General features: G+C 40.9%; 5 protein-coding genes and 1 long non-coding RNA gene across 8 annotated transcripts; 2 read left to right on the top strand and 4 right to left on the bottom strand.

Annotated features, from left to right (window-relative positions):
- Positions 1–8,744: 8,744 nt before the first annotated feature.
- RPP40 (ribonuclease P/MRP subunit p40) lies at positions 8,745–32,114 on the bottom strand. Of its 2 annotated transcripts, XR_009418520.1 has the most exons (9): positions 31,937–32,114; positions 29,884–30,028; positions 28,925–28,993; positions 26,865–26,960; positions 25,602–25,727; positions 22,243–22,441; positions 21,183–21,317; positions 20,181–20,454; positions 8,745–8,763 (listed from the first exon to the last, which is right to left on the bottom strand). XR_009418520.1 is itself a non-coding variant. In XM_059472902.1 (8 exons), the coding sequence occupies exons 1-8, from the start codon at positions 32,054–32,056 to the stop codon at positions 20,256–20,258; spliced, it is 1,089 nt and encodes a 362-aa protein (XP_059328885.1). In that variant the 5' UTR covers positions 32,057–32,114; the 3' UTR covers positions 20,178–20,255. The 2 variants fall into 2 exon arrangements, 1 of the variants encoding a protein (XP_059328885.1); XM_059472902.1 differs by lacking the exon at positions 8,745–8,763 and having other exon boundaries at positions 20,178–20,454.
- Positions 32,115–48,274: 16,160 nt separating this feature from the next.
- Positions 48,275–52,385, top strand: PPP1R3G (protein phosphatase 1 regulatory subunit 3G). Its single transcript, XM_059467389.1, has 2 exons — positions 48,275–49,081; positions 52,326–52,385. The coding sequence occupies exons 1-2, from the start codon at positions 48,275–48,277 to the stop codon at positions 52,383–52,385; spliced, it is 867 nt and encodes a 288-aa protein (XP_059323372.1).
- Positions 52,386–56,479: 4,094 nt separating this feature from the next.
- LYRM4 (LYR motif containing 4) lies at positions 56,480–142,885 on the bottom strand. The gene is made up of 3 exons (XM_059479405.1): positions 142,659–142,885; positions 121,638–121,758; positions 56,480–57,835 (listed from the first exon to the last, which is right to left on the bottom strand). Exons 1-3 carry the CDS (start codon positions 142,742–142,744, stop codon positions 57,662–57,664), a joined length of 381 nt encoding a protein of 126 aa, XP_059335388.1. The 5' UTR covers positions 142,745–142,885; the 3' UTR covers positions 56,480–57,661.
- Positions 142,823–371,363, top strand: FARS2 (phenylalanyl-tRNA synthetase 2, mitochondrial). 2 transcript variants are annotated; one of them, XM_059479395.1, is made up of 8 exons: positions 142,823–142,849; positions 149,232–149,309; positions 196,273–196,908; positions 206,460–206,619; positions 213,925–214,056; positions 277,383–277,543; positions 296,498–296,649; positions 371,014–371,363. In XM_059479395.1, exons 3-8 carry the CDS (start codon positions 196,288–196,290, stop codon positions 371,150–371,152), a joined length of 1,365 nt encoding a protein of 454 aa, XP_059335378.1. In that variant the 5' UTR covers positions 142,823–142,849; positions 149,232–149,309; positions 196,273–196,287; the 3' UTR covers positions 371,153–371,363. The 2 variants fall into 2 exon arrangements, with proteins under 2 accessions (XP_059335378.1, XP_059335371.1); XM_059479388.1 differs by lacking the exons at positions 142,823–142,849; positions 149,232–149,309 and adding exons at positions 175,159–175,284; positions 176,255–176,357.
- Positions 371,364–442,572: 71,209 nt separating this feature from the next.
- On the bottom strand, positions 442,573–446,611 carry LOC132077745 (uncharacterized). The gene is made up of 3 exons (XR_009419109.1): positions 445,865–446,611; positions 444,631–444,681; positions 442,573–444,295 (listed from the first exon to the last, which is right to left on the bottom strand). It is a non-coding gene; the product is annotated as an uncharacterized LOC132077745 (long non-coding RNA).
- Positions 446,612–450,482: 3,871 nt separating this feature from the next.
- NRN1 (neuritin 1) lies at positions 450,483–459,029 on the bottom strand. Its single transcript, XM_059487866.1, has 3 exons — positions 458,611–459,029; positions 454,424–454,568; positions 450,483–451,814 (listed from the first exon to the last, which is right to left on the bottom strand). The coding sequence occupies exons 1-3, from the start codon at positions 458,663–458,665 to the stop codon at positions 451,583–451,585; spliced, it is 432 nt and encodes a 143-aa protein (XP_059343849.1). The 5' UTR covers positions 458,666–459,029; the 3' UTR covers positions 450,483–451,582.
- Positions 459,030–481,198: the final 22,169 nt, after the last annotated feature.

Here is a 481,198-nt window from a genome sequence, read left to right as displayed (position 1 = left end):
AAAGAAGACATAGGGAGTCATTCTGCTTTTAATTATTTTGTTAGAGTTCAAACTAATGTTCAGTAAATGCTTTTTTGCAATCTCTTAAAAAAGACTGTTTCCCTTACAATATTGGGGTTTAAGTTAGAATTCCTTGGTTGAATTTGATTTTAGTGAAAAGAAGAATAAAAGATACCTTTACCTATGAGTTCTGTCATGTCAAACCTTTTAGAGTTCAATTTGTAAAAAGATTGCTTTTCTAGCACCTCTGAGGCCATGGTGTTCATATATATATATGTATTAGCTGGGGGGATTATTTATGCTTTCCTTAAACAGGAAAGAACTGTTACAGTGAAGACATTTAGAATTAAATCAGTTGAAGGTACAGGCAGTTAACCTGAAAAAATAATTCTGCTTAATTCATTTTTTTGTGTTGCTGTCAGTCAGCCTGTTGTGCTGCCTACAGTTTGCATGATAAAATGGAAATAATTTATTGACTGTTTTAAATTCCTGAATACTGGAAAAAGTCATTCAGGCCACTTCCTTTGCACTGTCAGTAACTAACTTGACACTATTAACAAATCATGTTCTCATGCATAAATATTACACACCTTTTGTCCATACACTGGACTAGAGGAATAGTGTTTCTTCAGGAAAACACTGTCCCATTCCTTTCAGCATGGGTCACTGAGTATCTGTTGATGTGTGTGAAGGTTACAGTCAAGTCCAGTTCAGTCTCTGCAAAGCCATAATAGAACAACAACAGGAACATTATAGACCTCTAATAACAAGCAAGAAAACCTGAAATATCATAAAAACTGTCTTAAGACATTTTTAAAAGAGTGCTTTCAAGGCTTTTCTTCACAGAAGAGACAGGTCTTTGTTGAGCCTGACTCATTGCTGATGCTTGTACTGTTTTGCATAAATTTGCAGTACTGCACAGAGCTCCTAACCTGAAGCATCAGATTTAGGCTTTGATGACTGAATCCAACCATAGTCACAGATGTTCTCCCAGACATGTAAACTCTGCAGACAGCATTTCTTGTAAAGCTCCAGATTTGGGGTCACAGCTTCCCAGAAGTACTTCAAAATGGGTCTTCTGTGTTAATTCTTGTGTAAATTTGGAGGATTTTGGGGCAGCACAAATTTCTAAACCCATGGGTAATGCAAGAACTTAGAAACAGTATCTTTCTAAATGACTGCCAAGAGAACTTCCATAGGAGATTTTTTTTTTAACAGAAAAAAAAAATAAATCTGGTTTTCCTCCTTTAGGCTTGAAGGCAAATCTCCTGTTTGGGTGCCAGTGTATAGTCGAGGGCTAGCAGAATTAGGAATAATGGTATTGGAATATAAAATTCAGCTAGTTTTATAGCCTTGCTTATTTCTGACCCCTGCATCTCCTGTCAAGACTATCCATTGTAATCACTACTACACGATTTGCTTAATTAGTTATGGAACATCGAGACAATCTGTGAGGCAACTGGCTGTGTTGGTGCTGAAATTTAAAAGTAGCACAGGAGCCTTGATAATGCAGTGTGGGAGTCCCTTCCATGAAGTTTGAGTTCTCTTTCTGAAATAGGCAACAGCCCAGGCACTACCCAAAACAGCAAACTGATGAGCATTGGCCACAGGACTGCACCAGCCACTTTACCCAAGGAAATTCTATCATACTCAAATTTCTTTTTGGAAGTAAACAAGATAACTTTTCTCCAGATGAGTAAATAGTAGCAGAGACCCACGGGCTGAAGGTACTTGGAGCTGTTTGAAAGCCACCTGTGTGCACTTAATCCCACCTTCTGCTGATGCATTACTTCGAGCAAAAATCAGAGCAAGGTCTCAACCTTGTAAAGTAACCTACAATATTTTGGGGTAATCTGCAGATCTAAACCTGCCTGTAGATTTTTTCTGTGTTCATGAATCTGGTATTTGAAACAGTTCCTCTGAGCAAGTCCTCTTCTGGATTGACAACATTGCTAAGAGACACTTTAATTTAGAAGCTGCACCATTATTATTATGGAAAAATGTTCAGGTGAATTAAATTACCAATTTAGGTGGGATTCATTTCCTAAAGTCAGGGATACTTGGAAAGAATAGAAAAGAACACATAATACTGAGCTATAAATTGCTTAACTTTACCCAAACAGTGGATAAAACAGGACTTCAACCACTTAGGGAATGAGGCAGCAAACAAACCATTTCTGCCAAATGGACAGGTAAAACTTACTTCAATAAATGAAGCCAGGGCTCTACCTGGGTTTGTTGCTGGAAGTTCAGGCACTTTCACATTGATCTGGGACATGACAAGTGTGCTTTGGAGAGTAGGAGGGGGGAAATGCCTCAACTCACTCACAGCTTGCCACATGATTTTCCATCCTAAGGAACTGCCACTAGCTGTCAACACAGACTGTTACAGAGCTTCCAACACAGCTGGAGTTGGCAACCTTCAGTCATTGAGCTCAGGTCTACAGGAATGGGACACTGGTGGGTTTGCCTTTCCAAGGAAAGAAGTATCTGGAAGGAGAGCATCTGTATGGTACATCATGGTCCTGCCTTGTACTGCCCCTCAGATGTTTCTAGAAAATACTTCACTCACAGCCCTCTGCATTTTCTTTCCTTACTCAGGGGGGATATGACTGAAGTCATGCACCAAGCTTCCTAACAAACAAACCCTAGATATAATTATTGCTTGAGATACTCACAGGATGAAAAGCTGTTTTATGGGCGAAGATGCTGAAGCGTGATGCAAAATGAGAAGATGGTGATAAAACTCTGGTCCTCCTCATCCTTCCTGCACAGGGAAAAATACAAAAAATAAGTAGAATTAGAAACCACCAAAAAAACTGTGTAGTACATAAAGGGAGCTACAGAAAGAAGCAGAGGAGTGGCAGCTGTTCTCCCTGAAGTCCTCATTCTTACTGCACTCAATTCTGGAAGAGCTACAGTTGACAAGAATATCAGGTGCATGTATACCTGTTCCACACAGTCTGGAGGACATTATCAGTACCTGTGTCTAAACTCAGATTTTGAGTCTCGGGCCCTGGTCTTCATAGGGGACTTCAACCACTCTGATATCTCCTGGAAGGACAATACAGAAAGGAAGGCACAGACAGTGTGAGGAGGATGGAGCCAGGCTCTTCCCAGTGGTGCCCAGTGACAGCACTGGAGCAGTGGGCACACACTGAAGCACAGGAGGCTCCTTCTGAACAGCAGGGAACAGGAGTCCTCTTTACCCTGCTTTGAAAAACAACATAAAGAAAAGTTATTAAGGCAAAGAAAAAGAAATTTATTTCCTCTAGGATAAACAGGATTTCAGTACTTAACCAAAACAAATCCATGCCTTACACTGGAAACATTGCTTTGGCCTCAGCAACTCCTTGAAATTTTACATTTTGTTCCAAATTCTGCCTCAATCAATGAAGGTGAACCCAGCCATGGCAGTCATGCTGAAGCAGAACCACGTGGCCTACCCAAGGAGTGGGCAGTGTGAGCCTTTAGAGCCACTGTAACTCCTCTGTTCCACATGGTCTGGGTACAACTAACTAAACACTCACTATAGAGCAGCAACTGTGCAACTCTGCAGGGTGAGATATCAATTCATAATGGTCTAATATGTCATGGACATATTTTATGAAAAATCCTTTTGCTAGGATCTTTTCTCCTGAGAAGCTGAGAGGCCTCAGAAATGAAATGTAAACAGTAATTATCTGCTGCTGTGGAATGCAACAGGTGCATCTTTGATTGGTCTCATGTGGTTGTTTTTAATTAATGGCCAATCACAGTCCAGCTATCTCGGACTCTCTGGTCAGTCACAAGATCTTATTATCATTCCATTCCATTTCTTTCCTTGCTAGCCTTCTGATGAAATCCTTTCTTCTATTCTTGTAGGATAGTTTTAGTATATCATTTTCTTTTAGTATAATCTATATAATAAAATAATAAATAAGCCTTCTGAAACATGGAGTCAAGACTCTCATCTCTTCCCTCATCCTGGGACCCCTGGGAACACCACCACATTAATAAACCAGTAGTTCCAAGATGGTGCTTCCCAAGACTCATAACCATCTCCAGCAAAACATTCTGACTGCCAGACAAAACTGTATTATTTGTTTCAGTAGGAAAAGGCACTCACTGAGGCCACCCCCAAAGTCACATGCTGAATCAACTGGCTGCTGACAGCCGCAACTTTTGTGACATAAGATGCTGCTCCTGACAAATACCAGGTTCTTGGAATTCACTGAGCTTGCCAAGGTGGACTGAGATCTTTAACCAAACAATATTACTAAAAAAACCAAAACAAACCTAAAACTGCCTACTATGGCAGGAATAACCAAAACAAACACTTCTAAAAATATAATGCTTGCACTATGTGAAGTAAAAATTACAAAATGATATCATTTTCTTTCCATGTTCAAATGTCAAAAAATGTAATGGCCCCATATTTCTTTGCTTCTAGCCTCTGTACACACACACCCACCCACCTCTCCTGCCCTTATGTTCAGAAAGATGGATGGGGATTTAAGCTGGAAACTTGATAAACCCAGAATGGACATGCTGGAAGCATTATTTTGGATGCTTAATAACAGTCAACAAAATTGAAGCTGTGAAAATCTGGGAGTTCTTTAACTGAGTGACCGCTTCCTCATACCAAGGGGATCAAAATAAGAAAACAAAGAGAAGCCACTGTGGCCACTAGATGTTTTTCTGCTTGGTTTTGGTGGGCTTCTCAGGGCCAATCATGTCAAAATAAGGCTCTGAATTTTAACTGTTATCTCAAGAGCTGGACTGTAACACCCACAGAAGGATTTCTGAAGACAGTATTATGCCATAGCTAAGAATAATTGAAGTCACACTTTTGTTTGTTAATGTTTCTGAAGGAATTGCTTGTTGGCAGAAAATTGGATTCTGAATGGAGATGAAAAAAGTCTACACATCCAGGGGAAGAGAAAGTTCAGGTCTTGACATCAATTTTTTCAAAGAAAAATAATACACACCAGCCATTGTGGTGGAGGAACCAGGGGCAACAATTTCATTTTTTGGGGGACATTTTGGATAACTTCTTTCAGCTCATAAGAACAGCTTTAGTTTACCATAGAATCATAAACATCTGAAGTAACTGATATTAGTCTGTGGGGCAGGAGAATTGGTTCCAATACCTTCAAAAGGTCTTTGCAAATTGTTAGTCCTAATGATGTAAAGCAGGAAATTTGGAAATCTCTCACAACCCTCTCTCAGAATAAACTGTTAAAAAGAAAAAAATCATTCAGATCCCTGATCATTCTGGAAGGTCCTAGTGCAGGAAGATAGGCTGCTGCATTTAACACCTGAAAGAAATACAGCCCTGAGGTCTGCAGTTCAGGTTCCCCTACAATGGATACCCCATTGTCACACTCAGATGAAGGCAAATCTACTTTTCACATTAATTCAATTCTTTTACATTCTGTTACAGGTTTAGCAGGTTAGATCAGCAAACAGATTTTTCACAGACATTAAACATTTTAAACATAATTGATTGAAAACAGTTTTCAATGAGGAAAAGAAAAAGCAGTAGGTGTGCAAGAATTATATCAATGAGGTACCTCAAAACCTGAAATTAAGTGAGGCATTTCTGGAAATCTGTGGCTAGCCTACTTTTAAAATGCCATTCAGCTCCTCACTGCACTTCCTGACAGCAGGATGCTTCCATCCAATGCTCACATGGTAAATTAATGCTTTGGGAATGAAAGTCACTGAGCAAGAGATGTGGCACCTCTCCTTATAGACAGTTCTGGGCACACAGGCATTAAAATCACAGTTTTGGCACTGAGCTGGCATGAGGGAATGGCCTGAAGTTGTGTCAGGGGAGGTTTAGGTTGGATATTAGAAAAAGGTTCTTCACCCAGAGGGTGGCGGGGCACTGGAACAGCTCCCCAGGGCAGTGGTCACAGCACCAAGCCTGACAGTACAAGAAGCGTTTGGACAATGCTCTCAGGCACATGGTGTGGCTGCTGGGGTGTCCTACACAGGGCCAGGAGTTGGACTTGTGATCCCTCTAACTCAGGGTGCTCTGTGATTCTAAGCAACACAGCAGTCTCTAGTGTTAATATATATAAAATAATTAAATGAGCCATATAAAAATTGCCCAGAAGTTCCTGACTGCAGGGTTTGGTTGGCTGAAAATAAATGAGACTTCAGACATCCTCAGCAGAATCTTGTATCCCAGGAAGGTGCTTTGAACTCGGGAAGTTCCCTGACAGACAGTACCTGGCCAGCACTGTGACGGTGTTCACAGGGGTTTTTGGATTGGGGAAGAGACGAGGATCTGACTCCATGTTTCAGAAGGCTTGATTTATTATTTTGTAATATATATTACATTAAAACTATACTAAAAGAATAGAAGAAAAGGTTTCATCAGAAGGCTAGCTAAGAATAGAATAGGAAAGAATGATAACAAAAGCTTCTGTCTCAGACAGAGAGTCCAAGCCAGCTGACTGTGATTGGCCATTAATTACAAACAACTCTATGAGACCAATCACAGATCCACCTGTGGCATTCCACAGCAGCAGATAATCATTGTTTACATTTTGTTCCTGAGGCCTCTCAGCTTCTCAGGAGGAAAAATGCTAAGGAAAGGATTTTTCAGAAAGGATGTCTGCGACAGCCAGACTACACAAGAACCTAACACACCATCATTGTTTGCCCATCTCGGGCTTTCCTAGAGCTCCTGTGAGCTCATCCTGACCTAGGAGAGCAGCTGTAACCTGAGCAGAGCTGCAGCACCCGCAGCCAGGGGTGCATTATCGCTGAGCACAGCAGCCCGGCCAGGCAGGGCACGGCTGAGATAAAGCGCTGGATTCTCCCTCCGGGCCCCGCCTCAAACTGAAACCACGGGAGGAGGAGGAAGGAGAACCCGAGCATCCCTCCCCAGACCCACGGGCAGCGCGGGAAAGAGGCACGGCCGGGATTAAGGAGCTCCTCCATCGCTGTTCCTGTCGGGCACAGCAGGAGCTCCAGCTCTGCCTGAGGCGCTGCAGAGGGGCTGCCGTGCCCGGCCCCTGCAATCCCTGATGGCCAAAGAGCAGCGGCAGCGCTGCTCAGGCTCCAGACTTCCCCACTGCCCCCCCAGGCCAAGGCGCTATCGGCCCCTCACAGCTCGATCCCGGCTCTCAGCAGCAGCAGCACCAAGCTGCCCCTTCAGGGTGCCCTCCCTGATAACAAAGCCATCCACGCCTACCCCCTAGGCATGGAAAGAAGCCATCCAGGAGCCAGGCAGAAGTGGCTCATTCCTTCTGGACAATGTGGGCCAGAGGCAGGAGTGCAGTAAGTGCTGCCCCATCCCAGGCGCCCTCAGAGCACAGCTCTGCAGCCCAGAGGCTGCTGGTGCCCAACACCTGCTGCCAGCTGACAGAACAGGGCAAGAACCTTTCTGCCCATCACTAGCTACACCTTGGGATCCATTTCACACCTGTTTAATTGGAATTCCCTTAGACTCAATGGAAGAATTTGGAAATTGGACCGGAGCTCAAATTTATGGCAACTGAAGCAAGGCCTGGTCAAATTGGTGTACTAATCAATTGGTGTTTCCTCTTTGATTCGTGTTCTGTGGAAAGGCATCAAAATACCTTGGAAGTGTTCACTGACCACCTGCCACAGAAACAGGGCAGCTGTAAATGAGGAATGGTGCAAATGCCAAAGCCTCTCAGCCTTCAAATTCAAAATATATTTAGAAATTTAGATAAAATTTAAACCCAGAGCGCTGTGGTCTTCCCAGCAGCAAGACTTGGCTTTGTAGGTGGGGGATTTGATCCTGTGCAGTGACACTCTGACTTGGGGCTGCCTCTGATAGGATTACATTTATCAGGAAGCTGGAGGGCCTCTGTGACTCTGTGTCTCTGTGGGAACCCCTAAGGGGAAAATCGAGGTCTCCTCAAAACTGACAGGAAAATTTAAGACTTCCTCAAAGAAGAAAAGAAGCAAGGCAGAAGAAATCCAAGGGAAGAAGGGGAACTGTTCCTAACAATCATGATAATTGCAGTTTTGTAAGTTAGGCTGGCTGGGTGCCCAGAATGAGTAAAAAAACCCCAAACCAGTTTAAATGACAAGCATATAACCATTTACACAGCCCCGCAGCAAAGCAAAATGACCTCCAACTTCTCAAAAATCTCAGTTATAGATTTTGAGAGAATCCTCTGTAGCTCCTCATACCTGCTTTTTTCTATTTGAGCAAATTAATGAACCTAGGCTTTAAACAGTCATGAAGTTTTATATTTCTGACAGTAAGCATAAGAGTTATACACAAAACTGTCAGTAAAAACAAACTGGAAAGAAATCTTGCTTAAATTTTTAAAATCCCTTATTTAAAATATGATACATAATAAGCCAGCTACACACACCCAATATTCAGTAGTCAAATAACAATATTCAGTAGTCAAATATATATCCTACATGGATAACTTACTCAATAAGTTTATAGGGTTTTTGACCCATCATAAAAATTTTAGCTAACTTTTTGTCTCTAATGTTCTTTTTTTTTAAAGGTTTCACTAACAAGTCTTGTTATATCATGACAACTTCAAACTCAGTTTCATCTCCCTGGCACAATGACCTACCATTGTAGCAGTACAGTTTCTGAATTCAACACTTATGAAAGTAAGAAATGGTCTCAAAACTGCAGACCAAGGCATCCTGGCACAGCTTCAGAGCTTTACTTTAAAGGTTCTTAGTGCAAGATTATATAAGATGGGGAAACTTTCACAAGGAATTCCAGGCTCTCTACAGGTGGATATCAGGCGTCCTCCTTGATGTCCTCTGTGGTAAACAAAAAGCTTAATTTCTTTTTTAAACAGAAAGTAGAACAGTGAAATGATTTTGGACTGTTATTTCATCTGCATGGGGTTTTCCTGCCTAGAAAGAGTTAATCCATGAAGTAGTTTTCTTACTCTAGCAGGAACTACATACCCCCCGATTGAATCATACAAAATAAAGATTTATAAGGAATGATGTCCCTCAGGTTTCCTGAGGGAAGAGGCAGGAGCCTCATGAAAGAGGAGCCCCTGTAAGGCTGAGCACTGTATTCTCCCTCATCTTTTGGATCTGTACAGAATCTGCCCCTGTGTTTAACCCCCTCCATCCCTCTCTGCTGCCTTGCCTTTGTTCAACCACCCGTGAAGCAGAACTTCACCAACACTCTGAGCAGTTTTTGACAAGGATGCGTAAAACCTTTCCCAGCTGAAGAGGCCAGCAATATCTGGAAAAGGAACATGGAAGCTTTGCACTTTTTTGGTTTGGGCTACCTGCAGCTGCTGCTGTACGACATTAGAGAAACAGAGACATTTAGGCTCTTAATTGCCCATTCACACTGACATGAAGGGCTCACACAGGCCTTGAGCACTGCTGGCTACAATCTGGCCAAAATTACATTTACTACCTAATTTTGATAAGTTTATCTTTTCTAATGATTATTTTGTATCAGGAGAGCATAAGCAGTCCCTCAGGACTTCCTTTTTCCTTGAGCCTTTGTAATACACTGGTTTCTGAACCTTAGATGCCAGCTCCCTACATGCTCAGAATGACATAAATCACAATTTCATCTAATCTGCATCTTTTCTAACAAAAAGAGAGCCTATTTCTCTCCTAGCATTATGTCAGTATTCATCCTTGAAGTCTCCTGGAGCTGCATCCGATTCCTACCAGAGCACAAAAATGACTGGAGCAGAATCTTTTGGTTGCTTGTATTCAAGTCCTTCAGTCTGTTTGCTGTTATCCAGCTTTCCCACAAGGCCAACTTGATGCCTGCTAGCACAATGCACAGTACCCTGGCTCAGGACTCGCTGTTTATGCTGCTCTGGACACGTCTCTTTCCCTGCCCCCCAGCATCTCTGTGCTTTATTTATTCTGCTGACTTGTGCCAAATGCTGAAGTCACAGTCTGAGTTTTCAGTTAACTCATATCCCTACCCCCTTTTCCTATTCTTGTTGCCTTTCCTCACAAACATTATCAGGTTTGAATGGCCCAGTCTTTTTCATACCTGCCATACATTTACATAATGGACAACTGTGGTTTATTTTCCTTTGCCCCCTTCCCATGAAAACCTGGCAGCTCACAGTTCTCCTTCCTTGTGCATTTGCATATCACCTGGGATAATCTGGACCTCACAGTGACATGGAGGTTAAGAAATATGAAGCTTATTTTGGCTCTGTTGTGATTCTGAATCCTAGCAGCCAACTTGCTTCTTTCAAAATGTCATTTTTCAGCAAAACCCACAGGCTTTTAGACTCTAATTCATCCCAAAAATACATTCAGATGAACAGGCTCCAGCCAGCTCTCACTTGCCATGAAGCCAACATGCTAATAGAGCTCCATCTTTGCTTTCAAAAACTCATGACAGGATAATTAACTTAATAGTCCAGACTTCGATTGGGTCAGCTTCAATTCCTTTCCCAGAAAATGTCCCCAGGCTCTTGACAATATCTCAAAACTGGTTTTCACTGTCTCACACTGTTACTGCTCCTGACAGCCTGTTTCAGGATTTTCCCATGTACTAACATTTTCCATCACCAAGGCAAGCCAGATGCCATGGAAAGAGAAGGAAAAGCAGCAGTGATGGATCCCCTGGGCAATTCCCCAGTACCTGGTAAAGAGGGCATTATCCTGCTGGCAGCAGCGCCCTCGGAGCAGCTACAGGGACACAGCTCAACAGCAGCACTATATCCAACTGCAGCACCACGAGGCAAGGACATTTCTGATCCTTCCTTAAGAAGGCAAATCAAGTTTAAAAACATTGGATTGGGTGAAACATTCTGCACTTCCCTCTTCTGCAGCCTCCCTTTTGTAGTAACAGCAAAATGTTTTGTGCAGCTTTGCTCCTCTTCTTCATGACTTTTTTTAAAGGAAGTACCAGAAGGCAAAGATAGTCTGTTTTTACACAATTGTACTGCACTTGACATGGTGCTGCTAGCAGGCTATGGTGTTTCATGTTCAGCATGAGAACTGATTAGAAATTGGGCAAAGTGCTCAGGAGTTGCACCATTTCACTCTTAATGTGCTACTACCCATAGTGAATCCCTCAGTGAGAACATCCAGAAAGCTCATGCAGGAAGGGTTTAGACAGCAGGAATAAAATTTATACCCTCTGCAGTAAAACCAACTGTAGTCATTTCAAATTACAGACAGAGGGGAAAATCTGTGGAGGTCAAAAAACATTGACCAAAAAAAAAAGGCAAACTGAAGATGAGTGAAGCCAAGAGAAACTGAAGTCCACAAGAAGCTGCTGCTTATTTCTACTTCTGAATGGAAACAGGATTCTTTGACAAAACTGATTCCAGAAAAATATGCCCCAACTCAGGGTCACACAGAAGAACTCAGAGCTGATGAGAGGACTCAGCTCTAGGGCCCACTGTCACCAGATGATGCCACCCACAGCAGTACTAATTTATAAGCCTGCATCCTTGCAACAAAAGCATTTATATGCCTTTCATGGGCAATTATGAAGAGGCTTTTCTTCTTGCCATAGTTGTACAAGGTCAAGAAACCAAAAGAGTTTGCACAAGACTGATCAGCTTCTTGATTTCTTTTGCACAGATTCTTGTATTTGTAGATTTTTCTCTTAGGACAGGGCAGTATCTCATCTCATTTGATTGTAAATGGAATAAACTTAACATGCTCAGAGGTATTTGGCATTGTAACCTATTTGTTCATTAGGAAGAAAAAAGGACAGGTTCTTACCTAATCCAGGACACTGTGGATGAACCTGAGAGTTCTTTATGTACACTGCAATCAACTATCTAAACATTCTGTTCTCTTGTGACCACGAGACTCTCAGATTATTTGGAGAGAAACATGTCAGAATCTCATCTTTTGTCTGGAAAATACTGTGTATCTTTCTAGACTGTTATCAAAAAGATTCAAGGCAAAAGTTTTCATATTTAGTCCATGTCCAAGACCAATTTCTAAATCCATTTTCATCTTTATCCTTTTTAGGGTGTTTTTGCTGAAATTGAATTTGGAGGTAATAAGGAGGCCAACCACAACCCTTTTAGAGTAGTAGTTGTACGAGCTGTACGCCTTAAAAACCCACGGTGCTTCTACCATGTCCTCACAAGTTACAGGGACAAGCATCATGACATTTTGGACAAAGTCTGGTTCATGAAGCCATTTCTGTGTTATTGAAAAAGCTTCAGCCAAGAATCCATCATGTGTAACCACAGCAGTTTTCAACTTTGACAAACAGATGTCAGTGAATCCAGGAGGACTTGAACTTCCAGAGCCACCTCAGCAGTGCATACTCTGGAGTAAGACAAGAAAGAGCTGCTCCAGATTATGAAGCACCAAAGCAGCCCTGCATGGGACAAGCCTACCTTCTGACAGTCATGCTAATGATTTTCTTCACAGCTCACCACTCAAGAGGTCCTTCAGCATACAATTCTTTTCATCTAGCCATGCATTAGAGAAGAAGCAGAGGGAAGAGCATCTGCATCTAAAAAAATCTCACATTTAGTTGAAACTGAGCAGCAACTCCACTCTGAGCCCCCAGAGAGGAAAAGTCAACATAGCTTATCATTCACCAAAAAAACCAAATCTGTAGAATAAAACATTGGCTTTTCCACCTGGTCTGCCAACAGCAGTGAAGAGCTTTGCCTTGAGCTCGTGTGCTGTCTTACATGGAGGTGTCGTGGCTGCGCTCCAAGCTCCCACTACCACAGGAGCTATATGAGAGGTTCCCACGGCCAACAATACCTTGGGGACTTGAAAGAAAACTACAGGAATTCTTCATTATTTAAAAAAGCACTCACTTCTCTTCAAGGGAAGGCAGAGAGGAGAGAGGTTCCCATGCAAAGTAACAGGGGTGAGGTTGGGCTGGAAGCCCTTTTGAAGCCACATCTTATATCGCTTCCCAAAAACGTGTTCAATCCCTGCTGAATCTTGCCCCTCTAAATCTTTGTTGCAGGGCACAGAGCTCTGATTTCACTCTAATTTAATGAGAAGCTTAATGTCTAAATGTTTTGAGCGTTGCTTGGGGAATAGCAAAGAAAGCCTGGCAGCAAGAAGCAGAGAAAAAGGAAAGAAAAAAATAAAGTCTCTGACCCTTTGAGAAATCAGGGAACCAAAAAAGCATCCTACTGATTCTGCAAAGTTTAAGGGACTTCTATCAACAGGGATCAAAACCTGGCTCCTAAACCTCATGTATAATCCCCAAAATAAAGGTTTGGCTGCTTCCCACCAAATGCATCAATTTTTGCCTAGGTCACATGGAACTGACATGCTTATAATGGGAGCCATAATTAATAGTGTTTCGGCAAAACAATGCACGGGAATGTCTCCCTGCTTGACTGAAAGCAAAGTCCTACAGCTAAAAATCCCAGCCTTCCTCTCAGGGAGAGCAGAACAATGAATCTTGCTGCAGAGTGACATATTCCAGGCAATTACAAGAGCTGCAGACCTCAAAGCCACACTCTGAGCATGACTGGAACATAAATAGATTAGCAACTGCTAAGGACTGCTCTTCCTCCTGATTCACAAAGCGTGTTCCCACTTTGCTTTTGATGCCTTTAATGATGCTCAACCATTCTTTTAACAAGTAAAGCCATTTCACATTTTTATAAATATCCCAAATGCTCCATGTTACCCTTAGCTACCCTTCATCCCTCTGCTGTCTGCAATGCTGCTGACTAAACGGGGCCATGTTTTTCCAGCACATTACAGACTTGCCTTAAGCATAGCAAACCCGATCCCACCTCCTTCACTTACATCACCCTCCAGGCAGGTAGAGGAAAGACGGGACTTGTTTTGCCCTGAAGCCCCGGCCAGAACCACCCCAGCTCTGATTAGCAGTCTTCAGAGGAAAATGGTTGTGCCAAGCACCAGTTGCAGGTTCTGAGGTAAATTCTGTGAACGCTAAATGGTAACCTATGGCTCTCTCAGAGTGCTTTGCAAAGCAAGGAGCATCTCTGAGGCTGTTGCATTGAATGGGAAAGTGCCAGAGCAGCTCAGAACTGCTGAGCTATTTGTAGAAGGTCAGCCAGCAATTTGTTACCAGGGCTACAAGAAAAACCTGGAGGTCTCTATCACTGCACACCAGGCACCCCTCACTTTCTATCTCAAACTGTCTGTCCTCGTGTTCTATCCCACCTCACCCCAAAACAACCCGAAAAACCCAACCAAAACTCCTCTACCAAATTTCCACTTCCACCAAAGTAGAAGCCCAAAGAGCACTGTAATCCCTCACACGGTCCCCCAGCCAGTGCAGGGGGCTCACTACTCAGCACACCCACTTTTCTGCACCTCTGCTCTGAGAAGAAAAGGAAATGCACTCCCTGAAGGCTGCCAGTGCCTTGGGAATTTAATTGTCACAAATAAACAACACAATAGTCTGCTTTTTTAAAGTTTTCAAAACTCTGTAGGGACTGCTGCTTTTTACAGATATAATCTGAAGGTGCTTATATAATTTTAAATACTTAATTCATGGAGCTTGCAAACCCATACACTGAATTGCTAAATGCCAGCTATTCCTACTGACCTTTAAAATCAGTGCAGGCACAGAGGTTCCATGAGTGTCACACTGTGACTCTGAAGTATTTAATATGAGAGATGCAAGTCATGTCATCCTGAACAGCAGCACAGACATCGGCCAGTGACACCAGGAACACACCACCACCTTCCTGCCAGATCAGTCACAAGTACATGATATGGCATTTAAGTCAATTATAGGAAAGCAGATTATACCTGATGATCACAAAGCTCAAAAATACGTGAGCATATTTAAATCATTTTATGGGACTACAACACCTTGTTCTGACACCAGGAGAGCAAAAGATGGATTTAGCACCTGACTAAAAAACAGGCATAAAGACCAACGTACCACTGCTGGGTTTTGCATCTGCTCTGCAAAAGCTGACCATTTAAATTCTTCATTCCCATCAATAACAAAGAAGAAAGCTCTCTTCATAAATAAGAGTCAGTATTGTTCAAATGACAGAGTAGTGCCCAGATCATTAAGGATTTTATACCATGCCAAACTACAAAAACTTGTGAAAATTGCCATGTTATAGCACTAGCTTCCTGTAGATTCTCAAGAGAAAACCTTTTTAAAATGCATACTCCTGGCAGCACTGAATAGGGCTAAAAACTTCAACAGTGACAAAATTAGAAATACTTGTCTGCATGATAAATCAATAAATGTGCTGTTATTCAACTCTAACCACACAATAAAACTTAGCCCCTTTGCATTCTCTGTACCCCTACTGGAAGATGATGAAGAAAGGCTGTCAGTATCTATAGAACCTGGACATCTCCCCATGGCATTAACAGCAATAATATTAATAACATTATTTATCTATATTTTACAGTGGGGTGGGGAAGTGCAGAAGAGCCTATTCCAGTGCTTAGGATATTCTTCAACTACCCAAGTCAAACACATCCATATTCTAATACCTGAATTGTTCTAAGAAAGCCAGCTAAAAGAAACTTGCTTTAGCCAAGGCTCCCTGCTCTTGGCTTTCTGGAAAGCTGAAAACTGCTCAAAGTCACTTTAGCTCCCCTTTTGCTTCTGTATACAGCTGCATTTAAATAAGTTCTGTTCAATAGTGCTGGAAGCTACTTCCAAGGGTGAAACAGAGGCCACTGCTTTATAAGAAGTTGCCTTAGTTTATAGTAGATATTTCTGAAGTTCTTGTTACTATTCAGAAGGTGGTGGTTATTTAATAGCCCACTAAGTCAATTAGTCTCCAGTTTTGGTCTTTAAGCTCCACTCTGCGAATAAAAATTATAAAGAGAATCAGTTCAAGCATGTTCCAGCATAGCTGCCACATTAAGACAGAGTCAATTGCATGCATTAATCTTCAATTAACAGCATCAAAAGAACTATAACCTACCAGCTAGAGTACTGGACTAGCTACAAAAAGCTTTCATTCTAATCCCAGATCAGCCACTGGTTTGCTATTCACCTCCCATGAGAGGGGGAAGAGAAACACCCCTCTAAGTTCTCCTTTTCCTTCAAATCTTTTCTCTGCCCTTCCATTTCTTTTTGTAGTAGCTGTAGCAGGGACACTCCCTGCACGAGCAAAGCTCCACCGTGGCTCTGCAGCACTGGGTGAGCAGCCCAGCTGCCAATTGCAATTAACAGCAACATCAACAGAATCTGATCTATCTCAAGACAGTTGTACATTTTTGGCATTTCTATAACTTCTCTAAAAACCAAAGAGAGGTAGCCTGTAGCAAGGAATAATAAAAGCACACAAAATGCTTCCAACAAGAACATTCTATAACTTCTCTAAAAACCAAAGAGAGGCAGCCTGTAGCAAGGAATAATAAAAGCACACAAAATGCTTCCAACAAGAACATTATGGTCCATCTTTGTGAAACCTTCCTTGCTCCCACAATTGCTATTCAAACCCCAGGCTGATGAGATATGAACTTGGCTTTTTTTCCAGTCATCCAACTTTACATATTGACTAGCCTCTCCAAAAGGGATATTTCCCAGCAAATGAGAGCATGATGCAACCAGAAGAGAACTGATGTTTCTCTTTCATTAAGCTCTGTCACCTCCCTTTCAAGCTGCCTTAGATTAGCACAGGTTCTTGTCTCTCCTGCATTTCCTCAACTCTGCCTGTGCCAAGTCTCCCTGTTTTCCCCCTGCATCTCCACAATCTGAGAAAGAAATTTCTCTTTCACATTCTTATCTCTAACTTTCCTCAGAGTCCCCTCATTCCTTTTCTCACACAACCATCAATCGTGGTACAATCCCCATCATTAGTCTCCCAGTCTTCCTAAAGGGATGCACACCTTTGGGGGATGCATACATACCTTTATTTCTCCAGATAGGTTTCTGATTCAGGCAGCATTTGCAAATCAAAAAGGCAGATATGTTCTATTTAGAGTGATTCTGTGCAACACATTTTATCCAGCTACCTCAGCTTTCATCTTCCTCTGTCAACATGAAAATTTGTCCTCTATTTGTTCTACACCAACCAACTTATGAACACCTATAAACACTCAGGCAAGATAGGGTGCCTGGAAAAGCACGTGGCCTTTGTGGCCCTTTTCCAGAGGATTCTGCTACCCCCCAGTAACCTCTCAACAAAATTCCCTCTCCACCCACCAGCAGAGAGGCGGGACTGCACAGCTCACTAGAGAGGCTGAGGTTAAAGCAGAGCAATTCCCTAGCTCTCAAGGAGTGGCTTATCGCCGTCTGTCCGCATTCCAGGACAACAAAACCTCTACTTCTCACACAACCAGCTTGCCTCAGGCTTGTCTCTGCATTCAGATATTTGGCTCTCCTTCCCCATGCAAGATAAAACACTCCCCTGAGGCAAAATTTTTTAGTAAGCACTTAGTTGCCTTTGATCTCAGAAGCAGCTGGTGCACAGCTGCTCCCCATTACTTTGGCAGCTCTCAGGAACATTTTGCATTTTCCTGTCCTTGCTTACAGGCAGGCACAAAGGGCAAGAACATCACCAGCAGCCATCTTTCATTCTCAGGCAAAAGCTTTTATTTCCACCTCCCGTGCCCTGCCCAATTCCTCCTTGAACCACCGCCCACCCGGCTGGGTCTCAGATCTTCCCTCCTAAGGGGGTCCCCAAACACGTGAGCAATGCCTTCATGTTCCTCTTCTCAGCAAGGGTCTCCTCCATGCTTGGGAGTCTCCTGGAGAGACACAGTACTGCGTATGGATGGTAAAGGGAAGGCTGTTGTACCTCATCCCAGGAAAATATTACCTTGGGCCTTTTTTTTTTTTTTTTTTTGAGGTAAGCTAGGAATAAATTCCACCCCAGTTTTTCTTCTCTGCAACTACAAAATCCAGCAAGCACAGGAAAGCCTCTCTCCTTAGAGATGAGTGCAACATTGGCCTTGCTAGGAAGCATGGATCTGGTTAGCACAGTATCACTCACAGAGCCTCAGATTAGACCAACTGCAGTGCCTATTAACAGCACGAGGTTTCTCAATTTTACTTTATATCTGTTTAAAGAAAACAGGAGAAAGCTAGAAACCAACCCAGCAGTTCAAGTTACAGGATTCACAGACAGTATTTTAATCCCTTCCCTGGGGAAAAGCCATTTGAAGCCATCATCACATCAGCAGACCACTACAGGCTGTAGGATGCAGCACAGCCTCCCCAACACTGAGCTTTGAGAAATGCTTGCAGTCCATGGCCTGTGTACACAGGAAGTGAAGGTAACCACCAACCTGCTAAGATTTCCCTAGACATCCACAAAAAAAAATTAAAAAGAAAAAATTAACCTTAATGCTCAGATTCTGAAGCAACCGGGAGCTGAAATCCTTTTTCTCAGCTTGCCTTCCAGAACGGCCCTCACTGAGGCAATCACTGTGCATCTACCAGCACTTCTGCAGCTCCTTCTCCACAAAGGAGCCCAATGTGCTCATGCAACAATTAGAAAAATCACTTTCACCTGATTCTCATTAGAAAAATCACTTCACCTGGTCCTACTGCTGCCACTTCAGAGTAGAGTCCTACAGCTGCTTCTGGAATACTATGGGAAGCAAACCCACCCATAGAAGATTCTTACTTCTGGGTGGGTTTTTTCCCCCTCAAGCAGAATATTTTACACTTGGTTTTATGCCCGCATATACTGTTGAGGAAAAGGTTTTACTAGAATCTGGTAGAAAGATGATCACACTCACAGGGCCTGCAGTTAGTAGCTCTGAAGCTGCAAACTTCAATTTTTCATAAAAATGTAGGATTTTAAACTTTGTATTAGAATTTTTGCTACAGGTGTAACTTCCAGGATGTCTCAAGTAAAAACTTGATCTTCTGGTCAAGAGGAAAAAGGAAGATACTTCTCATTACCAGTTTCTTTTATCTAAGTCCATAATGCCTCAACAGACACTTTCAAAAGCAGACTTCAGTCAACACTTAAGCCCTTCACACTGATGCACAGTCATGAAACACAACCGTGTTAAGTATTCCCTAGTCATGTGCCAAGGCAAGAATTTTCCCAGACTCTTGTACCATTGTCTATTCAGTTTGGGATTGTGTGAGTCTGTGTCTGTACATGTAATTCTTGCTCCTGGCAGCCTACTAGAAACATCTCATGCAGCACAATTTTGAGAAATAACATCATGATTTAGAAAACTGCTGATTCTTTGGAGTTGTGATTGTAGGACACGTAGCAGAACTTGAGCAAAAGAGGGTTATGGGTAGTGGAGGGGTGTGCTAGACAAATACCACCTGGTAAATCATCCAGCAGGATCCTCCTCACTGAAGAGAAACAATAAACAGATAAAAGTAGAGCTTAGCTGCTTCCCACAGTCCTTCTGCTTTTCTGTGCCACTCATCCTGACATTTCCACTACAGCTTTTCCCCAGTTTCCAGTACCAATCTCTCACCCCATCAAGTGAACAACTTCAATTTTAGCACTGCATTGATACTTTAATGATACGTACCCACTCCTCAAAACAAACCCCAAATCCCACCTTCCCCAAACCACCATCCACCTTTCCATGGATTTCAACAAGAGTAATGTGGATTCTTTATGGCTGCCTATGCTCTCAGCATGACTCGTACTGTTAGTGAAACCTGCTTCACATTGAGTGCTTTGTGTGAGGGCACGTCCACAGCTTCCTTCCCAGAAACGTGTCTGCAGTAACATCGCAGCTCCATGGCTTGGCCTGGAAGCAGGAACCACACCCTCACTTTGAAAGTAGAGATTTGTGTGCCTGTGTGTAGGTCAGTTAAGAAAGGAAGCAGCAGACTTTTGCCTCACTGTCAGAAACATACTTCTTCTGGCAATCAACTGTGATCTGCAAAATCAGGGGGGCAAGTCAGTAAGCTTTCACTTTTTCCACATTTCATGGGTGCCTCTCCCAGTGCTACACACCTTCTCCTCACCTTTATTCTCCTACCCCCTACCAAATCAAGAAGAACACATCCACCCCTTTGGGTTCTTTGCTAGCATGTAGTCTGAAATACCTTTAACAGGGATATGAAGGATTTGCAGACCTTTCATGTAAAGAAATAAAACACTTAATCCCAAAATGAGCTTTCCTGACAAAAATTTTAGCTAGCAATCTGTAAAGCTGACTTTTAAATTCTAAATTTGCTCCTGGAAAAGAGGATTCCTGAGAAAAAGTCTCAAAAACTTAACTTTTCCTAAAAGCTGTGAAGTTTTTCAGATGGCATTGTATGACAGTGAAGAAACAAAAATCCATTCCTTCCATTGGCTACAAAAAACATGATCAGACTCTTAGTACTTAATCTGTTACATAACTACCTGTACAAAAAATATTTTATTAGTTTTCTGTCAGTAACAAGGGATTATTAGAGAACTTCTTCTGTGGACATAGCTTTATGGAGGACAATCATCATGAGTTCCTACAGCCATGTGAAGCCAGTAGTCCAGATTTCTAAAAATGACAAAGTTGTACAAGTTCTCTCCTCCTTTGTGGAAACCATGCTCACTTTCTCTCCAGGAAACAGGGCTGTCTGCAAAGCCATGCACAGTTAAGGTCAGCCAGTGTGCCAGTTTTGGCTCACCAAAATAGCAACTGCAAGCAAGAAGACAAGACAATCAGTGATTATAATGGAATAGGCAGCACATTCAAGTCTACACTATAAAGTAAAACAATTAAAGACACACTTCAGTGAAAAATTATTAACAGTTAAAAAGTTTAGTCCATAATAAATAAACTTGAAAGAAAATAGTCAGAACACATTAGGGAACAAAGTAAGATTGACTATCTATTACTCCTATCATAGTTTTATACATGGCAAATCTGCAAGTTGTAGCAATTAGAAAAAGTTCTAAGTTGCAAAGTAGCAGTTCTGACTTTCCTACAGCATGCACTGTCTTTCAGAAAATTGAAAATTTAATGAGAATAATTGCTATCAGGGAAGAAAAAAGACATTGAAGGAAGTAGTCTAAGGCTATGCTTGACACAAATACTTTTACCACCAGAGAGGAAATAGATTATGAACAATCAAAGCCAGATACTATCCACTCCGCATTCTAAAAATGTAGGAGTACCATACAGCCAGTTTCTTAAAAATTCAGATAAAAACCAAAGTCATGACTACATGGCTTTTTCAAATTCAAGGCATTCAAAATTGTCTATTGCATTTTATACTAATGTCAAGCTTCCAGTTAATTTCCTAATTAAAACAGAAGTCTATATTTATGTATTTTGCTATTTATTTACAACTGCAAAGTACTTAAAAGTGATTTCAAATAAGAAGTGTTTAAGTGCTATAGTAATGTGTTTCTGTCAATCCTTACCACAGCTGCTCCAATAACTGAATAATCTTCTCAGGAATTATAAAGCCTGTGATTGTGCACAAAAAAGCTTTTTCCACCACTGTGTTGGGCTCAGGACAGCAATAGGTTGATAAGAAGCTGGAGGATTTGTTGTCTCTGGAAGAAAAAACAATGAAGTAACTGAAATAAATATGCTTCAAATATTCTATAGGATGTCTTAGTAATCAGAACCTGTACCAAACAAGTAGGATCTATGTATATCATCTAAATCAATGCCAAATAATTAATAACCAAGCAACCAATACAAAAGATCTCATGGTGCTGTGGCTTAACCCTGTAAGCACCCAAACACCACACAGCTGCTCCCTCACCCATTCCCACCTGGAACCGAAAGGGTAATGAGAGAAAATACATGGGTTAAGATAACGACAATTTAATAAGCAGAGGAAAAGTTCCACACAAAGCAAAGCATGCAAAGGAACTCATTTATTACTTCCCATGGGCAAGCAGATGTGCAGCCATCTCCAGGAAGGCAGGGCTTCTAACTGACTTGGGGAGACAAAGCTGGAACTTGGAACATTTCCCACCCATCCTTGCCCCAGCTTTTGCTGCTGAGCATGTCACCATATCCCATGATGTGGGATATCCCTCTGTTCAGCTGGGGTCTGCTGTGCTGGCTGGCTTCTCTCCCAGCCTCCTTACTGGCAGGGCCATAGGAGAGACAGAAGGAGTGCACAGAGGAGACAGAGAGACTGTGCAAGCCCTACCCAACAATAGCTGAAACATCCCGTTACCAACATTCTTAATCACAGATCAAAGCACAGCACCACACCAGCTACTGTGAAGAAAATTAACTCTATCCCAGCCCAACCCAGTACATATTGGTACCCCTAAAATACAGGTAAAATCATTTAAGACTTACATAAACATTTAAACATTTAACTTACATTAACATTAACATAAAAGACTCTCACTTATTAAACAGTGTCTGTCTTAATTTTTATTTGACTATTTCTTAAAATAAATTGTGGTTTTCCTTACTTAAAACATTTTTAAAGATCAAACAAATTCAAGTACTTACAAGCTAACTTGATTCAAGACAGCCCCCAGCCATTCAAAGAGCTCCTCTGTACTGCAGAACTCCTCTGGCTTTCCTCGTAAATCATTACTTTGTAACACTGGACACTGCAAGTCCCTTAAGGTGCTGAATGTTATTTTTGGCTTCAGGGCCTGTATCTGGCTTTTTGAAAAGTATGACATCAATGTTGATCCCTCTGCACCTTAACAACACAGTACCACAAACAGCTGTTATGAAACTACTAAACAAAAGAAGCAGTGAATACGTGAAACATTTGTATATAAACAAAAAACGCAGTGTGAAACTGCTTGTGTGCTTTTAATCCATGGCAGAACCTTAGAATCTTCAGCTTCCTTATCCTCTTGGAAATAAAAGTTAGTGCAAGATTCAGCAACTTAATACAGCTCAGTAAATTTGCTATCTCACTACAAAGTGTTGATATGCCAATACAAAATTCAAGCAGAATTAACTGCATGAGTAATAAAATGAGCTTGTTAAAAAGATGAACTCAGAGTGTTCCTGAAAAGGAACAGATAAAATGGAGCAGGAATGTCACCTCAGAACAGCATTTTCCCTGAATAATGGAAAAGTGAACATGTGATTAGAGGCTTAAGAACAGATTTATCAATAATGTCAAGAGAAATTTCAGAATAATCTGGAGCATAAGGACTGAAGAGAGAAGAAAGAGGAGAGGGTAAAGAAATCAAAATACATCACCAATATCGCTTTACTAGAAGAATAAATTCACCCCTGCTCCCCTCTCCCTGATACCTCTTCACTGTAGTATGGCTGTAAGAATTAAATGTACCTTGATGGCCTTGTGGGAAAGCACTAGTAAGAGACCCAAAACAGCAGGTACCTAGACTGAAAAACTAACCTAAGGTGGCATATTTTAAATTCAGAGATATCACCAACTTGCTTTTGAAGCAGGGAGGTAATTGACATGGAATAAATTCTCCTAAATTTCAAATTCCAGATAATATGTGCTATTTCCAAGAAGTAACAATGGGTGTCTAGGAGACCAAGTAATAATGCCTTACTCATGAAAAGTCTAAAGTGCAGAGGAATATCTAGATACCACAGAAAAGGCATGTGTAAACAGCAGAAATTCAAGAACAGGGTCAGAAAATATGGACTGCCTAAAGTCTATCAGCCATATTTACATCATCAAAGACAATCATTTGGGGGAATAGAAAAAGGAGAGTTAAGCTCTTTTTTTGAGTCATTCTTCAAAAAAAGGTTGTTCCAAAGGGCACAGTGACAAAGACAGTCACTGAATTCTTCTTAATTTAGTATTTTTATAAAGACATATGTAAGTCTGAAGAGTGCCAGAAGAGATGATCTCCCTTACATTCTATTAGCACTTGTCAGCCTAACAGGTTCAAATAATGCATAATTTTGCCCTAGAATTCCTAGTAAAATATAGAAAATCATGCATTTTTCATGTCTGCTGCATGTGGGAGCCTCAGCTAGAGCCTTAAATGCAGGAAATCTCAAAGACTACAGTCAGACCCTAACAGAAGAATTCCTCTAGCTACAGCACAGCCTTCTATGTTAACAGCAACCAGGCACACCATCAAAGCTTTCCAGAGGCCATTGAATTTCATCCAATAAACACGTAAAATTGTGATAGAAATTACAGCAATAGGAAAAAGATTGTATTGCCTCTGTCATTAAAGACATGAGATGCTCCATATTTCCTTTTCCTGTTCTTCTTGGTGCCAAAACCACATTGGAGGAAAACTGGGTATGAAAACCAAAAATCCTGCAGTGCTGGCCATAGCAAGAAACACCAGATATCAGCAGGAAGGCTGAAAGCAGAACGTTCACAGAGGACACACATTCTCTTGACAAAACACAGCCCATTTTTTCCCTTACAGCAGAATCTACACAATGTCTCATATCTATTGATAAAAACCCATAAAAGTTTTATTTTTGTCAGTACTAAGGAACTAATAGTCTTTTGTGTGTTATGAGCACAAGATTCTTGCACAGAAAAGCATTCAGATTTAACTCTATATTCAGGAAATGATTGACCTGACCTGCTTTGGGGATGTAAGAAAGTGAGGGGAAAAAAAATTGCTATTCTTCCTGAATGCTGTTAGCACGGGCAGCAGCAAACATATGAAAAATAGTGGCCCTAGAGGCATTTTGCTCTCTGTCCAGGGTCAATAAATCCAAGCAAGCTGAGCGTGAAGATCTGCCACCTCAGTTGGATTTATGTCACCATTTATGGTAGCAAAAGCCTTCACTGTGACTCTTTCCTGAAGATTACAAGGACGGGAATTGCAAGCCTTTAAACAATTTCTGTATGACAAACAAGGAAGCATCCTTGTCATATGATTAGTACTTGGAAAGGGGGAGGGGAAGCATGAAGGAATAAAGTTAAACATGGGACACTCCTAAAGGAGCTTGTAAACAGCTTCTGTTTCTCAGATGAGTTAACTCCTTACAAGGCTCAGACTTGACCTTAAAGAGCCAGGCAAAGAGGAGATGGGAAAGCATTCTCAGCAACCTTTCTAATACCCTTTCTCCCTAGTGTGGAGACTCAAAGCAAAACAACACCAAAAAGCTACACATCTGTGATGAAGAAAACCATGACACTTGCAGTTTTCATCAGTTCTATGCAAATGCTACATATCCCTTCATATAGCCTGCTCTGAGGTAATATAAACAACTGAGGACTTAAAAAAAATTCCCTCAGAGGAGGAAAAATACTTGAGTCCAGAAGAAAAAATAGTGTAATTGGAAAACAGTAGAAAAACAAATAGTAGAAGATTATTTGAAACAGTACAATTTCTTATAGCAACCTTTTACTTGGCTCCAATCTCAAACAAGCTTGAGAATAAAGTGATCAAACAGCACTCTGTATTTGGGCACATGATGTAAACAGGGAATCTGTACATGTCTTCTACTGAGGAAATCAGAGCTCCTCATCCTAAGTATGTAACTAGATACATAACTTATGTGTATTAATAAAAAAAAAATACAAACCAAAAAAAGAATATTGATAATGGTTACGTATGTCACAAATTTATAAACAAGAGGCAGCACCATCAAACAGGCAGTTTTGCCACAAGGCCTGGGCAACACAGAGAAAGGAAATGAAGCAACTAATATATCTCCTATGAATCACTGTTGTGCCCCTGAACTGAGATGTTCTGTGCACAGGAAGTAACACCCACCCCACCCCAAACAAATAAACAAAACAAACAAAAAATCCCACCCATACACTTTTCAATCCAACTTTTTCCTCCACTGAAAATGCATTTGTACAATCACTAGAAAAAAACCCCAGTAAACTAAAAATATTTGGACTTCACGTCAGCTGCGTTTTAGTTTTGCTTTTGGTTCTTATTTACCTGTATTATACCAAGCCAGTAGGAAGTCAAATTCTAAAGGTTTCTTTTCTTTCAAGGCCCAAAGCACTCTGTTATGTTTCTTGCTCTCAGGGTGAAAGCCAGCATCAGTCAAGTCAACAGTGATAACTGCAGAAAATACACAATAGCTATTGGTACCCAAGTAAAAAAGAAATTATTATTAAATTAGAAGAGCACAAAGAAACCAAAGAACATTAAACTACCTCTTTACATTTGCAGAACCTTTACAAACTATTTGATTATGCAAATATGACTCCCCGTTATTTAAATAAATATTCACCTCCTGCAGGCCTTATTTTGATATAATCTGGAACTGCTTCCTCATGACTAGAGGGACAGATTCCTCTTGAAATGGCATTGACAGAAGTCCCTGAACAGTGCCTTAAAAATATGTTGCTAATCAGGCAAGCTATTAGCAGTAAAAAACCCCCTATAATTTCTAACAAGTCTGTCATGTATACAGAGTAACACTTTTTCAATAGGTTGGCTTTTTCCTAGGTGAATTGTCCCATGCATAATTTATATTTATTTTTCAAATGGAAATTTCATTATATATTTTGATGATCAGAATGGTAAAATTATGTCCCATTTTGCCAAAATACTTACTAGAGGTAACAAGTTTCCCCTCCTAAAATTTTTATGTAACTATACCAATCAACTGCTGCAAGTTCCAATTCATTTGAGATGGCACAGTGTTCATGTTTGGGTTTTTTTATTTCCTAAAAAGACAAATTAATAAAATTCACACTCAAGATGTCTCCTCTGCAGCTGTTAAAAAATATGTTTTTCAAGTACTTGGTACATAGAGATTACCATTTTAGATGTGTGAAACATAGAACAATTCTGCCTTTTAAGCATGCAGCCTTGTGTGAGGCTTTTCACTGATTTTGTACAGTGTACACATTTTAAACACCTCCTTAATCAGTTAAAATTTTCTAACTTATATCAGAAGGTATAGACACCATGCAGAGTATGCAAAAATTCTTAAGTACTACATCACTGCAGTAGAAAGAGCACAATGAGAACCCTTGAAATTAAAATTTTTATAGAGTACTGAAAAGGTGATGTGTTTGTGTCCTTAAAGCTGCTTTACTACTTGGAGAAAAAGTACTTTCTCTCTTCAGGCAGTCCTTGTATTTGCATCTGGTAAAATATAACCTAGACAACAACCAATTGTAGTGAAAGGGAGGTTTCAACAGCCAACAAGGTGCTTCTTAAATAAGCCCCGTTTAAATAAATACTTACTGTATCGCATGACTTTTTTGCCTGAATACCGAGAAGGGCGACCTTGCAGTCCAAGTTCCTCATAAGTGTCCTTATCCACTGACAGAATTAGTTTACCTATAAACAAACCAAGTTTTAATATAAATAGTCTTCTACTTGGTTCTCTTTGAAGTCTTTTGAGAACTGTACACCTTTTACAACGTTAGCTTTGGATCAATGGTATTGCTAATGTAATGCAGACTCCTTAGTTCCAGTTAAATGGATTACCAGATTAATCCTTAAAAAAAAAAGGTTATAACTCAATTATTCTTTTTTATCAAAGAGGTCTTGTGAACTAGAGTAAGAAAAGCATAATATTATTCCTGAGATAGTCATAGCTTTTTTACTGTACTACTCAGTTCATTGTCTTCATCTTTCCTCCACTCATCCTCTAGCACTTGCTGTGTCATTAGCTGAGCACTACATTGCACAAGGGCCTGCTTTAGTAAACATTCATGCTCAACATGCACTGCTCAACTAAATAAACAAAAGCAGTTCCTCATGTCCAGTGGGACTACTCACACTGAGTAAACTACGCCTGCTAGCGATGAGCTGATCCGTGCTGGAACAACTCTGCTTCTGTGCTCATAACCTAGATCTGGCTGCTGCTGCTTGGTACAGAGCTTCACACAGCAGCTCTCTCCAGCACAGTCCTTGGGTTCCACTGCACAAGGAACAGCACAGAACACAAACAAGTAACGCTGCAGAGGAAGAGTTCAGACAGTGACATCACCAGGAACTGCAACACTGCCTCTGCAATAATTGTGCACAGCTTGTAACATTTGTATCACACAAACTACATCACTATCCACTTTGCCAGGACTGTGCTAACAGACATATAAAAGAATTCTTCTGAACAATCTGAATTTACTCATGCCCTCATGGGCACCTGTCATATTACAGCTTCTTAGGCTGGAAGGCAGATAGACCAGTTTGTATTTCTATTATATCTTGTGTACTGTTAAACAGAAAGAAGACTATGTAATTGAAGGTCAAAATAGCTTCATTTTCTCACCTGAGATGTGGGACATTTTATGTCTTCTCATAAAACTGTGATGCAATTGAAACAGACTTTTAACATGTTACATAGTTCTCAGCAGAATCATTAAACGGTTTGGGTTGGAAGGGACAGTGAAGATCATCCAAATCCATCCCCCCTGCCATGGGCAGACACACCTTCCAGGTTGCCCAAAGCCCCATCCAGCCTGGTCTTGAACACTTGCAGGGATGGGGCACCCACAACTTCTATAAGCAACCTGTTCCAGGGCCTCACTACCCTCACAGTAAGGACCTTTTTCCTAATGTCCAGTCGAAACCTTCCCTCCTCCAGTTTGAAACCATTCCCCCACATCCTACAACTACATGACCAGCGAAAAATTTCCTCTGTGGTTCTCTTCCCTTTAGGTACAGGCAGGTGCTCTGATTCTCCCAGAGTTTTCTCCATGCTAAACAACCCCAGCTCTCTCAGCCTGTTTTCTTAGGAGAGGTGATCCAGCTCTGTGAGCATCTTTGTGACCTCCTCTGGACCTGTTCCAGCAGGTCCGTGTCCTTCCTGCGCTGGGGACCCAGAGCTGAATGAAGTACCCAAGGTGGGGTGTCATGAGAACAAACACTTTAAATTTTATAAGTGTTCCTAAGCAGTGCTGATAACTTTCATTTTTGGTACAAATTCTTTAAGACCAGTAGGAAACATGAAATTGGAATGCAATGTTTTTACAAAGATTGCAATCTTTGTAAAGGTTGCAAAGCAATTATGTAGCAATTGCAATTATGGTTGAAGCATTGACAATGTGACTATACATAAGTGAAGTTCTTTTATTGTTTTTTAACTTCCTTCAGATGAAATAAATAATTTAACAGCATGAATGAAAAAAAAGAGCTAAAATTAGTATTTTTTCCAATTCACACGTATTTCTAACAAAGTTGGCAGTACAGTAAGCATTATTTTCCAGCTGACATCATTCCAAATAAAAAGAAACAACCAGAAACAACCCAGACCACAATTGACATGAGTTACTGAAACCAAAACAAGTCTCCCATACCATTTGGTAGCAGAGCTGCAGTATTATCTTGATCAATTTTTGTCTTATAGGTAAGTGCGTAGCATGAACCTTTAACAGTAAAGCAGAAAAACATGAGATTACACAGCCTGTAAAGACAGACATGGCAAGATAAACAATTCACTGCAAGACAACCAAACATGACAAACAAACACTATCTGAATCACTCTTGTGTTTTCATCCACTAACTTTCTTCCACCTTCTCAAGCAAAATGGCATTGTTATTAATTTTATAAACCCTGTTCTGGCAATATTTTAAAGGGCCTATAATAGGGATAATGTTCATAATATGCCCCTATATGAAAACATTTTCTTTCCTTCCACCTGTGACTCTCCCCAGTCATCAAATGGAAAACACAATTGTTTCCCAGACGTATTTTTATTACCAGTTCACACAAAGACAAGGTGGCTGGGCAGAGGCTGTGTCTTTCTTTGCATCCTCTTTGCTCTTACTGGGTAAGGATGAGCTGTCACAGCTCTCTCAGTGAAATATAAAAAATAAGGAAGCATATTCATATTTTTCTCTGGCCTGCTGTGGAACACAGCTCAGCACAGCTCTGTGTTGAAGTATGAAGGAACAAGAGAGGGAAAAGAAAGATATCTACAAGAATCTGATAAAAGTGAGGTGTAGCAGAAACAGGTGTGAGGATACATGGAAACCCTCTCGATAGCTGGCTTTCAGAATTGAGGTGGAATAGAGAGAAATTTACAAGGAAAAATCACAGGAGTTTTGGACCCAGTGGGCACCAACAAACATTGTCACACATGACAAAGCAGAAAAAAGCATATGAACAAATTCATGAAGAATTTGCTTAGTATTTTTCCTTTCCTTCCTTTAAAACACTTTTCAGAATAAATACTAATAAGACTATTAAAATTCTGCTGTGCTATAAAAAAAGTACATTATGGCCACATTCGTTCTGTTCAGATTTCCTCCTTACCTTTCTTCACGAAAGCATCAATGAATTCATGAGCGACCAATTCATGAATGGGTAAATTCCTCACCAGGTAGTACTCTCCAAAATCTGCAATTGCGCTTTTCAGCACTTCAGGTAGCAGCCCACATTCCGGGATCAAAAAAGACACCTATTAGGAACATATTTGTAATGTAAATCCTATCCTAAAACCCGTCCTGAATAAAACCCCAACCAAACAAAACAACAGGAAATAGAAAAGAAAACCTCTACTTTTCAAAGATGTATCAGTATGTTATGTCAAAATGAGATGGAAAAAAAAGTAATATCAGGCTACTGTCTTCAAAATGTATCAATTTTCACAGTCTCTAGGTACACTAAATACATTATTTGGTGGTTTGGGGTTTGGTTTCTTGTTTTGTGGGGCTTTTTTTCCCTTTTTTTTAAACTATACAATAGCATTTGATGTATTATGTAAAGATGTGATCTTACACAGCATGAGTTAACAGAAGATCTCGTTTCACATCATTACACATTTTATCTTGGTGTCGCAATGGGACACCTCCTTCAGCCCTTGCTGGAGCACTTGTTGAAGCAGCTGTAACTGAAAATGTAGCCTGAGCATTTCTGTAATCTTAGCGGAAAAGCAAAGACCAAAGTAGAATCTTCAAATTACCTTTTGCTTAAAAGCTTCCCCATATATTTTCCAAAGACCAAGAGAACCCTGAAGTCTGGCAGACCAGGGAAAACAAGGTAATATTTGGCAAGTATTACATGGCAAGTATGAAGCTTCCCAGGCAGCACAAAGGTCTCTTTCCTTGCTCCCCCCACTGCTCCTCAAAAAACTTCTTTCCCAAAGCTCTTGGAGAACAGGTGTGTATCTCCCTTAGCACACGTGTTCAAGACAAGTAAGGACTGACAAACGAGCTGCCTTCCACACCTGTAGAAAGTTTCTGATTAGCTGCTAAAAATGTCTCAGAAGTCAGAAACAGCTAACAATTAGCTCAGAGAGTTACAGGGTATGAGAAGGGGGTTATGAGACAGGGTCCTGCCTGATTGCTGCAAAATGTGGAATACTACAAATCTTCTTAAGGAAGGATGTTCTTTGATGTTTGGCCTTTGTACACTTTCAAGCCTAATCAACAAGAAGGGAGATTTCATCCATGAAACAAGAGCACAGCTAACAAGCTTTAAGTGAAGCCCAGGTCTCTTTGTTAACGTTTAGGGCTGGACGTGTTTCAGTGATCTCAGACCTAGGGTGAGCTTAACAAAGCTCGGGAGAAGCATGTACCACTGACAGCAGGCAGAAAGAACACAGCATTCAGAGGCCACAAAGACATTTGGCAGAGCTCCCAAAAGAAGTAAGAAACTTAATAAACCCAGCAATTCTGCTGAATCAGCTCTGAGAGGATAAAAGGCAATTGCGGCAGGTGGAGAACACGGCCACCGACTGCAGAAACCCCCTGACTCCTAAGCAGAGAAAGACTGAGCATGTGGATTAATTAGCATGAGAGACTCATCAACCAACAGAAGACAAAATACCAATTTATAAGAGAACTATGTAACTTGTAGCCAATGAACTCTAATTTCTTTGTTTGCTAAAATGTATAAACAGTGAGAAGTTTTGATAGCTGGTGTACTTGACTTGTGGAAACCTCCGCCTTGCGCCCTGCCGGAGTAAACGATGTCTCCTTTCTAAACCGGACCCTGAGCCTGTGTTTAGAGAGATCCTTAACTGGCACCACCTCTGCTCCTTCTGCCCGCCCGCTCCCTCGCTCCTGGAGGAAGGAAGGAGTTTGTTTCTCCCATGCTGAGCGACACCACGAACAATAAACGGTGCGAATTTGCTTTTTGTTTTTTCCTCTCCCCAACAATGAGGCGCGCAGGCAAGGATGGAGGAGTCCCCACAGAACACCGAGTCCGGCGCGAGGGGGGCACCGGCAACGCTGCCCTGGAGCGGCCGACAGGCAGAACGCCCGGGACGGGCGGCGTGGGCAGCTCCGACCCTTCCCTTCCCTTCCCTTCCCGCCTCCCTGAGGGGGTCCCGCCGAGGCCCGGGCCCCGCGCTCGCGCCACTCACGCGGCAGCTGTAGGCGTGGTCCCGCACGTGCGCCGCGTGCCGCGAGCGCGGGTGGCGCGCGTGGCCGCGCTCGCACACCAGCAGGTGCCGCGGCGCGCGCCCGAGCTGCGCCGGCAGCATCCCGGATCCCGCCCGCCTTCCTCTTCCTCCTCCTCCTCCTCCTTTGCCGCCGGCCGGGAGCCGCCACACGCGGCGGGGAGGGCCGGGAAGGGGCCGTGCCGTGAGGTCACGTCCGCCGGCTCCGGAGGCGCTTCCGCTGTGGTGGTTGCGGTGCCGCTGCTGTCGGTGTCTCCGGTGCCCGGCCCAGCGCCGGTGGCCGCTCCGGGCTCTCGGTCCCTGCGGGCTCTGAGCAGCCCCGGCACGGATCGGACACCGCCCCCGCACGGGCTGGGTATGCATCCGCTGGGTGCGCGGTGGTTCAGTGCCCGGAGGGAGCTGGAGAGGGACATTTTCCAAGAGCCTGGAGTGACAGGACAAGGGGCAATGGCTTCAAACTGAAAGAGCGTAGGGTTAGATTAGATATTAAGATAAAATTCTTTACTGTGAGGGTGCTAAGGCACTGGAACAGGTTGCCCAGAGAAGCTGTGGATGCCCCATCCTTGGGAGTGTTCAAAGCCAGGTTGGACAGAGCTTTGAGCAGCCTGGTGTAGTGGAAGGTGTGTAGAGGGGATGGAGCTAGATGAGCGTTGCTGTCCCTTCCAACCCCAGCGTTCCCTGCCTCCCGAGTAGCCCCGCAGGCTGGGCCAGGCACGGGGGCTGCACTGCCGGGGCCCTCTCGGGACGCTCTGCTTGGATGGGCCGGCACCGCACAGGAGCCACGGAGCGCGACCCGGCCTCGGCTGGGCTCTGTTGTCTCACCTCCTTCTGTACCATGTATACCTCACACAAAGCGTGCACAAAATTCCGGCCTTCCGCCCTCCTGCAGTGTTTCTTTTGCCCGTCCCCTGGCTTCGTGGCTTCCAATTTAATTTGAAATGGCACCGAGCAACTTTCTGGGTAGTTGCCTCTTCTGCAGCCAGCGCAGTCGCTGTGTGCAGCGCTTCTGGCTCGCTGGGCTGACTCAGCCCCCCTTGTTTCAGGGCACGATCTTTCCGAGTGCCCGTGTGCTGCAGGGACACCGGGACGCCGCTGCTGCTCGGAGCTTTGTGCCCCGCACCGAGGGGAAGCCGCGCCTCGGGAGCTCACCGGCTGCTAACGGGCTGGATGCTGCACTGCCCGTGTAAATCAGATTGATTGGATTATTGCGAATCAAAAAAAAAAAGGCGGTGTAATCGCAGTAGCCTTCTGAGCACGCCGGCGTTAATGGGGAAGGAGTGATATGATTAATATCAGTGGTTATCACAGCCGCGAGCGGGAGCCCCTGCGGGCAGACGAGCCTCGCACTGCGGCGGTCAGCACAGCAAGCCTGTGCTACTAAAGGGGTGAAAAGTTCAAGCCTCTGATCAATAATCCCAGAGGGTCAGGCAGGAAAATTCAGCTCCATTCAAACCAGCATGTGGAGGGTTTGATTTATTTGTTTGATTTGATTTTTTTTTGGCGGGGGGGGGGGCTGTTTTTGTGGGGTGTGTTGGGCATTTTGTGTGCTTCTATATGCTAATACAATTTATGCTTTCTGCTGGGGATACAAATGGATGGGAAGAGAATTGAGGAAAAAATATGTTGGGGAAGGGTCAAGAGAGTCAAGATTCATGGCTGCCCATTCAGTGTTAAGTCAGTATTTTATGGATTCTGGCAGGAGTGTAGCTCAGTGCAGCACAGAAGGATTTGCATCACTGTTCAGCCAGTTTGGTTCACGTGTCAGGCAATTAATTTTAACCGACCCTTAGTTATAGATATTGGCTGTCCTGTTAGAGAGTATGTGTGTTTTAGAGAACTCCCTGAAGACCCTGAACTACATTTAAAAACCCACTTAGAAGTCCAGTAGTCTGTGTTGTAACATACAGAATTTCCCTATCTTTAAATGAGACAATTAGTATATACTAATATATGTGTGTATGTACTAATTGTTTGTTAATGCTGACATTTTTATAGTCTTTGTTACAGTTTCATGAGTAATTTGGTATGGGATTTCTTTCAATTGTAAAAAAAAAAAGACCTTTTAAACTTTAAATACTTTAAATAATTTAAAGTGTAAAGCTATCACAATTTTCCTAAGGATTTCAAACCCGTGACAGGGTAATGCAGTTTTACAGCAATTCAGTTTCTGCATGCTTCAAGACAGTTACAGGATATAGTAAAGAGGAAAGGATTGCCTTGAGGCAACTTGTGGTAATAAGTTGGAATACAGAAGGATCTCTCAAATACTTCCTGGGACTGGTGAAATTTGATTTGGTATAAAATGACTGAGTTTGGAAAGAAAAGTCGGATCTTCACATTATGTACAGTATCTCTTTTTGTGAAGCCCAGCTGCTTCTTGCATATACTTTTTTCACTATGGAAGAACAATCTTAAATGCTAGATTTTCTGAGTTAAAAAACAACATTATTAAAATACTTAGAGTTTCATTAAATCAAATCTAAACAAGTGTGTGTCACAGACTTTTGATATTGGTTTGTGTCTTTAAGATGAATCAAAATTTTTTTCTTTTCAGTCACTGTTTTGTCTTTCTTAAATAGTGTTGACTGCAGAAGAGAAGGAAGGAAGTTGTCTAAATCTTTTAACCTTGGCTATTATAATTAATATAATTAATATAATTAATTCTGTCAAAACAGAAGCAAGCAGGTACCTCTGGTGCTGTGTTCATCTGAAAATAATAAAATGTGTAAGACTGAAAACCAGCAATTTACTTGATCAGCGTCAATTTTTTTTTTTTCGTGGAGGAAAGTGGAAAGATGGTGAAGATGTGCACAATTAGCTTTATACCCTGTTTTTACACACTTTAGCCCATATATTGAGAGCAGTGATAGACTGTAAAAAAGACCCCACTCAGACTTGTTCTTTAAGGGGCTTACAGACAAAGCTCTGCCGAGCTACTCCCCAGAGCAGCCATTCAAGCCAGGAAGATCAGTGACTGCTAACCATGGACCATGGATTTGGTAGTTGGATTTGGTTTAAAATGCCATTAAAAACCACCAACCAACCAACCAACCCACCATCTGATCTGCTTTTCTTGGAGTTAAATCCTCAGCAATTTGGGAAACCTCCTACTCACTCAGTTTTGTGATATTACAATGATAGAAGAAATGAGAGGGATAATTCCTCCAAGGTTCTGGGGAGCAGGAGTGTGTTTCATTTATATTCAAGCAGCGTCATCACCTCCACTTGCCTTACAAGGATCAGATTTTGCCAGGCTCTGCATAACACTGGGGAATTTTCATGCATTTACTCTCTCCTCCTAAACAGGTCAATTGTCCCTCACATTATGGCTAATATGAGGCACATGTACTCTGTTTTCTATTCACACTTCCTTGCAGTAACAAACTGTGGCCATGTTCCTCTGGTTGCCCTTTCATCTGCTGGGAAGCATCCCAGGGAACACTTCCACATCCACCTCGACCTTCCATGGGCAATATAGATGTCCTTGCCCCATAACAAATGGGGAAAATGCTGCATTTTCCATTGCTAAGGTCTCCTCTCCTGGCATGACAGTAACAAACACCATTTCCCCTCAAACTGAAAAATCAATTAACATGATGGTGTTAAACTTGTCTTAGCAGTTTGTTCTCAATCTGTACATAATTTTCCCTGTTATATAAGCTGGTGTGATAAGGGATATTAATTGTCCCTGCAGAAATTGTCTTGATAATATTCTTAGAACATTTTACTTCTAGCGACATTACTGCTGCTCCTGGGATTGCTGCAGATCACACAGTTATTTTAATGCACCATCATGAAGATACAGAATGCAAAGCAAAGAGAAAATATAACTAAGCATTCCTTCCTGTCCACATCTTTAAAAAAAAGAAAAAAGGTGGAACAGAAATTTAAAAGTAGGGTCCATTTTCTCTTAAAATCAGTGCAGAAGACTTCCTTCCTGTCACAGCTCAAGCTTCCAGGCTGCTTCAAGGAGAGGATTTGCCATTTCCACCAATAAATTATTATTAGTAGTAATAATAACAAAAATTTATATATATATATATTATATCTTATATATCTTATATATATTATATATATTTAATATATTGTATATTATATAAATATAATTTAATTTAAAGTATAATTACAATTTATATTATATATAATATATACTATGTATTATATAGTATATATACTATATGGTATATAATATATATTCTATTTATATATTTTACTATACTATAATCTAATTATATATATTATATTATATTATATTATATTATATTATATTATATTATATTATATTATATTATATTATATTATATTACATTACATTATTTATAAATAAATAATAAATTAGTAATATTTCTGTTGTTCAGTCTTTTGTGTATTACTGCATATTATTAATTAGTATTGGGATTGCAAGGTCACTGGTATTTTTCTCTCACGAAACTATTTCTCTGACACCCCAAAATTATAAAAGGTCCCGTGCTGCACTTCACACCAATCTTGTGTGGGGCTGGCTGTGGCTGTTTCCACCAAGGATGGGTGCCAAAGTTTGGTGCTGTGAGTTTAGGGCAGTAAAATGTCAATCACCCTTTTGCAATGCAGCATCAGAGGCACGTGGCTGCTGGTTTCAAGCACAGCAAAGCTGGAGATGCAGCAGCAGAGGAGGAAAGCCACGGGGAGAGGAGCCTGTTCTCTCAGCCAGCTGGAAGCCTCTTTCTCTATGGCTGGATGGAGTTTGCCTCAGCCCCCCTGCCTGCACACAGCTTCTCAAAAAGCAGTTGCTGGAGTGCCTGCAGTCATGATTTCTCTCCCTAATATCACCCAGGAAATCAAGCAACAGAAACTGTGTAGTATTTAAAATAACCCAAGATGAAAAAAAAGATCCAAACCCACAAACAAAGCAAATCCACCTTCCTTGGTAAGAGTAGTATTTTCAGCAAGATCTAAATGTTTAGGGACCACAGTAGCATTGCCAAAAGTTTAAAATTAGACTTGTACATTTAATCCATTTGAGCAAGATTCAAAATTTCAGCCTAGAAGTACGCTAAAAATATTCTCCCTGCCGTCATCTTCCAACTATGCTGATGTTAAACTGGCTCATTGGAACAATGGAAGCAAGTTTTGTTCAGGAAGTATTTAAAAGTCTATGTGAAAGTTAACCATCAAGGTAAATACACACATATATTTGACTGCAAACACATGAGAGTAATATGAGAAGCCAGGAGCACAGGTAAGAGTATGACATGGAAGTGTGTATGTATATGTGAGTTGAAGCCATAACTACAGAGGGTTATTTTTTCCCTCTGGTTCCCAGGATTATGAAGACTGGAACCTTCCCAAGTACCTTTCCTGGGAGCACCTTTCCTGCAGACTTAAGATGTATGCAAGCAGCCTGTTCAAGTCTCCTTTCCTTTTTCTATTTTTCTTCCCTAGAATTTTCATACTCATATTCTCATTTACTGTTTTTATTTAATCTTCTGAGTTTTTAGGGTTTCTTTTTTTAGTCCAGAATGACTCTGAGGTCTTAGTATTTCTTTTTTTAAGCCCATATTTTGAATTAAGTATTAAAAATTCTACTTTGAAAGAAGAGCAATCTGTGGATTTTGGTTTAAACCTAAATTTTGGTGAATTTAAATCAATTCTATTTTCTATAAATGCAGTTTCATCCAAACAACTGGGCAAAATGTGAAATTTCCTCCATTATTTTTTCATACCTAAGTGTTAGAAAAAAATTTTGAATAAAAGCTCTGCCACTGCAAGTGGGTCTTTGCCTGTACAACCCATTCACACAAAATCTGCTGGTGATTGCAATGATGAGAAGAAAAATCAGTTTCATCTTTAGTACTTGTGCCTTTGTATTCTGCCTTCTAGCATGTTGCACTCAGATTAACTTCTTCCTGTAGTTGCTGCTTTGTTTGGGTTCCAGGCAAACCCTTGTACATGCCTGGATTTTGTTTTAGGCAAAAAATCCAGACAAGAAACTGCACCATCCATTAAATCAAGCAAACAGCAAAGATTGGATCAGTGTGAAGACATGGCATCTCAAATAAACTTTTAGACTTCACTGGTTTTCTGGAGAATTAGAGCTCTCTGCAGAACATACTGAAAGGTGACCACCTCACTGCTTTTATTCACTGCACTTAAATGTGAAAAATAAAGAAGGCAATTTGCATCTCATTGCAGGTGAGTGACAAAACTTTATGGGTCTTCCTGTTCTGTAACGTGAATCAAGAAATGACAACTACATGGATTCATTTGTAAACCATAGTGATGAGACAACCCCCTGAACATATGGCAGGAAAGAGACATAGACTTTTGCACAGAGTCATTAATCTTCAAATTTCAAAGTAAGACAGGCATCACAGTTAAATAAAAACACTCTGCCTTTGGCCAAGACAAATCTTTTCTCTTGGAATGCAAAGGAAGTGATTTCTGTTGGGGAAAGAAAGCATAATTTTTGTGGGAGAAATACGAAATGCCCTTTTTTCTGCATTTGCTAGGATAACTAATAAAATGAAGTGAAATTAAATGCAATCTTCAAAGACAACAGGCAAGAAAAGGAAAACTGCAAAGGAGAGAAAATTACTTCTGAAATAGGTCTTTGAGGTAATTTAGTTTTTTTTAATCACTGAATCCATTTAATTTTCACAATGAAAATTAATCCATTGCCCTTAAAAGTCTTGCTCAGTTCATCAATTCATTAATCCCCCCTGGTTTTTAACTTGCTCCTCCTTGTGTCTCCAGCCTGATTAATAATTCAAAAGATAACTAAGGGCTCAAAAGATTGGTTCCCTAAGACTAGTCTGGCTAATCTTGATCCTGTTGCATTATCCTTAGATTTGCAAGTTAAATGCTTGGATGGAAAGGGTCTGGGCAGTACTGCTAATGTGACTAGGAAATAGTGGTATGTACAGGAGAGGGACTTTAATGACCAGAAATCAAAGCAATGAGTCCAGTGGGATGAGTGGGCAGTGATCTACTCACTGCTGTTGGGAAGAGGGTAACACAGGGCAGTGAAAACTTTCTGTTCCCTTTAACTGCACTCAGGCACTTCTGTTTCTTGGATGGGAGAGGGAGCAGGGTGTGAATGGCACCACTTCTTCAAGAACATCTTTATTTTGAAAACAAATTGTCTTCTTTTAACTGAATTATTTTCGAACTCCTTACAGTGTGACCTCTTGAAGTATTTTCAAACTGAAGTGAGTCCTTCTCCTTCATAGAGTAAAAAGACAAAAACTTTTTTGGCACCATTAGGTTGCATTCACAGTCTATCACACTACAGAGACATTAGAAAAGATGTAGTGAACCATGGAAGTAGCAGCCTTTAAATGTCTCCTCAGTTTGGGAGTGAAAACAAACGGGAGACATGGGATTTGTCTTTTTGTTTTAGTTGGATATGAAAACGGAAACAGATTTACAGCAGATTACTAGTCCAGATACCAGCAAAGGAAACATATTTTGCTAAACTTAATCTTAAATATTTACTGTATGAAAATGTATTGAACTATGTATTATCTGCAGATGGTTTGTAAAAGGAACTGCCCTGAATTGTGCCAAGTCAGTAGGAACAAAAAGTTTAAAAGAATTTTATTAAGGTTGCAATTCCAATTCATGGTGATATGAATCATGAAAACATCCTTTGGTAATGTTTTAATGTCATGATCACATACAACTTACGTGGCCGGAGGACTTGGACTTAATTTTCTTCAAATTACGAGGAATGCAAGAAGGGAAAGGATGGTCCTGCCACAGAGGCAAGGGATTTTCTAGCCTAAAGGGACTAAATTTTATTGCTGCTCCAGACATTAAGCACCTGGCAGTGCTATGCAAATTGCTCAAACTAACTTGGCTACCTAATGCACACTGCTAATTTTCTACCCCAATAACCCAAGCAGTCAGATTTCAGAGGTACTGAGCTCTAGCTGAAGTCCAAAGGAGTGATGTGCTGAGTGCATGAAAAATCCTCTATTCTCACAAGCCATTTCAAAAGTCAAGCTGCCCACTTCCAAAATGAGCACTTACAGTAAAGGGACACCTTTTACCTTGACCTCTCTGCAGCTCTGCTCTCTAATGCTAAAAATCAGGAATATTTCATCTCACACTAATATACTCGTTCTGAAGTACTTGAAGATAATGTGGTGATGAGAACAATGCAGGATCCCATGAGGAAATCCAATCACATCTCCAGAGCAGGACTGGAATACTGTTCAATAAGTCAGGCCTGCAGCTACACTTTGAGCAATGTGGAGGAAAGCAGTGACAACACCATTAAGTAGCTGTCTATCTTGTGTGCTTAATGAGACAGTCCTGAAAGAAAAATGGCCTAAAGATGCATAATTAAAGGCTGTAACCTTAATGATGGACTCAAAAAAAAAAAAAAAAAAAAAAGGGGCTGCATTGCTGCTTTAAGGTTATAAAGGCAATGTGACTTCAGGCAATTTTCAGTGTATTGATGCTTGAATCTGTATTCCCATCATTCCTTTAACATGGATTTTTTGGTAGGTAATTAATACTAGGCTCTATTAATACTAGGCTCTATTCTACTATTTAGGAAAAAAGTAATGATACATTGATTTGATGAAATGCAGCATATTGCCCATTGAAATGTGGGCACTACAAAAGAGTAGACAAAGTATATTTTATTTACCTGAGTTTGCAGGATAATCTGTGTTTAAAATTGCTGTTGTTTAACACAAACTTGCACTAGGAGCATGCCTTGAGAGAAATTGCCACAGGTTCATGAAGGAGCAGTAGCACACATGAATTTGTGTGTGAAAGTAAGCATAGAACTTCAGTGGCTCCACCTAGTATCATCTATCTAATTAGGTTCATAGTTTAAAATGCTTATAACATTTTATAGCTTCAACTTGGGGGAACATGTTTCCCAGTCCCACAAAGCAGTGACTTTGCTGACACAGATACTCAGAATTAAATACTTGCTAAAATTACTTGGAAGCTTAGATCAAATCATTTTTACCTGATCACCAGCATCGCTGCAGTTTGTTCAACAATTATTTACTACTACTACTACTACTACAACTACATCTACATCATCATCATCATCATCATCATCATCATCATCATCATCATCATCATTATTATTATTATTATTATTAGTATTATTATTATTTCTATATGATGCAGATGCAGCAGCAACCCAGGCTTCATGTTCACACACCTTCTCCTTCATCCTTTCACCAGTGATTCCTTTAACCAGTGATTGCCTTTTCTTCTCCCCACCCCAGGCTGCAGCATGTCACCTCTTGACAGGATCATGTGTGTCTTGTATTGAAAAGCTTCAACTCTGATTTGCTTCAAATAAAAAGTTCTGGTTTTAGAATGTTTTCTGATTTTTAAAGTGTTTGATAGTGCTGGTTCCATTTGCAGGACAGGCGATCTTCTACCTGTTATTTCAATTTTTCATTTTGTTTCTGGAGAGGAATGTATTTGCAATCAGACAAAACTGAAAAGCAATGACAATCAGCCACACCACCAGATGGAGCTTCTTTTCTGCCTTTCCTGCTGAAGGTGCTGAAGCTGTGGAACTGAACTCACTGGAACTGTGGGACTTTACCTGTTTTTATGGTCAATGAAATAGAAAACCTTATTTCTATGTTTATTTCTGGTGATGCAGGACTAAGCATCCCTGCATTCATAGATGGCTACTTCAGCAATTTTTATTTGTGTACTGTTAATGACAGCTGTTGTGCCAGTCCTTTGCTTTTACAGGCTTAGGCTCTATCATGCAGTCCTGTTTCTTGTTCATGTACTTGAGAGTTTTCAAGTACAGGCTCGCTTCTTAGAATGGCACACTAATATCAAAGCAGCACATATTTCTGCTCTTTTTTTTTTCTTACTGTAAAAAAGCTATCAACATTCTTCAGAAAAGCAAATCTCTCTGTATCCAGCCCTAATAATCTATACATAATCTCTTTTATTCACTGAAATTCAACTCTGAAGTCTCCTTGTGTGCTTTTAGCAGTACTGTGTTGTGTTACAGATTCCTAGTCGCTGGTTTATATGTACATCAAATGAAGTTGTGATGTTCATAAGTCATGAGAATCAATATAAATGACTGTGATGAACATTCCCTCTCTTTACAGGATATACTCTATCAGATACCTGTTTTGCTATCTGGAGTCATAGCTGAGTTATTGAGAACTGACTGTAACTGAGGCAGTCTGGGAAAATGCAGAGAGACAGGGCTGAATTCATTCCTCTTTTGACAATGGGAAAAAACACACATTCAAGCCAACAAATTTTAATGTAGCATTTATACAGCAAGGTTGGAAGCCTATTCCCGTTTTAACACAAGAACTGGGAACGACATACAGCTTACCCAGCTGTGACTGCTGGGCCGAAGAGCTTGGCCTGCATTTGCCAGGAGTCACTAGAACAGGCCAGATTGCCCAACTCTGTTTTCCCAAAGGACGGGGAGGTATCGGCACTGGCGAGGTCAGGTTCGCGTTCCACTGCGCCACGTCAAACACAGCTCTACAGACCAGCAAGGTTTTGCCAGCCGACGTCAGGAAGGTCCTTCTGGCACATTCTGGAGGGACCAGCTGGCAAATTCTGCTGTCCTGGAAGAGACCAAGGGAGTTCAGCCACTATTGATTTTGAGCGAGCTACGCACCTTGCTGCTTGTAACAAAGGCAAACACAAAACGACAAAGCAGAATTAATGTGGGTACAAGTTCATGTTGTTTTCCATTTTCGTGTTGCATTTCCAATGAGTAAAAAAATCTAATGCTGTAAAGGGGGAAAAAGGAGGGGTCAGAAATCTAATGACTCAGACATGTAATGTTCATGTGCTGACAACTCAAAAAGGTGATCTAGAGATGTGTTGTTTTGTCATGTTTTATATCCATTCCAGGATTTAATTTTGGAGGGTTTGTCAATCATTTGGAATTTCTGAGTGTCCTTAGACAAGAGGTAAACCTCTTCTGCCTGAGTAAGTTTCCTTACGGAATTTTAAGAAGACATTGGGTTATGTTTCCCAAAGGCAGGCTGCTAGGTGGCAGGGTGGGAGCAAAATCCAGCAAGTTAAGAAATAAGGCAAGCAAAAAAGTTAATTATTTTAATACTTTAGCAAGAGTTGTGGAGGTAGAATGCCCTTTACATGGACCTACTCTGGGTAAGGTTGAGCTTCTTCCCCACTGAAGTCCAAAGCAGCATACTAGCATAATGTAGGGCAAGAATTTGATCAAATGATTTTTTTCCGAGATTGGAAAAAAACCCCAACCCCAAAACAACCAAACAAAACCCCACATAAACATAGAGATTTTACATGTGAGAACCTGGATCCTAGTGTTCATCAGAAACTTTTGAAAGAGATGCGGTTCTGCAACTTTCTGGAGATCCACATTAAAACAAACAAAACCCATAAAACAAAACCCTTTTCAACTCCTATGCTGTGAATACCCTTTGGAAGCTGAAACCATTTTTTCTCACTGGTAATCGAAACTTTTCCTTTTCAGAGACTGTTTATTTGAGTTAAATTGTTGAAATGCAACAACAATCTATAAGGAAGGCAGGATGACAACTTGTACATGGGAGGGGGTTTTAATCACCATATAATTTGCTGATTAAAAGATTGACAAATGGCCTAAGATTTTCAGTGTACTATATGAACATAGAAAGTTTAGATAAATACCTTACAAATACAGAAGGCATTAAACCAATCTTGACACCCTTATGAACCCAAGACCAACGCAATACTTCTGAAATATTAGTGAATGGGAAGCCTTTGTGCAACACGGTTTTGTCGCAGTTAATGCTAATTTCATTCTGAATTTAGAATCCTTTGTGCCATTACTATATGTTTACTTGTAATGAAGAATGGTTGTGATTTATATCAGATGTAGGGAAATTGTGGATCAACTGAAATCAGTGACAAAATTCCACCTTCAAGGAGGTCAACATCTCACCCAAATGAAGAGACATTCCCTGCCTTACTGCCAAAGACTTGGTATTAGTAATTGAAAAGGATATTCAACATCACTATAGGAAACAGAGCCATTACTGTAGTTCAGAAAAACTGAATAAGTGTATTTTCATGCATTTAATCTCATTAGGAGCATCAGATAAAAGTCTGCTGAGACACAAAAGAACTATACAGCAGAGATCTCTAAAAGTGCTGTCTGAGAGACTCAAAATTCTAAAGGGTTTTGCTTGCTGGGCATTGTGCATAAATTGCATTTAAATATTTGTATTTAAGATTTGGAAATTAAAGTAATCACTTCCCTCTATTTGCTTCCATTTCAGTACTTTTCCCATTATGGACCTAATGAAAGCCTTTTTGAAGTACAGCTGCTTGGTTTTCCTGCATAAAAAAAGAAAATGAGGTCTAATCATCTAAATTCTGAATAATTTCTATTCATACTGCATAGATCCACTGAGTTTTTCATTCAGTGTTTGACCATCCTCAAAGACAAAGTAAAATCCAATCCTTATTAAAAACATAGAGAAGCTGGAATTTCATATGGGGTAGGGAGTGTCTTTTTTTTTTTTTTAATAATTGAGGAAGTTAATAATATGTGTTCTGGAATTTTTCTACAAAAAACATGACTGCTAAAACCAGGATAAAGGGCTACATAATTTTCAAAGCAAAGCAAGAATATTGTTTGAACAAATGCTGCCAGCACTTGAAAAAGGTGGTATTAATTTTGTGTGCGAACTGTGATAATCACTGCCTATTTCTAAATCCCTGTAAATTGTTTCATAGGGCTTAGGAGTTATGACTCATTCACATTTTCTGACAAGCTATTGTCATGGGAGATCTAACACATAAGTAGGAAATTGGAGAGATCTAGCATATTTGAACTAGGTACATCCAAAAATTGAATACTTTACCTTGGCCTAACTGGAAAATCTGCTAGCTTTGGGTTTGAAAGTTGAAGATAATATTAAAAGTGCATTAAAAGAAATGATGAACAGCATTTGAATGGGTTTCTGTTTTACATTGTGTAGTTGAGTTGAATCCACAGATTCCTCCAGTTACTTGACTGTGGGTGTCTGCAAACAAAATTTTCATATTCATTTTCTGTTCAAATGACAACTATCAGTCCAAGCAGTTTGACGAATTTATCAAGCTCCATGCCAAATACAGCTCCAACCAAAAATCCCTGATCTAATGACTCCTGAGAAATACATTCCCATGCAATCATAGTGAGGTCTGTAAAGCAGTACCATGGGTTGCTTTCCAGTGATTTTCACACTCTCTTTTTAAAATGTCATTTTCAATAATCATCTTAGGATGCAAATGCTTCTGCAAAATGTGTGTGCTGACTGCAGGATGGGGTCAAGGTGGGCTGTTGTGAAACAAGAAGCAGGGAAATGAAAGAAAGTGCTGTGTTGATCCTGTGTGTAGTTGAGAACCCTAATAATATCTCGTCCAAGCTCAGGGAATGCCAAAAGCCTCATGGCTGCTAATAATGCAATCTCTCTTTTACTAAGAAATCCCTTGGCTTTTATCACAACATTTTCTTTAATAGCAAATGTAGTAAATAGTACTTGAGACCTGGGTTGCACCATTCTTTTAGGAGAAGCCATTTTAAAACACATGAGAGAACACTAAGTGCCTCCTTAACTAATGTCCTCTGGCAGGGCTTGCTGTGTAGTTGAACATTTGTTCTAAAGGTTTATCTGATTATAAATTACTCCTTTCAAAATGGTAGCAACTGATTCCCACTAAAATATGAGTTTGTGTGTCGTTAATTGCCTGATTTTAATTACCTTCCTCCAATATGGATTCATGTTGGCTTAACTGCTTTTGCTTATTTTCTATGAATTGTAGTTCTTTTTGCAGGCCTGTCTCCCAGTTATGGAACATATAAGAAATGTGTATTAATTACTACCATATTACTTAACTCTTATCAGTATTTACAGTTGTTTTCTCTTTTTGCTGTCCCTTATTTTGCTTAAACCTTTCACATTACTCTGAAATTTCTAGTAGTCCAAATGGTTTTGCCTTATGAGCAAATGGCACAATTTTTTCCCTTTGCTACTTTAAACATTTGCTAATGATTTGGCAAGCTGGGATAGCTTCCACATGAGGAAGTAAGGGATGGTTGCTTTATTTCTGCTTCCTCACCATATAATAGATAGCGCTTCAAGAAATTAAAATAACGGTGTTGTATTTTAGGTTAGGGTTCTTGAACATATTTTAAGTACTAAGCACACTTATTCTACACTTTATCTATTCATTTTTCTTCTTTCCAGGTTTGCTAATTTGAGGTGCCACAAGCCTTAGACAGGCGAGTGAGGAGGTGTCACTTCCAGGCACGAGTAAGAAAGTCCTTGCAAACTGTTTTCACCACAGTGAATGTTACTTAACAGGAGAGTCTTTGGGAGAGACCCAAAATTTCCATTCACTGCTCTGCTAGAGACACCAGCAGGTTGGGAGTGACGATGCAAACAGGTGACACCAGCGCCTTTGCTGCCACGTCCAGGAAGAGGACAACTGTGTTCCTCCTTCCTGTGCTGCACCAGAGCTCAGCTGAGGAACTCAGGACCACGGTCTGTGGTTTAGCACCATAAAGCTGAGGCTGGTTGATTCAAGGAGCTGCAATGGTGGCACCCTTGGTGCTCCCTTGGAGCAGACCAGGCAAAGGAACGCTCCCATGAAGGGTTTAGCCAACAGCCTGCCGAACGTGGCAGCTCCCAGCAGAGCTGGTGATCAGCAGCTGATGGCAAACTGGTGCTCATCATGTTTTCCATCAGCACAGAGGGTGCCAGCCAGCATGTTTGTCCTTCATTCCTCTTCTTACAATGCCCTAAACCAAACACCAAACAAATGTCAGGCAGTCAGATTATCTGGCACTCCTGAGGAACTGCTCGCTGTGCAGATCTTCTGTCAAGGTGTAGCAAGAACATCCTCACAGCAGTGTCTGCTAGGAAAACTGTGTGGTGATGTTTCTGCTGCTTTGACATTCATTCCTCTGCGAGACCCAGACTGCACACTCAGTTGAACTGCAGTGTGTTCACTCACACTGGGAGGCTGCCTTTTGGCAACCAGACTGATGCTAAAAATAAAACAACCTATGCAAAACAAACAAAAAACCTCCTTGCTAAATCCATAGCAGGAGCATGTTGCTTCAGAAAGCGCTGGGTTGACTGCATATGCTTTTTGGTGTCTCTTCCATGAGAAAAAGAATGGAGGAAGTTAATAATGTAGTATTTTTGCAATCATCCATGCAAATCACCCCAGACAATAGCTGTGGCACGCACAAAGTATAGAACCAAGTTTGGAAGCTTCTCTGATACGGACCTCATCTTACTTATAAAAATGTTGTTATAAGGATGCTGTTTACTATGTGTCATGCCTACGAAATAAAACTGACGGATACTACTTCTCTTTATTTATTTAGGGGCAATGATGCCTGTGTTTTCTTTTCCCTTCTTGATTTTCTGTTTTTAATTGGAAACTTTGGAGATAGCCTGGCCTTCTGTGTTTGTGCACAAGTGTGTGCCTCCTGAGCCTTTTGCACTTGATTTTACACAAGTAACAGTATAGTTAGTACCGAATGTGGGTAAAAAAAAGAGATTGGCTTACAAGACACGGCGTACTTTAAGAAGTTAATGCCTTTGGAGTTTGTTTTACCTTTGGGGTTCTGTCCTCGAGCTCTGGTCTCAAAGATTTTCTCTGCAGTTAGGATGGGTGGGAAGTGATTTACACACAAGAGCGGGGGTCTCACGTGCTGCCGGCAGCGGCTCACGGGCAGCACCCAGCCCTTCTTGCGCCCAGGCCGGCCGAGAGGGCGGCGTTGCAGCCCCGTCCCGAGGGGCCGCTCCACTCCCACCGCCCCCCGTTCCCTGAACGGACAGAACTCCCGGGTGATGCCAACCTGGGGGGCTCCTGCTTAATCCTGACCCTCCGAGCTCTTTCTTCTCTGAACCTCCGACGAGTGGAAGCCTAAATAACGACGACGGTGGTGATGATAATAATAAATAATCAATTAAAGGAATAACGAAGCAGCCCCTCAGCCTGGGTGTGCGGGGCGGGGGGGACCCCGCTGCCCGTGTCTCCTCCAAGCCCGTAAAGCCGGCAGCGTTGCTCGCTGCTCGCTGCTCCGCGCCCTGGTAACGGCGGCCCCCGGCGGGCGGGAGGACGTGCGGGGCCGCCCGTCGCGGCTCTTTCCGCGTTGCCCGTCCGGGGAGGTCCCGCCCCAGCCCCAGCCCCGCGGGGAGGCTCCGGGGCCGGCGGGGGGGCGCGCCCCCAGCCCGGGGCCTGCGGCGGGGGCGCCGGATAAAGCGGTGCCGGCCCGTCCGCCTGCGGCACTGGGCGGCCGGGACGGGCCCAGCGGGGCGCCCCGCCATGGCGAGCCCCGCACGCCCGCGGCAGGAGCTGGCGGCCGAGGAGCGGCGGCTCCGCGGCGCGGCCCCGACGGTGCCCCGCGACGGCAAGCGGGAGGCGGCGGGGGAGCGGCTGGTGCTGCTGGAGCTGCGCCGCTGCGGGCGGCCGCCGTCCCCCGGCCCCGGCCAGCGGCAGGAGGAGGGGGAGGAGGAGGAAGACGAGGGGGAGGCGGCGGCGGGCGAAGATTGCTGCGGCAAGTGCAAGAAGCGGGTGCAGTTCGCCGACTCGCTGGGGCTGAGCCTCGCCAGCGTCAAGCACTTCAGCGACGCCGAGGAGCCGCAGGTGCCGCCCGCCGCGCTGTCGCACCTGCAGAGCCCGCCCGGCGAGGAGCGGGACCCGCCGCCGCCCGGCGCCGACCCGCCGCCGCCCGCGCTGCTCCTGGTGCCCGACTTCCCCGACGGCGGCGAGCCCAGCGCCGAGCGGCTGCGGCGGCAGCGCGTCTGCCTGGAGCGCCTGGGGCGGCCCGCGGCGCCCACCGACGTGCGGGGCACGGTGCGAGTGCTGGGCGGCCCCGGGCCCCGGGAGGTGACGGTGCGCTACACCTTCAACGAGTGGCTCTCCTTCGTGGACGTCCCGGCCGCGCCGCTGCCCCCCGAGCCGCCGGCCGAGCGCTACGGCTTCACCCTGTGCGTCCCGCCGAGCCTGCGGGAGGGCTCGGCCCTGCACTTCGCCATCCGCTACCGCAGCCCGCAGGGAGAGTTCTGGGATAACAACGCAGGCCGCAACTACACGCTGCGCTGCTGCGGCTGCCCCGGGGGCGGCCCCGCCGCGCCCCGCTACTGACGGCGGCCGGGCGAGCGGAGCCCGGGGCACCCGGCCGGGCCGGCGGGGCCGCACCCGCGCTCGGAGCGAGGCGCGGCTCGGGAGGGACGCGGCCAGCGCGCCGAGGGCCCGGCCCGGAGACTGCCCCAAGTCTGGTGGTTTTTAAGCGGGAGCTTCAGTTTCTGCCGGCGAAATATGGATGTGCGTAGGCTCGCATTGCTGTGGCTTGTGGAATTGTTCTCCTTTTTGGTTTTTTGTTTTTTGTTTTTTGTTTTTTTTTTGTTTTTTTTTTTTTTTTTTTTTTTTTTTGAGAGAGAGAGAGCGAGGACACTGAGTAGCGTGGGCTCTGCTTTTCCCCTCTTGAAGTGAATTTCTGAGGTCTTGATTTGGGCTTGACTCCACTTACTCGATTAGTCAAGAGCACTCGTGTGAAAACTTGGTGGCGTGTTCGCTACAGATATAAATTAGGATCCCAATTTTCCCGTTCTCAGATCCATTTGAAAGGCACAGTACTGCGACAGCAATGGTGTGCTTTGTCCTCTTTCTGTTATTTTCTTTTAGTTCAATGGACTCCGTAACAATACGATTCACTGTTGCGAGCACCTGTCAAACCCGTGACAGGCTTGCGTGCCCGTCCCACCTTTGCCACGGCTGCGACAGCTCTGAACAGCAGGCACTCTGTTTTGGGGCTGGATCTGGGGCTGGACTGGGCTGCCCTGGTTTTTGTCACTCAACACACTTTGGTACCGCTCCCCGTGCTCACATGGAGATCCCGTCTGGCTAATAGCAGCCAACAGGGACTTGTGCAGAAAGGTTTTTGCTTAAAATAGACCGCTGACTTCTTTTCACACAACCGACGAGTCTAAAACCGGGACGAAGGAGGAGTTAAAATACTTGCTGATGCTGTGTTTATCAGGAGAACTTTAGTAACATCTTTGAGTCGTGCACTGTGAAGTGAAAGCTGGTGTTTGTCTCATACACGGTTCTGTATTTTCAGATTTGGGTCTGGCTTGGATGACCCTTCTCACTGAGGAGTGACGCTGCCATACAGAGAGGGTGTCCTCAGTAATAAATGGAAACAAGTGCCTTAGTTCAGATCTCCCTATGTTACATTTTGCACCACATTTCTCAAGTATTTATAATTTATTCAGCTTTTTTGCTACATATTTTTCTGTATTTGTATGTTGCTGGGAAAGGACTTTGTTGTGCACACGGCTGGACTTTATGGCGCTGGACACTTGAATTGATTTTATGGTCTTCACGCTTGCACTGCAAGCCTAGAGGTTGACTACTACTGGTGTCCCAACTCTTGAAATTAAGCAAAAACTACCAATGCAAATGGGTTTGTAAGAATAAAAAAAAGTTTTAAAAAAAGCCATAAAGCTCACCATCACACTTACTTTCCTCCCCCTCTTTTTTTTTTCTTTTTTTTTTTCCTTTTATTTTCTTTCTATTTAGCAAAATGTAACAGCAGGCATCACAGTTTTGCAACCTGTGGAATGTGTGTCCCTACCAGGGATGATCCTGTCTGTAAGCAGTGTTTAGGGCTGTAGCTGAAAATGACTGCTGTCCTGCCAGAGCATGAGGCAAACCACCCTTTGAGTCTGTGACAGGCATCCTCAGCAGAGCTGTGGTGTGAGGAAGTTTTACTAGCATGGGTAAAAAGTAGGTAGGTCATGGTCAAGTTTTGTTTGGGCTCTTCTGTAACTTTGATTCTTCTTGTTTTCTTTTGATACAGTATCTCAAAATATGGGTTATTTCTGGTTAATGAAGAACAATTGCCAGAATGCAGAAAATGCTCTGACATGGATGTGTGGTTTCCAGTAAGACCATGGAATGTCATTTTCCTATTTTGAAACAGAGCACAGTGAGAGATTTTTCAGGTCTTCATTTCCTCTGAGGATGTAAAACATTTTAAAGGCTATCCTGACAACATTAGAAAAAATAGCTTCTTGATAAGATTCCCCATACACTTGAGAATATTTTCAAGCCTACGGCTAACCTGCCTTTTGAGCTGGCTGGAACAGACGCAGAGCTAAAAGCAGAGAGTCTGCTGGGGGAAAGACGGGAAGCAGAGGGAGCTTCAGACTAAAGGTGCTGCAGTTCTGCTCAAACGCACACTGCTGCCGAAACACAGCCTGTCCTCCCTCCTCCCAAAAAAGCCTGCACGTACAGCACAGTGTGAGAATACAACCAGAGACAAGGAGGTGTTTAATTCCTCGGGAAACCATTCACTGTTACACTGTATCAGTTGCTTTGACAACGCACAGAGGGAGAGCTCTGTGCAGGCAAACAGAAGTTTGTACTGCTGTCCTTCAGGTTACATGTGAACTCTCGCCAAAAAGGTTTTAAGGGAGAATAGTGAACTCTGCTGTTCCCCTATACAAGTTTGTTTTAACTCTATCATACATTACAGGATTACAGGATGTTACATGGGATAACCTGGTATGAATTAGCCTTTCTTCAGATTGCTGCATCAATGAAATAATGTGCTCTTAGTGCAGGGTCAAGATTGATCCTTCATTTAAATACAATATAATAATTGGGATTTCTGTAGCCCCTTCCTTATTCTGTGCTTTGTTTATTAGTTGCCTCAGAGAAGAAGGAAACACTGCCAGAAAAAGGAGGGGAGAGATCTCTCCTTAACAGAATTTAAAGGAGCAGCCATATTCTGATGGCTGTGTCTGGGCAGAGGCAGGACCATGAAGAATCCTGGCTAGCTGTGCCTAGTGATAGAGGCCTGGAAATGTTCTCTGGTCCACTGTAAACATTGACATTCAGAACATGTGACATTTCTGTGTGCTTTTCAGATGTGTGACCTGAAATTCGAAATGCAAGAAAGTACTTGCTGAGGCTAGGCAGTAAAATCTTCTGAGTGCTTCAGAAAATCAGTGCCAATTGTAAATCCTGCCAATTGTGTTAATTAAAGCACAACATTTTTGTGCTTTCATACCTGCTGAAGTGCTTTTATTTGTTATTGAGATTTACTCTTTGTGAAAGGAAGGAGAAAACCTCTAGATAGGAGTCAGACATACTCACTTTTTGATAGACAGTACATTTCTTTGCTCTTAGGATTTTACAGAAGCATAGATTTCCAAAGTAGGGCTCAAAGACAGCCTGCTCACAGTTGTCTGTATTTTCATAGCTGAGGTTCCTGAGGGCTATGGAAAAGCAAGTCTTTATCAAAGATTACCCTGGGCAGCAGTTGTAAAAATCCAACTCGACCATGTGTGTACCAAAGGCTTGCAAGCCCCCATCAGCGAATCCCAGGGCTCCTGCTCCTGACCATAGGTTGAGACACATGGCATAATTGCAACATTATTCTCAAAGGAATATTATCAAATGAAGTTATTTTAATTCCATTAAAATCTCAAGGCCAGTAGAGTGAAATGTTAAGTGAGGCACTCTTTCTGTTTGGTTGCATTACTGTTAATGTATTTCATAAAGATTCAAAGCATAACTTTTGGAAGATGTTCTCATAAACACGCTCCCTTCCCCTAACCTAAATAAGAAATTTAAGATTTATTGCACTTTTGGAAAAACTCCAGCTCCAAAGATTTTTATTTTATGCAGATTTCTGTTCCCCCACCACGGATTAAGGACTTAGGGTATGAATAGCTGCCAAACTGTTTTATAGGTGTATATAAATGAAGAAAGTTTAATATAGTTGAAACTCTGTAGGGGTAACTGTGAAGGACATAAAAGGTAAATCTTCCTTAAGCAATTTTTTGCCATGTACACTTTCTTTTAAATTCAGATTTAAATGATTCAGGAAAGGGCTGTAAAGCTAAATTTACTTTGGTGCCATGAAGATCTCTAAGCTTGCATGAAAACTACTTCTGTTTTATTTAAAATTGGAGCTTTCAGTCAGTACTTGGAAAGTCTGGCTTCTGCTCCCATTGGCTTCGCTGGGATTTGGATCTAGCCCAAAGTACGGCAGGAAGGTAAGGATCTAGGTTTAACTGTCCATTCTGTTCAGAGTCTTGTGTTATGGGGTTAGGATAACATGGCACTGTGATGAATGTTCATCTGTCAAGAGTTCAAAATCTGCTGTCTATGCATGGCAGTAATTAAATCACCTTAATTGTTTTTTCATGATTCTTTCTGAGAGAGGGAAAATTACTTTCCTTGGATTAGCATATTGCCAAAGACTGTTATAAATATTTATGGGGTGTACTGTTTCAATAGAAAGCCTGTACATTCTTCACAGGTCTCCATAGTTCTTTTTCCCAAACACAGAAGAGTAGTTACTTGAATGCACTAATTACCATCATCTCCCCCTCTTGCAAAGCTTCAGTAGATACTGGTTTAACAGCAAAAAAGGTAAGTAGTTTAGAAAGAAACATCTCTTGCAAAACATATTTAATTACCTCCGTAAACTGTGGAATTTTTTTGAAGGTGCGTATGTTTGTGAAACAGGTTTGAGAGTTACAAATTTTTTCCTTTTACAGTTGTAGAAAATACATGCTTTTGGAAGAATTACTGGCTTCTCTGTTTTTTTTTTTTTTTCTGCTTTCATATTAAGGCCTCATGCACTATACTTATATTCTAAAATAGTGAAAAAAGCAGGAATGTAAACACTCAGTTAAACAGCTGCACAGCTTAGTTCTTTTTTTTATAAAGGTCATCAAGCAAAATATTCCCAAGAGTATGAAATAACTATGCCTATGTTAAGAATGGCAGAATAAAGCAAACAGTATAGTCCTGACTTGAATAATGCCAGGATTTCACTGTAGATCATTATGGAAAACTCAGGAAAACAGTCAGAGCACAGCTCTTTCACGGCTCTGTTTACGCGTACATATGGTCTGTGCTGGGAATCAGGACAGACGCATTTATGTTGTGTTACAGGAAGTAAAGTTGAGGGGCTGGTGCTTCTCCATAGTTATTCTGTCTGCTGGTTTTAGAGGGTAAAAGTTTTGCTTTTAATGCCTGGAAACTTGGAGGCTTTTTTTAAATAGAAATATCTTTTGAGAAAAGTGAGTGCTAAGTTAAAATCCTTCTTAGCTTATTTCAATGCTGTATGTAAAGCACATGCTTCTCACTTGGGTTGCTCTCCTCCTGAAAATCTGTACCTCTGATGTAGCTGGGCATTTTGAATCCATGCTTTCAATTGCAGAAAAAATTATTGAGAGGTTGTAACACACAAAAGAAATGCCTTTGAACAGTTACTAATACTAATCAAATTGTTCCTTTTTTCCTTTCAGAGTGCTGTTTCCAAGCTTATCCTGTAAAAGTAAGGACAGACTACAGTATAGGCACACACTCAAATTTTGGTTCATACTGCTTAGGTCAATAGTTTGCTAAAGTGTCGAGATTGGTAAAACTCCATTTTTATTATAATACAAAAGCAAAACTGTTTTGCTAAGATATTGCAGTTTTAATAAAGATATTTATTGACCTCTGTTCTAAGGAAAAAATGTATACTTTTTATAACAGTGGACATTGTATGTAAGTCATGGGATCATTCCTTTGTGTTTTAACTATTCCTGTTGTTTACACTGCTTTGACAAAATCCAACAAAGCTTCTGACAGCGTGCCAAGAGAGATTTAATGAGTATTGCAACGTAAACGGAACTGGTGGAGCACAGAAGGTGCAGCTGTAAGAGCACAGCAGCTCTGAGGCTGGAGCACAGTGCCAGCCCTCCAGGCTGCTCTCTCCATTGGCAGCGATGAGCACAGCCCCAGCCAAGGGCAAGAACAGGGCAAGTGGACACCAAACAACACTCACGTCACCCCAGCCTACAGCTGGGCTCGACTTCTTAAGCCAGGTGTGCTCAGCAGGTATTTTCTTTCCATAGCTTGTAGGATTTCAATGCAAAAGCACTTGTCAAGTTATGGTTTTGTACAGAACTGGGCACATTTTGGCAAATTACCTTAAAATGGATGTCAGACAACGGAAAATATATTTGTAGGTATTTTCCAATCATGTACAACTGATATGCACATAATTAACACTAAGTGACCATGCACTTACATGTGTGTTACAAGCAAAGGAAACATACAGGCCTGTCCAAAACAGGGAACAAGCGTCTAAAATGCTGTTGGGTTTGAGGAGTAAGTGATAATGCCTTTGCTGGCTTTGCACTCCTGTTAACAAGCTAGATAGTGTTACGCAGGCTTTTGGACTGTAGAAGCAGAGGAGTTCTTACCTTGCTTCTAATAAGTAATGTATAAATTCTGTGTAAGTACAGTATAAACACTGTATGATAAGCTGATCAGTAATTTCAATAAGAACTGATATGTGCTTTACTGAGGTCAGTTGTTTTGCCCTCTGCAGTATGGACTGGGGACAGAGGGAAATTACAGAGCACCACCACTTTTCCCCCCCTGCCTGGATGGTTCTCTCTGTAGAACGTACCTGAAGGTTACTACTGCTCCTCTGAAAGTAGAAGGGAGAGGGAATCTGAGTGGTAGCCTTGAGAAAGAAGGTTGGAGCAGATGCCATGAACTGGGATTGCAGTAGTGTTTTATCTACCACAAAAACTTAACAACAGAATTTTTAGGCATTAATGGAGAAGTAATATCTTTCATACTTTGGAAGGAATTAATAAGACATTTCACGTTCCCATGACTGCCTGCCTGTATGACAGGACATACCATCTACAGCTATGTTCTTGTTGGAAACAATGCTGAAGAACTTCACTGGAAAGGTATTTTTGAAGAACTGATTATACATTGAAAGAGTTCCCTTATTTTTTCACGAATATGGTGAAAACAGATTTAAGTATTAAAAAAACCCAAAACCAGTTACTGATAGAGTTGTTCCTCTTTATAAATCAGGGCTATGCTATTTATTAATATGTTTATTTTGCTTTCTAGCATACATTCTCAGATCCTGAAATGGTATGCAGTGCTTGTTTCAGTAATTAAGCTGTTTTAGACAAGGATTTTACATGTACTGTTTTAGCAACCAGGTTTCTAACAGTATAAAACTGGCAGCCCTTCCAGGCCTGTGTCATCTAAGAGTGTGAGATGCTGCATTTCTGTGAGCTCACTGGAAGCTTAAAGAGCAATCAAATCCTTCTTCCCCTGCACTTTCACCATTAACTTAAGTGCACTTAATTATCCAGTTGTTCTGGATATTTCTGTTCAAATACAAAATCTAATGTATATTACCTATTAGAATAATTAAATGCCATTTTAATAAAATGTTCACTAAAAGCAATTTACATTGCAGTACTTATACACCTAATAAGGCGAGAATTATTATTGTATTTGCTTTTTATCTGAAATTGAAAGGGGGCTACATTGGCAGTCTCAGGTACACACTATTTTATTCTGTACACTGTATTGTTCATATGAAATCCATTACTATACATCTCAATATAACTGTCCAAAATGGTAAAATACACTTTAAAGGGCAGTGAGGAATGGGAGTTTGTTCTAAATTAGACACTTCAATTAGACACTCTGCTTTAATAATGTTTTCACAGAGCATGAACAACACAGAAGAACATAAACAAAGATTAATTTTGTGAAGCAAGAAAAATAAGGGGTGGATTTCAAAGGTCACAGTGCTGAGGAACTAGTTTTGAGCTTTTGTTTCTCTACTTAAAACCCCCCCAACAATTCATTGAAATAAAAGCAAACTATTTTTTTTCCTGTATGCCAGCTTTGCACTGCTTAATTTTTCTGCAAATTTCTAATTGAAAACAAATTCAAGCACAGCAATGACTTGAGCAAAACCTGATCAAAATTTTTTGTTTATTAATCTGTGGTCTTAAAAGTGTTGAGCCTTCTATGGATATAAGAACAATCAATAAAATGCTATGCTGAGCACTTTTTCTAGGCAAAGCTTGTTGCCACTTCATGACTTACAGCACTTGAGTTACTGTTCCAGTCAGGTTCTTTTTCTTCTGCCAAAATTCACGATGTTTGTGAAAAAGGGAAATCTTTGATAAAGTTAGCTTTCTGCTAATAGCTTCACCTCAACAAATTAAAGGACTTGGTGGTGAAAAAAAATTTGAAAGCTCCCAAGGCTCAGTAATTCAAGTCTTCCATTCTGCTATTCTGATCAGTTAATTGCTCAAAGTAGGACTGGTTATTAATATTAACTCTTGGAAACTAAAGAAAGAACTAGTGATTTTTTTATGTCACCTCCTGAAATGTCAAGGGATGCTCTTCAAGGAAACCACACAATGCAGGCTGTGATATCTGTAAGTATCAAAGTCCAGGAGACGAAAATTCTGACCATCTCTGGTTTTAATACTTTAAATAAAATACTAATTTAGTTCAGATGCTGGATATTTTTAAGTGCAACAGGATTAATACAAACTCAGTAACTGGGTGAAGGATTTTAAATCTTTAGGGGTTTTAAACCAACATGTTTTTCGTGGTCAGCGAGAGACAATGTCAGCAGCAGAATAATGTAGCTGGTTGCAGGTAGTTTAATGAAGTTTTATTGTTGAAATAGAGCAGGAACTATTCCATCACATAGGACACACAAGCAAACAGATTCCAAGACTACCTTATATGCTATTATAAATCACAGCTATTTATCTTAGAACATGTGACCCTTTAGAAAATAGAACTGTGGTTGCCAAAAACAGTCTCTCAGGCATTTCTTATGGTGAACAGACAAGCTCAGATGTGGGCATGTGCAGTTTCTGTACGTGGTGCAGTTTCTGTACGTGGTGGCACTATAGGATGCTGAAGATGGGCCAGTGTTGTTTCAGGATCAGAGGCTTTTCTTGGCTGTATGTCTTCTGGATACTCAATGATCAATTTTTCTGTGGCATACATCTGGCCAATGGTAACCTGAAATCAGACCAAAACATCAATAAACAGGTTATAATTTAGGCTGCACAAAAACCCCCAAGAATTGAATAGCCCAGATATTCAGCTTTTTCATAATTACATTTTTCTTTCTCTAAACATTTCTTTTTGTAAATAGTACACTTGTCTACACCTTAAGAAAAATAACCAATACATAAAATACCTGCACATATAAAATCTTGAAATAATGACATTGAGGAATACCATTTAAAGTCTCAAAAAATAACATTAGAAGTTACAACAGAGAAAAAGCAAGCAGGTTCTATGTTGAGAAAAATGAAAAGACAAATATAATGAAAAACAAAAATATGGATATAACCAGCGGGTATTTTTCATTCTTTTTAGGTGGAGAGCCTAGATATAAATTGCATGGCACAGTACTATTTACCAGTTCCTTTGGAATCCTAATGTAATTTCCCTTATTAATGGGGAAAACAGTTTAACAGTTGTTAGTTCAGCAGCAGCATTTTACATATATTGGAGCTACCTCTTGTTCAGAAGATGGTATTCAGACCTCCGATATTTGTGCTTTCTAGGAAAGCAAAATGAGGAAATGAAATATGACAAAAATGCAACATTGATGCTTTGATTCCTCTTGTTCTTTAGCACTTTCTAGTCTGCCCCATAACATTGGTAAATTGTGGTTGGAGGAGCAGCTGGCAGTTGTCACACACAGCTCTTGGCTTAGCAGCTGAGATGGGGAAGGAAGAAGTTTCATGCAAGTAGGGTAGTGAAAGCAGAAGACAATGTTTATTTTTAAAAGTATGGATTTTGGAGTCTACTTTTTAGTATCTGTTGTGCCCTTTCTTGCCCGTACCTTCTCCTTCAGGCCTGGGTACACAGCAGCTCTGTGTCCTTTTCACTAAAAAAAGATTCATACATTTAAGTGTTGAATTAGGACAAAAAAGACTAGATGCTGAATTACACTAAACATGGTATATTTAGTAGAATTCAATACTGTGCAAATTAAACCTAACAGCAAGTCAGGCTCTCAAAGTAGTAAAAAATCAGGGAAAGAATGTTTTTAGCATTTTCCATTTAACATTTTTTGTGGGGAAAAAATCCTGGCCTCTCTTGAATAAAAATTTCTCATCTGTGCTCACACTCACATAAAATGTGAATAATATTGCCTTTTAGGAAATGAACTATTTAATCTTGATAAACAGCCTTGTCTGAAACTTGTAACACATTGATTTTAATCTTGAAATATTTATTACAAGGGAGCATTTATGAAGCTCTTTGTAAAGGAACAGAAGTTTTCCTTGCCAACAAATATTTCCTTCTTTTGGCACTCTGAGCTAAGTTAGTAACAGCATATGAACAACTCTAATTATTTTTGAAGTTTCTTATGAAATATGTTGCATACAGAATATTTAATACAAAGGCCATACACAACTGTGACATGTGTTACCCACAGAAATTTTAAGCTGTCAACAAGTGTTACTTGTCAAAGAGAACTCGCTGTTCTGGGTTATGTGGCAGGCTATACACTTTAGTTGCTGCCTTACCATAAACCATGCTGAAGTACTTCATTTTTGTATACTGTGTTTTGGAGCCCAAAGAATCTTTAATCCTTTCCCACACAGTAGAGCAAATTTAATGGGAGGCTCAGAGGGATTACAAAAATGCTGAAACCTGAATTGCATTTTTTTTCTCCCCCAGCTGGGGGAGATACATGAGACTGAGTACGTGACTTCTCAGTCAATCATATTCAGCTGGGGCAGATGGATTTGTAGGAGAAAGGTACAAGCTGCTGTTTGCTGTCCCTGTGCCAACAGGTGATGTTATCTACTGCTGCACCTCTTGACTTGAATGCAATAAAAGCACAGATTTATGTGTGAGCTGCTTCCTTAGCAAACCGCAGGCGTGCAGGCATTTCAGCAAGTGCAGAGCCACTATTGCTGTGCTGTCGGCCTTTGCTGGGCTGCTGCAGCTTGCCTGCTCTGCTGCCTGCCTTCCACAACCTCTGCCATGTCACTGTAAGCTGAACTTTGAAACCTAAGGATTTTTGTTTTTTAAGCCATTAGCATTGAATTTTTAAAGTTATGATCAAGCCTTTCCCATGTGCCTTAGACAAAACAAACAAACCTTCCATTTATAGCTGCTGAAAAATTCCCATCCATAAACATCCCCTGCCTCAGCAGAAGGATTGCACCAGTATTTACACCCTGACACTCATTAACCCTACGAACCACAACAGCCCTCTTGCAGTGTCCTCACCACCCTGAGCCTAAAGAAAGCACTTCAGCAGCATGCACTCACTGTGGAGCACTCTCCCAAATTAGAGACTTAAGTGACCACCTATTGTGCTCTTTTTCCATCGTGCATGTTTGTAGCTTGTACACCACATTTACTCTTCTGGTAGGTGGCTGGAAGCCAGTGCATAGGTCAGTGCCAGGGAGTTCCACTGACCACAGGAAATGTGAAGAACGCCAATCATTTGTTCTTAAAATTTTAAAAGTTTAATAGTAATAAAATGGTTATAAAAATAGTAATAAAATTAGAGTAATAGTAATTTGTATAAATTGAATTAGGACTATATTAGGCAATAGAACTAAAGAGTTATGGACATCTGGATACCTTTGTCTGGGCAAAATAAGCCTGAAAAAGGACCCCCGTTAACAAAGGATTAACCTTTAAAAACCATAGCCTGTTGCATATTCATACACTTCATACATGATGCATAAATTCCATTCAAATACAGGATTCTGTCTGGTCATCTCAACTTCTTCTTCTGAATCCTAACAGTGCCTTTGAGGTGGGAAGAAGTTAGTTTCTTCTGATACGAGGGCAATAAATTCTCTTTCTCTGAAAGATTTAGTTGCTGCAAGTCCTTTCTTTAAAAAAAGTATCCTACATAGCATAGTTTCTATTTTAACATTTTTTATAACCTAAAACTATATTTGACACACTACTCAAGAGAATTAATACAGCATTACTTTCTAACACAACACATATAATAGTCATTTTAATATTTGCAAAAAGCCAATCATAAAATATGCATTTTTCGCAGGAAACTTTTGGGGAGAAAGGCTCCATCATTTGCTCAGCAACTTGTGTTTTGTGTGTTACCCAAAAGTTTATTTACCTCTCTAGGTAACACATTGCAATTAAATTCCCCAGAATTACCCAAAAGTAAATAAACTTAGCTCTCTAGGTAACACACTGCAATTAAATTCCCCAGAAAAGAATGTGCAATAAAGAACCACACTGTCATCAGGAGAGGACAATAAATAGAAATACAGAGATGCTTCTCAGCTCCTTTTGAATTATTTGATGTTTAAATTCTGCCTGAAAAATGATGTACTTTGACAGGTCCAGCCCTCAAAACCTGATAATTTGTCTTTGTTCAAAGATTTAGTAAAGTCTATATGGTCAGCTGTTTTTTGTGAACAAGAAGACTCCTTCTTGAAAACCTTACTATTGCCTTCTGTCTGGGTCCAGGAGAAGGCTTAGGGCTTCAGAATGGGATTTATCAGCAGATGTGAGACAACAAATGGGGAAAAAGAAATCACTGAAGAGTAAGCATTAGTCCATCTGTCCATCTTTTAACCCAACCATTCTCTGGTTATTAGGTCTTTGTGTGTTCATATGGAAACAAGTACTAGTCCTTTGTCATAGCTGGCAGGAAGCAACCACAGGAATTAGCCACTTCATGGAATCTTTCATTGCTATTGGGGGAAAAAAAACACGTAGGAAAGGTTTTCCCTATATAACAGAGCATCAAAGGTATGTATGGGGAGGTGCAGTAAGAATTAAATTGTAGAATTAAGAATTATAGAAGTAAAATCTGAATGTCCTGCAGACACTGAAAGAACATGATATTACCCTAAAAATTCAACAAATCCAGCCAAATTGACTGAACTCTGTCCTCTCTAAAGGAGTCTGGCTGCCAGTGCCCGACTCTCAGGGACACCTGTGGCTGGTGAGCAGGTTGTGTGTGGCTTCCATGCCAAGCCATGTGACAAATGCAATTGCAGTGGGACAGTGCTGGCCTGGGAGGCAGCCTGAATCCTAGGGGCTAACCTGAATTCTACAGGCTAATCTGAATCCTTGGGGCTGCCTTCCCATCTTGACATAGCTGGTGGAGTAGATCCTGCAGTCCTGCTGCTACTACTTGCAAAATACTACTAGATTATATTCCGTTTCTGAAGGTGTGTGGCATGTCTTGTGTATTTCATCCACACAAAGATTTTACTTTGCAGCTCAGAGTTGAGGTAGAAGTGACTGCTCATATTTCTGCAGGGCTCAAGATGAGGTGACTGGGTTTTGAATTTTTTTTCCAATTTGCCTCATTTAGAGTGCATAGTTCTGCTCTGAAAAGTACAATGGCATCTTTCCTTGACAGCTCTGTATAAATGTCTGTCTACTTAATTAATCTCCACATTTTTCCTTTCCTAGGCTCTGCAGCACAAAGGTGGCCAGACATCTCTTTTTCCCATGTACTTTACAGAATTGTAATTGTGTGGCATATAACCCATGAGTTCTAACAAATCCTGATGAGCCCAGATGAAGTTACTTTTTCTCACTGTCACTGAATTACTCATCCTTATCATCCTACCAAACTTGCCAATCTCCAAACAACTAGCTACCTGCTTGTGTGAGGTCTCACTGATAAATTTCAGGGTGAGTGCCCTAAAATTACTCAGGTAAGTAGCTAGGCAGCAGCCTTTCTACCCTCAAAAGCAAACTATTTTTTAAAATTATTTTTTCATGCCACTGTTTATTTTTTGATGGCAGACAAAAGCAGGAGTGGCCTAAAAGGAGAGGGTGCAACACTCTCATCTGATGTAAAATCAACTTACTGGACAATGCAATGTCTAAACACATAAAAGTGCCACCACAGCACAGTAATATAGAAACACTGCAGACAGCAATTTCTCTAGGTGTCAGTTTTATAAAAAATTGATTTCCCAAGAGGGTCATCACTGGAGAAGTAACAATGGTTCCCTGTTTTTCTTGAAGAAATGCTGCTCATAACTAAAGCTGATGTACAACAGATTGCTTTACATACCAAAAACATTTACATATCTAATATATATATATAGGTTGTTATATATACATGCATAAATATGTGAAAAAAATCAAACTCAAGATAAAATCATAGCCATCTTCTCTCTTTTGTTACAAATTTGTAGACAAGAAATTGCTACCTTATTACAGCCAGGGATCACATATAAACATACATTTTCATGGTTCTTTATTATGGATAAAAAGGAAAAAGTCCTGCATATTAATATATTTATACCGTACACAAAGATGCACACACACATAAAAAATCAGGTTTTTTTTTCCTGTTGCACCTAGGAAGTTGACAGGTGTATCTCATGGGCACACTGCTGAATCTTAACTAGGAAGAAAAATCCGTGATGACACTACAGTCATATTGCATTTATGGCTGCTAATCTGGGTCTCTAACACTACATGAAGAAGTTCCACATTCATATTTTCTGGCACAGTGACTATAAAATGCATCTTAAGTGAATGCTGACAAGAACAGAAATGTTCAAGAAAAAGGTTATTTTAGGATCTGGCAACAGTCTTGTAAGTTGTTTACCTGAAGTCTTTCCTATTAGATGATGCCAACCGATTTGCAATCCTATTGCAAATTTAAGTGAAGTGGTTATTGCTCTTAAGAAGCATTACCTTTTCTCCCCACTCCCAAATCGGATATGCTATACACAGCACACTTTATAATAAAGTTTTCATATTTACTAAGGTTCAGTTTAATATTTTTTGTTTGTTTTTAAATGGATATGGACAGCCATTTTTGAAATTATCTTTTACTGCAATAATAAACACACCAGTGTGGTACACAGTAATTAATACAACTCAAATGAAACCAAAATCTCATCAATAACTTCAGTTCTTTGCCAAATCTTTGTGTTGGTATTAAATGCTATAGCGGAAGCTTTATTTATTTTCACTCGGGAAAGACTGTTGAAAAACTACATTTGGCTTCTTAAACACATAGGTGATTCCACTCTCCAGAGCTGGAATCAATGTGGAAAAATATTTTGGAGACATTTCCCTTATTTTAATTGATTCCATTTGTCTACAGAGAATGGGAAAGGAAGGGAAGGAAAGCACAGAGTTGAGAAGTTGGAACTATTGTGTATTTTACTTCTGTAAGCCTGTGTTTTGCAAATGCTGTTTTCTTTGTTTCTTTATCCCATAACATATCCTACAACCACTGCTACATGAAGCTTTTGAAACGGCAGGAAATATTAATTTATTGCTACCATTTGTCTGGCTTTCACAAAGGTGTGAAGTGAAGTAAAATAAGGCAGCTAATAGGCAAGACCGTATCTGAAAGTTATTTCTGTTAATAATGATAAATTATGTAATTTTGTTAGAACCATAAGCACTTAATCTTGAACACCTTAATTTGGATGATGTATTTATTTAACACTCTCATTAATTTATTTTGTGGGTCTCCCTGAAGAGATACTCTTCAGTGAAAAGAGCAGAGAATCTCATCTATTACAGCAATGATTTACACATAAAATACTGTAAGCATATATATTCATATGCATTTTGTATAGTGTGATCTAAAATAGCAAGGGATTCTTTTTAATCACTTAATATTTCTCAAAATATTCTTAAAATTACCCAACAATGCTACTGCCCTTAGAGACAACTTGGACATGACAGACACGGCCTTTACTCCAAATAGCTACACTTGATGCAGCTTGAAGTAACAAGGGCCCTCATCAGAGAAGGCAAAACAGGAATCTTTCAAGCTCCCTCCAGCCTGGATTGTTCTATGATTCTATGAAAGACAAGTGGACCAGATTGTGTGGGCCTTCAGTAAAGTCACAGTTTAAATTCTCTCGTTTCCTGCAAGCCACTCAGCCTGCAGATAAAAAGGAGCGTGACAACAAAAATGCCATCTCAAAAACAGGCAGGGGCCAACAGCAGATGGCTGCAAAGGGGAAGAATCAACCCTCTGCTATTGCAAAGGTTACCTTACAGAGGTGTCAGAGAGTGAGGCACAGGAAAGTAAGCAGCTACTGATTTTGGGCTTAAACAGCCAGGTGAAGGTTTGATACAACACACATTCAAGGAAGAAGCAGATCTGCAAATGTAATGTTCTGAGTGTGATCTTTTCATGCTTTCAGCATCCTGGCAATCTCCAGACTCTCACTTCTCCTCCCTCCCTATTTATTACCTGTTAATGTTATTTCAGCATGTTGCTTTTTCTCTGATATTTGCATAGAAAGCCTCGACCTTCACAGAGCAGTTCAAACTCCACAAAAAGCCAAACACAGAAGAAGCAGGTCTTCTAAAGAGTCAATCCCATGTGGATAAAGGGGAAGAACCTAATATAGCCTGATCTCTTCTTAATATAGCATGAAGAAAAGAAAAATCACTCAGGTAAGATGCTGAGTGTGGCAAGGGAAGGAATATAAAACATTAGTACTTGAAAATATAGAGACAAAGACCTGGATAACATTGTGCTGAGTGTGGTATAACAGGTAGTCTAGTAATGCTGAGACATTTGGTATGTAAATACCCCGACCATTCACAGAGGACCCTATGTTTCACAGCAACTACATAAGCAGAATTCATCAATGCCAATGTGAGTGCCTGCCTTACTTTTGTCAGTAGTATAATACAACAGCCACTGTCACAAAACACACATTCTGCACCAGGTCCACGAAAGTACTGTAATGTTTGTGTATTGCAGATACAATAACTCCACAATACATACAAAAACTAAATTGTCATCATTAAAGGAAAATATTTTATTCTTCAGTGTTTTCTTGGATCACTACTTCCAAGAGACTTTTGGAATGGAACAGTGAAGAAAATGTAGTCATTATGGACAGTTATAAGCAGATATTAAATATGCTTACTGAGTAGTGTGATCAAGTAATTCTGCAGCCCTAATAAATTTTCATACTGTGAACTACTGCAGTACTAAACTGAGCTGCCACAAGATTATGACAACAATCAAAATTTAAAGACCACCTTTTACAACATTTGTATTTAAAGTCAGATGCTAGAAATGCAATGTACTGCAAGAACCATCTTTAGTCTTATTTCTTATGTAAACTGGGGAACTTGGCTGCTGAGGAGAGCGCTAAACAGCTACAAAAGATGTATATGGCATGTCTGTAGATTAACATCTTTCAGAAAATGACTTATCCACCTGTACCTCTCTGCCTTTTCTTTTTTTAATAATGCTAATCACCTTCTACATTTATTCTGTCTTCCAGTTCCTGAAAATACCTGATTTTGTACCAAACTGCTCAAACTCAGAGAAAGTTCCAGAGTAGCAAATGGACCATGGATTTTTTCTGTTTTTAACTGACATTTGCTTGTCTAAATCATGATTGTTCAAAGCCTTGAAAAGCTTTGTCTTCACCACATTTTTAAGTGAACAGTACATAAAGTAAGTGCAAGGGGAAAAGTACATAAAGTATGTTCCTTGGGAAACGCTGAACTTCAGGAGCTAAGACATTTTAAGACAGCAGGTACCAAGATACCAAGGACTGAAAAGTGGGACTGGCAGGATGTAGTTCTGGGAAGATGCATACAAGAAACATGCCAGAGAGTATGTTGGAGCTGACACAGACCAAAAGCAGCCCAGAAGTGAACAAGCCCAGAGTGATGGGAACAGCCAAAGCTACTGATCCTTCAGTGAAGAAAACGCTGTGTCACACAGCAGTGCTGATGGCTCCAGAAAATGCATTTGGTTTGGCAGCATGGAAAATGTTGGTCACCCCTGCTGTTGAACCAGCAGCTGTTCTGATCCTAGCTGGGCCTGAGCTCACGTCCATTCAGAGTTCATCCCTGTAGTACCTGACACAGCACTGTTGTCACCTGTGCACATTTGCTACACTTTGATTTTTCTGAACTAGAAGTTTTCTCAGTATCTGCAGTACACCAAAGCATGAGGCTGCACAAACGCCTGCAGTAATAATTCTATGAGACAAATGGATAACAAGTACACAACATGTATTATGCTTGAGAAATCTCCTGTGGGAGCTACCTCTCTCAGCAGCATCCTGCCCAGTATTTTATAGAAAGTATATATAGGTAGAAGAAGTACAGAGATGCGTAATTACTTTCACAGCTCAGATCTTCGATTATTCGCTTAAACAAAAGAATTATCTGCAGCTTGCAGGAAAACTGCACCAATTAAGACAGGCTGGAACAATCATCTATTGCACATGCATCGAATATTCTTCCTTTCAAGTGTAACACACTGTGTACATTTGGTAAGGGAATATCATATTAACTAAATAAACTTGAATTTGTTTTCTTGATTTATTCTGATCTTATTCAAACCACCAAACACAGAGGGGAAAAGTTCAGGTGACTCAGAACTGTAATATTGTTTAACCTAGCAATTTAAAGTTTCTGTTTTGTTAATGTCCTTTGAGAAAGAAGAATGTTTTTAAAAAATGCCTTTAAAATCTGCTACTGAAGCTATGAGTGGGGACATGAAACACATATTGACCTGCTAAATTTTGGATTTGAATGGATGCTAGCCACATTTTAATTATTTGGTGGTGATATATCTTCTTCAAGACTCCAAACTATATGTACCAAATTCTTGGTGCTGGTTACAGGATGGCACGAGGTACATTGCATTTTGTAAAACTAACAGGTGCTTTATTAGCATTTTAAAGTAACAAAGTCTTTTGTGTTTCAGAAAAAGAAAAAGTAAATTCTGTAACACAGACCATTTTCCAAGACATAAAAGACAGAGAAAATTAATTTTCCCCTGTCCTCCAAGAAGGCTATAACCAAGGATTAAACTTAATTTTATATGAGGAACAATTTACTTTAAGGTCCCAATATGTCTCTTCCTCTGCACTGATGTTACCTTAGATACACCTCAGATGTGATTACAGACTGGGCTTTTCTCTGTGCCCATTCAAATTGCAAAATTAAATCTGAAAGAGAAGAAATAACAGATTGAATTTATCTTTGGAAATTGTAGATGTATTTACAAAGATAAATTCTGTATTGGATGTTTTTGATTCAATCTGCCTCTTTGCCCAAAAAAGGAGCACCCAATCGAGGCAAATACATGTCAAGTCCCTACTGCAGTGTTTAGGAGATCTCTAAGCATTTCAGGACAGAAATAAATTTTTATTTTTCTGCATCAAAGAGACTTCCTTTTTTTGGCAAAATTTTTACAGATTACTAAACTACAGTCATCTGTTCCTGACAAAATCATAATTTTCTTGTTTATCTTACTTTCTGTGATGGAGGATATCCAAAGATTTCTTTTTCTTGCTCAGCCATCATTCTTGGTTTACTATCTTCAAACCTCCACATTTCAAAGAGCATTTTTCTACTTCGCCCCTCTTTTGTAAGAGTTCCAGTGAAAGCCATAAAAAAACCTTATTGCCTGGACTGTCTACACTCTTTAAGAACCTGAGTAGGAGGCCAACAAGAAAGGACATTAATGTTTTAGGACTGAGGATAGATTTGTTGAATTTCAGTCCATGTTTGGGCCTGTGAGTTCTCACTTGCTATCTATTACGCCAGGGTCAGCTTGAATAATTTCTCAGGTCCAGCTCAGTTTCCAAACCAACACCCCACTGAAAAACCATGACTTGATCATCTCCTTGATTAAGCAACCTCTGCAGAGCCAAAACCTCAAAGACAGTGAACCACTCTGTTCCTCCTGAAGTTACTCCAGGTGATGGTGGGCAGGCCTCTGACTTCCTACAGCCTCTCCCCTGGGGCAGGAATTGCTTCCCTTGCCTCTCAGTGCCAAGGCAAACATCCCCTGCAGCACCACACCAAGCCAAAGCCAAGCCCTCGTGCTCCAACCTGCCCAAGTTGAGGTGGGTGTCCTGTCATCACACTGCTCTGCAGGGGGACACTTAGCCACTTCCACACACAAATGGGTTAACTTCCCAGGGCTCCTCTTCCCAGCCCTTTGTACAAACAGAAGGAAAAATTAACGAAGAAGAAAATAATTATTTGCAAACCCTGCAGCTTTTGAGCAGGAGATACCCGTGTTTGTGTGGATATAGGGTATAGCTTACATTAACTTGTTTAATTGGACTAAACTAAAGCAGCATTTTTTTTTCTTTTTTTTGGCAAAGATAAATTACTGGATTTAGCACAGCTGGTAAGAGCTAATTCTGTACAAAGAGTTCTTTTCAGTAGTGTGGGTGGCAAAACACTTTCAGCAACTGGCCTAATTAGTTCTTCCTCCTTTGCAATAGCACAGGACAGTTCAAAAAAGAAAAAAAAAAGATTGTAATTGAAGATATGGTATAAAATCATCCTGTTTGCTCTTCTGGTTTTGCCAGTCCTCCCTTATTTAATGTCACACTAAGGAGAGGCTTGCCCTAGTATTTTGCAGCACAGATAATAATTAGGAGTGGGAGGTTAGCACTTATTCCAAACACAGGCAGGGAGCAACGTCTGTTCCTCTGCACACGTCGGAGAAGAGCATTCCTCACCCAAACCACCTCGCCGAAACTCAGGCAGCAGAGTGATGGATGCACCACTGAGGGCTTTCCCCTCGGCAGAGCTCCCATTCTGGGTGGCTTGTTTAGCACAGACTGGGAAGCCCGAGCTGCCAACGAGCTGCACTCCCCAGCGCACCCTCTCTGACACGGATCATTTACGTGACAAAAGACAACGCGGGTGCCAAGTGGGATCATTTCAGCTCCACTGCTCCCGAGGTACAGCCCACCAGCTGCAGGGCAATAACCCACTGCCCAAACCAGCGAGGTACAGCCCACAGCTGCAGGGCAATAACCCACTGCCCAAACCAGGGAGGTACAGCCCACAGCTGCAGGGCAATAACCCACTGCCCAAACAAGCGAGGTGCAGCCCACAGCTGCAGGGCAATAACCCACTGCCCAAACCAGCGAGGTACAGCCCACAGCTGCAGGGCAATAACCCACTGCCCAAACAAGCACTGACTTGAGCACACTGACACCTTTCCTTCCATACAAGCTGGCCAAATGCACTCGGGCTCATCCACCAGTGCACAACACCCTGCAGCTGTCAGCAAGATACTGCTCCTACCAGATAAAAACTGGGCTTGGCAAGATCCACTTGACCTTCTGAATGTCACTGAGATAAAGGGTAAAAGGCCAGGAAGGGCACAGATGTTTGAATTTACCTTCATTATAGGCCGTCTAGGAAACTGCTGGACATTTTTTTCTAGCTGTTGTTTTGAATAATGATTCTGCAGCTGTGCTTGAGTGAGTTACAAATCTATTAAAAAACAATTTAAATTGTTACAAGCCATTACCAATGGCTTTTTCTCCTAACTAGACTGAATGAAGGCAGGATTATGAAAAACTTCTGTTAGGAAAAAACTGAATGTGAAGGGGAAAAACAAATTAAAAGTGAAGAGTATTTTATGAAGGCAAACAGAATGACCAACTAATAAGGAAACTCTCCAGAGAGCTTAAAGAAAAACCGAGCAATGAAACTAGAAAATAACAGTGTTTACCAGTACGTACAGTTCCTGTCTTGTTTCTTTTTAATTATTTTTATATTTGCCCATTTGTTTCTGTTGGCAGCAAACAGAAGACAGAGGGCTACTCCTATAGGTAATATTAGTCAGTCTGATGAAAAACAAGAATTAATAAAACTTAGAATTGCCCACTGCTCATTTACAGTTTGAACAGTCTGATACTGAGAATAATATTTTCCAATACACACTTCTCCATAATGACTGTTAGACAGTCTACAGTTTTTGGTTGATGGAAGGTTGTTGATGAATTTAGAAAAGACTATTTAAACACATGTTGGGGAGAAGGCCGAGACAGGAGGCAGCTATGGGGACTAGACTGAGTCCAGGAATTTGACAGTGAGAAATCCTGTCGGAAGTAATTTCTAATACAGCACTTTCCTCTTTCTGTGGCTTGACACCTTAAGTATTTCTAAATTTTCCTTCCATTTTTCTGTATATAAATATTGAAAGAAGAAGGGAAACTGACTGACTATAAACAGAAAACAGTGAAGCTACTACACACAAGCTATTATGTAAAGCAGAGATCTGTCCTTAATCTTTCAGTATTAATTATCCCAGAGTTTTAACAAAAGGAGAGCAAGACTAACTGGTAAGAGATTCAAAATGATTCTTTAATGTATATAATGCATGATGTCCCTTAACAAACATATGCACCCAAAATTCATTTTGCTCATTCTATCTCAGCTTGTTTATTTTGCTATTCAAAAATATTGTAAAAAAACCCTTACATATAAGCCTGTGTACAAAAGAAACCCCCCTCTGGGAAAAAGCACAGAAAAATGAGCCAGTAGATGGCATTGTGGCGCTTCAAAAGACATTCCAGAAAATTCCACTTAAAAAACACGCAAGCCTAAATGCTGTGTTTAACCACTTACTGCTTAACCAATGCAGTATTTTACTCCTGCTCCGTGCTCCACATGCACAACCGAATAAACAAAACTGCATGATGTAACCCCACTGTCACACTAGCCCTGAAACAAATCTTGTCTGCTCTGGTTCCCAAATCCAATTAGCTCCATATGCTAAATTTACAATCCCAGTCTTGAAAACATGATGCTTATTTGATGATTAATGTCCCACAAGCCATGGCCATCATAGATATAACAGAATAGATGTGATTAGTGGAAAAATTTTTGCTAAAACAGAACCATATACAGGACCCTACAATCAATGCAGATAATACTATTTCCTGCTGTACAGCAACTTCTGTGGAGAAGATACCCCTCAAAAGTAAATTTCTTAAGTATTTTCTGAATATTTTACATAATTTATTTCAATTAAGCTGCTAATACGCCCTCACAGCTAGAGATGAGAAGACTGTAGCAACCCACCAGTTTCTTGCACAACACAGCAGAGTTCTCTATTGCTCAAACCACACAAATTTGAAATAATTTTGCAGAACTCAAGATACAAAAGACCTTGTGAGTTTAAGAATTATACTCCATACACAGACAAACTTATTTAAACTGAAACTACACTTGCAATTATCAGTACTTTATCTGCAAGCTACTTTATCTATAAACCTGCTTTACGTTGATCATGTCTGAACAGGGGTTGGAGCAGAGATTTCTGGAGCTCTCTTCCAGTCCCAGGTATTCTGTGAGGCTTATGTATCAATGGATACCCTCATGACATTAGTCTTTATGAAAACATCTTTTCATTTCACTATGGTATTCATTTTCTCAGGAAGTTCTAAAAATCCTCATCTCAGAAGGAAAAACTTACAGGATCATGCAAATTAATCTGACTACCTTAAGGACTCTAATTAAATTCAATAGCATACTCTAAGCATCCAGTTGTATCCTTTTATTTCATGCCACTTCTAGAGTAAACTACAGCAGTTTAGTTTTCCTAATGGAAAAAATTCAGCTTCAGTTCTTCACTGACTGATAGCATAATACTTGGATTAAGAAACAAAGGATCAACTCAAACTTCATCCACAAATTAACAGATCAAATATTTTTGTAAATTTAATAGCTACAAAAACATCATCCTCACTTGAACAATGCTGGGGCTTATATATGAAAATTCCCTTTTCCAGTTATAAATAGGTTTTAAAAACACAGAATGATACAAGAAAAATGTTTCTTTCATCCCCTATGAAGTTACAAGCACTACTGTGATTGTTTAGGTATTAAAAATAGATGTCTCCTTTTTGGAACAGAGGTGGTCAGGTTGGGATGGAGCATCCAGGAGAAAAGGGAAAAAAATTAGTTCCTTCCTCATGTCATCACTTCTTTCAACATGATTCCATCCTTAGAGGTAGGTGACAAGTGTCGCAAACCCAAAAGCATTTCAAAGAGAACAGAATGGTGTAGGGGGGAGAACATAAGCACTGATAACTGGATCTATTTAAGGATCCACCTTTTCCAGTATTTGGTGCCCACCAGAGTCCACAAGCAGTTCTTCAGGGAAAGAGAGCATGAATATGACACACATGCCTATACTTCTTTCTGCTGAAATGCCTCCTCTGCTTCCAGTGACAACAACATTTTGGCAACTTCATGGCCATGTAACCATAACACCATTTTAACAGACGTTATTAATTTGTCTAAGCACCATTTGAACTCATCCACCTGCTGGCCTCCCCAGCATGCTGAGGCATGTGGCAATGAGTTCTACCATGTAAATGTGTACTTGGCGCTTCTTTTGAACTCTCAAGCTTGGTGGTTGATCATTTTGCTTTGACCTTGTAAAACATTCAGAAGAGTAAAGAAAATGTCACTCTACTTCTATTTTCCTCAGAAATGTTTTTCTTCTGTGGGAGTTTTCAAGTGGTATATTCCTCATACCCAGGTACCAGGAAGGAGGGTAACTCAGAGAAAGTACTCAACCAGCTAACATCCATGTGGTCAGGAGCAGATGAAACAGGAGAATAGGCACCCTTTCTGAACAGGCTGGAAGTGCACCATGACACCCTGCAATCCATTTGACAGCAGAAGTAGGAAAAGGTGACCTGACTGACTGCTCTCACTACTGTTAAAGCAGAGTCATTCAGAGTGCCCAACTGACCACACTCTGGGACACAAAGCCCATTGTATGTGAGTGGACCCTTGGAGTAAATACAGTGTGACCTTGTGTGGTGACCTCCAGAGTGTGGTGGCTCACAGGCAAAGAAAAGCATCCTTCACCATCTCATTTATGATGTGTGCTTGGTCTTCTATCCCGTGAGGCTTGGTGGTGGGGATGGACACAGAACCAGCAAGAAGATCACACAGGGTCATCCCATAGTTTTGCCTTCTGGGAAACCTACCTTCAACTTAAAATTGTTACAGGCCTCTCTTGCCCGCATTGAACTGTGATTTGCAGGGGACATCACCTGCATGTCAGAGAAAAAAAACATTTAGTAATTTTCTTGTGTTCATCAGCTACCCTCTGCTACCGTGGGAATCCTTGATGAGGAAAGCAGCCTGACCAAGGACAGACATTTTTTGTGGAAAGATTTCCTTGTGGCTGAATCCACAGAATTTGATTTCCTTCCAAACCCATCCAAGTGTTTAAACATTTTGTCTTTTGACATACTCATAAATATTGGTTCTTCTCATGCAGCCAGTGCTTCAACAGGATCAAAGCTGGAGCATATATGCAAAAGGATTCATATCCTCATCAAACCAGGTGCTCTTTTCTCAACCCATTCATTGGCTCCCAATGCTGTGCTCAGCCATATCTAAACATATCATGCTCTATCTAGTATCTGTTTGTTTTACAGAATGGCAAATACAGCCAATTCCCCAAAAAAGAGATTGTTTTGAAGATGACTATTGTTTCAAAAGTCCATGTTATAAACAAGTGGTACAAATTCTGAAATTTTTAAAATGAGCTTGGTGCTGATGCACCAGAGCAGAGGCCACTGTTTAGCCCAGCATGAGTCAATTGGAATTTTGTCAGATACTAAAGAAATGGTGACAACTGTGGTTGTGTCATAGGCTTCCACTGCTCTTCCAGACCAAAATTCTAGTCAGAAAAAAAACCCCCAAAAAACTCAACCAAGCCTACTCTTACTTGCATAGGGAAGATCTGTGCTAGACCTCCCACTAACACAGCCTCTGAAGTGTTCCACTGCTTGTAGGACTCGTAACTATTTGTGAAAGAGTAACTTTCTAAACCATGCACACACACACAGCCATGGAGCATCTGGACCAGGCAGGGAGCTCAGGCTCACCATTCCCTCAGGCTGGAGGCATCCCAATTACAACATCTGTCCAGAAGGAGAAACAGATGGCCAACTTCTCCAGACTTTTCTGCCGGCCTGACCTGATGTCCTTTACACCAGCCACTTGGGCAGACAGATAATAATAAATAAAATTGCTAATTAAACCCCCCGGGTAAATTAAAGAGTTAATTATGTGACAGTACTTCTCAGTCCTAAATATTGGGCTAAATCACTGGGGCTGTCTATGCACTCACTAAAAAAAAGCAGACTGACAGAAAAAGTATTATCCTCAAGATACTACATTTGCTAATTTGCTGTACAATTACAGGGTTAATTGACAACCTGCCATTTCTGAAAGCAGTCTGACAGACTTTTCCAGGCACTCCACCACTGCCTACAGCAAAGCTATGTGAAGTACAATAATATCTACTGCTCACAAGCTCTCAAGTCAGCAAGAATTGTTTTTCTTAAAAAAAAAATTAAAATATCTTACTAACTGGTGCTTACGGTTTTCTGTACAAATCAGCATTTACAGACTACGATTCCTCACTTTGTTTCAAGCTCACAATCCAATCAATATTTACATTAAAATACACCAGCAAGGAAAATATTCAAAGTAGAGCTAGCCAATTAGGAATTTCTTTAAGCTGCAAGCATGCAAATCAAATTGAACTAAAAAAATAAAATTTTTAATCTTGATTTTTGAGGGTTCTTCCCTCCATAAACTCAGTCTTTAAATGCACTGTTAGTTGCAGAGAAATTATTCTAAATGACATTTAAACCATTTTCCTAAACCTATTAAGATTTTACGCTTACATTGTCTGCATTTGTGCTGGCAGTAACTTCTGAAGCTGCCACCTCATTTTTACAGCAGAATAAAGATGTTATGTTCTCACAAGTTCCTACGGACACCTGGCAATCACCTACAAAAGAGGGGAGTTGTAAAGGGTAAGCTTACACAAGATCTTTTGACTGATGAGGTAACCAGAATCATCAAGCCATGGGCCCAACAATGTAAGAACTGTGATTTCTGAAATTCACACGTCCACAAACTGCCATTTTAAAGTTCAGGCAGGACAGACCAGCAAGCTACCATGAAATAAAGGAAGGGATATTCAGAGCCACTGCCAACTCCCTGGTGTTCCTTGCCCTTGCACTGGCTACAGACCTCAGCACCCACTGATCTTCACTGGCCCTCACTTCCAGTCCCAGCTAAAACTACCTTGTAATGAACGCAGGACAAATGTTACTAATCCCTGAGGGCTGCTAACTGAGGTCACTTCTTCCCTGCAAAGTCACACTGTGGCTTGTCCCAGGGGGTGACAAATACCTGCCCATCTCTCTCTAGATACAAATCCTCTAGCACCCACCACAGGAGCTTGCATCTCACTGTGTTACTTTGTCCCAGTTGATGTTAAGGGACACAAATTCAATTTCTTTCAGTCACAGAGGGAAATGTTGAATTGTCAAAGGATATTGTAAGAGACGGATTAAAACTTGCCCTAATTACTAAAGCCTGTTTGAATCAATATGCAAGTGTTACAAGGCTTCCCATGCAAACTGAATAAGTTAATATTAGAAATAATAATGATAAATGCTGTGCTTTCATCAAAAAAAGCTTCTCCTTTGAACTTCTAATTAGGCAATAAGAATGTATGAAGCATTTTAGGGAGAAATTTTCTCAGGAAATACAGTGATAACACATTTATCATTTTCTGTGGCTCACATGGTATTTGACATAATTTCTCCTTAGGACCCTCCTTCCCTCCAACCAGCTAAACTCTCATGCCTTAATTCCACAGTGATTCCAAGTTTCCCTTAATTAGAAAGGTTATGAAGAACCACAGAATAACTCCTCAAGTTGTGATCTAGTTGAAAAAGCACAGAGAAAAACAGTCTGAGGAGATGCAATGTGAGGCTAGGCTCACGTCAGGTTGAGTTTTCTACTTTACGTTTTTATACCTTAAAAGTATATGAATATATTTTCAGAATGTGTTTTCAGTCTTTTTCCTACTGTACTTTCCTTAAAAAGAGAGGTGCAGCCCCTGCACAAGACACAGCGTGAAAGAACCCTGCCAAAGAGGTATCACTCTTGCAGAAAGGATCTTGAGGAGTTTGTTCATGCAAGAATCTGACCCAGGAGGGAAGCACAGTCAGGTCACTCTGAATCAGACTGCACACCTGAGGTTTTTGAGAATGTGCTTATAAGGTGAAAGTCAGTCAAATGCCACAGAATAAAATGTTGGTGTTCAACAGCATGCAGTGTCCCACTGGCAGCCACTAGTTCCATGGTAAGGGAACTGGGGGGAGGGAAGGTATTTCCTGATGTGGCAGCAAATCACCACTTACTGGTCTGTTCAGTAACACCCTCTGAGAAGACCAGATGCAAACACGAATAAGGCCACAGCTAATGTAAACAACAACAACAACAACAACACCCCCCCAAAAAAAAGCAAAACCAACATTCGCCAATGTCATACAAGAAAAAAACATCGCTGGGAGGATAAAATGGTACTGGCAAAAATTGGCAATAATTACAAATTATCCACTATGTTCATAAGAGGCATGAACATAGCTTTCCACGTATTTCCAAATATACGAAGACTCTTTGAAGGCAGATAGTAATTACCGGTAAGTTAAATGATGGGAAAGAAAATGCTACATATGAGTGCCCACAATTTTAACACACTGCTTTTATATCCAAAAAGGACCACCGCTACACTATTAAATGCTGAGAACATCAATTTTTACTGAACATGTTTTGCTTCTGCTTTAAAAATGTAAGAAAGAAAGAAATGCCTGGAATAGAGAATTGGTCTCCTTTTGCCAATAATGCTAGTCAATATTAGCATGTAAGTTTTTAATGATTCACTACACTGTTTGATTATCCACTCCCCAAACCCACCTTAATTAGCGGAAATATTGATTTTACAATGTTTAATTCCTACAAGCTGAAGAAATACGAGCTGATAAATCTAGTACTGAATAACAAAAAATTAAACTGATATAGTAATAGAATTGTAACAAAGAGAAAATGCCCTCCTGGACCCAAACCGAGTTACAGTAGATTACATTTTAAATTTTTAGTCTGAATCCTGCTGAGGCAATCACTTATGGAATGCTGCCTTGCCAAGGAAATCACCAAGAGCTCCTTGAAAGAATGTGATTGTACTGTTGCCACAACACGGTGTCTGGTGCAAAATACTCTCCCCAAAGTATAACAGAGTCATAGCACAAAGCAAATGGTGCTAAAGGTCTAGCTGACAAGCTTTTCCTGTCAAGAAGAAAAACAACTTGGTCCAAATTTAGGGTTTTTAAAAAGAACGGCAGAAAGTTAGTGCTTTTTCATTCAGCATACAAAAAAATGTTTCCAGACTTCTATCTCATAAAAATGAAAATTCTCCTTTTATTTTACAGTAATAGGAAATTCTGAGCATCTTTTCTGTCTTAGGAACCACAGTACAGCTACAGTTAATGGATATATGTCTAACATTAACAGATACATTCTTAAGTCTGAAGGGACAAGTGTGGTATGTCAATGTTACGGTCTGTTTTAAAGCAGACATAACCAAGCCACTAATTCCTAGATCAAGATGCAACTATTTAAGCTATAGAGCCTTCACTTCTTTTAAAATTCTGTATTTGTACAAGGATTTTTGAAATAAAATGTTACCAGCCTTCTATAATGACAACAGACTAAGCATTCTCATTAAGTGCTCAGAACAATCCCTTACAGGAAGACACTTTTCCCTGTTTAAGTTTAGCAAAAAGAGGACACACATTCAATAGTATCCCTTTTCCTCATTTCTAGAAAGGACCAACCTATATTGCCAGCAGTCATGGAACAGGAAGGAGCAAACAGTTTTATGTAAAAAACCCACATTTTAATCCATCCTTCCTTGAGAGCAAGTGTATCTCTCGGAAAAGGTAAAAAGCATGTCTTATCTGTAAGTAAGTCCTTATGTAAAGAACTAAAGCAAATAACTAAATCCTGGCTAATATTTGACAGTTGTTGCCTTATGGAAAGGATGGTAGCAGAATGATTAAACAGTAAACCACTATGATTAAATGGTAAACCACTATGTCAGCTGTTGAAGAGATTAAAAACCAACAACCTGTGTAACAACAAAAAAGATCAACAGGACAACAGCATGTGGTGACATCAGCATTACCAGAAACATGTGTGTAAAAGAGGCTTCAGTTACTATTTCAGCATCAAAGCCAGCACCTTTAATCCTCAAGTGATCCAAGATGTGGAAGACAGCGAGACCTACTGAGACACAGCCCGTTTGACAAATCATGCTTGTCTAAACACCAACTTGGGAACGCTCCTTCTTTCAGAGAGATTTCTGGAACTGCTGGTATTTGTGGATGGTTCTGAATGTTCTGAGGGTTGCCAGAGCACAACCCCTCCTTGCTGCTGGACAGGAGCAGCCCTGGGGCCTGGGCACTTGCCGGGAGGGAGCCGTGCAGAGCTGCTCCACGCCTGCTGCTCCCCAAAATAAGGGTCATCAGGTGGTGCTGCGGGGGCACTGCCATGTCCATAAGGCTTGCTATGAGTCATACACACAGTGCAACACAGCCAGGGCTCTGAAATGCTACCTCAGGCAGAGTGAACACTGACACATTTCCTTCCCATTTCCTTCTCTAGAAAAATGCATCCCAATCATGGGCAAAAACAAACAGTGGGACAAGCTATGGAAAATGTTAAAACCCTCCCATGATGGTGTACATGCAAGAGATGGCGAAAGAAAGTCTTCCTGTGGCTGCCCTATACTGTGACTCCCTTTCAGTCCCACTTACATCAGAACAACCGTTCTAAGTTCAATGCAAAAGGTAAATTAGGGGCACTGACAATGTAAGCACAATCCAAAAAAACATTTAATGAAGAGATGTATGGACTGTCAGCATCAGTAACAAGCTGACACATGGTGCCTCTCCCTGTTGTCAACAACAGACTAACCGAGACAAAGGCAGCCAGAGGGCTGCCAATTTTGGGAGCTTCTGGATGATGGCTAGGCTAGACCAAGTACACAACCACAGTCACCCCTGGCTTCCAACAGTTTAGAATTTTTCCTTCTGTTTCAGTTTTAGGCGTTATTTTTTTGTTTTTCTTTCATTGATTTTATTGAGAAGACTACCGATGAAAACCAAATCTATCAGAACTTGCTTCTGTATATAAATGGAACCTTCAAAGGTCATCTAGGACCCAGAAAATGAGTCCTTAAGGCTCCTAATAAAACTCATAAACAGAGCATACTGTTTGTACTGATCTTTAGCTCTTTACCAGAAAAAACTTGACTTACATTCCTTAATTAGTAGAATTTACTGAGAATTTAATGCACAAGACAGGCAGATGCATGGACTTAATTAATAAAGCAAAGAATGCAAGCAGAAATAAAATATTATCTACTTAAGAATAATTAGGTCAATAGATTCCTATAGAGAAGGCAGTTCCCAGGCCATAACCCATACCATTGCAACAACTGAAATAGAACAGGTACTAATTTATACCTGTTACAACAGCTCCCAAGTCTGACTTTTTTTAGTGTTTTGTACTAAACATTTCATAGTGTTTTCAGCACTGCAAACTTCTTTCTTAAATCAGTAATTTGGAGAACATACATTCAGTTCTGTGACACCCCATTTTATCACAGGTAGTTCAAAACATTTTTCTGAGTGGATCAGTTAATTTCACAAGTTTGCTGTGAAGCAATGCAACAAGACCAACTTTTTAAACCCCTATTTGGTTGAACTTTCTGGTAGAGAATTTGCATGTAAACAAAATATGATTTTTCAGCAGTTAGAGCCACTTGGAATTGAGAAGAATGACGTCAGCACTCACAAGGTACATTTAGTTCCTGCCAATAAGATCCATGCTGCTGTCTCTGAGTCAGGATACACAAAGTAAACTGATAAATTTTTAGGAAGTGAATCAGAAGACCAAGCAGTGCATGAATGAAACTGAAATGTTACTATTTTGTCTAAATATTCTTCACCAATTATAACTTTTGTCCTTATTTTTTTCTGTTGATATAAGTTCCTAATCCAAAAAGAACAAGGTTAATAATTGATTTACAATTGAATAATTGAAGACTTCTCAAATTTTGAAAATCCTGGTAGTTGTAGAAGATAAGGTTGTGGATGAATAATGCCAGAGGCTGTGCATGTATGAGGTAACTATAGACTTCAATTTCCTCAAATTGGTGAAGCTCTTAAGGATGACATATTGTGGAAAGGAAATACGGAAATGCCTGCATTTTTCCCTAGAAATCTATTGCCTCTCCAAGCAGGCGTTGTTCCATATGGTATTATTCCAGGTGAGCAGGTAGATATCGAATTACTAGATTTTCTTGCAAGCTTAAGGTCTTAAGCATGAGACTGATGGCTCAAAAACACAGCTACAAACCAAGTGGAACGACTGACATTATTCGTTATAAAAAAAAGAAATCAATTTCTCTCAGTTGTAAAGTATTGATACAACCTTACAGCCGTTTCTCAGGTTATGGGGGACAAAGAAAGTGAATACATTTTTACAGTGTTACTTTTCCCACAGTCTTTGATACATGGATCCGTGTCAGGAATGTAACCAACAGGAGGTAGAAGAAACTGCTGCCTTGGCTAGTTCTTGTTCTTTTGCAGTGAGTGCCAATTCACTGCATGGCTCAAGCAGCTCAAATGGATTCCCTGTTGTTATTCTTTGCGTGTCATGAAAAATATGCTGGAGGACAAGGATGTCTGAAGTGTTCTATTGCCCCTGGTCTACAGATTCACTTTACGCTTTGCTGTTATCCAGCATGAATTCAAATTACAATAAAGTGGACATAAGTTACTCACAAAATTTAAAACTGACAAATTCAAACATTCATTAAAGGTGTGGAAATTAACAAAAACCCACAAGTATACAAGTACCTCTGTGGAGGTGGGTTACATCAAAGACACCTCACCTTTTCCTTTCCTTACAAGGTAGGTCTCCAGCTTTTGTCCATGTCCTCCCTTCCTGACAAATGACTTTAATTTTCACAGCTGGTTCATGACTGGGAACACATCCACTCACTCCACCCCTGTGCAACGAACAGTACCCAATCTCTCTGTCTTCAGCAAAGCATAACTTAATGTGACTTCTATATTGTGTGTCAAATGCAAGATAAATGTTGGTGTCCTGAAACCTAGGAGCATTTTATTATTCAAAACAGAACCAAATCCACCCAGCAAAATACTGGTGTCTCATGCCAGATACATTAAGAATAGTGACATACTGATAAATAAACTCATCTATTCACCTTTGTAAAGGAAATGCAGAGTTCTGACTCCAGGAGGTCCCCTCACCTCACTGACCTTCAATGGTCATGAGACTGGCAGCAGAGAGTGCAAAACTTGTACAGGCTCTTTTCTCCCCACGTTAATTAAGACACAAAGTAGAATCACCAATCTATTTCTTGTACATGTTCATTAACTGAGTAACTTAAACCAGGTTACATTTAATAGATTACTTTTAACACATAGCTCAAATTCTCCAAGTTGTTTTCCTGCTGTGTTTTCTGAGACAGCATAAAGTGGCCATGAAATAAATAAGAAAATCCCACCAACACAACAAAGCAATATAATACAGAGTCATGCAGCATATCTGCAAAAAGGATTCCATATGGAAAAAAGATCAAGAACAACCAAACAACTTTATTTTATTTTGGAAAAATAAAATTGACATGTTAGAGCAGAACTTGGGCAGTTCTAAATTGACACTTTCTGCAGCAGAAATATTGCCTAAGCTCTTTTACAACTTGGATGCCAGAGCAAATATTTTCATTTCACTGACCTTGCTAAGCAACTCCCTAGCTTTAAGTGTATGGTACAACTCTACAGTAATATCAAGCCTGGAATATTTATTAAAAATATTTGCAATCCGTGAAAACAAACTCTAATTCCATGCATATTCAAACCATGAACTCCATTCTGTGTATTAAACAGCACAACAGAATCTAATCTAAAACAGGTTTTCATGTAGGAGAAGAGGAGGTGGTGGTGAGTGGGTGCTCGTCTTTACATTATTACTAAGAGTTGACCCTTTGAGCCATCACTGACTAAAATTAGCACACTTGATTTCCAACTTTTTGGATGCGCTGTACTATGTTCCACTGCTCTACAACAGAATTAGCAACAGGACTTACAAGCATTATAAAATATTTTCTTATGAGAAAAAAAGGGCATATTAGGACACAAGTTGTAATTCTGTCTGTATTTCTCTCTCAGAGAGAAGTTATACCTAACATTGTGCAGGGCTAAATGACTACATCTTTCATGTGCTCCATCAAAAATCAGAGTATATATCTGTCTACCTACCACTGTAGCCTCTAAATAATAGAAATGCTGGTGTGCTAGTGTGGAAGAGGATTTGTTGTTGTGGTCTTGTGTAGGACAGCTTATATAATAATACCATTACATTCCCAGGTCTCACTGCTTTGGAATACCTCGTCAACAACAACAACAATAACAACGGTGTCCTTGCATAAGTTATGATTCTTTCAGATCCATGAAGATCACATCCCCTTCTTCTCTGACACTCTGGCTGACCCTGTTCTGTTAAGTAAACGGAACCAGGAACTTTTTTTGTGACTGAATCAAGAATAATTACCTATTTTCACAAGACAGATGAATGTAATGCTAAATGGTATTTATTTAAGCAGGAAATGAACTGCATTTATAATGACTGCTGTTGCTTTAGTCTTTTGGTAGTGAATTTCACCCTTTCTAGAGTGGTATGTAGATGAAATAGGAAGATTTTTACCACATACAAATCTAGAAGCAAGCTTTATTAGCATGACAATGGAAGACAGCCTAAAGCATGTCCTTTTTGATGCCAATTTGTAAAATTTTTTTTGATGCTGAGCCTTTCTTTCATACACAATATTAATGGCAAAATGGCTATTATTGTCTTCATGCTTAAAGCCTGGTTCTTACAAACACAAAGTTTGCTTATGTGTATTGTTATTTACTGAGCTTTGATCCACATTCTCAGTGGAAACCCATCTTGGCAAAATTCTGTGAATTTCATTCTTGTCCCTGAAAAAAATCACACAAGAAATACACACAGACAGACCAGCCTCTGAACACTTGATATCTCTGACCAAGAAGTACACACAGTGTCTTAAAACTTCAAAAGAAGAAATGTTGAAGTCAGAAAGATCAAGTATTTTACCTTTTAAGAAATGATCCAGTGGAGTCTGTGGTCACCTTATAGTTTGACAAGCTTTTCCATAAACCTCTAAAACCACTAACCAAGCAACCAGTCCCCACAGATGCCCATTCCCTGCTTTGTTTTTCATCTTCTTTTATGACAGGATCCAACTATCAGTTCATAAATCCTGTAAACGCTTTCATAGTGGTTTTTACTGCCCTTTGGACTGAAACTGTCCTGGAGGAGAAGGGAATTCACTATTGTACTTTCCTACCAGCCAATTTCTGTACACATCTGTAAAGCACAGAAACAGCTTGTGTTTCACAGCAGAAATTAGAAACTGAGTAATAGCTGGGAATTGATCAGGTGAGCTTTGGAAAATAAGGACTAAGTGATACAGGTTGAATCTGCTGTAAAATATGCAGAACAGACCTTCATATTAGACTGTATTCACAGCTGTAAGCTAGTAGAAGATATTTAGAAAGATGAAGCTAGAACAATGGGAGTAGAAAAATAATATCTTTACAATTACCAGGAGGACAGACTGGGAACTGTGATATTGTATCTGGTCCATCTCATGGTACTGACTACTTCATCTTTAAGAAGAAATTTTCTGGGGTGAATGGGGAAAGAAATAAGTTGGTTAGGTTTTTTTCACCATTTCAATGCCACTTAAAATATTCTGCAAACATGCACTGGAAATTTCCCCCTTAATTATGTAAATATCCACTTGTGAACTGTGAAAAATTAGAAGCACTTGCATAGCAAAACTGAAAAACACATTACTGAAAGGGGTACAGAGAATCACAGATTACCTAAAAGGAGGATGTTATCAGCTATCATTGCTAATGTTCTCGCTTACACATCTCTCCAGCTCCAGTGATGAAGACACCGAGTTTTCTAGAATCCAAGCAGTTTCAGAAAGCTGGATAATTGCTACAGTCATGGCAGCCAGTGTGCTCTGTCCTATAAAACTCCAGCTGAAGAGCTGGTAGATGCACACACTACATATTGTGCTGAACAGAGAATGACAGAGACAGAGCTGGGGGTTCAGCTGTGTCGCTGAAGAAGCTTCACAAGTCCTGGGAGTTTACTGACCCACCCAGCATCCCTAGTTGTGACAAGATGTGCTGCTGGGTATATGAGATGAGTCATGCCTGAACCACTTGCAGGTGCTATGGAGTTCAAAAAGATGGGTTCCCCACCTCTGCTCCCCCACAGCTTAGCCAGTGGGAATTGGCTATTTTGCTCACTTTGAGTAACCATAAAATGTAGACACTACCAGTGAAATGAAATTATAAACTATTGATTTACAATGTCTAAAACTTTCACTTGTGAACACTGACAAGCAGATGCTGAGGAGCAGGTAGTAGAGAGGAAGATACTTGGCAAATTGACAACTGAATCAATATAAAAAATACAAGTACCATTTCAAGCTCTTAATTTACGATGCAAATCTCTTATCCACAATAAATTTAAATAAAAAAAAAAAGGGTGCTGGACAATGAAGAACAGAATTCTGCTAGAATCTGACATTCCCAGAACAGCACCTTTGCAGATACGGATTGCCAGTGCATACATGTAAAGCATCAGCTTCAGTATTTCACAAAAGGCAGCAACTTAAACAAAACATTAAAGCATCTCTCATGGATCTGCTCTTCAAAAAGACTTAAAGCCACTGATTTGCAAAAGCAACACAGTTGTTTTAACTGTGGGGAAAAAAGTTAATTCTTGTTTGAAGTTTGTACTCATTAGCAGACAGAAATCTAAACCCCCAGGATGATTTGGATGTATATAATTTTTTTCAAGGGCAACATAACTGTAGTAGAAAATTTCTTAATCCCAGAGGATTAACATACACATTTCTGAAGAATAAGAAACTGTTAACCAGTCTTGTTTTAAGAAAGTGCAGTTCTCAGCAGTGATACTGATGCTTTCCACAGTGTGTGTGTGTAAGTCATCCAGGGTAAGCCAGTGACAATACTTTTCAAAACATCTGAAAATGTTGTTAAGTTTGCCACCTGCTGAGATAAATGACAGTAAGTGAAAGAGATTACACAGTTTTCAGGTACAATCCTTTTGAAATTCAGATGCTCTTCTATCAATAAATTGCTTCTTTAGAATTCCTAAGACTGAACATGCAAGTGTTCTGGACCAATGCAAAAATTAAAAAATTGAATTTCAGGTGTAGTCTGCTTTAATACTGTAAACATCACTCTGAAACTCCTGAGAGGGCTCCAGAAAACCACCTACTCACATCTGCATCCATTAGAAACAGACTGAAAATTCACACCCAATCCAAGTAAGCCACTGACTGAAACTCAAGACCTCTCTACAGAGGCACTGACGTACAATCTTTCCAGAAGCTCGTTTTTCTCAGCACACTCTTCATAAAACATGAAACACACAAAGCATTCATTCAAACTGGGCAAACCATGGCATTTCTGTCCTGGGAGGTACAAGGCACAGCATTAGCTCAGTCTATTTCTAGTTCTCATCACAGCCTTTGGCAGTGGAAACTGCCAGATACAATATATAAATGGAGCTGCATCTGCAAGGCCAAACTTCCACCATGCTCATCATGGGCAAAATAACAGCAGTGCAGCTCAGCAGGAAAAGCACATGGGGAGACAACATTTTATAGGACAAATAAGAGGTTAACGGTGGTGGTTTAGCCCTACTAAACTCTGAATTCATGGATCAAGATATCTGTTATTATAAAGGATGTACTTTTCAGGAAAAGCCTTGCTCTGCAGACTTAGTGGAGGAAATGGTGGAACCTAGATGTTGTTCTTGCTAAATCCATTTGCTTTAGGTGGGATAAAATGTTGTTTAGGAGATAATATTTTTAGTTTGTTTTTATGATTTTTTAATTAAATTTGAGACATTAAAGAATTTAAAAGCTGTTTTATCTTAGATTTTCTAGAAACACAGAGTCTGCTTCAGGCTCAAGACAAACTGGTTGCCTCAGTAAGCTCAAAAACACTCATGTATAGAAAAAATAAAATTGCTTGGAGAGACTGAATTCTCTTGGAAAGATTCAGATTTATAAGATTACCTATTCACATCTGCTTACCTCTCTGCCACTGAAGAACAAGAAAATACCCCTATAAACCACACAGAAACTACGAAATTGCACCAATAAAGAAAGCTTTTAAGACCAAGATAGAGACTTGTAAATAGTAGATGAATCAATAAAACTGTGGTTCTTCATGGAGAATAAAGATCAATAAATGACCCTGTAATAGTCTAGTGATGCCTGTAAAGGATTCTGTAAACATTCCAGAACAAATGTGATTACAGGGCCGGTTGGTGCTGGTGCTGGAAATTCATTGTACACCATGATAAAGCTGCGCTTTTTAAGCAGACAAAAAAAAGTTGAGAAGCTTTTGCCTCATTTCTTGCAGTAATATAAGAAAAGTTCAGCACCCATGATGAAACACTGGCTAATGACATCTAAAATCCAGTCTTGATCAAAGAGTTGTACAGCCCAGTGCCCTCCTAAGCTTTGCAAAAAGTTTCAAAGGTTCACTTATTACGAAGTGCTGCCTTTAAGCTGCCTGTGTGTTGCAATGTGTCATAGGTCATATTTTGATCTCCTGATTTACCATATAAAAACTTGTCAAGTTTGTTTACTGCCAGCATGAAACCAACATTCTACACTTGTGGTAACTCCCTAAAACTGATAAGGCTGAATTTTGGCAATGATGGACAGCAAATGACCGTCATGTTGCTGTTTGCTTACTGTGCTGAGCTGGCAGAAGGGAAACAGAAGCCACTGAGAGAATCTACATCTTTACTGTTGACAAATCCATTTTATGGCTGCACAAAAACACATCTACACTTGGCCTGGGTTCCACTTAAAACAGAAGAATCATTGTTTTAGTGGATATTACAGAAACTAACTCCCCAAGTGAATCCGATGCAGTAATAACAACCCTTTAACCTCTGTCTAATGATTTCTGCAGACATGGAATGGAATATTTTATTACTATTTCCAGCCATCTATGCTGCTTTTTCTTTCAGCTCAGGTTTGCCAAAACTGTAATGCAAGTCCCTATCCCTTACACCACCGCATATTTCCTGGTATCAATACACCAATTAAACATATCACTGGTGCCACAGGTAGGAACTGCTGAACTCTCACATTGGCAGAAGCACAACTCAGTTGTGTATACAGCTAGAGCCTGCTAGTTATTAAGCCATCCTCCTATTTAAGGTTTCTCTTAACCTTAATAGAGGGAATCCAGAAGAAAGCTTGCCTGGAAGTTGTAACATGCTGGTAGAACTAGAGAGGCCATTGCCAAGTTGTTGTTTGACCACACGCTTTTGTCACTAAGGACAAGTAAGTCGAGCACTGACACCAAGGTTTTACTTTGTACATGGAATGCACTTGCAAAGTGAATTTCTTCACTCCCCATACTTTGTTTCACAGTGTGGCCCAGCATCTTGGGGCACATGGGCTGGATTCTGCTCTAAGCTGCCTGGGAGACCTCCAGAACCATGCTGACTGTGCCCAGCAGCAACTGAGCATCAGCCATCAAGACTAGCCAAGAGGTGGTCTACAGCAAAGAACCAAAACACAAAGCATATACAATGCAGACATTGGGTTCTTGACACAAAGTATTTTGCTCTCCTGTTTTGTTTGTAGAGGTCTGCTCAACGATTAATGCAGTCATTACTTCAACTTTTTCAGCTCCTGAGAAGGACTGCATCTTTTGGGGGTGGTGATGTGTGAGCCCATACCTATTTGGTGGTGCTGCTTGCACAGCTCCAGCAGTTCTTTCTCTAACCACTCTTATTCCTTGCTTTTTACAGTGCATACTTTCATTGCCATGAAGTGAGAAGGTGAAACTCAGGACCTCTTTATCTTCCACAAGGATATTTTCAGCTGGATCAGCTTTGTTGATCAAGATCACTGTTTTGGCTTTAAAAATTGAGACAGTATCACAAAAAATAAGGGAGGAGCTGCTTATTTTGACACTGAAAACATATTAACCAAACAACAAAGTGAAGCAAACACATAAAAGTACCACAAAGCCCTCCAGAACAAATAGCAAATTTACATTTATAATATTTACTGCATTTGATTTATTCGCAGTAGAGACTACTTTAACTACTAGGATAAAAAGCAAGGGCACAATATGCAACCTGCAAACTCAGAATGAAAAGCAACAGTTCCACCAGTAATGGTTTCAAAAATATTTGCAAAACCTTGTAGAGGTTTCTCTTTGGAATCTTGCAGTTGAAATTTATTATTCTCTATTAATATGTAACCTCCTGTCCACTCTTGTTTACCTTAGTCATATGTACTCTTTTCCCTCCCTTCCCTGCACTCCTCCTCAGTTGAGCTAAATGAACAGCACATAAAATAAATAAGGGAAAACTTAGAAAGCAAACATCTTTATGCAGATAAGGAGGATTATCTGAAGTAGTGCACCCAGATTTATTTGCATACATCATTAGAGAAAGGCTGCTGCAAACTGACAAGTCAAAAGAAGGCTAACTCCCAGGTAGGAGCAATGGGATTTACAAACCATTCACTGAAAGAGACAAGGATTATGCAGAAGGAAAAGACTCACATATGGAAAATAAAGTGATTTGTTCTTCCCTTTTATTCTGTTCCTTTTAAGAATGGCAGCTAGAACCAAAACTAATACATCCATTACACACAGCTGAAGGGCAATTCTGTACAATGCAACCATCACACAGAAATGGTCTGCTTCATTGCTTTGGTAGGGATGTATTTGTGAGCTGCAGTGGTGCTGAGCAAGCCTGCAGTTTTCCTCACTATTCCCTGCGTAATAAGCATATTTTTTTTCCCCTGCCTTACGACAATCAGTTTCACCACACAACCTTTGTCACTGAGGGCTTTCCCCAAAGCTAATTTACAAGCTGCTTTTTCACACAGCCAATTCCAAGAAGAATTTCCATCATGACACATGGCCTGACAACTGAAAGTAGACATCCAAGTGGAGTAGAACTTCTAACCGTACTGCACCCGACTGCAGCTCACTCCTAGTCTACCATGATGCAAAATGAAGAACACTTATTTAAATGCAATAGTTTTTATTTGCACTGCAGCAGGATGGGGATGTCTCTGCAGCTGGCTGATGCACCTCAGCCAAGGCAGAAGCAACTTTCACCACTAGGTTCTGTTTTATCAGACTTAGCTCAGCGGCTGTCCTTGGTCTATGCTCCCAAAGCTCTTTCCAGCCCCATCTCTCTGTACAGCAACGAAGTTTAAACATCTGTAGAGTGAGTTCTGTAACTAATTAAGCAAAAACTGCCAAACAGGAAGTAAGGAACAATTATAGTAAGTGAAATGATGATGTTAGAGAAGGAAGAATGGGGAGGAAGGTATGTGCCAAAAGCAGGTAGACAATCGGGTTCAATAATTTTCAATTATGTCAGGAAATCTATTAAATGACATGGTCAGAATTTGTAGGTTCATCAAATACTACTCCAGAAAATCAAGATGAAGATATGTGCCTTACAGAATTTTTTACTCAATATGGAAAAGTGAGACTACAGCAATACTTTTAGGTTCAAACAGACTGTGATGGATGTAACACTCAGCTATTGGCTTGTAGGGGCAGATTAAAAAGTAATTTCACACAGTATTCCAATGCCTATGCTAACATCATTGACAAAGAAGACATTTTGGCAGCACCTGGTACTAAATAAATTGAAACTGCTGATATATATTTAATATTCAATATCAACTCCTCTCAAGCTATGTTCCAGCTGAGACTGGTCAGCATATGAGGAAAATCTGAGGGCTGCAAAAAAAGTTCTGATGATTTAATATGTGGCTTCACTTACTTCAACTTAGCCCTGGCAGAATTCTTACTCAGAAGCACTGGGGACCATTTCCCTGTTGCTATCTTTATATCTGAGAAGTCATGGCCCAGGATGCCCCCAGCCATCTGGTTTAGTTGAAGTTTCCCCGTGTCGCAGTGGAGCCCACCATGGGCTCCCCCTCTGCCATGAGCCCCTTGTAAGGGATTGTTCCTCTGGTCTGGAGGCTGCCTAGATGCCTTCATTGGGAAACAAACTCCATGTTGGAACTACTCATACCAGCACTACTGCTCTTTGGACACCTTTGACTAAGGTAAATTGCATCTTTTAGAAGATGAGGGATGATATTTGATATTTCACAGTTGTAAAAATCAGCTACTTTCATTTGATGCCCATCTTACCCTGCTACTGGCTATGACTATCACTCAAAAAAAGCAGTCATGCCTCTTCCTGCAAATTCTCTTCCCCTTTCTGCTCCTGCTGACATCAAAATCTGTACAGCTTTTAGGTGAAGTGACTTGGAAAGTGGCCAAGCTACCCACCATCACTCTGGTACCTGCCTGGAAAAAACTGCTTCCCAGTCTGCCTGATTCCCTTTCCCAAGTACCACACCAATTACTTACACATACATAAGGGACCAGGCAGCACTGTCATTTCCAGACAGCAGTGCCAGCTTAAGGTTTTTCTTCAATGACGGACTGATGGTTGCAGTGTATACCCATTAAATTCTTCTTTGGTGTGAAACACATACGGTGCATTTTCTCCCTGAGCTGTTGAGTGACTTGGCTTCATCTGACATCACAGACGTCTCAGTGAGGTGCCTAATTGATGTCCCTGAAGTGCTCGAGTTTGTGCTCAAGAGCCAACAAAATTCTTCGTAATACCCCAGTATCAAACACACCAAACAAGGTCTCAATTTTAATTGTGCTCCAACTGCACGAAAAAAAGTAGTGTGCCAAAGAAACAGTTTCCAGCTACTGAGAAAGCAATTAAAGCAAAAGATACAACTACAAAATAAGTTACTTCTACTACACTTCTGCTACACTGAAGATGCTTCTTAAGGACAAGTTCAGCAATTCTATACAAAGCACATTTTGCAAACCTCAGTGGAGAAATCAAAATTTGTGCCTGTGGTGACAGCTGTTTGACAGTGGCAGGGACCTTTTAATTTTCCAGTTTACTGTGTACTTCTTTTCATGAAGTGTATTTATTAGAACAGAAAGCACTATCTTCTGTGCCTGTCTTATCTGAGGAAAAGTACATGGAAAGCACTATTGTACCACATTAGATCCTTGCTGTGCATTTTTGTAGGGGTTTCTTCAGATTGCTACAGGCCATTAACCTTTCACTTCAGGTAAGTAATGAACGACGACTTTTCCAACAAAGGAAATCAGCTGTGTTACCAGTGGCAACTCCACTTTTTAATACATGCACCAACCCCCTGTGCATGCACTTGTTATTTATTCTTTTTTAAAAATCGATTTTGGAATGAAATAAGAAAGGTTCCCCTTGGCTTCACCTTGAGCTGATAATGAACAAACCCTCAGTGAAGCCTGTTCATAAGGAAGTCTTCCTTAATAGCACTGATTAAAAATAAAATGAAGTTTCATCCTAGGAAGCAAGATGTATTGCTTCCTGGTTTCCTGCACCAGGGTATCCTGTAATTGGACTGGTCTAATTGGACACTTCAGCCAAACAATTTAATTTATTAAAAAAAAAGTAATTTCAATTTCCCTTGGTTTCTGAGAGAGCTACTGACATTGACCAACACCAATATGCAGAACTGTGAAATCAACACAAGACCTTAACTACACAGGGGAAAAGCACACAAAAACCCCGGTGGAGTCTTTTTTTGTTTCATTTGTATATCAAATCAACATACATCTTTCAAGCAGAGATACAAAACTGATTCTAAAGAACCTGCTCTGATTTAACATGTCATGTACAAAGGGAATATGGGCAGAATAGGTACAGCTACCACAGGTTGAAAACTGTCTCTGTAACACTGATGTGTTTTTGTATCTATGTCAGATCAACTATAAAACAGGGTATAATTTTTTGCCTGATATCAGGGCATATAACTTAAAAAGGAGGTAGTAAAAGCTGACATATTCAGGACAGCAGCCTAGAAGAAAGAAAACATAATTAAAAAATAGGTTACTTCTTAGGCAGACACTAATTGGCAAAGATTGGCATCACTGTTTTTTCTTTCTACGTAATGTTAGTCAAACCCCCATAAATAATACCAGGGAGTGAAAATCTTGAAAAATTGAGGGAATGCAGCAGCAATTATTTTTTCTTTCCCACCCTGCTTCATTCTATCCATTATTTCATCCTTTACCCTTGTGCCCTTAGGTCTTCCGTTCCTTTCATCATTTCTCCTATTAACAGGACTTCCTCCTCTCCAAAAGAAGCAGCTGTGAACTACTTCCTTTTAACATCCCATTTCCAAAATGAACTTCCTCCATGAAGCAGGCACACACCAGTCTGTCTCAGCAGAATATGTAAGAGCCTTGGAGAGGTGCTGGAGAACAAAGGAGAGCCAGGGGAGACTCTGCCTTGCATCTTGTAATGCTGCCTCTCCCTTTGTACTTCCTGTATGGCAAAATCACTAAAAAGGATGCACCCAAAACCTGCATCCCACTACCTCCTTCCCTTAATTTCACATATTGGCATTAATAATTTGATTTTGTTTATGAAATTTAGGACAGACTTTATTTCATGTTAATAGGATGATAGCCTTTTATTTTCTACAAAATGCTTGTAATATTTTTGCAGCAGCAATACATAGCTGCAGAATGGCTCAATGTATTTTACTAAACTTCACTCATACTTCCTTAATATTCTGCAGGCAGAAACTCGAATTCAGCAAACTGCTGATGGGCTGCATTTCTGAATTCTCTATTGCCTCACTAGCTCAGTAAACTTAAAAAAATCATAATTGGAAGCCCCAAGAGATCAGAGAGACCGCTATTCTAATCTGTTATGGAAGTCAGATTCAGGAGAGAATTCTGATTCTAGCAGAATATAATTCACAAGACCACAAAGTGCCTCTTTTCTTTTTTACCCCCTATAGAATTAAATACAAATTTGCTATCATGTTAAAGCAATTTTAAAAATGCAAAACCAAAGCCACAAAAGATGACTTGACATTGATATGCTGAATTACACGGTTTACAGCACATTTTGTATTTTTGGACCTTCTGTTATATAAATACATTTTAGTTACAATCAATCTTGTCTGTATAAATGTGAAAGAAACAGTTCCCACAGTGAACCTCTGGATTCCACATTAATCATTGCCCTGGAAGACCATTTAATTACAGCAAGAATTAAATACACCAGACTATTTCCCCAAAATTGTACTGCATTCTATGAAGGATTTTCTGCCATGTCCTGTCTTTGTATGAGACATTCCCATTCAGGGAAGCTCTGCCTGCAAAACAAGATATAAACACAGATTTCTGTTATTCATACTGTAGACTGGCTACGTTCTCTTCTCAACTCCATCAAAATGATTTGCAGGACAAAATCATAGAAATGTGATAATGTTCAAATATTTGCACAAGAAAGAATTTTAAGGTTTCCTCCATTTTCCTTCTTCTGTATGTTCAATCCATTATCTTACAACACAGCATGAAAATGCTGACTGCACTACCCACCCTTAGCTATGACTGAAGCTTGAACACATCATAGTTAGCCCAAAAAGTTTAATCAGTGAATGATCCTAGACCTGTGGGGGCACTGATGCAAAGTTTAAACAACAGATGAAGGGAGAGACAGGCACAAAGGGCAAGCTTCACCAATATTCTTTTAGTGGAATAATGCTGCCTTGTCTCTTTAAGAAAAGAAACTGCTGTGCTTGAGAATTCTTTTAAAAGTATAGATAATTACTGACTATTGTCCCAGTTAGTATGGGTACAATCTCATTAAATGAAGCTGTACTGGTTTCTCACTTTACCTAAACAGACATTTCCAATTTGTTGTCATGCAGAAAACACAACTGCATCGGGATGAGTTTTACCTTACCCACATTGTCCAGCAACTATCAGGTTGAGTCTTTCTCTCATGCTATTCTCTGCCTAATAGCTCAGTCCTCAGAAATGCCTTGGCTGACTGAAACATGAAGTAGTTATACAGCACTGATTAGCAGCGTGCTGTTAAACAAGCAGTTTCATTTGCTCACTGTGTTTGGGTTGGATTGCTCTGCTGTAATGATCCCCTTGATGTAACAATGTGGTTCTTAAAAATCACAATTCATTGCCACAGCAGTTCTGTGATGCCAACACAATGATGATTACTGGGAAGAATTCTCCATCAATTTACCATCAGAAATGATCACAGGTTTCATTGTAGGCAACCAAAAATGCCATACCAGATCTCTGAACTTGTTCCCAGTCAAATCTGAAGCATATTTTGCTCCATTATTGGGTGTTTTCTCAGATATCAATGGTTAATACAACTCTTTTGTCAAAAGTAAAGTTGACTTAAAACAGCATGTATGTTTTAGTTTGGCTATGATGCATTCTAATTTTATTCATAAGAATAAAAAAGAATGGGGTAAACCAGAAGGCTTCCCTGGAAACTCCTGTTTACTTCTGCGCATACTCTACATAGCAGAACACCACTGTTACTACTTGTAGAGCGAAGCACAGTAGATGTAGCCCTAACAATCTGTGAAGTGAAACACAGAAGTTTTTGCAGTATGCCAAAACCAAATGCACACACAAACAATAACCAACTGCAAAAGATTAATGTATTTTTGTGGAGAAACTGACCCTACTTCTGTAAGGGTCAGGAGGCATATACGAGGTGGTAGCAGCAGGTAAGGCAACATCAATACCTGTGGTGTAGTAACTGTAGGTATCTTGCACATCTATTAAAAACTTCACCAGCTACAGCTCAGTGTTGGCAATGGTTTTGATGGACACCTGATAACAGCAAGGAACAAGAGGCTGGTGAAGGAACCCAGAGGTCTCCCCATTCTTCAAAGCATTTGCCACCCAAAAAGTGATGCAACAGCCTGGGCATCGATAGGAATACCTGCCTGAGTGGATGCTACCTGTGTGACAGCACAGGAGACAATAAATACAAAAAAATTCTCTTTTATATACATTTTCACACAGTCAGCAATCATTTGTCAGCATTCACAGGAAGAGCTACATATAACCTGTGCTATCTGCCTTATTCTACATCAAAGCTTTTTGAAGAGGTAGCTAACCTTGTGTACTGGAACAAACAGCTATATATGAGGAACAGTATTTTTCTTAATCCCAGACATGCAAAAACAGACTAAAAACGATCATTCAGGGAACTGCCTAATGTGAAGGAGGCACCCTTCAAACCCATTCCTAGAAAACAAAAGCAGTGCTGTGATTACTTTCCTCTCATGGAATGACATATACTTTTCTTCACTTTGCCTTCTATGTATTTATTTTAGATGACTTTTCATTCTCAGTTTAGCCTACAACTGCTTCCTAAGTGACCAACGATGTGCTACAGGGAAAGGAGCTTTATGTTAAGACCAAAATTCTCAGCCAGCTTTGCCCTTCCCTGCTGGGCTGTATTTACAGCCACACCTTACATTACTGAGCCTTGAGCAAGCACAAAGTGCTGATTCAAAGCTCCTCACCTGCAGTGAGACAGCCTGCTACACCCACGTTAAACAGGGGGAGGTGGCCATGTGAGATAGGGCAGGGTAGCAGCAAAACTCTGCTACAATTCTTGTTATGGCTTTGGCAATTAACTTTTGCTTTAATTTAAAAGACGACATTAAAAAGCCAAAAGCTCTTCCCTTCCCCACAAGAAAAGACATTCAAATCATATGTAGTGTTCTCATTCACTTGAATCAACCATAATGTTCTAACATGTCCTATCCTAACTGAAATGTCATTTATACTACACACTTCATAACTGAGTGTTAACAATTATACAGCTTTATTGAAAATGTCAGCAAGGTTAAAAAAGAAAGGACGAAATTCTGACACTCCTTCCTGAGCTGAACATTGGTAAAATGCTGCAACTTCCAGGGACATCTGACTTCCATATCAACACCAAATTGTAAAGGAATGACTGATGATCCATGCTTCTTCATCAGCTTAAAATATTCTGGAGTGCGCATGGAGGATGCAAACAGCGGTTTCTGTGATGCAGTAAGTAAAAGTGACATAGAATGCTCTAAGTCCCTCTGCTAAAAAAGGCAACAACCACATGCACCCTCTGGAGGTAGGCATGGGAGTACAAGTGATACTGAAATAGATTTATTTTCTTAGTTGACAGAACTATATGAAATAACTGGTAAGTTCTCCTTCAAGAGACAACTAATTTAAGGATGACTGAAATGTATGCTACAGGTTCCCTAATGAATAGAGGAATCATGGTGGGCTATGACTTTTTAATGACTATCACATCTCTTTAAACATCAAAGACTGATAAACAATCTTTCTTGTTTAATAACTTGCCATACCTGCATTTGCAGTGGGCAGCCTGAGGAAGGAGCTTATGTGGAGGGGGGATCTGGGAGCTTCCAGGCAATCAGCATCTTTAGAAGTTTGCTAAATAAGGCATCACCCACAGACAGCCCTTTGAAGTGGTTTGATGCCTGGGATCTCTGGACAAGGAGCCAACACATCCTGTGCATGCTCGGGATACTCCCAGCAGCAGCAGCCAGGTGACCTTGCCTTTTACAAGCAGCAGAGGAAAGACTCATGCTGGGCCCCAGCGAGGAAGGGAAGAAGCCACTGTACACCACAAGTCACAACACCAAAAGAGGAACACTTTTTGAGCATTGACAGAGAAGCAAAACAAAACAAAACAAAACAAAAAAAAAAAAAAAACAAAAAACAAAAACAAACAAAAAAAAGGAGCAAACTGCTTCAGCAATTGAGCAGAGTCCAAGCATCAGATACTCATCAGGAGTGAGGAGGAGAGAATTGCTCCTCAACTACAAGAAATGGCTAAAACCAACAATGGAACTATCACAGGACAAAAACGAGAGCAGAATGAAAACAGGAGCCCTCCTGTCCCTAATCCTAGCTCCAGCTTAGGGTATGTAAGAGGAATTGTGATGCCCATCACAAAGGTTTTATTTTGTATAAACTACAGCTATTTATTATTTTAGTTAGCAACAGAACATTTTTGGGGAATATTTCCCATGGTTGACTGCACTTTTAATTGCACATATAAAAGATAAAATGCCAAGTTTGGCAATGACCAAATCAAACCTTTTATGTAAAAAATAGTTATGCAAAATGCAGAGAAGCTTTGACAAGGCAAAAAAAGTGTTTTAATATCACCTTCAATGCCACCCTTGCCTGTCATGACTTCTTCCCTTCCTCGCTGGGGCCCAGGAGGATGTTGCTCTGCTAACATCCTCCTACAAATATCCACATGCCACATACAACATACTGATGAAAAAGCCTCAAGCTTGGAATGAAACAACACTGATGGCAGAAGATAAATAGAAAAAGATGTCCTCTTGCTTTTTTTCCTTCACCACTTTGAATGTACACACTTTAGTCTTTCAGATTTTTTTTAATACATTTTGCAGGGGATTAGAATCCTTTAATTGTCTCTATGTGCATGTGAGGGTGTAAACACACGGTGAAATTTAGCAGCTACACAAACAAGTTGATAGGAATTTTTTTAAACTACTGAACTGTTCCTCAGCTTCTACTGTTTCCATTTGTCATTCCTAAAAGTTCAATAAATCCAATACCAAACCATTAAGCAATCCTGTATCTGTTTCAGTAAGCAACATTTGATTAATGATAAGAAGAATGGCAGGGTGGTATTACAAAGAAGACCCATGCAGTGCAATATATTTTCTTCATTGTACTGGGAAAAATATTGCTTTTCTGAGAGCAGAACTGTCTCGCAATGGCAGACCCTGCAGTGGAAATTCGAGGATGCCATAATTGTATTTGTGACCTGCATGAAGGCTGCTCGGATCTGCTGTTTTTTATCTCCCCCATGTGGTTAAGCAAGTTACTAAGTCCAGCTTAGTGAAGCGGCTTCCTTCCTCTCAAGAACATCTTCCAGTCAGCTGAAAAGGCCAGTGGTGGTCTGTGAAAACTTGAAGGCTGAACAAAAATTCAGTATGGGAGTAGAAAGCACAGGAAATGCTCAGCCTCAAAAGCAACTAGTTATTCCAAATATTCCCATACAACCCTTAAATTTACCTTTTAACACTCTTTCCAGCATACAAATGACAGAGGCGCAACTTGAAATAGTACCCATGTTTGACAGTTAATAAGTGGGTTTAATCACCTCAGTACAGATTTACTAATAATTTATAGTCCAATTTGTCTTTGAAATAACTAATATTTCAAGCACCTGACATCAGGGGTACCTCAACTAGTATAATCTCATTGCAATTAATAGCCTCAAACCATTCAATTGCCATTTATCACTACTTCTCAAACAGCAGTGGTTACAGTTACTTTCCATTTTTCTTTATTGAGTCCTGTAAGTTACAGTAAATAAGCAGATAGCCTTCACCCTTTTAGTTACATGTATGTTTAAATAGTCGTGGAAAAGGTATGGAAAAAGAGGAGGAAGCCCTTACTGTTATTTTAGCTATGCTCTAAATCTGTTATAAACATTAATGTGGCTGTAGGCCAGTTTAGACATGGTATAAAAGACTGTCCTCCACTTTGCCCTTTTCTTCAATCATTAAAGTTTACTTAATATTAATGAAAAACACTTTGTATCCCTGGAAGCTAAAAGCTTCTTTTTATTCACAGAACTGTTACACCTCTGGCTGTATCATAAATTACCTACACTGCCAGGACGACATACTTAGAAACTTATTTGGAGGACCAATCCTAGATACGAGAAAAAAATATTCATTTTCAAGCCTAATAATTAATAAAAATGCTTTGCTGTTTATTTAAGTCATAAAATGTGCTCTTTATTTATGGTTGTTAAATATTACTAGGATGACTAGCAAATCTTTCAAAGTCAGTGAAAAATTTGAAATAGGGAATTTTTACTGATGCTTGTGCTTATTGCTCACACACATTGAATTTCCCAAGAGACATATATGCAATCTGGTGATTGATCTTCCCAAAGAAAGGTCTAGCTGGAGGCAGTTGGCTGGAGCTGGGAAAAAGCAGTCACCAAACAGGCATCTTTCTCATTATGACAGGCAAGGGTGGCATTGAAGGTGATATTAAAACACTTTTCTTGCCTTGTCAAAGCTTCTCTGCAACTGGAATGAAACATGCACAGCTTTCCACAAACTGAAATTCAAGAGTACACCTTAACTTCTACTTCCACTGGGAAGAAAGGCAGAATTTTGTAGAAACAACTTAGGAATTACAATTTCTACCTCTGGTGCAACCTTATGGAAACACTGTGTTTTTATGCCCACAAGTTTCTTTTTAATTTCTGATGGCAAGTGATGATGCTACAGCAGCTAAGACTATGGAGTTGTTTCAGTCAAATTTCTGCTCTTACCCTGCAAAGGTTTAACAGAAAAAATTATGATATTGGGATGTTTATTGAAATTCCAGTGTTTATCTATTCCTAAAGAGGTATTTTCTCCCATGAAGTATGAGCAAGATTCTTCCTAGATCCAGTAGGGCATGTAGTGGACATCCATAAATTAAAACACCTTTTGTTTTAGGAGAGATTTAAAATATATTGGTCTTAAAAACTAATGCTAGAACAAATATGCCTAAAATCTAAAAGCTGCTATGGATAGAAATCTATCCTAAAAACTACTTATATGTCACTTTCTGCATGAAAAATAATCTGTAACACATATACCACAGAGCAGCCACATGATTACTTTCAAGAGAGAAGAGATGAAATTACAGGTTTGACATACCATGATCAAATTAAACACTGCTTTTCTGCTCTGCATCATTTACAGACATAGAATTTGCTTTTTAAACAATACTGGTATTTGGAAATTGTTTCTAGAACAATAAAACTATGTAATATTATTTCTGCTCCAGCTCCCTATCTCCTTGTGTAGCTATACAATAATGTTATCCTTAGTTTGCCTCAGCCCTTGTTGTAAAGTTTCTTTGTTACTGGAGCACAGGTATAGAACAAAACTGAAGTCCACAAGATACTACTGTTAAGAGCAGCTTTTAGTTCTGTAAGCTAAATAAGTCACTTGTTGATATGGTAGAGGAAAAGGGTGTTGGCATTAGCAAAGCAGGACAGCTTTGCAGTGATTTCCAGCCTCTGTCACCCAGCCTTCCTGGCCTTCAGCCTTAAGAAAAGCGGAGTTTGAACATCAGTGGTGAAACAGCACCAAAGTGAACGACCAGTGTCCTCAGTGCTCAGAAGCTGAGTAACAGCAGCCCTTGTGTCTGTCCTTTTGCACCTCAGATAGATAGAGACAGGACAGACTGACCCAGTTCTCAACCAGCTGTGTGTCCCACTGTACACTGTCCAGGGGATTCCTGCACACCACACCATGCATGGAACACGCCATGCATTAACAGGAAGGTGGGCAAGTGGCTTTTAAATATTATTATATTAAATATTATATTTAATATTATTATATAAAATATTATTATATTGTGCTTCTCTCCTACATCAGTTTTACAGTGTATCTGTAGAGCAACAGTGTGTAACTTAAAAGCTGTGCAATATAATAAAGACAAATGCCACTTACTGACTTTCCATAATTGAGTCTACAAGAATTCAGTCTCACTAGTATGATAAATATCAGGATGTCATAGAACACCAAACAGTCAGTCTTTTGAGAATGAAGAACGTCATGTAACCTAAAACAATATTACTGAGGGTTTTTGCTTCTCTAAAGGAAAAAACCCAGACTATATTATTTTTTTCTGTTAAGCCAATCATTTAGGCTTGCATTCCAATGAAACAGAAAGTGTTTCTGCCACTTTCTGTCACTCCACATACCATTTCTATATTCCTTCAAAAAAGATCCACTAATTTTCCTAAATGTTTTTTCAAAATGTGATTTCTCTGTTGATAAATAAAGATACCTCTAATACATACACCACTTCCTAAATCTATTTAAACCATTTTAGGGGCAGAAACTTGGAGGAATTTCATAGCCAGACACAGAAAATTACTGTCAACAACCAAAATATTTTTTCTAAAACTACAGAAAATTTGCTGCAGTTTTAAAACACCGCTCAAGTGTTCAATGAAGCTCAAATAGTAAGAGTGAAAAGCCCCTGGATTTAAAGAATGCTCCAGTCCTGCAGGTGTCTTGACACAGCATGGTAAGTAAAATTAATGAGAGCATGACTTATAAAGGGCAGTACAGAAATAAACTCCCAAAAACCAAAACTACAACAAAACCCACCCAAAACTCACAAATAACCCAGCTCTAGCAAAAGCACAAAAACCAGAAAATGATCAAATTCTTGTAGAATTAACTGCAATGTGACATCAATAAAATTTAAACATCAAATTTTGTTTACTTTACAAAATATTACTTTCTCCTTACATACACACAGTACAAAGAGATACACTGACAAACTGATATATAAAATAACAGCAAACACTTTAAGATCCTCTTAGTGCAATGAAAACTAAATTGGTGGGAAAAACGTTAGGTTCAATTTTCTGCAGAGGCATAGTATATTTTACTTGTACTCAGTAATCAGGCTAGACAGATGCCTAATGCCCAATCACACATCTTTTGATAAGGAGTACAGAAATCTCATGGACAGAACATTGTATGGAGGCAAAATTCATGCGCTTTCTGACTGAGGTCAACTGAAAACCATCTTTACATGTGAGATCAACTGGAGAATGAATAACATTTCCAGACTGACACTATCTATGCAGTGACAATTGTAAGATACTGTTCATTCTTCTAACAGTATGGTTTACAATGCTTTAATTTCCTTATTCGCAGTATCTCAAATGAACTTTGAGTCCAAATGACTGCAAACTCACTAAAGCAAAGCTGAAAATCCAAAAGGCATTTCCTAACTGAAAAATGTATTCATGGCACCCTACACCACAAAGCATTTTCATATTAAGTGAGCAGTAAAATATCTTTGTTATATGGATGACTGAAGAATTATCTGTTTTAAAAAAGGGAGAATCCAAGACAAGTAAAGATAAAATGCAAAAATGATGTTCTATGTGACTGAAGTATGTGGCAGAACCAGAATTAAGAGGTCATTTAAAAAAAATTCTTGTCTTGACTATCTCATAACCTTTTCAAGTTTCTTGGACATCCGAAAAGAATAAGCATAAATATACACTGCTTTCTCACTCAGTTACAGGGCAAAGGGATTATACTATTTTACCCTTGCTAAGTTTCATTAATGCTTCTTAAATGTTTTCTTTAATCTCAGGACAGACCTTTTTTCTGGTGCCATGTTCTTCTAGCCATGACATTGCTCTCCATGCATCCTCTTGTTTCACTAAATGGTGACTACCATTTAGTATACATTACTGCAAAAATATCTATAGTTGATCTGAAGTTGTGTCACAGAAGCACTGTCCTTACATGTGGGTTTCCAAATGAAAAGACTGTGCCAGCAGGTATTTGTACCATAAGTAAAAAAACTCTCAAATTGTTTATTAATAAGAATGTTACAACAACACCTCCTCGTGCCTTCTAGTTAAGTGCTCAAAGACAGCTTTGAAAGAAATGTGTTCCCATGAGAAAGGGCTCCGCAGTAAACACACAACTCTCTCTTACAATGCTTTTGAAAATTCTGGGGAGAATGCCTGACATGCCTTAGCCATTGCTTTCTAAAAGATTTCCGATGAAAAGAAAGTTTGAGCTTAGCTGCTCATAAAGATATCAAACCCACAAAATACTGAAAACAATCAAATCCCCCTAATACACGTTTTAGATAGAAAAAACATCTGAATGTTCCACAACATCCCTACTAAAATCATGACATCACTAAACACAGTAGGACTATTACATAGTTTGGACTTATGATTCTAGGTTTCAAGGAAGCTGCAAGGTAGAATTGTCATGAGGAGGAATTTCTTTCATTCCTCTGGTGTGGCTCCCTGTGGAAACAGGAAGTTCATCACACAGGGAGTTAAGAAAGTGCATTCCACATGCAAAACACAATGTGGTACTGACATCCTCTTCATCCTTCCCACCTGTGCATGGTACAGGCCCTCAGCATCCCACGCCTGAGCCCTGGGATACAGAGACAATCACTGGCTCTGTGGAGTAACAACTTGCTCCCTATTCCCTCCAGAGAAGTGCTGGAGAGAGCAGATGTGGGACCATGTGAGGAGTGCAGCCTTCTGCAGGGCAGGGAAACAGGAAAACTGCTGAGGTGGAGAGAGCAGCCCCCTGAATCATGTAGTCACTGCTCTGTACTTTTGGTATCATTCACTGTAAAATGCAGTTAGAATTGCTTTGCTGCCTTTCTTGTACCTCCTGATGCATAACTGGAAGCTTCTAGCATTTTACTTCCATTAGTAACAAATGGTAGAAACAAACCAAAATACATGTGTTGATATCTACAGCACAAGAGGACAGTCTGCTAACAAGAATAGACTAAATATTTCTAGAAACCACAAGTTGAGTGCATTTTTGTACTTGCTATGATAGCAAGGAAATGCTTAATTCTAAATATATAGCACCACAATCCAAACAATCTTTGAAAAGTAGTATTTCCATTCCTGCCTCCCAAAACTGCCTGTTGCTTTCACAAGCAGATGAAGAACAATAATGAGTTTTAAAACAGGCTAATACCTCCAAAGTCTGAATCACATCTAAAACTCACCTAAAAATGAAAAAACCCCATGTTTCTAAAAGTGGCCTAGTATATCAACACAGCACAGATTCTTATTAAGGGTGTGATTTTTATCTCAATGGGATATTGGAAGCACCATTTCATCATCATTTGGGTCACAGTGTCCTGAATGTGATAATAGAAAAAAAGAGAACTGATGCAAGAAATGTCATGAGCTCCTTCTCCTCTTCTTGGGTTTTTTGGTGCTTGCTATGTTACTTGATCCGAAACCAATACAAATGTGACCCAGAGACACAGCCTGGCAGAACAGCCACTTGGATCAGAGCAGACATGGTTTCCAGGACTTACAGTCCTGCCTCTTACAGAAATCTTTTGACCCCAAGTTACTCTTCTAGCTTTTTTTTCTTAATTTTTAATATTTCTTATTTTAAAACATAGATTGAAGAAAAATAAGGTTCAAGATAGAGGTTTAAAATCATCTGGAGGCGGATGAGCACAGACATAGAGCACCTGAAAAAAGGTGAACACAGCATCTGAGTAAGGACAAACTACTCATAGCCATTAAAGACATGAGAAGAATTGCAAGACCAACTCCAGTGGAGATAAAATCTCTGTATGCAGTCTTCTTCATTATGAGGATTGAGTACACCAAAAATGTGTGAATATTTACAGCTTTATTTTCTTTTCACTTTCCATTGATCCCAGGATTAACAGTCATGCCATGAAACCAAAGGTAAAAGTCCAGTGGAACATATGATGCAGGACTTGATATCCTGCTTTATCTGTTCAAACCCCTAGCATCTCCAAATCAGAAACCCATACAATTGGTTCTTTTAGTATAGAAACATTTCCAGAACATATACTGCTTAAATGGATCTCAGTAATGTAAAATTTCCATTTCCCCCCTCAACATTATTTCTACCAACTGTCCTGCTTATCCAACACTACAAAAAAAGAAGACAACTAGAAATCTGAAATGCCCCTATTTTCACTACAATCAAATGGCACTGAAAAACTCATTGTGTTGAATCATGATATGAAGTTGTCAGTTCTTTGAAAAGTTTTACATGGGACTGGGAAGTATTTAATGGTTTACTACCAAAGTGTTCTAAAAGTTGTGAATACCAGTCTTTAGAGACAGAGTAGTAAAGAGAGGAACATTTATAAATAATGTAATAATATCACAGGTTAAAATTGAAGACAAAATATCACAGTCAGATCTAGTCAAGTCTTACTTTTTGAGCAAGGGAGATGAAGATTACCACAATAAGAGACATTCTGCCTAGAAATTTTTAAAAAACACTGATTTTAAAAAATTCCAGATGTTTGCTGCAGTGATTTTTTTTTATCACTGAATTCAGATCTCATGCTGGGATATCTCATATCCCACATTGCACATTTTGCAGTACGATTGTAATAGGGTAAAATTGGTATATGGAATTGGAATTTTTTTGCAAGAGTGGCAGGATTTTAAAATGTTATATCTAAGCTAATAAGTGTTAAATACATCCCATTTGGCATCTGAAAGTGGACTGATTCACAAATACTATCACAATTCAGCACTTCAGAAGTCCTGGGGTAACAGTAACTCATACATGTAAACTGCCAAGAACTGGCAAGGATGATAGGTTTCATTTTTTCTGCTTTATCAAAATCCTTCAAAGCAACTTACCACTTCTTCACGGTTGAGATCTACGGGAAAACTAAGGGAAAATCTCTCTCAACCACAGGAGCTTTTATCTAAATAACTCAAGCCCAATTATTAATTTAGTAGAAAAAAATCATGTTACCCAAAGGGCTACTTGACTATTTGCTCCTGTTGCTACAGTTAAAACATGAAGTATAAATCAAACCTGGACTTTGGAAGACTTCATGTCTCTAGGACTAAAAGTCAAGTTTGCAAAACAAATTCCAGATCCTACCATCATGTGATGTAGACTTTGATGTTTTCAAAGCATTACCAATTACATTAGAAACTCTCACACACAAACGCTTCATTATTTAATTTACAAAGCAACAGTCTGATCGTGTCTCACAATGATTCACAGCAGTGTTAACCTATCTCAGAAACTGCAAGCTCAAACCACAGCAGGCTTCAGAATCAAGCTTTTTGAAGTGTTTCAGGTCAGTGACATCATTCCATCTCAGGACCATTCTGCTTTCAAGTAGCTGTGTTGCATCTCTGGTGCTGGAAATTAGTTTCCTCTGGCAGCAGCAGGATATATAAACTAAAATGTGTAAGTCCTACATAAAAAGCAATGGATACTTATTGATCAGGAATGATCTCCTGTCACATGCCTGCGTGGTAGCTGGGAGAGATTCCACACACTGCAGAAGTGATGGCTTTTCCACTTAAGTTCATCAAACATGCTGGCACAGTGGTATACATCCTACCAGCACCATATGATTCATGGCTGAGAGCAGACGTCAAGAGCAGTTAAAAAAACAGAAGGAGCAACGAGCAATAACCAAGGTTATGGCTGAAGATCATAATCTGTTGTTTTAATTACTGGAGCAGACCTAGCACAGTTATACAGCACTAGGTAACATCAAAACTGTCCACATGTCCTGATCAATCCTGCTTGCCATGGAGTTTACAGATCGGCAGAATACAGCTGCATGCATTTCAGAGCTGGAACTACCTTTGTTAAACATCTTTTGATGCTCCTAACCTCCAATCAATCACATGTGGGCAAGAGGACATATCCCACTGAACATGTATTAGCTGACTACCCTGATAAGCAGTGGAATATCCATGCCAGTAATTTTCTTCTCTACCAAGACCAGTTTCTTTAGCAGCAATGAAGGCCACAGGCACTGGGCAGTAAAAGCCTGCATGTAGACAGAGACACGCACACGCGTCTGTTCTTGACACTTCAGGTAAGAAATTCTGGGACTCAGGGAAAGACAGTGCAAGCAGATGATGGACCAGGAGGGTGGAGATGGAGAAATCTGAAGCCAGCTAAGGTGTTGGAAACCAAGTAGGAATGGTTGGTCCAGATTGGGCCTTTGAAACAGCAAAAGCCTGAGGTACCAGTTATGCTGAGGAACATCAACTTTTACTTTGTTGCCCACAGTCAGCAAAAGTGTATCTAGCCCCACACCTAAAAGACTGGCCCATCATGGCCCTGTCATGTGAGCCAGTTGCAGAGCTCTAAGATAACTCTTCCTTTGTTAAAAAGGAGCATCTATGATACACACAGCTGTACCACTACAGACAGAAAGCTGACACTTTAGACAGACTGTCTGATTTTGAAAAGGAGGATGTTGCATCTGGAAACTCATGCAGAATTGCCCTGAGTCTCTCACAGGCACATTTCAGGGAGAACTACGATCACAGCATTTTGCTGGGCATTATTTACCTCCAACACAGCAGTAACAGATCTACTAGTAGCATGCATAAATTTGCACTCATACAAGAAACAAACAGCACTCTTCTGAAAGCTGCAAAAGATGTGTAGGACCCAAACTACAACTGCCTCACTCTGTGAGCTGTGATTTGTCATTTTTTAAAATAAAACACAGTACTGTGGGTATTCAGTGTTTCTCCCTATGTCTAAGAGAAACTCATTTAGGTGTACAAGTATTCCACAATCCTAAAACCACTAAGCCAAAATGAACTAAGCATTGCATGTTTAGAACTACCAGTCTTTAAGAACTGAAGAGGCTGAATTTAAAGTATGTTTGGATGAAAATTAAGGAAAGGAAATACAAGCCTCCAAGTATTCCACAATAAGACAGACTATAATTTTATTCTATTTGTTGAAGAGAATCAGGAAAGCTTCACTATAAAAATGTTTTACAATGAGAAGGAAATGGCATTTAAAAGTTTCACTTCCTACTTAGGGCAGACCTGAGAGCAGGAGAAGCAAGCATGGAGGAAGGAGAGTGCTTGAAGAAAAGAATAAAAGCACAGTAGCTGGTACTTCTCTGCTATAACATTATCAGCCTGCTGAGAGCAATTACAATAGCACAGACAGCACTTGCTTTATTGTGACCTTACTGAATTAAATCTGAAGAAAAAAACTCTGAGATTCAGCAGGGAATTTATTAGAAAATTTTAACACCAACTTAAATTTGATCCAAAGGCCTCAATATTAAAGGTCATATTCATTACTATACTGTGGGAAACCTTGGATCTCTCTGTTCCTATGTTCCACCCCTTCTCAATTTTGTTTTCTTTCGTAAGAGTAGGTCAGGTTCTCCTCTCAGCTTCACAGCATTCTGCATTAGAGGTACAAGACTGCTATTTACATTTTAAAAAGCCTTAGCCAGCAAGTCAAATAAAGAACTTTTTTTTTTAAAAAAAAAAAGGTGAAAAGCAAAACACCAAAATCAAGCAGCACTGATGAAACTAATAAGCTATGCAGATGGATTTAACTACCTTACACAGATATAAACAAAAGTGTGACCTGATCTAGACCGAATTATCTGTCTCTACTTCCAGATCAACTGTCCTCCTGTCAGGGGGCCAGGTATGAACTGACTACTGACTTGCACATAATAGCATAAGTTGTGTAGTGTTTTTAAAAAATAAATTCTGAAGTGTAGACTGTTATAAACATTTGAAACTAGAAGTACCATCACTGAATTCTGATCAGCTGAGCTTCACTGCTCTAGCGGAAGGTGTCCCTGACCATGGCAGGGGGCTTGGATTGAAATGAGATGGTCTTTAAGGTCCTGCCAACCCCAAACCATTCTGTTATTCTATGAAAGGCTCCTTGTTTGGAGCCATGTGGGTACTTGGTTACTGGGTTCTTCTTAAGCCCCATCACTAGTCTACCCAAGGCTTTCAGTTTTACAACAGGAGATGCATATGCCAAGGCCCTGTGAAAAATATAAAGTGCACTGTAAAGCTCCACAGTGCTCTTCAGCTGAAGAAGTAGGAAAGAATGGAATCACAGATGGCCTGTACTTTACCAAAAGATACAAAAGACCACAAGTTCTACTTTTACACTGTATTGATCTTATTCAAATGTGAAACTGCAATAGAAGGAAAAAGCTCATGTTCTTGAATCCTAAATAATTTTGTAGCTTTCAGTCTTGTGAATTCCAGAGTACCTTGAGCTCTGAAGCACCCATATTACTCAGCATAAATGTGTGAACACAACTCCAGATACTTGCTTTCAATCTGCTCAGCTACCCTTTGAATGAAATAGTTCTCCTCTCTTTTCAGCCTATGAGAATATACATTATGGCTATTAATTACACTTTTTACTTTCTCAGTAGCCCCAGTATACACTCAATGTAGGATGTTTGAGAAACGGAAGAAGGTTGAAACACAAGTTTCCTGTACCAGGCCCACTTATATTTGAAAACACATCCCACCTGATGACCTGGTAGCAACTATTTTAGTCTTCCTCCAAAGTACCAGAAAACCTGACAACTGAATTAGTTTTACTTACACTTCAGGCTATGATGGCATTAAAGACATTTTTGGAGAACAGTGAATAAAAATAATTTTTTCTGAACTCAATTCATAGAAGATTTTTTGTTCTTCATGCTAACAGCCTGTGGCAAGGTTTTGGTAGAGGAGAGACTACAGGAGTAGCTTCTTTAAGAAAGTGCCAGAAGCTTCCCAGAGTGTCTGAGTGGGCCAATGCCAGCTGGCTCCAAGAGAGACCTGCCACTGGTCAAGGTCAGCAGCAGTGGTAGCGCCTCTGAGATATTTAAGCAAGAGGAAGAAAAAAAAAGAAAACCTTCACAATTGCATCCAGGAGAGAGGAATGAGAGTATGTGAGATGAACAGCTCTGCAGACACCCTGGTCAGTGCAGAAGGAGGACAGGAAGTGCTACAGGTGCTGGAGCCGAGACTCCCTCGCAGCCTGGGGTGCAGCTGTGCCCCTGCAGCCCAGGGAGGTCCATGGTGGAGCACAGATCCTCCTGCAGCCTGTGGAGGACCCCACACTGGAGCAGGTGGATGCCTGAAGGAGACTGGAAGCCCATGGGAAGCAGGCTCCTGTCAGGACCTCTGGACTGGTGGAGAGGAGAAGGTTTGCTGGCAGGATTTGGGATCTTGTGAGGAACACAAGCTGGAGCAGTCTGTTCCTGATGGACTGCCCCCCATGGGAATGACTCACACTGGAGAAGTTCATAAGACTGTCTCCTGCAGGAGGGACCTCACGGTGATGCAGGGTAAGAGTGTGAGGAGTCCCCTTTGAGGAGAAGGGAGCAGCAGAGATGATGTATAACAAACTGACTGCAGCCTGCATTTCCCAGCCTCTGCACAGAGGAGGTAGAGAAAACTGGGAGTAATTTTAAGCCTCAGAAGAAGGGAGGAGTGGAACTAAGGCATTTTTAAGATTTAATTTAATTTTTCATTACCCTACTCTGATTTGATTGGTAATAAATTATACTAATTTTGCCATCATGAGTCTGGTTTGCCAATGAGAGTAATTGGTGAGTGGTCTCTCCCTGGCTTATCTTAACCCATGAACCTTTCATTGTATTTTCCCTCCCCTGTCTAGCTGAGGAGATAGAGCAGCTGTGGTGGGCACCTGGTGTCCAGTCAAGGTCAACCAAGCACACAGCCACACTAAATTTAGCTTCTCACACATCTCAAGAATCTTAGTAGCTTTGAAACCAAAAGCACAAATAGAATTTGAATGCTGCTGAAAGGTTACAATTCCTTAAAGACTTATGTTTGTTCACACATTGATACACTGACCCAAGTTTAACTTTCTAGACATGGATGGGAATGACCTCTAGCTCAGAACCTGTGCAGCAGTGTATGGCTTTACCCTTCAAAAGAGATTTATTACACACATTTGCTTTAAATGCAATGGTAACTACTACAATTCTGTTTAACAGCTGTTTCTTATCAGTCTTGTCTCATTCAAAAAAGGAGGGAGAAGTGTAATTTATGACTTATGACATTTGCAAGAATTCAACAAAATGGCTGCTAGTCTAAACTGGAATATTGAATACTTAGTCTTTTAAAATAAAAACCAGCCTCTATGTTCCTGGTGTTCACACTGGTTTTCACTTACCCATTAGGCCAGGTTTACAGTTCTTATACTGTCTTGGATGTAGCCCATAAAACATGGCAAGACTGACACAATGTGGTCAGCATCCTGCCAGCTTTCTGTCTGTACAGATTTCCTTCTTCAGAATACTGCTCCTTGGGTTTAAAGGAGACAGAGAACCGAGCGAGGCAGATGATGAAGGTATATGTTGTAAGACTTAGACTTTCATGCCTTAATTCCTCTTGTAAGCATATTTTGTGAACTTGAGCAAATAATTTGCTTCCCTGTGCACCCAAGTCTTTAAACATATGTTTATATTTAAACAGAGCCAGCCTCCTTCATTTCCACCGCAGTATCTGAAGGACATTGGTGAAAAGTACCATCAAAATCAGGATGCCTTGATCTCCCACAGCTCACTGCTGCTTCAGCAGAGGAGCAGTAGAACTGGTAATTCTTTCTGTCCTGCGTCTTCCCTCAGCAGCTGAGAGAATGGAAAAAGCCACAGCCCTGACAATTCCTTGGGGATGACACAACAAATGTATGAGCACTGTCATAGTCACAAAATTATTAGTAATAAAACAAGCAGTTTGAAAAGACTTACTCCCATTTTCTTCCCATAAAGCATATCCTACATGTGGTAAAGGTATGTTACTGTCAACGGGCCAGTTCTGCAGTACTATTTGACAGCATGACTCTGCATACCAATTTTTTTCTGCTCTTCCCCCATGAGTATACATACATCATTTTAAAAGCAATTTACAACACGTCAAAGTGCTTAAGGAGACTCTTAAAAATCTAATGTATGAAGTTAACCATTGGTATGATTTATTATTGAAGTTCCACAGTTATAACTTGACAATTAAGAAATATTGATAAATGTAAACACATTGATGTCAATTAAAAAGCACAAGATTGATTAACCTCCCAGAGGTATACTGGCATGAGCAGTTAGAGAGTAATCACTCCCACTAAGTATTCACTACTGACAAATATGCATAGAAATTTGACTTTTGTAAGACAAGAAATATTTTCATTTAAAGTTAAGATAATCTGAACACAACCAAAGTACTGGGTCAATAACAAAATCAAGAGAATTATAAACAAGATCTGTATTAATGTGAAAGGCTATGTGATTAGGTCACATAATGCTCTCTTTAACCACACACTCGGGTAAAAATATGGTTAAGAATTATCAAAGCTACTGCTCAGCAAGTCAACTATGTTCACTGAAGAAAAACTATGAATGTATTATTTAGCCACTACACTGCAATATTCATGCCTTGACGAGGGACAGGACCTCATTTTTACAACATAAACAGCAGATTTTTGTTTTAAACCATGCATTTATGCATTTTCTACTGGTGACAAAATTATAAAAGTGAGTTCAAAACTCTGCTTAGTAATGCTTCACTTCCTGCCAAGCCAACAGCCAAGGAAGGACATTCAGGCAGCACAGACCTCAGAGGGGAAACATGTATCTGACATACCCCAGAAAGCATAACAACAGGAATCAGTCAAACTGTGATTTAACTGTGACTGGAAGAGTTTGGGCTCCTTCTTTCTTCTTCTTTTTACTTGCTTTCAGAATTAATGTACTGGCATAATGCCTGTCACAAAGATGAAGGGCACTGCAGCTGTAGCTCTTAATGGCCAAAAAAAACCCAGGCTCACCTCAGAAAGCCCAAAGCTAAAGACAGCAGCAATGCACCAAGTACCAAGGAGACTGCATAAACACTAATTAAACTTCACTCTACACTCTTGTCTAGAAAACAGCTTTCCCTGCCTAAACTTCCAAGGGCCTGATCAGACATGCTGCTATTAGAGTCTAGCAACTTTCTTCCCTAAGGTTGGCCTTCATCACAACTTCATGGATCAAACACATTTCCCTCAAATACAAGAAGTTTACTACAGAGACATTAGACAGAATCTGAATTACTGCAAAAAAGACAAAACTGTAAAATAGCACATCAATGATAAAGCTTCTTTGCTTGAAAGAACTTTTATGTGAAGGTCACATGTATGTTTATTGTCAAAATAAAAGTAGATCACTGTGAATTTACCTGGCTGCAAATTCAGTCAAATGGTATTGGGGACAGAGACCATGTTTGGTCTATGATAATCCACGGGGGTATTCAGTGGATGCCCAAAAGATTACAATATATGCAGACATACCAGACACAGAGGACATGAAGAGGGTTGTTTCTTTTTAAAGTAACTGTTTTTTTTTCAGTTTTTTAAAACAACAGTTAATGTTGGTGGATTGTATAAACAGCTTTCATTTTGACAAGCAATTTTAAAGTAAGGAAGAAGCAAGCGTCACCTTTGAAACTGGAAAAGTGGAAAAGTTTTAGTGACAACCAACAGAAGCACAAAGATAATTAGATGGGCAAATATGAATCAGTCATGAAACCAGATTCTTGGAGCACATAAGGCAAATGGAGGTCTTTGCAGACTGCCCTTATCTTGAGAATGAAAAAAAGAATAAATTCTTTAGACTTGAAAAACCATCTGTGAAAGAGACAAATAAAAGGCATCTGATTTAGAGTGGCAGGGGAAAGTTTTAAAACGTATTTTCAGTGTGCTGTGGGGAGAAGCAATGTTCATCTGACAGGCCAGAAAAGAATGCAAGTAGCTTCAGGAGGAGCCTCTTCCCTCTGTAAGCTGGAAATGGAAAAACTCTGGAATTTTCCTCTGTAAAAGGAAAAACTGAAATTGTAATGTGCTGAGAGACTGATGACTGAGCATGGGGTTGGGGGAGAAATGACATTAAAAGACCCATTTTACCACAGCTATGGGACCAGGTGACTTGTCAGAAGCAAGAGTACCAATACCAACACTGTCATCCTGAATTACAGACTGCAGTCCAAGGGCAGCAGAGCAGAACCTCCTGGGGATCAGAGGCACCAGACAAATGTGCCAAAGCTCTTCCTGGAGGGAAGTGTGCCTGCTCAGTTGCAGTGCCAATGAATCTGACAGTGTCTCCTTCCAATGAGCAGCACAAAATCAGAATGGAAAGTTTTCACACCAAGGAAAAAAGAAATGAAAATACAACAGATTAAAAAGCAACCAACAAACAATGAGAGATCAAGAGATCACTGTTTCAATAACAGCACTTTTGTCTCTCTCCCTTTTTTAGAAGTCCTCAAAACAGGAGTCCTAATTTCCTCCAGGTCTAACTGTACTTAAAACTTGTTTACCCCTGAGAAGGGACTCTCATGAGAGACCAATATCCTGATGTGAATGTAAGTCACAATACATACACAAGGCTTTTACAAGGTCATACATTTCATAAATAACTCACAAGATTGCCATACTTCTTTTCCTACTCAGTAAAAAGGAACCTCCACAAATGTTCTGCTCCGCAGCAGACATCACACAGCAAGGAAGATGAGAAGTTGCTCAAAGGTTAATACATTTCAATGCAAGAAACTCAATTTTCAAACCGTTCCTCAATGGGCACCCCTGCAAACCAGACTGACAGGCATCAAAGCAAGATCACACAATCAGATTAGATACACAGCAGAAGAAGTCATTTGCTCTGTGATCAAAACTAAAGCACTTATTTCTACTTTCCCTCTCTTGACAGTATTTTTTATTTGAACTAAGACAAACACACACTTGCTGTTACCTCATTTGGAAAAGCCTCCTTGAAGTTTTGTTGCAACAGCCACCCCGAATGACATATTCATTTACATTCAGGCTGAAACCCTTGAGACACCAAACACAGCAAAGCAGAAAGCACAAAGGGGCAAATGGCAGAGGGACACAACTGCCTGAAAATGTGATCCTTCCTTGCTTCTGATGCTTTCTTCAGCACAGAATGGTTAATGCTCCTAACTATTTCAAGGAGCTACTGACCAGCCAGGCTGATAAAACTTACTCTTTTCCATGTGGAAGTTTACACTCAGCATTTGCTTTATTGGATGTGACATACTGCCACGCCGAGTTGCTCATGAGAAAGTAAGTCCTTCTCCTGTCCTTCAGACAGCCCTCATCTGTGCAGAACATCAGGTGCTCACAGCTCTGGATGTATTATATAACTACTGTTACTATTTATGATAAGGCCTCAACCTCACTGGATTAGCCATTAAATACATGCAACAAAAATAATGACAGTTCTTTATGACAGATAATTACAGTATTTAAAACGCATTGGCCAACACTCAGCAGTCTTTATTTTTACGAAAGGTTTAGGAAACATACATCAAATGCTGTGTTTTACCCTAAGCTCTTACATCAGAAAGACAAAGCCTCATTCTACCTCTGAATCGCCTCTGCTGGCAGCCTAAAGGTTATTTTCAATGCACAGTCTACTTTGGAATTTAATACTGCAGACAGAACCTGCCACTTGTAGTTTAGTCAGCAGAATGAACAGCAGCAAATCATTTGTGAAAACACAATCTTGCTCTCCATCAGGAGAGTTAAATGAAAGCCTAAGGAGTAACACTGCTCTGGAGACACACAGGTGTAACCTGGACAGCCATGCCACCTGAAGACGAGTAAAATGTCTATTACACTTCCTGCACACTCAGATGCCAGAAATTAAGCTGAAATGACAGCGCAGGGCTTTTGGCATCTGTTCCAATGTTGCACATCTCCAAAGCTAGCCTACATGCCAAGATGAAAAAGGTATTTGGAAAAGCTGGGCCAAAGCAGACACCACTGCTAACAAGCTCTGTGGAAGGACAAGTTCTGATTCATCTGGGCTTCTGTTTAAATTTACCAACCCTTTTTCAAAGTCACTCCTACCACACCCTTTTCTTTGTTCCTCCTCCTTTTCAACCCCCAAAACCTCATGGATATTTACTCTCCTACTGAAATACAAAACCAGTATAGCTCTGAATTTACTGTTTCCCAATTTCAATTTGAAGCTTCTTTTTGTTTAGCGAAAAACAGGTACTATCCATCCTATATTTGACATTCCTTCACCTGCATCTGAATCTCTTTCTAAGTCAAGAGCTCTGAATTTTAATATATGTTAAGGATTTCCACTGTCTTGCTTAATCATATGCTTCCTGGTAGGTTACTCTTATTAGGCACTTGAAGTTTTCAAACCACTTGTGAAGTAAAGGCAACATGAACATAACAAAAGGATTTAAGCTACCTCAAGGATAATATCTAAAAATATCACCCCAAAGAGCTTTGAAATTTTAAAAAAATTAAAATGAAAACTACCAACAAACACAGGAAATGCCCCCAGTGGCTTCTCAACCCGGAGTCAGCTGATTTGAATTCAGTTTGTGGCTTTGCCACAAGCTTCCAGCATAATTTTGGTAATTCCAGGAAAGGAAGCAAACAAGTGAGAACTCGTGATGTAGTAAAACAATTAAAAACTGATTACCAGTACTGCAACATGCTAGGAGCAAGAGAAATGCAAGAGGCTCATGCCAAACATTTTCTATGTTCTAGCTGCCAATCCAAGGATTTAGAAGAGTATAGGTAGTTCATAGGTATCGTGCAGTGACTTGAAAAAACTGTTTTACCAGGATATTTGTTCATTGTTTGATTGTGTCACTCACTCCCACTCTTCTACTGTGAGTGAAACATTTGAAAACTTTACTGTGTCTACACTTGCTTTAAGCATAACTAAATGGCCAGAGAGGTAAGAAAAATTCTCTGTGTGTAATGTCAGCTCTATCCTGGCTGGAAAATGATGTCCAACTGTAATAAATAAAAATACATGGCACAAGTGAAAGCCCCAGCAAACTTCCAAGGGCAATCTCCTTATCTAAGAACTGTAAGGCTACAATTTTATGCTAGAAAAATCTGTATTTTTGTAGAGAAATAGGTGTTTGCCACTGTGAAGCTGGAAAAAAAAAAGAGATAAAATTCAAAGAGCTTCTCAAGAAAATCAGCAAAATAATCTGTGATTTTAAAACTTCCTTGCAATGACAAACTTGATAAGAATGATCTATATTAGAACTCCACAGAACTGTCTGCCAGCAGGAAGACATGACTTGCCAATACTATACCCATTCCTGAACAGTAGCGTGATGCTGCCCCTTGTGTTAAAAGGGCTTTTCCAGCTATTCTTTCCTCTTGGCCTCAGAACTGCTGCCAATGTAATGAAACACATTACACAGCATTTTGCAACTTTCTTACATTTTCATAAAATTTAGACATAAATACAACCTGCAGCTCAAATCTAATACTAACAAGAGTTTTCAAAGTGAATCTTCTCCTGCAAAGGGCATCCAGCCTACAGTGCTCTGCAGTATAAACACAACTTGTTCAGATACCCAGAACATTTCTTAAAGTTTGGGAAGTTCCTTCACACAGTCAATTCCAATGTCACAAACTCACAACTGTGTACATTGGTACCAGTCCTCCAAATACTCTACAAAATGCTTTCAGTCCAGAAGTAATACACCTTGACAATTACTAATATAGGAATATTTGCTGCTCAAAGGCCGAGCAGTCAATTCAAACCAGGTGCAGCAAACTAGGGTAGTACTTCTACCTTTCACTTTTTGTAGCAACTATAATTGAAGTTGCTTGTCTTGCTAATATTTATTAAACATGCTTTAATATTTATGTTATTTTGATTAGCAGAAAGTTTCCTTATGGATTTATGGTCATTAATTCATAATAATATGAGTGCTGTATTAGTACACCGATTCAGTTTAATTTCCACTTCCATTCAAGTGTTACTCAAATTCAAAATATTGCCAAGATAAGATACTGCTAATAAACACCTCAAGAAGGCACATATAGGCTACATACAGCTGCACTGGCAATTTGGCTTGCTGAAAAATAAAAGATCCAGAAGATTTGTTCTTATTTTGCACAAGTTTCAGCACAAGACCATACTAAGAAATTTGACTATGGAAAAACATAAGAATATGAGACCAAAATCTTACACTAAGTATGATGTGGGCTTTTATCAAAGCACAGTCATGTAGCATTTCATTAAGAGAAATGGAGCTGAAGTTACTACAAGCAATGCATATTTCAAGGATTAGAATGCACTTTACAACATGCTGCAAACATGAAAAATGCTGCAAGTACTCATTATCATTTATCATTATCAGTGGAACCTTTCTAGCTGAGGTTTCCTGTATCAACACCACATTCCTTCATGAAGGGAATCGTAAGAGGTCAAGCCTAAGGAAAAACAGCTCAGCCCCATAAGAAAAGTTTATCTGTTCCCTTAAAAACCACAGATGACCAGCCAGCTGTAAAAGAGGCAGATTTCCAAGTCCTGACTGTCTCAACACTCAAGGTGCATCTCTTGTCTCCTGACCAAGGTTTGTGCAAACCTGCATCTCATCAGTTTGGGTTATTTAAAGAGACAAACAAAAGCTGTGAAACATTAAAACCCTTTTATTAAAGAGTACTGGAGCTGTGTGATGTTAAAACCAGTAAAATTGATAACAAAGGCTCAGAGCTGCCAAGAAAAACAGAATAATCTTTCTTAGCTGGACAAGATGACTGGCAGTTTCCAGCCACAATATAAAACTGAGGAGAAAGCACTACAGAAGAATGAGATATCCTGTAAGGAAAACAAGGCTTTAATCAGAGCACACATGTCTACTATTTCTTTTGAACTCCACCGTTAGGTTTTCAGTTCAAAACCCGAGAGACAGAATGGCATAAAGAAAACTTCAAAACACTTAATATTAGCCAATCTTCAAAGTGGCTTTCATAAATCTTAAATTTCAGCAGCAGCAGCAGTACATTTCAGTGGAAATTCCCCTACCACCAACATACTAACATTACTAATAGTAATAGAAACTCACAAATGAAATCATACTAGCATAGCTGGGAAATGGCTGTTATGACAATCCTCAAACACCTTCCAGACTTCACCTCAAAACTTCTTAAAACTTTCTATTTCACACTTATTTGTGACAATGCATTTCTCACAACACCCTTCTATACAGGAAGGACAAAATAACTACTGTGTAAACAACAACATTTTGTTGTTTACACAGTAAACACACACCCACAAAAATCTTTGCAAACAGAGTTGAAAATGAGTTGTTTCTTCCGTTAGCCAGGCTATTAAAAAATCAAACCCGATAATAAGCAGAGAGGACTAAGCTGGAGATTAATGTTCCTCCATGCTTTTCAGCATTATAAAGCTACTTTTAAAACATTCTAGCAAACTGTACAGTGACTGACGTACAAAATGACAGTAATCTGTCACTACTTCACATTTCCCACTAGGCTGATTTAAATAGTTATTTATGAACCTTACACTTCAATGGTCACTTTGATGACTAAACCATAAATTAGAATGCAAAGTGAATATAAATTTGATTTTAGAGTAACAACAAATTGTCAGCAAAGAGGGATATTATTTAATTTCTACTGACACACTAGAAAAAAATCAGCAATACCAAGATGAACCACATCATAACAAACCCAAAACTTAGCAAAAAATTGTATGCTAGATCTCATGTTTGCTTCAGTGCTTCTGCATTTAAAAATAAAAGCACTTTGTATTATGCTTGGTTAGTTTTAAATATAAAGTCTTAATAATGTCAGATGACTTCATTACTTAGGTCTTCAATGAAACAAAGAGGAAGAATGAACTTTTTTGACAGAGCATGATGAAATTTGACACTAAATAAATATTAATATGAACTTAGATGCTCAGATTTTTAATAGTCCTGATGAAAAACTTTTCAGACAGTGTTGCTATTTTTACATTTACCTCTTGCTTTACAGATGGGAGTGAGATGACACTGAAACATAACAAAAGTTCTGCAAAGTACAACAGTTTGCAATTTTTTAGGAAAAAAAAATCTTTAATACTCAAACAATCAACTCTTGCAGGGATGCATGCCAAAAAATTATCTTGGTAAAATAATTTTCTTCTATCTGATTATTTTTTGTTAAAAAGTTCCATTGCCTATTATGTTACTGTATAATAACATTTATTATCCATTACTCTTGAAAACATGTAAGATAAATCCTTCCAAAAGTGAATGTAGCATGATTGTACTTTCTCTGGAAAATGTCTAGAAGTACAACATTAAAGAGATATTTCAACATAAGTTTCACTGTCTTAGCAGTGTTAAAAATGGAAAGTTGTGTCAGTGTCTTTAATACTCCTTGCTTTTCAAGTATATTTTCCCTGAAGTTCTTACATGGAATGACAGTGATCCAATTTAAAACCAATTTCAGCAATTTGGCTTTTAATGTTGGAGAAGGCCCTTAAATAGCTGATATTTGAAACAAACATGCAAAACCCTCCAGGCTTAGCAATAACTGAGGTCATTCTGAATTATTCTGGTATGTCCCAGTGATACAGTAATAAATGCATAACAGAAAGATGCTGACTGATGCTGAGGGAAAATATTTATGCTAAAAGAAAACTTCAAAAAAGGTGCAAGGCAAGACCCCTACCCTAGACAAAAGTCCAGCCTGTGAAGTCTGTTTTAGAGAAATAATATCTTTTTTTTTAGGATCTACAGAGACAAGGTAATCTGAATTTACACAGGACTTAGAGAGGAAAGAGTTTTACTTTAAAACCTGTCCCAGACCTATTAGGACTCAGATCAGTAGAAGCATGTTTTGCTGGGAAAAAAAATTTGGAAAGTTTTTATTTAGCAAGACTTTATCTTAAGCAAGAATTAGAAGAGCTGAAAATGCCAATTATCACCTACAGATCTGAGAAAAAACACCCCAGCATTCAAATGTAATTGCATTGGAACAATCCAATCCAAATTGCTTCTTTGAGAAACACTTAAATAAAAAATTAGCAGTGTTTGAGTTAAAAAAAGATGGTAGCACAAAACAACACCCTGGGAGATGAAAATAAAAAACCAATACCTTGCACCTAAGCATCCATACTTAACTGTCAAATCCAAGGGCCCAGCTCCCTACTAAAATAAGAACCCAGCTAAGTGACCTGCTGGTTGCTTAAAGAGCCGTATTAAAGCAAACCATGCAGGAGCAGGTGCACATGTTCATTCAGTGTTTAATAAAAGTACTAACTGAGCTCTGACTGGTGTCAGCAAGCACAGATTTTGCAAGGAGGAGCAGCTTAAGCACTGTAAGTTCTCACAGAGAGTTCAAGCATAGAAACTTGCTTCTTCCAATTTTTAGTAGTCACTTTAGATAGACAGTGAGTATGATCGAGAAATTTTAGAAGTATCTGAAGTTTCAACCCAGTCTACTTCATTTCTTAGCAACATGGTACCTAGTGGAAGGAACAGAGATGCTATAAATGCTACTCAGACAAGGTTGAAGAAAAATATTGCCAGGGACTCAAATTTTCCAAAGAAGAATTTATCACCCTGTTTGGACACATTTAGCCAGCATTTACTTAATTCACTTCAATATTTTCTTGTTCTGTTACTATTCTAACACTGTATCTAGAGATGGGAAAAAACAAACACAGAAGAAAATGAGACTATTTTGAGTCGTCAAAGTCACCCCTCTGAACCTATGATGAAAGACAAATTCAGACAAAAACTGATGTTTATCAAGAGATGTCTTTAGCAAGGAAATATTTTTTTCCATCTCTAGTGGCATAAGACAGTTGAATGAGTAGTGAACAACTCCCATAAAAAATTAGAGAAATTAACATACCTGCCGTTGAATAACCTGTAGGTTTGCTTTGGCTTTGTTCAGTAGTTCTTCTATTTTTTCAGAGTCTGTTATGTTCTTGTTTTCTCTAAAGGCATCTTTTATCCTTCTGATGGCGTATGTTCTAAACACAAACAATAAGAGGACAAGTAATCATAGATGTGCCATGATTTATATCATTTCAACATTCTTTAAAACATGCTGATACAAAAAATAAAATGCACACCTCCCATATATAAATATTTATTTATTTATTTAGCTCAATTATAGACACATATAATTTTATTTAGGGTTTTGTTTTGCCCGAGTTGAAGTAGCGACCAGATCCTGTAATTTTAAAAAAAGAGGTTCTATTAGATGTTACTGTAGAAAAATGTCATATTTCAAGTTTCAGTCCAGTCCTAACTGCTTGTTTGTGCTGAAGCCACACTGCTGGATACCCAGCATGGAATACTGCAAAACTCAAGAACATTACAAAAAGGCTAAGGACCAGAAAATCATTCCCCAGATTATTTTGAATCAGCGTGACAATTCTTAACCTGCATATCCAAAAGGTAATTGTCACAATATACATTTCTACTAGATGCAGTGTTGTAATCTAGTAGTCAACAAAAGTAGATTGGTGGACCAATTAACACAAAAAGGGCTCCTTCCCTATTACCCTTTTCTTCTCCTGACAAACTGTATTTCACCCCTAAGTCCAACACCTCCTCATCCATTTCCCCACTAAGAAGCAATAACAGAATATGATTTCTGCAAGCTGGAAGAGGTTATGATCTCTGCTTGCAGAGAGGAAGGTCCAAAGCTGCAGCTTTCCCCAAATTCTGCCCTTTCTTTCCAACACAGTAAAGAACTTTCACACAGTCTGAGGTGTACTGTCATCCTGCCTTCCCTCCCCCCCAGTTAGGGTCAATTTCCATATGAAAATAGAGTTTTCAGATGGAGCAGTGGATACTTCAATTACATGGGTCTTTGGGAGGAACTGGAAAAATGCAGTAAACTGATCTTGCTCATCTATCTTCCTCATATTCTTCTGTACCACCACATCACATCAGTATCACTTCTGCTACAGAAAGCAAAACCCTATGCGTGGCACTGGAAGGAAACAAAAGGCTGCAAAATTCCCCCACAATTAGTTTAATATTTCAACAACACTTTCCTTCTTGTATAAAAGCGGAACACAAGAGACAAAATTGTCTGAAACACTATCACAGAAAATCCAAGGACAAGACTGAAAAATAAAATTATTGGGGGAGTACACTGAGGAGAGAGGAAGAAGAGGAAAGATGAATAGCCAGTGGCACTCCATTCCATTAGATGGTGCTATCCAGCTCCTAATGCAGCTTTCAGCAGCCAAGCAGCGTGTTTTGTCTTTGAGCTCATAAATAAAACATTTCAATCACAGGACTCAGGACGGCTGTGGAGTGCCACTCTGCCACCGCACTCTGGCAGATGGTGCCTGCTTTTAATTAGGGCCTGCTCACCTCTAATGTGACACTGGGGTGCGTCAGGGAGTGAGCCAGTGTGTGTTTGGATGTGTGAAGTTAATAGAATGTATTAAATATGGAAGCTCAATCTCATCTGCAGCTGTTGTCCTAGCAAGACATGAAGGGGAAGCTGATTATTTCTTCTAGAAAGGAAACAACCCCCAATCATTAATATATAGTATAATTCTGTTGCTTGATAATGGAGAGATTTCAAATCACCCCATAACATATGTAGTGTTAAACTGTGCAAAACATGTAATATTTTCTGAAAGAGAGGACAGGTTTCCAGGAGATACAACAACAAATATATATATATTTAGCTTAAAAGAAAAAACAACAACAACAGCATGTATCTATTAGTGGGTACAAGTCTTTCAAAATGCAATATAAATGAGTAAATGCTACCTACATAAAAAAGATAGATGGGACAAAACCAAATGTTGTTCAAGTATTAACACCCACAGACTGGAGGTGGTTTTTTGTTTTGTTTTGTACATATGGTGTGTTAATTGTTCCATTTTCTCTCTCTTCCTCTAATTATACCCAACAATTGTTGAGAAAGAAAGGTACATAGAAAACAGACCAATTTTTATCTATAATCACAAAGTTGCACTGTTTTTGCCTTCTCTTTTTTTACCTTCTAATTTTTTAATCTCTATGAGTTTTAACACCCAAAGGAAGTTACATTACATAGGCTTTAACACAATCTTAATTCTACTGCTAAATCCATATCTCTAAACACACTTCAAAGACTAGCTCTATAGCCTGGCACTACTCTTTACCAAAGTTACACTGAGATTTAATGTATCACTTAAAAGAAGGATGAGCTCAATTCAAAGCTCAAACCCAATACTATAATGACTGTTAAAATATCCTTTCTTCCCCATTGAGAAGTGTCAGGGAAATATTTTACCAACATTCAAATTCTCTAAAATTATGTAAAAAGTGTTAAGCCAAGATATAAACATACAGGAAGGCTTTTTTTTTTTGTATGTGTGTGTTTTTTTTCTTTTAAACAACAGCTTTTTCTTACAACAACAGTTGTGAGCAGTGTCAATTCAGCACCTCGACACTCTCTGCATTACAACAGTTTCTGAACTGAGAATGCATTAAAAGCTAGAACTACCATAAGAAATGCAATATTGCTTCAAGTTTATGAAAATCTAAGCCCTTCTGAAAGCACAGTAGTGTGTGTAAGCAACAATGTTTGAGCAAAACCTGTTCATTCAGACTTGCATCTGTTGAGGTTTTTTTACAGAGCACTGCTCCAGAGATATTCTGGCTGATGAAGACTGGTCTGCTGATCAGCTGTTCTAATGGAGTGCATTTTCAGCTCAATGAATGTAACACACCAAACCCAAGCCTGTGACATTTGAAGGCACACCTAGAAATGCCAGTGGCTGAGAATGCATGGTTGTCTTCATAAAACTTTACATTGTGCTAAAAGCATCACTATCTGCAGACAGTGTGAGAGCTGAAAAGAATACTGGCAAGTGAAGTGATGGCTGTACCTTATGGATGATTAGTTACCCAGAGGGACACAAAGAAACTGCAACAAGTTTAAGTCGAAGTGGAGAAGAGATATTGCAATTTCACTGCCCTGGCAGACACAAACCCTCCCCTGTGCTTTAGACCAGCACAGTCAGTCTGATATTTGGCCTCAACTGAGCCAGTCCAACCTGGGAAATAGGTGGCCATCTACCACAAGAGTTAACTTCATTTTTAGCTGTTTTGGGCTTTTTTTGCAGATTAGTAACTTCATCAGCTATCCATGGAACTGGAGCAACATCACTGAGGAGGGGGGAATACAGCAGTACTGATTTTGATGGACAGAGTTTGCAATTGATCCCATTAGAAAGGCCAAGCAAGTCACACAAAGAAAGAGGACCTTTCAGTGAGAAGGTACCAAGTTAACTCTCCAGAGAAACAGAATAGGAAAGCAGTTTTGGATACAGTACACTTAAAGAGCTCCCACAGAACTGTGGGAAAAGCCTAGTTCCTAATGCAGTGGTATTCATTAAGAAACATCATTTAAATTAAGTCTTAAACTACATTTCACCATTCATTATTTTTCTCACCCATTTTTTGAAAACAGATATTAAAAAATGGCTGAAAGACACAACAAGGTATTTTGCTTTTATCACCCAAGTGCACTGAAATTTGAACAGAGAATATCTTTCACTTTATCTTCTACAAAGACTCCTCCAGTGACTTGTGACAACAGGACCCAAGCAAGAGTGTACAGTTGAATATATTCACTCAGCTCTCATACATATGCACACTCAAAACACCTCTTGTGATCCCTACTTACATGCATCTGTCACACAATTAATTCCCAATTAAACCACAATGATGTCCTCGATGGGCAGTAGACTCGGTGTGATGGCTGCAGACCAAAGCCACTGCAGGTGGATGGCGACACAAGGCGACAGATGCACATCAGTAGAAAGAAGGGCTTGTTGGACATTAATATGAGAACAAGGCCAGGGCAAAACATTACTACAGACTCTGAAGCACTGGGCACTGCCTGCTAATGTTATGAGACTACAGTGCTGCCAAATAATACTAAAACCTAAAGAGAAAGCAGTCTTTGGCCCAATACTCTACCTTTAAAGAGTTCCTCTCTTTTCTTCCCTGAAGTACAATCAAAAGCCTAATGTGTCCTCATGAAAATGAAGTCTACAAGAAGTAAATCTGAAACAATGACTATTAATGAAAAATGAAATCACAATCCAGGTACTTCAGAAAATAATAACTGCTTGGGGACTTATATATTTTATTTCAAAATGTTTACTTATCTCACACCTGACCAAAAAACCAAAAAATCTTTGTGCTCCGCTAAAAGAAAAGAAGCTGAAATGTCACACAAAGATACTTGCTTAAGTACACAGCTACGAGTTTTCAAAATAAACCTGGGCAAGCAATGTTTTTCTCAGCACCACTTTGCATTCACCAGTATCACAACATGCTAAAAGTGTAAGTCACCTTTCAAAGACATCTTTACAAACATGCTGACATCTTGGCTTTGTGCCTGTCAACAAGTGCAACATATTAATAGGTCACATTATAGTCACAGGCACCACACTGCGGAACACAATGGCTATTACATTATTATTGTTGGCCATTGAGCACACACATGAAGACAGAAGAGGACATACAGTTGTGGTACACAATCTGTGCAAGCAAAACAGATCACAATGGAAGGGGCCACCGGGTTAGAATATTCACATTCAAGGCTTTTGAAAAAGGTCTAGAGTAAAATGCATTTTTCCTTATTAGCATCAGTTATATTCAATAAATTAAGGCAAGCGAAAAGTATCCAAGCTCTAGGAAGCCCACTGGGGTTAACAGCTCTGGAATGATGAATATGATGCTTTTATTTAAAGACACAATGTGCAAAAGTGAGATGCTCATTTACAATAGAGTAGCATTACATCACGTCAGGAACCCTTTTCATAAAATGTCTGTTTGCTTTAACCAAACTATATTTTCTTACCACTGCTGCCTTCCAACTAACATCTATTAACTTATAGTAGCAACAGGATGAATTTTCCGAATTTCCCGTTATTACTAGCAAAACGTGCACTAGATGAGACCTGCCCAACTAAATTTTCAGCATTACATATCATTTAAAAAGGGAAAGTTTTTAATCATCTGTAGAAAATAATTTTAGCTCACAGTCAAGTTTCACTAGCATTAGTGAAGATGTCTTCATGTACAGAATTACTTCTGAGGGAATGCTTATTTAGATGCATATATGTGCAAACATGTAATTTCCATATATGTGTGTACATATGTATTTACAATATTTTTCCTCTATAAATGTCTTAAAAGACACCAATTAAGGTGAAGCAAAACCTGCATGTAATTAGCATCTAATACTAAAAATAAACACTTGACAACAGGTGTGTGTTTGAGACTGAGAGGTAAGTAACTCACAGGGAAGTGGTTATGACTGGTCTAATTAAACCCAAGACCAACAGAGGGACGTGAACACATTTTATCAACAAGTTGTCCCTCAAACTCCATCACTAGACACACTTTCAGACTGCCACTTCAAGTTACAGCACAACAACAACTACTACATCTTCCCGTTTTCTAAAATTCAAAGCAAAGCCTGTTCTTGCAACCAGGATTTCTGTGGGGGTGTCAGGGGGGTGTCTGGATGCTGGGAAAGGAGGAAAGAAAAGTAAAGAAAAATAAAGATTAGACTGCTGGTAAACTTAGTATTATTTTCTTGAATTTTCTAACAAGGCACAGTCACTAGACAATCTTCACAAAAAAGCCTACAGAAAGAAACCTACCAGCCACCACTTGGTTTCTCGGCTAACATACAAAACATGAATTCCAATGCCATTGCTAAGAAGTATGTCCAGAACAGAACAGCACTAGAGATAGTTTATGAGAGAGGATTAAGCCAAAAGAACATAAAATAGGAATAAAGCCTGATGAACATTAGAAAATACATTTGAGAGAGGGTGACTATAACCCAGTGCACCTAATACATGCTGTATGATCAGCTACAAGCATTTGTAGCTTATTCCTAAAGCAATTTTGCATCTCAGATATCAAAATGTCTAATAAAAACTTCAACCTTTTCCAAGAGTTTCCTTTCATTTTCCTTTTTCAACCTAAACCCAAAAAAGCTTCCTTAGATTTTTAGAAAGATTTGTGGATGTTTTTAGAAAAGGAGAACTTCTTTTTTCTGACTGTATCTTCTCATCAGTTTGTGTCTGTACCCATTTCAAAGCAGAGAGCACGGATGACCACCTGATCAACAGGATCACAGGATCATTCACATTGGAAATGTGTCTAGGAGGTCTCTAGTCCCACCTTCTGCTGAAAGCAGGGTCAGTGATGGCATCAGATCGGATTATTCACAGCTTTGTCCAGTCAAGTCTTGAAAAACAGGATATTGACCAGACCACCTTGCCTGGAAGAGAAGCTCAATTGCTTGACTGCCCTTGTGGGGAAAAAGCTTTCCTTAAAGCCAGTCTGAAGAGCCTCTCTTCCTATACTTTACATCTGCTATCAGTTTTTCTCCTACCAGGCCCCTCTGGATACCTCGAGGTACTGGCTGCTCTCAGAGTCCCTCAATGCTGTTTCTTCTCCAGGTGGAACCAGACCAGCTCCCTCAGCCTTTGCTCACAGGACAAGTGCTTCAGCCCCCTCGGTAGCTCCTGCTGAGCTGCCTACAGATTGTCTGTGCCTTTCCTGCTGGGGGGCTGAGGAGGGCAAGACTGGATGCAGAAGTCTAGATGTGATCTCCCTCCTATCAATCTGCTGGCTGAGCAACTCTTGATACATCTCAGGATGCTCTTGGTCTTCCTTGCTGCCAGGGCACACAGCTCTGTTCACAAAGACTTTCTTCTCCCCAGAACACTATTGGTGCTATTCATAGTTAACGATGATTATTTTTGCAGTTCACCGAAACACACATTTTTGTAGCTGTATTTCTAAAATACAAACAGTTATTGGCTTAATTCTAAGTGTAAGGAATCTCTGCAGAAGGGAGTGCTTTTCAGGAGGTCAGGGTTAAAAGAAAAAAGTAAAGATGTCCAAATGAAAGCATTCTTTAATCGTAATTGGAGTTCCAATTTCAATGTTATATTGCAGAAGAGGCTAAAAAAGAGGGTTATCAGGGAAGGACCCAACTGCACAAGTTGTTCAGTTAACGAAGCACCAGGCAAGGGTGTGCTGCAGGAACTATAACCTGAATTTGCTGCAGATGAAAAGTGTCCTGACGGCCTGAAATGAGTAATAGCTCTCTGCTGAGCTTTCACTGCCAAGCCTTGCCAGCTACTCTACAACAAGGACACCGGGGTAGCTCAGCAGTCCAATTACCAGGCAGGGAATGCCTTGAAATGACAAGTTCAAAACCTGACAAGGCTGGTTTTTCTCTTCTTCCTTTTGAGACAGATATATACCACTCCATTTGCTGTGCTGCTGTTTCTGAACAGTTCATAAAAAAAGGCCTGGCCTGCTGTGTATAGCCACTACAATATTTTTCTGGAAAGATTACTTTTAGTACAGTGCTGTGACCAACATTTCTCTTTGCAGCATGGCTAGAGGTTCTCCCTGCACTAGTATGGCCTCACCTTGAATACTGTGTGCAGTTTTAGTCACCACAAGAAAGATATTAAGCTATTAGAGAACATCCAGAGGAGGCCAACAAAGATGGTGAAGGGCCTTGAGGGGAAGCTGTATGAGGAGTGCCTGAGGTCACTTGGTCTGTTCAGCCTGGAAAAGAGGAGACTGAGCTCATTGCAGTTACAGCTTCCTTGTAAGGGGAAGAGGAGGGGCAGGCACTGATCTCTTCTCTGTGGTGACCAGTGACGACTCAAGGGAATAGCCTGGAGTTATCAGGGGAGATTTGGTTGGATATTAGAAAAATGTTTTTCCCCTAGAGGGTGTTTGGACACTGGAACAGGCTCCCCAGGGCAGTGGTCACAGAACAAAGCCTGAAAGAGCTCAAGAAGTGTTTGGACAGTGCTCTTCAGCACATGCTGTGAGTCTTGGGGATGGTCCTGTGCAGAGCCAGAAGATGGACTCAATGATTTCTGTGGCCCCATGTCATTTCTCCAGATTCTGTGATCCTGTGACTTGGGTACCCTGAAGAAGGCTAAACATATTGCACCTCTTGGTAATTTCATTTAGGGAAGCACTGGGTGCTAATCAGCCTTTGTGGATGCAAGTATTTCACACCTGACAGTGGAAAATGATGTGCCTTTGATGAAGCAATAGTTGCTAAGGGTATTTTAATTAAGCAGCAGGACATAAAGTCTTGGGATATTCTAACTACTTGGATTGCAGTATGGTTGATCTGGATGATGGTAAGATTTTGATAGGACATTTCTGAAGCACAGCATTATTTCTGAAAGTATAGTAAGTACCTAGTTGCAGGACACATATTATTTTAATATGGAAATTATGCCAGTTCCTCAGAAGAGAAAAGGGATCAAGTATCAGAAATATATTAACAGTATACAGTTTTAAAATAAATGAGATATTTTGACTAACAAAAGACTTAGAGAAACAGTTCTCTGAAGGTCATCTGAGGTAAAGGTGGTTTGGCCATTTCTACAGACCAGTAATTTTCAGTATACTGAACAGACTCCTAACAAAGTTTTACTTTGCAAAAGTGATCCTAGGATTCTAGCAATAAAGACAGTTAATTTTGCCCCTTGATTTTTGCCCAAGTAAACCTGAGATTTCTGAGACAGAAGGATGTAAACATCATAGGTCCAAGTGGAAGTAATTGCATTGAAATTAGATAGGGTCCAGTTATCTCACAACTAAGGCAACAATAAACCACAAATACAATTTATTAAACAACTCACATGAAGGAAGTAACATACCACCTGCTCTATTTATGTACAACATACTAAAAGTTACAGGATTTAAAAATATTTAAATTACTATCCAAAATTTATTCTCTCATCCATTTCTACCAGCTTATCCAAAAATCTTTGTTCCTTATGACTCAGTCAGTAATGACAAATATCCCCCACTGGACTTGCTACCACCATTTGGCTCAGTGACCTTCCCTCATTTATAGGAAAGCACTGCATGGTTAGTTTAGCAAATTTACACCAGTTTTGACAACAATGATGGATATTTGAAATTAGCAGCACATAAAATTCTAATATATGCAAAGCCTATTAGTCAAATCTAGAGCCTAAAATTGTAAATTTGGAATTTGTAATAAAACCAGCATCCTACTTTGTGCAGACAACAGAGTGCTGAATATTGTTTTCAGACATTTGTATTGTAAATATATGCCTTTGGACAATGCATGTAATGTTTGAGGAAGCTCAGATCCAGACTACTCTGATTATTACCAAAGGCTCAGAAAAAAAGAAATGTGGGTTATTTTTTACACGATGAACACTACCTAAGGTAGAGAAAGTCAAGTGAACTAGATATTACATTCTGTATTCTTTCTATTTAATTAGTTATAGGATATGGAAGTCTTCACAGACTTTAAAGATGATTACATCAGGACTAAAGAAAAAGAGGCTAAAATCCCCATCCTGAGTTGAACTGTAATGCAGAAATGCAAAGGTAACAAACTCTGGGTGTCCCTTCATTCCCCCACAGGAAACCAGATGCAGCTTCTCCCATGAAGAAAGAGCAGCAGGACCCACGGTGAACAGAGGCAAGGATTGAAGGAAAAAGAATATTCTGCTGAGTAAAGTTGAATGACTGATGCACCATGCAGTGAGGCAGATTTGAGGTTTTCAGGCAGGCACAGCAGATCTTCATCCCCATAAATAACGCAGCACCCCTGTGCACCTGGCATCTGCACGTGCCAGAACTGCCCACCCTGACTTTCTACACTCCACAGCTCTCACCTCCCAGGTGCTACCAGCACAAGGGAGAACTTAAAAAAGCCAGACCCTTGGCAGGGAAGTTAGGAAAAACATGTCCACAGCTTTTTATCTTTGGGGCACGATGGTGATCAGATAAGACATACCCAAGACGTCCACTAGCTCTGCTAAAGTAAATTCAGCTTCTCAGGTCTCACAGATCGTATGCATTTCTCTGAAGTCCAGAAGTAAAACAGGAATCAAAGCAATACTAAAACCTAAGTGAAGTAACACAATGTTGTTCAAAGCTACTTTATATAAAAGAAAGGAAAAAAAAGGGTTACACGCTTTTTCCTACTATTTTTCCTACAGTTACTCTAAAAAAAAACCCAAAAAACATAGAATAGATCTGCCAAACATGAAGCAAGAGCAGCTACCAGCCAAAATGTTTACTTTGGGCTATGTATGAACTCCACCTCTAAAACTGTGGTGCATACACTCCTACTGTCCAAACTGTACATCCCAACATATGATGCAATACTTAGATCTGACAAGATATACTTTAATATCAGACAGAAAATTGAGTTTAAATTTAAAACTCAAGGTATTCTAGTCCAGTGAACAGAAGTCATTCAATAAACCTGCTGGCAGATCTTTTGTGTACTTAAGCAGTTTAACTATTGTAACAATAAAGGTGATCAGAAGTATTCAGGAAGACAAAGAGAGCAGTCAATTTTCCTTTTTAAAGAACAGAAGCATTGACAAACCTTTTAATCTAGGCAAGCCCAAGTATGTTACGTATAGACATCAAAATTTACAGGTGAGGCTACGCTAAGGTCAATAGTTTTTAAAGTGTCCTCCAGTCAACCTCTTAGCACTCTCTCTAGGAGTCTTACACTATGAATGAAAAAGATTACTGTATTATATTTCTGTATCTCTACACATTCTATTTAATAAGACTAGGTTCAGATTGGTACATTCAAATATAAAAAAATATTCTGCATTTCAAACCAAAATGGGCTATGAAAACCTCCAGATAATACTCAATAGCTAATTAAAAGCTACAGAGAAATAGTCACTCACATGAGTGATGGTAGCACTTTCTGTCCTCTGTTGGCAAGCAAGGAAAAAGAAAACAGAGTAAACACCACCTCCTTTTCCTCCCATAAGCACATGGCTGCTGGCTGCAAGAATTTTTTCTCAGATAACATTTACTCTAAATGTGGAATTAACATCTGGCTTAAAACTCAGTAACTCAGACAAGTCCTGGCTACGGTTACTGCAGGAGTTATTAGGATAGGAAAGGAGGTATTAGGAGTGATCTATTTATCATAAGGTTTTCAGTGCAACATTTTATGACCAGGGCAGATTACCTTCCCTTTCACACGAGACATGACCTTCCACTCCACAGAGCAGCAGAAAAAGTTCCCAATCTAGGGACAAATTACCAACACAATTTGCGGAAGCATGACGTTCCCAGCTAATGGCAGCAATAACTTGCACTGATGGAGAATTTCTCCTTCAAGAGTTTCAACAACTTGTTGGGAAATAAAAGCCCAGAACCATGCCTCAAAGTCCTTGCAGGTTAGTAAGCATGGCCACTAGTTCACAAAACAGGGAGTTTTGTGCAGCTATTTGTACAGTACACTTTTATGTCCAACCCTGTACTGCTGTAACTTACAGGACTATGTTCATGCCATGCTGCCTTTGCTTTGGGAAGTGACTGTAAGAGTGCCACCAGCAGTTTGATAAATATTCACATTTCCATGCAAAATCTGCAAATAATGGGCAGCAATTTTGGGTATAAATTATGAACTGAAAATAGTAAATTAAATGTAGTTTAAAAATGCACTCACTAGCTCTGGAAATCAAGAAGCCTATTTAGCTTTCTACATGAAATGCATTGCTTATTATTGTTGTGTAAACAAAACACTTGAACATTTATTTTCATACTGTAAATTAGTCAGATCAGGGAAAAAACCATTCTGAGTGAGACATCTAATTTATTTTGGCCAGTGATAAACTACTTAGATCAATCAATCAATGTTCTTCCCTTCAAAACTAGTTTACATATGAAGACCATTAATTTGAAAACCTATTTGCTAACTTATTGACTAGAAAAATTATGTGATATTTTAGATGAGTCAAAGATGTTTTCTGAAACTTAGTAGCAGGTTAGTTTCATGGCAACACAATACAGTTCAATTTCACATTGTCAGTATAATTTAAGCTATAAGCTTCAAGGACTGTGTTATGCATTTCATTTGGGCTGTACTGACTTTAAAACATTTTCCTGAGAAGGAGGCAGTCTGATGTCATTTAAATAAATAAAAACACTGAATATATTTGTATGTATGGATGAATTAATGAATTATTGTTTCACAAAGAATTCTATTAGTTCTATTAGTTCTATTAATTCAATCTGAAACTTTATGAAATGTGATGCTTGTACCTGGCCCCTTCCACTTTTAGCTCCCATTTCTAACTGTGACTAACAAAGCAAATAAATGATGGCTCTGAACCACACCCCCAACCACCCACCCCAGCCACATTTGGCTCTTTCATTGCTATTCTAACATAGTCTGCAGAAATTTAACATTCACACAATGTGTAACCCTCACAAGATAAACCAATTTTCTCCAACACCAAGGGCTCTGTGGAAATCTGCACACACATTTCTCCCTCCTGCTTAGGCAAACAATAAATGGATGTTTGCATCTCCGTGTGACTACCAGTGAGTACTGTGATAATCTGTATGTTTGTTGGGGAAACATATAATGCCTGTAAATAAACACTACCAAGCAACAATGCCATGTGTATCCTGCAAGCAAATCCTAGTTAGCAGAAATCACACCCTGTGCGAGACAGAGATAGAGACAACTCTGTAAAGACTGAACTTTTGGGAAACAATGAATTATTTTCATAAGCACCAAAAGTCACAGAAGTTTAATTATAAAAGCTTCACTACCATAAAGGACTAGTGATTACTAACAATATATAGAATAAATTACAGTTTCAGGAAAATATTTTAACTTTTCTTTTCCGACACGCACTTTCTCTGGCAGTAAAAATAAGACAATATTACTTTTAAACAAGCCAATGATTTAGAAACAGGTATTTAACGGTTCCAGACAAGGATATGCCAGACTCAGAAGGACTGTCAGGACCTGTTGAAGGACATTATTTTCTGATAAGACTGACACACCTATCTTCTACTCATATACTCTCTAGTCTCCACAGTGGATTCACAGCTTGCTTTAAACAGGATTTTGTGAGAGTTACTGGGATTGAGCAGAAGTGAATTCTAGACTTCTTGATACCAATAGATTCATATATGCGTACACACACATAATTACTTTGTTTATAGGCTTCTTTAGAAACTATAATGAGATTTAACCAATTGCTATTTATTTAAAAGTTAAGAAAAGTATCTAAGCAACAGCTTTTTCCAAGACTTTGTAACAAACGTGATGCTGAAGAACGTGTAACTACTGGACTGAATCCTGAGTCTCTGAATACCATTCCCAGCACAGGACTTTCAAATTTTCCTGAAGAATGCTTTAAGGATTTATTTCAGGCAGGAAATTCTGTTCAGGAAGAAAGCAACTGGACTCAACTGAATTATTTTATCATATTAAATGTTCAGTTGCATTGTATCCTGAGAAGAAGGTTAGAATATTATATGGAGAGCAGGTAAAAAAGGAATAGAATAGACTGGACTAGAATAGCACGTAGAAAAAAAAAAGGCCATATACCATAATTCCACCTAGCCAGAATGTTGTCTGGATGACTTGAGGCATCTTCATTCTTGAGAAAAAAAAAACTGTATCAAGAAGAATCCCCAAGAATATTTCTCACTAAGGACACTTTTGTACTGAGTTTTGTGAAAAAACAGTCTTGGAAGAAGAGGCTTAAGTATTCCCAAACACAAGAAGACAACCAAGAGAGTCTCCTCTGATCCCCATATTTTTTTGAAAAGTAGAGAACTATGTATAATCTAGGACTTTCTTGGTGAGGGAACCCCAAAACTCATGGGAAGAGCTTTGTTGAAGAGGTAGTTCAGAGAGCATCCTTGTCATCCACTACTGCAGCAAGTGGTTCTAAACATTGCCTTGTCAATTGCAGTTTCCTCTTTTCTTTTGTAAATTACTTAATTTTTTTTTTTAAATTCAGAATGCTGATCTTCTAAAGACTGCTTGAAATTATAATAGCCTGTGTCTACTGTATCTTGAATCATCTGGATGTTAGCAGGTCAGCATCTTTTCATCATGGGCAGCACAGAGTAGAAAACAGAGGAAATAAGTGTTAAAGCCACATCCAAGAGTAAGGAAAGGAGTAGGTTAGCTGGAACAGCATTTAAATCCATTTCTAATGCTACAGCTACATTACAAAGTGCTTTTCATTTACCAGAAATCATAAGCATATGTGTATGGGTATGAGCCACTGCCAGAGGCAGTATTTTTTCTATTACTCTCATTAGTTCTCTAACAAACACTACTGGTAATTAAATTTTATGTAAAAACAAATATATCACCGTTCCTCTGTGCTACACAAAGAATAACAAGTGGCTACAGCAGATTTACTCATTTTGGGTGCCTATACTAAAACAAAACAACCAAAACATTAGATCAGTCTTTTGAGGAAGCCCCCATCCATTTGTCTTCCAAATATTAAATTTCAGTTTTTCCAGAACTCTGTATGTTCTGCATGTGCTCCAAACCCTCCCTCCAAGTTACTACTATTCAAAATTCTGCTCTGCAAAAAAAAAAAAAAAAAGGAAATATAAAAAAGAAACCAAGAAAATTACATCAGACCTGATGCACAGATATCATGAATTGTTTAGGAAGAGTGCAACTTTACAAGGGTAAAACGAATGTATTTGGAAAATGACAATCACTGTTGAACTATTACAACCAAAGATAACAACTTTTAATGAACAAGGTAACAGAATTTTGATGCTATGATTTTCAGTTGGGTAATGTTACTATTAAAAAATCAAAGTATTTGATAAAACTGTTTCCATTTGTTTTAGAACGTCAGAGAAATATGTTCTGAAGGTAATTAATGGCTATATGTTCTGAAGGTAATTAATGGCTATGTTTTGATATTTTTGAAATAGAGTGCTTTGGTTGTCTTTCCAAAATATTTTATACATATACAATACTTAAGTCAAATGGAAATACTTCTATACCATGAGACCCAAATCCAAAACTATGTTCTTATACCTCAACATTTTCCAAAAATGGCACGTATTTCCACTAAAAAACTCTTATACTCTTAAAATGCTCTTAAAATACTGACATCTCTATTCAAGCATAAAATGATTCTGACAGAATAAAGCAATATATAAAAAAGAGCTGAAAATAATATAATGGCAAAACGGTATGTGGTCACCTGAAATAATATCCAAAATTGAACTCCCCCTAGAAAGAGGTATTAGTAAGGCCAATCACAAATCTGTGAGATTGCTCCACAAAATTATGTGAAAATGTGCAATGCCTGTTTGGCTGTGACTCTGGGTCATGCAGCTCCAGGCCAAAAGAAGTGTCTGCACCAGGGTACGAGGAAACCACTCTGGACTCTGGAGCACTGTAGCTGCCTGCAGCCCTGACTTTTTCATACTTTCCAAGTAGATGACAGAGAACACCACACACTCAGTAAAGAGGAAATTAACTCAAAAAATCCCTAAGTTTATTATCACTCAGAATACAATCAGCAATTACATACAGAGAAGAAAAAATAAGTTATCTGCCTTCTTTGCACAGCTGAGGAAAACCAGATACTGTAAACTGCAATTCTGTCACCGTACACCTACAAAGAGGTAGGACATCTCTGCTGGACAGAACTGACAATTTTATTTTTTTTCTGCATTTCTTATCTCAGCTACAAACTACCATTTTGGTCAGAAAACCATGCCTCTCTTTTCTCATTACTGTCTAAAACTTTTTTTTTGTTTAATCACTATGTAGACATTTTTCCTCTCTAATACATAGAAACATAAACTATCTGCTGGCACACCTTGTCAATCACAAACTTCATTAGGATATCCAGTGAGAAAAGGTCTCAGTCAGCTTGGATAACTGTCACATGTAAAATTTTAACATGGCTGCTAAAATACCTAAATGATGAAAGAGCAAAAAGAAACACTGACAGGATTCTATAGACCAGGGACTAAAAGCAAAGTAAGATTTTTCCATTAATGTGACCAAATCAGGTATGCTGGGAATAAGAGAAAGAAACTCATTTCTCTAAAAGAGTGGTTTTTTAAAAAATTTACTTGGTGTGAGTTATGTTCTCAAAAGAATTGTTAGCAGAATCTTAACAGGTTTATGTCCCTTTGAAGCACAAGTCATCATGCAAGTATGGGCCAACTTAACCTACACTTGAGCAAGAACCCAGGTGCTCTCATGAAGGGAACTGGGTACAGAGAACTTTCTGTTTTGGAACTGGGCATCCAGAGGAGTCTCACTATGAAGACCGAGGCAAAGTAGGCAGTAAATACCTTGGCCTTTCCCTCATCCTTGGTCACTACATTTACCTCTGCAGCCAACAAAGGATGGAGATTCTCCATAGCCCTTCTTTTTTCCTGATGTATCTACAGAAACATCTTTTACTTTCTTTTAAAGCAGTAGCCAGATGAAGTTCCAGCTAAAGTTTGGCTCTTCTACTTTTCTCTCTGCACCACCTCTTGACATCCACGGAGTTCTCTGGCATAGTCTGCCCTTACCTGTACAGGTCAAAAACTCTGTAAACTCTACCTTTTCTTTTTCCTTTTGTTTTTTTCTCCTGAGTTCCCTCTAAAGCTCTCTCTTCAGCCAGGCTGGTTTTCTTCCCTGCTGGCTTTTCCAACACATGAGGACAGCCTGCTCCTGTGCCTTGAAGATTTCTGTCCTGAAGAATGTCCAGCCTTCCTGGGCACCACTGTCCTTCAGGACTGTCTCCCTAGCGTCTCTCTCAACAGGTCTCCCAAACAGGACCAAATCTGCCCTCTGGAAGTCCAAGGTGGCAGTTCTGCTGATCCCCCTCCTTCCTTCTGTGAGAATTGATAACTCTATCATTTCAGGACCACTGTGCCCAAGGCATCCTCCAATTTTCTCATCATACAACAGTTCTTTTCTCTTGGCAAACAACAGGTCCAGTGGGGTGCCTTTCCTATATGGTTCCCTCAGCAGTTGCATTAGGAATTTATCTTTCACACACTCCAGGAACCTCCCAGACTCCTTCCTCTCTGTGGTATTATATTCCCAGCAGACATCTGATAAATTGAAGTCCCCACAAGAAAAAGGGGCAGCAATCTTGAGACTGTTCTTTGGTTCTATGTTCCATGACTCTCTAAAATCAGATCAATAGCCATGTCAGTCAAAGTAGGAAAAGCAACTGGCACTGGAAAAAACCAGTGCAAATTATTTTGCTCAGTTCTGTTCTTAGGTTAGCAGTCATTTGCAAAAATCATATTTACCAGTTTTAAAATCTTGAAGGACTTATCTCAGATGAAACTGCATGCATTCAGTTTCCAACGCAAAACAATGCATGCATTAACTTGTTTCCAATGCAAAACAAATGGACAAATTTGTTGTGACAATTTTTTTTTCCCTCATTCTTCTACATTCTAGGTAGCTTTATTAGTCAAATAATATTGCACATGCTAAAAGAAAAATCAAATTCCATTAAATTCCATTAAAATGCAATTTAGAGAGACAAGAAAGAAATGTATCTATAAATAAAAATACGACTTCCACCACTTAAAAGAGAACATAATGGATAAGTGGAAAAAAATGTCAATAAATCAAGAAAGATGTTAAAAAACATTAAATAATTATTTGCAGAAAATAAAGTTTAAAGTTTTGATTATCTTCATTTGCAATCAGATGTATTTTAATGGCTTTCATAAGTTTATAAATTCTTTTGTATTCTGTACCCAAACCACTCACAATATGCCATTATTTAAATCACTAATGATATTTAGAAATATCCCTTAAATCCATTTAGTTGAGACTATAATCCAACATATTATAAACCATCAGAGGTTCTACATTTTGTCAACCAAGCAGAAGAAAATAGTACACTTGTTAAAAACCACCTCTTTGACTCAAAACCTAACATCTTGCCTCTCTGCATATTGATTTTCCTCCAGTACAAATCACTCACCCTTACTCAGACTGTCTGCTTGGGTAATAGGGCAGAAGGGCAGACATGAAATTACTTACAGTCTACTAAATTCCCTCTCCCTGCTGTTAAAACCTGCCCTACACTTCTGGGTGTCCCAACACTCTGTGACATTTACTTCAGGACACTGGAGATGCTCCTGTATTATTCTGAAGGCTGCCAGTGGTGACCTCAGTTACTTTAAGACATGAATGATATTCTTCACAGTAACCACACAAGTTCTATTGGGTGGCAGAAGAAAATCTGAGGCTATGAAATGACATAAGGAATCTATTTACTCAGAGAGACATAAAACAAAAAAGTTGAATTTTCCATCACAATCTACATGTACACGTGTCCTGGTTTTGTCTAGGAAGTAAAATTAAATTTCCTTTCTAGTAGCTGGTACAGTGCTGTGTTTTGGATTTAGGATGCGAGTGATGTTGACAACATGCTGATCTCTTAGCAAGCAGGGTTTACACTAAGTCAGGAAGTTTTCAGCTTCTCACACCAACCCACCTCCAAGTAGGCTGGGGAGCACAGGAAGCTGGCAGAAAATACATCCAGGATTATCCCAACTGGCCAAAGGGATATTCCACACCATGGGGTGTTATGCTCAGTGTATACACCAGGGAGAAAGCCAGCTGGGGACTGCTGCTCAGGAACTGGCTGGGCATCGGCTGGCAGCAACTGTACTGTGCATCACTTGTTTTGTATATTCTTCTTATTATTATCCATTCCTTTTCTGTTCTATTAAAAAGTCTTCATCTCAACCCAAAAATTTTACCTTTTTTCCCCCTCAGTTCTCTCCCCTATCCCACTGGGGAGAGGGGTGCAAGCACTTGTGTGGTGTTTAGCTGTCTGCTAAGTTAAACCAGAGCAATGAAATTAGGAGAAAAAGCACAGTAAGCAAAGAGACACTAATTAGCTGATCGTACTCCAGACATACTCTTACAAATATGCAATTTGCAGTAATAAAGTATTCTGACACTGCTTAGCTGAAGTCATGAATCAATAATAATAATAACAGTAATAATAGTAATAATCTGTAATACCTTCTACTTTGCTGCAAGTTAGCTCTTTACAGAAAGTCCTTGGGTTAGCTCCATAAACTGCTATATCACGTTACAGCAGCCCTGAGGACACGGCAGGGCTGCTTATCTCCGCTTATCTCGTCAGCAAGAAGCCAACGGGGTGTCCCCTTTTACCTATGGGTGCGGTGTAAACACTGAGGCAGGACTGTTGTTGTGGTCACAGCAGACCTCTAAATGTAACAGCAGCTGATCATTCCTTGCTGGAAACTGCTATGGCTTTTCATGCTCACAAATGTGTCTAGAGCACAAGGCTTTAGATGGTTTCTGATTTTATAGTATCTAAGGACAGGCCCATCAAAACCAGAGATCTTTCCTTTAAGGAAAGGCGCAACTTGCACTGTGACATGGTGTCAAAAAATCAGATCTGCATGGTAAACATATCATATAATTTCTATCCTTTAAAATTTGCTGTGGACTTCACTTCCTCACTGCTCACCCCCAAGTACAAACTCACTACTGAAAATACACCATAGCCCAGACACAAACTTCATTCAGCTGTTCACCAACTGCACATCTCAAGCCATCTCCATGATGTACAATCCTGTGTTTGTCAGCCAGAACAAGGATAACCAGGGACACTCCGGACACCAAAAAGCAGGAGAAAACATTGATAGCAACACAATGTGATGCAAACACACATTGCTGCGTGGAGTCAGCACCGAAGGTTTATTAGCACCGGCTATTTTCAGCCCCACAGCCCTTCATCTCAGGGCACTCCCTCACACCTGAGGTTTGTGGAATACTTGTGCCTTGCAGAGCACAGAGCTCACCACAGTTATGCAAGTTTAAAGGCTTCTGTTCCCAATTCTTGCCTGAGAGATGATTCACAGCACAGGTAGCTCACATGTCCCTTCCCGTGGTCCAACTAAGTGGTCCAGTAAACAAACTACCATTGGGCAATGCAATTCTGCAAGGGTGGGTGAACAGCACCCCTGTGAACACAGCAGACAGCTAAAGGTGACCAGGCCTACACCTAAATTTGTCAAAAAAAACCCAGTGTCTCCCTTTCACTGACAGCCAGAGAAAGCAGCCAGACAGCCTGGTATCCTGTGTGGCGGGAAGAGTGAACTCTGAGCCCCACTGCACCCTGAGCATGGACACAGCACATGGTGCCAGGCTTTGGCTGCAGCCTGACTCCAGCTCTCCTCTGCCAGGAAACGGGCAGCACACAGACCAGACATGAGCTACACCAGGTTCACAAAATCACAAAGTCATTAGGGTTGGAATGGATCTCTGGAGATCATCTAGGCCAACCCCCTGATGAGGGAGGGTCACCTTGAGCAGGTGACACAGGAACAGATCCACGTGGGTATGGAATGTCTCCAGAGAGGGAGACTCCATGACCGCCACGGGCAGCCTGTTCCAGTGCTCTGTCATTCTCATTGTAAAGAAGTCCTTTGTCATGTTGAAGTGAAACTTCTTGTGTTTTAGCTTACGACCTTTGCTCCTCATCCTGTTGCCAGGCAGCACCGAAAAGAGTAGGGCACTATCCCTATGACACCCATCCCCGAGATTTATATGCATTAACGAGCTCCCCTCTCAGTCTTCCCTTCTCCGGACCAAACAGGCCCGGCTCCCGCAGTGTCTCCCAGAAGAGAGATGCTCCAGAACCTTCCTCATCTTTGCGGCCTTCCACTGGACCCTCTCCAGCAGCTCCTTGTCTTCCTTGCATTAAGGAGCCCACACCCAGCACAAGTACTTCTGACTTAAGGTAAGGACAACCTCTGTCCTGTCTGTTCTTCCTAATACCCCATACCCTGGTGCTTTTGCGGCACTCCGGAGTCTGGGGGCTGCCCATTCCCGGCGCCCCGAGCAGGGCCCGGGCCCGGGGCCGGGCCAGGCCCGTTGCCGGTCCCGCTGTCGCTCCAGGGCACGGCTCGGCTCCTCCCGAGGCCGCAGTTCCCCGCGCCCCTGCCCCAAGCACGGCCGGGACCCCCCCGCCTGGGCGGGGATCCCCGCGTCCGCCACCCCCGGAGCCCTTCCCCGCACCTGTAGCCGTAGCAGCTGAAGCGCTGGCTCTCCCGCAGCAGGGCGCGGTACAGCCGCAGCACCTGGGCACGGCTGGACGCTGCCATGTTGCCGACACCGAGCCGCTCCTCCCGCGGCGAGGCCCCTTTTCCCCGCCCTCCCGCCGCCCGCGCCGGGCGCAGCCGCGGCGGAGCGGAGCCGCAGGGCCGGCGGTGAGTGGCGGAGCGGGGCGGCGGCGGCCGCGGCTCGGCCCGGGCCCAGCGCAAGGCGCGGGCGGGGCGGGGAGGGGCGGGGAAGAGCGGCTCTCCGGCCACGGCAGCCCCGGCGGCGGTGGGCTCGGGGAACTCGGAGTCGGTTCCCGGGTCCCGCCGGATCGGGCCTGCCCGGATGGCAAGGCGCGACTGCCGCGGGGTGCCTGTAGGGCTCGGCCGTGCGGCTGTGGAGGGCCCGGGGGCGGGGAGCGAAGGCCCGAGCGACGGGAAAGCGAAAGCGGCGTTCAGATGCCGTGCTCGGCGGGGACAGCAGCGCCCTGTGCGCACACCGTGCTTGGTTGGTGTGCCCCGCCGGGAGGTGGAGGCTGCCGGGGGTAGAGCGATATCGGGGCTGGAAAGAAGCAACAAGTGATGCGTGCAGGGAGTTGCCTCGGAATCGCTGTATGCATTTGCAGTCAGAGTTCATGTACTGGAGAGGATCGAACAGAGGCCACGAAGATAATTTGGAGTCCAGAGCATGTGTCTTCATGAGGAGAGACTGCGGGTGCTGGGCCTATTCAGTCTGGAGAACAGAGGACTGAGAAGGGATCTCATTAATGTGTATAAGTATATGAAAGGTGGATTACAAGAGAGTGATGCTAGGCTCTTCAGTGAGGCCCAGCCAAAGGATGAGAAGCAATGGCCATAAACTACAACCCGAAAGTTTCACATCAGTGTGAGAAACAGCTTTACATTAAGGATGGCAGAACAGTGAAACATGCTGTGCTGGAAGCTTGTGGAGTCCCACTCTCTGGAGACATTGAAAACCCACCTAGATGCATTTCTTTGTCCCCTGCTCAAGGTGACACTGCCTTGTCAGGGGAGTTGTACTACATGATCTTCACAGGTCCCTTCCAACCCCAACATTCTGTGATTCTCTGAAATCACCACAGGCAATTGCAGATGTACATCTGTGCTAGTGTACCAGGGCCTGTTGTGTTACAGTGATGTTTGAGTTGTTCCTCTCTCAATACCTATTTTAAAGATGAATTCTCTTATTTAAACCACACATCAAGCATCCTCCTTTGCTGTAAGTTTTGCTGCTGCAGAATAAAATTAACTTTGTAACTTGCAGGTATTATGCCACAGCTGTATTTAATACTGATTTTTGAATTTTATCAGCAATTTATTTAGTGTCATAGAATCATCAAGGTTGGAAGAGACCTTTAGTCTCCAGTCCAGCTGTCCACCCTGCACTGCTACTGTAACCCCTAAACCACCTCACCAGCGGCACATCCAGGAGTCTCTTGCACGCCTCCAGGGATGGTAACTCCACCATCTCCCTGAGTAACCTATTCCAATGCTTGACCACCCTAACAATGTACTTTTTCCCCTGATATCTAATCTGTATCTCCTCTGTCTCAGTTCAAGGCCCTTTCCTCTGGTCCTCTCACTGCAGGCACAGCAGAAGTCCCCACTTCACTAGAACCTCCTTTCAGGTTTCATGATAGGGTTCCTACTTCCTTCACAGTTTGTTATTTGTATAGTAGGTGTTTAAAACAACTATCATGTAGATTCTATATGTCTCTGGCAAAAGTGCTTCAATTGCTGCTTCTAATTTAACTCATGTTTTATTGCATATACATTTGAGTATTATTGTCAGTTGTACATCTGATGCAATTTACAGTTTGTTGCAAAGAACTAAAATAGTTCTGTACTTTTGGATGTGATTAGTATAGACACATGAATTTATTTCAAATTTATCTTTATGGGTAAGCTGTGTTTTAGCAGCCCTTTTAGGCTTCTGGAAACTGAGATTTTCTGTATGTAGAAAATTTTCTGGGTATTCTCTTTATCAAAACCCAAACTAGAAATGTTGCAGGAAATGTAGAAAAACATATGCAGATGTAGTACTGGGATAAGCGTCATGCTTCTGAAGTAACTTCTCCTGTAAGTTACAAACCAGTGTGTTTTGGGTTAGGTGTTGGCATTCAGGACACCCACATGGAGAAATACAAAGCAAGCATGCCCTTCATTTGCCAGTGGGACCAACCAAATTCTCTTTGTGGCCCAAGCCATGTTGTTAAAGCAGATTGCCAGAAGCAGAACCCATCTGGGGTGCTGGTGCTCCCCATCTTTGCAGCTGTTGGTGGCTGGCCAGCACCAGCCATAATGCATGTTATAGCAGAACTCTGGCTTTGTGTGTAAGATTTACCATCTCTGAAAGCAGCAGGGGCCACCCTGCCCTTTGTTATGAGGGTGGGCTTCAGACAGCTTAGAACGATATGGGTCTGTCAGGTACAGAGCCAAACTGAGGTTGGAGAGTTTAGCAAAGTTACCAAAGTGATACCATTCTGTGGATGAGTGTGGCAGTTGTTCCATCTAATTTTACAACAGCCCTTAGGTATTGTTGGAAATGAAGTTTTCATGGTACAATCCTCTGCTCTAAAAGATGAGGGAGTAATTGGGATGAAAGCATTCAGCAAATTTTGTTTACAAGAACAGTATTAATTTAATATTTGAAAAGTAATTAAAAAGTATTTTTAGATAGCCTCAGATGATAATCCTGTTCCTGAAACTCCCTGACAGTTTTTATGAGTTTTGTTTCTTTAATTTGTTTTTTTCTTTTTTTTAAGATAACCATGTTTTTCTCTTCAGAAAGCATAGAAATGTCCTATGTTTAGAATAAGCAGTAAGCTCGTGCAGTGCATGATCAAATGCAAAGTAAATTTATCAAAGGAGAAAAGTCTTTCCTCTTGGCTCCTTTTTCTAGTTTAACCTTTAATACACTCAGGGAGGGAAGATTAATTTTTGTCAGAAAGGAGTCATCTTTGTGCAGTTGGTTTGGCACTGTTAAGTGGAAAAATTAATTCCTTTTGTTTTTGCATTTGTTGTTGTGTTTTCTTGGAAGCGATGGGTTATGGTACCTGCAGAAGTTGTGTCATTCTGCAGGAAGTGGACACTGCTGTGGCTGGGATACAGGTGGTTCTGCTGGCCTTTGTTTACGGTACCAGTGCACATTCAAAGCACAGACACAGCCCAAATGACCACTGTGTGTCCAGTGGCGCTGGGGCCTGTGTATGGGGAAGCAGCAGTAACCACTTCATGAACTGCCTCCTCATTCCTGAGGGGAAAACTGCACCTGGATTTAGGGTTGGTGGTGTTCATTTGTACAAAAGTCTTTGCTTTCAGCCTTTGGTCTGGGAAGGAAGGTGGCATGTGCCTTGCCTTTCTGCATCTCTTGGGATAAATAAGCACTTTGAGAGGATATAATGCTATCAGTACCTAGAATATTTCAGTGTGTACTTGCTAAAAGAGGAGAGGGAAAGGAATTTGGATGAAGTACCTGTAGGGGCTGTGGACTGGAGTGGAAAGAAAGAGCTGTTCTACTCTCTAGGACATATTCAATATCTTGTCATCTGTTGCTGAATTGTTCCTTGTGGTGCGTTATTTCAGCTTCATGACATGGCACTGAACACTTTCAGTGCTTTCCTGGTATGCTGCTGTTGGTTCTCATTATTTTTCTTTGGGGATCAGAACAATAATTGATTGTTGTGATATTATAATCACTTTTAGTAATTGTTTTCTAGGTTGTGAAAATATGCTAATTTTTCCATGCTGCAGAGGTGTGGTGTCTCCTTTCCTTGTCTTAGTTATTGGTTGATAGGGTTGTGCACAGTGAGATCCTACACAGTGTAGAATAGGATCTTTAAAAGAAGGATTATAAATCACAAGAAGTTTGGGATTTCAGTGACAAATGTAACAAAATGTAATTTAACTGTTCTGTGGGGTGAATTAAAATTTCCACAGTATCACCAGGAGGCCTTGACTGACTCTGGTATTTTAAAAAAATTGTATTTAGTTGGTTGCCCTGTAGAAAAGAACATTTTTATTTAGGAGGAGAAACTTCCATATTTCAAATGCAGCTATACTCCTAAATTCTTTGTGCATTTAAAAAAATTCTGCCGGGAAGCTCAGAGGGAAGAAAATAATGGTGACAAAACCCTCAGACAGCTTTTTGTGAGTTACCCCATCTCTTTCCAAACTGAATTGCAGAATGTTGTGTACTGTTTAAATTAAGATTGTGAGAGCAGCAATAATAGGAAAAGCAAAACACAACCAGTAGTGCATTTCCTGTTGTAATACTTGGTCTTCTAAGGGAACACCTGTTTTAGCACTGATGCTGCAGGCATCAGACTAAAATAAACACTGAATTTTGTTTTCCTTTTTGGCCACAGTTTTGACTTTCTAATTTCCTGTGGCTTAAGTCCTCCAGAGGACTTCATGGGCATTGTGTTACCTGACAATTAAGGAGCTGGACAGTTCAGCAGTCACAGGATAACTTCTGGATTAATGAAAGGCAGTGTTTTGCACCATATGGATTTTGAAAGATGTTCTTAGTGGGCATATGTTGGTAAAATCCTTTGAAATGCTTGAAATAAAAATACTATAGAAGTCCAGAATTAAAAGGATAATTTTGTGTTATAGGCAAAAGAATAACTAATAGGGGATTAAAATTACCAGTAATGCTTAAATAGCTCAACATGTAATAGTTGCCTCAAATGCAAATGAAACTTCTAAACACTTCTAATCTTAATGCTGATGAAGACAAGAACTCAAGAAAAAATGAACATATTTTTCCTGTGTGTTTTTTTGTTATACTGAAATCTTGCTCAGAAACCTAATCATGAGAAGCATAATGAGGACAAGATTAATGAAGTGTTCTCATCCATGACTTCATAAATTCAGAAATGCTTTCTTTGCTGTGGTTTCCAGTATTTTATCAAATTTAGCCTTAAATAATTTCTCTGTCTGTGAGAAAATATATTCTACTTTATATTGTATTGCTGTTAAGAAATGTTTTCTGATGCTCATCCTATGCCACCCTCTTGCCTGAGTTCATCCCAGTTTTTCATTTATGCCCCTTTAGAGTCACACTGTGTAATCCTTCTCCCTCCTCTGTGATTTACACTATCATCATATTTCTCAGTAGCTGTCAGCCAGCCAGGCTAAATGATGTAGTTATTTTGATATTTTTTTCTGCCCTCTTTCAGAGGATATTGAAAATTTTAGCTTAGGAAGCAAACTTAGAAGTAAAACAAGGACTGATATTTTGTTTAAGAATAATTGAGATTCTCTTTGTAGCTGCTCCTGTATATTTTTTGCTGACTTGGGATTTCCAGTTTGGCAGGTTGGATACAAATGGTACTGCCAATCTTTTGAGTTAAAGATCATGATAAAACACTTTGCTAGAGCAGAGTTCTTTTTTCTCTAGAACTTTGAGTTTATTTTTTGTCATGTATAAATGTGTATGTGAGTGCGCACATGAAAAACATGTAAATATGTGTTCAGGCATGCACGTGATCATGCTGTAGGGGTAAAGGTCATGCCCTTCATCTCTGATTCTCCATGTTTCAGCCTTGGGGATTGGTGCACAGCTAACACAGTGCTGTGGGGGTTTCTTCTGCTTACCCAGTCCCATGTCTCAAGTATGTGAAATCAAAAACATCCTGGTGCTTGTGTGCATCCCACTTCTTCTGCTCCCCGGGTTGTGGGCATGGCCTTTCTTGTCAGATGACACTAAAGGGTAGCTCCACTCAAGGACTACTGCTTAAGTCCTCCATGAAAATCAGCTTCAAGTAGTCGTTTTCTTATAAATAATTATTGTGTGATTATTTGTTGGAAACAATTCCTAGATCAAAGTATCAGTAGGTGTAGAAGTATCATGTTGCTATGAGGTAGTTCGGTCTGATGTAAGAAAATGTGTTATCCAAGGACATTTCTTTCTTTCAGTGAAAGGAAAATTAAGCAAAATTGTTGTTTAGAGTGGATGGGTAAATCATCAAGGATTGAGTGGATTTTAAGTAGGCAATCTGTTTAGTTTTCTGACTGGGATGAGGGGAGGGGGGAATATGATTTTCCACTTGCAACACATTTTCATTTTATATAGTGCTGTGCATCCATATGTGACTTTTTATTCTAGTAGCTTGGACTTTTGATCCAGGAAAAAAATCAATATTTTGAATAGGAAGCTGAAGCAGATTGTTTCCAGAGATGAAAGAAGACTATGGAGCAGTGCTTTAATTGAAATGAGGAAAACAACATAGCCATATTAGGGATTGTAGAAGTCGTAGAGTTTAAGATACTTACTTTTGCATGATCCTTGACATTTTTGATCTTTCATCTTGTGTCACTATTGGTTTTATGCCCTCAGAGCTCTGACAATGAGTGACAGTGCATTAGAGACGTGTTCCTGTATATACCATGCTTCTGATGGATTTGTGAGATCAGCTGAATTGTCAATATTTCCTTACATGCCTTCACAGTTCTAGATAGAATTCTCATTTTATTTCTGCTTCTGTTTTTTATATCTGGGGTGACTCTGTCAAAATTTTTCTTTCAGCCTGAGAAGGAGCAAAGTACTGACTAAAGCTAGCAGGCAAAAGAAGCAGAGCTGAAGAAAGATTATCTCTGCTTGCAGGTAAATAAGTAAAAATAAATTTCAATTTCTGAATCTTTGACACCAGCACTACCAGCCTGTTTAGTTAGTAACAAGTTTTCAGTCTCTCTCCATTTTAATGAATAATTAAATTTTATATTATTTAGTAATTTAAAAAAGGCTTTCTTCATCTTCACCAACTGCTAGGGACATGTATGATAGCTATATAAATTTGCTTTCCATATAGAATTCATGCATTCTCTTACTCCTTATACAAAGAAAATTACAAGACTTGAGACATAAAGATAGGTGTGTAACAATAATGAGAGAGAGATAAAGAGGTAGAAGTAATAATCTTCTGAAGAAGAAATTCAGAATTTATCATCTTTATATTGGAGTATGTCCAAATCCTTGAATATAATCCCTTTGAAATCTGCCTAACTACCTAGGCAATAAGTTGCTGTTCAGGGTGAGAAGAGGTGGCAAATCTCATTTTACAGGCCAGTTACAATTGATGTGGGGTGGGATGGGATAGGATAGGATTGGATGTGGGATGGGATGCTCTGGTGAATGGAGAATGATCTCAGGGGTCTATGGAGAGCAATAGTTAGGACTTTACAAACCCCACCATTATCTTCCAGTCTCTTGCCTACATGACCCCATGGCAGCATCAGTGAAAGGCAGTGTCTGCCAGTGGCTCCTAATAAGGTTTGTGTCCTCCCTCCAATGAGTGGGAAGAGTGGGAATGAGTGGGGATGCAGACCTATGAAGTGGAGCTGCCAACTTTCCTATAGGAATGGGTGTACATTCTGCTGAAAGGTGGGAAAGAGGAATGGGGGAAGAAATAGTTTGAAATACTATTCTGGGAACATTTGTGAGAGTTCATCTGTCTGGAGACTTGAATTAAGTATCTCCTTGTTCTACAATTTCTGTGATTAACTTTTTCAGATATATTTTGTAGCCTAGTATTAGTTTAGACCAAGGTCAGGTTATGGGGATTTTTGTTGTTGCTGCTGTTGTTTCATTTTGTTTGCATGTTGGTTTTAACCTGGTGGTACACATGCTTTGTTTCCTTTAATTAATGTTTATGCACTTGATTTTAATTATTGTTTAACTCGTTCCTTTTTTGGAAATGGCTCCTGGTGAAGTAGATGTGCTGTGTCTAAAATGGAGAAAACAGATAAAGAGAGCCAATTATCAGGTCCTCACACAGATTTAATAGTACTTTTTTTGTGTGTGTGTATGTAGAATTTCAAAATTGATTTGACTTTCAAGAAAGTTTTCAAGACCTTGACTGAGAGTGTTCTTACTTTTGAGAGAATTTGCATAATTTTTTAAATTGCTTTCTTACTTATTTTGACTATGAACACAGCTTTTTTTAAACATTTTTTTTAACTTTTATTTTATTATACTAATTAGTTACAGTGTGAAAATTGCATAGTGCATTACACCAGCTCTTCCTATGGGAAGGCAGTATTGTAAAACGGACAGATATGGCATTATATGTGTAAAATTATCACATATTGAAGAGGTAATTAAATATTGGCTCTGTATAGGTTTGTTGAACTTAGAATAGCTGCTTGCTTTTTATGTTGGCACGCTAACTTTGTACAGTTTTATAAAAGAATGTTGTCTAAACATATAGACGTGGCTTGAAAGAGATTAACTTTTTCTGTTTCCCTTCTGTCCCTCTTCCTCCCTGCACAGATTGTGGTTCTTGTTCCACCCTCCACTTCCACTTGCAATGTATCTTATTTTATACTGCCATTGTATCACTGTTCTGTTGTGGTAGGTTATATTCTTAATATAGTATTCATTCTACAGACAGAAACTCTGCTGGATAGACTTGAACTAAGTATGTGGGAGCACCATGTTTATTCTAGTTACTTTGTCAGACTTCCCGAGTTGTTATTGAAAGGATTAATTTTTAAATAAAGTAAATTTAAGCAATACTGCAGATTCTACCAAATCCTAATACCTCCTGGTATTAGGAGTTCATTTGACCCCAGTGTCCCCTGGGGTTCCAGTCCTGACCCTGAGTGGCAAACACTGCTGGGCCTGTGTGGAACACAATCTTTCAGCATGTGGCAAATTGCAGCTCTACAGATGGTTTTAAAGAAAACAAACCAAAACAATTATTATGTTTTAAATTTGATTCTCTCAGTATGTAACAGATGTGGCATTAACTGAAGATTGTTTTGTCATATGTGACCTGGAGCTATAATAACATCTTACTCTCATTAATAATAAAAACTTGATTCTTTCATGTTGTTATTTTCTTTACTTCCCTGACTTTCATATCTTCTTTCACCTAGTCAATGTGTATGTCTTGGCTCAGAATGCAGAATGAGGGGATGTTGTCTTTGGTATCTAAAGACTGGATGTAGAAATACTTATGTGAATAGTCTTAAATATAAATATATAAATTATATAAATATAAATAAATACATAAACTTATATACATACATATATATACATATACACACCTGTGCCATAGTCTGAGATGTGCATTCTGAGTTCTGTCTTAAGTTTTCTTTCACTGAGGCTTGTTCTGAGGGGGAAGTGTGGCTTGCAAATTTCTGGTGTCACAGAAGGGTTCTCTGATATAATTAAAATGTGTGGCTTTCTCAAAGCTTTTCATACAAAGATTTTAGTTTGTTCTTTGAGCTGGGCTTTGTCTAGAGTAAGTATATCAACATTAGCAAGCCTTACAGAGATGTTCCCCAGGAAGATTACAGACGTTAAAACATTAAGCTGCTTGGGAGCCCATTATCCTAGGGAGCTGTGAGCCATGGACTCAAGTGTTTCCTATTTTCTAGCTTTAATGACAAGGAAAGAAGTTAGCAACACTAGTCTTGTTCGTTTTAATGTGATACTTTAAAGCCTTTTTTAAAATCTGGTAGTAGCAGGACTGCATGAAGACACTATTGGAATCTGTTTTAAGTCATGCTTGCCTTGCTTTGCTTGCTACAGAATATTTTGGAACTAGTTCTTCTTTTACAAGTTATTGGAGATGTCAGCACCTCTGAAATGCTGTAAAGGCAGTCATGTCCAGATGTAATCAAATACAGTGTTACGAGGGAGGTTTGCCTGAATACATATGAATCAATCCCGACTCTAAAATTTTAACAAAACCATAGTACAGCTGTATCAGGAAATTGTAGCAAGATTGAGCAAATGCATTTTAAAATTTGACTTATATTTATTTGAATAGGCAGAACTTTAAATTGAGGGGACTTATATTTATCATGAATATTTATCAGCAGTATTGTTTATAATTCAGTGTCAGTTGTTGCAGTTGAAGAATTTGTAAGGAAAATACTACTTTTTTACTCTTAGGCTTTAAACATAGTTAATACATTTATTTAGCTGTAGTTACAGAAGGTGTTTCATAATATAAGTAGAATTTTTGCAAATCAGGTTTTCTGTCTTTTTGTAACCCGTATACATTCATAACTGTAGAATATGCAAGGTGAAGTTTTTAAGCTGGTTGATGGAGGTTGGCTAGGTGGTTAATTCTTGAGTGTCTTCTTGGGTACACTTGTGCTTAAAAGAGTCTTAAAATAAGACTTCCTTAAAGTCTTAAAGCTTGTCCTTAAAATAAGTCCTTCATCTTGCAGCTCAGTAGTGTATTGGAAGACTGAGGAGGCAGTACACAGGCTTGATAGTCATGTGGAATTTAGAAGGGGTACATTATCCATTCACCTGTGGTAAATTTTAGTGCTGGAATCAAGGAAATAACAGCAAAGTAGTTAAAAAATAAATATGTAAATAGAGTAAATAAGTTTGCTAAGGAGACCAGGTCAAAGGAAGGCAAACTGAAAATGTTTAGCAGTGCAATCTTACTTCATTTTTGTTTTACCTTCTGAAATTTGTTTTGCTGTGAGACCAGCTGTATTGAGACAGATACTGTGATTGTGTGAGACTTGCTGGCAGAGCTGCCTGTATTGTTTTCAAATTTTGCTGTTCATGGAGTCCAGCATTTTTTGTAGGTTAAATGGGTTGGAATGAACTGTGTCATTTAGAAACTGATGTGTGGTGAGTTGTTTTGGTTTTTTTTCCTTTTACAACATGCAAGTCAATACTGCACCCTGTGTAGGCTAGCTGCTTTTCCCTATACTTTTTTATTTCTGTTTTTCATGCTTTACTCATGTTTGCAGCCCATGTGATTTGGGATCAAATGCAAATGATGATACAAAGTTTCTAAATAAATTTAGTTTGTTGTAACATAGCAAATTTTTTAAATTCTAGCATAAAACTTTGGGTTAATACTTCTTGAGAGATGAGGGGGTCTTCTGCTTCTAGACCACTGTAACAGTTAGGGAACACAACCGCCTAGATCACTAATACATAAGTGGGAGAATAAAAAAAAAAAAATCTGGTTGTTGATTTCTGTTTCAGTCAATAGAAAAGAGCTTCAGTGATAAGAAATTGTACAAAAACAGTAAAAGTTTTCACGTTATGAAAGAAAAGGTGTTGCAGCAAATAGAATTTATTTCTTAGTAGGTCCCATTTAACGTTTCAAAGACAGTGGGCTCTTATTAAGGAGAATGAGCTGATAGCAGTGTTTTAAAGTGTAAGTATCTCTTTTTCTTTGAAGAGCAGTATTAGCATGTGGGTAAATTTATAGGACTCCGTTTTTACTCATTGTATCTTAAACTGTAAGTCTGTTGTCCTGTAACTGTGCCATACTCAGGCAAGGGCTGAGTTTAAGGACCATTTCTTACATGTCTGGACCCAGTAAAAGCCCTGCTAACTTTGGTTTTAATTGGATGCCTAAAAGTGGCTGTGCAGAAAGCTTCCCTGTCGAAGAGAAACAGGAGAAAGATGGTAAGGATTTCAGTCATAATTTTCTGACATCCCTCTCTTTACATCTCTTCCATCTTACACAGTGGTTGAGAGAGGGGGAAGTGTCCTGGGAGATCATTTCACATTCTGATTCAGGATTTTAGGACTCCATGAGAGATGATTTCACCTTGCATGGGAATAAAATCCTGCATCTCTGACTCCCTGCTCATGAAGTTCCCAGTGGCACAGCAGAGTTGTCCAGGGCTTCTGAGTAGGTACAGTGAAGGACACCTGAATTGGGGCAATAGAAATTGTAGTAGCACCAGTCCCTTCCCATTGTTATTAGTGTGTTTCTCCAACATGAAGTAGAAGGAGCTGATGATTAACAAAAAAGCTTTTTCCAACAGGAAATGCTTGAAATCTGTCTCAGAAAACAAAAGATGTGAGGTGGACAACTAGGCAGTGCTGCACAGATAAATGTTTTTGGAACTATGTCAAAACACCATTTTTCATTTAAGCTTATATCCCTGTACTGCAAAACCTATATAGATGGAATGTGAAGTTTCAGGCATAGATACTATTCTTCCTGTTGAAAGCTGACAACTTCAGTTTTCATTTAATGGACTGTTCATTCTTGAACAGGAAAGATTATTTTTTAAAATTTAATTTCCTGTGTGATACTCATTGCATTTGAGACATCATGCAGTGTCTATTAAAAGTGATGCATATATTAAATTGCCAAATAAAGATTTTAGAGCAACTCCTGCCCAGCTCTGTTCTAAAGAAATGAGAGCCTTTAGGCTGATCTGAAAGGACATTTGCTGAAACCATGGCTACAAAGCACGTGGAGAGCACTGGGAGATGAGTTTTGAGATGATAAAATTAAATTATCATTTTTAATACAAATATTTAGTGAAAAAGAGAATGTGAAAAAACATTGTTAATAAGAATTGAAGCAAAGGCTATTCAGATAGGTTTCATAAATGTTATGTCCAGTTTACTGAAGTTGTTTGTTGGTTGTGACATCGCACACATCGTAACTAGAAATAGATATTTGATCTGAGCACTGATTTTTTTTTCTTTAGATGACATTAATTTGTCTTTCTGTTAATCTTTGAAAGCCTTATAAATTTAGTGCCCTATTTCTAGTACATTGGACTAACATTTTACATGCTCAGGTATGGCAAGGTATTGTTGCAGGGGTGAGCAGCGGGACACATAAATAAATTTATAATGAAGGAGTATGTGTATGAAAGAGACAGTTGAAATCTTTTAAAGCTATTCATGTAACAGTAATATTAGTAGTCAGTTTTCCTTCCAAACCAGGAGTAGCCTCTAATCCACCTTCATGGAAAAGAATATTTAATTTTATGTAATGTAGTCAACTGTCAGATAATTAATTTAAAATTCCGATCTGAGGGGAAATACAAAATCACAAAATCTGTAGACTCATATGGAGTCCTCTTCACTTTCACACTGTTGGAGTGCTTTTTGATAAAGAAGAAAGAGGATGGAGTAGCAGCTAGATGTCTGGAACTGATCCACAGTTCATTGAATTAAATTGAAATTTTTTTTCATTAACTTTGATCATCCTTGGATTGAACTGGTATGCATATGATTTAATTAGTAGCAAGCTTGGGAAATGCTGGGATGTTGGCTTTTCTAGTTCCTTACCTACTGAGATGGTAATTACATAAACCAATATATTTGTGTGTTTATGATGTGGCAAGTGCAGAAGTACCCACAATTGACTTTCCTATTGGTGGACCTCCATTTTAAAGACACATTTTATGCTAAACCTCTTTTTCTTCCTTTCTTTCTAATGATAAGATACAATCTGCTCATCTTTCATTCATTACACATAAAACATATCTGTTTCTGTGTCATTGAAAATGTTTGTATTCTGGAAAAAGGAGCAACTTGTAGATTTATGCTATGTCTAATTTTCAAATACATTAATTCCTTCTGTCCCCCAGATGTTATATTTAACAGTAAGGGTTAAAAATGGAGTTTTGATAGGTTCTCTTTGCATCAGAGCAATGACCTTCTCTAATAGCAAATATTTAATTATCCAATAGAGTATATTTTTATCATGGATCACATTGACGGCATCTCTATTAATGCTGTCATTTAATTTTTCTTTTAATTTTGTAAAACAGTGCAGCTTCATGTTGGGATACCTTTACATTTATGCAAGTTTGAGAAGGAACCAGAGAAAACTCCTCTGCTAAGGGCAAGTTTGTAGGCAAAGCTGTTGGACAGTCATAGTTGAGAATGGCTAAATTTCTTATCTGAAGCATTTGAAATGTTTTTACCTTGTGAAAACAGGGTTTTTACCCTTTGAAATCTGTTAGAACCAGATTTCTATCACCTTATTCCTTCCTGTATTGTTTGTTATCAGGTGAGCTGGCCCAGGGCCTTTCCTGGGGCAGCTGGTGAAGTTGAGGTCCTGCTTGGGACAAGAGAGGAGGGGTGATGGGAGCTGGCTGTGGGTGCTGGCACTGGACACAGAGATTCCATGTAGGTGTGTCCTGTTTGCTTTGGCAGACCCTGATGTGAGTCTGAATGATTTACAATCTAAAAGTTTATCAAATCTACCAGGCTTCTTATGGATTAGTAGCATAAATAGGAATGGCTGGTATAGAAATTGAGGGAGAAAGGCTTATAAGCTAAGACCACACTTTCTCAATTTATCAGTTGTGTAACTAGCCATAAATCTGTCACTTTGGTTTGCTTATACTTTTGGTAGTTTGCACCCAGTTTGTAGCACAATAAATACGAATTCTCTAAGGTGTCAGTTACATACCTGTCAATGAAAACTAACCTGAAAAATTAAGTCTGTGACAAAGAATATTAAAAGGAGCCTTGATTATTTATTCTCAAGGACATTTAAGAGTTACTGAAGCAGCATTAAATACTATACCAACCAGATGCTGAGGTTTTAGATGGTATTTTCCCTACTGCTTTACAGGAAAATGTTTTGTAGCAACTGCAACATAACACAGAACATAGGCAGAACCTTTTGTGGCAGACATTGCCTTCTCAAATAAGCATGACATATTCTTAGGCCATGCTGATGTATTGTTTATCATCTGCAACGATTTTGGAGTGTATTGTGTGTTTTGTGTGCTTGAGGAAGTGATCCAAACAACAGAAAAGGAATTAAGTAGGTGATCCAAGTATATTTATTTGTTTTATATGTTTCTAGCTGCTGTTTGATGAGGTTATATTGCTACTTCTGCCTTTGCAATTGAGAAGGGATGTTGGTAAGCCAATGTTTTTTCTCATTTGCCTTTGTTTCACTACAAAATTATTAACTCCTTTTAGAAGGGGAGTGATATTTTAAGGTACAAATCTGAGAAACAGGCGAATAAAATATATACACAGTCTACTTTTTTGGTGTCAGACAGAATTAAAAGTAGAAAAATACTGTTTAATGTATTACTGAATGTATTGTGAAGCAAGATATCCTATCTTGCTTGTTATATATTTTGATACAGCATAGTTAAAAAATCAAGTTATTATTACACAAGTTGGGAAAACTTTTCTTACTCTGTCACAAGCCTTCTGTTTGTTGACTGCCACAAGAATTTCTAGGATACAATTGAAAAACAGTTGTCTGACCTCTACTGATTAGGAGTTGGGATTTGTTTTCTTATGCTTGAATATGTCAGTTCATCAACTTCTCTGGCTCTGAAATAGCTTATTGTTTCTGTGTGTTTTTCTGTGTGTATTGTTTTCTGTGTGCTTCTACTGTTTCAGAAAAACCAGTCATCTTTGCTGTCATACCTCCCAACACTTTTGAAAAAGCAAACCCTTGAAAAGCAATGACTCTGTCTTCTGCCCAGGATATCCTGCGCCTGTATTGAAATGTGCAGTTTGTGTTGCACAGCCCCCCTGTGCACGTATGGTTTGACTCCACAAAGTCTCTCCAGCAATCCCTGCTCATCTATAGTGAAATGCAGTGGCAGCTTGTTTCAGATTTCTGGTTGTTAATCAATGTGTTCACACTTAAATGTGTTGCAGCCTGGTGAAAGCAGGGACTATCCTGGATGAATGATATGAGAGAAGTGAAGTGGATGTATGTAAGTGTCATCTGCCCCCAAAGTGGCAGATTGCTTTAGCAATGACCTTTATCAGTGAGAATAGACTAAAGTTGTATCATTTTTGAGAATCAGAGTGCTACTTCCACTTAAGCTGTTGCTGGGTGTGATGTTTTGCCATCACTTTTTGAAGACACTGTTAGCTTGAGTTTAATACTTTTGTAAAAAATTTCAGGTTTTAAGCATAAAGGCCTAAGGAAATTATGTCTCCAAGATGGTATTTGTGCATCTGTTGTCAGCCCTCTTTTTTCCGCTTCAGTTAAATTTCACACAGAATGTCTGGGTCACCAGAGACAGCAAGGTACAGGTGGTGTTTGAGAATAAAGGGCTTTATGAAGAAGATAAACCCTATAAACTCCATAGGCAAAAGAGAGGTAGCAGGATGAATTTGTCCCTTACCACTGAATCTGCAAACTAACTTTGCTTCCAAACACAGAGGAAACAGACTTTTGCTAGTTCTGCTGCTTGCAAAGGAAAGCTTACTGTAAACCTGAGAATGAATTATGTTCTGTTGGCTGACACATTTTACAGAAGAGGAAAATAGGATAGTGCTGTCTGAAATATTTTAAAAGAACTGAGAATGGATGCTTTAAGAGAAAACATTGCATATGTTGTCTTTTAGAAGAATAGTGTGTTTGCAGGAGAGAGCTTGAGACAAATGGTGCTGTTTTTCACAGTCTCTGAGATGATTAGCAAATATTGGAACATAATAGAAGTTATCATCAACTGTAAATGTTAGATTGCTGCAGAGGGAGGAAGCTGCTTAGACAATAAACCTTACAGTAGCACATCTACTTCTTTAAAGCTGTCAGCATGTTGCCATCATCTGGAAAAGTATACACAATAGCTCTTTATAAACCTATCAACTTTTCTGTGTTAATTAACATCTCAATTTGTGATATATGGCATCTGAAATGAATTAAAGTTAAAAATCTCCTGATTTTGTGGTATAACACCCACCTTTCCACAACTAAATTCTGAATTACAAATATTCTACATGTTTGGAATGAAAATTCATAACTGTGAAAAATAATTTTAAAAAAGAGCTCAAATTCAGTTAGTATTTCACTTTTGTAGTGTTGGTAGCCAGATGCAAAAAGAAAAGGAAAGGTAGGACCTTTACAGTGCATCATGTACTACAGGTCAGGTGTAGACAAAGTAGATAGAAGTAAATAGTAAGTGCAGTTTCTGAAACTTGAGGAGTAGATATGTAAGTGTGAGATTTCTTTTTGTGTGACTTGTGAACCTTTAATATTTCCCAAGTTTTGCACATGCAGTATCTGCTCATTTTCCCTTTTTGAAAACATCATTTAGGCATACTCTAGGTTAGCTTTTGTGTATTAGCAAGCAGATGCTTTGTGTGGATCTCTCTGTATGAAGAAATCATGGTAGGGAGAGCACTAAATCCAAATGACCATAATTAGGTTGCCCAGAGAAGTTGTTGAAGCTCTTGCTGGAGACTGTCAAATCCAAGTAGGGAAAGTCCCTCTGAGTGACCTTCTTTGGACAGGGTTTTGAACCAGGCCACCTCCAGTGGTCTCTTTGAACTGAAATTATTTTGTGATCCTGTGGTTCTGTGAAGTACAGAAGTAAAGCCTGTATTAATTTCTAAAGGAGATTGGTCCAGGGGTTATCTTCAAAACTCATCCCTAAGCTTAGTTCTGGGACCATCCCTCTCTTATTGTCATTAGACTTTACTTTCCTTGTGGGCAGTTTTGCTGCTTAGTGCGCTGTATTTGCCATGAGAAGTTAGAAAATGGGAGATAGACCTTCACCATAACTGGTGCTTTAATTCTCTGCAGGACTTGTAACTGAGATTTTAGTCAAGGTTGCATGTTATGAGTCTTTGATGGGGAAGAGAATCCTAGTTGTTAAATCACTGAGTTCTTTGTATCAGGATCATACTGTCCTGCAGCTCATACTTCTTTCTGAAATGACTAAGTTGGAATTTCTGAACCAAAAGAGGGGGCTTATGCATCCTGAAAGCAAGGTTCAGCATAAACTCTTTTTCTGGTAGAGTTCATTTGTTCAGCCCTGCAATTTTGCGAAAAATTTCTTTTCTCCAATCTTTCATTAGTACTATAAAGCTCCTCCTTTGTGGTAACTGTGACCAGCAAGAGGTGAGCAGTAGTTAATTACCCAGTTTGAGAATTGGTTGTCTGCTTTTCCCATTCCAGGGGAAATTACTGCTATTCCAAAACACAGTGGAGAAATGCAGTTCTTGCTGTATTTTCTGTATGTGTCAAAGATTTTTTGAGCTGTGGAGATATTCCAATATATGCTTCAACAATTAGTAGAGTGGGCCATCTGATGCAAATTTGATTGCTCAAGCATTGCAGTACATGGAAAATACTCTATGCAATTTGAAGTGGTTTGACAGAATAGGATATGGTTTTTTGCAGTCCACATTCCCCATGTGCACACCTGCAGAAAACACACAAACACATGGCCTCCCCACCCCACCTCTGCAGCCAAACCATCTGCCTTTTGGAGTTCCTGCCTCAGGTGTGCATGGTCAAGCCAGAATCTGCACTTAAGTGACCTTATTCTGTTCCTGAAAGTATTCAAAGTACTTTGATTTTAAAAAGAATGCTTGTGATTTCATATAAAATTGTTTTCCATTCCTTGAAACATGAGGTGCTGTATAAAAAATAAAAGAAAAGGCTAGTAGAGTTTTTTTGAGGCAAAGCATATGTAGGTAATATATTTACATTGTGAAACTATGTCTTACTATATACATCACTCTTAAAATATAGTATCACTAGAATCAAAGATATGCACCTGTCAAAGCATACCCATTCAGAGCATCACTGATGATACTATATAAAAATGTCATCATCAGATGTGAATACAGAATTTTTAGCAAACTGGGGTTGTGCTTCCTACTGATGGTTGCTATTAGAGGTTCCCTTCTGATGACACATCTAGCACCTTGTGATATTTACAGTCTGTGATTTGCATTTGGAACTAAACTTTTACCCTCACAGCAAGACAGACCATAAACAGAGTGAGATGTGAAGCAGCATTTCTGTAGAAAGTTTTTTGTAGAAATTCTTGAGAGTTCTCTGGTGATCCCAAAATAAATTCCTAGATACGAATATACCACAGCCTGGGGGATGAATGTGCACCAGGCACTGATGACTGCTGTGTAACGCAAGTAGCCTTTTGTCTTACAGTCATCATAATCCCTTCTTATATAAGATAATAAATAAACATAAGTACTTTTTAAAAGCTGATTTTTGAGTATTCAGGGCTAAAGGGTCTTGGCTGACCAAGGGTTTGCTGCTTCTTGCAACAAGAGAGCTCTTTGCCATTGCTTAGCAGTAACAGAATATCTGACAAGTGGCATGAAAAACCTGAAAACCTCCTTTTATTGGCTACTCTAGGTGCTGCAGAAAAAGATGGTTTGGGGTTCTCTTTATGACTTCACTTTCTTTTTAGTAGTTGCAAGAAAAAAATGCTCTATTTATTATGTCAATGAAACGCTGAGTGCTCCAAGATGAGATTACCTCAAGAGAGGAATGCACAACCTTTACTACAACAAACAGCTTTACCCAGATGACTTATGTGCTGAAAATAATTAAGGATGTCTAGGTAGCTGAAAACTCTCATCTACTGTGCACCAAGAGCATCTGGTTAGGTTTGTGCATTTGTTTGCTTTGCTCACAGAAGTTTCTTGATTTTCCAAGCCTGCCAGGAAAACCAGCAGGATTATTTAAGCATAACTCCTCCTAGCATACTACAATAAGACCAAATAATTAGATTCACACCCTTAGAGTAGATACACAACTCAAAAGCAAAACCAAACACCCTTGATTCAGTTGACACAAGTTGATTTCTGGTGTAATATGGGAGAGAACAGTCAGTCTGTTTCACCTGTCTGACAACAGGCTGGTTGGATTTTGCCAGCATTACGACTGATGTCCTAGAAAAACTCTGATGTTCCTGACTTAGAGTGAGAACTGAAGTAACCTGATGCCAGCATCAGCAAAGATTTCATGCATTTAATTTTTCTTCCAGTGTGGCTTAAATAATTCCACTTCATTGTTCCATGTCCTTTGGAAGGAATTTTTTTTAAGCAGGTAGATATCATACTTTTAGAGCCATTTTTTCCCAACTACCTGTATTTGTCAGTAGAAAGAAGCCAGGATGAATTTATTAAAAAGTTTCGATGGTACATGACAAAACTGGAATTTTATACTTACTGTGTTGTTGATTACCCATTGATTGCTCTGTTTATATGAAATTAAGACCATTTTATAACTACTGGCCCTTTAGGCTCTGATTCAGATATTTAAACTGGAATGCATCCATCTGCTGCTTGTACTTCTATAAATTACAATTTCCAGAAGTGTCATTTTTATGGGTGGGCAAGTTAGCAAGTTTTATTTTTGGTGACCATCAGTCATTCTGGTAACCTGGGTGGAGAGGCAAGGGAAGAAAAACTCTTCTTTTACAATGTAGTAAGCAGATACCAAATAATTCTGAATGTGTTCAAGAAAAAAAGATCAGTTAAATAAAGCTGGAACCATTTAAGGTTCTTTGTGTGATAAAATTCCATGTCGAAGAGGAATCATCATAAAAGATCAAAAGCTGAACCTGCTTCCACTGAGACAAATGGAAATGTTTGTTCCTAGGGAGATTTATGAGCCTAAATTTTACAATCCTGAAATATTTTCAAGTCTGGGTAGAGTAATCCTTAATAACTAGCTGCTTTAAAAAGAAAATTATTAAACTTAGTGGGGTTTAGTTGTGTTTGTTTGTTTGGGTTTTTTGTTTTTTTTTAGTGCAAGGTTTTAGCAAAGTGAAAGGTTTTCAGAGATTAAAGTGTAGGAATATGTCTGGTTCGGTGATTACAATTTTTCTAAAATATATTTCAGTGTTGGGCATGCTAGGGGCAGGATGCTCTCCTCTGGGAGGAGACCATTATAAAAAGGATATGAAATTATGTCAGTGGAGTGATACCACTTAGAGGTGTGTTTTTTCTTATCACAATGAGAACAGTTCAATGCTTGATAAAATGAGAACATATGTTGTATCTTTAAGGAATTTATTTTTTCCATTCTCAGAGATGTCAGGAGCTGTGGCAGCAGCTGCCTCCATTCATTCCTGTAGCATGGGCAAAATCTCTCTGCCATGGCAATGAACCCTACTCTTGTTGGAACACACATGTTTTAAATATAAGATGCAGTCAACAGAAGGAGGGAATAGAAGGAATCTTTTGCTGCTAACATTGAATGATTAACATTATAAAAGCTTTAAATTTTATCCTGGCTAATTTTTATAACAGAAATGAAACCATAAGGATGTCTGTTTTGCGTTCAAATTTTCAGTGATTCAGGCTTTGCTGCAAGTGTTTCATAAAAATACTTATTTAAAAAACCCAAACCAGCTGTTTTAGTTGGACTAGAAAGGGAATGTCTTGTGGAAAATGCTACAGTTAAAATCCTTGAAACTTTGTTATCTTTGGTGGAAGGCTTTGTTTGTTTGGATTTAAACTGAGCCTTCTATTTGGTATTGTATCAAAGAATTCCTGCTCTTATTTCAAAAAAGCGTGGGCCAGTTCACAGGTGAAGAGAATCGTGTTGGTGGGTTTTTATTACTTAACTATGTTCATGCTAAGACAGGGAGTACAAAGCAGCAGAAATAATGTGCATGGTTATACTGTGGTGTTGTCTTTTGTGATTTAGCTGGAAGAGCCAGCTGGTACTTGGTTGAGTCTATAGGAACCAGTGCAGTACCTGCTGGCTTTGTTTTGGTGAAGTGCTGTTTGGGAGTTTTTTAAAATCTGTTATAGGAACTATGAACTATGACTGCATGTGTACAGACATTTACAGAACTCTGGTTTATGTGGATGTGTGTCTGCTCATGTCTTGTGATTTCGGTCTCCTCAGAATTGCTTTCTGCTGTGTTCCTCTTTCCCTTCATGCATGTTTGTATATGCATATATTAAGTTTCATTCTGTCATATTTTTGTCAGATGAAAGCCAAAATTTAGTGCAAAAACATTTATGTGAAACATTTGCAAAGTGGTAGTAGCTGTATACAGGCTGTGTACAGTGGTCTGTCCTGTTCTGGATAATTTTGTGTGAATCCAGACTTATATTGCTTTTATGGAGGTGGTAGAATTGAAGATATTAAACAGACAAGGGTATTTTCCAGTTGTATATGTCATGTATGAAAAATAAATACACCATTGAATCAAAAGTCCAGCTTGGAAGTGTCTCAGTTTTAGCAAGTTCAAATTTCTGTTCCGTACTCCTACGCCTTCATTACATAAGCAGTGGTTGGAGTTGATAAAGGTTAGTGCTAAAGAGGCATTTTGCTTTCAAACTCATGAAGGCAGACCCATCTGCCTGTTTAGTCTTCTCTTCCATGCCATTTCTCTTTGTAACAGTATGTTAAGAGACCTGAGCATTTCTCATTTTTCCTCCAGCCATGCCTGACCTCCTTTCTCAATCCACACTTAGCATCAGCAGAATGGTTACTCTTTGCCATTTGTGGTGGACGGCAGAGGAGGTAAACTGATCTTGTACCATGGTTCTTGAAGTTCTTTTTGAGTGGAGATGCCTTCTGCTGCTGTTACCTCCAGAGGAGGGCTTTTCAGGCTTTGAAGTGCCTCTCATTCAGGGTTTTGCTATCAGTCCATTCAGTTGGTCAGAAATATCTTTCTAAAGACATTTTGAAAGCAGTGGTAATTGCGGAGCTTTTGCTTGTTTAAAAGGAAGTTATTGGAGCTTTCTGTCTTCATGAATTCTTACAGCTACTGACTTGCTCCATGCTTCCAAGGGTCATCTTAAAGCATTATTGTGTTCTCAGCAAATAGTTGTTAAGCCATGTAAGACCCAAATAAATATTTTAAACAAACAGGTCCACTGAAAATGTGCCAAGGGAATTATATTCCTTTGTATTTTTTCTAGTAAGTGTTATTTATTAGGTTGAGCAGATGGGTACTGTTCATTTTTGGCATTCATTGATAAGCCTGCTACCTCTCCAGGTGGCACTACAAAAATGATAACACTGTGGCACTGCTCCCATTTTATTTTTATTTCTCTCAGGCTAGTTAGTCACCTGTCTCTGTTCTCCTCATTTAGAGCCATCTGCTGGATTTTTTTGTTTCTGTTTTTCTGATTGTTCTCTATTCTAAAGTCACCAAGGGATCTCCAGTAGGGACTGATGCAAAGTCTTTGTTTGCTTGCTGAGTATTGGACTCAAGGATATCTTCTTTTTGTCATCTTCTCTGTAGCCAGCTTGCAAGTTTTATTTTCCCCAGCCTGTCCTTATGAAGTAATCCATACAACACTGAGTTATTACTGGACTGTTTTACCAATTTGATGATTAATATAGAGGTTCTCTTACTTTTTTAAAATGTAGATATTAAAAGAATGAAGAACTATTGGGAATCTGTCCTCTATTGCATTTGTTATCATGAGAGAACCCAAGAACATAAATCTGGCACACAGAAGTTGGACTCAATGATCCTGATGGGTCCCTTCCAACTCAGCGGACTCTATGATTCAAAGTTATTAAAAGACAAACTTTATCTACATAAAATTACATTTTTAAAAGTTTAATCAAGAATTTATTTCCTTTCTGAAGAGGCAAGATAGGCAATGTGCTTCTAAAATAGCAAACCTTTTATTGTGAGTATAGGAGGTTGTCTAGACTGTGTTTGGACCTAACTGTGTGGGACTAACCCACACCCATCATCAGCAAGCATTTGAAATGTATCACCTGGATTTGAAAATGGATGAACAAAACCCTGTACTTGACTCCACATGAAAAATCTGTGGCTGAAGGGATAGGTCACAGTTTCACAGCTCTGTTTCCCTGTGTTGTCCTACTCTTCTTTCCATCCTCCTTGCAACCTCATCCTTGCTTCCAAGAGAGCTCAGCTTTCCCATCCCTTTGGAGAGCCAGTACTATGCTATTGGACTGTGTTACCAGGTTTCTAGTTGTGGTCACGAATTTTATTGTCTGATATGATATTAAAACTGACCCAGGCAATACTGGAAGAAAGGTGAGCACAGATGAACATCTGTGCCTTAATGAACACCTAAACCTTAAATGTTTAAGCACATATAGTCTGTGGCCACAGATATAGGAAAACCTGAGACATCTGATCATCTTTAACTGAGAATTACTTACTTGTTACTTGCTAGTTATTAAGATTATTGTATTATGTTGCTCTTAAAGTTAAATTGAACTGATATAATAGTATATATGCTATATGTTATATAGTATATAGATTCGAGTTTCAATTCCAATTTGGCTTTCTTGAATATTTTTACTAGAAAACAATAGAAATGTTTTTTCTTGCAGACATCTGGGATGCCTTCTTCTTTTCCCCTCCAGGCATTGTGCTGCAAGCACATCCTTTTGCAGCTCTTGCTCTCAGTTGAATTTTATATTTAATATTGAATTTTATATTGAATATTGAATACTACCCAAATGTTTTCTTGATGTGCCCCTACTCTTTCTCCTCCTCCTATTAGTTGCAATGTAGTTTGTTCTGTGTAGCTGTTGAGAGTTTCTCTTGCCACCCGCCATTTAATTAAGGAAATCCTTGAACACCCCATTATCCTCATTATGGTCACTGCATTCTTTTTTCATTACCTATCCTTATATCCATACTTGCTCCCCTTTGTTAAAAAATAGCTATTGTCACTCATATAGAAAGAACAGAGATAAATGACAGATGATCGATTTGAGGAGCTAAAGAGCTATGTTCTACATATTAGGTTCTTTGGTGGTGGTGCAAAGTTTTATAGTTTATTTTTTCTGAGTACTATAATATCTATTATATAATATCTATTTCTGATGGTGTAATATCTATTCTGTAATTTATTCTAGGAATAGATTATAGTGATAAGGCTACTGGATAATCAAAAGTGAAATATATAATATTTACATAATGTTATATTTTTACAGAGTATTACTTGGTTTTTGCAACTTTTCTTCATCCCAGTTTGCCTCTGGGGAATTGCATATTTTATCAATGGCTTTGAACTGTTGATAACTGAACTTTTTCTCCACATGATTATTCTGGGTAATTACTTGGCATTTCTGTAATATTGAGCTTTAAACTGCAGTAAAAGACTGAAGTGATGATAGCAGTAGTTTGTTGTTTGGGATGGAGAACCATGTCAACATAGCTGAATTTAGTTTGACCTCAATGATGCCCCTTCTCACTTTAAATGTCAGTCCAAAAGAAATTATCTTTATATTTTCAGGAAGAATTTCTATACAGAAGGGAATTATCCCAGGAATGTGGATTTTAGCACTGATGATCTGAACCAGTGAACAGAATATTCCACTTGTGTCAGCCAGATTTGCTTGAGGGAGAAGTTATATATGTTTTCATCACTGGAGTCCATATTGTTTTTATTTCAGTGTAGGTCACCCACCACAATTTTGAAGTATGATATGGTAGGTTTGGAGCCACTTTCTGTGGCTCTCCACTAGCCTCTGAACTGAGTCACAGGATGTCTTGGGTAATGAACAATTTGGTTTTAATGCAAAAAATTTCTTAATGAATGTGACAACTGAGGACCTCATGTCTTTCTTCTCACTTCATTTCTCACAATTCATTCTCTGTTCCAATTTTAGAGAAACCTGCCTAGTGGGTATAAAAAGGCCATCTTTTGGAAGGAGATCAAAAGTGTAAACTCCAAAGTAATGACTGGTAACAAGTATATCCCTTCCACTTTAAATCATAATACAAATGTGCCATTATCTAAAGTAAGGTGTATATAATGAATTATTTCCCTGAATCAGGATAACATATGTAGCTAATTACACTGAGGCATTCCTGCATCAGTTTATTTAATAATGTAGCAATTAAATGTTTAAAGAGGCTAATAAAACAATATAATCAAAGTGGAGATATTGACCCAAATGCTTTGTGAGTGCACATTTTTAATAGGTTTTGTGACAAAACTTGCTCCCGTTCTTGTTTGAGGCAAAGGAGCCCATCAAATTGAGGAAAATTTGAAAGAGAGAGATTGTCAGTTCTAGATTTCCCCCAGTGATGTTGCATATCTTTATTTATGTATAAAGTGTTCTCCTTTATTGCAGATGTTCTGCTTTGTGCTTTTGAAAGCATCCTACTGTCAGTTAGACCAGTGCAGCTACATGAAGTTCCTCACCCATAGGTCAGTGCTCTGTCTCACAAAGAACTCAGATACCCTCATCTAATGAAGAACTTGTGGTGGACAGGGGATGGTATGCTAGCATGGGAAATCTTGGCATAAGACTCATGTCTTTTTGAAAAGGAAAGATGAAAACATTAAATTAGTAAACAAATATATAAATAAACAACTATTAAATATTTTAGAATTTCACCCTGCTTGGGAATTCACCTTAAAGAAGGTCATTTAGAGATGAGGTAAGTAGAGGGAAAATACATATAAACCTTCAGCTCTACAGGTCCTTAAAATACATGTTTTTCTCCTCCTTGTTGTTTTTAATATGAAATAACAAAGTTCAACTGTTACTGATGTGAAAGTAGGAGGGAGCTTTATATTATCTAGATTGACAGAATGAGTGGGATGATCAGAAGGATTTAATCTATTCTTTCCAGTAACTTCTGTCTAGGGCAGAGCATAACTTGCAGAGATGTGTTCAGTCTGTGTGTAAATACTTCAGTCAGTGGAAATCATGTCACATGTGCTTCCAGGTAATTTTACAGAAGAGGAGAGATTGGAGAGTACTGTTCCTTAGTTAACTAGAGAAAAGCATAAATGAGCAACAGCTTGTAATCAAATATATAAATATATAAAAATATAAAAATATATATAGTTTGTAAGAGTGTGTGTATGCACATGTATACACATATGTAAATAGCACAGACATGAATGATTACGAGATGCAGCAAATGTTTTACTGGCTATTGGACAGTATCTATCCAAAATCAAGGCCTGTTGATAGACAGGAGAAAAATTCAATTTCAACCCTGTCTTCTACTCCAACTTTACCCAAATAAGTGATTTTCTTTTCCAGATGCGTCCCTTTCCATTGTAGATGTGCTTTGGGTTTTTCTTGCCTTCTTTCCTCAGATGTTGAAAGGGATCAGTGTTCTCATATACTCAAACCAGGATTACAAACCATATATGCTTCATTTGCAAGAAACAAACAATTTAATTGTGTTTACTGTTGTCAGAGCTTGCTCTTTTTATTCATGTGTGGTAAAGCCAATAAAATGATACACTGACAGTTTCAAAACATTATTTCCTTTTCTCTGTGTTTATAAAAGAAGTGTTTTTGTTGGTGTCTGTATTTGCCAGCCACCATTGTTGTACTGTGCTTGGAAAATTGCAAATTTACATTTCTAAGCTTATTCCATAAGGAAAGTGTGTTTATATAATGAAAGCTTGGTTTCTGCTCTCATCTCCCATTCCAGAAGTTGGAGGTGTTAAGTACAATGCCCAGTGATATGAGATGCTCTTTAAAAATATGAAAATTAAAGAACAGGCATGGATGGAGATCTCTGCTTTATTCTTTGACTTGGTTTTCAGAACTGGGAGGAGGGCCTTTAGAGCTGGGCAGTTTTCCTATATATGCCTCACTAAAATACTCTCAAATCACAGGAAGAGACAAACTTAGTTTTACATGTCTGTTTTCTAACCATTTGTGGGGTTTTAGGTGTGACCAGAAAAAATACCTCTGATGAAGAAAATGTGATTTTTTTTTCTCCTCCAAATATCCCAAACAAGTGACCTTCCTTCCCTAAGTGTGAAAAAACAAATGAAGAACAAAATTCTGCTGAGTTTCTCCTGTCCTTTTTAATCTCTACAATTATTCCAGTTTATGATTGTGCGTTATCACTGTTTGTTCCTTCTAAAACTTTACAGGCTCTTTGAAGTAATCAGTATGAGTTTAGGGGTCACATGCATAGCCACTTAAACCTGTGCATTATGATGGGAGAAATTTCTATTAAACTTTATGATGTGGAGATGTAGGCTTGTAAGATTTTCAATTAACCTGAAGGATTAAAGCCTTACAGCTATTGTTCCTGCTTTGTGAGAGGTGAAGAAATGGTAACCTGTTCATTAGATATGGGTAGTATTTAAGCAGGAAAATAATTCTGTTTTCTCACTACTTTGGGAATAAAATTACTAGTTACCTGTGAGGATTTGATAGATGCCAGAATAAAGGAAAGAACAATACTTAGCCAGGGCCTGCATGAAGGATACTTGAATGAATAAATATCATGACACTGGAAAATAGATGTACCAAAATAATATTTATTCTGGTTCACTGTGCATGTGGTATGCATAACAGGTTGATCTGAGGCAAAAACCCAGAAGGATTAAAAATTTGGGTGCTATGGGATGACAGGGCAAGAACAGCCCTGTGGTTTTGTTCTGGAAGCTTCTGCAGGAAGTGATTCAGAGGCGAGGCCACAAATTAAAAAAATCTCATCAACTGATAGAAGAAGAACTTTGGTTCTTCAGGACACTGACTGTTTTGCTCCAATCTGCTAAAGCCATTATGGAGACATTTAAAGAATTACAAAGATGTTGAACAGTATAAATGCTTTGCTGGGTTGGTGTCAGGTCACACAGCAACTTAGGTGGGGAACTAGAGACTAGAGGAAAATTAGAGGATTGAAAGATATTTATTGTAAATAAATGATGAAAGGCTGTGGCCAGAGATGGTAAGATGTTTATAAACAGTGGAAGGATGTGGTTATGTAGGAAAGTGTGCTCGCTCATTCCTATGCCTGTGTATGAGTTTCTTGTGCTGGGAGAGAGGAAAATAGAATGTAAAGGATAACTCAATTAGATCAAAAAGTTGAAAAGAAATAATGACACACGATAACAGTGTGTCATTGATGCTCTCTTTTTTTTTTTTTTTTTTAAATATTGGCATAATGCTCTAAGGGAAAAGAATATTAAAACCAAGCAGAGTTAAATAGGCTATTGAACATATGTAATAAATATATAAGAGAGATGGAGCGGGTTAGAAAGAAGGTAAACCAGAAATTGTTTTATATTAATCTATGAATTCTGAAAGGAGGAAGTGAAGACTTTTGTTTTCAAATGGTGTTGTCCCTGTCTCTGCCTATTTGCACCTCACTGTGCTGTCTGATAACACCCTCTAGATGGTGATGGGGGATTCCAGCATGTTGAATTTCTCCTGACTCCATGACTTAGAATAGATATCTGGTGTGGGTTTGGGTTTATTTTTTTTAAAAATATATATAAAGTTATTTTTGACAAAGTGTTGGCATAATTGTAGGTGGTGTTTGAGCTAGTGTAGATTTAAACATTTAGATGATAAAATCAAAAGCAGTCATGAAGAAAATGGCCTGTTACCCTTTACTTGAAACACTGCATGGATACTGGAGCCTTTATTTCATAAGGAGTTATGAGCATACAGCAGAATATTTCTAGGCAACTCATTTCTGGTAGGGATTGTGTAAGTTTTGACTTGGCTTTTCTTTGGGTTTCTCAACAGCAGGACACTGCTTCAGAGATCTGCAGTTTCCTTTTCTTAGCACAGCTAAAAGTCACTACTTGAGCTCTCTGGTAAAGTGAAAAAAATGCAGTCCTTACACCAGAGTGCGCTAGGATTTCTTTGATTTGCAAATAGTTGCAGCTGCCCTGTTTGAAAAAAACACTAAACAACCCATCACCCCCACATACCTGCTATAAAAAATAGATTGCCATTTAAAGAGTATTTTTGGCTTGTCATATGTAAGAATGGAAGTCAGAATGTTTGTTTGGGGTTTTTTTCTTTTCTTTTTGAAAACTGAAATCTTGATTATTTTTAAAAATACTGAAAGAAGTTGACTAGTCATCCTTCCTCTTGAAAATACCAAGGTATTTTGAAACATTCTGCTGGACATCAAGCATATGGCTTTATCTCTAACTTTTTTTTTTGTGGTGGGGATATGTTGCTTTGCTTTTTGTGGGGTATATTAAAGATGGTATTAACATTAAGCCTGGTTGCTCAGGCTTATTGTTCACCATGCTTTAGAGGAAATAGTGGCGAAAAAAAAGAGATGGAAACCTGATTATTGTATTATGATTCGAGTGTTTTTGTGATGCTGCAATCCCTTTATCATCTCTGTGGCCCTTCCCTGGGCTTCACTGGGAAGCCCAAAGCTAGGCACAGCAATCCAGGTGTGACTTTACTGGTACTGAGCAGAGGAGAAGGATCAGCTCCCTTGGCCTGTTGGCAGTGGTCTTCCTAAGGCAGCTCAGGATGCTCTAGGCCTTTCTTTGTGTGACTGGCTCACAGTCAGCTTGTTATCCACCTGGACCATCAGCTCTTTTCCTGCAAAACTGCTGCCCTGCTAGCCAGACCCCAACATATACCAGTGCTTGAGGTCAGTCCTCCCCAGGAGCAGCATTTTGCTCTTCCCTTTGTTGAACTTGCTGATGTTCTCTTGGCCCATTTTCTCAGTCTGTAGTGGTGCCTCTGAGTGGCTCTGACCAGCCTCTAGTTGGATTGCTTGCGGCTCATAGCAATCTCCCAAGGCTGACAGTTCAGCCTGTGTCCAGTCCACCTCACTGTCCACCACTCACTGCCCTTTTTTTGTCACTTTCTTTATGAATATGTCCTGGGAGGCACTGTCAAAAGCCCTGCTAAAGTCAGGACCAACATATGTCCACTTCTCTCATCTGCCAAGACAAAAATCTCTTTATGGAAGGCTAACAGGTGTATCAGACATGATTTCCCCTTCATAAATTCAGGCTGAAGTCTCCTAATCACCTTCACATGTTCTGGAGTTTATTTCCAAGATTACTTGCTTGGACACCTTCTGAGGGATTGAGGTGAGCCTGACTGGCTTGTAGTTCTCCAGATCCTCCTTCTTGACCTTCTTGAAAATAGGACTGACATGTTTTCTCCCAACTCTGTTTTCAGCTAAACTTACTAAGGGAAGACCTTTAGAGTGCAGTTTCCATTTTATGATGTGCCTTGCTTGTTACTTCTTTATAAAGATACTTAATTTAGACACTGCAAATAAAATAATATTTTTTTGCCGATTTTACCTTTACTATATGTTGATCAAATCTTCATTTTAGGGCTTGAAGCAGCTCTAAATATAAATAAGGCCATATACTAAAAGTAGTGTACTATATCTTGTTAATTTTTTTCCTCTCTTCCACTTCATTAGCTGAAACCAGCCCAGGTTAATTGAGACTGGGAACTCTATTCCAGACTACCATCTTTAGAGAGTAATCAGTTTTCCTGAGAGAATCACTTGAAGATTGTTAGGGAAGACCCTTGCAAAAGCCTTCCTTTGATGCATGCCAGAAATCATTTATGTGAGCTAGCAGCTCCCTACTCCCCATCAGTATGAAACTTAGCAACCTTTATTCTGGTCATGGGAGGGGGGGCTTGAAGATTGGTGTGAGCAAACCATGACATCAGTCAAGTTGAATTTATTTAAATCATAATTAAAAATGAATACTTTAAAAGAATAGAGAAGCTTTTGTGTGTTATATGTTGTTTTCCTTGAAAATGCTTGGTTTTCACCATCTGAAAAAAAAGTGAAATTAGTTGCTTGCTAAGTAATGTTAGTGCTTTATGCTAAAGTAAGCTTTTTTTTTTCCACTTTTAAGCAATTATACAATCTAACACAAATATAGCTTAGCTTTCTTAATATTTGTGCATTCTAATTTTATAAGGTAATGATTGATGCATTTCCTGCTTACCAGCTAATAATTAATTTTGGCTTGGGACATTTGGATGGAAATTTAAATTCAATTCAAAGTACAGAAACCAAAGAGTATACGTTTTCCCCCAAAATCATAATTCACATGGAAAACTACTGAACAGGCTAAACAAAGGTGGTATCTTTATTGAATGAAGCAGAATGTTTCTGGATATTGTGGTCTGCTAGTTTTTATATTTAATGAACATCATCTTGAGCAGGAAAGGTACAGGATAGTTATGATTTTTCTTCTGGAAAAGTTAGGCATAAAATATGAACTATGAAGTGTCACAAAGGGGTTTATATTTTCTTCCATGTTTTTTAGAGTCATTTTAATCTATGGTTTATTGTAATAAGCAGGTATTTCCAGATGTAAGCAGGTGCTTATTTTACTATGCAGGAAATTAGTGTTCCCCAGCTGTATCCTTTATACAACTCTGTTTTGTTGGTGGATTCAAGTATTGAGTATATATTTTTTTTTTTTTTTTTTTTTTAGATCTTACTTATTTTGACAAAAGAAAAAATACAAAGAAACTTTTTAAGGACTATATTGGTGTTGCTCCTTTTTTGTGGGCTGTATGAGATAAGGACTGTGCATGGATGTGCAGACCTTAGCATATAGGTCAGGATTCAACACAGAATTTGGTTTGGGTTTCCTCCATTCCAATGATAATAATTTGCTGTAAGTGAAGGGAGGAACAGATTCTTAACCTGCCTTAGGCAGATTCAGAGATTTTTTTTAAGTTCCACCTTGTCTACCATTTGCAAGTAAGGAGACACTTTTCATGGTTTGGGTCTCTGATGCCTGGGCCAGCAGGTCTCTCCTTTCATGTCTGAGGTGCTCATCCCCTGACATACCTGGACAGGAGGCTGCAGGATCATCTCTAGTTACATTAGGAGAAATCACAGGCTACCTCATACTTTATGCCATCTGAAATTCAGACCAGTAGATCTGTTTCCTGGGACACGCTGCGTGCAGTCAAACCTCAAGATGATGAAGCTGTCAGGAGGAATCAGCAATGACTGAAGCAATTGGTTGCTATGGCTGTTGCAACATGATTGCTTCCTGTGCTGTTTTACTGCCTTACTCGGCAGGCACACAGTTTGTGGTAATTGGGAGTGGGGCTGTGATGGAGCCTCATCCCTAATGGGCTACAGCTGTGCAGGACAGGTGACCAATATTGAAGGTAACAAGACAGGGAGTGCTGAGGTGCACTGACCAGTCACAAAGGGAACAGAGGGCACACAGGTGCAGTGCATAACCATCAGGGGTGTAAAAGGTTGGGCTAAAGGATGTGAAGGCTGGGTGCTTGAAGCTGTTTGGTGTGGTATGGTGTTACTCTGTATGGGCAGATGCTTTCTGGTATTGCATGGTGATGCTCTCTGTATTGAGGCTGTCTCAACTGTGGCATATGCTGTGACATTATTCTTGTGATGAATTAGGCCTAAGATGCTTAGGGGTAAATTAAGAATAGTAAAGTGTAGATGTATGGCTCTGTAGATGATCTAGCTCAGAATGTGCAGTCTCTGAAAGGTTAATATAATATGTAATAGTTGATGGAAGTGCTGACAACTTACATAAAATAGCTTCTAAGAGCTATCTGCAAGCTTACTTCTGTTGCTAACCAAAAAAATCTGATTTCTTTATTTTCATGAATATAATGTGCAATTAAAATTAAATTATTTGTAGCGGTGAAATCTGTGATATTTGGTATTTGTTATGGAAGCCTTGTAACCTTTCAGTCAATTTAATAGCCATATCCAATGTTGTTTGCTAGGTATATTGCGTGTTTATGTTATGCGTGTGCAGATAGAATGTTTTTGTTACTTTGGCAGTATTTCTTGTCGGCTTTCAAGTAGCTTTCTGTGGTTTGAGAATAGACTTAATGTTTACTCTGAATATTTCAACTTCAATATTAAAAGAAAAAAAAAAGTTTTGCACCTTTGGTATTGAATACTTTTATTCACAATGAAATGGAATAGCCAGTGCAGAACTAGTTGCTAGGGAAGGCAAGATGATTCTGCAGTTACTTAGCTTTCCACTTCTGTCTGAAGGCACATCCTTTACCTAAACTTGTGAAGTCTGTAAATTTTTTGGGCTGTAGTTTTTTGTTAAAGATTTTTTTTTGACAGAACAAACATAAATTGCTATTTTGCAAACCAGTAACATGGTTATCCTTTCAAAATGACTTTTGAATTATTCTGCCAGCTGATGTGTTCCTATACACGCATTCATGCCTTCATGCATTTGAATGATGGAGATCCTGAAGGGATTGAGGACTTAATTTGGAAAGTGATTCTTAGAAATTTCTGGACTCCTTGATTACAGCTTTATGTACAACTTGATTATTTAGTTTCCTCTACAAACAGGTGGCCTTTGGCTTTGCTGACTGCTTTCATTAAGCCATTAACTGAGATGCTTTTAAACAGATACGTTTTCTACAAACGTGCTCAATATTGATGGTACTGGTGCAGCCAAATCTGACATGCAGGAAGAACTGAGCTGATGAAATTAACAGATGCTATTCAGATGGTAAGAGACTGTTCTAAACTCTGTTCTGGTGCTTTTCAACAAGTGCATGAAAAAGGAAATGAACAGTTTTATTGAGCAAGTAGTTTGTCAGCTTTTAATGGAAATTGTTATTATTCTGTAACACTAATGCTGCTTCATCATCAAGTATGTCTTTTGGGGGCTAGACCTCTTCAGCACTGCCAAAATCAGTGTGGCTGCTCTGTGCAGTTCATTCACACAAATAAATGAGAAGATGCTAGAGGGGGAGAAGGTGTCTATGACAGTTTTGTCAAATGAAGACAGAGCTCCTTCTTTTCTTTCCCTGCAGATTCCTGTCCTTATTGTACTAAAATTTATTTAAGGAATTGGCAGAAGAAGGTTTTGCATGAAACTTTGAACTGTTGAATTGTTACATAATTTTTACATTAATTCACCAGGCAGAGACCAAAAAAATCTAAAATAATGTGTACATGACTTAAGACAAAAAATTGTAGGAAGATGATTTCTTCTTTCAAAAAAGATCTCTGTAATTGTAGAATAATTCTCTAAAATGGCAAGTTTCATCCATTATTCCATGGAGTCCACCATTGAAAGGGGAAATGCAATGGGAGATTTGTTAGAAGTCATTTTCAGTTTAAATTGCTGTAGTCATGGACTGGTATTTGCAGGTGAAAAAAGCTTTTCCCATTTCTTACAAATTCTTACACCTCTGTTGTAGGTGCTTCAAGCAGGGACAATTATTTTGCAAGTTGGTGTTGTTTTAATGTGCAGATGAAATGGTTTCACAATTTAAAATTGTAAGGAAAAATATCTATTTTAGGTTAAAATCTGTGGATTGTTCTTCCCCCCTCACCTTTTGCCATTGACATGAAACTCTTCCTTTGCAGACAAATCATATGGTTTAAGTTGTGCACCATGGAATATAAGGATGTGAGTTCTAAGTAAATTTTTCCTGGGTTGTGCATATGCCTGTAGCTCCAGAAAAGGGCATGATGAAGTGTGGTGGATCACGTAGCACTTGGCCAGTTTCAGGTTGAGCTTGAATTCCAGTAGAGCTTGTATTGTCCTTGAGCTTGTATTCCACAGTAGAATCAAACATGAATCCAGTTGAAACTCTAGTAATTAAAATATAGTCAAAAGATTGATACTGCAGGACTTCAGGGTGAGTCTTAACTTCTTTGGGGTTTCAGAAGGTTTAGAAATTGTATTGCTCAGAGCTTCATTTTTCTTGAGTGCAAAATTACCTTCATTTTCACCCTGTGTTGGTAGCCCCTGGAAGCTTTGTGCATTGACATGCTGAGCAGAGCTGAGAGAGTTTGATTTTAATGGAAAGAGTGAGAAATAAGCAGAGTCTAAGATGATGCCAGGACAGATTCGGTGGGGAAAGAGGGAATGGTTGATTATCACATGGAAATTTGGGGAGATTTGAGACCCTGTGTGACCTGTGAACAAGTGCCCCAGCATGACATATATAATTAAGATTTTAGTCAGCAGAATGCTGATTACTTATGCCATACAGAATGAAAGCTTTACCAGCACTTCTATAGAGTAGTTTGTATGGCAACTGTTGTTGCTTGTGAGTCATAAGTAGTAATCTGAAGTTCTTATCAGTAAAATTTTATGCTATACACTCGACATTGCATTTGATATACAGAACACCAAAAATGTTCTACAGGAAAGTTTATTTACTAACAGTTCAGAGGGTTTTGCATGTTTATTGTTGGTAGTTTTCATTTTCTGCATCTGTAAATCTACTCTTTAGCTATTTCATTGCTATATATAGTCAAGAAAGGAAGATATTTTAAAACACATATAAAAAGCCTGTAAGTATTACTTGTAGTAAAATTCAGTATCTAAACAAAGTGCATCTAAGATTTAGTGCCTTAAAACTTTGCAGTTTATAGGAAACTTTACAGGAGATAAAAAACATGTGCTCTGCAGTGGATGAAAGCTGATAACTTTTCCCACATGAAAAATATGGGATTTTAAAAACAGATTCATGATTTAAAACATTATAGATATGGTTATAATGGTATTTGCTTGTCCTGCTCCAAAAGTTAGATTAATTCTGGAAGAGGAAAGCCTGAACTTTTGTGGTTATAAATTAAAAAAAAAAAACCAACCCAAAACATTCCTGAGGTGTTTGCTTTAGCAGTCAAGAACTAATCTGCTTGCCAAGTGACTGCTTTTCTATCACTGGTATATGCAATTTAAAAAAGGACTATTCTACTTCATAGAACTGATAGAGTGCAGGAGAGAAAGGGGTTGTTTTCTCTTCTGGATATGTTTGCGGTGGATACACTTCGTGTTCTCTTTGTGTTCCTGATGGAAAGATCAGTGGTGAGTCTATCAGGAGAAGAGACTAAAACATGTTGGAGAGCATATTGGAAATGCTTTTGATGCTGTTGATTGCATTGTTAGTTTCCACTCACCTGGCTTCATTCAAGTCATGTGAATGACTTAAATAGTCATTAAATAGTCATGTGGGATTTTTCATGCCTGAGACTTTAAGAATTTTTTCTGTACTTGGTTTCTTTACCAAAACAAGAGGAAAGTTGATTCCAAGCTGCCTTATAAGAGGGCCTATTATCCTAGTCTTTATCTTGCCTTGACCTTCTCTGCTGTTTTTGGTAAGACGCTAGATTAGTAATTTTGCTCCTAGTGTAGTAGATTCTGTGATTATGTAGAAGTGCACCCTGAAATGTTCTCCTCACTGGGAGGAGCAGTCTGTGATGTGCTGTGAGAAGAATTCCACCTTAGGAATTATGGTTCTAGATTTTTCAGCTGTTCCTGAAATTTGACTTCAGATGACTTATAGGTATTTGAAACACATAAAAATACTAAATGGACTGGCCCATACCATGTATCTGACATCTTGCACAACTTTTCCATGGTTTTGAGCATTTTTCAATAGGACACAGCTGCTACTCGAGTGATATTGTTAAAAAAGGTCTTTACTTAATGACACAGGATAGATAAAGGAAAACAACTTCCTTTTTCCTCTGCTTCTGCCAGTGTCCACTTGTATTGCTTTCTTTTTTTGCCCTGAAATAAAGTAGTATACACAGTGAAGCGTCATTTCTGAATTACTTGGGTGTGAACATCAGCTGTAATTAGTTAGGAGACCTTTCTGTTCATATCTTATAGTGATGGACAAAAGTGAAAGCATTGTGAATAAATTCAGTTATGTTCCTTGCATTTCTATGTGAATATGCTTAGAGGTGTTGGAGTAACAAATTATAAATTAAAAACTTGTTGCTTTAAGAAAAGGAGAAATATTTTTTCAAGTCCTTCAAGCAGTAAAGTCACAGGCATCATACAGGTTTGTGCTGTACATAATGTTTAATCTCACTGTAGTGAGGAGTGCAGTCAAGATGAAATGTAAGCATAGAAGAACATTGGGATAGGAGGAGGAGATGACCTTCCCAAAGTCATTTTATATTTCAGTAATATCAGCTGAAATATTGACTCTTGAGTATTGTATTCAGTTTCAATCCCCTTATTCTCTAAAATGAGATTGAGGAGAAATTAGAAGAAGTTTTTCAAGAACCCAAGTAATGGAAATGATGACTTCTGTATGAAGGAATACTGAGAAGAGAAGTTAAAACATCACAATATGTATGACTGCTGTTCGAAGAATGGAATAAAAGTAGTATCTTGTCAGCTCATTATAATCCATTAATTTCAGTGGAAATTTTTACCTAGACCAGCTAGAAATCCTACAAGAGTAGCATGAAATTATGAATGGAAAAGCCTAGTCCATATGGATTTTCCTGCATATCCTCTGCTGTGAAACAAGATGAAGAGAATAATTGAAATACCACCATAATGCATTTTAAGTAAACCAGGTATTGTTGTTCCAACACACAATTAGCAGCTGGTGTCCCCATGGCCACTGCAGTTTTTCTATCATCATATTTCCATCTCTGCAAAAAACTGCTGAGAAATTTTGTTGTGATAGGGAAGGAACAATGTTGTGTTGTTTTGTTTACTGATAGTATGGAGCTAACTGTGGCTGTCAGTGAGCACTCAAACTTTCTTTTTAGAAATTGCTGTGAATGTTTGTACTTTTGCCAGTTAATCTGAGAGTAGGAATGCCAATGAGGAGAATAAAATATGGAAAATAATGCTGTGTTTTATATAGCACCTGCCATACTCTAGAATGTTAGAGCACTTACTAAATAGATGCTGAGATGGATAAAATATGACAGTGCCTATAAGCAAATACATCACCTGCTAAGCTTTCAGCAGTATAACTGGCATAAAGCCATGAGCACCATTAAAACTGCTACTGAAATAAAGACTTGGCTAGACGTCTAAGGAAAAAGTCCTTAAAATGTGCTTCATTAAAAATTGTGATAATGATCATAGAAACTATAACAAACCACAATAAGACTGGAAAGACCTTGAGATACTGACTAGTCTGGCCCCCAAAGCTGGTTGAATTTTACACCTGTTTCTTTTTAGCACAGCTGTTTAGAAATTTGCATGAAATAATAAAACTATAATAGGGTCTGCACAGGCCCTCTCTTATAACATGTCACTGTGTTTGTAGCAAGACTTCTCCTTTATAATTTACACAAATTTTTTAACTTTGGTTTTGGTAGGTGAATTGCTGCATGTCCTAGCCTGGGTGCAATGGAGACGAGGTTAATCCAAAGAGTGTTCTATTCTTTCAGATCTTATGATGATGGTGAAAATGCCTTTAATTAGTTTCCTCTCTGGCTATGTAGTCCTAGTATTTTCAGTCTTTCTTCATAATTCCTTCTTTGAGACTTGTAATTTCTGCTACTGTCTTAGGACACTTCAAATTGTTTTGTATTTTTTTGTAAAGACTATGCCAAAAATTTGACTTATTTATTCCTTCCTGCTAAACAGGACAGGAATGCTTCCTATTTTATGTGATATATATTCCTGTTTATATGATCATGTGATGGCTCTTTCCTGTTTTTTGAATCACATTTTGAACTTTTATGGAGCTCATGGTCTATTAGAAGCCCTGATTCTCCTCTGAGGAAAGTGCTGTCTAGCAGTTTATTTGCTCTGCTGTTGGTGTGCAGCTGGCTTTGACAAGGTATGGAAAGTTGTGCTTGCCCCTGACAAATTGTTGTTATTTTTTTGAGCACTTCTCTAGTTTGACAGAATGATTTTGGGTTCCAGCCCTGTTATCCAGCATACCTACAGTGTTGATCTGCAGATTTAAGCATAACCTCTGTTCAGTTCTGTAGGTTGCTAATGGAAACACTCCCTGAAACTGGACCAAGTTCAGATCCTTGCTAAAACCCACTCAGCAAACCATCTTGTGTTTGACAGAGAGCTATTAGTGATTTTTTGGGTTCATAAAATAAAATTTTGCATTCATTCACTGGTAGTTTTCTGTAGAAAAATACCTGCTTATGAGAAAGCATATCTGGGGGAGTCAGCTGCCTTTTCTTTGGTAATACAAGCTGGAAAGCATAGAAAGAAAATTAGCAATCTTGTGGTTTCTGGCCTGTGCTACTGTTTCCCCACTGTTTCTCAGCGGGATAAAACAAAAGCTGAATTTTTTAATGATCTGGTGATGCATAATGAGCAAGTAGGAATAGTAAGTGCAGAACAAGACTTGATTTTTGCTAAATGATCTCATGGCACGAAAAGAAAAGTTGGAGGTGCTTCTTTGCACATTAGTAGCTTCCTATTTGCCAGTAGTTGAATGGTCAGGTAAGGATATTCTGTGACTGTTTTAGTAGCTTTAATAATCAGGCTTCTGTTGGACTCCTGTAATTGCTGGATGCTTATAACAATGCAGATTGCAGTTAGTATAGAAGAGACAAATATGAAAGCATCCTTTCAAATATCAAAGCATAGTATTTTCTTTTAGAACTTATATTTCACTTCTTGACTGGTGTGTGTTTTGTGTCATTTATATCTATAGGAAGAAGCATGTCATGGAGTAAATTGTATGTCCTGAAGGCATTATGTGACATACTGAAAAATATGCAGAATTCAATGTAAAATTCCCTTTTTTTTTTTTCCAAGAGAGAGAGGGCCAAACACAGCAGCATGACTACAGCTAGACATAAAGTCATTGGTATTCTTACGACAGATGATTTCTTGTTTGCCTGTGGAATTGAAACAAACACTAATTAAGATAAATCTAAGTCTGCTGATATTTACACTAATTGCCCACAGATTGCTAATAATAAACTTGTGGTTTTTGAGGGAAATAATAGAATTTTGCATGACAGTTGTACTGAGTGCACTAGATTTGATGCACTTGAAGTTAAATTGAGTAAGGTGTGGACACCTTTTGGACGCAGATGAACGTGGTAATTATTTGACCAATTGAATGCAGGACATTCTTAAGGATATGCAATTTTATTTACACAAGATATTTTTGAATTTACCTGGTGTGTCCAAAGGCTATGTTCTGAAGTTCTCAGTAAACAGATTTGAGTTCAGGCCTTAAGCTGCAAATTCCTGCTGAGTGAGATGCATCCAGTGCAGGATTCAGGTGTCAGAACTGTGCATGATTTTGTAGTTATCTTTGTAGGGCTGGCAATGAGTTGGGTACCACCCTTCTCAAAGTGGTGAATTTCAGCCTTAAGTGTGAATATATGTCATCATTGGACACACCAAAAGATATATTAATTATTTATTTTGCAATTTATAACAGACTTGTAGAAAGGGCTACAAAAAGCACATCAGGTTAAAAGACTGCTGAAATTTACCTCATTTTTCTTATGAAACATTATGATTTACCCACTTTACATGGTATCCAACTAACCATAAGAGCAGAGAAGTTATTTGAAAGTATGAAAGAGATGTTAGAAGAGCTTTCCTTAGTTTGCTACTCTTCTGCAAGGAGAAGATGGCTTGAAGACTTTATGGAAAATAAGTCTTATTGAGTGCTTTATAGTTATTTTATCTTAAATTCATGTGCTGCTAAAGAAGACTGAATGCTCACAACAGGTCTATGACAGCAATGATAATGCAGGAAGCTATCTTTACCTCTATCTTAATTAAATAGTATCAGCCTGGAAGCAAGAGGTGGTAATTTTTTATTGTTATTTTTTTTCTGCCTGTACACAGTATTTGATCTTGTCCTGTAATTATGAACAGAGGTGCTGACTGTAATGGTGTATTTCATGTAAGATTTTGCAACCGTCTGTGATTGAAGACCCCTCCACTGGATATAATTCTTCTTTACCTGATGTTGAAATGTTAACATCATGCCTTGATTGCTTTCCTTTCCTTTCAGCTGTGCTTCTAGTAAGAAGTAAATGAGAACTGAAAAGACTGACTTCAGTTTCATTTTGTTTAAATTCTAGCCTTCACAACTCTTTGGTAAACTTTGCTACACAGTAAACTCACTCAACTTTTTTTGCTAAATAACTTGCCCTAAACAAAAAGTTCACTTTTTTTTTGTGGCATTGATCTTCAGCTTTGAAGAAAATTTAAACATTCCTATCCAGTCTATTGATCCTTATTTATCACAACTCCTCTCTCTGGTGTCAAGAAGTGAACCACACACGGAAAGCAATCAGAACTGCTTGAGTCAATCTAATTATTTCTCTGTCTCCCAGCAGATGACAGAGAGAGGAAGTGGAAAAGGAGAGTTTCTAGCCCAAATGCCAGTAAGTGCATTGGAATGGCAGAAGTTAAATGCCACAAAGGCCCAGAATAGCAGATTTTACTTTCAGAATTAAAAACCTTCATCCTGAGACTTTTCATCCTTGGCTGGTGGGGTACAAATATGTAAACAACTGGAAGTGTTTTGTTGTAATTTACAAATATGAAAGTGCCACATGCAAATTTAATTTAGAGGTACTGAAGTTAGATGTTTGTGCAATTATGTATAGAAATAGTTGCAGTTTTGCTTACATGTTTTTGAATAAATTGCGAGTTCACATTTGTGTATTCAGTAGATTTGTAGATTTATTGGGTTGTTCAGATGTGATAAATATGATTTTGTCTACTCAGCCTCAAAAGTAGTGTCCAGTATTCATATTTTAATGCTGCATAGAAAATGAGATGATGTGCTATGCTAGGCCAGATTTTGTTGTATCATATTGTAAGCTGGACAAATTTCCTGTAAATCTTTTGATTCTTTAGGTATAAATGGAGTAGTAACATGAAAATAAAGTTAATATTTTTAAAGACCAAATAAGATAATAACTACAGAGAAAAATTTCCCCAAAATAAAAACAGAGTCAATCCCTATGTTGCTTACATGATAGCCTATACTTGGGAAATTGTACCTTTGAGCTAGCAGGTACAGAGAGGAAAACAATTCTGAACCATCATTTTTATTTATTAACTCTAGGCAGTGGTCCCTGGAATTCCAGGAACATAATATGAAAGTTTTGCAGTGAAAAAATATTGGCATGCATCATAAATCTGTGGCTGAGTTAGGTATTGTGTAGATGCTGGTTATGCTTTTCTTTGCTAAATAAAATCTGATTTTCCTTACCTGCAGCTTATTGTAGTAGTATTCTTTTGGCTTTTTATTTATGTGGGGGAGAGGGGTTGTGGCCATACCTTTTTGCCATAAAGCTAATTCATTGTGGCCTGCTCAGGTCCCATGTAGTTGATTCTGGTCTCAGCAAGTCACTGTTTCCCACCTTATTGCACATTGAGACCTACATCTCTGTTCAGTAATGATTTGGTTTCTAAGCATATTTCAATGCTTTTAAACGACACTGTGGATTTGGTTTTCCTCTTCCCACTGGTCATCATAAGGATTATAAAGTAGGATTATTTAGCACTTATATGTGGTACCTGTCACTACTGACCTCACATTTCTTTCTGATTGCCCATGCTGGCAGCACCAGGCATTACAATTTCCCTTTCATGTGCTGTATCTTCATATTTTGTCTTTAGTCTTCCTGGATTCAAGGGCCACTGTAGTGGTAACAAGGCATGGTGTAGTAGACATCCTCTGGCTGTTTCATGACATTGGTGAGATTTTCTTTCTTCTTCCTTTTCTCTGAAGCTGTTTTAGGCCTTGTGTGAGCTCTGCTGAGCTGGTTGAGCAAATGCTGGCTCCTGTGCCAGCATTTTGCCACATTTTGGCCCCTGCAGAGCCAAATCATAAGACTGATGATGTGCTGTGGCTTTTGGCCAGGTTTTCACTGGTAAATATGACTAAAAGACTCTTAATTGCTTGCTTTAGATCTTGTAATGTGTTTGAATCTCAGATGACTCTGTTAGTTCTCACGAGTGAAACAGGAGAGACAGCCTCCCATGTAATTCTCTTTTCCCTGGCTGGCCTGGGAGGCTGACATGATTCACTCTGCAAAATCACTGAGGTGAAAGCAGCAATGGGGTTAGGTACAGTGTGAAACTTCCCCAAAAGAGGTCACCCACAAACAGAGTTTGGTAGATGACAAGTGGACCATGAGCCAACAGTGCTCTCACAGCCAGGAGGGCCAGTGTAATCCTGGGGTGCGTCAGGAAGAGTGGCCAGCAGGTTGAGGGAGGTGATCCTGCCCCTCTGCTTGGCCCTGGTGAAGCCACATCTGGAATGCTGTGTGCATTTCTGGGCTCCTCAGTACAGGAGAGACAAGGAGCTCCTGGAGAGGTTCCAGTGGAGTGCCACGAAGATGATTTGGGATCTAGAGCATCTCTTATGTGGGCAGACTGTGGTATCTGTGCCTGTTTAGTCTGGAGGAGAAAAGACTGAGAGGGCATCTCAATAATGCATAGAAATATCAAAAAGGCAGGTGCCAAGAGGATGGTGTCAGACTCTTTTCAGTGCTGTCCAATGACAGGATGAGGAGCAGTGGCCATAAAATAAAATACAAGAAGTTCCATCTCAACGTGAGGAAGAACTTCTTTAAGTTTCAGGTGGCAGAGTGCTGGAGCAGGCTGCCAACCTTAACAATTCTTTGCTTCTATAATATAATTTCTTCCTTGGAGTAAATGCTGTCCTTTTGGTCAACTGTGATCACAGGTGAAATACTGTCTAGAGGATGACAGTTTGTGAATACCATGCTGCATTTTAGGCCAACCCAGCCATGGAACAGATAGAGCAGCAATGGTCAGTCCACCCAGTTTTGCATTTCCCTGTTTGCCTCAATAAAGCTTCATTTATATATCCTTCCTATACCATCCACCTTGAGTGTCTTCTATCTCTACAGTTGATCTCTCCTGATCAAGCTAAAAACATAATTGTAATTACAATAACATTGAAGTTTGAGCCACAATGCAAGCAGAGCAATGGCTCTGTAATTCTTGCTCAAGGAATGTAGGTTTGAACCTTAAAAATCTGCACATTCAAGGAGAAGACTGTTTCAATAAGAATATATCACTTTTTCTGAGTTGTTCATTGTGGTTCCTAATGGGCAGTTCTGGCAAGCTGCTCTCAAAACATTTTGATTCTGTTCACAGTAGCAGTTATAGTTGTTAAACTGTTGATAAAATGATATTGCAAGCAACAAAAAAATTCTGAACACAGAGAAAAATAGCAATATAGTCAAAACAATTTGGGGAAAAAAAAGGTGAAAGCCAAGATGTTGAAAGACAGTGCTTTTGACTTGGGAGCTGCTGCACTAATGGGTATAAATAATGCAGTACTTTTCCCATGGGCATACTGTAGAGCTTAACTGGTTAATGGCTGAAAGGCGCTTTGAGATCCTATGTAGAGATATACTTTGGAAAAGCAGAGTGCTGCTTAATGGAAGTCTAAATGCTGCTGCATCACACTGTTCTGGTATGTCTGTGAGTCCAATTGATGTCAATAGTGATTAAACCTATGGATCACATTGTTGGACATGTTTGGCAAGGTGACTATGGCTATGTTTTGGTAAACCAGAATAAATTATTAATTTGCTTTATTTGACGATCATCATATTTAATGCAACTTTTAGATTAGTTTTTAATATACTGTGATGCTTTGGATGCTTTTCAGGTTTGCTTACAGTGAAAACCAGCACTGCCTACTTAAAAACTAAGCCTTCAAATTTATTATAGAAGGAGTGCTATGTAAAATAATAGCGTACCCGGCCCTAAAGCATACTTACATTATAAATATATAAAAATTAAAAATAAATATGGAGTCTGACTGAAGTGTTTTAAATCTTTTTCTTTTGCAAGTTCCTCTTAAGGAGAAGTGATACTTGAAAACTCCTGGAAGTGATTTAGGTCTTCAGTCTGTTCAGAGAGTATAGATTTTAACATCTCATTTTACAGAGTGGTTACAGCTTTGTCTTTGCTTTTCTTCACTATGATTTGTGAGGAAACCTCAAGAATAATGTGCTTTTTTGGTTTTGTGTGTCTTTCCCTTGTGCAAATTGTTTTTTTTCCCCCATTTACTTATGTGAAATTTCAATAATTAAGTTGTTTCTGTCATGAAAATATCTTTTAGCTCACATGCTACCTGGTAAGCAAGTTTATTTGCAAAGAATGTCACTAGGAGAAATGTCTTGAAGGAATCAATACCTAAAAGCATGAATTCTAGACCTAGAGCAGCTCATAGTCCTTTTTAGAAGTTAGTACTTGTTATTACTGAGTGTGATGTTTTACTCACTCATTAATTTACTGTTTTCTTCTAAAGCTTATGAATGTGAACAGGCAAATGAAAGTGATTTAAAAATTTTTTCCTTGCTGTTTTCTCTTTCAAGTGCTTAGTGTGCACTGCCCTAGCTTGATATCTTATTGCTAACCCCTCTGTATGGCTGCCAAGTTTTCTTGCATAATTTTCTTGACAAAATGGCTTACTCGTTAATATTTCAGGCCTGTTCCAACCAACCTCAGGCAAGTGGTATGCCCCAGGCAGGGAAATGTAGTTTCTTTCTTAGGAGCCTTCTAATCTTTTCCTTAAATGCTTTGTCAGAGCCCATGACAGATAAATGAAGATGGTGCAGTTCAAACTAGAGATGACTTATTTGTACACACGTGACCCTACATTTTCCAGCTGGGAGGTGCTGTGCTGCAGTGGAATCTCCACTACAAACATCCACATATTCTCTTCCTTATCCATCCTGAAGTCTGTGAGACTTATTGATTCTGAAGGGGAATCCGTAGAGATATTTGTCTCTCTTTTTTTGATTGGCTGTTGAAATATACATAGTCCTGATAAAGGCTCTGTCTGTTCACACTTTCATTATTTCTGTAACAGAGACAAACCAAGGAATGATACCACAGCTGAGTTAGAGCTTGAGTTGAGACCAAGTTCATATCACAGCTAGGTCTGAGGTGCAGATCTCTGGTGATATTTTGGCTTAAGATGATAGCAAATTTGTGAAACTGATCTCTTTAAAGCTTGATGTGATAGAAAATTGATATGATACAAAATTTGCAATATTCCTGCTGCTACTTAGGGTTGAAACATCCTAAGAAATGCTTGTTTGATTTAAATATTGTTGATTATATACATATTACAGCCATGAAATAACTCCTGGGTCTTAAATACTAATTATGCTTGCTGGTTTATAATACTACTTAAATTATTCTAACTGTACCATGTTGGCTAGAGTATTACTAAGGAGAGCATCTGGAGATTTGTGGTAAGTCATAGATTTCCCCAGTTCTCCAGAAGAATGGAATAACAATCAGTACTATGGGGATACAGTAGGTAAAGCTGAAGACTTTCTCATTTGTGGATGTACTTAATGGTTCATGCCTCCTCTGGTATGTCCTGTCTAAATAATTTGGTCTTCCCTGCTGTCTTTTGCACTGTTACCAGGTCTGCATGTGTCCCATTCTTGGTATTTAATAACTTTTTTAAAAAAAAAGGTATTACTCCTGCTTCCTGTTAAGGCAGGATGAGGTCTCTAAAGTTTTATTATGCCCAAATGGTGTAGCTAATCAGTGAGAACTAAGAAGGTACCCCACTACAATAAATACTTCTAATATTTAATTTCTAAACAAATTTATTTTTACTTATATGAAACTCTGCAGGAGTAAAATTGTTGTGGTGTATGCATCTGTAAAAAAATACACATAATGAGTTGCAGATACTGAAGGATAAAAGAAGGCAGAAGGAATAGTGATAATATTGCAGTGAGGATTTATAGGTGTTTAAGTGTCTCTGTCCCTTTCATCTGGCAGTTATTTACAAATGCAGAAACTGTTTGGCAACACTTTCAAGGCATTGGAAAAAGAATATTCCCTCGGCAGCCAAAGGTAGTGTTTTTTCAGGTTGCATTCCTTGAAAAATAGAAATATTTAAAGAAAGTAGACACATTTGAGAATATTTGAGAATAATTTCTGCATTGCCTTTTCACAGTCTATAATTTGTAATGTAATGTATTCAAAATATGTTTGTATAATGAGGATTTTCCCTTAAAATAAGGCATTGACTTTTAGCTGTTTTGTCTCATTGTGGAGGTAAGAAAGAACACAGGAATGTCGGCAGGAGATCAGGTCACAGCTGTTTAATTTTTAGTAGCTCTGCGTGCCTTAGTCATATGCATTATTGGAAGTTACCACTAAAGGGCCTTATTGACATTTCTTCAGTTAATAACAAACTCTGTTTTAGTTTGTGGGAAAAAAATTTAAGGTATAAATGAAAGAAAAACAGATATTGTTTCCTTCGTTTAATCTTCTGTCATGCATATAGATAATTTCTTTTTCCAACCATAGTTTCTTTCCTCAGAATTTGCTTATTTTGTTTTTATTAATCTGCTTTTTTAAAGTCCAAATGAAAATTGGGTCATCAGGCTTTTCACCTTATACTTCTGAATTATGCATGTTAGAGAGTTTGGTGCCTTTCCACCCACCCAGAAGTCTGAATTTATTTTGCTTGTCGTCTCTAAATCTTAGGGTCTATGTTATATACTCTTAATAGTCTATGTTGTATACATTTATCTTTTGAAAAATTATATACTGTCTCAATAATTCAGCAATTTGATGTACCTGATTAGCTTGCTGATTACAAATTCCAGTGTGTAGATAATCTACTGAATTGTTTAAAACAAATTCACTATAACTTGTGTTGTAATCCGATTAAATGAGTCTTTGAAATGGTCTCATACCAGTTGGCAGAACAGCTACAGAGTTTGCAAGTGTTTTGGCTACTGAGAAGCATTTTACTTGCCTTGAATCGTGTCTGGAGGCATTATCCTTTTAGTTAGTGGGAAACTTATCCATAAACCTGAACAATCCTGGAGTGACACTGTTTAGCAGGGAAAGGAGAGCCTGCAGCATCCTTTGGAGGCCTGCTTGGGGCACTGAAACTTGTTGTAGTGGGATAGCATTTTGTCATCATTTGCAGTATCCAGCCTGCAGCTGGGTGGTGACTGAACTCAAGGGATGATGCAAGACATTTTGAAATGGATGCTTCCCCAGAGGTACATTCCCTTCTCCACAGGGTTGCTGCTCACTGTGGTTATCTTGGCCCATCTTGCAGTCCTGAGGGAGCGGTGCAGGTAGCTGAAGGTGTGCCTCAGCAGTGAGGACTGTGTTTTCTGTCCTTGCCTCCAGGCGCTGATGTGTCTGAGACAGGCCATGGGATGCTGGCCTTTGTTCAGACAGTCAGCATCTTCTGTGTCAGTGGAAAAGGAGCATGGTTGTTCATACCTTTCATATTTAAGAAGCTCTTATGTGTAGCACTGAGAGAATGCAGGATCATGCCTTATCCCAGGAAAGGATTTTTAGTTTTCTCTCTCAATCTTGCAAGCCTCAGAATGTTGCCGAAGGTGGCATTGTGATTAATGTATCACCATTACAGAGCAGACAGCCAGCCAACTTATGACATATTTTTGCTTCAGTCAAGAAAAATAACAAAATGATAATAAAAAGTTGTTCTGTGTGTTTCTGGAACTTACTGACAGATTATTAACTAGATGAACTCCAAGTACATGAAAAAATTAAGAGCCAAATACTTGAAAGCTATATTATCTTGCCAGTGCTTTGTAGTTCATGAAGTACTTTAATGGTGTTTGGCCATCATCAGGGATATCTGATAATATTCTGCCCTTGGAAGGTCAGGTTCTAAAATGGATCCATTCTAATTTATCTGCAAGGCTATTTCAGAAGTCTGTATGTGTTATATAAATCCAGCATGCTCAGTAGAAGTCTGTTCTGGTGTGCAATAATGTATCATCATTTTAAAATGAGCATTAAAAAATCTGAGCTTGTTATTAGTTTTGCATGCAAAACAATTTATGTTATATCCTATGAAAGGCAGATCTGGTCATGGCAATACAATGATATTTGCTGCTGTATGCCTACATAGTTTTCAAAACTAAAATTCAATGCTTAGCTAAATTGCTAAGCAGACTGGTAAATGTCCAATTTTAGCAGCCTAACATATGTTTATAATTTTTGTTTTAACATATGCTATGTTGGTTGAACTCCCCTCCCCACACATACGGTAGATAAAAGCTGTCACATCACAAAATGGTGGCAGCCCAACTTTTCTAACATTTTCCATGGCACTTCAGAGTCTTGCATTAATTAGCTATTCTTGGATAGGATACAGACTCTCATCTTTGTAGAATTTTGGTTTCAAACCCGTCATGTACTTGGGTTTATGTATGCAGTAGCCCATCTGTGTTTCTGCAGCCAGAAGCTGTAAAAAGCACAGGGCAGAGAGAAACATGGTCAGCAGGAGCGAGGGTGCCCGTGGCTCCCAGATGCAAACATTGAGCAAATGGCCCCACAAGCTGGCCCCTTTGGGCTCTGGTTTGCTCAAAAAGGAGCACTGTCCCTCTTCCACTTTTACAGGAGAGGTGAGTGAATAAAACAACATTGGTGCACATCACTGTCTCCTTTCATTGTGGGCTGCTAAACTGCCCCTCTTTTCTCCTCTTTTTCAAAGCAGGTGTAAGGAGGAATTTCACTGAGTCTACAATTCTTCCCTAAGCCTCAGCTGGGTAGTGGAGAATTGTGACAAATACCACTGCAGCTGTGATAATGCTGTCTTAATCCTTGCTGCACTATGACATGGAAACCTGGATTTAGACATGAAAGGACATCCCTTAACAGTACAGCAGTATGATCCCTTATCAAATCAAACTGCCTTTTGCATGTGCTCCAAAACCATGGTATTTTTTGTCTGATGTATTCTGTCTGCTATTTCCCTGTTGTCAGGCTCCTGATAATGGTGTACTTTAGCATGTGTAATGTCTGCTGGGCTGCTGCATGGGGAATGGTTGGTTTTCTGTGCAGGAGGAAGGAGCCTTGCCCATCAATTGAAACTGCTATAGAAATGTCACGGGGTCTGTGATACAGGACTGACGTTGGCAGGTGTGGTCACATCTGTGCCTGGTCTATGCACAGCATGGACAGGGTTGTTGTTATGCCTTTTCACCCGTGGGTGGTGTGGATGCCACCTTCTGTCCTCTGGTCTGCCTTGGAGCTGCTTAAAAGCATGAGCTAGGTGCAAGCGTAGTTCCAAGTAGTGTATGATGTCGTTCCTATCAAAGACTAGAGTTGTAGTAGACATCTCAGTATTGAGATGAGGTCCAGCAACCTGAGCCATGGAGCTTCAGGGGAGCTGCTGAGGTACCCTGAAATGTGTCCAAGGTGCTGTCTGGCTGAGGATGTGTGAAATAGGAGGTGGTGGGCCTGGTGCTTGCATGTCCACCTGCAGAGCTTTGAGAAACCCCACAGAGTGCTGCCAGCAGAACAGCTTCCAAAGCCCTGCATCTTCATCCAGAGCCCTGTGTTGGCTCCCAGCTGTGAGACAGAGCCACTGTCAAACCCAGAGTGCAGGATTTGCTGGTGATGCTGGTGGAGGGCTTTGTCATCTTTGGATGGTAGATAACAGTGGTGGTTGTTCAATGTCTATTTCCTGTTTATGTATTTGTTTTCAGCTACAGGACCTGCAGCTGCTGTTTGGCTCGCTGCTCTTGGTAGCTGGCTGGCAGGCCTTGCTGTGGGATTCAGGTTTTGTCAGTGTGCACAGAAAACAGTTTTGCTTCCCTGCCAAATGAAAAGCATGGTGGAAATAAAGGAAGAAAATAATACATTTAAACTACTTTTCCAGATGTTTAGATAAACATAGACAGACATAAATAAGCATAAATGCATAAATTTCTTTTTATTATAAGAGAACATAAGTAATTAGTGTGTTCTTAACACCAGGTATTTATTACTAGAAAAAGGTAAAGAGATGTCTTTATTTTCCAGTGTTGCTCTCTGCCTTGGTAAACATTACTTTGGTTTGAAGATTTTGTGTACAGTCTGCAGAGTGTAAACATATTTTACTTTCTTCTCTGTGGTTTCTCTGCCCAAATGTAACTTATCACCAGATGAGTTGAACTAAGTCCAATACCATTTTTCTGAAAGAGGAATATGTGACTGTGGTGGGAGAGGGAACTAGCAGAGTGTTGTTGTAGGACTTGAGTGTTTCTGGAACTCTGGTTGTGATACCATGTTAGGGGCACATTTAGTACTTGCTTGCTGTTGTTTGCAGTACCTGGACATTAGATAACTCATCTAAAAACTATAACTTTTCTTATTGTTCACATTACATACTGCTCAAATTTTGCTTTGGATTAGAATGTTAATGCACATAATAATGCCATTCAACTATTTAAGGCACAGACATAATGTTAAGATAAAAACTCTGATAAAAGTTCATCTGTAGGTTTTTCTCCTGTACAGGTTTGTTAGGAGTATATGTCACTTGCTTAGAAAAAAGAGTGTTTCTGTCAGAAACTGATAGCAGCCTTCCTCATTACAAATACTGAAATATAATCAGGTAAGCCCTTGAAGATGTATATTATAGACTCTCCCTTAAAAATAATGAGTCTTAAACAAACAAGAGTGCCTCCCCAGTACTGGTGGTGCATGTTCTTATTTCTTTTTCCATAAATTTATAATCATCAAAACTGTTTATGTGAAAGTTAAGCTTCTCATGAGGTTGTCTGATTCTCAGAGGAATGATATTTAAGAATGCAGCAAACATCACAAGAATCACGATAAAGTTATGGGAGTTTTTGTAAATTACGGTTATGTGTAAGTTTTGAATTGAAGTTTTTAGAAAAATAAATGTATGGGCAGATGGTGATATTTACTTAAGGGAAGCTGAATTCATTATCTGACTAGGACTGGGTATTTCAAGCAGCTGTTTGAAAATGAGAACTCACTTTCCATGAAGGAGAACGTATGTTTCAGGAAACTGGGGTCTCTTTTCAAAATGTAAGACCATTCCTTGCTTAGCCTCTATCAAAGTGGTTTCTGATATGTGTGTGAATTCATTTATTGAAGAACATTCTCAGTAATGATCAAGAGCTAATTTGATGAAATAGCTTTGTAAACTCTTTACTGCCTCCCTGCCAAAGGCAGTTATTCTTAAAGTTTCAAAACTAGATAAAATTTATAACTGTTACTTATTTCTAAAGATATTCTACCAGAAAAAGGATTAAACCAAATATTCAGTAATCTTATGCTTCCCCACCAAGATTAATTTCTGTCTACCCAACTTGCCTTTATTTTGATTAATTGAGATATAATGACTTGAGGAAAAAGACCGATGGAAAACTTATAGATACAAGCCAGAAGAAAAAAAAAGCCAAATTTAACCATACTCATTATCTTTTACAGATTTGTTTTTATCTGGGACTCTCTATTTTAGTATGTCTGTTCATTTGCATACGTATTTTGAAGCATGAGAGTATGAAAAATAGTCTCACCTTGTTTATTTTGTTACTTACACTTGTTTTCCTTATGTTCCTGTGGAAGGCTAGCCAGATACTGTTATCCTAAGTACTGCATCCCTTGAAGACTGTGGTGCATTTATTATTGCTTATGTCCTTTCTTCCCCTAATTCTTTAAGATGACTTTTGCAGAAAATTCTTTCACTCAGAAAACCTGTGGCCCTGTAATTCTTGGTTCATATAGAAGTACAAGCCAGTTTGTAGCAGATGCCTTTCCCTGGTCACTTAACTTCTAATGCCTCTGCTTTCCCATTCCATAATAAGCAAATTTTAATGCTTAATTATTTTACTGGGACCTTTGCTAATATTTCTGAAGCCCATCTATAGATTTTCAAGTAATTTTTCATCTCAGAATGGGCTTATGCATATGAAGTGACTGAAAGGTTCATCACTCTCAAAACTCTTTGGTTTTGGAATTATCTTTGAGCTCTAGAGAGAATGCAGCTGTGTCCACATAAAGCACAAGGCCTGTCTGTGAACTGGGAGGATGTGTAAAGATGGCCCTTTGATGGGAAATGAGTTCTTCAGGCAACTTGAAGAATCTCATCACTTTGCCTTCCTGGTATCTGACAAGCCTGCCTCCCCTGTACCCCCATGGAAGCTGTGCAAACAGCCATCCTGGGGAACATATGGAAACATTGTGATCACTGCAAAATTCTAACATTGCTTCTGACTTTATGCAGTCTTTATGGTGAATCTTGTGCAATACTCATATGAGAATTTAATAAGCTGTTTATATATAAATATATGTCTTGTCTGGCCATCTGTTTTTTCACAGTGGTTCAGTAGTTTGAAAGGTTAAACTGGTTTTGTCTGGCATTTAATAAGAATTAGTGATGGATTGCATAGTGCATGCCACATGCATCAGGTAGATGTGGAACACGTTCTGCAGCTTCTGCTAATGGAGATGATATAGCAATAAGTTAATTGCTTGTTGTAAGCCAGTTCTGACTGCTGAAGGGCACTGTTAAGTTTCCTAGTTTTTCTTAAGTAATATGAAGTTATTGCCACATGTTTTAATTGGAGGAAAAATATTGTTTGAAAGAAGGCCTGATGTTTATTCATCTTTAAAGGGCATCATCTGGAATGGGGTTCAGGCTAGGTCTAGAGTCGTTATTACTGGTGCAGTCATGCAGAAGCCTGATAACTGATTAAAATATCCAAGCTGAAATTTGACCACAAGGGTATTTTCCATCCTCTGAGGTCAAAACAGGGGTTTATAATGGGAACTTTGTCATGCTAATCAAGCAGACATTTGGATTTATCTATCCCTAAGATAATAGCAATTCCTCTAGCAACATTGCCGTTCCTAACTCAAATATTTTTAATTCCTTTTCTTTTTCTAGATCATAAAGTTTACAATGGCAATGCTCTGGAAATTCATGAGAGTAGCTAAGTATTCTAAAACAACAGCTTTATCATCAAAAGTAAAAGTAAGAGGAATTCCCACCCATTCAAGGCATTCTTCATCCAAGTCTGTACCTTCAGATTTGGGTGCCAGTGCACCCTGCTCAAATACGGTGGAACTGCTTGGGAAATCCTATCCTCAAGATGACTACACCAATGTCACAGAGAAGATTCTTTCCAAGGTGGGGAAGAACTTGCACAACAGAAAACATCACCCTTTGTGGCTAATCAAGGAGCAGGTGAAGGAGCACTTCTACAAACATTACCTGGGACGCCGTGGGACTCCGCTCTTTTCTGTGTACGACGGTCTTTCTCCAGTGGTTACAGTCCAGCAGAATTTCGATAGTTTACTTATTCCACAAAACCATGCCAGCAGAAGGAAAGAGGATAACTACTACTTGAATCGTGACCACATGCTACGAGCACACACATCAGCCCACCAGTGGGACTTGATCCACTCTGGCCTGGACGCCTTTCTGGCCGTGGGAGATGTCTACCGCCGGGACACCATCGATAGCACCCACTACCCCGTCTTCCATCAGATGGAGGGAGTGCGCCTCTTCTCCTGCCACGAGGTAGGAATTCTCTAGCTGGGGTGAAAGGCATTTGGGGTAAGTTTGGTCTTGTGTTTGCTGCAAGCAAAGTTCAGCCACATAAACAAGGTTTGTGCCTGTAAGCATGTTACAGCAACAGTGATATGCTGCACGTTGATAAAGATCGAGTGATTTATCATATAGCAATATTTTTAATTTGCGAAAAATGTGGATGGAAAGTGTTGAATTTTAAAACAACTATAAAATTCCCTAGGAAAATGTGAAAAAATGGAAGGACAATATTATTGAAAGCTGGCATAGTGAAGTATAATCTGAAATGAAACAATTTGTTCAGTTAATGATCTGCACAACTCAATTCTGTTTCTGTCATGACTCTCTTCTGGTGAGATCACTTTACCAAAAACTCCATCAAATTGATTCTTGAAGGACTCCTTGGATGCCAGTTGTTACAGCTACTTCCAAAGTACAGTTTTCACTGTACTTTCCTCTTTTCTTTTTCTTTTAATAGTGCCAACCTGCAATAAATGAATGTCATTTTCTAGGGAATTGTTCCATTCTTCAACTCATCCTAAAGCTGCACTGAAGGATTCATCTGTTGCAGCCAATATTTATGTGTGTGTGGTGCATACACACCAAACCCATCAGAGTCCAGAGGCATCAGCTGAAGAGCTCTAGGTTGATGTCTCAGACTCTTAAGTTTATATGTTTTGTTGGCACAGCGTGCATGTTCTGCAAATGCCTGGGTGTCATTAAGTACTCTGCTGCATCATTGATCAGTGGTAAATATAAGCCAGTTTGTTTTCCAAATAGTAATTGATTTGTATAATTTGTGTATGCTTGTAGCAATACTGCCAAATTCACAGTTCTATAACTAAAACTAGCTTATTCTAATAATACTGAGATGTAGACCATTTTTAATGTGCTTGCCAGCGGGTGACAGGAGCTTGGCAGAGAAGCCTGATGCCTTTGGATGCCTGAGGGAAAACGAAGGTAATCACAGAGCACTGCTTTTCTCTCTGATGGCAGGGGCTGGTGCTGCCTGCACTGCACTTTGCCACCCTGTGTGGCTGCTGCTTGTTCTGCTGTGAGCTCATACCTGCCTCTGCAGGTGTGCTGGGAGCTGGGTGGTGCTGAGCCCAGCCTGCAGCTGCTTCTGGGTAACCACAAAGTGGAAACACTGCAGATTACCCAGCCTCGTTGGTTTGCTGTTCTTTTCCCGTAGGTCTTTTTATAAATATAATCAGGGTATATGGTATACAATACTATATTAAGAAAACACAATTTCTTAACTGGTTTTGTTCATCACATTTTTTTTTTACTTGCGCAGAAGTTCAGTCATTCAGATGGAAATATTTTACTTGCCACAAAATTAGAACATCAACGTTATTGCAGGATGAAATTTCTGCAACCTTGGGTGTGATTGATCTAATCATTGAACTACTTGTTTATGAATATATCCCTTAGGAAATTTTGGTCCTAATGACAGACTATTTCTTTCTGCTCTACAAATTGAATAATAGGATTTGAATAACTGGGAACAGAGTTACAGAAATGTTTTCACTGATATGTTCTATCTAGAAATATACAGTGTTCAACAATCTAATTCATTGCAGTGGAGATTGTTTCTTTTCTCTCCTTTCTTTTTCCCCAAGAAAATGATTGAGAAGTTATTGAGGAACTTTCTATACAGATGAAGAAAGAATAGTGGTGTGGTGTATGATGAGTACAAGTGTTGTTTATTGGGCAACATAAAAAATTATAAACCTGAGCATGATCTGATGTGTTCTTTTTTGCTTCACTTTGTGTTTCAATATATACCCCTTTTTACAGTCTTAATCACAAGAGCCTTGTGGAAAAAAATGAATGTGCAATTCTGAAATTTCACTGGGGACTGTTTCTGTGTTTTGTATTCTGGTTGCCTGTTCAGAATAACCCACATTTAAATAATTCCAGAAGGAACTGTTTGAGCGGAACAAAGACTAAATAGAGGTAATACTACATGAGAGAAATACTCTGATATTCATTTATTTATACTCAAGTTTAAGCTGTAACCCACTGAGCAGAAATGTGTGACTGTCAGAGCCTGTTACCCTTGTCTCACACTTTTCATTCCTAACCAGACTACAGTCTCTGGTGAGAGGAAATTTGCACAAGTACCAAAGATCAGAGTCTTTGGAACCAAGGGAAAAACTGTTAGCTCTTAGCTACAAACCCTGGGTACATTTCATGTTATGGCCAATACAGTAATTTTACATGCTGTTGTCAGTTTGCTGCTCTAATTTGTTCTTTTGCTTTTTACATTTATTATTCACTGTCTTCTCAGTGTAAGTGACCACAGACCTAAGAAGATGTCAGAAGAAAAACAAAGGCCTAGAGTGATCTTATAAGAAGTTGAATTTAGAGGAATTTGGTGTTTGATCTCAGTTTAGGAGTTGTGGGGGAAAAGTCAATTCATCTTCAGCTGAAGTTTTAGGCAGGATACAAAAGATGTAGGGGTACAAAGGTGAGTCTTCTTTACAAATACCTAATTCTGTAGTCATGACTAGGTTAAAACTCCTGTCCTGTGATGGAAGCCTTCAGCATAATTCTTTATATCAAAGTTAAAATCGGTATGTTGAAGTAAGATCTGGAAAAACAAAGTGGGTTTGGCAGCTTTACAGTATTTTTTCTGATATATTTGTGACCAATTTGGTTTTTTGGCTATATATTTTTTCGTGATGGTTGGTTGATTACTTTTTAAAGAGAGATGTAATCTATAATTCAAAGATGGGCAGGTAACTGATGCATTTCTGCAGCTTAGTATGAGTGTAAATATTAAAGTACTAAAGAAATTCCCATCTCCCAGACTCACTCTTTGCTAAAATTTAGAATAATTCATTAAATTTTTCATGAACTTTTAAAAAATGTCCTTGGACTGTTATCAAAGAACATCTGAAAATAATTTAGACATTTTTTCAATATATTTAAAAATATTTGAGGTGATTATTTTCTAAATGTAATAGAAGAACAGTTAGAAAGTAAATGATATAGTTAAAACGAAAAATAGCTTTCCAAATCTACTTCAGAATTCTGAACATAAAATGAGCTGTTCTTCTTAAAGAGTCCCCCCAAATGATATCCTTTTTTATTTGCTTCCTCCAGCATATCTGTTTTTCTTCTAATTGGTGTTTGAAATTTTTTTTCTTCCATGGTGTATGGCTTTTTTTTTCTTTTGGTTAGTACTTTGGATTGGCATTTTTGATACTGCTGTAGTCAGATTTGAACTGGCCAGTTTTCCTGGGTGGATTATAAGAGAAATGATTTCCATGCTATACCATTGCCTTTGGTGCAGATCCATAATTTATGGAAAAGAGAAAAAAAATCTCAACTACACTGCACTTTGTGCATGTCAGCCAGAAGAGGGAGCCAATATAAACCCAATGGCAGTCAAGGAACAGATTTCAGTTGATAACAAAAAAATGTTTACGCATTTGAAGGAGACTTCATAGTCTGTACTGAATTATACATAGATTTTAAGGGGAACAGATGCTAAAAGATAGGAATTGCTCCTCTATTTTAGTAACCTTGTTCCATTGGAGGCCAATACATAGTTGTTTCAATGAAAACATGATGCTCTCATCAGGCTTGTTTGTGCTAGAAGTAGTAGGGATACATCTTTATTCTCCATTGAAATGCTTATGGTAGAAATGAAAACTTTTTTGTTAGAATGCAATGGAAAAAGGCTGAATATTCTAGTTACAAATAAAGGATTGCTTCTCCAAAGCACTATAAATAATTTTTAAAAAATTCAGTATTATAGCTTCTAGAGTTTATATCCTGAAATGTAAAGACCCTTGTTCTAGGTAATAGGAGATTAGTAGGTTTTTCTATTTTTCATCTAAATACATACTCCTTTCCTTGTCTTCCCATACTTCCGTACCTTGGCAATATTCCTGGTGTATTGTTAAAAAGAAAAAGATGTTGCTTTTATCCTTTTCCTTGTGGTATGGGATGATGTGAACTTGACCACTTATCTGCATTTTTTTTTTTTTTATCAAGTGCCATGCTATGTTTTCCCCTTGGAAAACTTGTGTCTTTAGGTTTGACTTCTCCAGAATTCTACATGTTCACTGCAGCTTTGGACACTGTGCTTTTTTTCTCTGACATTGTATCAAAGAAGAGCTTCTTCCTGTCTTCAGTCCCCTTTTCTTAATCCTCATATGTAAAGGAATTTAAATCAATTTAAGTTCCAGGGATCAACCTATTTAATGGAGTTATTTGGAGCTTTTAGTTTGTCTGAGAGTGCTTCTGAGCGTCAGTGGGAGTCATAATAGCAGTTTTTAGCTGGGCACCAAGGAACAAATATTTTAAAAGGCTTAAATGACCAAGGAAAGGAGCCCTTCTTAGCCTTCTACAACTTATAGATGGGGTTGTGAGCAAAGCATGGGTCCCAAAGAGCCTGGGAGCTGTCCCTCCTTCTCGCAGGGAGCAGCAAGGCCAGACAGGAGCAGAGGCATTCGGTCCATTTACCCATAGATCCACCTGGTAATAAAAAGAGCAGCAGCATTACTTTGCTAGACTATTCGGAGGTGAATTTATTCCTGAAGATGCAGTTGAACTGAGTGGTCACAACGAAGAGCCTGGCTAGTTTAGGTGGAACTGATTTCACTTTTTCCAGTATTAATCCAAGTAGTGAACATTGTAGGTTCAGTATTTTCCAAGCTGAGTTGTGTAAATCATGCCATAATAAATAGATCTTCACTGATCCGAGGATCCAAATTGTATTCTTTGTTATTTTTAGTCAAAAATTTGACAGCGGAGGGCATCAAAAGATCTGTTAGATTTTCATAGTGATCCATGGTCTAGAAAGTTTGAAAACTGAGGGTGCATCTTTTACTGCAAAGACTTCATTTTTTTCTTTCAGACTTTGTCTTACTTTTTGTTGTCCAGCTAAAAAAAACCAAACAAACCAACAAAGCTTTTCAGAACAAGGCCATTAAATCTATTCAATGCAATATTTAAATTGTGCAGGAGAAGAAAAAAAGAGGAAAATGTCCACAAGTGTATTTGGGAAGCCTAAGGTACTTAAAAGTCAAGGAATTACTACTGCTACAAAACCAGAAGTTTATGATAGCTGTCTCACTATATCAGGTGTCTGTGTAGCAGTGTTACTTTTTCTTTCTGGAAACATCATTATCATTTTTTCTTTTCTTACAAAAACACTTTGATTAGGTTAAAAAACCACCAAAAATAGCTCTCCACCCCCAAAAAACAACAGAGGTTACCTTTCTTTGCTGTAATTGGAGAACTAGAATGGAAGGATGTAGAAATTAGGCTGATCACCTTCAAGCTTGTGGGTTGAAGTAAATTTTTTGTCATTTTCTGCCCCCAAAAATCCTTATTGATATGCAGTGAAGAGCCTTATGTCATGTGGCTGTGTATATCTTTGGTACCTGAAGCTGGCTGCATAGTTACACCTTGGAGGCTGACTGAGACTAAAATTAGGTTTTCTCTTTGAGCCTTCTATAAGTGGCATCATCTTCATTATTCCTGATCCATTGGTTGAGTCTTGAGTTCCACAGCCCATTTAAAATGTTGTGGGAAGGGTTTGCTATTTGTAAGTGGATTCAGAATGCAGCTCTTGGTTCATTTTTAGAGATATTCATTAGGGCCAGTGAGACAAAATTTATTTGGTGTGTCAAGGTTTGGTGTAGTCACGTGCAGATCCTCATACGGAGATAATTTTATATGCTTGTTTGCCTGAGAGTATAAGTACATGAGTATGATTTATTCATTATCTTAATCACTGGTGAATGCATGAGTGGCAGGATGAATACACAACTGCATTGTGGAAAGACAGGATATAGTTACAGATGTCTCTGATCTGAGACCTACTCTGGATGCCATCCTGCAAAGAGACCCTTAATTCTGAATACTAAGCGTATGGATAATGAAGGGATATGAGACTAAAAAGTCTGTCAAATGATTGAGGAAATATTGAGGTCTTTGTTTAAATCACAAATGTGACTTCTGCCCTTCATGCCAGGCTGAGAAATGCTGGAGTGTGCTTTTGAAGGACCTTAGCTCAATTTGTACTTGGCCAGTTAAAACTCTGTCTTCTTGCCCTTACACGTTATCAAATTTTAATTTATTTTTATTATGAGATAAACTGACTAAACTTCATGCCATATGGTTAGGTCACTTCAATTCCTTTCTGCCTTTTCTGTTGTAATGCAGCATCGGTCAGATATGCTGATAAATCCTGGGAAGTGTTGATTTTTTTGACTTTTTCATGGTGATCCAGTATTCAATGTTTTGCACACCTTCACTCAAAGAAAAATCTTCTTGTCCTTACACTAGACAGACACATAGGTACTCGATTTATGACTACAGGAAATTTCTTTCCTGCTTGTAGTAGTGACTGATTGTATTCAATACAATAAGATAGTGCATGCTGTTTTAGTCTGCACTGAAGGAATGAATGTACGTGAAAATGCCGTCTTGCACGTGTCAGTGCTTTATGCAAGATGTTAGGTATTTTTTTTCTCCATTTGCTCAGATATGTGCTTGAGAAAAATTGACATCAAAAAGGAGCGATTGTAGGTGATTCTTCATTTTATTCAAGCTTTGACTTTCCTGGCTTTATGTGTACAGAAATGTTGAAGTGTTTCTAATCCAGGACATGTACTTAGCACAGTTCAGTCGTTGTAGTAGTGGAATTGGCGTATTGGTTTAAAGCCGCTCATATTGACATAGCAATGTCAGTGAATGGGAAGTCAGGAATAAATATTAATACAACTGTAAAGTATCTCTTTTTTTTCTCTTGGTATAATCCCATCTGCAGCTGATGGAGCCTCTGTGGAGAATACCAAAGCCTCTTGGTGCCTGACTGTAAGAGGGAGCTGTTGTCTTGCCTGTTTCTGGGACTTCCCTATGGCTGTGCTTTCAGAGCCTGTCTGAAACGGACTGGAGTCATACCTGTGCCCAAAGTGACCCAGCCCTGTTCCAAGTGCCAGCTCATCTCTTGGAGCTGCTAGTGTGCTGATATTTGATTACTAAGCTGAACTTCACCATTTTCACTTGGCTTGGAGTAGGAACCTATGGCTTGGAGGCACTTGGAGATGGTGCCTGTGACTGGTTTGGCAGGATTAGGGCTCAGGCAGGTGACAGGGCTGCATTATGACTCAATGTATTTAATTGTTCTTGCATGTATTTTGTTTCCACATCTGATATAAACCACTGGAATAGAATTTTGCTTTAGACTGTAATTGTGTTATCAACATTTCAGAAATAATACAACAGTAAGGAAAAGTATTTCTATGTACTTGTTGATACAAGTATGCTGTGTTTTGAAGGCTAGTGTCCAGACTGTCTGTTGTTTTCAGTTGTCTGAGGAGCCAGTCTTAAGCTGAAGGGAGGAGTGAAGGGAAAAAGGAGGAAGAGAGATTCATGTCCTAAAATCTGCTGATAGGTAAAATAACAAATGTACCTTCTAATGTGTAAATACAGTGTATTCTGGTCAAAGGAGGGAACATCTCTGTTGCCTGAAGGGTGTTTCTGGCTTAGTGAGTGAATGAGTCAGTCAATAGAAAAAATAGCTACCTGTGTAGGGTTGTTCAGAGCAGGAACCTAATTTGGCCACTCTGTGCTCCTCTCTGAGGGATCCTGTGTCTCTCCACTGGCCACCAGATAAGCCTAAGACAATTATCCTCCCTAGGCTAGTGCTGGCCTCTCTGAATTCCCCCAGCTTTCTAAACCACATGCTGGGTGACCGATCTGCCTTGCTGACAGCAAATTAGTTGTAGGGTGGGTATTATTTTCTTGTTCCAGTCAGGGTAGGATTAATGTCAGTAAGAAGAAGGGGGTTTAATCTTTCAGATGAGCACTTGAATAAAGAATCTGTTATTTAAAAGTGTGATACTCTGTTTGTCAAGCTGCTGCCTTTTGGTTAGTAAAGGCATTTTTGTTAGACTGGTGGAGAATAATTTTATTTGGTATTTATTAGTTCCCTTTTTAATTTAGTATTTTCTGCTGCACACTAAGAAGATTAAGAGAATAAATGTTTTCTAAGTTGGCCAGCGATCTCCTTGTGACTAGCAATACAAAGTTAAATGCTACTGGATTTCATTTCTTTCTACTTCTTCAATCCACTGTGGTGCTAGTTTGCCTGCTGTCTAAACTCAGACTCTTCATTCATTGTGTCTGTAGGAAATGTTCTAGAAACTAATTAATTGTATCTAGCATTTGTGGAATACCAGAGATTCACTTGAACTTTTTCTTTAGAGCATTGTGTTCTGAAGGCATCAAACTGTGGTTAAAACAACTTCTGTGGGCATCCATGAGTTGTTAAGGTTATTCGTGGCATCTCCTGAGTAAGGGCTATTTATGTTGGAAGGCTTAATGGGAAGAAAATCTCAGTGCGTGTTTTTTCCCCTCTGTGTGTGCTTGATTGATTAGGGGAAGGTAGAGGAGGAGGGGTAGGAAGAGCACTAGAAACACTTTCACAACTGGCTCTCCCTACCCTCCAGACTTCACCCCAGATATGGGGGGTTTGTACAGCTGTAAGGATCTCCAACAAAAATACTCTTTAGATTGTGAATTTGCCTGCTTGTCTTCCCAGGACACAGAGCCTCCAACAATGTTGTTTAATGAATGTGTTTATTGGTTTCTCTGAAAGGATATAGATTTGCTGGTGTGTATCTGGCCAGGATCACGTGGCCAGAAACATATGGGGATATGCAGAAAGCAGAAACCTTCAACTTGCAGCAGATGTGGTGGTGAGCAATGTGTGAATGAAGAGCAAGTCTGACACGTCCCAAAACAGCTGTCCCTGTGCTCTATAACTTATCTGGAAAACCCTCTCTTGAGATCATGAATCCTTACAAGCCCCATAGACAAAATTCTTGTTCACAAAAATGATGCTGTGTAGGAACATACAGGAAAATGGTAGTCCTTAAATGAATATAAACTTGTACCCATGATGAATCAACTGTAAACAGTTTAAGTCTCATTAAACTGCCAGAGTTTGTTTTGGGTTTTTTTTTGTTTGTTTGTTTGTTTTGGTTTGGGCTTTTTTTTGTTTGGGTTTCTTTTTTGTTTGGGGTTGGTTGGGTTGGCTTTGTTTTGGTTTTGTGTTTCTGTTTTTGTTTCTGTTTTGGTGTTTCTTTTACATCGTCCAAGTACTTAAAGAGTTGAAGTTCTGATAAATGCCATGGAGTTAATTGTGTTTTGTAGTTTTTGGGGCGTAATTTACATACACTGTACAGAGTACTTCGTTCTGCATGGTAACTTCCAAAGTAACTGAATCAGAAAAGGAGACGTGCTTTATTTTGTAAATTATTATTTTCCTATAGCTAATAATATTATTTGATGATAGAAATAAACCAGATTTAATTGTTTGAACATTTTTGTTCTTACAGAGATTCATCTCTGCATTTAGTGAACAGAATTTGTAGAAAGTCACAGTCTTTGTTTGTTTTTCACAGTGTAGACTTATCAGGTAAGATTCCCACTTATATCAATGAATCTTCATTCTCTATTTTCGTTCAGAAGGTACTGATGCAAAACACGGTGTTTTTGTGGTTTTGTTCTAGTTGTTCTCCAGCATTAAAGACGGTGAAGGTTTACAGCTGTTTGAGCAAGGCCATCGCACTGCACACAAGCAGGAGTGTCACACCATGGAGGCGGTGAGGCTGGTGGAGTTCAACCTGAAGCAAGTGCTCACGAAGCTCATGACTCACATCTTTGGTGACGGTGGGTTCTTGCACCTTTTCCCCCAGATTGCTCATGCCTGTAGTCATTGGGGCTTTGGAGAAACATTTTGCTGCATAACGTAGGCAGGAGGCTTAGGGGTTGTGTTGGCAGCTGGTAATATGAAATAGCCAGATGGGTTTTTCCAAGAGGCCACGCGTTCCTCTCTGGGTTTTCCTGAATACTGATGCACACAACCCTCTGTTGACTCAGCAGGTTTTTGTGAAAATGTTTAGGTGTGCAGCATGTCAGAGTAACGTGGTGGGCACAAATGCAGGTGGGGACGTGTGGAGACCCAGCTGCAAGCAGTGGTCTGGCAGAAGGCACAGGGTGGGTCCTGCAAGGAGAGGCAGCTCCAGCACAAAACTCTGCAGGACCCCTTCTGCTTCATCCTTGTGGGCCTCCTGTGTCCCTGGAGGGATGGAGTATGGGTGCAGCATTGCATCTGGGGTGCAGGAGAGCTTGGGTGCAGCTGAGCAGCACTCAGATCCTGCACCAGGAGCAGAGAAGGGGTGCGTGTGTCCATGTGCTGCATCCCTTGTGTGGATAAATTAAACCTTCCAGCTGAGGGCAGACTGTGTTTGCTACGTCCACATCAAGCTGAACAGTAATTGTTTTTTGGTACTTGCAGTGGAATGAGAAAGGGTAATGGATGTGTATATGAATGAAGTATTCTCTTCTCAGAAATACCTGCTTTCAGTTTCAGGAGCTGAATTTATAAATGGCCTGAGTCAAAATTGCTACATTAATGTTATTTCTTGGCAAGGAGACTGCTCTTCTGAGCTGATTCGTTTTTCTATTGAGGAAATACTGGATGGTATTAGAATGCATGAGGTATCTTGCCTACTTTCTAATGTGTTTTAAGATTTTTACTGCACTTAGAGCAGTAGTTACAAGAGTGGATTGATAATGATACCAAGTTCTAGATACGACTGCTTGAATATTTTTCTGAATTTTTCAAGTTGACTTATAGCATGCAAAACTTTTACCAGTTACTGTTCTATTCCACCTGAACAAAAATTTTGAAGTTCCTCAGCTCAAAGCCTCTTGTAGCTGTATTTTACTTAACAGTGACCTTTTGAAACATACAAAATTGGGATGAAAGTGGGTAACAGTAAAAGGATGCATTTAGATCAACCTCAGATGCTGAGGATGTTTAAAGTGAGCAATTTCTCAGAGTTATTAGTGGTATCTCAGACTGCAGTGGCATCCTTCTCTGACTGTTGACAGATACTGCACTTTAAGCTTCAGCATGTTGGCTATTACTAGTTGTCATACAGTCCACCCATTAGCTATAAAGACATTAAAATGTATTCATAAATTATTTAAAATGTACAAACTAAAGGTGATGCCACCTTGTTGGAGTTTTCTATTTCTACACCCCCAACATTTTTCCTGGAATACAAACACAAGATATAGTTTGAATTAAATTTAATATGGTTTTAAATTTAAATTTACATATGTATGTGTATATATATGTGTATTTCCCCCCTGCCCCATTCATGGAAATACAGGAATTCAAAGTATTCAAAGTTCATGTTAGGCACAAGGTATATGACATTGGTGCACTGCAACTGTCTTGAGGCACACATAAATAAATTTGTCTTTTGACAGCTGTCATCTTTTAACTAGCATTTTACTCTTTACTTTACATGGTACTCTTGATTACTTTTTGTATCTTGACTCCTGTAAATTTTAACTTAATATTTAAAATGTGTTTAAATGTGTTGCTCTTGGAAAATTTGTTTTTCCTATATGTGGGTATTTCATAAGGCACCATGTTCTGTTAAAAGTAAAAGTTTAATTCCTTTATCCTTGGCATCATTTGTATTCTTTACAACCTGTACTGTCAGCAGAATATTGTAGTGAAGTTGCACATCTTTTCTAGCAGGGTAGCATGACCACAGCTGCAGTGGCTGAAATGTTGCATTGTCATACAGTCGACTGTTTATTATAGGCAGAGTGTTTGGATTGTAGACTGAGCCTGCTGTACATGTTAGTTGTGCATAAACTCACTTGTACCTGAAGTCCTGGACTTGGAAGCTGTGCTTCTGCAGTGCTTCTCTGGGAATTTAACAGCTCAGGTTGATGATAGATTGAGGATCTCTGCAGAAAGGTCATACCACTGACTTGCATTTTTTTTTTTTGTGTGTGTGTGTGTGGCGTTTTAGGTTAGTTTTTATAATATTTAATGAGACAGTTGGGCTCTACCGGCTCCTGCCACACTATTTGAACAACTCAGCATTGACAAAACAAAGTTGTTTGGAAATCACTGTGTTGTCCTGAGGAAGGTCATAGACTTCACAGAATCTGCACTTACCCTTATTACAGAATTTTGTCCTTTTATGTCTTTCTGGCTTTGCCAACAGACAAAGGAATGACAAATGTTAGAGGAGGAGGAAAGTTCTGGAGTATCCAATCAGTTGTCTTAAAAACTTGTCAATGTAAAGTAGTTCTTATGGCATTTTCTGATGGTATAACATGCCTGGTTTTGCATTCTATGAGTAACTGTCTTTCAGTTTCTTCCATTTTTCTGTCAGGAAGCTATTTCAAATACTACACCTAGACTTTTCTTAGTTTTCCTCTGTTACCTCCATAGGATGCACACTTAAAATCCACTAATTTAAGTTACACATCCATCTCCCCATACAGCTCTGCCAGTGTAGGTAGTCTGTTAGTTCTCATTTTAGTTACCTAGAAACAAGGCTGTCCAAAATTTCCGTATAAATTAGCCAGTCTTTTTCAGCTATGGTTCTTTCTCCAACCCCTCTGTAGCTTGCCAAAAGCTCTCTGCACTCTGGGAGATTCAGAAGTAGTCTTACTATATCAAATAGAAAATAATGACTGTGTGCTGATACTGTGATTTGTTGCTTTACATGAAATGGCTCAAAATTCACTGCTATCCCATATTTATTTACCCAGTTCCTAGGCACTGGTAAGGGAAGGCAGGAGAGTGAGTAATACTGTGCTTTGACTGATGGTTTTGCCACTGCTGATTCTCACTGAACAGCCACTGGATATCTTTTAAATCAAACATGTTCTGCTCATTCTCCTTCTTAATTCTCTTGTACTGAGACCTCCTTTGAGTGCATGGAGATCTATGGGTGTAATGAGTTAAAAAAAATTATAAAGGACATAATGGTCTGGCTAATAACTTCTGAAAAATGTGAGGTTTATATGGGCAGCCAGCTCCTGTCTGCTGCAAGTGTGATGAATTATCTGAAACAATGAGGTGCAGAGTACTTACAAATTGACACACACCTCAAGAGGCCACAGTTCAATACCTTCTATGCTTCCCAGCACCCTCCTTGCACCCCTCTCCTTTTTCTTCCATAACCTTGTCTCTAAAAATAATCCTCACAGCAACAAAGAGAATTTCTGGTCAGTGAAGACCATCTGGGTCTCAGGCTTTGTTGCTTCTGTGCTGTAGTGTAGTAATAGGCTGCTTTAATGTGTTTGGTTTGTTCTTTTTTCTTTTCTTTCTTTTTCAGTGCCTTTGGTCAAGCCTTTTTCATTATGAGACTCAATTAGGCTAGCACTTGTTTAGCTTAATATCTAATAACACCATTACTTTTGAGTGCAGGCTATGACCAATTCTTTACCTGGATTCAGTGTTCAGAAATAACAGTAATTATTCACTATTTCCATACTGATCTGACATATAAGTTACTGTATTGGGTTTGCATGGCAAGGTTTTGGTAGCAGGGAGGCTGCAGGGGTGGCTTCTGTGAGGAGCTGCCAGATATTTGCTCCATGTCTGACAGAGCCAGTGCCAGCCAGCTCCAGGGTGGACCCACTGCTGGCCAAAGCTGAGCCCATCAGGGATGGCATTAGCACCTCTGGGATAACTCATTTTAAAAGGGACAAGAAAAAATCCTGAACAATTTGCAGCCAGGGAGGTGCATGAGAACATGTGTGAGGAGCAGCCCTTCAGATACCTTGGTTGAGACGTAAGGTCAATGGAGAAGGAGGGAGGGGGGGTGCTCCGGGTGCCTGAGCTGAGATTCCCCTGCAGCCCATGGTGAAACAGCTGTGCCCCTCCAGCCCATGGAGGTCCATGGAGATACAGAGGTCCACCTGCAGCCCATGGAGGACCCCATGCTAGAGCAGGTAGAGTCCCAAAGAAGGCTGGAACCCTGTTGGAAGCCTGTGCCGGAGCAGGCTTCTGGCAGGACCTGTGGCCCTGTGGACAGACCCGTGCTGGAACAGGAGGTGCCTAAAGGACTGTGTGCTGTGGAAGGGTCTCATGCTGGTGCAATTAATGAAGGATTGTCTTTGGTGGAGCAGGGGAAAAGTAGCAGAGAAAATGAGGGATGAGCTGATCACAGTCCTCATTCCCCAGCCCCAGTGCTGGTGAGGAGGAGGTAGAGATTTTGGGAGTGGAGTTGAGCCTGGAAGAAGGGAGGGATGGGGGAAGTTGTTTTCAAGGTTTAGTTTCTATTTCCCATTATCCTGCTCTGATTTTATTGGTAATAAATGGAACTACTTTCCCCAAGTCAAGTTTGCTTTGCCCATGACTGTAATTGCTGGGTTATCTCTTCCTGCTCTTATCTCAACCTATGAGCCTTTCATTAAATTTTCTACCCCTGGTCCAGTTGAGGAGGGCAGTGGTAGAGCAGTTTTGCTGGGATCCTGGTGTTCAACCCAGCACAATTATGAATGGACCTCTACCCACTGGAAGGACTCTCATGAGCACTGTGAGGCTCTGAAATGAGCAGGTGTATTTATGTCTGATAACACAAATAATTTCTTTGAACAGGAAAAGTTTGTGTCTAGTGGTCAGGCCTTGATTAGATTTAGCAGTGTGCTCTTGTAAGTGCTTGTTTTAAGAGAGATATGTCTCTTGGCCTCCTAAAATTTCTAGAAAATATCAATTTTGCCAGTATTTCATAGTCTGTATGTGAAGAAATAAACTAGGCCAAATCAGGAAAATTACATAGTACTACAGGAAGCCTAATCATCATAATCCTTTAGAGTCCTTAGTGGTTTAATTTGCTGAGTGTAAGCAATGCCCTTTACTCCTTGGGAATAAATTGAGCACCAAGACAATATTTTGTATCTAAATAATAAATGTACCCATTTGTTCTGTGACACTCTATAGAAATGCAGTTAATGTTGCCAAAGGCTGAGCACCCTCTGCTTTTCAGTAAAGTCTTCTAGAGCCAAAAGTCTGAAAGAACACTTGAATATAAACTACAGAGGTATTCCCAATGGCCTGGATACTGTATGAATAATATAATTGTGGTATGTGGGATTAACTATTAATTTAGAGAACAGAATGAAGGTGAGAGTTGTCTCTTCATTGTGAATTTGTTTTGGTTTATTCAGAATGTTGTTTGTTTGCTTATTTGCATTTAAACCAGAAGCCTCTTAAGTACTAATATGCATTAAAATTCAAAAATAAAAAGAGCTTTAAATTCTTTTTTTACCTTTTAAAATTTATTTTAATTAAGAACAAACAGCTGAGAAATCCTTTGTTTCACAGAGCTTCATTTTTTAAGTAATCAGAGGATTAATAAGAAACAATTATCTGAATGTTGTTACTGAATGCAAACTAGTTGAATATTTAAAGTAGTTGCTGCATTTGCAAATTTTGCAAGCTAATTGAGAATATTTTATATGTGCACAGCCCAAGGATTAAAAATGCCAAGATCAGGAAATTAAAAAAAAGTTTTCTGCACACTATATTATTGTATATGCGTGACTCTTTTCATCTATGTATTTTTTTAATTGTCATGCAGGTAAAAAGGAGCAATAAAGTGATTGCTGTCACCCTACAATTGTGAATGAAACTATTGTAAATATTTCTGGTTTTCTGAGTTCTGTCTATACAATTATCAAAAAGACTTTCCATTACTCATATTCTTTCCTGAGACTGGTTTTTAAGAAATCAGAGGAAATCTAGAAGTGCCAGTCTGTTTGGTTTGAAACCTGCCTTGCCATTTCCTTTTTCATGGCATCTAGAAAAGTTTCTTGTGACTGTTAGGAAGTATTTTATGTTTTGGCCATGCATATACATCTTTGTTGTAATTTATTGTTTCAGTTTCTGTAGCTACTTTCATGTTTTCAGAAGTAATTAATGAAGATCTAGTTTTTGAGGCTACTTTAAATATTTTTATTTTAAAAACTTTTAGTATGAATCATAAAATTTCATGTTTTACATTCCTCTTATGAAACATCTCAAAAAAAATCCGAAGATCGAACCAGGAATTTTAACAGTTGCTGTCACTCACACTACCTTTGCCTTTCAAAAATGAGGTTCAGCTCTTTATTTTTGAAGCTGGATCTGCCTGGTTCTTAATGATCCTGACTCTGATTAGCATTTGGCTTAATTGAAGAGAAGATATGTTTGGAGTTAAGGCAATAGCTTAGCTTGCAGAATTTGTATTTCAGTTCTCTATCAAGTTTTTATGGTTCATGTTTCTGAGACTTCTTTCCTGACAACTAATGGTTAGAAAAAAAAAAATTAGTGAAGCAAAGCATCTGTAAATCATTATAAGAACTAAAACTCATCAAATATAATGAGCACTTTGACAACAACTCTGCTTTAGGCAGCACTGAAGACCTTGGGAAGGAAGACCTTGTCCTCTTCTGGCTGCCCTGCTCTGAGATGCCGGGACTTTGCTTGCTCTGCACAGTGGTATCTGCAGAGGTGCTGAGCTGGGGGGCATGGTGGGGAATTGCCAAGTGGGGCTTTTCCCCTCACTTACCTACCAGGTTGAGAATGCTCTGTGCATGTGTTGCATACCTTAATAATGTACAACTCTGTGAAAATATATTTCTATTTGTGTATATTAATATCCATTTTTAACTTTCACTTTTAAACATATACAGAGAGAATAGCTCTGTATTTTAATTAAGTTTTGATGAAAAAAAATTACTTGTCTAGACAATCCATAAAATACTAAGTAAAAATTAAAGACTTAGCTAGTTTTTCCTGTGAGAAGCAGTTTGTCATTTCCTGGTGCAAAGAATAACAAAATTACTGACTTTTCCATTATCTTGGCTCATTTTTGTTCAATGCCAGGTGGTTACCAGAGTTTGACAAATGATTGATTTGGTTTCAAAGGGTGCTTGAATTGCACAAAGCATTTTTCATATTAGAAAAGACATGGTCATTTTTTTCCACAGGTTTTAAGATTTATCACCTCACACAAGTGTTTTAAATTAGTTTGTTTGCTATTTATTTTCTCTGGATTGCTGTAATTCATGTCTTTAGTTGAAGGACAAATTTTACAGATGATTGGAGGGATGGCCTTTTAAGCATACACCCTTTCATATGTATTTATTTTTTTAACACTGCTACAGGACTGCAAGTCAGATGGGTAGATTGCTACTTCCCATTTACTCACCCTTCCTTTGAGATGGAGATCAACTTCCAAGGAGAATGGATGGAGGTCCTGGGCTGTGGGGTCATGGAGCAGCAGCTTGTTAACTCAGGTACTGAAACTCCTTTACTTCATTGACATCTCTGTTAGCAAGCCCTTCCAGTGCAATCAGCTTCACAGCCTGGAATGCCCCTTCTACCCTGGTGAGCACAGGCATCTCTGCCTGGCAGCCTCCACAAATACTCCTCAGGTGGAATGCAGCCCTGCATGCTGTGATTTGGGGGTAGCAACTGAGCAAGTGACCTGAAGCCTGCCAACAGAAGGCTTGCCTTTTATTGTGTGCAGTAAGGAGACAGAGGGAAGTCAGCTTTAAAAGAGAACCTGCAAGTTCGGGTGTGCAGCATTTTTTTTTTCCCAAGAGATGTCAAGTGCGTTCTTAGTAATGATTTAAAAGTATCAATAGCAAATAACATCCCTAAGTATTTGGAATATCAAAATGCTCCTCTGTATCTAAAGCATAGAAAGAGGAATGTGATATCTTTCATATTGCTGTTTGGTCACTGGCTAAATGGTGGGTAGCTTTTTTCTTTTGTTTTATTGCTTTTCTCCTCAGGTTGGTTACTTATGAGGTTGTAAATTGCATTAAAAGCAACATCATATATTTTAATTGAAATCATTACAGAGCAATGTCACCTGACCATTTTGCTTTCTAAAACTGATACATAATTATTAAAGAAGGAGAGGAAAAATTGATTAATTTTTCTAATTACTTTTTATATGGAGAATTTTGCATGCTTGCTCTTCTGTTTACTGGGGACAGACGATTCTTAGGAAGCACAGGACAGTTTATATGTGCTTAGTGTTGTTCAGTGTCTTCCAATACTATTTATTAGGTACATGAGCCTTTTGGAATAGGATCTGTGTAATTACAGCAAGCTTTCAGATAGGCAACGTAACACTCAGTTGATTTTTTTCCCATTGGTTTGCTAAGCTGTTGTTGTATTTTCATGTGCTCTAAATTCTTCCTATTGAAGACCAAGTATGGGAACTATGAATTGCTTAATTTTGGCACCATTTACTTGGCACAGCTTGTTTTCCTCAAAGTTTGCTTGCATTTTAATGTGATCATTTTCCTTTTAGAAACATATCCTCTTCCAGAGTTTCCCCACAATGAATTAATGATTAATGCTAATGTTCTCTCAGGTTATTATCTTCATACTGTGGTAAATACAATACAGCTTCTAATCAGTCTCAGAAGTGAAAGACTTCTGTGTAATATTGTTTCCATTCGATGTAACACACCAACGTCCAGGCTTTCTGCTTCAAAAGCTTTTATGTTGCTCAACTCTTATGATTAGGATCCTCTAATGGGTGTGAAAAGAGCTAAACTGTGTCCCTAAACAATTACTGTATACATTTGTGTGAGTGTGTGAATGGATGTACATGAAACACCAGAGGTTTCTGCAGCACTTAATTTATTTTGCAGCATTCTCGTGCGTGGGCTTCCATAGCACTTTCTCACCCTTGCAATTTCACATTTTTTAAATGCTAGACCAGATCAGGATTTTCCAAGGGAGAACAGCCAGTCTCATTCTTAGTCATTCACTGGGTAATGGATACAGTCTTCTGGACCATTCAGATTTTCCATGTTAGCAGCAAACAAGGTTTCTGTTGTCTTGGTGTGTAGATGAGTAAGTATAATTTAGTAAAGGCTGCAAGTACCATCTTCATTAAAGCAAATTTAGCTATTGATTATTTTTAAGAGTTGTTTGTATTCAGGAAAATCTCCTACAACAAAAAAAATTAAGAGCATGGTGTTATTTACTATTTTCTAATAGTTATAGTATTTTTACCAGTGATACTATTTTAAAGGAAAAACAGAAATCCTTTTACAGTGTTTTTATGAATAATTAAAAAAAATGTTCAGTACTCCAAAGATGCACTGAATTGTAAGGGATGATGTTGTTTATTCCCCTAAGGCTGATGGTGTTTAATGTCCTGGTTTTGTGTGCTTTCTTTTTCATCTTTATCCCTGAAGATGTAACTTTAACAGGAGGGCTATGTATGAATTTCAATATAAATAAAAGGGGTTTTGTTCTGGTAAATCCTGGGCAAAATACAAAAAAACTTTGCATATATTAAAAGTACTCCCAGTTTTAGGTCCATGATGAGTGTACAAGGAAATTTTGTGGTTCAGTAAAGCTAATTTCAATTAGCAGCACCAAAGGTATGTAATTCTGTACTGCAAGAGTTTGTTATCTAAGACTTGCAGAGCTGGTGTTCATTGGTAGGTGCCCAAGTTCCAAGTCTTTATGGAGTTCTACAATTCAAACCTTTGAATACAGGACATTGCTTGCTCAGAGGCTGTGATCACTTAGTGTTGCTTAGTAACTGTGAAATTGGAAGCAGTTAGGGTGTGATCCTTTGCTGATGGAAATCAATGGCAATGTTCTCAGTGCTCAGTGTTGCAGAATATGTTAGCTGAGGATGGAAGCAAGTAAACAGAACTGAAGTTTACATAAAAACCATGAAACTATAAGCCAAATAATTTAAAAATAAAACCAAACCCAAACACTCTCCCTCCCCACCCCAAAACAAACCCAAACCCACAAACAAACAGCAAAAAGAAGAGAATCCTGTAGTTTTTTTGGAAAGACTTCTCATGATGTTTTTAACACCTGAGGTATACAGTAAAATAATGTAAGGGTGGCATACCAGATGCAACCTCAAGTCCAAGGCATTGCTGTATCAGGATGAATTCCCAAGCCAGTGCCTACAGGTGAGTAGAACAGGCATGGCTGTACTGATCCTTCCCTGATACGCTCCTGCAGCTGCGTCTTTCCTGAGCTGACAGTGGTATCTTTGCTTGCAATAGTCATTGTGGAATTTTCTCCCATTCATTTGTTGAAATGTTTGAGTCCCAGTAAATGTCTGCTCTCTGCAATGTCTTAATTTGCCTAACTTGCATGAGGAATCACTTCTTTCTTGTTCTGACCAGCAACTTAGAGATACAGTTAGAGCTCTTCTGTCATGCGAGAAGAGTTAGTGAGTCTTTCTCTCTTTTTCCTTGTTTAAGCCACTCAATATTTGTTTAGATTTCAGTTGTAGGTCTTGTCACTGACTTCTTTCCAAGCCAAAGAGTGCTGGTCAGACAGTCCCTCTCTATGTGGGAGCCTATCCATATGTTGAGTCATGATCGCTCCTGCCTGCGTCTTCTCCAGACTTCTTTTTTTCCTTTTCTTATAATTTTTAATATTAATTTTGCAGTGTTGACCTTTAGTGAGCTGTGAGTTGAAAAAAAGGGAAGGTTTTGGGATGATGTCTGCTGCAGATGATGGCTTTTAATTGCTAGAGGATGTTGAAGCATCCTGGCACACAGCCAGACACTCAGCTCGGGGTGGGGGCAGCTCAGGTTAAGGTCTCATTTCCTAAAATTATGAATCATGAAGGCTGCTGTATTTAGGGTATCAGTGAGAGGAACTGGTAGAACTTTCCTGCTGTATGCAGGTTTTTCTACCTTTCACATCAGAAATTAACAGTGATATTTACAGTCTTAATAAACTGATTTTATTCATTTATGGGGTTTTTTAAATTTTATTTTTTATTGTCAGCTTAAAAGGAGTAGTGAATGGTGTAGAAATTTGGAAGAGGAAATGCCAGCTGAATTTAAGGTAGTTGTCCTAGTTTCTTGTTAATTTTGTGAGTATTTCTAATAGAGGAAAAATTGGTAACCCTGTGTAAACATCTTTATTAATACTGTTGAACAAGACAAAAGAAGTTTGTCATGAGTTCTTCACATCACTGCTTTTGTTTTAAAAGCTGGAGGATTGTTCTCTATGAAACCTGATTCTTGAAGTATAAATCTTTGCCATTTGAAATCCATGCCTTTTACAGATCAGTTGCAGGACTTCTTCCCAAAATTCAAATAATACTAGGCCCAGGGCTGCCACCTTCAGCCAAATACAAGTCTTAACATGTAGAACTTGTTTGGTTTCAATGCTGCAGTAAATAAATATTTCTTTTTACTCTTTATTTATTGAAGTTCATCAAAATTGCAATTTGAGTGGAAGTAACAACTTTCAAGTTCTTAAGTAGTACACTCCTTTTTGGTTTTGGCAATAGGATTATCAGTCTGGACAGTTCTCAATGGGCAGCAGGTTAACAGAAGAATTATGTCAATGTTACCTTGCAGGTGCAGGACTTAAAAAAAAAATTAATATATTTTTAAATGAAATATTAGTTATGGGTGAATTAGGTTCATATATCAAGCAGCAGGAGGTATTTTGGACTAGGGGAAATCTAATCTCTTTTATCTAGCTTTTTTTTTTTCCTGCTCAGCTCTTGCCTGGTAAATTACATTAAAGTGTTTGAGCAGATGGTGCATGTGGCTTCAGTCGTGTGCTGGCCCATGTTCTGTCTGTGCTAAGAGCTCTCTGTGGGGACCTTGAAATAGTTAATGCTGTATGTGTTTGTATGGATGTAGTGTAGAAGGGTAAATATAATGAATTTAAAATACATGCCTGAAACCCTTCAAGGTGAAATTAAAGTTCCAGAGGTATTGGTGTATTGAGCATCTGGGGCCTCCCAAGAACATGAGGCAAAACTGTTGCACGGACCCAAAGCGATTTAAATCTGCTGCATAAACTTCACAGCTCTGCATCCCAAATTTCTCAGGGTCAATTTAGCTCACTGTCTGTCTCCTGTACAACCAAACTACTGTAGTACCTTGACTCTCCCAGCCCTTCCTGTGCTTACTCCCCTGAGACCACACTGAGATCATTCCAGGGTGTAATCCATCATTCCTTGTTGTGGGCTGGAACTGAAGTACACCAGAGGCTGACACACATGCACACTGCAGGCAAAGAGTGCAGCTGCCTTAGTTAAAGGGAGCTTCCCTACTGTCCTTTTAAACTCAATAGAGAATGAAAGTCTTCCAGTTGGATGGAAGCTTCCTTCAGAATGTGTGGAGCTTTTTGGATTGATCTGCTGGGCAGCCTCTTTTTATGTCTGACTGCAGGGGGAGCAAAGCCTCCCAATTTAGGCAGGTACCTGAGAGTAAAGTTAATATCTCTAATGAAGATACCGTGTCTCAGATGAAATAATGTTAGTGAGAAATTAGGAAGCCTCTGGGTTTTATTGACTTCCCAAGGGTTGCCTGTTGAAGAAACTGAGGTTGAGTCCAAGCTTTATATCGCAGCTCCTGGGTCACCTTTGTCTCCCTCAATCCAAGTGATTTACATTTGCACATACGTGCATACATATGTGTGTATATGTATAAAAATAAATGCAGAATGAGACAAATAAAACAAATTGATGACCAATTAAATACAGAGTGAGGCATGTTTGCCCTGTTTTAATTTTGGTGTATGGTTTTCTACACACACACCCCCCAGCGTAAATCAGGAAAACCGATTGTGACATCTGGCTAAGTTGAGAGGCCTGTTCACATGGCAGACACTGAAATTTTGCGTTGCTCAGTTGCTGCTCTGTGGACCTGGTGTGGAGTTGTGGGCTTTTGGAGAAAGATGGGATGGAATTTTTATATCTTTTCTTCAGACATTTTACAGATACCCAGAAATGTACAGATGTGGCACATCCAGAGATGTGTGTACCTAAGACAGTGCTGATCAGTTTATAAGGGAAGAAGTAATAGGACAGAGGACCCAATTTTCCCTGAAAATCTGTGGTGTTCCACCCTGTCTGTATGAGGAGAGGAGCTGTGATTGCAGTCACCTGGGTGGCTACCAGCAAAACATGTACTTTTAAATAGTTGATATAAAGTCCATGTAAGTTGAGGAGTATGGAGTGGCAATTAGGTGTTCTTAGTTGACTACCACGTCTCTTGGCTGTAAAGGAATCATCTATAGCAAGTGACAGCAGAAATATTGGCCACTTTCTTAGCATCTTCAGACTAACAATTAATGCACCACCCTCCTTTGTGATTGCAAATGTAACTGGTGGTTCACTAAGCATCCCAGTCCTGCAAAGGGAGCAGATACAGCACTGCTACATATTTACACATGGGCTGAGCTGTAGTTTGGGATTCAAATTTTGAGACAATTAGATCTGGACTCTAAGGACTTTAAAGGTTAAAGTTTCTAAAGAGCATGTATTTTAAAATTGAGATGACTCTTATATAGAAAAGTTATTTCTTTTAACTCCTTTCTACTCAAAGAGGAAATTGAAGAGAGTTTATTTCTTGTGTTTATATGAAGATTGCTTTTTGGGGTTGATTTTATTTTAGGTTCTTTTGAACTGACTGGAAGGAAGTTCAAGTTTTGCCTTTATAAGTAATCCAAAACACAGAAATGAGTAATACAGAGGTGATGCTCATGTCAATCAAAGGTTATCTTGTTTTATTTGTTATTTGTTTCTCTTGTTCTGTTATCTCTGGCTACACCACCTGATCTGGTGTGTGTGTTGTGTTTCAAAACACAAAATCTTGACTCTGCCCTTTTCCTTGTCAAGATAATTTGCCTGTTGTTTTCTACTTCATTTAGAACTCTATTTTTAAAGCTGTTTTTTCATCAAGTTTTTCATACAGAAGGAACCCATAAAAATTTTGAAGTGTTGCTTTCTCTTATTCTGTTACCTTTGACATATTCATTATCTGTGTTAAAGTTGAGATTTTTCAAAAGAATTAATATAAACTTGCTTCTAATCTGTAATGTTTGTATATACTGAAAAAATACATTATTCCATTTTATGATAATTTTATTATACCTATTCCTGGGAAATGTATTATTTGTTTACAAGGATATGTATGGAAGAAAAAGTGTAGGATTGATTCTTGGAAGTAAGTAGTTATTATAAAACTTGGATGGCCATTTGAGTTTTTGGTTTTATATGATTTTTCTAGCTTAGTGTTAAGAGTAGTAATGCTGGTATATTTAGAGGATAATTTCCCTTTCATGGTGCCAGATTACATTTTTAGTTGGAATATAAGTTCCTTATCTTCATAATTTAAGAAACCATGTTGTCTTCATGCTTCATTGTCTCCTGCACAAAAATGCATGTGACAAAGGGTTAACTCAGTCTAACACAAACATTGAAATCAGCAGGAGTGTTTATTTGACTGACTAGCACATCTTTCCATTAAGTGAATAAGAGCTCCTCTCAACATATGAAAGGCCTGTTTTAGTCCTTTTGAAATCTTAAAAAGAAAAAGAGACAAGCAGTTCCACCTTCCAAAGTTTCTGTTGCCTTTGTAGCAGTTTGCCCATGTGTATGTATTGCTTCTCCTTCCCTTAAGTTTTTTAATCAAAATTAAATTAAAGGTTTAGTAATTTACTACAATTTGTCTCCTTGGGATCTTGCAGGAGGATTAGAGCACCACACACAAGAGAAGGCTAAATTATGATGAATATAGTTTATTAAGCAGCTCCCAAGTAAAAGTAAGTGGTATTCTCAGAAACCTTGAAGAGCAACAATTTATGGCACAGAAATGGTGTTTCTCTTGGCTTTATTTATGCAAATGAAAATACATCCAAATAATACTATTGAATTACTACACTGTTATATGGTGAATGCTGAATGTTTTTAATCAGCCAGGAGTTGGTTCAATGAGCCTAATATAATTCCTCATCAGGCTAGGATACCCTCCGGGTGTTTTTGTTGTGTTGCAATATTCATCTTTGCTGTTCCCAGGACATTTACCAGGACTACCCAGCTGAGGCTGGAGAAGAGATTTTACAGGCATGTCTCTAACTGTTTCTGACTCTGATACATGAAGCTCAGTTGAGACAGATTCAGTTCAGCTGAGATTAGATCAAGGGTTTTAGGAAGTATTTTTCTTCCCTAGACCGCAAATGCAATCTCGATTTCTCATTTCTGGAGGGGTAGGCTTTGGAAAGGATACTTCTGTTGTGTGTCATTTCTTGTCTTTGAGGTTGGTGGTTGGTGAGAGGGATGGGTGAATGCAGGTCTCCTGCTGGAGCTGAAGGTGATGTCTTTCCCCTCTCTGCTCTGCAGGTGTGCTAAGCAGATAGCAAACCAGAGGCAGTGTGTGTGGGTGGTCAGCCTTTGGAACTCCATGCCATTTGTCAGAGTGATGGGTGAGCCTCACATCTTTAGAGGATGATGGGTGGGGAAGGGAAAACCCAAGCATGTTGCATAGTTGAGAGAGAGTGGCAGCTTTCTAGTGCTGCCAGCCGGGCTGTGGCAGCAGTCCAGGCTGAGCCAGTGGACCAGCCTCTCATGGCTCATTCTGGCTGGAGGCTGAGAGGGTTGGATAGCCCAGCTGTCCATGTGCCAGTGCATACTGATCCACTGCTGACCACGCTCGTGAGCCTTGGCTGGGGATCGCTGTTTGAATTGCATGTGAGCAATTCAACAGCTCAAGAGCCAGGGCTGGGCCCTGCTTCTCTGTCACTACTGCCTGCCAACACAAGAACTGCATGGTGTTACAAAGTCTAGCTTTGTAGAAATATATGTCAGCCCCACTGGTGCTGTTTCTGCTTGTATTACAAAGACTACCTTAGCTTCAGTTTTGGTTGGGCTTCATCCTCAGACACCCAGATTTACTCTCCTGTTCAGCATTCATAAAGTGTCTATAAGCAGTAGAGAGAATAAAATCTACAACACGTGAATAAGATAGTGTCCAGGAGGTGATAATGCTGTGATGGATAAACATTTTTCCAGAAGAAAGGAAAGAATCTAGATCAGGTTTGACACATCTGTGCTGCTGGAAGACAACTGCAGCACAGCTATGGAGAGGAGGCAGCCTGTTCCAGGCAGTGTATCAGCTGGTTTGGGGCAGGATCTGCTGGTGTACCTGAAAGGAATCAGGGAAAAATCTCAGCCTTTATGAACAAGAAGAATATCTATTAGTATCTAAGAGTATCTATTAATATCTATTAGTAATCTGTCAAGTTATTCCCCCATGAATAACTTGACAGATTACTAATAGATATTAAAGCAATATCTCTTTTTTTCCTGAACGGAATGGATGTCATGAATTATATATTCTGATGACTCTGAAGTGAGCACCAGTAATAAGTTTGGTCCTAAATACCACAGCAGAGTCCAAGGAAACTTTTGTATGTAACAACAAATCAAATTTATTAGGCAATCATGGAAGTCATCTTGTGCCTATTTTCTTTTTTGGCCAGATGGAGAGTGGAGGGGGAAAGTGCTTGTTTGCTTCCTTACTTTTGAGGTAATTTGGATGATTTAAAAACTTTAGGTGAATAAAAAAAAAAGTGAAAAAAAGATCCTGATAAAAAGCCCATGAACTGGTGGCTGTGGTTTTAGAGAAGTTCAACTCCTTACCCTGCAGTGACTTTATTTCTTCTTTATCTTAAAATTGTGGGGAGACAGGAAAAAGTAACAAAAGAATGTGTTTTACAGCCTTGAAGTTGCTCATTCAAAAGTACCAGTCTTCTTTATTCTAATGACAGAGATTGTCACTGACATGGTAATTCAGAGCTTTTTCGTGTTTTTTTTTTTTTTTTTTTTAAAGGATTTACTGAGTTTCTTTTAGAACAGTGATTGACGTGAAATAGCAGTGGGGATTATAACAGAGGAAAAGTTAGTAGGATCTGTTTAAATAAGGCAAGAGACTCCAGCTAGGGCTTTGACTGTACTGGCTGAAAAGTATTTTGCTAATGAATTATTCCGAAAGAAAAAGTACAATGAGGAGAATCCTTTTCTCATATTAGTTCAGACTTGCTTAGCATGTTTCAAAAGTGACAGTCAAAGATAAACTCCTGACTGGGACTCCATTTTTCATCTAGGGAAAACAAAGTCTTAACATAATACCTACTGCATTGTGCACAGCAAAAACTATAATTGCCAGGATATCTCTGCTGCTGTATTAGAACTCATCATATCACAATCAAGACAGAAGCAGAATTACTCACTTTTCCAAGTGCTAAATTGCTTTATAGTCTTATTGAATAAAGTCTGGTGATCTTAGAAAAACTGTATATTACCTGTAATGCCACTTGCTGCTACTATTTTTATTTATTTCATAAGAGGTGACAGTTCATGTTATAGAGGAGTTTATTTTCTCTAGGGTTCTCTGCTTGCAAGATTGTCCTGTGCCCCTCTCACGTTTATTTGTGTGGTTCCTTGCTGCCTGAAATTCTGACCATGTTCAAGTTCTGGCCATGTTCAGGTATAATTGAATTGCAGGTTTTGCACATCATAGGCACGTGAGCAATAGAAGCAAAGAAAATGAGAATTTACTAGAGCCAGGAAGCTGGAGCTCACTTAAGCCATATGAAGATGCACTTAATTGTGCACTAGTTTTAAACAAAAGTTACTGTTGCTACACTGCTCTCAGCTTTCACACCACTAGTGAAGTGGAGCAGACTGTGCATAAGCACTTGCTATATTCTGCATATGGTTGATTGGAGGAGCTGTTAGCAAACATTAGAAAAATGTTGTAGCATCCTAAGTGGATACCCAAGATTGTTCTGTGCTATGTGGTTTTATAATAGTATCCAGGTGATGTGAATGATGCCCTGGTGACTATCTGCATTGCTTTAAATGTGACCCTATGAGTTGCTGTCCTAGGGGGACAAGGAGAAAACTGTTATTTTGTTTTGGCAGCATGTGATACTGAACAGACTGGTTTCTAGCTAAAAAAAAATATAATTTGTGCTGTTTCTGTTTCTATGTAGTTAGTCAATACAAAATGATCTTAGTAGAAGCAAGCCTGTATATCCTGGGGTGGAGAGAAAGAAGCGCTCAACATGTATGACTGTAATTCAGTGAATAGAAAATAGTGATTTTTGTGGGGCCCCATCAGTAGTTCTGTATGTCATCTTGGTGGCTGTCACAGAAGCACTAAGTTTTAATAACAGGAGAGGAAAGAGTAGGAAACTGTGCATGATCATCAGTGGACATTCACGTGACTGATGGCTGGGTTTTTTTTAGTAATTGTTATGTTATACAACTTTCAGAAACACTGGGGTCACTCTGGAGTTTTGACCAGATACTTTAAAGAAAATATTATTTAAAAACAAGAGGGAGGAGTGCAGTTAGTAGATGAGATGGATGGAAATGAGTCATTTTACACCAAGCATAAGAGCTCTTGCAGTAGTGCAACCAGTCATTTCCTACAGACCTTTGTGGCTGCTCTGATGTTGAACAGAAGATGCTCTCTCATTTTTTCTTCTTCATGGATCAGTAATTAAATAAAAAAAAATAACCCTCAGAGCCCTGTCCCAGTCTGATGTTCTTCATTAAATTGACCATTGGGTTATTCAGAGGAAGGGAAGGAACAGCAGCTGCTTACAGCAGGCATGCCCAGAGCTTGAGATCATGGTGGCATTTTAATGTAGATTAAATGAATATGGTAATTCTTAAAGGTAGAACACAGTTACAATCACCAAAAAAAACCCAACAAAACAGCACATCTTTCACTTATTTTCAACAGAGAGCCTCCTGTCTTCTTTCTATGACACCTGCAAGTGTGATACTCAGCAGTAAGAGAAGATCATTAATTCTTTCCTTGAAAGGCTCAGTTTTGAAAAAGCTAGTGTTCCCCTACAATGACCTTCTTGCTGCCTTATGATACTCTGCAGGAAGAGAAAATCAGCAACTTTTTCCTTGAAAGGCTCAAATTTGAAAAGCTAGAGTTCTCCTATAGTGACCTTTTTGCTGCTTTACTCCCATCTCCCTTTCATTATTTCTGTTCTCCTGGGGCTTGAAGGAAAAATGCATACACCTAAAGTTAGGGAAGAAGCTCTGTGATGGTACAATTCACAGGTGGAGTTTAAGGAAGGTGAACTAAGGGACACTGAATCTGTAAAAGAATAAACCTTCTATGTGTTCCACATACAGATCTGGAAGGGCCTTCCCAGGCTCCCTGGAGACACCCAAAAGGCTTCATAGAAGAAGAGAGTAATTGCAGCAAGTATGCTGGCATCTGAAGGACAACCCCAAGATTTTCAAACCACAGCTGAGGAAACTGTGTCAAGGGAGTTTGACAGAAGGGGAGGTGCCTGCATGAGCTCATCAGCTCTGTTCTCCAGTTCTTGTGGAAGTCTTGTGCAAGACACTGAATTTTGAGGGCTAGGATTTGTTTCAGGCATTGCTTTACTCCTGGTTTTGGACTTATGGCTTGAAGAGTAAAGGTGTTTGACAGGTGATTGAAGGCCTTTGTTGATGGTCTGTGACCTGGTCCATTGACTTTGATTTTCTTGCTCAACTGTTCTTGTAGAATGACAGTTTTAGTTTGGGTAATCCAGTGTACAGACATGCTTTCCATGTCTGCAGAGGTGTGAAATGGAAGCTGAAGCCTTGCTCTGGGACAGGCAAAAAGAATGAGAAGTCATTCTGAGGGTAAGGGTGGGAATAAAATGCTATGTTAGGAATAAGTATGAGAAACTGAGCACTGGTGAAAATGGGGAATAAGAAAGATGGAGTAGCTGTTTCTTGACAGCTGAAGTTTAATACACAGTAGCAACTGGAACTGAGAAAATGTTTGAGGAATCACAGTCTGTCTGTTTGGGTGGGTTTTTTTTCTAAATGAAATTTAGGGGGTTTTGGTTTTGTTCTGATACAGATATGTCATTTGAAAAACCTGGAGCTAAAGCTGTAAAATCTGATCGCTTAGAAGGGATATATTTCCCCAAGACCTTGCATGCCTCTTCCACAATCCCTTAACCTTATTAGACTGCAATCTTGCTGCAGTGGAGTCCTACCTTATTGAAAATTCCTCAACCTTACTGTTGGTCATCATGTAAATACCCTTACAACATGATATTTCAGATCCAAGCCAGATTTGTAGGTGTGATAGGTTTGAGAAAGCAGTAATGTATAGATCGGCTAGCTGTGTCTTCTTCAGCTGCATCTGTCTGAAACCTGTGTTTGATGAACTCATTGGGTTTTTTTTGGTGGTGGTTGCTTGTTTTGTTGGGGTCCTATTTGCTTTTTGAGGCATGTGGGGAAACATAATGGAGAGGAACACTGCTTCTGACTATTCTCAGTGACAGAAATGTGGCCAATCTTTGTTGTCCTGCTTAGATGCCCTCTGTTGGACAATAATAAAAATGGTGCTCCTATCTAGCAATTCTCAGCAGCATGCCTTTTTATAAAAGCTGTATTATCAGGCACATTTTTACAAAAGGGGAAAGTGTGACACTGCTCAATTTAGTGACTTGTCCTAGGTCACCTTACAATCCACTCAGAGAGAGGCTGGCTCTCCTCGGTTGTTTGTCCTCAGTAAGGGCAGCATTAGTGCTGCCTTGTAACCTTCCACTTAGAAGGTAACTCTTTGCATCATGTTTCTTTTTTTTTTTGGTGCTTTTTCATTACAGCATCCTTTTCTGGACATTTCAATTAATTCTGAACATCTATCTCTGGCTCAGAATGCTTGCTAGTGCTTGGATTTTCTTTTGGATATTTTTTTTTAACTTGAGAAGCTTTGAGCTGGGGGAAGCAATAGAAACATTTAGTAAAGTATGTCCCAATGTAATGTGAAAGTTCTCTGAGGTTCATATGACTTTTTTTTTTTTTTTAATGGCAACATATGTGGCTTGTTTTCCTTTCCTGTAATGTGATTGGCTTCGTGCACTTGGACTGATGCTTTAGAAAAGGTTTGGGAAATCCTCTGATATTGCACGTTAACGATTTATTTGGAATTCAATGGCACTCAAATTCCATGTGTTCATACCATAGTTCATATGATTAAGTGCTGTCAAACTAGGCAAGATTAAGATGTACATGGGGTACATTCCTTTTTTGTTGAGATATCATCAACTACCTGAGTTATAGCTGCTGAAACATCACCTGTAGCCATATCATTGCATAATTACAGCTTCTGGTCTCGGTAGCTGGCAAAATGCCTAAGTCACCAGATCCTTAGATCTGTTCCTGTTGTAGAAGGTTCTGATATATGATAAAATTACTAGGTTTTCAAATCAATTCTCAAACCTTCTAAATATATTTGTAGTCTTGGTTCCATCTGCAGAATGGTATGCAATTTCATATAGTGATATACCATTTGTCTCTGTCCAGGTGATTAGTAATCATGTACATGAAATATATTGTGCTTTTTCTGCACTGAATAAGATTAGATCACAGGCATGCTTACAGCTGAAAATGGATTGATTTGGTGTTTGCTTTCTTTACAAAACTTGCATAGTTAACTGCATGGAAGGCATGATATCTGTGTTAAAAGATACAGATATTCAGTATTCAGTAGCATTTGCTTGAACTTAACATCTCTGTTGCAGTCATGGTCTTCAATTTACTTGTGTATGAAATGGAGATAACCTATTGACTTTTCACTGTTGCTTCAGGCTTGATCAGGAGTTCCAAAATTCAACTCCTAGCAATGAAATTCAGTCAGCAATTGCAAAGTAGCCTGGGAAGTCAGCAAGTATATTTAGAAAGTCTCTAGCTGGTAGAAGTAGAATGCCCCAGCCTTGGATTTTAGTGAGAAGTGGGCAACCTATAGCATGGAGTAGCTTGTAACCAGGTGCTGATTGTTGTGCTGTAGATGTGGCACAGCGTTGGAACCACAGGCTTTGGAAGATAGACACAGCCTCTGGCTCCTGGGAAATGCAAAACTGAGCAGGTTATAGAAGAGCTGTCTGATGTGGAAGCAAGATGTTGATGAAAGTCATCCTGTTTCTTTGCAAGGGTTCATCATCCAGTCTCTTCCAAATCTCTACCAGCATGCCCAGTTTGGGATGGAAAAAGACAGGCTGGTATGCTGCTCTTCTTATGAGGATAACCTTGCTTAGTCCAGGTACCAATGATGGCTGGTAGAGCTTTTCCTCCAGCAGAAAGGGTTACTTAGATGCTGTGCTTCCAGAGGCAAAGCACCTGAGGTGTGAGGCTGGAGGGGTTGTTCAATGCTATTAATTGCATCAGTGCAAGGAGCCCCCCAAAAGGGATTATTGTTCCTGAGCATGCACTGAGCAAGTCAAAAGTACAGAAAGAATCCCCACTGCAGAACTCACAAAAACTAGCACTGACCTGGCAACTAATGAGCAAACAAGCTAAAAATGTTAGGAAAAGTAATGTAAGTTGTCACCTTGGGTTTTAAAGGTAGTAGCCTTCTGAGTGTTACTGCTCACAATGCTGCCAGTCAGACTGCTCAGAATAATGTTTCTGCTTCAGTGTTATCCAAGGTCTGCACTGCAGCCACACAGAGGAGACCTTTGCTGGGCATTATTTTACTAGAACATTCTTATATTATTCTTTTTACTGACTTGAAGATAAAGATATGTGCTGACTAGGCTCACGCTGAAGCATTCTGCATTAGCTCTGTGATCAAAATTTAGTACCATTGTCTACTGTAAAAATTTATTTTGAGAGGTATCCAACTTGAACAGTTCCAGAATACATTTGTCATTGTAGTTTAGAAGTATTCAATGTTTTTTATGCATTTTCAATCACCATTTACAGCGCTGTAATGTTTTCACAGCACTTGGCTTGGTGGCTGTGGTCCTTTGCTGCATAGGTGGGTATTTTGTGGTTTTGGTTTTGTTTTTTTTTTACTCTGCCTGAAACACTTTGCTTTGCAGCAGCTGTGACTTGATCTCATCAAGGTAAAAAGACAGCATTTTTATTGCTGCTGCAAATCTTTCTGCACTGGGTGCTTATAGGTGCCTAGCAATACAGCAGCCTCAAACCCAGCAAGAATGGTTGCAAAGACTCTGTGGGGGCAAAGTGAGACTAATGCCTATTTCCATCCCCTCTGGTGAGAACTGCTAGGAGCAGAGAAAACCCCCTCTGTCCTCCCCAGCACGTCAAAATCCGTCAGCTAGCTGCTAATTGCCTGTGCGGTGATTCACATGCCATCTGCCATTGCTGGGATCTTTTGTCATCTCTGGTAGGCTATAGGCAGTTCCATAAACTTCATGTGGTTCTTCTGTCAGTGATACCAGCTCAATGCAGTGCAGAAATTAATTAAGAAACTATTTACATGTTGTCACCCTTTCCTTTGGTTTGAGAGGGCAGTATTCTTCGGGGTAATGAGAAGGGAGAAAAGCAAGAGAGGTTATTCCAGTTGTGTGCCACTAAGTGTTCCCCCACCCTTACAGAATGCAGCTCATGGATGGTGGGAGAAAGATGTCAAAAAGAATAGAAAGTGCAGAGGATTATTCTGTATCTGTGTGTCACCCCGCATCTGCGGCCCCGGGGCGAGCAGAGCAGAGCGTGATGCGGGGGTGCCCTGCCTGCCCCGCGCCTGGGCAGCGAGAGGGGAAGGCGCCGGTCCTGTCACAACTTATGTAACGATTGCATAAGAGTGCCGCTGCTGTGACTGTCAGAAACTTGTGGGAAGGACGGGATTTTTCCCTTCCTTCTTTATGGCTTGAATCAGAAGCCAAGTCTAGGATGGTGTTGTTTACTCCGCTATGTAGCTGGGGATTCTCTCCCCCACTCTGAGGGAGCAAAGAGGGTCCTGCCTTTGTCTAATCCTGCTTTGTTTTGCTCTTATTTCTCATTTTTCTCCTTTTTTTTTTCTTTTACCTTTTCTCCTTTGCCTGCATTTATATTTTGATAGTCACTATTTCTCCTACCATAAACTTTCAATAATTAAATGTTCTATCAGCGCTTTCTAAAGCCATCTGGGTCATTGCTGAAACGCCAACTTGTTTTAAAGTGGTCTTTTCAAGGCAGAGGTGCTGCAGAATCTCATCTGATTTTTTTCCTTCCCCAATTTGAGCCTTCTTTGAGGATGCTGATATGCATTATCCATAAGTGTGGCGTCCCAAGTGCATAAACCAGCGTAATATGTTAATGTGTTTGGAAAGGGGGTGGTGACCGAGAGGAGAACATGACGCCGTTCAATCGGTCCATTCCAAGCTGCAGCCCCAATACTGGCTTTTGCAGGGACTCAGGCATACACCATTGGAGGGTGCCGTACACCTCCGTCAGTGAATCAATTGCTCCGGGAACAAGAAGTCAGAAGGTGACTGGGAATGCCGGCCCTCATTCCCCAGACGAGCTCTTTGCCAGCTGAGCTGGGGTCACTTGGTTCAGCGCTTGGACAGGCAGTGGCACTCATGTATAATCCTGGCGGCTCGCTCCGAAGCGCCGCGGCACTGATCCTTCCCTCTGCTGCAGGGCTGCTGCTGCTGCAGCCATTTGTTACCTTCTGCTCGTTACTTGGCTTTGGAGCAGGAGCGGAGCTTTTGGCTCGCCTTTTGGTGCCTTATGAAACGCGTGTAATTGCAGGGGAGAGAGGGGAAAGGCGAGCGCGTTCGCTGGGCTGCCGAGGTGATTAGAGCCGTGCCGCCATCCGCCCGAGGGCTCCCCCGGGGCCGCCCCCGTCCCACGGGCGCACCCGCGGCGGCTCCGGGGGGAGCGGGGCGGCAGCTGCGGCCGCCGGGCGGGCAGCGAGAGCCCCGCCAGCCCTCCCAGATGGAGTGTCAATGTCCTTCTTCGCCCCCCTCTCCTCCCCTCCCTCCCTCTCTTTGGCAGCGCTGCCTCCTTAAAGGCCCGGCACCAGCGCCGAGCTCGCCCCGAGGGCGGGATGCAGGCGGCGGGGGGCGCGGGGCTTTGATGGAGGCGTGTGCGCCGCTGGCCGCCGGGGCTTTAGTGGGTGCCCTGGGATTTGTCCGCAGCATATGCGGTGCTGTTAATGATTGAAAAATTACCACAACAATTAGTCACGGATCGCTGAAGGCAAGGCCCCCAAACAGTGTGGACAATGTGATTAAATCCGTGTATGTGACAATTAACTCTCCTGCAGGTTTATCCACCAAGGAAATGGGAAGAAGATGGACATAAAAAAAAAATGACAGGCGAGAATAATGTGGCAGAATGGACCCGATACAGCTGGCACTATCAATTTTAATCTGACACTGAATTAATCACACTTGGATTAATCCTGTTCTTATTGCACCATTCTGGTTGCCTGTTTATTTATATTCTTCCTCCATTGTGTGCTACACAGAGGCATGACGGATTTAATTCCTGTCTGTTCCATGTTCTTAAATTTAAAAGGCAAATCCTTCAGTCATGCCGTGTTTGAGGTAGTCCATGGCACAATTATCTCATAAAAAATGAGCAGAGTCCAGATGCACCATGCCGTGAATCCCCTTCTGTATCACAGCTGAGTAATTCTCAATAAATATTTGTTCACCCAGTATTCTCACTGGGTAGATCTAATTCTGCCTGTCTGTCCGGGCAGCCACACATGCAGACACACAAGTAATACTTTGCTCGTGCATTTATGTTGCCATTGGGTGAAATTTGGTGCACATTCATTGGTGGTTCTTGAGCTCATGATTTTATTTTGAGGGAGCAAAAGCAACACTTTTTTAGTGTTTCAATGTTATGTTCTTTCCAGACTGGAAATGGAAGATTTAGTACACAAGCATCAGAGGGCACATATAGAAGATCTGAGAATTTTTGAAATATTAGGACTTCTAAAGGAAAAGAAGGATCAATGTTTGCCGTACGCTGCTGAAGCCTTGAAGGAGAAACAGTGTGTATCAGTAGAGAGTCTGCTGAGGTTAGCCAACTGTGTGCTCCTTCTGGCACAGGAAAGGTGGTTTGCTGACTACACTGGTGCTGTGCCTGCTCCCTCACAAGGCTCTCATTAACAAAATGGCAAATGCTGCTTAATGGATTGAACTAGCCACACCTTAATTTTGCCTGTAGCTGCTGCAGACCTCCCTTTCTTTTCTCATCATCAGCCATTTCTTGTCCTTGTTTTGTAATGTCTAAAGAATTTATTGTAACTTCGAACTCAATTGACTGGAGATGTATCTAGTCAAGCTGTAAAGATTCAGTTTTACTGCCATGTGTTAATACTGTGGTCTGCAACACTTAACATTGTTTTAAGCGTTTGGATTGCTACTCTGTGTCAGACCTTTCCTGACTTCTAAAATCCTAGTGAAAACATGTGGCATACATAATGGGTGTCCTTAAACAAGGTGACTTAAAGGCATAAATGTTTCCACTGAAAATAAATAAAATCCCTGCTAGTTTATACTGTCAAGGTTTTTTATCCAGACTCCTCTATTATCAGTAACAGGAAAACACAAAATGAAGTATAGGTGAACCATCTTTTAGAGTAATGTCTTGTCCTGTTATTGTCACAGGACACGACCTGTGCTCCTGTGCTGACCTGTGGGCTTAACCACAAAGAAATGAGCAGGTCCTGTGAAGTCAGTGGGCAGTAAAGATATCGGTGGCCTTGATATGTAATTCACTGCCCTAGGGAACCTTGTCTTTCTGCTGACAATGTAGCTTTCAAAAGATTGTTCAGGGGTAGGTCCATGAAACTGGAGGATGTGAATTTTGCTTCCTGCATCTGTTTCTGTCCAAAGGTAGTACATTGCAATGGGGACAGAATAGATGTCTTATTCACTGATAGAAATTTACTAAGAGAAGGTCAGAAGAAAGGAGGTCTCATAACTCTAGCACACCAGAAGATTTGCAGTATGTTCTAGTTTGAATCTCAGGCTTACCCTCAGCAGTAGTATCAGACGTCATAACTGAAATAAAGCCAAATTTGAGATTTCAGTCAGAACTGCTTCTTTCATTGTGTCTTTCAGTCTTCCAGTCATTTCTTCCACTTTTTACCCTTCTGCATCTGAGGTGTGTGTGTCTGAATTTGGTTGCCGTTACTTTTTTTTTTTTTTTTTGTCATCTGTTTAAAATCTCCAGGGAAATAACAACGAAAAGTCTTTTGAATGGGGAGGGTCTGAAATCATTTATCACCAAATGCTGGTGTTGGAAAGATGTGTAATAAGTAGTGGACATTAGGTCTGGTCTGGAAATAGTTTGATTGTTCAAAACAATAGGAGAAGGGTTTCTTTCAGAGTTGTTTTTTGTGTTGGGGATTTGGGATTTTTTAAATTTCTTTTGTCATGTGGTAAGATCAATTTTAGGTTCTGATCTGCTCATATCTTCTGGCTCATACCTTCTGTTTTGATCTGCTCATACCTTCTCCTTAGGAGCTGAGTGTATTAAAAACTTGTAGCAGGGGATTGGTAGCTCTGCTGGACAGCAGCCATAAAACTGACTTTACATCAATATCAAAGTACTGTCTATGCAAGTGACACAAAATGCTAACAATATTAACTTATTTACTTCTCTTGTCTTTTCCCTGCTCCCCCATTCCCTTAGTACAGTCTGGTGTTTTGCAGTTGAATTTGCTGCTGCTGTTTGATGGATAGCAAATACTTGCTGATTATGTAACTAATTGACAACTATGGAAGTTAATTCTTTATTAAGCAATTTATCAAGTGATTAAGAAACCATTTATGTAGACTCTATTAACATAACATCAGTGGTTGAGTACATTGGTGGAGGAAAGTATGAGGTGATTTGAGGTGCACTTTTGAAGCAAACTTTGTTTTGTTTACTCTGAAGCTTCAAATCACAGGGGTATGATGCATTAAAACATTACTGCTTTAGGCTTCTTACACTAGGTGGTCCATTGGCCAAATGCACATTACATTTTATACCAACCAAAGTTTATTTAAATTTAATTAAGATTCATCAGACTGATTTGCTGTTCCTGCTTTATAAGATAGAGTGAGACTGGCTTAAGTTTGGTTAACAAGAATTGAGCTGCCTTGTGCAGTTACAACCTCAGTAAGTGCTGTTGGCACACTTGAAGTCACGAGTGAGCACTCTGCAAGTGGCAGTGCTCATGCTCCATGTCAGAGCCCTGGGTGAGAGCATTGTTCAGCATTTTGTGCATGTGGGTGCAGGGTCAAGGAGCGTGGTGGAGTGTGTGCACGTGGTGATTGCTTGGATCAATGTACAAATCAAACCCGTGTTTGCTCTCTGGCAGAAGAGATGGGTTTGGAATGGAAATGAGGTAAGAGGCCTGCCAACAGGAGAGGGAGTGTTCTGAGTGCACAGAACTAGAGGGTAGGATGGTGAACTCCCTGGTTACCCAAACCTGAAGGATTGATGGGTTTTTTCTGACCTTTACAATGAGAGCATTTCCTCCCTAGATGATTTTCAAGTCATGTTCTGCAAAGAGGATTTTTTTATCATCATCGTCCCCTCCTGCCCCAATATGTGTTTTTCATTTCCCTTTGCATACATGGAACTGGATAGGAACAGTGTGATGCTCCAAGTACTGAAAATTATCTCAGTATGGTTTGTGAGAATAGAATTACTTAAGGTTATTCAGTGTCAAAAAGAATATAATAATCCAAGCATCCTTCTGAGTCAGCACAAGGGGAAGAAGTGCACAAGGAAAAGGCCCCAAAACTTTGGAATTAAAACAGATGATAAAGTGTTCACATTCTTCTTTCCCCTCTCCCCACCTAAATGAACCTAAATTTAACTTTTAAATTTTTTGTTTCTTTGAGTTTTGGCTGCAAAACACTGTCTGGGTCCCCACCTGAATGTTAGATATTCTTCTCAGAGGGAGAAGTGACAGTAAAGTGACAAGAATACACGCTGGATTGAATGTATGGAGAAAACACTGTGCTTCTGTGGGTGCAGTGTGAATATTCTTTGATAAAATATATGGATGTGGATTCCAAAGGCTCGTGGCATTGTTAATGTACCTGTAGCTTGGCCATCTTATGAGTAGAGAGAAGTATATTTGTTAACTCAAATATGAGTGTCTGTATTTAACAGTGGTGTGTTACCTTAGGCTGTGCACTTACTGGTAGTTGCAAGCCAACTCCAGTCTGGAAGCCAATAAAGACAACAGCATTTGCCAGTGCCTTTGCCAGTAAGTTCTGTCTTTCTGGACTTTGAGTTGCTGGACTATTGCTATTAATTCAAGGAGAATTTGAACTGAGTAGGGAGTAAGGAGACACAGAATCACAGAATCAGAAAATGGTTTGGATTCAAAGGGACCTTAAAGATCATCTAGTTCCAGCACCTCTGCCTTGGGCAGGGACACCTTCCATTAGACCAGTTTACTCAAGGTCCCATCCAGCCTGGCCTTGAACACTTCAAGAGGCAGGGCTTCCACAACTTCTCTGAACAACCTGTTCCAGTGTCTCTCCACCCTCACAGTAAAGAATTTCTTCCTAATAGCTAATCTAAGCCTACTGTCTTTTAGTTTGAATCCATTCCCCCTTGTTCTGTCAGTACAACTCCTTGTAAAAAGTCTCTCTCCATCTTTCTGGAGACTCCCTTTATGGACTGGAAGGCTGCAATTAAGTCACCCCAAAACTTTCTCCTTTCCAGGCTGAACAATCCCAATTCTCTCAGCCTTTCCTCACAGGAGAGGGGCTCCATCCCTCTAATCATCTCTGTGGCCTCCTCTAGATTCCCTCCAACAGGTCCATGTCCTTCCTGTGGTGGACACCCCAGAGCTGGATGCAGCACTCAGGTGGGATCTCACTAGAGTGGAATGGTGGGACATGATCACCTCTCTCAATCTGCCACTTGAGGTTTCTCTATTTGGAGAAGATTTTCTTATCTTCTTTTGGGCATCATGTTGGTGGTAATTAAAGCAAATTTTTGCCATGTGCAGCAAACACTAAAGGACAACACTGCTCTTCTTTGTGGTAGTTCAGAACAATTCCATATGGTCTATGGAATAGTTATATTTGTAAGAGTTTAGAGCATCCCTTGGACAGATTTCATGCGCTGTGGACTCTGTTGTATCTACAAATGTAGAATATGATCTACAAGGGTGGAGATGGGGTGAATGAAAAGGCAGAGATCATGTTTTACTTGAGGGTTACATGGTGCACTTACAATACTTTTGGGATGTAGAAGGGACCAGGTAATGTAAAGGACCAGGTTCCCAGCTATTGGCTTTCACAAAGTCTTCTTTTTCTCTAGCAAACAGAGAAAGAGAGCAGATTGTAGACAAAACAGCCAAAATCTGATCTTTTGTCAATAATGTTTCTATTAAGGTAAATTGAGAACTATGTTATCATTTGTTATTTGAAGCAGTTGTAAAAAAGCAGACAATATATAGAAAGTATGCAAATATGTGCTTATTTATGTGTCTATATGTGTTTATATATTTGAGTACAGGCACACACAAGCTCTTCCATTTTTTTTTGAAGTGCCAAAAATGTATTCTACACATAACGTCCAAATAAAGACCGTGGGTGTTAGTATTAGCCTTTCTTAAAATGTGTATGTGGAATTGGATGACTAAAGAAGTGGAGAGGAAAGATAAATGATTGGCTGTAAGCTGTCTATTTGTTTTTATTTATGTTAATAGGCATAGCTAATTAATGTATTTGAAAAGGCTGGCTTATTCATATCTGCTTTTATTACAGAAAAACTGCTGTTATTAAACTTGCAAACTTGCAAGGAGCATATATTGTAAAAGTCAGTATATACTTTAGATCCTCAAGGTGCATATGTTACAACTATCTGAAGACATTGAAAAGTAGGATGCAGATTTTCAGGTGATACGCCCTTGGATAGACACCCTCTTTGTGCATTCTGTCACACCATGACAAGCTAGTCAATTTTGTGTGGGTATGAATTTGTTAGTACAGGCAACGAAAGCGTTTATCTTGCCTTGTTCATACACTGCCTAGCAGGAAGCTTAGAAGAAACACATCTGCCTGTACAGATTTTCCTGATAGCAGCAGTATCATGTGGTACTAGCGAGCACTAGGCAATTGACCTGCATGCTTTTGTGTTAGCTGTATGCCTCCATAATTACTTCACAAAGAAAGAACCTAAATACTACACCCTTGAAAAAGGTGCTTGGCATGTATATTTGAAGCATAAAAAATTGTAGTTGCTAATGCAGTTCAGGGGTTTGTATAGACCAATGCTTATATACTTGGTTCCTGTATAGCCTGATACACAGAGTGCATTCAATTTTAATATTTCCTCACAGTGCATTGTGCTGGGCATGAAACTATTTAGATCTCAGGAAATACAAGTATATTAAAAATACTTTTAACATTTGCCCTTTCTTACCCATAGCTACCTTACAAATATCCACCCTTCCTAAGCAGAAGTAAATTCTTTGTCTGGCTGATTAACTAGGGAAAAAATATCTCTTGGAGACCTTTGTGAGGTCATTAGTGAAGCTTTCTCTTCAGAACATGAATAAGCCACCTGCCTTTCATAGCCCAAGGGAGCCTAAAGGCAGTGTGTGTCTTGGAGCACACAACAGAACAGCATCTGCATACTGCCAGACTGATCTGCTAATAGCCAGGGGAGAGAGAGAATTGATGCCAGGGGTGAGGAGAAATGCTGAAGCCTTGCAAAGTGTTAAGCAGTGCTCACCTATTTATTAGACAGCTAATGCTGCATGTAGCGTTACCAGTGGAGGATAAAAGAAGTGGGGCATGTTGCAGATTGTTAATTGGTCTTAGAGCTGCAGGTTGTAATTACTAGCTTACTTTCTTCTCTGCAAAGGAAAAAATATCCCAGAAGGAACCAAAGCTGAGACTGTTTTCATCTGCTAAAAAATCATGTTGTGTTTTAAATATTTCTATTATTTTTTGTTTAAGAAAGAGAAAAATAATTTTGCTATCAGACTGATAAGCCGCAAGAAGGCCCCTGTCTGAATTTGACACCTTTATGATCAAATGTTTTTCAGGAAACACAAATTCTCTGTAATACGTTGGTGTTTTAAAAATAATTCCGCAACAAAGTTCTTTAAAGTCAAATTGCTGGAAATATGCAAGCTAATTAGTGTTTGTGACTTTTATTGAGGATGGGTAATTTTCAGTTGGCTGGTAATTGACTTCTATAATTTTAATCCTATTAAACTCTTTCTTTTTTCTCTGAGAGCTTCAATTTTAGCATTATGGTCTCACAGTTTGGTCCTCTCCACTTATCCAGTTTTTTCAAACTGTGGATTCTTTGCCCAGACACACTTTCTCAGTGGTGCTCCCACTTACTCTATGCCTTACAGTTTAAGGGTGAAAACAACTGAAATATAAAACAGGAGATTAAATTGATAACTCTTTTATTTCACTACTAATTCTTGGAAAATGTCCTCTCAAATAAATGGGTTCAAAATAGTAAGGGCAGTGTCTGGTGTTTCTTCTATCCAACAGTCAATGCAGTTTTTTAACAGGTATTATCCAGTAAGATTCCACTCTTACTTTAAATGAGTAGGTTATTTCCTTTTCAGGCTTGTCTGCTTGTGCAGGTTGGTTGTACTGGGTTAGCAGACATTTACTCTAAGACTAGAGCCCTTGTTGCTGAAGGGGAGATTCATGGGGTGCAGGAGGAGGTAAAAGGGGATCAGTATCTCATCCTCATTACTACCGGTAAGTGCAGTATGTGTTCTGATCACATGCAGGGGGAGTAGGTTTGCAGCCCTGTCTCCTCATCATGATTGTTTTCTCCAGTCCTGATTGCAACATAGAAAAGAGAAATCTAGTCTGCACTTCAGCATTTCCCCCTCTATCCCTTCATGCTCCTCAGCAGGCACAAGGACCTCCTCTACCAGCCCCAGCTCAGCTTTCCCCCTGCTGGTGCAGCAAATTCACCTCCCACACGAGCAGCAACTTTGGCTTCCCCTCCAGCTCTGTTGGCATTTAGGGCAGAGACAGGTAGAACATATTGAAATCAACTTCTGGCTTGGTTTAGTGGTAATGTCACACTACAGCCCCTGCATCATATGGCCCAAGAGTGCTTCAGGTGGAAGACATTCTTTCCATTATGCATTTTTTCTTTTTTTCATATCTAGAAATAAACGAAGCTTTATGTTGGCGTGAGTTCTTCCTTTATAAGAAGGCTTGTCTGTAGCTAAGGACTCGCTGCATAAATTCTTCTTCCTTGCTTAAAATAAAGACAGTGCCTTGAAAATAATTTATTTGGAATTTCCTTCCTAGCTTATCTGACAACTTTGCCTGGTAGTGTTTGGTTGCTAGAGCTCACGCTTTGCTAGGAGACAGAACAAGCTTCCAGCTCGGCATGCAGAAAGCATTTGAATTTGAATTTCAATTAATTAACGTAAAGCAGGAAATAAAAATGTCATGTTTGGAGGAGGGGTATTGTTGTTTATACAGTTTTGCCAGAAGACTCGCAGAATAAATGTTTGGCTTGTGCTACAGTGCAGTATTAGAACAAGAAGTGATTGCATTATTAACTGACAAGTCATGAATGGCCTGGATGCTTTCGTTTGTTCCCATGTAGAACTGCTTTGAAGATTACAGGTCTGTCTGTTATGTCTCTCATCCTTTTTAACATCATATTCTGGTAGCTGTTACAACATTACTTGCCCTGTGATAATTCATTGAGCTATCAGCTACAAGTATTTGTTTATCCTAAGGAGGCCAGGCAGGTGTAAGAGCAGAAAGTTCAGATCATGAGGGAGAATATCCTGCAGCCTGAGTTTTTAAGTAAATGAGTGTTTTACTTTTGTTCATGAAGGAATTACAGTCAGAACTGTATTGATTAGTCTGTGTGCACGTGCTCTTGATTGCTTGGCAGCCAGGCTTGGCTTGGATTTTTGGATTGACAGATGTAATGATGCTGGAAGTCCCATGGACAGGAGAATAAGTGGCCCCCAAAGGACTTTGCTACTACAAAACATCAGCAGAAACGTCTGTGCATCCAAACATACTCTGCTTCCACTAGGTGCAAACACAGGTTGTCAGGCCAAGGCTTAGGACTGCTGAAGGATTTTCTCATTAAAATGTTGGTTTGAGCTGGGAATGTTATTTTAATTCAAAATCTAATGTCTAAAGGAATATGGTTGATTTGTGAGAAAATTTTTTGATAACAGAGATATTTCTGAATTATTGAATCACCTCTCGTTATGAAATGTTTTGACTTTTTTTTTTTTTTATTGTAAGCCAGTTTCTGAAACATCCTGAAAAAAAAAAGCTTTTAAAAACTCACTTTATTAAGGACAGATTTTATGCTGTTATTTGGTGGATCAGCCCAAGAGAAACAGGAGTATGTAAATGCTCACATGGCTGTGTTAGATGATATCTTGAGGTTCTGTGCATCCTGAATGATTTTATCATCCTGTGTGACAGTATACAAGGGCAGAAGTTCTTTTCCACTCCTGCATTCTTTGGTCTTACTTGGATAGTCTCAAGGAGGTGCTGTGAAATTCCATGATCTGACCCAGAGTCCTGTAATGTCATACCAAAGCACTGCTTACTTCAGAGTAAAAAAAAAAAAAAGCAACGAAAAGAGCTGGGCAGCAAAAAGGAGAATTCTGTCAAACTTGAATGAGAATGGGAGGCTTTGAGACTTCAGGTGTGTTGCATATACACGACTTTAGGAAGATTGATATCCATCTGCTTGGAGGTTGAAGTTGCTACACAAAAGAGGTGAGGTGCAGGTATTACAGACAATGGAGCTCTGCAGCTGAGCCTTTTATAAGATGTGAATAAAACAAAAAAGCTGCATCTAATCTCTTTAAAAATGGAAAATGTTTAATTGGCCTCTTTAAAGATGGAAACTGTTTAATAAAAACAAAGCAGAGGATTGAAGTTGTAATTTGCAGATCAGTTAATTGATAGATGAGAACATTCAGGTTTTGCCTCCATCACATACTTTTTTGATATGACTGAATTGCCCTTACTTAGAAAATACAGCAGTAGTGTCCCATATTCTGGCTAGCTTTGCCATTGACTACGCCAGAGAATCATATATACAGGAATTGCCCAAGGGCCTTCCCTTGCTTGCTGCACCAGCACACTGAAAATAATGTTTAGTTTTCTTTTCTAAGTTTTGAAAAGTTCATTTGAGGCTTTTACTTTCACTGACATATGTAATATAAAATCCCTCCGGTTCCAAACTAATAGGAGTTTGAGGCTGTTGGGCTCTTAAGGAGCACAAAACCCTGCACTTTTTGTATTGATATAAAAGTATTAGTGAAAAATACCAGAGATCAGTCCTGGCTTGTACACTGTCATGTAAACCACTTGTAACTCTTCCTCCCTTTGGGTTAAATGATTTTTATATTTTGTTGGGTTTTTATCCTTGCAGATCACCCATTCATTTAGGTGATCTGCAAGGATACTGCGTTGGCAATCTGTCTGCTCTGACCAAAATTATTTGTAGAAGCTGCATTTAACTGGGGGAAGGTGGGGAAAATATTGTTTGTTTGTTTTCTCCTGGCAAAGAAATGTGTGAAGTTTATCTCCAGAGGTTTCAGATGAAGGAAAATTGGTATTGCTTTTCTAGGTTCATCCTTGAGATGTCATTTTAAGAGGAGGGGATGTTCTAAAATCCATTGATACTTCTGGCAGCTGAAAACTTAATAAAAAAGGATATAGTGATTTTTTAATTGAACTAAATGCATTGCCCTACATACAAGATGTTATTTGAACTTCTAGACACTAGGACAATAAACAACGCCACATTAATAAATTTATGGTGCATCTACTCTTTGCTAGGTGCTCACCACAGTCTCAAGTGACAGTTACATTCTCTGAAGACCTTGCAGTAAAATAGATGTATAAATTACCTACTGACAGTATGCAATCCTCCAAAAAATCCAGAAAACTGGCTCTTAGTGGCTTACAGTTGTATCTATATGTATTGACAGTGCATCTTTGGTAGTTTTTGAAGCCAAGGTATTTGAGCCATCATTATGAAGGAAAAAAGCAAGAAGGATATGAGCAGTAAATGGAGATACAACAAACTGGCCATAATAAAGCCTGTCCAAACTAGTCTTTCCATATCTCTGTATTTCACCTTAGGCTTTGCTTCTGGCATTCAACATCACTAAGAAATAGTCTTTGGTCACATTAATCTTTCAAACCTTTTATTTGTTAGGGCAAGTTGAGGAATGGGAAAGAAATCTTCAAAAGCTTGGGTAAAAGCAGTACTGTAGGAGTTTGTGTTAAATCTATTGCCTTTGATTCTTAATTTATCCATGAGCTTTTCCTTTAATAGAGAAAATTTCTACAGAGGAGGTTTTCTGTGACAGCAGTAGTTAGCTGGGCTGGAGGCTCAGGCTACAGGGGACAAGAGGAGTTCAAGATAGGAAGTACTGGGGGATTTTGGTAATTTTTGTAGCATAGCTATACCTTTTTTTCTAATTTACCAAAGTTACCTGCAAGTGTCTTAATTGGAACTTTCATGCAGTATAATATTAAACATTTGCTATTTTAAGCATGATTTAAAACTATTCATCAAAGTGGGGAAAAAATGAGCTGAAAATGTGGATTTATAATATCGGCATACAGACCACGCATTCTGTAAGAGGTAAGGAATATGTGCTTTCAAGAGCAGCAGCACTGAAAGTATTGGGTGAGGATTAAAATATATATTTCTGATCTTCTGTTATGTTGCTTGAATAAGTTCATATCCCTTTGAGGCAACATGCTGTAATTCCAGTAAATACTGTGTAATCTTTGGGTAGTGTCTTAGTGATTTCTTTCTCCTAAAGCCTGTTGATACTCTTAATGAAAAGAGAGAAGGGAGAGGGATTTTCTTCTGTTGCTGAAAGATCCCTCTTGCCATCTTGGAATAGGACCGAGGTGATTCCTGCCCTGAGGGTTTCAGGTACCTTTCCGCTGGGGTTCCAATGGCATAACCAAGTTCTGCTGGCTGAAAAGGTCCATGACCTCAGCTGTTTGTTTTCTTCCCATGACAGGTTTTTCTTTTCCCTCAGGCTGGCCCTTGTTCTGCCTGGGAGGCAGTAGGTAAACATTCTGTTAATGGGACCAGGCTGGTGGAGCTTGGTTAATGGCCAGTCACCCAAAAGAGCTGTGCTGGCAGACCCAGGGGGAAAAGCAGGAGGTGCTTTTCCTGTGCTTGAAGCACCTGCAGGGGAGAGGCAGGGATGAGTGACTGAGGAGCAGTGACCTCCTGCCCCAGCCACAGAGAGCAGATGGGACTCTCAGGCACAGAGCCTGAGGCTCCCTGCCCAGCAGCTGACAGTGAGGAGGTGGAGGCTGATGAATGAGTGTGTATGGGCTTCCTTGGCACTTCCTAGGGCCAGAGTGGTGGCTGAGGAGGGTCTGGGCACAGGCTGGGGTGCATGAGGTGGAAATGGCCCCTGCACCCCCAGGCAGCTTGCTCTTACTTCTGAGACTAAAGGTTTGTATTCATGAGCTTAAATGTTCTTGATCTTATATTTTTTCTTTTAGGTTATTGTATGATTGTCCTGACCTTTCCTCTCTGTGCTGGCACATAATTGTATGACATGACAGACTGCCTGCAGCCAGCCTGGTTTCTAGAATACTTGCTAGAGTTTCTGCCAGTGGTTTATACTTTGTGCACATCATTAAATGTTCTCCTTTTGCATCCAAAGGCATCTTGGAGTCTCTGCAGTCTTGCACTGACCTTCATTTTGAGGAGGGGGATTTAAAAGTAGTGGTTGTAATGTCAGTATTTGTAATAACAGTTAGACTGTCTTTTAAGAAAGCTTCTACGCTTGCAGCTTTTGTGCATCTCCACTACCACACCCTGCTCTTCAGAACTGGCCTGTGACTTTGTTTCTCTGTCCTTGAGGTTTTTTTCCTCTCCTTTTCTTTTTTTTCTTATGGCAGTCGTTCCTGATTTTCTTGTGCCAGAAAGTTGAGAAGAATCATCTTCTGTGGCATTATCCTGCTTGTCTGCTCTTTCCAATCCTGACTTTTAATGAACAGTTCAGTTCTTTGCCTTTGTGCTTCTACCTCTGCGGTTTTGCTGCTGTGCTGGATCTTTCCCTAGGTGAGCAGGGGAGTACTTGGCAGAAAGACAGGAGTTCTGTCTTTCCTGCCTAAATAATTCCCTCTGACTGCATTTATGCAGCCCCCTCTTTCTCATTCTTTCTTTACCCCCCCTCCTAGGAAAGCTGAAGAGAAATGTTACATCTCTAGGCCCCTTTATACTCGTTTGTGTATCTGTATTATAACAGCAGTGCTTGGCACTTGCATAATCTTGCTTCTCTGCATAATCGCTGTAATCATTTATGCATCTGTTTTGTAACACAAGTGGGTCAGATTCTGAGATGGAGCAGAGCAGTTCTGTTTCTCCACTGCATTTACTGGTTCAGCTAGCACTTGTCATCAGGCTGCAGTGTTTATTGTATGTAATATTTTATATGTTAAAACACCAGGAGCCAAAGTCTTGAGGAATGCCTTTCATTCCTTTGATTTTTCGTGGAGTTGTTTTCCCACGAAAGGTTGCCCAGCTTTGGGAAGGGGCAACAGAGTAGGGGTGCCACAGCTGGATTCAGGCTTGTTCTCTCTAATCATTTTAGGCAAGGTGAGCAGGTGGTGTTTATACCCGTGGTGAGGAAAGCTGAAATTACCTCCTGAGCCACAGATCATGGGATGCCTCGAGAGCCTGACTGTCCTCTGCTCGCCTCTTCAGACTCCTACTGCACTGCAGATAAGCCTGTGAGGCTTAAAGGCCCTCTTTCCTAATCTGAGGCTTGATAAACTACTGATAGAGGGAGCATTTCCTCCCAGGTTTCTATATTAAGGACCCATTTGGATGCTCGCTGCAGCAAGCAGAGATTCTATGGAGACAGTGTGAGCAATGTGTGTGTTAAAGAGGTCAAAGAGCTGCATCATCTGTAGTCATTACTGCACAGCACAGCACCAGAGCTGGCACCCTGGAGGAGCAGCTCTGGGTGGAGCTCTCTTCCTCCTCCATCACACTTTTCTTTTCTCTGTGTTGAACTAGTATATTAATGTTAATTTTATTAGTGCATCTGCTTCATTTTTGTGATTATTAAATGCTTTTGGGGCTCCATAATTTGATTATTTCAGTGCCTTTCTTGATATAATTGAAGCTCGAATGAATGTAGCCTGAAAATACAGTTTATTTTAACTTGATAAATCTTGTACAGCTAAACCAATTTGTGTTAATACTTTTTTTCTTTTTGCAACCTTGCACTTATGTAATTTGTTTAGTGGTGAAATATTTTTTTCCTTGTTTTTTACCCAGAGTGCTTGAAACTGTGATGTGTCTCTCTAATAGATCTCTTTCTGGCTGAAAGTTTTAAACAGTTCATGTTTAGGGTCTTATGCAGTGTGTCCCATCTCTGTCATAGGAGGCTAACAATCTTATTGGACTGACCCCATCCATTCATTTGCATCAACATCTCCTGCTGTGCTAGCTTCTCTTATAGTATCTTTTATCTCTGTCCTTTCCCATTACAGCTAGTTCATTTTGTCTCAGGTGCTGTGATAATTTCCTCATTCCTTGTCTGTGCCACAACTTTCATAGTCTCTCATTTTCTGCTGCATTTTTCTCCTCATTTTTTGTTGCTGCTGTGAAATGGAATTATCTTCCCATGGGACTGGGAGAAGGCTTCTAGTGGCAGAAAGGAGAGCTTCAGATGCACCTCTACATAAAAACAAATTGGAGCTCCTGATGCTCCTCCTGTGTGTCTCACCTTGGTGCCTTGCTCAGCTTGCTTGCTCTGGGAAGCAGAGCGAGGTCTTTCTCTTTGGCGTTATGTGAGTCACACGTGCTCTCTGAGTGGATGGGGAAGCAGGAGGACTAACGCATGGCTTACCTCCTTTGGGGTGCTGGCAGGGTGCAGGCAGTGTCTTCTCAAGGACATCTCTTTGGCTTCTACCTCTTCTGAGCAGGAGGGAAATGAAATGGAGATTGGTGAGTGCTTCCCCAAGGAAGTCCAAGGTTCTCCCCACCACCCTGGAGCCACAGAGGATCCATACCTCTTGGGTTAAAAGGCCTCAAACTGATGCTGGCTAACCATGAGGCAACTTAAGAAGTCCTTTCAACCCTTGTGCAAACTCTTGCTTAGATTTAGTCCTAAAAATGTAATGGCTCATTTTCCTCTGCCTGTCATTGTTTCAGCATCTCTAATAATGGCTTTGCAGTAGTTTAAGTGTCTTGTTTGGGATAAAAACCTCTTGGAATAATTATAATGCAGTTAGAAAGGATTTAAATCACAGGTCAACTCAGTGCCTATTTTGATATGTTCAATAGTAGCTTTCAAAGTTTTATGACTTGGTGGAATAATGTAGATTACTCTAAAATACACTGTAGACTTTCTGTCACTGGGAAACTGAGAAAACCTGACTTCTGGCTGGACAAGGAAAGGCAGTAGGAGTGAAGGACTGTCAAGCATGTTCTGATGCCCTGGAGAATTTCCATTACTACTTTGGAACCAGTGCATTGTGTCTGTGCAAGGCTCAAAGCTGTAGTGTCCAGTCACCTGTCTGTGGCATTTGTCTTTTTCATTGTCTATGTAACCAGAACTTGACAGTGTTTGTTTTCTTTCCTCAATGCAAATTCAAGCACTAGAGGAGTAACAGTTTGTTATGGTGCAAAAAGGACTTGTAATCCTGCCAGAGAGTCTCTGTAAATAAAAATAAAATTGGTAGTATCAACACCTTTCCTGCTTGTTGTACTGATTCCTCTCAATTTTCTGATAAATATCAGGGTTTTGACAAATAAGGAGCCTGGGGACTCAGTGGTTCAGGGGATTATTAATTCAGTCCAGAGCCGTTCACCCTCATGTTGCCAGTCTGCATGTGGCCCAGGTAGGTAGTGACTAAAAATACCTGTATGGGTGCCTGTTTAGGGACCTGTGTGGAATGCATTTTTGTTTGCAGGCTGGGCATATCACCAGTACCCTGGGAACAACTGGCAGTGATCGATACCCTTTGTGTTTTCCTCAGGGTGGCCAAAACCAAGTCAGTCTTTTCCTTGCCCCAAAACCAGAGGGATGCTGGAAGCTGTCCTCATGCCTGTCTTGTATGTATGGACTCTCTGCAGTATGCAGGGAATCCTGGTAAAGGGAGTTTGTCAGCCCAGTACCTTTTGGTTATAGTATTGGTACATATAAATATATTCAGAAACAATCTCTGATGCAGAACAATAGAAAACATTCCACATCAAGCTTCACCAGGTAGGGAACTTTGATCAACTTTACTTTGTTAATATGCTCTAAAATTTCATGGAAAAAAATTTGGCAATGCTCTAAGCTAGTATTAAACTAGTATAATGCACAGATGGGTAGGATATACAAATGTCTAATGCTCAAACATTTCAAAGTTTCCTGGATTGATACTTTTCATTTTAAGATACAGCTACTGAAACGCCAGTTTGAACTAACTCATGTTAATTCTGTCTTGAAATACTTTCCAAAAATCTTTGTAAAATTAAGTGATTGCATTTGCAGGAGAAAGAAATACTTTTCTTTTTCAGTTTAAGAAGAAGTATTTGGCATACATGCTTCTAAGCATTCACTACATGGAATGTGTGCTCTGTTGCACCTGGGAAGCAAGTAGGGGAAAATGTTATTTCTGATTACCCCAAGAAAGGAATTCTTTCCCATGAATAAAGCGGTTTATGTGGTGGTTTCTGTACAGCAGTTTCTCTTTGTGGCAGAGATATTTTAGACAATTGGCTGTCTGCAGTAAAATGGACCATTCAGGCTGTGTTGGTGAAGTAGAGGGTGATAGTGTCTTATGGAGATGCTACTTCTACTTTCAACTTTTGCCACAAGATTTGTAAAACAGTAAGAGTGAGTCACATAAGAACAGTGGGAGACTCAATCCAGCCATGTTACATACATCAGGATTTCCAAGATAAGTGGATGTTTTGCTTGGCAAGAATTGAACACTAAAATTCTAGTGGAGAGGGATAGACTTGCTATTTTGTATAGCTTGGACTTTCTATATGCCTCATATCAGTGATATTTAGTATTTGTGGGTTTGTGCAAAGGGAAAACCAGACAGAAAAGGCTACTCTGGATTGTAAATTTGCAGAGATAACAGGTTGCACTTGTTGCAGTGCCCAAGTTGATTTTGAATCCTAACAAATGGAATTGGAATTTTCCTGTGTAGGTAGAAAGTAGATAGAAAGAGGAGAGAAAATATCTCCTAATTATCTCCCTAAAATAAAAATTAAAAATATTTGAGTGATGCAGGCAAGGAACTGTGGGGTTTTTTCTTCATAATGTTAATCTGCCATATTGCAGTGTAATTCCACTTCTGCCAGTTAAAAGCTTATTAAGCTGCTATCATAGTAAATAGGTTATTAACATTGAAAATTAATGTCACCAGCATCATTGAAAATTCTTTCAATTCCCCTAATGTCTCTTAAATGCTCAGTATAATGTACCAATCTGTCTCGGTTTGGGATCTGAGAAGTTATATGTCCTTAAAAGAAAATTCAGAACACTCTTTTTTGTCACTACATTTTGCATTTCCCAAGAATAGAGAATTTGAGTATTTAAATGGAGTATTTAGAAATCTGTCCACCTAATAATTTTTTGACATTGCTTCATTTGGAATCAAAATGTTTTTCTTCTTTCTATTTCCCCATATCCTGCTGAAGTTGACTGCAATTTAGAAATAATATGCCCAGTTACTACAGCCTCGTTTTCAAAAAGCAAATTTGCTATTTTTCTGGTATTTTAATGGGGTTGTAAAAAGTTAAAACTACTGTCAGAGTAGGATCCAGAAATTTTTGTGTTCTTGATGAAACAGAGAGTCATACTTAGTAATAGAGGGATCAAAGATGATACTGGATGCAGCTATTTAATTTGCATGCTTGAAAATCAAGAGTAGTTCTCCTGAAATTTATGGATTTTAATTCTCAGCAGAAGCAGTTCCAAATCAACAAGCTGAATGTAAATCATTGAATGCTTAGCTTTTTAATTTGACTTGTTTTTGAAATATTTATTTTAGAATTTTTTTCTACCTTTCCAGGCAGACAAATCATCAAAGCTACAGAAACAAGCAAAGAGGTTGTTTGTATAATTCTTTCAGATCGTTTAACTCTCTCTAAGTAAAAGTTTTGTTTGTTTTCATCTTGGATTGCTGACTGTGGCTATGTTTTGGCAGTGTTGAAACTTTTAAACAGAATATGTCAATGGTATGGGACAAATCCAAAATTCCAGAAGAATAAAGTAGAAGGTAATGCTGCAAAAATGACATTTTCTTTGTACTATACTGACCTTTTTTGAAATGCACCATCTTTAAAGGACACAAACAGTACTTTGATTTGCAGCTCCCCTAAGTGATGGCATCTTACATATCCTCTTGTCCCCTCCCAGCTTACTGAGTAATTTTTAGCTTATACACAAGAGTTAGGTTAACTTTCACAAGAGTGAATATCATTATTCATGAAATAGCACAAAAACCATAGCAGTGTTTTGGGTGAAGAGTCAGAAAGTCTGTAGCTTTTTTATGTGATTTTAGGTCATTTAGGGCAAGTTGTCCTGAGATATTTGAGTGTCATGATGCTCTGTGTCTAATGGGAGCTGGTTCCCTGGTGCTGCAAGAACTGTTTTGCTCTTGTAAAGGGAGGGAATTTGCTTCCTAGGCACTTTAAAAAGTGAAGGATGACAGAGCACCAGGACATAAATGGCCCTTGGGGGACTGTCAAGTAGCACATGGAAGGGCCTCACCACCCTTACAGAGCACATGTTATATCACTATATGACTCAATTCTTCATCTGAAAAATGGGATTAAGAATGCTTTTTTCCTCTCATCTGTATAGACTGTAACCTCATTGGAGTCCTTAGAGTTTTACTTGGGAAAATAGGTCTGCAGCCCCATATGAAACATCCTTTTCCACCAGACCATTGCAGTGATAAAGACAATCAGAATCGTCTGCATTATCTGGATTTTCTTGAGCAGTTTTTAACAAAGCATATGTGATATTTGCTTTATATGGTCTGGATGATGGAGCAACAGAGAATGCAATGTCTGGACTCGCTTGAGAGCCATTTAATGTTTTTGTAAAAGCTTCCTCAAGCAACTAACTAGTACTGTCCCACATGTGTACTTAAAGTCCCTTTTCTTGGGAAAGCATTCCAGTGACAGGCCTTTGGAAAGAGGGAAGAGACTGTTTTTTCAGCCACTGCATTGAAATGGTGTCTCTGATGTGATCTGCAGTAGCTTCACAGCTCTTGTGTATTTCTGTGTTTTGCTCTTTGCACCCCTCTCCATTTCCAGGTGTGCAATTTAGCCAGCTCTGTTTTCAGAACCTCAGTTCAGTGCAGAAAACTGTGGCACTGCTGGTTCCTTATTTCAAAACCTAAAAAGTTGAGTGTGTATTTAATACTAAATTTCATATTTCAAATTTCATATTTTAGATTCCACATTGTTCCTTTTTAATATCTGTAAGTTTTTCAGAATTTACTTACTACTCCAGCCTGGTACTAAAAACTTTTGTTTTGAATTCTTCTTTGGAGGAAGCTAGTCAATTCAAGCTTACTGCCTGGGTCAGACAGCTGCTTGCAGCTCGCCTTGCCTCTCTAGAAGCATTGCAAGTGGTAGTCAAAGACATCATAGATAATGCCAATTAAAAAACATGCTTGAAAATGTTAGGCGTGGGTTAGTTTTCTTTGGTTCTGCTTCTAAGCCATATCTTCAGACTGTGACAAGAGTTAAGCATCACTTTTTAAACCTCTGAAAGCTGGAGATTCTCGTGTCAGAATCTGGGAGATAAAAACCAAGCCAGCTAAATATGGAAAGACTTGGTGAATCTACATGAGCTGGCAGTATGGAAAGACAATTTTTTCATATCTGGTTTAGAAATTTGAAACAACTTAATCCTTACCCTGCTGAAGTGTTTCTAGATCTGGGATCTGCTCATCCTAGACTCTTTACTTCTTAAAAGCAAAATTCAAGCCCCAAAATAAAAGCTGTGAAGGAGTAAAACCAGAGATGTATACATGAAACTGCCTGTACGTGCTTCAAGATGTGTTTTAACATGAGTCCTGCACTCAAAATTGTCATAATGGGCTATGATTATAGTAATAAAAGGAGAAAAAATATGTTGTTTGGGAGGATTTAACAAGCAGGCTTCTTTTAGATTTCTGGGATGAAGGTGGTGACGAGTGAAATAGAATTTGGGAGTGACCCTGTGCACTTCATTCCCATTTTTGTGATTAATGGGACTTTAGTCCCATTACACAACTCCAGAGAGTAATAATGAGAAAGTGTAGTGGGTGCAAGTTCCAGTTTTCCAGATGGTGTGTTTTATAAAGCATTACCACAGGCAAAAGAAGTTACCTTTGTACTGCCAAAGAACTGGAGGTGCAAAGGAACCTCCCTACTGAAGAGAGCCCACATACAGTAATTGTAAATCATAACTAAATTCAGGAAATTATGAAAAGGGAAACTGGATTCTAATGGCCATGCCTAATTTTTAAAAGGTTTATGTTAATAAAATAATCAGAAGATGTAAAGCAAACTGTCCCAGAAGCTCTTCCTGGATGTGAATCACAGAGTGATACAACTCAGTGTTTCCTAGCTGCTCTTCAGTCAGCTTCTTGAGAAATGGTAAATGAGCAGAAAAGAATGCCAGAGGAATTAGCACTTCAGGGTCTCTTTTCATTCATCAAAGAGATAGAGATGTATTTTCAAGCTTGGTACAGTTTCACACATGCTGCCATCAGCAAAATCATTACTTTAAGAGGTTTCCAAAGTTAGTAGGGAATTAAGAGAGGCATGATCTGAAACTCTGAAGACAATCATAAAAGATGTCTAAGATTTCCTTTGATCTTCTATTTGTTTTCCATAGGTCCTTCAATAAATGTATGAATTGTTGACTATAACCAGAACAAGGCATAGCTTTCTGAAGCAGTGCTCCATCAGTAAGAAAACTTGCCAGAACAAACCATCAGCTTTAGGAGTATGGGAGAAATCTTGTTGTGACACCAAAAAATGAAGTACACTTGTCAGCCAGAATTAAGTTTATTGTTTCACTTATTTACAGTTCTGCTTCTTCCTATTCCAGTGTTTCCATGTTTACCTAGCAAGAATAGATTGTTCTCTTTATTGATCCTTGTATTTTTATCTTTCCTGATTACTGCATGAGCTGATCAAGTAGCAGTTCCAAGCAACTTATTCTTCCTAGTGAGCTAGCATGCTTTTGGGGCATTTCCTTGGTCCAGCTCAAGCTGAGGTAATTTCATGACTTGGTGAGCTTTGGTCACACTGCTGAGGGTAATTCAGGATGTTAATGCAAGATGCCACATATATGGAGAAAAAACTCCACCTTTCTCTTTGGAGATATAAGAAGCCCAACTGCTTGACATTGTTCTGAGTAACCTGCTCTAAACTGACTCTGGTTTGAGCAGACAATCTCCAGAGGTCTCTTCTCACTGTAGCCATTCTGTGAAGGAGGTGATATCAGGTAATAGAGGATACCTAATACTTTTCACTCAGGAATGTCTGAAATAAGAAGGGATCTATCCACAAGTACTCCATGTGTGATGTATCTGCTCATGGAGGTGTTCTTTAGGACTTATTTGCACTCTGACATATTTTGCACTCTGAGTCAGATTGCATTCAGTCTTAGTTTCAGGCTTGGAAGTGGATTGACTGGGAGATGTTTGACCACCATCCTCAATTGTGCAAGATGTATTTCTGGAGATAAAGATGGGTGATATTAGCAGGAGAAAAGTTGATTATTTTGGGGGGGGTGTCAGGGAAAAGGACAAGAAAAATGAAGGATGACCTACTTCTCTACCATTCCTTGAAAGAAGGACCTTAGTGGAAGGATGGCCCCCATTGTGGTAACTAATTTGTAGCAACTATTAAGGGTTAAGATTTTAATAGGGATAAAGGACAGTTGTTCACAGTAACCAATCACTCCAGCACAGTTTTATCTACATAAGTAAAAATGATGTAGATAAAAATATAAATGATGTTAAAAATAAAAATATAAATTATAACAAATAGAATAAATTCTAAGTATTAGCAGTTCTTTTGCTCCAAAACTATAGTTCCTGGCATCAGGAAGATGTTTTCTCATTATGTCCTGAGGAATATTCAGGCAAAACTGTTGTAGTACTAGTATTTAGCTGTCAGAGGGAGTGCAAGCAGATTTGGACCTTCAAATGATAGGTCTCATAATTTCTGTCGTGTCAATAAGTAATTTAAACACCACTTTGTTAGGGCTAGAAATACAGCACTTAGGCAGTTAATCAAGACAGCATGAAAATGCTTTGGATACATTGTTCTTTACTCTTGGAGGGGGCAGCACAGTATGGATATTTGGTAGGAAAGAAAGTAAGATGTTATATATTGATGCTAGATGGTTCATTCTTTTTTTTACTTTATCTTCCTATTCCATAGCTTGCATACCTCAGTATTCAGTGTTGTTAGCTACATATGCTTAATTAAAAAAAAAAACCAACAGTTTCTAATTGATTCTGAAATTAATGTTGCTCATAAGGCAATTTGCTTCAGAGATTGTTGATGGATCAGCTATACTGTTTCTCAGTCAATGCCCAAAATTTACAGAACTGTTTCTTTTGCATTTTTGATTTTTCTTTTCATTCCTGTTATATAATGCTAATTAAGGCTATTTTTAGAAATTATGTTCCAAAAATGGAACAGACTGCATGAAGTGGGACAAGAGTATTTGGGAATTTAGAACACTTTCATAAGTTCAAAAGCAAGACCGAATCAGGAAAGTCAGGTTGTAACAACAAATTATTGGCCATGCTCTCAGTGCTGAAGAGCAGCTTTGTGGAGTAAAGCTAAGAAGCAAAATGTATATTTAAAGAATGTATGCTTTTGTACTTTTTCCTATTGAAAAGAAGGCTTTATATTCTCAACAAAGGATTTTATTTTGCAGGCTACACTCTTTTAACAGTCTCTGTTCTCTGCTGCTTGAAGTTTCAGATTATCTTAAGAGCTGGTCATCTTTGAAATCTGGCCTGACTAATCTTTTTCTGCAGTAGTACTAACTGATCAGAAAAAAACCAGAGAGGCTTTCAAAATTTGGCACTGTTGATTGACAGTATTGATGTTGTGTGACAGTTTTGTAAGGATGGTGGAATAGCAAAATTGTTTCTTGAATCCTACCAAGATGGCATTTTTCTCTTTTTCATGTAAATATTGACCAAAATGTGTAAAATAAATTGCAGTCTCAGAGGCAAAAAAAAAAAAAAAAGCCCTGAGGGTTTCAGAAATATTTCAGTCCTTTGCTTAACCATTTTTTATATACAAAACTTGTGGTGAATGTTCTTATTAAAGACATCTGTGCTTTCATGTATTCTGCTGAACATACTCAAATTTTTGGATGTATGAATGACCACTAATCCTGAATACTGTTCAGTTGCTGGTTTCATTACATGATAATGCTTGAAACCCAGCATATTGTGAATAACAGGTTAACAAAAAGGCAAAAATGTAGTGAACTGTGCAGGTTGGGCACATCAGTTCTACTCTCTTTATAATGTGCACAGATGCTGTCAACAGAGGAGCACAGACACTTTCTGTTATACTATTAACAGCATTTTTAATTAAGACAAAATGTATAATTATACTTTTCAGTGTATCATAGTTCTTTTATAGATGAATCAGAATTTGATATGCTGGTTTCCTTAGGTGTTTGCTGAATACTGTGTTCTTCTCCTGTGCTCTTTATTCACATTCTTTATTTACACTGTTTCAGAAGCAAAATTGCATGCAGTCAGACATTCACACATGATGCAAGAACATTGCATCGTAAGTTTTGCTCGCAGATATTCCCAATGAAATAGAAGAAGGGTTAATGGGATGATTGTTTACCTTTGATGAATTTTTTTCTCCTACAAGTTTATTCTTAAGCAAAACAAAATAGTATCTGAAACATCAGTGTATTTCTTCTAGGATACTTGGGGAGAACAGACCTTTGAATGTGTGTTTTTAGGATCTGTTTGCAAATACAATACTGCCTGACAACTGTGTCCTCCTCTGTGGCTGCTGTCCTAAATGGAGCTCAGGGCAAAGAGAGGGATTATGTCACAGAAGAATAGAGCAAGGTGATGCTTATGAGAGTATAGCTCTTCCTAGCCCATGGTATTTGGTCCCAAGAGTAAAATCAAGGTAGAATCTGACTGCCCTGCTTTACTACCTTCTTTGCATTATTGCTTTACACCTCTCTTTTGGTCTCTGTATTTTTCCATAGCTGACCCTATCAGAAATGTTTATATTTAGTCATGTCATCAAATTTTGCACCAGAAGCTGATTAAAACATGAGGGGTCCTTGAAGCTGTCATGTTTTTGTAGCTGCTTCCCAAATAAGAATCCGGACAGGAAAGATGAACAGAACTATACATGCTTCCTTCATTTCCAGCTGAAGAAGCTCATGCAAGAAAATCTTGCATTTTGTGTCTGTTGTGTGGTGATAAACCTGAGCAGTGAAAATGAGGAATGGGTATTTTAGTGGTAATGGCAGTGCAACTGCATTGGACATTACTGGACACATGTAACTGGAATCGTACAGTAACATCTCATACTTATGTGCTCTTGATTTTTTAGATATTAGTACTTAAAAGAAGTAGAGGTCAGAGAGCCATACTTTTAATCTGATTCCTATTACTGGTGCCCATAATGAAAAGATTCTTCTTTCTAAGGTGGCAAAATCCAAAACTTCCTTTGAAAATAATGCCAACAAGAGGCGATTTGTCTTTCTTTTGAGATATGGTCATGTATCTAGATTTTATATTACGTTTTAAAGAGTGTACCCCTAAGCTGTATATGTATTTATAGGTTTTTATATGTTTGAAAATCTGGGGAGTCCTGATAGCTGCTGTGTTACCAAATTTCATTATTATACCTGTTTGTCAAAGAGTAGAGGGATCAAACGAAGTGGAAAGTGTTAATATACAGTTAACTACTGTCTGTGCTTTCAGCTTATGCCAATACCTCTCTGCAGAAAGCAGTTTGGGTTTAGTAGAGGTGAATCATGAGAGAGAAAGTGCACGTGTCAGGAGTAGGGCAGGTGGTACAACTTCAAGGTGGAAGGATGTTCAGGGCATAGAATCTTATTGTGTAGGAAGATTTTTCTCTGTAAAGAAGAGCTGTAGTGGTGAAAGAGCTTTTCAGCTGTGTGTGGCTAAGACAGAAGATTTAATCTTCTTGAAGAAATATAGGCTGAGAGGAGTTTCTCTGGTATCTGCAACGTAGTAGATGTTGGGTGTCTTTGATGTTGCAGGAGCATATGCCCCTGCAGCACTGAGGGAGAAATGCTGGCACTATTTTCTTGCTCTCTAGTAGCCTCAATTCACACCTCAAAGGCCTGGGGCATGGGCTGATGTTTAGTGTTATTTTAGGCCATCAGGAGATGAGTATTGTCTGTCCTTGGCATTATTCTTCAAGCTGCTCCTTTCAGCTATTGTACTGTACTGTTATTTTCTAAAGCACCCTTCCTAAGCCTTGATTCCAAGTGTGTTTCATCAGCGTGCTTATTTTTATCAGCTATTTTGGCTGAAAAATCTTTTTCTTTAAAACTCACAAAATACTAGTTCAGAAAGATTGTGTGTCTGTGTGGTGTGTAGACATCTATCTAGCTATCTATCTATGAATATGCACTGCTGTGTATGTGATCACACAGCTCCACTAAGCATAGCAGAGATCTTTATTTTTCTTTCTTTTTTTTTTTTATTAAAAAAAATCAAACTTTGGAAAAACCTGTTTCTGAGTGCAGGTTTGCTAAGTCCTCATTTTTCTGATTAACAATCTTAAAATTTGCAGTGCTGATGCCAGATGCAGCATTGTAACGTCGATATAAAGTACTCCTAACTATAAACATTGCATTTGTTAATATGGCATGAATTATTCATAGAATCATAGAATATGCTGAGTTGGAAGGGACCCATGATCGTCATCAAGTCTAACTCCTGGTACATGGTACCCCAAGAATCATACCATATGCCTGAGAGCATTATCCAAATGCTTCTTGATCTCTGTCAGGCTGGTGCTGTGACCACTTCCCTGAGGAACCTGTTCCAGTGCCCAACCACCCTCTGGGTGAGAAACCTTTTCCTGATATCTGACCTAAACCTCCCCCAATTCATCTTCAGGCCATTCCTTGGGTCCTGTCACTGGTCACAAGAATGAAGAGATCAGTGCCAGATCCTCTTCCCCTCATGAGGAATTTGAAACTGCAGTGAGCTCTCCCCTCAATCTCCTCCAGGCTGAACAGACCAAGTGACCTCAGTTGCTCCTTGTACAGCTTCCCATCCAAACCCTTCACCATCCTTGGGGCTCTCCTTTGGTCACTCTCTAATAGCTCATGTCTTTTTTATACTGTGGTGCCCAGAACTGTCCCCAGCACTGGAGGTGAGGCTGCCCCAGCTCAGAGCAGAGCAGGACAATCGCCTCCCTTGCCTGCCTGGCCGTGCTGTGCCTGATGCCCCCCAGGACAGTGTTGGCCGTCCTGGCTGCCAGGGCATGATGGCTCATATTCAATTTTCTAAGGACCAAAATCCCATTCCACAGCTGTGCTCTCCAGCCTCTCATTCCCCAGCCTATACACAGAACCAGGGTTGCCCCATCCCAGGTGCCAAATCCAGCTCCTCCCCTTGTTAATCTTCATACAGTTGGTGATTGCCCATCTCTCTGTTTTGTCAAGGTCTCTCCAAAAGTCCTCTCTGCCCTAAAGGGAATTGAGGGCTCCTCCCAGTTTAGTGTTGTCGGCAAATTTTCCTCATATTCCTTCAAGTCTTGCATCCAGGACTGAGCCAAGGCTGGAACCCTGTGGAACTCCAGTATTATTAACAGTATTACTTCAGTAAGTTTCCTAAGATGTGGCAAAGAACAGCCTGACTTTTGTGCAGGTGTCCTTAGAAATGCAAGTGGCAATCACTAGGACCCATCTACTTAACTATGACTGTTTACACCATAAAAAGAAATTCACTCCTATAATTATATTCAGAATTATAGAAAGCTGTTGCTGCTGTAGATTATTTGATCTCTCTGGGGAAACTTCCATCAAACATAACAGCCTACATTTTTACTTTGTTAATTATAAAGCTGTGAACAAGAAAATGCAAGACAATCTCAACTATTCTTAGTGTAATAGTAGCTTCCTAAAATATTACTGCCTTTATGAGTCCCAGTGGAAGATCTTTCTTTCTGCGGAAAAACCCAATACCATCCTCTTGCATAAATGAGGAAATACGTTCCAGATGTATTAAGCAAATAATCAACAGACATTTATCATGGTCTCTCATAAATCTGTGGACTTAGGTTATCTGTAGGTTTGCTCTTGTTTTTTTTCTCCATCTACCCCATCCAAAACAGATGTTGTTTATTCTTTTGAAACTATTTTGTTAGGACAGATGGATTAAAAATATTTTGGTCTCTTCTTTGTGATGGTATGGAAGAGCATTTGAGAGTTGTGTAGAGTAATACTTTGCTTTTGACTGCTTTTGAGGTCTTTCATAAAGATACCCATAAATATACTCAGAACCAGGTGGACCCAGTTCTGGTCAGGCAGCTCTAGGTGGCCAAACTTGAACCAGGGCCATTGAACTAGATTGTCTCAAGAGGTTTTTCAGAGAATTCTTTTCTTTGGTGCTTGATATTTGTATGTTCCACCGTGTTCAGCTGGGCTGTTGAGTGTGGTAATTATAGATCATCATGGTCCTACTTCTGCAAGGTCTCTGCAGTTACACCATTCTCAGACCACCCTTAGGTTCAGTGATGCCCAGTTGCTGGGCACTTCTAGTTGCAGGCCTGAAGCTGAGCTTATGTCCAAAAGTAAACATCTGCTGAATTTTGAAACCACCAGGCTTATGAAATCAGAGGTTCTATGATATGCAGCTGCTCTTTATTCTGTCTGTGCTCCCCCAAAAGCACACCTGGTGGAAGACACTTTATTGAACAGTAGAGTCAAATCTCACAAAATTAGAACTAAGATACCTGTGGGTGCAGAGTGTTTACTGTTTGCTTCAGAAGTATACCCTAGCATCATTTTGCTCTGAATTCATCCACAAACCCTTGTTGTCACTCAGCTGAGCTTTAAGGTTAGAAGGCCAAAGAAAACTTGCAAAATAAAAATTGATTAGTAATGATTTTCTGTATATATCTGGAGGATGTGCAATAATAACTTGGTCCTTTGAAGCTTGTAAGTGATTTCTGGATGGTCACTGAGCACCAGATGGATTTGGCTGCTATTGTTGAAATAATCAGACCTGGCTTTTTTTTGACAAGCACCATTTAACAAGGTGAGTGATGGACTTGTACCTTTATTTCACCAGTGAAACGTACACTTATGCTACCTTAAGAGATCAGTGTAAGCTTTTGGGATCCTTTTAAATCTTCACTGAAGATTTACACTTGTCTTACTTTTTATTATTGAATCAAATTTATAGAGGTGTTAAAAAGCAAGTGTATCAACCATAGCAAATACTTAGAAGGGCCCCATATTGGTATTGAGGACCCAAGTGTATGTTTCTTGGCTCAGTCAAAGAGTATCAAAGTTGATACTATTGATATTATCAAAAGTCTTCTTGCAACACAATACTTTTTTCCTCTAATCACCTCCCACTACTGTTTTCCTTTTTGTCACATGCTGACAAACCAGAGTAACTTTACAAAGCAGGTGCAAACACTTGTTTTCACCTCCATTGTAAAAAATGAAAATCTTGTTGTAAAAAATGAAATCTTGTTCCTTTCAGTGGGGGCTGTGAGGAGTGGGAAATGGTTTTGTATGTAGGTTTTTGTTGACGTTTCACTCTGGTAGTCTTTTGGTTTTTCTGGTGGTCTTCATGACGATAAAATGCAGAGCAATTTAGGGGCAAACAGCAGTACATCTTCATGTGCATTGTTTGAAGGGCAGTTGTGCAAATTCACATTCCTTTCTTACTTTAACAATGTGAATTCAAAGGGAGGAAAGATTGATAAAGGCTGACACTGCAGCTTTTCTATCATAGCATATCTGTGTGACTGTGAATTTTGAGGTCAAAAATCTGAGAGGATCAGTACACAGCTGTGATTCTGTGATAATAGCTGGCAGGTTTGCCAGTTTAAGCTGATTCACTAAAGCTGTGATTAGTTTATCTTGAGATTAGTGGTAGGAGCAGAAGACTGGGGAATGGCACACCAGGTTTTGGGTCACTGGAAGAGGCAGGTGTGTTCTGCAGTCTTGGCAGATGAGTAAATCTTCAGTATATATTGGCCACAGACTAGCTGCAGCAGAGCTGGCTAATTTACCTCAGCAAGAAAGAAGGGGGATGAATTATTCTTTCTGGAGCTTCTGGTTGACCTGACTAGGAAACAGAATTAGCTTGTTCAGGAGGTGGCCTGAGTAGCTTTAGCCTGTGTGCACCAGAGACAACTTTGCAGTCTCTGTCAGCATGGCAGGGAGAGGAAAGGGCAATTTTGTTCATCTGAGAGGATTATCTGAATGTACTGTCAATTTTGACTAAAGCTAAAACAAGGCATGAACATTGGGACCAGTGGTTTTACTGAGCTCACTTCCTTTCTGTGCTGTGGTTAGGTTAATGTCAGCTGTGCAGAACTGCATCATGGCCGGACTCTGTCGAGAAGCTGGAGAGGGACAAAGTGCAGATACTGGTCCAAACTTTCTTTTATTTCCTCATATTGGGCAAGGAATTGATGCTGACCTGGTTTTGCTCTTCTTGGTTTCTTCTCTGTGTTTACAACCTTTGAGTTCTTTTGATTTCTTTAAGAGTGAATTTTTTCAAAGTCATTCATAGGACTTCTAATAAAAATTGCAGCTCTTTTTCTGTCCTGTCTTTCTGGTGTGTTTTGTGAATCTGAAATAAGGTGAATTTCATCTGATCTGAAGTGTTCTTACAGGATGGTGTTGGGTAGCTTAACTGGTTCTGCAGTCAGTAGATGTTTATATGCAGACCTGTGGAAATACAATATGTTTGACTCTTCTCCTGTTTATGCTGCAGGAAACTAGGAACAGTAGCAGTGAAGCCAGTGGTATATTTTGAAATAAATAAGAACTGAGCTGGGTTTTTTTTCTTTGCCATTTGGCTAGTGACAGCTTAGATGTCATCTGGTGTGAATTGGCACAGCTTTCACTGGTGTTGGAGGAGCTTTTATACTAATTCACACCAGCTGAGCTTGTTATGCAGTCCAGTCTGTGCAAATGTGGGTTGGTGTTTTTTTCTCCTTTTTTCCTCTTCTTCTGCTTTCCATCTTGTGCTCTTGTGCTTGGGGGTCTTTTGTTCTGCCCTTCATGCTTTTTCCAGTTCTGACCAATTGCACATAAACTGCAAGCTTGTTTCAGAGTAGAGCTTCTTTACATGAATCCATAAGCTTAACAATTTTGATTCTAGGCTGCATAGATATATATGGGATTTATTTTAAATCCAAAATGAGGATTTATACATTACTATAGCATTTTTTTTTTTACCTATGAAAAACACATACTAGTTTTAATATCTGAATGCATTTCTGCATAGGCAAGCTCTATTTATTTGGTTTGATTTTTGAGAAGTCAAAATGAATACGTACCAAAATCTGCTACTAGTGGTGATTCTTTCTTGGAGTTTGGCAGAAGAGCTTATATTTCTATTGTGACAACAAAAAGTAGGAAGGATTTATATTCATCTAAGGATTGTTATGTCTTAGAGCCTATCCCATCTTACCTGGCTTGGGGGAATTACGTATATTTAGTAGAAAGAAAGCTTATGGGAACATAGATGGTAACTTCATGTGATAATTATCCAAGGACACTTTGATTAATCTGGTTGTATTCTAAAAGGTTGATGACATTTTAAATTGTTCAGGAAAGCAGGCAGTCATGATGGAAACTGCTCAGAAGCTAAAAACCTCTTACAATTATCTGCAACTCGTGTGCAATACATCTTAGACACTGACAAGTAAAATGAAATTGTGATATTTCTCTTGTGTTTATAATAATTTAATCTTAAGTCATACCTGTGCAACTATAAGAATTTTATAGGATTTTGTGGTTTGCATTCTTAGAGGTATGCATATTTTAAAAGTATGTTAATGAAAAAGAGATGAGGAAGGTTATCAAGTTCTGTGCTCCAGCTGAGGAGTGCTCAATCTCACTGGTCTGTCTCATGGCCAGTAACATTTGTATCAGAGAAAAACGAGGGGAAAACCTACAGTAGGGAAATGTGGTAACCAAGTATTCTGTGTCATTCTTTTTAGCCAGGAATGCTTCCCAGTTTGCTGATTAACCAAAACCTGATGATGCTTATTATCCCACACAGACAGTACACTCCACACTTGCAATCATGAATTTTATTATGCGTAGCTTTTCAATATATGTCCAATCTTGAGATTAGTAAGGAAGTTTATATTCTCTTCTGATAAAATGGACTGTTTAAGAATTTTAAATGCAAATCTTAGATTCTTGCTTGTTTTCAGTTTGTCATAGCAAATTCCTCAAAAACAGTATTAGTAGGTTATTGATTAGATGAACTAATTTAAAACTGTATAATTAAGATTCTGTTAATGCAGCATCACCTTGAGGAATTTAATACATTTAGAAGTTCAAAAGCTTCACAAAGTTGGGGCAGAATACAGAAACTTCTGTTGAAGTGCGTTTCTGTGATTCGGACGTCGATTCTAGAAATGAATAATTCGGAGTCATGTTGTTCACTTAGTTAATTGGTCACTTGGTTCCTTTGAGCAAATAACCAGTATACTTCAAATTTCATCATTTAGAAGCTAAGGTTAATTGTAGCACTTCCCTAAGGCTTGATGTTTGCTAGAAGACATAAAGAACTATGTTACAAAAATACTTCATAAACATTAGTCTTTTAGCTGTGCCTGGTTCTTGTCCCCCACGCTGCACTGCTCCATCACTGCTGGAAAATTATTATCTTTTATTGTTTAATTCCCTTTGGGTTTGAGATAAGCCAGATGGTGAGGTTGTCTTCTAGGAGAGTTTTCTGCTTTGCATTATCAATTTTCCACCCTTACTAGTAGTGGAAGAGTTGCAACATGTAATTCCCTTTGATCTAGATGGTTTTAAGTACCTGTGTGTTGATTTGGTAATACCTGTTATTTCATATATTTAATTTCAATTAAATTTTGTGTGTTTTCATCACAATCTATTTGATTTGAGTGATTTATTTTGTGATTATGATAGGAAGTGTTGTGTTCTTGGCACAGGTTTTGGCCTTCCAAAATATTAAAATAAAATCTAAATAATTATTGCTAAAGATCTAAGGAAAGAAGGCAAAAAATACTGTTTAACATTGTTTTCAAGAACTGCATAGATTTTACAGGATGTGAAGCTCAGCAGTTTACCATGTTAGCTGATCCTTTGCAGAATTCAGTCTCTTGTGTAATTGGACATATGGTATCTTTAGAAACCTGTGGGAACCCTTAAAATCTTGTTGACTGTAAAATGTTCTACAATAAAGAGTGTGTGAGTCCATGTGTGAAATTTTGTTTTCATTTAAAGAAAAAAAAAAAAGATTAAGTAGTGGGTTCTGGCTCTAAGACTAAGAGTCCTTCCTACATACCATAAATTATTAGACACTTTGCATAACCTGTATGGCAGGAACTTGTTAGGTCTCCCAATCCCCAGAAGCTCAGGAATTGGCACCCAAAGTCAGCTTTTCTTAAAGGAGATTTTGCAGCCCTTTTCTGTCTCATCTATGAAATGGTGCCATAATCCCAAGAGCTGTGTTAAATATTAACGTGTTTGTCCACTTTGCCTTGAAATGATGAAGTGCTCCATAAATAACAAGTGACATTTATAGAAGTTCTTCTGATTGTGGTTTCATGGGGAAGGTAAGCCAAAGGTGCTGCTTGAAGGATGTTGCCGTATAAAAAACCCAAATGATGTGCTTAACCATTCACCACTCTGCAGAAAAAATTGACAGGGAGTTTGCATGTAAATGAGCTCAGGGCATATTAGTTTAAAATGTAATCTATTGAGAAAGAAAGTCTCCGTGCCATGTTTACCCTCTTTGGCAATGTTATGATGCAGTCTTGCAGGCTCCTTTTCTTTTAAAGCCCACTGGAATCGTGTGTAATTTCTATGTATTTTCTGTTGAGGTTAGTATTTTGAGCTTTCTCCTGCCTGAAAATTCCTCCTAAGCAAAGACTGAGCATGATTTTCCTATAAAGAATTACAAGCACACACACAAAGCCATCCTCAGAGAATCATGTGTGTCTGAGGGACCTCCTGAGCTCTGTGGTCCAACCCCTTGCTCAGCACAAGTCCAGACAGAGCAGTTTGCCCTGGGCTTTGTTCAGTCATGTTTTAAATTGCTCCCAGCAGAGCCTGTACCCATCTATCACTGCAGTGAAGTGAGCTGTCCCTTCGTGTCTGTAATCCTGGTGAGGTCACGGCTCTGGGACTGCGCTCAGACTTTTAATTCCTCCTGTTTGCCTCCCGTGCTGCGTGCGTGTGCATCCAGTTTTGCTTTCAGGAGAGAGGCAGAGGATTCCTAGAGCTGGTCATGCCACTTTTTGAAGCAGCTGAGGGTTTCCATTGCCTTTAATATTCGCAAGATCCCTTGCCCAGCAGAGGGAAGGGTTCAGAGCCCATGGTGGCACAGTGAGTGATGGGATTTGAGCTGATTCAGTCTTTATCCACAGCTATGCTGATATAACTTACATTTAGAAATGCTGTTATTCAGTGAGTTTCAGTGGGTATATGAAGATAAACTTAGTATGTGTTCAGCTATTTCTTTACAAGATGTACAAATGTGCATCAGCTGTTAAAAGGTGACCCCTCTATGTTTTTATTTTGTTGCTTTTTCTTTTTCCATTTCCTGAGCAAGGGAGAGAGTGAGGAGGGAAGCAAGATCTAAGGCTGCTTTGTGCTGGAAAACTTGATGTTATTTGCTGTGAATATGGTAGTTGTGATAAAAAGCTTGGAAAACCTCCATTAAAGTAAAATGCAAAATACGAAAAAAAAAAAAAAAAAAGAACTAAACTGCCTAGCATATTCTTCCTACCTTAAAAAAAAAAAAAAAAAAAAAAAAAAAAAGAAACTATGTGTTTCTGTAAAGGGATTAAGAAACTCCAGATGGCTGTTAAAAAAAAAATTAAAATGGGGGTGGAGAAAGTCAAGAAGAAACAGTTTCTATTGACTTGTTCTTTCTTTTTTGGAAAGGTCACTGAAAATTTACACAGTGACAGAATAGAAACCCAATTAGTATCTGTCCTGTAAAACTAAATGTTAATTTATTTCAGATTCTCCTCTATTGACAAGTGGGACTGATATTCAGGATGGACTTCTCTACATAAGTACAGGGCAAAAATTACCAGACTGGTTATGAGTTTCTATAGCAATTGCTGTCAATTTTCAAACTGTAAAGAAAAAAAGATATAATTAAATACTAACTGTATGTTTATTTTGTAGAAAGATTATTCTTTTAATTATATTTCTGATGGCTATAAAATATACAACTTGGTAAGGCAAGGTAATCTTAAAAACACAGCATCCTCTTTGTCTAGTGCTTAAAAAAAAGATTCCAGTAGAAAATACTATTTCATTAATTGTCATTACATAGGAGTTAGAGATTTAGGGGGTCTAACATTTCCTTTATCATTCATTTCTTTAGGTGTCAGTGGTGCACTACCTTTACAAAATTAACTTCAGTGCATAACAAGAGATTAATTACCAACTGCAAAAAAGGAATATTATCTAGAGAGCTAGTGACTTTTTTAGAGAAGGGAATCTCTTTAATAAGGGGTCTTAAATTGCAGTTCTTCAAATGAGCAAGAGAAATTATTCTTCTTATAGTCCAGAAAGAGAAGCAGATAAATAGCCTTCTCTGATAATTCATTTAAATATTTTAGCAGTGAATTAAAATACCATCTAATCAAAGCAGTATCCTTTCCTTTATGTTGTATGCTTATCAGAATATTTCCATGCACACCATCCACAAGGAAGACACAAAACTCACTGAGTGGAGGTCAGATCTTTCCCATTGAGTTGCTGTGACAGTGACTCAGAGAACACACTTGGGCACATCTCTGCATCCCTGCTGAGACTCTGGGGTAGAGACTGTGGTCTGTCCTCCACGCCCCTGCTCTGTGCATGGAATGAGGTGATGTTTGGTGGGGAAGGAACTGTAGTGAGGTCTGCATGTTTGGGTTTTTTCCTGTTGACTTCAGTGATTATGTACTGCTGTAGTTTTGAATCAACTTCTAGTCAAGTCTAAGTCTGTCTTTAGCCCACCTTATTTGCAGGTTTGTGTGCTCATTGAAGGAGACTGTTATTTTGGGGGGAGGCAAAAGGCATAGAAGAGGTGTGTGTCTGTGTTCAGTAAGCAGTACTGTCTTTCTGAGAGTCTGGGCCTCTGGGTAAAGCAGATCTCTGCTGGGGTGGAGGGCTCAGACACATTCATCCCTGGGAGTTTGTTTAGCTCTGGTTTCCTCTGCAGACTTGCAGTGTGGGCTCTCTGGTCCATGACTTGCTGTCAGCTGAACTCATCCAATGTTCACCATGGGATGGATGTGGCTGAGTCAGGCTCTCTGCAGTTCAGTCCAGGGCTGTAGGCATCCATTGGCACTCTCCCAGGACACAGGAGACCTGCTCCCTTGGAACTTTTGTGCTGTACCCCAATGACACAGAGAAACATTCATCATCCTACAGCATCCTGGGCAGAACAGGGCGAGGGGAGGTTAGGAGTGTTTAGAAAGCAAAGAACATTGCTGAGTTTGCTTCTTCTCCTATGGAGGACCATTATCTGATTCAGTTTCCAGGATAATCATTCCTCTGTGGATGAATTTGAGCTGCTTTCGTGGAGGATACTGCTCTAGCGAGTGTCTGCCTCACTAAGGCAGTAGTTGGGAAGGAAGCATGAAATGGGTGCCTTTAATGACAGCAGGAAAGAGCAGTCTGTGCCCTTGAATGCTGCTCTGCCTTCTCTTCCTTCCTGAGGAAAAAAGTTCCTCGTTGAGTGTAGCAACATCTTTGAACTTAAATTTTTCGCATGTGGCCACTCACTGTGTGCTTTTTGTTGTCCCAGTGCCTGACTTGAGACCAGGGGGTCTGATTTGCAGAAGTGTCTATTGCTCACAGCAGCAGCTGCAGTAATGGGGAGCTGTTCTTTGAACACATTAAACCCCATGATCTCCTTGGTGCTCAGAAACATCAGGCCCCAGGTATGTCAGATTGGGAGCAAAATTAATGCTTTTGATCTTCAAGTGCCCAAGTTGCAGCTTCAATACAGGAGACAGTAATACTTCCCCAACTTACAAAGACATGCAGAAAAAGGGAAGAAAAGACGTCAAATATTTTGCAAACATTTAAATATTGTGGAACCGAATGCTTCATTGGGAAGCTCATAAAAGAAAGAATGTGTCTTCAGAGCTCGGCTTGAGTATTGCTCAGTGCACAAAGCACTTGGGGTACGTATCAGCAATGCAAGGAATGTGAGCAGGGACCAGTAACCATTGTCTCTTCTCTGTGCTGAACAGAGCAAACTCTCATGGAAAGATTGATACTTGTTTGTCTCACTGCAGGCAGCATCGTAATGTATTGCTAAGATGAGAGCATTTTAGTGTTCCTCGGGCAACCTTAATTCTACTTTTTGAGAATATCTGAATGTTTCATTGAAACACCAAGTGTTGTGTTAAGGCTCACTTTTGTGGGCCGTTTTCTGGATGTTTTAAATTGAAAACTGAAAAATGGAAGTATTCTGTTGTATATCATCACATTCTTATGAGTCATCAGTGTAATATAATTACAAGTATTGTAGAGTAATTCCATGTGTACACATCTCGATTACATATACAAAATATTAGACAAAACTGAGAATTTATATGAACATAGTGGGAGAAACATAGGGCTTTTTTTCAAGTAGCTATGAAAGATTGAGTGCTTTATGTGGCAGCCTTAGTCTTCTTTGAATCTTTTCTAAGGAAAATCCTTCCTCATTCACTGGTAAATAAAGCTTTTTGGTGCTGTTGACCACTGTGTAATGGTGTAAACTGTTCTATAGAGTAGAAATACCTAGGTGTATATGTATGTATAGCTAGGCAGAGGGCAGGTCATCCTGCAACCCATCCCTCACTTGTATATGTGTTCCATCATCTTTTACATGCCTTGTAAACTTCATGGAAAGAGTAAGAAAGAAGCCTCTGCAAAAAACAGCTAATGTGCTTCAATTAATTATTTCAAGGATTTCAAGCAAAACTTTTTCTTCTGTCTTTTCCTAAGCTTTTCTTATATATTTTAGGTTAGACTTTATGATGTTACATTTCTTTCATCTCTAATAGCTGGTAATATTGGATTGTGTGAAGCTCCTTCAACCACTTTATGCCAAATTTTAATACAATTTATGTCACCTTTTAACAAAATCATTGTACTTCAGAGAAAAAAAGGTACTGCTGCCAGAATTCATTAATTTTGTACAAATCTAAGTAAATGAAAAAGAGTTACTTTGAACTTTAAAGAACAATTACTTAAACATTTTTGTCACCTATTTCATATGGAGATGGTGGCTTAATTTTAATCACTAACCTAAATGTTCTACTCATAAACAAGAAAAGCATGGAGGTCTGGCTGTAATTCTGTAGTATTACTGATGAATAAGATGACTTGAAATAAATTACATATGTTATAATTAGTTTTTTAAGTGGCTATAGATACTTTGTGCAGTGCAGGAAGAGGGAAATAAGGACAGGGGAGTACTTGGAACATAATTTCCATTGTGTTTTTATCATATGAGTACCAAAATGATGAAGGAAATTGCTAGAAATGAAGAAACTAATTAAAAGAAATTTGAGAGAGAAATCTAAAAGAGATATTAACATGAGGTGATTGCTCTGAGATGAAAGATTTTTGTTATTTTCCTTGTAATTACACAGTGATGCTAGTTTCATAGCAAAACTTGAAGCTGAAATGAATGCATAGGGTCAAATTCTAGCCTGATTTACATGTCTAAAAGTTAAGTGTTTATTTCTGCATTTCTTATGATAGAGTGAATAATTATTTGGGTCTTCTCTCCCTATTTACAGTAGAACTGAAGGATCTGGTTTAGATCAGATGCTTTGCAATGTTTAGTTACTGGTTAAGTAGCCACCAGTGTTGCCCAGAATTATGTTGCTTCTCAGCATCTTCTTGCAGATACCTCTGCATCTGCTTGGAAGCCTCCCCAGGTCCCAGGAGAATATATTCATAGCCATCAAATTGTAAATGACCAAAACATGAACTCAGTGGGAGGGAGAACTCTTTTCCCTTGAGTGAAACCCTTCAGTTTCTGCCCCAGAAGAGCTCTGGACATGACAGGACCTCTGAGCAGGTGTAGGATTAGGCACAGCTCAAGTCCTTTACCTGGTGATGCATTTCAAAGGGTTGTTGCTTCACAGAAGTCAAGCAGTGCACTGCAAAGTGAAGAACCTAATATCTAAGTTCAGATTTTGCCCCATCTGGGTGCTCCTGGGAACATGAAGATGAGAGGAGATTTTGGGCTCAGGAGGAAGAGCAGGACATGGCTCGCTATGTCTTTTCCTGGGGCACAGAATTGAGTATCCTGAGGTGTGTGTGCTACAGCTATATACTTTCCCTTTTTACATACCTGTGTACAAAATGTACCAGAACGCTAGTTAAGCATCCCTAGCTGTGTTACAGGTGCAGATAAAGGTATTTGCAGGTGTTCAGGTTTGACAAATGCCAGCTGGAAACACTGAACTCGAGAGCAATATAGAGAGAAATGCAAGAGGGTCTTTTGTGACATTGTCTTCAAATCCCATTTGCTAATGTCTGTAATTACATGTTTAAATCACATCTATGTCTTTAATAGCATGAGACCTATTGACAGAAAATATTTTATCCAGCAACATCAATGGTCAAATTTTTTAAGATGGGGGATCAATGAGTAGGCTTGGATTGGGAAGCCAGTCTTTGAAGAGCCTTTTGTGAGCAAAAGTAAGAAATGTCCTTCAAGCTGTTGTGGCACAGAGCTGATGGAGTAGTTCTCTAGTAAGAAGAAAGAAAAACTGGGAGTAGTGCTTCTGAACAAAATGGTTTGATCCTGTGCTATGTGACAATACATTTAAATACACCCGGACCTTTTATATTGTGCCTTCTTAAAAATAAATAAATTGTGTATACCCAGAATCTTGTCAGAGCTGATACAAAACACATGTAGTGGAATTCATTGGAGTTCATTGCAGTTGGACTATAAATGCTGTACTTCAGTATGAAATCTTCTCTCAGCTTTACCATCAGAATACTGAAGAACTATTGACAGAAAGATTTTGAAATTCAATATTTTACATTTATTGTGTGTCTTACCTAAATCATCTGGAAAGGAAGGACTATTATCCCAACTCCAGTTATAACAAAAGTGATGCCTAAGTGATCATAAGGCTTTTCATTACTTTCTTCCCAAGAATGAGTTTGTGGCAGAGGAGCTAAATCGTAAACCTTATCTGTCTATTATTTTTATATATTGTAAAGCCAAGGAACCCCAGTCATAAACTCAAGGCTTCTTTATGGTACATGCTGTAGAAAAACAAAATGTGGTATCAGTCCCTGCCTGTGGAAGTTGAATTTATTGTGCAATGTCAAGCTTTTGGAGTAATCACAAGAGTGTGCTGCTGTCAGCTGAACATATTTTTTAACCTTTTTATATATATGCAGGTGTTCTGGCTGTTCTGATTCTTGAACAGGGATATTGAACATGCTGAACAGTGTCCTGTGCTATGATAGATAAACTGCTACCTCTGGATCTTTTGAGGATGTCTTAATCTTGTGAAGACTATCCCACATTGTGATGATCTTCGTGTTCTTGTTCCTTGCTCTGTCTGTTGTTCTGCAAGAAAAGGCCATTTTGTAAGACACTAAGAAGTCAACTTTGGTCAAATTTTCCCAAGAAAGTTGCATCTGGAGCAATGAATATATGTGAAGGGAATTTGACCATCTGTACTTACACCCTGAAAAAAGAGATTCATAATTGAATTTCTGAACTGTATTGTAGGCTTAGTCTTTCTCTTATGTGGGAACCCCTCATGTATTCCTTTATAGCATTTATTTTTTCAAATCTCGTAGCCCCAGTGTCTAGGGAGATTTAACAATATTAGAAGATATTAAAAAGCCCAAACTCTCAAAATCCAGCTTTTCCTGAATGAACAAAACATAAAAAAAGGAATTGGAGTTTGCTTTTGCTTACAAGGAACAAAAAGAGCAATACTGTAGCCTGCAGGCAGAGCCAGGGGGAAAAGAATGAATGAGTAAATTAATTTTTTGCTCTGTGACATAAATTAGGACAGCAAATTGCACTGTCATCCATTGAAAACATTCAGCCTTGAGACAGGAGTAAGGAAAAAACCCTCAAAAACTAAGCAAGCCATTTGTTCAGCTATGCAGGCTGAAATACAGAGAAAAAGAAAACCATATACCATTAAAGTATTTATAGTTACTGACTAATGTCTTGAATTGCTCTTGGGAGTTAAGTGGATGCTTTATTATACATAATTTGAAAGGTGGAATGCTATTGCAGTGTATAGTTGTGAACACTGAAAAAATATCCTAGGATGTAAGTAAGGTTCTGTTTAATGGTGGATTTGTCATTGATTATGTTGGGAATGCTTAGGAGAGCTTGCAGGAACCAGAGAGATGGTCTTGGGAAAAAGTAGGAAGACGGAAAGGAGCAAGGAAGGAGGACTGAGGAATTCATAACTTCAGAAACAGAAAGATGAAAAAAATTGAAGTTAAAAGTATCAATTGAAGGTGGGAAAAAATAGGGAGAGCTTCTCCTTGTTGTTGCTTTGGTTTACTCTTTTCTCTTCTTGCTCATCTAGTTTTCCTGTCCTTTTCTGCCCTGGTCATTAATTTCTCCCTATCAGAAATGTTTTCTTCCCAGCTACTTGATCTGTTGAAATCTTGGTAAAATGGTAGAATGAATGTTAATTATGTATTAGAAGAAAGCAGAATCTGGTGGATGGCTTCCCTGGGTAGATTTTTTAAGCAGACTGTTCTTTTAGTATATACTTGGTTCTTCTGGTTATAGAACAAAAATAAACATACTTATGAAAACTTATTCGAAACCTTTAAAGTTCTTTTGCTTAGTTTGCAAATGGAGAGAACAGAACAGAGCAGTCTGACCCAGGAGACGTAGCTGTGGTCTCAAAGTGACTATTATTGTTAGAAAATTATTCCACAGATGAGATTCAGAAAGATAAGTTCTCTTTACATAGAATGGGCATAATTGAATGTTTACTTCTTTTCTTGAGTTTTTGAAGAGTGGCTTTTTTAGCATGCGTAGTCTGAATGCCAAGTCCTCATTTTAGGGTGTAATTTAAGCTGAGTTGCACACGGGAGCCTGAATGTATCAGTTTAACCGAATTACATGAGAACACTGTGATGGTCCTGATTTTTGCTTTCTCTGGAGAGGAGTTCAGAGAAAACTTGGGTAAGCTTTTTGGCCTCACTTGCTTAAGATTCCAGCCACATGACCTTGCAGTTTCAGAAGCTCTTCTCTATTTGACTAACACCTTAATATTACTTTTTTTCCATGTAAAGCTTTTTACTCCCTACATATGGGAGTTTTAGCTGAAATAACTTAGGTAAATAATAAAGAAATAATTTATAATGGCTTATTTTTAACACAAGTAAACACATTTGCTTCATTACTGTGGCATTATGCATTCCTAGTCTCTAGAAATAAGTAAATATTTATTTTGCAGAACTTGTTTTTCAAATCCTGATTCGTAAGCTGTCCATTAATCACACAGAACTCAAATCTGGGCCTTGGCATTTGTTTCCAGAATTTGTGGTATTTTGTGTCAAGTTGCATGTTCATTTTGTCTATAACTTACTTTCTGTACAGTTTAAAGCTGATTTGTGTGGTAAAACATGATGCGTAATCCACATGCCCTTGAGAATCTGTTCACCCCTCTTCCCACCATTTCAGTTCTAGAACTGGCTCCATTAAGAGTCATAGTTTGGACTGAAAGGAGGAGATCAAATTCAGGTCTTTGCTTCTGGAGCTCATCCCAGATTTCAGCTACTCATACTTTGGGTTTATTAATTTTTGTGCATTTTGTGAAGAACACCTTCTATGCAGGCTGTTGTGTATTCATGATTTTGCCTCAGTCCAAGATCAAAATTTAATTTCTTTCACTTTTCAGTAACTGCTGAGTATGACAATTTGAAGACCCAATTTAGGGTCTATTGAAAGAAAGATTTCTTTATTGGCAGTTTTACAGAAGTAGCAAAAATTCTTAAATAAAAGCCGGTATTGATACAAAAATAAGTATGACTGGAATGTAAACCAAAAAGGTTTTGTAAACCTGTTACTAGTACTATGTTGAAAATTATGTCTTTAAATTGTTGTACAGAGCAGAATGTCTTGCCTCACACTCCTTGAGAGGGTGGGTGTTTCTGTCTGTGTTTTTTTCTGAGGATTCAAGGCAATATAATCCATTAATTCTGGCAGGTCATTATTTATGCCCTAGTGAATAATTGGGAAGGTTCCAATCCTGACTGAGCAAATTTAACTTTCATTTAACATTGCTTTTTGGAGAATGACTTGCTTGGTCTACATTACATGTAAACTGATTCACCTGGGCTTGAAGCTTAAGTCCAGGATAAATAGATATGACTTATCAAGGAAGATAAGGATTCTTGAGCTTCTCTGTTAGACAGAGCTGCAATGGTGCAACCTTCTGACATCAGGTTTGGGCTGTCCTAGCTCCCAGTGTGGGAAGCCAGTCAAACTGCTTTATCCTTTCCTCCTCCATCTTTTGGCTACCTGACAAGCAAAGCTTCCAGCAATTTTCTTCTGGTGAGGAGTCAAATTTTTCATGTGAGGCAGCAGGAGCCTGGCAGTATAAAAATCTTTGATGGCCAGTTTGGGAAAGCTCATGTGTCAGGAAATCTTTATCTGTTGGGCTGTGTTATTTCAAGCAGTGATGCTATGATTGCCCCACCAGGTCCCTGGAATCTGCTGCTTTGGCCAGGTCCCCTCATCAGAACCTCAATTTTAATTTTGCCATGTTTAATGCTGTTCTGTGTTCACTCTTCCTGTCTTCTTGATTCACGTTCACTTGACTTCTTTGCATAATACTTGCCAAAATTTGGTGCATTTAAACATGTATTTGTGTTGGGAAAGCTATGGGTTGCTCCCTCCCTCAACAGAATGATTACTGGCTCATTTAATTTCTAAGTCACCTGATAATTTCCAGTCAGAAATATGTTTGGAAGCATGCATTAATCTTGTTGAGTCCCCCAAGGAAGTTGTTCAAATGACTTAAGTGAATGCTTCATTGACTTGGAGCTTTACAAATAGAAGGTTGGAGAAGAGATCAGAAACAAAATAACTGAAGATTCAGAGTGCAGAGATTTGCTAGTGCTGATTTGAAGAGGAATTTTAATAATCTGAATTTTCCTTTTTGTTTCATTTATTTTATCTGAGACGAGGCAATTCTTCACTGATACAGCTTTCACTGGAGACATTTGAGAAGCTTGTGGTTTGAAGGCTGATAATTGTACAAGGATCATCCAAAAGACAAGTTCAGTTTGGTGAATAGGTGTTTAATCATAGCTCAGATGACAATGCTCTGAGCTGCTAGGCAGCTAGCAGAATTTCTTTGTCTGCTATGAATAAAAAACCTGTGAAGTGTCCCAGTCCTTCTAAAAAACCCCGACAAACCAAGCAAGAAAACCAGAATAGAAAAAAGTTGCTGATACAAAATCAAGACATTCATTGCAGAGTTCAAGTTGATAGCAAGTCACTGAGGAAAAAGGTGTTACAGTGAAAACCATTGTCATATCAAAATAATAAAAAAGCTCAAGTTATAAATGCAAAGCTTTGCTAATCAGAATATACACCTGTTCTTCTCTTCTGTCATATTTTTTTCCCTGTCTGATCTACCAGGAATCATCACTAGTATGAGGAAGGACGATCATCACCCCCATCATGTATACTTTATTGAGCATCTGTGAATTAATAATGCTGGTGCTTAATCTGGCATCTTTAGGTTTCAAGTTTAATTCCTCTGTTGAGAGTAAGCAGTGACCATTCAGAACCCTGATGGATATTGCTCCTGGTGCTTTACTTTACATCTGGAGGAGGGGATTGATCTACACAAATGCCCATATGTATGTGAAAATCTGGTACTTCTGGAATGAATAGGAGCTCTGTCACTGAGGCAGGAGTTGCTGATCTAGGAAAGGCAAGCTGAAAGTTTAAAGAAGCAGCACCATTGTAATGAATTATATTCCCTTTTTCACAGCCATACAAATGTAATTAATATACTGGTGTATGGAGAGGAGTAGTACTTTTAGCATGGAAGAGGAGCAGTTTATGGTCTATGTTTAAAGTCAAAGTTCAGAATTGCTCCCAAATACAAATTTCAATATGTTCTTTGTAGTCACTCTGTTTTCTCTCAGTCAGCAGAAGCAAGTTGTGCAGTTCTTCATATAATGTAGCATGGATTGCAGGTTTCCAGAGTCAGAGCTGCTCATAGTCTGCTGGTTGGTCTAAGCACTGTTTTCAGCATCTCTGCCATGAGTTCACACCCAGTCCTCTATTTTTTAGGACTTCCACAGTTCAGTTGATGAACTGTCTGCTTTCAAATGTCAGAAAGTGCAAAATCTTACCTTTGAGCACACGAGGAGGGTCAGGCAGAATATCCTGACTCCTCTATGAAGTGCTCTTACAAGTTTATGTAACTCTGTGGCAGCACAATACTGCTGACACAGCAGATGAGACACAGCCTCTGCCCAGGACCTGTTATTCCAGAAAAATAGGCAAGTTCAGGTGAATTAATGGAATTGAAGTTGTGAGTGTGTCTCTTTTCCCAAGCTTGGTATGCCTCCCTCTATTTGAACAGAACTCAGGCCTGTTTAGTCTCAGCATTGAACACAACAGGATAACTCAGCATGTCTGTCATCAGTGCCTAAACAATGGGAGCTGTTTCCTTTCTGATAGCAGATAAGGGTCAGAAATAAGACTTGTGCTTCCACCTTCCTGCCGGAAGTTGGGAAAGCTGCTGAATTCAAAGTTTCCAAAAAATTAGTTCAGATTGATACTGGAGGGGTTGCTGTGGCCCTGGTGCATAGCTGTGAGATGTGCAGTGATGTTGTGTGACACAGGAGCACACTGCAAGTGCTGATGGTGTGAAGTCAAGTCTGTCACACATGCACACATCCATTCAGCTGGTGTGTTTGTTTAGGCATTTGTTTAAGTTTTTAAAAGCTCTGAGCCTTTGTGAGGGCTTCTGGGCTCTCAGCTGATTTCAAAATCAGTAGGCTGATGGCTAAACACAGACTTAGTTTTTTGTGTTGAAAAGATCCCTATTTGCATGAATCAGTGCTCCTGCCCTATAAATGAAGGAAGGTATGAATATTTACTTTCCTGACAGAAATGTTGCATCATTAATATCTGTACAGCTTTTCTTTATTAAATATTCTTGTCCTTTTATATTTAGTGCTGCATAAAAGAGACTTGTTAATGTGAGAGCAGTGGCATTTCCCAGGAACAGCAGCTCAGGATTTCCCTGGTTGGAGGTGTGATGCTAATGCAACAGTGCCTCACATCCCATTGCTCTGTTTCTTCCAGAAGCCTCAAAAGAGGCAATTATGGTCTTTTGAAATGTTGGTGATGATGTTAATGCTCTGTAGGCTTGACTTGGTCTGTCAGACCAAGGAAAATACTCTGAACAGGGAATTCATGTTTGTGAGTCTTATGAAACAGCGGAGTCAAGTGAGGAAATGCTCAGCTCTAAGCACAGTGAATGGTAGTGATGTATAGCATTATGCTGCATTTCTCAAGCCTGTCTGAAACTTTGGACACAGATTGTGAAGGCTGTGGCTTTGTTTTATTGTCACTTTTGGTTCCTGGGCTCAGTGATGTGCTCAGTCTTGCTGCACTTTTTGATTTAAGTAGGATCTGTCCTGTAGCCTTTAGATCATTCATTTGACACTTACTTGTAAGATTTTCTGGTTTTGCATTTCACCTTTTTCTTTATTCCCTCTTAATAAATGGGTGAACATTTTATCAGTAATTTTCCATGTTGTGAACTTAAGCTCTTGAATTTTTATCTTGTGTGTTGCAGCTGGTGCTCAGGATAAAATTGGCTGGGCATTTGGCTTGGGTTTGGAGAGGCTGGCCATGATCCTGTACGATATCCCTGACATCCGACTGTTCTGGAGTGAAGATGAACGCTTCTTGAAACAATTTATTGGGCCTCACATTTGGCAAAAAGTAAAGTTCCAGGTAAAATTACATATACATGATAATAATTTACTGTGATGTATGTGCATTCCTAATGAATATCACATAATTAAAATTCTGAGTCGTTAAAAGATTAGATTTTAGTGCAACAGCTTTACAGCTATCGTGATTCTCTGATGTACTGCAGTAAAATCCAGCTTTTGATAATAACATTTTTTTCAACTAGATAATGTTTAAGTTTCTGCTGATACCCAGTCAACATCCCCGTTTTGAATAATGCTTAAGCATATATTTAACTTCTAAATATATTCAGAATAGGGATAGATTTAGGCCTGTGGTTTGGTTATGTTATGGTTTGGTTATGTTCTTGAGTTGTGTCCATGATTCTGTTTCATTATAGATATGTGTCTGATGCAAAGCACTCAAGGATCACAACACATTCTCAATTTTTTCCATTGTTTTCACTCTACAATCATTGATGTCAATGTGAGTTGCAATGTTAACCTTTGGCAAATTCTTTGTGGATGTGCCTTCCCATTTTCACTGTCAGCTCTTTTCTCCTGGCATTAGAGGGGAGAGTGCAGGCTCAGCTTATATTTGTTTTGTGACTCCTCTGCTGTGGTGATTTTTGTAGTTAGCAACCTTGTCTTGCTTTTTGTACTCACAAAGCAATCAGGCATGACTGGATTGAGTGGAAATGCTGCTTCCATAATACTCTTTAGCAGGAGCACAGGGAGGTTCAAGTCAGGTGGTGTCAGCTGCTCTTTGGGGGAGTTGAGCTGACATAGATGCTTGACAAAGTCCGAAACGCTCAAGTTTGGTTTAGTTTGTGTACAGCTTGATTATGTTTTTTTAAGAATGTAATTATTCAAGGGAAAATCAACAGTAATAGATGACATTTGAGTAATCTCCACACCAGTAGCAGCATCCATCCATTTGTTTTTAATTCATGTCAATTCTTGCATATCTTGTTTGGTAGCATCAAAATACTGTTTGAGATAAGTTTGGGGGATAGTTTTGCCTTTTTTCGTTTCGGTTTGGGGAATTTTTTTGGTTGATTGGGGTTTTTTAATTTGTTTGTTCGGTGATAACTGGCATTAGTGCATTCACCCTGCAGTTAGTTACCTTACAGAAAGACATGATTTTGCCACTGTTCCTGAAGGTTTGTCGGCTTGTAGGTTTCCTTGATCTCCTACAGAATGTTTGTTGCTCTTTTCAGTAAAAAATGCTCAAGTCTCATTTTCAGCCCCTGTCTTTCTGATTTGCTTTGCTGCTGAGCTTGTAGTTTTGTTTATAGATTGCAATCTGATGGAGCTAAGATGAGATTTCTGGCTTGCTTTAAGATTGCGGATCCAAGCTTCCAACTGATATTTGCAGTAGATTGGCTTCTGGGGAAAGGCCCAGATTGTTGGAATGCTATGGACTGATGTTGAGGCTAAGTCAAAGAGAGGGCTGGGTGTCTGACTTCTCTCAGCTGCATGTGGTTTTTGTGTTCAGTTTTAGGTAAGTCAGGTGTAGTGAAGTAATCTGAAGATGGCAAAGGCACAGGTTACTGTGGATAACCTCAGAGGAAAGTACATGGTTTCTAGGAAGCTGAATGTGATTTCTTTTTTAATTGGTGCTGTTTGGTAGCCTTAGTTTTAGTTCTTTTTCTTTTCTAAAGAAAGAGTATGGCCAATGGTTTAGAAAAATATTTTTTTTTCTCTGATATAAGGTACTGCTTAGGGACTTTTAAATTATTATATCTCTTTTATTTTTATTCTTTTTTATTCTTTTTTTTTCATTTTTCCTCCTTTCTGTTTTAATACATACATGCACCTACTTGACTTGGATGTTTCACCTTCAGTTTTGGTAGTTCTCCCCAACTCTTAATTTACATTTTTCAATTCTGTATCTGAAGATAAGAGAATGGAGGCAAGCTTGGGTTTTTGTTTGAAAGCAAGTCTATATCCAGCTTTTATCTCTTATTTTACATTGAGCTTTTTCAAGCTCTGTGCTGTACATATTTCTAGTACATATTGGCATTGCTTTCTAAAGGGTTAATGACCCTTCAAATGAAAATACGGTGAAATACTCTTCGTTGCTACCATAAAATCTCCATTTTTTTCTTCTGTTCTGTGTTATTTTTCAGGTATGCTGTAAAACCAAGTTAGCAGACCTTTTGTTCCTGTCTGCTTGCTAAAGAGTCATAATTAATGAATCACATGGTTTATTCATATGATATTCGAAAGAAAACTTTTAGCCTGTCTTCCAGTGTGGATGTTGTAAGAAATCTCAATGGATATTTTAAAAGTGGCAGATTTTCTGCGTGCAAGGCCATGCAGTACTTTTCAGCCTGACTGAACTGAACAAAGACAGACCAAATGTTTTGAGAGCCTTTCACAACAGAAATTGAATCCTGTGGCTCAGAAGGTCCAGGTAAATGTCCACCCTTTATGTGATTAACTGAGGAAGACCTCTCAACCTTTAGGAACTCCTCCAAATCCTTTCTTATAATCTGAATATGGTCCACCAACATAAATATTTTTCTTTCTCTTCTTTAAAATGTTCTTCAAATATATGAAGTCCACATGGCATAGCAGTAACCTTTAGCTGGGCTAAATATACTCTTGCTCAAAAACTGCATTTAATTGGAGCATTTTCTTGGGACTTAGAGTATATGTCTTATGCCTTTTAACAGCCTGAATGTGTCAGATTTTTCCCTTTGTCATTAGTTGCTCAGTACATGCGTGCAGGCTTCAGTAGGTCAAAAAGCTGCTGGGAAAAGCTGACAGTGCTTGTACCACTGTGGCCGCTCAGCACAGCAGTGTTAGAGTGCTTCTCCCCACTGATCAGATTATTGCCTGGGTTTGGATTAGCAAATCACTTCAGCTATAATTTGACACAAGTCACAGCAGTGTGGGGATCAGGGTCTGGTAACTTGCTTTCAATTGTTTGTGTAGGGCTTCTGCTCAGGCTGTGAAATGAAAGGCTGAGGATGGGCAGGGCAGGAAGGACCAAGAGCCTGCAAGGCACAATGTAATAAAACAAAAGGCTCAGTTCTGATCTAGCCCACTGTGTTATGTCTCTGTTTGTCAGGGCCCTGAGCACAGTTCCATGTAACCCCTTTCTGGTTAATGCTGAGCCAGCATTCTTACAAAAAAAAAAAAAAAAAAAAAAAAAAAGTCTGTGGGCTGACAAGTCTCAAGGAAAGGTACAAAAATGAAATGACATTTAGAGAAGGAAGGCACTCAGTTCAGATGTAGTGTGGTGAGCCCAAAGGTGCTGATTAAGAAGAAAGGTCTCTGGCAGCAGGATTGGATCCTGGAGCCTTCATCATTTTGCTGCCAAGGCAAGCAAGTGGCACATCATGTTGAGTGACTCTTGGTGTGTTCTCCCTTCACAAAGTCACTTTCATTTGATGCTACCAGTGTCTCTGGCTGCTGTTGTTTTAAATAGTTATTTATTTCAATTGCTGAGGAACCTTGTGGTCTGCACTGAGGTCAAGCAGAAGCATGATTATGGCTGTTCTGGCAGTGGTACAAAAGGAAACTGGATCAGGTTTCTAGCAAAACTCCCTCTGTGAGATTATAGGAGTTGCTGTCTTCTTGATTTCCTCATTTCTCCGTTATCTGTAATATTCTGCAATAAGCCTAGCACCACCTATTTTTTATCACCCCCTGCCATCATCTTCAGGGGCTGCTCCTTCCAAGTGCCTGCTGGGACTCACAGTCCCTCGAAATTCAATTCCTTTATAATTACCTGGTAGCTTCAAAACTCAAAATAATAGATTTTCTAAGCAGGATCATTTTAATGGCTCCAGAAGAGAAAAGGCTCCTGGAGAAGCACTGCTGGGAGACCTGAGGGGATAGTAGGCTTTGGAAGTGGAGTGAGGAGTCTTGACAAACAACTTGAATTGACACTGTTCATCTCCTGCACAGCTGTAGCCAGAATGGTGTATGCAGTCCTAATCCAGGTTACTCTTTCTGCTTTGAAGAGTGAACAGTCGAGGATAGCAGAGATGATCAAAATAATCAAAAATATGTAGTTGTGTGGAAAGAAGTGGTTCATTATACTGGAAAGAAATCAAAGCAGGCTCCTCTCCCTCCTGTTCAAGATAGCAAAGGCTGGGCCTGCCTGCTCCCTTTTGCCTTTGCTCAGGGTGCTGTAGGAATTAAGCTCCTGCTCTGATGACAAAGGATTTATGGAGTAGCACTGCATAAATCAGTTTGCACTGTTTGCTGTGCATGTGAGCCCTCTTGTTCACCATTAGACAATCCAACTTTTCTACCTTACTGTGCACTTTTCGGTTTTCAGGGACAGAAATCATCCCTGTGCATCTTTCCTGTGCATAAGCCTGATTGTTGCTGGGAGACACACAGCTTGTCCTGAAGCTTTAGAAGATGCTGAAAATGAAATGCACTGTCAAATGTAAGGGGAAACTTCAGCAAATTAAACCATCCTAGTCTATGTCCTTTATTCCATGCTTGAGGAAGAGAGCATCTAGAGTATATACCATCCATTTCAACCAGTTTGATCTTATTGCATTCACTGCACATGGTGGGTCTGCCTGATCCATCATTAGTATGCTACTCCATATAATTTATTTTTATCTTCTAAGTCTGTGATTAGCGTTATTTTCAAATAAAAATTAAATAGATTCCCTGGTTGCTGCATTTTCAGATATTTTTCATCAAGATTAGGTGACTTCATGCTAAAATGGTTATTCATTTATTATGTTTATTTTCTAATAGTACATCTCATCTATTAAAGCCAAATATGCAACCATTAGTATGTAAATTTAGCTTGGATGTTTGAACAAATAAGGTATAGCTTTGACTGTGACTTATTGTATAGATAGTTTTGATGTAATTGAAGATATATAATGTGGGTCTGCACATGGAGGTACAGTAGAGAATAGATGATGATGTTGTAGCATGAACATTTTACTGGCATGACTTTGGGAAGGTTGAATATCTAAGAGTGACTTACATAGATCATCCTAAGCAAACGTCAATAAAACTTTACAGTGCTGTATATCATCTCAGGTTTGCCTGTGTGCTCTGCAGAACACCATGAAACTCCTTTTTTAGTGTTGGATGTGCATGGAAGGTGAGCAAAAATGCCTTCTTCATTGCAGAGATGCCGCACTAAGCTGCACGATTGGGTTAGAAATCACTTGATCGTCAAGTCTTCTCATCAGGATGTTCTATCTTCTGTCATTTGTAGGTAGTGCTGCTATTGAAGCTCTGGGAATCTGAGCCCTCTGGCCCCAGCCAGGCAAAGTACTGAAGCACATGCTGAGCTTTAAACTTGCAAGCAGTCCCATTTAAATCAATGCAATAGTTCCTATGCTCAGTCAAACATAACCCAAATGCCTAAATTCAGCCAAAGCTTCAGGTCAGAGATCTCCACATTTCCTGAGATCCAACTGAGAGTGATCAGCACCTTGCAGGGCTGAAGCAGTGGAAGCTTTCAAAATGACTGTTATGAGCAAGAAGAGTTTAATCTGACAAACCATAAACTCAATTTGCAAAATCTTTGTTCTAAGCCAGTTTTACTGATCAAGACTTGTGTAAAAAAAGTCAACAAGAAAAATTCTTGAGAGTAAACAGAACTTGAATTCCCATTCTCAACTAAAGAAAATTGGCTGAAAACACAGTAAGGAGAGGAGAAAGTAGGGGCTCAGAATGAGCAAATGGGATGGACAGTCACATGGGACTGAATACCAAGCACTGATGCACTCATATAAGACAAAGTAAAAGGAACATAAAAGAGAGAAGTGCTGTACTTTGAGCATTGGGGGCAATATGAAAAATTCTGGTTTAAAGAGCAGATTCGGAGGAATGGGATGAAAAGGGAAGAAAGACACAGGAGAGGAGAGTAGTTTTATGGCAAAAACAGTTGAGGCTGATGCAGAAGTCTTTTTCTAGATAATCAGAAAGTTTTCCTGGGTTTTCTACTGTACACATCTACTCCTGATCTCCTTTTGAAATATCAACACGTATGAGTGACCACAAAAATTATGACCGCAAGCCATCAAAGCTAGTCTCTAAAGTACTATCATCAGTTTTGAGATGAGTGTGGAGGACTTCCAATTCTGCTTCTGGATTTGTGAAACACTTAGTGTGTCAGAACCTTGACCCGTGACAAAGGCTGTACTGAGATGATATTCACAGAATCACAGAATATCCTGAGCTGGAAGGGACCCACAAGGATCATCACAGTCCAGCTTCTGGCCTTCCACAGGGCTACCCAAGAATTGCACCATGTGCCTGAGAGCATATTAGTGAAACTCTTGGTAAGAATAAGCACTGACAAGGATGTGGTTCCCAACAATCTAGCTGCTGCCCTCTGAGCTAATACCAATGATGCAGATTTTCTCACATACCCTGTTTCCATCCCTCCACCCACCCACTGCTATCCTGTCTCACTGATAGCCTCCCATTTAACCTGAACAAATCAGCAATGCTTTCATTCCTCTCTGCTTGTACTTTTCTAAGTAAATAAAATGAATAAATAAAAAATGTCAATAGCCCTTTCTGCCTAGATTAGTTGGTGGTATTTATCTTATGTACTATGTTGTCTGCTGAAGTACCAAAGGGCAAAGTAAATCCATTTAATCCATTTAGCAGCCACCTTGGTAACAGTTGGATGTACAGACAAGCCTATGACATTCATTAGCAAAACCACCACTCTCTTCCACCTATGTTGCTTGAAAATACTTCAAGTATGTCTATGCTGTTTTCACAGTCTTATCATAGACGAAAACTCTCCTGTTCACCTCTGTTGACTTGTCCCATCCCAGCAGTACATTTAGTTTAGATTTAGCTGGTGGTGACTTGAAGCAAAATAGCTGATTTGAGCTGTTCTTTTTTTAATGGTAAGGAGTTTCTGCTTTGTACACAACTATCGTAATTGGAATTTGTTTTGAGTGGTTGGAGTATGTGTGGATATGTATATATATGTTTAGAGAGCAAAAATATTTCATCCTTACTTTGTTGTCTATGCTAACACACACTTTAAACACCAGTAAATTTTTTATGTCATGGCAGGTAACTCCAGAACCTGGATGTAATTTTGTGTTTCCTATAGATTTTCAATTATGTGAGAGGTCCAGGGCTTTACTAATAAACTTAGCAACTGCCACAGGGGATTTTGGAAGCTAGCTTTGTAGGATACCAGTGTATCCACCTGGCAGATGTCCTCTCTTTTGACTGTAGGTCCAGAGACAACAGCTGAGACTTTTCTTCATTTGAAGGGTTTTGGTGGCTTTGTTTGTTACCACTTCTTCCAGAGCCTTGTTTCTCACAGTGTTAGGATGAGAAGCATAGGTGTTTTTTTTGTTTGTTTTGTTTCCCAAGTGCTCATGTTCCCATGTGCTGTTCTGCTTGGCTGTTCCACATGTACCACAGGAGCTACTTTTGTGGCTACACTGTGAGATGAATCAGGGAGCTTTTTCCTCTGCAGTTCCTTAAAGCTGTATCAGTTCTCTGATTCACTTCTCAGTGTTGCTTCATGCCATCAGCACAACTGATGAGACAGCACTTTCATTTTTGGAAGCAGTATAGAAGGTGAGGGGTGAATATAACCAGCAGGTGTGTCCTCAGTACTAGTGAAAGACATTCCCAGTAAATGAGAACAGACCACCAGGGACTTCCTTCCAATTTGTTTTTAAACAAAAAGAAGCTACTGTAGCCTTGACTGCATTTTGTCTGCGCCACTTCTGTGTGATGTAGATAAAAAATGATTTTGCAGTTACAAATGCTGCTGCACTGCCATTAGAACAATTTTACTGCTGATGTCTTTTTTCCTAGGCAGAAGCCAATGCACCCTAGTCAAAGTACACCTGATACTATCTAAATTATTACTTAGCAAAAATTGCAATAAGCTTCAAAAAGCATATGTTACAGTGGTGTGCTCTGATCTCTAAACCCCATATTTTTGCAATTTGACTGGCTGAGGCTCTTTGAAACAAATAGCTCACAAATGAGTAATTCCGCTGCTGAATATATCAACCGATCTTTATTGCATCCCAAATGATGGAGTATAATGGTTATACAAAGTGCTTAAATAAGCCATGCAGCAATTTCCAGCAGTGATATATATGCTGAAACCCACATTAAATTAATATTAGGTGAAGGGGTAAACCTGGAAATCTAAAGTAACAATAGATTTTGCATAGGTTGCTGGAAGCTATGATAGCCAGGTCCTAGTGGTTTTGACAGGAGTCCACTTATGTTCAGAGCTTTCAGTTTGTTGTCTACAAAAGTATGTTGCTAGTCAGGAGGGTAACCCTTACACATTTCCAGTGGTTTTCCAATATTGGTTTAATTTAAACTGTGAGTAATAGAATTCTGGTCTTTGGCCCTGACCTGAGAAGTGACTCAATAATTCTGTTTTCCATGCTGTTTCAGTTGTAGTTGTCTTGCACCTCCTGCCTTGGCACCTCTTCTCCAAACTGCCTTAGGGTGGAAAGTTCTTCAGGACAGGAATTACCATTTTGTGCTCTATCTGCCTAATGGAACCCTGGTTTCTGGCTGGCAGTCCTAGGTAATTGCCACAATCTGAATATGTGCATGCTATAGCAGGGTTAAATACATTTTGAGTATACATAATGCATTATGCATCTGTTTAAAATGTGTCCAAGCACACACTGTGTATGTGTCTTCAGAGAAATACAGGTATGTGCTGGTGTGCACACACAACCACAGAAATATAAAGGGGGAAAAAAAAGAAATCTCAAAACTATTAGGAAATAAGCTCTTATTCATTTTTCCAGAGTTAGCCAAAAAGATGGGAGTTGTCATACGTCAGTTTATTTGGTAGTTCTTTTAGCACTGGTGCCAATGTTTTACATGTAAAAGATACACCTTGCAAAGAGCTTTTGATAAAGTGATCTTTAAAATCATGCCTAAGCCTCTACAGTCATCATCTGCAGCATGATTAGACCTTGCAGCTGAGCTGTGGAGTGTCCCTAGGAAATGAGGGCTGGGAAGAGCAATCTCTGTATGTGTGCATGAACAGAAGCACCTTTTGAAGTACATGGTGTTAATAAAAAACCCCTGATTTTCAGCTACCACTTCTCTGATCAGAATATGAATTAGGCTACAGAGAATAGCCAAACAACAGAAGGCACAGTTGGGAAAAACTGTATTATTCTTATCATACCAATCCTCAATTTCATTCATCTTGTTAGTGTGAGAGACACATGAACCACTGCAGTCACAGCCTAAACCAAAATGTGACAAGTAAGTGGTGCTTTGGGGTGCATGTGCTGCAGAGGATTTGGCTGTGCGGTTTTAGAAAAATTAATAATGGGAAGAAATCCCCTCTTTTGAGGATTGATTACATCCTCCTGCCTGTGCAGAAGTGCATATGCAATCCAGTAATCCAATTTGCATAATTATTCCCACATGTAACCTGTTCTCCTAAATTAGCAGGAGTGAACCCATTTTCTGACTCTTGTAAAATTAGGAAAGGCATTAAAAAAATAATCTGTTCTGCACCAAGATTCTGCTTGTAGAGATTTAAATATTCTTTACAGGTTGTCATTGCATACTGAAATGCTTAGTGTACTTTTTGTACCTTTTTGTGCTTGGTCTGTTCTCTGCTTAGGGCTTCTCTGTAGTTTTCTCTTTCTAAGTGTTGTTAATCTTTAGCAAGAGTATAGCTTTAGGAACACTCAGGGTCTGTCTGAGAGAAAAAAATTAAAGGCTTTTGTCCCTCTTCTGAGTAATGGACAAGTAGAGCCGTTCATTTCTGTTTCTCTCTAGCTTACTTACTGTCCTTTCAAGTTTTAGTTTGCAACACTACTTTGGTGTTTTATTATGAGTTTTGAGCTTTAGAGGTTGTAATTTGTATGAATGTAGAACTTAAGTGGGGAGGTGGGTTGAAGGATGTGAAGTTGGCTAATCTGGAAACAAAAAATGCTGGATTTTGCCAAGAATCATAGAATCATATAATCCTTATGTGGCAGCAGCTCTCTGGCCACAGAGAGCAACAGATGACTTCCCCAGGCATTTTCCTGGGGAAGGCTGTGAGAAGATCAGAGAAAAGAATGAGAAACAATTCTTATCTCCACTTGCTGCACCTGTTGTTGTGCATGTGTGGAATGTGTTATGGAGATGGTTTACTAAAGGGTGATTTCTTAATTGGACAGTGGATGTTGTTTGGATGGATTGACCAGTTAGGTCAAAGCTGTATCGGACTGTCTGTAAGAGTTACAATTTTTTTAATAGTACAGTATAGTATGATAGAATAAGGCAATTGATCAGCCTTCTGCAATCATGGAGTCAATGCTAATTATTACCCAGCTGGGGGCCTGCAGCGACATCCTTAGGGTTGGAAAAGACCTCTAAGATCACCAAGTCCACTGTTATGCTATCATCACCATATTCCCTACTAAGCCATGTCCCCAGGTGCCACATGTACTTCCAGGGACAGTGATTTTACCACTTCCCTGGGCAGCCTCTTCCTCTGCCACTTGGTAAGTTTTCCCAAGACAAGAAGGAAACCCAGCTATATCAGTGGTACTGGAAGTTATAAAAATATTTCAAAACCACCAGTAACTTGCCTGGATAAATTTCTGTACATGGTGAGATGGTACAGATTAGCTCTGGGAAGTGTAGAAAAATAATTCCTTTGTAATATAGTAATGTCCAGGGCATTATCATCCCTTGAAGAATTCAAAAAAAGACTGGATGTGGCACTTGCTGCCATGATCTAGTTGAACAGTTAGAACATTGGCTGGACTTGATGATCTTATAGGTCTCTTCCAGCCTTGAACTTCTGTGATTCTGTGATTCTGTGATTATCTGAAGTTATAGCCAAGAGATATGAAGTGTCATTGCTGATGTATTGGAAATCTCTGTGTTTTTTAGGAAGGAGAAAGAAAAAGAAGTATAAGTTGATAGGTGGGAAGAAGGAGTTTTTCAGGTGTTGCATGTGCCTGTAAGACTCACAATGCCAGCTTATTTTGGTGTAAGTCACATTCACGTGTTCTGGAGATTCTGCAATTTAAACAGTAACTCTCTGGAATGGTGCATTTAATGAGCAGAAAAGGAAATGCAATCAACACTGTTTTATATGAGGTTTTTCATCTAAGCCAAAATAAAATATTGGGTGCACTTTGTTTCCATTGCTGTGCTATGTACTTGGGAGAAATACATCTTCATATTGCTGCAGACTCTTTCCAAATACTTGCATTGTTTATTTAGATATAACTCTTTTATATGAATTGTTGATGAGTACAGTATTTTACTCCACTGAGCTATTTATCTCAGCATTATTATTAAGCATAATGAGAAGAAATATACAAGCCAAACCATCAGAAAGAAGGAAACCTGACTTCTGAGTAGGGCAAACACCAAATGCCTGCAGCAACCAAAGCCTTCTGCAGGAATTGCAGGTGGTCAGCACTGCTGAAGAAAAAATTCTTAGTGTCTTCTGAGAACTTGGGTTTTGCTGATTTATACCACCTTATTACCTGTTCCTTGCAGGTGTGGCAGGTATTTTTAGAGAAATGCAGGACACATATGTTTTTTTTAATTCATTGACAGCTTGTTTTCTGAGGTTTGTGTCTTCTCTTTACCCTTGTCTGTGATTTTGCCTGTGGCATGGGATATTTGGGTAGGAAGGACAGGCAGAATATGGACAGTCCATGCGAAAGGCAGTCATAAGTGTTAATTACTAGTTTTAGTGTGAGAATCCACTTTGCTATTTTGGTGATTCCAAATCACTGGATTCCTTTCCCAGGATAGCAGCTTGCTTTTATTCCTATTGAAGACATCACAACAGAGTAAGGATTGTGCCATCAGTTCCACTTGGTGTCACATGAGTTCTGTGGTAGCAACTGCTCAAATGGAAAAGCAATAACAGAAAAAGCATTTCTTGGTTTTTAGTTGTTTTGCAGTGATACATCTGTGATTGAGATGGGGAAAATGAGCACCATGAAACCAACTAGCTTGGTCGGCCATCAGCTAGGGGCCTGGGAAAGAAGCATGGGGAAATGCATTTTTTTCCACAGTGGACATAGAACTGCTGAAGGAAAATGTTAGGCTAATTGCTTTTTCACCCTGATACTTTCAAAAGGGGTTTGTAAGGAGCTGTGATGTGGAAGTGAGTAGTAGAGAGCCATCCCTTTTGGTGATTCTCCCTGTGAGTCCTACTTTGTTCTATGGAAATGAGAAGTCATTTTTGCCTCATTAAACACAGAGCATGGAGTCCATCACTGGTATTTAGGAATAATTTATACGTATCCTTTGGTGGTTTTTATAATCAGATCACAAGAAGCAAGGCATATCCAAATGCCCAAGGGAACAGGTATCTGGGAATATCTCTGCTGTGTACACTGTAACATCCTTGCTTTTAATAGGATTAGGTCAATACTTTCATCTTCTTTACGTCTTTCCTGACATTTTTTTCAATTCCTTGCTTATCATTTAGAATCATAACCCTTTCAGTGGCAATACAAGTGCTCTTTTGTGTCTGGAAATTTTCTGAAAAGCCATACCTTATTTCTTCTTCTTACCACAGGTCAGCTTAAAATGCATATTTGCACTCAGAGAAGTATATTGTGACTTTAAACTTGACACATTTTTCATTACAAATTTAAACAAGCTTGACTTTAAAACAAAGTTACTGCATTTTAATAAAATGTTGTAAGAACACAGTGTCCCTTTCCAGTGGGGCCGCAGAGGCTTAGTAATCAGCATTACTTTTGGGTGAATGTGTGTAAAGGAAAGCATTCTACTCCCTTATTCTGCCGCAGCACCAGGCCTGTTGTGCATTTTTTCTGCTGCTTGGAAAATGTGGAGCTTATCAATGAAGTTTAATCTCTTCACTCGCTGTTGCAGATCTTAATTTTTTCAGTGTCATATTAGATACTGACTTTCCTTTGTCAGGCAGATTCCTCTGTATGAGCTGTAACTTTTAGCATGCAAGAAAGTTTGCACTTGCTCCTGTGGATGTGCACATGTATGTGCATTTATTTTGTGTCTTAAGGGGGTTTACCTGAGGAAAGGTGCTTGATAAGCATTGAAGAAGGTGACTAAGTGGGATGATATGGAGAGCTACCTGCTTAGGAAGAATATAAGCAATTCAACTCTTTTTTGCTTTCCACCTTCAGGGAACCTGGAATGGGGCTCAAGAAAGAAATTGTTATCTCCAACATGACCCTGTAGGTTGTAGTTTAGGTGGGAAGGGGACAGAGCTGTCACAGTGACATGCATGGCATGAAGAGAGGGACCTGGTCCACAGGTTTGTGTCATCTCACACTGGAGGCTGAGACTTAGCAAGGAAGACAAGTCTGTAGCCTCAGGGCACCTCCCTGTTCAACTTGGATGTAGAATGTCAGAACCACAGGATGAGTAAAGTTGGAAGGCACCCCAGCAGGTTTTCTGGTCCAACCTCCCTGCTCAAACAGTGTTGTCCCAGAGCACATGGGACAGGATTGCATCTGGATCGTTCCTGAATATCTCCCTGTACAAAGAAAACTTCCTCCACTCAGAATGGTCCATGTACAAGCAGAGTGCCTGAAATCCATGGAGCTCTTGATGTTCCCATGAGCATATGGTGTTCCCTGTACCTGTATGTGAGCTTTTCAAAGTTAAGAACTCTGTTGGGGTGAGCAGATTGGTGTCTAAAAAGGGCTGATCGTACTTCTGTGTTCATTCACTGAAAGGCTGAGAGCATCAGTGGAGGCTAACATGCTTCTGCCACTCCCTGCAGGAGGACAGAGCAGTGCATCGATCCCAGACTAGTCCATTTGCTTTGGTTTTAAGAGCTTAATCCCAAAATATATTTTATATCTTCTTATCAGAATTATGGTAGTTGTCAGTTGAAATTTAATTTCCTCCTTTGAAGATGTGTGTGTATTTACACATAAAAATGTATACATATATATGTCTGTGTGTGTGTGTGTATACATGTATGAATATATAGAACTTGCTATATATATATCTAAGGAAAAAATCAATTTGGTTAGGAGGGTATAAAACTTTTAATAATAGGGAACATTGTGACTAAATTTTAAGCCATGGCAGCCAAGAAATTCGAAGTTATGTTCCCTGCAGCAACTGTAATTTGTCTACGCTGGTCATAAATACGGAAGTGTAAATCTAGAAGCATACACACTAATACAGGAAACTTCGTTATGTGCATGGGGGTTAAGTTACTGCTGTAAATTTGCAAATTTTAATTTCATGCCTGTTAGGTGTTTAAATTTCCTATGATAACACTGAATTAATGTAGTTTCACCATGGAATATATTAAGAAAGGCTCAGTTATTACAGGACTGTAGTTTTCATTTTGATGAGAATATGATGTTGCATTAAAACTGTGTAGTTTATGTAGATATTTCTCCAAAACATGAGCAAGACAGGACTGTTAAAGCTTAGCAGCCACGATGCTGCTAAGTCTCATATTTTTCTGACTTAGACTGGTGATGGCAGTAAAGCATGGCTGACTTTTTAATAGCCTGGCTGCTGTGGAATTGCTAACCCAGTTTCTGGTGTGTGTCATCGTTAACCTTGCATTTGTGTCGCCACTGTCAAAATACAAGTACAGCTTTTTCCTCTGCTGTGTTTGTCACTCATTTGTTTTGTCCCATCTGCAGCTGGCAGCAGGGAAGGAATGGAGTGAGCAGCCACAGCCCAAAACTTCTGCTGTCCCCTTGCCTTGTTGCACCTGTCTGGGGGAAATGGCTTTTCTTCCTAATTACAAGTATTTGTGGAAAGTGCTGGTGTCCATCCTATTGTTTTGGACTCTGTGCTAAAGACACTTCACGGCCTTGTGTGGGTCATTCACTGGCCCTGGCTGTGCATTATTGCCAGCTGTTTTTGCTGCAGCTTGCGAGGTTCTGCCCTCAGAAAGAAGTTTTCTCTCCCTTACAGCTGTGAGGTATCTGGATCCAGCCTAGCTGATGATCCTTTGCCATGTGTGGATGAACAGATACCACTCTTATGGTGACCACTTGATTCCTGCTCCCAAAGCATCCAGAGTAGTGGCCTGGTGTGGCAACATACACAGATCCCAAGTATTTGCTATTTTATGTTGACAAATGAGTTCTGATGGATCCTGTTGCTGCTTAAGACAGCTGCCCCCCAATAACTTGAGCTGCTGCAATTCTTCATCCAACACATATTAACATAAACCAGTGAGAGGGACAATTTTCAGCTGGCTACAGCTGGCTGTGAGCTGCAGTGGTGAAGAAACAGGCACAGGTTTGTTTTATCAGCTGCTGCAGGGGCAATAATCTCAGTAAGGCAGAGCAGAGCAGTAGAGATGAGGAATGCCCTAAACTATCACCAACCCATATGAAAGACTAATAGCCCTGTGTTTTTAGTGGTGCACTCCTCAGATGTAGGCATAGGCAAGGCAGGCTGGCAGAGCAGGTTATAGCACTGGTGTCCAATTACCCATTTCTGTACTAAAATTAGCATCCTGAGAAGGAAAACCTTGCAGTTTTAGGAAATACTTGGCTTATTTAGTAGTCAGAGAAAGAACTTTGACTAATGACTAGGAAACATATGACATGACTAGGAAGCATACATCAGAGAAAGAACTTTGACTAATGACTAGGAAACATATATCATATATAATGTATGGATCACCATAAACTTCCATTTTATTATTTAAAGAAATTATAGTAATTCAGAACTCCTAAATGCTTTCACTTTGGGTGATTGAAAAATGTGATGTCATTTATTATTTCCAAGATTTCCTACAAGATGGGTTCAGTGGAATCCTATACATAGTGTAATTTCTGGGAAAGCATTTGTTTTCTGAGGCTGTCGAAAAATAGTGATAGTGTGCTGAAGTGTTTGAAACAGAAAGTGAACAGAATGTTTAAAGCAGCACTGTGGTGTCAAAACTTTGATGGAACCAAAAGGAGGGGTGCAGGGATGTCTGTGCATCAGCAGTGCTTACTGACAACTTGCAGCAGCACTCTGCAGGTGGGATCAGTTCTGCCATTTTCTAGACCTCTTTTCAGTTCCTCAAAAACCTAAGGGAGTGATCAGGGCATGGAAGCAGGAACAGCAGGGCTTCCAGGCTCGGGTGGTGTGCTAGGGTTCAGCAAACACACAGCCTGCAGAAGCAGATGTGTCCTGGTAGCTTCTCCAAACACTGTTTTGGAGGACTCCTGAGCCATGAAGCGAATGTAGCTGGAAGTGGTGGCTGGAGGCAACAACAGAGTAAAAGATTTAGTGGAAGAACACATTTCTCTCAAGGGGAGCCTTTGAAATGTCTGTAAATTCATAACAAATGGTCTCCAGGGTTGGCATTTGCCTTGAACTTGAAAAAGGACCAAAGTCAATGGACTTTGGACCAGTCTGCTGTTATAGAGCAGGAGAGTTTAGAAAGGATCAAAGAATGGCAAAGAGGTCTGTTGGACCACGGTATGTATTTGCTGGAGTGCCTGAATACAAATGTAGGAACTTCATTTTGGCTTGCCAATTGGAGACTCTTTAGTCGCCTATTCGCATTTTAGGTGTAGCTAATAAACTATGATGTGACTCATGGAGCTCTACAGCAAACAGATCGATACATTTGAGAAGTAGGAATTTTATCCTTATACTAACTTTACTGTTGATATAAGACTTACTGCAATGATATTGACTGCAGCCAGGTGGTGAAGGGACAATATAATATGGGATTATTGCCTTGCCTTTTACCATAAAAGATTTTTCTGTATTACAAGGCTCTGAGAAAAGGTTAGTAGCTAATAATAAAAAGTAATGCTTATGTTATGTTTTACGCATTTGTCCTTTCAATCTTTGTAACACAAGCATACACACACAAAATTACAACAATTCTCTATCCACGCTAGTGACACTGGAGAGAAAAAACTGCACACACAAGAAATTAATTCCCTGCTTCCCATGGACAGGCCGTCTCTGGGGAGCAGGGCCCCATCACATGTGATGGCTACCTGGGAAAATAGACACCATCAGTCCACATATCCCTTCTTCCCACTTTATATACTGAGCAGGATGTTGTAGGGTCTGGAATGTCCCTTTGGTCATTTGGGATCACCTGTCCCAGCTGTGTCTCCTCCCAGATTCTCCAGCTTTCTTGCCAGTGTGGCAATACGGAAAGCAGGAAAGGTTTTGGCTCTGTGCAAATACAGCCCATTAATAACAAAAGCATCTCTATGTTACCAACCATGTGTTCAGCACAAATGCAAAACACAGCCCCGTGCTTGCCCCTGTAAAGAAAATGAATTCTTGCCAAAACCAGCACAGGACATTTCTGAATTACCTGGACATGAAATTAGTTTTCTTTATTGTCCTTGTACCTGTGTGAATGAAAGTAGATGCCTTGGTCGTGCTAAGGCTCATGAGCCATGTCTTCTGGTTGAATGATTAAATGTCCTGAACTGTGAGTGCAGTGAGTTTTGTGTTAGTCCCACCAAGCTTTGAAAGGTGTTCAGTATATTCCTGAACTACAGCAGTGGTAAATAAAGTGATGGATAGGAATGAGGTGAGACTATAGGGGTCTACTGCAGGATCATAACTTTATTTACACTAACACATGTATCAAGTTGTTGTCTGAGGACCATCTACAGCATCTGCAGCTGCGACTTTTGTGGAGCAGAGACATTTGCATTTCATTCATTAGTGTTTTATCAAAAGCTCTTTGCAATGGATTTGTTGTGCAAGTTTCCTTTTTTAATTTGATGTATAGGATATGAATTCATTTGACAAGTTTATTCCTTTAACAAGTTCAATAATCATTTGTGATTCACAATTTTATTTGCTGGGGGTGTTATTAATTTAAAACTGGCACTGTATTCCTTATCGGATATTTATTGACTGGTTTACACTCTACAGAACAGTATTTGAGTAAATCAGAATGCTATAAACTTGCCTTATTAACAGGTTTATTGCTTTAGCAGGTACTCACTTAAGTTTCCACTGCTCCCTCATAAAACATTTCCAGACATGGAATATATTTTGAGTGAGATATTATATTGTATAGACCAAGGTGTACACATGGAATCTCTTGTATATATAAAGAAAATAATAAAATAGATGTTTTCTCCTGCAGACTCCAACTATCTTGTGCAAAAGTACTTTTTTCAACTGCAGAGAACTAATGCAAGGCAGAAGTAAGATACTGTATGACCTAGAGGTCAAGAAAGGAGAATGTTACCATTTTCTGTTCTTCAAAGGCGAAACGTCTCACCAAAGGTGAGATCTGAAACCCACAGAGTCCTGGGAAGTTTCATCAAAACTGAAAACTTAATTATCTGGTTTCATTTCTCTTTCTATTCCCATTTTTACAAATAACAAGTTACACTATCTGCCCACTCTGTGTGGGCAGCAAAGGTTCCCCTTTGTGTTTAAAAGCCTACTGTGGTACTTGTGGAATGAATAACTATGTTAACAGCCATACTATTTGTGTTGTTGTAGATGTTTAAATGTCTACAAAAACCACCAGAAAGTGAACTGATCCCTTTTTTTAAGCCAAAGTGTGTTTCTTATTAAAACATTTTAATAAGAAGTTGCCTATTTATGACTTTGTTAAAAATTTGATAGTAAAAATAATAAATATGTTGTGTAATATAAAAATAATAAATATGTTATGTAATATAATATGCATATAAATTTTATGCCTGAATGTGACAAGAAGTTTTGAATATGCAAGAAGTCTGGAAAATGCTTTTAAAAAGTGCAATTCTACCCAATGAAAAACCACCTGACATTATCTCTTCCTTCTAAGCAGCTCTGTTGCAAAAGTGTGTTCACAGTCATAAACTGTGATTTTAGCAAACAAAAACTAGATTTTTCTTATGAATGAAAAAACAAAAATTGTTATGAGGGGATCTTTAAAAGACATTTCCTAGTATAAAATCTTTCATCTCAGTCATTTATGAGGTCAGTTTGTCCTTCAAAGACCATTTCGAAAAGCCTCTAAACTGTGTACTTTGTGTGTTATGTAAGTTCAGAACAGTTGTAGATATAGTTATCAAGTCCAACCATGTATAAAGGTATGTTTTTAAATTTCTTTTAGCCACTCAGCCGATATCCGCCTTTGATCAATGACATCTCCTTCTGGCTGCCCTCTGAGACATACTCTCAGAATGATTTCTATGATTTGGTTCGAACCATTGGTGGAGACTTGATAGAAAAGGTTGTCCTGCTGGATGAATTTGCCCATCCAAAGTAAGTGAAAATTTTAACACATTTTCCTGTGGTCATAGTGTAAATATTTTGTGAATATTTTAGTTCTGTATACCAAGAAGTTCTTGATTCTTATATTTGCACATTTCATTTTTTAGCTCCAAAACTTTCCTGAAGCAAAAAAAAAACCAAAAAAACCAACAAACTTTTTATTTAAAAGAAATACTACCTATTTTTCAGTTTTCCACTAGTACTGAACTTCTGGTATTCAGACTACCCCAATGCTTTGTGCTCAGGATTTGGCAGCAACAGTGAACAACTGCCTTCCTCAATACATCTGGCAGTGTGTGACACTCCTGTCCGGCGCGTGTCTGACATTCTAGTCCTGCTCTTTGCTAAGTGAATGAAGTTTGTCTCCTAGTTCTCTTCCTTTCTTCTTCTAGTCTTGGCACACTAGAAGACCTTTACTATAATGTCAGTACTAATATGGTTTGTTGCAGAATGCTATTGTTGGTGTTCAACTGTGAGGGAAAAAAAAAGACCTTGTTCATATCTTTCTGACACTTATTTCTATGCTGTTGAACAATCTCTTGGGTTTCAGAACATTATATGGGTATTGCAGCACTGACATGACCAGGGAGTGCGCAGGGTATTTGCCCAACTGGTAATAACAGTTGCCTCAAAAGCAGGCAAGTATCAGCTATTACATATGTACTGCTTTTCAATTTGCTGTTTCCAAATCAAGAAATAAAAAAGCTGCTGGCTATCTAGCTTTCTAAAACTGAGGTTTAAAATAATTTGTCTTGAGACTTTTTAAAGTGCTGTAGGAAGGCAAATAATAAACCTTTATTTAAGATAACAGGAAAATGTTTCATGCTGTTCTCCAACACCTATAGATTTTTTATTTTCTGCTTTCTACATCCAGGTATTTAACTCTCGTGTTCTTTTGAATTTGGTATATGATGCAGGCCAGATGAATTGATTGTTCTGTGCCCTAGTTTTCATGGCATTACAGTGGATTTTTATTTTCTGAGGGTTTTTTCCTTTTTACCCTTTTTGTGTAGTGTTATATGAGACTGTTTGTGCTATGTGAAGAAACAGAAATGGAAATGAAATTTGTATGGGTATCTTAAAGCTTCGAGTCATTAATTCTTGAGTCTTTCTCGTGTGCAAATCATGCAAAAGTACACATTTTACTCAAGATGGTGTGTGCAGAAGAGGAATACAGGTTAGGATAAGATAATGAGTATTTTTCATTGTAAAGAACAGAATATATCTTTGAGGGAAATTGGGAAACAAGTTTATTGCAGGTATAGGTGACTTCTTATTGTCACTTGGAGTGCACCATAGTATCAGTCTAGCACAAGTACGTAGATATTGAAGGCTCTGCACACAGATCCTGCTGTCTTCTATCATGATGGTTCTCAAACAGTAGAATCAACATTTTTTGGTAAAAATTGGGTTGTTGAACTCCATTCTGGAACTGATCCTTCCATTCATTCATGCCAGAAGTTTATTGTATGCGTAACACCTCAGTGCTCATTGGCACTTTTTGTCTGCATTCTCCTCAGTGATACCAGACCAGCAATTATCTTCGTTGTTACATCATCTCTTGGGGGAAAATCCTATGTGTAGTGCAAGCAGCTCTTCCAAGCCTGAAAGTTTGGAGAAATCTTGTTCCCTGCTTCCTCAAACAGTGGCAGTATTATTCTGTGATTACTCTGAGCATCTTACTGGGGAAATCCACATACGCTGTGGCAGCCTGCCAGCAGCACTGCATCAGTCATGGCTCAACTCACAGGTTATGTTTCTCTTCTTTGCTGAGAACATTGGCTTCCATACCAGTACAGTGGGGAGGTAGGGACAGCATTCACTACTCGGGATTTCTACTATGTGTGTTTTCTCCTTTGATATGCTTTGACACATGCAGAACGTATTCCAGGGATGACAGTTGTTCCTCCTCGAGGAATACACCTTTGGTTCCCTCTGTGACTGCTGCAAATACAAGGGAAGGTTGATTGCTCACAGAGAATTGTCAAACAGATTTAGGACTTTTACTAGTTTTGTTCTCTAAACCATTTAAACCTCACTCAGCAGACATCCAAATATGTTTTGACACTTTAAGAAGGAAAAATTTCTCACCTTTACATCTGAAGAATTTGAGAGGTGACACTAATGGATTGTTGGTAAGTGATGTTGGTTTTTTAACCTGCAACAACAGTAAAAGAAATCTTTTCAAATGTCCCATTAAAAATCAGTAATTCTAAGGAGATTTTCTACTGCATTAACAAGGAATCATAAATGAAGACTTTCATAATGGTTACTTTGCCCTTTCTTTTTAGAACAGGATGTGTGCAGATATGTAACTTTTGAGAACTGATGATGTAAACGACATCAGTAATTTTGTTTGATTTTTAAAAGCCTTGGAAGACTGAAAAGACTGTTTTGAAAAGAGTTTTCTACTTAGTCTTAATTCCTAGATAATCATCTTGTTATGGGAATGATACAGTGGTTTCTTTAATTCAGTGTTGCAGAAAAGTCTCTGGGCACAGAAATTAACATAAGAGATCCTCAGCGTTGCTATGGATGTGTATGTTACAGATCTAGGTACTTGTAATCATTATCTTGAATTTTTAGTGAATCTGCTGTGGAGGATGGGAGAAAAGTGTCTAGGACTGGAAAAACTGCAGTGCTGCTGTTTTGAATGTTAGTTACTTACAAGCAGCTTATTAAGTTCCTGCTTGTATTTAATCACTTCTAGAATTTAAAATTCAGATTTTTTTAATCCTTTAAAAACACCAGTTTCATGAGGAATTAGGACATTTGGTAGTCTCATTTTCCTTCTTAAACTGCTTTTCTTAGTTATTGGACTATAAAGATCTGAAGGTAGAAAATGTTACACAAATAAAACCAATTTATAACACAAAAAGAGGTCTTTAAATGAAGATCCTTTATAGAGGCTGCCTGTGTAATACTGTGTAGTTTTCTTTTCTGTGGTTCAGAAACCTTTCAAGATTTCACTGGGCTTTGGACTGATACCCATTCTGCAGTACATTGCAGTTATGGTGTGTATTAGCAGTGAAAACATATTTCTCTACAGGGAAAAGGAAAGTGGGGGCAGGAAAGAGCATGGGGCAAGTAGTTGTTTAAGCAAGGAAGAGATGCCTGAAATCAAGTAAATCTTGATCATCTGCTTTGTAAGGCAATAATATTGAGACAACTTTTAGGGAAGCGCAGGCAATTTAAAGATAGAGCAGAATGAAAGGAGTCTCATAAGAACTGTTCCAGCCTAAATGTGTCCTAGGTAAACTTAACTGAGCAAAATCAAAACACAGCACTGAGGTAAACTGAGTAATGTGTGATGTGTCACACAGTCAGGGTTTAACCTCATCCAAGATGAATAATGCAAAACAGGGCTGCAACACACCTGTTACTCAGGTATATAAAGAATCAGCCAGCATATGTGAAGGAAAAGTTGTGACTTTTTTAAGTGCCAAGAAAACTGAGTGAAGCTGTGGTGGTTTTGGCAAGAACAAGAGCAGGCTATCAGTAAGAAAAGCAGAGAAGAAGTGTCTCTTTGCAATGAGCAGAACATTTTCCACCTGTGTATTGCATGTCCATCCTGTGTATTGCAGCTATTTTTACTTGATGCATTAGCTTCAAACAGTTAGACTTTCATGCATTTGGATGGTAGACTGCATTTCTCCTTGTATGATGTGTGAAGTGAGTTCACTGTGACTCACCTGGAGTTGTCAGATGCCCCATGAGCCATGTAACCAGCCACCGGAAGGCAGTGGCACTGTTTTTGCTACCTGACTGAATTATTTCTTTCAAATCCTCGGAGGTCTTTAAGGACCTTTAAGCATTGCTGTGCAAATACACAATGAGTGAGGATTTCTAGCTGACATTTTCCCCCTTGGAACATTTTAGTGAACAAACATTTGCAAAAAAAAAAAAAAAAAAAAAAATTTGGACTTTATTGATACTAAAATAAGAAGAGAAAGGGGTGTTTCCCTTACTTTTTGCAATGGCTGTTTTATCCTCCATATCTTTACGTTTAGGCCTTCTACTACCCAACTTGTCTAAGCTGTCTAATCAATATGAATTAGATTAGCTTCAGAAATTAAATCAGAAAGTAATCTCTTTTTCAGTAGTCAAGACTTCTCCAGTTTCGGATAGGAAACAGGTTTCACAGGAAAAAAGAAAGGGTAGCTGAATGGCAGTCAAAAGGCAGAAAGGTCTCTGCCTGCTACGAATAAGCAGATCAATGCAGAGAATCCCAGGAAGAGGGATTTACATTCCTTCATTCATACAGTTTTGGTGACATTCAGATAAGTACTGTGGCTGCACACATGCAGAATTTCAGGCATGGTAATTAAAGCATATCTGGACAAAATAATAGAAGAAGTAGTGGTTAATCATACATGGTAGAATATGTGATAGAAGTGGCGCAAGACATTTGTGACCCACCTTGTCCTTGATGAAGAGGGCAAAGGGAGATAAGAGTCCAGGGGTGAGAACTTGTCCCCTAAAATGCAGCACCAAAGACAGAATACAGAAATGCTGAGGTTGTTTATCTTTGCTTTGGGCAAGACCTGCAAGTGTGTTTTCCAGTTTAGCATGCCATGTTTCTCTTGTGTAAGGTATCTTGTGTAATCCCATGACATGTTATGGCCTCACATCTTCCTTCTGAAGATGTATTTTCTGCATTTTGCTGTGAAGGTATTTTCCTGTTGGTCTTTCAAAGTTAGTTACTAATATTTCTGTTTTGTTAGAAAGATAAGGAAAGTAAGGAAAGATACGGCTCCACATCTTCCTTTGCAAGGAAGATACACAGGTAGACTGAAAAAGTTACACAAAATTGTAATCTAGACATGCACTGTGTCCTCAGTGTACTTAAGAGGTAAATTTTTAATCAGAGCGACTAAAAATATCCTGAAAAGGCAGACTGAGGACAGTAAGGGGGAAAAATTGATTTGCTGTGTTTTGACGGCTATGCTGTTAAAAATATAAGGGGAATAGGTAAGAAAGGATTTATTCTTGCATTTGAGTCAATTACTTGCACATTTGTGGGGTGAGATCTGCACATTTGTCACAGTCTGTTAAATGAAGTGAGAGGAAATGTATTGGCTGCTGTGAAGGAGGAAGGTTGGTGCACTGTGGCACCATCTTTAGAGATTTTGGGAGTACTCAGATGACCTGTGTCTCTTCTTTTCCAAACAGTAAAAGGAAGAGATCTGACAGTAAAGAGTCAGATCCTGTTAACTGCTGTGTTGTGTCAATGCATGCCCCTAGCTCCTTGTTAGTGCATAGAAAATACAATGTAAGATTATCACTTTCCACCAGATGCCAGATTTTGCACTTTCCTTATATACATGGAGATAAAATGAAATACTTTTAGGTCTGGTTTATTCATTAAAGCTGGCTTGGTTTTGTCTTGCTTCTGGAATAGGTGAATTAAGCAGAATAATTCTTAAGTGCTTCTTGCTGCTAATATGACGCAAATTAAAACAATCAAGTCAGTCCCCAAACACCTTGTTATTCTTCAGCCTGAGCACTTTACAATTTGCTAAGGGATTCTTTGCGATTACCTTTAACTGCTGAACTGGCAAAGTCCCAGCAGCAGCCTCTCTGCAGAGAAAAACAACCCAGAAGCTGCTTTTGACAGTAGCTAGCAGAGAATTGGTTTTCAATTAATGACAAATGTTCTCCAGCTCCATTTTTTTTCCCCCTGCATTTGGTCACATGAATGTCAGACTATAACATTTTTGAAATAGATTAAGGGTTCGTGGAAGGATCTGTGAGAGGATTCTCATTCACTTCTGAGCCTTTCTTCAGCTGTCACAGTAGAGCATGACCACATTGTGGCTAGTTAAACCACTACAGTAGGACAACCAGTCCATCTTCTCTCTTTTCCCTTTCTTGTCCTCACCAGGATCAATGCCACCTGTTTTTTTCTTGAGAATAAGAACCTTTTCTGTCCTTCCTGCTGCAGTCATGCTGATGGCATGGTTGTCTGTATGTGTTGGAGCAATGCCACAAATACAGGCTGGGCAGAGAATGGCTTGAGAGCAGCCCTGCACAGAAAGGGTGTTGGTTGATGAGAAGATTTTGGGTGTTGGTTGCTCCACATGTCGTGGCACTGTGCACTTGCAGCCCAGAAAGCCAATTGTATCCTGGGCTGCGTCCAAAGCAGCATGGCCAGCAGGGAGGGAGGGGATTCTGCCCTCTGTTCTGCCCTTGTGGGACAACACCTGAAGTGCTGCATCCAGCTCTGGGTCCCAACATCAGAAAGATGTGGACCTGTTGTAGCAAGTCCAGAGAAAGCCACAGAGACACTCAGAGGGCTGGAGCACCTCTCCTATGAAGACAGGCTGAGAGAGTTGGGGTTGTTCAGCCTGGGGAAGAGAAGACTCCAGGGAGATCTCAGAGCACCTTTCAATACCTAAAGGGGGCCTGCAGGAGAGCTGGAGAGGGACTTCTTAAAAGGGCATGTAGTAACAGGACATGCTGAGAGAGGCTAGGTTTAAACTAGAAAGAAATTCTTTGCTATGAGGGTGGTGAGGCACTGGAACAGGTTGCCCAGAGAAGTTGTGGATGCCCCATTCTGAGAGACTGGGCTGTTGATGGTTAATGACTCAAACAATTGACCACTTCCACCAGGTGCAGCAGGACTGTATATACCCATCACAGGAGGCCACAGCTAGGTGTTGAACAAGATAAAGGAAGGGGCTGACAAGAGGCAAATCCTTGGAAGCAAGGAAAATGCTTTTTATCATGCCAAAGTTCTTACACAAGTGGCTCAGCTATGAAAAATCCCTTCTGGAGTAGTATCAGGACATTTATACATGGCTTGAGGGTATTCATCCCTGCTGATATGCTATAATTGCTGTAATATTTCATAAGGTGTAATAAAAGGCTGAAGGTGTCATAAACCATCAAACACTCCTGAAGTGTCCTCTGATCCAAAGTATTGCATCATCCAGTGTAAAACTCCCAGCTCTCCACTCCAGGGGAGGTACCTGGGTGTTCCCACCTGATCCTGAGTGAATAAAGCCACTGGACTGTTTTGTGGGCTTCCCCACCTCTGGTAGAGGTGACTGTTCCCACTGAGAAGATCAGAAGAGGACCAATGGGATGCCATCAGCATCCACAATGGTGGGGTGCTTTTTTTAACTGTTAATCTATTTCTTCCCCCTCTCCCCCCACTCTTTTCTATTTATTTGTCTCTCCCTCTCTCACTCACAGTTACTGTTAAAAATCTGTACTATTGACTATAGCATATGGTGTTGTTTGCTCCTTAATTCAGGCAGAAACATCTCTCTAATAATTTTAACAACCATACTTTAACACCATTCCTGGAAATATTCAAGCCCAGGTTGTATGGGGCTTTGAGCAACCTAGTCTAGTGGAAGATGTCCCTGCCCATGGCAGGTAGTTGGGAACTAGATAATATTAAAATTCCTTCCAACCCAAACCATTCAATGATAGTTTTATGATTCTTTTGCCTGGTGGGCTTTGGCTTAGAAGATGTGTGTGTAATGAAGTTTGGGCACATTTCACTCCTGGTAAATATGTGTATCAAGCACTCCCTGTGCCCCAGACCAACCCAACAGCCAGTGCTGTTTGATTGATTCACAGAGTGGCCTCAGCTACTCTTTGGGCTCTTCTTCTTTGCTGCCTTTTTCTCCTTAGAACAGCGGCTGTGTAGAAACAGCAGGTCCATTCTCACAGCAGCCCCTGCTTGGACATGGTCAGGGACTTTCTGGCCAAATTAATTTAGAGTAAACACTGGGCTGCTCAGAAAGAGATGCTTTATGAAGACATACAGGTTCTGTTCATGGCCCAGCAGAGCTGAGATAAGCTCTCAAGTGATAAGGTTTTCATCCTGACTGCCTGAAGGAAATTTAAAGGAGCCAGGAGTTGCACTTCATGTCAGGAACTCCAAGGTAACCCTGCCATGCTGATTGATCTATGGCTTCAGCAGATCTTGCACTCCCTCCTTTATAGCAGTCATGGTGCCCTGCTGTTCTTCACCAGGACTGAGACTGTTGGAGTTCAGCTTTCCCAGATATTCTGCACAGTGGCAAGGATGTTCATGGAGCCCAGAGCACCCATCTGCTAGGGTTTTTTTTTTTTGGTGGTTTTTTTTTTTTTTTTCATTTGTTTCTTTTTGTTTTGGTTTGGTTTTTGTTTTGGTTTTTTTGAGTTTTTGGGGTTTTTTTAGGAAACAGGACTGAGAAGCTTTTAATTCTTCCTTTTCCTCCCTGGCAAAACATTCCTGATTGAAATGAATATAGAGAATCAATTGAGTAAATATGTACATATATATGCACACCCTTGTTCCAGCTTTTTTGTAGTACAAAATAGGAAGAAGTCAGGACAGCAAAAATGAGTATGCACTTCCACAGCACAAGCTAGGAAGTATTGTTTGATTTGGAAGCAGACCTTTTCAGTGCTGCATTTGTTATCTGTATATCTGCAGATTTGGAATCGGTCTGCATACTTTTGTTAAGCACCCTTTTCAAAGTTTTTTAACTGCTTGGCCTACAGCTTTTGAATTCCAGTGTGGATTCAGATACTTAATTCCTCTGGGTTGCTTTTACAGTCCCCAGATAGCAGTTCCCTATCCAAATCCAAGTGTCATGAAGAACTACGAGAGGAATGAGGAGTGGGGAAGTCTTTCCTGTAGAAAAAGCAAGCGCAAAAACCCCAAAACAACCCAAAATTTCTTGCTTTATACAAAAATCAAGTGAGTTCTGTAACTTGGGTCTTTTTACACAGCTTGTGACTGCTAGTTCAGATTTCTGGTGCCAATGTTTATTTGAAGACCATCTAATTGTGGAAGAATAAAAAAAGGAATAATCAGCTGACCATGATAGACAGATTCTACTTTCTTTGCTGTCCTCAGTGTTCAGACAGGCACCATGCAAATAGCTGTTCTTAATGGGTTCCTATTAAGTCTGAGGTTTTCTTCAAACCACTGTATTCAAATCAATTGTGGGGCAGACAGTGTTCTGCTGTACCATCCCTGGCTCTCCAGAGTCTTCACGGAGAGAATTGTCTTTACTAACTGAAAATAATTTACTATAAATGAGCATCTGTAGCAGTCCCATTATTCTTTGGGAGGCTGGTGGCTAACACAGAGGTTTGTGGGAGGATTAGTATTCAAGGAAGGAAAAGATGAAGTAACCACAGGTTCCCATTAGAGAGTGGGGGGAAACACAGCCCTGAAGTGTGATGTATCACTGGTGATATTCCATAGGAAATGTAATCACCCTTCCCAGGTAATAAGAGAGGGAAAGTTAAGTATTTGAGCAACACAGAAGACAAGCATCAAACCCCTTACGTGTTCAGGCAGATGCAGAGGACAGACTTGCTGTATAGAAAAGGGATTGCTGGAGTCACAATGAATCATTTCTAAGAGGCTGCTCAGCTGAAGAGCCTTAACCTTTCTTCATCATGTCACCCTGAAGTCAGCCATTCACCACCAGTTCTCAGATGCAGCCCAGAAATCTTTGCCACAATTCCCAGAGCACTTCACAGCAGGTGTCACAGGAATTAGCAGGGTGATTTATTGACAAGCAGTGGGATGGTGAAAAATGGCTAAAGGAGTCAGCTGCCACAGGATGCACAAGGGATAGCAATAGGCTCATGAGTGCCTCTAAGTTCAGAGAAATCATAGTGGATTGCTGACCTTGTAGAACAGATGTGGAGGCTACTCCTGTGCAGAACTGTTTTTCCTAGTCTGCAATGGTGAAAATTCATGGTCCTGCACACCCCATAAGGTCTGTATATTATAGAGGTGGACCTGAGCTGAAAAAAATACTTCTGGATGGTGACTGCTGCCATACCAAATTCTTCCAGATTTTGGGTTTCTGCCCCAGTTCTCTCAAATGCTGTCTGATAACATTAATATTAAAATGAACACCATGCAACTGATCTATTATTTATCAGGCATCACACAGAAATGCAAGGAAAGGGCGCCTTTTAAAAATCATTCTGAGGATGAAGAAAAGATTTATGTTTAGTATTTTCATGCCTATTAGTACATATGTGGGACAGATGAATAGTAAGGAAATGAATTACTCTTCGTTCTTTGTGAATGAACACCAGAAATGAGACAGATGAAGACTGATTCTTGTGGGGTTTTTTTATTACCTTGATATATGAAGGACTCATGGTTCTCAGCTGAGATATTGCCACCCTCATCCTGTGGGCCAGCAACACAGACTGAAGTATTAAGTGACACATCTCACAAGCCACAATGGAATTTTAACAGTTTAGGTCAGAACATTGCTTTCAGTTGTGTTGGGGAGATGGGATGTGCATTGGGAAAGTGAAGCTCTACTAGGATGGTGCAGCAGATCCAAGTTATTCTTGAAGTCAATGACTAGGCTCAATTACACAAAGCCAAGTGTTTTATTGTGTCACATAAACACAATTTTTTTAGGGTCTGCTAATGCAGATATTCTTGGGTTTGGCTTTATAAAATGAGTCCTTATTTTCAGGGCTTCTAAATGTTAGCAGCTCCCACTGAAATTACTGGGTACTATGGGAACTCATTTTCATTGTAATTAGGAATAAAAAGAAGCATCCACAGGGAAATAATGTACGTGCACACATTCGGTGGTAACCAAATAGCCAAAGGTGCTTCATGTTTGATGGGCAAGAGCTAAAATCTGTGACTGGTCAGACTCTCAAATGGAGGAAATGCTATGCTCAGTCCTGAAGAACTCTTGTTTGTTGACCCCAGCTGTGTTTCCATAGTGTACAGCCAACAGAGAGCAGCAGCACCTTAGAGAGATGCTGCAATTATGGCTATTAGTTTTAATTGTAGAACTGTGTCCTTAACTCAAAGCTTACAGGTAATTTATTGAGATCATTAAAGAAGGTGTACACTGAAGTAATGTCTTGCAGAGCACAACAGTAGAAAGAAAAATACCATACTGGGAGAAAAGGTTATGTGTTTTAAACTCTGTGTTATAGATTGTAAATGAAAAAGCCCCATGCAACCTGTAATCCATGGTAAGTTACTATGCCAGTGTATTAGTGTGTTCCAGTGTATTCCACCAGTTCCACATGAACAGACCATTTTGGTGCTGGAAAACACGACTACTAAAAAAAGTAGACTTGAAAATAAAATATGCTGTCAGCAAGCCACCTGTAAGTGATATTGGAAAAGATTATACAATACATTTGGAGCACTTAACTTTCTTCACAATCAAGGTTGGCACAAGATGAGCCTCCTGAATGTCATCCCAAAGAATTCTTTTTTTTTTTGAAAATGCATTCTTAAATTCTCAAAAATTTATTATTCGTTTTCCTGCTTATAATGGGGAATTTTCAATATTGGGGAAAGGGATAATATTAGTTCTTGAAGAACTTTTCTTCTTTGACTGACACTGAAACTCCCTGTGGCTTTCAGTGAAGCTGACAGTGCGACAAATGCAAAATCAGGACCTTAGATCTCCTTCCAAAGTCCACTGAAGTCAGTAGAAGCCATCCCATTGACTTATGTGGGGTTAGGATCAGGCCCTTTGTGGTTTCCTCATTAAAACCCAGTCTGTCTGGGAGAGCACAGAGCAATTTTTCTTCCGGGAACCTGGACTTTATTGCCGATGAATTTGGTTCTCCATTAAGAAATACGATGACTGGGGTTAGAAATGTTCTTGTTATTCAGGAGAGAGATGTTGATATTTGCTCAGTAAAGTGGTAGTTAATGATGAGATTTGCATTACAGTTGCATTCAGAAGTCCTTCCAGTTTTCTGGTATTTTGAAACTACAGGAGGCACGTAGATGTTGTAGGAATACACTTATACTGTGCCAGCCACATTTTAATATATTGTGATAACTGCTCAACTCTGACTGAAACATCAATCATCCCCAACTTTACTAAGGACAAATGAAAACATAGATTTATTATGAAATATTCTCATACTGCAACACCAGGCCAGTCAAGCATAGAAGATGAAAGAGCAGCTGAAGCTGTAACTAAGAATGTGGAGTTTTCCTTACGTATGCAAGCATGGGGCGAGGAAGGAAGGGATGGAGGAGGTAACCAGCCACTGCTGAGCTTGCCTTTGCCAAGTTGGACTTTGTGTTGCAAGCACACCCTGGTTTACCTGGTTTATATTCCTTCATCATGTTGTTTGGTTTGCTGTTCTCCATGGATAGGCATTTGGGTGCTGGGAGGACCATCAGCTTTTCCATTACCGAAGGGTAAAGAATCATATTAGATTGTGGGGAGGCTGTCTTAAAAAGAAACATAACTGCTTTGGAAGAGCATCAGTGAGTTTCTTTGAGTAGTGTCAGAAAGATGCAATCAGGGTGTTCTTGGGTTTGCCTGTAGTTTGTTACTGTGTCTCAAAAAATAAAATAAAATTCTGAAATTATTAACTTTTACATTAAACTAAAAGATGTAAAGACAGAATGGAAAATAAACTCTCAGGTGACTAAAAAGTGAAGGCCGGTTTGCCTAAGCATTATTAAGCACTGCAACTGAGATTGCAAAAAATTTACCTTCACTGCAGAAGTTTGACTGCTCTAATCAAGGCTGCTTGATACCAGGCATGCCTTGGAGGATGCATGCATGATTTCCAGGTGGAAGATCTGTCATGAAGATCTCACCTATTGCCACCAGACAGTTCTGATGGCAGAACATGGAGTGCTGGAGTGATCTGATGAGTGTCCCTCTAGCTGGGTATCATGTAGCCAGCAGTAGCACAACTAGGATGCTACAGAGGGTGGTGTATGAAGTCCTTCCCTGAATTGTTAGGGAATGATGCCTCTGTTACAGAACAACTCCCTAATCCCCGTCTGTTATTGTTTGCTTATAGTGGAATGGCAGGGACTGTTCATGTAAAAAGCCAATTGCAGTTTAATCCTCTTGGTTCTTGTCATCACTAGTACTTTGTGGCATTGAGTCCTAAAAGTTATCCACCCGTTCTTTTTAAAGTATCAATTTGAAAAGTGATTTAGTTCTGTTTGACTTTGTAGTAGGAGGGCAAGGAAAAAAATATTTCTTAATTAACTTTCATCAAACTGTGTCTATTTATTTAGTCCTGTTGTTCTTTAAGATAAACAGCCCTGATCTTGTCAGTCCTTCCTAATTCAGTCATCTTTCTTGACTAATAACTTTTGCTGTCTGACTCAAGGACCCTTTATTATCTCCATATATTTTTTAGATGTGGAGGTCAGAGTGAGCTGGTATCCATGGCATTGACTTCTATGCTGGCTTTTATGCTTTTATGTTAGAATATTTAAAGTGTTTTGTTTTTCTTGTAGCTTTGGGAAGATTTTAGCTTTTGCTTACTGTATTTGTGCTGAGCAAAATTCTTGATCTGTTGGAAGATGGCTTTCCTGCAGCAAACTCTCTTATTATGTTGCTGGATTTTATTTCTATCTATTTTTTGAAAACTTATTCTGGCAATAAATTTTGTAATACAATTATTTACGCTTGTATTGGGTTTTCATGGCCTGTTTTTTGGTAGTGGGGGGGGCACAGAGGTAGCTTCTGTGAGAACCTGCCAGAAGCTTCCACCATGTCCAGCAGAGCCAATCCTGATGGCTCCAAAGATGAACGTACTGCTGGCCAAGGCTGGGCCAGTTAGAGATGATGGTAACACCTCCATGGTAACAAAGGTGGGAAGCAACACCCAGGCACCAAGGGCAGTGCAGAAGGAGGGCAGGAGGTGCTCCAGGTGCCAGAGCTGAGATTCCTCTGCAGCCTGTGGTGCAGACCATGGAGAAGCAGCTGTGCCTCTGCAGCCCATGGTGATCCGTGGGGAATGCAGAGATCCACCCATAGCCCATGGAGGAATCTATTCTGGAGCTGGTGAATCCCTGGAGCAGGCTGTGATCCTGTTGGAGACCCAATGGAGAGAGGGGGCCCTACTTCCAGGCTGGAGCAGCCTATCCTTGGAGGACTGCACCCTGTGGAAAGAGAGGCCCAGCTTGCAGCAGTTTTGGGAGGGCTGTTGCCTGTGGGATGGACTCACACTGCAGCAGTTCGCAGGGAGCTGTTGCTCGTGGGATGGAGACACATCAGAGAAGTTCACAGAGAGGGAGGGACCCCACAGTGCAGCAGGGGAAGGACTCATCTCCCTGAGCAGTGGGAGAAGCCTTGGGTGATGAACTGACCATAACCCCATTCCCTGTCTCCTTGTGCTGCTTGGGTAGGAGGCACAGCTGGGAAGGAGGGAGGGCTGTGGGAAAGGTGTTTTTTAAGGGCTTATTTTACTTCTCATAATCCTACTCTGATTTTGTCTGTAATAAATTCACTTTATATTTCCAGTTGAGCCTGATTTGCCCATGGTGGTGTTTAATGAGCAATCTCTCCCAGGCCTTATGTCAATGCATGAATCCTTTCTCTCAGAGGAAATTTTCTCTCCTCTGTCCCACTGCAGCTCTTGTGGGTGCCTGGCATCCAGCCAGCATCAACCCACAACAACACTGCTTTTTTTACCTGTCTTTATCTGTGTTTCTAGTCTAAGTCACAAGCTGGACTGGATGTTGGGATGAAGAGATAGGAGTAAAGAAAAAGCCACCATTCATCGTATTGCCTCTGTTCTGTAAAAGAGGTATCACTGCCTCAAATATTTAGGATTTTTTTAATTTATTGTCAACAAATATTTGTGCTATACTTGGAATGCTCTGTTGTGAGGTCATTTTTCTTTCAGACTTTGTTCCTCTGTGTGTAGAATTAAGCACATGGGATTTTTTTCTCCAGTCATTTCAGTGGTGTGTTTGCAACAGGCTGAGAAACACTATTTAATTCTGGTAGCAAATAATACAATTTTTTAACCTGACATTTTTTCAGAGAAATTCCTGCTACTTCCTTAAGACAACCTTTTATCCCAGTGCTTCCTGAGCTCCCACTGGCTTCTCAGTTGCAGTAGTGCCTATTTGGATGCCTTTCCCCCTGAAATTCCATTGATTTGAAATTTGAAATTCCATTAATTTCTGCTGAGGTACAATGTTTTAATGCCCCAAAATAGCAACAAATTGTAAGAGCTCAGTAAAAATAGTGCTTAGCATACCAAAGCAATTTTTCTTCTGTGAGAAGACAGTTCAGTTCTTTGTGACCGCCTCAGATCATCCCTTTGTCCCAGTATGGAGTCTTTCTCTCCATGTTTTCCTGCATAGTTTCCAGCAGCTGATCTTCCAATGCTGCTCTCCAGGCTGTGGCTGCAGATCCCATCAAGGAGGAGTCTCTAGCAAACACTTTTTTTTTTTTAGGTTTGACTGCAGTATCAACATAGCAGATGTTGTCAAAGTAAATAAAATAACCTCAGTAAATTGTCTGCAAAGCCCTACCTGTTCCACACAAGTTACATTACTCTTACTTTATCCATAATTCCAAAGTCTCTCTGAAATTATAGTTCTGTGGCTTCTACAGTTCTAGTTGTGTCGCAGTGAGTGGCACAAACATCTGAGCAGCCAAGGTTGGAAAGGTGGCTTAATAGTTCCTTTTAGTTTTTAAGCAATTAAATGTTGTTCTTTTAATAAGAGTTAGAAAATGATACTAATTCTGCTCCTGCTTTCCAGGGGATTTTAGTTTAAGCCACACTGATGTTTGAGTTCCTGTGTTCTGAAAATGTGTGGCCACTTTCTGAGCATGTGAAGAAGCTCATCTGAGCTGCAGCTGAATCTAAAATCTTCTACTGGCTCTCGCAATTCCTGGCAGTGCTGAGACAAACCCATTTTGGGATGCTTCTTTACACTGTTTTTTAAGATGAAGGTGTAGTCCCTCCTTCCTGAGAATGTTTTTGTGAATTTTAGGGTTTTCTTTCTCAGCGTTAGCCTTTGCCTATTCCCCTCCCCTTCCTCTTCCCCCAGTTTTCATTTTCAATTATTTTTGTTTATGTTGAACTTCTGCCTGCTCAGCTGCAGCAGAGCTGAGTTTTGGCAGCCCGCCTTGTGGTGTGCAATCCTACAACTTCTGCTGCTGAGCAGCATGTTGGAAATCACTTTGAAATAAATCCATGTTGGACCAAAAGCAGCATCTTTGTTGTTACCCCCTCAGAATAATTTGGTGCTATAATTGGAATTCTCATTTGAAGTAAATAAACATGATGTCAGATGTATAGACAGATCTGGATGCACAGTCAGTGAGAGAGGGATGTGTGCATACAGCCCTCGCCCTGGAAGAGAGATGCATTTGCAAAGCATGCATGGCACTTCTGATGCCTTGGGGCAAGCTAGGAATGGAGGGTAGTCCCAAATCCCCACTGGGCCACCTTGAGGTCTGTCAAAGGAAATGTTTTCTTCAGTGCTGCTCTTGACAGGAATGTGGCCATTAGCCTCGTGTTGTTTCCATTCTCTTATTTGGAAAGGTAATACTCAAGGGCAAAAATAGGAGTCTGTGAATCCACCATGCTACTGATGCTTTACCAGTCCTTGGAAGGCATGTGGGAAGGGAGATGAGGCTGTGGGCTTTCATGGTTCCCTCTTGTGTGTAGGCTGATCGCTGTGCACAGTTTAGGATTTCCATTTCAACAAGGATATGGAGGAAATTCAGAGAAAATTGACAGGAATAGTCAGACCAAGGGAATGATTGAGAAAACCACTTCTGGTAGAGACAGTTTGATTGGTAAATATAGAGAAATTTAGAAAATCGTGGGTTGGTTAGAGAGGATGGGTGGAGAAGGATGGTTTCATGGCAGTGTGCTTCAAGTGAAACTGCTAGGAACCAGCTCCACAGCAAGGAGGAACCCTTGGCAGGAGGGAGACAGAGATGCCAAAGGCTCATGTGGGGAGACTGAGTTAATGCAGAAGAATTATATTGACACATGAAAGACACACAGAAGCATCTCAGAAATTATTTGTGTTGGGAATGGATAGGAGCCCAGAGAGGGTCATGCTAATACACATGCACATTGATTTCATTTTTAGCTTCAGATATCCAGTCCTCAAGACTGTTTAAAAGGGCATGGTGTGATGGAGTGTCATGATTTGGCACTGGCCAGATTCCAGGTACCCACTAAAGTTGCTCACTCGTCCTCCCCTGCTACAGCTGGACAGAGGAGAAAAGATGTAACAAAAAGGGTTCATGAGTTGAGGTAAAGACCTGGAGAAAACATTCCAAGGGCTCAAATTAGAGATGTGAAGTGAATTTATTACTAACAAGATCAGAGCAGGATAATGAAAAGTAAAATACGCCGTTGAAAAAACCCCATCTTTCTTCCCCCCCTAACCCCTCCCTCCTTCCCATTGGCAGCACAGGGGTACAGGAACATGGGAGTTTGGTCAGTTCATCACCCCTGATTTCTCTTGCTGCTCAGGGAGAGGAGTCCTTCCTCTGCTGCACCATGGGGTCCCTCCCACGGGAGACAGTTCTTTGTGAGCTTCTCTGATGTGGCTCCATCCCATGGGCAGCAGGCCTCCCAAAACTGATGCATTGTGAATCCATCCCATAGGCAGCATTTCTCCCAAAGCTGCTGCATTGTGAATCCATCCCATGGGCAGCATTCCTCCCAAAATGGCTGTGGCACGGGTCCCTCTTCCATGGGGTACAGTCCTCCAAGGACAGGCTGCTGATATTCTTTTTTGCAGACAGGACAGGGCTATGTAGACTTTGGTCTGGCCCAAAAGAGCTCTTGTATGGTGTAATTAAGTAACTTGAAATTTTTTTTTCCAGGGCTTTGAAATCTAGGCATTTTTGCTGCAGGCTGCTGCCCATTTCCCCCCCTGTATCCTCATATTGGTTTTTTGATTAAAAAAAAAAATCTCCTGAAACCTAGTGGCATTAAAGTCTGGTGTGTAAAAGCAGTGTTTAAATCCACTTTGTGCTTCTTTAATTCAGAAATGCCTACGACTCAGAGACTTGAAATTGCTTTTTCAATCCAAGCACATGGTTGCTGTTTGTCTGTCACACCAGCAATGGTTCCAAGTGTTTTTGTGAATTCAATCAAATCCAGTCTAGTGCAAGCCATAAAAGCAAGGGAGGAGAAGGTACTGATGAGATAAATGTGAGGTGGGGAAGACCTGCAGCACAGCTGATTTGCAATTAGCATCTTCCCTGTTGTCTGCCTGTCCTGTAATGCCAAAGGAGGCAGAAAGATTTTGGTTTGAAAGGACGCTAGAGATGGCTTTAGAAAGCTGTCAGGGCTACAAACAGAGACATGTCTGTGGTGCTGGCAGAGGAGGAGCAGGTCGTGCCCTGCAAGCTTATGAGGAAGGAGCCATTTAGCACAGCTTGATGGGAATGGGGTAATGGCAGTGTTTGAGATTAAATGGGGGAGTAAATGATGGATGAACTGCATTGCCCAAAAAATTAGTGTATGCAGCTGTCATGGCTGTCCTCAGGATCAACAGCTTTTGGAACAGTGTGTAGTTATCCCCACAGTGTCCCCTTTTCCTCCCTGACACTTAACTGCCCATTGCACTCCTGTTGCTCAGTGATGCAGTAGCACCTATGCAAAAAGATAAAATGGCAGAGATTGCAGTTAAAACATAACTGGAAATACTTTTGAGTTTTGCTGTGTTTTATTTGGTTGTTTGTTTTTAAGAATCCCTTTTCATTTCAGTTTTTCTCTAAACATCCAAATGGGCTTATGTATTTCTTGAAAATAATAACATTACTGAATCAGTGATGTTTTTTTTCCTGCTGCTTTATCTGACAAAATTCCTTCTTCTGCTTTAAAGAATTGTGATTCATATGCAAGCATTCCTGAGGAACTGGGAATATTGCTATTGGAAAAAAAAATATTGTCACTGGAAAAAAATAAACTCCAGGAAGAGACTTACTGGCTTCTTCAAACATTGAATAAATCAACAGCTTTCAGAATTTAAAAGATGAGCCTTTTAGAATTGAATCATTTTCTATATTGCCTCTTTTTGAGGGGTACTTTGGGGATGTTGTTGAATTGTTTGTCCTAGAAAGGTGCCACAGAATTTGTGCCAGACTGTTTTTCCCTGCAGTGGTCTGCAGAATTCAGTGTCTGCAAGCACAGTAGGGGTGGATATGGAGGCAGATTCTTTGCTTGTGATTTCTGGACATCTCTACCTGGTGGGACCTGTGTTCCCCTGACTGTTGTCCATGTGGTCACTCAGCTCCTTATTCATTATGGTTCCTCAGAAGCTGCTGGCTTTCTGATAATGTTTCTTATAGAGGGTGCAAAGATCTGCAATCCCTCCTCCCACTAGAATGAACCCAAAGGGTGGCCCTTATTCTGTGGCCTGACTTCACTTTGTGCTTCACTTTGGGCAGTATCCTCTTACTGTTTTAACCACCACTTTACAGATGAGTGTTCCACTGCTTGGTGCTCTCAGTCTGAAGGAAATCTGTTTCTGGCATCACCTTAGGTATAGTCCAGGTATGAGGATGCTTTTTTTATAACTTCCAGTGCAACTCTATTGAATAGAAAACTATAGAGCCACCTCTGATGCATGGAAGCTTTGGTAGGTATGTTTTTGAAACAGAGACTATGTGTGAGTGAAAGTCATGGAACTGGCAGAAAACAAGGCTGAGTAAGTTTTTTTCTGTAACATTCCCATGAAACTGTCTAGACAAAATAATCTTTATTGGTAGAACTTACACAGCAAAGAAACCCCCAGATTTATACACCATGAATTTAAATTTTACAGTAAACTTCTGTATTACATTTCTTATTAAATTGTGGACTCTTTAAAGTGATTATCTTTGAACATTTATACTTTTCTATAACTTGATTATTTTTGAACCTAATAAAATTCTGAAGAATTTGATGTTATTTCTTGGTGCTTAGAATTGTATTGCCCACTATTGCCATTAAAGTAAGTTGTTGAAACTATTCTTTATGCAAGTTTCTTCTCTTGATTGTTCTTCAAACCTAGATAAAATCCCTCTTTCCAGAAAACCTGTTGCAGCAGAAGACATATACTTCTGTCCCTGCCTGACTCATTTGCCAGCCTTTCCCCTGCCCAGAGGCTACAGACCTGTTCCTCATTTTGTTTCTGTTGTCCAACCTTCTAAAAGCAGAGTTGACACTGATTTCAGGCCTGGTCTCTCAGGGTTTTTTCCAGTCTGCTCTCAGAAACCGCTGAGGATGGAGATCATGTAGCATCTCTGGGTAAACTGCTCCACTGCTTGCCTATCCTCATGGTGAAAAAATCTTTCCAGATACCTGACCTGAAGCTTGGTTAATTTAATCCAGCCTCCATCTTCCTTGCATTCGCCATCACTACCCAGTTTGTTTCTATATTATTTGCCTTTCATGCTTATCTCTATGTCCAGTTACCTGTGGAATTTTCTCTGCAGTCAATATTTTAATCAATTAGATAAGTCCATCATTACAGTGCAGGACCTTAAACCTAGAAAGAGCTGAATGGGAATGGAAATGCCTGTTAGTTTAATGAGGTGTAAATAAAATACTTGACCAGAGTATCCTTTCTTTGGAAGAGCTGGTTTTGTTTGGGCATTGGATCATCTGTGTCCTGGTTTCACTGTCGGTGGAGAAGGTGATAGTGATGAAAATGAAACAGGAGCCCAACTGGTATAAAAATGAGGGGTATGAGAGCCAAAGGCACATGTATTTAATTTCTCAATAAGGCTGAAGTTTTATTCAAGGACTAGAAGGATGCAGTTTGATCGGGCAATCCATTATATAAATTCTCTACCATCCTGAACAGAGTGACAATAAACAGGGTGACAATACCAGTTTAGTCCTTTGGAGAGAATAGCTTAGCATTTAAAATAATTTAATTGTCTTTAATCATGCAATCAAAGTGCATCAATCAAGTGTGAAAAAGGGCTCAATAAATTTAATCATGAAACACTAAATTATGGAAGGATGATAGGTTTAATTTTGTCTTTTATTTCTTTTGATGACACAGAGAAATCTATTGATTATGATGCTCAGGTAATTGCCTATCAAAGTGATGGTTTTAATGGCACATGGTTTATTGTGTTTTCTACTTGAAAAATATGTTACATGTGCAAAAAAGAAAAACTTCTGCTATTTTTTAGATTTTCACTAGCAATCTATTTTAAATGGAATCAAGAGACGCTCTTGTAAAGCTGGTCTCTTATATTATCCACATCAGATTTCTTGATCATTTGAAGCACAGTTGAGAATCTACCAGCAACATTATCTCTACTGTAATTTTATTTCAGCTTTTCTAAGTATTTCCGCGTAGAAGTGTTTTAATGGGAGAACTTGCTTGTGATGTTTTGTCTTCAGATTTTTCTTCCTCAAGAGAAGCCTGTTAGTCTTTTAAAATGACATTATAAATTGCTCAATAACCAGCTTGGGAGTTGGAAGAAATCTGTGAGGAATGCTGGAAGGAGAAGAGACCTTTTGAGCAGCAATTTACTAGCTGTTTGTGGAATGCTGAGTTAATATAAAGCTGTATTACTATTCTACCAGTGCTAATAATGCATAACATTATTCTTCTGTATTGCATTTTTAGAATAATCTATGTGAACATATCAGTCTTCACAACATCCTATGAGAGAGATAACTATCAACATTATTCTAATTCTCATCATGTATTAAATGAGAATAACAACTGTTTCCAATGGAGAGTTCAACAAGAGGAAAACCAGCATGTTTCCTACTAAAAGTCCTGTGGCAGGTTGTGTGTGATCCCATACATCTTTGTCAAGCCAGTTGTTATACTTTACCTTTGCAAAAACACCTCTTATCATTCTAATTTGCAAATTTCCTACTTTGCTAAAAATTATAGAATGACCCATGTTGGGTTCAACCTTTTGTGGAAAAGGGAGCCTAGATGAGGTTGTCTAGCATACTGTCCAGTCATGTCTTGGAAAGCTACAGTGATGAGATAGGTTATATTTAACATGGCTTTGCCATGCCTCTGGGGAAGTTATTCCAGTAAATGGTTCTTGTAAATGTAAAAATTCTTTCTTATATCTAAATGAACAATCTTGATAGAAGATCAAAATGTACTTCAGAATGGCCCATAAAAGGTTATACAGTAGTTTGCTGCATAAGAGAAATGTATGTCTGTGAGTCCATCTGTCTTCCTGTGTGAGGCAGGGAGACAGAAACCACTGTGTGCTCGCTGTAGTGCAGAAGTCCACAGGCTTTCTGGGTTGCAGCTTGGATTTTGGTTGTTCTCTCCTTTTAGGCTTCTCACCATACCCAGCCCTATTCCTGAACTTGAATCTCAAACTTAGGGAAAGCTATTGCATTTTTGTCAAGTTCTTGATTTTGTTTAGCACCAGTTCACATGATCAAATGGGGGTTTGGTTATGTAGGCAGTGTAGTTTGGTTATGTAGGCAGTTTAGTTAAGCAGAAGATGAAAATGCACTTACTGCTCCAGTAAGAAGAATGACTATTGAGTTAGTACTGTTATAGATACACCTTCTTGACAAAGGTCTCGATCTTGCATGAAATTCAGCTGAACTACTGCAGAAGTACTGTGCAAAATCCTTTTGTGGCATGGGGAAGGAAGAAGCTTACAGTACCTTTAAAAGTGATGAAACGTTAATTGGTGACTCACAATGCTGAGGTTTCTCTGATGCTTTTTTGTATTCTGCATCTGCCTAGGTATGTTTGTTTCTGTGAGCCATGTAAAAACTCTGTTATTTCATGCATAAAAGCTTTGATTTAAAGGGCTCAAATAATTAATGGATATATTGCCTACTTACCAACCTATCAAGCTGTTGGAATATACTCTTTTCCATGATATATTACCTTGTTTTAATCAATTTCTAACAAGCACACCTAGCTTGTACAGGATGAATAAGAGTATTTTCAAAATTCTTTATACATTTTTCTCTCTGTCTTCCTGACCCAGCATGCCCCTACTCCACTCCCAGTTCATACTTTTCTTTCTCATCTTGGCTCCCCCTTCCTCACTGCAACAGTGGGTTTGTTTACTCAGGCTCTTCAGCTATCAAAAATTCTCTCTTATGATTTCTTCCCCCTCACAGCCTTTGAATAACACTTCATCCCTAGATCTTACTTTAAAACTCTTGTTTTCTCCAGTTACAATGGTGCTTTTAATTGTGAATGTTGGTATTTAATAAAGATTGCTCCTAAATGAAAAAAATTAATGCTTTTATTTATTAACTCAGGGGCAAATTAGACTCCCAGGTGTGATTCTGTGATTACTATTACTACTTTGAGTGAGACTTTAGTTCTGTCTTTAATTTTTTTAAGAAACATACTTCTCTTCTCTCTTGGGTTCCTTTAATAGTAGAATAATGATGCAATGAGTCATTTTAATATTAATCCACTCTGACAAAGTCAGATCACAAATTTGGAAACTGTTTTACTGCAGAACATGCACTGCTGGGGATAGTCTGTGCTGCAGACTTTCCAGGGATGAGATTGCTAGTCCTGTGCTCTACCTGCAAAGCCTCCCTTTTCTGGGGATATAGCCAAGGCAGCAGTAGATTTATTCCCCGTGTTTCCTATGCAGTGAATCTCCCTGTTACAGGAGAAAAGAAAAAAAGTTTATATACACTTCATAGTCTTCTACCATGGTTTGTGCCTCTAGTACTTTTTTCAATACTGTGGATGGCATCAATATCTTTTTTTTTTAATCTTTTTTTGAACGTGTATTTCCTAGTTTATGGCCTAAGACGGATGATAGTTACTCAGGCAGAAAGACTCAGTCCTGACAAGCTGTTTAAGTCCATAATACTGTATGATTTTAAAAACCGTTTTGGTCTGCCTCAGTTGCAAATTTCATTTATAGCTAATTAAATAAAAAGTAGGCAAAAGGAAGAAGTTCTTGGTACTCCGTCACCTTTTACTTGCTTTTCAGTTCTTTTCATTTGTACATATATGTCCTAAAATAAGATTCTGTTCCCTGCTGCTCATCCATGAGGCACTCGTGAAATTCTGACTTTGAAATTTCACTTGACTTTGTTCTGTAGACAGTGGTAGGCATTAGACTAAATCAAGGCATGTTCAAAGAAAGTTGTGTCTTTACTCTGAAAGTTTAATCTCCATTTTCAGAGGAGATTTCCTATGTGGCATGATTTGCTAGCCAGCTTTATCAACAGAATTTTTTTCCCCAGAAATCTTTTACCACAGCCCTCCAAACTTAGCATGTGTTTTTTGAGAGTCTTGGCAACTTTAAAATTCCAAGTGTGAAAGTACAGATTCAGCTTTCTAGAATTTTGGCTTGCTGTTTGTCTGACTTGTGTTCCTTAAAAATAACTGAATATGAAGATTCTTAGTTCAGCCTTTTTTTTTTCTCTTGAGGTGTTAGACTGCAAGTGTTTTCTTCAGGACTTAGAGAGGATCTTTGATGATAAAGACATAATCAAAATTTGGTTAATACTGCCACATGCTTGCCAATTCTGCAAAAAGAGAGCTTATTTTGCTACAGCAGCTTAACTTCCGTCAGCAAGTGTTAAATGCACTCTTTGGTTTTTTTCAAACTTCACCTGTCTTTCATTGTGGCAAATTTAAACTTCCATTTAGAAATGATAGCAATTCCTTTTGTGGGTTTCTTAATAAAACTTACAATGTAGTAGACAATGTAGTAAGAACTATGTGTGCCTTCATTTGACAAACTATATAATACGCTTTTCATTTTATATCTGCTTCAAACTTGAAAATGCCTCACCAGATAATTTCAATCTGTTTTCTCTACCAAATCACCAATTAAGAATTTTAGATTACATAGGATTTGAATGAAAAAACCCCAAACCACAACATGTGACAGTATCATCGTCTGTTATTTTCCATCTTAGCGGAACATGACACTCCCACTCCCGAGCTGAGATTTCTCTCCGCAGCCCTTATTGGCATCGGTCTCTGAAGGACTCTGAGGGGAGCTCCAGTGAAGCCTTTGCCGGGGGCTGCAGAGCCAGCCTCCTTCCCAGCTGCCAGCTCTGAATCCCAGGGCAGTGAGGAGTGATGCCTGAATGAAGCAGAGCTCTGCTGGTATCAGGCTTGCTACATGCAAAAGCAGTGGGCTCACACAGTACAAATCCACGCAGTGGCTCCAGACCTCTGCATGTGTTTGTTGATACACAGTTATCACCATTGCGTCCAGTCCTCCAGAAATTGTGTGTGCAGGCTGCATTCGTGGGTGGTTTCACGTAGTCCAACATCCTTAAGTTTCTCTAATTTCAGAAATCTGTAAATCAGGCAGCTCAAGGGTAGATAGCTGGTAATATCAGGCTGCCTGCATAGGCCTGTGTGGCACAACAAGCTGTATGTTCTAAACCTTATTTCCATTAGATGATTTCCTGCCTTATTTTACAGGAAACATTTTAGAACATATAGACATATTCTAGCAGGAATTTCACTTCTGATCATGATCATATTCTAAGACTTAATCTGATTTAGTCTGCACATGTAGTCTTCAGCAACAACTGTTTGGGAAACTGTTATTAACCCAAAGATCCCTTTTAAAATGATACATTCCAGCTGGCTTGCAGGAAGCATACCAATCAGTTGGTAAACTTACACAAAAACATGCATTTTGAGATAACCGGTTCAGATCCAGTGCTAGCAGAGGGCTCTGTGGGGATGAGGAGGTGCAATTTTCTTTGTCTATTAGAAAGCAGTAAAATTTTGAAAGCATTTATCTATTTTGAAGCTTCATCATTAAAAATTGGCACTCAAAATAGAAATCCTTGTTGCTTCATCACATGGACCTTGTAATGTAAATATGTGGTGGCCAGTTGAAGTCATAGAGGCAACTGAAGGTCAGACAGTGAAGCTTGACTTTCCCCACTGAATTAGAGCACTGATGGATAAAGAAATATTCCACATGAGGAAGAGCATCAGAATGCATCTCTATAAGGGTTTGGCTTTGAGAATATGGTCCTGAAATATTAGCAAAAAGAGTAATTTAGGAAAAGTTTGCTGTGCTTTGAGAATCTAAAACATAAGTTTCCAAGGAGAAGAGGGTTCCAGATACAACCTTGACCAGGAACATCACATTATATGAAGAGAATTGTAGATGTCGAGTTAAGGTGAGTCAAGAAATGTCTGTAAAAATGAAATGGTAAATTCTCTCTCAATGACTTGAATAGCAAATTGCCTCACTTTATACGTTACAGGAAGAGATGATTTCTAACACCCTGTGCTGCACCACCTGTGGTCTAAAATCAACATATGTGCTTTCTTCTCCTTTTTGACCATCACTATCAGCAAATATATTTAACTCAGAACTTTGCAAGTGGCTTTTTGACTGATGCATAAAAGTGGATGAAAATACAGCTATAATGCTGTATAGCTGATCAGTGCTGTATTTGTAGCAGAAATAACTCAGCTTTTTTGACCCAGTAAATAGATTTGATCAGCAGTTTTGTATTACACAGCAAGGTACTCTTTGTGTTGAGCAAAGCTATACTTATAAACAAGAGAGATTGGAAGCTTAAAGTGTTTAGTATTTTAAGTGTTCCACTATGGGTATACAAGAATCAAATAACAAATGTTATGGCATTGTCAGCTCCTAGGAAGTTGCTCCATTGAGTTACTTGTATGTAACTTCCCTGATAGCTGAGAGCCTCTGCCACCATGTCTGGAACACATTCCTCTTTCTGTGGCCTCTGTTGATAGGATGACTAAGGGGAGAGAGAGTACAGCATAGGTTTCCCTAATTCTGCTGATTCCTGCCCACTGGTGCAAGTCAGATCCATGATACTCCAGCATATGTTGGGAGGCTGCATCCAGGCACAGTCAGGCCCTTACTGGATGGGTGCCAGGTGGCCAAGGGCCAGCATTGTTCCCTCACACCTTGACAGTGACTCTGAGTTGCTTTGCAGTAATTGCAGCAGAGGACCTGTGTCTGTGGTACTGGAATTGAGGTGATTGTGTGGATACTTCTGTGATCTGAGTGCACAGACACCTCAGCTGGATACTGATGCAATTAATAAGCGTTATGGCTTTGCTCCAAGTAGATAGATCCTGAAATACTTCACCTCTTTTAATTGCTGAAAATGAAGGTAGAGCTGAGGATTGTGTAAATCTGGAAAAGAGAGGAAAGGTGAGAGCTCACAGTGGGGAGAGAAGATTCTGCATGCTTGCATCTGTGTATTAGTTGGATGTTTGTGCATACAGAAATACCAGTGAAGTGATGTGTGCTTAAACATTGTCATGTCAGCCACAGTTTTATAGGAAGTAATGCCTTTGTTGTGAGTGAGGTGAGTTTTGAGACTATCAGTGCAACATGGATGTGAAGACCAATGTATTATTCCAGTATAAAGGGAGAAGAGCCCACTGTGTGTACAATTCAGATAGTTAACTAAATTTGAATTAAACACAAAATGTGTGTCTTCATTTTGGGTATAGGCATGGAAAAATACTGCAGAAGTGGGAAGTGGGTGATCAGAAATTAACTGGACCAATTTTATAGGAAAAAGGGATTGCCCTTCTCATTTCACTGTGGGTAGAAAAAACATTGGAGGGGAGTGTAGTTTGGTGTCATCCTAGAAGTAAGCATCTGCCTGTCCACTGTAGGATGTTTGTGTTTAAGAAACCTATTGTTTTCTGTAACTGGTGCTTCTATAAAGAAATTTCTCTTGGTGCTGGTCTCAAAGAGTCTTTAAGATGTTTTAAAACACTGTTATTCTTCATTCTCTTTCTGCTGGCTCCACTCTAGCAGTAGTCCCAGCACTTCCATAAAGATGTGCTACAGGACAGCTGTAATAAAAGAAGCTTTTTGATACTTTCATTTGCTGTTATATGAAAATGGAGTAGACACAAGCAGGTGACTGTTTTAGACAAGAGAAGTCTTCTCTTGTCTAAAGCAGTCCTATGAACAAGTGCTGGGTGTTACTTCCACCACAGAAGACATGGCAGTACCAGTGTAGCATTTGTAAACTTGCTTTCAAGATAATCTAAAGGCATTATTTTGTTAGAACCACCCCTTTTTAATCTAATCTTGTAATAGCCAGATGATTTATGTAGAAAATATCATTTGGCTTTTATGTTGTGAGCAACAGAAGAATGATTGCTTCTTAAGTGTTGCTTTTAATGAGATATTAATGGAAAGATAATCCATTTACATTTTTACAGCGGAAGTTTTGTAATGGTTTTGAGATTCATTTAATCTTTGCATTTGTGAAACAGCCTCTATGAAATACAGCTGAAGTAATTTGCTGTGGAAGAATAAAGTAGTTTGTCAAAAAGAAAAAAAAATGAGGTTTCATACAAAATCCTACTGTTGGAATAATCATCTGTTTTATAAATACTTTTGAAATTTTTTTTTCACAAGCTTCTTGTAAAGTGGACCAGAATTGTATATTCCACATGCTATATTTTTAGTAAGGTTTTTGAATGCCATTATGGGTAAATAGTGAGATGAATAAATATGGGTAACATGTTAGTTTGTATTAATCTTCTCAACAGCAGTTATTTGCTTGTTCTGCCCTATCCCACTGAAATTCTCTTCTAGGTGACCAGTGTTTTGATCTGCTTGTGTCACAGAGTCAAGCTGGAAACAGCACCAAGACTGCCATTATTCTGTGTTATAAGGGCTGTATAATTGCAGTATAGAGCAATTTTCATTTACTAATGAGTATTATGTTACTCTACTGTCTTGGCATTGCAGGAACTAGACAGTGATTATTTGAACTGCAGACAGTGCCCTGATTATCTGCTTTCTGCTGCTTAGGTAACCTTTGCAGAGAATTGGAGCAGGAAACAAGGGAATAAAGAGGGACTGACAATGCACATCTGGTCAGGCAGCTTATTGGTAGTTGGTGATGTTGCACTTTGGGACAAAACCCCCACATGCAACCAAAAAATACAATACAGCTGACCAAATGCTTGGATGCTTCAGCACTAATAAGGAAGGAATCTGGGGCATGAAAAAAAAAGCCACCTGTGGGAGAGAACTTATCCTGTTAGTAAAGCCTTGCTACATTCTGTTTCTTTCAGATCTTTTTGAGGTTGGAAACATTTTAAATTACAGTAACTTGACTCACACGGCTGGCTCTGCACTTAGCACTGCTATCTGTGGTATTTCCTTAATTGGCTGTTGGCTTCTATCCCCTCTTTGTGTGTACATAGATGTCTGGGTAAATTGCAAACAAAAGCAGGTGATTCCTTGACTTCCTTTTTAGTATTCTGCTCCAGTACCTGTAAGAATTGGACAAATGACATGATGTTCTCTGGCATTATGCATGATGTAGCTGTGTGTGAGCACTCAGCCCCTCAACTCAGGCAGCTCTCATGGCCTCTTGTTATGTGATCAGTTAGTGAACAGAGGACACATGCTTGAATTACCCTTGGCACACGTGGCTGTACAACTTGGGATTCTGGATGGCTCCTTGAACAGCACCTACTTCTGAAAATGTAGCAGAGGCGGAAAAAACCTGCTGCTCAAGTGTGCTTCTCTTTCTTGCACAGAATTCATGAAGAACTGGGGTAGCACACCTCCCTGTAAGAAAAGAGTACTCAAAGCCAAAGGAGGCCTACAGGTTTTCTTTTTTAATAAAAACAGATCTTGTATGGCCTATTTTTCTTAAAAGCTGTTACAGGCAGTAGCGAATCACTGAAGTTCCTGCATCCTATATCAAGCCACTGGGTGAGGAAAAAGGAAAGGGGCAACTATATATTTTTAAAAAAGCTTAATGGAGGGAAAATATCTCTTACTCAAATTAGAATATTATCTGAAATATGTTTTGGTATAACCCGTTAAGTCAGTGGTTTCAAAACAAGTCCCGACTGGGTGAAATTTTGTTGTCTGGGCTGTGGATAGAAATCACACAAGAATCACAGGATGGTGGGTTTGGATGTAAGACATGAAATACACCCTCCTGAGCAACTGCGTGCAAGATGGACGCAGTGCTCTGACCCAATCCAAGAAGGTTTTCTAAGGAGAAAACATAGCTGGCAACATGTGACTGAATTCCTTGGTTTGCTCTGCTTGTGCATATGGCTTTTGCTTTATCTGTTCAACAGCCTTTATCTCAGCCTGTGAGTTTTCTCACTTTTACCCTTCCAATTCCTTCCCCCATTCCATGAGGGGAATGAGGGAGTGGCTGTGTGGAGCTTAGTTGCTGCCTGGGGTTAAACCACAACAATTTGTAACCTTCAATTATAAAGTCCTTGGCTAATTTCAGGGTGAATTCTAGAGGAGAGATGATATGTCCCTGGAATGCATCATTCATTTTCACATTTAATACTTGTTCAGAAATGGAGCTAAAACTGTTATCCTCAATGCTTAAACAAATCTTTTAATTACAAAAAGATTTCTACACAAATGGGTCATGGAAAAACTATACTGAGTTAGAGATTAGTGTTCAGAAGTTACCTAGTTTTCTGTGGGGAAATTTACCGGCTGTTTACACTTTAATGAATGACTTCTCAAAAGAAAAGTTTTCATAATTTGAAGATCAGATTTCAAGTTGAGGTCATTTTAGTAGAAAGTGACTTTAGATGGGGAATAGTATATTATAGAAAAAAGAATTAGAGTGTGATTCATAAACAAATGAGGCTGAGTTGAGGTTGCTCTTGCAATTAACTATAGATTCCACAATTCAAGATTGTCCTTTTCAGAAAAGCAATTATCCTGTCATTAAAACAATCTATTCTGAATCCAAAACTTCGCTCTTTTCATCCTGAATTTCTCTGTCAAGCCCCTGTTCAAAGAGAACCTTCAAATGTGAGCTGTATTCAAGCAAGTGTAACCAGTAAAGTGAGTTAACCTGAAATGACTCCAAGGGGAATGGTAAAAGCAATTGTAGCAGTCTCTATATAAAATAAACCAGAAAGAAGAAAAAGAAATAACTTTCTGCAGGGAGATCAATAATGAGCAGGACTCATGTTTTCTAAAGACCTTGGGAACCAGCCCATAACTTAACTTGTTAAATGCTGCTGACACTGAAAAGACTGATTTCTTTTTTCCTCAGAAGGCTGAAGGGCAGCAGACCTCTGAAAATTAAGACCTTTTAAAAAAATGTCAGTTTTGACATCCAAACATCCAAACCAAAGACAGGTGGGGAAACTGTTAATTAGCCTTGAAAATCCTGTGGTGAAATCCTTCACTTCTGGTGCTTGATGTTAAAGACATTTCAGTCTATGCCTTTGGTCAACTGAAGAGGATAGATTTCCCCTTCTCTGGGTCTAGTACCTTAAACTCCCTTTGAGCACATGTGATTTATTTTTCTGTGCTCTGAGTGCCCTGTGTAATATTGTTCCTAGGACAAAACCTGTGAGGAAGGAAAGGCTGTGAAGATGTGGTGTCCTGAAAATGCGGACTGTGGTCAATTCCTGAGCTTTAACAGACATTTGCCATACAGCAACAAAAATAAAATGTTTGGTAGAGTGTTTTCATTGGAGACAAAGCTTTCAGTTTGCTGGATCAGTGTGTGATGGCAACCTGGTGAAGCTGCAGACCTAAAAGAAACTAACAGCATCCATCCAGGTCTTTTTGATCCTTCACAGATTTGGTATAGGTAAGAACTTTTCTCATCTCATTAGTGCTGCACATCAGATCTGGAGGGTAAAAGTGCTTTTTGGTCTATTTTTTCCCTTATTTCCCTCAAAATGTTTACTGGTAGCTGGAGCACAACACTACCTAAAGCTGAGATTCTTGTTTTCTCTTTTAAACTGTGCATTTCTCCCATTCTGCTTTGGGCTTGGTGAAGTTTCCTCTCCTCTCCTCTCCTCTCCTCTCCTCTCCTCTCCTCTCCTCTCCTCTCCTCTCCTCTCCTCTCCTCTCCTCTCCTCTCCTCTCCTCTCCTCTCCTCTCCTCTCCTCTCCTCTCCTCTCCTCTCCTCTCCTCTCCTCTCCTCTCCTCTCCTCTCCTCTCCTCTCCTCTCCTCTCCTCTCCTCTCCTCTCCTCTCCTCTCCTCTCCTCTCCTCTCCTCTCCTCTCCTCTCCTCTCCTCTCCTCTCCTCTCCTCTCCTCTCCTCCTCCCCTCCCCAAGTGGAGGAAAACTGTATTGTTATAGCCAGGATTTTCTTGCATCTGTACTCTACATACCCCAGAAGATTAGGAAACAGTTTGACTTTATTTGTTGTCAGGACCTCTATTGAAAGAAGTGATATAACAAACCATTGAGGAAAACTTGGGTTTGCTGATGATCACTAGAAATGTTTACTAGCCTTAAAACTGCACGAGCTTATGGGGAATTGTGGTGCTTTCTGATGAGTGTATTTTATTAACAAGATGCTTCATATTTTAATGGGCTGTTTCTCTCAGGCATTTGAGGTGCTATTATGCTAGTTACTCAATTTTATGAAGTTAAACAATAAACATTAAAAGTAAAACCTCAGGAAAATTGCCAGAGTGTAAAATAGATCTGTCCCTCGGTAGTTTTAATTTACTTTCATTTTCAAAATGTTTTTCTTTTAGTTTACTAACATGTATTCTAGTCTTTTGAGCAAGGGGGCTTTTAATCTAGGCCTCTAGGTCAGAAGACACTGAAAGGGGTGATATATTTTCTCCAGAGGATGGCAAGCTTTGTTTTCAGTTAACCCAAGCATTTCCAGTATGAGGCCTGTCAATACTTCCGCACTTGAAATCTTTGTGATTAAACCATAGTGAAGTTGAACTTGGAAGTCAGTTCAGTAAAAACCCTAAATTGTTAAATTAGAATAGGTAATTGGTGTATGTTTAATGTTTTCTACATTACAGTACTGGCACCTTTTTGTGTTCATGAAAAATGAAATTGCTTAGCTTTCACATGCATGAATCTGGGAGATTGAGTGTTTTGTTTGGGCAGACATGTGAAGTAAATACACAGCCTAAGGGGCAAATAATGCCCATTAATTCCTTTTATTTTCACCTGGTATGTGAACATGTAATTAAGTTTCAGGTTACCATCAGAAAACCCTATGTTGCCTGATTAATGTGAGCCTATCAAAGGTGTAGGAATGTGTAGTTATTTCTCAGGAAGAAGCAAGGCCTCCTTTCTCCAAGGTGCATTGTAAATCATGTGGGCAATGAGAGAAGACAGGTTCCATGTTATGAATAGCTCAAAATTTCTAGTGGGGAATCGATCCTTCTCTGCAGAACCATTGCTTACTACTCAAGTTATTAGCCCTGAGCACAAAAGGCTCAGTTTCATGGCACAGATGGCTTTTCATCTGCCCAGCCAGCTGGGCTGATTTCACCTTTGGACCTGTTCTACAGGAGGCCTTCAAAAAGCATTAAGACCTGTAGGGTTTGGGCTCTGCTGTTGAATAAATCCACTTCTCCCAGTTGCTAGTTTGCTGAAGACACAATGCAAGTATGTTTATCATTCTGGTGCTTTCAAAGCAAAGAGTGAATGTGCTTGACATCATGTCTTGACTGTTTGTCAAAGTTATATTGCTCTGTAGACTTTTAATTTTAAAATGGTGTTTTAAAAATATTGAAAGAGCCTTGAAGAAAGGGTCATTAGAAGAACAGTAACCTTCCCTGTGGTCAGCAGCATTTCTGTTCCCCAGTCAAGCTGTTTAGGAGTGGGAGCAATGCAATGAACTGAGTGTACAACACCTCTCTGTGACTTGTGGCTCTGGAGACAGAAGCACCTCAAGCAGTGGGCAATTTCTGCCCACCCTGAGGGTGGCTGGGGCTAATGCCAGCACTTGCCAGGGACTGCTGTGCAAAGCAGTCACAGCTCAGGTCTCCAAGGGCTTGTTAACACCCAGCACCACCTGGGACAGACGAGTTGGCCCTGGAAGCAGGGAAGTTGCATTCAGCAGTGTTGTTTCTGAGTGAATAAATCCATCTGGGCCTGAAAAGCTGACATGGGGCCAGCTCTGATGTCTCTCCATCTGTGGCACAGTTTCTTACGGCCCCACTTCTTCCTGGGATCCCTTGATTTCAACTGTACCATCTGCCTCCTCAGTTTTGGGACTGAGCAAATTGATAATGGCTGTATCTGCTTCTGTAGCCCCGTTTGGATGTCTCTGTAGCCCAGATTAGTTGATCTCATGGGTCATGATCTTTTTTAATGCAGAAATGTCCTGTATTTGTTTGTGCCTTTTGGTTCTGACTTATTTGCACATTTAGTAGAGATGGTTTTTATTTTCTGTGGGGGAACAGCAGTATCCTATCTCTAGGCCATCAACCCTCAAGCTGAAACTTTTTAAGTAGAGTGAGGATGAGGAGAAAGGTCCTGACTTAGTGGAAGGGGAAAATCCAGCATCAAAAACTGGAAAGTGGTAGGGACAATTCCTCTGATCCGTAGCTGAGATGATCATCAGGAAAAACTACAAGCCAGCATTTCAGAACAGTTTGATGCAGTAATGGCAGAAGCTGCATTAGAGTTAAATCCTTCAATACATTTGCTGCAGAGTTTTTAATCATTGCATGAAAAAAGATGTAATTTAATGAGTTCTGAGTAAAGCAATCTTATATGTGACCAAAAAAAGCCCAAAATAAATACAATCATGCCTAAAATAGAAAAGGTAGTGGAGCCTATGAACACTTCCCAATTCTTTGGACTTGTTCTGGAGTTGGTGGTTTTTTCTTTCTTTTGTTTTCCTTACTCCTCTGCATCAGGCAGGGCTTGGTATCATCACCTTGTTGTCACATTTGCTTGGGGAAACAAATCTGTCACAGCAGTTTCCTGTCAATACCCTGTCTTGAGTTAGCAGCATGTGTCTAGCTCCAGCACTGTAGGATGATGTAGCTTTTGCTGATAGAAACCCACTCTTTTCATTATCTGTTGAAGAATGAACCACACGCTGGCATTACCCAGATTTGGAAACCAAGTGTGCTGTCAGAAGCAGAATAAGTAGCAGTACTTTGAAGTCACAGTTTCAGTCTATGTATAGAGCTTATAACTTCAGATTTCTGGGGAGCATAAAATTATTCACATTCAGAATAAATTCTCTGATGTTCTGTGGTTTTTCAACCCCACTTTTTTATTTTTTAACATTTATATATAAAAAAACTTATGTGGCATTAATATTTCCAATGTAGTCCTGTACCCATATGTACAAGGATCCCCACAGAGAGCTGCCAGTATCTTTACTTTTCTCTCACCTGTTTCTTCATTCTCATTAGGAGTTTACATTGCCTAGTGTATTACTGATGGTGTCAGAGAGGCCAGTGATTTGAAAAGACTGATTATTGTAAGAACTTTTGAGTGGCTATCTGTACTAGTTTGCAGAAATGTATTCCTGTAACAGGAATTTAAAATAGACTTGAATCAATCTGCAAGGTGAGATGGTAGCATTGTTTGTTAGCTAAGTTAAGTATCTGTCCTAAGAACAGATACTTAAATGGCAATGACAAGCACTAAGCAAATGAACATATTTGTCTAATCAGTTAATGAAAATCACTGCACAGCTATAATGTGAAAATGGTGACTGTTACCTTGGGAATAGCTTCACTAAGAGTTGTATCAGAGGTCAAAAATTATAGCTCTGCTTTCACCAAGATATGGAAAGCAGAGATTCAGTAAATCTCAGAGTAAATAGGGCATGTGAGAGGACAGAAGCCAAAGAGGATAATGCACATTCATCTACAAATGTGGATCCATATAAATCTTGCTGGTTGTTTTTATGACACCAAGTTGGGCAGGAGTATTGATCTTTTGGAGGGCAAGAAGGCTCTGCAGAGGGTCCTGGGCAGACTGGACTGATGGGCCAAGGCCAACAGTATGAAGTTCCACAAGGCTGAGTGCAGGGGCCTGCACTTGAGTCACAACAACCCCTTGCAAGCCCAGAGGCTTGGGGCAGAGTGGCTGGAAAACTGCCCAGTGGAAAAGCACCTGGGGCTGAATAGGAGCCAGCATGTGCCCAGGTGACCAAGAAGGCCAAGGGCATCCTGGCCTGTACCAGCACTTGTGTGGCCAGCAGTTCCAGGGCAGGGATTGTCCCCCTGTACTCAGCACTGGTGAGGCCACACCTCGAGTCCTGTGTCCAGTTCTGAGTACCTCACAGCAAGAAGGACATTGAGGTGCCAGAATGTGTTCAGAGAAGGGCTGTGGAGCTGGTGAAGGATCTGAAGCACAAATCTTGTGAGGAGCAGCTGAGGGAGCTGGGGGTGTTTAGTCTGGAGAAAAGGAGCCTGAGGGGAGACCTTGCTTCCTACCTGAATTACCTGAAAGGTTATAGTGAGTTGCGTGTCAGGCTCTTCTCCAGGTAATAAGTGACAGGATGTCAGGAAATAGCTTCAAATTGCACCAGGGTTTAGATTGGATATTAGGAAAAATTCTTCATAGACAGGTTTATTGGAAAAGACTGCCCAGGAAAGTGCTGGATCACACCATCCCTGGAAGTGTTCAAAAGCCATGTAGGTATGGCACTTAGGGATATGGTTAGTGTTGGACTTTACAAAGCTAGCTTAGGGGTTGGACTAAATATTTTCCAACCTAAACATTTATATTATTTTCTATGATTCTATATAGGAATTCATGTTGTTGCTATTTTTTAATAATCACTGTCTACATAGAACCATTCAGCTCAGTTTTGTATCATGTGAAAAATTCCACCTAAAATAAAATGACCACCTGCAATTTAGCTAGAAATTTAGGTTTTTTAATGCAGAAGATCAATAATAACATTCTCATCTGTATTACTTTTTAAAAGAGGTGTCTTTTTAGGCAAACAAATGGGCTGAACAGAGAATAAGTAAACTGCACATCAGCAGATCTGAGTCAATAGGCTCAAAGATTTGATGGACTACATCGAAACAGACAGGTAGCAATAGCTATGAAAGAGGCTCTGTGACACACTGAAGATCATCAGTGAGCCAGTATAGTGGAATGTGAAGGATTCCTTGGGGTTCAGCCTCTCTTCAGGCAAGATAGTTCAGGAGGCAGTCAAAATGCCATATTAAGCTCAGCCAGCACAAATTTCCCCCTTTCTCAGAAGTGTCAATTTTCCCCTTTCTCACCAACTCCATCCAGAACTCAGTTTGGAAGCAATTCTGCTGGCCTGGGGAACCGTGGGTAACTCAGCTGGTTCAGCACTTGCTGAAGACTGGGTTGGTACATGGACAAACCAAAAAATGTCATAGTGCCACTGTCAAGCTCTTGACTGACATATCTTTTCCCATCTCTATAGTATGATCAATGCTTTAAAAAAGTGAATTTGTGGTGTTTGGCATGACCCTTTCCCTCACTCTGAAATAGACTGAGCTGCTGCCTGGATCACCAGCTAGTAGTCATTAACTGAAAGCACCAAGTAGGATGCTGTCCTCCACGGTGAGCAGGCCTCCGAAAATGGCTGGGCAGTTCTTCCTAGCAGGCTGGCAGACAGTGACTGATGACTGTTTTTCCAAGGAGACTCATTCCAGGATGCTCCTGTTTGTTTCAGGAAATGCATGGTTGCATGAGCAATACCCAGAGAAGGTGCAATCCAGGAACATCTTCGCCAATTCCCTAGCTGACGTAAGACCATCTTTTATTTCAGCATCCTGTAATTCATACCTTTCCTTCTGTTCTTAACACTTAAAAATCCATTTGTAAGGATTATGTTACCAGTACCCCTGTTGAGGAGTGACTGACTACACATAATACAATGACGACTGAAGAGCAACCGAGAGCAGGGCCCTATTTGTGATAGTAGTTGCTGAAAAAAGGAAAGTGCACTGGAAAAAGTAGTCTAAAGACCAAACAACTGAGAAGTAGACAAATTCTAAAATTATTTAAAACACTCTGAGGCAGAAGGAAGCTGAGATGAAGTGAGCAGAGTGAAGAGCCCGGAGCCAGCAAGTTTAAGGAAAGATGGTCCAGGCAGAACTGTAGGAAATCTTCTGAATTCCCCAAGGGCCCAAGATGGTTTAGCATCTTCTGCAGCAGTTTCTCTTGGATCCAATCCTTGGCTCCATTCTCCTTTCCCTGCAGCGAATCTGGATATATCATATCAGTCTTAGCTTTCTGCAGAATTTACTGCTATAGGGCTTTATACTGTCTCTTACAGTGCAGTATGCACTCACTCAGCTACTTTTCAGCTCTTTCCCCTGGCCCAGCTTGATACTGAGCTGTCTGAAAACAGCAGCATTTTCCTCACCAGTGGATTGGCCCAGAATCAGAATCATAATAAAACAGAATATTCTGAGTTCAAAGGTACCCATCAGGATTGAGTCTGACTCCCAGCCCTGCTCAGGACATTTCAAGAGTCATACCATGTGCCCAAGAGCATTGTTCAAACACTTCTTGAACTCTGTCAGGCCTGGTGCTGTCACTACTTCCCTGGGAAGTCCATTCCAGTGGTTAGCCACTCTCTGGGTGAAAAACCTTTTCCTGATAGCCAACCTAAAATTTCCCAGAGACAACTTCAGGCCGTTCCTTTGGGTCCCATCACTGGGCACCACAGAGATCAGTGTCTGCCTCTTCCCATCACAGGGAAGTTTGCAGACTGTGATGAGGTCTCCCCTCAATCTCCTCCAGGCTGAACAGATTAAGTGTCCTCAGCTCCTCCTACGGCTTCCCCTCAAAGCCCTTCACCATCCTTGTAGCTCTCTTTTGGATGGTCTCTAAAAACTTAATGACATGTTTTATGTTGTGGCACCCAGAACTGCCCCCAGCACTGGAGGTGAGGCTGCCCCAGCTCAGAGCAGAGCAGGACAATCCCCTCCCTTGCCTGCCTGGCCATGCTGTGCCTGATGCCCCCCAGGACAGGGTTGGCCCTGTGGACTGCCAGCTGCAGTAAATTTAGTTTGAATGTGGTGAGGGCTGCAGAGATGGCACAGCTGAGGGAAGGTGAGCTGTAGTCTTTGTTGTGCAGTCAGTGGTACCATCCTCTAGTAGCTAGATTGTTGGGAAAGATACCTGAAAAGATAGTACAAATGTTGAAGAGGCTCCAGGAGTAGACTGGCATTTAGCAAAATGTCTTTCTTTGAAGACTGACAATTTAATAAATGATGGAATCAAAACTGGAATCCTGCAGTGTAACTTTGGAGTTAGTGGCAGGAGCAGAGCAGCACTTTAACACTTTGCCTGAAGTGAGTGAAAAAAACCTGTCGTGAGTTAAATGAGAAATGTTCAAGCCGTAATTGCCTGGTGCAAATTTCTTATTTCCAGTAAACTGTAAACAGCCTTTAGACATAAGTGACCCAGTGTTCAGGACTGCTAAGTACCAAAGTTTGTGTGGGTCAAGTTGTGTTGAGAATGTAATCTGAAACAAAGTAGCAGGAGAGATGTGGTGAGAATGAATGTACAAAAACACAGTCCTCTATCTTTGAAAGCCTGCTCAAAAATGTGTAGACCTGCTTTTGAAGCACAATACCAAATAATTGTATGACATACAAAATGAGAGCATTTGATTTTGAAGCCTTTAAGACATAGCCAGAAGCGCCCAGGATGCCAGCTGAGGCCCTGAGGTAGTCCTGAGTTTTAATGTCAGCCTGTCTGTCTCAGTATGATATTACTGACCTGCCCCATCTTGTGAAGATTAATTACTTAGTTTGCACTGCCAGTTTGAAGACATAAAGCACATCTCATGTCTCATAAGGTCTGCATTAATGATTCAAGAAAGATCTAAGCACTGGCTTGAGTTTGTTTTCTTTTTAAGATGTCTGGCAGCACCTTTAGAATCTACCAATGTCTAACAAGGTAAGTTTATTTCAGGTTAAAAGGAAGAGCAAGCTGTTTTGAGATGTTTACAGTTCACTCAAGCCACTTTAGTTTCCTGTAGCTTTAAACAATAAATTTATTTAGAATATGTTAAAAATTGCTGAAGTTTGTGAATAGACATTTGAAATGCTGTTTGAGTGACTGTGTCCTTAATGCCATAGACTCCTCTAGAAAAGATTATCTTAACATACAAACTTCAAACTTTTATACATGTTTTTCCATTTCATCATTTAGTAGAAAAACCCAACTATTCCTCCCAGCATTTTGAGGGGCAGTTGTGCTTCTCAGCTGATTATCTGGGAGCTGCTGTTGGCTTCCAGGGACAAAGAATCAAAGCAAATAGCTTAACAAGGCCCCTGAATGTTAATCGGGGCTATAGAATCTGTCCTAAAGATTAACATGAACCTAATGCTAAAAAAAAAAAAAAATGGAGTGCAGATTTCAAAGTTTGCAGAAGGTTAAAAGAATTACTGGACTGGCCTTACACTTAATGATCTGCTCCTCTGAATTGGCCCAGTCTCTTTATGAAATTACGAAAATCCACATTGGACAAGCAAAGCATCTCCCTAAACATTGCTGACAGTAATTCATGTAGCTGAGTACCAGCACTACACTGAGAGACTGCTTTTGTTTCTTTATTGAGACAATTGACCTAAGGTCAATGGATGAGTTCTTTCCAGCAGTCAGTCATGTGAGTGGTGGTCTGTTCTCCTAGGTTTGAATGGAGCATTTTTTTTTTCCAGATGAGAGAGCTTCCAGTAAATGAGATATTTGGAGGTAAGTTCTTTCCCATGGGGTTAGTTGATCCAATCTATTCTTTTTTCTGTCTCTTGGTTAGTCCCAGCCGTTTGTACTTGTTCACTTTGGGCTGTGATGAAGTCAATTCCCTCTGCAGTGACCCTTGCTTCAGGTGTGCAGGAAATGGCCCAGTCTGATCATCTTCCCCTCTATGCATGAGACAACTTTTCCACTCTGTCTTTTTCATATTAAAAAAACTAGAAGGGAATTTCTTAATACATCTAGTAAACTAAGATTTCAGATTACACCTAAGCTCCTACTGTAGATTTTAAGATGCTCAGAAAGAAAAAGCAATGTCTGCTCTAGGCTAATGCATATATGTCCAGGTTTATGTATGAAGTGTATCAACAGTTACAACATTCCACTGGCATCTTTGTTTTTCTCCATTTAGAATCATTCCAGTGAGTCTGTGACCAAATATGTGGTCCTTGTCAAAGAAATACTGCTCTGTATTAATGCCAGTAGCCAAGTCTAAAGAGAGGAGAGATCAGATAGAACTAAGCTTAGGTTTTATTTACAGCGGTATTTTATCCCTGTTGATTGTGCAAAAATTCCATTCCTCTCCCCACAAGTTCTTTCAACTCTCCAGTAAATCCCCTTCTCTGGTGGTATTTCAAATGAAAGATGATTTTGGATCTACTTTTTTCCACTTTTTCCCTTGGGGCATAGGTAAAGCCCCAGTCTGATGTTACTAACATTAAAATGTCACAAAACCAGGTGACCTGGGATATGAGTAGAGGAAAATCTAGGCAAAACAAATTTTTTAGTGTTCTTGTGCTCTTAGAAGTCACCTTTGATGCTCTAGTGTGCAATACGCTTTCCCTGTATCCAATAAAACAGTTGGGAGAAGTGTATCTATAACACAAAGTAATAAATTTTAGGAGGAGAAAATAGAAAGAAAAGCAAAATTAAGGACTGTATTGTTATTTCTTCTTTACTCTTCTGAATGATGGTACTGAGGATAGTTCAGTGCTTACTTACCCACCCATGGTACAGCCATGAGGCAAGACCATTTTGTGAAGTGCAAATATTTGGGTTGTATTTGTCTATGTTGTGCTTGTTCACAAATCCTATTCTTTGCAGGTTTTTTACTTCTTCTTTCTGAGTGGCACTCCTGTCACATTTTTGGACTAGCATAATAGTGGTTGACATTTTTATATCCTGAAGGCCTGAAGAGAGTTTTAGTACCTGTAGGAAAAGTTGCAAATCTGGAAATGTATATTTAGGTGGGAGTAAGTAATTCTGTGTCATCCCTGATGTAAGTGTTTTGAATGCCTGTTAGAAAGACCCCCTTTTTCCTTTTGGATGTAGCTTCCCCTGGGCAGCTGTTCTAGCATAATAGAAAATATCATTGCTAAGAGGAATCTTCTCTTCTCCTTTCCACTGAATTGATATGACATGATATTCAGTCAAAATAAATGCCAATGGCAAAATAAATCTTTCAGGAAAAACTGAAGCACTTTCATGAATCTGGAAAGCAGTGGCTCTGCAGTGGTTGGGTGGAAGACTGGCAGAGCAGTGTCATTGTTTCAAACAGGGTGTTCAGTGGGAGAGCCAAGCAGTGAGAGGGAAATGTGTGTAAGTGCCTCCAGTGAAGCTGGGCACGGCCCACAGAGGTGTCTGATGAGAGAAAGATGTGAAGGAGATGGGTTGCTTCTTCCCTGGGAATAATTCCTTTTTATTTGCCTTTGGACCTGCCCAGATTTCTACTGGCTGGAGAAGGTCAGGAGACCTCTTTCTCTGTCTGGGTTAATTTTGCAGACTGAGCTAGAGGGCTACAGGGTCTGGCATGGGTTTGTGCAGTAGAAGTAGGTCCTTTAGTCAGACTCTGTGCGTGTTTGTTAATAATGCTTTGAGGGAATATGGAAATGCTAACAGACAGATGCACAGATCTCTAAATTTTACACTGTGGTAGCAGGGAGGAAGTCCTGCATAATAATTGGCTGGAAGGAATGGCAGAATCTCTGTAGCCCCAAACTGGCTGCTGATTGCTACTCTTTCCCCTTGACTGTCTGTGCTACTTTGGGTGGCATCACTTCTGCTAAGCTCCAGTTAACTCATCTGTAAAATCAGGATAATCAGATTTGCCTACCTTATGGAGATTAATTTATTAAGTTTATATTGCAAAGTGGTGTGAAGGCATAAAATGTTATGGAAATGTTGAGTGGTAGCCATGTTATATTAATTTTGTTTATTGAGTCCCATCACACATAATGTCAATGCGCTTCTACAAATTATGGCAGCACAAGCTAATCAAAATGTAGGCTGTTCTAATGCTGGTTTTTATTTTGCAATACTCTTTCTAGTTTTCCAAATCAATATGAGTTGGGTAAATAAATAAATGGCCTGTCTTTTGTTTAGCAGCACAGGCCATTTCAAAGTGTGCTCTGGAATATGGCTGGGAGCTTTCCTCTTTTCTGCTTTCTGTATTCTGATCATCTCACAATTTTAGCTCCTCTGTCTTGTTTTTCCTGTGCTTTTTAAAAAGTGATTCTGCTGCATTTAAATCTATTTGATCCCTGATTTTGAATTGCTGGGTCTAATGCTATCACTTTCATTGATTTTGATTTGAATTTCACTGCATCTTACCATCCTGATAGGTATCAGCTCAGTACTAAATGCTTACATGGGTAAATGAACTGTATGGGAAAAAAGAGTATTAAGGGCCTGGCTAGTTCATCTACCAGGGGATAGAGTGATTGAGTGTACAGTACTGAAAGTTTTGCTCTGCCTCTTCCTGTTGTGAACAAATATGTTTTCTCAAAACCACAGATAGGAAAGGAGGCAATACTTGGCAAAGAAGCTTCCATTAAAAGCACTTGCTGGAAATGTCTGCGCAGTGTTCCTGAAAAATACGCTTCAGGACTCTGTACTCTTCAATTTGCATTCTTTAAAATGTACAAAGAACTTTGTCAAGGGACCTATGTATCCTGTTCTGGAAGCTGTTGCAATATAAAGAAGTCCATCACAGCCTGAGCCACTCAAAAGGCAAAGCAAACCCCCAGATGATCCTTGAATCCTGGAGGCAAGCTGTTCAAGAGAGAAAGGCATTAGCAGTGACACAGAGGGCATGAAGTCTGCTACACAGAGAGCTCATCTTCTTCTTCACTGTAGTGGCAGAATGAAATTAGATCTTCCTTTAATCAGTTTTCAAGCAGAATTGTCTTGAGGTGGAAAAAGGACGGGTTGAAGAAGTAGAGTGCCTAGACGTAAATGATGAATTCTGCATGAAAACAGTAGCTGGAGAAATGCACCATGTAAGTGTAGGTGTTTTCATTATATTCCTACAGAAAAGCTGTCTTTGAAGGCGTGGGCTTGACTTCTGTGTACATCTGCCATTGCCTACATACCAAGCAGCATGCCAGGGACCAGACAGTACACGATGCACTTGGCATTATCAACTTGTTGAGCCCCAAAAAGTTGGTGTCTCCCAGGGCTGACATGCAGCAGTAACCACAAGGGGATTGGCCTGGCCAAGCAGAAGTTATCCCCAAATCAGAGAAGCTGATCTGGCTCCTGAGCTGCTTAACTTTATTAAGGACTAGATTTAGTAAGCCCAGTTTAAACCTAGAAGAATTTTTCTGCAGTAATCAGTGGATTACTTCAAGAGGTGCTGCTCCAAGCCTGGCACTTTCCCCTCAAGGCAGAGTGGATTCTTTCAGTAGTGGTGTCTCAGGATTCCTGTCATAGAAACTTCACCATATGTGGCCCATAAACACATTCTCCTAATCCAGGGAGGTCCTGCAACATTGGCACTGAGTGTATTTTCCGTATAAAGAAGCAATTTCAAATTCATTTTATTAGGCTTCAATGGTTTCCTCTTGGGACCTGTGTAGTTAAATTCTTAATAACTCATTTGTTGAGCTATTCATTCTCAGGGATTTGAATGTTCTCCCTGTGTTCCTGTGGGAAAACACCAGACTCAGTCTCTGTGTATCAACCCCACGTGGACTAAGGCTTGGTATCGCACCATCCACTGTCACATATTGATTCTGCACAGCTTTACTGAGCGCTTGCTCTTCTGTGGCTTTGATCACTCTTAGGGTGACAGCTCAGTTGAAGGGTGATCCCTCTCTGCATCAAGAACTCCACAGAGGGAGATTTTGTTTCTCTTGTCCAGGCTGTGTAGATAAACAGTGTTGTATAACTTCCATGGATGGTGTTGGAGAGCAGGTCTTTATTGGGAGATAAATTGTACAAATAAATGGACAGAGGTCACATGGACAAAAAGGGGTAGAGAAGACCAAAGATAAGGAAATTTTGGTTTTAGGTAATAATATGCAGAGGGTAAACACACTGGGCTTAGTGCAGTCACAGAACCACAATATCACAGAATTGTTAAGGTTGGAAGGGACCCAGTTTTTCACCGGCAGTGAACCTGCTGAGGAGGCACTCCGTTCCTTCATCCAAGTCATTGATTACTAAGTTAAACAATACTGGGCCCAGTATTGATCCTTGGAGGGACATCACTAATTACAGACCTCCAGCTAGCTCAGTGCCACTGATCACAGCCCTCTGAGAGCTGCCATTCAGCCATTCTTGGAGCCATCTCACCATCTGCTCATCCAGCCCATACTCCCTGGGTTTGCCTATAAGAGCACTGTGGGAGACAGTGTCAAAAACCTTGCTGAAATACAGGTAGACAACATCCTTTGCTCTTTCCTCATCTGTCCAGCCAGCTGTCCCATTATAGAACGCAATCAGGTTTGTTAAGCATGATTTCCCTTTTGCAAATCGATGCTGACTACTCTTGCCCATCCTCTTGTCTTTCACATACCTTGAGATGGCCTCCAGAATGAGCTGTACCATCAGCAATCCTATCAGTGAGAGAAAAATACGAGACTGGATAATTGTGGACCCATGGAGTATTAAAGGCCTGGCTACCAGGGGCTCAGCATAATTAATGATCTTTGTTTCTTTCACATTAGCAGCATATGGTATCAGAAGCCTTGGAAATATCCAGATTTCCCAGCCTGGAAACTGCAGTTAGTGTTTTCAATGCACGCAGCCTTGGTCTTGCTCATTTTTTTTCTCACATGTTAATTAAAATGCTCCTGTTAATGAGCAAATGAGCAAAGGTTGAGGCAAAGAGGTGCACTTGAAGTAACTGAGGGTAAGATTTTATTTGGCAAGCCAGTGTTATCACCTGTAAAGGTGTCTGCCCTGGCAGCCTCCTGATGAAGAAATCAGCTGTGCAGCTGTAGGCAGCCAGTTCAGATAAAAACTGAGGTGTAAAGTCTACAGTATGAAAAACAGGATCCTAATAATGAGGAGGTCATGGATGTATTCACAAGGACATAGCCAGACTAGCTTGGTGCACCCCTGAAAAAAGGAACAGACAGCAGATGTTAAAATTAATAAACAAAATTAACTGTGTACAAGGCAGGAGTGTTTTGGTTTTCTACAACATACAGAGGTGCTGCTTTATCTTTCTATGGGAACTGCTGTGTCAGAATATTGGTCTCTGTATTTTCAACATAATCTTTCAAAATGTCCTTCTCGTAGATGGTGGCTGAACTGTGATCCTTCAGGTCATGCAGAGGAAAAGCCATTGTATTTGGCTGTTTCCCTCCTAAATACCTACACCTTTCTGCTGGATGCTTTCTTTCAAATGGTTGTATAGTAAGCTACCCTCAACCAATAACTCTTTACACATACCTGTAAAATTAAAATGAAGCGTTTTGGTATAGTAACTAGTGCAAGTTAAATTCACAGAACTGGCAACAATGAAGAGGAAAACTCATTGGCTATGAAGGAAACTCTAAGAATATAAAGTAATGTGTTTTTGAGACAGAATGTTAAGTGTCATCAGTTAGGGAAAAGTGATATGATTTCATAAAATCCTTGTAGTATTGTAAATATGTCTGCTAGGCAAAACATTAATATTATCAGTATTTATTATTCAGTATTACACTGAATAAAATATGGTGGTTTGGAATCATAGAGAGTCAGGTAAAGCTTATTCCCATTTGCATGGGTCCACATCTCCTGGGTCTTGTGCAAAGAGAAAGAAACCCAAAAAAGCTTAGAGCAAATTTCAACTGAAACTTCAGCATTAGGGTTTTATTTACTTATCTATTTATTTATGTCCCCAAAATATTATTTGTTGATTTAAGTGTAATTTATTTATAAGTCAAAGATTTATTTATCTTTTGGTTTTTATGATTCCCATATGATTATAACAGCACATTTTCTCATAAAGTTATTTAAATTTATGAAAAAGTTGCAAAAACTTTTTTTTCCACTGCAGAGTACATGAAGCTGTTGCATTAGTAATAGCATCTAAGCAAAGGGATTTTTCTGTTTGATGTGTTGTTTTTGAACAATTTTGGTTGCGGGTAGCTGAATTGTGTATTTTGTTTGCTTGGAAGCAAGTGTTGTTGTGAAGGAATAATTATGTTTGATATAGTGAGTAGAACTTTCCAAACTGACTTCACCATCAGCTTAGGTCAGTGATGGTATTCCTGCTTCTGAAGTCATCTGGATGTATGCATTTATATATTATTGTGCATCTGGAGCTCAGACTCCTAGGAAGCAGAACTGATATTCCTATGCTCCCAAAGGGCCTTCTGAAAATGCACACATTTTCAGTAAGTCCAGAGTAAGCCCTATTATATATATTTCCCTTCAAATTTGCCATGTTTCATGTTGTATATAATGAAACTTGGATGCCTTGCAGAACAGGTGATGGTAGCAAGGATCAGAGAGGTTGCAGCTCTCTGTGTTCACTGGTCACTCCCCTGCACTGTTAGTTTTGAAGTGTGGGCACTCAAGCTAAAACGTCTGACTGTGGAAGAAAGCCTGACTTGTTGAAATCTATTGTTGCTGTTGGCAAAAGAATTTGAGGCTATTGCACAGAGGAAATACAAAGTGTGAATGAATCTCTCATTGTGGTAAGTGGCATGAAGTAGGTCAGTGTGTGTGCAGCAGACTGAGAAATGAGAAATGCTGTTTGCTCCTGCCATCACTGGGCTCTCTGTAACAGCTGCTGACTTTTGCTTGAATTACGGAGAAAGCCCCATCACAAATGTACTGTATTTTTACAGAAGATACCTTTTCTGAAAGAAACCAAAGTTTGGTGCTTAGACAAGATGGGAAAAATCACAGTTCCTCCAATTTTTATTTCAATAACATTAGAGAGCAGTGATGGGGAAAGAAATCTACTTCTGTGCTGGTGACTGATGACTAAGTGCCAGCCTGGGGAATTACAGTAGCTGTGTGTGAGGCATGCTTTAGTTTTTCTGGATTTTGAAGGAACTGCAGAGTTTGACCTGTAGGTGCCAGCTTGGTCTATATTCAGAATTTACCTGAAAAGGACACTTAAGAAGAGAGGCAGCATGTGCTGTCTTCAAAACCACTGTTTCTCTTGCTCTTACAGAATAGGCTGAGCCAAGCTGGCTACCACAAATAGCAATAAAAATTTCCTGGATAAAATTCCTGTGGGGCCAATGGAAACCAGGGCCTCTGCATTAATGATCATCAGCCCACGACTGTCTCTAGCATGTTATGGACTCTGAGCATGCTGGGCAAGGATCTGTAGAGCTGGCTTCCTCCAAGGCAACCCAACTGGAGCTTCAGCCATGCTGCTGAGGGCATGAGGCTGCAGAGGCATCACTGTTTGTTTCCAATTCAACCTCTGGTATCAGCCTGTCACAAGGAGTTGGAGGTCTCTTGGATGCCTTAATTTTCAAACCTGCTTCAATCTTGTGTCTTCATTTCCCCGGTTAGTCTCTGGGGAAAGAGCTGTGAGAGCTGGTACAATCGTGAGTCTGAATATGATTCAGACATGAACATTTCCTGACGTTATGGGATTAAATGTGGGCCCCAGAGAAGTCAGGAGGATTTCACTCTTGACTTTGCCAAGACTGACATTTCACCTGTGATGTCTGCTGACAGCAGAGAGAGCGTGGGCCTCTGAAGGGCGAGCATCTGAATATGTACATGCAGTGTTAGTAAGACTGATGAAAATGCAAAATGCCACTGAAATTCTGTAAGCCATCAAAGCAGGGAGACATTAAGGGTGCCTGGGATATTTCAGAGCACCTAGCTGGTTTGCTCATGGGAGATCTGTTTCAATTGATTTCTGAGTCCTTAGAGTACCTCAGCCAGGATTGTCACCCTGTCACTGGCCACAAGAGATTGTGCATGGTAGGTTCACCTACCTGTGAAAAAGTAATGTGAATTGCCCTGTGCCAGGCACTGTCCTGTTGCAGCTGGATTACTTCTGCTTCACACCTAGGTCTGATATTGCAATCTGCAGTGTTCTGCTCTCTGTACTGTGGATGTGCCATCTATCAGAAAGATACCTGCAAACAGCAGCTCTGGGAGGGGTAATAAAGCTTAAACGTATTGGAGAAAGAAGAAGGTTGGAGCAATACAAACCTGTAAATTGCAGCAAGATGCCAGGATTTTTGAAGGAATCTCAGACTGAATAAAGTGACTGTGCTGATAACGAAAATATATAATCCCCTGTGAAATTCAACTCCTGTGGAACCTACAAGCCCTTAAACCTTATTTTAGAACAAGCTAAACTTGTTGTGGGAAAGAAGAGCAATGACAGCAATAAAATCTATTGGGGAACATGGCTTAAGAGGGATAAATGCCTGGCAGAAAAGGAATATTTTGTAGATGTCAATGAATTTTAAACATACTTTAGGAACAAATTGTTGTCTATGGCCTAGGAGGTAGGATTGCTGTAATTTATGACTTTGACATGAAGAAGGATGCTACATAACACAGTAAATGCTTGTATGTGTAGGTAGTTCTGCTGGTGTAGGAGTCGTCTTTTCGACTCGCTGTCAGTCTTCAAGGAGAATGATTTCTCTGCTGAAGATGAAGTCACATGTCCTGCACTTTGATTTAATTTCCAATCTGCTTGGTTCTTCTTTCATGGTTACATGTGCCTCTAACTATTATGGTTCTATTTTATTAATCATAGTTGTGTCCCCCTTATGAGAAGCTTTGTTCATAGCTGGTCCTTACATCTCAGTGAACATCAGGAAAAAACATCCAGGCAGCAGAGATGTGAAAATGCTTGAGACATGAGGATGAATGAAATGTTTTAGAACAGCTTAGGTAGGGAAGAAAACAGACAACAGGTGACATGATAGCAGAATGTAAAAATAATGAGTAGTGCAGAGAAGGCTTGTTGCATTTTTGTCCTTACTGATTTGCACATATAATGCATCCAATGCAATTAGAAGGTACTGCATTCAAAACATTTGAAAGGAAATCTTTTGTGACAGAAGTGCATAAATAATCACTGACACAAGAATCTCTTGAGCAAAAGAGTTCCAGTGGGTTTGTAAGCAATTTAATGTATGAATGAAATTTTTCTACTTTGATACATAAGCCCAGTCATTAATGGATAGGAAAAATCTTCCACCATTGGCTTTCTATCAGGGAAATATTCTTTATTGGGCTTGGAAGAACTTTCTCAATGAACCAATATTTGATGCTTGAAAGATCCAGAGGTCTCTTGATCCATTTTACAGCACCAAGCCGCCTGTTGCTATAAGTTGCTTAAAGCTCAGTCCCTGTATTTCACCTTGCTATTTGAGGGTTATTTTCTGTATCCTTGCAAAACACTGATTTTTAAACTCATGTGCAGATGACAACTTCACCATTAAAGACATATGCAGTCCTTTTTTGAAATTCAACTCAGAGAGCTAGATTAATCTTAAGGTAACTTTTCAGCAGTCAATACCATTAATGGAGTCACTAGCTAGGCTGAGGATGTTCAGAAAGAAGATATTTTTGTAATAAATTAAAATATGTTGGTTGAATGGCAGTTGCTGAAGTAGCAAAGTGTTGGCATTTTGTTACATAGTTAAGGTGATATGGAACTGAAGATTAACGTGATGTGAAAATACTGGACAGTTCAAGGATACAAACTGAAGGAAGCATGGTTGCAGCTTCCACATTATTCTGAATTTAGAGCCTAAAGGCATCTCACTGCAGCAGGAGAGAATGGAATCCCTCAGAAGGGGCAAATCAGCCTTTCAAATACCAAAGCATCTGCTTAATAGAAATGAAAATAATTTGAGATTTCTTTCCAGCTCAAAAATACCTTTTCACAGAAAGGTTGACTGAATCAAATGCTTTGATTTTAACAGTACAAGGAAGACAATAACAAAGCAAGCCTGCAAAAGAGTGCTGAGATGGTCAGGGGTCTCAAGCAAACCACTCATCAGGCAGAGGAAGAGAGCTGACATAACCAGAATGACTTCAAGAGGGCTTTAAAAGGGGATTCTCAGCACCACTGCTGCAGCTGTCTCTTCTCCAGTGCTACCTCCTCTGCTCTGGCGTTGCTGTGAGGTTAGAGAGGCCGACAAAGACAGCTGCACTGAGAAATGCTGTTTGCTCCTGCCATCACTGGGCTCTCTGAAGGCCACTAATGCAGCAGAGATTGCCTGTGCCTTTTAACCCCTGACATGTTCTCTCCCAGAGTTCTAAAAAATACCTTGACTGCAGGGTGCTTCCCAGTGAAAGGATTCTCCACAATTAGGTCCATTTATGAAAGCATGTGTCCAGGTGTTATATCTAAAGGAGAAAATCTGGATCTGTATTTTTAGACTTTAGTGCAGAAAATCCTGTGCTGTCCCTTTCCTCAGAGAACGGTATGCCATCAGGGACATGATAGGATGAGCTTTCCTTTTTCCCCTGAACAGACTGCCAGTGAAGTTGGAGCACGTGATCCCCAGTGCAACAGTAAAAGAGAAATTTTGAAACATCTACAACTTTTTATCCTCACTTCAGAAGCACAGAGACATTAAGAGATCACAGAATAGTTTTCCTCATCTTATTGCAAAGATAAAGTTTCGAGGTGACTTTTTTCTCTCTTTTTGTTTTTCTTTAAAGATGAAAAGTGAGTCTCCTTTTGGGGAGCTCCCTTGTCCTAGCAGGGAGAGGGATTGGCCATTTCTTCTGGTTTTGGTGACAAAGAGAGACTTATGAAAATAGCTTTTGGCATTTTGGAGGCTCTTTCTTTAATTTCTTTCTTTTCTTCCATTTATTTATTTATTTGTTTGTTTTAATTTCTCTTTCTTTCCTTTGCTCATTAATATGTTCGGCTTTTTTTTTTTTTGCACTGTTATGGAAGTGTTGAAAAGACTCTTTCCCCAAACAGTAGATGCTACCAATGCAGTTCAGCTTTAACTAGCATGTAAATGTGACTATAGAGTTTTCATAAATGCTGAGCTTGTTCAAAGGACATTCTTAATATCAGTAACTACAACAGCTGAGCATTTAAAATGCAACCTGAATCCTGATCTATTTTCCTTCCTTAGCCCTTTGCTCCTTGTTGAGTTCATAGAAAAGCAAACTGGCTAATCAGAGGTAATCTGTAATTGAGTTCAACAAATCCACTTGAATTGGCACAACTGCAAACAAAATTCTCTCCTGGGTGAGTGGTACTTTTGTTTTACAAAGAAAATATGAACAACTAATTTACAGTTTTTCCTGTCCAGCTCTGGGTCTGATCCTGTGAGCTGATACATGCATTCAGTTCTTAGTGAACCTAGACAGAGGGAGAGGAAGGTGATGGCAAGTTGCAGATCAGATTCTTATGCAGAGTGTGCACAATGAAAGTAAATTCCACATTCACACAAAGTAAATTCTTCCTGAATATGAATAGGAATACAATATTTCTTTACATAAGTATTTAACAAAGACAATTTTTAACAGCATGGAATATGTTAGATAAACTTTGTCTAAGTGCTAATAAAGGAATGCCTCCATTATGCAGAAGGTAAGTCAGATATACGACATAGTAAGTGTCCTGAAAAATATATATTGCTTTATTGGGTAGGTTTTTAGTTTTATTTGTAAGTCAACCAAATACATTTCAAAACCAGTAATGAATAATTTAACAACTTCATTTGTAACGTGCTTAATATACTACGTTTTCTGCTTTCCCATTGAATTAGTATGTTGGGTGATTTAGTGATTTCTGTTTGGACCTAGCCAATGTCAGTTACAATTTACATCAAGACAGTCATAAAATTAAAACAATAAATAAGTGGTCTGACAGATTCTTTCAATATTAGCTTAATTCTTCTTCTGGCTTATCAAGGGTGATATTTATTATAAGCCTAAAGGGCATGGAATTAAAACCCATATGAATTAGCAGAAGAATCCAAACCAGCAGTAGAAGTCGATTTCATAGCCCATGCACTTCCTTGCATAGCTAAGTGGGAAGGTTATGTCGTTAGAGCCAATAAAACAGCTTTGGGATAGATGGGAGGCAGCAAGAAAAGCATGTTGAACATCTATGTAAAATACATTCTTACACCTAGGGGCTGAGGAGCAGGAAGCAGCCTCCACAAGTTTGTGTTTAGATGTTTTATCTTGATGCAAACACACTAAACTCATCCAAACAGCAGGTGATATTCCCACATTAACTGTCCATTTCCCCTCTGTCTCCACAATAAACTGTCAGAAAGTCTTTCTGGTGATCTTCTAAAATAAAAAAATTGTTGTCTTGACAAAGAGAGCATTTTAAGTCAGAAGCCTGTGAGAGAGCTACTTGCAAGAGGGAAGCAAACACTTGTGAAAGGGCTCTTACTGCCAGAACTGTAATGGGAGTGGATATTGCCTGAGTGAGTTTCATGTGAAGAGAGAATGACTGGAGGTTGGTTTTTCTCACTTTTTGAGATTAGGGTTCTCTAGATACCATGTGAGTGCAGGACTCTGGACTTGGCCTTCCCCAAAGGCCAGACTTTAAACCCTGGTCTGGGATTTTGAGAATTTCACAGGTGGAAGGAAGATGATTTATGGCTCTCTTTGGAGCTGGAGATCTGGTTATGCCGTGCTTTTCTCCCTGTCTTTTCTCAACAGGTCTATTTGCTTAGATTTTGTGCTTTCACACCTCGTTCTGTTAGAACCCAGAGTTGAGACAAAATTCACATTGCAGGAATTTAAATTCTTTCTGTCTTTTTTTTGCCTTTGTAAAGAGGTGCACAGGCTCTGAAATGCCTCTCTCTCTCTGCCTTTTTTGCTGCCATAGTCTAAACTGTGTCCTGTGTGACATTAAAATGTGCATTCAGTGCTCATCTTTTTCTAGTAGAGGAAACCCTTTGCAGAACAGTTCTTTGACCAATCTTCTCCTCTGGAAAAAACAATACAGAAAATCTCCAGGACAGTTCATCAAAACAAATGTACGAGATCTTCAGGCTCTTTTCCTAAAATAAGCCCTTCCTCTGTATGAACACAGACATGTTCCTGTAAGGAGATTTTCCTGAGACATATCTGACAAACATTTCCTTCTGTGCTCCATGTAATGAAAATCTTCTGCTTCGTTCATTTGGGATCAACAGTTCTTGCTTTAAACATGAGCTTGGACTTGTATTCCACTAACAGAATATTTTCATTCTGGGTTTCGGGAAATACCTTATGCAGGCAAGAATTCTTAACAAGTCCTGCAACACCCACGTTTGACAAGAGTGCCTGGAGTCATTCAGATGTTCAGAAGTGAAGTTTGTTTCTTTTGAACCTGGATATAGGATCATAGCTTCACAAGGCTCCCACTAAAGGAAAGTACTGAGGTTAAAGATTTATTAGCTGTCTTTAAGCTGCTGATCCTGTAGTAGTTTTGTGCCTTTTGAAGGAGTACCTGTGTAATTCCCCCTCACAAGGAATACTTCCTCCAGCACTGTCCCTGCAAAGGAGCAGGAGAAAAGCCAAACAGCTGCCCTCTCTCTTAGTGTGCCAGAAGGAAAGAAAGGCTCACAGAAGGACCAAAGCCTGGTGGTGAGCTAATCTCAGTATCACCTGATTTTCCTCTCTTGAACAGAGGAGGAGCCTGGTCCAATCATGTTCCCCTTGGATTTGGTCCCATTTTAAGACTTGAGTGCATATTGGTTATGGTTACCAGCTTCAGGGTGTGCTTCAAGTGGCCCTCAATGCCATCACACATCTCCCTTATCAGTTCACCTTCAGTTTACCTGCTTCCACCTGAAAATTTGTGGTGTTACTCCTTTTCCTCTCGAGTGCAGTCAGTGAGTGTGCCTTCCTACTTAGCCCTGTCTGACTTTCCTGTGACCTTACAATGGTTTATGTCATGGAATAGATGGATGCGACACCTAGGTCTGCTGCTTCCTCCATAATTCTGCATATTCAGTGCTAGGGTTGGGTTCTGCTTGTCATGGTGGTACTGGGCATCTCATTGACTTCAACAAAAACATGCTAGTAGTGAGTTGATGCTTGTGCTGTGTCAGAGGTCAGAATTTGGCACCTAGTAACTTCCCCTCTAAGGAATCAACGTATATATATATATATATATATATATATACACACACATATATATATGTATGTGTGTATATGTAGGGCTTTTTTTGCTTCCCACCTACCTTTCCTTTGCACACTCCCTTCCTCAGAGAATTTCATAAATAAATTACTGATGGTCTAGGCATAGAGGAGCAGACTGAGGAGTAGGATTTAAAAATAGTTTGATGCCTGTAAAATGGATCATTTTCACAGTTAAACTATTTTTGCTCTTGTCTCAGAGGAATGTTGGAAGTGGAAGGAAAATGTTTTTGCAACAAAAATTATTGGCAATTTTCAACAAACACAAAAGTATTGGAAGTGCTTGGGGTTTTATCTTTCTGAATTCTTCCAATGTGAAAGTTAAACCAAGATAAATAGTTGTTTCCACCAAATTCCATTTCAATATTTGTTTGTGTTCCTTGGGCTCTGTTATTTATTTGGAAAAATCAGAATTTTCTCTTTAAAAATGTAAATGCAAATGGAAGATCTAAATAGAGGGCTTGTCTTGCTTTTAGAAAGCCTGTGCATGAGCTAGTGTGAGAACAGGGAGCAGTCTAACACAGCAGTACAGAACCTGGCACAGACTGCAAACCTTCCCAGGAAGCAGCAGGGCAGATTTACTGTGTGTGGGCATCCCCACGCTCGCCTGTGATCAGTTCTTTAATCATGACACTATTTTATGATTGCTTGATGGCTGTTGCATTTTGGAAAGAAAGCACTAATGAATCAGATTCTCCTCTGCTTCCAGCCAGACAAACATCCCAAATCCCACCAACTTCTACGTGGTCTCCTATGAGTCTCTGTAACTATGAGGAACAGAAAAAGAATTGCTTACAAAATAAATGTACTGCAGGGTGAATCCAGCTCAGTGCTCTCTTGGTTCTCTTACAGGTTACAGGCTAGCAGTATCATTCACATTGCAGTAACTCACACACAAGTTTTCAGTCAAACTTAGGAAAGGTTGAGATGTTCAAGCATCGGTCCCAGGTGGTACCCATCAAAGACATCACATCTTGTGTTAGCTGTTGCTTTGGAGAGCCCAAGGCAGGTGGGAGCTGAACTGACAGATTCTCTGAGATTGGCCCTGGAACTGCAATCTTAGACCATGCCAAAACTTGTGGGTTTGCGTTTTAATTAGCTATCCCCAGTCTTCAGTCCTTCATTCATGCCATCCGCTGTGTTATGGCATCCAAATCAGGGGACTGATTTAGCTGAAAACCTGTTCTCCAAAAAAAGCAGTAGGGTGGGAGGGTCGTGCTTCAGCTGAGTGGGTATTGTTTGCCTGCACAACCATCTGTGTGGCCACAGAGCAGGCGTTGTGCTGCCCATGAGTGATCAGGGCAAGGGCTGCTGCTCTTGGAGAGCTTGCTACCTGTTATTTCCAGATGAAAAGGCTGTGGTATTTGCTGTGGGAAGATGAATAGTCTATGGCTTTGGAGGATGTCTAGCAGGAAAGTCACACAGATACCCTTTATCTTCTTTTGGATGACCTTTTCATGCAAAACCAGTTGGCTGCTGCCTTTCAGTTTTGCAGGTAACCTTTGCAGGCATTGCTATATCAAAGATTGCAGTTTAGATTTATCATACCTGTGTTTAGACCTATCACTCTTTGCACCGTGATGAATCAGGGGAGACAGACTTTTTTTTGCCTGTTAAGCTTGAGGCTGATGGATCAGCTGCTAGTCACTGCTCTCAAGTCTGATAAACCACCCATCCAGTCTGTCCTGTTGTTTCACAAGAGACTGCTTTTTCTATATTGAAATATCTGATGAAAAGGAAATGTAAACACACAATATATTACCTCAATAAATATATTGAAAAGGATTTATGTACAAAGTTTTACCCTCTTTATTTTCTGGGGTTCATAGTTGAAGTTTTGTCTCAGCCTGTGTTGCCACACTGCCAGATTACCTTTCAGAAGCCACGTTGTCTAACATGTAAGAGTTGAGCAGTCCTGCATCAGGACTGTCGGTATTGACAGAGATGGTCCTGCACATGGAATTCAGGTATGGCAAATACTTGTATTTCATTCTTCAGGGATTTCAGAGCCCTTTGTTTGGATGGGAGTTTCTATTGAATCAAGCTTCTTAGGAAGACTGAGTGAGGTGTCTGCATTTCTCTTCACTTGCAATGAGGTTAAATGATTCATTGAGTGACATTCTGCAAGTCCTTGTCACTCACTGTCCTACTCAGCTCCGCTTCTCCTTCTGATATCCTGCCGTGGTCAGAGATGTCTGGTGTTTATCAGAGATGAATATGTTAGTTTAGGCAAGCAATGCTGCTATAAATAAGGTATGAACTTGTAATTGAAATTGATCCCACTTTTGTAGCTGAATGAATTGCCACCTCTCTGCTCATCTGCATAGCCTGGAAGTTTTCACATTCTTAAATATTTTTTACGGGAGCCATTTAATGCAAATATATTTTATTGTGTTGGGGGAATGGGTACATGAACATGAACACAGTTGCTTTCAGCAGTTCAGCTAATGAATGGTAACTCAATAATTCTCTGTAGCTCAAGCATCACAGTATGTGAATACACTTAAATTTCATTTTTTGGCTTTGTCTGTACCTCTTGATTGATACTCTTCTCGGTTCCTAGCAAAAGACCAGCTGTTTTTTTCTGTTGGTCCTTTGCTTCCTTGAACCTGCTCTCAATGCTGTTTTCTGTCTCTTGAAACCAAGCGTGCCTGGTTTCTGCTCAATGAGAAGGCAGAGAGAAGGCAGGTATGCTTGAATGGATTGGCAAACCCAGTGAACATCATGATTACTGTGTGTGCATTGCTATGTTTGTAACACAAACAGAGGGTAAATTTTCAGCAAAGTGTGGGTTTGGTTCATTTCCTGATGGAAACAAGTCTAAAGTTTCATCCCAGTCCATTCACTCTTATGGTGGAACCTTTGGAAGCCACACAGTGCCTCAGCCGGAATGTCTGCAGCCCAGTGAGTGGAAGGCATGGGAGCTTTATGCCATAAGCCAATTTTAGCTGCTGTGTTATTTACTGTCAGAATTTCAGTATGGATGGTTCAAATTCATCTAGATCAACTTGATCTTTTGTGGTATTCTGTTTGAAATATGAAATGGTGAAGGGTCCTCCATTTATCAAAGGTCGTTAAATGGGTTGAAAAGTAAAAAAAATAAAAAGGGGACATCAAAGGTTTTAGTAACATGAAGCTGAAGGAGAAGTGCCAAAAGAGAGGGAGTTGTGAATCCTTCCAAGGTCCTGTGCTTCTTGGTTTGTGTGATGTTTCCAGGGGGTTACAAGTGAGGGTGACCATGAAGTTGTTACCTCTGTGCTGAAAGTACTTCTTGGTTAGTTTTACATCTCATTTCCTTTGAATTTCCCACAAAATTTTAGTTGGCTCCCCATACAGGCTTCACAGCGAAATGCTAGCAAATGCCAAGTAAAAAGAAAGTAGAAGGGGAAAAAAAAAAGTGAAGAGCTAGAAAAAGAAGACTGAATGTAGTTGCCATTTAAAGGAAAAAGCATCCCAAAACCAAACTAAACCCAACCACAAAACCCATAAGGGCTGTAGAGTGTCCATGTGTACTGGTCATGAATGTTGCCCTGCTCAAGACAGCACTGCAGTTGGGAGTAACACTGTGGATCTCTTGGTGGTGAGTGTGCACAGACATCTTCAGAAGAAACTCAATTTATATTATGTAATACTGTCAGTGTGACCTTTGAGGGAAATCTCTGAAGGCATTGTACTTGTTAGAAATGTTCCTCCTCCATCCAGTTTGACCACGTTTGTCCCCTTCCCACATGCTGTAGAGCTGCTGCAGAGACCATCTCTCCCCTTCCACAGCAGAAGGGCTGAGCAAAGTGCAGTTCCCCCCTGCTCCATGTGCTGCTGCTCTGTGCTGCACCACAGGCTGCTGCTCCATGGGGCAGGCTCTGTGCAGGGAGCCTTCATCTCCAAGAGCCCTGGCACTGCATCCCTGAGGTCCGACAGTGAGCAGTTCTGCCCTGCTGCCTGGGAAATGCCAACTGCTGAGACACTGAATATTCAGGCTGAACCCGTGGCTTAATACAAGGGTGAGAAATCATGAAAAGGAGTGCTCTTTGCTATATCTGCCTCTTTCTCTTGCAGTATTTTTTAAATGGCGGAGTTGTGCCAAAAAGATACAAGTTGCCTTTGAAACAATTTTTAAGTGTAAATGTGACATTTCCTCCACTAATCACACTTTCTTCAGATGAAAGATAATAGAGTTGTCTGACTAGCTCAGCCCTGGATCTTTGCTGGAGTAGTTATCCAGAATGAATTAGATCTATAGTGGTGGTTTTAAAAATTATTTTATTTTTCTTTTCGTTCTGTTAAGTTCTACGCTGATTTAGCATCTCAGTTTGAGTGTAAAAATATTCTAAAATGCAGATGATCAGTGATTTATATGTAGTACCCAGCATCCTTCTGCCCAGTCCTCATTTTATTTTTGAGCTGATGTCATAAGAGATACTCAAGTCAGAGAATGTACTGTGGTTTTTTTCTCAGAACATTAAAAATCCATGCTAATTTCATTCCTGCTAATTCTAAGTCTCAGGACAGCTTTAATTAAAATATAAATGACACAATATTTTTAGTGTGGATTGTGTGTAATTGTGGTTAATGCTTTTTTATTATTAATTTTTTATTCTTGAAAATTCATGTGCAAGTGTGTTCATTTCCATCTTCTCTAACCAAAAGCAAACCACTCAATGCCTTTAGCCAGATGGATTTCAGAGCAGCCCAGTCTTGTATGGTAATGACTCAACAACTTACTGAACCCAGTTAGCAGCTTTATAGATCATGACTCAAAGTACCTCATAGTTAAATTTTGTAACAGTCCCACTTAGATTATCTCACATCCTCCATGTAACTGTTCATTAAGGCAGTCATGCCTTCTCTCAGCAAAGGAGTGATTCACCATTAATATTTCTAAGTCTTGATCTACACACCCTACTTCTTTCCAACCTTGCTTTTCAGTGTTCGAAAGCCAGCAGTCAGCTTGGGCTAATGTCCCGCCGTGCAGGAGAATAGTTAAAGGCAATGATTTTTAACAGATTTGTGTTTAATGGCAGTAACTTCCTAAGCATTTCTGCTATATTTGATGAAGTATGAGAATGAGCTTACGAATGCAGTCCTCCTTTCTGAGGACGTGCATTGTGTTTGTCAGAAGGGACAATTTCACTTGCACAGAATGAAGTCTGTGCTAGAGCAGAGGCCCTGTGAAGGACCCTACATACCTAAGTTTGGCTCAGACCAGTGACCTCAGGCTTATCTGATGGCAGAAGACTTTGCAGTGTTGCAAAGTTCAGCTGTCATAGCAGTTTTTGCTTACCTCTTCTCTTGCTGTCCTGTTCACATTCATTCATTTCCTAACTAAACTGGTGTATCATCATTTTTAAAAAGAGGATCTGACTGGCTGCTTCTGCTCATCAGTTTTAAAAACATTGCTACCAAGGGACCTGTCCCTCTTGTTTTGTGAAACATCAGCTGAATCCTCAGTTGGCAGAAAGAAATGTCATCCCATTGCCTTCAATGGGAATAGGTCAGGAGCTGTGACTCAGCAACTTTTGGGGACAGCTGGACAGGGTTTTTCCTCTCCCTTATATCTGAATCTCATTTAGATGTACAGCATGGTTTTACATGAACTTGGGGGAGTAAAGGAGGATGGGCATTACTGTTTAGGTGGATTCAGCAAATTACCAGCTTGTGATTTTAGCCCCTGTTTCCACATGTGTTTTTCCTGGCAGGCTAAGTCTTGCTTTGTGCTGTTCTCACCCCTGCACTGTGCTGGTAGAGTGTCTGGGGAGGCCATTCAGTGACTCAGACTGAGAGTTTGGTCATTTTTCAGCCCCATCAGCTTGCTATTGTGGTTCATCACATGTGCAGCCCCTCAGGCAGATGTGCTGGTTTAGGTGCAGTAGGGCAAATCTGAGAAGCACCTGGAGATGAGATTGGAGAAGGATTTGGGCAAATAGCAATGCTGCTCTGTTTTATTGCCTCAGCTAGGTGCTACTGAAATTCTTCCAGTTTGTGGAAAAGAAAGTAGATACAGACTCAACCTTTAAAAAATAAAAATAACAACAACAAAACTGAAAGATTGATCCAACACAGTATGGATCTAACCATGGGCTTTGTAGGTGGATGCTGAGCTTCATCCAGACTTTTTCCATGCTTCCCTGTGGAGTTTCTGTAATGTGTTGTGAGATACACAGAATCAGAACTGAGATCTGTTGAGATACAGGAGACTAAGTTTGTCCCTGCCAGTGCAGATGTGCCAGTAATACAAGAAAGCTTTCATCCAGCTTAGAAGTGCTTATAAATGTTTTGCATGTCCAAACCCTTGCAACCTGTGCTTTGGACTGCTTTGGTACTTCAACTTCTATGATGGGTTTATTGCAGTCAGGGGTAAGACCCTTTTAACCTTTTCCCAAGTGGATGCTAAAGTAGAATCACAATAGCATCAAGTATCATGATATACTGTGGATGAAAAGTGTGTAGGTTTCAGGAACAAGTTCTGCAGATCTCTCTCTCTCTCTCTCTCTCTACTTCATGCTGCTCAGCAATCTGATTTTACGGAGTTGTCCAAACTGTCTCTGTGTCTTCACGTTTTGGTAGAGACTACAGTGCAAAATGTCACAGGGTTATTCTAGTCTCTGTCTTCTTCTCAATAAGGGCTGCAGCGTATTTTCTGATGTCCCTTCCATTTTAGGGAAGTACATTCTCTCACTGGATGAACACACATGGCACCTGGCTTGGTTCAGCCATCTCTGCAGAGAGAAGGTGTCACTGGCTGGGAGGTTTGTCCATGTGAGTGCAGTGGAGGGACACAGTGGATGCAGAAGGGAGCATGAATAGCTCTGCAGACCTCTCAGCACTGAATGTCCCAGAATTTTCATATTCTTTGGTACTGAATATGTATTCAAACATAATGTTAGAACAGCAGCCAGCCTGGCTAGGTATGTCAAATTAGGCAAAGTAGAGAACAAACTCTGGTGATCTTAATGGAGTAAACCTCCCTGGGACACTTGGCAAGGCAACTGTTCAGGTGTAACTCCCTATAATCTCAGAAGGAATGTGTCCTTCCTTGTATGTTACTGTAGTTCAAATGAAGAAGGTCTACAAGCAGAGATGGTGGTGCTTAAGGTCATGCCACCAAATTGTTGGATCTACTGTATAATACCAGTCATGTCTTCTATAACTCTAAAGTCAGTAATGTAAGAACAACTTGAGTTCATTTCAGTTAGCAATCTGAGTTAGTGGTTGCTGTATGTGACCTACCCTGAATTACCTACAAGTAAGGCAGGTTTGTGGGACTGTGGTGCAGGAACCTGTGGCATGTAGGTGTTTCTGCTGTGATTCAGACAGTCATGTCAAGAATGTGATCTCTTTCTGAGGGGAAAAGAGGGTATACAGCTTAAACTTAGTTAAGAGACTCTCCAGTTCAGGGAAGAACGGACTGCAGTACATTCAAAAGTAGTATGTGCCCCCATTAAGCCATTCTTCGTTACTGTACAGGATAAATCATAAATAGTTTATTTGTTCCTTGGAAGCTTCATATTTCATGTAAGAACAGAAGAACACATATGCAATGGCACTTCTGTGAGATCAACATTTAATCCCTGAAAATGATTTAGTAAACATCAAGGATTCCCAAAAACTAGCAGTCTTATCAGTCCAAGCAAACTTGTGAAGGTTAATAAAAAACCTAGCCTTTCCAGCAATGGCTAGGAATGTCACACAAAATCACAAAATATTCTGGGTTGGATATACACACTTACATACACATACTCTTATACAAGTAGATGGGGTTATTATGGTGGCTTCTCATTCTGTGCTGTGGAAGGCATTGCAGGCATGTAAAAAGAGAGGTGGCTCCTTCCTCACAGCCATTGTCTACATGAGGAACAGGCTCAGTAAGTGAGTACAGAACAGCAAATGAGTGAGAACAGGGAGGCCAGGATAATATGTAGGAATGAGGGGAACATGGCTGCTTATTCAGAGCATTGTGTTGGGGCTCCACGAGTTGAGATTTCTAGGTGTTTGTATTATGAGGTTGGCTGATCTGCAGTATATCCTAGGACATACCATTTCTTCTGTATTTTTTCAGTGTCAGCACCTGCAACAGGTCATAAAGTTGATCAGCTTCTATGTCAGAAGGCCACAGTCCCCAGAGTGGGGCCAACCAGGCAATCTTGATTTAAGGATTGGTGTCTCAGATGTCTCCTAGTCCCCGGACTTCCCAAATTGCTTTGGGGTGAAGAACCTCAACAGGCTTGTTAGTAACATTGTTTTGTAGAAGAAAGACTTTGCCCTTATTTTAAGTTTGTCTGTGGTTTAATGTGAACTTGGAAAGCTGAAAGCAAAGAGCTAACCATTTGATATAAACTCAGAAATGTTTAAAAGGAAGAATGTGGTTCAGCCTATCAAAGGTACACAGAGTCTCCTGTGGCTGTTCCTAAGGCATCTCTCATCCCTGAAGCAAATGGGACAAGCAGTTGAGTGACATTCTCCCTTTGGGATGCTGTTTTATAGAGTGGACTTTTCTGTGTCTTTGCTTGTTTGTTTTTTTGTTTGTTTGTTTTGTAGGCTTAGGCAGTGAAAGGTAACTGAGCAGCACTTTGCTTTCCTATCTGCTCTCTTTCAACATTGGCCCACAAGGTAATGATAGGGTTGCTGGTCTAAAGAGCTTACATCACTTTCAGAGGATAAAAAAATACAGGATGTGTGTTAAGTTGGAGCTATAGGGAGCTATCTTTGCTACTCAAGTAACTTTCTGCATTTTAAAGACTGTTACATTACGTTATGCTAAAGAGTTGAAGAGTACTGCCACCTAGTTCATCCTCCTACTCCAAAACAGGATCAGCTCTACTTATAGCATTCCTGACAGACACTTGTATAACCAGTCCTTTAAGACTTCCAGCAAAGGGGAGTCCAACCGCCTTTCCAAGTGAATTTTGAAGCTGAACATTTCTGCAATATGAGCTCATTACTTTTGTCTCCAGCTGCTTGTGAATGTTGATGAAAGATTAGTACCCAACTCTGTTCAGCAGCATTTTAGGTATTTAAAGGGTGTCTTCATGCTTTCTGTTCTTTAGGCTGAGCCACCTATATTCTCTCGGTCTTGCCTTGTACCTTGTGTTGGCCAGCAATGTCACGGGTTCACCTGCAGCTCATGGTTCTGTGTGGTCCTTAGATGCTTTGTACAGTGCTGCTTTTCCCCCAGCTTTCACTTGAACTGTACCCTCAAGTTTGTTCAGTTTGTTGGGATTATTCTAACCTTGTCTTCAGTTATACTTAGAATTTTTCCCAATTTAAAGCAGTATGCCAGTTAACAAACACTTCTGCTGTGTCACCTCTTCCATTAGTGAAAGCATTCCATCATCCAGGAGCCAGATTGAAGAACCCTACAAGAATGATCCTTCAGATTTGGCTGAACTGGGGATAACTGCTCCCAGAAACGAGAAATTATTGACAAGTACTACAGCTACTTGCAAGATCACCTTTTTGTAGTAATCACCAGTATTGATCACCAGTTTTCTCTTCCATCTGTATGCAATTCCCTCTATGGTGAAACATTTAGGAAGATAGATTTTTACTACCTTGTTTTATGAACTGGATTTAGTAATTTTTTTTTGTTTTTTCACTTTTCATTATATTTCTTAATTTTTTTTCCTAAAATTTTGCAACTTTGTCTGAAACTACTTGTAGCTGCCAGTTGAATCATGTTTTGTGACATGTTGATCTTAGACCATTTTTTCTTAACTGGTTTAACTCACTGTGAAGATGCACATACCTACACATGCACCTACTCTCCATATTACTTCCTGCAATTTATCATTTCACTTATTGATTATTGATTTATTAGCCTGTTATCCCTTCAGAGATGGAAATTAGGTTGTTTTGACTAGATTTAATCAATGTATCCGTGTTTTATTTTTTTTTTTTTTACGTTTTAAAAAAATTTTCCATTGTGTGCTTACAAACCATTTCACAGATTCACAGAATAATCTGAATTGGAAGGGACCCACAAGGAGCACCAAGCTCAAGTCTTAAGTGAATGGCCTGTACAGAGATCAAACCCACAACCTGGGCATTATTAACACCATGCCCCAACTAACTGAGCTAATTAGCTACAACACAGTTTTCTGGGAAATTAAAGTAAAAGCAAAAGGTTCCCAGTTTCTGTGGCTTCCTAGCTTTAGGTTTTTTTCTCCATTTCCAAAAATAAGCACCCTGACCTTTCTGAAACATTTGGTACCTTACTTGTCCTCCGTGAACTCTCAAAGACAACTGGTAACAGCCTTGAGATTCCTTCTGCTCATTCCTGAGGTGCTTTAGGGCAAAGTTCATGTCTTGGACAATTTGAGAACGTTTGGTTTACTCTGATGCTTCCTGTGAATTCCCTATTCTGGGCTGAGATCTTATTCCTTCTTTGTTGAAACTAATTCCTGCTAGTGGGAGGATTGCTTGGTCTTTTTTAGTAAAGTCATAGCAAAAATGGTATTTTGATCTTCCTAGTGTAATGCCTCAGTGGCTTGCTTTCCTTTCTTGAGTGGCAGACCAATAATTTTGTTTTACTGACAGAATGATGCATTTCATTTTGTGCCCTGACTTTTTAATCTTCATGCCCACAGGATGTTTTACTGCATGATGCTCATGTATTTTCTCACTGTAGGAGGTGTGCACTATGCATACTTCCTAGCATATACACATTTTTTATTTTCATAAAGAGCAACCGTAATATTAAGGGGGCAACATGCCAAACATGACAGCTAGAGTTTTCCAAATGAATGCCCATTTTGATAGCTGTTAAAATTCTAGCCAGTGCACCTCATTAGAATATGTTGTCATCTTTGGGCTAGTTTCAATAGTGCTGCAATATTTTCCCCATTGTTCCATTCAAAATAACCAGGAAAGCCTCACCTACAAGATCCAGACTCTTTGTCTCTCATCATGGTCCAAATGTACTATCTCTACAAAGGGGAATCTGGCAAGAGAAAAGTTTAACAGCCTGATAGGTTTCCAGTGTGTTAACAGTAGTTTAATCTGCTGGCCAGTAGTTATCCTTGCTCTGAGGACTTTCTCTGAGTTGTCTTTCCAAAGCAGCAGCTGTCAGAAAAATGATGAGAAGAGGTTTCTTGTGGCTGTCTGTGTGGAACCACTCTATCCTCAGGGAGGGAAAGTGGTGGATTTCTGCATCTCCAAAACAAATCCAGTTAGCCAGATTAAGGCTCGTAAAGCTGACAGTTCTGAGAGGAAAAATAACTTATGAACTGGAAGGACATAGTAAGCAACACTTAATTGTGCAAGTGGCTGCAGGGTTTTCACCAGCTTTGACAGATACTGTAAGCAGCCCCATTGAGAAACCCCTTCTATTTGCACACACAGAGCTACAGATGGTTTTAAGTTTCCTACTGGTGCTGCAGGCTGACCAGTGGAGCAGGTGCTTTTAATGTATTGCTTTTCCTCAAAAAAAAAGCAAATGATTTCTTTTAAACTCTGTTTTCTGTTTCTAAAGTCCCTCTTGTCTTTTAGTCTCAGATTAACTCAGCTGTTTCTTCTGACTTCTTGTCCCCATCCTGTTTTCTTCTGGTTTGGGCTTAGTTTATCAGTTAAGAAGCAGCACATTTGGTTATCCTGATGTTGTCTCTCCCCTGCCCTTTCCACTCTGTATTGGATGAATTGCTTTTTCCTGCCATAGGCTGTTTTGGTTTCCAGGACTGCTGTACAATAGTGCAGTAAAGAAGGGTCAGCGGCAGTGTGGGTGAATGGGAAGGGTAACTTGGAAGAAGGGTAACTCAAAGGGTATGTGCCTGCGCTTGTCCAAGCCCCCTCTCTCTCATCAATTTTCTGTGGGACCTTGGAGAAGTCATTTAGGTTCTCATCTGAGTTCAGAACCATGTCCATCTTTACTTTAACTCACAGCAAGTGTAAAAAGACCTTAAACACCTTTCTCCTGGGCCTGGTGAGGACAAAACCACTAATCTCAGTGAAGAAATCTATACAAGAATCTAAAACAGCATTCAGACCTTCCCATGCTCTGTCTGTCATCTAGACCCTGATTTCTGCTAGTGCTCAGTGGAGATACATCTAAATCAGCTGTCACTACCATCCATCTTCATTTCTTAGGAGAATGAATTGTTTTAAATTCTCATATAAATTCCCTTTTTACTTGATTATGAAATATGTTTTAATTTGACAGCAATGTTATTTTTAGTAATATTTCTTGTAGCCTTTAGTATTAACATCTAGTTGGCAGAAAAAACTGCTAAATATTTATACTTCTCGTCTTTGATCTTTCACTCAGAAGAACTGAAAAGGTATCACACTTAACATTTTTATTATAAATATTTTAGAAAGCATTTTAAGAGTCCAAATTCACCTCTCATGTTGAATTTATTCAGAATGTTGGGATGGGTTGTCACTCTTAAGTACAGGTGGTACAATGGTTGGAAAGTTTAGAGTGATCCTGCTGTGGCTAAGGGCCAGAAATAGAATTATTAACATCACAGTTTGATAGAGGAAGACCAAAGTTTCTTGCATCCTCTTACTTGCCTGCAGTGGCTCAGAGGGAGATGAATACAAGAGGCACAACCTACACAAGAAGCACAGCTCTACAAAGTGTGTCTGCCAGAGCTGCTCTTTGCAAACAGGTTGTGTCCCTCATCCTCTCCAGTACAGACAGTTTCCCTGGAAGGGCACAACAGGGTTGTGAATGAGATACCCGAGTCACAAAGTTCTGCCAGAACCACAGAGCCTGTTGCTCCCAGAGAGACCTTCTTCCACTGCTAAATTAACATGGATTTAGGAGGTCAAGGAAAATGTGGAGAAAGCAGGAGAACCAGCAATGGCAGAAAATATGTTGATTTATTATGGGTTTACTCACTGAAAATGTGACTTTTTCTAAGAATTTCCTGGTTGGTAGCCAAAATGCTTCAGCAGCCAGCAGTACCAGGACTTCCAGGTAATGTGTGCTTCTGTTCTCCTCAGTATGTCAGTATCAGCTATGCCAGCCACGTTTCTTTTCCAGAGAGAGGGCTGATCCATCATAGGAACTTTCTGCCTTGGCCTCTCATGGGAAATGCAGTCCTGCCATGGTTGGTGAACTAAACAGGGAAGAAGAAAGTCAGGAATCTTAATGGCAATTCCCCTGAGAATATCCAAATCGAGTTATTTTGTTCTTTTTTTTTCCCGATTAGAGAGTGTTTAAGTCTCCAGTGGTCAATTTTTAAACAAATAATGAAAACTATTACTCCTTGCATTCTATTTTGGTGAGAACAAGATTAGACTTTGAAAAGACTTTGACATGAACCTTTTTCATGGGAAAGTGAAAGTGAAGCAAATTTAAACCCTGTGCTGTTCACAGAACAAGTCTCATGCTGAGACTATAGTTTTTTCTCTCTTATTTCCAGCATCCAATTATTTTTGTATGTTTAGTACATAAAAATTAGTCTCAAGTACTTTACCAATCAACCTTCTCTAATTTGCCACTGCAATGGGTAGAAGTTATTTCACTGGATTTTTTATATATGTATCAGAAAGTTTTCTTTCTCCCATCTTTATTTCACCCATGCAGTCCTTGTATCCTGTCATGGTGATAACTCTGAAGAAAAAATAGGGGTTTGTACCCTATTCTGAGTCTCACAGGTTTGCACATGTTCTGATCTCTGTGTGCATGGCTTTCTTCCATTGCTCAAAGGCTCAGCCTTGGGAAGTTGAGAGCCTCCTTCCATGTGTAGTGTTGGATTTATGTGGCATGGTAAGTGCTCTGTGGTTACTCTGCTCAAAGTTAAGCAAGTCTTCAAGGTATTCAGCCTCGTGCCCACTCTTGAATCTTCCTGCATTTAGAGCAGGATTTTGAACTGAATCACTCAATGGACTGGTGAGCCCCTAAAAACAGAAGAGGCCCAGTGTGAAGTGAATGCACAAAGTTCACCTTGCAAGAGGCACAATTCTCAGTCACATCCAGCTTTAAATCCACCTTAAATTGATTGGTCAGTATTGGCATTGATCAAATGTGATGGGAATTCTGTCCCCTGAGTTCAATAGATGATTTTCCCAAAGAGACAGAGGTTGGAGGACAAGCAGTCATCACCAATGCTGGAATCCATCTCCTTGAGAAATTATTTCATACCTGCTTTACAGCCATTGATCATTGCCTTCTTCAAGGAATCAATTAGTCACTGTCTTTACAATTAATAGAAAAAACACAATCCCAAATCCCAAGGCTTTGTATGTTTTTTCTGCCCTTTGGTGGCAGCAAAAGTCTGTGTCACAGCTTATGATCCTGTGAGTACTCTAAATTGTTTTTTTAGTGTAATGGAGAATGGTACTTTTCTTTTTCACCCTCGTGATATTTCATTGCTGCTTGCCTGTAATGGATTCCATTACTTCTGATGCTGTGAGACTTAAGAGTTTTTTAATAGGAAGTGCTTGGATCTGAGATGGGTTATCTGTATCCTTGGCTGGTTACTGAGAGGATGCACAAGGGAAATGCTCTCTCAATTTCTTGTATAACTCGGTCTGTTTAGAATTCCCTCTGCTTGGGAGCTGGCAGAACAGAGCCCTGCACTGCTCATGGTAGTTCTTTTGTTGGCCTCTGTCAACAAACCAAGGTGATCTCTTGAAATAAGCAAAGGTCTTTATGGGCCAAAGTGCTCAGCCAAAGCACAACTAATTGCTCCAGCTGTTCCATTAAACATTTAGTGAGTACCTTAACATCCAGGAAACTTTCAAGTGGAGCCTGTGAAAGACTTTTTGTCAGTATTTATCTATTTGTATCTGTTCCTGCATGCAAGAAATTAGTTGATAGATTTAGGCAGAAAAGGAAACAATCATCAAAGCTTTTGAAATAATCCAACGTTTTTGAATACTGGACAATGACTTAGATTGTACTTGTGGCTATCTAACAGTGTCCAGTGACTGAGAAGCTGAAAGTCCTTTCATTTTTCATCCAGTTTTCACTTTCTAAACTAGAAGGTGTTATTTATGTCTTTTGCCATTGTATCCCATACTGTGCTCTTTATCTCTCAATAATCTGGCTATTAACAGAATTTTGACTTTTTTTTCTCTACATGAAGAGAGAAGCTTAAAATGGAATTAATACTAAAGAAAGAATGAAAAGGTCAAGCAGGTTTCAGGTTTGGTATTCAGATACAGATTTCACTAAGTCTAATTAGAAAAGAGCAAAAAGTCCATTACTGTCTCAGTTTTGTGAAATAGAAGAATAATATTTCAGTCCAATCATCAGTCAGTGAACATGCATCACTTTTGAAGTGACCACCAAAAAAAATCCAGTAAAGTTGACATTCTAACATGCATTTATTGGCCTGAACTTTTTTTGAAGCTGAACCACCCTTCTGCCAGGTGTCAGCTGGAGAAGGTATGCAAGAGAAATGACCATTTCCTGTTTTCTGTGGGTTTAAAACAGTTCTTTCATCTGGAGGTGATCTAATGCCTTTCACTGGCATCAAAATCACCTTAAACAAAAACATGTCCCTTTTTTTAAAGAATATGCTGTGTGTACAATGTGCTCTTCCAAAGAGATGAAGTATTAGCATTTGAAAGGACGGATGAGAATGCGTATTTTGGAAAGACCTTTGTTCAGAGAATTACCTCTATATTCTATGTGCATATCACCATGGTAATTGAAATATTTGCCACTGATGAGAAGGTATACAGCACAAGCCTTTTGCCATTTCCCATGATGTGGTTTCTAGCAAAGAGTGCTATTTGTCAGTTTAAAATTTATGGTAGGATATTTAGCAGTTGTGCCTACTGTCATAGAGATGGATGTGGTTTGAAAGCATGAAACAAAAAGGAACAGGTAATGACATCTTCTTCTTGCAGTTTAATATTCTTTCCCATTTCCACTTAAAATGTGAGCTATTCTGGAACTGCTGGAGCCACAAAGCAAAACCAAAGCTGTGCTCTCTGCATGGCTTTGACAATTAGGATGCTGGTAACATGAAACAGTTTATTCCTTTCTTCCCGACATCACTGCTTTTGGGACATTGTTGCAAACAAAACAAGCCTGTCTCTTCCCTGAGGTCGTTTCGTGCATGTGAACTCTGTGAAGGGTGTAGCAACCACTGAGCACTGTGTGAAGGTTTATGTAAGGGAATTACATGATGAATCTTATGAAGGCATATAGGATACACATTTGCTCAACAGGGATATCCTTGAGGAACCTCATTAACATGACTCACTTAACAGAGAGAAAAAAACTCAAATGCTTGCACTCACTACCATGTGTGTACATCTTTCATTTGAAATAGTATTCTGTAGGAAAAGGTGCAGTATAGGTATCATGGTGAGTAGTACTGCTCAGTGAACTGCTCAGGATACAAAAGGGATGGTACTTTTTTTCACTCTGTCATGCTGTGGCCGATTGTCATCTCTAGTTTTCTGTTCCTCAAAGTAAGTCCAGCTCTCTAGAAAAATGTCTGGTTTTGTGTTGTCCTCACCACTTAAGAACAGGGGTCACCTCCATACAGAACTCTCCATGTTTCTGTGCTTTATTTAAGGCACAGATGGAAAGTAGAACACAGTTAAAATGTAATGGGGTTTCCTACTCAGTGCTGCCCCTTTTATCTCCCTCTTCCAGTACAGGATGGAGAAAATTTCATTCTTGTTATGGTATTGCATGTGGAAGAGATAAGTGCCAATGCCAGGCATTATTCTTTATGCAACATTTTGGTTACCAAATGACCCTGTGGTCAGTCTTATGTAATGCCTGAGACAGCTGGCATTACATAGAATGCTGAAGTGTGTTGCTGTTGGTAGCTTCTGGGATCAGCTTTCCAGCCAAGTTACATTTAAAGCATCCTTCAGTGATCTTCCATGCAGGGAAAGCTTAGACATGTGTATTAATTTTTGTTGCTTACCACACCCTTTCATTCTAGCCTAGGTACCGTGGTGAGGTTGTTTTCATATTGATTTTATTAGACTAGTGGCAGACTAAGACCCCTTCATTTCTTGTTCTGCTTAGGTATCAGGCTGAAATACCCAAACAAATACACTGACCTTCAGATGGACCCGCACAGTGACTCTGACCTGGCAGGGACCAGCTCCCTAGCACATCAAGGCAGCTGAGTGCCGATTCCTGAAAATCATGAGGCAAAGCTCTTTCCTCCAAAACTCATATGAAAGAGCATTAGGCATTATTTCACTGCAGTGTTTGCCCACAGTCTGTATCCTGTTTCCTCCTGTGGCATCAGGATAAACCCCTGTCTCCCTTCTCCCTTGGAGCAGTGCTCCGCTGTGCTCACTGCGCTTCATTACCTGCAAGCCGCAGGCTGGTGCAGAGGAGACTTGTGACACTGAGATCAGCTGGAGCCTAATGGGAGAGGAGTCCGCGTGACTGCAGCCGCACGGGCTGGTCTGCCGCTGCACTCTAGGTAAATAAAGCTCATAAAGCCCACTGTGCTCACTCTTCAGCTGCTACATTTCTACATTTTTTTTCCTCTTTTTTTTCCTTTTTTTTTTTTTTATCCCATGAAGCTGCTGCTGCTGCAGGTTTTGGCCTCAAAATTTTGTTTCTCAGGATAGAGAGCCACTGCTTCTGTATCGTCAGGCTGCAGCATGACATGCAGCAGAGATTTCATTATGCATAAGCAGAGCCATCACTAAGGTAGGCAAACACTCTGGCTCTGCAAAACAAAAGGGAAGTGAGAAACGGAATGAGCAAAGGTATTATTTGCTGACAATAATTGTTTCCAGTTGCAGCTGATGGCAGGGATTAATCACAGTGTCTTAATACTTTATTTGGGAGCAGAGGAAATATTAAGGGAGGGAAGAGCTGAGAAGTGCTTTTCCAAATCTCCCTTGAAAAGTTAGTAGATAGTACTCTGGAAACGATGCTTAAGGTTTTGAAACTTGCAGTGTGTCTTTTATTGAAATGGCTTTGAACCCTTATACTCCTTCTTTCTAATTAGCAACTAAGATGCAAATAAACCTAGCTAAAAGGTGGGAGAAAAACATAGCATACAATTTAGCATCCATGTTATGTGGAGTTATGTATATTAGTTGTTACAATTTCATTTTTTTCCTAAAATTAAATCTAGATTAATTGCATATAATGCAATCCCCATTTTAGTTCTCTCACGCCAATGCTTAACTTCAGCTGCAGCTAGCAGAGCCCTAGTCCAGTACTGTTCTCTGCAACCTCTGCCCTTTCCTGATTTAAATACATCCTAAAGCTACTGTTTTTCCATAACACCCACAAGAAACTATTGTGTCCTAGTCTGCCATATGTAATTTGTTATGGAATGAACCACTCTCTATCATGGAGGGAGGGGGACACAGAAACACCTGAGTCAGGAGTAATTGTCACTTTCATTTAACCAAGGCCAGTGCTGTAGCCATGCCTACCACAGCTTACACCTACATTAAACAAACTTGTTTTTACATCACATTAAATAATGATAATGAATTTTCGGTCATGGATATATTCCCAATATTTGCAAAACTTCAGGATTGAGCCTGTGACTGTACACCTTGTAAATACATTTTCAGCCAAAGCAATTTACACATGTTTTTGATCAGGTGAATTCCTGTAGCACCTTTAAAAATTGAAATACTACCAGCTCTAAGGATATTTGCTAGCCTGGTTTTGAAAATCATTTCTGTTGCACTCCAATGCATTATCCCTCTTTCTTACTCAAGTTTCTCACTGGCAATGCAGCTTCTGACCAAATCCTTGTTATTCCATTTACTTGCTTCCCTGAGGTTTGTCCTCTTGGCTGCTTTGAAGAGGTGGGGCAGAGCAACACCTTCCCCACAGTTACAGCTCCCCCTCTTTTCTCAAAGATTACTTTTCTGCAGCATTTAACCTGCACACAGGGAAAGCTCTTGGCTTTTAGCAGTTAACTGCAGTCGGCTTAACACTTTATGAAATGCAGTTTGCCCTTTCAGGTGCTAGCCAGATTTAACTTGCTTTATCTTCAGAGCACACAAAAAAGGAGAAATGCTTTAATTAGAAGTAGCTTTTTTGTTGTAAACTGCCGGTGGGAGTAGGGTGAACTTCCCACCCTTGTTGGGTGGGACAAAATTAGTATCAAATAACAATTCTGAGGTAAAAATTACCTGTGTCTGTTGCTAGCAGGATTTGAGGTTGAAATTAATATCTTGAGAGTTGTCTTTCTGGGTGAACACATCTAACCTTAGATTTAATCAAATAATCATAGGCATAAATGTGGTTCTAACATGAAGCAATTTTCAGGAGAGAGATGACCCAAAGCTTGCAGACTGCCTTTGTGTGCCATTAAATGCAGAATTCTGCCAGTCTGGAAGCTTCTTTTGCCTGGTACTGTCTGGTTTCCCACTATTTTTCCCCTCAGATTCTCTCTCTTTCATTGAAGTGAGTGTTCACCTTTGAAAGAAGAAGCTGTGTGGGCTCCATTTAAGGCTAAAAAGGATACCAAAACTGCCATTTAAATTCAGTAACACAGGCACTGCAATTACAAAGATGCCATTGCAAAACTAGATGCTCCTGCCTGCTTTTGATGGAGAGCAAGGAGGGTTTTTTTCACTCTTACTCAACCTAATTGTTTGTCCTGATTTTTCATTAACTTGTCTTTGCCTAGCCAGCAACTCTTAAATACTTTTCTTTCCCCCATCATTCCCTTTTCTCTATTCCTGTTCTCTGTTCTCCTTTGTCTCTTACTTTCCATGGCACAGGGCATGAATCCCTCCTCTGGGGGCTGTTTGCCCTGGTAAGAAGCTACCACACCACAATACAAATTGAAGTATGAGGTGGACTTCAGCAGAGTCCTCTGCCAAAATTAAAATTCAGCTCAGTCCCGCCTCTCCGAACTGTGTATCTTAGCATTAAGGTGATTTTCAAGCAACAAGGGCAAAATTAGACCGCAAATAAAAATGATCCAGAGGGTAAGTGTTTGGCCTTATGTATTTGCATTTGCAGGCAGATGTATTTATGAGTCCTCTTTTGGTTTGTGTTTTGTAGGACAAAGAAGGTCAGCCACTGCTACCGTATCATTTACCGGCACCCGGAGAGGACGCTAACGCAGGACGAGGTGCATCGCATCCATCAGGCTATTGAGGAGTCAGCAGTCCGGGAGCTTGGGGTGGAGGGCAGGTTCTAGCAGTGCTGCTCTGCAGCCACGAGGACAATTGCTTTTTTCTTTCCATTTTTCCTTTTTTTTCCCCTCTCTTTTTTCTTCTTTTTTCTTCTTTTTTTGGGGGTAGTTTTAGGTCACAAGTAGAGAGACGGGTTTTGTGACTGAGCACAGAAAGCGATTGATGAATGGGCAATGGTAAAACTGGCAGGTAATAAACATTACTACTGAGAAATCATTGATGGAATGCTGGTGCTTTATTTTAAGAAATGGGGGAACAGCAGTAATGTAAGATTTCCCTCCTGTTATGATAAGAAATACAGTGCCTGGTGGTTTTCTGTGTTGTTAATTGGTCCCTGGGTTCCATTAAACTGTAAATACTTGGCATTATTTCTGTGTTGACAGGATCTTCTGTCCATGTAACAAGTGAAGCAAATCAGAGACACAGATTAGTTCAGGGAAAAAAAAAACCATCCTGCCCCACCTCACCCTATCCCCAATCCCAGCTGCTTTTTTTTTTTTTTTTTTTTTTTTTTAAATAAGAGATGTCAGATTTTGCTTCAGGAAACCTTCCAAGAAGTACTTCTTGTGACTCTCTTACCTTCAGAGCCCACGGGTGTTGCTTTCTTCAGCTACAGAGAAGGAGCCACTGTGGTTTGGGCCAGGCTGGGCAGTCTACAAATCCTGGGTCATTGGCAAGTTTTTCCTGTTAGATCCTCTTGTTCCCACAAAGCTGAGCAGAGCTTAGTGAGGTGCTCCAAGCTCTGCTGCCTTCACCAGGGGAGGAGCTCCCTTGTCTCACTTTTCTTTGCATAGACACCAGTGCAAGATAAGTCTCCTCCCCTGTCACTGTCAAAGTGTTGGTATCACCTATGGCAGGATGGCAGTAAATAGAAACTCTTCCCTACAATGCCCTGAAAAGCAGCTGCCTTGATCTCTCACAGTATCTTGCTATCTAGCTGCAGTGCCTGCTCAGAAATTTGACCTATAAGGCAGGAAACCAAACTAAAATGGGATCTTCTGCTGTTTGAGGCTGCAGTTGCTTTACAGGATGCTTTCCTTTTTCATTGCAGGTTATAATAAGTAAATTCTGGTGGTAGTATGGTGCTAGGGCCTGTAGAAATGTTCAAATGATCTGATAAATACTTGATGAGCCATTGCAGATGCTGATACGGAATGTGGGACCTGTTTTGGCTTGCAATAACATTTCATAGAGTCTTGCAGGTCACATCTGGTTGCTGTGCAGACAACATTCCCTCCTTCAGAGAAGAAGGCGGTAAAAATGCTGCAATAAACAGCATCTAACACTGATTTATACCTTATCAAGAAACATCTGTGCAGCAGGCTTGTACTCAACCATACGAAGCCAGTACCTATTGCAGATGAGACAGAGAGCTCATTTTAATTTCATTACTCAACATATTTAGCTGTGTAAACAAATCCTAATCTAAATTGCTGTTGTGTTATCCAAATAACTTGATTATGAAAACAGTATGCTAGACTTTCTACAAGGCAAAAAGAATGGGTGCCATTTAGGCATCAGAAAAACCTACGTGGTTATTTTTAAACCATCATCTACTAAAATCCATAAATACAGCATAGCCCATTTGATGTTTCTCAGTCTCCTTAATCCTTCACCTTTTCAGAATTCTCAGTGATGACATGAGAAGGAGGAGGAGGAGGAGAAGGACATCTTCCCTGAACTGCACTGAGCAGTACTTGTTCCAAGACAGGGGATGATTGATGCTGTCACACAGGCCAGCAGATAATGTGGATCCTAATTGATGAAATTATCTGTGGAGAGAGTTCCATAACCTGTGTGCTCTATGAAAGAACTAAGTCTCTTGGGAAAACAGGAGAACATCTGTGGTGAAGTATGTCACAAGATTTCCCTTTTAATTTATTGATTAGTGAGGTTTCCCTTTTCTACTCCCCAAATCTTTCAGTTCTTCTTTGATTCTGATCAGCCAGTTTTGAGGGCATAGAAATCTGGGAAAAACAAGGAGCAGAAAATAGGACACTGAGCCTTTTCCACTCCAGCCACAGGACTTCATGTCTGGCTTTGCAAGGCAGTTTGGATGTTCTAGGATCAGCCTAGAACAGTCATTAACATCAGCTGTGTTTGACTCAATGATTTTAGAGCTCTTTTCCAAGCTAAACAATTCTGTGATTCTCTGTGTCTGAATTGCACTCCAGTGAGCACAGTGAGCAACAGCCAGGAAGCTGAACTGGTGGAGTAATGTTGTCCTTTGAAACCTGAAAAGTTAATCTCACAAGCTAATAGGATAAGGGGGAAATGGAAAGTTTTCCCTGAAGGTGGTCTGACATCTTCTGGAGTACATGTTTTCATAGGAACAACTTTCAGGCCATAAGATTAAAAACCAAACAGCCTCTTCAGGAGCAAGTGTGATTCAGTCATATGAAGGCCTGTAAAATCATATGGGCTGACTGTGAGCATCATATAAATACTTTGCTATATTTAGCTTAGGTAAGCCTTTGTCATATATGTTCTAGCATTAACCTACTCTGAAGACCTATTGTTCTGGCAAGGGTTCACCACAAGCAGCAAAGCAGACCTCAGATCAGAAGGCATCAGTGTTCCCCTTTATGCTCCTGTCCTCGGGCAAATATGACCTTCCCTTCAAAGCTTCACCTTAATTTTACTGGGAAATTTGCTATGGATAGTAGTAAACTCTCAAACCATGTGATCCCTTGTGGGTGCCGACAGAGATCCCATTAGAATCCCAAGGTTGTAAAAGCCATGGTTTATTTTATTGCTGGTCAGAGACACAGGATGCCAACAGGACCTCAGAGACTGGACTGATCCTGGTGGGAGTGTGACTGAGGAAGGTCCTTGGGACAGTCAGTGACCAACTCTGACAAAGAAAGGGCTGTCCTCTGCTGTCACTTGGCTTTTCTCAAGACACATTTAGCACAAAAGTGGGTGAACTGGCTTGAAGGCCAACAACAATGTCACTGCCAAGGTAAGATCCTTTGCTGGTGTCTGCTACCCTATAACCTGTCTCATTAATATCTCCCAGCCTTGGATGAGCTCCAAGTCTAGTGAAGGGGAACGAGTTCCCAAATACATAAGTAATACCATGCCATGTGGAAATATTAAGGGGAGCAGCATTTAAGTAATTAATCACCATGCTGGCTGACTAGTGAGAGGCACAATACACTGCTTCTTGTTTTTATCAGCTCCTTCTTTATGTTTTTGTGTGCCTTGTGGGTTTTATATCAGCATCCTTTAATAAAAGAGGGAAAAGTCAATTGTAGCAAAAAAAAGCTACAGGAGTACTGGCTGGGCATCTGTATGACTGAACAGTATGTACTGTTTGAATGTTGTGGGTGCTGGTTTTCTTCTTAGTTGCCATTGGTTTTCAAGCTAACTGTGATTCCTGAAAGACCAGAGATTTAGTTTTAGTGCCCAGTTTGGGATCTTCCCAGTAAAAGGCAGCAGATTTATGGTGCACTAAGCCTTACCTTGTTCTGATGTTCTTTTGTTCTTTTTAAAGGTGCTGCAGTAGAAAGGTGGTGTGATCTAGATAGGCAGGAAATGGCTCTGTTTTTATCCTTGAGACTGCAGTCACCTCTGCCATGGCATTGCCAGGTGTGATCAAACAGTCACAGAAATCTGAAATCAGTTTTCTACTGGGAATCCAAGCTATATTAGTAAACCACTGGTGATCATTATTGCCCTTCCACTGGGAGTGTTACTGCTGTCCCTCTGCAGCTGGTGGCTGTACTGCAGCACTGAATTTGCTGACTTCTTACTCTGTACCTGTATTGAGTTTCTCAGCTACTGACATATTGGTCTCAGCCCTTGAATAATTTCGTGTAGGGATTAACTTTTTGTAAAAAAAAAATGGAAAAAAAAAGTTGTGGGCTTTTCATGTGTTTGGTAGTTTTTATCTGCATTGTGATATTGTGATTTATCTGCATAGTGATTGGTGCATTTCACCTGTCCCAGGAAAACTCACAGTCAACACAGGACTCTTTGGTGGTTCATTGAAGCAAATACAGGGAGTCTTGCCCTGAAAAACAGAATTATGTCCGTCTCATTGAGTTCATATTTGGGCAAAACTAAAGAACCTTGTCTTCGTTGTGGGTTGACTGAAGGTTGACTGGTGCTCGTTGGTTAAGCCAGGCTCAGAAAGCACTCTGTGTTGCCACTTTCACCCCAAACACACACAAAAGCAGTTTTATGCACAAGGACATTCTGTCAGATTCAGTGTGAGCCTCTAAAATGATTGTGTTGGGTATTTCAGGCTTGCTAGTTGGTGAATATCTCCATCTGAATTGCTATCATCTGGGAGAGAAAATGGCTTTGTATTTCAGCTCTGGAAAAAGTAGCCATATTTTTAAAGCTCAGAGCTTTCTTCAGCTACTGTCTGCTGTGTGTCATTGCTCAGAGATGACTGTTTCTGTAAAATAGTTTTGCTTTCTGTGTAGAACATGCCATATTGACTAATTACACACATCCTGATCAAATTTTAAGATATGTGAGCGTTGTCTCTGAAGGGCCACCAAAACTGAAGCAGTCTCGTGATGATCTTGAACAAATTTGTAGGGGGCACAAGAAACCAGCCATTAGTACTTGCTATCTGGTTTTAAATGTTGGTACAACCACATCAGAATATTAAGCTGAGTTATCTCAGAGGAGACAACTGCAGTTCAACACAGAGCATGGACATATGCTGGGTGAAGGCACTGACTTCCCCAGACTGTGTTGTATAAGGTTTGATCATCATTAACATCTGATGCACGCAAATGTTTGGCAGTTTTCGTGCTTTTGTGCTTTTGTCAGATGGCCTCTGTTATTCTGTCTATGCCCACTGTTAACTGAGTCTGGTTTAGTCGGCCTTTTTTACTTGTACTTCTGACACGATCTTGCTTTCTCATTTCAGTTTTGCTTACTTTCTCATACAGTTCTTGCTGTTGAAATTTGGTATAACTTCGGTGAAGACACAGTGCCAGGCTGCAAGCAGGGAGATTTATTATGCCACAGCCTAAAGCCTGTGCTCCTGCTCCACATTACTGCAGGGTCTCTCTGTCCTCACCCTCTGGATGCAGGTGATTAACACGTGGTCCAGGGAATTGCGCCTCTGCCTGCTCAGTAATTTCCTGGGCAGCGCTGCAGTCATCCAGAGCAGCTGCCACTCAAATGGGCAGTAGATTGTTCTCTTTTTATTTTAGTGCCTGCAGCTTCACCGTGTGCCACAGCCAGACATGCTGTGTTGATGTTTGCTGCAGCAAAACATCGATTAGCTGCATCTCACAGTGTGCTGCCTGTGCAGCCAACTTTCAGCAGAATCCCTGCATGCATGCAAATGGTTGTTCCCATCCCCATCCACAGATGGGAGGCACATCAAGGCCAGGGGTCAGGATTAAAACCTTACTACACTCCCATCAGGTATGATTAACTGCTTGTGGGATTTCAATAATGTCTGTAGAGGATGGAAAGTCCAAACTTGAGGAATCTGTCCAAAAGTCACTTGAAAGATTTTGTAACCCAGCACTCAGTGGCCGTGGTGACACCAGTGTCATTCTGGAGGAGGGGAACAGGTTTAGGGAGTGATCACAGGGTAACTGAGAAGCAAGGCACTCATGTCCTGGCCTCAAAGTGCTGAACTATCCTCCCTACCACCATGCTCCAGGGAGGCACAGATGTGATTTTGGCTGCCTGCCTTTGCATAGGCACATAGTAAATAATTAACATGCACAGCCAGGCTTTTTGGTCATCAGTTATTGCTGTAACTGATGATTAATTCAAGGAATTATTGATTCTCATGACAAATCTTTACTCATCGGTGGTAGAGAAACTAATAATCATTCACAGGGTCATTAGTGACAGATCCTAGTATAAGATAAGTTTTCTCAGTATAGGAAGTGGATAAAACATGTGGGAATGGAAGTGTAGGTCCGTAGGTTTGTTTGTTCTTCCAGATTGTGAGGGGAGTGATTGACAAACTCAAGTCAAAAGTCTGACTTGTACCCACACCAAGGCCCCTCTTCTTGGATGTTCACATACTTGGTGTTGCTTTCAGGAGGAACAGGACCATCTGGGATCACCAAACAGCTTTCCAGACATGTCTGCTCAGTGTCCACAGGAAGCTCTTGCCTGGACACTGGAGACTCTGAGCACACATTGTGCTTTGCGCAGCAACATGGTTGGAGCCCGATTGCCATAAAATCCCTGTCCTATGCTCACGGTACACATAAGCTTACCTCCCTGGGCCCTGCCCTGAGGCACTTCCTTTCTTTGGCAATCTCCTAAATTCTGGTTAATCTCCTTCCCATGACTCCAGACCTCAGCTCTTCTCCCCTTTCTACCAGAATGCCCCAGTCCGTGCCTGCTGCCTTGCCAGAAGCTTGCTCAGGAGGTTTTCATGCTGGGGCCAAGAAAAACAGATCGATGCTCCCCAAGTATGTGTGTTAATGCTTGGGTGTCTCCTCTCAGCTGCTGTTTTTCCCAAAGTTTGCCAGAACATCATGCCTCAGAGACCCTCACTTGAAGTCCAGCATGGATGTGTTTGGATCCAACAGTCAGTGAAAGTCACTGGCAGTGGAAGCCCGAACATCCCTCTCCATTGTACACAGCATTCCTTCCTTAAGCAAGGAGACAGAGAAATAGCAGGCCTGCAAGGAAGGAATAATTAACAGTATCCTGACTGAAAATTCAGGTGTATTAGTAAGAGTGTGATGCCCAGCATGGTCCCTTGCATGTACTTCCAGAAAATGATTACAAATATATTTTGATAAATAATAACAGCAGCCTTCTTTGTGTATGCAAGCTTCTGTTATTGTACTGTATAGCCTGCATAATTTTCTTTTCCGCTTGTTAGAAACACACAAATTTGAATTTGGTTAAGAATAAAATTTTTTCCTGATGTTCCTGGTCTTGCAGCATTACTACTTATGTTTGAATAAGGAGGTCAGCCCAGCTTTGCTGAGAAGATTTTTAATACCTTACCATATTGTGCTATTTGTGTGTCACATACATATGAAATCAGAGTGGGTTATGCGAGTGTCATTTCTGTCCTGTGGACACACAAGCTGGGTTGTTGTTCCCTATATTCTGTCTGATTAGAGATTTTTCTCTCTGCTGCTTTTCCCCAATACACAGAAATCACCTTTTTCCTAGAAAAATTCAATACTTTCTGGTGCCTCATGCTGTCAGAGAGCCAAAAGTCTTCTGAGCACTCTCCCTTCAAAGATCAATCAAATTTTGGGCAGAGAACTCCCTTTCCCACTTGAGACTTTTTTTCAGCCTGAAAGACTTTCTAGCATCTGTTTTAGGCTCCTGTGAAACACCTGCTGCTGGTGACAATGCAGGTCCGTTTCTACCTCCAGGGAAGAAAGGTGACTTAATAGAAAGGCCAACTTTATAAAAGACATTTGAATTACTTAAGTGTCCTGCCGTAATGACAAAAAAATATTTAGCCTTTTAAAAATTATGCAAAGAAGTCAGTTTTGGTCTTTACTGGAGGGCAGGTTTGTGCAGTGGTAGCATTTCCACATCAGTGCAGCTTCTGAGGCTCCAACAGAGGACAGCTTTTCCACTGAAGGCTCTTTCATTCTTGTTTGGAAAATTGCTTGGTAGTTTTATGGCTTCCCTTCTGTTTGGACACACATCTGGGGTCATTGGCTGTGCCTTCTCTGCTTGTTCCCTGACACCTTCTGTGCCTGGTGCTCTGGCTCTGCCTAGGATGGGGCAAAGAGGGGAAAGTGGCTCTAAACTTACAGGGTCTGTTGGTTGCTATCACTTTCTCTGGGCTTTGAGGGAAGTCAGCTGGAAGAATGCTTCTCCTAGCACTGATGTTCCAGTGGAGACATGCTTAAAAGGAAGAAAAGTAGTGACATTTCCCCGAGGGAAGTAGATGTGAGATGATCCATGTGGGACAGTTGGCCTTGCATTCAGACAGCGACTGTCCCATGCTGCCAGGGAAAAGGTCATTTTTCAGTGTAGATGAAGGTGGCACCATACATGGCCATCTCCACCTGGAAACCACCTGTACAGTCCAGATGCTGAGCTAAACACTGGGCTTTCCTCCATGGCCATTGAGTTATTTTGTACATAAAACCAGAGTTTCATGGATGGGACTCTGTCCAGAAAGCTCTCTGGAAAAGCACACCCTATAAATGGGGTAGGGTAGGCTTGCTATTAAACCTTCCCAATCAGTGCCTACCTAAAAAGGAAGGACAAATCTCTCCATAAATGGGGACTTTTTCTTAATAGAGGCTGTAACCCTGACCTTTCCTACAAGATTAGGGATCTTGAAGCATTTTTCCAAAGAAGATCAAATGATACACTTTAATCAGACACATGAACTGAAGGCTGGAGAGACTGAGGGGATGGTCTTGTCTCACAGATTTCTGATGCAGTACCTGAGTCCCATTCTGTAGGTGGCATATGCCCTCAGGAATGAGGGAAGGGAGGAGGACCTTGGTGCTTTACCTGATCCTTAGAGCACTGGATTTGGATCAGGCCCCACTTCTCTGCTTCTCTGCATTGCAGTGCCATTTAATGCTTTACACTGGAAGCTTCCTCCACCAAAATCCAACCAGAAATGTTACAGTGACTGAGAGAAAATGGATGAAAGAGAGAAAGTGTGAGGCAACAAGGGTCACCAGGCATCTCATTTTCCCAATACTTCCACTCTTTTCTTTTCAAAGCACATGTTGAGTGAGGCTGAGGAAGCAATTGGCAGCACATTCACAGCATCATGGTCCTCTGTGTATGTGTCTCCTGCAAGGATCTCAGTCTGGTGTGTGTACTGAAATTGTGTCAGGAGCTACACAGTTACTGCCTGGGGATTGTGTGCCTGGTCTGCCGGAAGATTTCATTTCAAGAGCTCTTGGACACCTAGGATCAGTTGTAAGGAAGGGTATGAAATGCTTGGTGGTCAGGCTTAGCCCTGCAGGGCGTCTCTCTGGACATGAGAGTGCAGAGAGCAGCAGTGCTCCTGCTTCCTCTGGTCCTTGCCTGCTCCAAGGCCAGTGCACACCCCCAGTGCTCACAAGAGCTGAGATTCACATGGTGGTGTCTGAAACATGTTTCCTCTTGTGAAAGGCTGGCAAGTGTACGTAAAAGCATTTCATCAAGTTATCAAATAACATTTTGTTCTTGTCTCCATATGATGAGCATAGCTTGGCAGTCCAGGCTCTTACATATATAATATAGATTATAGATGCAGGAGTTCTCAATGCATTGTTTTTCTTGCATTAACCTTTTCTGTTTCCCCCTGTGCCCGTGTGAACTTCTGTCATTCATGTCCTGTGGTAAGAAGCTGAGTTTAGCTAAGCTGTGTTAAAAAGAGCGTATGCTTTGGGTCGGTTTGAACCTGTCATCTAGCTTTGCCTGCTCTCCCACATCCCAAAATATCCACACAGTCAACACCAGGCCCCTGGTAACCAGAGAGGTACTGACAAATCTGGGAAGTTTTCGGAGGAAAGTGACAGAGTTGATCAGGAGAGGTGGAAGCACAGGTAGACGAGTTCAAATATAAACTGATGCAGAGCCCAGCTCGGGAATGACTAACAAATGTGTGGTTTGTGAGACATGCAGAGCTCTGATGAGCACGAACACCCTCCCACTCTCCTGAGCATGAGAGCAGAATTCTTGGTGTGACACGCAGGGATATAACAAGGGCTAATAGTGTGACAGGCAGACTGAAAGTAAGGTAAAATTTCCTGACAGTGAGATGTATTTTGCTCTGAAACAGCCTCCCAAGGGAAAGGGCAGGAGCCCAACTGCTTTGTCTTTTTTAAAGCCAGACTGGACAAAGCATTAGGAAAGGTAATTCAGGGAGCAAGTGTAAAATGGCTGGAGTGGCGAACTAATAGATCCTTTCCATTTCTAGCTCCTAGGATATAGTGCTATCTGTAATGAATTTTTGACTGGTTTTTAGCTTAGGGAGTAACAGGGAGATAACACTGAGCAAAAATATTAACAATAAGAACTAAAAGAAACAAATTGTAGAGTTTGTCTGATAGTCACGGAAAGTGCCAGATTGAGAGTTCCTTAGGTTAATGGCACTATTCAAAAATAGCTTTGCAAATGGGAAAGTGAAAATTGTTACATAGGTAATTATTGTGGTAATGACGTATTTTTAAAGAGTCCTAGTAGTCCCAAGTATCCAAGAGCACATCTCAGATTTGGGGGTGTTTCCATTCATGTAATGTGGAATTGCTGGAGATGATACTGAAATGCAGCAACCACTGCACTGAAACAACCTGTTTTAATGGCAGCAGTTCAAGATGGGGTATAAAGTATAACTTCTGTAACTGAAACTGTAGAAGAATTGTCTTGGTTTGGCAGAATTCCATTAACTGATTAATTATCTAGGCAGGAGTTTCTTTTGCAACTGCCTTTCCCCATGTCTTTGCTTTTAAAGCAGCAGGATCTGGCAATATTGACCAGGCTTCCCTGGTTCCTTTTGGGTGGGCAGGGGGAAGTCTGACAAACTAGCATGACCCTGAACTGAGACACGCTGGACTAGCCTCCCTATGCAGTTTTTATCTCCCTCTTGAGCATCCTGACTTCAGCTCTAAATTCCCAGAGAACAAGAGAAATCTAGTTTCTTTTAGCAAAGACAAGAAGGGAGCCCTTTTGGAAAAATAGGAAAATGCAAAATAGTATGGAACCAGAATAGGCAGATTGGAAAAGCTGAATAATATATTATTAACTGGTTTTAATATTGTAATTTTAAACTGAAGTGTGTGGGTTGTCATTCACATAGGGAACAACTATTTTTTCTTTTTTTTTTTTTTAATAAGCAATCAGAAATCTGAAAGATTTCTGAAAGATAGTGGCCAAAATACAGATGTTCTGCATTGTTTGTTGTTCATGAAATTAGACTTTCTTAGACAAGAGCCTTGAGGAGTCAGTTGAAAGAGGAAGGAAATGAGCCAGGCAAGAACTTGCATGTTGAACATGTCATCCTTCTGGAGCCACATGCTCACCGTGGAACTGACTCACATGGCATTAAAAATTGTTTGTTCTCATTTACATGATCTGCAAGACTGTGTTTAATGTAGTATGTGTTAGCTGCACAATTAATCAAATGCTATCCATTTGTTAATGAAAGGGGAAAACATTCCTGTATAAAGTTCCATTGACTACTGAGTAGCTTGGGTACTGAACAGTTTGTCTACCTCTATATTTTATACAAATTTAGCAATATTTAAGATTTTTTTCAACAGTCACTACAGGTTTAGTTCTTTTGTCTGTTAGCTATTTGTGCAAAAACCAGTAAAAAAATTCCTTTTAATGTTTGCATTATTCATAGGGTTGTTTGGAGCTAGAGTTCTCACTTTATCCATAAGAAATTTTAGTGTTTCATCAAAAAAACCCCATAACTTCTGGCCTGAGATAAAATCCTGCCACTCTCCTGCTTCCAAAACAACAGAGCCAAAAAAAATATTTATTTATAAACAACTGATGTGACAGTCTTCAGCTTACAGCTACTGTAAACCTTCGTGATGTGGGTTTCCCAGGGCTTGCAGGTTCTTAGTGTTATGGCAGCTGAAAAAATTATAACACCAGCAGCTTCCACCATTTGAGCTGCCAAAATTGCAACATTCCTCTGAAGAGGCTTTTTTTTTCCTGAACCTTCTTATGTAAATTTTTTCTCTCTAAAACCTTTCAACTATTCCCAGGTCTTAGACTGTAAATCAGTATTTGACTTTCAGTAAAACATTTGTTTCTCAACTTCTTTATTTTATGAAAGAATGACTTCTATTCCTTTTCCACTTAGGCACCTTAGAAATCCTACCTTTCTTAGTGATGCCACAGAAAATCTCTCAAAGCGTGGGTGGTTCAGCTGTTACCTGATGCAACCCTCAGTCTGGGTGCACTGTCTTGCTTTAGGGAAAGGATGGCTCCTGGCAAGAGGCTGTGGATCCCATCCCTCTGTTTGCTTGTTGGCTGCTGGTATGAGGAGGCTGGAAAAGGATGGAAAGGGATGTGATGCAAGGGATCTCTCAGAAAAGCCATGGCATGAATGAATCAGAGAACATTGCTTCCTACTTAAGTGTTTAATTCCTATTAGATACAGCAGGGATGTAATTCCAAAATCCAGGCACAGAACAGAGGACAGATGTTAATTGGTCAGGAAAGTATAAATACCATAAATAATTGCATGATTGACTGAAAGGGGGCTGGGAATCTCCTTTTTATTCCCTGCAGGGGCACTGACCAGAGAGACCATGAAGAACTCACATCCCCTCAGTTCTCCAGCCTGTAAAGTGGGAATGGTAATGCCAGCTTTCCTTTGCCATGTGCTTTGAGACTTCCAGAGGTAACACTGCACAGTCCACTGCATTAATGTGGATATGTAACAATGTTTGAGCTGACATCAGGGCACACCCCAGGCGTGCAGGGACCACCCAGGGTACCTGATGTGGCACAGTGTGAAGGGCCACTCCGAAACCATCCCCGAACTCCAGCTGGTTGCCATGGTGGCAGAACCGCTGAGCGCGGCAAGGCAAGGGGAGAGTGATAAATGCTGCCCAGGATAACTTACAGCATCAAGGCTGCTCTTGGAAATAGCTCTGGTTTTCTGGGTCTGGGCTTGCAGGAGACATTGCTGAGCTTTGGGATTTCCTCTTCTCCAGCTCACCTACAGTGAACAATATGGGCCAAAACACGGAGAACTGTCACCTTGTTCTTCTAAGCTCTTCTGAGCCTTCTGATGTTTACATTTTTGTAATGGAGTTTCTCACACACTTTTATGTAAATAATGATTGTTTTTCAGTTCTTTCTAGAAGAAGAGAGATTTGATGGATTGTTGGTTTAACCAGTGTAGCTGGAGAGGTGGCAATTTCATCCTCCAATCCATGGTCACTTTTGGAAGTCAATAAATATTAAAGTCAGACATAAACTTCACTTTGTTACCTTAGACATTTCAGCATGTGAGTGTCGTTCATTTCATGTCCTATTGCAACAGAGAATCACTGTGGAGAGAGAGATTCAGGGTAGCTTTCCCTTGGCCTTTTGGTGATGGAGTGGGTGGGATAGGAATCTGCATCTCTGAAGCCCTTCTGCAAGGACTTGGTGTTGAAAGCTGGTGAATACCATCCGCTGGCCTGCTTTCTACTCATCGTTTCATACATACTCCTTTAGTCCCTGGGTCAGTGACATTCCTAGCACGAGGGCTTTTCCTCCAGCCAGCCCCAGAGGCACCAGTGCCCCTCAGAGCCTAGAGCAGGAGCAGGAAGGATACCCTCCTCATTCAGGTTGCGTGACTGGGATCTTGAGAGCACTGAATGGTCTGCGGGCAGCGAGAGAGCTTGTGGGAGGCAGATGCTAAAAATTGCCTCAAGGGAAATTGGAGAGTGTCAGAAAGGTCATTTTGGAAATGGGGAAAGGACCAAGGGGTTAGAGGGTGGCATGTTAAATGACATGAACTTCCTTGCTCTCTGCTGCTAGTGTTTTAGGGTTTGGAGGAAAAACTGGCAAGAACTTTCCTGCTGATGAAGCATCATACAAATGGACATAGTTGCAGGTTAGGGATCATAGATTTTACAAAGGAAATCATGAAAAGTGCCTTGTGAGCCACATGTACTGGTGAAAATTTGACTGAGTTTCTGAAGATGAGAGGTAGCAGGCAGGGGCCTAGGAAATATCTTTAAAAGCTAGGGAAAGCATAGGGAAACTAGTTTTAAGAAAAACAAGATAAAATGACAATTGCATCTGAGCCCACGCAGGCACTTACTCTCTTGCTTTCTCTCTTACACCCACACACTCAAGCACATCTTTCTGTCCGAAGTAGTAGAGAAAAGATATCATAGCCTTTATTGTCAAGAGTAATTTCTCTTCTCATGTTACTAACAACAAATTCTCAGAGCAAGGAGATAGATACTTCACAAAACTCCTCTGCCTGCTCTTTTCCCCTTTCTAAACCTGAAAAAAACAAGGAAGAAAGCCCCTGTGAGCTGTGGAGTGGAAGAGCTACATGTTGACAGCTCTTGGATGGCTGAAGGCCAAGCACAAGTATTTGTGTGCCAGTAGCACCACGGGAGGCAGCCGGGTGACTGCGTGGGGAGCCAGGGCTCGCTTTTCCTCACAGGAATGGCTTTGCTTTCGGGGCTGTCAGGGAACATGGCTGCAGCTCCTCTGAGATTTCTCTCCCAAAATGCTTGGCAAAGTGGGGGGTTTCCCACTCGTCATGTCCAGCTTTGCTGAAAAAATCACCAGCTGGCTGCTCAGGAGTAGGATGCTCCTCAAGAGGACGCCTTTTGGTTGCATGGGGGTTTTACGCAGCAGGATGAAGATGGGTGGCTGCCAGCTGGGTTTAAACTCATGCCACCCCTCTAGGCAGCTCAGAAGGGCTGAGCTCTGGATGTCTCTGGGGAGACAGGGCCATCATTTGCTCCGACAAGGTCAGCATCATCTGCCTGGGTTACAGGAACAAAAGCTTGAGCCCACCCTAAGTGTGCTCAGACTCTCCTTTACCAGGGATGATTTTTTAAAAGGGATTCACACAGAGGAGACACTTGGAGATTCACTCAGAGGACTGAAAGCAATTTGGATCTTTGTCCTGTATTTAACTGACACTGCAAACTTCCCTTCTGAGTATTGGCATAGGCCCTCTTGGCTTAGACTGGTGTTTGCCTGACTCCATGAGACTCTCCATCCCAGCACACACTGAGTGAAAGACTCCACCAGCTCATTTACAAATTAGGCATGTTCATAAGAGTCATGTTCCATGCAGAGAGGAAAAAAGTCCCTGGGCTGATGTGGATTCCTCTATTCTATAGATTCATTCATGGTTGAGGGTTGGGAAATTATAGTATGAGAAGGAAGATTATTCTGGTTCCTACAAGGAATGGAATTTGTAAAAGCAGATTTAGTTTTTAAAATAATTTTAAAAGTTTTTTTTCAAAATTGTATTGTTTTATTTTATTTTATTTTGCAAAAGGTAAATAATAATACCCAAGAATCCCTCAATCCTCTTGCAGTGTTCTCTTCTTGCTACATGAAACTGCCAAATCTGAATTGGAAATACGCAAACAAAATGTAGGGCTTTTTTATGATGCTTGGAAGAAAATGGATTTGCAGAGCTTCTCTCTTTAAATGTGTCAACATAAATGACATCCTAGCAGGTCTTGCAGATTGCATGGCATAGGCAAATAACTGCTATTTATTGCATGGGCTGTGCAATTTTTTACCTAGCTATTTCTGCCACATGCAGAATAGATGAAACAAATTTTCCTTGCACATTTATATATACATTTATACATTTATATAGTGCCTGTCAAGAGTTGCATACCGTGGTCTCCACTAATGCTTATTTGTGCCATGATTCCTTATCCAGGATTTAACCCCTCCCAGAGGAAAACTACATCCCATCTGTGATACCTATTACAAAACAAGCCAGATTCTGTGCAGTGTTCTGTCAAACAGGTTACAAACGGCATTTTCCTTCCCTTTGGCCTCCCTAGTCTCCTCTGGAAAGGCAATCTAAGGCAAGTCTATCACAGAGTTACACGAGAGACACCTTGCAATTGACTCTTTCAGGTCTCACAGTCTTTCACCGCCAGCTTGTTTCAAAGGGATGGCAACATAAAAGAGAAAAGCATTTAAAAAGAGAAGAAAAATAAGTCAAGGGAGGCTCAACAAGGAAAATCCAGTTCCTTCTGCATGGATATCAGTAAAAACTATTTATGTAAGCACATCACAGTTAATTGGTTTGAGGCTTTTGATATTAAGGAAAAAAAATTAAACCATTTCTCTATCACTTCCTTCTTGCTATGTGTATTTCCAAGTTGTTTGCCCCACTGGCTTTGGATGTTCTCTGCTAATATGTTAGTTACCAAATGTATTATGCTCCAACAGTTCCTCTGGATGGGAATTTCACTTCTGTTCCTCACAACTGTCATCGGAGGGGCAACGCATGTGTCTGAAGGTACCCCTGGAATCTGCTGAATCAGACTCCAAGTTTCCTGCTACAGCAACATTTCACAAGTCTCCTCTCCCTTGATGACCTAAATATCTCAGTTTTCCGAAACACACAAGTTACATCTGTGGTGCAAACATTGCGCCTGCGTGTGTCTGTGCGGGATTTGCTCAGGCAGAGCTTTCACCGCTCGCTTATTTCTCAGAGTAAGAAAAATAAAGGTCTCTGTACTTAGCCTACGATGACAGTTTTGCAGCAGGAGAACACTGAACAAGAAAAATGAAGACTGCAGAAGTGGAAGGAGGAAATGAAAGTTGCTCTGCCGACAGGGCGACATGAATTCAGCAATGGGTGGATTAGTCTGAGTGTTATCAGTGATGATGAAACACAGCAGACTGTGGTAATGAAATATTTATGAATGGGGAAATGATACTGCATTCTGCAGTGCAGCACAGGGGAAAGTGAAATTTCAAGAATACTGTAATAGCAAAGCCCTCCATTAATTATCGAAAGCAAGCTGTAATGCCAGTTACTATGACAACAGGGTCCCCTATGTATTTTGTACTATTGGGCAGGCGGGGGGGGGGGGAGGTGGGAGAAAGAGGGGGCTGCTCCTATTTACTGGAGTGCATTGTATTTCTTTTTCTGTTGTTGTTGTTGTTAATTAGGACTAGCCCAGCCTGTGACTGTGCAGTTAATTTCAATGATAAAATGATAAAGTGGCTACTTTCTAAAATACAGGGAAAGTCTTTAATAAGTGGTACTGGTCTTTTTACACTTTCCATATTAAGGGACATACTATCAGAATTATTAATATCCTTATACAATATTAATGCATGGTAATGTAATAATAAAAAGCTAAATGATACTAGAAGTATGATTATTAATAATAATTTTGACTGTGTTAGGCTTGCACTCACAGAGCATTTTAGAAGCAGTGATTAATTAAAGTGTCAATATTGGCATACTAAAATCCACCACTGCATTTCCAGATGGGGCAAGGGAATGTACGACCTCTGCCCACTTATTTTTGATTACTACTTATTTGATTTCTTAAACCCATGACTGTCTTTGAGATTTCCACTTATCCTCAGCACAGACAAGGGTTTTTTCCTTCCCTTACCTCTACTGGATAGGGGGAAAGCAAGTTATAGCCCATGATGAGGAAGCAGGACACGTCTGAGGTCCCTGTCAACGTGCCCCATCAGAGCAGCACATTTGTGAAAAATGTAACTGTAAACACTTACTAAATGGAATAGGCAGAGGAGGGCTCTCCAACACCTCTGCTCTGATGACTGTGGGTGCTGGAATGGATTGGGACAATGTGCCGCAGATGGTGGCCAGGCTGGCTGGCTCTCACTAGGCAGCACTTGCTGCTGTGGCTGTAAGAGGCAGAACATTCCTGCATGGAGCATTGCTCCAGGTCAGTCAGACATTGCTTACATTTTTGTCTTCTTGGTTTAGGCTTTTTAGTGCATTTCATCAATGTTATCTAAGGGCTCTACAGATGATCCTAGTGTAGCCTCTTTCCAGTGGGCAAAGAGTGCTTCAGATCCATTAAATTCCTGGTCCAAAGTGATTCAGGTTACCAGAGCAGAGGGAAGAACCCAAGCCAAATCTCTTATTCTCAGCTTAGGACCTTCCACAGCATGGAAGAAGCTCCTGATATTCAGCTCTTCTAGGAGGGGAAGCATTGAAAAAGTGGGAAGGGAAAATGGTTGGAAACTTGCAGCATGAGTGCTGTCTTGGTGTAGTACTACCTGGTGCACATTTCCTGGTGCACATTTCCTAATCTTACACGATGAAACAAGCTGGAGGCAGGTGTCTTAGCCCTGTGCAGCTGATTGGGCATAAACGTGACTGAATGAACAGCAAGTCAAACGTGGTTGCAGCAAGAGGATTTCTGCATCACCACTTAATACAGGAAGTGCCATGGAGGTTGTGATTTCTTATATGTGGGTGTATGCACAGGCACATATGTGTGTGCATGCACTCATGCATCCATAAACATAGGTTTTATACTCATAGAATGCAATGGACTGTGCACTGTGTGAAATACTGTCTCAGAGAGGAAGGATTTTGCCTGATTTTGCTCATGTTGAGCTTGCTATATGAATATGGAGGAGAAATCCATTTATTATTTGTTTATTACTGCAAACATTCCCATCTTGCCTTCCTTGCGGTTCAGAGCCCTCAGCTCCTCTTTGCTTGGGTGCTTTATTGCCGTCCTGATTTCTGCAAGCAGAAATCACCTGCCTTGATATGGCTCAAGACATGAGCTGGAAATACTCCATGCCCTTTAGTAGCCTGTATTCCCTCTTTTTTAAAAAAACCCCAAACCCACAAACCAAAACACAGCACTGTGAGAGTGATATGCACACTGTGAGCCATAAACAATGGAGTAACGTAATCCAGGCAATGAACGGCCTCAGGAAGCCAGCAGGGACAGCGAGGGCTCCGTTTTCACTGTGATGAGAACTGCCCCAGAGGACCAATACGGATGTGAGCTTTCCTCTCCTTGGCTCCAAGGCTAGAGGAATCCAATAAATTGCTCAGACTACAACTCACTTACTTACAAACAGTGTGGGGAAGGACAAGCCTGTTAGGTGTGGGAAAGGAAAGCAGGTCATATTGGTTTAACAGTTTCAGAAACTTGACAGATAAGAAAAGGTTCTGGTAACTCATTGCTTAGTGTGGAAAAGGCAACAAGTAGCCATGGGCATGGGAAATGTAATAATATTCCTCAAACACAATATCTGCCAGAGACAGGTCTGATGTATTAATCCTGCCCCAGAATGCAGGAATGGCTGGGCATTCCCCGTAGCTCTCCCCGTATCACGAGCTCCGAGTTTAGATGCAGTGCAAAGGGATGGCTGCTGGAAAGGGACGTGGATGGGCTTCAGAGTCACCCAGTGCCAGCATTCAGAGCCATGTCTTTTGGGATAGAGGGTGGGGAGGGCCTTGCATGGAGGTCTTTTGGGGAGGGCCTTGCATGCTGCAGGAAAATCATTAGTCCCAGGACTAATTTTACTGTAGAGGAAATAATGGCACAAATTATTCCTGCTGCAACCTAGAGGGCACTACCTCCAGCTTGGTGCATTTGATGACGTCTGTGGGCCCACAGGGGAGAAAGACTGAGCTATTTCCTTTTCCTCTTCTAAATGGTGTTTGATTATCAGTCTTGAGAGTGTGCACATGCATGTGTGTGTAGACTTTAGTTCATTAGTTGTCACATGTAACTCAGGTTATCAGGTCAACGGGGGTTTGCAAATGTAATCTCGTGGCCACATAAACTCTGTCTTCTCTGGGATGGAAGGTATCATTAGCAGATTTGTACATCTCTGTGTGGAAAAGACAAATTCTGTCCCTAACATGTATCAGCCATCTGAGGTAAACCTTGCCTGACCCTTTGGTTTTGGTATCCAGCTGCTGCCAGCTACAGTATAAATTACCCCATCCACACAAGGATTAACCCATGAGCCAATCTGTGTCAAAAGCCATCCTTGTTGTCTCAAAGAGGACAGAGTTGAAAGCTGCCATGCTACAAAGATTTGCACTAAACCTTGAGGTCAGGCCAAAATAAATGTCAAATGTCTATAACACAAACATTTAGAAAGAGCACAGACCAGTGTTTATGGACATTTTATCCTGTTGAAGTGAGAGCCCTGTCACCAAGCTTGGGAAAGCAACCCCAGAACAGCACTAGGAAAAGCAGGATATGAGCCTCAGCAAGGGAAGGAGCTGTGCCTGTGCCTGCCCAGTGTGCAGGAGGAGGGAGGGAAATCCGAAGGGGGATCAGTTTCTGGTTTCTTCTGCTTCTGACAGCCCCTAAGGTGCTAGGGAGAAAAAAAAATCCTTGCATTAGACATGTTTGTATCACCCCATAAATAATGAACATCAGCAGTCAGACGGAGCAGGGGCTTCTCTCAGAGGTGTGAAAGCCGTAAGGGAGGAATCCCGGAGTGGGATGCCCTGAGTTGCCTGGGTGGCCTCTCTCCCCCAGACGCCAGGTCCGGGTTGCAATTCTGCACACGCAGGGCCCAGCCCTGCAGCAGGAGCCTGGTTAGTACTGAGGCAGCCAGGGGAGAAACCCCCTTCATCACCTGACAGGTTTTATGTTCCAGCTTTGGCTGTTTATTCTTTCTAGTGCTATTCTGTTTGGTCACTGCAGGGACTGCTAAGAGACACAGGAGAACAGAGCGCTTAGTCAAGGGCAGAAATATTTGGATGCAGTCAACAATAAAAGGAATCCCTGAAAATTATAGACATTTTCCAGAGCAGCGATTTTCTCTGTCTGCAATGTTTCATTTGCTCCATTCTGAATTACCCTGAAGTGCAATTAAAATACTTTAATGTTTGAAATCTGGAAATCCTCAGTCCCACAGTCTTAATATCATTCCTGGCTGTGAAGGAGGAGGGGAGGAGGGAAGGATTTATTCTCACCAGGCTGCAGGGGGATTTACACTAACGGTTTACATCCACTTCATTGCAAATCCTTTCTGATAAATCCTTCCCACTCAGTGCCTGTGGGTGAGAAGAGGGCAGAGGTGCTGGTGGAACCGGCATTTCCCCTGCTTCCAAATGAGCAGGGCAGCTGTGGCACCCTCCCTCCACAGCTCCAAGCCCACCAGGCACTCTGTGCCCTGCTTTCAGCAAACCTGGAATAATTTTATATCAACTCCTGTGGGAGGAGGTATAAAGCTAAGGCTGCAGTTCTGCCTCTGAAAGTTCTTTTTTTTTCCTTCTTCCATAAGCAGGTAAGACCTGACATCTGAATGCAGATTGAGGATGGAGCCAAGGCATGGGTTTTGGTGTAGTTCCACAAGTGACAACTAGAGGAAATATGTCAGAGTGCTGTACTCCTCTGTCAAAAAATACTGTACTACAATGCATGAGGTGGATTTGACCATGAAGGAAGGAAGGAAAGCCAGTTTGTTTTTCCCTTGGCTCATCCTTGGCCCTCTTGGACTTTAGCTGCTCCCTACAGCTGCCCGTGGAGTGCACGCTTGTGGGTGAGCACTACAGAGAGAGAAGCACTTGCTAAGCCGAGAGGACTCTGCATTGCTAAGCAAACATTTAGATGAGTGATATCAGACTGTTCTTAAAGAGCATGAGCTTAATTTAAGACTCAGAATCCAGGCTGAGCCAATTCACATGTGCTGGGAGAAGTCTGCTTGGATGAGTGATGGGAGCTGCTGGTACCTGGAGCATAGACTGCTAAGTGAGAGAGGCTACAAGTCATCATCTGAGTACTTTGGAGCAATGTCCTTTATGATCCTCTGATTCATGTGCAAGGAGCATCACATAACTCAGGGACACTTACAAAGCCCAGTGGTGCCATCCTTCAAAGTTTCACTACAGCAACTTCAGGACTGACTCCAGGCAACTCAAGGCAACTCTCTAACTCAGGGCCCAGCTGAACAAGGGCTCAGCTCCCTGCACTTCTGTTTAGCCAACACACTTACTGCCACAAGACAAGGAGGAGCTGAGGAGCAGTTTTCCTTCCTAGGAAAATTCATGGCACAGAAGTGAAATCAACACTGAGCAGCAAAGAAGAGGGAAGAAGAAGAAACCTATATTTGATGGGTTTGCCTCTAAAGCTAGTCACAGTTTTATACTGTTGCTGCCAGTTTTTCCTGGTGTGTCTGCCAAAGCCTTGCCTACCTGTCACTCTTGACTGTCAGATGCAGGTGAGGTAAAATGAGTGAGGGTGGCCAATTCAGTGTCTGGTAATTAGAGGAGGATCAGATAAGACACCTGGAATTTCTGACAAAGCCTAGACCTTTGGGCTATTTCACCGCAGACATGGGTGTACCAGTGTAGGATCCCATACCAGCAGCTGTGTGTACCCAGCTAGACCTCAAACTGGCAGCTCCCGTCCAGCAGCAGACTGTGAGCACTCTTAATGTGCCAGCAGTCTTATGAGATGTGTCTGGTAGTGATTTAAAACACCTGAAAGGTTTGACACAAAAGTGGGCAAGAAATTATCCTGTGATTCACCAACAGCTGAATTGTAAGTGAGCTGCAGCACTTGGAGGATTAAAAAATGGTAGGGGCTCTAATGAACTATCAACTACCATTAGCTCTGCATGTTTGTTTGTGGGCATCTTATCAGTTTTGGAATTTCAATCCTTTCTTCCTTTTCTATGCTCTAGTAGAAGTCACTCATGCTTAATGGTGTATCTTTTAGGGAAAGATCAGCCAGACCAACCACACTGTGGGGGCAGCAGAGTTTAGTGCTGCTAGTGCATCATCCCTTCAATCCACTGCTAAAACAGTCTTTACCCAGAGTGTGTGCTGAGATGTTGAGCATTTTCTTCAAAGAACTATTTATTAGGCACAGAGAGCCTCGAGACAGAAGCAAGTGCCTACATTTTCTGGGAGGAAAAATAAAAATCTTTTTTGGTTAAAATTAGCTTTCCGGTTGAAGGATTGAAACCACCTGAGGTTGGAGCCTTACTGCTCTTCAATAGGCAAATGAGATATTTCAGGAAGAATTTCCTTTCTGTGGCTATGAAATGAGTGCATCTTCCAGCAGCACCTTCTGCAGCATCAGGTGTCTCTCTCCAGAGGAGGAACAAATCAGGGAGCCAGGTGAGGTTGCTGGGCAGACAATGGATTCCCTCTGCTCTCTGGGATGCTTCGCAATGGAGTGGGTATTACCATTTATTGCAAGTGCCCTGTCATTAACTGTTCATTATAATGCATTAAACAGAGGGATCTCCATAGGGCTCTCATGCCCTCCCTCAGAAGTGTGCCCTGGCTTCCCTGAAGCATTGTTTGAGCAGAGTGTGACAGCACTTGTCAATGGAGCACTTGTGGTGACATGTTTGAGAGTCCTAATGCACTTTTTAATTCTCCTCCATCAGTCCCCTGCACGTTCTTTCAAATTCAGATGTGGATTTTCCCCCATGTCCATCCCAGAGGATGAAAGCTGTATTTGCCATGGTCTTTGTTCTGTTTTTTCCTTCAGTGTGAGCTTGTCTCTGACTGTGCACCAGTCCTTTATCAGTGTCCTAGCTCATTTTCCTCTCCATTTTCCTTTCCAGTGGACATGTCCTGGCTTCAGACACTGAGAACAAATGACAAGGATGATCAGAGATATGAACCAGCTTCCTCAGCAAATAAATAGCTTGGTGGTCCTCAGCCTGTGAGGCTGGGAGGAGATGGAGGTTTGTTGGAGCCTGAGTGGAGGGAAAAGTTGCAACCATTTCAGGCAGTTCCCCACTCATTCCTTTATACTACAGACAGAATCCCATGAGCCAGCACGTGGTGAGCTTCTAGCCCACACAGAATCAGGCTGTGCCACAGGAAATCCTTGCCACAGGAAGGTAGAGGTGCTCAAAGTTTCTGTGGGATCAAGGGATCATAAAGCATGTTCAGAGAAAATAAATCCATCAATGGTTATTGCATACAAAGGCTTTGCCTTGGGTTCAAGGGGTCCCAAGTGGACTGCAAGCTAGTCCTCTGGACTGACTCCAACAGACTGATGTTCTCTATGCTGGGACCCCAGGGCTGGATGCAGGGTTCCAGGTGGGCTCTCACCAGGGCAGAGCAGAGCAGAGAAGAGCAGAGGGGCAGAATCCCCTCCCTCAGCCTGCTGGCCATGGATGCAGCCCAGGACAGGTTTGGCTTTCTGGGCTGTGAGTGCCCATGGCTGGGTCATGTCCAGCCTCTCCTCCCCCAGCACCCCCAAATCCTCAGCAGGCTGCTCCCAATCTGTTCATTCTCCAGCCTGTGTTGATACCAGGGGGTGCCCCAGCCCTGGTGCATCACCTTGCACCTGGTCTTGTTAAACCACATGGAGCTCCCCGGGTCCTGCCTTTCGGCCTTGTCCAGCTCCCTCCCAGCTTCCTCTGGATGGCATCCCATCCTTCATCCCTCCCATGAGTGAGCCATACCACTCAGCTTGGTGTCATCTGCAAACTTGCTGAGGGGGCACTCAATCCCTTCATCTGTGTCATTAGTGAAGGTGTAACACTGGTCCCAGTGCAGACCCCTGAGTGACACACTTGTCATTGGTGTCCATCAGGACTCCAAGCTGTTGATCACTCCCCTGTGGAAGAGATGATCTCACTACTGCCTTATCTTTCTAACAGTCCATCCAGTGAATCCATCTCTCCCCAATTCAGAGAGAAGGATGTTGTGGGGGACCGGGTCACAGGCTTTATGGAAGTCAAGATAAATGACATCTGTATCTCTTCCCTTGACCACTGATGTGGTGGTTACCTTATTGGAGGGGTCCAGGGGGTTGGTCAGGCAGGACTTGCCCTTGGTGAGGCCATGCTGGCTGTCCTGAATCACCTCCCTGTCCTCCATCTGCCTTAGCAGAGTTTCTAGGAGGATCTGTTCCATGATTATATTGCTATTAAACTTTAGTTATAACAATGTTTATAGAATTTCTTGTTTTTCTGTAATGCTCAGTGACTTTCCTGAGGTTGCTGAGGCTGACTGATGTCCATCAACAAAGTTACAGCACACTTTAATACTTCAGAATCACGTAGGACACACTACCTTCCTGGGCTGGACAGGAATGAATGAGAGAATATTCAGGTGTCAGTGACAGCAGGATGTGACTCCAGGTCCTGCCCAACCCCAGAGTACCTCAGTCCTTATGGGATTTCAGTGATTCCTGGAAGACTTGAAATGCAATGGGGGCAAGAGACACAGCTAATGAGGGAACCTCTCTGTGGCACCAGCTCCATTGTCGTGAGCACTATCTCCAAAAGTGCTGATTTATTTTCTCTGCTGTATATGATGCATGAAGCAGGGGGCTGAAAATCTATTTTAATGCCACTGAGTGGTGTCAGGTGAATACGAGCTGACATAGGAAACCAGAAAATTAGAGCAGTTTCCCTTGACCCAATATTAGCAAAGGGTTTTCTGCAAGCTGTGATAGATGTAGATCCTCAACCATTGATTTCTTTTGGTACCTGTCCATGAATATTATGATAAAGCATTGGTTTTCTGAGGTTGTTTGTTTTTTGTTTTTTTTTAAGTGAGTTGAGTTGCTGCAGCAATGTGAAATAATGGTGATGTAGTTTTCTATGAGATACTTAAGTACCATGACACACAGAGCATTAGAATTCATCATGCTTGTTATTGTCCTTTAACAAATGACTTTATGCCAAGCAGTCAAAGCTTGGGACTACAAATGCAGCTGCACAGAGGTAGCCACACATCATCTTCTGTGCAATGGACCTGATTAGATCATAAAAGAGGTACTGCAAGGGACCACATAAATGAAGTTTTCCATGAAGCAGATAGGGGATGTGGACTAAACACTGAATTCAGGAGAGGGTTGCAAATACAAATGTGACAGGAGGTTAGGAGAAAATGCTTGTCAGTGAAAGGTAATAAATGTGTGTCCAGAACTCACGGAGCTAGGGAAAGCAGAGAGATGGATTTTTGTTTGAGGAGATTCCCTGATGTCCTCATGACACCCCTTCTAAGCTTGACTGAGCTTTAGACTCATGGATTCTTTGCAAATAGGTTCGCCTGCACCTGAAGTCCTCTGTTTTCCTCTGACAGCAACACCTTTTCAAAAGACTCAATTGGCTGACTTCCAAATATTTTTTCCCTTATTTCAGCCCTGATCATCAATTCTGTTCCCTGGGGTAAATGGCCCTGGATGTACCCTTTTTCTCCTCCCATCCATCTGAATTGTCTGCCCGGGAATTCTTTCAAGTTTCAGCTTTATTTTCCTCTCTCACACCTAGATGATTCAATCATTGAAACACCCAGCCATGAATACATGGTGTCCAGAGAATTGCCAGGGACTCCTTACACAGCCAATAAAATCCCCAGAGTCAGCAGAGTGAGGAGACAAACCCCTTAAGGCACCCCAAGAACTGAAAACTTTGTGTTTGTGGCAGCCAAGACCAAAGTAATTCATCTGAGAGGCAAATCTTATCAGCTGAGGCTTGGGGTTGGCATCGGTAAAAGAATCTCTGGACTGCACCTTATGCACTACTGCATAAATGAGGAGGTTAAGGTGGTCAGATTTTCTGCATTGAAGTGTACGGGGTAGAAGACTTTGGTTCATAGCATGAAGCTGTGTGAGGGGAAGATTAGGTTGGGTATTAGAAGTTTCTTCCCCCAGAGGACACTGGAACAGCTCCCCAGGGCAGTGGTCACAGCACCAAGCCTGGCAGAGCTCAAGAAGCATTTGGACAATGCTCTCAGGCTCATGGTGTGAGTCTTGGGGATGGTCCTGTGCAGGGCCAGGAGTTGGACTTGGTGATCTTTGTGGGTCACTTCCAACTCAAGGTGTTCTCAGGATGGTCTTCCAGCAATATAATTAGAATTTGGTCATTCCTGTAAAATTAACTATGGTGCAGCCATATGTGCCTACTTTCATCATGACAAAATCTATTTTTTCTATCCATGAGGGAGTTAAAGCAACATAAAACTGTACATTTCAAGTGGAGAGTATATTATGGCTGGTGGGTAGGAGATTGCTGAATAGTTTTGTTGAGTCCTTATCCCAGTAGTGGTGCTTGAGGAAGAAGAAATTTATTGGAGAAAAAATTCTTAGTCTCTCAGGAGTGAAGTGGGTAACACCTAAACCTATTACTTGAATTACCTTTTTTTTTTTAACTGCAGATAAATCAGGATGCATTTTAAGTCTTATCCTAGCCCAGTTGTTCTCCTCTTCCCCAGCAAAAAGGACTTTTTCAATCAGTCCTACTTTGTCAGATTCCTTTCTTGTGAGATACCCCTTCAGTGTTTCACTCAAGATGTTTTTTCTGCTTTTCAGGGCAAAATCCTTTTCTGCCTTCTGTACAGCAGTGGAAACTGCTCTCCATGCTTGTTTCCTGATCTAGCCTTGCTGCCACTTTCTCATTTCATCATACAGCCAGTGGGGAATATTTGTCAAGGCATGTAATCATTGGATTGCAGGTGGTGAAATGCACTGTCTTTAAGTCCTCTAAAATATGTCCATAAGCAGCAGATGCAATGAGATGTGGTTTCCTAAGGAGCTGTCTGGAGATTGAACTCTCTGTTTAGTAAAGGCTGTATTGGCACTGCTGTTGTCCCCACAGTGAGGTGATCAATAATGCTTGTTTTCATTACTCAGTGACTTTTATCTGTTAATTATACAGGAACTTCAGATTTTCCAAATCTTTCTCACTCTTACAGCTGGACATCAGCTTCAAGTGTGATTGTAGAAGTGACTGCTTGTGGCAGAACCACAGACATACTATCAGAAAGCTTAGTAGTGAATCTAGTTTCCTTAGGAAAGAAGTAAAAATTTTCAGTAAAATTGTGGTTTTTGGCTTGCTCAGACAGGGTAGGTGGCAGGACTCACAAGGTGCTGATTATTAGTGCAATGGGTAGCAGTTTATACTCTTGTCTCATCCTGGCTTGAGGAACAAACCTTCAGCTTTTCCTGGTGGTAAAGCCACAGAAGGAGAGCAAAGTGGAACAGATCTTGGTTTCCTCCAGCCCTCCTTGGTTGGCCAATAAATAACAACAACAATAAAAGGACCAGCAACACATTAAGCAGAATCTTTGTGAACTATATCAAACATCACCAACAAAATATTTTAAATGCCTGTGTCCAAGAGACTCTGGCACGTTCCTAGGAAGTGTTCCAATCCCAAAGAGATTTTGGGGAAAAATTGGGACCACCTGCATTGCAGATATTTCTGGGCAAGCTCCTGTATTTCCACAGGTATCACTTTCACAGAGCAGAATTGCAAAGCAAACTCTTGAGTCCCTGGTGATGTACATAATCACATTGCTGGTAGTGTGATCTGCCAGGAGCATCAGTGCCAGCCCCAACAACTGGACTTTATCTCTGGGTGGTATAGCTTGCAAGGAGAAATGCTCTTTGGATCCTCTTACCGTGGTAAGAACCACAGACTTGGATGAGCTGAAAGTGCTTTTTTTTTAATGTTCACTGGATGTATCCATATTAAGAACAAAAACTATTGCCTTCCAGGATTAAAAAAAAAGGTATGTCTAGTGTGATATCCCATTCCTGAGAAGGCTTACAGAGGGTAATGTGAAAATAGTGGATGAATAGGAAAAATGTACAGGAATGCAACAAAAAATTGCAGGTCAGATATTTCCTAGCTCAGATGTGTTGTCAGATGTGTATAATTAACATCCCTCAATGGATTTGGCTTTCAAGTAACCACCCCCCTCCTTTTTGAGCCATATAGAAATTAATATCCACAGCCTCCTTAGGCATGTGGTGAACACTATTTACATGTGTTTGTTTTGAACCTGCAAGCTTTGCTTTATGTCCTTTTCTTCTTATCCTGGGAGGAACTAATCAACCCCTACTCCTTACAAAGATATTTGTTTGTTCCCTTGTTGGTCTTCCAGGTTTTTCTGTTTTCCTACTTATCTCCTTGTATTCAGCATTGCTGATTTTAGATTAAAGGCAACAAATCATCACAGGATAACTTGCCTTTTATCACGGATTCCCAAAGAGCAGAGCAGGATCCTCCAAATCCAAGTGTGCCCAGCAATGACACTTCTCCCATGTGTCTTCTCAGCAGAAGGAGCTCTGCAAATCAGAGTTGCTCACACTTGGACTAAGACAACCCTCCTTAAAACATTGCTGTGGCACTTTGCAGAGGTGGTTCTAAATGCATCACTCCCTGCCTTGTGTGATGTTTGTGTGATTTCCAGGGATATGAGGGGAAATAATTTATACTGAGACTCTTCAATCAGCAATAAAAAGCTATTATACAGCTGGAATACTTGGCTGGTGTTCCTGGTGCAGATGACAAGTTAAGAACATCTGTGTTGCAATATGAGAAATATAATCAGACTGTCTGATGAGGATGGTTGAGGGGCAGTCGTTTACAGAAAGTAGGGCAGCCTCGTTTGCACAGGAGGCTGCTTGCTGCTTTCCATACCTCAGGATGCCAAGGAAAAGTCTCTGCTTCACAGAGGCACTGAACCATGGAGCAGCTTCACCAGACCCTCTGAAAGGGCACCAGACTCACGATGCTGTGACTTTGATTTAGTGAATTCTTAATTGTGTAGAAGAGCAGATTTGTTTTTACACAGAAGCTGCTAAGCTGTGAAACTGTTTCAATTGCTTGTCTCAATAAAAAAAATAGGAAGGACCAGCAAGTGGGTGGAACAGCTGGGTACCTGGACTTTGGAAGTACTGGAAAAAACTGCCTGCTGCTTCCTTATCTGCCTGTTGCTGCACAGATTGAATCTGAAGTCAGGATTTAAACAGTGAAATCCCTAGCTGGTGTCAAGTCTGACAGCCTGCTGCGCACTGTCTTGCTCTGATGCATCTGAACTCCCCTCGCTAGCAGCTCCAGAGGCAGAAGAGCAGCCCTTGGGAAGCCTCTTCTCTGTAATTCAGAGTGTGGCCTGGTAGTGGGAACACTGCTCACCCTCTGCATTTAGCAGGGTGTGGGCAGGGAGAGGCGTCCGTGGGCAGCGGAGCAGGGCTCCTGCCTGGAAGCTCCCCGTGTGACTGCGGCGCAGACTGGCAGCAGCTGAGGAACGCTCGGATGCTATTTCTGGGATATCTCCTCAGAGCAAGCTGTGTGTTTAAGAGCTTCTCAGCAGTCAGAGCTCACATCCAGAGCTGGAGCAGGGATGTAGGATGGACAGCAATTTTCCCTGCTAGCATCTTGTGGTGTCAGTCTGGACGGGGCTGGTTTTTGATCCCCGTGTTCAATCCCACTTGTGCTCTCTGGGCATTCCCTTAAGGGCAGCCACGTGGGGATGTAGGTTTGGGTGTGTATTTCTCACAGAACAGCCTTCTGAGGTTGAGTACTTGTAGCTGCTCCCAGTCCTTGGGATGTGAACATGTCACACAGATGTACAAAGTTCCTGTGTTACCCACCTCTGTTACCCATACCCTCTGCTCCCTCAGCCTTAGAGAGGTGGGTGTCTTTTCCATTTGTTTTGTGTAAATGAAGCTACATCTTGTTGGTCATACAACTAAAAAGAAGAGATTGGAAACTCCTCAGGGCAGAGTCTGTCTGTATTGGTGCCTATTATAGCTCACACACATCCCTGAGACGCAATGCCTCATAATTAATCTCAAAATAATTAATAATAAGAAGAAGCAGTTACTAGTCAGGAAGTAATTAACCTGCTTATGCTTACAGGGAAGTCCTATGCAAGGAAAGAGTAATTAAAGGCTTTTTGAATGACACAGAAAAATCCCCACTGACCTCTGCCAGGATAAGTTTATGAAGTGGGTCCAGTAGGATTTCCTTGGTTATCAAATAAAAATAACTTTGTTCCTGTAGGTAAAATTTCCTAAGCTGGTATTTTTCCTAATCTGGTATACATTTGTGTGTACCAGTGTTTGGCCTGGCTGAATAATTGGGTGAATAATTTTATTTGTATTTAGTTTAATTTTTGACAGTATGAAATGGTTAGTTATAAGATATGCTGGAATTTTCCTTGGAAAGCAAGCAAGTGGCTAACTCACATCGAAGTAGGGTTTTCACTATTTCATTCAGGCAGTATCATCCAATGGACAAAAGTCCTGGATGGCAAAATTAGTTTGCAAGAGGGACCTTTATGTGCCATGATCCATCCACAAAGGCACAGACAGCATCTAGCATCTTTCTTTGTTCATAGCTGAGAGAGACTTATGCAGTCATTGCCCTGTTCCTTCAGATGAATTCACACAGTCCTGTAGAGATGGGAATTTTCTGCGACTTTGGAGCTGGCATGGCTGAGAGAGCTGAAGGCATCAGATGAGTATATCAGAACACACAACTGCTCAATATCACTGCATCAAGGTAAGCCATGCAACTTTTGATTCATAACTTTGTTGGTGTCTTCTTGCAAATGAAGACAAAATAAAAGACACAACCTTCTCAAACCCTTGCAAGGTATTTTTAAATCAGGGTGAGTTAGAGCTCTGAATTTCATCATTCCCTACAGAGTTCATAACAGACCTCCTCCAAAGATGCACATCTCATGAGTGTTGTGATGCACTGATAACTGATAATGAACACCTCCTGGCTTTTGGGATTCACCAATGTCCTTTACAAGCCCTTCAATTTTTCTTTATCTTCTCATTATACAGGCCATTCCTCTCTCCTGAGAGCAGGTAAAGGGGGTTACATTATGCTGCTTTTGTCAAACACATGACAGAGAGTATGAGAAAATGTCAGTCATTTTGGTTCTGTCTTTGGGGCCCTGAGGAAGTTCTGTCTCTCAAGAAATTTCCTGTTTTGTTAACTCAGATGTATTTGGCAAACTTAGAGCTTGATACTCTGTAGCACAGTGGAAAATGAAATTACCTTTTATTCTCTTGAAGCCACTTTTGAAGGGATATTCTGCATGGCATGACTTTACCAGTTCAGATAATCCACTTTGCCTGTATTCCTGTCCTGGTACTTGGCCCTGGATAAGTCATACTAGATGTCCTTGGGAAGGTGGGAGGCCCAGGGCTATGCTGTGTCCCTGGGGCAGTTCTGGGGAACTCCATTTGGTCCCTGTGCTCCCTGTCCCCCTTCACCAGTGCAGCTAAACCAGCAGCTTGAGGCTTAGCCCTGACAGAACCCCTGGTCCCAGCCCAGTGCACTCAACCCCTGGCCTGGCACAGGGAATCTCAGCCAGACTTTGTCTCTTCACATCTGGGAGACCAGGGAGTCTCCCAGCCCTGGCTTTCCTTCCACCACAGTGCCTTCTCTTCTGAAGAGCAGCTGCATGGAACTTCAGTGGCTGTTAAGGCATGGCAGAAACTCCCAGGAGAATTAAGTTCTCCTTTTTGCTGGCATTCCTAATCTGGCCAAGTAGCCCACTTGGCTCTGGAAAGGACAGCTGTATCCTGCCCCTTCCCCTTGGGCCCACTGCTGCTTTTCTGCTCCCTTGCATTGATTGATCCATGATGCAACCACTCATGGGATGGAGTGATTGCAAACACACCCCTATGCCCCTGGAAAGATTAATTTTCCAGTGGTGTTATCCCCATGCAACTGCACAGTCTCTGGGCTCAGTGCAAGGAGATGGAAGAAACACAAGGGAGAGAGTGGGACTCTAAAACAGCCCACAAAGGGCTGCTGGCCCTATTGAACACCAGTTGGATGTTGCAGACATCTTTTCATTAAAATCCTTTCTTAGGATTTTTTCTGCTCGAGCTGAGAAGTTTCAGCAACAAATGTAAACAATTGTTATCTGCTGCTGTGGAATGCAACAGGTGCACCTGTGATTGGATGTTTACACTTAATGGCCAATCAAGGACTGAGCTCTCTTGGACAGAGTTGGAGAGAGCTCCTTTGTTATTCATTCTTTTCTATTCTTAGCTTAGCTAGCCTTCTGAGAACTTCTCTTTCTATTTCCTTTTAGTATAGTTATAATGTAGTATATATATAATAAAATAATAAATCAAGTCTTCTGATCATGGAATCAACATTCTCGTCTCTCTCTCATCCTGAAAACCCTTGTGACCACGGTCACAGTTGGACATTTGCTCTCCTCTGATTTATGCACTTAGGAAAGTCCTCACCTGGAGCCAGCTTTCCCCAAGGCCGTCTCAGATAGGGAGGATCTTCCCAGGGGAGTCTTGTTAGCTGAGCTAGGAGCTGCTCTTCACTGTTGGGGCTGGGAGCAGGGAGAGACCAACGCAGCCCCTCTGCAGTGCAGGGGGAGCACTCACAGCTACGGGATCTCCCACAGAAATGCTGCTCTCTGCCTAGACATCACTCCTGTTCCCATCCCGAGGAGCACAGGCTGGTTAGTAAGGTGCATCTACTGACAGTACAGTGTTGCTCAGCCAGTGTGACGAGTATAGAGCTATTGTGTACTAAATATTAACGCTATGTGTGGATTTGACCCACCTGGGTGGGTTAGGAATTCATAGAATTCCAAAAGAAGTCCCTGGAATGTCCCTTGTCACTGGATGGCATCCAAAGGGCTTAAAGGAGAGGCAGAAGAAGGTAAGAGAAGGAAAAACAGCCTCCAGTGGAGGAGGTGAGAGCTCAGGTGGCAGTGGCAGGATAGGTTTTCCCTTAGGGAAAAGCAGTTCAGGATATTTCCTTCCTGCTGGCACCTGTCCTGCAGTGCCTCAGCACTTCTCTCCAGCCAGGCTGGAAACCCAATCACTGAATGACCTGCACGACAAGAAAACAAAACCCTACAAACCTGCAATGCCACAGGCACTGCTGCACAGCAGCAGAGTCCTTGGAGTGCTGACAAACATCCATGGGCCACTAACATCTCATGGACAAGCATCCATGGGCCACTAACATCTCATGAACAGGCATCCATGGCCACTAACATCTCATGGACAGGCATCCATGGCCACTAACATCTCATGGACAAGCATCCATGGCCACTAACATCTCATGCCACCACATCCCTGGGTCCAGAGCCTGGGCTTAGGGCAGTTCCTTGGAGCATGATGCTGGTTGTGTGTTTGATCCCTGTCCAGGCCACTCACTAAACAGCTGGACTTGATGATCCTTGTGGGTCCCTTCCAACTCTGTTCTGTGAGTTATCTGGTGCCAGATCCTTCAGCCCTTCCTGCTGAGTTTGGTGAACTCAAAGCTCCTCTTGTGTGCAAAGAATTTGCTGGATCTAGCACCCAGTTTGAACTCAGGTGCTGGATGAGGGATCAACATTATAAAATTTTGGCCTATAACTCTATGAAATCTCTTCAAAAATATCTTTCACCTGCAGGGCACTGATGCTTCAGTCCCTTGATGCTGAGGCTTGCCTGTTTTGGGATGTCAGGGACCTGTGTTCCTCCAGGCACACACCTGGGGACAGCAGCAGCCACTGCAATTGGTAGGAGAAAAACTTGGTTTGAGCCTCCAGTTCCCACCCCTAATATACAATTTAATGTTTTGTTCTGACTTAAGACATTATTCCATAAATGCTCTACCTCTGCCCTAAGGGGGTGTTTTAGAGTGTTTTGATTCCTTTATGTTGTTTTCTTTTCATTCTGCATGTCAAACCGAGCAGCTGAGAGCCTAATGCAGATGCTAGGAAGATGGAAAGGTCCCAGCATCACCATGACACAACTCTCCCTGCAGCAGAAAGTGTCTGAGAAGGTGAATTTTGTGTGGAGAGAAGCAGGAGTATTCTGTATTTTCAGCAAGAAATCTCAAGCAAGACTGCATTGACAAGGGCCTGAGGCATACAGCAAAAACATCAGTGGTAAATCTCAATGAAAACAGGCATCAGCCCCATGCTTTACTTGGGGAATCGTTTTCCAGCCCCACTCAGAGTAAATTTTCCCCTTTTCTCTACCCCTCAGCAATTATCCTAATCCTATCCTGGGCCTCCAAGTAACCAACTCAGCCTCTCAACAATAAAAGGCTCTCTATGCCTGACTATTTTCGCCACCCTCAGGATGCTGTGGCAGTCCCTGTCCATCCCCACACCAAAGATAGCTCTGAGCTTTTTCCTTCTCTCCCTCAGCCCTAACCACTGACTTCTCAATCCTGGCCAGCGACTGACTCCTAAGACAGTGTCCCCACTGCCCAGATACTCAGTATTCCTTAGAGATGGATTCTGCTATTAGCTTTCAGTTTCCTTGGGCAGTTTCTTTCAGCCCCATTACACATGTCCAGTGGGCTGGAGGTTTCAGCGTTTCCTTTCCATCAGCCCTCACCCTAGCCTGACCCCCAGCAGAAGGTGCTGTTTGCAGCTTCCATTCTCTTTCAGTGTGCTCCTCCCAGCCCCATCTCACCATAGCTCTGGGCTTTCACTTCTCCTGTCCTTTAGGGAGCATCCCTGCATTCCTGGAGACAGCATTCCAGGTGTGGCCTCACCAGTGCTAAGCAAAGAAGGGCCATGTCCCTTCACCCAATGGAAACTCTTCCTAACACAGCTCCCTACTGTTAGTTGAAGTTTATGCCTTTCCTTTGGCAGATCCTTTCCAGCCCTTTTCCAGCTGTAACTCTGCAGGAATGGGATTTATTCAGCCTCAATCAGAAAAGGCAGAAGGAGAACTTCATTGCTGTTTGCAGCTGTCCAATGAGAGGGTGTAGAGAAGATGGAGCCAGGCTCTTCCCAGAGGCACAAAGTGACAGGACAAGAGGCCACAAGATGCATTTGGGATTTGGAAAACTCCAGATATATCTTAAGGGAGCAAGCATCACAACAAGGTTGGTTAAACACTGGAAGAGGTGCCCAGGGATCCAGCAGGCTCTCCATCCTCAAAGATGCTAAAAATTCAGCTTGCTGAAGCTCTGAGTAGCCTGACCTGGTTTTAAAGCTGTCTGAGCTTGAGCAGGGAGGTTGGGCCAGAGGCCAACCAGAGATCCCTTTCTACCTGAGTTACTATCCAATCCTGCTCCTGTGAACCTCAGCCTTTGTAAATTCGGAGCCTAATCTGATAACCTTGATGAGAGGAAGGTGTTATGTCTTTAGAAGTAGATTTAGACTTTGTAAAGCCTACTCTGCTTTGGGCAGCAGTTTCATGGGACCAACACACAGCTTCCCAGCACCTATGGACAGTAGGAAATAATTGTAGCTGACCTAAAATTTCCTTCACATTGATTTTCAGGATTAGGACAGATGTCCAAATTTATGCCTTGCCTATCCTGTGCAGTTTAAAGGAAATTGGGAACTCAGGCCCTTTAGAAAGACTCTGGAGTGGTAATGGCAAGGGGAAGGAATTTAATGCCTGGAGGTGAAAGTTGGGAAAGTCCCAAATGACTCAGTTTCTGCTGCCCTTTTCACTGAGTGAAGAGAAAAAGCCCTTCCTGTGTTCACCTCCTCTTCTCTCACCCATAAGCAAATTAAAATCTCCTCAATATTGCCCATTTTGACTGGAAGCATTGGATAGCTGCTTCCTTAAATTTTTCTACCTGCAATAGACTTGACATTCTCACTGACATTTTATCCCTTTTACAAAGTGGCTCCAGAGTGCCTCAGCATAGGGAGTTTTTCCTCCTTTTCTCCCCTTTCTTTCTCTTCTTCTTCCCTGCCTAAACAGCTGTTGGAAAGCAAAGGAGGCATTAAAAGGAGATATCCTCACTGTGGGAGCAGGGAAGGGGCTGCTGCCCCTGGCTCAGTGCAGTGTTAGATTAGGGCAGACTCGCTCTGGCATCGTGGTGAGTTCCAAGAGCTCACTCAGATATCTCCCCAGAGGGGAAAGCCTTTGCTTTCCCTCTGAATCCATCCATCACCAGGCAGAGCACACTCATCAAAAATGTGGAATCTGGCATCGCTGCAGGATCATTATAAGGGTTTAAAAGAGAACATTTCACCACCCTATATATCTTGTCAGACAACACCTGACAGGTCAGCTGGGGAAGGGACTGCACTTCCCTGCTGAAGCACTGGCTTGAGAAAGTGTCATCTACAGGCACAGGTCAGCTCAATCCAATCCCCCCGAGCTGGGAAACCCAGAAACCCAGAGCTAACATAGCATTTACAGCATCTGCCCAAATTTCTGTGGTTTATGTCTCTCTCATAACAGTGGTGACCCTGTTATATGTGCATGTGACTTTTTCCAGTCCTTATCTCAATCCACTCATCCTGCTGGCACTAAAGGCAATGAGATCCACAGGTGAACCTTATCCCATGAAAATAGTTATTTATGAATAATAAAAATTAAAACTGTTCAGAAACTTTGAAGATACTGAAATTGAGATGTTTAGTTAAGGCAAGGAAAATTCTGTATACTCCCATTTCGTTTTTGCCAAAAAAAAAAGAAAAAAAAAGCAAAACAAAACCACAAATGATAGAAAATCAGCAATGTCTCCTTTTCAGCAATAAAGCCCTAGAGAGTTAATGTTATCAAGCAAACTGGGAGTAAAACCAAACTCCGCGTTACTTACAATGCACCGTTTCTATCAATACACAGCTGAGATTAATTCAGGAGTGCCTGGTTTTAGTGCAGCCTGTACTTTGTTCTGCTGTCAATGCTTTCTCAAAGTAGCAGGCCAAAGTTAAAAATCAGATTGCAGGCTGTTTGAGTTGGCTGTTGAAGCTAATTCATCACAGTAAAAAAATGGTTATGAGATATTAGCAGCTACTGCAGCTTCCTTCACTTTCCCTTTCTTTCTTTCATTGCCTGCATAAAGAAGACCAATTGCTGTCAATAGCCAAAAAAACCCAAAAACACAACTTGTTTTCTATGACATTAAACAAATTCTCTCACTACCACAGCATATAAATGCCTTGAAGGTGAGAGAGAGTGAAAAAGAAGAAGAAAAAGAAGAAAGGAAAAAAAACTAAGAAGGAAAGCAACCTATAGGGAAGGTTTTACAGGGAAAGTGAAGCCACTAACAGAAAAGAGGGCATGAGGGATGGTGAGAAAGGCTGTTCCTGAGTCAGTGTCCCAGCCCCAGCACCCATGCACTGACCTGGACACCTGCCCACACCATGGGTGGCACCACAGCTTCCTTCAGCCATGTGTGGTGTCACTCTCCTTTGCCTCAAGAACAACAGAGGGCCCTGGTGCTGTGTATTGTGGTATTGTGCTGCTTTATCACGAATTTCATTTCCAGCAGCACCAAGAAAATTCATACTCAGGGATGTGGTGGAGCCAAAGCCGATATCAAAACTATTCTCTCTTAAGCTTTCAGAGCAGAGGCTGGAAGCAGGTAATAGAGAAGCATCCTCTTTATTCCCCATGTCTTTAAATGCAAGAAGGAATGGTCTTGCTGAGGATTTTGTCATAGGGTACATGATAGAGAGGGGGAGGACGTAGGAATTTTGGAAGAAGTAAGGGAGGAATATGGAAAAATTTTTGGAGCTTCCTGTCCAAAACTGGTTTAAACTTGCTATTTCATCACTTTGAAAATCAGCAGTATTGGGCATGATGCATCCTCTGGAAGCAATTGTCATTGGGACATCCCCTGGAATGCAGACAACAAGCACAGTGGGACTGCAGCACTCTATGCATTTATACACAAGGGCCTAGCATGGCATGGTGCCACAGAAACTAATTATACCCAGTGTTCATGAAATGATGAGAAGAGGTAGAGGTATAATTATCAGTTTTCCAGCATGGCTGCTGTATGCAGTAAGTATGGCAGAGTTGACATCTTAGTGGAGGCAAATGAGTAAAATATCTTTTTATTTCACCAGTACAATTTTTTAACTTTTACTACTGTTTGAAATCCTGATGTTCTCAGCAGAAGTGATGGCCTGGAAAATTTTTCTTCTGCCTGATTTTTCCCCTAATCATCTGTGGACAATTAACTGCCACCTATTAGCATCCCAGCCCTTGTTAAAATAGGCCCCCTTTATTTTTTTCCTAACCAGAGTTATTAAAAAAGATCATGTCAGCATAGTGTGGTGGACTTGTCATAAACATTTAAGATGTTCCAAAGTGTCATATTTTCTAGGCAGTATAATGGCATTCCATTTATTGTTTCCCAAGGACTAAACATGGAAATGAATGGCTTTATGAAGAAGGTAGTCTTCTAGTGAAATTGCTTGATTCCATTCTTCCACCATCAGGCTCCTCAGCAAAATAATTTCCCTTTAATTAAGCTATATGATGTAAATATCATGGCAATTGATTTAATAAAAATATATGATGCAAAATAACATGAGGAAAAACACCTTAAAGAAAAGCAGAAGGATTCCCTGAGCAGAGGAGGTAATGGGAAAACTACTGGAAATGAGGTAAGAAAAAAAATAAAAGGGAAGCTTTTATAGATTTTTTTCACCATTTCTCTTTTTGTAACAGTTAGATGGATGTATCCCTTGCTACCTTCCTCATTTTCTACTGTAAAAGATGTCTGAGAAGCTGTCATTTTTTCTCTCTTCTACCCAATTATTCATCTATTTTTTAAATTAATAATACAACCAGTTCTGATGTTAATGTGTTCTGGAGTAAGTACACATACTTTTCTGACCTACTTTTTAATCTATGTATTTGCCTTTCAAGTGAGAGATGTTTTCTGTTTCTTGTCCAAACCCTTGTGCTAATACTCTTGTGCCCTGTTGCACTAGTGCCACTGCTAATGTTTATGTTCTAGAAAATCTGTGGGACAATGTAAAGGCAAAATATCCTCTGCCTATAGTCACTTCAAATCCTGTTTGTTTACAGTGTGGAGGTGGCAGGGACATCCAGTTGTGGACATTCATAACACAGTATGGTGTAATTTTTTGGGACATCCTTAGGAAAATGTGTCTCTCTATAGCGCATCTTTTCTCTCTGTCCCGGCCTCTTCAGGAGCCATGGAAAGGCAGCTTCCTCCTGTCATTTGCCATCATCCAACCCTTTATGGTGCAGATGATCCCCAGAAGTTACTGCTGCAGAAAGCAGGATTTCCATCCTATCTATGGTGCTATCTCTGCCCAGGGATGTTGACAGGAGGAAAGCTGTTAAGTGGTCCATATGGACCACCTGGACAGAGGATATGGAGTCACAGCTAATTGATAAACTCCTGGAAATTACTGAAAAGTTGCAAGAACATGAGAAAGACTGCAAGGAAAGGGAAGGTACCCAGAGAGTGCTGTGAAAATGTTGACTGTAGCAAAGCTTGGGCAAACTTTGGCAGCCCAGATCCAGAAAAACGTGATTTTCACATGGGTGCTTGACTCTTCTTGAGGACACTGCTAGCTGGATAAGAGCTCTTATGGTTTCAAGGACTCAACATGTGTCTGAGGTAGCATCAGGCAGTCTGATTTTAGTGTGATTAGTTGCAGCTCTCATGTCTGCAAAATTAGCCCAACGGCCTCATAAGAACAATTGTTTTGGAAAGAGATAGGATTTTTTCCCAAATTTCTTTAAGGCAAAAATCTTTGAATGTCATTCTGTGGATATTGCTTGTTTTGACCTCAGCCAGCATCAGAAAAAAATAAGCTCAAATACAAAATGTTTTCTTTTGATTTTAGGATTAAATTAAGTTTTTTTAGGACTCCTTTAGAAACAGAAATACATCTCAACTCGGGCTGGGGCCAGAGCTTCAGATTCAGATCTTATTTTAGTTTAATTTTCTTTACTGAACCAAACCATCAGTCTTTCCTGGCAGGCAGTCTACCCCAACTAGAATATTTTCCATAGTGAGCTCCAGATAGCCAGCATACTAATGTCTGCCTTTAAAGAAAGAAGAAATACCCTGAGTCCTGATGCATTCAATCAAAACAGCAAACAGTGATTTCCAACCAGCCTTTTCCACAACAGACTAAAGCAAGGGGAGAAGCAATCATTGCTTTCTGAAATCAGCCATGTCAGCCCTTGACACAAAGGAGGTTGGTGAAGAAAGGTTAGCTCTGGTGTCATCGTGCCATTAGGTCTGAACGCCTCTGAGAGATCTCTAGTACAGCCTGCCATTCACAGACCCCCAAGGATTTCTTTTTTAAATGAAAGGTTGCAAAAATCTCATTCCCTATTCCAGCACTGCACACACAACATGTTCCCCTTCCCCCCATCCGTCACAAGCAGCTAATGGGAATCAGGTCCTTAATGGAGGACAATGGCAATTCTGCACAGGTGGGAAGGCATAAAACATTGGCCAGCCAAACAGTCTTGATTCATGGCCAATGAAATATTAATACATGACCTTCATAATTTTCCCTTTCCATTAAAAACCTCAGGACACTGGAAATAAAGTGTTTAAAAACACTTCTGCTTCCTGGTAATCAGTGTTTCAAAGATAAATAAAAATATATCTGTGCTCCTTGAATTTGTGATCAGAAAGCTTCCTCCAGAGTGAGTCCAGCCTTATTTACCACTGTTCTTGTTAAAGGATTTTGAATGCAGCTGAATGTGAGAGATACATAATTGCATATCCAACCAACACTTGCCCCTGAAGAGGAAGAGATAAAAGGTTCTTTCTTCAGCCACACCATTCCTGGATTTTTTACAGTGAGCCCTCCTGCCCAACAGTATTCAAGAAAGCTGTGTATGGTCTAAAAGACTGGAGCTACCCATAACACAAATGTGGGTTGAATGAAAAACTCAGCAAGTGTTCTGTCTTCTCCTGAATGTTGCTGTATGTCGAAGGGTAGAAAGATAGCTGATTTAGCAGGAATGTTGATTTATTTTGTAGGGTGGGAAGATAGCTCTTTTAACCAGGAATGTAAGCCTTGTCTCTTTTGTATGAATGTAAGTTGTGTCTCTTCAACTGATGCTCACTATCAAGAATATTTTTATGCACAAAACTACCTTAGTGTTCAAAGACAACTTCTCTTCACCACTGTCACCAATACCACAGATGATTGAACTGGTTTACAAGCAGAATAAATCTTGCCTCATGCATTCTTTTTCCATGTGGATGAAGGCAGCTGTCTAGAAGAAAAAGGAAATACAGCTTGGGGGCTAGAAACACAAACCACAAATGCCAGAGGTGCACCACCAGTTGCACCACAAGCTTCCTTTGTGAGATTTGGTAAGTAACCTTATTGCTTTGTCTAAACAGACCCCAAACTCCTCTGTACCTGCTGGACTGGGAATTGCTTATTGCATCATGGCTTTGTATCTGTGGTGTGGGGGGAAGTCCTGAAGCAGCTTCAGTAAGCAGGAGATTCTGACTCTTGGCTGGAATTTTACCCCAAGCCATCTTTACTTTTCCACTAATGTGTAATTGTTTCTAAAGAGTTAGAAGACACCTATGCTCACCTGAGGATCGCATACAAATGCTTGACTGTAGTAGTAGTACTCATGCAGTGTTAGAGATGAAGTGCTGTTAAGAGTTGATATTTGCTTCATATGTGTTAAGCCTGCAGAAGAGAAGACTTGAGGCAGAAAATTACCACAAAAACGGAGATTTTTTTTTTTCAGTGCACAGAAATGCTTTGAGTTGCTTTAACTTTAAATCAATTACAATTATAAAGTCATAATTTTAATCGCTTTCTTTTCCTTCATTTTTTCCAGGATAGTAATATTGTTACCCTCTTTTCTGAACCAGGTTATCCTGCTATTACGTAGACTGCCCTATGGTTTTGTGTCACAGTGCAGCAAAACCAACCATGGACCAGCAAATAAAATCAGAAGTGTGTGAAGGGAGGAAGTGCTGTGGGAAGAAAGAGGTCTATAACAACACCTGACTAAGCACCAAATGTCATCTCAGTCATCAATGCAAGGAGGAAGACCTCCGGAGCTTCTTTTCCAAGCAGTTCAAATTCCCTTCTCACTGTTGTCTCTGCAAGGAGCACAGGACAGATGTGTCACTGCTTGGGACAACACGGCTCGTGCCTGCAGTGCTCAGGGCTGTGCCCTTGCCATGGGGTGGCCAGGACACTCACTCCAAAGTCCTCTCACTAGGCAGCCCCAGTGACTGAGAGACATAAAATCACTGTTATGTGTTGGAGTGGGGGTTAATCCAAAGTGCTTTAAGTGCCAGAGGTGGCTGTGTCACGTACACCTCAGTGGTGCCTGTGTGAAGGGCATGAGATTGGTCCCCCAGGACAAGGCAGGAGGCTTCAGGGCCTGCTGAGGACACTGCTTGGCTTTTCCTGGGAGAGAAGAGCTGAATATGATGACATCTGTGGCCACAAGTCTGTGTGTGCTGTTCCCCCATCACTCATGCTCAGATTTCCTCTGGGGGAGAGATGATTGATTGACTCCAGAAGGAATGAACTACCACACAGGCACTGCAGAAAGCAAGGGGAAAAGCTGAGGAGAGAGTAAAGATAATCCCAGCTCAAATCTTTACTTTAATTGTATCCCGGGCTGCAATCCCCACAATAAAACAGAGCATTGGTGTCTACACTTACTCTGACTCTGGACACACAAACAGCTCTTAAAAATATAAATTGTCTCCTCTGATTGCTAGTCCAGGTGATGGGTCCCTGCAGAAGGAGAGAGCCAAGCCTAAGGGCCCAGTCCAGTCATGCCAACACCAGTGTTTATTTCCTTCATCTCACCAGAAGTGGGAGCAGGCTTGTCTATTGATGCTTTAGGCCTTACACCTTTTCCTACTCTGAAAGGGTACAGATCACTGCAGAAATCTGCTGCATTCTGCCTCTGGATGGTGGGGAATGGGGTAATATGGGGCAATATGGGGCATGGGGGCTGATATTTGCACACCCTGTCCCTGCAGCTGAGTCTGATACCAGGGCATGAATCCTTGCAGTAAAAGAGCATGCAAAGGAGGAAGGGCCCTAGCCAGTCTTTCTCTTCTCTGTAGCTGTATCACTGCTGTAGCACTCAACAGAATGCTGGGTTCATGAAGGTTTCCCAGACCTTCAAACCCTGATCACTGCTGTAAGTCAGGGAACCAATCTGTGTTGGAAAAGAGCTCGAAGAGAATTTTCTCTTCTCAACACAAATCCTCTCACTATGTCTTTAGGCTTTGTATATTGCAAGAAGGAGTTGTGCCTCTGGTACTTTATACTCTCCAAACTGTAACTATAATCCCAACACAAACCCTAATGTTATTTATATAGAGGAGATAACCTCCCTCCCTAAAGGAGCATGTAATTTTACCTCTGCTCACACCAGCTGTCCTTACATTATTGAAAGCCCTACAATGATGAATTAAAGTAAAACTACAGGATCCAAGCCCACCCCATCCTCTATGCCTGCCAATAGCCAAAGTATCATTCCCTATGGTAAAAGAGAAACTATGGCCTTGATCACAGCACCACCAGTTCTTTCCCTGGGATTTTGTGTCCTCTAGAATCAAACTGGCCCTTTGAAAGTGTTACTGGCCTCACCCTAATTCCAATCCCAACTGGCAGGAGTACCACAATAAAAATGAAAATAAGGAACTGGTCCCTGGTACCATCTCTCTACCTTCTTTTAGGGGCCCTGTAGAATCCTAAAGGAAGTTGAGCATTAAAATATTACCATATTACCATAAACACAAATATTATTAACACAATATTGCCATAAACACAACTCCCGCCTCTGTCCTCCTTGTACCTCAAGAGCTAATGACCTCAGTGAAGGAGAATGTGACACCTACAAACATCATTCTCCTTCCTAAAGCTCTGGGGTCTGATGGTCTCCATAGTAAATTGGCCTCTTACAGCTGCTGTAGGCATGCTCCTTGTCTTGTGGATGGCACCAGGGAGAGATCCTGGGGCAAGCAGGTAATTCCTGATCACTCAAACCCATCAAGCTCTAGATTGACCCCAGAATCCCTTCATAGCAGCTGCAACATTTAAAAAAAAAAAGATGCTCAGACACGTGTGCATGCATATGTATACGTATGTGGTGTTTTTTCTGTTCAAAATGAACATATTAATGACACAGCTTTTTTTTTCCAGCCTTCAGAGAATTGGTTTGGGTTCTTTTTGTAAAAGAAAAAGAAAATGTATGCCACTTCCTATCCCTAAAAAGAAAGGTTTAGAGAGCAAAATCTGCTGAGTTAGGAGTTTAAGGAGTGTCTCTTTTGGAGGCAGCAAGAGATTTTTCTTGCAGAGTGCCCTCTCTTTGCAGACTGGGGAGAGGCTGTTCCCTCGAGGTGCCTGAGCTTCCTCTTGGATGTTCACTCCCAAAGGGAGCTAACATGAATCCAGGATGTGTAATCACTGCAGCTGGGTAAAAGAAGGAGTGACCCAATTTGCCGGTGCAGACACATTGGGCAGCTTCTGCCTTAATTACCTACTGGGTGTCTCAGGTTAGATGACGTGACAATTTCCCAGCGATAACAATTATCCTTCTGGATTGTGATTCACTTTTTGGTGGGTTTGTCAAGGCCTCTTGGATAAAATATGCATGAGCACATCTTGCCCATCCTCCACAGCCAGGCCCTTAGCACAGGTTAGCAGGCATCCTGGCACATCCTGGCACAGATGGCAGCTCTGGGAGTGCTTTCCATCCCTGCTGCAGCAACGCAGAGGTGGAGAGCTCTCTTGCAAGAGCCCATTAGGCTTATTCTTGGTCCACTTTCTTGACCTGATTTCATCTACATTTTACTGGAAAAGTGTACAAAACAAGCACAGGGCTAAAGCATCACTTTTTAAAAAATGGAGAGATGCAGACAGACAAAATTATAAATGCTGGGTTTTTTTTTTTTGTTTTGAGTATTTTTTTTTTGTTGTTGTTGTTGTTTGTTTTGTTTTTTGGGTTTGTGGTTTTGGTTTTGTTTTTTTTTGCTTTGTCTAATTTCTGAAGCTGCCTTCAGCCACTTCTGTAAGAACACAGTTATTAGTTTTAGTAGTATTACAGTAGCATTCAGCTAATGACTTTCAGGAAATAGTTACAGAGATACCCATTTGTCTGTGTGTATGTGCATGTATATGCCATTTATATAAAACATTCTGTCCTCACCTGTAGCCAGTTAGTGTCAGAAGACTGTTTGGATTGTTTGTAAATTCACTTGTACTTGGTGCTAGCATTGATTCCTTGCCTGAATTATTTTGCAATAGGATAAACCCTTTAATTGTGTATCTAAATAAAATTAAATTTTAATGACTTGAATGACTTTTATTTTACCTTGGATGATAATTTATTGACACAAATAGAACTCTTTAATTAAATTTGGCATAGCCAGGTCTGCCGAGGACACATTAAACCCTTTTGCCATGTGATTTTAGTGTTTTGTTGGGGTTCTTTAATATATTTTAGACTGTCCTGATGTTCCTAGATTAAATTGTGTTTATTACAGCCATACACACAGTCAATTATTTTGACTATGCAGTCCTTAAGGATCCCACACAGATTTAGCATAGATCTTCCAGGAAGAAGGCCTATTAATTTATAATTTCTCATTAAATACATCAGAGATTGAAATCCACTGTTGCTCTTCTGGAAATAGATATCCTAATTCAGGAGGACGAAGCCTGCGATTTGTAAAAATGGAAGGAAAGCAAGGAGGACACACTGAACATTTGTCACCATATCTCAAGAGTTCTGATCTCAGTACATCTTGGAAAGTTTAGTAAGGAAAAAAAAAAAAAAGTGCAGCATCCCAGTGAGCATTCCCAGTTCTCTTAGGGAAGGTGAAGACTTGAGGTGTCACCTACAGCTCTACAGAGAGCACCTTACCCAGGCAAGGAGGTGTCCTGTCTTCTGCAGCAGGCAGAGCAGAGTGATAATCCTTGTTTTTCCCTGTGATGCCCTTCCTGGTGGAGTTCCAATGGAGGCTTGAACCAGAAAGTAAAGAAAGGTCTGTGAGTTCACACATCCAAGAATGAGGCTGACACAACTGATGGTCTGCTCTGCAGGGCAAAGCTCAAGAAATCCCTGCCAGCACCTCAGATCCCCACTGAGCGCTGCCAACCCACCACAACACTTGAAGTTCTGTCACTGTCACCAAACAAGCAGACAAAGAACTAAAAGCTCTTCTACTGAAAGATTAGCATATGTCTTCTTGCTAGCCAACAGGTCTGCAAGATCAGGGATGGGGGAGAAAAAGCTTTTAAACTGACTCCTTCATTCTATGTTTGAGAGAAGAGGAGAGGGTTTGAATTCTGATTTTTTTGTCGTGCTTCACTCAAAATAATAACACAATTTTTGTTGATTCCTACATCTACATTATGTTTAGGTCTTATGTTCTTGCATTAAACAAGTACACATTGGTATTACACCAAGATATTTACATTCAGAATACACGCATAGAGAAAATTGCAGCTAAGACCAGCCAAGAAAAAAGATACATGCAATATCAGAGTAGAAATATTAAGGTTTCCCCCTTTCTAATTTTGCAAACATATTGCTAAAACATTTCAAAAAAGTAGCATACCTGAAATTGTCTATTTGGGTGGTGTTTGGGGGGAGAGATGAGGAAAAAAGAAAGGGGAGACAGCAACAAAACTGCAAACAAACAAAAATTTCACCCAAAACCAAAGAATGACTTTGCTGTATCTTGGCTCAGGGAATGGCCTCTTTGGTTTGAAGGATATTGCTCAAGCAGGCTAGAAGGTTTGAAAACCTTCTCTGGGTTAAATTGGGCATTATGATTTGGGACTACTGAAATGGAGAGATTTATTCACAAGTAAATACCTTGGGGTCATTGACGGTCACTGGTTACTGTCATCTTGAGCCAGGAGCAATCTCCCTTGTTTTCACCCAGTTTATTACTTTGTTTTGAAGCAGTTCTTGTGCCGTTCACTGGCCTTCCTTTAGCAATACAGCAGGCAGAAACCATCAAGCAGCTCAAAACAACCTCCTCAGGTTTTCAGAATGCATCTATTAGAGAAGAAAAAGAACAACTTCCCTCCTTTACCCATCTGGTGCCTGCTCTGCAGGGGTGACAACTGTCAGTGCACAGGCTGACAGGGTACTAAGAGGGTGGCCTTCTTTATGAGGGAGGAATTCATATTTGAATGACTTCAAGAATTTTTATTCCCTTGGTTTCTGCTGTATTTTGAAAAGGGCTGTGTACCTGCATTTGGCAACAGAGACGAGGGAGGAGGCAGGGTGAGGAATGGAGCCATAAACAAGCCAGCTCAAGACAACCCCTTGTTGTGAGCCTTCCTACTTTGACACATGCTCATATATTTTGGAGTACAGCACGCTGAATTTGATTGTTTTGGCTGCTCTTGCTCCTGGTTTTTGGCTCCTGTCCTGTCTTCTGGAGCACTGGGAAGAGTCCACCTCCTGCCAAGCTCATGGGCACAGTGCAAGGGAGCTCACCAACATTGCCTGCCCTCTGAAAATCTAGTCCTCTGCCAGGCACACAGGGGAACTTGGGTCCTAGGCAAGGTGGGAGTGCTGTAAATTCCCAGGGGATCGGGGGTCAAGGGAGGGAATGGCACAAAATGGATCTGGAAAACAAGGCTGATGCCCAATCCATTAGTTTCTTTAAAGGTACAATTTAAGAACTCAATATTAAGGGGGAGAAGAAGGGTGTAAGCCAAGCCAAACACACTCTTGCCAAAACAGGTGTAGCATAAAGTTATGGAAAATTTCTGAAGATATCTCATCTATGACACCCAGAACAGATATTTTTTAACTGTGCACTGGCACTCAGTGGGTGTTTGCCTGCTGGCCTTTCTTTCCTTTTCTCTCCCCCAGATGTGTCTTCTCACACAACTGTCCCTGCGGCCTGGTAACTCCAAACTCACTGCTGTCAGTCAGGTTCAGCTACTGAGCTGCATCCTGTGCAGAACTCTGCACTTGGAGCAGAGCACAGACAGACAGACTGAAGAAGGTCCAGAAGCCCACAACGAGATATCTCTTCTGAAGAAGTATTGAACTAACTTGATATGAGGGGGGCATATGAAAATTACCTTCAAGAATGTAAAAAAGCTACTGTGAGAGAGGAAGGAAATACAGTCACAGAACCCCAGAACTGATGAGACTGGCAGGGACCTCTGGAGATCATCTAAAAGCACCTGCTGTGACTACAGTCAGCTAAAGAAGGTTGTTCAGGGACATGTTCTATTGTGCTTTGAATATGTCCAAGGACAGAGACAGCACAACCTCTCAGGTCTTAATCTCCCTTGAAAAGGTTTCATTCTTATATTTAAATGGAATTCCTTGTATTTCAGTCTGTTCAAATTTCTTCTTGTCCAATCATTGTGCATGACAGAGAAGAGTCTGGTTCTGTCTTCCCAGTTGTCTGCCATGCATAAATAACAATCAGGTGTTTATACACATAGAGAAGATCTCTCTGAGCTTTTGCTTCTCCAGGTTGAGTAGTTCCATTTCACTCAGCCTGTCCTCATACATGAGATGCTCCCACCCCTTGATCATCTCTGTGGTCCATGCCTGGACTGGGTCCAGGATGCCCACATCTCTTTTTACTGGGAAAGCCAGGTGGAGTATTCCAGATATGACTCACCAGGTCTGGGCAGAGGTGAAAGATCACCTCCCTCAACCAGCTGCCACTGCTTTTCTGAAAGCAAACAACAAGGCTTGTATACTGTACATGTTTCTCTTATAAAAAAAATCACATTACTGCCCCAAGGTCAAACTGGTATCCACCAGAACTCCCAGGTCCTTTTCTGCAAAACAGTTTTCCAGCCAGAAATCCCCCAGCTTCTACTGGGGCATGGGGTTATTACTTCCCAGAGGCAGAATTAATGCTCTTCCTTTTGCTGAACTCCATGAAATTCCCACCAGCCTATTTCTCCAGACTGTCACAGTCCCTCTGGATGCCTGCACAACTCTCTGGTGCCTCAGCTGCTTTTCCAGTTTTGTGTCACCTGCAGGCTGGCTGAGGGTACTCTCGGTCCTGGCGTGGAGGTGATTAATGAAGGTGTTAACCAGAACCGACCCTGGCACCACCCCTGGGGCTCGCCCCGCTGGCTGGTCCCCAGTTGTCCTCCGGGACACTGACTGCAATCCTTCCAGCCTGGCAGCTCAGCCAATGTGCAGTTCATCTCACTGCCCACTTCTCTAGCCTATACTTTGCCAGCTGTTCTGCATATAATCTATCAGCTCTGCAGTGGATAGGAAAAGAAGTCAAATTGCAGCAAGAGATACTGATATTAGACAAAATAAAAGTTTTTCCAAAGTTTTACCATGCACTGGTTTTGTGAGGAGATTGTAGCTGGAATAGATGATCCAATCTAGGTCATATCCAGAATTTTTTTCTTTCACCCTGAACAACATTTTCAGAAATATCAACTGTGTGTATTTCTTCCTCAGAATGAGCTAAAGTGGAGCTTGATTAGTGGAATGCTCCCAGGAACTCCTCAGGAAATGGGAGAGGGGTAAAGAAGTGGAAGGACAGTGTGGGTTCAGGGCAGATGTACAGCCTGAGATGGGGATTACCTCAGTCCACACTGACATCACTTGGGTGTCTGCAGCTTGGGCTTAGACCCCTTGCTCTACACAATTTTTTTTTTTTGTTCAGACGTGAGATATTCCCATATGCTTTGAGCAGCTTGATCAGCTACTAGAGCATTTCAACATGTTGATCACTGTTGTTTATTTTCTACATTACACAAGTTTAAAAGAGAAGAACACAGAAACAACCATTGTGCTTATCCCCCTGTGAAGGGGATAGAGGCTGGGGCTTGGAAGCAATATCCCTTTCTTTTTTCCCTCACATGGACACAGGAGTGCCCATGCCTCTGGTTCAGGAGAAGTGATTGTCAGCAGCAAGAGAAGCTGGAATGTTCAGACTGCCCTGCAGTGAAGGAGGAACTGCTGGTGCCTATAAATAGCAAACCTGTCTCTCTGGGAGTGCTGCTGCAGCTGATGAGGTGGATATAAACAAAGATGGAGCACAGGGTATGTGGTGAAGGCAAACATATCTTTACTCCCATGCAAGTCCAGTAGACTTCCATCTCCACCTTCACACCCATCATCTGCCTCCTCCCCACTCTGCAAGGCAGGAGTCCTTTCTTCAGACTTAATGCGTTTCCCAGATAATATGGCATGGTTTCTGCACCGGCCCACTGGGAGATGGATCCACACAGCCATCTCTGCTCACTTTGCAATAGTTTTCCTTGAGGTGCATGTTCCACACATCCCCTACAGGCTCACCCTCTTGTTCCTTTAAACCTTTGTCTGGATCCAGGAATAAGATAAGCAAAGAAGTGCAGATCTGCCTTCCCCCTCTGATTCCTGTCTGAGGTAAATGGGCACCTGGGCAGCCCTTCAGGCCAATAGGTTGTGAAAAGAGGAGTAGGAGACACTGCCCAGTTAAAAACTGTAGTAAAAGACATTGTCCACTTTGCTTTGCAACTTCTTTTTGGAAGGGAAAGCACAGACTTAGATGTACTGCTCTGATATTGGTGAGGTGGTGGTGCAGATCTCACAGGATAAGGTTTTCTTGGCTCTGATTCATTGTTGGTACAAGTTGGGACTTCTATGTTCAGAGCTTTGGTTCTGCATGTGAGAGAAAGGGATGACAGACTTCATCAAGGGAGTCTGAATCAGAAGTGATTCATAGCTTGTGAAGTACTCAGATGCTTCATGTGAGTGCCATAAAATGACTTGAAAAGAAACAAATGTGAAATATGAGACTGGATAAAAGGGAAAGGACAACATAGTGATCACCCACTTTTAAAGGCCAGAAGAGACCATTATGGCAGATCAGTAAGACTTTGCCCATAGCACAGACCTCAGGACTTCACAGAACTAAATTTCTACTTCAGTGTAAGAGCTGTTATTGAACTAGAGCACATACTTTGAGAGAAACTGACCAACTTGATCTTAGATGGAGAAGGGAATAGGAGAATCCACCACTGCCCTTGGTAAGTTGTTCCTTCCCTATTAAATATACATTACTTGTTCTTATTTATTTGTAACAGTCTGACTTATTTCAGGCTGGTGTGCTGGCTAGAGGGGCACTCTGTTTCCTAACTCTGTTGCCTGGGCATGGGACTGAGCATGGCTAAAGGCACTGCTCTGATTTTTCACTTCTGAAGCTGACTCATTCTCTTGAGCCCTAAAGCCGTGGATTAGCCAGAAGACCTAATGGCACTCTCTGACTGCTGAGCCTGGGTGAGTGCCTGGGCTGTGACCTGTTTTGGCATGGAGGTGCACACTGCCTGCCCCTGCCAGCCCTCTTTGTGCTCTGCTTCTGCCCCAGAAAAGCCCAGGTGAGCTGACTGGCCAGAAAGCCTGTCCATCTGTCTTCCCAGGGAAGATGGGAAGGAGCAAGGACCCTGTGATGTACTGCAGGATGTGTACCTGGGGCAACTGGGGGGATGCACAGAATATTCCACCCTAACAAGTGCTCACCTACCTGTGAACATTTTTCAGGCTCACCGCTGAACCCTCTCTAGGATTTCAGCCTTCCCCCATGAGCCCCATCTTCAAGAGCACTGTCCCAAGCTGGTGCTGAGCACAGCAGTAATGAAACTTTCTGAGGTGAAATTACAAGTCAAGGTTCTGCAGTTTTCCCTCCAGATTTGATTTTTATTTCATTTGAATGGTTCTATTCCTAATTGCTTGCCTATAGCGAAAACTTAATGTGTTGATTTTCCAAGGGCTACAGAGCAGCACTTGGAGAACAATCAGTCAGATGTTTTGTCACATCCCAGGCAGCCTTAACAGCATTTGCCTGAAATGAAATGTAACATCTCTACACTGCAGGCAATATTTTTGCTGATAACGCTTCTGCATATCTTGCTAAATAAAAATAGATCCCTCCTTTTATTTTTTTGGGTTTTTTTTTTTTGTTTGTTTGTTTGTTTTTGTTTAGACATCAGTTAAAAGCAAGCCCAAAGCCCCACTTGCATTAAGATGACACAGTACCAAACTGGAAGACAAAGTGATCCTCCACATTTGACTGCGGTCACATCAGGTCCCTGACTTGATCCTGAGCCATCTGCTAATTGCTGTGGTGTTGCAATCAAGTATTGCAAAGCTAATTTTGTTGTGAACAAGCTGTTGGAACATGGATTCATCCCTGGAAATCACATAGCATCTCTGCTAATGGGTACTGCAGATTGCTAAGCTGCTGCAGCCTGCTTTGCCACTGGACAAACTAGGATAAAGCCCTGTCTTTCAAAGACTTCTGACACCCTGGGGTGCTGAGCAGCTTTGCAGGATGCTGCAAGATAAGGAAAAGTCTGAGACCATCTGTCCTTAATACTGGACTTGAGGGCTGCAGGGATCCAACTGGGTCAAGCGCCCCAAAGCACCTGGGGATCCCATCTCAGAGCACACCAGCAATTTGCCTGCCAGCATGTGGGAACTGCCATGCCAGGCAGCTGTGGGGCACATGGTGCAGGGAACACAGGGTAGACCATGCCCTGGGGGGCTCTGTTGGCTTCTCTGTCTTGCAGCTGCCAAAACCCAAAATGCAGCACTGCTCTGCACCCTACACCACTGCCAAACACACTAAGAAAAGTCAGAAATTAAATGCAGAGTGCATTCAGACCAGTGTGGGATGCTTGCATTACTGGCATCCTCTGTGTGTCCCTTTGAATGCAGCAGCAGCAACAGCACAAAGCATTCCTGACCCTTCTGTTCAAGCCTCCTTAGGGGCCTTTGTCCTGGACATTGGTCTGTCATGGGTATTAGAAACATCAGACTAAAAAAAACGTGATGGAAGGACAGCCACTGATGTGTCATCATCTTCTGCTGTCATAACCAGTGCTTTTATGATCTCCATTACTCTGATGTCCCATTTGACTCAGTCTTCTAAGGTACTTGTCCTCACAACACCCCAGTGAGGGACAGGAAACACTGCAGATGGGCACAGACCACGTCTGTGCTAACAATAGTGACAAACATTCCTGGAGCTGCCTGGTGCCCCCCAGATCAGAAGCACTGTGTGGGCTGTGGTGGCTTACGGGGACACTGTTGAATGGGACCCCAATTTAGTAGGCACAGGCTGTGGCATGAACAGCGTGGGGGAGGCCCCTTGCCTCTTGCACATCCATGCTTGAGGCACCCAGGCATGCTCAGGCCCTGAATCTGGGGTCTGCAGGCTTCACCTCCAAGGCTGGGCTGCTGCTTCTGCTTTTGCAGCCTGTAAAAGGTGATGTCTTTGATGCTTTTGCTGTTTCCCCAGGCTCAAGGGGAAGGGGACAGAGGCCTCCTTTGGCTGGAGCCAGCAGAAGCACGGCTGGCCATGTGAGATTAATCCTATCCCAGCGGAGAAGAGAGATGCCACTTCTAGAGACCAGCAGACTCTGACCCAGGTCAGTTACAGGCAGCATGGGATCAGCAGTAGCTTGGAGCGAGGTGAGGGGTTTAAGGCCCTTGGAAAAATTGTAGTTGTCTGCTCTAGTAAAAAAATGGCAAAAAGCAGCTCCTACCAGTGAGGAGTTTTTAATTGGATGATGCTGAACTCAGAGTGTTTCAAGGATTGGTATGAGAGCAAGAGGGCTGCACAAGGAGAAATTCTGCTGGAGGGCAGTGCAGGAGTGCACACCAAAGTGACACAGCCTGTATCACTTCCTAGGTTGCCTGGCTCATGTCACGCTCAGGCAGTTCTTAGGACTTGCTTGATTGAGTGCTGCCTGGCACGAGCTGAGAGCATGATGGGTGTAATTCAACAGTGGAGGGAAATGTGCTCCAGATCCTGGGCACATGCCCTCATCTTGTTTAGGTTCCTTGGGCAGAGGTATAGCCAGAGAAGCTAAGTCTCATTTCCCAAGACATATTGCTGTCCCACCCACTGATCTCAGATTCATTCAGACACTTAGGTAACCACTCAAATATTTTTGTGGACCTTGCCTCAAATGTGTGGCCCACCATAGTTTGGGAACTCTGTGGCAGAAGGGGAGTCAGTCTGGCTGCTGAACTTGGGCTGCTCACGCAGGTAAGGTGAGGTATCAGAAATAAGGTGGGAACTGTGTTCTTCATGCAGTCCCCTCAGGGCAGGGATCTGTCTTTCCTTCATTTGTCTGCAAAGCACATAGCTGTGGCCTTGTGTAAATAATGCATAACATGCACAGTCATATTTTCTACACGTCCCTGCCCGCACAGATGGCTTCAATGGGAAAATGTCATCGCTGATCGTTAAAAGGCAACAAACTCCTCAACTACCAAAATAAATAAGTGGTATATTGTTGGCTTTTACAATCAGTAGGATCCCACACGAGGGGATTTTCCCCCCCATGTATGCACCTTCAGCAAATTGATTTGATAAGACCCAGTTCCAGACATCACCTTATTTCAAGTTCAGTTACCTAGGAAACCGCAGTGTACTGCTGGGACGAGCTGCCCGCTCCTGCTTCTGCTGGAGCTATTACACACACCAGCTCTTCCTTCAGGAGGAGCAGAGTGCTGCCTGAGCCAGCTTCCAGCCTTTCCATGCAGGTCTGGGCTGTGCATACGTGTGAAGGGAGGCACGCAGTCCCAGTGCCCGTGGGAGGGAGACACGCACACCACCCACACGCACAACCCCCAGTCTGCCTACTGCAGGTTGTGCTTTTAGCTGTGAGGAGATGTGGAGATGTGGGAGCTACCTACAGCGTGTGAGTGTGGAGATGACATGGGAGCTAGCACTAGCTGTGAGTGTGAGCACACAGTCCCACGCAGAGTGGCTGCTGTGCATGTGTGTGCTCACACACGTAGGTGCCGCTGCTCGTGAAACGACTCAAGCTATCTAAAGGGCTTCTGCAAAATGGTAATTGATTCTGAGCATCTGACATAACATGGTCTGTTTTGGTCTTTTTTTCAGAGGGCTCATTTGTTGAAGACGAGTTCACCTTCTGTGGGACAACAAAGCCTTTGCACTCTCTCCCCTGCAGTTTCTGAGAAATGAGGAGCCCCTGAAGAGCAGCTCTAGCCCACTGCAGTGGTGCTTGACAAGGAGCTGGTGCTAAGGAGCCCAAGAAGCACAGTCACTTTTCAAAGCACTTGATTTTTTACCAGATTGCCATAATGAGTCCACAGTGGCAGCTCGTCTCTCAGGTGTGAGATATGCAGCTGCACATGGCCTCAGGACACAGGAGGCTCAGGTGCTGGGCTGGAGGTGCAAGGGTGTAATTGAACAGCTGGAGTGGGGAATCCCATTTCCTTCCTTGCAGAACCCAGGAGCTGCACCACGGGGGTGCAAACATGTGCACAGTCAACTCATCTACTCTTGTTCAGCACAGGTGAGCTGACTGGAGCTGGATTCTTTTTAGTAGCCAGCTGTGTCATGGAGAAACACTCTATTCCCCATGCTGTCATTCAGCAATTTTCCAGAGACAGCAGATACTTTCAATGTTTTCTTTTACAGAAATGTGGAGCCCAATATGCATCTCACAAATGGAAAAATAAAATCTGCTCTGCATATCTCTCTGATTAGCTTGTTCTGTGCCATAACTCATGTAGCCATCTGCAGGTGTCAGCAGCCCTTTACACTCCTTCACCAACTACAAATATTGTGGCTGCTCTGGTAGAAGGGAAAAATGTCTTGAGGACGTGGAAATGATCAGAAGGGCTGCCATGAAGTGCGCCAGTAGATTTGTTTTCTGAGGAACAGTCTATCCTGATGGACTTTGAGGCATTATATACATCTTTCCTTGTTTGCGGGAGAAGATCACCATTTTCCCCTTTGCTATCTTCTCTGGGAACTCACATAATAGCAGGGATAACAAACTCACATGGACAGGAGGCGCAGTCCTTCTGTCCTATTGTATTTGAGGGCTGCCCTGATGAAGGAAGGAATGATGAATCTGACTCCATGTTCTTAGAAGGCTAATTTATTATTTTTTGACACTATATTATATTAAAGAATGCTATACTATACTATACTATACTATACTATACTATACTATACTAAAGAACACTGAAAGGATACTTACAGAATGCTTAAAAGATAATAATGGAAACTCGTGACTCTCTCCAGAGTCCCAACATAGCTTGGCCCTGGTTGGGCAATGAGTGAAAACAAGTCACAGCAGAAACCAATGAAACAATCACCTGTGGTAAACAATCTCTAAACACATTCCAGACAAGCAAAACACAGGAGAAGCAAATGAAATAAGAATTGTTTTCCTTTTTCTCTGAGGCTTCTCAGCATCCCAGGAGAAAGGATTTTTCAGAGAATGTGAATACCACACTGTCCCTCTCCCCATCTCCATAACCTGGATCTCTGGGGTAAGGGGTAGCAGAATAAATACTGTGTGAGCTAGAGCAGTGGCCTACCAACATGCACCTGCAGGGAGCTGGGCTGTGTCTGGCCTTTGCTCCAAGCCTCTACCTCACCTCCTGACCTGCCTGGCTAGAGACTCAGTTCACCACCAGAGGTGTCAATGTAGCAAGCATCAAAACTCTTGAACAATGCTATATTGCTGGACAAAATATTACCAGTGAGGTCTAACTGTCCAGAAGGAAGAACACAAACATTATGAGTCATGCCCTGTGGAATACTTACATTTGATACATACATATGAGCACACCTTCTGATCCATCACAGTGTGTTCTCACCAACCGGCTACAAAACACCTGGTTTCCATCAAAAGCCATCCTGATAGGCATTTTTCTGGTGCATGCTTGCCATGTCAAAGCTGTTAGGGTTTGCAAGAAACTTGTTGACCTATTTAATTTTTGTGTATCTAGACAGACAGCTAGACGTGCAGTCAGGTAGATACTTGAAAGTCCTGCTCAGTGGCAGAGAAACCTTTATTTTCATCAACCTGTCAGCACTGTCATTACTGACATTTACTTGGCATTACCCAGTCTCATATGGAGTCCTATAGTTCACAGAATCATATCAGAGAGTCAAAGAATGGTTTGGGTTGGAAGGGACCTTAAAGATCACGCAGTTCCAACCCCCCTGCCATGGGCAGGGACGCCTTCCACTAGACCAGGTTTTTCAAAGCCCTGTCCAGCCTGGCCTTGGACACTTCCAGGGATGGGCCATCTGCAGCTGCATCTGCATTTGCAGAGTGTCTCATGACTCTCTTTAATTGTTGCAAGTAATTCGTATAACAAACTTAGCCCATGTCTATAACACATACTCTGTATGTTCATGTGTGTAGACATACACACATACAAAGACCTGTATATGTGTACATATATATATATATATATACATACATATATATATATATATGCATGTATACACCCATACACATACACCCAGAAGAACCTCTGTATGTGTTTAAAACTTATAAACAATGAATGTGTGAAGGACAGGCAGATATTTCCTTTCATCCACTACCTCCAGGATGCAGGAGGGCATTTTTAACAGCACTGAATGAAACCGAGGGAGTGAGCAACAGCCTATCCAGATCAAAATCTCTGCAATGCATCTTTCACTTCCTGGGGCAATGATTCTTGCAGCTGGGGACCTACTTTTATGAATAGGTGTTCAGAGAAGGGATTTGGCTGTAACAATTCTATCTATGCCTGGGACTCTCTCCTGCAAACTTTTATCTGTGCCAGACATTTCAACTGAGTTTTATGTGTTGTTCTGCATAACAGCATCTCCAGAAAGGTTTATTTTTCTGGCTGCTTATAAGTCACTGATCTTTGGTCATTGTGTACCTGTATCCTGGAGGATATTATGTTTGTTTGCATGTATTTCTCACCTGAAATACCGTAAATGATAGATAGAGAAGCTTTGGCAGCAGCCAATTTTGTGGTAATTATCTGAGCTGAAAAAGCTTCTGGGGCCACACAGAGATTGTGGCAGCAGATGCATCTGTGCCTGTGTTAACCTGCTTTCCCAACATCCCCAAAGCCTGACTGCCTTTTTTGACAACATTACAAAAGCAGTGTAGAAAGGGAAAGAAACACAGAGACAATAAAACATTTACTTACTTTGAGAACTGACTCAAGATGTGGAATGGGGCTAAAATGACAGAAGGCTGACCCAAGGGCTGTAATGTCTACAAACACTTTTTTCTCTCCAGATTAATATTTCATGTCCTGTGCCATCTTTGTCATCTTGCACATCTCCTCTATGCAGGTAGATAGCAGGAAAAGGCCCAAAATTGCAGCCGCTCCCTCACCCCAGATCTGTTGACTTTACTCAGAATAACCAAGAGTGTAAAGTGGAGATTTCCCCCCTTTCTCTCAGCTGGGGTCAGAGTTGGCTCCTTGAGCTATTGGATGTCTCTGTTAACCTCCAGACAATGGCTCAGCCTCACCACAAGCAGAGCCTCAGGCTCTGTCCTTGCTCTGGGACTGGTGGTTTTACCTCTGAAATTGGTCCTGCCACCTCAAGGCTGCCTGACCCTTTCCATGCTAAACTTCTGTTCTGATTTCTTTATAACCTAGCCTGACCATAGTACTTTTTTTGGAAGACGTCCATATGATGGGCTTAGGTCCAGAACTGGTTTCCTCATTTTAAGAACAATGCACCTGAACTGAAGTAGGAGCAGGCCAGGGTGGTTACTGGCTGTCTTCTGAATTTCTCTTGTTTGGCCTAGCAACAAAAAAAAAAAAAGCTGACAAAACGTAGAATTGTCATCTGAAAATATCCCAGAGAGGACAAAGGGTTGCTTTAAAAAGTCAGTTTAGCATGATAGCAAATGATTTTAAAATGTCTAGGAGTCAGTCTAGACTGGAAATGAGAAGCTCTTTCTGCTATCAGAGTGATGGGATCCTCACAGAGGCTTCCACGGGGTGCTGTGAATCCAAAATAACCCAATTAGCTTGGAGGTGAAGCTTGAGCAATTGATGAAAGGAGCCCTACAAAGCCACTGCCTGCCAGTGCAGGACCCTGGATTGCATCATCTCGGACATCCCTTCCAGGGCTGCATTTCTAAGATGGGAATCACAATTTGAGTGCAATTATGTGAATACTGAAGTCATAGATAATGTGTTTGAGATCACTTAATTCACAAGCAAGGCTTTACTGCCTCTACCACTTTTCCCTCACAGTGCTGTGGAAATAAGTGTATCATTGCCTTATCTCTGCTCGAGTATTCAAGTCAGAATGTGTTAGAAACATCCAGGAGAAAATTAAATAAGATTCCCTTTGGTGTTTTGTAATGTGTGCTGAACATTTTATTTTCTGTCAAAGAAATATTGAATAATGGTGCATTTGGACAACACTTTTTTTGAAAATACAGCATGCCATTGCATAAATGAAGCATATTTGTTAACATATAGATGCAATTTCTAAGTTTTCCTCACCTTTTCAAACTTTTGAGTGCTTGGAAATTCAATCCTATCATTCTTCTAATTCAGAGAGGTATTTGACTGCAGTAATGCTGAGGTGGCTGCAAGAATGGTCAGCTGAAACAGATTTTCATCAGTGGTGCTGTGCCATTAAGATAATAGGAAGCCTGTGTAGTGGTAGATAATAAAAGCTGACAATAAAAACAGAGCTTGTATTCAAGTCAAATTACAATTGAAATGTTTTGAGCTGTGTTTTAGTAAATCCACTTGCAAGAGTAGGATCAGAAAAATAATTTCCTGTCTTGTAGGAAACATTTTCTAGAGAATGTGTTCTCTAAAAGAAGCCAGCAAATTTCAGCACTGATAACTTTCTTATTCCTAAAACCAATTATTTTCAAACATGTCATCTACATTAGCTCTCAGGGAGGATTAACTACATGACAGGCTTGAACTTTTAAAAGCAAGTGAGTTTTAAATTATGAAAGAGCAGGGGGAAAAGGTGAGCCTAATTTTTACTGTACAGAAACATGTAAAGTTTTTCAGTGCCTCATCATTCATAGTCTTCTTGCCGTAATTATAATGAAAATTATTCCCTTTCTCTTCTTCTTTTGACTCCCTAACAAGAAATGCTTTGTGATTGGATGATGTAGGCTAATTTTTAATGAATCATTTATCATATGAATAGCTTATTGCAAATTAAACTCCCCCATCTAGCCCAGGAGTACTTTTTTGTTAATTGCCTTGCAAGCATTAAAGAATATTTCTAGCTCAAAGTGCCTGGACCAGCACTACTGAGTGCTACATTTGTGTTGTCTGACTGTATGGGATCAGCACCAGGAGCTGGGTGTCTTGTCTGGCTCTTTGTGACAGTAAATTCAAAATCTGACTTCAGCAAATATTCATTATGTGAAAATATGCTTCACTGTACTCCTCCAGAAGTACATTCCTCTGTATTTTCAGAGAATGAATCTTGTAATGCTCACACTTCCTAAACCCTCCCAGGTTAAGAGGCTTGCTGCTCTTGCACTGTGGAGAGGCTTTCATTCTCAGAGCAGGCACAAATTGAACACTGACACTGCATATTTGTGGGAATGTTCCTATAGCTTTCTAACTACGTGTGGGTTTGCTCCAAGTGCAAAATGCTTTAGCCCTAAAGCAAATACTTACAGGTGTGGGAAGCTGGTTGCTATTCAGGATTTGAGCTCTTCCCCAGCAAAATTTCACTGATGGGATCTGCGTTATCAGGACATCAATTTTTCCCCACAGGACACCAAAATGATGGACCTTCAAAACTAGGATAATCAAAGGGGTCAATAAATGTCTTCACCCAAGATAGGTAGGAAAACCTTAGGGTTTCAGTGTGACCCAGGCTGGCAGAGTTTCTGTTCATAAGTGTTAATAACCTTTTTTTAATTTGTTTATTTTGGTCTGAACTCTGAGTTGAGACTTCAGTAAACTCCTGGGAATCCTGTGGAAAGCCAGCAGTGCCTAAACAGTGCCTTGGCTGGTGGCCAAGGACAGACAATCCACATTTCTCAGTGGCGTCACATATATATTCTCCTCTGCTGGGAGGTTTTAATGAGGAGACATTTCCAGGATGAAAAAGAATAACAAGACTGAGAAAATTTAATCCTGAAAAATGAAAGAGGAATACTGAATAGAGGATAATCACGAGTTTCAGGATTTAAACTCTGGTACATGGGATGTGGTCTGTCGGAGACCACAGGAGTCTGTGTCGTGCCTAAGGGCTTCCCTTTCCCACAGAGGGGTCCAGTCTGGCCACTCTGGGCCAGATGATGTTGGACAATTACACAGGCAACACATTGGCTCCAGTGCAGCAGCTGGGGCTGCTCCCCAGGGCTCGAGGGCTCACACACAGCATCCAATGGCAGCAACTCCGTGCCTATTTCCAGGCGTGAGGTGAGCAACGGGAGCTGATCCTCTGCATTAATCCACAGCAACTGTGAGATAAATTACACTGCTCTAAATGCCACTGAAGGAAATTTGGCTGACGTATGCAAACTCGTTAAGCTGCTCTAATTGCAGCGCTCTGGGAGAAGGGGGTGATTTCAGCAGACTGAAATAGGATGGGGAGTCCTCACTGCGTGAGACAGGAGAGAGAGCACCAAACCTCAGCTTCTCAGGCCAAGAGAAAAAAGGGAAATCCTGTCTCTCAGGTGGGAAAACAAGCCAGGCAGTCTTTTCCTTTCCATAGCACCTCTTCTCAGCCAAATCAATAAACAACAGATTGAGGCCTGAGGGACTAGAATGGCACAGGCAAAAAGGACTAGGCTGGCACACCTCATCCCCCAGCTACAATCCTCACAGGAAAAGGCATTTTCAGGTAGATATGGCTGAAATAACTGCAGTCAAAAAAGGAGCAGGTGGGAGATGGTTTCTCATTCATTAAACACAGTCATAGAACTTTGTTGTCTCTCTTTGTTAAAGAAAATCAGAAATCTCCCACAAAGAGATTTTTCCTTTGAAATCATGCTTAGCTTTTTTGTTTGGTTGATTTTGTGAATGAGGTAGGGTACTTTGCATTGAGAATAATACCTTTTTTCATGAGAAAATGTAGAAAAAAAAGTTTCTCTTCCTTGTAAAACTGATTTTTAACTGGGCTCAACCATAGACATGGATTAGTTATTAAAAATAGTCAGAAAGATTTTAATTCTGTCAACAGTCAAGTGTGCTGCCAATAAAAGCATTTGAGCTTTATTCCTAGTTTTTATCCTACCAAGAACTCTCCTAACCTTGAGACAGCTCAAGTTAATTGTATGCTCACCATCCATTTGGTGGTGATCCCAGGTTTTCAGGGCTGTAGAAGTGAACTGACAGTTCAGAAAATAAAGCCTTTCTTTCCTGATTTCTTTTTCTTTCTGACTGACAGGTGTACTGATGGTCAGTTTAATTTGATTTGACACAGATGGTCATTTCAGTTGGCAATCATCCACCAAAACACTTGTCACCCTTGGCTAATGACCGACCCTCATCGATAATCTTGTGACATCTTTTCCACATTGTATATGACATATGCCTGTGAACTTCCTGCAGTGACCCCTTCGTGTTTTTAAATCCCAGCCTGCCAAATGCCTGGCTCCAAAATGTCATTTCTCCCTCACAAGGACACTCCAGCTGCTGAGGGAGCTCCCTGTGAGGCTCCCTCCATTTTAGCCCTAAGGCCTGGTAGGAAGGGACAAGGGAAATACCATGGGAGGACACATGTGCCCTTGGCTTCCATGTGTCTCACCGTGCCAGGCCACAGCCTGAAGGGCTGGAACCAGGGGCCTGTCATTCCCTTGGCCTTGCCCTAAATCTGGAATGGATTGGTGTTTCATTGCAGCGCTGTAGATTGGGGAATGAGGCCTTTTATGCACCTGTGTGTTGTAAGGCATCTAGATCATAATTATTAATGACCCCTCATAACTCTAGATTCTTATTTTCTCTGCATCTGTAATGATTACAAACCCATAATTTTTTTCCTCTGAGCTGCCTAGTCACTTCAGAGGAGAAACTTCAGCCTTTTCCATGCACTTGAAGCCTGATCAAGAGTCCCCTGTAATCCAAGGCTGCCCAGTCAAACTCAGGGTTATGTGACAAGTGGGATGCCATCAGCTACTACAAAAGTAAGTAGTAAATAAGATTTTGTAAAGTAAAAGTCTTGCATCTCCATGCAATATTTTCCAGCTCCTGTTTGAAAGACATTTTCCAGTCTGATCTTTCACTGGAATACTTCTACTCAGTTTACATTTGTTTCTGTCACAGGGCTATTTGTCCAATAAATTAAACAGTCAATAAATGCAGGGGTCATAAATCTTTTCTGTCGCTAATTACCTTAAAAATGAGGAGACTGCTATTCTGTCTCCTTTATTTCATTTGATAGTTGTAGGAGCAGCAGCTGATCTGGCTAATAATCCCTGCCTTCAACTCAGGAGCATTGCAGGGCCATGGGGAGGACAAATATGAAAATCAGGCATGTGCAAAGTAATTTTTCTCATGAGATAACATATTAATATGAAACAATGAGAAGCCATGGGACTTCCTGACCTGGATGTAGCACACTTTTACCTTGGCTGAGGCTGTTCTGCCATGGTGAAGAAATGCCCTCTGGGAGCTGCTGCTGTGTGACTGCTAACACTTGGCAGTCACTGCTCTACGTGAGCTGTGGGGAATCTCCATCACTGTGCAGACATCTGAACCCTGTTTCTGTGAGGTCCCAAAGGCCTTCACAAGGTTTGTTTATTATTAACGTCATTTTCCACTCTCTGACTTATTTTGAATATAAGGAAAATGGATCCTATTAAAAAATTGCCATCTAAGACACAAAGTGTGGAGTAACCCATATTCCATCATCCTACTATTAAATAACAAGTACTAATTTGCTTTTCACCAATTAGCTAAGAACCAGCAAACTAATTTTTCACGCATGACAGAGACCTAGCTGTTGCTAGATTATAAATATCATATGTGGATCCAGGATATTTTATGAAAAATATTAGTGAATTGTTTCTCACGTCATAAATTTCCTTGCTGGTCTGCTAGGAAATATTTCCAGTTTGTGGCGCCCTTTCTGAACTCTTGACTCTAACAGTGCAGCCCAGAGCAGGTGGATGCAGATGACCCAGAAGTCCTGCCAGCATTTCTGTGGTGTGTATGCCTGTGTGGGAGGCAGTGGCATTTGGAAAAGGAAGATAGCATCAAAGAGTATTTAGGGAATGAAGCTGTGGGCTCAGCTGTAAGCAAAGCCCCTGTGGTTAAAGCTGTGCCTGTTGAGATATCCCATGTGACAGTACCAAACTCATTTCCATGCTTTGCTATGCATGTCCACCTCCTTGTCGAGCTGTTGCTGAAAAACTGTTTGTTACACAGTGCTGGGATGTAAAGGAAGGCAGTGAAATCATCCCTGCAAAGTCTGATCAGCCTAGAGGTCTGCGCCCTCACCCCAGCACACAGGATCTGGCAATGGGAATGGGCACCAGGACCCAGCAATATGTGATGCTGAGGTTGTCACGCCTGCCTATCCCCAGTGTCCCACTCCCCACCATGCCCACCATGCCCACCATGCCCTGCTTTGCAGAGGTCACTTCCACTGATTTTCTGGAATACAAGAGTGAACAGTGGCAGAGATTTTCAGCCCCCTGTGCACACAGGTTTTTTAAAGACAATCATTACAAAAACAAAGGTCATTTAAGAACACACAGAGGCACAAAAAATCCCATTTTAGACTAAAAAAGCGCGGTGGATTTTGACCTTTGCTGTGTCTTCTGCCATGCCTCCTCTCTGGAGGTTTGCATGGTGTTCATGGTCATGCTGCTTTATTATTCCCACAGCTCTGTTTCTTCCTTCTAGGCATTAAATAAAGCAAAGCAAAGAACCACAAATTTTACTTAAAACAGGTTGACCTAACCTTGGAAAACAGCAAGTGCATTCTTAGGTAATTCACAAACAGGAAAATGAGACAAGGTCAATGATCAACTCATTTATTGTGGCTTGACCCATCTTACTGAGCCTATGGTTTGCTCCTGAGCTCTCAGGGCCACAGCCCTTGTGCACCAGTGTTTGGGATTTGCAGGCTGAGCACAGACCAAGGTCCTTTCCTTGCAGGACCTTCCAGACTCACCTTGCACACTGGCAGGCTGATTTTCAGTGGATCAATGAATGAGTTAGGACACCGAGCCTCACTCTGAGCACAAGGAGGAGTAGAACTCTCCATTCCAGTTTTTAGGCTACATCAGCAGGACAGAGATATCCAGAAGAGAAATCTGCTACAGAAAAAGGCCTTTTTGGAGTAGTGGGGAGAAGTCCCCAGCCACAACAGCACAAGTACATGTGGACATTAGCTGTAAAGGAGCATGGATTTTGCCATGTAGGGTTCCTACATGGGCCAGAAAATAGCCCAGATATGTTTCAATTCTCAGAAACCAGTCCAGTCATAAAAATGGACACTCATGGCTCAAAAAAAGCAAGAGTGGCAAGTAATTAATCTTAACTACCACGAGGTTCCCTGTATCCTTTTACAAATAAAAGAAAGCACAAAGGGAATAACCCCTGAAAAATACAGGTGATTTTGTGCTGTTCACCCAGCTCTGGTGCACTGAAGGGCAGGAGACCTTCCCCAGCCCCCAGAACCCATGGGGTTTGTCCATCTGCCTGAAGGATCTCACCTCTGCAACACTGCAGCCCTCACAGGAATACCACAGACTTCTCTGGCCTATCTCCATGGGGAAAAAATGAGAAACAAACACCAGGCAATGCTGCCAGATGTCTGTAAAGGTACAAGGATAAACAGCGTGCTTTATTTAGGAGGAAAGAGCCATGGAATCTTGGCTCTTGTAGATCTTCCCGGGAGCCAAGTCACATGTGCACACTCTCAATAAAGAGCTGCGTCTTCTCTCTTCCCAGAAATGCCATTTTCCTCTGGGTGCTTATCAGTTACTGGACATACAAGAGATTTGATCCAAGACAATTTACTTCTTATACATGAGTGAATATCTAACTGCCCATCTTCAGACTGACTGATGAGAGCCCAGGTAACTTGGCAGGCTTCCTCCTCCTGCATCTGAGGGATGGCTGCTATCCCTGAGTGCTCCTGCCACAGATACGGATGCCACCAAAACAGATAGCCCTCTCCAGTGAGAAACATCGGTGGGAGACAATCTATATGACAATGAAATAGTGTTTTCCCCAATTTATTCTGCAAGAACAATGCAAACAGGGTATCCCATTGAAATGCTGGGATGGTTTCCTTTGGTTTCTTTCCTTTGTTCTTACTGATCAAATGAAGAAAAGAACCCCATTTCTCTTTTCCAAAATCTCCAAGCTAAAATTAATTTCAGATCCCCTTCATGAAATGTCTGGATACAAGATTCTCCCTTGGGTCACTCAGCATATTCATCACATTGCTCTCACTCCTCTAAGATAATGAATCATGTATCCCAGGACCTGTCCACATTTGCAAGTTATCACTTATTAAGGTAAGGTGCAAATACAAAGTGCCATTGCTATTTCTTAAGAGCAGCTCAAGGGTTGAGTTAAGCAGGAACAATGCACTGATTTCTCAGTAACAGCTTCCTCACAGGGTGTTAATCAGGAAGAGGTGACTGGAAACAACTCAGCCCTGAAATGTGATGCAGCTGAACCAGCCACACTTGCTCAAACCTCTCCAACTGCCAACAGCAGAAGAGTGTTTCAGGAAGTGCTGCTGAGGATCCTGTGGATGATTTCAATCCATGCTGGGCATGTTAAAGTCTGTACCACAGGTTACCATAGGGAACCAGCATTAAACCATTAGTACTAGTTGGGTTATCTGCTTATGGTTAATAATATTGGCTGGTGTGTGCACCTGTTGAGCAGCCAAGCAAATAAAAAGGCATTTGACAAACTGTTCCAGATGCAAATAAAAGCCCAGAGCTAGATGAGACTTTTCCACAGGAGCCTGTGTCAGGTCATGGTATTGCTGCTCAGCCAAGTTGTCTGACAACAAAGCTATGAAGAAACATTTAGTGGGTTGCAAATGCTCTCTTCTCATCTTTCAGTTTTGCAAATTTTATTGAGTGATGCTGCCCTTATTCTGTATTTGTCCCTTCTTCACAGAAGCACTTGACAAGTCATCTGGGAACATCTATCATTGCATAACCTCACACTTGACAGACAAAGCTGTTCACCTCTTTTTGCCCCCTTTATGCATCCAAGGGCTCCAGGCATTTCTCAGGCATCCTTCAGCAATGTGCTTCTGCAGAAATAAAAACCACCAAACTCAGAATTTGGCTTTCCTCTACACTTTTTATTCTCTTAGCCTAACCCAAAGCACTTTAAAATACATAATTGCTATCATCTTAGGGAAAGTTGTGAGGTAATTAGGTCTCTGGTCTCTAATTTATAAGCAGAAGTGGAAAAACACCCTACCCTTGACAGGATTAAAGTGCCTGTGTGTGCAGTTCATGCTTTCAGATCATCCAGGGCCACTTTGTTCCTTTTAGGCCACTGCAGGTATGTGCAGAGATGATTAGAGAGACTTCCTGGTCGATGCTCAGAGGAATGCAGGTGCTTCCAGAAGGCATCAAATGCTGAGCTGGGTTCCAGGAACATGAAGGCTTGTTCCACCCAGACCTGTGTCAGCTGGACCTGGGTCTGGGATTGCTCCTGTGCCCCACTCACTGGTGACTCTATTCCCACATCCTATGGGGTGAAATCCAGCACAGGAGCTGCTGCCAGGGCACAGCTGGCCAAAGGTAAGTGTGTGAGGGTCATTCCCACCCTGCAGCTCGCAGGATGCCCGACAGCATCTGTCACCTGGGCTCAGCCTGTCCTGGGGATCCGAACATGCAAAAGCAGACACAGAAATGGGGCTTCAGAGGCAGCTTGGCAGAACACTTTTGGCATGTGGAGTGACAGGTGCAGAGGGAATACAAACTTCTTGAGCAATAATTTGCTGTTATGTGAATATATATTATGCTACATGTGAAATTTACTTGGGGACTTGCATTATCTAGCATTGCTCCATCAGCTGATCTCAGGGGAGATTCAGGATGGGCCTCTCCACCTGCAGAGGAGCTGTGTCAGAACTGGCCTGGACATACAAGTGCACAAACATCACCCAAGCCTGTGAACAAGAACTAGCTTCAGACAATACCAGCACATACAACCAAGCCTGCCTTTGAGAGAGGACAGGTATAGGTGATGGGATACATCATAAAACACTAAAAATGGTCTATATTCACACTTTTCTACACAACCATTAGTTTTTGTTTTCTTTCAAAAATGACCTTCCTATCAATCCAACCCTGAGGCAGTTAACACATGGAACTCAAAGCTACAGTTAACCCATGTCTGTACTCCAGGTTAAGAACAAAATATTTCATTATCATGTTGAAATCCCTAATTCATGCTGAGCTTAAACTTGAAGCACCACAGTTGTAATAATTCTGGGAACTGAGAGGATCTGAAACTTCTGAAAATCAAGTCCACAAGCACTCAGGATTTCCACCAGTGCCACAAACCAAGGAAACTTTCTGAAGGTTTCATTTGTATTTGGAGTTTCACTGACCTAGCAAATAATACATGAAATATATTCTGTCTATTCCTCAGACAGGTTCTACATTACCAAGTGCAATACTCCCAGCTGCAGTCAGTGTATTCTTTTGCTCTAAACTCATTTTCCAGAGCTATATTTCTCCAAAAACATGAGACTTGAAGCTCCACTTTTATGATCATAAAAGATTTGGTTTCTACTATTCTCTTTAACAGGTGCATCCAGAGTCTAAGCCCATTTTAGGAATATGTCAGAGAAAAAAAAAAAGCAAAAATTACTTGCCAAAGCTGCTGTCTGACCTTTAAATACATATTTAAAGCTCTGTCTCAGGGCTCCACAGCCCCCAAGGATTTTCTTTCCTCAGTGCCAAATGCAGAGTCCATGCAGCCCCAGCTCCTCCAAACAAGGTGCTAAATTCACATGTTAAAACCAGGTACTGTTTATACAAAAAAAAAAAAAAAGTGGGACAAACATCTGCATGTCACCAAGCATCTTTCCTGTCACTGAATATAAATATCCAGGGTAAACCTTTACCTCCTGACAGTGTTTCCTCCTACACCTTTATCTTCTGAGGCAGGTTATGTAAGTAACTTGAGATAAAAAAGTTTCCTTGTCATGGTGTAAAAACAGTAAAGCTCCACTGCCTTATAATCTGCTTCTTTTGCTGGGTGTCCATCAGCTCTTCAGGACACTGGAGACACAAGAGGCACTCTCCCCATTAGAGGGTTTGACATCTGCAGGTCTCATTTATGGTTGGTGAGGGGAACATGGTTGGTAAAGCTGCTGAGGAAAGGTGTGCTGCAGGAAAGACCTGGAAGAGAAGAGCAGCCAGTTGAAGACACAATGGATCTGACTGACAGGACTTATTTAGCAGCCCAAGTGCAGATGTCCAACACAGCTCCATGTCTTGGAACTTCTCTCACCCTGATCCCAAAGCAACATACACTGAGCTTCCTGTGCCAGAGCAACCTCATGAGTTTGCTAGCAGGTCTTCGCCCTAGTACATCTTCAGAAAAGCTGGTCAGCAAAGATTTTCATTAATTCAGTAGTGGTAGTGACTGATGACCAAATAATACTGGTTATTTAACCAAAATATCGCGTTCTGCAGAGAGAAAATATTTCCAAAGAACAAGTATTTCCTAACGATGTTCATTTATCACATAGAAAGCTGTGGAAAAGGCTTGGAGAGACCCACAAGAGATCATGATGTCCATGTGTGATCCATGTAATTTCTGATGATGAACATCATCAGGAAATATTTGTTAGCAACAAGGTTTTGTTCGGATATATTTGTTTTGAGGTCTGTAGGTCCTCCTTCAGGTGACTCACCTTATTGTTAAGGTTGAGTTCCCCAGAAACCTCAGCACAAATCACCTTTTCATGTTGTTATAGGCATTTTTTCCCTAAAGAGCACCTCTGCAGACCTCTTGATCTTTGCTCCAAAGAAGCTGAAACATAAAAGTTTATTTAAATACCTGTACAAGCAGCAGTGTGCATAACACATATCTGCTGCCCTGGTACCTCATTGCCCTCTGGGTGCCCAGCTCAGCCCCCTGTTCGGACATGATCTGTAGAGGCCACACATTTGCACCAAGTGGTGAATTTGGTCACTCACTCAAAGGGCTGGTTTCTGAAGATGAGTTAAACTCAAAAAACTGAGTAAAGTCAGTGCTTATTATCACATGGGCACTCAACCCCAAAAGCAGCCTTGGTTGTGTCATAGGATGTAAAATCCTGCAGCACCACACACTTCCAGTGGCAGAGAGACAGCAGCTGTCTGGGAGGTAACTATTCCCTTCAGGGTAAATTAAATTTATATTGGTTTAATTTAAGACAGTTGGGAACAGTTTTCAAGCTAAAATAATAAAAGCCACTCCTAAAGTGAAATAATGAATGGCAATAACATTGACATGTGGCAATAATAATAAAGATGCACTGTCCACTAAAGGATTTTTTTTTTAAATAGAACCAAAAGAAGTTTCTATGTGGACTATAATCCAGAGGCCAATGAGTCTTAGGTATCCTTAAAAAGAGGGAACACTATCCTCAAACTCTGCTGGGATGCAGCAGGAATTCCGAAGCCCAGATTTTTTTAATTTTTTTTTTTTTGCACTTTAACACAGAGGATGTTGAAGCAGGTTGACACTAAGCACATGCTTAATTCACTGATTTTGTAGCTGGTGGCATACACCAAGTTCAAGGTTAATAGGAAAATTGTAGACAGGATGCAGCTGGGAGTCTTCAGGGGGCCATCCTCTCCTGGTGTCTGCTCCAGTGCAGCAGGGGATCACTATCCTATCAAAACCAATCCCCCAGTAAAATTACACCCTTTAGTAAAGCCTGCTCAAGTTGCCTTCCATCTTTGTCTGATGGCAATGCTGGCACTGGCTGGATTATGCTTGATTAAGTAGGATTAAGTACAATTTTGAATGTTGCACGCTAATTGGTTGATACGTCTTGTATGAATTTTCAATCAGGCATCACTTATATTAAAATTACTACTATAAACTCTTCATATGTAATATGTACTCATGGATCTAGAAGGCACCAAGTGGAAGGAGTGTGGGAACTTGAGTGCTGAATGATATGAATTATAACTTGACAGCAACGTGATGAAAAGGTAGAGGAGAAGAGCACAGGAGGATGGCTGAGGTATAGGAAGCCTTTTCCCAGGGAATATGGCATAAAAAGTTCACCCCTGGAAGGCTGTGAGGAAAAGAGTGCTGGTGAAAGGGCCAGATGAAAGGGACTGCCTCAGCAGCCCTGGAGTAATTTTAAGTGAAAGGCTACAAGCAAAAAGGCCCCTAAAACTTAGAAAACTTTTAGGAGTAGGCCAGTACAAACAATTGCACTGTGCAGTATTTGGATAACCAGACCCCCTCTAAGCCTCATAAAAATTACATTAAAATAGTCAGTGGGATTTTGAGCATATCCTGCCCTCCATGTACACACAGGGCTCCAAACTATCCCATTCATCTGGCACATAGAAATTGATGGGAAGGTCTGAGCTTTTATTTCCAAGTTTCATTGTTTGTATGATCTACCATAGGCAGGGAAGATTAAAGAATAAGGGAACGCCTAAATTTAGAAAGAACAAAGAAGAGCTCAATAGATGAATGCAAGTAATTGCATCAGGTGCAAAAACACAATTAGTGACATTATAATTACTGAAAATAAATATCAATTTATGTGGGTATGCACTATAACACTTCTGACAGCCTCAAACAATGTATGATAGCAAATAGAAGTGGGATGACAGCTCCCTAATTTGTAAAGTAGAACCATAGAACCATTAAAGCTCACTTAAAGAATTTTATTCCATAAGATACAAGGACAGGAAAGGTTTCAGTGCAAAGAGGATAAGTGATAATAAATGCCCAGTAAAACCATGCATACATCTGCAGCTATTAAGACACACAGCAGCTTTTCTAAAATACAAATGTAGTACATGAAGTAACAAACCCTGCAGCAGCACCATGGAAAACTTTGGTCTGAAGGAGAGAGTGGGAAGAAGAGAATTCCCTTTGGGACAGGACACACCTCGCTTTAGATGCTGCAGGCATACAGGTTGCATGCTAATTGTGTCTGTGTCTTCCTCTAGTCCACAGGGAGGAACGAGTGTCACCAGAGACAATCCTTACCATAGAGATATCCATTCAGCGTGCCAGGTGGTGAGATGAATCCAGGTCATTTCTTTCCCTCACCAATTTTCATGAGAGAACTTTCCATCTCCTGGAGAATAATTTCTCCGGCATGTCTCCCCAAGGCTGGCCCTTTATGTGTGTGAGAGCTCTGCAGCCACAAGGCAGCAATATTTTTCCCTTCAAAACACCTTCACTTTCCTCTCCCACCTCCCCTCTTTCCTCCTGGTGTTTAGGTCCTCTTTGCTAGCAGGATGGCTTATTTTTTCATCCCGTTGCTAGGTTGGTAGCCTAGTTTCCCAAGGAAAGGAAGCCTATGAGATCACACTGTCTGTGCAAGCGCCAGTCGGTCCCTCCTAAATAATTTTTAAGCCTGTGAACTGGGTTTGATCAAACTTGACAGGGGATAGAAGTCTCAAAGGTTTGAGCTGCCTACAAGTGCTGTAGAAGTAGGCAGGCAGAGGAGAAGAAATGCTGGGAGTGCATCCACTGCAGAAATATTACTATTAGTATTATTAGACACCAGAGAGTCCACATCGAAGACAGTCATTACCACCGAACTCCATGGGAGATACAATTTCACAGACTCAGCAGCTCACACGATGACTTGATTAATATGAGCATGAGCAAAATGTTCTTCTCCCCTTCTTCTAGAGCACAAGGCTTCCAGTTGCAGAGCAGCAGGGGAGAGTGCAGAAATGACAGGCTGGCAGAGTGAAATCCGAGCTAATTGCTGCTCCTTCTCATGCCACTCCTCGCGTGGAACTCGACTTCCCTGTGACTCCGGTGCCCCCATTTGCATCATCTGGCTCACACAAAGGATGAAATTGCCCGGACTAAAGTGAGCAGAGCAAGTCCTGAATGGCTGTGGGCTCTGCTCAGGAGGGTGAAGCTGCCTCATAATGGGCCATGGTTTCTAAGGGCAGCTCCATGATGAAGCACCCAGCTCGTCCAGATCTGTGCTCCCGGCGCTGGTCGGCATTGCAGTTGCTAACAGAGATCCATTTACCACGAGTGTGAGCTGGAACATACAGCTGAGGACCAGCAAAAGCTGTGAGCTGTGCCTGGTGCGTGGGCTGGCTCTCATTTGTTCCTGCTGTGGCTTTTCCTAGAAGTCAGACGCCCCAGGACTGCCTGACTACTGAGCCTGAACAAAACCCTCACAGTTCCTTGTTAACACTTGCTAGGGAGAAAAACAAGCTATTTGCACAGGTGGGATTCAAAGAGAAGTGGAAATCACTTGTCTTACAGAAAAAAAGAAATATGACCCACTAACCACAGCTGACATTAAAATAAAAAGTGGGGAGTTGTGCAACTTTTTGTGTTCAGTGAAATATTGATGTTTTCTTCTTCTCCTAAGCCTTCTAAGTATTGATGTGCCAGATATCTGATTTAGGTGGAGAGAGTGCAAATCACCAGCACCTAAAGAAAATGGAGGGAAGGTAATTAAATGAACTTCTGGTGCACAGCAAAACAGGGGGCTTGTGAGCAGCGAGTGACAATGCTGAAAACAGACTGGGATTTTGCAAGCAGGACAGATATTGCAACCTGCCCTGGACAGTCCAGCCAAGGGCACAGGCTGAAATTCACAGCCTGGAATGCTGCAGCACAGCACCTGCGTGAGGCTGGGCTGCTACAACCTTCTGTAAGATGAGGTTTCTTCAGAGAGGGACGGGAGCCACAACTCTCCTGCACCCAGGGTTGGATGTTTTCTGTTACATAACAGACCTGTGAAGCGACACGGGAGCATCCTTTACCTATTATTTGTTGCTGTCATTTCAATCCAGGCGTTTTTCTTCTGATGAAAGCTAGAAGGTAAAATAAAATTTTTGCAATTAATAAAGCCTGTCTCCTCATGTAGCATTTCCCATAAATCTCAAAGATCTGAAAGTGCTGCTCCCATTTAATGGGCACTAGGAGTAAGGGTGAAGGAGACCAAGTGAAATGTCTTGGCAACAGAAAAAAAACAAGTATTGCATCATGGCTCTAGTAAAAGGGACAAGGGCATCTATTAAGCCTCAATAAACAGCAAAGCTTAGGACAATTTTCTGACATATTGGATTCTTCAATGAGGCATTGTGAAACTAATGTGACCAATGTTCCATGCTAACAAAATCTGTTCTGTATTTTTCATCTGACAACATAATTTAAGGATTTGTTAGAATATGGGAAACAAAATGAGGCAGCGCCTTTACAGGAATCATTCCTTTGCAAAAGGCAGCTCGTGCCAGAGGACTGGAAAATTGAAAGTGCCCCAGGGGAACAGAGGAAGGGATAAAACCTCTTACAATACCCAGTCAAAATAAAATACATTAAAATAAGCATAAATACCAAACTGACCATTTACTGCAAAACTTCTTGCACTTAAGGTACTACAATGGTCGGAAGTGCTACTATTAGAAGTCCTGACTAAGAGAGACTATACTAGACACATGGTTTGACTCTTGAAGAGGTGCATTTGGCAGAATTACACCATGTGCATAGCTGTATCTGAAGGAAACTAACTGACAGCCACTGCAGGAAAATAGGTGTTTTAAGGGGATAAATCTGATAAAACAACTCCTATCGCTATCAGCGATTGTTTCTTTCTTGCGGTTACTAATGGTTTTTTTGGTTGGTTACTTGGTTTTTACTTTGGTTGACTGAGGTTCTGAGGTTTTCATTTGCTGCCTTGGGGAGCATCAGTTTGAATACCCGGTAGTTTCCAAAGTGTTAAAGAAATTGGTGGTATTAAAGTGGTATTAAAGGATGCACTGCCCATCCACTCTTGAGGCTGCTTCCTGGCAAAAAAAAGCTGCTCTGCAGATTTGATCTCTGATGCTTGAGAAATCTAGTAAGTTTTTCACAGTACTTAATAAATTGATATCCTGGACAAGAAATGTGAAAGTGCAAAGCACAATGCACACACAAAGCTCTTTGTACTTTGGTGGCATGAGCCTGGAGTTCATATTGGGATAACATAAGGTAAAACTGAGCGTTCAAAATCCTTACCTAGGCAGAATCCACATTGACTTCAGGGGATACATTTCCCAGAGAATGGCTGTGTAAAGAAGGTCAGGACTAGTTGCTGGTCCCCTGCAGCAATGTTGTTTCTCTGAAGAGACTTCCAGCACCTGTGATCAGGGATTTATTACTGCTGGTGAGTACCAGCAATCGGGTGTTGGTCAGTCTCACCTTGACCTTCAGGAGGCTGTTTCCATCTTCATATCAGCTTTGGAGATAAGCAAACAAAGAAACAAAATAAAACAAACAGTACAGCCTAAAAAGCTAAGGCACAAGCCGCAGGCTGGGTTTCTGAGAATTTGATCCATTTAAACCTATTTCTTCAGTACTTCCTGAAAGGAAAAATCTGTGCCAGTACAGTCTGCCCATTTGTTAGCAGCCCATAGTTCAGGAGCATAGGGCTTTGAGCAAAATCTTCAAACACAGACCCATCATGGGGATTTGGGGTGAAAGGAACAGCCAGTAACTCACCAGTAACAGTGCTGTGGTGCCTCTCCCACATCATGTCCAGTTTCTCTTCTCACTGGTAGAACTGGGCAGCAGAAGGTCCTTAGCCCAAAGCAAAGGAAAGCCCTTTCCTGCACTACCATTGCAACGGGCCCTGGGTTGAAACTCTCCCTCAAGAGAAGCTCCAACCAGCTGGAAGCACATTTGCCAACAGTGCAATTGATCTTCAGCTGCCTTTAGCCTAAAGAAACTCTTTCAGACATCTAAAATCGCATCTGATTTCATAACAGACTCCTCTGCAATCCCCACCACTTTGCCTGCTCTCAACCCTGCCCAAAAAAACCCCAAGACCTAAACCAAAAAAAGCCCACCCAAACCCACTCTTGATGAAGAATGAAGTGGCTCAGAAGAATAAGCTGATTTGACACCTCCTCCTGCAAGTCCTGCCAGCCAACTCCTGCAACAGCCTTGCTCTGCAGCACCCTTCGAGCAGGATCTGCAGCTCAGGCAGGGCAGAGGGAAGCGGTGGAGGAGGGAGGGGGGAAGCACAGAGGCTGCTCACACAGAAAGCCAGGGCTATTCCTGCTGCCCGCCCTGGAGGCACCACCTCTGCATCAGGCAGGAGTATCAGAGGGAGAATCTGGCTTTCTGGATTTAACAAGCTCACTTTTCCTTTAATTGGGGCCCTCAGGCACTACTGTAGTCCACCTAATGGCACTAATCATTAATGAATCTGTTTGGTGAATAGAAAGGCTGAGCTGTTCTCTCTCTCCTTAGGTTGTCAGCCCTTCTCACAGAACTTAGTGGGTTTCACTGGGTAGGACAGCAACTGCACAAATTTTAAAGGGACCCTGGAGAGGAAGAGGGCTGGAAGAGCCACAGATCCATTCATCCCTAGACTGTGCAAATGAGCCAAGGACCAACAGTAACTGGCTGCTTCCTCTGAGATGTAGACACAGGCACCAAAAGGTCCTGTCAGAAATGGATACTCCACCTTATTTCATACCATGCCTCCCTGCTCCCTCCACAAGCACCAACCAGTTTGCTCTCACTACCACTCAGATTTTTCCTCACTTTTGTGTGTCCTGGCTCAAGCTTTTGCTCCCAGCACAGGCCCACTCCGGGTCCCTGTTACAGCTTTTGAACAGATGGGAAAAGGTCTCTTTTTTTTTTTTTTTCTTCCTTTTTTTTCTCTCCCCTTACAGCAAAAATAATCGACCCGCACCAGCTCAGCGCAGCGCCGGCGGGGTCTCGCCGTGTCGGAGGGCAGCCCGGGCCGGGCCGAGATGCCGCTCTCCCTGCAGGGCTCGGCCCGGCTGCTAACGGGGAGAGGCAGGGAGGCAGCAGGAGAGGCAGGGAGGCAGCAGGAGAGGCAGGGAGGCAGCAGGAGAGGCAGGCAGGCGGCAGGAGAGGCAGGCAGGCGGCAGGAGAGCAGCCGCAGGCCAAGCCGGGTGCATCCAGCGCTGCCGGGGAGGAAGGAGCCAGCGCTGTGCAGCCCTCCGGGGACTGCGGGGCTGCGGTTGCTCAGTCGGAGCTGGGAATAGGAATTAGGGCAGGCAGAGCCGCAATGGCTGCAACTCTTCCTGATTATCCAGCCAGCTAGAAATGCACTGACTTGCCTTTTGTTTCAGCTGCGGGTTTTTTCCCTGTTGATCTGCATTTATGTTTTGTTTTATTTTGTTGGGTTTTTTTTTTTTTTTCCCTTTATGCATCCGTGTGTGAGCATTTTCTTTTAAGCGGGAGAGATAATTTTACTATGGTCACTGTCAAGGTTTAAACTCCCTTCTGTTGCGTTTTCCCCCTCTCCAGTTCACCATCTCACGGGAGTTAGGAAGGGATGTTCGAGGCTTGAGCCTCTTCCAGCTCTCGCTGCCTGGGGCAGCGGGACCGGCCTGGCAAGCGGCAGCGCAGCCTTTCCGCAGCCTCTACAAACCCTACAGGTGCAAGGCGGCGGGAGGCAAAGCCAGTACACTCAGTCCTTTTCTGGGACTTGGCGGAGGGCTCGCGTTTCCTGGCCCACACAACATGGCAAGGCAGAGCAACCATCCATCCCTGCGGCGGAGAAAATTAAATACGTAAAATCAACCACGGCGCTCAGAAATGGCCCTTGAAAGGAGCAGAAAAGGGAACAAACAATGCCCGGCGCATTGTGGGGCTCTTATAAAATGGAGGGGCGGGAGGGAAGGGGGAGTTTGTTGGTTGCTCGTGCTCCCCGAAAAAAGGCACGGAGCAGCGGGCTCGCCAGCGTGTCCGGGGGAGCTGAGCCGGCGGGGCCGGGCTTTGCTGCCCTCCCTGCCGCCTGTGCGGGAATCCCGGGCCGCAGTGCAGGCCGGCGCATCCCGGCTAGCCCGGCAGGCCTGTGCCCCGGGGGTGAGCGCCCGACAATTATTTGCCCCAAACAGGAGGAGACGGAAGGGAGGAAAGGGGCCCGGAGCGACCACCGGGCACCCTCCCCACCCGCTCCGCTCTTTTTCACTGCTTTGCCGCCGTTTATTATTCCCCTCGACGGAGGGTTAATGGGGGGATGTGCTAATTACGGAGAGATTATTCATTAGTAATTGAACTTCACACGAAGATAACTCGAGTCCGCTAATGAGCTGGAAATCGCCCCCTTATTAGGGCGTTTCAGCTTTCTTCCGTGGGGTGAGGGGAAGCTGGTAGGCTGCCTTCCATCGTCCTGCGACGGACGGGCCCCGTCGGGCGGCCGGGGAGGCGGCGGGAGCGCCCCGGGGCCGGGCCGGGGGTACCGCAGGCCGGGAGCGGAGCCCGGGCACCCCGGGGCCGAGCGGGGAGCGCTGCCCGCCGCCAGCCGGGACCCAGCCGGGACACACAGCAAGCTGCGGAGCCCCCGGCACCCCAGCAAGGGCTTGCTCTCCCCTCTCTCCTCGGCATCTGGCATTGCGTGCCATAGGAAACCGTAACAGCAGCGCCTGACCTCATGAATACAGAGATGTGCACAGAAAAATCAATTTAGGTCTAGATCCTCTGTGGGGAGGGAAAATAACCCGAACCATTTAAACAAAGCTCTGCTCTCCAGGGTTTTCCTTTTTCTTTGGTGGTGGTGGGGATTGAATCTAGAGGGAGGCCAAAGTAAAACGAAATTGAAGCAGACCTGTGTCTGCCGAAGCGAGGCTGGGCTCTGCAAAGCCCCCCCAACACACGCATAATGTATTTTATCATTAAAAAATCAACATTGCTTCCAGTGGTAAAGGCGCCTGGCTCCAGTTCCCGAGCACATTCGTTGCTGGGATTCAATCCGTTTGGGAAATGCAGATTGGCTTGCGACCCACTGTTTGATTTATGAACTGTTACATTTGCTATTGCTTACACATTACATTGCGGACCTTGGGAAAGGAGGGAGCAGGGAGAGGGGGCGAAGGAGAGACTCTGCCACCCTACACATTGGCAAAGGAGAGCGATCGCGCGGGCGACGGTTCCCGGCGGAATAAATCACCTCGCACCAACTCGTGGTCCCTACCTCCCCATCGCCCACTCGCCCACCCACCCCCCCACCCACCCCCGATCGCCAGCTGGGCTCTCCTCTCATAAGCAAAAAGGACGTGTTCACTATTCGATGTGTATTTTTTTATAAAGGCATCAGGCGTCTATAAATAGCCGAGGTTAGAGCAGCTTCTGCTGCGAAATCAATACCCCGTCCCCCCTTCCCCTTGCTCCTTCGGCTGAGCTGCCTTATTAATTATGAAAGGGCTCCTCTGGCCCCGGCTCCGCAGCCTCCTCCTCCTCCTCCTCCTCCTCCTCCCCCTCCGTGGCGGCGCTGCCTTCGCTCCCCGGGCCGGGGCTGGCAGCGCTCCGCGCCCGCGGGAGATGCGCGCCCCCGCCGCCCCCGGAACGCGCGGCTGCGGCTGCTGCGCCTCCGACTTCGGGACAGGAGGAGGAGGAGGAGGGTGGGAGGGTTTACAGAGTATTTATAAGGAGCAAAAGAAAGGGGGAAATAAAAAGAGAGAGAAAAAACAAACCAAAACAAAAAAGAGAGAGAGAGAAAGGCTTCGACTAAGCGATTGAGGCGCCCTGTCCTTGTTTGAACTGAAATTGCCGTGCTCGTCAAGGGATGGGTTCAAGATTTAGACTTCCTTGCCTTAAAAGCCCTGTCCTTTCCAAGATACTCTAGGTATATTTTATAAAAAGGACGACACCCTCATTTCAAACAATAATTTTTATTTTATACTTCTGTCTATACTTTGTAGCAAATCTTTTTTTGTTATTTTTTGCTGAATTGACTTTATAATAAACTTTTGTTTAAATTACATTTTTCTTCTCTTTTAAAATCAAGGCTCTTTTTTTTTTTCAAAATCATTTTGCTGTTGTTATTTTTTTTCCTTTAGGTTTACATTTAAGCCCCCTTTTTGTGATCTCTACGGTTGGATATTCAGGTATTTTACTGTTATGTGTAACATCTAAAACAAAGAGGAGGAAAAAATTAAAGGCAGTGAATTCGGAAAGATGCCTTCGAACAGCAAGTAAAGATAAACTCTCAGAGATGTTAGCAGCATTCCTTCATTCCTCCGGGCATTTAGATACGTCTTTCTTTCTCTTGCTTCCTTCCTTCCTTAGCTGTTCGTTTCCCTCTCTTTCTCTCCCTCTCTCGCTCTCTTTTCCCCTTGAGGAAAAAATGTTCTTTTTTATATATTTTTAAATTTTTTTTCCCAGTGGAATGACCAAAAAAAATAACAAGCGACTGTGGAGGAAAGATGAGAGATTGTGAATTATTCACCATATGCTTCACACGTGGACATCTACCTTGGATTTCTCGCCAGTGCCTTTTCCTGTCTGCGGTTTTTGTTCTCGCCTCGCACACTGCCGCATTTTTAGCGGAGCCCGTGGCTCGCCGGGAGGTGCCCGGCCGGCTACAGCCTTAGCAGTGGGTGGCCCAGAGCCGTTCCTGAGATTGCGTTTGCACAACGAGGGCTCGAGTTAGTTTCTTTATATTTTTTTCTCTATTTTTGATTCGAAGCGATAGTAAAGCTGAGGTCCGATTTGGGCTGCGCGCCGCTGCCTGTTTGGTAAGATTCGGCAAATAAAACACAAAAAAAAAAAAAAAAAAGGAGGAAAAAAAAAAAAAAAGGGAGAACGCTTCCACAGTCCTACATGGGTGTTTCACCATCATCAGCCACCACCACCACCATCATCATCATCATCATCAACCACAGAAAAGCACAACGTCCCCAAAGCAACGGATGGACACTTCCTCTATAGATCCAGCACATGGAGAGGGTGTGGGTGTGAGTGTGCTCCTCGCCCCTAGAAAGGCAGCCAGGTCACTAGGGCGGCCCACAGAGCCGCCAGCAGCAGGGGCAGGGCCGGCCGCAGCAGGGACGGCGCCGCGCCGCTGCCGCCTCCGCACAGTTCGAATAAGCTGCCTTGGAAATCGAGGTTTTTGGATTCCCGTCTCAATTTCTCCCAGAGGTCTGTCGCTCCTTCCTGGCAATCGGTGAGCGCTGTGAGGGTGCAGGCGTGGAAATCATCCCAGTACCTGCAGGGAGGGAGAGCAGCCGGCGTCAGAAGAGGCAGGCACCCACTTTCCCGGGGCGGGGGCCGCCCCTCGGGCCCGCCGCCCCCTCCTGCCGTGCCGCCCCAGCCGGGCATGCCTGCCAGGGAGGCCGGGCCGGCGGGGAGGAGCCGCTGGATCGGGATTCGGGGTCCCCCCATCCCAACCCCGCCCTCGGCGCCAGCCCTTCGGGGTTGCCGAGCCCCCGGCGGAGGGGACCCTGCCTGGCGGGAGGAGGGGACATGTCCCCCCCGCTGCCAGGGTCGGCCCAGGGACCCGCGGGCTCCTCCTCACCGCTGGCAGCGGGCTGGGCAGAGGGGGTGGGAAAGGGACCTTTGGGGAGCGGCGGGCAGAAACCCTCGGGAGGGGTTCCCCGGGGCGGGGAAAGGCCCTTACTGCGGGAAAAGCTCAAGGGGGAAGAGAAGGAGAAGCAGGAAGGGTAGGAGAAGGAGGAGGGAACATCTTCCGCTTCTGAGCGCCTCGCACCCTCAGCAGGGCAGCGGGAGCGACCCCTGATCCTTAGCCAGGGGTCTATAGGCAGGGAAGAGATTCCGTTTCCTAGGATAATTTCCAGCTATTCGCACAAATTTTCCTTTTTTTTTTTTTTTTTTTTTTTTTTTTAATTCTTTCTTCTCGGGGACTGGACCGGCGTTTGTCCCCGGTCAGGCACCCGCCGTCTCATGGACGGTACTGGAGGACCTTCTCTCTCCACGTCTGAGTTATCGAAAATCACCCCAAATCCGCCTTCTATTTCCCCCACGCCTCAAGGCAGGCGTCTGCGAAACTGGGTCTTGATTTTCTTCCTTTTCCTTTTTTTTTTTTCCCTCCAAAGTAGTCCTGCTGCCTCTAATTTATGAGCACTCTAAGCTGGTTGTAGACTACCAATGTTTGCTACATTTGTAATAAATAATGAGATACTGAGAAGCCAGAGTCTGAGAGTGTGCCTCTCCTGCAGTATTTCTGCTGTAATTGCATCTCCCAAAGGAAAATTAAATCTTTCACCATCTTCTTTCAATACACATCCCAGCACAGGGCGAAGGCAATCGGATGGTGGGAGGTGGTCGGGAAAAGGGTCTTTCTTGGAAAATAGTTATTTTTAGAGATCAGGATCACATCTGGTCTGGCACTCGAGGGCACAAGATATCAAATCAGGGCGCTGCTTCCCCCGTGTATTTATTTCTGTTGCAGGACACTAAGTAAACCGCAGCCCAGCATTTACAGAGAGGTGCCAGCCTTTTTAGGGGTTTGACTCAGAAATATCTAGGTAGGGAGACAAGAGTGCTGCAGAGTCTCTTCACACTTATTTCTTCCTTTCCTTTCCTTTCCTTTCCTTTCCTTTCCTTTCCTTTCCTTTCCTTTCCTTTCCTTTCCTTTCCTTTCCTTTCCTTTCCTTTCCTTTCCTTTCCTTTCCTTTCCTTTCCTTTCCTTTCCTTTCCTTTCCTTTCCTTTCCTTTCCTTTCCTTTCCTTTCCTTCCCACTTCATGTCTTTTGTTTCCTGATTTTTGCGGAGCGAAATAAAAACCCAAAACTATTCCAAACTTATTTACGTCTACAGATACTATCTCGTTTCTAAAGATTTCCTTTTTTCCTTTTTTGTTTGTTTTTGTTTTTGTTTTTGTTTTTGTTTTTGTTTTTGTTTTTTTTTTAACGGGGGGATTTTGCACCGAGAAGCGGGGAAAACACCCTGTGCTGCAACCGCTCTTTTTTTTTTTTTTTTTTTTTTTTTTTGTACGTGTGGTTTGGGTTTGGGGTTTTTTGTGTTGTTGTTTTGTGGCGGTTTTTTCCTCCCAGACATATTGAAAATGCTCGCGTTCTCCTCCCTGTGCGGGACGCGATTTTGCGAGGCGAGCTCTTTTTCTCCTCTTAATGTTGCTGTTGTTGTTGTTATTGCTTTTATCATTGTTACGACTATTATTACTATTATTCTTTTACTCCCCTTTATCGTTGCCCTTTCCTTGTTGTCCCTTCTGGGAGCAAATGGGTTTTCCCGGGGCCATGGAGGTGGCAGAAGAGAGCTGGCGCTGGGACGGCCGCCTGTCTGCCGCTGGGCGATTCATATCGTGACAGGGCTCTTCTCTTTTTAATTACGTTTTGTTTTCCGAGGAGCCGCCCCCCCAGCGCCAGGGTGGGCAGCGGTGAGCGTGTCCCACAGGCAGCAATAGGGAAAGGGATAACGATGCCGGGGCAGCTAATGTCAGCACCCCAGTGCAGATCGGGGGAAGGGAAAGAACATGAAAGAGGAGCTAAGTAGGGAAAAGGAAAAAAACAAAAAACAAAAAAACAAAAAAACCAAGAAAACAAACCAGAAAATAAAACACCTGAGATTCACGGAGGCAAAAAAAAAAAAAAAAAAAAAAAAAAAAAAAAAAGAAAAGGCGTTGTAAAAATTCCCGCCAGACTTCGCTGCTCCCCAAGCCCGGCCTGTCCCCGTGGCAGTGAGCTTGGAGGGACCCTGGAGCGGAGATTCCAACCCCAAAGCGCAACCCGGCGTTTCTTGTGTTCCTTCCCGCCGCCATCCGGCCTCGCCCCCCTCGCCCAGCCTCGGGTGACCCCCATTCCCCCCCGCGGCCCCGAAGAAGAGAGGAAAGACCTACGCGCAGATCGTTTGCAGATTTCTCTTGTCGTCCAGGTCCTGCGGGTAGTTGGCCATGTTATCGCCCAGCCGCAGCAAACAATCCGAGAAGCCCCTAAAGACCGCATCGCACCGCCCCGCCGCTCTCACCGCCTGCGCCAGGTACGCTGCGGGGGCAGGGGCACAGGTCAGCGCCGCCGCCCCAGCCCCGCTCGCCGCTGCCCCCTCCGCCCCGCCCGCCCCCAGCCCGGCCGAAAGCGCGACCTGGGGCAGCGCAGGGCGCTGGGACCGAGCCGGGCTCGCCATCGGCCCCTCGAGGAGGTGAGCCGGGGGCTCCTCGCCCTTTGCTTTTTTAGTACAGGAGGGTTCGGTGTCAGTGGATTAGCGACGATGCTTTCATTTTTTTTTTTTTTTTCTATTTTTTCCCTCCATTTTTTTCTCTAAGGGGAGAGGAGGAGGGGAGGTGAAGATGCGCTGCCTGCTTCTCCCCGGACTTGATCCTTTGTTAGAAAATTCCTCCTGGAAGCAGCAGGAGCGTTTCTCCCTGCAAACGCAGGCGCACGCACACGCACACGCTCCCTATTGCCCAGGTCGCTGGGCAAACACCATGCAAGGCGCAGCGGGAAAAAATTTAAATTAAAAATAGTAATAATAAAAAAAATCACTAGAAAGAGCTCGATGGAGACACTCAAAGAAGGGACCGCGACATCACGGAGAGAGCTGCGGGGGTGCCCACCCGGCCGTGCCTGTGCTGGGGGCGCAGGGCGGGACCGGGCCGGGGTGAGCCCCGCTCCCCCAAACCTGCCGGGCAGCCCAGGCACCCCCAGGACGGCTCTGGCCAAGGGCATTCTGTTCAGCACAATATCAACCAACACAAGAACAACCGCCTGCAAACGCGGGAGGAAAATGAGTTACGGGCTCCTCCTGCGTGCCCCGAGAGGGCGCGGCATGGCACGGCACGGGACATGGAACCCGCGGCAGGCCCGTGTCCCCGCACGGCATCCCGCCCACGGGGTACCCGGGCACGGCGAGGCGCTGGCTGCCCGTGGCGGGAGCTGGGGACGCCGCGCTGTCCCTGGGCCCGGGAATGTCGCTGCGGCCGGCGGGGGCGGGAAGGGCTTCCCCCGTCCCTTGAGGAGGAGCCCCTTGTCGCCCACACCGCCCGCGCCGCGTCCTCAGGGAATGGCTGCGACACCCCAGGGGTGTGTGCGTGTGTTTCCTGGCCGGGTGCGGGTTACAAGCTAAATGGCTGACTCCAAAAGAGACTGTTTCAACCCAAATCCTCCTCTTGCCGTTTGATTCATCGCTAACATGACTAGGTGGCCACTCCCCTCTACACACACACACACACACACACACACACACACACACACCAGCACCAGCCGCCACATCAAACCCCCAGCAGGCTCCAGACATTGGCTATGATGGGGGGGAAAAAAATAGAAAAAAAAAAAAAAAAAGAAGGCAGGCAAACAAATAGAGAAGAACCGAAGACCATCCCGAGGGTAAAACCATGTCCTATAAAACCCGCGCCATCTCGCTCCAGCAGCTATAGCCGAGGGGGAGTTGTCACGAATTTCTGCAAAAAAGTGTCGGGCTGTGCTGAGAATCTGGGGTTCGGAGAGGAGCCCTGCCCCAGGCTGGGGCCGGGGGGGTGGCGGGGTCACGTTTGGGACCAGCGCTGAGCCGAGCATCCCTCGCCCCGAGGGGCAGCCTGGCCCTGCCTGCCCGTGCCGCTGCCTCCGCACGGGGTATCCCCGGCTCTAAGCCGCCCCAAACCCCGCCAATAAATTAAAAAAAAAAAAAAAAAAAAAAAAAAAAAAAAAAAAAAGGAAGGGAGGGAGGAAAAAAGGAAAAAAGCAAAAGCAGATAGACACGGTTCCTGTCTGGTTCAAAGACAACGGGATTTTTCTTTAACTAGGTCGCTTGTGCCTTGCCGTTGCCACGACCTTCCAGAGCCCGCACCCATGCAAAGACAGCAGCGTGTGCAGCAATGTGCAATGCAGCAGGACCGCAGGAGCCCTCCTGACGGACCGGGCCCCCTCCCGAAAGACATTCCCCATTCTCCCCGTTCTCCTGCGGCTGGTCTATCCCTCCTGTCCCTTCCTTCCGCGGAGACTCAGCCCACCCCAGCCCCCCGCTCGGTCATCTCCCAGAATGTCAGGGATTTCGGACAGCTCCAATCTCCTATGCTTAAATCCTAAACAAACAAATAAATAAATCCTCACACACACCCCCCGCCCGCCCCCCTCCCCCCCCTTTTTTTTTAAGTCCCGGTGCATAGACATTTTGGGAACGAGCCGAGCATCCATTTCACTCGAGCCTTTACCGGGGACGGGGCAAAGCCAGTGGCCCCTCGCAAACCCCACACCGGCAACCAGAAGCTGATTCCGGGGGTGGGGAGGTGCGGAGGAGGTGGGGGGAAGGTTACCCTAAATACCGAAGGAGGAGCAGAGAGGAGAGGAGCTCTCCACGAGCTTCAAAGCTGTCCCCTTCAGGGCACCGCAAAGCCACCGCACCGCCACCATCCCCACGGTGTGCAGCAGCATTTGGGGGGAACTTTCGAAACCACTGCTCATGCTGATGCCAGCCCGGGAACGGCATTTCCCAGAGACTCTAGCTGCCTTTTGAAATTTGAAATAAAATCCATCCTCGGCTGAACCAAATAAACACAACAGAAAGAAAACCTTCCTCCTCCTCCAAATGAATGAACGAACACACAAACAAAAATTGCAAGGATTGCAATTAAGGATAACATCCAAATAAAACCTTCCCCCTTCTTTCTGTGACAGTACACAAACTGGCCTTGTGAAGTGTTCAGCCTTATTTAAAATGGAATTGTAATACGAATGTAGGGGTTTGCATCATTTAACCACATTTCCCAGAGGTCAAAATTTCGCTGCACTATTTCTTCTCTCTCCCCCCCCCCCCCCATTAGATGAATAAGTGTTCAAGGGGTTTTTTGCCTCCCTTTCTAATTCTCCCCCCCTTTTAAAATTTTTTTCCCTCTTGTTTCTTTGTTACCTATAAAATTCTGCAGAGGTTTTCTGGAGAGGAGTGTGACCGATCAAAAGGATCTCTAAATAGCAATGCCGAGCTTTTTTTTTTTTTTTTTTTTTTTTTTTTAATTGTATCAGAATTCCTTTGCAGGAAAATATTTTCAAAGGGCTCTTCACACCTGACAGTCTAGATAATAAAAGACGTGCTTTAATCCCCCTTTCATTTGAACCTTATTTTGGATCATGCTCGGGAATCTACATATCCAGTAGTAATCTTTAGCATTTGCCTAGATAGGACCAAGGTGGTCATTAACTTGGAGATTGTTTAATGTCCGTAACTAAAAAAAATCTCATGAAAGAAACGTATAAAATGAAGCCGAGAGCAAACCAACAAAAGCAACCAGCGAAAACCCCAAGATATTGAACAAAACCGGCAACAAGCACACAAAATACACACCGGCATGGAAAGAAACCTGGTCTATTTTAAGTTACAGCATATATAGAATTTTTTTGGACCTGCTCGGTTTTTGACAGGTCTTCTCCAAATACAAAATTAACGACTGGGCGGTGGGACTCCGAGATTTTTGAAAGTAATTTTTATTTGTTTAATCACTGCATTCGAGTTGATTATTTCCTTTAATTTAGTGATGGGTTTTCTTTGGTTTTAAGATGCTCTACAAATGGGAAAACGTTCTGGCTCCCAAAGGGAGACCTTCTCTTGTCCCCCTGATTTTCTGCAAAAAAACTTTCCAGCTAGATCTCTCGCAAGACATTTTGTGCCCGTTCTAATTTCTCTGTCCCTCGGGGAGAGGAGGAAAATTTCTTAGCACCGGAGTCACCAAACTGTAAGAGGAAGGGAACGAAGGGGACATCCGAAACCCAGATACAAACGCAACCGAGAGAAAAGGAGGGAAAAGAAGGAAGAAGAGGCGGAGGGAAAATAAAAGGCGAAGTATGAGTGAGCATGCACGGCTTTAGGAAAACGAAAACCAAAAGTGGTTTACGAGAAACCAGACAGCGGCTCCCTTTCCTGCGGGCTCCCTTGCCCTGACAGCGCGCCGGAACGCGGAGCTGCTGCCGCGGCCGCGGAGGGAGCGCGGGGAGCGGGGAGCGGGTCCCGCACGCACCGCGGGGTTATCCCGGCATTCCCGCATGCAGCAGCCGGGCTGGGGCGCGCACAACTTGACACGGAATTTGGCAGTCCACTTACCTATCTGTACAGCAAGGATCAGAGAAATATAACTGCCGTTCAACTTAAGTCCCATCCTACATTTAGTAAAACCATTTGCGGCTGCAGATCTTTAAATAGTTACTTTGGAGAACGTGGGGGAAAGCTGAAAAATAGACATTGCCAACAAGTTCCGAGCAGCGGAGGACTTTGCAGACAAGGGGGGGAGACAAGAGGAGAAGGAGAGGAAGAGGGAGGCAGCGGGAGAGGGCGAGGAAGGCTGGCTGGGAATGGTTCGCTCCATTAGGAGGGGGCGGAGGAAGTACAGCCTCACGCCCCACCACCGGCCCTGACGTGGGGGGATGACACCGGCCGGGTTTTTTTCCCCCCCTTCTTATTTTTTTTTTTTTATAAATGTGCACCTTGGAAGAGGAGCGCCATTTATAGGCATCACAGGCTGGATTTACCCGCTCTCCCCGTGTCCCCCCGCCCCATAAATCGGCGAGAAATTCCCCCCCCCCCGCTCCTCGCGTTCCTCCGGCCCCGTGTGGCGGCGATGGGGGCGGCGGCCGGGACCGTCCCCCCGGGGCGGGAGCGCTGCGGAGGCGGAGGGGACACACAGACGCAGACACACAGGCAGACACACAGACACGCAGGCGGAGGAGCCGCCCCCGGGGGTGGGGATAGCACGGCAGAGCCCCCCGCCCCCGGGGCCGCCCCGTCGGGGCTGGCCGGGCCGGCCCAGCGCTGCGCGGCGTGAGGGGCACAGGGACGGCGGGGTCCCCTCCCCCCGCCCGCCCCCTCCCCCACCATGACGTCACCCTCGGGATGAGGTCTGGGGGGAGCGGGGAAGGAGGGGGGGCCGGTCTCTCCGGTCTCTCCCGGCCTTTTCGCCGGTGCTCCATCCCGGCGGCGGCCGCCCGGTCGTGACACCGCACAGGGTGGCGCGGCCAGCGGGGGTCATACGCGTGGCACGGCCCGGGGCATGGCGGTGGGGCTGCCCCGCGGCGGGGACCGTGGCACCCAGCCGTGGCACCCCATCCTCTGGGGACGGGCTGCAGATGTGGTGGGGGCTGCGTGCTCCGGTGAGCCCTGCCGGGGATAAGGCTCCCTCTGGGGTACTCCGGCACCCGGGCACCCTCCCGGGACCGTCCTCACGGCCATCGCCTCCAGCAGCACGAGAGGGACCCCAAGGTGCCAGCACGGGCTTCTCCCAGGACAAAGTAATCAGACAAACCCCTGCAGCCGTGTCCCGTGGCTCTGGCAGTGCACAGCTTTCGCCCTGCCCAGCTCAGTCCTGACCTTCATCACCCACCCCAGGAGCCAGAGGGGGTCTCGTGGGAGGGAAAATTAGTGTTGGCTCCCATTCCTCCCAGTTTCCCCCAGCCTGCAGTCCCACCGTGCCGGCTCTGCTGCAGGGTCCTGCACCAGCTGTCGGTCCCTCTCTTTTACAAACCACTCGTGCCAATATTCAGACCTGAATGACAGAGAGACAGCAGCTGCCAGGCCGGGTACCCACGACTCCCATGGGCTGCAAATGCAGCCAGCCGGCAAGGAGAGGGAGTGCAGGGGGTTAAATGACAGTGCAGCTAAGAGTAAAGAAACTGGAGGGCAAGAGGGAAAGCTTCCTTGCTGAGAGTCCATTCACAAAATAGTGCTGGTGAGTGCCACTGCCTCCTTAGGTCTCCCTAATGTGTGCAGTGGCAGCCTGCATGGGCATCCCCTCAAAGCCACCATGAGCCCCCAAGCTCTGTTTCTCCAGCTCAAAGGCAAGGGTAATTTTGGGTAACTATGCCAGCCATCAGCTGGGCCCTGCAGATGAAAAACGCTGGCTTGCCACCTCTGTGCCTTCCCATAATTTCCTTTAGTTCCACCTTTTCTTCCTATTTATAGATTTCCACTATGGACAGAGAGAAGAAGAATTAGAGGACAGAGTTGACTGAAAACTAATCTGAGGAATTAAAAAAAAAAAAAAAGAGTTCATTTTCAGCCAGCTCTGAGAGCCAGCTCAGCACGTGGGCACATGGCAGTGAGTGAAGTGCAAGGCACAGGCCAGGGGCTGTGTCCCCTGGCAGCTTGCCCTTCCATTCACTCCACCATGAACCTGCAGCCCAGAGTAGGGTTGTCCTTTACACCCTCCTGAAGACATTGGCAATGTCAAGGAGACAAAGGTTAAGCTCTGCACTATGCACAAAATTCTCCTTTCAAAGTAGCAAAAGTTTTGAGTTTAAGATGAAGCTGAGGCAAAATACTTTTACTCAGCTCTTTGCTGCTGTGGTGATGAGGGATTTTATAACACATAAGAGAGATTGAAGCAGCTATCAAAATGTGGAGCCCTGTTCTTTTACCCAGAGAGATGGATTTGATAGCCCAAAAGACCTTTAATAATGCACAGTTGGTGCATTATCAGCATAAAAAAGGAAGAGGATGAAAGGAGTGTTGGTTGAGGTACATGGGCATAAACATTGGACTTTTCAGGTCTCGGCAGCTTGGCCATTTATGGCTGTGTTTGCTGCTTAGAAGGACAAGACACCTTTGCAGGAGCACCAGATTGTGGAGGCTGCAGCCAGAGGAATTTTTCATTTCACTTCTGCCCTACTGATAACTGTATTGGTTTATTGGTTTATTATTTCTTATAGATTTATAATAAAAACATATCTGCTAGGGTTTTGACTGTTCCTTTTTTTTTTTTCTGAAGGCAGACAAGCTATAGCTTCAGGTTAAAGGCTGGGCTGGCTCCAAGAAGCTTGTGTTGAATATTACACTCTGCAAATCTGCTTTGGAATTAACTTTGGGGTAGTTTCCAATGCACAATCAGGAAGAGTTTAATATCTGGCTTTTGATATGTCTATCACTGCTGAAATGACTGTAGCCTCTGGCAATCTGGCCACAAGTCTCATAAGAACAGGCATTTCTAGGGGATTTCTGGCCAGGCAACAACAAAAAGAGATCTCACAGCTTGAGGCATCAATTACAGAGGAGAAAAGGGTCTGGCCAAATTCCTCTAAATGTTCTTGACTTTTGTGGCAGTCCAGATCTGTCTGAAATTCAAACCTGACTCCAGTCTTACCACCTTTCCTGCCCCAGGAAGGGGCCCACTGCACTATAGATTCTGAACAAAAGCCAGCAGTTTCTGCCCATCTCAAATAGCAGCACTCTCAGCTCTATTGGAGCCGGGGAGCAGGATGGAGTGGGGACAGTTGTTTATCAGACTGTCCTTTTTTCCTTTATTTTTTCCCCCAACCTAATATGGGAAGGTGTCATGTTTTAGAAGGTGCTTGAATATCAGCCTGCCTCCAAGAGACATCAGTCTGTGCTTAAGGAGAGGAGTGTCTGATGGTGCCCTGCTCAGTTCCTGTCAGGACACTTTGCTCATCAGCACGATTTTGCCCTTGTTTTTAAGATAAACCTCTCCACGCTGGCAGCAGCAGCAGCAGCAGCAGCAGCAGGCTCGTGCTCCACTTGTGAGGGTTGGCTGCCACGTCCTGCCGTGGTGGAGGAGGCAGAGGGACAGAGCCCAGGGCTGCTGGCCAGACACAGCAGTGCCAGGGATAGGGATGGGCACGGCGTGGGCAGCTCCGTGTGCTGTGGGGATGCTTGGGTGGGCAGCCCTGCATGGAGCAGTGTGCTGGGCAGATGATTTAATTCCAGCCTAGCTCCACCGAAATTATCTGCCACAAGGGGACCCACCACGTTTAGAGGATGTGTTTTCTCATTTAGTTTTTGGCTGGCTGACTGTCATGGCTGAAACTCAAAAGAGGCAGCCGGCTCAAGGTAACAGAGAGACGCTTTCCCCAGCAAAGCTGTCTGTATCCCCACAAATTCTTTTTCCCTTCATCCCCTTTTTAAAATGCAAACTATCTCTTCAAACGGCTCACACCATGGGCTTTTTATTTCAGGTTTTCAGGCTAGTAATAGGGATAAAAACTAAATCTTTGGTGCTGTCAGTCAGAGACTGATTTATTCTAAGCGTCGTCTCAGGTTGAAGGGGAGGGTCCAGCGATCACGGTGATATTTAAAAAGTCCCTCCCATGGGTGTTGAGCGATGCATTCGCTGTTAGCTCATCCTGCAGTAACACTGCCTCTACCAGGAGGTGACCGCTTGCTTTTTCTCTCCCTCACCATCAGCCAGAGAGAGACCTGGCCCTGGAGAAGCTGATGGAAACGGGAGCCAGTGGCTTGTGCTCCCACCCTCCTGCCTCGGGGGTCTCCTGGGAAGCAGGGATGGGCTGAGTGACAGCCCCACAGTCCTGCACAGGCGGCTGTCCTTGCTCCTGCGGTGGGTCCCAGTCCTTCCCAAGGCAGCCAGCCAGAAAAAGACATGCAAATATCAAACCTGGCTGATAAATGAATAGCCGTTCAAAGTATGATCCTCCAAGATTATATTTAAGCAGAAAAATGATGAGAACATACTGAAAATGTGACAGGTAGGATTAAAGAAATACCTTTTGCTAACAGCTGGAATTCTAAAGGGGTTTTTGGGTGGTCTTGTTCGTTAGACACCTGGCTTCATTACTGGCTGGACATGTTTGTCTTTAGCTAAGCATAAAAAATTAAAGTTATGCACCAGAATTTGCCCCACATCTCTATAGAAATTAGTACTTAAAAGGCACTTATCATTCACCAGGAAAACCATTGTCATTTCATGCTTGTGAAAATATATTTCTGAAATGTAAACTGTTGCTCTGGTTTCAAATACAAAATCGGGAAAGAAAAAGTATATGGCTGAGTGGATGTAAAAGGGACATTATTGCTTGTTACCAAATCTTTTGAAAAATGAAAAATGCTGGTTAAGGTATTTGTAACCTATTTGAAACATTGAAAAATGATCTGATATAAACTTAGAAAGTGATTAGAATAATGGAAATGTCAGGCCCAGCTTCTGTGATTTTCAAAGGGGAATACCAGAATGCCAGGCTCGTCTATGTTCATTTGAAAAGCTGTCTCTGTGTTCATTCTTCAGTGCTTTCTTTCTTTTAAAAAGCAGCCTTCAAAAACCAAGGCATCACTTGACCACAATCAGCTCATGCCAGCCAATCCAGGAAGGGAAGTGCTATCTGTTACAGAGTGAGCAGTGTTTGCATTTAGCTGCACTCCTCTGGGATGTATTTTTAGGAGGGTGCCTGTGCGTGCACTCCAGGTGCTGCTCATGAGCGCGACCCCTTTCCATGGGATGGTGGCACTGGCTCTGCTGCCGAGCCCAGGCGAGCTGAGGGGAGGCATGCTGAGAGCCAGATGGAGTTCACACCCACCACAATTATGTTTGCAACACATGATCTGCTTAAGGTGCCTGCGGATGTTTCAAAAGAGTGGGGTGGCTTCACTAAAGCAGTCTCAGAAGAAAAGCAGTATCAGCTCCTGGCATCTTTACCACTGATATTTTCCTTCAAGAAGCAGAAGCCTAAAGCCAATCTTTGGGGCTTTTTCACTTTGATGGCACGTGTAGTGAACTTTTGATTATAGGCTACAGGGAAGTATATAGACTTGGAAAATGGCTGTGTAAAGGCTTGTATGGCTGGATTTCCTGGCATCCAGAATTCCTGTTGTCGTAGAATACAGAACCATAGGACAACTCAGATTGGAAGGGACCTCCAGAGATCATCTGGTCCAACCTTGGATGGAAAAGGGAATCTAGGTGGGATTATGTAGCACCCTGTCCAGTTGTGTCTTAGAAACCTCCCGTGCTGGGGAGTCCACCCTGTCCTTTTGGAGGTTGTTCCAGTGGCTGCTTCCTTATGGTGAAACCCACATCACGTGTGGAATCGGAAGGTTTGTGATGAGCTGTAGGTAGCATGCCAGAGCTGCTGTTCCCTCTCTGACATCCTTAATAAACACCTTGGCCCAGATACTTGTCATCCTGAGTGCCTGGTAATAACCTTGAGTGTAGTCCCATGGCATTAAGGTAATTCCAGCTTCTCTGGTTGCAAACGCCAACAACAAAATTCTGGATCTTGGTTCAGAACCAAACTTCAATTCCGGAGTAAACAGTGCCATTGTCAGAACAAAATCTGGGAGCATAAAGCCTATATCCTCAATATGTATCAATAACTACTGTTAAAATTTGCTGACACATGAACATTTCCTGCTTCCATGGACATTGGCAGCACAACTTCTATTGACCACAGTGAGATGGGATGTGTCTCAGTGGGGTGATATTCTGATCCACGTGTTTCTGCCATTGATTTATAGAGTATCTACTGCCACAGCAGCTATTAACCTTCAGTTACCGTAGGACTTCAATAACTGAAATACCACTCTGAGTTTTCTTTGTAACAGTCAATATGATTTGTTCTAGAAAAAAACCATAAATACATATTTAAAGAACCAACCTTATCAGATTTCCAGCTTTCATAGGAAGATATTGCTTCAAGATTTTTCTTCATCAGTCCTTAGTCATGAAAACCAAAATTTCTGGGGAACTTGGGGCTTTAGGGAGAAGGAAACCAATGTGTTAATTAATTGTGGGCTGATGAGAACATTGCTAGGACAGATGTTCAGCCACTCACACGGGCATTGCAAGAACTCCAAGTGAGATCTCGCTTTCCTAGGAAGGATGAAATCTGGGAAGAAGAATGTATACAAAGATGAAAAGGGCTCTGTGACAAGGAAACACATTATGGGTCTGTACATTCATCAGCAGTCTGATTTGCAAAGGTGCTGAGAACAGGCAACTTCTTCATCCCCCTTCTCTACTATTAGCTTCAGAAACCTATATATGACACTGGAAACTGGGAAAGGTCAGAGATAAGTCCTGTGAATATGAGTAGAAAGCTTCTTCTTGATGTGAACTGTAAAGTGATTTCACAAAGGCATGACTTGAGCAGAGAAGCACACATTCATCAAAGAACACCCTTCTTCAGCAGCTGCATTTGGGCCACATTTGTTTTGTGCATGCCCCAGCTGGCACAATTAGCTCAAATATCACTGTCATGTGTCAGCTGCCATGCAGGTGATTGCAGCTGGAAAATCAGGAGAAGCTCCAAGCTGCTGTTCGTAGGTGCATAAGAGCCCCCCCACAGCCAGGAGCCTCCTTGAGGACTTGTCTTGCTCCTGAGCATGATCTAGCAGTGCAATAAAGAGGCTGGGAAGGGATGTGGATGGCTGTGAATTAAGGTGTTTCATGCATCACTTATCCATTGCCATTAGCTTAAATGCACTCAGGACCTAAAACAAGCATGTTTGTGAGCACCAAAGACCTTTGCCTAGTAACATTAAGGAGTTACTTCTCTTTCTTATGTTGTTCTCTGCCTGTGCCACCCCTTATCATTCTCATCTTTGGGTTTTGTAATGAACAGCTTGCTCTGCCAGACCCTGGTGATTTGGGGACTGAACCCCGAGGGCCCTGCACAAGCCCCTCCAGCTGGGGAGCAGGCAGAGGCCACTAAAGGCAGGCTGGGAAGAGGCAGGCTGCTGCAGTTTGTCTGTCCTGTCACTAGAGTGAGACATGCTCACAAGCATCCTGGTCTCCTCTTTTGGGAGGTGCTGAGCAGGCCTGTGGGGTGCCAGGGCAGGTGCTGGCATTGAGGGGGCACCCTGCTCCATGGTAGACCTTGGCATCCTCAGCAGGCTGGGGCTCGGGATTAGAAACTCTCCAGGTTACCCATTCTTCTGCACAGACGGTTTTTACAGCTGCCTCAGAATAGTGAAAGTGAGGCAGTTTGTGGGAGAGCCCCTAAAAATCCTTTGTCGCGACCTCTTGATAGCCCCTGATTGCTGGGCTGATCTGAGCTGTAGTCCAACAGAGTCCTCAGAATCTTTCTCTTGACTTCCAAAAGTCTTTGAGCCAGACCATCACACTGCTTAGCCTGAGCCAGACCAAGCAGCACGATGGGTATTGCAGATATTTCTCATCCAGGCAGCAAGGAGAGCAAACTTTTTACTGAAGGGTAAAAAGACAGCAGTACTTCTGACATCTAAATAAAATGACTCATTGAGAAAACTGCCCTCTCTGCCCCCTGTGAAATGACCACCTGAAGACCCATGATTCAGACAATACATTTCAGAGGGTCCCATAAGGAGGTTTTTCTTCTTTCCCCCATTTTTTTCTTTTCCTCAGAGTGTGATGCCCTGCCAGTGAGTGACTTGTGCAGTCTAGACGGAGAACACAAGCTGTTAAAAGGTAGTGATTGCAGCACTGATCTCTTGCAGGCTCTGCAGTGTGAGGAGGTGGCTCTGAATCACAATGAACTTAATTGAACAAGAAATGGCATTGATTTTTCCTTTTCAGCCCTCCCCCTTGCTCACAGCAAAGGTGCATTGAACCCTCTGCCCATGCCAAGCAGCAGAATTGCACAGCACAGTAGAATGGAGATTTTTTACTTTTGTCCTATAATTAGCATGTATTTATTTTTAAGTAGGGTAAAACCCAAAGCTCTCTAGGCTTTGAATTGGCACTGGGGAAAAGCACTGCTGGTGCAGTATGAATTTCAGGAGCCCAAGGAAGCAGGTTATGTGAGAAGCCATAGCTTGCTCCACACTCCCCTGGCCAGGAAATAATGTTGCTCTTGAATTCATCTGGTTGTTAAAAGAACTAAAATGACACAATTGTCAAGCTGCTGAAGGGCTCCTAAAAGGTCATTTTATTTATTTTATTTTTTTAAGTTGGACAAATAAAGGTACATATGCTGCCTCTAATCTGCAGGGAAACAAGGAAGAAAAGCATCCCATACTCCACTTACTGAATCATTGTTATTTTTGCCCTGTTAAGCTCGTTAACACATAATTACATGTTTGAACAGCTAGTGACTTCTTACAGAATTTGTTAAACTTATCAGTGAACATCCCCAGGTGTTTACACTTACTTAGTAGTGTATGAAGTACTTGTGAATTTTCCAGTGTCTCTCCAGCTAATTTTCCCAAAAGTATTTGGGAAATTCACTAGCAAACTCACTCCAGCAGCCTTAGTGCCCAGATCTCAGCTCCAGTATCATAATTGGGTTCCTTGCAATGCACAGCTTGTTTGTTTTTGTTTTTGTGTTTGTGTTTGTTTTTGTTTTTGGTTTTGTGTTTTTGTTTTTGTTTTTGGGTTTTTGTTTTTTGTTTTTTGTTTTTCTTGAGAGGAATTCTGCAGTTGAGATTTCCAGACTGAGCAGGGGAGGGAAGAATGGCTAAAGGAAATTTATAGGTTCGTGGATGCCATGTGTCACAGTGAGATCAGCTTCTACCCTTAACAAACACATATCCCCAGTAGGAGGTACTGGACAGCAGATCAGTTTGATCCAATGCTGGAAGTGGGAGGGCAGGACAAACCCCATCCTGCTGCTGATTCTGTGGCTGCCAGCACAGTGTTTTGGGGCTGTGAGCAGCCTAAGTGCTGGGGCTGCTGCAGAGTCAGCACCACAGCCCTCTCCCACCCGCCTCCTGCCACTTTCATTGCTTTCTGAGGACTGAGGTTAAATGGATAGTTAGCATGTACGGGCTTCATGGAAAAGCTCAGTCATCACCTGTAATAAGAGCAGGATCAGACTCTTCTAGAGTTGATACAATTCCTGAAAGTGATGAGCATGTACAAGAATGGAAGCAGCGTGCTGTATTGCAGTAAGATACACACAATGAGGTTCCTGGCATCTAAGGACTCTAATGGGGGAAACACCACCAAGAATTGCTGTTACCAAAGGGAGGGATTACACTGAGTAGCCTAAGAAATGCAACTGAAGGAAATGCCAATATTTTATGTTTGCATGCCTGTGAGCTGCTTAGGCAAGCCTTCAGCAGACCTTGCTGCTCCTGCTAAGCACTCACGCTTTGCAAACTCACCTCCAAGCTCGGCAGAGAAGGCCATGGATTTCACCTCCTGCAAGCCTGCACCAAGGTCACAAGAGGCTGTTCTTGCCATTCTAAGGGAACAGGTGGAATTTCTGCTCTCCTGGTGAAGGGGAGTCTCTAACCAGCTGCAAAGGCTGAAGAAACCAGCCAAGACCAAAAGCACCAAGGCAATACAAAATGTTGGGAAGAGCTGCATGCGTTTTTTCTCTGTGAAAGCAAAGGCAGAGCCATTTGCCACAGCTCACAGCAGTGGTGGTGGCTGGGCACGTATTTTTTCCAGCATGAAATGGAGAAGGGAATCTCTTGAGGCCATCAGGTAAAGGCTATTGCAGGCCCTCCAGCCCATTCCCACAGCTAATACCTTCATCTCCCTATGATTAAGTTGCTGAGACATCTGAGGTTGGATATGATCTCCTGGGAAGTGTCTCACATCAGTCAGCACTGAGTGCACTTGAGGATAGAGCTGCACCATTCATCTCAAAAGTGAGGCAGCTGTTCAACTACTACAGCTGTATTGGGTTTGGATTCTAACATTTTCCAACAAAAAGTCTTGAAACAGAAAAAAAGTATCAGGAAAAGATGATAGGAAGCCTAGTGGTCTGATAGTCTATAGATGCAATACAGTGAGACTGAGGTATAGAGTTTAAAACCTAAAATATTTCATATATTAAAAATATTCCAGTGATTCCATTGGGAGGATTACACCTAGCTTTACACTTAGCTCAGCCTTCTTTTCCTAACTTTCTGAAAAAAAAGCTGCCTTCTACTCACAATTTTTCAATTATTTTCTCTAGCCAGAGAAGGATTTTTGTGTGTGTAAAGTCTGAAGTTAATCTGACTAGGATTCTTAGAGAGATGAGCTTCACACTGAGACTAGGCTTTCTTGTTGGTATAGCATTTTCAGTTTGGGGTTTTTTTAAATTATATTTTTAAACATCAAATCTCTAAACTTGAGGTATGGAAGCATTTATATGTGACTATTTAGCTTTCTTATCTGAAAAATTATTCCCCTATAAATATTTTAACAAGGACACTATTTAATTTGAAGAATTACACAGTGTAATTGTTTTAACACATGCCTCTGAGTTCAATCTGCTTCATGCCAGCAACAACCTAAGCACTTATTTAAAGAAAAAGTCCACCTATCTGCCTAAGTTGCTGTTCTTTTACAAGCAAAGCAGACTGGGAAACCCTCTTCTGTCTACATCAGAATTTTATGAATGAGAAGACAACCTTAGGAAAACCAGAGAAAACTGGATAAGCAGCTCAAAACCTCCTAGAAGATCCATATTTGTTCCTTTCTCTCACTAATTTCTGCAGTTTGTTGCTGGTTAAACAGGTTGCGAGATAGGCTCGTGTGGCTGCTGCTGCTGCTGCCTGTGGTGGTACAGGGAGGCTCTGCTGGCTGGTGTGTGTCCAGAGAGGAACTGTGTCAGATGAGAGGCACAGGGGAAGTGCTGGTGGTTTCAGGGCTGCTGCTGATGGGATGGTGACAGCCATCAAGGGCTGCTGGGGCTCTTAGAGCAGCTTGCTGTGGGGTCCTGTGGCAGATGCAGCCACCCTCCTATCTCCCACCCTGTGAGGAGACAACAGAGGAAATGTCATTGTCTGCTCTCTGTGAATGACTAAGGAAACTCTCAGTCCCATCAATCTTGTGAGGAATATTAGTGTGTCTTGGTGCTTCTGGGACGTGGCTGAGAAGGGGAGTTGACCTTCCTGCTGCTTTGGACAGTCAGCTTAATCTTCGTGCTGGACTTCCTAGTTCACAAATAACATTTAATTATGTATTTTATGTAATAGGTTATATAGTTTATCTATTACTTATCCAAATAATTTAGTTATAAATTCTATTGATTAGCATGCCTTTTGCGAGAAGCCTTTGATGCAGGCGCAGTCTGGGCTCTATTAGCACCATCATCACCTTATGGATTGCTTCACCTGTGTCTGCCTGGGTGACCTCACTCCTGCCAGCTCTGGTGAGATTCAGGTCTGGCACTGCAAGTATATTTGGGCTCAAGGGCTGTAAATTGTAGGAGGTTTTCAGGCTCCATCCAAGCAAAGGAGTCCCAGGTAACATGAAAACCTAGCTGGCCTTACTCTTGGATCTCAGTTGTTGTCTAACCGGCAGGAAATCACACCAGCATCTGCAGAGTGCTAAATTTATTCCTCACTGCTTATTTTGGTAGGTAGGAAAGATTTCTCTTTCACATCAGTGGGATTAAAGTGCAGCACAGTGAAGTGGAAGATAAATCTGAAGTGCCATCAGATTTCTCAAATCCTAGCCCCTGCTCTGCTCACTGGGGACCTCCCTAGCTCTGCAGCTGACCTACATTTAACCTTGTCTTTCTTGCCCTTGCAGCTCCCGGGTTTTAAAAAACAGATCTCTCACTGTAATCCTGATTCTTTCTGTTATTTTCCTCATTCCCAATTCCTGATTGTTAGAAGAATGGTTAATGGAGCTCATAGTTTCTTTCATGTGATCCAACAGATCCGCCCATTGTGGAAATAAGTCTTGTTTTCCCTGGTGTGGTAAGAACCCACCATCAGGAAATAATGTTTCTGTTTTATTTCTTTATGTCTTTTGTTTGTTTGTTTCCACTCAGAAATTTTCTTTAAAATAAAGATTTTCTTACTTATGCCTCTTTGTCTCTTTCTCCTGTACTTTGCTTCCAACATTTATGATGTTCCCTTCCTTTTATCTTCCAGTTTTCTTACTGCTTCCATTCACAGACATGTACTTCATCCAAATTCACTTTGTAAAACATTGCCAGTCACAACGTATGACTTTTCACTGGCCAGAGTGTCCTGTCTGTATTTTGGGTGATAGTCCAGGTTGTTTCAGCTCTCTCTCCAAGACAGAGTTTAAACTCTTCTCTACTAAGCTCAGTGTGGCTTTCAGGCCAAGAGATTCCAATCTCACACCAATCACAGCAGCACTATTTAAATTTGTATGGTTGTTCAGCCTGGAGAAGGCCCAGGGAAGACCTTACAGCACCTTGCAGTGCCTCAGGTGGGTCTGCAATAGAGCTGGAGAGGGACTTTTTACAAGGTCAGGTAGTCACAGGACAAGAGAGAAAGACTTCAAACTCAAAGAGAGTAGGTTTACATGAGATATTAGGAAGAAATTCTTTACTGGGATGGTGGTGAGGCACTGGAACAGGTTGCCCAGTGAAGTTATGGCTGCCCCATACCCTGGAAATGTTCAAGCCTAGGCTGAATGGGACTCGGAGCAGTCTTCCTTAGCTACATAGTGGAAGGCGTCCCTACCCATGGCAGGGGGGGTTGTAGGGAGGTGATCTTTAGGGTCCCTTCCTACCCAATCCATTCCATGAAATGATTCTATGATCCTGAGTTAGAAGGAACCCACAAAGATAACCAAGTCCAACTTCTGGCCTTGATCAGGACAACGCAAGAGTCACATGCAGTGCCTGAAAATGTTGTCCAAACCCTTTTTGAATTCTGTCAGGCTTGGGGCTGTGACCATTTCCCTGTGTGGCCTGTTTCAGTGCCCAACCACCCAAAGCTATTAAAGATTCTAATTCCCTACCTAAAGTTTCCCTGACACAACTCCAGGGCATTCCCTTGGGTCCTGTCAATGGTCGCCAGAGAGCAGAGATCAGTGCCTGCCCCTCCTCCTCCCATCACACAGAAGCTGTAACTGTAATGAGCTCTCCCCTCAATCTCCTCTTCTTCAGGCTTAACAGACCAAGTGACCTCAGCTGCTCCTCATACAGCTTCCCCTCAAGGCCCTTCACCATCCTCATGGCCCTCTTTGGGATGGTCTCTAACAGCTTTACAACTTTCTTATATTGTGCCTCCCAGAACTGCCCCCAGCCCTGGAGGTGAGGCTGCCCCAGCTCAGAGCAGAGCAGGACAATCCCCTCCCTTGCCTGCCTGGCCATGCTGTGCCTGATGCCCCCCAGAACAGGGCTGGCCCTCCTGGCTGCCAGGGCACTGCTGGCTCATGTTCAGCTTGCCACTGACCAGGAGCCCCAGGTCCCTTTCCATGGGGCTGCTTTCCAGCCTCTCATTCCCTTGTCTGTCTGTACATCCAGGGTTGTCCTGCCCCAGGTGCAGAATCTGTCACCTTTCCTTGTTGAACTTCATAGAGCTGGGGATTGCCCATGTCTCTGATTTGTCAAGGCCTCTCTGAGGGGCCCCTCTGCCTTCAAGGGAGTGAACAGCTCTTCTCAATTTGGTATTATCAGCAAACATCCTTAGTATACCTTTGATTCTATGTCCAAGTCATCTATGAAGATGTTGAAGAGCACTGGCCCTAAACAGAGCTGTGCAGAACCCCACTAGTGACCAGTTGCTGGCCTGGTATCACCCCATTCACTATAAACCTTTGTGCCCAACCTGTCAGCCAGTTTTTTGCCCAACAGAATCCTGGAATCTGGAAGGGTCACACAGGAAGGATAGTAGAGAGAGCAGCAGAATGTTCACTTCATTATAGGAAAGGTCAAACAATTAATGTAATGAGCTCCACAAAGTGCATAAGGGTGCAGGTCATCAGTGCAGAGACTTAAAAGACAGCATTGTAGCAAACTCCAGAAGCAGTTTTACTAACTTAAGAAAATTCTGAGTCTATGATGGCACCTGTCACAAGAGGCAAAAAAACCCCTCAACAAACCCAAAACAAACATCTCCCCTGTGAATCCTGTTCCAGGTCCTTGACTGTAGAGGAATGCTAGGCACAGAACTATTAGTATTATTAGCTTGAAATTGCATCTTGAGAAAGTGGCTGAAACTTGAAAAGCTGGAGAGAAGAATTCCACTGAGGAACCACAGAGCTGGTGGGGGACATAAAGCCGTTCATTATTCTTCAGGTCTGGGGAAAATTACAGTAGAAGTAAAGAATTTATTTTGAAATACATTCTGGTTATTTCAGACACTAAGTGAAATTTCTACCAGCTGAATTGTTAGCATGCTTTTTTTTTCTTAAAGGAAAGAAAATCGTGTGAAGTCATGGCACACATGGGGTGCATTCTTTTTTTTACTTTTGAAGTGAGATCTAAATTAGTATGATCTGAATTAGTCTGATAAACTTAGGGTAAAACTAGTCTGGACTTTTGTAACTGGGAGCCATAAGGGTATGGCTATACAGTACAGCAGAAAACACACAAGCCATCTCTCAGGAGCTATGATTAAGGATGTGGTTAGTGGCTCATTCCTGCCCCAGAGCTGAGCCCACCAGGAGCTCAGAGAGTTAGCAAGGAAATGCTCTTCCTTGATCCTGGGTTTCTATTAAGCTGATTTAATCACTCGAGCTGAGAATTGCTCCATCTTTGTCTCTAATTTCTTCAGAATAGCTAAATGGCCTCAGGGGATAGAAAAATAATATTTACATGTAAGATCATAAAAGAAGAGGCATGCCAGGGTAAATTTTGCCTTTTGATGCATATGAGTTAATGATAAAGGAGTGTCTGGGGCTAAAGAAGGGATCAGATTTGCATCTCATGTAAAGTCTTGGATTTACTGCTGCAAGATTAAACAATCAACTTTAAATCAGGGGTTTATAGCAAGTGATTTTTTCCTTGTTTTTGTAGTAACAACCCCCATTAAAGAATTTTTGGTTTCTTGTTGAAGACACAAAAGGGGAGGGGCAAGTGGTTAAAGCACTTCATATACAAAGTAAATTTTATTGCATGACCACCTTTTTTTTCTACTCCCTTACAAATTAGAGGGAAAATTTTACATTTTCTTATATTGTTGGTGAATTTAGGATTGGTCTTGCAGTGTCCTGCATTGTAGGAAAGGAAAAGTTGGGAAACCTTCCTGACCTATGGCCATGGCTGTTCATTCTGGCTACCTTTTAGAGAGACAACATGCAAACCACATACAAATTGAGAAAAAACGCACAGCAAATCCCATCACAAAGGTTACTGTCTTCCATGTTGATTTTTTTTTTCTTTTAACAAACTGTCTGGAGAAACAGAGATTCATCACAGTCGCTTCAGCAACTGGCAAGCTTCTAATTATGTTTCACTGTTCTGAGTATTACTGCTAGGATATTTTTTGGATCACAGATGATAAAAGGTGACTTTGACTTAGCTAGTTATTAGCTAACAAGCACAAAAAGAAGAGAAATCAGGCAGTGAATGAAAACTCTGTAGGAGGGAGAGAGTGACTTCAGGAATCATCAAGTTGTGTTCTAGCCACTGCTGCAGGTGTTGTAGCCAACCTGAAGTAGTAATGGCTTGGTGACTGCTGGAAGTGCAGCCAGGGTGGTGATGTTTGCATCTTGGAGAAGGCCACTGTACCTTCCAGTGACCTTGAAATAAGTTATGCCCATCCAAGAGGTATCGTGGCTTCATCTTGTTGGTGGAATCAATCCATGCATTCAAAGTTTCTGACTCATGTCAAGCCCCGATTTTGGCAAGTCCAGGAGTGTATTGTCTGATCTGTGATTGGCAATATGACAAAGTAACTTAGAGGGAGAGAACACAGGCAGATCCATGGCAAGGTTTTCAATGTAAGTTTTGCCACAAAAAAAAGGTTTTGACAACTTGCAAGCAAAAGTAATTGCCACATCTGTATATGCAGCTGGCTTGAGCCTGTGTGGCAGCTCATGCAGCTGGCCCAACAGGAAATCCTCACAGTCTGCATTGCCCTCACTGACAAGACCAGCTGATGGCTATCCCAGTCGTGGGTCCAGTAGGTGTCATGGTGCTGTTTTGCAATAGCAGCTTAGCTAATACCTAATCCTCTGTTCCCTCAGGGGCCAAAGAGCAGCCTTCTTATGCTAGCATCCATCAATCACAGCTTTGTTAGGTGTGAACATGGGGCAGGAAGACCTAGGGGAGCTCAAGTCCAGTCACACAGCTCAGGGAATTTCTGAAAGAATAGCAAAACTAAATATTTCTTCATATAATCTTACAGCAGATCTGAATTTTTAAAGGAAATGATCCCTTAAAACAGCTCTCTATATTCTGTTTCTCTATAGACTTCCACCTGGGGACCAGCTTTCTTGTTTATCTTACTGAAAATGTTTTCCAGTGCTTCAAATTTTCAAGGGATTTTGATAAGGTGAGGAGGAATTTTGCTGGTACACAAGCTATGGGAGAATTCTGGCATTTCTCTTCACACTGGTGTGTTTCTGTGTGGTCTGTTTGGGACGCAGCTGAGTCCCTCCACTTGGCTGCTGCCCTTCTGTCCTTCATGCATACGCAGCAAGACATCCATTTTCACTCTTTTCTCCAGTGCAAATAATCTTGTAATCTGATAGAAAAGGCCATTATGGGGACTGAAAAATCATGAAAAGTGACAACTGTTGTCCCCTCCTGACTTCCCTGACATTACCTCTCACTCAAGCTGCCAGGAAGCAGCATCTGCTTCCCTTGCTATCCTGGCATTTCCTCTGCATGATGAAGAAAAATCCTCTTCCTCATTACCAGCCATGCAGTGCATCCTGCTTTGCACCTGCTTCTTGTTTTCTCCAATTATTTTCTTTACTTTAGTTTACAAGTCTTAATTTAGAAAGGAATGAGCAAATGCAGTTCTTCCCAGATACATTTATCCTTCTCCTTACCAGCCCACTGAAATGCCATCCTTCCTTACTCCTTTCCTTCCTCTTCTCTTTCTGTCTGCTCAGATTCACTTTTCCCAGCTTTTGTTGTTTGAACTCTCCTCCCTCAGACTTGTTGCTCCTGCTCTGTGGTCAGCAGTGGGATGATCAGCTCTGCTGTGTGGTGCAAGGAAGGCTTGAAGCAGCAGCTCTGCTTGGCACCAAGAGCCTGGGGTGCCAGTCAGCCCCCGGGCATTGCACCCAGCATCCCATTTGGGACCAACTTCTCTGTATTCCCAAAGAAACCAGCAGGTGACAGCTCACAGGTTTGATGCTGGTGGTGGCCTGGTGGTTGCTCAGGCCAGTGCAAATGACCCGCTCTACTTTTGATTCCTAAGGCCTGGAGGAATGGAGCATCACAGAAATTGCCTTTGAATCACTAGGAAAAAGCTGTAAATTCAGGGTGAGTCTCAAGCAATCTCACGTATCTCCAACACCTCATTCCTTGTAACTCCTCAAAATACCCTGTTGACAGACACCTCTCGTGTGGCAGTGGTACACTCCCTGTGAAAGCTTTTCCAGGCACTTTTCCAGGCACTCCGAGCCCAAGGCAAATGTTTGCCTCCACATATGCCGGCACAACTTAATACAGATAAGCTGCCTGTGAAAAACACAACCTCAAAGGGGCTCTATCTCAAAATTTCCCTTAATTTGATGGGAATAGCTAGTGACAAGCAGAGCTCACTGTGGCTCTTGGAGGGCCAGGCCAGCACAAGTGGAGGTGGTGGGGTTTGACCTCCAGCTTCTGTCAAGCACTCGGATTCCTCTCCAGCCCTTGGCCTCTGAGCAGAAAATGCCGTGGTGTGGCTGAGACTCAGACAAGCCCTGAATGCAAATGTACCTTCCTATCAATTAAGCAGGAAGAAATAATAATTTGGCTGCAAATATCCTGACTGCTAAAGCAAGCAGTTTAATTACTGAATCTTGCTGAAATTCAGCTTCATTGAGAAATGAAGTCTAATTCTCTTCCCATGGGGGTGGCTGCACTTCTGTTCCCTTAAGGAGCATGGCAAGTTTTCTTTTTGTGGTCCTCATGGTTGGTTAAAAATCAATTTTCTTTATCCTAATTCTATCTACATAAAATCCTGCTGTGTGCTAACTGCAGCCACCCCTTTGAGCCCAAATACCTACTGTGATGACTTTTCTTAGGTGAACTTTACCTCATAAGTGTTGTGTCATTATTTAACATGATCAAAAGCTATTATAATGGGTTTGTATTATTAAAGTAATTAATTTAAATAATTACCTTTTTCTTTTTTGTAAGGAAAAAAGATATATGTAATAAAGTAGTGTTCTTGTCTTAATCTTCCATCTTATTGCTACACAAATTGAGCCTCCCACATGTGGACCTTTTTCTCATTTCATAAATATAGAATAAATCAATTTAACAGGATCTAGAAATTCTCCAGGATGTGTAATTAAGAGCTTGGTCTATTTGTCTGCCTAGCTTTCATAATCTACCAAATATTACTGCTTCTGGTCTAAAAGCTGGGGTGTATGCTCAACTAGAAGGTCCATACTAGATTTGGTTTCTTTCAGTCTAGCACATACCAAAATGTCTCATCTGTAAAATATATGAGATTTTGACACCTAACATAAAAGAATAACAGAAATGGAACTACTATTAAGAAAAAATATTCACTTGGTTTTCATTATTCACCCTACCTGTTTCCTCAAATGGTCCAAATCCAAATATTTTGACCCCCAAATCCTGACATCAACCTGTGACTGTAAAGTTAGTGCATTTTTTAGCTGTTAAGGAACTGTCTGTTGTCAGTTTGTCACATGCTGTAAACTGGCACATCTTTATTGAAGCCAATTGTACTCTGTCGACTCCATGCAAAATAAATAGTTGGTCCATTGTATTCTAAGTCTTTATACAACTCTAATTAAAACCAAATAATCCTTTTGCCAGCTTCCTAGAGAGCTAGACCAGACTCTGGGAAACAATGGGGAAAACTGTAATTTGTGTGATTTTTTTAATATCATAGCCAAGGAATTATATTTATGCAAATGTCCTTGGCTAAAATCCAGCAAGCAGAGCTGGGGGCTTCAAGCAACCTTCATTCCCCCAATTTGAGGGCCTCAGAACCAATGCAAAGAAGCCCCAGAACCAAATTTTATAAAAAATATAAATTTGAGGTCTGAGGTCACCAATGCTAAGTGGCACTCTCCTCAACTCAAAATGCCAACCAGGTGACAAGACAGAAAAATTTAATGATGCTCATATAGGATAAGAATTATGTTCTTACAGGATAAGCAAAATCTTAAAGTTTAAAATTTGTCCTTTCATCTTATCAACAAGCCATAATGGATGAAAGTAACTTGCTACACGATTCTAGTTCACTGAGAAGAGGGAAAAGAAGTGTGACAATGAGTCATCTGGTACAAAGCATCAGAATTCAGTAAATAAAGCTTTTTTTTTTTTTCCCCAGGCAAATTGCCTTTTATCTGATAAGGTCTGCATGACAGCTGTGTATTTCCAAGAGTGCCATTCTCTAGAGGCAAGAGAGCTAAAGAACACCAGTAAGTCATGGGTAACCTACTTCTCTTGTGTATCACCTCACATGCTCCTTTTTTTTTTGGAGCACCTATCTCAGCAAAGCAGGGGAATCACGGGCAGTGCACACACTTACAGAGCTGTTACACTTACTCTAACTCAGGTCTTTGGACTGCTCACTTACAGGTTTACAGTGCCCTCAATCAGTCCTACCAATAAAAACAAGGAACCAGGACTGCTGTTGGAGACTCTGAATCAGGAACCTTGTGATTTGCTGCTGGCACAGACAGGCACGACCTTGTCAGCCCTGCTAATAAACTTCACTCACAGAGCTGACCTTCTGACAGACTCCACAAGCTGATGATATCTTGCAGCTCTTAGGCAAAAATTGTTTCACATGTCAATGCAAGAGGCTTCTCTGTGATATTATTCTTAGATTAAGATTTTTATTAGAGATCTAGAGTGAAAAGAGAACATGAGGAAGAGGGGAGGGCTGTGACAGCAATATTTTCAAATGCTTCTCCCTTGCCCCCCGCTCCTTAATCTATGCTGAGTTACCATTCAGTGACGGAGCTTTGCAATTCAACTCATCTCCCATCAAGAAGTCATGGACCACAGTATGACAGTGCTGGATATTGAACAAAACATGCTTCCTGGAAGGTGGCCCCAGCCTTAGCTGTTTCAATAGAGAATGGAAGATAATGCATGGCTGTTGGCAGGCAGGGAATGGTGAACTAAGTGACTTTAGGCTCATGGCCCTGCTCTACACAGGGCTGCCCATGGACACGGCTCTGCTGAGTCCTCACCCCTCGTGAGCTGTCTGTCCCAAGGGCATCCACACTGTACATCACAGGATTCACCTGCTCAGGATGCACCTACCCTGGGCTGCATCACCTCTGGAAAAATGGGAGAATCAGAATGATAGAATACCCTAAGCAGGCAGGGACCATCAAGATTATCAAAGTCCAACTCCTGTCCCTGCTCAGAACAGCCTCAAGAGTCACACCATGTGCTTGAGAGCATTGTCCAAGTGTTCCTCGATCTCTGTCAGGCTTGGTGCTGTGATCACTTCCCTGGGGAGCCTGTTCCAGTGTCCAACCATCCTTTGAGTGAAGAACCTTTTCCTGATATCCAACCCAAACCTACTTTGACAGAACTTCAGGCCATTCCCTCGGGCCCTGTCACTGACCACCACAGAGTGTCTGCCCCTCAGGTCTCCCCTCAGTCTCCTCTTTGCCAGGCTGAACAGACCAAGTGACCTCAGCCCCTTCTCATATGGCTTCCCCTCAAGGCTCCTCACCATCTTTGTAGGCCTCCTTTGCATGCTCTCTAATAGCTCTCTGTCTTTCTGATATTGTCTTGCCCAAAACTGCACACAGGACTTGAGGTGAGGCTGCACCAGCATGGTGTACAATGGGACAATCCCCTTCTTCAGCCAAATGGCAATAATAGAGACATGAGATCCCTCTAGTAGCCAGAGCACCTTGCACCTGTACAGGCCTCTGTCCTGTCAGTGGCCCACTGATGTCTGGATGTGAAAAGTTCCCTTCAGAGGTACTTGTGGTCTCCATTTTGGGAAATAGTTATGTGTATTTATGCTGCCTTCCAGGTCCAAGGGCAGGTGAACTTTGCAGAGAGCTGCAAAGCCATGCACTGCTGCCCAAGCCACAGATTGAGGCTGTACCTCAAGTACAGTACCTCAAGTGGCCACTACAGCATGCAGAAGGTATGATGTACCCCAGTTGTGCTGGGACCATCAGTGGGACACACTGTCTTCTCCAGGGGTATCCTGACCCCTCCATTGCCCAGTGGGACACCACTGATATGTGCAATGTGTGCAGGAAATTTATTCACACACCTTGGCCGTGCTGGTCATGCACAAGGTGCCCTTGGTGTATGTCAGCACTGCCTACCTTGATGGAAAACTTGACACTAGGTAGGAGAACCCAGTCCACCTGAGGCCATCCAGGTCCCTCACCCAAACTGTGCCAAGGCAGAAGGGACAACTCACTGTGATCCTCACAAGGGACAAGAAGAACACGCTCTCTGCATGTACATCAGCAAAGTCCTCTGTCTCTATAACCTTCCATATTACTCTGCACCATGATTAGCAACACCTTTGCTGCTGCCTACCCTTGAGATTCCTCTTTCTCTTTCCATCATTTCCAACTCCATCCCTTCTAATAGTTCTCATTTCTCTGTGCCCTCTCTTTTCTCATAGCAGACTCTTCTTTCCTTTCTCCACCTGTCTGGATTTGCCAGCTCCTATCATTGATATCCTCTCTCTGAGAAAGAAAAAAGTTAATTCTCTTTTGAACTCCTCATTACCTGAAGTGAGAGGTGTAGTTCCAAACTGGGACGACCAGCTGACTGACTAGGACATCCAAAGATCTCTCTCCCCAGCCAACACTCCCAAAATGTAGGTTTTGTTCTCTTCATGTAGATACTCCAGCACAAGGGTGAGCAGGAAATGGGGCAATTTGGCCACTTTGTGCAGCCTCCATCACTGGTGGGTAGCTGATTAGATGATTGCATGAATTCATCTATATGTCTTAATATAGGATCTTCTGGAAACCTAGGTGGTTTTACATGTAATTGTCTTCTTCAGACCTTTGTTGAAACATTCATTTCTTTCCTACAAACTCATGTCATGAGTGGAGCGTTTGAAGGGCTACCCCATGTTTAAGTGTAGAAGCTCCTCCTGAAAATGGACCCTTCATATGCCATATTGCTCTCCAGTCTTTGGAGAAACTTTTGGTGGATGAGTGCCTTTCTGCCACCACCTGGTTCATGGCATG

This window comes from Ammospiza nelsoni, chromosome 1, assembly GCF_027579445.1.
Source record: "Ammospiza nelsoni isolate bAmmNel1 chromosome 1, bAmmNel1.pri, whole genome shotgun sequence".
Taxonomy (NCBI): Eukaryota; Metazoa; Chordata; class Aves; order Passeriformes; family Passerellidae; genus Ammospiza; species Ammospiza nelsoni.
Note: the sequence above shows the minus strand (reverse complement) of the source record. Positions and strands in the feature narration are given on the sequence as shown.

Excerpts from the sequence above, each read along its gene's own strand:
- RPP40 (XM_059472902.1), bottom strand. The coding sequence starts at position 32,056 with ATGCTGCCGGCGCAGCTCGGGCGCGCGCCGCGGCACCTGCTGGTGTGC. Across the intron at positions 30,029-31,936 it reads ACCACGCCTACAGCTGCCGC|GTGTCTTTTTTGATCCCGGA; the intron begins GTGAGTGGCGCG and ends TGTTCCTAATAG. Across the intron at positions 26,961-28,924 it reads TGCAGCTCTGCTACCAAATG|GTAAACTAATTCTGTCAGTG; the intron begins GTATGGGAGACT and ends GTTTGTTTATAG.
- PPP1R3G (XM_059467389.1), top strand. The coding sequence starts at position 48,275 with ATGGCGAGCCCCGCACGCCCGCGGCAGGAGCTGGCGGCCGAGGAGCGG. Across the intron at positions 49,082-52,325 it reads GCCCCGGGGGCGGCCCCGCC|CCCCCATCAGCGAATCCCAG; the intron begins GCGCCCCGCTAC and ends AAGGCTTGCAAG.
- LYRM4 (XM_059479405.1), bottom strand. The coding sequence starts at position 142,744 with ATGGCAGCGTCCAGCCGTGCCCAGGTGCTGCGGCTGTACCGCGCCCTG. Across the intron at positions 121,759-142,658 it reads TTCAGCTGCTACGGCTACAG|AACATACGCCATCAGAAGGA; the intron begins GTGCGGGGAAGG and ends GTTTGTGTTTAG. Across the intron at positions 57,836-121,637 it reads TACAGGTTATTCAACGGCAG|GTTACCATTGGCCAGATGTA; the intron begins GTATGTTAATTT and ends GTCTGATTTCAG.
- FARS2 (XM_059479388.1), top strand. The coding sequence starts at position 176,331 with ATGAAATTAACAGATGCTATTCAGATG. Across the intron at positions 214,057-277,382 it reads GCAGCAGCTTGTTAACTCAG|CTGGTGCTCAGGATAAAATT; the intron begins GTACTGAAACTC and ends TGTGTGTTGCAG. Across the intron at positions 277,544-296,497 it reads GGCAAAAAGTAAAGTTCCAG|CCACTCAGCCGATATCCGCC; the intron begins GTAAAATTACAT and ends AATTTCTTTTAG.
- NRN1 (XM_059487866.1), bottom strand. The coding sequence starts at position 458,665 with ATGGGACTTAAGTTGAACGGCAGTTATATTTCTCTGATCCTTGCTGTA. Across the intron at positions 454,569-458,610 it reads GATCCTTGCTGTACAGATAG|CGTACCTGGCGCAGGCGGTG; the intron begins GTAAGTGGACTG and ends CTGCCCCCGCAG. Across the intron at positions 451,815-454,423 it reads AATCTGCAAACGATCTGCGC|GTACTGGGATGATTTCCACG; the intron begins GTAGGTCTTTCC and ends CCCTCCCTGCAG.